The sequence below is a fragment of the Zalophus californianus genome, chromosome 10 (genome assembly GCF_009762305.2).
Source record: "Zalophus californianus isolate mZalCal1 chromosome 10, mZalCal1.pri.v2, whole genome shotgun sequence".
Taxonomy (NCBI): Eukaryota; Metazoa; Chordata; class Mammalia; order Carnivora; family Otariidae; genus Zalophus; species Zalophus californianus.
This window is the reverse complement of record NC_045604.1, coordinates 104,265,602-104,826,131: the sequence shown is the minus strand read 5'-3', so window position 1 is coordinate 104,826,131 and position 560,530 is coordinate 104,265,602. Positions and strand designations below refer to the sequence as shown.

Below are 560,530 nucleotides of genomic sequence, written 5' to 3'. Positions count from 1 at the left end.
AGCACAGAAGCGAGCCCCAGGCTTCCTGTGCACCTGCGAGCAGGGCCCAGGAGAATGAGGCCTATTGGGGGCATATGATGTCCTCAGCTGCCCACGGTTCGCGCTGGGGAGCCTCAGACCCCTGCTTCAGGAGCCAGATAGGACAATTCCCACCTACTCTGGGACCCTGAACAAGTTATGCCACCCCCAAGCCTCAGTTCCTCCATCTCTAAGCTAAAAGTAATTATAACACTCACCTCAAAGGATTGACACAGGACCTAGCATTGTACGTACTCAACCACTGTTTGAATGAATGAGTGACCGAACAGAAGGATATTAGGAGAGTGAGGTGTCTGCAGACTAGTCCAAATAGACATTGGCAACCTTCTTTCCTCAACACGTCACCTTGCCTGGTCCCCAGTGCCTACCGGCTCAGGCTGGAGAGACGGAGGAGGCCAGTCATGGGGCTGAGCATCTTACCTGGGAGTCTGTATGCTGCGGAGCCAACGAAGGTTGTATGGAACAGGTACATTTTGGATCAGAAGAGCCTGGGTGTGCAGGAGAGACGCCAGCAGGATCTTCCCTGGGTAGGGCCAGTGGGGAGGAATTGGGGACTTGGTATATCATAGAGGCCCAAAGACGGGCCTTAGTGACAGAAGGAGAGAGTGAGGGAGAAGGAAGAAGGGGAGGTTCTGGCATTTGAGGGAGGAAAGGTGACTGTCTAAGTCCTGGGGCAGGGGACAGTGACCACCAGTCTCCAGGGTGGCCCCCCATGATCCCGCCTCCTGCTATCTCCTGCTATATCAGGAAGGGTGATACGCGACCCAAAGCTAGGTCCTAAAAGACTTCTGCCTCACTCTCTTTTCAGTGACCGGCTCTGGGGAAAAGCCAACTGCCACATTGTGGGGACATTTCAAACAGTCTCATGAAGAGGCTCCCACGGCTGAGGAAGGGGGCCCTCTGCCAATAGCTGGCAAGGCACTGGGCTCTCCCAGCAGTGGCTGTGTGAGCCAGCAATCATGGAAACAGGTCCTCTGGCCCCGGCCACCTTCCGGCGCTGGCGGCCCCAGCTGTAACCTCAAGACGGGCCGTGAGCAGAGCCATCTGGCTAAAGCTGCTCCCAATTTTCCTGACCCACAACTGTGAGGTAATATATATTTGGTTTTTCAAGCTGCTGGATCTGGAATCACTTGTTAGAAGGCAATAGAGAGCTCATGCAGGGACCAAGACCCCCGTGATCTTATTCTCCTGCCGCCTTTCCTGGGGTAGGGGAGATTATTATTACCACGATATGGCGTGTCCCCCAGCCACGTGGCCCACGCCTTTATCTTCCTCTTTTCAGCTTACAGAGCATTTTCACATAGGCAAACTTCTCCTTGTTGCAACACACCACAGGAGGTGATTATAACCCCCGTCTTACCTGGGGGGAAACTGAGGCTTGGAGAGCTGGGGTGACTTGCTCAAGATCATACAGTTTGTCAGTGGCGGGGCCTGGCCGAGAACCAGGTCTGCTTCTAGGCTCTGGGTGGATTCGTAGCCCGCATGAGCACACGGTGGGCCCTTGGCAGGGCCTGGGGCCTGACTGGCTGGGTGCAAGGGCCAGAGAGCCTGACCACAGACAGGAGCCTGTGCCCAGGGGCTACTCTGGCCTCCTGGCCAGCCGCCAACCGAAGTGCCCTGTGTGGACCTCTCCAGAGTCAGGGGTAGCCCTCTGGAGATGGTTCTATAGCTGGGCAGGTTAAGGCTTAACGGCCTGGAATTTGCAGTGATCTTACAAGGCTGGCTTGGGTCAGATGATATCCCTGTTTTAGATGGCTCTTCAGGGTACCCGGCTTCCTCTTCTTTCTGGGGCTCATGTCCCAGCCTAGGAGCCCTTGAGGGCAGGGAACGGAGTTGATCTCATCGTTGAACAGCTATGTGTGCAATGGAAGGCTTCGAAAGGGAGCCCAGGGGTGTCCTCAGTTGGTGCTGAAGGAAGCTGGCACAGCACCCTTGCCTTGGCCTCATGCTCCACACTCCCTTTTCCAGAGCCTTCCATGCTGTGCCAGGTGGGGGGGCAGTGACAGAAGAGCCCTCAAGGGACCTTCAGTAAGCAAGGGAGATAGACAGATAACCGGCAGCCTGCTGAGCAGGACAGGAGGTGCTGCGGGCTGGCTCTGTGGAAAGACTTCATCTATAAGAAGTCAGTGGGTGGTAGGTAGGTTCTATAAGGAAGAAAGCAGGGGAGGGGGTGACAAATCTCAGGGTGCTCTTTTAGATACAGGGCATCTCTGATGAGGGGGCAATTAAGATGAGACCTGAAGGAAGTCAGAGAACGGAGCCATGCAGACAGCTGGGGGAGGAGCCTCCAGGCAGCGTGGGCAGCAGGTGCAAAGGCCCTGAGAATGGGGCATGCTCCACACTCAGCCCTGGACTCAGGGGCTCAGCAAAAGAAGGGGCTGCTTCTACAGCCAAGGGCCCACTGCCTTCCCTAACCCATGAGCACCAGTGGGAGGGGGCGTCAGCTGAGGCACAGAGAAAAGATCTATCTACACTTCACCTTGGCCCCTCTTGTCCCAGCTGTATGACCTTGGGCAGGGCTCCTCTATCTGAGCCCCTATAAATGGCTCGGCTGCAGGGGCCCAGTGGCTGTACAGATGGGCCAGACAGGCCCTAGGTGTCTGGCTCCTGGCACTCTGTAGATGCTTAGGACACCTGGCCCGAATGTTCTCGGAAGACCAAGCTGGAAAACAAAGAAGTTAGGAGACCTGCTGGGCAGGCGCAAGGTCCATTAGCAGCCACAAGGCTGGGTTCCCCCCACACCCCACCGGGGCAGCTCCTTGGTACCTTTCTCTTTCCCAGACCAGAGGCCAGGAGCCCTGAGGAGCTAGCTATTCTCTAGAGAAGTAACTGCTAGTCTCCCATCCCGCGCCGGGCCCCCTGGACCACCATGCGTAGGAGTGAGAACTAGGGGAGCCAGGTGACGCTCAACAGTTTACTGGCAGCTTTGCCTATGGGTGGGGAGACTGGGTGAGAGAAGGGGCTCCTGAGGGGGCAGAGGGAAGGGGAGCACCTTTTGAGGGAGGGGGGAGGGGTGCCATTAGGGGGAAGGGGTTCATGAAGGAAGAGGGACAGAGATGAAGGCACTCAGTACCAGGACTCGGGAGGCATCCAGTCCCCACCCCCCCACAGAAACACCTGCGAGCACACACATATTCACCCATGCACACACACGCGTGCACAGCCCCCCGCCCCCCCACAGAGCTCGGAGAAGACCCGTGTTGGTTAAGCCACATTTGGCAGAGACATTTGGCCCTCGGCCCAGTGAACCCCGCACACCCCTGGGCTGTGGAACAGCATGGAAGAGCAGGGTAGGACCAGTGAGCTGAAGACCGAGGTGTTCCTAAGACTCTGCCTTTACTGGCCAAGTCACGTCCTTCCCTGAGCCTCAATATGCTCATCTGTAAAATGGTAGTAAGAGTCCGTACCTCCCAGGGTTGGGTGACAGCCTCAGGACCACCGAAAGCCCCCCGGGGAGAACAAAGCCAGATCTCAGGGACTTAGCTCAGGACTGTGCCTTTCAGGACTGGTGGAGGGTGCTGAGGCCGGGCTCCCAGTGGCTGGAGACGGCCGGAACTGTTACCTAACACCGCCCAGAGCCTCCCAGGGTGAGTGGCAACCTGAGCTCCAGCCCCCTTCTCCCTGCAGCCCGCTGCAACCTGACTCCTGCTAGACCCTGGTTCTCAGGAAAGCTGACCCTCTCCCAGGTGCAGAACCCACCAGGAGGGCCCAGTGCCCTTGGGGAGGGAGGGGCTCAGGGCCTGCAGGGAGGGATTGCAGCATGAGGGCTTGAGGCTAGACTCCAGTTAGGCAGGTACACCCCAAACATCCCAGAGGGCTTGCTGACACCAAGAGGGACTGAGCTGTATTGGCTCCAGAGGCCTGGGTGGGAGTTTGTGCCAGCGTGAGGCTGGGCTGTTCTCCTCCAGGGGACGCAGTGTCTGGGGGGAACGGGAGGCTGGTGTGTGGGATCTGCCTCCGTGCCCTATGCAGCTTCAGGACAGCTTCTTTCCTCTCGGGACTTGGGGGGTCAGAGGGCCTTTCCAGCACAGCCATCGGTACCCCTAGGCCGAGCCAGCCTGCACAAGGGCCTTTGCCACCGGAGAAATGTTCCAGTAGGTGAGTCACTGAACTGTGTCGCCTGCACCTTCAAACTTGTCCGCCTGCTCCCACGTTGAACACGCACACAGGGATGCAGCCCTCTAAGACATCCCCAGGCTGCCACACTCACACGCACACTCCTCCCCTGCCCATTATGGGGTGACCTCAGGGAAGAAAGACTGATGGGGTGCTGGTACTGGGAGCCACCACTCTCCCCCTCCCCAGGCCCCAGGAGAGGCTCCCTCCTTGCATCCCAGGTAAGGAGAAGGGAAACCAGATTAGTGGGATTTGACACCTGCGGTTCAGACCAGGGGGTCTTCCCTTACAGGACAGGGAGGGACTTGGGCTCCGTGGGCTCCCAGCACTCACAGCCACAGTGACAGAGAGTCCCCCCCCCCCCCAACAACACTGGCAGAGCCCTCGGGATCTCTCTAGGATGGCGGGAGGGGGATAGTTCGGGGCAGGTGGGACCTGGGCTCCCCCCTTCCATCTGGGACAGTCCACCTCTGAGGCCAGGTAACATTTCTGTGCACCCAGAGCCCTGAGAGTTAAAGAAGGGCCACACCTGGGTGTGGAGACCAACAAAGAACAAACAGGAGGCTCAAGGGTTTTAGATTTCTTCTCTGCCAACCACAGGAATGTCCCTGGCTGGCCCAACACATGGGAGAGCCAGAGAGAGCTGGTTCACCCTTTGGCAGAGATTGCAGGCCCGTGGATAGACCTGGTCTACCTGTCCCTAAACGCCCTCCCTCCTCGAGCTCCTGGAGCCCTGGGTGCACTGTGGCAGCCCCAGGGGAGAGGCCCCATTTCAGCTGGCTCCATCACTGGGTGGATTTGTGCTTCTCCCCTCGGACCCCAGCACAGTAAAACCAGCAGGGAAGGCTCCCAGTAGCCTCCACTACCTGCAGGATTAAGCCCAGACCTCTTAGGCTGAGCCTGAAAGCCCTTCCCACCTGGCCCGACGGCCTCTCCCTGACCACGTGCCCCCGTGGACCCTTTCTCACCCCACTTTCTGGTCTAGCCAGGCTGAACACACCTGTCTTGACACATGCTTGCGTCTCCTCCTGGAACACCCTTCTCCTCATTCCATTCTGGAGAGGGCTGCTCCGCCCTCTGGGCCAGGTTTGGGGATCACCTCCTCTGGGACGCCTCCACTGGGTCCTGCAGGGCTGGCTGCCCACTTTTCTGCGTTCTGCGGGAGGTGGGCAGATGTCTGTCCCGGAACCTCCCGGGACTGCCGTGGGTTCTGTCTCCCTTACCAGAACACACTGGGACTGAGCTTTGCCATCTTTATGTCTCCAGCCCATGGGATGAGGACCAAGAGGTAGCAGGTACTCAGACACTATTTGATGAGAGAATGAATGAATGAATGAATGAGTGAGTGAGTGAAAGGGTGAGGGTGGCCATTGCCAGGGCTCAGACTCCCGGGACCTATAGTCCTTGACCAGGCAGGCTCAGAGCACAAAGCTGTCAGCAGGAGTGGGGCCTCCCAAGCCATGTGCACATTCCCAGGGCAATCAATGCTTATTGATTAAGCACCTGCTGTATGCATCACCCCCAGACACTCTGTTCCATTCTGAAAACATGCCCAGCCCTCTGCTCTTGTTCCTCTGTCTACCTGGAACATTCTTCACCCTGATCTTCTCATGGCTGCTCCTCAGATTCCTTCAAGTCTCAGCAGAGATGGGGCCTCCTCAAGGAGACCTTCCCTGATTTACAGTTGCCATTCTCTGTGTTGTCATCCAGCTTTGATGCCCTGCGCTGTGCTATCACTAGTTTAAGTTTTTCTTGTCTGTTTGCTGTCTGTTTGTCACACACACACACACACACACACACACACACACACACACACACACACACACACACATCCTTAACCTCCTTGAAGGCAGGCAGCATTGGGCACCTTGCTCGCTGCTGCATCCCCACACCTGGAATGGTGCCTGGCACACGGTAGGTGGTCAGTAGATGTTCAGTGAATGAGTGAACACAGGCTTTGCTAGATGGTCCCCGTCCTCCAGGAGTTCATGGGGGCAAGTGGACAGACACCTACCTGGAGAAGTCCACCATGAATGGCCCAATTTGTCACAGCTGATAAAGCCTTTCCAACTGCTGCAGGAGCTGTATTTGTTGAATGCACAGGACATCAGGCATCTCTGTCCTGGCCTCTCATGCTGACGGCCTCCCTACAGGTCGGGGCTCCTATTTCTCCTCCGCAGGTGTGGGGATGGAAGGTCAGCCAGGAGTGGTACCTTGCCTACAAGCTGAACTCTAGAAAGAAGCATTTTTCATCCCCTCCCTCTCTTTTGCATCTATAATCTCCCTCTGTGGGGCAGGTGCAATGCTCTCTCTTTCCAGACGAGGACCTGAGGCTCAGAGAAGCCCAGTGACTTGCCCTTATAGCCAGGGAGAGGAGCTGAGCCTGGGCGGGGGGTGGGCTTCTGCCTTCTGATCAGAGCGCTTCCCTTGGACCTCAATGGCACCAATCCCCAGGGTGGGGGGCTGAAGACTAACCAGGGTCTGGGTCCTAGCCTCATCTTTTCCTGTGCCTCAGTCCATCTCTGCCTGCACGCCCCTGGAGACCACCCAATCAAACTGCCCGAAGTGGCAAAAACCCCTCTCCCCACCCCTGCCTGCAGACCACCTCCCTCTTCCAGCCTTCCCATTCCCCGCAGGACACCAGTCACCCAAGTTCAAAATGTCACTTCTCTTCCATTTCCCCTTCTCCTCTCCCTCCCATCAAATGAGAGAGGATGCTGTGGAGCCAAGCGGGAAGGTGGCGAGGGGTGGGGTGGGGGCCCTCCGGCGGGGCCCTGAGTGTCAGCTGGTGGAGGGCTCCCGGAGGTTCTGAGCAGGACAGTGATGTGCCGAATGCAGGCGCCTGGGGAGACGGGCCTGCCTGTCTTAGTCTCCCAACGCTGCTGTAACAAATCACCCCTGGGTGGCTTCCCACAACGGAAGTATTTTGTCTCACCGTTCTGAAGGCCAGAAGTCCCAAGTCGAGGCATTGACAGGGCCATGCCTCCTCTGAAGGCTCTAGGAAGCAATCTGTCCCTTGCCTCTCCCTAGCTTCTGAAGGCTTCCAGAAATCCTTGGTGTTCCTTGGCTGGTAGACTCATCCTCCAATCTCTGCCTCCGTCTTCACATGGCTGCCCCTTCCCTGTGTCTCTGTGTCCCTGTGCCTCCACAGTGGCCTTCTTACAAGGACGCCAGTGATCAGATTTAAGACCCACACTACTCCAGTGTGATCTCATCTTCACTGGATGACATCCGCAAGGACCTTATTTCCAAAGAAGATCATGTTCACAGGGACTGGGGTTAGGACTTCAACGTATCTTTCTGGGGAACGCAGTTTAATCCACAACACTGACTGAGGGGTGCTGGGGGCTGGGCATGATAGAAGCTGGGCCAGGAGGCTGCACTGACAGTGGGGGCGGGGACTGAGGCGTGGGTCCTGGAGAGGGGCCCCTTGCCCTGGCGGTGGGTGGGCTGCTGAGGCCCTGCATGCAGGTGCTACGTGGGGCCACCCTGAGCTCCCCATTACCCTGATCTGCTTCTTCCTGGGTGAGGCCTGGGCTCTGTGGAGGGTACAGGGGGTGTGGCCCTGCATGGGCCTGGGGGCAGGGCCAGGGTCTGGGGGAGAGAACATTTCTCCTTTGCCCTTATGGCTTCTGCCGAAATCTCTCTTCAGGAGCCCAAGTGGAGGTGGGGCTGGTCTCTGCAAGGGGAGGGGGATGGGATTACGGGGAGGGCAGAGGTCAGTGGCATCCAGGCTCAGGAGGAGCCCTCTCTGCTCGCTGCTCCCCAGGAAGATCCCAGGCTGCAGTTTGGCCAGGGCCTGGCCCAGCCTGATAGGAAAAGGGGTCCCTCCACAGAGTTCCCAGCCATCCCGGAAGGGTTTGGAGTACTCCCACACAGCAGTGCCACCGCCCACCGCAGGGGAGTCTGAGGGAAGGGCCTTGGGATACCCCGTGAGCACCAGGGCCCTGGGCTCTGTGCCTAGGCTCCCGAGGCTGACACGCTCCAGCAGACTCAGCTGGGACACACGGGAGTCCCTGCTTGTTGTCCTGGCTGTCCACGAGCCCGCTCCTCCACCCGGCGGCCAGAACAGCAGAGCAAAGACAAGAGTCAGGGGACCTGGGTTCTCTACTGTGTGTCCTTAGCCAAAGAAGTTCCCCTCTCCGGGCCTCACGTTTCTGAGTGCAGTGTGAGCACTGGAATCATGGTCTTTTCCAGCTCCCCTTCAATGGTGAACCTTGAGGAGCCTAATTCCCAGGAATGGGCCTCTGATGGTAGAATTCCAGGTAGTGTGTGCTAGGCACACAGACGGGGAGGTTTGGGCCCAGAGGGCCATTGCCCTGCTCATCACAAGCCACGAGTGGCCATGCCTGTTTCTGAAGTTTGCTCATTTTCAGATGCTTCCTGCCAGCCGTCTGGTCAATTCGCACAGTGCCAGCAGCAGGGCCTGTGGGGGGAAGGCGGGAGGGTGGTGGGAGAGAAGACTGGGAAGGTAGGCTAGGGTCCGATTGGGCAAGGCAGGGGGAAGGGAGGGGGTTAGCTGGTCCCCACCCGGGAAGCAACGCGTATACAGTGTGTACTTGCGCACAGACCAGCTTGTGCATGATTCTGTGCACGTACAGGTATGAATACGTGTAGGTGTGTGCCTTAACCACATGTGTGTGCATTTTGCCTTTTGCAAACCTACCTGTTTGAAGTTAAATTGATGTGGGTGAGAACTCAGATATGTGAGTTCAGAATGTCGTGCTTGTGTTTATACATGCCTGTGTCGGGTGTGCTCTTTGTGGTTCCAACAGCCCTGAACACTAGGAAAGCCCGAACTGTCCCGGCACCACCTCTAGGGCAGCCCACCTGGCCACTGGCTCCTGGAGGGACTGTAGCTAGGCCCCCAGGAGAAGGGGTTCCATTAAGGAGGCAACCTCAGGAAGTGACTTGGCCATGGCTCAAGGGCAGGGTTGGGCAGGCAAGCCTTTGGAGATCTTTCCTGGGGAGGGGCTCTAGACTCACAACAGGACCCCGGAGCAAGGTCTCAGGCGGCCTGTGCTCTGGAGATGGCAGGGCAGTCCCCAAGGAGCCAAGCTCCAGGTCCAGGTTGGGGCACTGCTCTTGCAGCTGGTGTCCGTCCAGGCATGGACCAGCATATCAGACTCAGGAAGCATCCTGGGTTGGAGGCCAGGAGAGGTGCCCCTGTGGGTCTCAGGAGCCCCAAGTCCAACACCCAACTCGGAGACCAGCTCCCCCTTCTCCCCTTGGGGGAACCACAAGGTATCCTATAGGATTGTCCTGCTTCCCAGCCTACTCTGCCCTCCCCCCACCACCCCGCCCTGCTCACTGGGAGTGAGTAGGCACCCTCAGGCAGGGCAGGAGCACGGGGCTTCCGGTGGAAAAGCTGAGTAACCCCAGAAGGTCGCTTTGCATTTCTGTCCAGCCCCACTGCCAGGGCCTCAGGCCAGGGCTCCCCACATCCAGCTTGGGCTATTGCAACTGTCTCTTCCCCACTGCTCTTCCAGCATCCATACTCACATGCTTCCCCTCCCCTGGCTACTGGAGCCTCACTTTCCAGTCTTTGCTGAGACTGCTGTCCACCCTGCCCTTGCCCAGTGACCCCTCCTCTTCTCAGGAGGGTCTTCTCTGACTCCCCTAGATGGGCTCCCATCTCTCACTCCATCTCTATAAAGCGCATCTCCCTTAACCAACTGTGGCTGGTGGCTGGTTCTTTTCCACCTTCAGGTCCCCAGGGCCTAGCACAGGCTTGGAACTCAGTGGTCGCTCTCAGCTCTGCTGTTGGCATTGTCTGCAGGTCCGATTCCCTCACAGGACAGAAGCCAGCCTTTCCCTCCTGGACACCCAGCCTCCAGAGCACAGCTCACCCCAGGGGATGTTTGTCGCAGCCACCCCCTGCTGGCCAAGTGGGGAAACTAGACAATATCTGGAAGCTTCTCTGGCAGCCATGAGTCCTGCCTTGCCTGGGGATAGGAGAGAGGTCTCTAGCGAGCAGGGAATAATGGCTTTCCCTTAAGCTGAACGTGCTAACAACAGTCGTGCGGTTGAGTGCCTCCCTCCCCGGGAAGAGGGTGTGTTTGGCATCCAACCGGTTTCCAGCTCTCCAGACTGGTCCGGGGGCCTCCAATGGAGTGCCCGATGGAGCTTCAAGTCCATGTTTGGCCATCGCTCCCACCCTCGAGCTCCCCAAGGGCAGGGATCCCCTGCTCATTTATGCATTCAACAGCTACTTAATCGAGCGCCAGCCCTGTGCGCTCACCTTCACCTGAGTCTCTAGCCCCGGCCCGAGGCCTCGGCACATGCTCAGTGTTCATGGACAGCGGGTGCTCTGGGGCTGGATACAACAGGTAAATGGGGAAGGGCTTGGGATCCCCTCCAGGCCCTAGAAAATAGATCATGCTTATTGTTTTTTGTGGGGGAACCGCCCTCCTCTGCCCTGGCTCCAGGCTGCCAGCCAGACACCGCGGCCAAACTGAGGAAAGTTCCAGGAAACACACGGACATGGAAGCACGGGTCAGAGCAGTAACTGCTGCAGGGGCCTGAGCTGGGGGCTGCTGCCGGCTGTTCCTGCCTCCCTGGGATCCCATGAGTAAAAGCGGGGTGGAGGAGATGGTGGCACTGAATGACCTCTGAGGCCCCTCCCAGCTGTGTGACTTGGGGACCCGGGACAGGGCCCTCCAGCCCGACCATGCCCACAGCCCACGGCCCCCATAGCGCCAGCCAGCCCGTCCACGCAGGAAAGCCGTATGCCAGGGAAGTGACCCTGTCACGCTGGGAGCAGGTGGTCCTCTCGCCTGCTGCTGGATACAGGCCCAGGACTGGGAAAGCATGGAGGGGACACATAGCAGTCTGTACCCGCCGTGTGACCCTATGCTTAGCGAACAGAGGTCCCAGGCTGGGCCCTGCCAGACTTGCTCTGGGACCACAGACAACTCTCAGCTGCAGTTGGGGCACCCAACTCCTCAGCCAGGGCAGGCCTCGACAATCTGTCCCCCACCCCCCTCACCCAGGGCAGGCCACCCCGGTATGTGCCTGTCACCGCCCGGATGCACTTGTGGGTGTGTCTTACTCACCTCCGATACTCAGGACCTGTTAAAAAGCCAGCCCAGACTTGGCCATCCAGCTTCTGGAATAGATCAAGGTCACACATCGTAAGGTCTATGTAAACACCTGCCAGTCGGCATGCTTTCTTGACTGCTGCGGGGAGCTCCAGCCGATGGCTGGCTCGTCAGAAGCCACAGTTCTCAGGCTGGGCAGGCACCTGTGGGCTCAGGCACATTCCTGTCCTCCATCTGCCCTGCATCAGAGGGGCTCACCCTGCCAACTCCATTTCCTGGGCTCGCTTGCCAGTGCGTTCTGGCAGATCTGGCCCACAGGAAGCCCTGACGGTAGATCACAGTAGATGAGACGATGGGCAGAGGGGCCAGCCTCCTCTCAGCGCCTCTGGCTTCAAAGGCCAGTACCGGGATGAGGTCGTGCCAGGCAACCCTCCTCGCGTGGTCCCAGCTTGGAGGTGCCCCCTAGGGGCAGCAGTGGCTTCCCGCTGTTGCCGATCCCAGGGTTGTCCAAGCTCCCCGTTTCCTTCTTCAGCTATCCCAGCACCTTCGCCACTCAAACCCACCCCACACACCCCCACCCCCGTGTCAGATCTCCACTGGGTGGAGGTCGTCTGCCTGGTTCAACCTGATCCACTTGTCTTCACCATCACACCCCACCCTGCTGCTGCCCCAACTCTGCCCTCTCTAGCCCCAGCCAGACCACAGAGACAGCACGCACCATGAGCAGGTTGGAGGCGGTTTCTTTATTCAAAGGTAATCAACACTACGGATCCACCAGCATGCTGCTGTGGTTCACCATGGCCCACCGCACCGCTCCTGGGGCAGAAGGCTGGGGGGGCGGGGGCTGGGTCACTGTAGGGGGGCAACACTACACGGGCCCCGGGACGGCCGAGCACATGGGCTGGGAGCTCCCGAAGGGCAGACACAGACGCATGGGCACTAGAACCAAGAGCACCACACACGAAGACAGGAAGGAAATGCAGAGCTAGAACGAGCCCCTGGCAGCCACCGACCACCCCAGTGTACTCTTCTCCTGGGTGTTCTTCGGGAGGCAGGGCGGCAGGTGGGAGGGAGGCGCCCTGGGCCCAGGGCCAAGCAGGCCAGCTGGGCGGCTGCAGAACTACGTGACTTAATCACAGAGCATCTTTCCCTCTGCGTCTGTAAACTGGGGACGATAAACTGCACTTCACATAGTTGTCATGAGGACTGGAATTGGGATATATATCAAAATACTCGACACAGAGCCTGGCACATAGAGGTGTTTGATAAATAATTTTTTGTCGAGAAAATCTTAGCTCCGCTCACAGAGGACCTTCTTCAGAAAGCCAAGATGTGAGATAACTTCCCTAGAAATTCCCTGTCAGGGTATCAGGACCCTTGAGCACTCCTTGGAGCCTGCAGCCACTGGCGTGGCCAGCGCCCCAGAATACACCGTGCCAGGGCAGTTGAGGGGGGCGGGGGGCTGGACTCCCAGGGAGGCACCCGCGGAAGCCGGGTAGACGCCGGAGGAGTTGGGGGTCATTCCAAAATGGTTCTGTACGTAACACAGGCCGGAAGCTGGCTGGTATGGAGGCAGGCTGGGCATGTGGCCAGGAGCGCAAGCCGGCCAGGCGGCTAGTTTCTGGCCACTGGCGTGCTGCATCTGGGCAACAGGGTGGCTCGGGGACAGGTGAGGGTGGCCACTCTGCGTGGGGTAGGAGCCGGGCACGGGGTTCAGCCTGGAACGGAACAAGAGAGAAGATGGTCACTCAGCTGGTAACGCCCAGGCCCCCAGCAGCTGTTGGACGTGAGAAAGGCTCAGGGTCACCAGACCACTTTGTGTGACAACCTGCTTTGGACGTTTTCTGTAACTAGCTCCAAGCACCAAGTGAGGAGACAGGTTAAGCTCAACCCGTCAGAAAACATGCCTGAGAAGGGAGGGCCCCCTCACAGTCCCGCAGGAAGCCGGTAGGATGAACGGACATGGGGCTCACGACTAAGGCCACCTGAGGTGTAACCGCTCGCAGCAGTTTGTCCCCCAGATGGAGATGGGACTGGATCGCAGCCGTCACTGTGTATGTGGCCAGCTCAGCAATGCTACCCAACGAGAATGGGCCAACTTCTGTGGGAGGGAGGGCAGGAGGGCTCAAGTGGGGTAACACAGGGCTTGGGCCCAGGCCTTGTCTGCTGTGAGGGTTTCTACCTGCGGCTTCGGGAGTGAAGACGCACAGCTCGAAGTCCTGGCCGGCAGGAACCGATGGGCCAGATGTGCGGAGCTGCGCCCTTGGAGATGAAAGACGCCCCCGACCCCCCGCTCCGCCACAGACACGTGTGGCTGGGACCACAGATGGAAACACAGCCCAAGGGTTTTATCCTCTGAACTTCTGCGCAGAGTTTCAACTATGGACAGCGACTGCCAATACGCCTGGTGTTCGTGGTAGGTGACCGGACGGAATCCATACGTGTTTCAGTTAAAACCCAACCTGACGAATCAGCTGCTTACGGGGGCGCCTGGGTGGCTCAGTCAGCTGAGCGTCTGACTCTTGGTTTCGACTCAGGTCATGATCTCAGGGGCGCGTGATCGAGCCTGCGTCAGGCTTCAAGCTCAGCAGGGAGTCTGCGTGAGATTCTCTCTCCCTCTTCCTCTCCCCCTCCACCCCTCTCTACAATAAATAAAGCTTTTTTAAAAAAAAACATCAAATCAGCTGCTTAAGTACAGGAACAAAGCACATAACATTAACATCTCACTTCTGGGATTCTTGAAAATGCAGAGAATCTGGATTACCAGAAGCTCACCAAGAGCCTCCGGGAGTGTCCAGAAAAGTGTCCAGACCGCTGTGTAACTGCCAAAAGCAAACACGCATGTTGTAATACCTGTGTCCCATTGTCGGGCCAACTGAGACCTCATGTTCTGTTCTGGGGGCCCGTAGCAGGCCGGGATAATGAGCATTGTATACGTGCCATGTGAGGGACACGGAAGGACCAGAAGGGTCACCACCTCCCTGACCCCAGATCTGTTTGTCATGATGAGACAGAATCAGACCTGGCACCAAAGTGTCCCAGTTACAGCAAAGCAGCTGCCGTTCCACATGGAAGAACTTTCTCATCAGGGGCTGCCTTGGAGATGAGCCCCCAGCCAGGAGGCTGAGGCAACCACCGTCAGCTGTCTGAGAGGGGGCTCCTTCACAGGGTGCGAGTTTGTACCCAAGGACCCCTGAAGTCCCCTCTCGAGTCTATGAGAACATAAAGCCTAAAAGCCTCCATACACCTAACTAAATTTCAATCGTCTCCCACGTATGTAGACCCCAGGGATCACTTGCCTGAAATTGGGTGAGTGTGTATTTCTGGTTTTCCCAGTACCCCCCAACATCCCCGCCCCTGATGTTCCCTTCCTTTAAAGACATGGTCAAAGGGCCCTGAGCTGGTGAAGGCTGGGGGGCATCCGCCTCCTCAAATAAGCTACAAACAGCAGCTTCCAATTCAACCGAAACCCTGCGTCCAGGCCAGCACAGAGCGTGGACTCTATTCCACAGCTGGTTGAAGGTAGAGAAAGGCTGCCTGCAAAGCACCTGAACTTCACACAAGTCCTTTTTTTTGGAGGGAACCCTGAAGGAAAGAAAATCTACGTGGTGAAGTCTCAGCATGGACGCACCCAGGGAAGGACGCAGGCCAGCAGTGGGGAAACAGCAGAAAGGGGGTGAATAGGACCTGGAAAGAAGAGACCCTAGTTCTAGATGGGGCTCTCCTGCCTGTGTTACCTAAAGAGACTCCTGTACTCCTTGGGCCTCCTTTCTGATGGGACAGAGTGAGGCTACGTGAGCCTGGGCGGCTTGCCTAGCACCTTCCATGGAGTTTGTGAGCCTGGTCTGGAAGACCCGAAACCTTACCTTCTCTTGCTGAGTGGCCGAGAAAACGCTACCTCTCAGGTCCTGCGCTGTCTCACGTCCCAGCCGCCTAGTCAGCCGTGTGGACTGCCTGCTTCTCACCAGGGCTCCATGCCAGAGCCCAGGGGGACCTGCGCAGGGTGCTGGGCAGCACTGAGGGCTGGTAAGAACACTTGATGGGGCCACTCCCTCCCACGGTCTGTCCCAAGTCACTCAGGGGTATATGTGAGCACTTCAGATGCCTTCCCTTCCCCCTTTCGGCTCAGTCCCTACTTCAGATGCAGCTGGGCAGGAACTAGAGCACTCAGAAGACCTCTGTGCATGGATGTTCTGGGCCCGGGACTGTACATACCCTATCACTTTTTCCCGCGATACTGAACCAGTCACACACTCTACAGGTCCTGGAACGGCTTCAAGAACAAGCATTAAGAGTTTTGTAACTTACTTCCGGCTGTGGGCCGCCCTTCTTTCGGCTGAAGAGCCTGAGATGTACTTGAACGCTGAAATCCTCCTCATGAGGCTGAAGGGGAACTTCTGGTCGAGCTTCAGGGCTACTCGCTCTGAGAGGTCAATGGAATAGCAGTAGGTGAGGCCATCTGAGGTTGGTGTATTAAGTAAAACTGGAGCCAGCTCAAGGGAAGAGTCCCTTAGAACACTTCCCCATAGAACACAGGTGCCCGCATTTATTCCACAGGGGGATTAGCACTCGCTCTACCACAAGCTGAAGCTCAGGGGAAACCAAGGTTTGAGTTTCTATCCCCTGCACCTCAGAGGGAACAAAGAGCCCAGCAGTCGAGGAGGGCAGATGACGCCTTGCCTGCCCCGTGCCAACCCATCTCATGCCAACTGCTACAGTCACACCAGCACATGCCTGTGTCTCTGCAGTGGGATGAGCCAGGAGGCTGCCTCGATACTCTCTGTGGGGACTGACATCTTCTTGTCCGTTTGTCCCCAAATAGAAGGCACCCTGCCTCCATGTGATCAAGTGAGCCTTGTGTGGGTCTCTTTGGCAGCACTTCCTCCACATGGTCACCACCCCCAGTAAGTGATCTGAGGGCACTTTGGTCATCTGACCTGTGTCAACCCACCACTGCCTATAGATTCAGCTTTCATCTAGCCTTAAAGATTCAGCTTTCATCCATCCGTCCGTCCATCCATCCATCCCTTTGACGAATACCTAGTGAGTACCTGTGATACACCCGGAACTAAGGAACGAGTGCCAGACAAGGGGGAAGTAACTGGGGTAGAGGAAGTGGTAATAAACAAACGCTGATCACTGGAAGATCAGGCTGGGGACCCTCACCTAGTGTAGGGAGACCGAGAAGGCTTTCCCTAGGAAGTGAGGTACGTGCTGAACCCTAAATTGCAAGCAGCAGCAGCTGGAAGAGGGTAGTGGTGGAGAGAAGGTAAGGAGGCCCTGGGAGCTGTTCCTGGAGGCAGTGTTCTTCACTGGAATGCTCCTGGCAAGTTGGGCAAGACAAGCCTTTGCTGGGCTAGACTCTTCCACTCATTTTCGGACATTCGGCATTCCCAGCCACCGGCCACCAAGTAGCAGTAGTGCCTGGTCACCGTGATAACCAAAAATGGCCCTACATTCCTCTGTGTTCTTTCAGGGAGGGCAGTATTATTTCCAAAGACTGATTTCCAATGATAGCTAGTGCTGTGAGGAAGTCAAAAGTTGTCCCAGCTGATGACTTCAGAATACTCTTAACCATCTGTTCTGCTTCGGACTCTGAAGAAGTCATGGTACCAGACTAGTCCTCCCACCATAGATAACTGTAAGCCGGGACACGATATTTTACACAACTGTCTTCAGACTTTGGACAGCAAACACTGTGTGCCAGGCTGTGATACTGAAGACAAGGGAAACAAATGAAGCGAGCCTCAAGACTGAGCTGGCTTTCCAGTGCCTGGAGGCATTTTCCAAACTACGGTATCGAGAGGGGACTCCAAGCAGAGAATGGTGTGTTTTGCTAAGCTGGAGAGACAGAGAAAGTTCAGAGAGGAAAAAGTGCCTGGGATTTCCAGGTCAGAGTCACAGAGAGGAGGGAGCTGCTCAGGGAAGGAGCTCTAGAAATGTACCTGAGTCTTTAGCTGAATACCAGTGTGCATACACGTGGGCAGAGACTCCTCATGTCTGGCAAAGACCAGCTACTGAGGGAACAGCAGCTATCCTGGAGCTCACACAGGGCAGGGACACGCTCGAGTTCTAACTAGACAGGGTGAAGAGACCTCACTGAACACCTAGGGCATTCAGAGAAGAACTCCAAAAAGGTAATGCCTTGACAAGTAAATTAACTGCTTATCACACACACACACACAAAATCAAACTTGTTCAAATAAAAACAAAAACCAACAACCAACTCAGCCCTCGATAACAAAGCGTTTGCAGTGTCTAGTGTCAACTAAAAAATTACGAGACATGTGAAGAAGAAAACGGGTCCTTACTCAGCAGGAAAACCAGTCAAAAACAGATCCAGAAATGACAGAGAAGATGGTATTAACAGACAAGTATTTTAAAACAGCTACTACAAATATGTAAGTATATGAAGGGTTTAAAGGAAAACACAAACACAATGAAGGAACAGATAAAGAATCCCAATACAGAAATGAAAACTACAAAAAAAAAAAAAAGAACATCTTCAGCTGAAATATACAACATGAGAAATAAAAAACTAAGTGGATGGGTTTAACAGCCAAGTATGTACCTACCGAAGAAAAAGAGATCATTGAACTTGAAGGCAATGCAACAAAAACTCTCCAAACTGAAATGGAGAGTGGAAAAAAGCTAAAAGAATTAAAAAATAAACCAAGCCGGGGCGCCTAGGTGACTCAGTCACTAAGCATCTGACTTCAGCTCAGGTCAGGATCCGAGGGTCCTGGGATCAAGTTCCGCATCAGACTCCCTGCTCAGCGGGAGGCCTGCTTCTCCCTCTCCCACTCCCCCTCCTTGTGTTCCCTCTCTCACTGTGTCTCTCTGTCAAATAAGTAAATAAAATCTTTAAAAAAAAAAAAAAGTAAACCAAGCCTCAGAGACCCACTGAACAATACTAAGTAGTCTAACATATGTGTAATCGGTACCCTTGAAGGAGAGGAGAAAATAGGATAGAAAAAAACCTTGGAGACATAGTGATGCTAATTTTTTTAGACTTAATGAAAACTCTAACCTCACAGATCCAAGATCCAATGATCAACTCCAAGCAAGGTCAACTCAAAGAAAATCACCACAAAGGCACATGATAATTAAATACCTGAAAAAGAATGATGAAAAATTGTGAAAGGAGCCAGAGGAAGACAATGAATTATATAAGGAAAACAATAAGAATTACTGACTTCTCATGAGAAAACAATACAAACCAGAAGTAATGCAATGACATCTTTAAAAGTGAAAGATCAGAGAAGGCCAGAATTCTGCATTTAGTGAAATAAAGGCATTTTCAAGAACCAAAAGCCAAGAATTTGTCACCAGTGTACCCACTGTATAAGAAATGTTAAGGGAGGTTCTTTGGGCAAAAGGAAAATGGTATCAGATGGAAACTCTGATCCACACAAAAGAATGAAGAGAATTAGAGGGGCACCTGGGTGGCTCAGTCAGTTAAGTGTCTGCCTTTGGCTCAGGTCATGACCCCAGGGTCGGGACTGAGCCTTGCATCGGGCTCCCTGCTCAACGGGGAGTCTGCTTCTGCCTCTGTCCCTACCCCCCACTGTCCTCTCTCTCACTTTCTTGCTCTCAAATAAATAAATAATAAAATATTTAAAAAAAAGAATGAAGAGGATTAGAAATGGTAAATATGTGGGTAAATGTTGCTTCTTTTATTTATTTATTTTTTTTTAAAAGATTTTACTTATTTATTTGACAGAGAGAGACACAGTGAGAGAGGGAACACAAGCAGAGGGAGTGGGAGAGGGAGAAGCAGGCTTCCCGCAGAGCGGGGAGCCCGACGCGGGGCTCGATCCCAGGACCCTGGGACCATGACCTGAGCCGAAGGCAGACGCTTAACGACTGAGCCACCCAGGCGCCCCAAATGTTGCTTCTTTTAAATTAAGAAATAAATAATTGACTGTTTAAGCAAAAGTAATAGTAATGTACTGTGAAGTTTATAACACCTATGACAGCAATAGAAATAAAATGTAGGACAACAATAACACAAAGGATAGAAAGAAGAAAAATAGAAATACAATTCTGTAAGATTCTTAAATTATATACTAAGTGGTAAATTACCCAAAAGTAGTCTGTGATAAACTAAAAATGTATATTGTAAACTCTAGAGCAACCACTAAGAAATAAGACAAAGAGATATAGTTAATAGCAAATAGAGCAAACCCGTAAGAACCTATCTTTAAAAAAATGAAATACTGAAGGGGTGCCAGGGTGGCTCAGTCTGTTAAGCATCCAACTCTTGGTTTCAGCTCAGGTTTGATCTCAGAGTCGTGAGACCAAGACCCGTGTCAGGCTCTGTGCTCAATGCAGAGTCTGCTTGAGTTTCTCTCTCCCTCTCCCTCTGTGCCTCCCCCACCTCAAATAAATAAATAAGTAAATCTTTAAAAAATACTCAAGTGAAGTCAGGAAAAGAGGAAAAAAGGAACAAAGAACATTTGGGACAAAGAGAAAACAAAGAGCAAGCAGGAAGACTTAACCTCAACCATATCAATAATTATACTAAATGTACATGAGCTAAACATGCCACTTAAAAGGCAGAGATGGTCAGACTAGAGAACCAACTACATGCTCTTTACACGAAACATGTTTTAAATATAGGGACACAAACGTATCAGAAATATAAAGATGGAAAAATAGATACCATGTGTATCCTAATTTTAAGAAAGAAAGCTGGAATAACTAGATAGTAATATCCGAAAACAAAGACTTCAGGGCAAAGAATATTACCAGAGATTAAAATGGTCCATTTCACAAGGATAAAAGCTGAGTTCATTAAGATGACATTAATAATCCTAAATTTGTATGCATCCTGTAATAGAGCTTCAAGATAATTGAAGCAAAAACTGACAAGAATTGAAAGGAAAAAATAGACAAATCCAATTTTAGTTGGAGCTTTCAATAGTCCCCTTTCAGTAATTGATAGACCAATATAACTGTATAGAAGGCTAGAACAACATCAACACCCTGACCTAACTGACATACATTGAACACTATACCCACCAACTGCAGAATGCCCATTCTTTTAAAGTACACATGGAACATTCACCAAGATCTATCAAGTGCTGGGCCAGAAAACAATTAAAAGGACAACAATCTTAAAAAGAAAGTTCTCTGACCACATGAAAGGAAATTAGACATCATCAACAAAAGGAAATCTGAAAAATCACCAAAAATTTAGAAATTAAGAAACTCATTTGTAAATAACCCTTGGATCAAAGAAGAAATCCCAAGGGAAATTAGAAAATACTTTTGACTAAATGAAAATGAAAATACAGCATCAAAATGTGTGGGATGCAGCCAAAGTAGTGCATACAGAGGAGTTCATAGCTTTAGATTTCATATATACATTACAAAAAACAGGTTCAAAATTAACAAAATTAAAATTTTAGAGTAAGATAAATGAACTATGTGTGTATTTACACACTACCTACCCTAATAGTTTACAGAATCACAGATTGAAAGAGATTTTAGGAATGTACCCTATTCAACATCCAACACTACCAATTCTGCTATTTAAAAGAAGTAACCCACACTGGGGCACCTGGCTAGCTCACTCGGTAGAGTGTACAACTCTTGATCTTGGGGTGTGAGTTCAAGCCTCATGTTGGGTGTAGAGATTACTTACAAACATTTTTTTTTTTAATATAATAAGAAAAGGGGTGTCTGGGTGGCTCAGTCGGTGAAGTGTCCGACTCTTGATTTCAGCTCAGGTCATGATCTCAGGGTCGTGTGATGGAGCCCCACGTTGGGCTCCTCACTCAGCTCGAGTCTGCTTGTCCCTCTCCCTCTGCTCCTCCCCCTACTCTCCCTCTCCATCTCTAAAATAAATAAATAAAATCTTAAAAAAAAAAAAGTAACCCACACTGTATTTTAGAACTCCCCCCCCCACCACCCGTCATTGCCAGAATATCATACAAGTGATGTAAGGCTTATCCTAAGTTTCTAATCACCCAAAAGACTGACAAAAAGACTAAACCAACCTTTTTTCTGACAAAAAGACTAAACCAAACAAAACCAAACAAACCTGTTTTCTCTTCGTTTCATGGAACATCCTGAACTCATGGGTATTTCAGAGTCTTCCAATGAAACCTCTTCTCATAATTAGCCAAATGTAGGTTTATATACCTCAGTTTACGAGGGAAAAAACCCCACATCAGAGTATTTCAAGCTGGCAGTGCTAAGTTGGCGTGAGGAGATAGCTAGCTATGTTGATTTCCAGGTGAGGAAATTCTGGCCTAGAGAAGGCAAGTGACCCACCCAAGACCCCATGGTTTTCAAAGCTGAAGCTAGAATCCACATTACCTCCACCTGAGCTGACGGCTCTATCTTTGACCCCCCCCCCCCCGCCCCGGGCCCCCCAACTTGGTTCGCTCTTTGGCATGTCACCACCCTCCAATTCCCTTCCAGGAAGGATACACGCTAGCCCAATTCCAAGTCCACAGACATTACTGAGGAAGGAGGTCTGGGGGATGAGCCAGGAGGCGCATAGCAGGAGCCACGGCACCAGCATTGAAGGCACGACCACGCCAAAGACCAGGGCCCTCCGCACGCGGGAGCGGACAGAGTTGACTCCCAGCATGGCAAAAGCCACCGGGGTGAAACCTCTGGCATCCTCCACCTCCCCCAGCTTCGACAGCGAGGACACGGCTTCACATGACAGGAAGATGATGGCAGAGAAGACGGCGAAGACCACGGTGAAGAAGCAATGGCGGACGGTGCCCACGGTTCTCTCGAAATTGCCAGCAAAACGCCAGATGATAATAGCACCGCAGAGCAGGGAGACAGGATTCTCATAGACAAAGATGTACGTCACCAGCCTGTAAACTGCAGAGGGAGCAGGGTTAGAGGCTTGGCAGTGGGGGCTCTAAGGAGGGCGAGCCAGGTTACAACCCACCTCGGAAAGGGGGAGGAGCTGGCTGTCAGGGCCGGTGAAAACCAGCCAGGAGCCACAACAGGGCAGGGGGAGGCAACAGTGAAGGACCCAAGACTCAAAGGAGAGCTGTGAACATCCAATCCTTGCTCTTTCCCGGACCTGGAGCAAGTCCGTGACTAGCTTCCACGTGGGGAAAAAAAAAATAACACTTTTTGGCATGGGATGGTCTTTGAATTTGTAATGTGCTTTAGAATCCTTTTTTTTTTTTTTTTTTAGGTTTGAATACTGACCTATCTCACCGGGCAGTTTGAGGGTTAATTAATTGTAACAGCTTCAGGGTGGATTGAGTGGGTGTCACTTAACACTCTTTGTGCCAGTCTCCTCGGCTGTAATCCTGACCTCTCCTTCCATAGTGGCTGTTCAGAGGAAGAAAAAAGGGACCATGAATTATTTTGTACCTAAAAAGATCATAAAACTATCACTAATTATATAGAGAACTCAGAAGTCTTCCTTGAAGGCGCGTATCCAACCTTACAGATAGAGCAATGCTTGATATGCCCATGAACCCCACACTCAGAGAAGCTGTGAACTAAAGGGGGGTAAGGGGAGCTCCGTTGACACTGACATTTTGCATTTGTGTACGAGGATGTGCTCTGTGTATCCAGGGCAGGGCGAAGAGTTTGAGCAGGGAGGCAGGCTATGAACCTTATGCCTCAGGCCATCTCTGTAAGGCTGCATCATCTCAAGAATACTTCATTATTTGCTGAAATCATTCCAAGTACAAACTGAAATTCCCAGTATAAATGTGAAAATTCTAGAAGCAACCCTATACGGTTTCGGTATTAGACACCCCCAAGGGTCCAGTTCCAAAACAACACAATAAAAAAAAAACCTGTTGCTGTCTCAATTGCATGACTTGATAGCTCTGCGACTCCTCCACATTAAAGCCTGTTTCACCTAAATAATGGAGAATAATAAAGCCTACGTCATGGGATCGAGATTAATGCTCGTGAGTGTGCTTTGCGAAATAACAAAAGCTATACAATTTTCTTCCCCAGAAAAGAAGGGGGAAGAGACAGAAACTAGGTTTGTCTCTCATGAGCAGACGTTTACACTGAATCGATCTGCAAAATTCCTCAGCCGTAGATGATACAAACACCTTTCCCAAGGCACAAGATGCCTCCCCCCGCCCCCCCCGCCAGGAGTTGGGAATCAGAGCCAGGGTTAAGATGCACACGAGGAAGCAGACGAAATTCTAAACCCCAAAGAGGCCAGGACGCTTCTAGGGGTAGCCACAGACGATGCTCAAATGTCTTGATGGAGAGAGAAACATTGTTCCCAGGGGGCGGGGGGAGGGGGAGTTAGGCCCTCCAGCAAACGTCGGTGTGTATGTGACGGGGAGAAGGAGAGGAAAAATCCTCGGGGAGCCAGCCTGGGTGAACGAAGCCGGTTTGCCAGCGAATGGATGCGGGGCCTTGACCAGACGGGCGGCGCCGGGAAAAGGGGACGAATTCGGGTAGGGAAGGATTACAGTGATGACGAAGATGGGACTCTGGAGGGGCAAAGACGCGGGATACGGGGCTGGTCCTCCGGGCGGGGAGAACGATGGTGCGGGCGGAGTGGCTGGAGGTGAGCGCCGACGGCGCGGGCGCGGGGAGGCCGGAGCCCAGGGCCTGGCGAGGTGGGAGGAAGAGGGCTGGCCCCACTGGCCCGGCCCCGCCCCTGCTCACCTTGCCAGTTGCGCAGGGCCTCGGACCGCAGCGAGAGGCCCGAAGGCGCCACGGGCGGCTGCAGCAGGAACAGGCGGGGCCCGGACACCAGCAGCGAGAGCAGCGCGGTGAAGAAGGTGGCGGATGGCACCTCGGGACACAAGGACCAGCTCCGACACCCGGGCTCCGAGGCCGCCATGGCCGCCATCGCTCCTGCGCCCCGTCTCGGCGCAGGTTGGTCCTCGGCTCCTTCCGCCTCCCTGCGGCTGCCTCCCCTGGCAACCGCGGCGGAGGCGGCCGGAAGCCCCGCCTCCCCGAGGCCCCGCCCCGCGCCGAGCTGCCCAATCCGGTCGCGCAGGCCGCGGGGAGTCGGAGCAGCGCCCTCTGGCGTGCAACGCTGGGGCCTCGCACAAGTGCGGTGCTTGGACGGCTTGCGGGGCCGGGGTTTGGATTTCAACATCTCCGTTCCAGATACCGAATGAATTCTGTGTCTTGCGGTTTACAGAGCCCTTTCACACGCATGCGCACGCACCTGCCTTATCTGTGCTTCTCCCCATTACGCCGATGAGGAAGCTGAGGTCTGGGGAGGGCCTTGAGTAATTCAGTTGAATGGCAAAGACGGATTTTGAACTCAGATCCTCCCCCTGCTAGGGCCTGGAATTGGCTGGGACTACCGCCAAGGCAGCCTTCAGTGGCTGGGTTGGAGAGGAGGGGGCAGGAGATGAGGCCCGAAGCGTTAGAATGTAATAGAACCCGTTAACACTCAAGGTCTATTTCAGCACTTCAAATCCGACAAGCGGCGTCTCCCGAATACAGCTATTTAGACAACTGAATATTCTTTCCCCGATCCCACACGCCTAAGGAGGCGAGGCACCTTGCCCGAGGTCACAAGCGGCAAAGTGGTAGGATTAGGATTTGAATCCGGTTTGTTAGGGTCCGATTTTCTGCATCTTTAACTATTTCCCTTTGCCATCCCGCCTACTGCTACCTGTGTGAAAATTTGACTTGAAATCATGCTGACCACTGAAAAATAAACAATGCTTCGCTCTCTGTGCTGGAAATTCATATCCATTCTTCGTCCCTACTCTGCCCACTGCGTAGTTCTGGCAGTGTCTGTGTTCCCATGGACCTCAGGAAGGGAACCTGAGATTCTTTCCATCCTCTGTGTTCAGTACTAAAATATAACTATATGATTTTCCGGATATAAATATAAAGCAACGGGACACATTTAAATGAACACTGGGTGTTTTTAAACTCATGCTGCTCATGGTGCAGCAGTGAGCATAAAAATTAATTAAGGTTTACCCAACAAATATGAATCAGGAGTGTGGCAGAGCTGCTAAAATCAGCAAATGGGAACTGGGGTTGCTGCAACCAGGTCCAGGCCCTGGAAAGAGGAAGGGGTTGGTGGTCCCAGCTCCTCTGTGCCAGTCCTGCAGCTCCAGGAGATCTGGGACTACTTCTAGACACACACTCTGAAAAAGGATGTAGAAAATTAGAGTTAGGGCGCCTGGGTGGCTCAGTGAGTGGGTTAAGTATCAGCCTTTGGCTCAGGTCATGATCCCAGGGTCCTGGGATCGAGTCCCACCTTGGGCTCCTGGCTCAGAGGGGAGTCTGCTTCTCCCTCTGCCTGCTGCTCCCCCTGCTTGTGCTCTCTCTCTCTCTGACAAATAAATAAAATCTTAAACCAAAAAAAGAAAAAAAGAAAGAAAATTAGAGTTTGTTTAACAAAAGGAGCCCAGATTGGGAAGGAAGGGGGAGGGGGGACTTCAAATCATATCTGATAAGGAACAATTAATTAAAGGAACCAGAGAGACTTCTCTGGAAAAGCTTCAGGGGTCCTGACCACTGCCTGTGAACTATCTAAACTGTTTTCCCGAAGGTGAGGGAGTAGATTTATTCTGTGTCACTCCAGAGGGAAGCACTGAGATAGAAAGGTAGGAAAGACAGAGAGACCACATGACATAAGGAAGACCTTTCTGACAGTTTGGGTTGTCTATTTGTGGAATGAGCGGCCTTGCTCAGTAGTGAGCTCCCCATCACTAGTAGTGTGCAAACAGGGGCCATGTAGTGACTTGATGAGAATATTGAAGATACTCAAGCATCAGGTTGGAGGTGGAAATAGATGGCTTTTAAAATCACTTTGGATACTCCAGTTCTAAGTCTCCATAAACAAACACAAACGCATGGAGGGTTGATACATTTGCCACTTACCAGGGACGGGGCGGGCAGGGGGGGAACAGGTCCCGGATAATTGCACTTGCTCTCCTGACAGAATGAGAACGGTAGTGATTTCACATATCCTACAGTCAAGGGAGCCTCCAACAGTCTCCTATCTCTCTCACTCTGCCTCCATCTCATTGTTTTCCAATTATGCCTCCAGAAAACCCCAAGGCCTTCTCTCTCTCTTTCTTTTAAAGATTTTGTTTATTTATTTATTTGACAGAGAGACAGCGAGAGCAGGAACACAAGCAGGGGCAGTGGGAGAGGGAGAAGCAGGCTTCCTGCCGAGCAGGGAGCCCGATGCGGGGCTCGATCCCAGGACCCTGGGACCAGGACCTGCGCCGAAGACAGACGCTTAACGACTGAGCCACCCAGGTGCCCCCCCCACCAAGACCTTCTCTTAAGCTCAGGGGATAGAGAAGTGGAATGAGTAAAGCAGAGCATTCTTTAGCAGGCGGCTTGAGGATGTGGCACCAAGGGACGGTGAATCATTTTTGTTCTAACCGCTTTGCCCTCAGTCTGCTAAGAGACTTCCAGGCCTAAGATGTGCTACCCAGGGACACCTCTGTTTATGGTTCCACCAGGCATCCTCTGCCCACTTGGAGAGTGTCTGGTTCTCCAGGTGCCAGACTTTCAGACTTTGGGACGGAAAGCACACACACCAGTGTGGACATTTTTAGATCAAATCCATGAGGAAATGCTGTTGGCTCTACCTCTCACACACTCTCTACCCGGCAGCAAGGGTGGTTTTTTGTTTTTTGTCTTTTTAAGATTTATTTATTTATTTGAGAGAGAGAGAGAGAGAGCGGGGGGAGGAGCAGAAGGAGAGAATCTTCAAGCAGACTCCCTGGAGAGCGTGGAGCCTGATGTGGGGCCTGATCTCATGACCTATGAGATGACGACCTGAGCCAAAACAAAGAGTCAGATGCTTAACTGACTGAGCCATCCAGGCAACCCTGGGGGTGATTTTTAAAAAAGTAAATCACGGGACACTTGGGTGGCTCAGTCGGTTAAGCGTCTGCCTTCAGCTCAGATCATGATCCCAGAGTCCTGGGATCGAGGCCCACCTCAGGCTCCTTGCTCAGTGGGGAGTCTGCTCCTCCCTCTCCTTCTGTGTATGCCCCCCAAATAAATAAATAAATCTTAAAAAAAACAACAACTCAGAAGAGCCTAAGTGCATCCCATGTGTCCTGTTCCCTGAGAATCTTCCTCAGTCCATCTTTTACCAGCTTACATTCTCTGGGGAGACAGAATTATGCCCCCCAAAGGTGTCCATGTCCTAATGCCCAAATCCAAGCACCTGATGCCTCACTTTGCACAGCTGAGACAGCTCTGGGACCAGTGCTAACCACCCATCTTGGCGGGTTGGGGTGCTCCTGGATTTGCGCCCCGCCCCCCATCCCAGGGCAGGTCTGCAGAAGGCACAGAATGACTGCAGAGCTCCCCAGGGCTAGGGGTGGGGTGGGGTGGGGGACTGAGCCAGGGGTGCAGGACATCAGGTCCCTAGGCGGGGGGTGGGGGAACCTCCAAGGGGTCCCGGCCCTCGGCCCGAGCGCACTGAGCAGCGCGTCTCCTTGTCAGCCGGCACTGGCCTTCCTGCCTCGGCAGCTGTGGGAGGATGGCAGCAGTGCTGATCGGGAAGCGCAGCCAATTCCCCGACTCCAGCTTCATTTAGCCGCCCTGGAGTCTCCAAGCCACGTCCTTACTGCCCCTTGGTGGACAGCTCGGTGCAGGGTCCCCCTGTGATGGAGAAAAGTCCCCGTCCCAAGTCAGAATACCGCCCTCTGCTGGCCGTCTCGGGAAGCGGCTCACATCCCGCCGGATAGTTTTAATGTGGGGGGGGGGGGTGGACCCTCCAAGGTAAGGTAACTGTAGCCTCCCGTGGCATTCATTTGCCACACCACCTCTCTCCAGTTCTCTTGTTCTACACTCCCAGGATGGGGGCGCCCAGCAGCAAGCCTGGTGCCTAAACACACATCCCCCCAGCCCTTGGGGATGGCATCCCAGTTTCCACAGTGATCCTCAGGATCTTCCCCCAGCACTTGGCTTCAGTGAGTCATGGAAAGTGAGGCAGGCAGGAGCCAAACAGTGGAAACCCTCCCGGGCTGCGGTGAGGGCTGTGATTGCTCTCGGGACAGCAGAAGCGTAGAGGGGTTAAGCTGGGGGAGTCATGACCCACATTCATGTTTTAGAAAGTATGGGGAAATGAGCACTGTCAACATTGCTGAGAGAATTGAAAATTGGTACAATTTCTGTGGAAGGAAGTTTTGCAATGTCTTTCAAAATGACTAACATGTGTAGCTTTGAACCAACAATTCCATCTCTAGGATTTGAAGCTACAGATGCTCTTGCATATGTGGAAAATGTCTTACATAAAAAGCCGGTCATTGCAGTGTTGATTGTAATAATCAAATGACAGCCCGATGACCGTCATTGCAGGAATGATTAATATAGTCTGTCATTTCAAAGGAATACTCTTATCATAAAAAAACAAACAAAACCAACCCCCCCAAAAAACTGAGGAAGCTATATCTCAATACAGAATGGTATCTAAAATATTTTGCTGAGTGGGAGAAGCAAGGTTAATAACAGTGGATATGCTGCACTATCATAAATATAAAGATGTGGGGGAGATAAACATTCATTTTTATGATGCTAAATGACCATTGCAGTTTCAAACTCCCCAGGGTTGGTGGGAGCCCCCACGGAGACTGCATTATACCCTAGTTTCCCTCCACAGTCCACTTCCTTCCCTTCCCTAGATCCTGATCCCAAGACTGCTCCCCCAATAAATACTAACCTCTGTCTCAGAGTGTGCTTCCCAGGGAGCCCAACCTGCAACAGCACAAATTGAATTTTACGGGAAGTCACCAGTTTTCCAGAGTGGTTCTGCTATTTTATACTCCCACCAGCAGTAAATAAAATTTCAGTTGCTTCCCGTCTTTGTCAATACAGATGTGTGTCCCTTTCATTCTTAATTTGCCTCTCCATGATGGCTGAGCGCCTTCTCAAGAGCTTGTTGGCCAACCTGTCAAATGCCTGAATACAAATAAAACGTTAAAAAGGAAAAAGGAAAAGAGAGGACTCTGGCTGCTGTGTGGAAGGGACAAGAGTGAAAATAGGTGGTCTCATCAGTATGTAGTACAGCGTCCTAGAGAGAGATGATGGTGGCTGGACACGTCATAGCTGCGGAGATGGAGGGGGCGCCTGGGTGGCTCAGTCAGTTAAGCGTCTGCCTTTGGCTCAGGTCATGATCTCGGGGTCCTGGGATGGAGTCCCTCATCGGGCTTCTTGTTCAGCAGGGAGCCTGCTTCTCCCTCAGCCTGCCACTCCCCCTGCCTGTGTTCTCTCTCACAAATAAATAAAATCTTAAAAAAAAAAAACAAAGAAAATTGTGAATCAAAGGATATATTGAACTTCATCAAAATCAAAAACCTTGGTACATCAAAGGACACGATCAAAAGAATGAAAAGACAGCCCACAGAATGAGAGAAAACTCTGAAGAAAATATAGGTGTAAATCTTTGTGACTTTTGAATAGATACCAGTTTCTTAGTTTTGACACCAAAAGGACAAACAACCAAAGAAAATACACACATGGTGGACATCACCAAAATTAAGAACTTCCACGTGTCAAAGGACAGCATTGAGAAAATGAAATGACAACCCACAGAATGACAGAAATGTTTGTAAATCACATATTTGATAAGGGTCTGGTATCCAGAATATATAAAGAACTTTCATAACTCAACAATAAGAAGGCAACCCACTTTAAAAATTGGGCAAGGGATTTGAATGAACATTTCTCCAGAAGAGATATACAAATGCCAATAAATACACGCTCAACCTCATTAATCATTTGGAAAATGGAAATCACAACTGAATTGAGATACCTCTTCATACTCAGTAGGATTTCTATACTGAAAGAAGAAAGAAAGAAAGAAAGAAAGAAAGAGAGAGGAAGGAAGAACAGGAGGGAGGGATGACAGTGAGCATGTGAAGAAGCTAGAAGCTTCCTACACTGCTGGGGCGAATGTAAAATGGTGAAGTTACTATAATACAGTGGCAGTTTTTCAAAAAGTTATACACAGAATTATCAAATGGCTCAGCAATTCGAATCCTATGCACATACTCAAGGGAATTGAAGGCAGGTATTCAAACAAAAACGTACACAAGAATGTACATAGCAGCATTATTCATAATCAGCCTCCAAGTAGAAACAGCCCAAATGTCCATCAGTGGATGAATGCATAGATAAAATGGGATATATACATACAGGGAAATATTTGGCCATAAAAAAGAATAAGGACTGACATATACTAAAACACAGATGAACCTTGAAAACATTATGCTAAGTGGAGGAAACCAGTCTGAAAGAAGCACAGATTGTATGGTTCCATTCATATGAAACGTCCAGTGTAGGCAAATCCACAGAGACGGAAAACACATTAGTGGTCGCCAAGGCATGGGGAAGGGGGGGAAGGTGTGGGGGGGAGGGGGAGTGAGTGCTAATGGGTATGGTGTCTTTTTTGGGGTGATAAAAATGTTCTAGAATTAATGGTGATGATTGCCTAAATTTTTTTTGAGAGAGAGAGAGAAACTGTGTGCATGCAGGAACACGTAGGGAAAGAGGGAGAGGGAGAGAGAATCTTTTTTTTTATTGTTATGTTAATCACCATATATTACATCATTAGTTTTTGGTGCAGTGTTCCACGATTCATTGTTTGTTCATAACACCCAGTGCTCCACGCAGAACGTGCCCTCCTCAATACCCATCACCAGGCTGACCCATCCCCCTACCCCCCTCCCCTCTAGAACCCTCAGTTTGTTTTTCAGAGTCCATCATCTCTCATGGTTCGTCTCCCCCTCTGACATACTCCCCTTTTCTTCCTCTCCTGTTATCTTCTTCTTTTTCTTTTTTCTTAAAATATGTTGCGTTATTTGTTTCAGAAGTACAGAACTGTGATTCAACAGTCTTGCACAATTCACAGCGCTCACCGTAGCACATACCCTCCCCAATGTCTATCACCCAGCCACCCCATCCCTCCCACCCCCAACCACTCCAGTAACACTCAGTTTCTTTCCTGAGATTAAGAATTCCTCATATCAGTGAGGTCATGTGATACATGTCTTTCTCTGATTGACTTATTTCACTCAGCATAACACCCTCCAGTTCCATCCACGTCGTTGCAAATGGCAAGATCTCATTCCTTTTGATGGCTGCATAATATTCCGTCGTGTATATATACCACATCTTCTTTATCCATTCATCTGTCGATGGACATCTTGGCTCTTTCCACAGTTTGGCTATGGTGGACATTGCTGCTATAAACATTGGGGTACACGTACCCCTTCGGGTCCCTACATTTGTATCTTTGTGGTAAATACCCAGTAGTGCAATTGCTGGATCGAACGGTAGCTCTAATTTCAACTGTTTCAGGAACCTCCATACTGTTTTCCAGAGGGGTTGAGGGGGAGAGAGAATCTTAAGCAGGCTCTATGCCCTGCATCATCTCAACACCCTGAGATCATGACCTGAGCTGAAATCAAGAGTTGGACGCTTAACCGACTGAGCCACCCAGGCGCCCCCTGCCCTTTTTAGAGAGTGCACAACTTTTAGAATATACTAAAAACTACTAAATCTGTACACTTAATAATGGTGAATTTTATGGTTGGTAAATTTCATCTCCATAAAAAATGTGTGCAGAGAAATATAAATTAAAAAACATAAACAAAAAAACCTGATAGAACTGTATGCCAACAAGAATGAATTTTCCTGTGTGTAGATTTTAAAATAAATTTCAAATATGACGAAATTTTAGGTTTCTTGAGGGTAGAGCCTATATCTGAATCAAATTTGTACCTCCTCAGAGAGTCTGGTATGTTGCCTTATGGTCAGTAGTTGTGTATTAAAGAAAATGATGGGGGCGCCTGGGGGGGTCCGTCGGTTAAGTGTCTGCCATCTGCTCAGGTCATGATCCCAGGGTCCCAGGGTCTGTAACCAGCGCCCTGCTCAGTGGGAAATCTGTTTCTCTCTCTCCCTCTGCCCCTTCCGCCGCTCATGCTATCAGCTCTCTATCAAATAAATAAATAAATAAATAAATAAATAAATAAATAAATAAAGTAAATGATAATTAGGGGTGCCTGGGTGGCTCAGTTGGGTTATGCGGGTTATGCATCCAACTTTTTTTTTTTAAGATTTTATTTATTTATTTGAGAGAGGGAGAAAGAGAGCACCTGAGAGGGGGGAGGGTCAGAGGAAGAAGCAGACTCCCCGCCGAGCAGGGAGCCTGATGTGGGACTCAATCCCGGGACTCCAGGATCATGACCTGAGCTGAAGGCAGTAGCTCAACCAACTGAGCCACCCAGGCGCCCTACATCCAACTCTTGATCTCAGCTCAGGTCTTGTTCAAGCCCCAGGTTGGGCTACTTAACAAAACAAAACAAACAAAAACAAAACAAAAAACCATTTAAAGTAAATGATTAAACCGAAATTATTTTTTGGCGGCAAGCATTAGCACCTTTAGGGCAATTGCTCTTTCATTCCCCATAGTCCAATGCTGACAAGAGGTTCCCATTTCTCAACGACTGACAAGCTTTCAGTTCTACAGAGCACACAGTGACCCAGGAAGACACTTCCCGAGCTACTGCCAACTGCTAAGCTAGGTCAGTGTGCCCCGTGACTTCCAGAGAAACAAACCCTCAGTCTGACCTGACGAACCATCCACCACCTCTCTTCCGTCCATTCTGACTCAATTTCCTGTACCTCCTCCCCAGAGTTTCTACACTGGTGTGTATACACCTTCAAGAAATAACCTTTCACTGGGGTCACTGAGATTTGCAGGTGTATCCTTCTCACTAAAGCCATGGAGCAAATCAATGGCACACACGTTCCAGGTGGAGTTTATTCCCTAGAGTGTGTGACCGGGTGGTGGGGAGTGGGGCGGGGGCGGGGGCGGGGCGTGATGCATTAGCTTTTGAATCAAAACACTTGAATTCAAGGGGATACTATGACTTTCCAAATCTGTGATGAGGAAAAAACGAGTTCATATTTGTGGAGATTTTATAAAGTATTCTACAAAAATAATTTACTGTAATTAGTTCTGAACTCTGTGTGTCCCTCCACAGGATCGCCAGCCCATCCAGACCCTGCATTCCCTAGGACTTAGATCTGCCTCTTCCTGGCATCCCTGCCCCAGCAATTCCTACTGTGTTGCCCTAAATTTGGCGTCTGTTAGGGCTAGAGGCTTCCCAAGTCACCACCCTGCCTTGCCTTTGGCTTTTTCCTGGAAGGGAATAGGAAGGACACAGGCACTGGAGCCAAATCGATGTGGAGCTGAATCCTGGTTTTGCTTCTCGCCATCTGGGGATGAGGCTTTTCCTTTCAGCGTTAATGTCCTCAGCTGTAAAATGGGCACAATAAAGCTGCCCTGAAAACATGAGGAGCAATGTATGTTAGACACCTGGCAAAACAAATGATCAGTTAAATCCCCCCGCCGCACTGGTGCCAGATCAATCTCCCCCCAAAAACAGGTTGGGCTCAAAATCCACCTGCGGCTGCTCACCGACCGGAAGTGAAGTACAAACGCCTCGCTTGGGAAGGACGGATCTCAAGGAGAAATCCAAGAGACCGCCCATCACGCGGGGATGGCTAAAGCATCAAGACAGGCTGGAGGCAGCAACCTGATCTCGCAGAGAGAGATTCAGACCTTGGAAGAAAAAGCAAAATAAGGGGAGAAAAGGAGGCAGAACGATGGCCCAGTGTGCATTCCTTTGGCAAGTAGAGTGAGGAAAGCGGAGCGCGCGGAGGCATTCTGAAAAAATGAAGTCGCTGCACGGTACACCGCGTTGCCCTGGCAACAGACTCCGCCTCCACCGCCGGCGTGGGTCCTAGGGGATCGGCGCTCGCGCGTAGTCAGGTTCGCTCCGGCTTCCTCGCAGATTTGGGGAGACTTGGGGGAGGGGTTTGTGCCGCGGACCTGCTCCGCCCCTCTCCCCGTCCGCGCTGTGCTGCTGACGGTAAATCCTGGAATTGCACGTACGTTCGTGAGGTCAGGCCTCTTCTGTCTGTCGTTTTGCTGCTTGGAAGGCAAAAGACCCCTCCTCGAGGGTCCTGCGTGGATCGGCCTGGCGTTGGCCCGGCGTCCTGCAATCGCTGGGTCTGGGTTGCCATCTCCTTCCTCGGAAGGACTCGGGAGCGGGACAGGTGCATGGAGACATTCCAGCCCCCTCATCCTGGGAGACAGGCAGTGGGACGCAGGGGAACTCTGCATGGGAATCCGAAGACCAAGACATCCCCGTCGTGCCCTGCAGGGTCTGGGTTTCAGGCACCATTTCAGCCCCTCTGAGCCTGTAAAATAGGCCTGATAAGTCGCTGTCAATCCATTTTTCACTGATTCTGTGGTTTCCTGAGTGGCTTCCCTGGGGAGTGGAATAGGGGCAGGCGTCCACAACTATACCGTGGTTCTTAAACACAAAAAGAAGACTTCTATGAAATCAGCAGGTACAAATTTGAATCCACGAAGGCACACAGAAAAAATTCCTCAGATTGTCACCTTTCCACCCAGATCACAAATTCCTCTTCATGAAGCACACCATGGTCACTCTTAAGTGAAATCCACCCCTCCCGTCCCTGCATTTGGGTGGCACTCAGCTGCCCACATGGGACTTGAGCGAGTTATTGGTCTTCACCTTGCCTGAAAGATACCTACTTCATGAGGGTTTTCTCCCCACCACTCATGTTTCTTTTCATGTGGCGGGAGCTTTTTAGCATTACACGCCTGACCTTCCTCAGTCAGTTCACTTACTCTGTTTCAGGGAAGTTGGGATAACTTATTTGCCTGGAAAGTTTGGAAGGAGAAACCAGGCGTCTCCTCCCGCCCCGGTCCCTTCCGCTTTGCTTGAGAAGCCAGTTCCTTCCCTTGGAATATGTTCCCTGCAATTCCATGAGCAGGGTTCCGCGCTGCAGGCCTGCCCCAACCAGCAAAGGAGCAACTGGGCAGTAAGGTTTTAAATTCTGGGCTTCTATATCAACAATCCCATGGTGGCTCTCATACCAAGCTGTGGGGTCGTTTTGATTGTCTATGTGTTGACTCAGTTTGTCCCGTGTCCTCATTCAGAACTCAGATGGGGAAGAGGGTTCTGTTTATTGGCCCCGTGGTAGATTGTGTTATTGTTCCAAATATTCAGTTCTTCCCTATGAGAAGATTATTTCCTCCACCTCTAACAAAGCCAGACTTGATCATTTACTTAATATGGCTAACAGACCGTGTGAGTAGAAGTGACAAGTGCCACTTCCCAGTAGAAGTTTTTTTTTTTTAAGATTTTATTTATTTATTTGAGAGAGAGAGAGCACGAGAGGGAACAGGGTCAGAGGGAGAAGCAGACTCCCTGCTGAGCAGGGAGCCCGATGTGGAACTCAATCCCTGGACTCCAGGATCATGACCTGAGCCGAAGGCAGTCGCTTAACCAACTGAGCCACCCAGGCGCCCCCCAGTAGAAGTTTTAAGAGCTAATGCTCTTCCACCATTGTTCTTCATTCTTCTCTGCCTTGTTTGTCCCAGACAGGAGCTGCTCTGCCAACTCAGGACATGTGAGCATCACTGGAGTTGATGCTAGAATAACAGGTAAAGTGAGCAAGAAATCAACCTTCCCTTTTATTTTTTATTTTTTTGGTAGGCTCCTGAGATTTGGGGGTGGTTGTTGTAACGTCATCGTGAATATTGACCTGTACAAAAATTGGTACCTGGAAGTAAGCACAAAATTTTAAAAATAGTGGCATTGGCATTTGGCATTGGCATGGTCCGGGTGGTGGACCATGAGGGCACTGTCATTCAAGGTGGGGAAAGTGGCAGTCCATCTAGTGCAATGGCAAAACCTTTGTTAAAATGATCCTCTGAGATAACTTGGTAGGAAGATAATTTAGCTAATAAGGTTTTGGCTTTGGGTAAAGCAATGGGAAAATGGAATTTTGGGTGCATGAGGTAATGTCTATTGGGTGCACTTGAGACAAAAAAAGTCATAAAGCCAACTACATATTTTAGGAAGCTGTAGCTCCAAAAGAACCATTAATCTAAACTCAAAGAAACGGGGACTATTTCCATACTTGAAATAACCTTTGGATCTCCCAACATTTTACAGGCAGGAAGCAAGCTGAGAAAGCAGCTCAGCTTTCATGGGGAACATATGGCCCAAGGTCTATTTCAGATACGGCCACTGGGTATGATGGTGTAGATTGAGCCTCCCAAACAGTGGACCCGCGAGCCACACGGAGTCACTTCCAGGGACAGAACCCAGTCACTTCCCCCAGTCCCAGGTAGGCAGCCTTCCATCTTTCCCCTACTTTAGAATGTTTATTATGGTTAACCTTTCCTGTTCTACTCTTTTATGTTGGTAAATATCGGCGAGGGGAGGGTCTGAAAGTCAAGGACTTTCTCCCAATCCCAGGTAGGGAACTTTTACAAGGTATGCCCAGGGGGATTTTAGAGGTGCTTATGAAAATATATGGTAATTAAGTTAAAAGGCATCTTCTTTACCATTACATCAGCAACGTTAGCAACTTCAGGGCAAATATTCTCCCATTCTAACGGGGCCAGTGCTGACAAGAGGCTCGTATTTCTCAGTGATTGACAGGTCTTCAGTGACAATGAGCACATGTCTACCTTGACAACCATTTTCTGAGATGTTGCCAACTGCCATCTGGGTCAGTGTGTTCCATGCCTTCCAGAGAAACAAGCCTTCCATTCTGACCCAACCGCAACTTCTTCTGCACATTTTAATCCAACTTCCTCTGCTCCGCTTTCCAGCTGCAGCTGAATTTCTCAACACACACATACAAACACAGACACATGCCCCTGCTCCATCCCTTGACAGCTTCCCAGACCAAAATGTTCCCTTCTTGCTGGAGGTCGGCTCTGTGGTAAACCTCAACCTAGCTGACAGCCCAAGTTTAGATCAATCTCTTGCTAAAGATTTAAGAATTCTTCTTCACAGTTTGAACCCATCTTTATTTCACCCAAAGTCCTGAGTCTCACTCTGAGTCAGAAGGAGAAGCACCAAGATATGCAAAGGCTGCCCCCTCTATATGGAAGGGCTGGGAGAAAAATGTCCAATCACAACAGGCTTGACCAACAGAAGGCAGAACCTGTTCTTTGGAACCATATCAAATTGGCCTCTTCCATTTCAAAGGGTGGCCATTCAGGTATTTACAGGTGACAGTTATGACCCCCTAAGTATCCTCTTCTTCAAGTTAAATATCCCCATGGTTTTCATGTATCTTTATATATTTTTTAAGATTTTATTTATTTATTTGAGAGAGAGAGAGAGCATGAGCAGGGGGAGGGGCACAGGGAGAAGGAGAGAGAGAATCTTAAGCAGACTCCATGCTGAGTGAGGAGCCCCACTCAGGGCTCGATCTCACGACCCTGAGATCATGACCTGAGCCCAAACCAAGAGTCGGATGCTTAACCGACTGAGCCACCCAGGTGCCCCTTCATGTGTCTTTAAAAGGGAGAAAGAGATAAGTGTTTCATAAATGTAATAATGCCACGTACACATAAGTTATTGCATTGCCTGGACTCAAAATTCAATCTCCATCATGGGCACTCTTCTCTGAACACATCCACATCCATTTCACACCAGAAAATACCCCCAGCTATAAGCAAGGCTTCACATCCCGAATTATTCACCACGCCATTATTTGTAATGGCAAAAATAATCCAAAAATTACCATCAGTGTTTGTGTGTTTACAGCCTGGGAAGGTATAGCTGCACACAATATTATGCTGCAGTTTAAAATTGTGTTTATCAAGCCAAGAGAAGTGAAAACATATGTCCACACAAAAAACGTGTACCAGGTGTTCATTCCAGCATTATTTGTCACAACCAAAAGGTAGAAACAAGCCATCAATGGATGAATGGATGAACTGATGTGGTATATTCATACAGAATATTACTAGAACATAGAATCTTATTCAGCCCTAAAAAGAAACAATCTACTGATATGTGCTACGATATGGGTGAACCTTGAAAAAATGATGGTAAGTGAAAGAAGCCAGACACCTGTTGTATGATTCCATTTATAAGAAATGTCTCCAAAATTGGGCGCCTGGGTGGCTCAGTCATTAAGCGTCTGCCTTCGGCTCAGGTCATGATCCCGGGATCCTGGGATCGAGCCCCGCATTGGGCTCCTTGCTCCACGGGAAGCCCGCTTCTCCCTCTCCCTCTCCCCCCTGCTTGTGTTCCCTCTCTCACTGTGTCTCTCTCTGTCAAAAAATAAATAAAATCTTAAAAAAACAAAAGAAAGAAATGTCCCAAATAAGCAGATCCACAGAGACAGACAGTAGCTTAGTGGTTATCAGAGGTTGAGGGCAGGGAGGAATGGGGAGTGACTGCGAACAGGTATGAGGTTTCTTTTTGGGGTGATAAAAATGTTCTAACATTGATTATGATTGTGATTCCAAAGCTTTGCGAGTATACTAAAAGCCATTGAATTGTACTATTTCGAGGGATGAATTATATGGCATGTGAATTATAACTCAATGCTGCTGTTTACTGGGGCGCCTCAATGGCTCAGCCAGTTAAGCGTCTGCCTTCGGCCAGGTCATGATCTCAGGGTCCTGGGATCAAGCCCCGAGTCGGGCTCCCTGCTCTGCAGAGAGTCTGCTTCTCCCTCTCCCTCTGCAGCTCCCCCTGCTCCTGCTTTCTCTCTCTTTCAAATAAATAAATAAAATTTAAAAAAAAAAACATGTTAACTGAATAGTTTTCAACTATTAGATTTGGATCTTTCCAAACCTCCTTGTTAAAAGTCACCTTAGCTATTACATGCCACTGTTTTAACTGCTGAGATACATCTGGATTCAGATTCCCCGCCCTGCAGAGTTGCTCACCTGGCCGAGTGGTGTTCTTTTCAGACTGGTTAGTGGATCACTCAAATGTCCACCCAAGAAGGGCCAACTGTCAATGCTGGCCTTGGCACTGGCTCTGAAGGTCAACATAACAAGGTCCTGGCCCCCCAGGGGCTCACGATCAGAAGCCTGAGTAGTGCATTTGCATGATGAGTGCTCTTCTGGGGCTACAACCTGCCCGGTGTCTGACTGCGTCCTCCACCTCCTGAACCACTCCAGGCTTCTCCATATTTGGACTGATGCTCTTGTCCTGAGAGAGAGGAACAGCTTTCCCCTTCCTTCCCATTCTCTGCAGGTCTACCTGTGAAAGATGGGGAACACGTCGCAGAAGCAGTGTGTCCGAGGAAGGAAAGGAATTCACAAGGTTGCCTCGGGAGAAAAGGTAATTGGGGCAGAGGGAAGGCTTGGGCGAAGCCATGGCATCTGACACATTTGGGGAACTAGAGGCAGTTCAGGGTGGACCTCAGTCTATTCCCATCACTGCTCTTGCTCTCCTCTTTATTTCAGGGTCCGTGTGTCGCCCAGCCTCTTGTCTTCTCCGTTCGTCGCCAGCCCTGCCCTGTGCACTTGATTACAATCTGTAGCTTCCCTGGCCTGGCCTTCAGTGTTCTCCGAGAACCCGGTTCCTACTTTTCCTCTGGCTCATCCTAGTCCTGGACACTTTGGATAACCTCCCTGACCGGCCATCTTTGCCCCTTGGGACTACAAGCCCAGTCCTCAACAGAGACAACCAGACGGATGCTAACCAGGACATCTGGGGATGGGCTGTAGGGCTCCGTCCTGCTGTCCAAGTGCTCTCACTGGTGTCTTAAAGATGAAGAAGCCCTGGTTTTCAAGCGTGTGTGCCCAAATCTGGGAGTAAGTGTGGAGCCAACGTGGCAGGAGGCATTGAGCATCCTGACAGGCTGGAACAAAGGACCAAATCTAAGGAGATGAAATATCTGGACCTCGGGGTATAAAACCATGCCCAATGCCGGGAAAGGAGAAGCATGGCACAGCAGAATATCATATGAGAAAAGACTTGGGGTTTTAGAAAGGAAAAAGCTCTCGTTGCGTTAATAATCTGTGTTTTTCAAGGAAGCGCATGGACTCCAGACTGCATTAATAAAGATCTGGTGTCCAGACAAAAGGAGGTGAGAGTCCTGTTGTATTCCTGTCAGACCACACGTGAACTATAGTGTCTGGTTCTGGAAGTTACACTGTGGGAGACAGAGACAAACTTGAACAATGGTTCTTAACCCTGGCTGGACATTATAATCACCTGGGAACTTTCAAGCCCCTTGATGCCCAGGCCAAGGAGAATCTTGGGGAGGGGGACCTACACATCAGTATGTTTTAAACAAAAAAAAAATTTTTTTTGGCTTACAGGAGAGTTGCAAAAATAATACAGAAAATTCCCATATACCGTTCACCCAGCTTCCCCTTATGTTAACGTCTGATATAACCACAGCCCAATGAGCAAAACTAAGAAATCAATGCTGGCACAATGCTATTCACTGGATGATGGACCTTATTCCAGTTTCACCCATCCTTCCACTATTGCCTTTTCTTCTGTTCCAGGATCCTACCTGGGACCCCACTTGGCATTTAATTGTCATGCCTCCTTAGCATTCTCCAATCTATAACAATTCCACAGTTCTTTCTTGCCTTTCACGACTCTAACACTTTTGAAGAGTACCCGACAGACGAAATGTCTGCTGGTTTGGGCTTTTCTGGTGTTCTCTCACGATTAGATTGAGGTTACACATTTTTGCCAAGAATACTATACTAGTGGATTTGTGTTTTCTCAGCGGGTCACACCAAAGATTTGTGATATCAACATATCTTTGTGCAATAAGAGCAAATATGTATTGGCCTCTGTCCCTGGCACAGAATTCCTAAAGTCTTTGTAATTTCTTGGGCGAGAGGAGTGTCTTGTTCTAGTGAGGTGACTGTGGGTGGGCTCCTCAATGGGAGCCAGTCACCAGAAAGAGACTAAGCCATGATTAGAAGCTTGGCATTTTCAGCCCCACCTTCCATTCATTCTCCAGAATAGGAAGAGGGACTGAAAATGGAGTTAATAATTGATCATGTCTACGTGATGGAGCCTCCAGATGGGTGAACACATCCACATACCAGGAGGGTAACGCACCCCAATCCATGGGGAGAGAAGGTCCTGGGCTCACCACCCTCCCAGGTCTTCATCTGGCTTTATCATATCCTAGCAAACTAATTGAATCCAAAGCAGGAGTCGGTCTTGGGAACCTCCAATTTGTAGCCAAGTTGGACAGAAGTTGTGGGTAACCTGGGGATCTACTACTTGGTGATTGGCATCTGAAGTGGGGGCAAGTCTGACATCAGCTCCAGGTAGTGCTGAGTTAAGTTGTAGGACACCCAGCTCGGAGGCGATAAACCTCTACACATTTGGTGACTAGAGGTATCAAAAGTGAAGAGTTCTGGGGCGCCTGGCTGGCTCAGTTGGTAAAGCATGTGGCTCTTGATCCTAGGGTCATGAGTTCAAGCCCCAAGTTGGGCCTAGAGATTATTTAAAAGGGGGGGGGGCGCACCTGGGTATCTCATTCGGTTGGGAGGCCGACTCTTGGTTTTGGCTCAGGTCCTGATCTCAGGGTCCTGGGATTGAGCTCTGCACTGGGTTCTGTGCTCGGTGGGGAATCTGCTTTCTCTCTCCCTCCCTCTGCCCCTCCCCCTATGCATGTGCGCACTCTCTCACTCTCCCTCTAAAATAAATGGATAATTCTTTAAAAAAATAGTGTTCTGTGTGAAAGTATAGGAGACTCACAGGAGGAAGGGCTACTGTTTTTCTTTTCCTGATAAAATCTTATTATGAGGGATATTCAAACCTTGCTCTTTTGGTTAGAGTGGTGTCTTCTGGGATTCTCCACTGAAGAATCACTATTTTCCCCTTTTATTCTTCATAAAATCTTGGAGGAGATACTTGGGGACCATGTAAATATCCCGTTTCTCCTCAAGCTTTCTCAGGCAACAATATTCATCAAAGCTCCCTGCGTGGTTCCATTGAGTAGCCACAGCTGAGTACTGCTGAATTGGGAGGGTTTGGCGGGGAGCTGACATGGTGGTTGGGATGGGGGCTTGAGAAGAGATGACATGAGGAATGGCTGAAGGCCTGAAAAAGATGCAAAGACTAGCGTTTCTGAACTATTTGAAGGATTGTCAAGAGTGAATGTCCGTTTGCTGGTTTGGAGTAAGTTGAGTCTGGAAAAACTAGTTTTGTGAAGCTGCAAGCAGTCTCCTGGAGCTCGGGGGAGTAGGCTTGTTTCAGTGGCGGTGCGATGCCTATTCTCTTCTGCTGGGGAGTCATTAAGTGACTGTACACAGGATGAGTTACTACCTACCCATGGTCCCTGGGGAAATTGGTGCTGGCCCCTCTCCCTGGAATAAGAGTTACTGTTCTGTTTGGAAATGTAAACTGTCTGAAATATAAATTACCTCCCTCTCCACCCCCTGAGAGGGGGTACTTCCTGTCCCTGTGCTGGCCCCTGGGACACTACTACGAATGGTGACATGGGGACTGTGGCATCTTTCTTGCCGGTGGGCTCATTGAGGGTTAGATAAAACTCTTACAATGTCTGGCATGTGGTAGACACTCATCTGCAGTAAGTCCTCATTACTTGACAGAGAGACTAACTTTCAGCTCTAGGTCCAAGTTGCAAGCACCTAGATCCTGCTCTTTGGATTAAAACATGGGCACTGTGACATAGAGCTAGGGGGTGGGGCAGCAAGAGGGGCAGGGAGGGCCGGCCTGGGGAAATAAAGCCGTTTTCTGATCAGATAAGGCTTCCTCAACCTAAGGTGACCTAACAAGTATCTGTTTAGCATCTACTTTGTTCTACAGGGTTCTTCTGTTTTGAGTCCAGAGGTCTCCAGGAGGCCTAGAGCTGATGAAAAATCCGGCCCTATGGTGGGTTAGCAGCAGAGCTAAAGCCAGAATTCAATTCCTGTCATGCCAACTCACTCCTGAGGAAGTGCCCTTTACCGCTGGGGGTGGGAGTTGTGTTTCCTGAGAAAGGAGTGGAAATTTGGTCAGGTGTCCAGCAAAGAGGCTAGTCCTTGGACAATACGTGGATTGTCGGGAGACAGGCATGGGAGTAGAGGGAAAGTGAGAGCTTTCTCTCTTTCCTGGCCCAACGCCTACTGAACCCGGATTTTGAGGGACGGGCCATGGGATGGTCCGTTTTGCGTCCACTTGGCCAGGGCTCAGGTGCCAGCTGTTTGGCTGAACACCAGTGTCCATGTTGCTGTGAACATTTAATTCAGTAGACCTTGAGTAAAAAGCAGCTTACTCTTTATAACGTGGAGAAACTCCATCCAATCAGTTGAAGGCCCTACATGCAAAGACAGAGGGTTTCTGATGAAAGAGTCCTCAAGACTGGAATGCAGACCTGGAACTCGCCTCCCTGAGTTTCCAGCCTACTGCCCTGTGGAGTTTGGACTCAACCCTGTGATATCAGCCTGAGTTTCCAGCCTACTGGCCCATTGGCAACCACAGTGCTGTGAGCCAATCACTTAAAATAAATACCTCTGTTTGTACATCTCTATCTTTATACCTTATTGGGTTTGTGTCTCTGAGAACACTTGACTAACATGAGCAGTTTCTCCAGAAACTGCCCCCTGCTGCAAGGGCTGAGCCTGGGAATTGGGCAAGAACAGTGTTGTTGGGGATCCTCTGGGTGGACCCTGACTGCAGCCCCTTTCAAGCTTCAGCTGGAACAGTCATGAGGGTCAGCCCAAGATAGCCTGCAAGCCAGCCCCAGCCCTAGCCCACTCTGTCCAGCCCAGAGTTAAGAGTGGTTTTTATATGTTTAAAGGTTTGTGCAAACAAAGACAATGACATGACAGAAACTGTGTGTGGCCCACGACACCCAAAATATTTATTATTTGGCCCTTCACAGAAACAGGTTTGCCAACATGGCTATGGATCATTAACTCTTAATGTTCAGTATACTCTTACCAGATGTTGAAGCCTGATCTCCACTGTGCTGTGGGTAATTATGGGATGTAGGGTGTCAAAGGGAAACTGATGGCTTCTCCGGGAGTCAGAGACATAGGGGTACCTACCGTCAGAGAAGGTGTGTGCCCAGGGCATGAGGGCATGAGGACATGGTCATATCACAAAAGACAGGTGTGGTCAGAAGGCCAGAGGGGAAAAAACTACTTGAAACTCTCCTTGAGCCCATAGGAAGTAGCATCTTGAGGTTACATGCGGAAATAACAAATGGGTATAATGAGGAGACCTGGGTCTCTGTATGGGCAAATCAGGCTCTAGGTAAATCTTATCTGGGGGCTTAATGAAAATAATGTGACCTTATTTAGAAAGGTCTGGACTTACCATTTTTGTGGACAGACGATCAGAATTACTCAACATGGAAACCAAGTTGGTGAAATGAGGTGGTGGGTGAGCGAGGACTCCAGTCATACATTGGTTAGACTCGGGAGGTGCTGAATGTCACCAGGCTCTGCTGAGGTGTGGGCACATGGCCCTGCTCCAGGAACGAGGGTGGCTTTCTAACGACGGGATCCTCTGTTCATTACAGAAATACACCTCAAAGGCTAGAATATGAGAAGACCACAAAGACAAAGCCGCTTCTTCTGAAGTCCAAAATAAAGGTTTTTTTTTGCCAATTTAAGTGTATAAACTTTTAGGGATGCGAATGCCTGTTTGTGATATATGCTTGTAATATAATAGTTCTAGTATTTTATTTATTAATCTAGCTACATGTTCACTTTATACATCACAATTCATTAATTTACAAATACTGAATTTTCCATTCTTTCATGAAACTGTTTTTTGTTTGTTTGTTTGTGTTTGTTTTTAAATCTTCTCCTGAATCTTTGACGGTGTCTTTACTATTGCTGAAACCCACCTCTTAAACACACACACACACACACACACACACACACACACACACACACACACACACCTTTCTTTTATGGAATATTTTAAACAAATATATACAAGACAAGAGAATAGTAATAGTGAAACCCAAGTACCCACCACCAGCTGCAATAATTATCAGTGCCTGGCCAATCTTGTTTCTTTTTTGTTTTTTAAAGATTTATCTATTTGTTTTAGAGAGAAGGAGGGAGAGAATTTCAAGCAGTCTCCCCACTGATCGCAGAGGCCAATGCGGGGCTCGATCCCAGGACCCTGAGATCATGACCTGAGCTGCAATCAAGAGTCAGATGCTTAACTGACTGAGCCACCCAGGCACCCCAATCTTGTTTCCTTTATGCCTACGCATTTATTCTATAGCATAATCTTTTTTCTTTTTTTAAATTGAGATAAAAGTCACATAATGTAAAATTAACCACTTTGAAACATACGACTCATTGGTATTTAAGTACATTCATGATGATGTGCAACCACCACCTCTATCTCGTTCCAGTGTTTCATCACCCCTCAAAGAAACCATAAATCCGTTAAGCAGTCACTCCCTCCCCTGAGCCCCTGGCAGTCACTAATCTGTTGCCTGTCCCTATGGATTTACCTATTTGAGACACTTCATATAAAGTTTTTTAAAAAATTTATTTAAGTAATCTCTGCACCCCATGCTAGGCTTGAACTCACGACCCCTCGAGATCAAGAGCTGCATGCTCTTTTGACTGAGCCAGCCAGGTGCCCCAAGACACTTCATATAAATGGAATAATTTAACATGTGACTGTTTTTTTTTTAGCATAATACTTTCAGATTCATCCAGGTCATAGCATGTGTCAGTATTTTATTCCTTTTTCTGGCTAAATAATATTCCATTTCATATATATATCACAATTTGCTTCTTCCTCCCCTGATGGACATTTGGGATTGTTTCCACCTTTGGGCTATTTTGAATAACGCTTCTAGGAGCGTTGATGGACAAATATTAGTGTGGGTCTACTTTCCATTCTTTTGGGTATATACCTAGAAGTGGAATTGTTTTAAGGGTATCCGGAATTTGTTTTAATCCAGACACGTGTATATGGAAATCGGTGTTGTGAAAGAAGAAGTTTACACTATAACAGGTGTCTAGGAGCAGGAGACAAAGCACAGCACACAGCCACGGGAGGAAACCCCAGAGTCATGTAGGGAACAGACCTGAAGGGAGGAAATGCGGCGAAGAGATTTTACTTTGGTTTCTGGCAGAAGGAACAGTTATAGCAGCATAAACAGGGTTAGGATTGGTTAGTGTGAATGAATAATTTCAGCAGGCTCTGGATAATGGGGGCTACCCCGTAGTTGTGTAGTACCTGGCCATGGGCTGACTAGGGCACGGGGAGAGTGGCCCCGAGTGTGAAAGCCCCATTTAAGAGGTGGTTAAGACTGTGGACCCCGGATTGGGTGGTTTGCACGTGAAAGGTCCACTCACCGGTCATGTGGATTGTATGTTATCTCTAGGAATGAGCTAACCATGGGAGGGGCAGTCTCTCCAGGATCAGCAACGCCCCAGATGTCAAAGCATCAAAATAACAGAAAATAAAAAGATAGGCTTAACATCCTGACTCATGGTAATTCTGTGTTCAACATTTTGAGCAGCAGCTACACCATTTTACATTCCTGCCAGTGATGTATCAGAACCAGGGATCAGGATTCCAGTTTCTCCACATCCTCACCAGCACTGCTTATTTTCATTTTCGTTTGTTTGTTTGTTTTTGAGAGGGAGAGGAGGGGAGGTGCAGAGGGAGAGGGAGAGAGAGAATCTTAAACAGGTTCCATGCCCGGTGCAGAGCTAGAGGTGGGGCTCGATCTCATGATCCTGAGATCATGCTGGGGCACCTGGCTGGCTCAGTTGGTAGAGCGTGTGACTCTTGATCTTGGGTCATGAGTTCAAGCTCCACATTGGGCCTAGAGTTCACTTAAAAAAAGAAAAAAAGGAAAAAAAAGTGAACCCTTATGTAAACTACAGACTCTGGGCGATAATGATGCATCAGTGTACATTCATCAATTATAACAAATGTACCCCTCTGTTTGGGGGGTGTTGATAATGGGGGAAGCCATGCACGTGTGAGGGCAGAGGGTACATGGGAAATCTCTGTATCTCCTCAGTCTTGCTCTGAAACGTTTGCTCTAAAAGACAAAGTCTATTTAAAAACAAAAATTGGTCCAGCACTCTGATTTTTTGCTAGGATGGTTTGACCTTCACCACCAGTTACCAGAGTTTATAAAGTCCGATTATAATTAGTTTCAGGAAAGAGATCTTCCACATCTGTTATCAGCTTTATTCAGCCTGAAGAACTTCTTTGGAATTTCTTGTGTGGACCTGTTGGCAAGAAATTCCCTCCGCTTTTGTTTTTATTTTATTTTTAATTTTCTCTTGTCTTTATGTCTTCCTAACATTTCATTGTCACCAACATTTTATAAAACTTTTTTTTTTTTTTTTTTTTTTTTTTTTTTTTTTTTTTTTAGTGAGAGAGAGTGGGGCTGGGGGGCAGAGGGAGAGCGAATCTCAGCAGGCTCCATGCCCAGTGCAGATTTGACTCAGGGTTCAATCTCATGACCCTGAGATCATGACCTGAGCCAAAGTTGAGTTGGATGCTTAACCAACTGAGCCACCCAGGTGCCCCTATTATAAAACATTTCAAACATACAGAAGAGTTGAAAGGATGTAGAGTGAGCTCTTTATATGAGGCTTCTTTCCTTCAGCATAATGTTTTTGGGATTCATCTGTGTGGTTGTGTTTGTATCAGAAGCTTGTTCCTTTTTTTTTATGGCTGAGTAGTATTCTGTTGTAGGAAGAGCACAATTTGTTTATCCGTTCTCCTGATGACAAACATTTGGGTTGTTTACCATTTTTTATTGCATTAAATAAAGCTGATACAAACATTCTTGTATACACTGTATTATCAACATATGTTTTCCTTTCTCTTGGATAAATACCTAAAAAGTGGAATTGCTGGGTCATGGGATAATAGATGATTATTTTAAATGAAACTGCTGGACTCTTTTCCAATGTTTTTGTACCATTTTACATTCCTACCAGCAATGTAGGAGAGTTTCAGTTGCCCTATCTTCTGAAATTTGGTGTTGGTATTCTCATTTATGTAGCAGAATTGCAAAATTGTTTTAATTTGCTTTTCCTTGATGACGAATGATATGGAGTTCTTTTTCGTGTGCTTATTCGTTACTAATCTATTTTCCTTTGTGCAATGTCTGTTCAAATCTTTGAATCATTTTTTTAAAGTTTTTTATTTATTTGAGTAATCTCTACACCTTACGTGGGGCTCAAACTCATGACCTCAAGATCAAGAGCCGCATGTTCTTCTGACTGAGCCAGCCGGGCACCCCTGAATCATTTTTAAATGTTCTGTTTGTCTCTTTAGATACTGGTTTGTAGGAGTTCTCAATATATTCTGGATCCAATCCTTTGTCAATTATAAAATTTGTGATTATTTTCTCTTACCCTGCAGACTGCACAGTGTCCTTGGATGAGCAGAAGTTTTTAATTTTGATGGCATCTAATATATATATTTTTTCTTGTAAAGTTTTTGTTTCATGTATTCTAAGAATGCTTTGTCTACACCCAGGTTATAAAGATATTTTTACTATGGTGTCTTCTGTAAGCTTTGTGGTTTTAGTTTTTTTGTTTAAGTCTATGATCCTTCTTGAATTAATTTTTGTGTATGGTGTGAATTAGGTTAGGGGTTCATTTTTTCCTTATGGATGTCCAATTGTTCAACACACTTGTTGAAAAGATTTTCCTTTCCTTTTCCTATTAAATTGCTTTGGCACCTTTGTCGAAATCAATTGACCACTTAAATGCATGTATGTTTCTGGGGACTCCCTTCTGTTCCTTTGATATATGATTATCCTTATATCACTCTCCTTGTTTACTGTAGTTTTATAGTAAACTTTGAAGTTATACCCCTTTAATTTTGTTCTTTTTCAAGATTGTTTTGGCTATTCTAAGTCTTTTGTATTTCCATATGTTGAGTGGAAGTGATGAGAGCAGACATCATTGTCTTGTTCCTGATCTTAGAGGGGAAGAATTCAGTCTTTCATTATTAAGCATGTTGTTAGCTGTGGGTTATTTTTAGATGCCCTTTATCAGGTTGAGGACTATATGCCTAGTTTTTTAGTATTTTTTTTATCACACAGGGTGTTGAATTTTGTCAAATGCTTTTTCTGCACCTACTGAGGTGATTATATGGTTTTAGCCCTTTAGTCTATATTATATTGATGGGGTTTTGTGTGTTAAACCAACCTTGCATTCTTGGGATAAATCCCACTTGGTCACAGTATGTAATAACATTTACATCCTTCTAGATTCAGTTTGCTAATATTTTGCTGAGAATTTTTGTGGCTATATTTATAAGGGATATTGGTATGTAGTTTTTTTGGTGGTATTTTTGTCTAGTTTTGGTATCAGTATAATACTAATCTCAGAGAATGAGTTAGAAAATGTTGCCTCTCTTTTATTTTTTGGAAGAGTTTGATTTTAGTTTTTCTTTAAATGCTTGGCAGAATTCACCAGAGAAGCCATCTGAGCCTGGGCTTTTCTCTGGGGGTGTTTTTTATATTACAATTATGAATTCAATCTCTTTACTTGTTATAAGTCTATTCAGAGTTTCAAGTTATTCTTGAGTCAAGTTTGTGTCCTTCCAGGAATTTGTCTATTCCATCCAAGTTTTCTGTTTTGTTGGCATGTAGTTATTTATAGTATTCCTTCATGATCCTTTTTATTTCTGTAAGGTTGGTAGGAACGTCCCCTCTTTCATTCTCAATTGTACTTATCCTTTTTTCAGGGCCAGTCTTGCTAAAATTTGGTCAATTTTGTTGGTCTTTTCAAAGAACCAACTTTTGGTTTCAGCAATTTTTTTCTGTTCTCTTTTTCATTACATGTGGGCATGTACAGATATAAATGTCCCTGGAAGTACTGCTTTAACTGCATCACATAAGTTTTAATATATTGTATCCTCATTTTCATTAATCTTAGAGTGTTTTCTAATTTCCCTTGTGATTTCTCCTCTGATCCCTTATCTTCTTAATGTCTATAGAATCCATAGTGACAATACCTCCTTTTTTCTTTTCCATCTAGCTAGGATCTTAACCAATTTTGTTACTCTTTCAAACTTTTGGCTTTGTTAATTTGCTCTATGTTGTTATTTATTTGATTGATTTTTGCTCTTATTTTTATTATTCCTTCTTTTTGCTTACTTTGGGTTGATCTTGGTATTTTGGGTTTTTTTTTTTTTTTAAGTAAGCTCTACACCCAATGTGGGGCTTGAATTCATAATCCTGAGATCAAGAGTTGCATGCTCTACCGACTGAGCCAGCCAGTCACCTGATCTTGGTGTTCTTTATCTAGCTTCTAAAGATGAAAACTTGGGTCACTGATTTAGACCTTTCTCTTTTTTTCCTCTTTTTTAAAAAGGATTTTATTTATTCATTTGAGAGAGAGAGAGGCAGAGACAGAGAGAGCACAAGCAAGGGGAGAGATAGAGGGAGAGGGAGAAGCAGACTCCCTGCTGAGTTGGGAGCCTGATGTGGGGCCTGATCCCAGGACCGGGAGACCATGACCTGAGCCAAAGGCAGAGGCTTAACCATCTGAGCCACCGAAGAGCCCCATTTTTTCCCCTTTCTTAATAATATAAGCATTAGGGGCACCTTGATGGCTCAGTCGGTTAAGCACCTGACCTTTGGTTTCAGCTCAGGTTGTAATCTCATGGTCATGGGATCAGGCCCCGCATTGGGCTCCATGCTCAATGTGGAGTCTGCTTCAGATTCTCTCTCCCTCTCCTTCTGCTTCTCCCCCCACTTGTGCCCCCTCTCTCTCTCAAATAAATAAGTAAATAAATACATAAATAAAATCTTTAAAATAATAATAAACATTAAAAACTATAAATCTCCAACTAGCACTACTTTACCTGGATCCCACAACTTTTGATGTGTTGTATTTTCATTATTATCCAATTAATAAGTTTTTGTAATTTCCTCTGCAACTCCTTCTTTGATCCATGGATTATTTAGAACTGTATTGTTTAGTTTTCAAGTATGTTTTCCTAGATACATTATTGTTTCTGGTTTTAACTTAATTCCATTGTGGTTGGAAGACATATTCTTTTTTTTTAAGATTTTTTTTTATTTATTAGAGAGAGAGGATGAGAGAGAGAGAAAGCATGAGAGGGGGGAGGATCAGAAGGAGAAACAGACTCCCCACCGAGCAGGGAGCCTGATGTGGGACTCGATCCCGGGACTCCAGGATCATGACCCGAGCCGAAGGCAGTCGCTTAACCAACTGAGCCACCCAGGCGCCCCGGAAGACATATTCTTTAACATTTCAGTCTTTACACTGTATTGAGCCATTGACCAAGCACATAGTGTGTTGTAGCGGCCATATTATGTGTGTGTTTGGGGAAGATGTGTATTTTGCACTTATTGGTTGTTGTGTTCTGTATATGTCAGTTAAGTCAAGGTGATTCAGATCTTCTATGTCCTTGTTGATTTTTTTTAAAGATTTTATTTATTCATTTGAGACACAGAGATACAGAGAGAGAGAGAATGAGCAGTGGGGGAGACAGAGGGAGAGGGAGAAGCAGGCTCCCGCTGAGCCAGGAGCCCAACATGGGGCTCGATCCCAGGACCCTGGAATCATGACCTGAGCTGAAGGCAGATGCTTAACCATCTGAGCCACCCAGGTGCCCCTTCTTGTTGATTTTTATCTACTTGTTTTATCAGTTACTGATAAAGCTGTGTTAGAATCTCTAACTGAGATTGTGGATCTATTTCTCCCTTTATGGCAAATTTTGCTCCATGGATCTTTAAACTCTATTATTAGGCACACACATATAATTGTTCTGTCTTCCTGGTGAATTATTATGAAATGTTCATCCTTATATTTGTATAGTATATCTTTTCCCATCAATTTTCTGCCTATCTGTGTCCTTATATTTAAAATGTATTTTTTGTAGACAGGAAGTAGGAGGGTCTTGCTCTTTTATCCAGTCTGACAATCTCTGTCTTTTAACTGGAGTGTTAAGTCCTATGCAGAAGAAAGATGGCAGAACTGAAGCCTAGCCTTAGAAAGGCCTGCTTGCAAGTTGACCTTTGGTTGACTTCCAGGAACTTGATTCTTGGAGTATTCTTAGTTGATTGTTAGTTAACTGAGAAGGATGATTCACTATACCCCGAACATCTGCTTTCCTTTAAGGAGTCTGGAATTTAGATATATGTGAGGCAGAGGCTAGCCTGGCCAGCCTCCAGTAAAAATCTTGGTTACTGAGTCTCTAATGGGCTTCTGTGTGCAGAAATATATACATACGTGCTGCTGCCTTTTCATGGCCAGTGGAAGAGTGTGCTCTGTGTGATCTCTCATGGGAGGAAGAGAGCATAAGGAAGCCCACATATGGATTCCTCCAGACTCCACCTGAGTCTTTTTTTCTTATAATCCAGCTGTGCATACTTAATATACCAATGCAACTATATGATTATATGCTGAGCCCTGAGTCCTTCTAGTGAATCTTGGAATATAGACATGGTCTTAGAGGCCCAAGACAGGAGCCATTTACATTTAATGTAATCGCCGATGTAATGATTTAGGGTTGAAGTCTACGATTTTATTTGGCTCCCGCTTATTCTACCCTTTATTTTGTTTTTGTTGTACATTCTGCTGTTTCCACTTCCCTGCCTTCTTTTGGGTTAATTGCATATTTACTTTAGAATTTCTTTTTAATTTACCTGTTGGCTCTTTTGCTATATCTCTTTGCATTACCTTTTTAGTGGTTACTTTAAAGAGTATGATATAAATTAGTAACTTTTCACAGTCTACTTAGAGCTAATAAGGTACGATTTGACATAAATTCTAAGTACTTTGCAACCATATAGATCCATTTCTTCTCATTCTTCATGTTATAGTTATCATATGTATTACATCTGCATATGTAATAAACCCCACAATAAAATATTTTTATTTTTGCTATAAACAGTCATATGTGTTTTACATAAATTAAAAGAAAACAATTGCTTTTCCTGTTTCCCCACATATTTATCATTCCTGATGGTCTACATTCTTTCCTAAAGATTCAGATCTATGATCCAGCCAAATAGCACTCATCAGTCTTCATACTTGAATGGGGAGTTCCCATCTCATTTCCACTAACTCAGGTAAGTTCTTGACAATGCTTTTGGGCTGGCACACAGGGTGGGGATCACTAAGCCCATCTCATGGGTAGGAAAATTGAGGCTCAGGGAGAGTTAGTACCTTGACCGCTCAGTTAGTAAGTTAGCAGAACTGAAATCCAAATCTAGGTCTATCAACTCCAAGTCCAGTGTCTTCCCTGGTTTCTCAAAGATTGCAAAGTAGTCAGAACTATTCCTGTTGTATAGGCAGCTCCTCTGGTTGGAGTTATCATATTCTGGGAGACTGTGTCCATAAAGAGATCATTCCTTGTAAGGAGCCATTCTTTAGGATTATTGTTCATAGTGGCAGAAACCAGAGAGAGGATGAGTAAAGTGGGCTTTCTCATGTGCCTTGTCTTCCTGCTGAGATTATAAGCCTCCTGAGGGCAGAGATGGTTCACAGTCACAGCATGAGGGTTGGTGTTGAGCTAACGAACAGGAGCTATTTCCCAGGAGTCTTGGGTGGATGGGGCATCACTATCATCCCATTGCTCATTTCTGCTCAAGGCTTTGCAGTTTGCAGAGTGCTTTTGTGACTGTCACGAATGCATGGAGGAAGAGCCTGTAGTCCAAGTCCACAACCCCCTCCAGGGCAGAATCAGAGTGCTGGCTCCAGCTTCCCAATGCATGGGGCTTCCCTGCCACGCACTGTGTCTAGGAACCCCAAAAGCAAAAGTTTCCCAAGTATTCCAACCTACTCCATGAGTTTCAGGGTCAAGTAAATGAGAAGCATGCGTCTGACACAAGACCCCACCCTTCAATATCCTTAGGCAGCCCAGAGAAGGAGCTAAGCCTCCAGCCTCAGGTTTTTCTGCCTTAGGGAAGAAATCCAGCTGTGTCAGTCCTTCAGGAAGAATGCTCTTTCACTTCTTCTTTTAGCGAAGTCCTCAGCCACCAGATTTTGTGGATCAGCAGAATCTGATTCTTCCTTGGGCTTCTGTGTAGGAGCTATTTCTACAAGGAGAAGGACAGGACCTAGCCACAGGCAAGCCAGGAAAACCTGGTGTTAAGTTGGGGCTTCCTATCTCCTTCTGCCCTGGGACTCCTTGGCTTCTAAGGAAGTGGCCTTAGCTGTGGCCCATCTGAAATACTCTTGTGCACATGCTCAGAGGCCTTTCCTCCTCCTGCACCCACTTGGCTGTCAATGAGCTTCAGGTTAGTAAATATTTTCCAACCTCCCTCTCAACACCACTCTTTCCCTCCTTGCGTCTCTCAGAACTGAAGGACCATGTGCCCTTTTAGAGAGCTTGTCCTGGGCCCCACCCAGTGGTACACAAAGCAGGCTCACACCTACTTGGGAGAGCATCTCTTTCCAGCTCCACTTTCAGTGACATCAGGTTGAAAGCTTGAAATTGGCCATCTTAGGAGTATTTATACCATAGGAACCAGCAAATGCTACAAATCAGAGTTTCCCCCACAGAGCCAGTTGTTAAACATTTACTAGCTCATCACCAAGCCCCATCTTCCCTGTGTGTCAACCAAGGTCTGCCCAGGTGCTTGCTGATAATCTCTGGTGTTGGTATCAGCTGCTTCCAGGTGGAATTCCTGAGTTCTCCCCAGTAGGTCCACCTGACCCCAGGGGGCAGACCAGCCAGGTGGTCAGCAGATGGAAGTCAAGCTAGCATCCCCTGAATTAGCGGGAACGAGGGGTTATGGGCATAGCATGCATAATTTCTGCCACAAACTGATAGACAGACAGACAGACAGACACACACACACACACACACACACACACACACACACACACACACACACCACTTTACTTTAATACTTGTGGGTTTATTTCAATGTGTATTGGAGAAAATACAGCCAGTATACTAAACCTGTAATTTCATGGATATTTTTGGGTGAAGTCAATTTTTAAAAAACCATTAAGTATTTAACAGATTGGGTGGTGGGCACAAACAGTAAAAATTATGGAGATGAGAGAATGGATGAAGTTGGTTGTTGGTGATGGGATACTAGGGAAGCATCTTAGGCAGAGGAGTGACCAGGGCTGGTTTGCATCTTAGGAGGGGCTTTCTTGCATCTGTGTGCAGAACAGCATGGAGGGAGTCAAACTGGGAGGGAGCAGAGTGGGTCTGAGGAGGAATGGACAGGTCCAGGAGTTGTTAGATAGAATCAAGAACAGTAGAGACATTATCAGATATGGGGAGGCAGGACGATGCTTCCTTCTCTGGATGGTAAGGAAGGGTATACCAGTTGCATTTGGGGCAGGACAGGTGCGGTACCATAGGCTATCCCAGCCCCTGCCCCCAAACTCTCAACCTCACCTCTTCCCATCATCTTCCAGAACTCAGCACATCCCCTGCTCATTGGTTTCCTCCCTGCCCATGCTCTTCCCCTTGGCCTGGAATGCCCTTGACCATTTGTTCCCCGGAGCTCCTGCTTGTCCTTCTCTGAAGCTTCCCTGATCCCCAATGCAGAGCCGCATCTTCCCAGAGCCGTTGGCATGCAGGTGCCTTGCACTAGAAATGACTTCCCATTATGAACATTTATTGCTGGTTGGGCACCATGCCAAGAACATTATGTACAGTGGTTCACTCTCTCTCTCCCCATAGTATCCCTGGGAAGCAGAAGGTTTCATCCCCACTTCAGAGATGACATAATGGAGGCTGGAAAGCCAAGATCTGAGCCCAGGCTTAATTGCCATGCTCTTCACCCCTCTGCTCCCTATGCCTTATCACACTATATTGTAATTATGTGTGTATGTATTTCTCTTTCAGTGAACTTGAGCTCTAATGGCATTGAATCTAAAATGAGTCTTTCCCTCGATCCCAGAAACCCAGACCTGGGTGGGACTTCTTTATATGAAGTTTGAATTTCCTACTCGGACCTCTGCCAAGAGATGTTTGTATGCCCCCTTGCTGGGAGTCTCACTAACATCCAAGGTGGTCAGCTCTGTTTCTGGATTGCTTTGCCCATCCGATGTTTTCCCCCTTGAGTTCTACCTCTTAATTCTGATTCTGTTCCCCTTGAATCTCCAACATCTTGAAGGCAGCAATGACACTGAGACATACAAGGGGACCCCTGAGGCCCCTCTGGTCTACAGCTGTCCCAGTTTACCATGCAGACTAGGCCGGCTGGTTAGCAGTGACCTCGGGTTCAGCGGCTATTTGTCCCCTACTGTTTCTGTTAAATTGAGCTCTAAAGAGACCAAAGGGCAAGTTGCTTCATAGCTGCCACCCATCTCCCCCTGCCCTCCTCAGGGCCACACCTCTTCCAAGACCAGGCTTAGGGTGTGTAGGGGAGAAGTCCATCCTGGCAATGGACTCACTGTGCTTTCCTGGTGGGGACAGCCCCCCACCTCCTGCGTCTGCACCTGTTAAAGTCTGCCTATTGCCATGAAGTCAACTTCTCAAAAGTCCTTGTGAACCTTGGGCTCCTGAATTTCAAAGATGATCAAAGATAAGGTATACAGACTTCCTTCTTTGCCACTCCTCTCCTCCCACTCTCCTTGCCACTCCAGATCTGATAAATGAGGGAAAACACTTCTGCGCTTGGTGTGGAGGCTGTCACTTTGTCATCTCTAGGTAAGTGGCTCCTAGGACCACCCCAGGGTTCCCAGTCCTCTGTGACTGTGGGTGTGTTTGATGGTGAGGGGGGAAGGTACCACAGGTAGCAGTGACACCCCCAGCCTGCCTTGTGCTCCCCACCCCTGTGCTCCTCTGTCCTCCTCTCATTTCCACTGCTTCAAACCCGAGACACTCTATCCATCTTCAGCCACCTTTGGTTAGGAGATTGGGGCAGGGGTTCAGGAGGGACCTGATGGAGCCTGAGCAAATGGGGTAGCAGGGAGAGTGGACAGTAAGGGATGCACTGGAGAGCTACTAAGGAAAGGGACTCTGCCTATTGGAAACAGAACCACACAGCATCCCGGGGGCACCTGGTGCCGTGGCCAAGGTACATGTTCTTTACTAGGAAGACATAGGACCAGCCCTGCTGCATTATGGCCTCAGGGTCTTGAACAAGTCATGCAGCCTCTCTGAGGTTCGGTTTCTTCCCCATGAAATGGGGACCCTAAGAGGATCAGGTAAGAGTTCAAAGGAGCCAACTGTGTCTTTAAGGAAATAACAGAAGGGATTCAGGTCTGGTCTGGTGGCAACTTGTCACCAGAAGGCAGGCCTGGGACAGAGACCCTCGTTGAGGCTCAAGGACCACCTACCTCCGGCCGTCATCCTGGGAGATGGGCTTTCACATCCCCATTTTACAGCAAATGGGCTGTGCTTCCGAGAAGTTCAACATCTTGCCTGTGGCCACCAAGAAAACAAGTAGGAGCAGGGAACCAACCCAGAAACGTCTGCCTCTAGGGTTGTGCCATTTTCATGGCACTACACTGTCCATGCCTGGGGCTGGGTGGGGGCATTTGACCTGTGCAATATCTCTGGACCTGCATCATCCTCCAAGGCTCCACTAGAATCCCTGGGACTCTGAATCCCACAGCTCCAAATAGCTTTCACCTAGACCTGCTTTCCCTGGTGGATTCTACCCTTCCTCAAATGGCCCCATCCTCACCATGCACCCAAGTTTGAAACCCGAGTGGTATCCTGGCCACCTCCTTCTCCTTCTCAACCACCAGGGCACCAAATCTTGTCGAATCAATTTTCTGAGTAGTTCTCAATACCATCCCCTTCCTCCCACCCCCCCACTGCCTCCACCTCTCTCACCTCCACTGCCTCCACCGCCCCCCCAGCCTTCACAACAGTCTCCCTATGCTGGCTGCTGCAGCCAGAGGGATTTCTGCAAAACTCCAGACTCGACCAAGTCACCTCTCCTCTTTGACCTCATACCTGTGACCTCCAAGGTCTGGAACACCCCTCTCTACCAGGTCTCCACTGCTACCCTCCTAGGCCTTCCCACCTCAGTCAGCCTTACCCAGCTGAGGAGGCACCTCTTCTAGAATGTTCTTCTGCTGTCTAATGTGGCCAGGGATACCTCCTCCCTGTGGGTACCTACCACCTATACCATAATTGCCTTTGTCTCTCACAGCCCAGGGTGAGTACCTCGAGGGCAGCCCCGGTATATAATTCCCTTCATGTGCCCAGGGTGAGCAAGGCATTTGGCATACAGCAGCAAGCAATGAGTATGTGGATGGTTGGATGACTGGTTTGATTAAGTTTTATTAGAGGGTATGTGTGAGGGATTTTTTATCCCTGCCAAGAAATATATTTGCCTTTCAACAAAGGGGACATTATTTAGAAGGTAATTGTCTATGATCTGTATCAGACTAGCAGGGTGAGGAAGGAGAAATTTTTTCAACCCCTTAAAACTCATCCTGAGGGGCACCTGGGTGGCTCAGTCAGTTAAGCGTCTGACTCTTGATTTCGGCTCAGGTCCTGATCTCAGCGTTGTGAGATCGAGCCCTGCATCAGGCTCCGTGTTCAGCAGAGTCTGCTTGTCCCTCTCCCTCCCCCTCTGCTTCTCCGCCTCTACGCCTCCCCACCCCATTCTCTCTCTCTCTCTCAAATAAATAACTAAATAAAATCTTTAAAAAAAAAAAAGAAACCCATCCTAAAACAGCTATCTGTCACCCAGCCCCAGGTCTTAAGAAAAAGACAACCCCAGTATTGCTGGATATATATTCCAAGTCATTTTCCTTTTTCATTCAAGTCCATTCAAGAGCCAACAGAGCCAGATTGCCTTGAAAATCCATTTTTAGGGGCCCAGGAAGGCCCTGCTGACCCCAAATATTTGCTCCTCTGCTGTCTAATGCCTGAAATGGGCTTAATTCCTCCATCTTATCTGATTCACACTGGACGGTGAGGACTTGAAGGTTTACCATGCTTTGAAGTTTACTGAAAGCTCTCATGTCCATAATTTCTTTGGATTCTCATGACCACGTAAGTCTACACCCGACCCCACCGCCTTATTAGGAAACTCGCATGAGGTTTTGTTTTGTTTTAATGTCCTCCAGGTTTCTTCACTATCAAGCTACTGATTTTCTGTTCATAATTAGCTAGAATTTGTGGGGAAACCCTTTGAGACAATGGAAATACCCCATTTCCCATCACACTTTCACCTTTGAATTTTAGCGTCCTTGGATGATTTTCTAACTCTGCCATTTCTTCTCTGTTTATCAGTTGGCATCCTACTGCTAATGGAGCTTCCCCTCTGTTGGTCTGCTAGGGTTGCAATAAGGAAGTAACGCTGCCCGGGGCTGGAGGGAGCTGGGGGTTGCTTAAACAAAAGGAATGTACTGTCTCACAGTCTGGAGGCTAGAAGTCCAAGATCAAGGTGTGGTTCTTCCTCAAGGCTGTGAGGGAAGGCTCTGCTCCAGAACTTTCTCCTTGGCTTGTGAATGGCCACCTTCTCCACATGGGTCTTCACAAAATCTTCCATCTGTGCGTGTCAGCAGCTAAGTCCAAATTTCCCCCTTTTTATTGGGACACCTGTCATTGTGGATTACGGCCCACCCTACTGACCCCATTTTAACTTGGTTATCTCTGCAAAGACCATGTCTCCAAATAAGATCACATTCTAGAATGTGGTTAGGACTCCAATATACATTCTTTTTGGTGGGAGGTAGGGCAGGTGTGGGGGTCACAATTCAACCCAAAACATTTATTTATGGATTCTTATTTTATTCAATCCATCACTGTCACTATTACTGGCCGAATTGTCCCAGATTTGGCCAGTGTGAGTCCTTGCAAGCTGCCACCTATGTCCTTTTGACCTCTCCCCATGATTCTTTGAGCACTTTGCTACTTTCTGGCCCACAAAGATGTTCTCTGCCCCAGGACTAGAATCAGCTGCTTTTCCAAGAAGTAATGTTTTTCTAGGTATGCTCATTGCTACTGGTATGTCATTATTTCCAAATGATTGCATATATATAATCACTGATACCTCTGCTTCCATTCCAACATCCTTGGGTTCATTCTCTCCTTCCCCCTCTCCATATTTTCCCTTCCCCAGCAGTGAGAAACCTAGCTCCCATTGTCCTTATTTGCAGAGACCTAGAATACAAGAAGCCCCTTCTTGTTAAACTGTTGTCAGTCACTTATCTGTGGAGTGAATGTTTTTTTTATCGCCCTTCTATAAAATAGTAGGTTCACATAACACGGGACAGAGGGAGTAAGAAGGTGCTGAGGACTGAGGAGGGTCATCAGGGAAGAAAAAAAGAGTGAGGGGGACCTGAAGCCTCCATGCTATGAAGACAGTCATGGAACCCATTGAAGGAAGACTCCTTTTCTGCCTGCTTGTCAGGAAGTGTGTGCAGGGTAGGGGAAGGACTTGGGGAAAACCCACTGTCCCCACTTACCTCTGCCCTCCCAGGTTCAATCTGATAAATCAGACTGTTTGATCAAAGTCAGGCCACAGAGGGGGAGGGAGGCAGGTGAGGTCTTTGAGAACGGGTGTGGCCTCAATAAAGTCACAAAGTCCCCACCATTTGAGCAAATATTTTGAAAGTTTCCTCAGCTTCTGCTCTCTTCTTTTTTCTTTGGTTCTTAATTGAGATAACATCTACATAACATAAAATTCATCGTTTTAATGCCTTTAACGATATTTATTTATTTATTTATTTATTTATTTATTTATTTATTTATGTGAGAGAGAGAGAGAGAGAGAGCATGCAAGCAGGGTGAGGAGAAGAGGGGGAGGGAGAGGAAGAAGGATTGAGAGGCCCTCAAGCAGACTCCGAGCTGAGCACCGAGCCCAACGAGGGGCTTGATCTCATGACCCTGAGATCCTGACCTGAGCTGAAACCAAGAGTCAGGCGCTTAACTGACTGAGCCACCCAGGCGCCCCAATGTCGTTAAAGTGTACAGTTGAATGGCACATTTGGTACAACCCTCACCACGATTTAATTCTAGAACATTTCTATCACCCCAAAAAAGAAATCTCATCTCTCTCAAACCCCTTCTCCTCCCATTTCCCCCCACCCCAACCCACTAATCTACTTTATGTCTCTATGGATTTTCCCACTCTAAACACTTCTTGTAAATGGAATCCTACACTATATGACCTTCTGAGTCTGACTTCTATCACTTACAAAGAATGTACCACACACTACTTTTCATAGCTGAATAAAATTCCACTGTATAGCTATGCCATTTTTGTTTATACATTCATCATCTGATGAACATTAGACTGTTTACATTTTTGGGGCTACTACAAATAATGCTGCTGTGAACATTCATTTGCAAGTTTTGGCAGGAACGTGTTTCCAGTTCTCTAGAGTATACCTTGGAATTGAATTGTTGCATCACATTGTAACCCTATGTTTGACTTTTTGAGGAACCGTCAAATTTTTCCACAGTGGTTACACAATCTTACATTCCCAGGAACAATGTATGAGAGTTCCTATTTCTCCGCCAACACTTATTTTTCTTTTTTTCCATAGCTGTCTGTGTGAAGTGCTCACTGTGGTTTTTATTTGAATTTCCGTAATGACTAAATGATGTTGAGTTATCTTTTCATGTACTTATTGGTCATCCATATATTTTCTTTGGAGAAATATCTATTCAAATTCTTTGCTTATTTTAAAATTGGATTATTTGTCTTTTCACAAGTGGAATTCTAAGAATTTTCTGAAAAATCTGTCTGGATACTGGAATTATCAGATGACTTCCAAATATTTTTCTCCCACTACGTAAGCCGACTTTTCACCTTCTTGATAGTACCCTTTGATTTGCAAAGTTTTTTTTTAAAGACTTTATTTATTTATTTATTTGAGAGAGAGAGAGAAAGTGAGAGTGAGAGAGAGCACAAGCAGGGGGAGGGGCAGAGGGAGCCTGAAAAGGAGGCTCCCCGCTGAGCAGGGAGCCCCTATGCAATGCGATGCGTGGCTGGATCCCAGGACCCTGAGATCATGACCTGAGCTAAAGGTAGATGCTTAACCGACTAAGCCACCCAGGCACCCCAATTCACAACATTTTTAATTTTAGTGGAGTCCAACTATTTTTTCGTGTGTGTTTGCTTGTGCTCTTGGTATCATATCAAAGAAACTGTTACTTCATCCAAGGTCATCAAGATTTATTCTTACATTTCCTTCTAAAAGTTCTATAGTTTTAACTCTTACATTTATGTTGAGTTAATTTTCACATATGGTGTGAGGGAGGGGATCCAACTTCATTCTTTTGCATATGGATATCCAGTTGTCCCAGCACCATTTGTTGAAAAGACTATCCTTTCCCATCGAATGGCTTTGGCATCCTTATCAAAAATCAGTTGACTGTAGGGGCACCTGGGTGGCTCAGTGGTTTAAGCGTCTGCCTTCAGCTCAGGTCATGATCCCAGGGTCCTGGGATCAAGTCCTGCATCGGGCTCCCTGTTTATCAGGGAGCCTGCTTCTCCCTCTGCCTGTCTCTCCCCCTGCTTGTGCTCACTCTCTCTCACTCTCTCTCTCTCTTTGTCAAATAAATAAATAAAATCTTAAAAAAAATCAATTGACTGTAAATGTGAGGGTTTACTTCTGGACTCTAGACTCCATTGATCTGTATGTCTATCCTTATGCCCATACCGAAACCATCTTGATTACTTTAGTTTGTAGTAACCTGTGAAAGTGGGAAGTGTTAGCCCCATAACTCTTCTTTTTCAAAATTATTTTGACCATTCTGGGTTCCTCGAATTTCGGTGTGAATTTTAGGATCAGCTTGCCCATTTTCCTTCTCTTTCTTAGCCTTTCACTTCCTCACTACTCCCATATTTTTAACGCCCTATATGGTAGTTCATGTTTCAGCTGCAAACCAAAAGTGGAGTCAGTGGTTGTGTGACCATAAGCAAGTTGCTTCACCTCTCTGTACCATGATATTATAATATCTACAGTACAGGGTCATTAGTGTAAAGATTAGATTAAATGCAGTAATATATTAAAGCTCACAGAAGAGCCTGTGGGTTGTTTAGTCATCTCACTGGCTTGTAAACAAGTTGTTGTATAAAAATAAGAATGGCCACCTTTTGGGGGGCACTTGATCTGTGCTGGACTGGGAGCTAAGCACTTGACATGAATTATCATGTTCAATCCTCATAATAACCTATGAGATGAATATTGTTATTTCCCCTTTTATAGATGAGACAGGAACGGTAAGGCTGAGGAATTAAGTAATGTTGGTAATGCCATTGAAGAGCTGAGCAAAGATTTCCATCCTTGAAGGTGATATTCACATCCAGAGGGTGGTCCTCCTGGGCCATGGCTGTTGGGTTTAGGGAGAGGCTTAAAAAGGTGGGTTCTGGACTGACTTCTAAGAAGTGGGTGTTAGGAAACCTGCAGGTGCTTGTCACCCACAACCTGGAATGCACCAGGGGGCACCTCCCAGATTCTGCATCTCCCTCTCCTCCAGGCACTGCAAGTAGATCTGACAGGTGGAGTGGAGCCAAATTTGCCTCTCCTGGCTCCTGCCCTAGTCCCTCATCATCCCTCCTGTGGACAGCTTCAATAACCTCCAGCCAGCCTTCCTGCCCCAGTCCTTTCCTACCACGCCTACCAGTGGATCCAATCATGTCACTAGACCACAGATCTGACCTCTTTTAAACTCTGCACGTCCAAAGCATGGGTGGCCCTGCTGCCCCCAGGATCAAAGCTGAGCTCCCAGGTGAGAGGCATTGCATGAACCTTGAGTTCAGACAGAACACAATTCAAATGCCGGCTCTACCCTTGCCTGACCTCTATGGCTCAGTTGCCTTGGGGATGAAGTGTGGATTCATGGGGAGGAGGGATCCGAAGCTCTTAGCAACTTCATAGGTAAGCTGAACCCTGCTCCTGTGCTGTCCTCCTACCCGATCCACACCACCCTACCCTCACAACTGTCTACTCTTGCACTATTTAGGGCCATCGGGGCCAACTCTCCCTTTCTGGGACATGTCTTCAAGTATTTGGAGTCATTTTTTGTCCAAGCTAATAGCCCATTTCTTCCAGTCCTTTCTCAGTGGGATGTGTCTTGGAGTCCCCTCACGCCCTTGGCTATCGTCCGTTGGCCCGCATCATGCAGCTTTGGGTTTGGTGCTACATCATTGTTCTTGGGGTGACTCACCCAGGAGAGGCAACCAGACAGCCTCCCTTGCTGCCATTCCACAAGGGCAGGACCATTGCTCCCTCCTCACCTCCAGGCACGGTTCTGCTTTCCTCTCCTGTTCCTCTCCTCCCAGCTGCCCCCTTAGTCTCCAACTTCCTCCTCCCTCCTCTGCTGCCTGGATGCATGTTCGAGGGGAGAGGCCCTCAGAGGGCACGTTGGCCAGGTTTCTCAGTCTTCAGCTATTCCTGGGTCATCGTCACAATTTTTGTCCTATGTCCACACTATTGGTCCTGTTGACCTACTTTATTCTATTTTGTCAACTCATATTTTTTACTTTGGGAAAATCTTATATGTTCTATAAATATAATACCCCTTATCATAGAGGGTCACCATAATAAGACATATTTAAATTAAAGTGAAATATGCCCGTTTTTGTATCACGTGGTCATGTGGCTGCCACAATCTGGGAAAACACAGATCCAGCCACATCCCACTTCTCAGATGGAGAAACTATGGTGGGCAAGGAGCAGAGTCTGGAGCCAGGGGGGTTCAGAGCACTTCACAGGGCCCCCCTTCTTTCTCCTCTTTCCTCTTCACCTCCTTTCCCCAAGTCTGCTCCGTCTGTACCTGCTGTGGCCTGGCCCTCCTCTTCCCCTCCCCCCTCCCCCCTTTCTTCTCCCTTCTCCCCTCCTCCTCCTTCTTTCTATTTCTTTTTTCTATTCTGCTTTCCTAGAACCTCCTTCTCTTTTGCTTTCATTTGCTTTCACCCAAGACTGGGCACTTTTTTTGAAAGGCCTTGGGGGGGAAAATGGGGCATCTGGGTAGCTCAGTCAGTTAAGTGTCCAACTCTTTATTTCAGCTGAGGTCATGATCACAGAGTCATGGGATAGTGCCCCGTGTGGGGCTCTGAACTCATCAGGGAGTCTGCTTGAGATTCTCTCCTTCTCCCTCTGCTCCTCCCCAACTCAGCATGCTCGTGCTCTGAAAGAAAGAAAGAAAGAAAGAAAGAAAGAAAGAAAGAAAGAAAGAAAGAAAGAAAGAAAGAAAGAAAGAAAGAGAAAGAAAGAGGAAGGAAGGAAGGAAGGAAGGAAGGAAGGGAGGGAGGGAGGGAGGGAGGGAGGGAGAGAGAGAGAGAGAGAGAGAGAAAGAAAGAAAGAAAGAAAGAAAGAAAGAAAGAAAGAAAGAAAGAAAGAAAGAAAGAAAGAAAGAAAGAAAGAAAGAAAGAGAAAGAGAGGAAGAAAGAAAGGGCCTTGGTCTCTAAAGGATGCACCCCATCCCAAACCCTCCCACCCAGTGACCTTCTGCCCTACCACTCACTCATGTTGCAACATGCGGACAGCACGAGCTTCCTGCCCTGTTCAGCCCTGTGCTTATTCTTCTCCTGCATGCTGCTTCTGCCTGATGTCTTCCTGCTCCTGCCGCACTCCGTCCCAACACCCCTGAGTCAAAAAGTTCCCCCTGGATTGTTGAGAAGCAAATCTTCAAATGGATGTCATAAGGTGGAGTCATGGAAAGCCCCTGCATGTACAAAGGGCATCTCATTTAATGTCCCCCATACTCTGCCAGGTGAAGATCATCACTGCTGGCTGCTGAGGGGAGCAGGATAAATCACTCACCCATCTGAGCTTTAGTTTCTTCAGCTGAAAATGGGTAAAGTCACCTTATCTCCTTCCATTCATCCATTCATTCTTTCATTCACCAAGTCTTTGGGCGAAGGGCAGCAGAGGGAGAGGGAAAGAGAGAATCTCAAGCAGGCTCAGAGAATGGCTGGCCTGGCCCCCACCAGCAGACCTGCCTATTGACTCCCCCATGTATGTCCACACTGATCTCAGTCGTGCTGGGCAGAGACCATGTGGGAGTCCTTGGTCCAGAGGAGTGTGACTCAGAGTTGGTCCATCATATATTCATTCTAAAAACACTGGCCACGCAATAGCTGACCTGCATGGGAATTGGTGGGCATTGAAATGGGACATCGATCTTGGTGTTCGTGGTCCCATGGGAGACACAGACACACAACTGACTGTAATCCGGGTGACGTGTGACCGAATGCTCCTCCATCCGTGTGTGGCTGCATGCCCTGGATGGCCAGAGCAGGGAGGCCAGAGAAAGCAGAGGATTTATTCCCATGAGAAATGGAATGGAGAACATTGGAGGGAGGGGCTGGAAATGGAATCAGCAGTTGACAAAAGTCCAAATATGGGGTCCCAGTCTGAGACCTGGAATGGGGGACAGAGTGAAGTGGGTGCCATATTCCACTCTGTCTGCCAAGGTCACCGTGGTTCCTAAGAACAGCATTGTTCAATATGACCTACAAAGCCCTCCTGTGGCTACCAGTTTCTTGACTGTCCAAACCTCAGCACAGCCATCAATTCCAAGCGCATCCCCCAATTTCTTTCCAGCTGAGCTGGCCAGTTCCTTCAATGATCCCCCCTCCCCACCTACACCCCTTGTCTCAGGCTGGGGTTCTCATAAGTGACCCTGAAAGGAGGATTTGCAGGCAAGTGGTTCATTAGGCAGTGCCTCCAGGTGAAACCAACAGGGCAGAGGGGAAGCAGACCCAGGAGGGAAGGGGGGTCAGCAGAGTCCTGCTGCACAGAAGGAAACTGGCTTGACCCAGTCAGGGTCTCAGGAAGCAGTGTAGGTCATGCTATATCTGGAGTCTGTATCCCTCCAGCAGACCTATGTCAAGGTCTGCCCCGAAGATGTAAATTTCTAGGTATTTCCCACTTTCATAGAGCCTGCCAGCTAGGTGGCTCCAGCAGCTTGGGCACTAGAAATGCAAGGTGACCAAAAGCCAGTGTGTGCAAACAAGGTGAAGGGGTCCAAGGGCATATGAACAACAAGAGTATCTGTTCTGCTCCATGTCTGCTTGGTCAGCACCTGTAATTGTTTCTTACACACACTTGCTCGCATATCTGTCTCCCCACCGGAAGCCTGGCACATAGCACATAGCTATGTTGGTGAGTTGGTGAATATCAACTGATATTCACCTGGGTAGCTCAGTCAGTTGAGCGTCTGGCTCTTGGTTTCGTCTCAGATCATGATCTCAGGGTTGTGAGATCGAGCCCTGCATCGGGCTTCCCGCTGGGTGTGGAGCCTGCTTGAGATTCTCTCTTTCACTCTCCCTCTGCTGCCCGCCCCCGCAAAGACTTGGTGAATGAATGAATGAATGAATGGAAGGAGATAGGGTGACTTTACCCATTTACAGCTGAAGAAACTAAAGCTCAGATAGGTGAGTGACTTATCCAGGATCCCACAGGAAATGAACGGGACACCAAGGATCTTCATTAGCCTTCTGACTGCATCCAAAACTTCTGCATTTCACTTAGGTGAGGCAATCCTCTCCTCCCCCAGCTTTTGTTAGAGTACACCACATAACCCCTGACTCAGCGAGGCAACCACTTCCCCTTGGCAGAATTCATAGGCCTTGAGGACTTTCAAGGCAGTCTGGGGTGTGTGGGGGGAGGCTCAATCAGAGCATGTTTCCTCCCAAATGCCCTTATAAAAGGCAGAGGGAGGTTGGGGTGGTCTGAAAGGAACCTGGTCCTCTCCTCCCGCACCCCAGCTCTAGGTCCTGAACTGCTTCTCCGGCACATGGCAGGCCTTGTGACCCTTGGGGCTAGCCTCCTGCTTCTGAGCCTATGTGCCCACCGCATTGACCCTGCAGGTATGACCTCCAACACAGCCCCGGGCTATCAGGCCGGGAGCACGGCTGGACGGCACAGCGGAGGGTGGAGGACCGACCAGGCTGGGTTTGGAGGGGAATGCTGAGGGGCAGCTGTCTGGAGGTGTTAGTGTAGGGGAGGGGCTCCATCCCCGAAGCCCAGGCCTTGGACAGGCTGGGAAAGAACATGGTTCTCCTCTCTCCCGACTAGGCTCTGTGCCCATCCCCTCTTCCTGCTGCCTGTCCTTCATTTCCAAGAAAGTTCCCGAGAACCGAGTGGTTAGCTACCAGCGGTCCAGTGCGAGCGTCTGCCCTGTGACAGGCGTGATGTGAGTATCTCCCTCTCCCTGGACACCCGGCAGGAGAGGGGCAGGGAGAGATGAGCCTCCACATATAGTAGGCACTATCTGGGGACGTATACTATGATCGGAACTAACCCTCTGGACCATTTGGTGAGCTACGTAGGATTATTCCCATTTTACAGATAACAACTAAGGCCCAGAAAGAGTGACCTGCTCAAGGTCACTGGGACTCCAGATAACTTCATAGCTGCCTCTCACACAAGACACCAAATGTGAGCTTATTCTGTAACAGCAGCCTGCTGTAGAAATGTGACCTTGGTATCATGAATAATTTCACCCCCTGGCACCCCCTAGCTCAGAGCTGGCTTGGCACCGCCCCCTCCCTGCTCTGGCATCTTTATGAGTCACCTCTCCCCGCAAGACGTGTGAATTGGAGGCATCTGCCTTTTTTCCTGGGGGGTTTCAATGCATTTTCTCCTCTCCTCTCCTCTCCTCCCTGTGGGTAGAGATTGTGTCTCTCTCTTCAGATCCAGCATTTTCTGAAGGCAGGGCCAGGCCTCCCCCACTGGACAGGGAGGTTGCCGGGGATGCACAGAGATACAGACACACAGGAAGAGGAGACTCTGTGTCAGGACCTTGCTAGGAGGCCCCCCGGGGCGGCAGCTTGCCCCTCTGCGGGCCTCCACACTCCCTGCTCATCTGGGGAAGTGGTCTGAGGTCCCTGCCAGCTCTCGAGTGTGCCCTTGTCACCCTTCCCACAGCTTCACCACCAGGAAAGGCCAGAAGTTCTGTGGCGACCCCAGGCAGCACTGGGTCCAGAAGTACATGAAGAAGCTGGATGCCAGGCGGAAGACGGCGTCCCCTGGGGTCAGAGCAATGAGCACCAAAGCCCCAGTGCAGGGGTACCCGGCCAACACCACCTCCATCTAACTGCCCCCGGCCCTCCTCCTGGGGCCCCTGAGCCAGCGGTGAGAGGGGGAGAGCGAATGTTCCTGTTTCCTAACATCAGTCTATAAAACAAAACCCGAGGCAAGGGAGGCTGAGCAACCGCTCCAAGCGTCCTGGGCCCCTTGCCTTCCCTGAGCTGGAGGAGAAGATTCTGGAGGGAAGGGGGTAGGCTTTCTCTGCTTCCCAGACTCCATCAGAACCCAGGGGCATGAGGCCCGACCTGCAGACACACCTGGCCGGCACCTAAAAACTTAGCCTGCAGCTGGCTTCTGTGGGTCTTCTGGGCTTGTGGGACCCTGCGGACTGACTGTCTGTCTGTCTGGGTGCGGGCAACCTGTCGACAGCTGCAGCTCGTCATCACATTGCCAATGCCCCCAGCTTGTCCCGCTTCCAGAATCCCAGATGAATAAAAATCCGAGAAAATACAGGGCTCCTTTGCTGCACGCGCCGCCAGATCCCAGCCTACCTTGCACGAGTCTCACGAGCTACGCATAATGAAGTTTTTAGGGACTCGTCGCCTTTTGTAATAAAACAGACCTGGAGGGTCAGGATGAGGGGCCAGCCTGGGTAGCTTAATTCCTCTGGGAAGATAGGGTTTGGAGGAGGTGGTCCGCTTTGTGGCATGGCCTGCTCCGTGCTGCTTTAGGGACAGAGACCTGCTATGCCTTTAAAGCTGGTCTTTCTCTACATTTGAGGATGGGAAGATGGAGTGGGGACTGCAGGGGGGAGAGGGAATCCAGGGCTTTTTTGTTTTGTTTTTTTCCCCTATGTATGAGATACCATGTGATGTAGATGTCAAGAGCGTGGAAACACTTGCTCTTCTCAAATAACGATCCAAGTAAACTGTGATTTCCCTTTGAAGGTGATTGTGTCTTCCTAGAGGGACAGGGTCAGAGTATGAACAGTGGAGTGTGTGGCCCAGAGAGCATCCCGAGCTGCCCATTGGAGGAGATAAAGGCAGCCTGAGCCCGGGGCATCCTAGGGGTGGTCTTGGCCCACCCTTGGGAGTCCTGCTGTGAACTTTGTAAAACATTCATGCACAGCTAGATTCAATTAAATTTTTAAAAAATTTTCAACCAAGCACATTATTCCACAAGGCTATTAAATGAAAAAGATGGTCTCTGGCTTCAGAGAATTAGGGAGAAAAATAACACACACACACACACACACACACACACACACACACACACACACTCACAAATCAAGAGCAATGTGGGTTTAGTACCAATCCTAGCTCGTGAGCCGCATGACGTTGTCATATATCACTTAAGTTCTCTGAGCCTCAGTTTCCCTCATCTGTAAAATGGGGACAATAAGCCCTTTCCACTTGGGGTTTTTCTGGAAGCAGACCCCAAAACGAAGATTTGAGTGCCAAGATTATGTGCGGGAGGTACAGGGAGTAACCTCAAGAGGATGGGGAGGTGATACGAGGCAAAGGAAGGTAGCCAGTAAGGGAGCATCATCGGGCAGAGAGCAATTAGAGCTGATGCCTCTGGGAAGTGGTGTAAGACCCACTTCCACAGCATCACAGCCCCGCTCCATGGGTCATTGCCAGCTGTGGGGAGGCGCGCACGTTCTGCAGCCTTCCATGGCTGCAAATAAGCCTTCAGACAGTCTGCAGAGCCCACAGAAGGCGTGGCCGGAGACATTCAGTATGCAGCTGCTCTCGAGGTTCGAAGCAGAATAGAGTAGTGCTAGCAGTTCAAAGGAGGGGAGGTTCTGGTGTGTATCGAGGGGAGCCTGCAGAAATCTTAGCACAGAGTTGGCATCTGAATGGTGACCGAGATTTCACTCTGGCAAGAAGAGCTTATCTGTAGGGATGGACGAGAGCTGGAGCATGCAGGGATGAGAAACTGAAATGCAAATGGACAATGGCCAGACTAGAGATGACAATAGAACTCTGACCCACGGTCCTGGCAGCAACTAGCCCAGAACCATCACGACTTGGTCGGAGACTGCCAGCTTCCTATTTTTCCCCCCTTTTCCAACTCAGGACCAACCAGAGAGAGCTAACTATATTCCCAAATCAAACACACAAGATGCTTGTTTCTCCATGCCAAGCACCTCCAACAAAAGCACGCCTGTGCCTTCCCTTTTATCCACTCTGGGGCTCCCCCAATCCCCGGCCTATCTGTGAGTCTCTGCCAAACACAAATGAGAGTGGCTGCCCCTCTTGCTGTATGCAAGCTCTGAATGAAAAACGTGTTTGTCTTCATCTGGGTGGTCTTTGTTTCTTTCCACAAGGAAGTTGTATAGGCTGGCCTCACTTTGCACATCTGTAAAATGGGCATAATAGAAGGGTTTCGCTCACGGTTGATTGTGAGAACTCAGTAAGGCACGAATGCGTGGGAAGCACTTAGCTCAATGCCTGGCACATAGTAGAGGCTCAACAAATATTAACTGGGGGGCATGGCCAAGCCCAGCTGGGAGGCAGAGAAGCTGAAGCTGGTCTTGTTGGGGCCAGGGCATCTGGCTGACACTTTTTTTAAAATTGAAGCTTAAGTGACATTCAATATTCTCTACATCATAGTGATCTGATATGTTTATACATTTCGATATGGTCCCCACAATAAGTCTAGTTATTATCTGTCACCATACAAAGTCATTACAATATTTTTGACTATATTCCCCATGCTGTACGTTACATCCCCACGACTCATTTACTTGATAGCTGGAAGTTTGTACCTCTTAGTTCCCTTCACCTCTGGCTGACACTTCTGTGGCCATTCCAGCAGGTTCTATCTCATTTCTCTGGTGGCCTTTTTTTTTTTTTTAAAGATTTTATTTATTTATTTGTCAGAAAGAGAGAGAGGGAGCAGCAGGCTTCCCGTGGAGCAGGGAGCCCGATGCGGGGCTCGATCCCAGGACCCTGGGACCATGACCTGAGCCGAAGGCAGACGCTTAACGACTGAGCCACCCAGGTGTTCCTCTCTGGTGGCCTTTCAATGTGTCTGGAGAAAGAAGGCATTGGTCAAGATGATGACCGCTGGAGCACTTGAACTGTCCACCAAAAGTCCTGCCCTGCCTTTGTCTGGCCTTGCTCCAGAATGTGAACCATGCCCATGGATGGCCAGTCTTTTTTTTTAAAGATTTATTTATTTATTGGAGAGGGAGGGTGGTGGCAGAGGGACAGAATCTTCAAGTAGACTCCCCGCTGAGCTCAGAGCCCCACGAGGGGTTCGATCCCACGACCCACGAGATCATACCTGAGCCAAAATCAACAGTCGGACACTCAACTGACTGAGCCACCCATGCGCTCCCTAGATGGCCAGTCTTACGTGATGACATGATACCCTCCTGCCCTGCTTCTGGACAGGCCGCCAGCACAATGACACCAAGTCACCCACACTCTTTCTCAAGCTCTCTTGGTTAGGACACATTCTGGAGATGGAGGGTGTTCTAGGAGCTGGACAGGGAGGGACTGGGTTCAGTTTGTGGCCATGTCAGGGCAACATTGGCCTGCATTTGGGAAAGCACCCCACCCCCAGCAAAACCTGTCATATGATTCGTTAAAAGCTCTTTCCTAAGCACACAGCTGGTATGTCAAAAGGTTATATCATAACCCAAGAGCAGAACAGGAAGGGAGCGCTTGAGTCCTTGAGGCCAAAGGGTGGGAGAGAGAACGAGACACCTACCAGCTGTTCTCCATCCTGACTGGCCTTTGAATCAGCTGTGAAGCTTTGAATTCAGATTCCTGGGCCCCACCCTACATGCAATGACTCAGACTCTTGCCAGAATTCGGCCGGGAAATCAGCAGTCTTTTAAAAAGTTGCCCAAATCAGTGCACCCACTGTGGAGAACAGTATGGAGGCCCCTCAAAGAATTAAAACTAGAACCACCATATGATCCAGCAATTTCACCTTTGGGTATTTGTCCAAAGGAAAGGAAAACACTAACTTGAAGATATGCACGTCCCCACATTCTCTGCAGCCCTGTTTACAAAGGCCAAGATACGGACACAACCTAAGTGTCCATGGATGTATGGATGGATAAAGAAAAGGTGATTCTATATATGCAACAGAACATCATGCAGCCAATAAAAAATTCTGCCATTTGTGACAAGATGAACGGACCTTGAGGGCACTATGTAAAGTAGAGTAAGTTGGGCAGGAAGAGACAAATACTGTATTATCTCCTTGATATGTGGAATCTTTTTTTTTTAAGGTTCAATTAGTCAACACATAGCACATCATTAGATTTTGATGTAGTGTTCAATGATTCATTAGTTGCATGTAACATGCAGTGCTCATCACCACACAGACACATGAAAAAATGTTCAACATCACTCGGCATCGGGGAAATACAAATCAAAACCACAATGAGGGCGCCTGGGTGGTTCAGTTGATTAAGCGACTGCCTTCGGCTCGGGTCATGATCCTGGAGTCCCGGGATTGAGTCCCGCATTGGGGGGGGGGGGTCCCTGCTCAGCAGGGAGTCTGCTTCTCCCTCTGACCCCCTTCCCTCTCATGCTCTCTCTATCTCTCATTCTCTCTCTCAAATAAATAAATAAAATCTTTAAAAAAAAAACCCACAATGCAATACCACCTCACACCAGTCAGAATGGCCAAAATTAACAAGACAGGAAACGACAGATGTTGGCAAGAATGTGGAGAAAGGGGAACCCTCCTACACTGTTGGTGGGAATGCAAGCTGGTGCAACCACTCTGGAAAACAGTATGGAGGTTCCTCAAGACGTTAAAAATAGAGCTACCCTATGACCCAGCAATTGCACTACTAAGGATTTACCCCCAAAATACAGACATAGTGAAAAGAAGGGGCACCTGCACCCCAATGTTCATAGCAGCAATGTCCTCAATAGCCAAACTGTGGAATCTTTTGGGGAAAAAAAAAATGAACTCCCAGATACAGAGAATGGGTGGCTGGTTGCTGGAGGCAGGTGGGCTGGGAGAGGGGCATGTGAAATGAGTGTGGGGGCAGACTTCCGGTTATAAGATGCATAATTCCTGGGGATCCCATGTACAGCACGGGAACTGGAGTTAATGAGACTGTATCGCATATTTGAAAGTTGCTAAGAGAATACAAAGTGCAAGGAAAGAACTATAACTTTGTGTGGGGACGGATGTTAACCTATTAGGGTGATCATTTCACAATATATACATATATATATGTATATGAGACTAATAGGAGGTTATATGGTCTCAGTTGCTTCTGCTTTTCAGCTGGAGTGGAAAAATAAAGGTGGTGACATCATTATGTCTTATACTTATTCAAAGCCTTTGAACTTTCCAAGCTTCACCCCTTCCCTCCATGCCCTCCACTCCTACCACTCTTTCCTCTCCTCCACCCTGATTTTTCTTCTCTCCCCACCCAGCCAGCCTTCCTACTGGGCTCAGTAAGGCTCCAGTCCATCTGCCGAGAGGACAATACTTCTTGGCAGCCCTGTGATGATGGAAGTCCCTGTCCCGCTCTTCCAGAGAGGCAGCTTCTTGGTCTTCTTCCCCAACCCCACTTCCTTCTTGGAAACAGACCTGCCTGGAGAGACTGGTTTGGTGGAGGGAGAGATGTTTTGCCGTTAGAAAGGCTGGAATCCACTTTGAGATCTTGCAAAAAGCTATTTGGTCCACAGAATTCTATGGCTTTTTTTCTCTGGGTTAAACCTCTCTGTTGAGAGTTATCTTAACTTCCCAGAATGACAGGTCCGATTGTTTCCAGGAAACACTTTTGTTCTGACTCCAAGATTTCCTCCTCTTGAAGCTGTGGGGTGGGCTCACTGGCTCAGCACCCACAGGACAGCGAGAGGACCCCCCCACAAGAACGCTCAGCCTCCCCCCACCCCCCCGCCAGCTCCCCTTCCTCCTTGGCTCCCACCCAATCCCATCTGCTGCTCTGTTGCTGCTTCTTTGCCACGTTCAGATCATGCCTTTTTGGCCTCTGTGTTTTCTGGCTCCGAGAAAAGCTATCCTGTGACTGGCTTTCCCTAGAAATCGCAATCATTCTCCTGGCTTTCCAACTTCTGAGCAGTGAAAGCCCTACAGAATATGTACTTCTTGGGCAGACCCTGTGGATATGGCCCGGTCACAGGAGTGCCCAGTGACCCTTGCTGAGGATCACCCGGAGAAATTCCTCGTAGGGCTCCGAATCAGGAAGAGCTGCCTTAAACCAGAGTAAGCCACGGCTTGTTTTGATGTTTAAGATATTGTGACTCATGCGGCTGATTGCATTTCCCTTTTCGTATCAGCTCTTTGAAAGTGCACCAGTTCTTGAGGCCTTGACAGGCGCTGTACCTTATCTATCCAGCCATTATTTGCCCTTTGCTTTGATAGTCTCACTTGTATGTAGGGTACTTTTGGCTCCAGGACAAGCTAACCTTGAGTCCCTTTCTCAGGGGAAGGGGGGCAGGGGCAAGGACCCTAAAACACTCCGACGCAGAAGAGGGTACAGGCATGAGACAAACGTGGCTTTGAAACTTGGCTCTGCCACCTGCTAGCCATGTGACCTTGAACAAATTACCTCCCCTCTTGGAATCTCAGGTCCCTTGGATGGAGAGGAGTGGCATATGGTAAAACCTCCCTCACAGGACTGCTCTGGGGGTAAATGGAGTAACTGGTAATGCACCAACAGAAAACAGGTTTTCTTTTCTGATTCCAGGAACCATGTTTTTCTTTGCTTGACTCCATTCTGCATCTATCAGACCCAAACTAGGATGGTGCCTACAGCCTGCAGGGAGCTTCCCAGCTCTGGGGAAACCCTCCACCCACACTGGGCCCCCTTCTGGCCTCTCCCTGAAGTCCAGGACCATAGACAGAGGGTGCATTTCCGTTTCACTCAACTTTGGTCTTGTTTGTCCACCATGTATCTGCAGAGTCTTGGGCAGTGCCAAATGTAATATTTGTTACATAAATGGATTCCAGACTCTGTGTCAAAAGCTTGTGAAGAGGGGCGCCTGGGTGGCTCTGTCGTTAAGCATCTGCCTTCGGCTCAGGTCATGGTCCCAGGGTCCTGGGATCGAGCCCTGCATCGGGCTCCCTGCTCGGCGGGAAGCCTGCTTCTCCCTCTCCCAGTCCCCCTGCTTGTGTTCCCTCTCTCTCTGTGTCTTTCTCTGTCAAATAAATAAATAAAATCTTAAAAAAAAAAACAAACTTGTGAAGACAAACAAGAATCCTTCCTGGCTCCCTGATGATGAGTTGCAGGGGCAGGGTAAGGGTGCAAATGGAGAATAACCAGCACGTTGTCCTTCAAGGCTAAGTGTAAAGGTCACTTTCTTTAAAGGAAGACTCTTCTGACCCCTTGGCTTCATTCAAATTCCGTCGATGTACATTCCTGAAGCTCCCTATGCTTCTCCTTCAAAGTACACGCCCCAGGTATAGTTCATAATTTATTGGGTAATTGTTTTCTGCTTGATGTCTGTTCCCTCCACTAGAATATACATAGCAGGGACCATATATCTGTCTCGTCTACCTCTGGACCTCAGCATCTAGGACAGTGAGGAGAACAAAAAAAATCATCTGTTGGGGCACCTGGGTGGCTTAGTTGGTTAAGCATCTGCCTTCGGCTCAGGCCGTGATCCCAGGGTCTTGGGATCGAGCCCCCTGAGTCAGGCTCCCTGCTCAGGGGGAGCCTGCTTCTCCCTCTGCCCCTCCCCCTTGCTGTGCACTTTCTCACACACACTCTCTCTCTCTCATAAATAAATAAAATCTTAAAAAAAAAAATCTGTTGAATGAATGAGTCAGTGAAGGAATGAATGGAAAGAACTCACCATCCAATAAGGAAGGCAGCCAGGCAAGCTGATGTGTGTGGAAAGTGGCAGCTGCAATTCAACTCTGTACAACGTGGAGCCAGAGGACAGCCACTCGATCCAGCTCAGAAGGAAGGATGGAGGAAGGCCTCCCTCAATAGGTGACGTGGGTCATAGACCCGGAGGGTGGAGTCTTTGCAGACACAGAATGGGGCGTTCTGCCCCTGGCAGAAGGATATTCTGTTGCAACCCATAAGTCCACACGTGGTGGATACTAGCAGTACCCAGCCCACATCCCCTTGGCACCCACCCTTCGGTTCCCACCATTTCCTCCATCCTTCATTCTCCCTCCACACGTGCCTGAGGTCCTCCACCTGAGGTCCAAGTACCCAAGGTCAGTGGCCCTTGGAGGTGGAGGATGAATGGCCCAGCTCCCTATGCTTGATTGCAGTGACTCTGCCTTACATCCAAAAGTCTCCAGTGGGATCGAGCCCTGGTTGCCGGCAGTGGTTGCCTGCTCTATAAGGCACCCTTTCCTCACCGGCTGCCTTCCCTTCTCTGCCTGAGTCCCCCATACCTCTGCTGGTATTTTTTGTGATCTCCTCCAAAATATGTTTGCCCTCAAATCCTTGCCTCAGGATCTTTTTCTGGGAGAACCTAGTCAGCTCAGGCTGCCATAACGAAATACCGCAGACTGGGGTTTTAAACGACAGACATCTATTTCTTACAGTTCTGGGGCTAGAAGGCCAAGGTCAAGGTGACGGGGGGGCTGGATTCTCCCGAGGCTTCTCTTCTTGGCGTGCAGGTGGCCACCTCCTCACTGCGACTCCAAATGGCCTTTTCTTTGTGTGCACAAATTCCTTGTAGCTCTTCCTCTTCTTATAAGGACATCAATCCTATTGGATCAGGGCCCCACCCTTGACCTTAATTACCTCTTTAAGGGTCTTATCTCCAAATACAGTTAATGTTGGGGATTAGGGAACACAATTCAGTCCATCAGGAGGGGAATGGGGAGAGGCAATTCAGCTAAGGAAGGTGGGCCTAGAGAGACAGCCAGAAGAGTGATAACAAAACCGTAAGCCTGATTCTGGAAGCGTGTCCAGAGTAGTGGGAAATGCAGATTACAGTCCACAACTTGGGAACCATATGGGATTGAGGGTTCTGAGAAATACGCACACACGTGGTAGGAGTCCAGCCAGCAGGCTGGAGGGTGGCAGGCGCGGGCTTCCACCATAGGGAAGAGGCTAGGGGGCTAGGGCAGGATCCAGGATTCACTAATTTATCCACCATATTGTTTCCTTCTCCTTCACGAATTTATTGAAATACAGAAAAGTACATAAATCCATAGAGTACAGCTCGATGACTTGTCACGAGATAAAAAGGTGCACCAGTACCCTGATCAAGGAACAAAGTGTATCAGTCCCCCACAGAGCTCCCCGTGGACCTCCCTTCCACTTGCTATTTCTCAAAGGTAACCACCATTCTGACCACCATCATTATGGGTCAGCTCTGATTGTTTGGTACTTTATGCACATGGGATCCTACAGTATTTTTCTTTCATATCTGGCTTCTTCTCCTCAGCGTAATACACATAATTATAGTCCATTCTCATTTTTATATGGTGGATGACATTTAATAAACCACAATTCATTTTCCATTCTACCATTGACAGATATTTGTGTGATTTCCAGTTTGGAGTTATTATGAACAACGTCTTTCGGCAATTACACGTACACATTTCTAATCAGTATAATTATATTACTAGGAGTGGAATTGCCAGATTATAGAGAACACGTACACTCAACGTTAGTAAATATTGCCCATTGTTTGTCGCTCCCAATGTGGTATGTTTCCCAGGGTCATGTCCTTACTGGCTCTTGGTATTTTCCATCTTTTTCATGTTAGCCGTTCTTGTGGGTGCATGAGCAGTATCATATTGTGGTTTAAATTTGCATTTCTCTGAAGACTAATAGAACCACACCTCTTTCATTCATCATTTGGGTTTCCTCCTTCATAAAGTGTTCAAGTTTCAGCCATTTCTTTATTATGTCATCTTTTTTTTAATATATAGTTTATTTTATATTCTGAATTCTAGCCCTTTTACGGATACATGTTGTATTAGTTTCTTAGAGCCTCCGTAACAAATTACCCCAAACTGGGTGGCTTAAAACAATGGATGTTTGTTCTCTCATGGTTCTAGAGGCTGAATGTCTGAAATCGAGGTGTTGGCAGGGCCGTGCTCCCTCCGAAGGTTCTAGGGAAGAATCCTTCTTCCCCTCGTCCTAGCGTGTGGTGGCTCCCAGCACTCCTTAGTGCTCCTGGCTTGGGGCCGCATCACACCAATCTCTGGCTCTGTCCTCACATGGCCTTCTCCCTCCCTGAGTGTCTCTGTGTCTCTTCACGTGGCCTTTTTTTTTTTAAGATTTTATTTATTTATTTGAGAGAGGGAGAATGAGATAGAGAGCATGAGAGGGAAGATGGTCAGAGGGAAAAGCAGACTCCCTGCCGAGGCGGGAGTCCGATGCGGGACTCGATCCCGGGACTCCAGGATCATGACCTGAGCCGAAGGCAGTCGCTTAACCAACTGAGCCACCCAGGCACCCACGTGGCCTTCTTATAAGGACACCAGTCACTGGATTTAGAGCTGAAAGGGAAACAACTCTTCTGCTTTATGTCTACTCACTACAACACTCCACTGTCAACGCTTTGCTTTGGATGCCAGATGTGGGTTTTCCTCACCCCAAGCAATTCTCAGACACCAGCTGGGCATCCTGTGATGTGACAGTCCTGACGTTATCTACTGGCAGATTGCGTCAGATCCCAGAGGTTAAGGGCTCAGACCTACAAGACTGCCCCTCCCCCACTTCAGCTGCCAATTTCAAGTCCAGGTCGTCACCTGTGCTTCTGACCTGCCGGCAGTCAATTGGAGGTTCCCCTGACCCCCTCCTCAGAATTGATGATTTGCTAGAGCAGCTCACAGAGCTCAGGAAAACTAGATTTATTCACTAGATTACCAACTGATTCTGAAGGATACAACCTAGGAACAGCCTGATGGAAGAGATGCAGAGGGCAAAATATGGAGAAGCGTGCTGAGCTTCCAAGCCCTCTGGGTAGGGGTGGGCATCCCACCCTCCTAGCACCTCCACGTGTTCACCAACCCAAAAGCCCTCTGAACCCTGTCCTTTGGGGATTTTGGGAGAGGCTGCATTATGTAGGCATAATTAATTAAGTCATTGGCCACTGGGGATTAATTCAACCTCCAGCCCCTCTCCCCTCCCCAGAGATTTGGGGGAGGGGGGGGGGCTGAAGCTGCTTCCCCTGGTAACTACCTCCCTCCCTGTGGTTTTATCTAAGGGCTTTTCAAAAAATCACTGCATTAACATCAACACAGGTGTGGTTGGAAGGGGCTGGTTGTGTGTAATAAGATACTCCTTTCATCTTTATTGCTCTGGAGCTATTTCAAGAACTGAGGACAAAAGACCAAATGTTAGAAACAAAAGATGCTCCCATTGCCCTCCCAGCTTAGAAAATTACACAGGTTTGGGGCACCTGGGTGGTGCAGTCAGCTGAGCATCTGACTCTTGGTTTCAGCTTAGGTGGTGATCTCAGGGTTGTGGGATTGAACCCCTGCGTCGGTGTCTGCACTCAGCAAGGAGTCTGCTGAAGACTCTCTCTCCCTCTCCCTCTGCCCCTCTCTCTCTCTAAAATAAATTAAAAAAAAAAAAAAAGAAAATTAGAAAGGTTTTAGGAACTGTGTGCCAAGGGTTGTAGGCCAAATATATATTTCTTATTATGAACCATAATATCACAAGAGCCTATCCCAATCCAGTATGACCTCCTCTTAACTAATTACAGCTGCAAAGACCCTGTTTTCCAAATAAGATCACATTCCAAAGTTCTGGGTTGACATGAATTTTGGGGAGACCCTCTTCAACCTAGTATAGACATATTGCAAAAATCTACCCAACCCCCCAACTTTTCACTCTCTCATTGGTGCCTTTTAATGACTAAAAGTTCCAAATTCTAATTACAGTCCAATTGATCAACTCTTTATCAGCTCCTGTGGTTAGTGTTTATTGCGTCCCATTTATGAAACCTATAGGTCCCCAGCACACTGTAGCTGTTGAAGCAGGAACTGGTGTGTGAAGGTGGTGTCAGTAGGATGGTGTGGGGCAAATTGAAGGCATGGGTGGGGAGGCTTAACATGAAAGAGAGAATGTTCAAGGACAAACATAATAATGGTAGTAGGTGCTGTTGGGCCGCCACTCATATCCCCTTATCACTCACTTCTGTGAGTCAAAGGCTGCTAACTAAGGACACCTGCCCTGCCTGAGGGCTGTTACCCTGATCACAGAGCACTCTCAGCCTGCTCCTAGGACAAGACAGAGATGTGGGATGCAGCCCTCAACCAATGACATGAAGAGAGGTGAAGGGTTAATATCCCCACTTCCTCACCCCACAGTTGGGCCAACTCAGGTTTGTTCTGCACAGGTCCCCCAAGCCCCTCAGAGCTACCAAGCTTCAGCTGCCCATGGCAGGAACCTGCTTGATCACCCACCCCCATGTCGGTGCCCTCCCTTCCCCACCTTCTGTCTGCTCTCCCCGACTGGTGTCTTCTGGAATTACCACCTTCACAAATTGCTTACGCTGGGGTCCTTGTCTCAGCACCGGTTTTAGGGGGACCCAAACTAAAACAATGGTCTTCAAATCTGCCCAAACCTCAATTTGCTCATCTTCCAAAATTAGGCATTTTTGAACAGAGTAGAAGCAATGGAAATATAGATTTCAGCCAAATTTTAAAAAGAACCTAAAAGAATTTTGTCAAAGTCAGAGCCGTCTTAGGTTGAGACAAGGTCAACAGTGAGGCGCGTTCAGAACCATAGTCAGAATAGTCTGGATGACTGAGGTGTTAGGGGGGTGGTACTGTGTTAAAGGGTCCCAGTTAGCTCTTAAAAATCCTATGGTTCTAGATGGCTAGTGGATTTTTTTTTTTGTCTTAAACTCAAATTTTTAAAGCCCCAGGGGGGCATTCTCAGGGGGTGGATACAGATCTGAAAGTCCCGCTCTACCCTTCCCTAAGACTCGGTGAAATTCACTGGCCCACTCTAGAATACTCTTTCCCCATTTTAGTCAGATCTGGCTAAAATGTAGATTCCTCGCTGTCTCTCCCAAAGAGCCTGATCCAGGAGGCACAAAGCAGGTACAGGGAATATCACCGTTTTTTGTTTTCTGTTTTTTCCAAGCTCCAGGCAATTGTGATGTTCTGTCAGGTTTGGGACCCTCTAAACCAGATGAGATAAGCTCAAAGTGCCCCCAGGCAGCTCTAGCACCAAGGGTCGAGTGAGGCATGGCACTAAGATAGGACGGGCACATGCCAGAGCATTGTTCTTGAACATTCATTGTTATGATTAGGCTACTCTATGCTCTTGTCCTGAGACCGTCCATGCCTCACCAAGAGATAAGCAATGTTGGGGCACCTGGGTGGCTCAGTCGGTTGAGGGTCTGATTTTGGCTCAGATTATGATCCCGGAGTCCCAGGATTGAGCCCCAGGACTGAGCCCCTACTCAGCAGGGAGTGCTTCTCCCTCTAACCCCTCCCACCTCTGACCTCCCTCTCTCTCTCAAATAAGTAAAATCTTTAAAAAAGAGAGAGAGAAGCAATGTTTAAAAAGCAAAGAAAGATAGGGCGCCTGGGTGGTGTTGGGTGTCTGCCTTCGGCTCAGGTCCTGATCCCAGGGTCCTGGGATCGAGCCCCTGCTCCGCGGGAAGCCTGCTTCTCCCTCTCCCGCTCCCCCTGCTTGTGTTCCCTCTCTCACTGTGTCTCTCTCTGTCAAATAAAATCTAAAAAAAAATAAAATAAAAAATAAAAAGCAAAGAAAGCTTTGGTCAAGAGCCAGAAATCAATCCAGCACATCAAGTGTGTTCTAAGGTATTTTAAGTCAGTTCTGGAGAACCACTATTCATTTCCTCTGCTTTGGCTTCTTAAACAACAGAGCGGTCAGTTCGGACAAAAAAAACCCTGGGCGGAAACTCCTAATGGTGTGCTGGCCCCTCCCCTTCCCTCAAATGACATTTACTTTCTTTCCAATCTTCTTCCAAAGGTATCAGGTTGCTCTTCCACTCTAGGGTCAAAAGAGCTGCTTTTGTTCTCAGCCACAAATTTCTCCAGAATTCTCTTCAGGGACAACTTAGCCCTATAAAAGGGGGCGGGTGGGGTCAGGTAGAGTCAGGAGGAATTTGGGAGAAAGCTGTGAAGGGCCCACCTTGCAGCACCATGAAGAGCTTTCCTGTTGGCTTTCTTGTTCTCCTGATCTTCATCCTGAGTGTCCATCATGGAGTTGCCACACGTATGGAGCTGTCCCACTCCCTTCCCCGGTGTGGGCTGAGAGTAGAAGCAAAGGGTCACCTCCCAGCTCCTTCCTGTCCTTGTTTTTTTTAGGTGGCACTGATGTGGCCAAGTTCTGCTGCTTCCAATATAGCCACAAGATCCTTCCCTGGAAGTGGGTGCATTCCTATAAATTCACCGGGAACAGCTGCTCCCAGCAGGCTGTGATGTGAGTATTTCTTGTTTGGACTTTCAGGATCCCCACCAGCCATGTAAGTGCCTGGGCATTGGGCAGACCCCCACAATGCCAAGACGAAGCTCAGGATGGGACTCTGGTAACTTGGGTTATCACCCTGCCTCTGCCACTGAGTGGGACCCTGGAGCCTTGGTTTCCTAACTTTCATACCATGTGCCAAGCAATGTGCTAAGTGCTGGGTATAAAAGGGAGAACAGACAGCCCTTATAGACCTTACATCTTAGCATAAGAAAAGGCTGTTAAAGGCATAAAATAGATAATGCAATGAAGAGAGAGAGAGCAGGAGGGAATTTGTTGTAGGGGAGGCAGAATTTTATCTCTGCCCTCTTAGGGGCTCTGGCTGAGCCTGAGAAGGAAATTGATGTAAGACAGATTAACAGCAAAAAAAAAAAAAAAGCACACAAATTTTTACATGTACATGGGAGCCCCCAAAGGAAAATGAAGACCCAAAGAAGTGGCAAAACCCAAATGCTTTTATGCTAGCTTGAACAGAAAGAGTTGATTGTGGAAATGTGACTAAAATCTATAGGATAGGCTATACGGGATAGTAAGACTTACCTTAACAAGGTCTCTTTGTAAAGAATTCTCTTGGCCTTGACTTCCTATCTCTGGCAATAGGAATGTTTCTTTTCTCCTGGTACAGGAAAGATATCTTTCAAATGGGAATTCTATCTCCTGCTTTCAGGGGGAAAAGAGGAGGTCAGAACACCCTTCTTGCACCTGCTGTTCTTTTTTTTTTTTTTTAAGTGTCTTTAGCTCAAAATAATCCTTCTGCCAAAGTGGCATATTTTTGGGGGGCATATTCTGCCTCCCTTCATCATAGTCACACGAGGACCTAACTTGGTGTGAGGAAGTTCTCCCAGAGGAGTGACATGTACACTGAGACCCCCCAAGGATAAGTGGGAGTGGCCTTGTTCCAAAGTGGAACAAGGATGTGCCAGGCAGAGAGCAGCAGGTGTGTGGGAAGAACATGTCACTGACAAACAGACAGGTAGACAGGAGCCAAGTTGTGCTGGGCTCTTCAGTAGTGGGAGAAAGAACACAGGGCCGCTGGCGGGACTAAATGAGATGTCACATGCAAAGTCTTTGGCACTGTGCCTACACACAGTACTTGTTTGGCAAATGGAAGCTATCTTTAAATGCAAATACACAGGGAAGGGCTGGTTGCTGCTCCCAAGGGCATGGGGTTCCTGAACATCAGAGAATGGTGCAGAAGCGGGGAGAATAGGCTCCAGTGGCAGACCTGAATGTCATTGTTTTGAGACAGTTAGGAATAGGAAAGGGACACTCAAGTGCCTAATTGTGGTGGGGGCAAACTCCTGGGCTTAGAATCTTCTCCTTTGTGTCTTGATTTAAAGCTTTCTGGGGCTTTTAAGATGTCAACATGTAACATCTGGCAAAGAGCCCTGAGCTGGGCTTAAAGCAGTGGCTCCGTCACTTGCAAGCTATGTGACCTTGGGCAAGTCAAGTTTCCTCATTTGTAAAGAAAAGGGGAGAGGGTCAACATCGGTTATCAATCACTGGATGACGGACTGCCCCAAAACTTGGTGGCTTAATACAACAATGATCCCTTTCTGATCTCTGTGGGACAGGACTTGCAGCAGGGTTTGGCCGAATGGTTCTGGCTTGGCATCTGTCCTGGGGGTAGAGTCAGATGGAGCTGGAGTTGTTGAAGCTGGTGGCATCTCCCTTTGGGGCCTTTCTGTGCGGTGTCTCTGTTGGGCCAGTTTGGGCTTTGGCACGGTGTGGTTACCTGGAGTGGGGGGCCTCCTTACAAGCTGGTTCAAAGCTCCAGCCTAAGTGCCCCTGTGAATCAGGCAGAAGTTCCATAACCTTCTATGATTTAACCTATGAGGTCACACAGCATCACCTCTGCTTCGATCTGCTGGTCGACCAGTTGGCCTAAGGCTGGCCTTAATTCGAAGGGAGGGGACACAAATCCCCATCTTTTAATGGGAGTGGTGTCAAAGAAATTTGAAAGGTTCACAAAGCCCTGCCTCTCCCCCATTTTCCCATCATTTTGGCTCTTCTCTCCAGCATGGGGCCAGCCTGAGAGCCCCGTAAATACCACTGTGCCCTGTGAGCTACTCCAGGCTGGAGCATCCCCGACCTAAGCCCTCAGCACAGCTGAGGCTAGAGGACACTCAGGGGTATCAAACAATGACCCCCACTCATCATGAGTGCACAGTGTTGTAAGGAATACAGGAATCCTATATAAACAGCCAGGGCCAACAACCCATGATAATGTGGGTGAGAACTGAGCAGCACAACAGGCTTTGATCTCGTGTTATTACTTGAAGACCTGATGTGCAATGATTCCATGAATTAAAAATAATAAAGACTTTTGGGGGGGGGGGTCAGGCTGATGTTCTAAAATGGATGGTGGGCATGGCATGTGAACGATATCTCCATAAAGCGTCTATGTTAAAACAAAAGAATTGAGAGGCATGGTACAGGTTACATGCTTTGGACTAAAGCTGTTGGAAATGATTTCCTGGGGGAGGTGGGCCTGGGAGCATGGGCTCCAGTGAAAAATAGGGCAGAGGGGAAAGCAAAGACCAGAATCGGAAGCAGAAACTGTAACAGGTGCAGCAAGGCGAGAGAAAGTGAGTCAAGGGGCTGCCCCCGCCCAATTTCCATCTCTACAGGAGACAGAAGTTCTCAGTATTGACTGTCAGCTTATCTTTTCCAGATTCACTACCAAAAAAGGCCATAAAGTCTGTGCACAGCCAAAGGAAAAATGGGTGCAAAGATACATCACTTTGCTCATAGAACAGCAGCTATCCTAACTGTTGAATTTTAAGCCCAAGGACACCTGGGCCCTGCTCCTGACCCTGCTTGTCCTTGGCAGAACCTGGAGATTGTCTTCAGCAGAAGGCTCTGTGGGACTGAGGAGGAGGAGAGGCTTATAATAAAGATTTCTCCATTAAGATTTGATTTGTTCCTAAACATTCTTATTCAGTAAAACCTCAGTCTTCTTCAAAGCAAAGAAACGGAGTCGATATTTTTGGCTGGTTCCCTGCCCCAGCACCGGTATGGCATTCTTCCTTATGTTTTTGTGCCAAAAAAAAAAAAAAAAGGCCAGGGAAAATTCGATATATGTTGGCATAATGCCCATCAAATGTTTTCACATTATTTAGAGACGTAAGTTTATGTTATTTGGAAAATTAAATTCTGTGCAACCCCTCATGGCCTGTTAGTGCTGGGTCAATAAAATGCCTCCATATCTGGCAGTGTTTTCTCATAAGGTGTCAATCAATAAACATAAATATCGAGGCACCCAGGTGGCTCAGTCGGTTGAGCGTCTGACTCTTGACTGTGGCTCAGGTCGTGGTCTCAGCGTTTTGAGATTGAGCGCCCCCCACCAGGGTCCATGCTCAGCAGGGAGTCTGCTTGAGATTCTCTCTTTCCATCTCCCTCTACCCCGCCCCCCCCAAAAGATAGATAAATAAATAAATAAAATCTTTGGAAAATATATTATCTATCCACCGTGAAACTTAAACAACAGAGCTTAGGGAACAGCAATTGAGTTAATTCTGGAATAGTAGAGAAACCAAACTAGAGGGAACCATAGGCAGGTCGGGAGAACAAAGGAGAACATCCTTCTACAGAGGAAAGGAGGAAGTTGGGAAGGGTTGTTTCGAACAAAAGTTCATTGGAGGAAAATGAGAGCTAGAAGTGGCTGTGGTTACCCGGCAGAGAGGACATCTCCATTCTTCCTGCTGGTCTGTGTGAGTGGTGGTGCATGAGTGCTCTCTCTTCATGGCTTCCCCACTCCATTTTTTTTTTTAAATTTAAGTAGACTCCATGCCCAATGTGGGGCTTGAACTCACAACCCTGAGATTAAGAGTTGCATGCTTTACCTGCTGAGCCAAACCCATGTCCCAGTCCCTGCTCCATTTTTGATGAATGAGGTTTCCTTTATTCATTTTCACATTCCCCCCTTTTGATCAAGATCTTTTCTTGAAATCATCATCTGTTCAAGAGTCAGACTTTCTGTATTTAGTGGTTTGTCCTTCAGGCTCAGGAAGGACCTTTCCCAATTGTCATGTTGCATGTCAAAGGGAAAGTGCATAGCAAATGGAAGCCATTTAAGACCAGGTTTGAGTAACAAGGAAGGGCAAGAGAAGGAACTCTCGGATATTTCCTATCTCTATCTTATCAAGGTTTTAAGTGCCAGAGGTCATCTTGAACCTTGAGCCAGCATCACCCATTGGGTTCGTCATTTCTATAAAGGTTTGATGGGCAATGGTCACAAGGCTTAAAAATGATTGTACAAAACAAACAAGGAGCAGAATAATAAACCCAAGGGTGCCTGGGTGGCTCAGTCCATTAGGTGTCTGCCTTTGGCTCGGGTCATGATCTTGGGGTCCTGGGATCAAGCCCCACGTCAGGCTCCCTGCGCAGCAGAGAGTCTGTTTCTCCCTCTCCCTCTGCCCCTCCCCCATTTGCGCTCTCTCTCTCTCTCTCTCTCTCTCTCAAAAAAATAAATAAAATCTTTAAAAATAATAATAATAATAAACCCAGTTTATATAATCGTCCTGAATCAGGAGGCCAAACCTGAAGGTAACCAGCTAGATAGATCAAAAGACCAGGGGTCAGTTAGGCCAGATTTTCTCCTAGCCTGAAATAAAAAAAAAAACTGTTCTAAATTCCAGAGGTTGGGGCACCTGGGTAGCTCAGCGGGTTAAGCATCTGACTCTTGATTTCAGCTCAGGTCATGATCTCAGGATCTGAGATCAAGCCCCCTGTCTGCTGGGTGTGGAGCATAAAGCCTGCTTAGGAGGATTCTCTCAATCTCTCTCTCTCTCTCTCTCTCTCTCTCTCTCTCCCTCTCTCCCTGTGCCCTGCCTCTCCCACCCCCATAAGCACATGCACATGCTCTCACTCCCAATTGCCCAGATAAATCAATCAATCAATCAATCAATCAATCAATCCAGAGTTGCCCCCCTTAGCAATGGCCTAGGAAATACGGATAATGGTGTCATCTTTCTAGGCCAATGCCAGAGTCAAGGAAAGAAAGGATTTCATGTTCAAAGTATCTTGGGCCGAGGTGGCCTACATTGATGTCAGCTACTTCTCTTCCCAGTCATTTGATGCAGAGGGTCTCCAGCGTTCATTCATATAAGACCAGCCATCAGGTGAGTTTTCTATAGCTGTGAGATCTGTACCCAAGCTTCAGGTCCCTGCAGCGAGGAGGACCTCGCATAGTCTTTCAAGGAGGTTCAAGGGCAATCTTTGTTCCTAGGGATGCCAACTCAAAAGGGGGGAATAAAATTGGAAATGTTATTTTGCAGAGTCATGGCCGGATATTTAAGGGAACTAGAAGAATTCAGTGTCCAGTCCAATTTACAGGCCTCTCACAAAACCTCAGAGACAATTAACAGGATTAGAATCTAATATTGACAAAGGTACAAACATAATTTTTCTCTCTGCAATCATCCTCATGATTTTTCCCAGATAATTACAGTGAAATGGATTCATTTGATTCAGTTTGGCCTGGTTATTTACATAAGTGTACCAAGAATAGCAATTGACCATCTAAACTCTTATAAGACTGCTTTGCTGAAACTTTTTAAAAAAGATTGTATTTATTTATGAGAGAGAGAGAGAGAGAAAGAACCTGAGCGGGGGGAGGGGCTGAGGGACAGCAGATTCCTTGCTGAGTGGGGAGCCTGATGCAGGGCTCAATCCCAGGACTCCGAGATCATAACCTGAGCCAAAGTCAGATGCTTAACCAACTGAGCCACCCAGGTGCTTCTGTTGAACTTTTTTTTTTTAAGTATTTTACTATTTGCATTTTTATATTTTTCCCTGCTTTTATTTTTTTAAATTTTATTTTATTACGTTATGTTAGTCACCATACATTACATCATTGTTTTTGATGTTTGTGTTCCATGATTCATTGCTTGCATATAACACCCAGTGCTCCATTCAATACACGCCCTTCTTAATACCCATCACCGGGCTAACCCATCCCCCCACCCCCTCCCTTCTAGAACCCTCAGTTTGTTTCTCAGAGTCCATCATCTCTCATGGTTCATCTCCCCCTCTGATTCCCCCCCTTCATTTTTCCCTTCCTACTATCTTCTTTTTTTAAAAAAATATATATATAATGTATTATTTGTTTCAGGGGTACAGGTCTGTGATTCATCGGTCTTACACAATTCACAGCGCTCAACATAGCACATACCCTCCCCAATGGCTATCACCCAGCCACCCCAACCCTCCCACCCACCACCACTCCAGCAACCCTCAGTTTGTTTCCTGAGACTAAGAATTCCTCATATCAGTGAGATCGTATGATATTTGTCTTTCTCTGATTGACTCATTTCCCTTAGCATAATACCCTCTAGTTCCATCCACGTTATCGCAAATGGCAAGATTTCGTGTTTTTTGATGGCTGCATAATATTCCATTGTATATATATATACACCACATCTTCTTTATCCATTCATCTGTTGATGGACATCTTGGTTCTTTCCATAGTTTGGCTATTGTGGACATTGCTGCTATAAACACCGGGGTGCACGTACCCCTTCATATCATTACATTTGTATCTTTGGGTAAATACCCAGTAGTGCAATTGCTGGGTCGTAGGGTCAGCTGAAACTTTTTTATAAGGAATCTCAGATTGAACTTTTAAAAGCCTCTGAGGCCAGGAATTTATTGGCTCCATAAAAGTCCATTTTAATCCCTTAAAGCTGTCTGGTCATATCTGAATCTATGCACATCTCTCTTAAAAATGACAATCCAGTTAAAATCTTGGTAATATAACTAATATTTTAAATTGTGTTCTGTTTCAAGGAGAACAGATTTTCATTGAACTTATGCAAATAACTAATTATATTACCATGTGAAAATGAACTCAAGAGTTTCCAAATTCTGGGGGGATCAGGTAAGGAGAGAAAGACAAATGTTTCATCTCGGTTTACAAAGGCACATTTTACTAAATTGATATAAAACATAGCTAGCTTAAGAGGAAAGGTATCTTCATATCTAGAAAGCAAAAGTTAAAGAACGAGTAACATTTTAAAGAAAAAGACATAGAAATTCTAATCATTCTTGTCAGTTCATTCAGCCCCATTTATTAGTTTTTGCTGTTTGAATCCAGGTGTTCCATTAGTTCTGGAAATTCTTACCCAATTTTATGATCTCAATTCAATTTTATGATCAGTTTTATGATCTCAGTTATCGGAAATCTGTACTTTGTTGGAGCTCTTTCCATGAATCACATTTGTGGGTATACTTTTGCAAAAGCACCAGAGTAAAGTAATAACTGGAAATGACCAAAGACTTAGAAATGTCCATTATTTTTTATAATGTTTTTAAGTTTTTTTATTTAAGTAATCTCTACACCCAGCATGGGGCTGCAACTCACAACTCTGAGATCAAGAGTCAGATGCTCTTCTGACTGAGCCAGCCAGGTACCCCTAGAAATGTCCATTATTAAAGATCTGATGAGAGTTCATTACCATGGAATTGACAAGGAAATGTGGTTATTTCTATAACATACAACTTTTTAAGATAATAACCGGAATTAGGACCGGTAACATAATACGAAGACATATCAGATGGGGGGTGGAGCAAGATGGCGGAGGAGTAGGAGACCTGGATTTCATCTGGTCTCAGGAATTCAGCTGAATAGGGATTAAACCATTCTGAACACCTACAAACCCAACAGGAGATCAAAGAAGAGAGTAGCAACAACTCTCTGCACAGAGAAGCGACCACTTACTGGAAGGTAGGACGTGCGGAGAAGTGTATCCGAGGCGATATTCAGGAGGATAGACGGCGGGGGAGGGGGCTTCCATTGGCCGCTTCTGGCAAGTGATAGAGCCGCGGAGCACAAAATCAGAACTTTTAGAAGTCAGCTCCGCTGAGGGACGTCGCTCCAGTGGCTAAGCGGGGGGTGGAACCCTCGCGGGACAGTGTGGTCTCAGGACCCTCGGGGTCACAGAAAGACCGGGGGTGCCTGAGTGCGGCAGAGCTCCCAGGGATCGGAGCGGGGAAGCCGGCTGCAGAGACGCAGCTGAGGTGTGGGCTCTCAGCTCCGGGGTTGCCATAAACTGTGATCCGCGGCCCAGTCGGGCCACTGCTCCTCCAGCAGGGACCCAACAAGCGGCAGAGCCGGGGAGACTCCCCTCCCTCCCCCCGGGAGCAGCGGCGCGGGAGCGCACCGCAGGGATCTGCTGGGTTTGGAGACTCCACACGGGGTCGGGTGCCAGAGATACAAACGCTCGGTCACAGGCCGGGTGAGCACGGAGTGCGGCCAGAGACCAGGGAGATGGGAGTGACTGCTTTTCTCTGGGGGCACACTGAGGAGGGGGGCCCCGAGTTCTCAGCTCCTCCGGGGCCGAGATTGGGAGGCCACCATTTTCACCCTGGTCCTCCAAAGCTGTACCGAGAGCTTGCAGGGAACAAAAGCTCCCGAGAGCAAACCCAAGCAGGTTACTTAGCCCTGACCGGCAAGGGCGGGGCAATTCCGCCTCCGGCAAAGACATCTCGGAACCATGGCAACAGGCCCCTCCCCCAGAAGATCCGCAGGAACAGCCAGCAAGCCAAGACCAAGTTTACCGATCAAGGAGAATGGGAGAACTCCAGCGCTAGGGGAATACTGCACATAGAATTCATGGCTTTTTTACCATGATTCATTAGTTTTTCAAAGTTAATTTTTTTAACTGTTTTTTTTTTAATTTTTCTTTTTCCCTTTTTCAACCAACATCTTATCAATCCCTTTTTTAAAAAAACATTTTTTATTTTTCATTTTTAGAGTCATATTTTATCCCTTCATAGTAGTTACCCTTATTTTTGGCATATATATATAAGTTGTTCTCTCTTTAAAATTTTGAGATACAGTTTCTTCTAACAGATCAAAATATACCCTAAATCACTAGTGTATGGCTTTGTTCTAGTCTCCCGCCTGATCACATTCTCTCCCCCTTTTTTTTTAAATCTTCTTCTTTCTTTTTTCAAACAACTTCTTATCAATTCTTTTTATAAAATCTTTTATACTTTTCACCTTTACAGTCATCTTCCATCCCTTCATTGTATCAACCCTTATTTTGTACATATATAAGTCTTTCTTCCTTTAAAATTTTAGCAGGCACTTTCTCCTAACAGACCAAAATACGCCCAAAATCTAGTGTGTGGCACTGATCTATGCACTAGCCTGATCATATTTGATCATATTCTGGTTTTTTTTTTGTTCTGTTTTCATTTGTTTTTATCTTTTTCTTTTTCCTTTTTTTTTTCTCTTTCTTTTTTCTTTCTTTCCCTTTCTTGTCCCCTGGTTTCAGGTCTTTTCTGATTTGTATAGAGTATATTTGCTGGGGGCATTGTTAACCTGTTAGCATTCTGTTCTCTCATTCATCTATTCTCCTCTGGACAAAATGACAAGACAAAAAAAATCACCTCAGCAAAAAGAACAAGAGGTAGTACCATCTGCCAGGGACCTACTCAATACTGACTTTAGTACAATGTCAGACCTAGAGTTCAGAATCACGACTTTAAAGATACTAGCTGGGCTTGAAAAAAGCATGGAAGTTATTAGAGAAACCCTTTCTGGAGAAATAAAAGAACTAAAATCTAACCAAGTTGAAATCAAAAAGGCTATTAGTGAGGTGCGATCAAAAATGGGGGCACTAACTGCTAGGATAAATGAGGCAGAAGAGAGAATCAGCGATATAGAAGACCAAATGATGGAAAATAAAGAGGCTGAGAAAAAGAGAGATAAACTACAGGATCACGAGGGCAGAATTCGAGAGATAAGCGATACGATAAGACAAAACAACATTAGAATAATTGGGATCCCAGAAGAAGAAGAAAGAGAGAGGGGGGCAGAAGGTATATTGGAGCAAATTATAGCAGAGAACTCCCCTAATGTGGGGAAGGAAACAGGCATCAAAATCCAGGAGGCACAGAGAACCCCTCTCAAAATCAATAAAAATAGGTCAACACCCCGACATCTAATAGTAAAACTTACGAGTCTCAGAGACAAAGAGAAAATCCTGAAAGCAGCTCGGGAGAAGAGATATGTAACCTACAATGGTAGAAACATTAGATTGACAACAGACCTATCCACAGAGACCTGGCAGGCCAGAAAGGACAGTCATGATATCTTCAGAGCACTAAACGAGAAAAATATGCAGCCAAGAATACTATATCCAGCTAGGCTGTCACTGAAAATAGAAGGAGAGATAAAAATCTTCCAGGACAAACAAAAACTAAAGGAATTTGCAAACACGAAACCAGCCCTCCAAGAAATATTGAAAGGGGTCCTCTAAGCAAAGAGAGAGCCTAAAAGCAGCATAGATCAGAAAGGAACACAGACAATATACAGTAACAGTCACCTTACAGGCAATACAACGGCACTAAATTCATACCTTTCAATAGTTACCCTGAAGGTAAATGGGCTAAATGCCCCAATCAAAAGACACAGGCTATCAGATTGGATTAAAAAACAAGACCCATCGATATGCTGTCTGCAAGAGACTCATTTTAGACCCAAAGACACCCCCAGATTGAAAGTGACGGGGTGGAAAACCATTTACCATGCTAATGGACACCAAAAGAAAGCTGAGGTGGCAATCCTTATATCAGACAAATTAGATTTTAAAACAAAGACTGTAATAAGAGATGAAGAAGGACACTATATCCTACTTAAAGGTTCTGTCCAACAAGAAGATCTAACCATTGTAAATATCTATGCCCCTAACATGGGAGCAGACATTTATATAAGGCAATTAATAACAAAAGCAAAGAAACACACTGACAACAATACAATAATAGTGGGGAACTTTAACACCCCCCTGACTGAAATGGACAGATCATCTAAGCAAAAGATCAACAAGGAAATAAAGACTTTAAATGAAACACTGGACCAAATGGGCTTCACAGACATATTCAGAACATTCCATCCCAAAGCAACGGAATACACGTTCTTCTCTAGTGCCCATGGAACATTCTCCAGAATTGATCACATCCTAGGTCACAAATCAGGTCTCAACCGGTACCAAAAGTTTGGGATTATTCCCTGCATATTTTCAGACCACAATACTTTGAAACTAGAACTCAATCACAAGAGGAAAGTCGGAAAGAACTCAAATACATGGAGGCTAAAGAGCATCCTACTAAAGAATGAAAGGGTCAACCAGGAAATTAAAGAAGAATTAAAAAACCTCATGGAAACCAATGAAAACGAAAACACAACTGTTCAAAATCTTTGGGATACAGCAAAGGCAGTCCTGAGAGGAAAGTGTATAGCAATACAAGCCTTTCTCAAGAAACAAAAAAGGTCTCAAATACACAACCTAACCCTACACCTAAAGGAGCTAGAGAAAAAACAGCAAATAAAGCCTAAACTCAGCAGGAGAAGAGAAATAATAAAGATCAGAGCAGAAACCAATGAAATAGAAACCAAAAGAACAGTAGAACAGATCAACGAAACTAGGAGCTGGTTCTTTGAAAGAATTAACAAGATTGATAAATCCCTGGCCAGACTTATCAAAAAGAAAAGAGAAATGACCCACATTAACAAAATCATGAATGAAAGAGGAGAGATCACAACCAACACCAAAGAAATACAAACAATTATAAGAATATATTATGACCAACTCTATGCCAGCAAATTAGATAACCTGGAAGAAATGGGTGCATTCCTAGAGATGTATCAACTACCAAAATTGAACCAGGAAGAAATAGAAAACCTGAACAGACCTATAACCACCAAGGAAATTGAAGCAGTCATCAAAAATCTCCCAACAAACAAAAGTCCAGGGCCAGATGGCTTCCCAGGGGAATTCTACCAAACATTTAAAGAAGAATTAATACCTATTCTCCTGAAACTGTTCCAAAAAATAGAAATGGAAGGAAAATTTCCAAACTCATTTTATGAGGCCACCATTACCTTGATCCCCAAACCAGACAAAGACCCCATCAAAAAGGAGAATTACAGACCAATATCCTTGATGAACATGGAAGCAAAAATTCTCACCAAAATACTAGCCAATAGGATCCAACAGTACATTAAAAGGATTATTCACCATGACCAAGTGGGATTTATCCCTGGGCTGTAAGGTTGGTTCAACATCTGCAAATCAATCAACGTGATACAATACATTAACAAAAGAAAGAACAAGAATCATATGATCCTCTCAATAGATGCAGAAAAAGCATTTGACAAAGTACAGCATCCTTTCTTGATCAAAACTCTTCAGAGTATAGGGATAGAGGGTACATACCTCAATATCACAAAAGCCATCTATGAAAAACCTACAGCGAATATCATTCTCAATGGGGAAAAGCTGAGAGCTTTTCCCCTAAGGTCAGGAACGCGGCAGGGATGTCCACTCTCACCACTGCTATTCAACATAGTATTAGAAGTCCTAGCCACAGCAATCAGACAACAAAAAGAAATCAAAGGCATCCAAATCGGCAAAGAGGAAGTCAAACTCTCACTCTTTGCAGATGATATGATACTGTATGTGGAAAACCCAAAAGACTCCACCCCAAAACTGCTAAAACTCATATGGGAATTCAGTAAAGTAGCAGGATATAAAATCAATGCCCAGAGATCAGTGGCATTCCTATACACCAACAACAAGACAGAAGAGAGACAAATCAAGGAGTTGATCCCATTTACAATTGCGCCCAAAACCATAAGGTACCTAGGGATAAATTTAACCAAAGAGGCAAAGGATCTGTACTCAGAAAACTATAAAATACTCATGAAAGAAATTGAAGAAGACTCAAAGAAATGGAAAAACGTTCCATGCTCAGGGATTGGAAGAACAAACATTGTGAAGAGGTCAATGCTACCTAGAGCAATCTACACATTCAATGCAATCCCCATCAAAATACCATCCACTTTTTTCAAAGAAATGGAACAAATAATCCTAAAATTTGTACGGAACCAGAAGAGACCCCGAATAGCCAGAGGAATATTGAAAAAGAAAAGCAAAGCTGGCGGCATCACGATTCCGGACTTCCAGCTCTATTACAAAGCTGTCATCATCAAGACAGTATAGTACTGGCACAAAAACAGACACATAGATCAATGGAACAGAATAGAGAGCCCAGAAATGGACCCTCAACTCTATGGTAAACTAATCTTTGACAAAGCAGGAAAGAATGTCCAATGGAAAAAAGACAGTCTCTTCAACAAATGGTGTTGGGAAAATTGGACAGCCACATGCAGAAGAATGAAACTGGACCATTTCCTTACACCACACACAAAAATAGACTCCAAGTGGTTGAAAGACCTAAACGTGAGACAGGAGTCCATCAAAATCCTAAAGGAGAACACAGGCAGCAACCTCTTCGACCTCAGCCGCAGCAACTTCTTCCTAGAAACATCACCAAAGGCAAGGGAAGCAAGGGCAAAAATGAACTATTGGGATTTCATCAAGATAAAAAGCTTTTGCACAGCAAAAGAAACAGTCCACAAAACCAAAAGACAACCGACAGAATGGGAGAAAATATTTGCAAATGACATATCAGATAAAGGGCTAGTATCCAAAATCTATAAAGAACTTATCAAACTAAACACCCAAAGAACAAATAATCCAATCAAGAAATGGGCAGAAGACATGAACAGACATTTTTCCAAAGAAGACATCCAAATGGCCAACAGACACATGAAAAACTGCTCAACATCGCTCGGCATCAGGGAAATCCAAATCAAAACCTCAATGAAATACCACCTCACACCAATCAGAATGGCTAGAATTAACAAGTCAGGAAACGACAGATGTTGGCGGGGATGCGGAGAAAGGGGAACCCTCCTACACTGTTGGTGGGAATGCAAGCTGGTGCAACCACTCTGGAAAACAGTATGGAGGTTCCTCAAACAGTTGAAAATAGAGCTACCATACGATCCAGCAATTGCACTACTGGGTATTTACCACAAAGATACAAATGTAGGGATCCTAAGGGGTACGTGCACCCCAATGGTTATAGCAGCAATGTCCACAACAGCCTAACTGTGGAAAGAGCCAAGATGTCCATCGACAGATGAATGGATAAAGAAGAGGTGGTGTATATACACAATGGAATATTATGCAGCCATCAAAAGGAATGAGATCTTGCCACTTGCAACGACGTGGATGGAACTGGAGGGTGTTATGCTGAGTGAAATAAGTCAATCAGAGAAAGACATGTATCATATGACCTCACTGATACGAGGAATTCTTTTTTTTTAAAGATTTTATTTATTTATTTGAGAGAGAGAGAATGAGAGACAGAGAGCACGAGAGGGCAGAGGGTCAGAGGGAGAAGCAGACTCCCCGCTGAGCAGGGAGCCTGATGTGGGACTCGATCCCGGGACTCCAGGATCATGACCCGAGCCGAAGGCAGTCGCTTAACCAACTGAGCCACTCAGGTGCCCTGATATGAGGAATTCTTAATCTCAGGAAACAAACTGAGGGTTGCTGGAGTGGTGGGGGGTGGGAGGGATTGGGTGGCTGGGTGATAGACATTGGGGAGGGTATGTGCTATGGTGAGCGCTGTGAATTGTACAAGACTGTTGAATCACAGATCTGTACTTCTGAAACAAATAATGCAATATATGTTAAGAAAAAAAAAGAAGATAGCAGGAGGGGAAGAATGAAGGGGAGTAAGTCGGAGGGGGAGATGAACCATTAGAGATGATGGACCCTGAAAAACAAACTGAGGGTTCTAGAGGGGAGGGGGGTGGGGGGATGGGTTAGCCTGGTGATGTGTATTAAAGAGGGCACATTCTGCATGGAGCACTGGGTGTTATGTACAAACAATGAATCATGGAACACTACATGAAAAACTAATGATGTAATGTATGGTGATTAACATAACAATAAAAAAATTTAAAGAAAACATATCAGATTTCCTGGAATTTCATAAATTTCTGGAATATTAATATTAATAACATTCACCTATACAATATAACCTAACAAGGTTTATCGTTACCTATTTGACAATGCTTCCCATGTAATTTAACATATCAAATAAGCCTGATTAGTTTAACATCTCCATTTTTAGAAGGAATAGAACAAATCCTTTGAGATGTTCCAGAGACCCCCTAGAACATCCCAAAGTTAACTCAAGGTCGAAAAGACTATATTTAGGATTTGATATGGGGAAATTAGTCAAAAATATCAAGAGATATCAAAAGATACAAAAACATCAAAAGAGAGTATCATAGGTCACTATAAAATAATACTTAGTTAACCGTTTAACCATGGTGGCAATAGATGTTAAAAGCAAATATAGAAAGTCACACAGTTCAGGGTGCCTGGGTGACTCAGTTGGTTAACTGTCAGACTCTTGATTTCAGCTCAGGTCATGATCTCAGGGTCTTGAGATCAAGCCCCGCATTGGGCTCTGCACTGGGCATGGAGCTTGCTTAAGATTCCCTCCCTCTGCCCCTTCCCCTGCTCATGTATGCTCTTTCTCTCTCTCTCTCTCTCTCTCTCTCTCTCCTTCTCAAATAAATAAATAAAATAAATCTTTTTTTAAAGGATTTTATTTATTTATTTGACAGAGAGAGACACAGCGCGAGAGAGAGCACAAGTGGGGGAGTGGGAGAGGGAGAAGCAGGCTCCCCATGGAGCAGGGAGCCCAATGTGGGGCTCGATCCCCAGGACCCTGAGACCATGACCTGAGCTGAAGGCAGACGCCCAACGATTGAGCCACCCAGGTGCCCCTAAAATAAATTTTTTAAAAAATATTTTATTTATTTATTTATTTGTCAGAGAGAGAGAGAGAGCAAGCAGGGGGAGTGGCAGGCAGAGGGAGAAGCAGCCTCCCTGCTGAGCAAGGAGCCTGATGCAGGACTTGATCCCAGGATCAAGCAGACCAAGGCAGACGATTAACTGACTGATCTGCCCAGACATCCCAAATAAAATAAATCTTTTTTTAAAAGAGATTTTATTTATTTATTTGACAGAGACAGAGACAGTGAGAGAGGGAACACAAGTGGGGGAGTGGGGGAGGGAAAATCAGGCTCCCCGCTGAGCAGGGAGCCCAATGCAGGGCTAAATCCCAGGACCCTGGGATCATGACCTGAGCAGAAGGCAGACGCTTAATGACTGAGCCACCCAGGTGCCCCCCCCCCAAATAAAATAAATCTTTAAAAAAAGAAAGTCACATAGTTCAGAGCAAAAACTTATCTTTGAGGGGCGCCTGGGTGGCTCAGTTGGTTAAGCGGCTGCCTTTGGCTCAGGTCATGATACCAGGGTCCTGGGATCGAGCCCTGCATTGGGCTCCCTGCTCAGTGGGGAGCCTGCTTCTCCCTCTCCTCCCCGCTCAGTGTTCTCACTCGCTGTCTCTGTCTCTCGCTCTCAAATAAATAAATAAAATCTTAAAAAAAAACACTTATCTTTGAATATCTAGAACACTCAGTTTACTTAAATAATAAGACCCTGACTAAGACAGCAAACACAGGAAATTATTTTGATGAAACACAGTCTTGGGACACCTGGATGGCTCAGTCGTTAAGCGTCTGCCTTCGGCTCAGGTCATGATCCCAGGGTCCTGGGATCGAGGCCCGCATCAGGCTCCCTGCTCAGCGGGAAGCCTGCTTCTCCCTCTCTCACTCCCCCCTGCTTGTGTTCCCTCTCTCGCTGTGTATCTCTCTGTCAAATAAATAAATAAAATCTTTAAAAAAGAAAGAAAGAAACAGTCTTTTTTTTTTTTAAGGGAAAAGCTAAAGAAAAGCCTTTGAAGATATCTTATCAAAAGCAGACTAATAATCCGAGAAAACTTTGTCCTTTCAGATAATGAAAGAAAATTAAGGTTTACTTTTACATAAGTCCACTATTGATATTAAAACTTATTTTAAAAACCATTCTTACAAATTTATTTAATCTTATCTATCTTGATCATACATAAAATCTTTTCGCAAGATTCCTTTTCCACAAACCTTCTACAACTTGCTATACTTTTGTTTGTCCTTTTTCTCTTTCCCTTAAAATAACCGGCTCTACTTTAAGACAGAATCACTTTTATTTCCCCAAACGAAAATGTATCTCCATACCTCATACCTCTTCTTTCTTTCTTTTTTTGTTTTAAGATTTTATTTATTTATGTAAGAAAGAGAGAGAGAGCATGAGTGGGAGAAGGGGCAGAAGGAGAGGGACAAGTAGACTCCCTGCTGAGCAAGGAGCATGACTCAGGGTCCAATCCCAGGACATGACATCATGACCTGAGCCAAAACCAAGAGTTGGACACTTAACTGACTGAGCCACCCAGGCACCCCATACGGCATGCCTTTTCTAACAACAGCAAAAAAAAAAAAAAAAAAAAAAAAAAAAAAAAAAAAAAATCCTACTTTCCTGGCATACAGAGTTGTTTCCTTTATTATTTCTGGTAGTTTCATTACATATGTTAATTAGAATTCTTAACCCTTAGAAACTTAAATTTTTAGTGAAAACTAAATAAGTAATTGTGAACTATCCATTTCACCAGTATTTTTTAGGTTGGCGATTTTATGAATACATTTCATAATATCTACAGACATCTATTTCTCATAGTACAAGTTTTCAATGTGGCATGAAACATATTTACCAATAGGTCCAAATATCTTTAGTTTCTCTGTAATAATAAGCAAGAAATGGGTAAAAGTATGTACAGTAATTAGTGTTTTATCATTCCATCTTATTTGGAAATTATCTGGATATTCAAGGAATTTAACTTAACTCATCATTTCACTTAACTTACCAAAACCTTACGGTTTCAAGTTACCAAAAAGATTTAGGAAAACTATTTTAAAAGTTTGCCTAAAAACATTTTATCCTATATACATCTTTTTTAAATTATTGAAGTATAATTGACATACACTGTTAAATCAGTTTCAGGCGTACAACATAATGATTCGATAATTGTATCTATTGGTCAATGCTCACACAATAAGTGAAGCCACCATCATCACCATACAACATTATGACAATATTGTTGATGATATTCTGTATGCTGTACTTTTCATCCCCATGATTTATTTATTTTATAACTGGAAGTCTGTACATCTTAATCCCCTTTACCTGTTTTGCCCATCTCCTTTCCCACTCCCCTCTCGAAACCACCAGTTTGTTCTCTGTATTTATGAGTCTGTTTCTGGTTTCATTGGTTGGTTGCTTGGTTGGTTTTTTTTTTAGATTCTACATATAAGTGAAGTCATATAGTGTTTGTCTTTCTCTGTATGACTTATTTCACTTAGCATTATACCCTCCAGGTCCATTCATGTTGTGCAAATGGCAAGATTTCATTCTTTTTTATGGCTCAGTAATGTTCCATTATGTATATATACCACATTGTTATCCATTCATCTATCAATGAACACTTAGGTTGCTTCCATGTCTTGGCTATTGTAGATAATGCTGCCATAAACATAGAGATGCATATATCTTTTCCAATTAGTGTTTTTGTTTTTCTTGGGTAAGTACCCAGAAGTGCAATTATTGAATCATATGGTACTTCTATTTTTAGTTTTTGGAGGAAACTCCATACTGATTTTTATAGAGGCAGCAAGTATTCACATTCCACCAACAGTGCACAGGGTTTCCTTTGCTCCATATCCTTGCCAGCATTTATTATTTCTTGTCTTTTTGATACTGGTCATTCTGATTGGTGTGAGATGATATCTATTATGGTTTTGATTTGCATTTCCATGATGATTAGCGATGTTGAGCATCTTTTCACATGTTTATTGGCCATCTGTATGTCTTGTTTGGAAAAATGCCTATTCAGGTCCTCTGCCCATTTTTAAATCAAATTATTTGTTTTGTGTGTGTGTGTGTGTATGTGTGTGTGTTGAGTTGCAGAAGTTTTTTTTTGTGTGTGTGTTTTTAAGTAGGCTCCACATCCAAAGTGGGGCTCGAACTCATGACCCTGATATCAAGAGTTGTATGCTCCACTGACTGAGTCAGCCAGGTGCCCCAAGTTGTATAAATTCTTTATATATTTTGGATATTAACCCCTTATATTAACCCCTTATGTATATCATTTGCAAATATCTTCTCCCACTCAGTAGATTGCCTTCTCGTTTTGTTGCTTGTTTGTTTTGTTAATGCAAAAGCTTTTAGTTTCATGTAGTCCTGATTGTTTATTTTTGCTTTTGCTGCCTTTCCTTTGATGTCAAATCCAGAAACTCCTCACCAAGACTGATGTCAAGGAGCTTATTGCCTATGTTTTCTTCTAGGAGTGTTACAGTTTCAGGTCTTATGTTCAAGTCTTTAATTCATTGAGTTTATTTTTGTGTCTGGTGGAAGACAGCGATCCAGTTTTATCGTTTTGCATGTGTCTGTCCAGTTTTCCCAACACCATTACTTATTGAAGAGATTGTCCTTTCTCCATTGTATATATTTTGCTCCTTTGTCATAAATTAATTGCCCATATAAGTGTGGCTTCATTTCTTGGCCTTCCATTCTCTTTCATTGGTCTATGTGTATGTTTTTATGCTATCATCATACTGTTTTGATAACTATAACTTTGTAGTACGGTTTGAAATCAGGGGGCGTGATGCCTCCAACTTTGTTCTTCTTTCTTAAGACTGCTTTGGCTAGGGGTGCCTGGCTGGCTCACTTGGTAGAGCATCTGCCTTCAGCTCAGGTCATGATCCCAGGGTCCTGGGATCAAGCCCCATGGCGGGCTCCCTGCTCAGCGGGGAGCCTGCTTCTCCCTCTCCCTCTCCCTCTGCTGCTCCCCCTGCTTGTGCTCTCTCTCTCTCTCTCTCTGTGTCAAAGAAATAAATAAAACCTTAAAAAAAAAAAAGACTTCTTTGGCTATTCAGGGTCTTTTGCAATCCCATACAAATTTTGGGATTTTTTTTTCTATTTCTGTAAAAAATGCCATTGGAATTTTGATAGGGATTGCATTGAACTATAGATTGCTTTGGGTAGTGTGGACATTTTAACAGTATTAGTTCCTCCAATCCATGAGCATTGAATATCTTTCCATTTGTTTATTTATAGCTTCTTTAATTTCTTTCTATAGATATATATGCCTAGACATCTATAATGCCTTAGAGTTTTCAAGATAGAGGTCTTTCACCTCCTTGTTAAATTTATTTCCAGGTATTTTATTCTTTTAGATGCAATTGTAAATGGAAATGTTTTCTTAATTTCTCTTTTGATAATTCATTTTTAGTGTATAGAGATGCAACTGATGTTTATATATTGATTTTGTATCCTGTAGCTTTATTGAATTCATGTATTAGTTCTAACAGTTTTTTGGTGGGGTCTTTAGGGTTTTCCACATATAATATCACATCATTTGCAAATAATGACAGTTTTATGTTTTCCTTTTCAATTTGGATATATTTATTTCTTTTTCTTGCCTAATTGCTCTGGCTGGGACCTCCACTACTATGTTGAATAAAACTGGCAAGAGTGGGTGTCCTTGTCTTGTTCCCGATCTTAGAGGAAAATCTGAGTATGATGTTAGTTATAGGCTTGTCATATATGACTTTTATTATGTTGAGGACATTCCCTTTATATTCACTTTGTTGAGAATTTTTCTTTTCTAATTTTTTTGTGGTAGGCACTTAGATTATTTATTTGTAACTTTTCTTTTTTTCTAATGTAAGCATTTAATGCTGTAAATTTCTCTCTTAACACTGTGAGCTCTGTCTCACACATTTTAAAACACTGTAATTTCATTTTCACTCAGTTCATTGTATTTCTTTTATTTACCTTGAGATTTCCTCTTTGACCCATGGATTGTTTTAATTCTATTATATAGTTACCAAATGTTTGTCCCAAGTGTCTTTCATCTTTCTGTTATTGATATGTAGTTTTATTCCACTGTGGTCAGAGAATATAGTCTGTATGATTTCAATTCTTTTCAGTTTTAGGTTTGTTTTATGGCCCAAAATATATAGTGTACCTTGGCATATGCTCCTTGTGCACTTGAAAAGAATGTGTACTTTGTTATTGTTGGGTGAGATGTTCTATAAACATTAGTTAGATCCTATTGGTTGATAATGTTGTTGGGTTTTGTTATATCTTTGCTGATTTTCCTTTTTTTTAAGATTTTATTTTTAAGTAATCTCTACATCCAATGTGGGGCTCGAACCTACAACCCTAAGATCAAGAGTCACACACTCCACCAGCTGAGCCAGCCAGGGGTTGTAGCAGTTGTTCTATCAGTTGTCGAAAGAAGGGTTTTGAAGTCTCTGAGTATAACTATAAATTTGTCTATTTCTCCTTTCATTTCTTTCAATTTTTGCTTCACATATTTTGCAGCTCTCTTGCTTGGTACATGCATATTTAGGATTGCTATGTGTTCTTGGTGGATTGACCCCTTCATCATTGTGTAATGTCTCTCTGTGTCCCTGGTAATTTTCTTGGCTCTGAAGTCAAATTACCTGATATACCCTAATTACCTGATATTACCTAATATAGACACTTCTGCTTTCTTTTCTTTTTAAGATTTTATTTAAGATTTATTTGTTTATTTGAGAGACAGAGAGAGAACATAGGCAGGGAGAAGGGGTAGAGGGAGAGGGAGAAGCAGACTTCCCACTGAGCAGGGAGCCCAATGCAGGGCTTGATCCCAGGACCCTGATCATGACCTGAGCCAAAGGCAGATGCTTAACCAACTGAGCCACCCAGGCACCCCTCTGCTTTCTTTTGATTAATATTTGCATGCTATACCTTTTTTGATCCTTCTACTTTTAACCTACTTATATTTTTATGTTTGAAGTGAGCTTCCTTGGTCCAACTAATCTTTGACAAAGCAGAAAAGAATATCCAATGGAAAAAAGAGTCTCTTCACCAAATGCTGTTGGCTAAACTGGACAGCAACATGCAGAAGAATGAAACTGGACCACTTTCTTACACCATACACAAAAATAAATTCAGAATGGATGAAAGACCTAAATATGAGACAGGAAACCATCAAAATGCTAGAGGAGAACACAGGCAACAACCTCTTTGACCTTGGCTGTAGCAACTTCTTACTAGACATATCACCAGAAGCAACAGAAACAAAAGCAAAACTGAACTGTTGGGACTTTATCAAGATAAAAACTTCTGCACAGCAAAGGAAACAATCAACAAAACTAAAAGGCAGCCTGTGAAATGGGAGAAGATATTTACAAGTGACATGTATGATAAAGGGTTAGTATCTATAATCTATAAAGAACTTATCAAACTCAACAGCCAAAAAACAAGTAATCCAATTAAGAAATGGGCAGAAGACATGAATAGATATTTTTCCAAAAAAGACATCCAGATGGCTAACAGACACATGAAAAGATGCTCAATATCACTCATTGTCAGGGAAATACAAATCAAAACCCGATGAGATATCACCTCACATCTGTCAGAATGGCTAAAATTAACAACACAAGAAACAACACGTGTTGGGGAAGATGTGGAGAAAGGAGAACCCTCCTACACTGTTGGTGGGAATGCAAACTGGTGCAGCCACTCTGGAAAACAGTATGGAGATTCCTCAAAAAGTTAAAAATAGAACTACCCTATGGTCCAGCAATTGCACTACTAGATATTTACCCAAAGGATACAAAAATACAGATTCGAAGGAGTACATGCACCCTGATATTTATAGCAGTATTATCAACAATAGCCAAACTATGGAAACAGCCCAAGGGTCCATCAACTGATGAATAGATAAAGAAGATGTGGTATATATTGGGGTGTGTGTGTGTGTGTGTGTGTGTGTGTGTGTGTGTGTGTGTGTAATGGAATATTACTCAGCCATCAAAAATAATGAAATTTTGCCATTTGCAACAGGGTGATTAGAGCCAGAGTATACTATGCTAAGCGAAATTAATCAGAGAAAGACAAATACCATATGATTTCCCTCATATATGGTATTTAAGAAACAAAACAGATGAACATATGAAAGGGGGAAAAAGAGATAGAGAAACAAACCATAAGAGACTCTTAACAATAGAGAACAAATTGAGGGATGATGGAGGGAGGTGGGTGGGGGCATGGTTTAGGTGGGTGATGGGCATTAAGGAGGGCACTTGTTGTGAGGAACACTGGGTGTTATATGTCAGAGATGAATCACTGAATTCTCCTGAAACCAATATTGCACTATATGTTAACTAACTAGAATTTAAATAAAAATTTGAAGAAAAAAAATGAAGTGAGCTTCTTATAGATAGACAACATGTAGTTGGGTCATTTAAAAAAATCTGTTCTACCAATCTTTGCCTTTTAACTGGTATATTTATTCCATTTAATTGATAAGGGAGGGACGCCTTATTACTTCTGGGTAGGGGTGAAAGTCCTGGCTTCCTGCATTAAAAGAATGGCTAAAGGAAATTCTTTCAACACGAAGGAAATTATTAAAGAAGGAAGCTTGGAAATTTGTGACCAATAGCAGAAGCAAAAAAACAGCATTGCACTAGGATGCGCTAGTTCTTCAAGTGAGGGCAGAGATTGGGATATGTGCATTCTTGGGTTACACATTGCAATATGTACCCAGTGATTAAGACCATCTGGAAGATCCCACCAGCCACAGGAGAGCACATGAGGAGGATGGCAGTTTATAAGACACTATCTGTGCATAACGCCTATTATGACTTGGCCTTAAGGAAGCACCTATTGCTTGAAGTCCAATCTTCTTAACTTAAAACTTGATGTTTTAGATTGAGTTTCTCTAGAAACAGGTCTTGAGATAAAAATGTTAGTGTATGTAATATATTTTGGTGGTGATGCCAGGAGACACCAGTAGGAAATAGGGAAATGAGGGGCACCTGGGTGGCTCAGTCGGTTAAGTGTCTGCCTTCGGCTCAGGTCATGATCCCATCCCCCCCAAGGGATCAGGCTCAGCTTCTCCCTCTGACTCTCTCTCTCTCTCTCAAATAAATTAATAAAATCTTTTAAAAAAAGGAAATAGGGAAATGAGACAGGAAAGGAAAGGCAGCCAATAAGAGTGTGTTATCGGGCAAGTTACCACTGTGGGCAACTGAGCTTAATCCTGTTGGGGACCTCTGGGAAATGATGGTCAAACACATGTCTCAGAGCTAACCTGACTCAAGGAGCGAGGGAGCAGGGGTATTTATACACCACCTCCATTCAGTCATTGGCTGATGGTCAGGGGGAGTGATGCACTTTCTACCTGCTGTGTATGAGAGAAGAGCAGCTACCAGAGAGAGCCTTCAAAGCGACATAGATGTTAGCAGGCTGGGACACAATGGTAAGGTCTGAGAGCATGAGTGGGGCATCAACAGCATCTGTTTCCCTGGTCCAGGCCCCAGCCTACGTTTCCAGCTTATCATCCACCACTCACACAACCAAAGACACTGAGCCACTCTGCTTTCCTGAATTGTATGAGACAACCCCTCGCTCGCTTCAGGCCTTCAAATGGCCACTTCATTCTATGTCCTAAATGTTCTTTCCTTCCCTGGAACATCCCCTCTCCATTCCCAGTCTCTCCCTGGCAAAATTCCACTTGCCAAACTAGACCCCAAATGGCAAAATGCCTCTTCCATTTGATGAGAATGTTAAGGTCATATTTTCCATGGGGTCTCAGTGATTTCCTCCATGCTCTCAACAGCAGTAGCCCCCTCCTGCCTCTGAAGAACTCCCGCTGTGTCCCCCCATGACGGTAGAACTTGCGTACAGTTATAATATATTTGATAGTCCTGGCTCTCCACCAGATTTCAGGCTCCCAGAATTCAGGGGTTAAGTCTGAATTTTGCACAAATTAAGGCCTCTGCAAACATTTGTGGACTATGCCACCAAAGACAAAAGTTACTGGATACACTGCCCAGGCTCACCTCTGAGTCAGAGTGGTCTATGTAGGAGAAGAGGGCAAGGCATGCAAGCCTACAAGACCAAACCCACCTTGATGGTCTATCAGCAAGACAGACATTGATCTGTAGTTCCACTGGCTTACCAGCAGATGGCAACTGTCTCCCACCATCTTTTAAAGACTACCTCTCCCTGCTAGCTGGCAGATTTACAGTTCCCTTCTACCTAGGAGTCTTTACTGAGGATCTGTCTGAGATCCAGGGTCATGAGCAAACACTGCAGGAGGAGGACAGGGGAAAGATATGAGAAAAGGAAGACTTAGCTCAATCCTCAGAAGGTACAGTTTAGGGAAGGGAGGAGGAGAGCAATGAAATACACACAAAGCCATTAAGATCCCCCACGAGATAAGGGACCTGTGTGAGTTTGACTGGAGCCACCATATGCTGGGGCCTCACTTTCTTCGCTCATAAAACAAGGAAGTTGGAATAGATATTCAGGGTTCCTTAGAACTCCCAAATTCTGTCAAAGCATGAAAGCATGCTCAGGAACAATCCGGAACAGAGACCAGCGTGTGCAGATGAGGCTTCCTGAGGGAGGCCAGGGGTGGATCCAGAAAGATGGGCAGGGCTTGGTAAAGGATTATGGTGAGGTTTGTACAGTGCAACAGGACAACAGTTGTCAAAATGATATTTATATATTGCCATCTCATTCGTAAAACACTTCTAGAATATTCCTCAATCCCGTGAGGTGAGTACAACAGAATGATTCCCCTTTTCAAGGAAACAGAAGTGGAGACATGAAGCAGTGGGTCTAAGGTAACATTTCTTATGACTGCTGGAATGTGGGCTCTACCCGGTCTCTCTTACTCCACATCCTGTGGTTTTGTCCACTTCCTCATGCCACTTACACAACAGCATGACCCCACTGGACAGCTATGAAATTGCAAATCTTGGATCTCAGACCAAAACATCAGGAAAAATGCTTTACTAATCAGGAAGCAAACAAATCTCTTGGTCCCTTGAGGGCAATCCTGAGCTACTTGGGTAGCATATGCTCCCAAAGTGACTTCCAGGGGCTGGCGTCACTGCTCTGTCCCCTGGTTACTGGCTCCCAAGGGTCTCTCAGACTGGTCCTGGCTGATGGGAGTCTCATGAGACACTTGCCCCTCCCCAGTGACTCACTGACATCAGCAGTGAATCATCATTCTGTAGTTCCATTTGGGCAAAAAAGGAGCATACGCATGTGGGTCTCTGTAGACGCATGTGATTGATGCCCCCGAGGAGACTTCTGGAAGGGCCTCTTGGGGCCCCTTCAACTCTGTACCTTTAAGTACCAAAATTTCAAGTTTTAGTCCTGGTTTGAGCTGAGGCACTCCAACTTTGGGAGCCTTGGTCTCTTTAATTCATAATAATCCCTCTTATTTTTACAAAACCTTAAATGATAAAGTGCTCCCACATCCCCTTGCTTTTTTCCATTCCTTACAAATCCATTAGGAATTTTTTGTCTCCAATTTAGAGATTTAAAAAAATCTAAGGCTCCAAAAGTGTAAAACTTGCTCAAGTCACAGAGTTCGACTTCAATAAATACTTGACTTATTTATTTAGTAAACATTTGTTATGAACTATTGGGTGGCCAGATGCTATTTCAAAATTCAAAGGCCAACAATCATGGTCTCTCGCCTTGTGGCACTCATGTTCTAATAAGAAGTATAGACCCAGGAATACATTATTTTTTTTAAAGATTTATTTGTTTATTTTAGAGAGAAAGAGAGAGTATGTGCGTGAGCAGGGAGAGGGGCAGAGAGAGGGGGAAAGTCTCAAGCAGACCCCCCGCTAAGTGGGGAGCCTGACAAGAGGCTGAGATCAAGACCTAGAGCCAAGAGCCAAATCAAGAGTCCAACGCTTAACCGACTGAGGCACCAAGACACCCCCTAGGAATAGGTTATTATGACACAAGGTAGTTAAGTATTACAGTGGAATGCTGGGAAAAGTAAGAACAGTGATGGGGTGACATCTATATGCCGGACCCTGCATAATGAGCTTTTGTCACAACTTCCTTTGAGATAAGTCAGTATGAGTTAAGTTATGCTGCAAGACAAGTAAGCCCAAATCTCAGTTTATGTCCCACTCATACTACACATCGAACATGGGTGGGGAGGAAGCTTTGCTCATGGAGTCCCTCAGGGATCCAGGCCAACAGAGATTCCATCTCAACCATGCCTTCAGGATTGTAGCCCCAGGGAAAACAGAACCCTGAACCAGCAGCAAAATGCTTTGGCCCCACAGTGATACCTGTCAATCCCACTCACAACTCATTGTACCACAAAGGGGACTAGAAGTTCAGTCTTCCTTATGTGCAGAAAGAAAAGAAAAAATATATTGGTGGGGACTAAGGTCAAGCAGGGAAAGAGATGCATTATCTAATAGAATAATGTTCTGCTTTATCAGATTCTGATTCTATGGGAACTATTTTGCAACTCTGTAAGGTGTAGGTAACTGGTAGACATATGGATTCTGTTGCATTCAATAAAGGTTCAATTGAGTGGAAAACCCAATTTGCCTCTATTTGCATATTCATTTTAATATTTCTGATCTATAAAGGTGTCTTTTCAAATTCTCTTTTGAACCAGTTATAACATCTGCCTTGTTCCCTCATTCTGAGTAAAATAAAATCTTTAATGTGTTCATTTTTACACCTGTGTGAAAGCCATGATTTTTGCCTTTTTCTGAAAAGCATCTTTCAATGACACACTTTAGAGACGAGGAAAGAGAGTCAGAGAGGTTAAGAAGCTTGCCCAAAGTCACCCAGCAAACGAGTGGCAGAGGTGGGAATTCTGATTCCTTCTGTGTGACCTCAGAACCCATGCTCCTTTCAACACACAGTTTGCAAATGCTGGCACATGGCAGAGGGTAGGGTTCATTCACTTTCGGGGTCCAAGCAGGCTGGGTGTTTAAGCCGGGTCTTGGAAAACGAGCAGAGCTTCCGTGTGCAGAGAAGAGCATGCACAGAAACACAGGGAGCTGGAAAGGACAGGGTGTGCCTGGAGAACACACAGCACGACAGGGGCAAGGTCAGAGGGGCTGGAAGGTGGGCAGGAATCATGAAGCCGCAAATGCCCATCCCAAGGTATCAGGACTCCACCGTGTGAGCAACTGGGGGCCCCTTGTGGACGGTAAGCAAGAAAGTAGGGGCAGCTGGGTGGCTCAGTCAGTTAAGTGTCTGCCTTTGGCTCAGGTCATGATCCCAGGGTCCTGGGATCCAGCCCCACATCGGGCTCCCTGCTCAGCGGGGAGCCTGCTTCTCTCTCTCCTGCTGCTCCCCCTGCTTGTGCTCTCTCTCTCTCTCAAATAAATAAATAAAATCTTTATTTAAAAAAAAAGCAAGAAAATAAATGATCAGATCTGTGTTATAGGAACTTGTGACTGCTATTTGTATGGAGAACAGGCTGGGAGGAGGGTTACACTGTGTTTACAGCAACATTGTGCCCAACAGCAAAAAGGTGGAAACGATCCAAAGGTCCATCGACCAATGAATAACCAAACCATGGGGTCCACATACAATGGAATGTTATTCAGCCTTGAGAAGGACACATGCCAATACATGCGACACCATGGATGAACCTTGAGGACATCATGCCAGAAGAAAGAAGCCAGACACCAAAGGACAAATACTGTGTGATTCCACTTTGAGGAGGGACCCAGAAGAGGTAAGTGTGTAGAGACAGGCAGTAGAACCGAGACTATGAGGGGCTAGCTGGGAGGTGGGAGCGACCCCTTGTCTCTGGGTACACAGTGTATATTGGGTTTGATGGACATGTGCTGGAAATGGATCATGGTGATGGTGGCACAACACTGTGGATGTGCTTACTGCCACTGAATTGTACACTTAGAAATAGTTAAAACGGGAACTTTTGTGACGCATGTTTTACTGCAACAAAAGCTAGTGAAAATTTTAAAAGACAGGGAGACTGCTGCATGCTCCGTGGGAGAAATGCTAAGAACCTGAAGCAGGCAGGACAGGAGAGATGGGGAGCCATGAACCCAGGGCTCAAATCCAGAGGGATTTGCTGTGCCCACCAGGGTCCTCTCCAGGACTCATGTGCTTGGACTCTATTCTCAAATCCTCTGCTTGTATTATGCCACCCCAGTGAATAATCTACTAAGCCTTCGATACAGCGCCTGGGCCAATGTCTGATGCATGGTGAATTCTTAACACCAATGTATCGGATAAAGGAAGGAAGGGATAAAGCCAAAACTCACAGCAGCATCTCTCAATGGACATGGAGAGGGGGTCACATCTGAGAATGCTTCATCAGCTTTTCCTACATAAACCTGCTCCTGCCCTTTGATGAACCCTAGCCAACCCCCACGCCCAAATTCCAATAGGCTCTGAGGTGGGACGGAAGCTGGGGTAAGGGAACCCAGGTGAAGTGATTTCCCGCCAGGCAGGGAACCCAGGCATATAGATAGATTTGGGGTTCAGCAGACAGAGGACCCTGGAACAGAGCAGAAAGAAGCTGGGATTGAGGAGACAGGAGCCAAGGATTGGCCAGAATGTGGATGGATCCTTAGAAACCAATGCCACTTTTTCGGTTCTCTAGCTCCCTGCTCTGCTTGTTAATGACCTTGTCTCCTCCATTATTAATCCACCATTTCAGCTGAAGCCGGGACTCTGTGGGTCCATTAAGGCTCTCCCGGGGGAGCCAGGCTTCTACCAAGTGCATTAGAGCACAGGAAGAGAGGCACCAGGAGCTGGCTGGGCTCACCTGGGAGGAGCCAGTTTGCTGCCTTGTCCACTCCCCTCTCTCCTCCCAACCAGCAGATTCAAGGTGCTTGATTGAGGGCACCTCTGCCCCAAGCAGTCTTCTGGGCTTCAGTGTCCCACGCAGGCATTCCTCCCATATGTGAGGCAGTTTTCTCTTGCAGAGAGCTTCTGCACACTGCACACGTGATCTGCACGCCCCAGGCAGTGGCTGAGAGCAGGGACTCAGGCTGCAGGGAGGGGGTCGGGGGCTTGGATCCTAGCGCCACCACTCATCAGTTTGGAGATCTGAGATAAGTTCTTGAACACGAACCCTCCATTAACCCATTTCCTTTCTAGTAAAATGGAGATTGCCGTGATGTGGAGCTCACAGAGTTGCTCTGAGAATTAAATGAGATCATGCATAGAAAGCTGAGAGCACAGGGCCTGACACACAGGAAGCAAGTAACAAAGTCAGTTGCTGCTGCTGTTTCTCTTGTTTTTATTATTTGGGGGTGGGGAGGGGCAGAGGGAGAGGGAGAGAGAGAATCCCAAGCAGGCTCCATGCCCAGCGTACAGCCCAATGCAGGGCTCAATTGCACAGCCTGAGCCGAAGTCGAGTGGGATGCTCAACCGACTGGGCCATCCAGGTGCCCCTCTTGTTTTTATTATTATTGCAATGAGAAAGTTGGACAAGGTGCCCATATGCTGTTCACTCATTAAATAAATATTGAGGAGCATTTATTATAGGCAAAGCACTCTTCCAGATGCCGAGAATACAGAGGTGAATAAGAAAAATCCCTGTCCTCAGGGATCAAGTTTTAGCAGGAGAGATAGATGATAAGCAACAAACATAATAAATAACTAGATAGTGCGTTAGAAGGTAAGAACTCCAAAAGAAATAGCATGAGGTAATGGGGCCAGGGGGTGGTTAGGCGTGGTCAGGAGAAGCCTCATTGAGGCAGGTGACACCCGGGCAAAGATTTGAAGGCGGTAAGGGTATGAGCCCTCCAGGGATCTGAGGGAAGAATGTTTCAGGCAACATCAATAGCCAGGGCAAAGGGCCTGGGGTAGAAGTGTGGTTTTGTTAGAGGAGACAGTGTAATGAAGGAAGGATGAATGAGGTAAAGAGCAATGGCAGGCGGGATCAGGGTTGATGAACTACAAAGTGTGTAGGGCCTTGTGGCTTACTGTCAGGACTTTGGCTCTGAGAAAGGAATGAGGGGGGGCTGTGTAGGGTGGGGGTGGGGCAAAGAAAACTCAAAGGATTGCAGGCCCCAGTGAACCGGAGTCAGGGTTCCAGAAGAGGAAGACGGAAAGACAGGAAGTGGTGGCCAGTGAGAGGCAAGCACAAAATTGGGTGATTAGTACCTACGAAGTCAAGGGTGTGAATTTGGGAATGGGTGGCTGAGATTAGGTGGAGAACAGGGAACTGAGAGGCTGGGGTGTCGGGGGATCATTGATATGCCTATGGAAATCATCAGGAATCAAGACAGGAGTAACATTGGCCACACTGGCAGTGAGCCAGGAAGCTAATGCCATCAGTGTTGGGAAATGTAAGTTTTGCCGTTATTTAGGTAGGGAACGGCCAACAGGTAAGGGAAAGCCCACCACCGAAAGGTTGGTTTGTTATATTCACAGAACCCAAGAGAACCTGGGCCACATGGGGTAGCGCCAGGGCTGGTCGGTGGCAGAGGGTTGGGGAGGAAACATGGACAGGAACCTTTACTCTGGTTTCTCTGGAAAGGAACAGGTGAGGCAGGGTAATAGGCTTAGTTTGAACAATTTCAGTGGGTTCCGGGTCATGGAGGCTGCCCCTGGCCCTGGGGTGATTAGAGCAGCTGGGTCCTAAGTGTGAGAGCCCCAGAGAGGAGGGGTTGGGGTGTAGGGTCTGAAGTGGTTGGTTTGTATGTGAAAGGTAGAGTTGCACTTGCAGTTGTTTGCTACCCCTAGGAATTAGCCAACACAGGGAGGGGTAATCTCGCAGGGTCAGTGAGCTCCCAAGATGGAAAAAGCATCAGAATGTAACAGGTGTGGTTAATCCAGCCAGGAAGTAAGGGCCAAGGGACAGTTACTGGGGGGAGGGGAGAGTAGTGAGGAGTGCTGGACGGTGTGGCTGAAGCTTTGAAGGAAGGCGGCGGGAAGATAGTATGGAAGCAACCCCGAGCAGCCGGGAGGACACCAGCTACAGAAGAGCTTCTAGAACTGGGGAGAGGTAGGGCATGGGGACCAGACGGGCATGGGTGGAATGGGTAGTGATTAGAGCTTTGGCGGGGACAGGTGTGAGCCGGGAGTCTGGGCTGCTTCTCAGGGCTACTGACATAACACAGGTACAAGGCCCAGTGACATCAGTCCTGTCAAGGCAGATGGTGGAGCAAGGCCAGTGTTGGGGCGCAGGGGGGCAGGCTTACCCAGAGCATATAGGGCCTTCTGCTGACCCCGGAATGGAGGGTAAGAGCCCTGGAAGGGTGTGGCTTGGTTCCTCTGAGTCTTACTGTTGACCCCTGCCAAGGGAGGATTCACTCCTCATGGGCTCTCTTCAGGCCCCTCTTGATGAAGGCAGATCAGGGTAGCCCGGTTTACTTCTAGAGGGCAGGGTTCCCTCTGACTCCTGAGGGCACTGGGGAGGCCCAGGGAAGCCACGATGGACTCCAAGACCATGGGCTCCCTCTTGACCTCTGCTGATGGAGAGTAAGGAGCCTGGAGATGGAAGTCTTGCATTCTTGGATTGATTGAAGTTTGATTCAAACTGCAACAGCAGGGCTCCCAGATGTGATGGATCAGAGGTCCCCCAGGTGAGGGGCATTTGTGCCCTGCTTTTCAGGAGAACGCTCCAGTAGCTCCAGTCGTTCTGAGGGAGGCTGCTTCCCGCTCTCTGAAGGTCAGTGATGTTCCCCTTAGCATCTAAAAGCATGTGAAGCATTTTCAAAACGATTGTCTCAGTGGTTTTCAAATCTTTTTTTTTTAAACACTTGAACGACCTTTAATGTGCTTTAACCGAATCACTTTGCAAAGAGCATCAACACTATTTTTAGAACCTACCTTGGGACATGGTATACAAATTAAAACAACTACTATAAAAACCACGATGGCATGGTCTGATCTTCTAAAAACGGACTAACGGACTTTAGGAATGTCTGAGCAATTTATTAAGATTCTAAATATTCATAAAAGACGCCTAGTTACATTTCCACAGCTTTGAAATTTGCACTGAGAACAGTTGCTTAAAGCTGAGTCTTCCCCCCACCCCCCACCCTGTCAGTCGCCTGAGTTTTCCAATTTCCGGTTATGCAAGAGCCCATTTGCGTGCAGCCCCACTCCTTAAAAGTGTGCCATGAAATAAACCAGCAGTAAGTACTGGGTAGAAACTTTGATTTCCAGGACATGTGTGTGTAAGTCAAATTTAAACATTCTATTTTAAGGAGAAAAAGAAAAAAAAAAAGAAAAGGAAGAAGGAAGGGGTACAAACACACATCATTCAAAGTAGAAATTTCTAGAAAAAGCAAAATTTGCACAGCAGCAGTTATGACCTTACATTGTAATATATTTTCTTACATTGGAAGATCTATCCTGCCATATATCTTTTCAGGGAAAACGTCATTCAAGAGGGGCCATGCCTCATCTATCCCATATAGTTCAAAATGGCCAAATCTGAAAATCTCCAGGTCTTTCTAGAGGTAAGGAGACAGGTCCACAGAAGTTCGGTGACATCATTTATGGCAATCAGAAGTCAGCACTTTGACTATCTAATCCCAGGGCTGAAATACTTTCCCTTATACCACTCTACCCTTTACTATACTTTACTGCAGGAAAAACCCCAGGACATCAATTGTTCCTTTGTTTTAACCAAAAAGTTGCCTTGAGGCTAGGTTACAGCCAGCCAGGATTTTAGCACAAGGACCTTTTCCAGTCTTGAAGGGGTGTATTAAGTCAATCAACCCTAGGCCGAATTCTTTAACATTTTCTCTGTTGGGATTATTTCCCAAAGCCGGCTACTCTGCCCTGGACAGACACCTGTTCTGCATGTCCTTCCGGCTGGGAAGCCCTGAATGTGGTTGACTGTCCTCATAGAGGTGAGTTCACAGGCTGACCTGAGCTACTGCCCCCCTGTGAAGGTGATGTGGTACGGAACAGGTCTGACATCCAGCACAGGAAAGAGCAGTGCTATCTGAATTGTTGAGGTTACGAGATCCAAGCTCAGAGTAAAGTCGACGGAAGAAGGCAAGAAGGAGGGTGTAATGCACCTGAGCGAGTCAATCCCATTTGGTAACTGGGTGGAACCAGAGGTGAAGAAGCCAGATGTAGACTGAGAAGGGAAAAAACAACAACAAATTAGAAAGAAAAAGTCAGGTTCAACCCAAAGTTCGGATGAACTGAAGTGCCTCCGTTTATATTCCTGCGAAATAATTTACACAGTGATCTGCCGTCCTGCTTAATCGGCCGTGTTGCCTCTGGTATCCTTACGAAGCAGTAGTGAAAGGCAGACCAATTCAGCGTTTTCCGGTGGTATTTTCAAGCTCTGCAGCTGCAACGCGTAGACAGCAGCTCTGTGATTCTACTGTCTCGTCCTTCTTGTGAACTTTTTCCACTTTCCTCGTCTTTTAGGTGATTCTTTCTCCTCCTTGTTTTCATCCGGCAGGGCTGGTGCGGGCTGCCGCCGCCCGCAAACCGCCCCCCGCCCCCCAAGCCCGCCCATCGCAACCCCCGGGCCACCGCTACCGCGGGGACACCGAGTCGCGCGCCGGGACTGTCCCTTTTCCAGTCTCCCTGGCTCTCCGCCCCGCCCGCCCCCTCAAATCTTTTTGGTGTTGTTTCCTTCGAAATCCATTTTCAAAATGAAAACCTAACACGGAACCAACCACAGTATAAAAGACAAATAAAACTGAGATTTATGTATAATTTTTAATGTGCAAGTGAATTTAGTATAAAATCAATCGATGATCTCATGCATGTCAAAATTCGGTAGAGAGCACATTTTGGTCTTTGATTTTTAAAGGATTAAAAATATATCCTTCAAATGAAATTCAAAGGCGATGTTTCTAGAGTTCCTGGGGCTTTCAAGGGACCCTGAATTGAAAGCAGCCGTCTTTGGGAGAGGAGAGTCAGGGAGGGGAAGAGGGAGAGTCAGGGCGCAGAGAGAAGAGGGGAGCAAGGGAGGGGAGTGAGGGAGTCAAGGAGGGAAGGGAGGGGGAGAGTCAGGAAGGGGAGGGAATGGGGGAGTCAGGGAGGGGAGAGTGGAGGGGAGGAGAGGAGGTGGAAAAGGAGGAGACATAGTTGGATTTTTGTTAATTAGCCTTAGAGAGCTATTTGATAGTTTAAAACTATATATTACAACTTTGGTAAAAGTTAAAATTTATAGGGATAAAAGAAAAAAAGAGAGAACTACAGCGTTGTTTCCTTGAATCTGACAGTTTACCGAGGTAGGTATTAGTTAACAGCTGAGGAAGTTGAGGGTCAAGGAGGTTAAGTGATTAGTACTCAGTGAGCAAGTGGGCCTGGCACTTGGCCGCAGGTCGGCTCATTGCAAAGTCTGTGCTTTCCCCAGTTGTACAGGCTCATTGTCCCAGGAAGAAATGGCCGGCTGCCTGGTGCACTGGGCTCTGGGAAGGTTCCAGACCCAACATCTCCTCCCTTGTCTGCTCCCGATGCTTGAAACTCCCGGAAGAGAGAGCAGAACCTTCCAGCCCCCAGTCTCCTTAAAGCAAGTAGTTCTCATGTGACGATCACTGGTCACTGCTATTGTGAGTTCTGCTTTCATGTGTTAAGAATCTGAGCTCTCCCATGCAGAAGTAACATACACCTGTTGTATCAGGGTCCTTTTCTCTTCCCAAGTGACAGCACCCCCTCCCAATAGGAAGGCTTAATGCAGCTACAGGACCTACTTCCCAGGTGACTCTTGCACACACGTGGCTGTTGGCAGGAGTCCTTAGTTCTTTGCCGCGGGCACTGTCCCTAGGCTGTTTGAGTGTCCTCCTGACATGGCAGCTAACTTCCCCCTCCCCCCCCATGAACTGCAGTGCCTTTTATCGGGTGGCCTTCGATGTCACAGACTGTCACTTCTGCTTTATTCTATTCCTTAGAAGCCACTGTCAGTGTGTCCCACCCACATTCAAGGAGAGGGGAATTAGGCTCCACCCTTTGAAAGGAGGAGTATTAAAGATTTTGTCAACACATCTTAAAATCACTTTGGGTCTCCAGGATCTTAATACTGCACTGGAACTCGCCTAGGAAAGGACAATGGGGATTCCCTCTGCCCTAGATTCTCCAAAGCTCTCTGTGGCTTTATGTCAGGGTCCCTTCCATCCCCAGGACTCAGCTCAGGGAGCCAGGATTAAGAGCCCATTTGCAGGAAGCAGACGGGTGTCTGAGCACTCCGCTCTCCTCCTGGCTCTCCCCAAACCCCGGGTCAGAGAACTTTCCCTGGTCTGGGGATGGGATAGCCTGACCCATCCTCTCTTCTTCCCAACCTATCATTTACAGCATAATTGTGCCCTCCCAGACTTTTGAAACTCAAACCCTAGGCTTCTGTAACCCAAAGCATTTCTTTCTGCTTTTCTGTGGTATCTCTCTTCCCCTGAGGCAGTAAATGTCACCGAGTAAGAGGCCAAGGGGAAAGGGAATGGATGGGGGTGGATGCCACCTCTCAAAATGCTCTCCGGCCACACCCCTATTCATAGATGTCTCCCTTTTGGGGAAACTTGCTTCTGGCTTTTGCACTGGGCAATCTCACATCCACTTTGGATGGCCCCATTAGCTCCGGCCCCCCCAGTGCCTGGCTTCCTCCTCTCCAGGAAGAGACACCCCCCTCCCACTTCAGAATCTTACCACCAGATGGGGAGTCTCGCCCTTGAGGTAGAAGTCCTCCCCCAAACTCATCCTTGTCTGGAAGGAACCTAAGATTCTGTCACCCCCTTCTCTCTCTCTCATAGCCCCAAATCCACTGGGCTCACCCAGTCACCTGCCGCCCTGCTCTTCCGGTGTATCTGCTCCTCCCAGATCTCCACAAGCCCTTTACCTTTCATTTTTCCCCCACGTGTGTTTTGGAGCAGTGCCATAGTGTCTTAGTGACGACATCCTGGCTCATATTTAAGTCACCTTAGTACTCACTGCAACTCACTACAACCATCTGTGTAATAAAGAACAGGTACCCAGGCGGTTCAGTGGGGTTAAGTGTCTGACCCTTGACTTTATTTAGCTCAGGTCTTGATCTCAGGGTCATGAGTTCTGGCCTTTGCCTGCGGTTCCTGAGGGGTGATCTGGAAGCCCTTGCAATATCATGCCTGGTAAGGATGTCTTTGTTTTCCTGGGAGCCTTGGCCACACCAGACACTCTAACAATGTGACCGATCACGAGGGCTTTGGGCTGCTCAGTGTCAGCTTGACGCTGGATGGGCTGGAGACTAAAGGTCAAGGACACGGGTGACCGCCATGTCTATGTGATGGAACCCCTATAAAACTCTGCACACAAGGCTTGGGGGAGCTCCTCTGGTTGGCAATATCCTGAACGTGTTGTCACCCTACATCATTGCTGGGAGAAGTGCAAGCTGTCCACAACTTCACTGGGAAGGGACAGCTGGAGGCTCTGAGTGTAGAACCCTCCTGGACTCTTCCCTTGGCAGATTTTTCGTCTCTATCCTGTCACCATAATAAACTGTAACCATGAGGGTAACGGCCCTCAGAGAATTCCATGAGTTCTTCTAGTGAATTATCCAACCTTGGGGACCCCTGAACTTTGCAGCATCTACCCATTGACTCAAGCTCCTGGCTCCGAGGCACGTGTCTCCACCTTCCAAGTTCCTTCCTAGCCTTCCTTCTCTGACCTCTCTGTCACCTTTGACACTTTTTTTAAAAAAGATCTTATTTTTAAGTAATCGCTACACCCAATGTGGGGCTTGAACTTCCAACCCTGAGATCAAGAGTCACATGCTCTACTGACTGAACCAGCCAGGCGCCCCAGTCGTTCCTATTGACCCCCTTTCTTCCCGCAATGCTCTCCTGACTGGACTCTGATGACATTGAAATTCGCTGGCCTTCCTTCTGCTTCTCAGTCTCCACTTCATTTCCTCAGTTGGCTTTGGCTGCTTGTCCTTGACCATCTCTTGTGGCTGCTTGTCACTTGCCTGAGTGACAACTAAAAACAGTGGAGCTAAAGCTCGGACCCAGACCCCTGTCATTGCAAATCCCTGTGTTTTGCTTGCTCCTTTAGGCATCCCAGCCTGTGTGAATAACTTATAGCCAGGTAAACTTTTCAAAATGTGTACTTGGTGTGTTCTAGATATAGATCCTTTGTTGGATAAATGTTTTACAAGTATTTTGTCCTACCACATCACTTACCCCAAGTTTCTGTCTGGAGTCCTTCTCTCTCATTCAGGCATGGAGTTTCCCTGTTATCTCTAAGAGGGTGACCCCCACTTACATCTACAGCTATGACTACATCTATTAACATGGTCCTCCTGATGTTCCAATAGCCCAATGGACATCTCCGTGTGGCATTTGAACCTCAGCATGTCCACAAATGAACTCATCATCTTTCCTCAAAGTACTCCTCATTTTGGTCAATGGCATTATTTTGCTAGTGCAGAATGAGATGGGCTTGCCCTGCAGGCGCTTGACCCTGGTCCGTCCCTGGGGTCCATCCAGGGCTGACTCACCATCTTGGTTTGCAGGCTGCCTGTCTGGCTTTGGCTTGGTTCCTGTCTCCCTGGCTCCCGATTTGATGCAGCCCCTGGCTCCCGTGTCAGGTGCTGCCTTAGCTCCTGACTCAACCAGGATAGGCGCCCAATTCCGGCTTACCTACTCTGGTCGGGTGTGGGGCACCCCAGACCACTCCTGGCAGGTTCCTGCTCCCCCCTATTGGTTATCACCCTTCCCTCCAAGCATTGGTGATCCCCTACACACACAGACAAACAGACACAGACACAGACACACATACTTAATGCTTCGAGTACGGGCATGAACATTCCAAGATCTTGAGCATCTGACTCTTGGTTTCGGCTCAGCTCGGGATCCAGCACCTGTGTGGAGTCTGCTTGGGATTCTCCCTCCCTTTTTCCCCCTGCCTCTCTCCACGCCCCACGTTCTCTTTCTTGTTCTTTCTCTCAAATAAAATCTTTTAAAAAATAATTTTGCATAAGCAGGATCCTATTTTTGTTTCAGCCCCCAAATATCTGAAGAAACCCTCATAGCTCTATTCTAGTACTTACCTCCTTGGGTAGAATATGCCTTTTTTTTTTTTTTTTTTTTTTTTAGAACATGTGAATCCATGATCAAACAGTAAACTTTTAACCTTATTGGTACTGTGCCTCCTCCAGAGTAGGAACTTAGCAAATGTCTGCTGGGTGAATGAAAGCTTGTTTTTTTACTCTTCCTGCTTTACATTTGGGGACATTAAGTAACTTGCCCAAGAAGCCATGATTCAAGGGCAGTGGAACAGAAGCTCAGGCTCTGATCCCTGTCGCTAAATCCCCTAGTGGTCCCTACACCGTGCTTTTGTGCCTGAGTCATCATGATCTGTGTGAACAATTTAAAACCCAAATCAGGTTAAACTTTAAAAATGTATACCTGGAAAATTCTAGGTACAGCCCTTTGTTGAGTGAATGTTTTGGAAATACCTTTACCCCTCCTATGTCCTCCTTTTCATTTTTTTTTTTAAGATTTTATTTATTTATTTGACAGAGAGAGACACAGCGAGAGAGGGAACACAAGCAGGGGGAGTGGGAGAGGGAGAAGCAGGCTTCCCGCGGAGCAGGGAGCCCGATGCGGGGCTCGATCCCAGGACCCTGGGATCATGACCTGAGCCGAAGGCAGACGCTTAACGACTGAGCCACCCAGGCACTCCTCCTTTTCATTTTTGTAGGGGTCTTTTGAAGGACACGAGTATTAAATTGGAATGAAATTCTATTTATTGATTTTTTTCCTTTTATACTTCACGCTTTTAAGTAACCTTTGCCAAACCTAATGTCCCTAAGATTTTTCTCTTATTTTCCTTTATAAGTTGTCTCCTCTTCATTTTTACACTTAGGTCTGTGATCCATCTTGAGTTAATTTATATTTATGGTGTGAAGAAAGGATTGAGGTTCCTTTTTATATATATACATATATTTTTAAAGATTTATTTATTTATTGGGGGGGAAGGGCAGGGAAAGGGAGAATCTCAAGTAGACTCTGTGCTGAGTGGGGAGCCCGTCTCAGGGCTTGATCTCGTGACCCATGAGATCATGAGCAGAGCCAAAACTAAGAGTCAGATACCCAACCAACTAAGCCACCCAGGAGGTCCGAGGTTCCTTTTTAAATATTATCTTATTTTTTAATCATTATTATTTTTGCATATGGCTATCCAATTGTTTGAGCACCACTTGTTAAAAAGATTATCTTTCTTCCATTGAACTTCCCTGCACCTTGGTGGAAAATCAACTGACTCATATATGTGTGGGCCTATTTCTGGACTCTTTAATCTGTTCTATTGATTGACATAGCTGCCTTTTCAGCAATACCACCCTGTTTTAATTACTGTAGCCTCATAATAGGTCTTGATCATGTAATGTAAGTTCTTGACATGTGTTTTGGGTTTTTTTTAGAATTGTTTTGGATGTTCTAGTTCTTTTACCTTTCTATACAAACGTTAGAATCATCGTAACAGTTTTTACAAAAACCTTGCTGGACATTTGATCAGAACTGCATTGAAGCTGTAAATTCAGTCCACAGAAGAACTAGCATCTTAACAACATTGAGGTTCAGATCCATGGACATGGTATATCGCTCCGTTAGTTAAGTCGTTACCTTTTCTCAGCACTGTTCTATAGTTTTCAGTGTACATGTCCTTCACATCTTTTGTCAAGGTTATCCTTAAGTACTTCCTTTTTTTTTTTTTTTTGAAAGATTTTATTTTCAAGTAAACTCTACACCCAAGGTGGGGCTCAAACTCACAACCCAGAGATCAAGAGTTACTCCCTCCACTGACTGAACCAGCCAGGCACACCTATTTTTGCTGTTATTCTATCCAGTATTGTTTTTAAATTTCAATTCCTTTTTCTTGGGGGGGGGAGGGGCAGAGGGAGAGGAAGAAAGAGAATCTTAAGCAGGCTCCACACCCAGGCCAGAGCCCAAAGTGGGGCTTGATCTCACAACCCTGAGATCATGACCTAAGCTGAAATCAAGAAGTCAGACTCAACGGACTGAGCCACCCAGGCGCCGGGCCCCTGATTCTTAGGGGCAGAAAGCAGATCGGTACTTGCTTAGACACAAGGTTTCAGGAGGAGGTAAGGATGAATTACAAAGGGACCTGAGGAAAAGTTTGGGGGTGATAACTATGTTCACTATCTTGATAGTAGTGATAGTTTCATGTGTCAAAACTCATCAAAATGTATACGTTAAATATATTCAGTTTAATGTATATTAATTATATTTTATTAAAACATGTGTATTGGGCTCCAGGAACCTGTAAAAATAATGTGACCAGCTAATATATCCTCATGCCAGATACTGAATCGGATGCAACCTAGGTGTGGGGAGGGACCAATTTCACCCGTTATGGAGAGACAGGTAATAAGACGCTTATCCCTCTGTGGGTTTCCCAGAGATTAGGCTTCCATGTCCAGAAACCGGGCATCTCCAAAAGGTGTAATATAGAGGTCCCCCCTTATCATAGATTCCAAAATCCCCAGCGGATGCCAGAAACCACCGGTAGCTCTGAACCCTATAAATACTATGTTTTCCCTCTACATACATACCTATGACAAAGTTTAGTTGATAAATGAGGCACAGTAAGAGATTAACAAAAGTAAAACTACCACTAGAATTTTTTTTTCCTTCTTCAGTTTCATGGATACAAGATACGTTCTTACCACTGAACTTAGCAATTTCAGCATACGTTTTTTTTTTCTTTCCTTCTTAAGTAGAGAGCTTTCATCTTTACAGCTACTCTTTGGCATATCCGAATTGCCAGCATCATCGTTCTTGTGCTCTGGGGCTATTATTAAGTAAAATAAGGGTTATTTGAACATAGGCACTGTGATACAGTGACGAACAGGCCGGTGGGGTATATGGTGTGGGTCCGCTGGACAAAGTGATGATTCACATCCTGGGCAAGACCGAGCAGCGGGACATGCGAGATTCCATCACACTACTCAGAACGGTGCGCAGTTTAAATTGTATGGGTTGTTTATTTCTGGAATTTTCCATGTAACATTTCAGATTGTGGGAACTGAAACCACAAAAAGTGAAACTGCGGATAAGGGGGAGACATTGGTTCCTATATTGCTGGGAGAGATGGTAAGAGCTGAAGGAAGTTAGCAGAGTCCTATAGTTTATATCCTGGGGGAGGCCTTCCCTCAACCCTTGGCAAAGGGTTTTCTTGCTGCAGCAAGTGGGGAATCCTTATTCTCAACTCACTCTAAGTTTTACGAAGGAAGGTTAACTCGCCTGAGTGTTTCTCCACAGGGTGCCTCCAAACCACAAATTCCTGATTCCTACTCTGGTTTATCCCAGTAAGAAGTAGGCTGATCCCTTAATCCCTGTTTAAAGGGCCCTTGTTTATTGAAGCTGTAAACTCTGGGCAAAGGGTCATAAATCACTCTAGCAGGATCCAGAGTGTGAGGCGGGTGCAGGCACACAGAGGTAATATCAATGTTGATCTCATCTGTTTTCCTTGTAGGCATACTCCTGTGAGCCCCTGTGCTGGGCCAGATCCAGCTCTACTCTTCTCCACTCTGCTTGGTGCCTAGAAGGAGGGATGGAGACAGTACAGTATGATGCATCATCCTGGCCCCCTCCCCCCACTCTTCCCACTAGGCTTGGCCAATGGAAGGCGCAAGTAGGAAATTAGAGGACCGGAGAGCTAGAGTCACTGGTGTCTCCCGGTGACTGGTTTCCTACCTAGAGCCACAGGTCTGGTCAGATGCCTCCTTTCCCAAGACTAGAGCACCCAACTGTTTGGTCCACAACTCCTTCCCCTTGTCCCTTCAGGTCTAGGGCTGATAACAGCTTCCCACTGGGTTCTTCACCCTCCCTGGCTGATCCTCCGCTTCTAGATCACACCGTAGTATGCCTATTCCTTCTTGAATTCAATTAGCCCTTCCAGTTAGCAATCCCCTCCCTGCTGCCGCTCTGACCCACACACCTTCATAGCCCCCAAGCATGGTCCTCTTCTACTGTCTCTATCTCCCCAAAGCCCCCAGTTTGCTGATACACCCACGTTGGCCTTGGCTCTCCTTCTGTTTCTCTGATTCTTCCACCCCAGGCTCCTGTTTCCATCATTTGTCCTTTGGCCAAGTCAGTGCTGATGACATTGCTCTGTCCAAAATGGAAGTCATCTCCTCTCCTGGAACACATCTCCTCTACTGTTCTTCCCTACTCATTTACTGTCATCACCACCCTCCCAGACACGAAGCCTTGAAAACTAGGTGACAGCTCACCTCTTCCCCAGAGAAACCCAAGGGGAGTCACTCACAAAGCCTCCCATATAAACACATTTTTAAGAAAAGGTGAAACCAGCGAGCTAGCTATGCAAATGTAGCCTCAAGGCAATCATCCCTCCATCACATTGTCCCCCTTAAATCCTTCCTCTATAGTTTCTGACCCCACCAGTGCCTCCTCCCTCCCCCCATTCCCTACATCCAATCATATTCCCATAACGTCCCAGAGGACAAGAATGTTCTCTTCATTCCTTTGTAGGCCCTCAGTGTCTCTCACCTACCGCGGGAGTCTCCCGATTGGTTTCCTCCCTTCCTCTTCGCCCCCATAATCTGGTCCACATAACGCCAGCCCCCAAAAGCGCAGGTCTGAGCAAAAGCCTTCAGTGGTTCGCTAGTGCCTGCAAAGGCCCACCCCCTTATTCGCTTCTCCATCGAATGTGTGAATTTTTATCAAAAGCTCTTAGTTAAAAAAAAAAAAAATTAATGCCTTCCTTGACTTCGAGTTTCAAAGCATTTATCTTCAAAACCCCAACACTGGCATTTAACGGGGAACTTCTAACTTTCTCCAGCGTCTCCGCTAAGGATCGCACTTCCCTTTGCCTGTCGGTACCTCGGCTGACATCGAAGCGGGATGGGAGGGGTGGCCCAGAGCCGCGGATAAACGGAAACAAACGGGTTTCTACCAACGAATACGTCCTGGCGGGTTCCAGACCCGGAGTTTTGGAGAGAAGGTGTCGGAAGGCTCCCCCGACCCAGCCCGGCGCCCCCGGGTCGGCGATCATCGCAAATGCGATGGGCAGGGCTGCAGGGCAGTGTCAGGACGCGAGAGGAAGCAGAGGGAACTGGGTGCGGGACGCTGACCCCGGCATGGGGGCAGAGCTCCCCGGGGCTGCGGCCGCCGAGCCGGTCCATCCCGCGCTCCCCAGTCCCGGCCCGAGCCGCTTACACAGGCAATTCCCAGGCGGCCCGTATTCCCCGCGGGAGGCCAGGCGCTCCAGGCCGCGTGACCCCCGCCCACCAGCCGGGACCCCGCAGCGCGGGGCGCGGAGAAGCACTCGGCTGGCGGGGAAGGGGCGGGGAGGGCGGTGCGCCGGGCGTCGGGGGAGGGGCGGGCGAGGGCAGGTCAGGGCAGCCCCGGCCCCGCCCTTCGTCCCGCCCCCGCCGGAGGCGGTTGGGCCCGGTGACTGACAGGCGTCCGGGCCGGTCACGGCGCGCCTTGCGGTCCGGATCGCCTGGGGGGGCGGGGCTCGCTGAGGGGCTCCGGAGGGGGCGGGGGCGGGCGGGGAAGCCTCTGGGTGGGGCGGGGCCTCGGGAGAGTAGCAGCGCCCCCAGCCAATGGGAGGCGGAAGCCGTCCCGTTAGCGCCGGATCCCAGCGGGTAGGGCGGGGCGGGCGGCGCCGAGGGGATCCCGGGGCGGCCGAGGGAGGGCCCCTGACTCGGCTCCGCGCGGCGACATGGACCGGATGGCCAGCTCCATGAAGCAGGTGCCCAACCCCCTGCCCAAGGTGCTGAGCCGGCGCGGGGTGGGCGCGGGGATCGAGGCGGCCGAGCGGGAGAGCTTCGAGCGGACTCAGGTGAGGACCGGGGGACCCCGGGGTATGCTTGGCTGGGGCATCCCGAGAGAAGCAGTGTCCGGGAGGGGCTTTGAAGGGAGTAGAGGTCTTCAGGCCCAGGGGAGGACGGGGCAAGGGGGCCGCGAGAGGGAGCATCTGGTGCGCAGGGCAAGGCGAGCCTGAGGAGGTCGGGGACCCGGGGGCATCCCAGTTGGCCTGGGGAGAAGGGCAGGGCGCCTCCTAGAAGCTGGCACGATCCGTGCGGCGGGGCAGGGCAGGGGTCACAGGGGCTGTGAGAGCGGAAGGAACGGAAGAGGGGCCGAATGGAAGGGGTGCCCCTAGGCAGGGGAAGCGCACTGGGGGGCCACGCGGAGACGCAAGTGTGGCGGCGGAGAGCGGAGCGCTGGACTGGGATGTGAAGAGGGAACCCCTTTTCTCCCCTCTCGATCGCTTCTGGGTTGCATTGACATTCCCCCCACCCCTAGCACCCCCTTCCTGCTGCCTCTTGCTTGGCTCACACCACCCCCAGCTGTTGGCCTCCGAGGACCGGGCTGAAAGGGGTCTGGGCGGCGAGAAGGAATGTAGGAAATGCGACGTGTGGCCGAGCTTGGAAAATGGGGGCTGGAGGAGGGGGCCGGCCAGGGGCCAGGGTCAGGCCTTTGGCCCGACAGCCGGCTGCTGGTCAGGATGAGCTCCCCAGTGGTGCCCAGAGCCCTGATTTGGGGTTTTGGTTTCATCCCCCAAGATCTGCCTGACAGCTAATAGGCAGACTGCCCTATTTGTCCAGCCTGACCAGGGCTGGGGGCCAAAATTCCCCAGTGGCATCAACAAAAAGCCACAATCCATTTTTACCTCAGAGTTTGAATGCCTGGTGTATTGATTTAACTGAATAAAGCTGACATGTTTCTGGTGTTCATCAGCTCGTTTGTATGCAAAATCCATTTCAAAGGGCACAGCACTTCTCTTAATCCCAGTGCCAAAGTTGTATGGGCAGATTTGTTCTTCGCTCTTGCGCTTAGGGTGGAACCTTTGAAGATCCAGCTGGGCCTCCACTGCCAGAGGCTGGTTCCCCTGCTGTGTTCTGCCCCCCCCCCCCACCCCTTCTCCTCACCATACGCAGTACAATGTCAAGGAAGGGTTTTGGGATTTTAGGTAGAAAAGATTGTGAGGACCTGACAAAGTATTGTGTGTATGGAATCTTGAAGAGAGTAAAGCTTTTCACCCGGACAAGTCCATCCTCTTTCCAGATGCCTCTGGCCTGTTGCAGGTGTGTCTCTGTGATGGAAAGTAGGAAGCGGCCCCTCCCCGGGTCATCCTACCCCAGGGAGGGATGGGAGCAGTAAGAAAGACAACAATTCATTCGGCTTCCCAGGGACCAGCTGAGTTTGAGACTTTTTTCCTCTGGCTTTGTGGACTGGACGCCTGCAAAGAAAGCAGCTTTCCGTTTGCTTGTCCACCGTGGGTGTTAACTGAGGCTTCTTGCTCCAGGAGGCAGTGTGAATAGCCTTCTTCTTCCTCTTTTTTTTTTTTTTAATGGAAAAGAAAAAGGAATAGACGTTATTTTGCGATAACCCAGCCTTTCTGGAGTCTCAAATAAGGAAAAACTGGAGCAGTAGAGGAATACGCATACAACTTTGACCCATTATAGCAATGGCGATTAGGTTTGTGAAAGCTTCCACCCAGGGCCGGCGTGTCCCCTCGCTATCCAGGGACAGCCCAACGAGGAGACCCTAAGGCACTGTTTGCCAGTGTATTTTACATGTGGAACACTTGCAATTGGCTTGTTGGAGGGTGGGGTGGAGGTGAGGAGGAGGCAGGCTGGAGAAGGGAAAGAGGGTTTTTCTATTATTCAAACCGTAAGGGGCGGCAGGTGGGAGCGTGAAGAAAAGAGAAACAATCGTAAAACTTGGCATTGGTCAATCTGCAAAAGCTCATTTTGTTTGAGGACTTCAAATGTATCCAGTGTGTTATGAGATACAGAAATGAGTTAGAAAAAAATTTTAATGAGTTGAGAGACCATGAGAATCAGCCAAGGTGTAGTGATAATTGTAGCCAATTATCACTGTTTGGCACTGTTCTAAGTACTTTATTGTATTACCTTCTTTAATCCCTGCAAGGACCTAGGAGGTGGGTATCAGCCCCATTTTCTATGAGGACACTGAAGCACAGAGAGGTTAAGTCACCTGCCCAAGGTCACACAGCGGAAGTCCCAACCTTTAACCACTGCCTCGCGTTGCCTGTGAGTACCACGCAGAGCACTGGCATTGGAGCTGGAAAAGGTTTGAGTTTTATAGCCAGGCACATGGATAGGCTGTGTGACCTCGGGCAAACCTTTCTAAGGCTTCCGTATTGTAAAATAAAGATACTTACCCTGAAGGTTTAGTATGGGGATTAAATGAAATTATAGGTGTGAAGGCATTTTTGTAAACTTTGGAGCACGATTTCAGTGATTCTTGCTATAATCCAGGGAGACCTAAGGAAGCACAAATGTGAGTAATGGTGCAGGCTGTGGTGAACTCTTCAGTAGGGGGACAGAAATGTTCCTAGGTAATGTGATAATGACTGAGACCACATGCAGAAAGTCCTAGCCATGGGTGTAGGGAGAGGTTGGGAGCCGTCACCAGGACCTAACCACCAATTGGCAAGAGATGTCACTTGCAGGATGGAGTGGAGGGGAGGGGGCATTCCAGAAATGGGGACCAGTAAAGGAGACATCTGGAGGTGAATGCAGATGAGGCTCAGTGGCCCAGGTGGAGGCAGGAGCAGAAATTGGCCGCTCCCACCTCTCAGCCCCCAGCACCTGCTACCTTGTATGGTCACCGGTTCTCTGTGTTGCCTTCAATAAACTAGGAGCTTCATGGGGGCAAGATTGCTCTTGCTCTCTCACCTGTGTCCTCAGATTCCTGAGGCTTGTGTTAGTGGTGATCCAGCTGTAGATGGGGGTAGACAGTGACTGGTTATTTCCAGTAGGAAGCCCTCGCCTGGGAGGGTAACTCAGCTCAGGGCAGCTGGGGATTTCTGTAATTACTTGATTCTTTTTCTGAATGGCCCCAAGTTCCCTCCTGGTTCAACTTTGTCTCCTGCACTCTCAGTCAGGAGCCCTGCCCCATGCCCATCAGAGGACTGTGATTTCTCTGCCTTCCTTCCGGTCAGGCCAGTGTCCCTGCCAGAGGGACACCACCCCAGACCCACCTGCTGCAGCCCCCATCTCCAACCTGACCCTTGCTGCGTCCCTCACCCAGCCCATCATAAGCCACCTTCAGGCTTCAGGGGAATGAAAAGTGGTTCTTGCCCTCAAAAAGCTGCTGGGAGAAAGTTACCTTGCCTGGAGCACTTTATAGTTTATACAGCACGTTTTCACTATCGTTGGTGCTACACTGTGGTTGGGTATTACTACGCCCATTTTATGGATGAGAGCTTGGTAACCTGCCTGGGGCCCCCACAGATGATCGAAAAGCAGGATTCAGATCCAGGACTCCAGGTTCCGGGCCCCTTCCCCCCCCCCATGTCCTCATGTTGGCTGGGAGGGTAATTCTGGAATGAACCAGGAGGGCTGACCCTTGTAGACACACCAAATACCCTGTCTATATTTACTTAGCCGGAAAATGGTTTTCTCTATGGTTTGTTTATTTTTTTGTTACCATCCATTTAGTGAGCACATAGCGTGGAGGGGACACAGAGATGAGTAAGATAGAGACCAGCCTGGAGGAGCTCATGAGTCAGCAGGGAGGTGGACCGGCCACCGAGAGGATCTTCTACACAGAGGACAGACGACTTACAGCGTTGACATCTCGGGAGCTGTTAGCAGTGCAGGACCTACCGAATGAGAGCTTTCATTTCAGCGGGAGCCCTGGGTCGTCCTGTGCATGTTGAAATTTGCTCTCTGGCCAGTGATTGCTAAGATCAGAGGAGACGATGAGACTCTGGAAACAACAGAGCCTTTAGTCCCAATCTCTTTGGGTGGAGCCCACCACAGAGAACAGGATCCTAACCAACCCTGAGTTGTGAAGAGCCAGGAAAGTTGGATTCTAGAGAAGAGACAGAAAGAAATATTTACGGAGGGCCTGGTGGGCACTAGAAACATGCTGGGTGATTTATGGCCATATCCTGTTTAATAGCTCAGGTTCAGAGAGACCAAGTGACCTGCCCAAGGTCACACAACGAGTAAACAGAGAAGCCAGGGCTCCGAAAATCTGATGACCAAGCCCACATCCTCTTCTCCGTGTGTAAGTCAGGGGGTGTCTCTGCCATTTCTCTCGTCATCTTCAGCTCAGCCTTTGATTCACCTGCTGAAAAAATTGTGGGGTTGGACCAGAGGGATCAGTGCTTCTCAACCCTGGCTGCTCAGGAATGGCTTCTAACACGGAAGACGCTGTCTTCCCACCTGATCCCTGCTGGCTCACTTCGTTGGTATTGAAAAGGTAGAAAGGATGCTAAGAGCTTTCTTGAGCTTGTGGGTTTGTATGCCTCTGGCTTCCTCCCATTGATAATGGTGAGAACAGCTGACCTTCACCATGTTTACTATGTGCACGTGGTAAAGGCCTTAAATGAGCCATACCTCTCAGTTCTTGGAATGAATTTAAGAATTACGATCCCTGTTTTACAGATGAGGAAATCAAGGCTCAGACGTGTTACTAGCCAGCTCAAGGTTCTGAAGGAAGGGTCCGAGCCGGGACCCAAACTCAGGAGCACTGGCCCCAGGGCCTGGCTGTGCATGATTGCCATCCCTGAGTCACTGCCTGGCCCCCTCAGCTCTCTTCCTCCTTCCTCTCGCTAACAGTTGGGTCCCCAAGGTGCTAACCTCACCCCACTTATCTTTTACCTTCTGTCCACTTCCTCTGTGCTTCCCTCATCTGACAGTTTCTGTTCTTGTGTTGGTGACGTCACCTCCCCACCTCTTTCTCCCGACTTCCTGGCCTGTGTGACCGCTTCCTATGGGTCATTTGCCCCCAAATAAACCACACATGCCCCAGACTCTACTTCGGGCCTTCCCTGCCTCTGAATGCCAGCGTCTGGTCCCCGTCAGTCCCCGTCAGTCCCCATTATCTCCTTGGCATCCATTATCTTTTTTTTTTTAAATAAAGATTTTATTTATTTATTTGACACAGAGAGAGACAGCAAGAGAGGGAACACAAGCAGGGGGAGTGGGAGAGGGAGAGGCATCCATTCTCAGTCCTCCCTTTCCTCTGTCCTCCCCGCTGCATGGTGCTCTGTGATGTTTCTCTTGTCCACTGCTCCTTTGCTCCGTGCAGTTCCTGCCCTTACTACCTCTTGCCTGTGTTGGTTGTAATCCCATCCTCTCTGCCTCCCAAATACCCAGGGGCCAGACTGCTTGTCTCTAAAGCCCAACACTGCTTCTGGAACTTCCCCTTTTCAAGAACCTTTGGTTGGTTCCCGAGAGACCCTGCATGACATGGCACCGAAGGGTCCCTTGGTCCCTCTCCTCTCCAGGCCTTAACTTTCACTGCCTCCCCCCACTAGACAGCCCCTGCAGACTGCTTCCAGCCTGATCAGGTACTCCAGCAAGCAGGGGCCCGTAGCTACTGTATGTCTGTCCCATTCATCCAGGTCTGCGCCATGGCTTCTCTCCCAGACTGGAAGCTCTTAGGGGCAGGGTCTGGCTCCCCGTGCTGAGTGAGCCCTTGCAGGAGGCAGGCACTGGGCCTGTTTGCCAAATGTGTGAATGTGAAACAGTTGGCGGATTTCCGGGGAGCCTGGGTGCTGCAGGCAGGCCTCTGCTTGCAGTGGACTTTACTTTCCCTTTGCACATTTTGGAGATCCTCCCTCTGTCTCCTGTGATTTCTCTGATGATTAATTCTTACTGAATGCCTGCCCTGGGTGCTGGGCCTGTGCGCCCAGGGTCCCCATTTAGGAGGGATCCTGTAGAGTCTTTAGAGATAGAATCGGGGCTCATGGTCGATGATTTGAATTTCCGTGAAGTTCAGAACACTTTATAAGCATTCCCAACACGGCTCGTGGACTTCCCAGAGCTTCTCTGCTTCTTTCTGCTTCAGGTGGGCCTTTCTGTGCTAGAAGTTATTACCAGGAAGGGAGAGAAAGTGGCCTGGCATCCCAGGCACCTGGATGTGGCCGTGGGCTGCTGCTGGAGTTTGCAGCAGGGCCTAAGGGATGGCGGCGATGAGTGCAGAGTAATACGAAAGCGCTCCCTGGGGACTGAGCAAATCTGGCTCCGCTACTGGAGTTCTGCTTTCAAAATGGGGAGGCTGGACAAGATTTCCAGCTCTCAAACACTCGAGCTCATAAAATTCCTGTAAGCGGGGTTTTCACACTGTGGAATAAGGACACGAGTTTCATCTGAGCTCTCAACTGCTCTCTTGAGAAACTTCCACGTGCCCCCCGTATGTAGAACAGGGCACATGGGAATGGCTGGTGCCATACCTTCAGGTGTGGTGAGGAGCATCCATGGGGCCCGGGAGAGGTGAGCCCCAGCCCCACTTGGAAACTGAAAGGGTTCCTTGCCTGGCATGTCTGCAAGGCATCAAGGAGGACCATTTTACACTCTCTGTCCACTGCCCACTTAGTTTGGAGCAGACCTGGGCGGGGTGCGGCGGGCCAGCCGCCAGTTTTCCTGCATCCAGAGGGTTGATGGTTTGGAGAGATGCCCACCTAGGAAAGGGAGCTTGTCAGCCCCACCTCCTGGCAGCTTGGGGGCTGCTTCCTGTTTTCCTGCCTGGGCAGGCAGGGAGGAGCCCTGTTCCTGGCTTGTGGGCAGGACAGTATGACACTGTGCGGGGAGAGGGACAGGGATTGAAGGTGTCCTCCGGCTCAGACAGTAGAAGGGAGGATGGGGCTTTTCTCAAATCTGAAAGGTTACGACTGCTGCCTCTGTTCGCACTGTAAGACCGCTCAGGGAGCTGGGCTGGGCCATTCAGGAGGCCAGTGTGGCTGATTGCTTCTGATTTTAACAGATTTGCAGTTTGTAAAGCACATTTGCACAGAACCTCTTTCCAGCCACAGAACAACCATGCGTTAATAGCGGTCTGGTCTCAAGGATGGACACTGAGGCTCAGAGAGCTTAGGCGACTTGCCCAAGAGCACTCAGGAAGTGGCCAGGCAAAGGCTTGAACCTGGTGGCTCTTACCTCTAATTGTATAGTTTCCTTTTCATATCTCTCTTTAAAGCTGAAGCCTGGTCTGGGGCTGGTAACTTAGAAAAATTACAGAGGTTTTCTTTCTAAGTCTTTTCCAATTGATTTATTTGGACTTTTGAAATTCCTCCCAGAAGTTTTTTGCAGCACTCATAACTATCATAGGGCCTATATCCAGAATATGTAAAAAAAAAACCATAAAACATATGAAAATGTGCAACTTCATTAGTAATCAAAAAATGCAAATTAAAATTATGAGATACGTGATATATCATTCAATGCCCATCAGCATGGCTGAAATAAAAATGAAAAAAAGGGGCACCTGGGTGACTCAGTCGGTTAAGCATCCGGCTCTCGGCTTCAGCTCAGGTCACGATCTCAGGGTCCTGAGATCAAGCCCTGAGTCTGGCTTTGTGCTCAATGCGGAGTCTGCTTGTCCCTTTACCTCTGCTCCTCCCCCCACTTGCATGCTCTCTCTCTCTGTCTCTAAAATAAATAAATAGAATCTTAAAGAAAAAAAAACCAACTGTGCCAAGCATCAGCAAGGATGTGAAGCAATGGAAATGCCCATGCATTGCTGATGGAGCTTTACCCTGGTACAGCCGCATCGGACAACAGTCCTGTCTTATCCTAAAATTAAAGATGTACCAGCACTCCCACTGTTAGCTCTACACCCAACAGCAAGACACAAAAGATAGTTGGAAAGAGACTCGTCATCATCTTTCGTAGTAACTCCAAACTGGAGACAATCCAGAAGCCCATCAGCAATAGATGGGTAACTGCCTTGTGACGTGGTCTCTCATTGGGATACTGCACAACAAGGAGAATCAATAAACTGTGGTCACATTTGACAGCACTGGATGAACCTTCCACACATAATGGCGAAAAAAAGGCAGACCCAAAAGGACACCTTCTGTATGCTTCCATTTATTTATTTATTTACGTGAGATTTTTATTTATTTATTGGACAGAGAGAAAGCATGAGGGGGGAGGGGCAGAGAGAGAGAGGGAGAAGCCGGCTCCTCGCTGAGCGGGGAGCCCGACGTGGGGCTCTATCCCAGGACCCTGAGATCATGACCTGAGCCGGAGGCAGACGCTTCACCGACTGAGCCACTCAGGTGCCCTCTAGGCTCCCATTTATATCAGGTTCACAAAACAGGCAAAGTGAAATGGCTATTAAGTGTGCTGCTTGGATGGTAAATCTGTAAAGAAATAAGGGGAGAGGGGCGCCTTGGTGACTTGGTCAGTTGAGCGTCCAACTCTTGATTTCGGCTCATGTCATGATCTCGGGATCATGAGATCGAGCTCCACGTTGGGCTCTGTGCTGGGCGTGGATCCTCTCTTGATCCTCTCTGCCTCTCCCGCTGCCCACCCCCCCACCCCCCCCACCATGCTGTCTTGCTGAAAAAAAAAAAAGAAAGAAGGGGATGATTACCATAAAAGGCTGTATATAAATACTGTCTTTGGATGCAGGGAGGTTAATCGGGAGAGTGTACAAGGAGAGCTTCTGAGGTCCCGCCATCAGTCTGTTTATTGGCCCAGGAAGTGGTTTATGATAATTTATTAAGCTGTACATTTTTGGTTTGTGCAGTTTTCTCTATTTATAGTCAAAATACAAAAGGTTAAAAAAGAAAACAACTCCTCCCAGGGAGTAAGAGACAGTGTCTTGAGGAGACTAAGAATTTGCCGCTTACATATCCACACAGCTTCTGAGGTTTCTCCCAAATACAGCCACCCCAGTGAAAACCCTTCTGATACTGGAAACTGGGAAGCCCTTGATTTATGAATCATGCCTATCCAAGCAGCCTATTCCAAGCTCTGCTGTAACATGTCGTTGTGAAGTTGGGACTTCTCATTAGCCCACACTGAGCGTGTTGCCCTCAGCTTCCATTGGTTTGTGTCCAGTGTCTGCCTTCCTCTGCGGCAGAAGGGCCCTCGGGGGCTTACTCATCTTTTAGTGAGTTGTCCCCAGTGTCTAGCAGAGGGAATTACACCGGCTCAGTCTCAGGAGGTCTGTGAAACACAAAATAAATCAGGTGATGAAAAGTTCTCAAAGGAGAGAAGGAGAGAGGAGAGTGTTCCAGGCTCAAAAGAAGCACATTTGAATAAAATCAAGGATTGGCCCAGTGGCCTTCTGGAACACATGACCCCAAGCTTGGCTTGTGTTCCAAAGATCTAGATCAAGTCTCGCTTGATAAGCTACTGTGGAAACCTAGGCCTTGGGGAATGTCACCTGGGAACATGTCAGAAACAGTGGTTCCTGTGAGGTCCCTGGGGCCAGCCCACAATGACAGTTCTTAGCTTAGACAGTTGCTGTGTGTGTGTGTGTGTGTGTGTGTGTGTGTGTGTATGTGAGATTATGTTTACCGCCTGTCATGTGACCCCTATCCCATACTGGGTTGGAAGCAAATGCCTTCTCTGATTTTTCTTGGATATGTCTTAACTGATGCTATATTCTTCCCTCCCATTTTCCATAATCCTTCAGCAAGAGATTGACAGGCATGAGCTGTGTGTGGTTTCTTCTCTGAGCAAAATCCAGGGAAGCTTCCCTTCTACTAACAGGTGAGCCCAGGGCTCTACCTCTCCAAGCTTGGCACACGGTAGGCCTTCCAAAACTATAGGTCGAGTACCTTATTTCATCTTTATACCTCGGGCTCCTGACGTGGTGTCTGGCGCCGAGTGACTCTCCTCGATAAGGGTTTGCAGAATGAAGGATAAAATATGTGGAATAAAGGACTGATGAGTGTCAGCCATATTTGGTCCCAGTGCTGAACTGTGAACCCTCATAAGGACACCCCGAATCTGGGTTCATGTGAGCATGACTGGAGCCAGCAGGAGACGGGTCCCCCAAAGAGACCAGGTCTCTGACGTAACTGTGGGTGGTTCCCGGGGACTTCCTATCGAACGTCAGCTCCCTGACTCATGCTTGGAAGTGACTTGAGATCTCCTGCTTCCCTTGAGATGCTTATTCCAGGAAGGGACCTGCCTGTATGGTCTAAGGCCATTCCTGCTGATAAAAAAACAAAAGAAAAAAAACCCCAAAAGCCCCCCAAAAACCTAACACACCTAATCCTGAACTCTGTCTCCTGCCACCAACTCGCTCATTGTCCTTTGTTCCCAGTTTAGAAACCCTCCCCGGCCTTGGAAGTTGAAATTCTCCCAGTCTTTGGCATAACCTCTATCCTGCACCCCTGTGGGTAGGCGCGGAGTCCAGTTGTTCTGTCTCCTGGATTCCTTGATTGCTTGATGGCTCTCCATATCGTTCCCACTTCTCCACCTGCGGCTTCTGCCTTCCTTCAGGCCTTCATCTTGAGCCTGGACTACTTACCGCATGGCCCAGCTGGCCTTCCTGCTATCCAGTCTCCCCTTGGCTGTCAGAGTTTTGTTTTATTTTTATTTTATTTAAAGATTTTATTTATTCATTTGAGAGAGAGAGCACGAGGGGACAAGTAGAGGGCTAGAGGGAGAGGGAGAAGCAGACTCCCACGCAGAGCAGGGAGCCTGACATGGGACTCCATCCCAGGACCCTGAGATCATGACCCGAGCTGAGGGCAGACGCCTAACTGACTGAGCCACCCGGGAGCCCCAAGAGATGTGTTTTATTTTATTTTTTTAAAGATTTTATTTATTTATTTGACAGAGAGAGAGACAGTGAGAGAGGGAACGCAGGGGGGTGGGAGAGGGAGAAGCAGGCTTCCCGCGGAGCAGCGAGCCGGATGCGGGGCTCGATCGGGATCATGACCTGAGCCAAAGGCAGATGCCTAACGACTGACCCAAGAGATCTGTTTTAAAAGGTGCAACTGCTTGTATCACTCCATGTGTTAAAAGCCTGTTTGTTATGCATTCATCCAAACTGAAACTCAAGCTCAAGGGCACAGAGCCGACCTTTGCAGAGAGCTGACCTTTGCAGGCCGTCATGTCCCGCGGCCTCCCCTGCAGCCGCCACCCGCCCAGCCTCTCTCTGTCTCAGGCGGCCCACTACTTCAGGCCTCTGTGTGTCTCCAGGTGTCACAGCATTCTTTTTGGCCTAGAGTGCCCCTCCCACCTTTTCCACTTGCTAAACTCTTCACCCTTGAAGTCCCACCTCTGATGGCCCTTCTCGGGGAATTCTCCCCCGTTCCTCCAGGCAGATTTATTTGATGTTACTTCTGTGTGTTTCTGTGTTGATCTGGATGTCTGTTCCACGCCCAGCTGTGAGCTTCCCTATAGCTTAGCCTTCTTTGTAGGCCTCACCCCAGGCATGATGCTCAGGACCCCGTAGGCCCTCAATAATAATAAAGGACCTGGGGGCGCCTGGGTGGCTTAGTTGGTTAAGCGACTGCCTTCGGCTCAGGGATCGAGTCCCACATCGGGCTCCCTGCTCAGTGAGGAGCCTGCTTTTCTCCCTCTGACCCTCCCCCCTCTCATGTACTCTCTCTCTCTCTCATTCTCAGTCTCTCAAAATAAATAAATAAATCTTTAAAAAAAAATAATAAAGGACCTGATTGTGTTTGATTGTTGCTATAACGGAAAGTGAAATAGGCCCAGTTCCCGCTCCGAGGCTGGTGCCCAACGCTGAGGGGAACGTACTTGATCTCTGTCACATTGGACTAAAGCAGAAGTTATGGCTTCACTGGTAGAAAGAGGTAGGTGGGCTTTAGGAGTAGAGAATTTAGTAGGAGGGACATTTTACAGAAAGAGGCTTCTTCATGCAGTCATGGTATATCCAGAGCCAGTGAATTGGGAGCCAGGATTCCCGATTTATGCCCCACGGGTGGGATGATGGGTTGGGGTAGGTAAAATAATGCATACCCCTACCCAACATGTCCACCTGTGAGTATGTTTTGTTACATGGTAAAAGGGTCTTTGCAGATGTATTAAGGACCTTAAGATAGGGAAGGCAGGGGCGCCTGAGTGGCTCATAATCCCAGGGTCCTGGGATCAAGCCCCCCATCGGGCTCCCTGCTCAGCAGGAAGCCTGCTTCTCCCTCTCCCACTCCCCCTGCTTGTGTTCCCTCTCTCGCTGTCTCTCTGTCAAATAAATAAATAAAAATCTTTAAAAATTAAAAAAAAAAACAAAGGGAGGGTAGCCTGAATTTTTCCCGGACCTTGCAGTCAGGAATGCAGCCCTACCAACACCTTGATTTTAGCCCAGTGAAACTGAGTTAGGCTTCAGGCCACAGAACCACGAGCTGATAAATGGGCGTCCTTTTAAGCCGCTAAATTGGTGGTAATTTGTGACAGCAGCGATAAAAGCTAATACGGGATGAAATCACGCTCGGGGGCAGGAAACCTAGTGGAGCCCTTGCCTCAAGGCATGGACAGACCACCCTTTTTAAACCTGGAGCAACACTTTGCTATGTCACCCGTGCTTCTTGTGGCCATAGATAAAACATTGTATTTCCACACTTGGCACTTATTCACAGAAATCTTATCCTGGAAAAACAATTCAGCAGCCTGTTCAAAACATTCTTTCCTGCTGGGCCATGGAGTTCTTTGGTGCAATTCCAAGTGTGAGGATCACAGATATAATTTATTTAACCTTACTTTTTTTTTTTTTCTTGATCAAGCCTTGTGCTATCTATTAAAAAAGGCGAGTAGGAAATCCCTTCTTTCCCTCTAGAATCGTGATGGTGTCTCTGCTCAAGCGAGCTGACTTGCAGTCAGGAAACAGGTGGAAATAAATGAACAGCTTCCCTCGGGGTGGGCCTGCTGTGTGCTGGTCCTTCCCCAGGCTCCCCAGGGTGCTCTGGAGTGTGCCCCTATTCCTGGGCTTAGCTGCAGGGCAGCCAGGAGCGCCCAGAACACTGAATTAAGAATTGGGGCACCTGGGTGGCTCAGTCAGTTGAGCGTATGCCTTCAGCTCAGGTCATGATCCCGGAGTCCTGGGATCCAGCGTTGTAGGGCTCCCTGCTCAGCGGGGAGTCTGTTTCTCCCTCTCCCTCTGCCCCTCCCCCCACTCATTTTCTCTCTCTCTCAAATAAATAAAATCTTAAAAAAAAAACAAAAAACGAAAAAGAATTGGGAAGCCTCAGGGAGCCTGGCTGGCTCAGTCGGTAGAGCATGCGACTCTTGATCTCGGGGTTGTGAGTTCGAGCCCCACGTTGGGTGTAGAGATGACTTAAAAATAAAATCTTAAAAAAAAAAAAAAATCAGGAAGCCTCGCTTCTCCTGGCTGTGGTTCCCCCTGTTCCTGCTGTGCCCCTACCCTCTAGGTCTTTAGTCGCAGTCTGTAAAATGAGGGGGTTGGCTGAGATCACCCTAGAGGTTTAGAGAGTTGGTGGCTCTATAAAAATGCAGTTACTGAAGCAGCAGCCCTGGTAGAGTAGACTGCCTTTTGACAACACCTGGCCCTTGTTAGTCCAGTTTTGCTGTCCCATTTCTCAGCTCCAGACACTGAATTCTGTCTGGCTTTCCCGCTCTCTGAGACCCTTCCTCTTGGATAACCCTGGCTGCACTTAATTTCTATGGGTAATTTTTTCTGTGTTGCTCAGAGGGTCTTATGCTTCCCCGCCCCCAAAGAACTGGCCTTCCAAAGTCACTCACTCAGGAAAATTAGCTAGTGAGAAGTCTTGCAGTTGGTCACTCCTGCCCAGGCACCGTCTTCTGCCTTCTACTTAGGACTGCCAGGTACATCTGCACAGGCTGAGCACTGCAAAATCTGCGAGTATCTTCCGATTCTGGCCTTCCCGGGGTTAGTCCATTAGGCCTAGGTTGTAGCACATAAAGTAATTTTCCAGGGGCACCTGGGTGGCTCAGTTGGTTAAGTATCTGACTCTTGATTTCGGCTGAGGTCATGATCTCAGGGTCACAGGATTGAGCCCCACGTCAGTCTCTGCGCTCAGTGGGGAGTCTGCTTGAGATTCTCTTTCTCAAATAAATCTTTAAAAAAAATACTAACTTTCCAGAAAAACTCTCTGTCACTAAATCAGAGGCCACATGGGGTGTCCGAAATGATGCCATTTTGTCTCCCACCAGCCTGCTTCACACACTGATCTTACCTCCCAGAGGTGTGGCCTCTGACCCAGTCCAGTATCCTGACAGATACACTGAACTGGGCACATCAGCTATGTGGTTTTCTTGCCAAAAGTGCATAACCTCAGTCTTAACCACTTGAAACATCAGACAAAGCCAATGAGGGGTGTTCTATAAAATAACTGACCAGTATTCTTCAAAAATGTCAAGGTCTTGAAAGACCAGGAAAGACTAAGGAGCTGTCATCGACTGGAGGAGACTAAGGAAATGTCCCAGGCGGGATCCTCGAGTGGATCCTAGAACAGAAAGACGACAATAGTGTGAAAACGGGAGAAATCCAGATTAATTCCATAGTGTAGTTAATCGTATTGCACCAAGATGAATTTCTTCGCTTTGATGATTTTCCTATGTTTATGTAAGACGTTAGTTAATATAAGGGGAAGCTGAGCAAAGATGTCCGGGAACTCTGTCCTATTTTTGCAATTCTTCTGAAAGTCTAAAATTATCTCAAACTAAAATGTTAAAAAAAAAAAAAAAGAATGGCATGTTGCTTGGCAAATCTTAGTCAGGGCTAAGTGAATGTGTGTTCCCTTGCTCCCCTGGGTCATCCTGGGGACAGTGGAGCCCCCCCACACACACACAGAGGGACTGGACAGTGATTTCTGAGGAGGGAAAGTGTGATGGATCCAAGCTGCATCAGAGGAGGGAGACGTTCTGGTGGCCGAGCCGAAGCAGAGCCGACTGCCCCAGGGCTTCGGCGGAATTGGCATGGGACCTCCGTGCGTGGTCTCGCAGACATGCTTTGCCAGCCTCCATCTGGTGCTCTGGGCCCAAAAAGAGTAGTGAAGCACTCTGCCGTCAGATCATAGTTTCAGCTCCAGGGTTGTTACTTATTATCTCGTGGGGACCTTGGGAAAGTTACTCATCTGTGATAGGAGATAATGTCCTGGCATCTGGGTTTAGTGGGTGGGTTCAAGGAGCGGGTCCAGAGCAGGAAGCCAGTGCTGGTGCTCTTTCCTCTCCCAGCAGAGCCTTCCCAGATGGCACCAGCAGAAGTACCCTCTGCTCTCTGGGGTCCCCGCAGCACTCACTTTGTGCCCCACCGAGGACCCTTTCTGGGGATGGCCTTTGAAGGTCCATGGTTGGTGTGCCCCATGACCTGGAGCTCCTGTAGGCCACCGGGCTTTGCACGTAGGAAAATGTACAACTGTGGTGAGTGAGTGAATGAGTGAACAAATGAGTGAGTGAATGAACGAGTGAGTGAATGAATGAGTGAACGAGTGCATGAATGAATGAGTGAGAGTGCATGAATGAATGAATGAGTGAATGAGTGAGTGCATGAATGAATGAGTACATGAGTGAGTGAATGAGTGAGTGAATGAATGAGTGAGTGAATGGACACCCCTCCCGCCTCTCTGAAGCAGGGCTGTGTACTACACATGATTACTGGCTCGCACAGCTGCCCCATGTCAGGCTGTTCTCCAGGATGACTTTAGAAGTGTTCAGACCAAACACACCCTTTTATTATGATTTTTCTCCCCCTCTCTTGGGTGCCAGTCATCTATCCAGAAAAAGCAATTAACTCCTTTTCTTACACTGTTTGAACGTCTCAAGCCTTAAAGCTGTTCCTTAGTACTCCGGAATTCTCCAGGCCTCTCTCCTTGCTGCTGAGAACTTTTTGCCACAGGAAATCAGGCTCATTTTAAGGGCCAAACAGTCACTAAATATAGCCTCCCAGCATAGATATTTAAAGAGCTGTGTTGATGATGTTATGTCTGAACAGAGAAGAAGGGGAAGAAAATTTTTTTTTTTTTCTGGAAAGAACGAAGTTACACCAGTGTTTCTGTGGGTTTGTGGGGAGCAGAGCGACTGTATGGTGTCACCATCTTCATTATGGGATCACCAGGCGTTCGTCATCAGCTTGGGCCTCAGGGTTTAGGTTTCTGGGGCCAGGCAGTCTTTTTTTTTATTTTTTATTTTTTTTTTGTAATTCCTTCTTATCTCTATTTAAAAATATCTCCTTCCCCGGAGAGTGACCTCAGACAAATGTGCCCTCCCTGCCAAGCCCAGGAGAGCTGCCCTCCCCCAAGCCCCAGGACCAGAAGGGGGTGGAGGGGGAGCCCACCCCGCATTATCCTCTCCCAGACGCTGGCTGACGAGCAGCAGGTGCCAAAGGCAGAAGGAGTGGGATGGGGCCCAAGGATCTTTGCCACCATGGCATGGAGAGGGTGGCTTTCATGGTGGTGGATGGCTTCCCACCAACTCCCTCTTCCGGCTTCCACCTTGGGCTCATTGCGTGGTCAGGATAACGTCAAGAGAGAGTATACAACTTTGGAGATGCTGTTTTGGTTACTCAAATATTCCTTCTGTAATATAAATAGGGCTATTTTAGGACTTCTCCAGAACTTTCTTTGGGGCTGCATTTATTATTTCTTTGGGAGAGAAACGTTGTAGCTCTTTCTGTAAGAAACTGCAGTGAACTATCTTAGTCTTTGTCTTCAGATGTCTCCATATCACCATCTTTTTTTCTCCCCCATCACAAGCATGATTTTATTGGTACTTGTTTGCTGATCAGTACGCAAACATCATGAGTCAATGCTGTTATTTAAAAGTCTAGGCAATGCAACTGCAATGCTTTGCTTAAGAGTTACTTAAACAGGGGCACCTGGGTGGCTCAGTCAGTTAAGGGTCTGACTCTTGGTTTCGGCTCAAGGCATGATCTCAGGGTTGTGGATCAAGCCCCGTGTTGGGCACTGCACTCAGTGGGGAGTCTGCTCGAAATTCTCTCTCCATCTCCCTCTGCCCCTCCCTTGCAAAACTAAATAAATAAAATCTTTAAAAAAAAGTTACTTAACCAGTGTTCCAGCTTAAAATTTGGAGACATTTTATCCACAAGTAGAGGACACCAGAGCTCAGAGTCTTCAAATATTTCTAACTCTCAAGCCTTTTATGAGGAACTGATTATACAGGATGTGATTCCTTACACATTATATCCACAGGCCATTAACAGGTTTGGGGAAATCCTGGACCTTCCTTCCCTAGCAGGATCTTGCCCCAGATAGTATGCAATTCTGATAAGGAGATAAAAGAACATGTAGAAGACACAGAGACAAGGCTAGTAGAGAAAAAAACACAAATATGAAAGAAGGGTCATTTAAAATGCCTCTGTCATTTGGGCTATGTGTATTTTAGAGAACTTTTTCTAATGCTCTTCACAGTCTGTGGAATGTTAAGTTTACATCAAACAAAGCCTTTCTTAATCCAACATTCCACTAATTTCTGGCTTTACTAAAATTAACTAGCACATGATTTTATCTCTTAAAAAGTCATTTGTACTTATTTAAAGATGTATTAAAACCTGGGATGGGGTGGGATGCCATGCTTCTTTAAAAGTATGTTTCCGGAATTACAGAAAACGTGCATTTCCAAAATGGTTGATGAAGTTGCTTCTTAGAATTGTAGGAGAAAGAGTATGTAAGAACCACCGCTGAGACTGGTCTAAGAATACTTTGTCTCCACTGCATTTGGGCCTGAAATATCCTCAATTTTAGATTCTGGTTCAGCTGCTAACTTGCCTTTTTTGGCCCAAGATTTTTTTTTTTGGCTCCATGCCCAGTGCGGAGCCCAGTGCAGGACTTGACCTCACAACTCTGAGATCAAGACCTGAGCTGAGATCAAGAGTCAGATTCTTAACCAACTGAGCCACCCATGTGCCCCTAGATTTCTATTTTTCAAGGCCAGATTAGATGACTATTTGCTGATCTTCTTGGGGGTTTTCTTTAGTGCCTGTTTAGCAGAATTGATTTTCCTTCTAGTCATCTTGGCTGCAAGCAGTAGCCGTGGACACGGTGGGACAGGAGCAGTGCCAGGTGCCTGTGGTACCATGGTGAGAACCTTCCAGAAGCCGGCAACCTGGACACTCCTCCTCCTGCTACCTGAGGTGCTGGGATACGAGCTAGAGGGAGAATAGCAGACGGAACAGGATTAGGATCCTACTTCCTTCCCATCACACTGTTGGTTCTTTTTCTTTTTCAAAAATATTTTTATTTATTTGAGAGACAGACCATGCAAGAGAAGGAGCAGAGGAAGAGAGAGACAAGCAGACTCTGCTGAGTGTGGAGCCTGACTCGGGGCTTGATCCCATGACCCTGAGATCATGACCAGAGTTGGACACTTAAGCGCTTAACCGAATGGAGCCACCCAAGTCCCTGCCTCTTTTTCTTCAGCACTTTTAAGCTACTCTGTTATATTCAGGCACTTAATTCATCTAATTGTCAATCCCTCATGGATAATCTACCTTTCTCTCTGATAGTTTTTTTCTTTTCTTTTCATGTGGTGTACTGGGTGATTTATTTTATTTTTGGAACTTGTTTTAGCTTTCGCTCTAATTTTGGAAAATTCTCAGCCATTATCTCTCTGATCATTGCCTTTGATTTCTTTATTCTCTTCTTTGCAACTCCTATTAAGTGTATTGTGGAATTTCTCATTTTGCCCTCCATTTTATTTAATGACTCTTTCATATTGCTTGTCTATTTTTCTTTCTGTTTTCATTCTGAGTGATTTCCTCAGATTCATCTTCCTATTCGCAAATTCCCTCTTTGGTTGTGTCTAATCTACTCTTTGATTTCTAGAATATCTGGTTCTTTTTTTTTTTTTTTTTTTTTTTTAATTTTTTATTGTTATGTTAATCACCATATATTACATCATTAGTTTTTGGTGCAGTGTTCCATGATTCATTGTTTGTTCATAACACCCAGTGCTCCATGCAGAACGTGCCCTCCTCAATACCCATCACCAGGCTAACCCATCCCCCTACCCCCCTCCCCTCTAGAACCCTCAGTTTGTTTTTCAGAGTCCATCATCTCTCATGGTTCGTCTCCCCCTCTGACATACTCCCCTTTTCTTCCTCTCCTGTTATCTTCTTCTTTTTCTTTTTTCTTAAAATATGTTGCATTATTTGTTTCAGAAGTACAGATCTGTGATTCAACAGTCTTGCACAATTCACAGCGCTCACCGTAGCACATACCCTCCCCAATGTCTATCACCCAGCCACCCCATCCCTCCCACCCCCAACCACTCCAGTAACACTCATTTTCTTTCCTGAGATTAAGAATTCCTCATATCAGTGAGGTCATGTGATACATGTCTTTCTCTGATTGACTTATTTCACTCAGCATAACACCCTCCAGTTCCATCCACGTCGTTGCAAATGGCAAGATCTCATTCCTTTTGATGGCTGCATAATATTCCATTGTGTATATATACCACATCTTCTTTATCCAGTCATCTGTCAATGGGCATCTTGGCTCTTTCCACAGTTTGGCTATGGTGGACATTGCTGCTATAAACATTGGGGTACATGTACCCCTTCGGGTCCCTACATTTGTATCTTTGTGGTAAATACCCAGTAGTGCAATTGCTGGATCGAACGGTAGCTCTAATTTCAACTGTTTGAGGAACCTCCATACTGTTTTCCAGAGGGGTTGCACCAGCTTGCATTCCCACCAACAGTGTAGGAGGGTTCCCCTTTCTCCACATCCCCGCCAACATCTGTCGTTCCCTGACTTGTTAATTTTAGCCATTCTGACGGGTGTGAGGTGGTATCTCATTGAGGTTTTGATTTGGATTTCCCTGATGCCGAGCGATGTTGAGCACTTTTTCATGTGCCTGTTGGCCATTTGGATGTCTTCTTTGGAGAAATGTCTGTTCATGTCTTCTGCCCATTTCTTGATTGGATTATTTGTTCTTTGAGTGTTGAGTTTGATAAGTTCTTTATAGATTTTGGATACTAGCCCTTTATCTGATACGTCATTTGCAAATATTTTCTCCCATTCTGTCGGTTGTCTTTTGGTTTTGTGGACTGTTTCTTTTGCTGTGCAGAAGCTTTTTATCTTGATGAAATCCCAATAGTTCATTTTTGCCCTGGCTTCCCGTGCCTTTGGCGATGTTTCTAGGAAGAAGTTGCTGCGGCTAAGGTCGAAAAGGTTGCTACCTGTGTTCTCCTTTAGGATTTGGATGGACTCCTGTCTCACGTTTAAGTCTTTCAACCATTTGGAGTCTATTTTTGTGTGTGGTGTAAGGAAATGGTCCAGTTTCATTCTTCTGCATGTGGCTGTCCAATTTTCCCAACACCATTTGTTGAAGAGACTGTCTTTTTGCCATTGGACATTCTTTCCTGCTTTGTCAAAAATAAGTTGACCATAGAGTTGAGGGTCCATTTCTGGGCTCTCAATTCTGTTCCATTGATCTATGTGTCTGTTTTTGTGCCAGTACCATACTGTCTTGATGATGACAGCTTTGTAATAGAGCTGGAAGTCCGGAATTGTGATGCCACCAGCTTTGCTTTTCTTTTTCAGTATTCCTCTGGCTATTCTGGGTCTCTTCTGGTTCCATACAAATTTTAGGATTATTTGTTCCATTTCTTTGAAAAAAGTGGATGGTATTTTGATGGGGATTGCATTGAATGTGTAGATTGCTCTAGGTAGCATTGACATCTTCACAATGTTGATTCTCCCAATCCATGAGCATGGAACGTTTTTCCATTTCTTTGTGTCTTCTTCAATTTCTTTCCTGAGTATTTTATAGTTTTCTGAGTACAGATCCTTTGCCTCTTTGGTTAGATTTATTCCTAGGTATCTAATGGTTTTGGGTGCAATTGTAAATGGGATAGACTCCTTGATTTGTCTCTCTTCTGTCTTGTTGTTGGTGTATAGGAATGCCACTGATTTCTGTGCATTGATTTTATATCCTGCTACTTTACTGAATTCCTGTATGAGTTCTAGCAGTTTTGGGGTGGAGTCTTTTGGGTTTTCCACATACAGTATCATATCATCTGCAAAGAGTGAGAGTTTGACTTCCTCTTTGCCGATTTGGATGCCTTTGATTTCTTTTTGTTGTCTGATTGCTGTGGCTAGGACTTCTAATACTATGTTGAATAGCAGTGGTGAGAGTGGACATCCCTGCCGCGTTCCTGACCTTAGGGGAAAAGCTCTCAGCCTTTCCCCATTGAGAATGATATTCGCTGTAGGTTTTTCGTAGATGGCTTTTATGATATTGAGGTATGTACCCTCTATCCCTATACTCTGAAGAGTTTTCATCAAGAAAGGATGTTGTACTTTGTCAAATGCTTTTTCTGCATCTATTGAGAGGATCATATGATTCTTGTTCTTTCTTTTGTTAATGTATTGTATCACGTTGATTGATTTGCGGATGTTGAACCAGCCTTGCAGCCCAGGAATAAATCCCACTTGGTCGTGGTGAATAATCCTTTTAATGTACTGTTGGATCCTATTGGCTAGTATTTTGGTGAGAATTTTTGCATCCATGTTCATCAAGGATATTGGTCTGTAATTCTCTTTTTTGATGGGGTCTTTGTCTGGTTTTGGGATCAAGGTAATGCTGGCCTCATAAAATGAGTTTGGAAGTTTCCCTTCCATTTCTATTTTTTGGAACAGTTTCAGGAGAATAGGTATTAATTCTTCTTGAAATGTCTGATAGAATTCCCCTGGGAAGCCATCTGGCCCTGGGCTTTTGTTTCTTGGGAGATTTTTGATGACTGTTTCAATTTCCGTAGTGGTTATAGGTCTGTTCAGGTTTTCTATTTCTTCCTGGTTCAATTTTGGTAGTTGATACATCTCTAGGAATGCACCCATTTCTTCCAGGTTATCTAATTTGCTGGCATAGAGTTGCTCATAATATGTTCTTATAATTGTTTGTATTTCTTTGGTGTTGCTTGTGATCTCTCCTCTTTCATTCATGATTTTGTTGATTTGGGTCATTTCTCTTTTCTTTTTGATCAGTCTGGCCAGGGGTTTATCAATCTTGTTAATTCTTTCAAAGAACCAGCTCCTAGTTTCGTTGATCTGTTCTACTGTTCTTTTGGTTTCTAGTTCATTGATTTCTGCTCTGATCTTTATGATTTCTCTTCTCCTGCTGGGTTTAGGCTTTCTTTGCTGTTCTTTCTCCAGCTCCTTTAGATGTAGGGTTAGGTTGTGTATTTGAGACCTTTCTTGTTTCTTGAGAAAGGCTTGTATTGCTATATACTTTCCTCTCAGGACTGCCTTTGCTGTATCCCAAAGATTTTGAACAGTTGTGTTTTCATTTTCATTGGTTTCCATGAATTTTTTTAATTCTTCTTTAATTTCTTGGTTGACCCATTCATTCTTTAGTAGGATGCTCTTTAGCCTCCATGTATTTGAGTTCTTTCCGACTTTCCTCTTGTGGTTGAGTTCTAGTTTCAAAGCATTGTGGTCTGAAAATATGCAGGGAATGATCCCAATCTTTTGGTACCGATTGAGACCTGATTTGTGACCTAGGATGTGATCAATTCTGGAGAATGTTCCATGGGCACTAGAGAAGAATGTGTATTCCGTTGCTTTGGGATGGAATGTTCTGAATATGTCTGTGAAGTCCATTTGGTCCAGTGTGTCATTTAATATCTTTATTTCCTTGTTGATCTTTTGCTTAGATGATCTGTCCATTTCAGTCAGGGGGGTGTTAAAATCCCCCACTATTATTGTATTGTTGTCAATGTGTTTCTTTGCTTTTGTTATTAATTGGCTTATATAATTGGCTGCTCCCATGTTCGGGGCATAGATATTTACAATTGTTAGATCTTCTTGTTGGATAGACCCTTTAAGTAGGATATAGTGTCCTTCCTCATCTCTTATTACAGTCTTTGTTTTAAAATCTAGTTTGTCTGATATAAGGATTGCCACCCCAGCTTTCTTTTGGTGTCCATTAGCATGGTAAATGGTTTTCCACCCCCTCACTTTCAATCTGGGGGTGTCTTTGGGTGTAAAATGAGTCTCTTGCAGACAGCATATTGATGGGTCTTGTTTTTTAATCCAATCTGATAGCCTGTGTCTTTTGATTGGGGCATTGAGCCCATTTACATTCAGGGTAACTATTGAAAGGTATGAATTTACTGCCATTGTATTACCTGTAAGGTGACTGTTAACTGTCTGTTGTCTGTGTTCGTTTCTGCTCTTTGCTGCTTTTAGGTTCTCTCTTTGCTTAGAGGACCCCTCTCAATATTTCTTGGAGGGCTGGTTTCGTGTTTGCAAATTCTTTTAGTTTTTGTTTGTTCTGGAAGCTTTTGATCTCTCCTTCTATTTTCAATGATAGCCTAGCTGGATATAGTATTCTTGGCTGCATATTTTTCTCGTTTAGTGCTCTGAAGATATCTTGCCAGTCCTTTCTGGCCTGCCAGGTCTCTGTGGATAGGTCTGTTGCCAATCTAATGTTTCTACCATTGTAGGTTACATATCTCTTCTCCCGAGCTGCTTTCAGGATTTTCTCTTTGTCTCTGAGACTCGTAAGTTTTACTATTAGATGTCGGGGTGTTGACCTATTTTTATTGATTTTGAGAGGGGTTCTCTGTGCCTCCTGGATTTTAATGCCTGTTTCCTTCCTCACATTAGGGAAGTTCTCTGCTATAATTTGCTCCAATATACCTTCTGCCCCTCTCTCTCTCTTCTTCTTCTTCTGGGATCCCAATTATTCTAATGTTGTTTCGTCTTATCGTATCACTTATCTCTCGAATTCTGCCCTCGTGATCCTGTAGTTGTTTCTCTCTCTTTTTCTCAGCCTCTTTATTTTCTATCATTTGGTCTTCTATATCGCTGATTCTCTCTTCTGCCTCATTTATCCTAGCATTTAGTGCCCCCATTTTTGATTGCACCTCATCAATAGCCTTTTTGATTTCGATTTGGTTAGATTTTAGTTCTTTTATTTCTCCAGAAAGGGTTTCTCTAATAACTTCCACGCTTTTTTCAAGCCCAGCTAGTATCTTTAAAGTCATGATTCTGAACTCTAGGTCCGACATCGTACTAATGTCCGTATTGAGTAGGTCCCTGGCTGACGGTACTACCTCTTGTTCTTTTTGCCGAGGTGATTTCTTTCGTCTTGTCATTTTGTCCAGAGGAGAATAGATGAATGAGAGAACAAAAGGCTAACAGGTTTACTACGTCCCCAGCAAATATACTGTATACAAATCAGAAAAGACCTGAAACCAGGGGAAAAGAAAGGGAAAGAAAGAAAAAAGAAAGAGAAAAAGAAAAGAAAAAGAAAAAAAAGATAAAAACAAAAACAAAACAATTCAAAAAAGGCAGAATATGATCAAATATGATCAGGCTAGTGCATAGATCAGTGCCACACACTAGATTTTGGGCGTATTTTGGTCTGCTAGAAAAAAGTGCCTCCTAAAATTTTAAAGGAAGAAAGACATATATGTACAAAATAAGGGTTGATACAATGAAGGGATGGAAGATGACTGTAAAGATGAAAATTATAAAAGATTTTATAAAAGGACTTGGTAAGATAAGTTGTTTGAAAAAAGAAAGAAGATTTAAGGAAAAAAAAAAAAAAGGAAAAAGGGAGAGAATGTGATCAGGCAGGAGACTAGAACAAAGCCATACACTAGTGATTTAGGGTATATTTTGATCTGTTAGAAGAAACTGTACCTCAAAATTTTAAAGAGAGAACAACTTATATATATATGCCAAAAACAAGGATAACTACTATGAAGGGATAAAATATGACTCTAAAAATGAAAAAAAAAAATGTTTTTTTTTTTTAAAAAGAAGGGATTTATAAGATGTTGGTTGAAAAAGGGAAAAAGAAAAATAAAAAAAAGTCAACAAAAATTAACTTTGATGAAATAATGAATCATGGTAAAAAAAAAAAAAAAAAAAAAAAAAAAAAAAAGAAGAAGCCATGAATCTATGTGCAGTATTCCCCTAGCGCTGGAGTTCTCCTATTCTCCTTGATCGATCAACTTGGTCTTGGCTTGCTGGCTGTTTGTGTTGATCTTCTGGGGGAGGGGCCTGTTGCTGTGGTTTCCAAATGTCTTTGCCGGAGGCGGAATTGCCCCGCCCTTGTCGGTCCGGGCTAAGGAAGCTGCTCCAGTTTGCTCTCAGGAGCTTTTGTTCCCTGCAAGCTCTCGGCACAGCTCTGGAGGACCAGGGCGAAAATGGCGGCCTCCCAGTCTCCGCCCGGAGGAGCCGAGAACTCAGGGCCCCACTCCTCAGTGCGCCCCCAGAGAAAAGCAGTCACTCCCGTGTCCCCGGTCTCCGGCCGCTCTCCATGCTCACCCGGCCCGCGATCGAGCGTTGCTATCTCTGGCACCCGACCCCGCTCGGAGTCTCCAAACCCAGCAGATCCCTGCAGTGCGCTCCCGCACCGCTCCTCCCCGGGAAGGAAGGGGAGTCTCCCCGGATCTGCTGCTTGTTGGGTCCTTGCTGGGGGAGCCGTGCCCCGACTGGGCCGCAGATCACAGTTTATGGCAACCCCGAGCTGAGAGCCCGCGACTCTGCTCCGTATCTGCAGCCGGCTTCCCCGCCCCGACACCTGGGAGCTCTGCCGCACTCAGGCACCCCCGGTCTCTCTGTGACCCCAAGGGTCCTGAGACCACACTGTCCCGGGAGGATTCCACCCCCCGCTTAGCCACTGCAGCGACGTCCCTCCGCCGAGCCAACTTTTAAAAGGTCCGATTTTGTGCTCCGCGGCTCTAGCACTTGCCAGAAGCGGCCGGCGGAGGCCCCTCCCCCGCCGTTTATCCTCCCGAATATCGCCTCGGATTCACTTCTCCGCACGTCCTACCTTCCAGTAAGTGGTCGCTTCTCTGTTCAGAGAGTTGTTGCTACTCTCCTGTTCGATCTCCTGTTGAGTTCGTAGGTGTTCAGAATGGTTTGATCCCTATTCAGCTGAATTCCTGAGACCAGACAAAATCTAGGTCTCCTACTCCTCCGCCATCTTCTAGAATATCTGGTTCTTTTTAAAACTTCCTTGCTCTTTATCTGTAATGTCCTATTTTTGCTGGATGATTTCTATTCCATCTTGTTGAATATTTTATTTTATTTTTATTTTTATTTTTTTAAGCTTTTATTTTTAAGCAATCTCCATACCCAGTGTGGGGCTTGAACTCACAATCCCAACATCAAGAGTCACATGTTAAACCAACTGAGCTGGCCTGGCAACCCTTGAACATTTTAAAGTCCCTTTCAGGGGACTATTATTTATAATTCTGGGGTACTTCATTTTCTTTTGAATCTGCTTTTTGTATAGCATTTGATTTTCCCTGTATCTTTTATCATTTTTGTCTGTGAGATCATCTTTTGTGGAGATTATATTCTGTGGGGTCCTGCACGTGCCCTGTATTATGGAGGTGTCCCATGGGACAGTTACATGGTTGTCTCTACTAGGCCCTACAGGGCTTATTGGTTCCAAGTCAAGTTTTATGTGATTTTCCAGGGCAGGGCTTCCACACTGCATAAATAGTCAGGGAACTGATCACACACACATAGCGCTGGCCAGAGACTCTGGCTTCTTTCTGGTCTCCCCACCAGAGGTTTCTCCAGACCTTACAGCTTTGTCCAGGAATCCAGTTCCAGATCCCTGGTGCACACACAGTCAGTGGTCTCAACTTTGGTCCCTTATAACGTATATCTGGTTTGTTGATCCTGTAGCATGTGTGTTCAAATCCCATATGCTATAGTAGCTTTCTGGTACCTGGCCATGCTTTCATGTTCATCTACATGTTAATAATACTTTTAAATGTTTTTTTTTTCCTCCTGGGGGTGCCTGGGTGGCTCAGTCAGTTAAGCATCCGACTTTTGATCTCAGCTCAGGGTTGTGAGTTCAAGCCCTGCATTGGGCTCCATGCTGGGCATGGAGCCTACTTAAAAAAATACATCTTTTTTCTAACATGTCTACATATTATGTGGGATAGATCTCACATGTGACAACTCGGGCTGCTCTCTTTACCCAAGTGTTAGTTCCCTGCTATTCATCTTCTACAAAGCAGCCAGAGAGATCTTAAATATAAATAAATAAATAAATCAGGGGTGCCTGGCTGACTCATTCGTTGGAGCATGTGACTCTAGATCTTAGGGTTGTGAGTTCAAGTCCCACATTGGGTGTAGAGATTACTTAAGAATAAAATCTTAATAAATAAATACAACAGGGGCGCCTGGGTGGTGCAGTTGGTTAAGTGTCTTGACTCTTGGTTTCAGCTCAGGTCGTGACCTCAGGGTCATGAAATCAAGTCCCACGTGGGACTCTGTGCTCAGCGAGAAGTCTGCTTCAGACTCTCCCCATCCTTTGGTCCCTCCCCAAGCCCCACCCCCATGCTTGCATGCATGCTTCTCTCTCTAAAATAAATAAATAAATCTTTAAAAATAATATAAAAAAACATAAATCTCCTTATTTCACCACCCTGCTTAAAACCTTCCAGTGGCTTCCTGATTGCTTAGAATAAAACCTACCTTCATTAAGTGATCTGGAACATCCCCTATATGCTGCCCCTGACGCCCTCACCAGCCTCATTGTGCACTGGCCTACAGCCTTTTGGTCTTTCTGCCTGTCTTGCTCCTGTCTTGCTCCTGTCTTGGAAACTTTGCATCTGCCATATGCTCTCTGCCCAATTGCTGCCTCTTTAAAGGGGCTTCTTCCGACACCCCCCAAAAAGCTAAGCTATACCCCAACTCTCTATCGTATTATTTCATTGTGTTTTCTTCATAGGACCTATCACTGGGTAGGATCATCCAGTCATTTTTTGGAGGGGGGTGTTATATCATCTGTCTCCCTCCCCTGCCAAGGCTGGAGTGGGGCTCCATGAGCAACAGAAGAATCTGTCTTACGTACTGTTGACCGTCAGCCTCCCTCACGGTGCCGTGGGACAGAAATTAACCCAGAGCTTCTCCTCTGTAGGTTAGATCACTCAGACCCCGGCCACCTCTCCAGAATTCCTACCTGGAATGTCAGGTCTGGCCACAAGGCTGATTCCCTGTGTGATCTTGGGCAAGTCACATCACTAGTCCCAGTCTCCACTTCCTTACCCCTGACATGAGGCTAAGTGTGCGTGGTAGAGCTTCTGTGAGAACATGATGTGAGTGTTCTCGTGGCCTAGGGAGAGTCGGGGCAGCAATCCCTCACAGTTAGGAGTAAAAGTATTCATGTCTCCGTGGGGGGCTAGACGGGTGCTCCCTGCCAGCATCATGGAGCCCTGTGAGACTCCGCTCCCCGCGTCCTAATCTCCTCCTCGTTGGTTTTCTCCACATGTTCTTTTTGCCTCTGTTGTGGCTGTATTTGGGGTGACTGGATGGATGGTACACTCCATGTCGCCCCACCAACAAATGTATTTGGGGGGGCTTTGCTCTAAGTGTCAGGTGTAAAAACCAAATCCAGCCCTCATGGAGGCTCTGCCCTGTCCCTTGAGGGCAGGGGTCCTGTTGTCCTCTTTGGCTCGTTCTCCAAAGTTCTGTCAGGGTTCTGAATACGTGGGTTAGTTGAAATGCCTACCTGCCCTGAAGGTGTTCACCATTCAGCGTGGCAAGTTTCCTCAGTGCCTGCAGTGCCGGGCGCCAGGTATCAGTGACGAATCAGATTTGACTGCTGAGTTCAAGTTCCTCCTAGACCCAAGGAAGAACGTGGGGGCGGGGGCTGTGTGGTCACTGGAGTCTGCTAACCACAGAAGCAGAAGATGCTGTCACGGGTGGGAAGAGCCCAGGAAGGCAGGATGAACGGCCTCAACTTGCTTATTCAAGAGCTTGCGGCCACACTGTGGCTTGCAGTGATTCTAAACCTGACGGCCCTGGGGAAGACGGGAGAAACTCAGTGCAGACCGGAGCAGCTGGGAAGGCCTCAGAGGACCAAGGTTGTTACCTGTGTAACAACAACCAGCTTGAAAGGATCTTAGAAAACAGATCCTGTTCACCGAAACAGCAAGATCATAAACACAGCTTTATACAAATCTGAACTCTCCAGGCATTCACTCAAATCATATTTATTGAGTGCCTGCTGTGCATTTTGTTTTAAATTAAAATTTCAAAAATGTATGTAATTTTTGAATAGGCAAAATGAAAAAAAATTTTTAATTAAAAAATTTTGGGGGTGCCTGGGTGATTCAGATGGTTAAGCATCTGCCTTCGGCTTAGATCATGATCTCCAGATCCTGGGATCGAGCCCCATATCGGGCTCCCAGCTCAGCAGGGAGTCTGCTTCTCCCTCTCCCTCTGCCTCTCCCCCTGCTTGTGCTCTCTCTGTCTCTCTCTCTCTCTCTCAAATGAATAAATAAAATCTTAGAAAAAAAGATACTAAAAAAAAATAAAAGAATAAAAAATAAATTTAAAAAATTAAAAAAGAATTTTTTTTAAAGAAAAAGAAAGTAAAAAGATCCCTCCCACCCTTGTCCCCCAGCTGCCTGATTCCCGTTCAACTCCCAGAGAGAACCACTCCTTTACTAATTTCTTGTTGAGTGTCTCCAAATATTTTTGTGTACAAGCAAACATGAATATCCTGAAATATGACCCTCTTCCCCACTTTTTCTACAAATGATAGTTCAGAATCTTGCTTCTTCACTTAACCAACTATCTGGGCAGTCTTTTTATACAGCATATAAAAGGCATCCTCATTCCTTTTTACGGCTGGATAGTAAAAAAAAAAATTTCAGATGAAACCATGGGCTCCAGAGTAAAATTGCCGGGGTTGGAAACCTGCTATGATTTTCAACTAATGATCTCTGTGAGCCTCAGTTTTTAAGGTAGAAGTGGAAATAATAGGTACCACTCATACCATTGCAAGAAATTAGTGAGATGATACTTATAAAACTGTTTAGAACAGTTGCCGAAATGGGTGTCTTAGTGAGCTTTCTCAGCTGCTTTTCTCATTCTCATTATAACAATGAGGGGTAAGGAGTGGCTTCGGGGGTATTTTAGATAGAGGAGCCCTGTTAAAATTATAAAGTTTACAGAGCGATATAAAGCAGATGAATGAATGGAGAGACACGCTTTGTTTCTGGATGGGAAGTCTGGAATTTATAGAAATGTCTTTTCTTCCCAGTGTAATTTATACTTCTCCCATGTGCAGCTGAAACCCCGTTGGAGGATTTATTTGTGGACTCAGGTTTTTCTAAGATTTATCTGGAAGAATAAATGAGAGTAACTTAAAAACTTTGGAAAAGATTGCATCGAGGAGAAAATTGCCCTGCTAAATATTGAAACGTTTTAATGATTAAAACTGATGTAATTAATGGCTTACGCATAAACAGATCAGTAGAATAGAATTAATAGCCCAGAAACATACTTTTATGGACATGTAAATTAATTTTATGACAGAAGGGACCTTGCAAGTCAACGGGGATGGAAAGCTCTTTTGATAAATTAGGCAGGGTTAGGCGTTTGGTTAGCTGTTCATGGGGAGAGTCTCACCTCAGGCTGCATGCTTAGATAAATTCTAGATGGATTAAAGCATTTAAATTGGAGAGGAGGGAGAAATCAGACCATTAAAATAGAAGTCCTTGAAGAATATAGAAGGAAGCTTTTGGGGAAGAGGAGGGCCTCTGAGTTTTAAAGCAGTCAAAAATATCACAGTGAAAGAAACTTTGACTTACGTGATCACAAAAAGTTAAGAAGAGCTCTGTATTAGTTTTCTAGGGCTGTTGTAATAAAGTACCATAAACTGGGTGTTTTGAAACAACAGAAATTTATCATCTCACTTTTCTGGAGGCTAGAAGGGCAAGCTCAAGCTGTTGGCAGGGCCAGGTTTCCCCTGAAACCTGTAAGGAAGAATCCTTCCTTGCTTCTTCTAGTTTCTGGTGTTTGCTGGCAGTCCTTGGTGTTCCTTGGCTTGTAGGTGCATTATTCCCATCTCTGTCCCCATTTTCACCTGGGGTTCTCCCTATGTGTCTTTCTGTCTCTCACTTCTCTTTTTTCTTTATTTTTATTTTTTTAAAGATTTTATTTATTTATTTGACAGAGAGAGACACAGCGAGAGAGGGAACACAAGCAGGGGGAGTGGGAGAGGAAGAAGCGGGCTTCCTGTGGAGCAGGGAGCCCGATGTGGGGCTCGATCCCAGGACCCTGGTGTCATGACCTGAGCTGAAGGCAGACGCCTAACGACCGAGCCACTCAGGTGCCCCTCTTTTTTTTTTTTTAAAGATTTATTTATTTGAGAGAGAGCACATGTGCATTCAAGTGGGGGGAGGGGCAGAGTGAAAGGGAGAGGAACAATCTCAAGCAGATTTCCCGATGAGCGTGGAGCCCAATGTGGGGCTCGATCCCAGGACCCTGAGATCACAACCTGAGCTGAAATCAAGAATTGGCTATGCAACTGATTGAGCCACCCAGGAGCCCCATGTCTCTCTCTCTTCTTATAAAGACACTGGTCATATTGGATTAAGGGCCCACCCTACTCCAGTGGGACCACATCTCAGCTAATATTTGCAACAACCCTATTTCAAAATAACGTCACATACTGGGGATTAGGACTTCAGCATATCTTTTGGAGGGGACATATTTCGCCCCTTAACAGGTTTCATATGTCAAAGTACAACAAAGGATTTCATCTAAACTAGCAGATTGGCTACATGCACCCATCTCACTTTTCTGGAGGCTAGAAGGGCAAGCTCAAGCTGTTGACTATAGTAATAGTAAAGAAGAATGAGAAAGACCTACAAGGATGAAGAATGAGAACGGGATCATTATCAAATGAGATGTTTTAACACATTTTGGAAAGAATTAGAGAGGATACTAACAGGAGAGCAGATATGCTGCGCTGGGCCCAGACAAGCTTGAGCTTGGAGGCGTCATGGTGGGGGAGGTGTAGGGGAGGACTGAAATCAGGTGGAGAGGGTATCATTCTGTAAGAACTGGTCCTCTCACCCCCCTGCTGCATTCCAGCAGACAGGCATTTATACTGCAGCTGTGGACCAGATTGGAGAAACGGACCTGGATAATCTCCTAACTCAGAGACTTTATGTAGCAGAGGGTGGGGTACCCCAGTGCTGAAAACAAGGGGATTAGTTTGGAATTTGCACTCATCCAGATGAGCCAAGGATATCCACCTCCCAGGCCAGTGATCACATGTTTTCTGGAGAAACACAAGGCCTCAGAACAAAGCCCTTCACAACCAGATCTCTGAGAGGCACCAGTGTGGGGCTCACACCCTGCCCACTCTCCCAAAAATGAAATTTGCCAGCTGATGAGCTCCACCATTGGAATTTCCACACGGAAGCTAGTATAAACAGCTAACCGGGGATCAGCTGACATATAAGGAAAGGGAAAGTTGCATGAACAAAAGAATTAAACAATCAGGAAGAAGCTATCTGTAAGAAACAGAGACAATGCAAGTTCAGAAGAAAACTTCAGAAACTTCCAGATAGTATTCACATAGAGTTCAAGAAGTTGGTGAACTCAGAATTTCCTTTGAAGGTAGAGAAGATAAAGTCCAGCAAATCTCTCAACAAAGTAGCAAAGAAGGACAAGGAGTTGAAAAGTACACAGAGCAGTTAAGAAACATGGAGCATCTATCCAGAAGGTTCAGTATAAAAATAGAGTTCCAGAAAGAGAAACAGAGACAACAGAGGTGAGGAAGCCAAAGAAGTTGTACCAGTAACACATCTGCAGACCACAGGTACCCAGCACAGTAAATGACAAAAGTCACGCCAACATGCAGCATTGTGAAATTTTACGACAACAGCATTCATGAGGGGAGGGGATTCGACAGTTTCCTGGAGAGGAACAATAGGCGCCAGGTACAGGAATGGGAATTGGATGGCATTGAATTTCTTAAGAGTGACTCTGGATGCTAGATGTTGTATGCCTTCAGCATTCTGGAGGAAAATGATTTTCTGTGTATTATTTCATACCCAAATGACTAATAAAGTGTGAAAGCAGAACACAAATATTTCCAGATAACCAAGGATGGAAGAAAAAGATATTCCTTTGATTCCTTTTTTTTAAAGATTTATTTATTTTTTATTTTAGAGAGAGAGGGGGAAGAGGGATTGCATGAAGAGGGGGAGGGACGGGGGGTGGGGGAAGCAGACTCCCTGCTGAGCAGGCGGCCAACACAGGGCTCGATCTCAGGACCCTAAGATCATGACCTGAGCCGAAACCCAAGAGCCAGATGCTTAACCGACTGAGCCACCCACGTGCCACTCTGTGATTCCTTTTTACGGGAAGTGCCCTTCAGCAGAAGAGAGGTAGAAAACAGCATGAGAAGGACCCAGGAGAAGTGGACCCAGTGAAGGTGAGCGGCCCCAAGGGACGCCTCCTGGAAACAAGGTACCCCACACAATAGCTCCCACAGTAGGTATTTGGGAGAAGTTCAGAACGTGTATGTAGGAAGTTATACAAATAAAACAACAAAGCAATGATTAACTTCAAGAAAAATAAAAAATGGGACAAGAACGGAAATGCAATCATTCCCCACCTGTCTGTGTGCAGAATGATATTTATACAGTCATCATTTAAACACTATTTCACTGAAATGTTTGTATATCTGTCTTGAGCAGATGAGGAAGGAGAGATGGTTGGATATCTAAGGGAACTATGTCTTAGCTATCATAATAGGAAGTCATTAGGTAACATTTCAAATTAGTAAATGAAGAAATAGTGGATGTATAATAATTGGAAATATCAATAACTACTAGAAGGGAAAAGAGGTAAAAAGCAAGACTGCCTTTGGGAAGTAGAATTGGAAGGATGGAGGGGAAAACAGGTAGCTGCTGGCTGTTTATTAGAAGCTGTCCTCATTGGGTGCTGTTGAGCATCTGATGCTTGATCTGGGCTCAGGTCTTATTGCAGGGTTGTGAGTTCAAGCCCTGCATTGGGTTCCATGCTGGGCATGGAGCCTACTTAAAAAAAAAAAAAGAAGAAGAAGAAGAAGGTGTCCTTAGCACTTGATTTTTTTTTTTTAATTTTCACTTCAAAAACAACTGTTAACCATTTTATTTAAAAATATTTTCTTAAAGACTTATTTATTTTAGAGAGAACACACGTGCGAGCGGGGGGAGGGGCAGAGAGGGAGAGAGAGAATCCTCAAGCAGACTCCCCATTGAGCATGGAGCCCAACACAGGGCTCGACCCCAGGACCCTGACACCATGACCTGAGCCGAAATCAAGAGTCGGCTGCTTAACTGACTGAGCCACCCAGGCGCCCCTTCTGTTAATCATTTTAAAGTGTACATTTTAGTGGCGTTAAATACATTCACAGTATTGTGCAACCACTACCTGTCTCTAGATCCAAGACATTTTCTTCCTCCCTCACAAAGGAAACCCATTAAGCAGTCACATTCCTGTCTCCTCGCCACCACCCCCAGCTCCTGGCAACCACCAGCCCAGTTTCTGTCTCTACGAATTTATCTATTTCGGGAGGTTTATACAGTTGGAATCATAACAGTGTGCAACCTTTTGGTTGGCTTCTTTCACCTAGCGTCATGTTTTCGAGGTACGTCCATGGTGTAGCATGTGTCAGTTTCTTCATTCCTTTTTATGGCTGAATCCTGTTCCATCAGGTGGATAATACCACCTTTGTTTACCCGTTCATTAACCAAAGGACATTTGGGTTATTTCCACATTTTGACCACTTAACTGACTGAGCCACCCAGATGCTCCACTATATAAAGAACTTTCATAAGCCTCCAAGTAAGATGCTCCAATAGATGACTGGATATGACTAGATGATTCGCAAAGGAAGGAAACAATTCATAAATACAAGAAAAACTAGTAAGTAAGAAATACAAAATAATTAAAGGAGATACTTATGTTTCTTTCTAGTGACAAAATTGAGAAATGTCAGGATGTACGAAATTGGCACTCTTCTGATAAAGAAAGTACGTATTGGCCTGACTTTTTGGAAGACGTGGGCACAGCTCTTGAGAATGTTATTTATTACTCTTTGATATACTAATTCAACTTCTAAGAATCTGTCCTAGGAAAAGAACTTGAAATATACAAAATCCTCTTACAAACAAAGAGGCTTATCACAAAGTTATTTAATGGTGAAAAATTGTAAACAACTTCTGCATTCCGTAGGAGGTGGATGAGTAATTTCTGATACACCCAGTGCTTGAAAAATGCCTAGCACACTGTAGGCATAAAATAAATAGTCGTTGAATGGATGACTATATCCATAGGATGTAATATTATCCAGTCATATAAAATTATATTTATATTATTTTTAACAAGTGAAATTCTTAAACTTCAGGGGGAACGTGACATTTAAACATTTATCAGGATTATGGTCTAGCCACCTGTGGGGTTTTTTTTAAGTATTTTATTTCTACTGGTAAAAATAAAGATCAAAAGAAAGCGTTGGAAAAAGGAAATAAAAACGTTACCTCTAGGGCTGGAATATTAAATAATCAAAAATATACCATCTCCTTGGGGCGCCTGGGTGGCTCAGTCAGTTAAGCATCTGCCTTCAGCTCAGGTCATGATCTCAGGGTCCTGGGATCGAGTCCTGCATTGGGCTCCCTGCTCAGTGGGGAGTCTGCTTCTTCCTCTGCCCCCTTCCCCCTGCTTATGCATGCGTTCTTTCTCTCTCTCAAATAAATAAATAAAATGTTTAAGAAAAAAATATGTATATATACCATCTCCTTAACTCCTGCACAATTATCCAGCCTATCTCAGCACAGTTTTCCCAGGACCTCATCACCTGGGTGGCAGGGATGATCAGAAAGTGGAGGCCACAGCTTCTGCGGGGCCCTCCCTTTCCCTGTTGGATTCTTTCAGTAAAGCCTTCTGCCTTCATTAGGGCTGGGGCATCTGACTCTGCTGGGTATGCTGGGAAATGCAAAATGGACGAAATTGATTCTCAAGCACTTACAGGCACGCATTTTGCACGAGGGACCAAGGACACAAAGTTCAAGGAGCCCTTCACCCCAGGGACTTCACATTTAAGATCAGATAAAACCTAATACCCATCAGGGCTCCAAACCATCTTCTGTTCGTGCGTCACAAAGGATGATGCTATTTTCAAGTTTCCCGATGGCGCTGTTGGCGCACCTGTCTCAACCCACTCAGTTGGCGTCTCTGTACCAGGCCTGGTATACCTGAGTGCTCATTTTGTCACCAGTCCTCACTCTGTTCTCGTGGTTTGTAGCATGGGCTCCTCATGGAAACACAGACACAGTCACTGGACGTACTCCAAGGAGACTGACTGCCGCCACGTGCCAGGGCACAGCCACAACTTTTATTTCTGTTATACATTCATATATGTATATGTATACATATATTTATACACGTATGTGTATATACCTGTGTAAGTAATTTCCTATGAGTTGATACTGCCTTTATAAAAAATAAACTTAATTAAAAAATAAAACTCTGCTTTGCGTTTCTCTTTAGGCATTTGCTTTGCTTGTTTGCTTTATTGTCTCACTCTCTGGGTTGCCTGCAGGCTGTCCAGGAGGAGGCTCTGCAGAGGGAGGACAGGGGTTCTGGGCGTGGCCACAGTATGGAACTGAGCCAGGGGACCTCGGAGAAAATGGAAGGGGGCCTTGAAGAGAGCCCCTGGTCACCTGGAAGCACTTCTCCTTGTCACTCAAGTTGGGGACACCCAGGTACCATGGGGCTACTCTCTGCTGCTGACTCCCGAGGAGGTTCCAGATTTGAAGGTTACAATTAGAAGCCGTGCTGGAAGGCCCTTGATGAGCCACCTCCCACCCGCTGGTGTGGTACAGCTGTCCCCGGGAGAGGACCAAAGGCCATCCATGGCGGGGGCGGGGTAGGCAGCTGCTGGTGGCGGGCATGGGGCCAGGCCTGGGAGCACCAGGCGGAGGAATCGCGTGGGGGGCCTGACAGGTGGAGCTTTGTGTCCCAGCTGTCCTCATCCGGAGGGGTGGCCAAGCAGATCTCTCCTTAAACCAGCTCCCTCTCATCCGGCAGCACTTGGCTGCCTTCCAGTGACTCAGTCCTCTAGGATCTCTGTGGAGAGCCCCTCCTCCCCCACTCCTGCAGATGCAGCCAGTGGGCTCCCCTTTGGAGCCTGGACTGCCTGGGGTCCCTCAGGCTTGGCCACTCATGGTGAGGCTGGGGGCCTTTGGTTTATATGGCGGGGGGGGGGGGGGCTTCTCACTTTCTGATTACAGAAAGTTCAGCAAGCTCCTGCCTTGCCCGAAGTAAGGAAACCGTGGTGCTTTCACAGACCGCACTCTCCAGGATTGTGATACAATACAATACAATACAATACCAGCAGTGTGGGCAAGCACCATGGTGGGTCCAGGGTGCAGGAAGGACCCCAGCTTTGCCCTAAGTTTCTTGTAGGAGAGAGACCCAGCAACAGCGAGCATGAGGGTACTAGCTGAGCTGTGAAGGGATGCTCTAGGGGTGCTCGGAAGGAAGTACAGGAGTCTTTCTAGGTGGGAAGGATAAGTTTGCAGTGGAGGTAATGCATGATCTTTGCCTTGGAGGAGTTTGACAGCAGAGGGCAAAAGAGAAAAATAGGGAAGAAAACATCATATGGAAAGCCCCAGAGGCAAGCAAGTCGAGTTTTGGGAACAGCGGGAGTTTGGGTCTCTGGGATGGGAAGAGAGTAAGGACAGGGGAAATGAAGCTGGGAAGGACAGTTGGGCCCAGACTGTGGCCCCAGTGGACGCAAGCTTGGACCCTCTCTGCACTGCCCCACTTCATAAATCTCCAGTGAATAATGCAGACTGATGTTTGTCTCTTGGAGCTAATTCAAATCCTTTAGCTTCACTCCCAAAGTCCTTGAATTAGAGTGCCCCATCCCATCCACCATGCTCTTGCCTGACCAGCAGAGCAGGAATGGATTAGCAGCAAAATCCCTCTAAGGGCAGCAGGCTGGGGACACTTTTAGCAAGGAGGAGGTAGGGACATGGTCAGAATAGTTTGCTCCTGTGTGTAAGTTTGGTAGCAGGTATGTTTTGGAGTGTGAGTGTGTGTGTGTGAGAGTGTGTGTGTGTGTGTGTGTGTGTGTGTGTGTGTGTGTGTGTGTGAGTGTGTGAGTGTGTGTGTGTGTGTGTGTGTGTGTGTGTGTGTGTGTGTGTGTGTGTGTGTGTAGATAGCCGAATCTATCTATCTGTCCCTCTTTAAGCAATGCAAGGTCAAGAGGCCTATATAAACTAAACTCTTACCTCCTGGGAAATAAGACTATCAATTCTCTGTGGGCTACAGTTGACTTTCTTTCTTTCTTTCTTTCTTTCTTTCTTTCCTCCCTTCCTTCCCTTCTTCCCTCCCCCTCCCCCTCCCCCTTCCCCTTCCCCCTTTCTTTCTTTCATCTGTAAAATGAGAATATCGGCCTAGATAGCTTTCAAACCTTTTAAATTTACCAACTTGACGAACATTTGTTAATGACTCGCCATGAGCAGACATTGTGCCAGCCCTAGTGGTTCATCTAGTGAGTGGACAAGACAGGACCACACACCACCTTCATGTGCCTGGTGGTGGACAGATGTTTAACATGAGGACAGGCATGACGTGGCATAAAGAAGAAAAGGTGCTATGGGGTGAATAACAGAACCACTCTAATCTGGGAGTGTTCAAGTCAACATCTGAAGGAAGAGCAGGAATTTGCTGGAAAAGGAGGTCAAGAAGAGCATTTCAGGCTCTTTTTTTTTTTGCACCAGAGGGTGCAAAAGGCGGAAGGTGGAGAAATGCTTTCATTCCAGGAATGGGGTGGAGTGCCTGCAGAATGGACAAGGAAGAGATAGAGGGCTTAAGGTAGGGCTGAGGAGACAGGGCTGATGCGCAAGGCCCTGAGAGTGTTATATTTTACCCTGTGAATAACCTTCAAAGGGTTTGAGGCAGAGAAATATCATGATTGCACCTGCACTTTATAAAGATCCTTCTGGTGTACAGTTGCAACCTCATAAGTATTTGAATGAGGAAGCAGGACAGGTGAAAGGGAGGCCTCATTGTGAAGAATGAGACTGGGGGGGCAAGGTGTCAGGTAGGAGGACAGTGTGGTGACCACGGGGATGGAGAGAAGTGGATGGGGACATTTAAAAGACCGAGTTGCCAGCACCTGGTCATTGGGAAGATGTGAGAAGAAACATAGTCAAGGATTTATCTCAGGATTCTGGCTTTGGCCATGACCCAAAGCATGATGGTGTCATCACATTGCGGGGATGGTCAGGGATGGATTTGGGACATGTTGATTCTGAGCTCACTGTGGATATTGCTATACAGATCTGGAGGCCAGAAAGATGGAAATTATGTTGGCATCTGGGTGGTAACTGGAGGCATGGGGGGCGGGTGGAGGAGACCACCGAAGAAGAGAGTGCAGAGGGCCAAGGGGGTATGTCTGTCCGGAGGACCCCAACGTTTAACACACAGGTCAAGAAGAAGCCAGCCAGGGAAAGGAAAATGAGAGAAGAGGGAGGGAAACCAGGAAAGTTTGGTGCCATGGAGACCAAGAGCAGAGAGTTTCATGGAGATCAGGGTGCCAAGCCATGGAAAACACGACTAAAGAATACCAGCTTTCGTTAGATGGGAACTGGGGAAAAAAGAAAAATGTGTTCTTTGGATTTTGCAAATGGAGCTTATTGTTGATCTAGCAAGAGCTAGAGGAATTCATAAAATGAAGACAGTCAATGAAGGCAGGTCTTTTAAGAACTTTGACTTGGAAAGGGAAGAGTAGGCTATAGTTGGAGGGGTGTGTCAGGTTGATGAGCAATTTTTTTTTTAAGTTGGGGAACTTTGTTTAAAAGCAGATGCGGGTGGGCGCCTGGGTGGCTAAGTCAGTTAAGCGGCTGCCTTCGGCTCAGGTCATGATCTCAGGGTCCTGGGATCGAGCCCCACATCGGGCTCCCTGTTCTGCGGGGAGCCTGCTTCTCCCTCTCCCACTCCCCTGCTTGTGTTCACTCTCTCGCTGTCTCTCTCTGTCAAATAAATAAATAAAAATCTTTTTTTTTTTTTAAAAAAAGCAGATGGGGGCACCTGGGTGGCTCAGTAGGTTAAACATCTGCTTTCAGCTCAGGTCATGATCTCAGGGTCCTGGGATCGAGCCCGTGTCTGGCTCCCTGCTCTGTGGGGAGTCTCCTTCTCCCTCTCCCTCTGCCCCTGGCCCCTCCCCTCTGCTTGTGCACCCTCTCTCTCAGATAAATAAAATCTTTAAAAAAATAAAAAATAAAAGCAGATGGAGATAAACTAATAGAGAATGGTTGAGGTTACAGGACATAAGGGGTATGTGAGCTGGGTTCAGTCAGAGAAGCAGAACCACTTGGATTATAGGGATCTATTATAAAGATTTGACCTTGCATAGTTTTGGGAACCCATTACCCTGTCTATGTGGTGGTGTTGTCTCTGTATCTGGTGTTAGACCTTGAAGGCCATAGGGAGGCAGTTGGGAAGGGAAGAGACATGTGAACTGGGGGGAGCAAGAAAGAGCTGAAACCTTAGAGGTTGAGCTGGAACCCACAAGGATGGACTGGAACTGTGTTGTTTTCTCATGGACTCTATTATTCCAACTTTGATGATGAAGATGTCATGCAACATATGGGTGTTCTTTGTCACAGAGCTAAATATGCCCCTGGCCCAGGAGTTGGAGAAGCTAGAGTTTGGGGAGCTGCAGGCCTGGCTGCAGCTCCATGCCAACCAGTTGACCCAGCAGACAAGTGACAGTGTATATCTCTACAACAATGCGTGGTGCTTGCACCCACTTCCTGAGCACAGAGGAGCATGGCTGCTCCTTCATGGCTGCCTTGCAAATCTTGGGCCAAGTATCCCATGATAATTTGGAACTACACAAGGAAGGGAATTCTGGGAAGTGGAGTCCAGTTTAGTTAAGCTGACAGAATACAGATCCATCTTAGAACATTACTTCATTTTTAAACAAGTATTTCTGAGCAGATCCAGGCACTGTTTTAGGAGCTAGGGATACAATGCAGTCAGAGTTCATCTTCACAGAACTTAGGTTCCAACAGGGAAATCAGGCAATAGCAAGTATGTGTATGATATCATGCCAGAATGTGGTAAGTACTACTGAAAAAAATAAGAGAGAGAGAAATAGCTAGTGTTGGCGATGGGGGTTGGGTGAGAAGGAGGTTTTATTAGAGAGGGTGGTTGGAAAACCTCTTTGATGAAGTACTGTTTAATCACAGATGGTAATGAATTGATGAGGTCAGCCAAGCAGAAATCACAGGAAAGAGCTTTTCAGGCAAAGGCAAACACTATGTGCAAAGGCCCTGGGGCAGGAACAGCCTTGTTCAAGAAACTGCAAGAATGCCAGCTACCCTGGGATGGGAGGTGGAGGTGAAGTTGCAGAGCTAGGCAATAGCCAGATCACGAGATCATGTAGAATAGCCATCATCTAACCTAGGTAGTGGTTCCCTTCAAGACCTCACTTGGAAGACTTGTCCTTTTTTTACCTTATTTAAGCCATCTCTAGTGCTTAAAAGCCTCTCCCCAGGGACATTTGTTGATTATTTTAACATCACAGCTACATAAGGCAATGGATAACAGTTGGGGTGGACAATAGACTAACATAGAGCTTAAAAGGAAAGGCTGAGGAGTAAGATGTCCATTGGGGGCATTTATTTATTTATTTATTTATTTATTTATTTTCCATTGGGAGCTTTTAAAAGCTCTGCTGTTCCTATAATCCATGTACGTGTGTTGGCCATATGCATGTTCAGAAAAGACTTGAGAAGGCAATAATCTCTCACCTCTGACTGACCCTGAAGCTGTGTGCAAGCAGGACATTAAAGTCGGGGCTGAGGTATAGTCTGCCTGGCTGTGTGTTGAAGGCATGCCCCAACACGCAAACAGAACCCCTCACCAAAGAGAGGGAGATTTACTGGTTCCAGGAGGTTAAGGAAATCTCTGTCTAATCATTACCTGACCGCTGAGTTAACTGAGCAAAGGCTTCAGTGATCACTCATGACCTAGAATACAGACTTTGCAGAATTAGTTCAGGAAAGTCACCAAACAAACAACCACCACATTAAGCAGCAACAATGACAAACCCTATGAAGGAGCATAATCTGATTTCCAGAGATGCTACATTATGTTATTTGAAATGGGCAGTTTTCAACAAAAATTATGAAATACGCAAAGAAACCGTAAGAAAATACAATCCTGTATACGTGGGGGGAAAGCAATTGATAGAAACTGTCCACGAAGAAGTCCAGATGCTGGAATTACTAGACAAATACTTTAGGTCCACTATTTTATTTTGTTTTTGTATTTTTAAATTTTTTAAAGATTTATTTGAGAGAGAGAGCACAGGCAGGGGGAGGAGTACAGGGGGAGGGATAAGCAGACTCCCCGCTGAGCAGGGAGCCTGACAAGTGGCTCAATCCCAGGAACCCGTGATCATGACCTGAGCAAAGACAGATGCTTAAGCCACTGAGCCACCCAGGCACCTGTAGGTCCACTATTTTATTTTATTTTTTAATTAAAAAATTTTTTTATTATATTTGAGAGAGAGCAAGAGTGAGCAAGAGAGAGCGAGAGAGATCATGCACGGGGTCAGGAAGAGGGAGAAGCAGGCTCCTCCCCAAGCAAGGAGCCCAACATGGGGCTTGATCCCAGGATTCTGGGATCATGACCTGAGCCAAAGGCAGACGCTCAACCAACAGAGCCACCTAGGTGCCCAGTCCGCTATTTTAAATATGTACAAAGAACTAAAGGAAACCATATCTAAATGAAAGTATGAAAATGGAGTTTCATATAGAGGCAATTGATAGAAATTATAAAAAAGAAACTAAAAAAATCATAGAATTGAAAAGTATAACTCAAACCAAAAAAAATTCACTAGCAGGGATCAACAACCAATTTGTGCCGGCTGAGGAAGGAATCAGCGAACTTGAAGATAGATCAGTTGAGATATTGGAAGAAATAATGACCGAAAACATGCCAGATTTGATGAAAAAACATACATCTCCACATCAAGAAAGTCAACAAACTCCAAGTAGGATAAATTCAAAGAGATCCTCACCGGGACACATTATAACCACAGTTTCAAAAGCCAAAGACAAGCAGAGAAAGTAGCAGGAGAAAAGTGACCCATCATGTACAGGGAATCCTCAATAAGATTAACAGTTGATTTCCCATTAAAAAACAAAACACAAGAAGACAGCAAGACCAGAAGACAGTGGGAGGACATATTCAAAGTGATGAAAGGAAGGAAAAACCCTGCCAATGAAGAATGCTATGTTTGTTAAAAGTGTCCTTCAAAAATGAAAGGGAAATTAAGATATTCTTCAGCCTGATAAAGGGCATCTACAAAACAACAACAACAACAACAAAAACCCACAGCTGACATCATACTTAATTGTGAGAAGACTGAAAGTTTTCTTCCCTAAGATCAGGAACAAAACAAGGATGTCTGTTCTTACCACTTATATTCAGTATTGTACTGGAGGTTCTCATGAGAGCAATTAGGCAAGAAAAAGAAATAAAAGGCATCCAGATTGGCAAAGAAGAAGTGAAACTGTCTCCATTGGTTGATGACATGATTATATATATATATATATATATATATATATATATATATATATATATATATATATATTTAAAAATCCACCAACAACTCTTAAACTAATAAGTGAGCCAAGCAAGGTTGCAGAGTACAAGATCAACACTTTAAAAATCATTTCAAAAATGAAATTAAGAATACAGTTCCATTTATAATAATAAAAATTAATAAGATGCTTAGGAATAGGTTTAACCAAAGATGTGCAAGACTTGTACACCAAAAACTATAAAACATTGTTGAAAGAAACTCAAGAAGACCCAAATAAAGGAGCGACATCATATGTTCAATTAGGTCAGAAGACCTAACTAATATTGTTAATAAGGCAATACTCCCCTAATTGATCTACAGATTCAGTGCAATCCCTATTAAAATTTCAACTGCCTTTTTGCAGAAATAGACAAGCTGAGACTAAAATATATAGGAAATTCGAAGGACCCCAAACAGCCAAAACAGTTTGGAAAAAGAAGAATAAAGTGGGTGGAGTCATCCTTCCCAATTTCAAAACTTCCTGCAAAGCTACAGTAATCAAGTAATCAAGATAGTGTGGTTTTGGTATAAGGACAGACATACAGGTCAGTAGGATAGAAATGAGCTTTCAGAAAGAAATCTATATATCAATGGTCAGTTCAATTTTGACTAGAGTGCCATCCAGTTGGAATACGGGGAAATTTGAGATATGCATCTCATTATTATGGCTCAGTAATACCAGCTACAGACTGATTTTAATGGAATGACTGTTATATGACATCAAAGTGACTGATTAATCAAGAATTGGCATTGTATTTTATAATCATGGTTTAATTTTGAACAGGATGTGTGCCAGTGCATTGATAAATGGTAGAATTAATAATTCTCTGAAAAGAACATGCTTTACTTGATTGACAGAAATTTTGACAGAAATTTTTTCATCTGCAGGGTCTCACTTGGTGTCTGCAGCAACCACGTGAAGCAAGTTTTAATATTTTCACACTCATTTTATATAAAGCAGTGGAGGCTTAGGGAGTTACTTCTCTAAGCAGCCTAGACCCAGGCCTTGGTAATCTCACGTTCTTTCCGCTATTACCCCATGAATCAAGCAGGGTACTTTTTGTTTATTCACATGTTCAGGGTATGTTGCCAAGGTGCCTTTTTCCAGAAAGTCTATTTTTATAGAATGTCTTTGGTACTTGCCCATTCCAGTGGTTGTTTTGAATAACTTTTTTTTTCTGTTAATAATACTAATGTTAATTATAGAAAATCTAGAAAAACATTTTTTAAAATCACCACTCAGATAACTCATTAATATTTTAATGTATTTCTTTCCAGTGTTTGCCTATAAATGGTATACCGCCTATAAACACACACACACACACACACACACACACACACACACACACACACACAGAGTTAACCCTTGAACAACACAGGTTTCAAATGAGCAGTTTTACTTATATGTGGCTTTTTTACAGTCTAGTACTATAAATGTATTTTCTCTTCCTTATGAGTTTTTTTTTTTAAGATTTTATTTATTTGAGAGAAAGAGCTCATAAGCAGGGGGAGGGGCAGAGGGAGAGAGAGAATCCCGAGCACTCTGCTGAGCAAAGAGCCTGACGTGGGCCTTGATCCCAGGACCCTGAGACTGTGACCTGAGCTGAAACCAAGAGTCCCACACTCAACCTACTGAGCCATCCAGGCACACCCCTTATGAGTCTCTTAATAACATTTGCTTACCTCTAGCTTACTTTGTTGTAAGAAAACAGTATATAATACACACAACATACAATATATGTGATAATTAACTGTTTTATTATTGGTAAGGCTTCTGGTCAGCAATAGGCCATCAGCAGTTAAGTTTTGGGGGAGTCAAAAGTTATATGCCGATTTTCCATGGGGCAGGGGAATTGGCACCCTTAACCCCCTCATTGTTCAAGGGTCAACTGGATTTCTGATTTTTGTTTTACAGAATTGTGTTCCTACTATAAACAGTTTTGTGTCCTGCTTTTTCACTTAGTATGATGTTGTGAAAAGTAGCATAGATTAAGTGGTGAAGGTTAGTTAGGCCCTGGAGCCAGAATGCAATGCCCTGTTAGCCAAGTGCCCTTGTGAATGCTACTTGACCTTTTTGTACCTTAGCACAAACCTTAGCACAAAATATGGTCTCTCCTGCGTACTCTCCTCTGATCACAGGTCATCTCTGATCTTGGGATCAGGAACTGCTGTGCATCTGAAACATACTTGTTCTCTCTCCCATTGGCCAGTGGGGTCCCTGCCTTCAGCCCACCTTCCCTATATCCTCTGATCCCTTGCCCTGTGACTTTCTGCAACATCCACTCCAACCAGTCAACTCCCCAGAGGCAGCCCCCTCCCCACATGGTCTTCCTAAGACAGTCTGTGGCTCTGCAAGCATATCATCAATATGAACTTGCTGTGTTCTTCCACTTACTCTATTTTTCCTGGATATTGTCTATGACAGCACATACGGCCCCACATTTTTTGTTTGGTTTGGTTTGGTTTCAAACTGCCATACGGGGGGAAGCCTTTTTAAAGCGTGCCACGAAACCTACAAGCTATAAAGGACAAGTTGGTCGATTTGGCTACGTAAAAGTTAAAAGGGTTAATCCAAGAAAAGATGCCATCAACAAAGTCAAAAGACAAAAATGGCGTCCATGTTCATCAAGGCCTCCCGCACTGCTCGGTGGTCCTCTTGTGGCCCCCCGCCTTTCTCAACAGTGACTACGGGGGTCTCCCCTTTACTGTGAATTCACTTCCCAGGGTTCCAGGTCCCTCAGCCAACTGCAGTCAGGGTACGGATGAGCCTCCCTCAGACGTAGCATTAGAAGGGCACCATGCTTACGTCATTTCATCTCACTTCATCCCATTAGGTAGGCATCATATCTTACATCGCAGGAAGAAGGGTGACTGCAGTACAATCAGATATTTTGAGAGAGAGAGCACACTCACATAACTTATTACATACAGTATACTGCTATAATTGTTCTATGTTATTAGTTGTTAATCTTACTGTGCCTAATTTATAAATTAAACTTCGTCATAGGTATGTGTGTATTATAGGGAAAGATGTCTCTCTGGGATTTGGTACTATCTGAGGTTCCAGGCAGCCACTGGAGGTCTTGGAATGTATTCCCTGTGAGTAAGGGGGAACCACTGTGTTTCAAAGCTTCCTGTTCCTCAGAGCTCCACCTCTACCTTTCCTTCCTTGCTTGTCTTCTTTACCCAGAAAACCAAAGTCCTCAGGTGCAAGTGCTGGTCCCCCCACCCACTGGGGCCCTAAATGTATTTGAACTCAAGCCCACCTGCTCCACCTCCTGCGGGTAAAATGGAAGGTATCTCTCCTCCTGTCTGAGGCAAACACCACCTCTGTGCTTGGATCCCATCCCACATTGTCTTAATGGGATGGCTCCCCTATTAATTACTGAGTCAGAAAACTAGAAGCAGGGGCGCCTGGGTGGCCCAGTTGGTTAAGCGCTCAGGTCTTGATCTCAGGGTCGTGAGATTGAGCCCTGCATTAGGCTCCACACTGGGCATGGAGCCTGCTTAAAATTCTCTCTCTCTCCCTCTGCCTCTCCCCTCTCTCTCTCTTTCTAAAGAAAAAAGAAAAGAAAAGAAAACTAGAAACCAACCTGCCCTGCCACTGCTCTGCTCCTACCCCCTCCAGTCCACGTCCTGCTGGGTTTCACCCCCTCGGGGTGCCCGCTGTGTTCTCTTTTCTGCAGGCACTGCTCAGGGTCAAGGCTCATCATTCCGTGCCTGGGCCACTGTGGCGCCCTCCTGCCTGATGTCTGCCTTTACTCTGGCCATCCTTGTCACTGTCCTGCGCACAGTGGTCAGTGGTGTGTCTAGCACTCGGACCTGGGCGTGTCCCCTGCCTCACACCCTGCACTGACCACCTGCCCCCTCCATCCGGCAGTCTTGGCTGCTGTAGTTTGGGGGGTAAGAGCAGTGTGAGAGGAATCTCCTGGTCCCTCTCCTCCATGAACCCCGTTGCCCAGCTCTCCAGATTCACCTGCTAGCTTTCCTACATTTGACGTTATGTCCTTATGACACCAGCCTGCAACCTACCTACCCCACTTCTTCCAAGAACACGCTTACTGACCTGCTTCACCACACTGGCTACTTTCCAGGTCTTTCAAATCTCAGCTCAGGCATCATTGCCCCTGTGCCACCCGGTAAGTGATATCCCCTCCTCTGGGCAATCCTAGCATCCTGCACAACCCAAGTGGTTTGTTGAGCAGTCTGGTGGTCTGGCTGCCCCCGCCCCCCGCCAGAAGCTAGTTGGTTGTTACCTGACTCTGTAGGATGTGGAGGCCATATCATCACTTGGGCCCCAGCTTTGGGTCACAGCAGCCAATTCTGCAGCAATGGGAAAGGTCCCCCTTCCTTCCTTTTTCTCCCCCTAAGTAGGCTCCAGGCCCAGCATGAAGCCCAACACGGGACTTGAATTCAGGACCCTGAGATCAAAACCTGAGCTGAGATCAAGAGCTGGATGCTCAGGGCGCCTGGGTGGCTCAGTTGGTTAAGCGTCTGCCTTCAGCTCAGGTCATGATCCCAGGGTCCTGGGATCAAGCCCCGCATCCGGCTCCCTCCTCCACAGGAAGCCTGCTTCTCCCTCTCCCACTCCCCCTGCTTGTGTTCCCTCTCTCGCTGTCTCCTCTCCGTCAAATAGATAAAAATCTTAAAAAAAAAAAAAAAAGATCTGTCTATGGTTTACTTCCCCACTTCACTATAAGTGCTTTGAGAGTAAGGACGGTGTCTTGTTCTTCACGTGACCTGGCACATACCTGGTGCAAGCTGAACTGAAAAGGAACTTGGCAGACCACGGACGGAGTTGAATGTTTTCTTGGTCATTGTAGCAGAACAGATGGGCGTTAAGACAGCTTATGAAATGTCATTAGGATAAGTGTAAATTCCTGGCGTGACAGGCATGCAGCTGTCAGGTGGACAGCACCTCATGTGGAAAGAGGTGGGGGTGTTCGCTGCAGAAACCTCCATATGGGGTGGTCGGCGTGGTGGGGCTGCAGGATGCTGCTGGGGTCTTGGCTGTGCCGAGCTGTATCCTGGACCCTGGCCCTGTCGTCCCCATTCTCTCCTGTGTCTTCAGTAATTCCCTTATTTATTTATTTGAAAAAGAGAGAGAGAGTGCAGGGGGCCAGGGGCAGAGGGAGAGGGAGAAGCAGACTCCCCACTGAGCAGGGAGCCCGATGTGGAACTCGATCCCAGGACCCTGGGATCATGACCTGAGCCAAAGGCAGACGCGTAACTGACTGAGCCACCCAGGCGCCCCTCCATTTCTGCTCTTGAAAGAAGAGTTGATACTCACCGTCTCCCCCTCCTCACCATCCACCGCTCACCATGTGAAAACCTTTTTCCCACCTTCCCTTCTGGAACGCCACTCTATTCTTCCTTCCTCTCCCGGTTAACTTAGCCTTACTGAAAAGATGGAGACTCTCCAACGCAAGTCTCTTCTGCATTGCTGGTTTTCTCCAACTTCGTTGGATACCCCCTTCTCTCCCCCTCCTCCTCGCTCCCCTGACTGTGGCTCACCTCACCCCTGTTCCCTTGAGCCCCATGACCCCACCCCTCATCAGAGACCTCGCATAAACATCCCTCTCTCCTGCTACGAGCATGTGTAAGTCTTCCCCATCCTTAAACACCGCACTGCCTTCTGGAGATTTTTCCATCCTCTTAGGAACTCCCTGTGACTTCGCCATCAACCTCTTCCAAAGAGCGGGCCACCTCCCTGCCTCCCCCTTGCCTCCTGTCACCTGTCACTCCGTGTCACACAGTCTGAATGACCCTGCTGCAGCTGCTCCCCACATGGCGCCAGAGACCTAGCCGGAGCTTTTCATGCCTTCCCTGCCTCTCTCCCGTCCTCAGGCACCTCCCTGCAGGATTCAGCCAACTCCTCCTTGTAGGGCGGTGCAGGATCCCCATCGTCCCCCCCCACCAAATTCTATGCTTTCTTGGGTCCCTGCAGGGGCTGCTCCTCCCATCCTAGATGCAGGCTTTCCCCAGGCTCTGTCCTTGGTCTTCTCTCTTCCCCATTATCTATAACAACCAAGGAGGTGGGGAGAGGAGGCTGAGGAGGCTTTGAAGTTGGAGAAGTTCTTTGTGTTGGCTTTTGCTGTTGTTGTTTCGGTAAATGGCCTGAGGGATTCCTCGGGGCACAACAGAAAGGGTTGGAAGGAGATCAACAAACCCCAGGTTGATTTTGCTTTTCCTGGACTTGACACAAACATTCTCTGTCTTCATGGTCTTCTGCTTGTCATCTCGACCTGTTGTGTGTCTCCTTGCTCTTGACCTTGTAATGCTTCTCTTACCCATCAAATATACATACTGTAGCTTATGTACTTCCCCAGTCCACTCATGCTGTCTTAAGATCAGGACTTGGCTTCCTTTACATCCTGGGGAGGATGTAATAAAGATTCTTGCTTATAGTGGGTACCGGTAAGAGCTTTTCCAGGAACATCAGCTAATGGGATGAGCATGACTTTTTAGATCATTCTGATGTTGGCCCTGCCCTTGATCCTTGGTAGTTGCATGACCTTGGGTGTATGGCTTACCTTTTTTTTTTTTTTCTCTCAATGTTCTGCATTGATTTTATTTCTCTTAATTTTTAAATTTGTTTTCTTACTAAGTTTTTAATTTTAATTCCAGTGTAGTTAACATACAGTGTTTTTTCATTTGTTTGTTTTTGTTTGCTTTGTTTTTTTAGAGAGAGAGAGGACACGCATGTGCAAGTTGAGGGGGGGCAGAGGGAGAGGGAGAGAGAGAATCTTAAGCAGGTTCCACACCCAGAGTGGAGCCCAACACAGGGCTCGATCTGACAACCCTGAGATCATGACCTGATCTGAAATCAAGAGTCAGTTGCTTATCCGTCTGAGTCACCCAGGAGCCCGAACATAGTGTTATATTAGTTTCAAATGTATAATATAGTGATTCAACAGTTTTATACTTTGTGCCCATCCTGATAAGTGTACTCTTTAATCCCCATCACCTCTTTCACCCATCCCCTCACCTACTTCCCCTCTGGTAACCATCAGTGTGGTCTCTATAGTTAAGAGTCTGTTTCTTGGTCTCTCTCTCTCTCTCTCTCTCTCTCCCTCCCCCCTTTTTTCCTTCGCTCATTTGTTTTGTTTTGTAAATGCCACATGAGTGAAATCATATTTGTATTTGTCATTCTCTCACTGACTTACTTCACTTAACATTATACTGTCTAGCTCTGTCCATGTCATTGCAAATGGCAAGATTTCATTCCTGTTCATGGTTGAATACTATTCCATTTATCAATCTTCTTTATCCGTTCATCTATCAATAGACACTTGGGCTGCTTCCATAATTTGGCTATTGTAAATAATGCTGCTATAAACATAGGGGTGCATGTATCCCTTTGAATTAGTGTTTTTATATTTTGGGGGGTAAATACCCACTAGTGCGATTGCTGGATAGTAGGGTAGTTTTATTTCTGAGTTTTTGAGGAACCTCCATACTGTTTTCCACAGTGGCTGCACCAGCTTGCGTTCCCACCAACAGTGCAAGAGGGTTCCTTTCTCTCCACATCCTCGCCAACACCTGTTGTTTCTTGTGTTGTTGATTTTAGCCATTCTAACAGCTGTGAAGTAATATCTGCTTTGCATTTCCCTGATGATGAGTGATGTTAAGCATCTTTCATGTCTCTGTTGGCCATCTGTATGTCTTCTTTGGGGAAATGTCTGTTCATGTTTTCTGCCCATTTTTTAATTGGATGATTTGTTTTTTGGGTGTTGACATTACTTATGTTTTTTTTAAAAAAATTTATTATTGATGTATAGTTGACAATGTCAATGTTCATTTCAGGTGTACAAGATAGTGATTGGACAGTTCTATACATTACTCCATGCTCACCACAAATGCAGTTACCATCTGTCACCATATGTTATGACAGTGTTATTGACTACATTCCTTATGCTGTACTTTTTATCTCCGTGGCTTTATTTATTTTATAACTGGAAGTTTGTACCTCTTAATCCCCTTTGCTTATTTCTCCCATCCTCCTATCCACTGCCCCTCTGGCAACCACCAGTTTGTTCTCTTTATTTAAGAGTCTGGTTTTGTTTGTTTTGTTTTGCTTTTTAGATACCACATATAAGTGCAATCGTATGGTATTTGTCTTTCTCTGTTTGACTTATTTCACTTAGCATTCTACCCTCTAAGTCCATCCACGTTGTTGCAAATGGCAAGATTTCATTCTTTTTATGGCTGAGTAACATTGCTTACCTTTCTAATCACAGGAATTGTGAGAATGAAAAATGATTATGGATGCTCAGAAGATGCGGGTCCCCTCCCTTTCTCAGATGGGAAGGAGCTAGAAGTGGAGTGGGGTGGGCTCCAGCAGGCGAGGACACTAGGGCACCCAGTGAGACCAAACCCAAGCATTTTGAGGGCTTCAGGATTTGGAGGGAAGCCATTTGCAAGACTGCCATAGTTTGTCGTAACACAGGATCCTCCATGAATGATTTACAGTTTCAGCCCTGGGACTGGCCAGAGGCAGGAGATGCCAGAATGACCTACAGCAACATGTGAGGACATGTGGGTAATGCTTGATGTGCTTCTGCCTGTAAATGACTAGCCAGTCACCAGAATATGACCACACTTGGTATGGCCCCTTTGACCTTCACACTGTCCTGCCTTAGCTTACTTTCCTGCTCCCCCTTTTCTTTTTTTAAGTAGACTCCATACCCAGTGTGGAGCCCAATATGGGGCTTGAACTCACAACCATGGTCAGACACTCAACTGACTGAACTACCCAGGGCCCCTCCTGCTCCTTTTTATAGGGTTTCTCCCTGACCCCTCCCTCGGCCCCCTCCCCTCCCTGCATGAATACCAGTACCCCAACCCCACTGTTCTCTTTCTGACTTTTCCTCTCTCAGAGTTAGCTGCTGGGGTAGGACATTCTAGGCCCTCATCCCAAGGCTGGCAGCTCTTCAGATGGCATCATACAAAGTAGTACTGGAGCTGGGCAGGCATGTATCTCTCAAGAGAAGTCTTTGAAAATAAAGCCAGTGAGCAAATCCATTTGAAGTTATCAAGGGAGGTGGAGTCCTTCCCTTCCCTTCCCTTCCCTTCCCTTCCTTTCTTTCTCTCCTTCTCTCTTCCCCTCTTCCCCCCACCTCTTTTTTTTCTTCTCAAGTAGGCTCCACACCCGCCTAGCATGGAGCCCAATGCGGTGCTTGAACTCATGACCCTGAGATCGAGACCTGAGCTGAAATCATGAGTCGAACACTTAACTGGCTGAGCCACAGGCGCCCCAGGATTTTATTTTTAATTAATCTCTACACCCAACATGGGGCTCGAACTCACGACCCTGAGATCGAGTCAGATGCTCCTCTCACTGAGCCAGCCAGGTGCCCCTCTTTCTTTCTTTTGTTTTCTCTCTCTCTCTCTCTCCCCCTCCCTCTTTCTCCCTCCCTCTCTTTCCCTCCCTCGCTCCCTCCCTCCCTTCCTTTTTTTTTTTTTTTGAGATTTTTCTGTTAGCATTTTTAGATCAACATCATTCTTTTTAACAACTGCATAATATTCCTCAGAGTTAAAATACCCTAGTTTATTTCCACTTTCTGCTGCTGTGGGAACATTTGCATTGGTTTTGCTTTCTCCTTAGGAACGATGTTTCCGGGGATGCCCTCCTTAGGAACGATATTTCTGGGAACGTGGCTTATGGGGGCATTTCTCCAGGAGAGTTGCCCAGTGGCTAGAGGATACGTATTTATGGATACTCGAAATTGTATTTGATCCTGCCAGATTGTCCAGTTCAAAGACTAGACCACCACAGGGAAAATGTTTTCCTTTAAGGTGCCATCATTTTATATTCTGCAGGAGAAGGACTTCTCATTGCTAAAGTTAGGAACAGATCTTTCTGTATTTTTTTTCTAAGCTTGTCATTTTGTTTTTTTGTGGTGGGCTCCCCCCACCCCAGCCCCGGCCCAAGTGAGACCTTATTCCATTGTGTCAATACTGCCTGAATTGTCTGCTTTGTTTTCAGTCCTGCTGTTCTATCTCCCTGACCTGTATGTCTACTTCCGTGCTACTGCTATGTGTTTTGCATGTGTTTGTGCTTTTTAAAAAAAAAAAAACTGTGGTAAAATAGATATAAGTAGATATAAGTAAACTCTGCCACTATAGCCATTTTGAAGCGTGCAATCCAGGGGCATTGATTACACCTACACTGTTGTGCAAGAGTCACTGCTGTTTCCACCAGTCTCCATCAGCCCAAACAGAAACTCTGTACTCATTACACCCTCTAAGCCCCGCCCCCTGGTAACATGCAGTCTACTTTGCGTCCTTGCGAATTTCCATATTCTAAATATTTCGTGTAAGTGGACCCAGCAACAGTTGTCCTTTTGTGCCTGGCTTATTTCACTTAGCATAGTGTTTTCAAGATTCATCCACACTGAATCACGTATCAGAGCTTCATTTCCTTGTATAGCTGAATAATAGTCCGTCATATGTACCATGTTTTGCTTGTCCACTCGTCTGTCAGTGGACACTTGGGATGGCTCCAGCTTTTGGCTGTTGTGAATATTGTTGCTGTGAACACTGGCACTCAAGCACCTGTCTGAGTCCCTGTTTTCAATCCTCTTGGGTATAAAAGGAGGGGTGGAACTCCGGCTCCTAAGGCAATTTATGTTTAACTTTTTGAGGGGCCACTAAACTCTTCTCCGCAGTGGCTCCAGAGGAGATACTCCATCTCCTTCACTGTTGCTAGAAAGAACAGCCCCCAAGACCTGCTCTTACCCAAGTTTTGCATTCACCACCCCACCCCGCCATGTTCTCCCCTCTCCTGGAGCCCAGCAGAACCTGCCATGTGGAGAAAGTTGGCGTGGTTGGGTGGGTGGATGGACAGATGAATCACAGACCACTGGAAGATTGAGCTTTTCCCCGACTGTGTAATAGGACAGCAAGAAGCAGTGTGTTGCTGTGGAAAGAGCCTGCAGCCTTATTTGGTAAATAGCCCTGACAAGAGACACGAGTTCTGTTTCTTAGATGAGCCCTTTGTTTCTCTCTGTCCCGTTCAGCTCATCTGCAAAAGATAATTGCACTCCTACCTCAGAGTGTTGACATATGAAATACAGATACGAAAGCCCTTTGGTCAAGCCAAAGGCACCCACCCGCATTAGAGATCGCAGTCCCCTGTGAGTCCCAGGACTCAGATCAGCGCCAGGTAGGTGGGTAAAATGATTTCTTACACGCAGTCACTCCTACGTTCAGCTGCTAGTACTTGAGTGTCTGTCCCATGCCAGGCGCTGTTCCGGAGGCCAGGATTCAACTGCGAACAAGAGACAAAAAAGCCGCGGCCTCATCAATCATCATGGTCCAAGAATGAGTCCCAAGAGCCCTAACTCCCCATTGTTTTTGGCACCAACTAGACTTTTAAGAAATACACTAAGAAATGCTGGTGGAGATCTTGTATTTTAAGGCGGTGTTTCCAGCTTTGAGGAGAAAAATGGATTTTAAAGTGAAGAACGAAGAATGGGCCAGGTACTTGGCAAGTCAAACAGCTTGAAACTCCGTGAGGGGAGCCATTTTGGGGGTTTCTGTGTGAAGGGAGGTGAGAGAAGATTCTAGATATATCCCCCCCCAACACTGGCACCCCCATGGCGCCCCCCATGGCCTCCATGCCTCTTCTTGTGGAAGCTCACAGGAGGGGAGACTGTCCCCAGGCTCTGTGCAACACCAGATCTAACTGGAAATGATGCTGGGTGACACCTTGGCCCCACTTGGTCCCCACTGGGAGAGAAAAGTCTGCTTATCCAGTGTGGTCCCTGGGCCCTTCCCCCCAGGACCTCCAAGGTGGCCCAAGAGCTCACGGTCACTGAGCACACATCCCATGCACTGAACATCAATCATCCCACTTAATCCTGTCCACAACCCTTGGTCATCTCCAGAAGACAGGCTCAGAAAGGGTAAGGTTCTCATCTAGCTCACACAGCTATGCATGGTCAGGACAGAATCCTTGCTCTTACCCGGATGCTAGTGGAACCAGATCCTAGGGGCCAGGCAAAGGGAGGAACAGCAAGGTTGATAGGGTGGGAACTGGCAAGAAACTCTATAAAATAAAATCTGTTAGACCCATAAGGACAGGTTTATTATTCATTAATAAACTTAGCAATAAAGGGAACTTTTTCAGCCCATAAAATGTCATGGGTATTCATAGCTTACTAAGTACTGCCTCATGTTATGTTTCATTTGATCCTTAACAACCTCTTGTGAGAGGGATGTTTTTTATACCCATTTTATGGAGAGAGAAACGGAGGCTCACAGAGAGTGAGATGCCTCAGGTTGCACTATGAGTGTGTGTGGGGGGGGTCTGATGGTTGTGGGCAACAGCCTTATCAAGTGCCTCATTGCCAATAGGATTCTCAGGCAGAGGTGACCCTAGCCCAGGGGAGGGGCAGGAATTCCCCAGCTTCATGAGGTCACGGCTGGTTTTTCCTAAACCTTTATTACTCGAATGATGGGTTCTAGCGAATGCAAATGACATGTATATTATTTAACATGAAATAAGCTTTGCCTGCATACTGTCACCACTTATTAAAAGGGTGGTAGTCACCTCTAATATTTAGCAATGGCAGAAATTTCCCCATGTATATGCTTCAAGAGCCTCACTTGAAGTTTGGAAGAGCTACTGGCCCTGAGCTAGGCTTGGAACAAGACCAGGTTTCTGCCCTCAAAGGGTCAGCCGGCCCAAGTAATCCCACCCGAGCTAGAGACATGCATGAAATGCTGTGGGGAGCCAAACCCTTCATAGATGAGGTGGGGTGTGTGTGTGTGTTTTTGTTAGGGAGAGAAACAGAAAGGGACAGAGGTGGCCCTGTAGCAGGAAGAGCCAGCTCATGCAAAGGCCCCATGGCAGGAGTGATGTGGGATGAGGTTAGAGTAGGTGGCAGGCCTTGAGATCCCCACCCCCTTGAAAGCTGTGTGTGGGGAGCTGGGTTTTTGAGGGGGTGATCTGCCTGTGTTCCTGAATGATCCCTGAGGTGGCTGGTGGGGAGTGTGGAGGAGAGGAGACAGTTGCCCCCAACATCTCGCCACCTAAGACTGAGATACTATGACAGAAGTGAACCCTGGTTCTAGAGTCCCTGCTGGGGTCTGCTGGGTGCTCAGCCTAGGAGGACTTCAGAGAAGGAGTGGCCCTAAAGGAGGGAAACAGGTGAGAAAGATTGGGTTTCACATCACTGTGACTGGGGTCAGGTACACAGGGGTGGCAGGCAGTGAGGGCTGTGGGAATTCTGGCTCCTACCCTGGTGCCTCCCCACCCCCCGCAAGGGTCCTGCTAAGTCTGCTTGGAATACCTTTGTCTGTCACTTCCTGAAGGAACATGTCCCCAGCCTCCTACCATTTCCCCCTCCCCACCCCAGCCCCTCCTTGGTGTTCCCTAGACACCTGCACCATCTTCTCGAGCAGGTAGCCACTACATTATCTTGAAATGATGTGAGGGGTAGGACCTTGGCTTTATGTGTCTCAGTCACAGCACTTAGCCTGGTGTCATGTATACAGCAGGCACTTAATAAAGGTTTACTGGATGGAACTAGAAGGGAGTGGTTAATAAAGCTTGGGTTAATATAAAAGGGGCATCAAGGGCAGAAGGAGCAGCCCGGGAGGCAGGGTGGTGTTGGGGAAGGGACAGGTGAAGGGTGGCCCATGCAAATAAAGGAACAGAGGCAGATTCTAGAAGGGTCTGGACCTGATTTGGTGAGTAACCAGAGAAACAGAATATTATAGATATAGATATATTGCTGTCAATGTGTGTGGGGGGGGGAGGGAGGGGAAGGTAGAAGCAGGGGGAGGGAGAGAGAGAAGAAAATACTGATTTATTATAAGGAATTGGCTCATGCTGCCATCTGCAAGCTAGAGACCCCAGGAAAGGCAATGGTGTAATTCAGTCTGAGTCCGAAGGCCTGAGAACCAGGGGAGCCTGTGGTATAAATCCCAGTCCAAGGGGAGGAGAAGACCAGTGTCCCAGCTCAACAGTCAGGCTGAAAAAAAGAACAGAATTCTCCCTTCCTTCCCCTTTGTGTTCTGTTCAGGCCCTCAATTGGACAATGCCTGCCCACATCGCAGAGGGCTTCTTCTTTACTCTGTCCACCAAGTCAAATGCTAATCTCATCCACAGACATCCCCAGAAATCACGGTTAGTCAGATCTCTGGGTGTCCTGTGACCCAGTCAAGGTGAGACCCAGATTAGCCATCACACGAGGACGGGTGATTCCGGAGTCAACTAACAGTGCCGAACATCTGCTGGGAGCCCCGCTGTGCGCTTCCTGTTACATCAGTCCCTAAGCCCCCCAAGAGTGCTTATTGCCCTGTTTGCAGGAGGAGAAACTAAGTCACAGCATCCACATCTAAACAGAGGCAAAAGCTCTTGGACACCCATCCTTGGCAGGTATCAGGCTATGAATACAAGTCTCTCTGTTTGCCTCAGGACTTCTGTGGCTTTTATCTCCATGCTCTATCCTACCCCTAGTTTTATATATATATATATCGAGAGAGAGAGAGAGAGAGAGAGAGAGAGAGGGAAGGGGCAGAGGGAGAGGGAGAGAGAATCTTAAGCATGTTCCACATTCAGCATGGAGCAGGACATGGGCCTGGATCTCAGGACTCTGAGATCATGACCTAAGCCAAAATCAGGAGTCGCATACCTAACCAACTTGAGCTACCCAGGTGCCCCGTCTCAGTATAATTCTAAGTGATCATTATTATCGACAGTGACAATTAACATATGTGTGGATCTTTCATAGAATGATCGCTAACTCTCATGTAACACGGGGTATCCCGGGCAATCTTCTAAGTGTTTTACATGCATTGACTAGCCTCGTTTTATAGATGGGGAAGCTGAGGCACGGAGAGGTTGAGTGACTTGCCTCGGGTCACACCTGGCTGGGGTTCCAAGCCCGGAGTCTCATTTGACTTCCACAGTGACCTGCCCTAGGCCATCTAGCAAGAAAAAGCTGGAGGTTGAACTTGGGGATTCTGATTGAAAAGCCTCTCCTCGGTCAGACTCCCTACTCTGCCTTCGGAATCCTGAGAGATTTTTGCCACGAGGGGGGTGTCCTTGAACACCCTCCCACGCTCCCTCCCACCTGCTCATAGGTGCCCCCAGCCCCGTCCTCCTATGTGAGCGGCTGCCTCCCGCCAAATGTTTTTTTTTACAGAGCCCGTGTCCTGGCTCTTACAAAGAAATGCGTGGGATGAATAAGCGTCTAAAAATAACTCAGGATCAATTTTTTTGGAGGGGGGTGGAGGGCTGTGTTTTCCTTTCTCTTCCCTCCTCTCCCTCCCTCTGCCCCCAAGGCCCATAAATTGCTACTGGTTGACAGCTGAGCCAGGCTGGCTTCCTGTAAGGCTGTAATAACATGGAATTAGCCTGGCTGTCGCCCCCTCCAGCATGGAAAGGCCGGTCCGCGGTCACTATAGACTCTCTGGGTTGCTACCTCCTGCCCTGGTCTACGCCTCTGGGACAGGTCTTTGCTTATTAGGTAACTGGGCAGAGACAGATTCCTGGACTTGTCTTCCCGGGGAGGGGCAAGTGAGAGAGGCTGACAGCTTCTGGGCTGGCCCATTTGAGGGTGCCCCAAATTGCTGCCTCCAGGCAGGAGCCGAGCAGGCAGGGGCAGAGCACTCTGGCAGCCCGGGCCCCCTGAGTGGAGGTTTGCAGGCCATCTGCTGACTCAGGGACTTGGTTGAGTGGCTCCCATCTGTCTGAGTGTCTTCAGTGGGCACCCTCACCCCCACTGGCCACCCACAGCCTGCCTGGAGACGCTTTAAAAATCCAGCAGATCTTTGCTGCCCGGGAACCCACCAGCTTAAAGCGGCATCCTAAGACAGGGCCACTGTCTTGCAGGATGGATGTCAGTTCCGGGTGGTGTGCTAGGCATCTATCTCTGTGTTGCTCCGCTGTGCCTGGAGTCCCTCTTTCCCCCGTGATGTCAGATGTGCAGAGAGAGCCCACAAACACCGTGTTTAATGGGCGGGTGGGGGTGGGGGGATGGCAGCGGGAAGAGGGAAAAGAAATCCACGGGGAGCAAAGTGTTCAGAGGTTCTCGCTTACGCTGAGCCTTTGGCCAAGGAATGGAAAACTGCAGGTGGAAACTCAGAAATTCCCAGTGTAGAAGTGCTAGGGGAAGAGCCCCACTTCCTTGTCTCCCGTAGCCTGAGGCTTCCAACAGGACTGAGGTCGAGGTTCCTGATCGCTGGCTACTGCGATGCAGATGTTCGAGGTCCGCGTATCGGCATCTCCTGGGGGAAGCTTTCAAATGCTGATGCCCAGGCGGTCCACAGGCCAGTTACCTCCGGCATCCCTGGGGCGGGGCTGGTCCCCCGGGTGGTCATGAGGTGCAGCAGGGGTGGAGAGCCTCCACCGGCAGTAACAAACCCCCTGCTCTTCCACCCCCCGCCTTGCTTCTGAATGCCCAGTTTCTCGAATGCAGAGGTGGGCACCGCCATGCCTGGCACTGTCCTCCAAAACAGGGGTCCCGGTAAATTCTAGTGAGGGCTGTGCTGTGGATGAGGAAGGGGATGATCCAGGCCACACCACAAAGGCTAAGAGCATTCGGAAAGTGCTTTTCATGACTTCATTAAGAAGCAGCCCTTATAAATATTGAAAATTGTACTTCAGGTCCAAAAGGAATTAGCAAAAGTTCCACTCAGCCCACCGCCAGCAAAATGGCCCCCTCCTCTGGGAGCCCCATTGCCTTCACTTGGGCCTGCCCTGAGCTGGGGTCTTGACCTTGAGACCCAGCCTGGCTCTCTTGACTCACACACATGTGACTCCCGAATCGGTGCCTCTGGGCCCCAGCTGCTCACCGCCGCAGGGTGTTCTTCGCCCTCCCTCCGGACATGGCCAACCAGCAACGCAGACTGACGACCACCAGTGTCCCCCACCGCCTTTGACGATAGGATCCTCGTCCTGATTCCTCGTAACAGCACCCCTCCCTCCCAGTGTCCAGGGCCAGACCTTCCTCCGCCCCTCCGTCATCCTAACATCCCTCATCTCTCTGCTGTTCCCTTCCTGAAGCCATGGCCACCATCTTGGCTCCCGTCTGCCCTGCTTGCCGCTGTAGCCCCTGACCACCTGCAGCTTCCAGCTTGGCTCCTCTCCGGCTGGGCATGAGAGAATCCGCAGGGACTGCAGGAGCCATCACCCTGCCCAGCCTCTGGGGCTGGACACCCCTGGACCCGCACCAGGTCCTCACCCTGAGCTCGCTCAGTCCTGCTTTACCTCCTGAGTCCATGCTTGGCTCTAAGTACACGGTGGCTGTCTGCCCTTCTGTCTGCCTTTCTGTGTTCTAGCTGGAACTCCCTCTCCCTCCCCGTGTATCTGCTCAGGGAGATGGACCCGCTTCAGATGGATCCAGAACACAGTTGGCTTATTCCCCTCCCCACACTTGGTCACCCTGCCACGTGTGGTCACCCTGCCACGTGTGGTCACCCTGCTGTCCCGTCTTCCTGCACTTGCCGTGCCTGATCATCCCCAGCCTCCAGGTTCCCTTCATGGCTCTGTCCAAACACTGCCCTCCTGGCACACTCCCTGGCCTGGGGAAGTGCCTGTCCACCAGGCAGCAGGGGCCTGTAGCAGCTTCACACTGTCCGCCCATCTTGTCCCCCTGAATTGTCTGAAAACTCTGGGCACCCTTCTGGTTTTGTCAGTTTGAAACGGCTGTCTACCCACTGGCCCGCCCTTGATGTGTACCCATTCCTCTGGAGAGAAGCACCTTTCTGGGATGGCTGAGGCTGTGCAGCAGCTGGAGCCCTAAAGGGAGCCACTGGGAGGCAGGACTAGAAAGAGAATTCTAGATTTTGGGGCCCATGGGTGATAAAACCGGGACTAAGCCACATGGGTTCATGCACGCTTTGTGTCAGAGTGAAAGGGGGCACGACTCTTCTTCCTAGGAGAACCCTGGCCCTTTTCCTGCCTGCCCAGGAGGGTACATTTCCAGGCACCTTCTGTGGTGGGTGGCACTCCCAAGCTCCTGAGTGTGTCCCTTGGTCCTGAAGGGGGTCTGATGATTGCAGAGCACTTGACCTCTCCCCGTGCTAAGTAACAGTTCATGCCTCATCTCATTACTCATTTATGCTGCAGGTCCCCAGGGGCAGCCCTGACATTCCCAGCTGGTGCCCAGAGAGTGTCCTGGGGGAGACACGTCCCAGCCAATGGAGGGGCTCCCATGGCCTTACTCTTAGAAGGCTGATGGACTGTCCTGACAGACAGTGGACTATGATTCGAGTTTTTGCCATGCCCAAGTTCGCCTTGGAAAGGTGGGCTGTGGATACGGAGGGTGGGGGGAGTGAAGAGTCAGCAGTAGATGACCTGCAGTGGTCACGTCCATGGGACCTTGGGAAGTCACCAGCCTCTCTGTAGCTCAGCATCCATGTCGGGGAGAAATAGACAGGACCTCACAGGCAGAGCATCTGGTCTGGTGCCTGGCACGCTGCAGGTGAGTTCCCTGTGTTGGGCAGAGCACTACACAGATGTTTATGAGGTTTATTGCAGGCTCAATACCGCACTCGTTGAGTCCTGCTTCAGTAACTAAGTCTTTATTGAGTGGCTGTTCAGAGGCCAGGCCCTTGCAGGGATTTGGTGGCACCGTGCCTACTCCACACACCCAATGGGAATTTATGGAGCTTACCACCCATGCTTCCGTTTGGGCCACCTTGTGAAAATCAACACAAGGGGTTCCTGGAAAATGCATTTTGTACACTGATCGCAAATAGCTAGGATTCTGTATAAAATTAGAGGTATGCTCCGAGTGGTCAAGATGGAGACTTACTGGTGGTTCCACGTGAAAGGTTTGGGCAGGAACATGTTGAAAGGGAAGCTGAACCTGTTTGTAACCTTCAGCATTCCCTGGAGGAGGTGGGGATTTGAGGCTCTGCATGGCCATTCACTCCCTTTTCCAGCACTTTCTTGAACCCACGGGTCCCCAGCTGCATTCTCTCCTGGTCTTTGACGTCGCCTCACCCCCCTGTGGCTCTGGGATTTTCCCGGTCATGCCCTCAAATCTCATTCATTGCTTATACCTACCCACCTAAGTTTCAATCAATCATGTTGCTTCTACCTGGTGCCTTACAGTCAATATTTATTTGAACTGTAGTTTCAGAAATTGGGGTATCTGGGACAATGCCAGGTGTCTCTAATACATAGGCCTGTTCTGTGTGTTGATGGTGAAAACCATCCGGGGGAAATGTTGAAACGACTTGAAGGAGTCATTTCTGAGAGCCCACCCCGCACCCCCCCCGCCCGGCATGCCCACAGCAGAGACACCTGGAACCCGGTAGCATGCAGGTGCAGGGAGGGGGATGGGCACGGGGGGCCAGGAGGCAGCAGGCATGCCCCTCATTTGAATGACCAGTGCCCGGTGCCCGGCTCTGGGAATTTATGCAAGTCACTTCAGAGAAGGCAGGGGAATTCGCTGTACTCACAACTGGTTCACAAGGCTTTAGGATGAGGAAAAGCTTGTAAATAAAAATACATACTAATAATTACATAGTTTAAACTGCCTGCCAACCCCTGGTAAGGGCAGGTATCCCACGGGCAGGGCAGTGCCAGGTGTTGGGGGCGCCCAGGGGAGGGGCTACCTGTGGAATACACTGCCCACCTTCAACCCTGGCTCCCCTGCCTATTAGCTGTCGCACCCTGGGGAAGTCACCTGACCTCTCTGGGCCTCCTTCTCTTATCTGTAAAATAAGGACAATAATAGGAGCATTTAGTATCAGGGTTGTTTGGGGACTAAAGAAATAGTACTTATAAAGTGTTGGTCGTCATGCCTGGCATGTTAAGAACTCAGTAATGTTCTCGGTGGTTATTTTTATTCATGGCACAACACACGTGCCTCCCCCCACCCCCCCCCACCCCCCCACCCCCCCACCCCCCCCACCCCCCCCACCCCCCCCCCACCCCCCCCCCACCCCCCCCCACCCCCGCAGCACCCACCTGCCCACTTGCTACGTGATGCTCTACCTTCACATACTGAGATACACTCTAGGCCCAGGAATGCTTGTGTTTCTTGAGGGTTTTTTTCTTTTTTGAGTTGTAAGTGTGGTCATATCCCCCCAAAGAGAGGCAGTGGAAGGTTTTTCCCACTGGAGTCAGGGTGACGCATTGAAAAAGGCCACATTCTGCTCAAGGAGAGCTGGTTGGGAGCACTGGAGGTCGAGCCACCAGGCCGGAAGGCCGGCTGGGTCACCCGCTCGGACCAAGGCTCATTTGCTGCAGCTTCCCACGGGAAGAGTAGGAGCCACTCAGCGGCGGCCGAGGCTCGTGTTCTCTGCTGCTCAGCTGGGGTAGCTCAGTGGCTGTAGTTCCTGGAAACCTATTTATTTACTGTCACTTTAATCAGGGTGACTACTGATACCCTTGGCTTTTTATCCTTTTTTCTTTTGACTTCAGCGTTAAAAAAAAAAAAAAATCATCTAGAACTTTTTAAGAACTAGCCACCAAGTAAATGGAGGAAATGACTGTTTGGGGATGAGCCAGGGCCGGCCTCCCACTGCCCCGTGGGCCTTCTATGCATCAGTTTGCTTAATCTCACACCAATCCTGGAAGGTATCTATAAGCCCTACTTTTCAGGTAAGAAAACTAACATTCAGAGACGTTAAGGAAATTGCCCATATCCAGAAAGTCATGGAGCCAGAATTCAACCTGAGGCCTGACTCTAAAGCCTACTTTTCCTTCCGTAATATCCACTGTTATGCAAATAATAGTATTTCAGGACATCCCCCTTATAAAATACTAAAACACTGTAGGCAAAGCTAACAAAACCTGGGCGCCTGGATGGCTCAGTCATTAAGCGTCTGCCTTCAGCTCAGGTCATGATCCGAGGGTCCTGGGATCGAGCCCCGCATCGGGCTCCCTGCTCGGCAGGAAGCCTGCTTCTCCCTCTCCCACTCCCGCTGCTTGTGTTCCCTCTCTCGCTGTGTCTCTCTCTGTCAAATAAAGAAATAAAATCTTAAAAAAAAAAAAGCTAACAAAACCTTGGACCTTCCCTCCCCATCTCAATGCCTTCCTCAGGTATCAGTGGCACATTCTTTTGTCTGCAACACTTCACCTGCAAAACGGGTCTTGTCATAATACCTGTTCTCTCTGCCTTACCTGATGGTTTTAAGGATTCGTCGAGAGAATGGACAAAAAGGCATTCCCTGAACCTCACAGCCCTATGCAGATGCTTAGTCAGTGGTAGCACACTAACATACATTCTATAAGGCTCTTTTGGAGGGAAGATTGGTTGAAACCTATTACTGGGAATTAACGTATTCCGTAAGGTCCAGCCCTGGGCTCGGCAGCCCCGCCCATCAGTGTGGTACGGATTTGTAGGGCTAGGCTGCAGAACCGCAGCTCCCCGGTAGGTGTCACCCTCTACCAAGACTCATCCACTGCACCTTTCCATGGGCCTCCTGGGGCCGTTCCGCACTTTCTAATTGTTTAAGGTGCAGCGGTGGTGTGGGTATGAAATTATAGCTGAGAGGCTGGGCAGGATGTAAGGCCAGTAAGGCCCAGCCCCTGCCTGAGGGAGCTCACAGGTGAGTAGGGAGAGCCCAGGGCACAGACCATCCCATCCCAGGATGATTCAGGCTATACACAGGGGCTGTCCGTTGTAGGAAGAGACTCCAGTGACCAGCTATGTCTGGATGGCTCAGGGATGGCTTCACAGAGAAGGTGACATCTGTTGATGGGTCAGGACCTAATTGATGGGGTGGAGGGAGGAGGATGGGAGAATACAGACTAGAATGGAGATAGAGCCAGACCAGTAGGGACCTTGAGTGCCAAATGACCTATGGAAAGGTATGCTTGTTGTTGTTGTTTTTCCCCATTTAGGGTGGGTCAGTGAGGAGCTGCAATTGGATGTGTGGAAGATGAATCGTATGGGAAAAGACTGGAGGCAGGGAGGCCAGTTAGGAGGCTGTTGTTGAGAGTCTTGGCCAGCACAGGAGCGGTCAGTATTGAAAGGGAAGACACAGACTGGAAGCTCTTTGCAAGAAAGAACTGCATGGATGTGAAATCTGAATAGATGGGTTGGGAGTGGGAGGTTGTCAATTGAAGAATAAGGCTGACTTCGAAGTTTCTAGCTTACACAACTAAGTGGAGGCAGAACCACAGATGAGACAGAAGATGTGAAAACAGAGAAAAGAAGAATATATCTTTAGAGTCCTTGAGTTTGAGATGCCTTGGGAGACTGAGACCCCCTCCCACCTCCCACCCTTGCCCCTGGGGTAGAGATGCTGAGTAGGCATCTGGATGCAGTGGCCTGGGAGCTGGTGAAGAAAGGATAGAGTAGCAGCTGAGGGCCATAGCATTCTTACTTCTGAGCAGAGAGCTCAATGCGGGGCTCAATCCCAGGACCCCGAGATCATGACCCGAGCTGAAGGCAGATGCTTCACCGACTGAACCATCCAGGTGCCCCTCTCTTTCTGTCCAATTTACTCAAAAGAGGCTCCGCCAGCCTGAGCCAGTGGCACATAGCCCCACGGGATGCCTCATGGCACAACCACTCTGGAAGGGGGAATCCCCAGGCAGGCCCTTCCTTCTCAGCTCTTCTCCAAGTCTGGACCTGTCTGCCCAAGAGGAGTGGTGGGAAAGGCAGGCACCCAAAGGTGTTTGTGTGCTGGGTGAGCCTGGCAGGGTGATGGGTTAGCCAAGGCAGAGAAGCCCAACTTCTTTAAAGACGCTGTTTGCTTCTTCCCTATGTTTGCATGTGTGCATTTGTGCATATACGTGCTTGCATGTGGGTACTTGCTTATTTGCCAGCCGCCCCCCAATGGAGCAGGAGAGCCCACCTGCTTCCTGGCTGGCCTCTGCCATCACGTGAGCTCCCCAGCCAGGAAGTCCACAGAGAGGGCAGCCCTGAGGCAGCCATGACACCAGCCCTCACTGACCTTTGGGCAGCATATTAGTTTCCTTTGTTTGCTGTGACAAATGATCATAAACTGGGTGGCTAAAACAACAGAAACTTATTTTCTCCCAGTCCTGGAGGCCAGAAGTCTGATACAAGTAATTCCTTGGCCAAAATCCAAGTGTTGACAGGCCCATACTCCTTCTAGAGGCTCTCGGGAAAATCTGCTCCTTGCTTGTGGCCGTCTCACTCCAGTCTCTGGTGCCTTGCCTTATCCCTTCTGTGTGTCAGATCTCCCTGTTATAAGGATACACGTGATTGCATCTGGGGTCCACCCCGATAATCCAAGATCATCTTCCCATCTCAGAATCCTAATCATATGCAAAACTTAATCATATGCGAGTAGTCTTTGCTTCATACGGTAGTATTTATAGGCTCCCAGGATTAGGACCTTTTCTCTTTGGGGGCCATCATTCAGCTGACTGCAGGTGAAGTTTGAGAAATTTCTTTCATTTGACCCAACTGCTTATGTGCAGCAGGAGGCAGATGTCCCAATCCCCATTTTAATGAGAATGGGCTTTGTCAGCTAGGGTGCCAAGATCTACCAGGGATCTTGATCTGTTGATCAACCCCATGCCTAACGGTTCATAATATTTTTTAAACATATGAAATCTTATTTATTTATTTATTTTTAAGAATTTATTTATTTATTTGACAGAGAGAGAGAGAGACAGCGAGAGAGGGAACACAAGCAGGGGGAGTGGGAAAGGGAGAAGCAGGCTTCCCGCAGAGCAGGGAGCCCGATATGGGGCTCGATCCCAGGACCCCAGGATCATGACCTGAGTCGAAGGTAGACGCTTAACGACTGAGCCACCCAGGCGCCCCTAAATCTTATTTATTTATTTATAAGAAAGACGATCTTGGTACATTTAATCAGGCAGCAAATAACCCCAAACTCTTTTCTGCATTGGGTGATTCCTGCTAATTCACCTGGCCCTCGTTTACCTCGGGGGTCAGTGTTGGTCGATGAGGAGGTGGTGGCATGTTTCCTTCCTGCCTCTTGGGGACACAAGTCAGTAGAAGGGACTGTAGGACTCCATCACACTGGAGCAGACCAGGGCTGCCTCCTGAGTTCCCCAGGGTGGGGCACAGTGCCGCAAGGGCTGCGCTTGCCGGGAGCAGCACTGGGACAGGGCAGGACAGACTCAGGGTTAGACAGACAGACAGACCCGGGCCCAGAGATCCCTCAGCTGAAGCTGAGGGCCCCTTCACTGAGCTCCAGAGCTGGGAAATGAAAATAACCACCACAGTGAAAACCCCATACATTCCTGTCCTTCTATTTTTATGTCTTTTATGTCATGCTGTTCTCACATCCCCCTAGGAGGCAGGCAGAGAAACACTCTCTATTTCATAGATTGAGAACTAAGATCGAAGGGGAGGGGGCCGTCCTAGGCAGCCCAGCAGGCCCTGGGGCCAGATGGGGGCTTACAGGCTAGCATTGCCTTACTGGCCCCTTAGTGTCGGGCCAGAGGGCCAGGGCTGTGGATGGGTCCCATCACCTGTTCATTGGAAAGGGTTTTAGAAGCGGGGTGCTCCGTGGTAGCCTGGGAAGCTCTTTTTGGCTTGGGCTGCACTGTCCTTATTAAGGATTCTCCAGACCTACGGTCCCTGCCAGGTGTGTGACCTGGGGCAAATCACTCCCCTGCTCTGGGCCTCAGTTTCCTCACCTGGGTAAAGCAGGGTCAGTGTTAGTGGCCTCAGGTCCCTGCTGACTTGGCTTGGGCCCCAAACCTCCCCGCTCATCAGAGGATTTGAGGTAGCTCGCGTTGAAACCATAGGCTTGGATGTCAGGCTTTTTCTGGAAATTGTGCCCCCAAAAGAGCATTTGCCCGGAGCCCTTTTCTGCCACCAGCTTTGTCTCCGGCAGAGAGGAGTGTCTGCCTCCCATTTCTCTTAAGGGCAGATGAGGCACTGAGTAAGGAGTGGAAGGAATGTTCGGGGATTCTGGCTGGAGATGCTAGGCGCTCAGGGCAGATAGCATCGAGGAGCTATTGCCCTCGCTCCCGGAAGGGCTGGCTCTGGCTCACTTGCGCCGGGGACAGAGCCTTCCGGGGATACCTGTTCTACTTCCTTCTATGCTCCCATCTGTTTGCAGACCCCAGACTCATCTGGGCGTCCCCTCCGGATTAGCCGCAGGAGGGAAACAACTGGCTCTGAATTCCGCCTTTGTGCAGGGAAGCCAAGCGGGGAGGGGCCGAACGGACCCCCTGCCCCCACTGGAATGTCGGCTCGCTGCGCCCCCATCTCGCTCCTTTTCAGCCGCCTCCCCCACTCACTTCCTGAGTCCCACCGATCCCACCACCAAACCGCGCACACGCGCGCGTACACCCAGACACACTCACACTCAAACACACACTTGCTGGCGGGCCCGGCGGCCTCGCTCCCCGCTCGGCGATCCCGGCCGCCGGGGCTCCGGGAGAAGCGACCTTTTGTTATTCAAATCACACCCTCACTGCGCGCCCGGGCCGCAAGCTCCGGCGGCCCGGAGGATCCGTCCGCTGCCCGCACCACCCTCCCCCGCGTCCCCGAGCCCCCTACCGCGGCGCCTCCAGCTGATCGTGGGACTCCCGGGCCCCCAGGGGGCTCGGCCGCGCGGTCCGCCCGCGGAGCCGCGCCTCCCCCGCCCCCGGTGCGCGCTGCGGCTCCGCGCTCGGCCCCCTCCCCCTCCCCGCCTCCCCTCCCCCTTCCCTTCCTTTCTCCGGTCCAGCCTCGGTCCTGCCGCCGCCGCCGCCGCCTTCCCCGGTCCGCGGGGGCCCTGCCGGCCGCCCTCCCCGCAGCATGGCACCATCGGGGCGGAATTAGCCGGGAGCAGCATTTGGGGGAAGCGGGATCTCAAGGGGTGGGGGGTGCCCTGCGGCCTCGGTCATGGATGTGAGCAAGATGGTAAGTGAAGAGCAGGGGCTCTGCCCTGGAGCCTCCCCTGGTCCCTGTCCTCCGCCTCACCCCTTCCCTCTCTCCCTCCCAGTCGGCTTGATCCATTGAAAGTTTCTGGATTGTTGATCCTGCTCGTCGGCCCCAACTCCAGGCGTGCTGGAGGAGGGAGCCCGGCCAGGATTGTGGAGGCGGCTGGCGGACAGGGATGGGTCTCCCGGTTTCCCGCCGCGCTGCCACCAGGGCTGCCCGGGAGAGCTCACTGGACCCCAGGGAGAGGGCTCTTGAGCTGTCCTCTCAAATTGGGAAATCAGCCTGGTAGAGGGAGGGCCAGGCTGCGGGAAGGTGGCTTGTCCTATCCACTCTAGGGCCCCCTGCTTGCATACCTATTTAAGATTTATGGGAAGATTTTTGGACTGAGCCAGTGGGCAGGGTGGGGGCACAGGTGGGTAACCTGGAAGGGCAGTGGGGAGGAGCTAGGACTTCAACCGTCTTAGAAGGTGAGGGGGCAGGAATGGAATCCTTGGCATAGATGGGGGCTATTCTAGATTTACCACTTGTAAACCCCAGCTGCTTTGGCGTGAGAACCAGCAAAACACCTTTGCTTCTTAAGCTTCGGACTCCCTGGAGGGGCTGATCCTTCAGTCAGGGCAGCCCTGCACCCGCCCCCTCCCCCCCCACACAACAAAGTAGGAGCTGAATACATTGTTCATTGATTGATTGGGGAACAGCCCTCAGGAGGTAACAGGATGTGATTTGGGGGTCTCTGAGCACTTGGGGCAGGTTTTCCCAGAGGTCCCAAGTGGCTCCCCCTCTGAATGGAGATTTAAGGGTGTCTGTGACATCACCTGGTAGTCAGGTAGCCTGACCCTGGCTTTAGACCAGAGTGCTCCCCCACCCCCTGCAAACCCCAGACTTAGAACATTTGAGGGCCTGTGTGTCATACTGGAGAGGTATCTTGTGATGGTCTGTGCTGGGTTGACGTGTGTCTTTGTGTCTGGGGAAAAAAGAGGTCTGGGTCTGCCTATTCCTTAGGGAAGAGAAGGTACTGGAATTCCAGTTCATCTTGTACAGAATTAAGCTAGTTTCCCCCAGAGAGTGCATTTTGAAGTTACCATCTCCATGGAGAAGGCAGATGAGCTCCTCGACCTGCCAGGCCTTTGGCAGTCTGTCTTGGGTAAGGGACAGTGGGATGGGGAGCAGAGGGTAGGTGGGAGTTGTCCCTTCTGTGGCAGGAAACCAGTCTCCTTCTGAGCGCTGCCAAGAAGCTGGGAGCTGGATGCAGGGTCTCACTGGCTCCCATCTTCATGTGAGGACACATACCCATCCATGGTTGGGCAGTGCTGAGAGGCTGGACCACCATTCCCTATGTGCGTACCATGAAAGCCTACCTTCTTTGGGCAACTATTAGAACTACCCTTCCCAAAAAATCCTGATTGCAACTGTAAGGGTGGGGAAGTGGAAAATTGAGTAGCAGCCAGGTTCTTTTTGGGACATATCTTAGCAGGACCAGAGTCACCTGCCCTGCGTGGTGGACCTGAAGCTCTAATCCAATGGCCACCAAACCACATCATCCCCAGCTTCCTTCTGGCCCTGAGCTGAGATTCCTTCCAAAGCCTGGCTTATGAGGACTAGCTTACAGAGTTCAGGGACCTCTGTGTCTTTAGAGGTTTGGGTCCGCTCTAACTCTACCACCTCTCTCCGTCCATCTGCTCATTAACTCAACATTATTTATTTAATACCTATCATTTCTACAGCAAGTGCTGTGTGAGGGACACAGAAACATAACCTATGACCTCCCTGCTCCTCAGGGCTCTTAGCATCTGGGTAGAGGGGTCCAGAGAGAGGCATCACGAAGATAGAAGCGTCTTCCAAAGTATGCGAGTTGCTTCCAGAGCAACAGCTGGCTATCAAGGCAGGCCCTGACCAGAAGGCCACAGCTCCAAGGGCCGTAGGGCTCTGCTGAGGAACTGGATGGCAGGGTTCAGATGGAGGACAAAGCCTGAGGCTGGCTCTTCAAGGCTGGGTGGGGATGGCTTTGCTGAGAGCAGTGAGGGGCATCACCTGTTGGAAGAGGTATAGGAAGAGGAATGGGCAAGGCCATCGGGTGAGGCTGGGGACGTTTGGCTGGGGCAGGTTTAGATCAGGAAATGTTGAGATTGTTGGTTGGGGCCAGATCAGAAAGGCCTTGAATGCCAACCACGGTGTTCTGACCTTGGGCTGTAGGCACTGGGTAACCTCTGGAGAACTTGGGGCACAGGAGAGGCACATGTATTGCCTCTTTCCTCCTTTTAGCTCAGGGTCCAAACAAAAGTGATATTAGGTTCTCTTTCATCACCAAGCACTCAAATGCCCAGTCCAGAAACAATTGTCCTCAGCTCTCTGTAAAGAACACAGACCCTGGACTGTGCAGAAGAATCTGACCCACCCCAGGGAATTGGCACCTGCTTCCCGTTCCTGCCAAAGGCCAAAGTTACTTTTCTGTTCTGACCACTAAAGCCCTCTGTCTCGTTTGAAGTCCTCACTCTGGGGGCCACTGGCTCCAGGGTCAGCCTCAAGCCCAGCATTTCAGCCACATCCTTGGCAGAGGCTGACATCAGCTGGGGGGAGGGGGAGGGGCGGTTCCTCTTGCTTAACACTGAGAAAAAGCAGATTGGAGTTCACCCAATTCCCTACGTGGTTTTGAGCAAGTTTTTTTTTTTTTTTTTTAATCTCTTAGCCTCATCTGTAAAATGAGATTAATAATACCTGCCTTGAGCATCCTAGTGAAGGTTGGAAATAATTCTTTCAAGGCATGGGCTTAGTAAGCCCTCCTTACGTGGTGGCTCTCAGGAAAATGATGATTTCCAAAGTCTCATCTAAGATGACTCTGATCCCCACGCCCACACACCCTTTCTCTTATTGTTTGTTTATTTATTTAAGTAAACTATACACCCAACATAGAGCTCATTAAACTCTGAACTCACGACCTCAAGATCAAGAGTCGCACGCTTCTCCAACTGAGCCCTCCAGATGCCCTCCCCACCCCTTTATTTTCTTGATTGGCCTGAAGAGTTGAGTGTAGGCTGTATTTCATTTGACGGCTCTTGGGACCAATCCTTCCGCATCTACTTCTCTTTCTGAATGAAGGAACAGATGACGGGGACAGTGGGTCCACCAGCTGCTGCGAGTGATGAATTTTTGATGACCTCAAATTTCTGACCAAGGGAGGGCTTGTTTAACATGGCACTTGGGTGAAGTGTAGATGCTTTTTGGGGATTGAGGATGGAGTCTGTGTCTTTACTGAACTCAGAGGATGCGGGGCTGTAATTTGGGGAACAGAGCCAATGCCATCAATTCTTACAAAAGAACGTGTAGTTTGTGTAACGATTTATATTTGCCTAGTGCTGCTCTACAGTTTACAAAGCCTTTTCACACCTGTTCACGTTTAGCACCATCCTGTGAGGAGGGCAGAGCAGAAATCATTAGCCCCGTTTTACAGATAAGAAAACTGGAGTTTAGGAGGTGAAGTCTGGATCCTGTAAGAGTGGTGTTCGAACCAGGTTTTGTAGGCGGTTCTCCTGGTCACCAAAATGTACGCTATGGTGACCAAGATAAGGGGTAAGGGAAAAGATTCGGTGACCAGATTCTAGGATGGACACAAGCCAGTCTGAAAAGACAGGCTGAAGTGGTGGTGGCCTTTGGCCTCTGGGCCCCATGTTGGCGGGGGGTGGGGTGGGGGGGGTTGTTCTGCCAGTCTGTATGCAGACTGCATGCTTTGTCAGTTACCTACTGGTGTTTTCAAAATTCCGGTTTCTTCCTGAATCTCTGCTGCCCCCCTGAGATCCCCCAGCTTACACAGCAGGAAAATGAGAGGGGTGGAGAAAAGGTGTTTCAGGTGTTCAGAGTAAATGATAATGATGATGGGGCAGGAACAAGCTTCTGGTGGACATGTTGTTGCTGCTGATGGGTGCATGTGTGTTTGCTGGGCTGAGGAGCAGCGTGGGGAAAGGAAGTGCTGAGCCGGGGAGATCCCTGTACAGAATGATGCCAAGGACTGTTCTTGCAGCCCAGATAGGCTAATAAGCTGCGTGGAAAGGGATGTGTTCTCCCACCTAGAGTCTGAGCTAAGTAAGCAGTTAAGGCTGGACATGGGTGAAACCAGAGTAGCACTTTCAGCTCCGGGTTACAAACTCGGTGCGGTGGCTTGCAGGCAGTATTTGAAAGAGTGAAGTAGATTGGAAAGCATCCAGGCGTATTACATGTAAGAAAGTAAGCATTCGTTCACGAAACTGGCTTTGGAGGTATACACACGTACATGCCAGTAAGGACTGGTCTTGTAAAATGTATTTTTTACTATGGTCAGAGGCAAAAAAAGGTTTGGAGTCTCTGACCTAGAGAATGTCCAGAGCAGAGCAAGGTGGATGTCAGCCTTGCAAGATGAGTAGTTCAGCCCTAGAAGAGAAAGCCCCAGAAGGGCGGATGGTTGTCTTTGACTCACTGAGGGCTGTTGAGACAAAGAGGTGGTTTATGTGCACCCCGTGGCTCTGGAAGGTGGGATTTGTTTCAAGAGGGACTAGATTTTGGCTGGCCAGCACTTTCCCTTATCAGAGGCATTCTATGGCAGAATCAACTCCCTGGGGAGGGAGAGAGCCTGTCTGCCCACTGGAACTGCTTGGGGACCCTGGAGGAGTCTGGCTTCCGAGTCCTTGCCAGCCTTGGAGACTGGCTCAGCATTCAGGCTTTGGGAGCCTCAGAGTCCTATGGGTGGATGGCATCACCGGAACACTGGGGAGCAGTTCCAGGGACGTGTGTCCACATATCCTAGCTTTGTGCACTCCCCACTGTGGTTCCTAAGATGCAGCAGAGCATCGTGGCTCAGCAGCCTTCTTCAGACAGTCCCCGGAAGAAGGTCAGGGACTGTGGATGACATTGGTCTCAGCCAAGTGCCAGCAAGGAAGGAAATCTATGATTTGCCTCCTTCAAAGTTGCTTAGGGAAAAGAGTTTTGATCTATCATCTGATTGCTGTGTCTTACTGTCACTGATCACTAAGATTGTATCCTACCAGGATGAGGTTCAGCCCAGCCCATGCACATATTGGATACTCCCCATTATGTGCAGCCCCCGGGGTTGTAGACGTTAAGATGTTAGATCCAGAGCTGAGGATGGCCAGGTTGTAGGGAGTTACAGAGACTCCCTTGGAATGGAATGACACATAGACACTTGCAGGTGACGGAAAAAACACTCTCACCTGGATTCTTTCTCCCTGAAAACAGTCTCAAGAAGCAGACTTTAGTGTCCTCAAAGGCTCTTCCAAGGCTCCCTGCCAGGCAGGGGCTAAGTTCAGAAGCAAATGTAGGTTTTAGGACAGTTCAGCCCGCTGTGCTCTGCCACCCAGAGAGAGACCTGCCCATCCCTGCCATCTCCCCCCACCCCTAGCCCCCCCACAGCTGGGTGAGTTTCCCAAAGAGCACACGTCCAGGGGCTGTTTCCACTCCACCTTTGTCTCCTTTCTTGCTGGAGAGGTCCCAGTCCAAAGCCAGACAGGCACGTGGTCTGGCAGCTGCCCCAGGGGACTCCTTCCCCTCCTTCTCCAGCTTTCTCCACGAAGCCAAAGGATTCCAAAGGATTCCAGCAACCAGACAAAATGCCTGCTGCCACAGGGCCCCAAAGAAATTAAGCACAGGTCTTTTGGGGGGGGGGAATGCCCATGTCACCTTCAGATTCCCTGAAGTCTTAATGAATCTTTGATCTGGAGGTCATTTCTCTGGGCAGGTAGAAAGGGATTAGAGGGTAGGAAGCTCGTTTGTAACTGTGAGTGGGAGGCAGCTGGAGTCTGAGGTGCCATGCCCTGCACGTGGAGGATCAGTGAGCAGCTTCTGGGCCCTGAGGCTGCACTAGAGGCCAGCCACGGGACTTTGGAGTCACATAGGCCAGAGGCTAAATCTTGCTGCCACATTGGCCTCTCTAGGACCACGAACAAGTTAGTTGACCTGTCTGTGCATCACCTCCCTTGTCTCTTAGATGAATTGGTGTCTGCAGACTGTAGAGATATTGACATGGCCTGTTTAAAGTTCTTGGCACATGGGAAGGCTTAGTAAGCCCTGCTGTACTTATTAGTTTTTCGCTTATTCCTTTAGGCAACAGATAAAATCTTAAAGCTTTCAGCAAAGGGTAGAACATTCCTTCTTTCAGAATGACTCCTCTGCAAGTAGGGCCTTAAGGCGTGTTATAAATAATTACGGTACGTGCGGTAAAGCACATAGAATGCATTTGAGGAACGTGCTAGCATGGGAAAGTGGGGGGATTCATGGAGAAAGCTGGAGAAGGAGGGGAAGGAGTCCCCCAGGGGGCAAGGCAAGCGAGGGCATTTCAGGCAGCGAGAGCTATGTGCGCAAAAGCAGAACACGGGGTGTGTTCTAGCATAAACCTGCAGTTTATGCTAGAAAAGTAGGTGCAGTCCCTGCCTCAGTGGGACCAGCAAAGTTCCCAGGACGTGGGATCCAAATCCTTTTATACGTCAGTGCTTCCTGGAGGAGGAGGTATTTGAGCTGTGTGGTGAAGAAGGGGGAGCAGCACGCCGTAGGTGGTAAGTGAATGGATAATGATGTCAGGAAGGACAGTGGCAGCATGCTGAGTAGGTTTGCTAGGAGCAGGGCCAGAGGAAGGAGGAAAGAGGGAGGAGCGGTGCCAGGTGTGAGGCCCATGTCAAAATAACCCGCGTCCTCTGGCAGCACCAGCGCAGCAAGAGAGGCTGTCCCCACTTGATGATCCCATCGGGATGTGTGCTTCCAGTCCCAATGCTGGCAGTGGCCCTCCCTGCGACCAGGATGAGCGTGGGAGCCGCAAGCCTGGTTTTTCTGGAAATGAGCGTTTCAGTAACTTTCTTTCTTGACTTCTTTTTGGAGCGCTCAGTTCAGCCTCATGCTCTGGGACCTAAAATAGCGTCCTCCTGCTGGATGTGTCTCAGGCTGGATTGCTTGGAAAGTAGTCTTACCAAAATCACTATCTCCCTAGCCCTGCTGGCTCGAAGATCCTCGTCAGCGGTCTCGGTGCAGTATCAACCGGGGTCCTGGCCCTTGGCCTTTTCGTCCTACACATATGTCAAGATTGTCCCTTGACAATCTTGTGTGTGTGCCCCTGAGTCGGCACACCCTGAGGCCCTCTACCAGGCACTGAGAATATAAAAGAAAATGGGGTAGTTTGAAGGTTCCTGTCTTCACGGAGGTGGGGGCAATTATAATAGAGTATGATAAGTACAATATTAGAGATTTAAGGAAAGTGCATAGAAACTTGGAGGTGGGGATAATTAATTCTGCCAGGTGGCACAGGACATGGGCTGAGGAAGGTGACATTTCAGTTAGGCATTCATTCATTTATTCAGAAAATATTTATGGAGGGGCACCTGGGTGGCACAGTTGGTTAAGCATCCCAACTCTTGGTTCCTGCTCAGGTTGATCTCAGGGTCATGAGATCGTGCCCCAAGTCAGGCTCCACACTTGGTGTGGAGTCTGCTTGAGACTCCCTCTCCCTCTCCCTCTCCCACTCATGTGCACACCCTCTCTCTCTCTCTCTCTCAAATAAACCTTTAAAAAAATACTTACAGAGTACCCTCCATGTGCCAGGTGTTGTTATAAGCACTTGGGACACTTCACGGAACCAGAAATCCTTGGCTTGTGCTGCTGACCTCCCATGTGTGTAGACAATGACAGTAAATGTAAACGAAGTAAATCATGTCAGATGTTGGAAGGTGGTAAGTGAGCCAGGGCAGGGAGTGGGGAGCACAGACGTGGCTACAGTTGCCCTAAGGATGCCAGGGTCAGAAGCGTCATGCCCAGCAGGGGTTCTCCGTGGCTCTAGGTGGACCCTGGGACCCCTAGTCACTTTTCTGCTTTGGCTCACTGTCCAGCTGAAACTGTGCATCCAGGCGTGGCCTCTGGCTCATCGCTCCTGAATCATTGCCTGAGTCTGACCTCAGAGCCCTCCCCCGCGTTCCAGCTCCCCTTCCAGCAGTCGGTTCAGCTTGCCATCCAGGAGTCAGCTGTGCTTTGTTGAGAGCACCGGAGGCTCGTTGTTTCCTTCCAGATTGCGGGGAAGACATTACCTCTTCTTTCCAACAAACCTCCATGAACAGAGCCAAGTGTCGAGTGAGCAGATCTCTGGATGTGGTGCTGGGGGTGGATTTGGTGCCATCAGTGATGTAGGAGGCCCTCTCAGCTGTAGTAAGGTCAGCTAGAATGGTGGGGGGGGGAGTTGTGATAGAACACTCTGAGTCCTGCAGTGGAACTCCTCCCTTTGAGTTCTGGGCCCTTCACATGGGGTGGTTTTTGTCCACGTGTTGGCTTCTCAGCTCCAGAGGGGACATGGCCATGAGTGCACTGGTCTCTGATGCTGTGGTTCAGGGAGCCCAGGGCTCCTGCACTTTGCATACGTTTTCATATCACATAGTTATCTGTGCTCTCCAGCAGCCACAGTGAGGCAAGAGGGTCATCTATTGAAAAATGTTTAACTTACGCTGCATTATCAGAAAATAGGAAAAGGTATAAAGGAATAAAGATCAAATACACTTCCACCATCCCAAACACTATTGCTAACATGGCTCTTTGGTATAGATCCTTACAAACTCGTGTGTGTGTGTGTGTGTGCGTGTGCACGCGCGCACACTCATACGCACATGCTAGGTTGAGCCATATCAGAGTGCTGCTTTTATAAGTCAAAAGTGGCTAGATTTTCACTTGATTCAACCAAATATAAACATACACACACACACATATTTAAACAAAATGGGACCGTACAATAACATAGGTTTGTAAACTTATTTTAGCTGTCACTATGTCTTGGATCTAGAAACAGTGTGTCACAGTGGTCAAGGGCATGGGTCCTGCGTTCAAATTCAGTCTCCACCACTTACTCACCTGGGCAGGTAACCCCTGGGCAGGTTCCTGAGGCTCCCTGTGCCAGGGTTGCCCCCCCTTATATAGTGGGGATAATCACAGCATCTTCTGTAGAGGGTTATGTCGAGGGCAGATATGTGTGCAATCATTACCATGTTTCCAGATAAGTAGAGATGACATATTGTTTCATTGTAATCAGAACCCTATTAGTAGACATTACACTATGTCCATTTCCCACCGTGAAGGTGACATCCTTGTACACACATCGAAGAGTGACTATGTGTTCACCCCTTTACACTTTAAATACTTGGGCTTTAAGGTTTTAGCTTTTTTATTATTGAGAAATGTGTTTGATATATAACATTATATAAATTCAAAGCCTACAACATGTTAATTTCTCCCATTTAAATATTATGATTGCCATTGTATTGATAAAAGTTTTAGTTTTTTTTTTTTTTTTTAAGATTTTACTTATTTATTTGGAGGGGGAAGGGCAGAGGGAGAGAAAGAATCTCCAGCAGACTCTTCGCTGAGCATGGAGCCCAACGTGGGCCTTGATCTCAGGACCCTGAGATCGTGACCTAAGCCGAAATCAGGAGTCAGACATTTAACCAAGAGCCACCCAGGCACCAATCAAGGATTTAAGGATCCTTATTAATGTGTTTCTAACTGAGTGGTGGGTATGGGGGAAGGTCATTTGGACTGTTGTGCATAATTCTGCGAACGGGGTTTCCTGGACCAGCCCCACTTCATTTGCTTTTCCACACTTCGGCAACACGTCCCCACACTGGGCACTGGCCCCCACTTCTGTGCCTTGATGCTGGCTTCTCTACCCCGGCATCCCTGCAGGCCCCTCCTCAAGGCCAGTCATCTGGTTCGGTGGTTCTTCCTGCAAGGAAGGACGCCTACACCAGACATGCAGTCTTGGTCAAGTACCCGCCCCGGGGCCCCCCACACTCTGCATGCACCATGGTCTCCTCTAACTGGCTGTGCACACGGAGCAGTTACATCTGACTCATCTGTGAACTAACTTAGTACAGCACTTGACGCATAGGTGCTCAATATATGTTTGGTGGGTGAATTTCGTGAGTGAATAAAGTCATGGATGACTAAATTAATGGGGGCCAGCGGGGGCCAGATCCTGAAAGCCTTGAGTGGAGCATTTTCCCCGTGTGCAGCGGCGAGCCCCTGGACATGCCTGGCATGGTTGCAGCTGTGTTTTAGGAGGAGGGGTCTGGCCATCCGTAGCTCCCAGGAGCTGGTGGCCCAGAGACTAGTGGGACGTCAGGCCTGCATTCCCAGGTGGGGGTTCATGCTGCCTGGGGCCCTTTGGGTGACCCTCCCCCTCTTGAACCTGGAGGCTCTTACCCCCTACTTCCCTAAGGAGGGGTTCTCCTTCACTCGAGAAACGGAAGTTAGAGTTCTTGGCTACTCTGCTTTCGGAGGAAGTCCTATCAGAGCCCCACTGATGATGAAATCCACCTCCAGAATTAGCAACCACCACCTCTCCGCTTTTGCAAAGTGCTTAGCAGCTCCTCCCCAGCTTGTTATGACTCCCTGGGTTCTGGGCCAGAGGTGTTCATCAGGCCTCCTGCCCACCAGCCGGGACATTCCGTGGCCTCCCCAGGGTGACCAGACCCTGCACTGCCCCTCCACTTCTCTTTGGCTCTGACCTGAGATCTGTGTGGCTGCGCTTTGGTTGTGTGTCGCTAAGGACTTCAGTTCTGGAGGCTAGGGCTTGACATAGACCTGTGTGTTCTCTCAGTGGAAATGAGTCTGACTTGTCCTTCCCAGGCTTAGGATAGAGCTCAGGATCAGTGGGGTTGCACCTGGAGTAAGACGTTGGCTCAAATCCTGGCTCTGCTGCTTATCGGCCGGGTCATCTACCTAGCCAGGCATCCCAACTAGCTGGGCAAGTCACTTAACTGTTCCAAGACTCAGTTTCCCCATCTCATCAGTGGAGTTAGCCACCCTGGGGTGACCACAGGGTTAAATGACATAATGCGTGCAAATGAATCTGAAATCTATTACAGGCCTTTGGAAAGGTTAATTAAGAGAATCAGAGCTTGAACCACAATGAGGTGGAGACTATTTAGTGTGCGTTTTAGATAAGGAAATTTGAGATCCAAAGGTTGTGGGGCGCAGGGTGGGGAGCTGGAAGGAAGTTGAAAGAAGAATTGAGAGGGAATCTGGACATTCTGCCTTAACGCTTCCTCTGCTCCAGCCCCCGCCCGGCTCCCTGCAGCACAGAAAAATCTGCCAAAGCAAGCACCAGTCAATTTCATGTCTCCTTCCTGAAAGGCCTCATTGAAAAAGAAGCACACAGAAGTGACTAAGTGTATCGGTATCGATTCTGTGGAGATCCAAGCAGTTCTAAAGCTGGAAGGCAGTGGGAAGGAGAGGAAGAGTCAGCACAAGAAACGCCGAGGGCATGGGGGAGAATTAGCTGGGGGAAGAAGAGGCAGAAAGGGCTGGCTTCATTTCTCTCCTCATGGGCCTTCAGTGCTGCTTCCTGGCAGGCCTGTGTGTTCCCCTAGTCCAGGCAGCACCCCCACACTTTCCTAGACAACACTCTGCCCTCTCCTCCCCCGCCCTCACTCTCAGCCCCTGACCTTGCTTCCTGTTTCAACTGTGAAAAGAGATGCAATCCCCAGAAAGCTTGCCCAAGTCCCCGCCAGCCACCTGTCGACACCTCTGTCCCTACTCTGTGACCTGGGCTGGTGCTCGCCAGGGTGGTCCGCTCCTACGGTGTACTAGACCCCTTCCCCCTTCCAGGGATGCTCCATTCCTTCCCCTCACATCCATACAAATGTGTTGTCATTTCTCGCATTTCTCCCAAGGCAATGCGGACCCTGCCTCCTTCTGTCTCAGCCCCCTTGCTGGTTCTCGCTGCCTCCAGCTCCCCTTCTTCCTCTCTCTGAGTCCCCCTTCAGACTCTGCCCTCTTCCGCTCTACCAAAAAGCCCTGCTAAAGGTCACCACGATGTTCAACCCAGTGGGTCAGTTTGCAGCTCTCATCTGCTTGATCTGTTGGCAGCTTTCACAACTGATGGCTCCCTGTTGAAGTACCTCTCTTTGTCTGCCTTCCAGGGTGCCACACTCCTGGCTTTCCTTCTACCTTGTGGGCTGTTTCTTTTCTGTTTGCACTCCTCGCTCCCCCCAACTCTTTCTTGAATGTCGGGTGTCATCAGGCTGTCCCCAGAGGTCTCATCTGCACTCACTCCTTGGTGATCTCACCCATCCATAAATCCCATCTATGTGTGGATGGTTACCAGACCGCCTGATCTAGCTCACACCTTTTCCAAATTCCAGGATTGCACCCTGCCACCCCACCCCAGATCAGTTAGATTTCCATTTGGTATCTGATGGGCATCTCATTGTAACACGCCCCCAGGCCAGCTCCCATCTGCTCCAGACTTGTTCCTCCTTTGGTTCTCTACCTTGTTGTTGACAGCTCGGCCCCACACACTGCTCTGGCAAATAATCACGGTGCCACCCTTGACTCCTTCCTTCCTTCCTCACACCCCACGTCCAAGTCATCAGCAAACCGCATCAACTCTGCCTTCTCAATATATCCAAATCCATCCACATCTCGGCACTTCCACCACGACCAGCCTGGTCTGGGCCCCCATCATCTCTGCCCTGAATTAATTCAGCCACGTCTCAGCTGTTCCCCCTGCTTCCCTGCGTGTCCCCCCAGTGTCAGCACAGCAGTCAGAGGGGTTCCCTAGAAAAGGAGTCTGGTCATGTCACCCTTCATTCAAAAGCTCCTGGGGGCTCCTGTGACCCCTCGTGATTCAGCCTCTCCACCTCGGACCTCGAGGCTCCAGCCACAGTTAGCCTCCCTCCTCTCAGGTGGGCCCTGCCTGGAACTCTTCCCCCAGCCATCTCTTGCTTCCTCATCACCTTCTCTCACCTTCCAGTGCAGCTTTTCCTGGTGATTCCCGTGTAAGGTTCGGACACCAGCCCCATTCTTGGCCCTATAGAACCTATCACCATCTCAGACACCATAGATTTTATTTAATGGTTCACTGTCAGTCACTCTCTCTCATTCAAGTATAAGGTCTATGAGGCAGGGGTGCCTGGGTGGCTCAGTCAGTTGGGCATCCGACTCTTGATTTTGACTCAGGTCATGGTCTCAGGATCATGGGATCGAGCCCTGAGTCCGTTGTCCGTCGGGCTCCAAGCTCAGTGGGGAGTCTGCTTGTCCCTCTCCCCCTGCTCATGCACTCTCTCAAATAAATGAATAAATAAAATCTTTTTAAAAAAAAAAAAAGATCCATGGGGCAGAGATGTGTTGGTTTTGGTGCACAATTGTACTCCTGGAGTAGGGCCCAGCACATGGTAGGCCTTCAGGAAATATGTGTTGAATGAATGGGTGAATGTGTAAAGATTTTGGAGCAGTTGCTCCCTGAGTTTAGGGAAGCCTGGAAGAGATTCAGATGGTCCCTAAGAATCAGGTGAAATATAGAAAGAGGTGCCAGAGAGCTCTTTGAGAAGAAAATAGATGACCATCTGTACGGGGCCAGTTCTATAGTTGGCCAGACTACATGGGAGGAGAGCTATTTTTCTGAGCCTTATGTAACAGATGTGGTTTTGTGTAAATCACACTTCTGTAAATGGAATCCTATTTTAAATGCACTAGCAGAGATTGCTATTTAAAGGAATCTGATGCCACATTCTTTCGTAAAATGAATAATCTCCTAATTTGTCCTGAGTGTCAATTCATATTTTCCCTCCCCCCGAAAATGTATATGGACTAAATCAAAGTATGCTTGTCTGGGGTGAGGAAACCTACGTGTGCCATTTTTTGTGCTGTCTGTGTTATTCCCTTTCTCTTTGCCCACGTTCTTCCCCTGCTTCATTTCTGCTTTTCCTTTGGCTGAGCTGTTTTTTTTTTTCCTTAGACTTTGACATAGAATGTTCTTCTGTAGCATGACCAGAATGAAAGAGCGCGTCGGACAGTGGCCCCTCCCAGACCAAATAGATATAGTCTGGGGGGTGGAGCAGAGGAGCCCATCACGTGTGTGTGAACGTGTACTGGGGGTTCAGGGTTAAGTTCTCAGGTGAGAGTCACACACAGCTGAGTTAGGGACCCACTGACCAAAGAGACAACCACGTGCTTTTTGCCCTCCTTGCGTCCAAGCTTACCCTCCGCAGGACTGGTGAGGTTGGATGAACTTCCCTTTTGGGGTTGTGCCAAAGGTGGCCAGAGTGAATCCGGCTGTGGACTGTTAATAGGACTGGCTGGAGCTCGGGGCTCAGGAATGTCCCCTCTTGGTGCCTCACCCACCCTGCTGATATCGTAGATGACAGCAAGGTCCGTGGCCACCCAGCTTGGTGGAGTTTTGTCCCAGTGCTCTCCAGAGGGTCTAACTTGAGCTTCACACGTCCACCACCCAAATCTCTGTTTCCCTTCGAACCAGAATGTGCCCCTCTGAGAGAACACAGCTGCGTGTTAAGGGTTTGGTGGAAGGTGCAGCTGCATCTAAGACCACAATCTGCTTCCCGAAGAAAACAGTGGAAGGTTGACTCGTTTAGAGGTTCTCTGGCCTTGGGTCAGGTTTCCATTTTAAGTTTTCTGAGACATTTCTCCTTTGGTTCTCATCAGACCAAGAGACCATAACACCTGCTCGTAGGGCAAGCTCGACTTTTTATAAGATGAGACGAATCTGCCTTTGAGATAACGAATATGTCAAGGTCAGAGCAGAGACTTAGTAAACAAGTTGGCTTTGGCGAAGAGTTCAGTTATAGCCCGCTAATTAGCAGGATGTAGAACGTGTGCCTGACTGAGAAGGGCAGGTGCCAACCCTGCTGTGTGGCTTGACCTCTCTGAGCCCACTGGTTTATAAAGTGCGCCCTGCCTTCCTTCCCCGGGTCTTCTCAGCATCTGGGAGACAGTGCGTATGAAAGCTCTTCGAAGCCGGGAAGGCTTGGACATGCTCTTGCCATTATTATTCAAGCAAGCCTGGTATTTACACATTTGAATGAGCCAAACAGGTAAATTGGGAATGTTTAAAGTTACAGAATGATTTGCTTGACTCAAATAAGAAAGCTATTTTCCCATAGCCACCCCCTTTCATCAGGTTGGGTTCTGTTTGTTTGTTTTTTTAAGATTTTATTTATTTGAGAGAAAGAATGAGAGAGAGAGAGAGCACATGAGAGGGGGGAGGGTCCGAGGGAGAAGCAGACTCCCCGCCGAGCAGGGAGCCCAATGCGGGACTCGATCCCGGGACTCCAGGATCATGACCTGAGCCGAAGGCAGTCGCTTAACCAACTGAGCCACCCAGGCGCCCGTGGGTTCTGTTTGTTTATCAACTGCATTCCTGAGGATCCAATCACAGTTGTGTGAAGACCACCCTCTGAAGTGAGAGATGAAGCTGAAGAATTGGGGGTGGGGGGGACCCTGGAGTCGTATGGGGAGTTTGGACCCCAGAAGATCAGGAGCCACACTAGATTCTAGATGCCTCAGCTGGGAAAACGCATGAGGAGAGTTCCTCCTGCGGCTTTAGTTGGGGCCATTTGTGGTAGAGACTAGAGGTCAGGGGCCACTTATATAGTGAAGTGGGCATAAGATGGGGGGGGGAGTGGTAGAAATAGAGACCTGAGGGAGAAACGGCAGGCCTTGGCACATCTGAATACGGCCAGTGCTTCCTGGCTCATTCACTGGGCAGACAAAACAGGGCTCTGGAAGGACACAGAGCAAGGAATGAATGGGTGGTTCCTATGCCCAGGGACCCCCTGTCAGCCAGGCACCACCTCCCCGTTGGGTCTTGAGATAGTGGGAGAAACGTTGCTCTGTTACTGTAAGAGAAGAGACAAAACCAACCTCAAAGAAAGCTGGGGAGAGGTGGGGAGGGAAAGCAGGGGGGAGGGGAGGGGAGGAGAGGAAGTTGGCAGCGCTGGTAGTTTGGGGAAAGACACAGCGCAGGGTTTCTGCTCTTGCTGAGCAGCTGTCTCTCTCTGGAAGGCGAGGGGCATGGCGAAAGGCCAAGCCCAGCCTGGCCCGGGAGCCATGAATGATCAGGATACGTCTGATGGGACCACCCAGGGCTCCACTTTGTAGGCAGACGTGCCTGGAAAGTGACCGTGACGTGTTCTCTGGGGCAACACCTGTGAGCAGAGGCACTGCAGGTTTTTGGGAGACAGAACGGATGCTTCCTCTGTGAGGAGAGAAGCAGAACTGTGGTGGTAGGGTTGTGGCCCGAATCCACGGCCCCCTGCAGGTGGGCAGAGAGGACACAGGGCCTGGAGACCCAGGGTCTCAGTACCTAGCCCTCTTGCCCTGCCTCCTAGGGCCCTCCTCAGGCCTAAGTGGACCCCCCCGAGGGTGATCATGGAAGGAGATGGCTGGGGTGTGTAGCAAAAAAGTGGCCCTCCTCAGAAACCGGGCTGCTCAAGTCTGTGGTCAGTGTGGGCATGGGTTTTTAGGTCGGGGGACGAAAGTACAGGTACTATGGCAATCTTTGCCCAAGGATATGACAGGATGGGCTGGCGGAAAGGGACTCTTGGGCAGCAATAATTATAAGCCGGGGTGGTAAGACTGGAACCACAGAGGTGACAGAAGATGGAGCGTGCTGGCATCTCCAGGTTGGCAGGGACAAGGTGGGGTCCCCTCCCTTTCTGTCATCAGTCACTCCTGTGCTGAATGGTCTGATTTGGAGCCTGTAGGTGGAAGTTCTGGGGGTCTTTGGGGACACCGAATGGGGGCGCTCCCAGTGTGGTGGCAGAGGGGACAAGAGTAGGAGTGGACGTGCATGACATCCAGGGAACGAGATAACCTGGGAAGGCCGCCCAGAGGATTGCAAGTGTGGGGAGGGTCGTTCTAAGAGGGAGGCTAGGCTCTCACTTGTCCCTTGGAGTAAAACGAGCCTTGGGACTAGTTGCAAAGGGCAGAGGGGTCTTGTGTAGAAAGGGAGAGTGCCCTTCCCAGGACTCATGAGCATCCTGGATCATTTTCAGAGAAGAAAGGCTAGGTGCGGGCATACCTTGGAGATACTGCAGGTTCATTCGGTTCCAGACCACGGCAGTAACTCGAAGATCGCAATAAAGCAGGGTCAAATAAAGTTTTTGTTTCCCACCGCATATAAAAGTTAAGTTTATGCCGTGCTGCAGTCTGCTAAGTGGGCAATAGCATTATGTCTAAAAACAAAATGTATATACCTTAATTAAAAATACTTTATTGTTAAAAAGTGCTAACCATCATCTGAGTTTTCAGCAAGTCATAATCACCGATCACAGATCCCCGTAACACATGTAATAATAATGAAAAAGCTTGAAATATTGCAAGAATCACCAAAATGTGACCAGAGACACCAAGTGAGCAAATGCTTTTGGGAAAACGACGCTGATAGACTTGCTTGATGCAGGGTTGCCATAGACCCATCAATTTCTTTTCCTTTTTTTTTTTTTAAACCCATCAATTTCTTTAAAAAAAATTGCAGTACTGTGAAGCAGTAAAGCAAAGTGCAGTAAATCGAGGCATGCTTATATCTGTCTTTGGCAAAAGACATGATTGTTCAGCCCCTCCGCCCTCGTTCTGGAAAGATGGTGTGCCTCTGGGTCCTCCTCACCCATAGGACCCTGTCTGGGGAAGGAGAACCAGCATTGGAGCTACCCTTCCAATGGAACATGATGGGAGGGCCTGGAGGGGAGGGTGGTGATGAGGAGCATGCGCCCAGCCCCCAGGCCTGGGAAGGAAGGATGTTCCTTTTGTCTAGACTGCTTTCCACTCTGCCTGCCATCCTCTTCTCCCTGCAAGGACGTTTGCCTCTGTCACTCACCCGCAGTGGCCCTGGTCACCGGTGATGTCATATGCAGTGGCTCAAGCTCGGTCCTCACCCACCTGCCCTTGCAGCACTGTTGGACACACACTCTTCACCCAGAAGGGCAACCCCCACCCCTCGACTCCCCTCCTGCCTCGCTGGCCATTTTCTTCTCAGTCTCCTTCCCCCGTTCCTCCATTCCTCTGTTCCTCCCAGAATCATGGGCTCAGAAGGCATAGGGGTGCCTGGAAGACCATCTTGGGTCAACAGTCCTCTAACGGCTGAACACCTGTTAGCAGCCCAGGCCAAGCACAGCACCCACCAAAGTCTCCTGGTCCGCCTCTCGCTGAACTTGCTTTCTTTATCTTTAAAGCCAGATCTGTTGAAATATAGTTTATATTGCCATAGAATTCACCATGGTTCGGGCCCAGTTCTCTGGGTTTCAACAGTTACATGCAATTAGGTAACCTCCACACAATTGAGCTTTCTTCGGGTAGGGTGGTCCTCCCTCACACTCCCTCGCGCACCCTCTGTAACCACCCCTGCCTCCACCCTCAGCCCCTGGCAACCAGTGACCTGGATTTTTTTTTTTCATTCCTCTAACTTCTCCAGAATGTCCTATAAATGGAATCATGCAGTCTGTGGCCTTTTGAGTCTGGCTTCTGTCACTTGACATCATACTTTGAAGATTCACCCATGTCATTGGAGTGAATCAGTCACTCGTTCCCTTCTATTGCTGAGTAGCTTCTCATGGTGTGGCTCATGGCGCCCTGTTCACTCGTCCCCAGGCTGAATGATGCTGGAATCATTTCCAGTTTGGAGGGTGATGGGCACAGAACATAGCTTCTCTTAATCCTCATTGCTGGGTTGCCCCAGAGCCCAGAGACTCTCCTCTTCCCGGGTGCTGGGGTTGAGATATTTAAAGACCTCTGTGCCCTTTCTTGCCCAACCCTGCTTCTGCCACCCCTTTCCCTGATTCCTGTTCTCTTATCAGACCTTGTGTGGTTTTCCATCCTCATCGGTTTGCTTGGCACCCACCGACGTTATCAGTATTCCTCTTGAATGGGGTGCCAGGAGCAGCAAGCCAGATCTGGTGCCCCGAGGGATGTCCGGTGCATGGTGGGATGAATCCGTACTCCCGAGTGCAGCTGAAAGCCATAAAAGCAAGGACTGGCTCTTGTTCTCGATCATATAATTCTGTTGATGTAGCTCAAAATGAAATTAGCTTCTTGAGTTTTATGTTACAATCGAAGCCACCTCATAGTGTTAACTCCGCGGACTTGCTGGGAACTCACGGGGAACTTAACTGGGAACTTCCTGTCCGACCACGTGCAGTTGGAATCACCTATGGTCACACCCTTCCGCTGTCACCCTTGACACCCTGCTCAGCCCCTTCACTGTGCCTTCTGGATACCCTCGCTAGTAAACACGGGGGAGGACACAGGTATGGGGCATGGGCACACCTTACTCCAAGGTCAGCACCTGCAAACACAGACAGCTACCCTCATGGCTCTTCCCCTCTGGCCCTGGGACTGGCAAGCTTTTCCTGCAGAGTGCCAGATAGTAAACGTTTTCGGATCTGTGGCCAGATGCTGTTGCTTCCTCCTACCCCTCCCTTCCTCCTGTTCCCTTTAAAAATGTAAAAACCAACCTTAGCTCACAGGCCACACGCACACACACTGGCTGCTGGCCGGATTCGACTGGTAGTCAGCGGTTCCCAACCCTGGTGTCCTCTAGTTTTTTTCCTTGTCTACGAGATGTTATAAGCAACTCTGTTAAATGCCTTGATGCTGGAAATTCAGACACACACCCCGTCTACTTGATTTTTCTCTGAAACGTTGCTCTGGAGTCTAGAAGGCACAACACTCTCGCCTGCTCCCTTCATCCTTGTGTGTTACTCATCCAAGTCAGAAGCTCAAGCTTACTCAGTACTGGGGGCTTTCTGACAGTCTACTAACTCACCTTGGGTTTTCCCTTTCATTGCTCTTGTTGCCTTTTTCAGGTCAAAGATCCTTCTGGACAGAAGACAGAGGCAAAATAGGAGTTCCTCATCCACAATGCACCACTGGCCAAAAGCAGTGTGCCCCTCCCTTGTTCGTTTTTGCTTTTCGTGTGATAAGACAGCCCTTTTGGGTGTCCTACACATTTTCTGGAAGCTTCATCTCATTTTGGCTTTCACTTTCTGATACCACTCATCAGGCTGTGTGCCACTTAGACGTAGGCTTACGTAGCTTGCACACCCGTCCTGGTTTCTTCTTTCATAAAGCATTGCTGAAGTGCACAGTCAGAGGAGAGGGAAGGAAAGAATGGAAAGAGGAAGGAACATGGTCCTCATCTCCCTTCAAATGGTTAACTCTTGGATGGCAAGGTCCACTTTCTTTCAGTTTGTGTTGTCCAGCAGCACCTAGGTTGGCGCCCCACACCCAGGCAGGGTGGTCCTGCTGCACAGATCGTCCTTCCCAGTCTGTGCAGAAGGCCTGGCCGGGCTTGCAGAGCTCATGGTCTTGCAGCCTAGGGGGTGGCCCAGTGCTACCTCTGACGGGCATTCAGTCAAAGTCATGATTCCTCAGTGTTTTCCACTTAAAAAAAAAAAATATCTTGGGGGGTGCTGGGTGGCTCAGTCGGATAAGCATCTGACTCTTGATTTCAGCTCAGGTCATAATCTCAGGGTTGTGAGATTGGACATCTGACTCGGACTCTGCACTGAGTGGGGAGTCTGCTTGAGATTCTCTCTCCCTCTCCCTCTTCCCCTGTCCCTGCGCATGTGCATGGGCACGTGCTCTCGCTCTCTCTCTCTCTCTCTCAAATAAATAAGTAGAATCTTTAAAAAAATTATCTTACATGAAACCTCAAATTCACTGTCTTACCCAGTTTAAAGGGTATAACTGAGCAGCATTTAGTACATTCACGGTGTTGTGCAACCATCATCACTAAGCTCAGAACATTTTCATCACCCCGAAAGGAAACCCCATCCCCGTAAGTTACTCCGCTCCCCTCCCCCCGCCCCGAGCCCCTGGTACCCATCATTCTTCCTCTGTCTCTTCGAATTTGACTACTCTAGATAGCTCTGATACGTAGAATCAAACAGTATCCATCCTTTTGCGTCTGCCTAACCTCACCGAGCGTAAGATCCTCCAGGTTCGTCTGTGTCATAGTGCGTGGCGAGATTTCCTTCCCTTAAAACGGCTGAAGTGAAGAGACCATGGCTTGTTTGTCCGTTGCTCTGTGGAGGAACACCTCGGTTGCTTCCGCCAGTGTTTTCCACTGTGAGCACCAGTTTCCTTCCGGGTGTCCCACCAACCTGGCCACCTCCCTCCTCCCAACACAGGTGTGTACACCTTGCCAGCTCCAGAAGTGATTGACATTTTTTAAACTTCTCAACTTTTTTTTTAAGATTTTATTATCTATTTTAGAGAGAGAGTGGGGGGAGGGGCAGAGAGAGAGAGACTCTTAAGCAGGTTCTGCGCTGAGTGTGGGGACGGACGTGGGGCTCGATCTCATGACCTTGAGATCATGATCTGAGCCGAAATCAAGAGTGGGACACTTAACTTACTGAGCCACCCAGGCGCCCCAGCAAGATTTTTTTTTAAAGATTTTATTTGTTTGAGAGAGAGAGAACACATGAGGGGCGGAGGGTCAGAGGGAGAAGCAGACCCCCCGCTGAGCAGGGAGCCCAATGTGGGACTCGATCCAGGGACTCCAGGATCATGACCTGAGCCGAAGGCAGTCGCTTAACCAACTGAGCTACCCAGGTGCCCCCCAGCAAGATTTTTAATTGAAGAACTGTGAGGGACTTGGAGGAAGGAGGAGCTGGGGCATCCTCAACAGGAGAGGGGAGCACACACACACGGTATCAAGAGCTGGCAAGGACGTCCGCCTGGAGAGGACTGGGCAGACAAGGGTCCATCAGCCTGTCTGAGCACCAGGCACTGTGTGTGCTCACTGAGGGGAATGGCAGGCTAACACAGCCCCTGCCCTCATGGGGAAAGACACCAAGCAAAGGAACAAACAAGGACATTTCAGGTTGTGATAAGAGCCTCTGCAGGAAGTAACCACGATAGTCGTCGTGAGTTGTGGTAAAGAGATACTGCAGGGCAAGGGGCAGGGAGATGCCCCAGATTAGACAGGCTGCCTAAGAGGTGGTATTTGAACAGCCTGAAGAAGGAGGGAAAGCTAGCTTTGCAGATGGGAGGAAGACCCTTCCAGCCATAAGGAGCATCAGAGACAGAAAGAATTAGAAACGTTTGAGGAATGGGGCACCTGGGTGGCTCAGTCAGTGAAGCGTCTGCCTTCAGCTCAGGTCATGATCCCAGGGTCCTGGGATCGGGCCGGCAGCAGGCTCCCTGCTCTGCTCCTCCCTCCCCCTCTGCCCCTCCCCTGGCTTGTGCGCTCCCCTCTCTCGCTCAATCTCTCTCAAGTAAATAAAATCTTTAAAAAAAAAAAAAAAAAAAAAATGGAGCGGAGCCGGAGTCGAGACCAGAGGCCGAACTCGGGATCTGACAAGATGGCCGGGCTGCCCCGCAGGATTATCAAGGAAACCCAGCGTTTGCTGGCAGAACCAGTTCCTGGCATTAAAGCAGAACCAGATGAGAGCAACGCCCGTTATTTTCATGTGGTCATTGCTGGCCCCCAGGATTCCCCCTTTGAGGGAGGGACTTTTAAGCTTGAACTATTCCTACCAGAAGAATACCCGATGGCAGCCCCTAAAGTACGTTTCATGACCAAAATTTATCATCCTAATGTAGACAAGTTGGGAAGAATATGTTTAGATATTTTGAAAGATAAGTGGTCCCCAGCACTGCAGATCCGCACAGTTCTGCTATCGATCCAGGCTTTGTTAAGTGCTCCCAATCCAGATGATCCATTAGCAAATGATGTAGCGGAGCAGTGGAAGACCAACGAAGCCCAAGCCATAGAAACAGCTAGAGCATGGACTAGGCTATATGCCATGAATAATATTTAAAATCGATCTGATCATCAAGTTCTCCTGTTCTCCTGTTCTGCCAAGACTTCTTCCTTTTTTGTTTGCATTTAATGGACACAGTCTTAGAAACATTACAGAATAAAAGCCCAGACATCTTCAGTCCTTTGGTGATTAAATGCACATTAGCAAACCTATGTCTTGTCCTGATTCACTGTTGTAAAGCATGAGCAGAGGCTAGAAGTACCATCCGGATTGTTGTGAAACGTTTAAAAGCAGTGGCCCTTCTCTGCTTTTATTCATTTCCCCATCATGGTTTGAGTATAAAGCACTGTGAATGAAGGTAGTTGTCAGGGTTAGCTGCAGGGGTGTGGGTGTTTTTCTTTATTACTTTTTTTGAGGGGGAGAGGTAGTTTTATTTTAATTTTTTGGGCTCCTTTCCTCCCTTTTATGGTGATCTAATTGCATTGGTTAAAAGCAGCTAACCAGTTCTTTAGAATATGCTCTCTAGCCAAGTCTAACTTTATTTAGACGCTGTAGATGGACAAGCTTGATTGTTTGAACCAAAATGGGAACATTAAACAAACATCACAGCCCTCACTAATACCATTGTGACTTGCTGTCAAGTGTAGAATCCTTCCTTCAAGAAAAAGCTTGTGACCATTTTGTATGGCTTGTCTGGAAACTTCTGTAAATCTTATGTTTTAGTAAAATATTTTTTGTTATTCTACAAAAAAAAAAAAAAAAAAAAAAATGAAATGTTCGAGGAACAAAAAGACAGCTGTGTGGTTGGGGTGTAAGGAGTAGACGGAGAACAGGAATGGATGCTTGGCTGCATGGGAGTGGGGCAGCTGGCTCTGAGCAGGGGCGCGACCCCCTGCGAGGTACACAGATCACTCCTACTGCTGGGTGCAGGGCAGCTTGGGGAGGACCAGTCCATTTGGGAGGATATTTCAGTGGCCCAGCAGGGACATCCTAGTGGTTTGGGCTTGAGTGGAGACAGAGGAGCGGAAAGAAGCAGAGGGGTCGGGGTGGGAAGGACAGCATGACTGATGGCTGGATGGGAGCACAGGGAGGCAAAGCCTCATTAAGAAGGACTTGGAGGGGGACTGGGAGAGAAATACGTGGATGGGCATGCTGGCGGAAGTGAGGAGCCACCAAAGAAACCAGGGGACCAGGTGTCAGGTGGAAAGTGAAGCAGGCAGGTGGGTGGCACTGGCTGGTCATGGGGCTGCTGAGGGCGGCACAGTGTGGGGAGTCGAACTGGGTTGGAATCCTGGCCTCACCTGCTCTTGCCTGGGCTACCTTGGGCAACTTGACTCAGAAAATAAGCGCTCGGATTCCCTGTCTTCCAGGCCAAAGGGGAGGATCGGAAGCAAATCCCCGAGGGTAGGCCTGGTAGAGGCTCTGCTATTGCCACTAATCTGCTGAGAGCTATGTTGACTGCTCTATTATTTCTGAGGTGTCCCCAGTCCCCAGCCCTCCGAGTGGGCAGTCATCCCTCCGGCCATTGGCAGACACCACCTGCGCCTTTGCTCAGCCCCCTGCGCCCCGCGTGCTCTTTGCATTTACTTTCTCTGCCTCTGTTCCATCTCACTTTCTCCTTTCCCCTTCTGCCCCACCTGGTCTCACATTTCCCTCCGTGTGGCCCCGGGCAGGGGCCCCTCCAGTCCTTTGCTTCAGAACCTGCCGCCCGGACCTCCTGCACATCCTCTCCACCCGGCCCTGCCGAGGAACCTTGCGAGCCAGCCCGAGCGCGGGGACCCCTGCCAGGCGCTGTGTGCATGACAGGACAGGGCCCAGCAGAAGCAAGGCCCCATGGTTTTGCATCGGCTGCAGCTTGGCCGAGGCTGCGGAGGATGGGGCAGGGGGAGGAGGAGGGGCTGGGAGAAAGTCACCCTTCCCGCGGTGCCTGCTGATAATTGGCTCTCCGGAACCAGCTTGGGACACGAGGGCCAGCTGGGCCAGGAAGCTGTGTACAATGCCGCTCTTTCAGGGGGGACTCTGCGTGGTCGTAGGTCCTGTGTGACTCCAGGGAAATCTGGAGCACAGCCTGTTCTCAGAGGATGTTCTCTAACGTAGACCGGAGGTGAGAAATTGAGCCCCGACTTCCCACCCTCGGCCCTGGGAGGGTCCCCGAAGGCATTGCCCCGTTCAGGACCTGACGATTTCCTTCAGGGAGCATCTCGGGAGGGGAGGGAATGGGAGCAGATTTTCTCAAGACACCATGAATCATCGCATACCTGGTGCTTTTTAGAGGGGGAGCACTGGGAAGCAATCAGTCCTTAGGAATCTAATGATTTATTAAGAGTCTGCACCTGCCTTAGCAGCTATGGGCCTGCAAGGGAAGAAGGCAGGTCCTGGCCCTCGGGATTAAATTAATCTCGCTGGGGAGGTAAGACAACATACCACGTGTCAAAACACTAAGAGAAACTGGAATTCAAAAAGAAAGTAGGAGGGGCGCCTGGGTGGCCCAGTCGGTGGAGCGTCCAACTCTTGGTTTCAGCTCAGGTCATGATCTTGGGGTTGTGGGATCAAGCCCTGCATCGAGCTCCCTGCTCAGCTTGGAGTCCACTTGAGATTCTTTCCGTCTGCTCCTTCCCCTGCTTGCTCACTTGTGCTCTCTCTCTCTGTCTCATAAATACATCTAAAAAAAGAAAGTCGGAAAGTAGAAATCATTAGCCAGAGTGGCCTGGCCAGTCTACTTGATGGTCAAGTTTGGTCCACCCTGGGAAGAAGGGTGGGATTTGGAATGTAGAAGGAAGTGGAGCATGCATCACGTGGGATGCCATCCCAGGAGTAAAGTTTCACAGAAGTACTGGAAACTCATCATAGGCGGGAACGTCTGTCCTGGAAAAGTCCCCGAGTCTGACGTTCCAAGGGCCCTGGAGAACCCACAGCCTGCCTTTATGAGCCCAGAATGCTGAGGCTCAGAAACCGGGCAGCCCGCCTACAGCCATGGGGTGGGCCCTCCCCTAGGGCACTTGTACGTGGCGAAGTGTTGGTCGGGGAACCTGGGGCATGTCCGCTGCAATAAAGTGGGAGCTCCTATGAGCTGCAAGAGAAAGGTCTGGGGCTGTCCTCATGAGGGCAGGCAGGGCATGCGGACGTCTTGTAGCTGTTGGTTTGGGCAGAAATTTCATTCCACAGCCCGGTGCCAGGCTAGGCCTTTTGTCGGTGTCCTGGACTTGTCCTGGGGGCTATGACTGTATGTGCACACAGAAATTGTTCCACGCTTTCCTTAGGGCACTGAAGAGGTAACTCCTCACACCCAGGGGGATGGAAGAGCTTTTCTATCAGGTCCCTCCTCTGCTCAAGAGCCTTCTCTGGATCCCTAGTGTCCATCAGGCCATAATTTTTTGCCTTGATATTCAAAGTCCTCCATTATCTGAAGGACCCTTACAGAGTCTAAAAAAGGGGAAGGAACCTAAAAATCATGAAATCCAGCCTGAGCCTATCGGTCCTTTCCACAGTAACCCTGAGGAGAGGTTGCCATGCGTCTGCTGTATACTTCTAATAGGGAATTCTCTCTTTCACAAGACGGCTTTAAGTCCAAAAATGGCCACCGTATACTTCTATCCATTGGTGTAGGTTTGATCCTGGGAGTTATTCCTCCTTCCACATGACCACCCTTCAGAATGTTGGTATTCCTCTAAATTTTCCTCAGTTCCTGGGTTCTTCCCAATCCGAGTCACTCTCTTCTAGAAATGGTCTAGTTTGTCAGTTTTTCACATAATTGTATAAAGCCCCAAACTGAACAGTGTTCTGAATTGATCCTGCATAGAGTTGGAACCATCCCCTCCCTCATTCTGAACACTATATTCCTTTTAATACATCCAGACCCCAGATTTGCATTTTGATCAACCACATCATAGTGTTGCTTATAGTAAGTTAGCAGCCAAATAAAACACGTAACTCCTTTCACAAGTGCTGATTTGAGTCCTGTCTCCCCTGTGCCAGAGAGGTAGATCTAAATATAGGAAATCTTTATACCTACTGGGTTGCATCTTGGGAAACTTAACACATTTTTCCAGCCTGTGGAAAAATGTTGGATTCTGATTCTGTGTCCCTGGCATGGAGGGCCGTGTCTAGTGTGGGGATTGCGACTCAGAGCCTGAGCCACATCGTGCAGTCTGAGTCTCAGCTCATCGCTCACTGGTGGGGGGGCCTTGGGCAAGTTACTTAGCCTTTACAAGCCGTGGTTTCCTCATCTGTGAAATGGAGGTAATTAATACCAATACTCCCCTACTTGGAGGACGTTGAGTTAGAAGACTTTAGTGAGATCATTAATACAAAATGCTTATTATTAGCACAGGGCCTGGGAGCAAGCACACCTCAGCTGCCGTTCTCGTGGTGATCATTCACTGCTCCTTCACTTCCTCATTATTTTTAAAATGCTGTTTCTCACCCAGAACCCTCCTGGCCTCCTCCTCATCTTAGAGGTGCCCTCAGCCTGAGACACGCTTCCTCTGCTCTCACCTGTCCACGCTCAAAGCCTCTGCAGCATCTTTGATGCGCTCCTTCTGCTGTGTCCCCTGGGAGCTCCTTTTGGCGAATGTCATTGAAATTCACTTTAGAGGCGCCTGGGGGGCTCGGTCGGTTAGGCATCCGACTCTTGATTTGGGCTCAGGTCGTGATCTCAGCGTCTCGGGATCGAGTCCTGCATTGGGCTTCCACACTCAGCGCGGAGTCTGTGTCCCTCTCCCTCTGCTCCTCCCCCCACCCCCGCTCACCCTCTCTTTCTCTCTCTCTCTCTCTCTAACTCAAAAGAGTAAATATCTTAAAAAGAAAAAAGAAATTCACTCTAGGGCCCACCTTCTGTTGGGCTCTTTGCATTATAATTTCTGGCATTTTGGCTGAGACTTTACTCCTTCATTTCTCTGTCGTCACTAGCTTCCTCCTGCACGCTCCATCCTCTTCTCTGGCCTTCACACCCCTGCTGGCCCTTCCCACCCGCTCAGAGCTCAGAAGCCCACTGGCCTTCCGCACCCAGCGCCACCTCCCTCTCTGGCTCCATCCCTGTCCCTCCCTGGCCTCCATGCTGCCCTCCAACCACACGGCCTGCCTGCTCCAGGCCTTTCCTCCTTGTGCCCGGTCGCCTGTCCTCTGTGACCCTGACCTAGACCCAATCCCCTAGACTGCCAGTTCCTCCACAGCCCAGAGCTGTCACGGAGGTTCAGGGCTGGGCTCGAGGATTCAGCCAACCAAGGTCGGAACCCAGTAGTATGACCTTGGGCCAGTTGCTTGGTCTTCCTGTGGAAGAATCACAGATGCCCCTGAGTTTGAATGAGCCGTAAATGAGAGACGTAGGTAAATTGCAGGGATAATTACAGCATCTGGGAGAGGTCACCACCTTCTTCCTCTAAGAGGTCTTCCCAGAGCAGTGTCGTAGTTTCCAGGGGCTTCCCCCTCCTGTCAACGTATAGAGCACAGAACGTTTTCAGGTTTCAGCCAACACACAATCACATACAGGACCTAGAGCTCCAGGCTCATGGTATATTATTTTACGTCGTTGAAGGGAATTTTAAGGTGTTGGGTTTTCTTATTTTTGCGAGCAAGACTCATAATGACCGCAAGCTTGGGCAAGGGGTCATCAGTCAGTGTAAAGAAATATTTGTGGAATGAATCCAAACCCCGGCCATCAGGAGTCCCCCCTTGAGGCCCCTGGTGTGGTTTCTAGCATGTCTGGCTAACACGGGTTTCTCCTCTTCCTTGCAGCGCATACTCCTGACTGCCTCTACCCAATACCCTAGACCTTGACCACATCCAGTTCAGCACCTTACCATGTCTGGGTCTGTTGTTGTCATTTTACATATCTATGCCCCTTATAATTCCATACAGAACACAGGCGGCCTCTTAGGGCCCAGTAAATGATGCGGTTTTGGCCAGAGGTCCATCTGTAGCCAGGATCCTGTCACTGTCCTGGAGCCAGGGGAGAAACGTAGCTTAAACCGTGTTAACCCACCTGAGTGAGTTAAGGGGAAACAAGAGGGGCCTGGGATGGGCCTGGAAGCAGACCCTGAGAAATGAGGTCCAAGCAAGGACTAGTTAAGAGGAAGCTGGTGCTGGGACACCAGTACCACTGTGTTGGGAAATTTGAGGGGAATAAGCTTTTTCCTTCTTTCTTGCAGAATCTCGCATATGAGATTCCTCCTTGACTGGCCTTAGTTCTGATGGGAAAGGACCCAGTATTTGCCTCTGGAGGCTGCCGTGACAAATCCGCACAAATGGGGTAGCTTAAAAGAAGAGAAGTTTGTTCTCCCCGTTCTAGAGGCTAGAAGTCCGACATCAAGGTGTCAGCAGGCCTGTCCTCCCTCTGAAGGCTCTAGGGAAGAATCCTTCTTTGCCTCTTCCTAAGCTTTTGATGGTCATTGGCCATCCTTGGCATTCCTTGGTTTATAGGTGATTCACTGTAATCTCTGCCTCTGTCTTCACATGTCTGTCTTCTTCCCGTGTGTCTGTGTGTCCCTTTGTCTTCATGTGGCCTTCTTCTAAGGTAGCAGTCATACTGGATTTAGGACCCAGCCTAGTCCATTATGACCTCATCTTAACTAATTACATCTTTGAAGACCCTATTTCCAAATAAGATCACGTAGGTAGATACTGGAGGATTTGGACACGAACACATCTTTTTTGGGGAGACACATTTCAGCCCGCAACAGAGCTTAATGCTGTCGAAAAAAATTGAGTCTGTGGAGAGAAAAAAATTACATGGAAAAGCGGACTTCAGGAATACAGCCCAAAGTTACATAAACCAGATGTGAAAGAACATATCCTGGTAAAGCCTAGAAATAACCTATTTTGTACAATGTGTACATAAACATGTATGTAGGTATGTATTTTTTCCAGATAAAGACTTAAATGTGAAAGAACTAACAATGAAGCACTTAGAGGACAATGTAGGAGCCTACCAGCATAATCCAGAGGCGGATTACTACCACTACCACTGCTACATAAGGCAGTTGGTCAACTGTGAGAGCATGTAAGGAAATACTCAGAACTCACTAGCAGTCCGGGAAATACAAAATAAAGTCACAGTGAAACGTCACCACACCCATAAGACCAGCAAAAATGGTGGTGGGGATGCTTTTGTACATGGTCAGTGGAAACACGAGCGGTTTCAGAAAGCAAGATGGCGACCTTGTTGGGATCCTGATTAGAACAAGGGCAAGAGAGTGTTTCTGTTTTGACACAAGAGGGAAATGTGTTCACTAACTAGCCATTTGGTGATGTTAAAGAAGTGTCCTTAAAATTTGAGGTGTAATAATAGTGTTACGGTTAATTTGTAAATAGTCCTTTTTTTCTTCTTCTAAGGAGGCTCATCCTGAACTATTTATTAGTAAAATGATGTAATGCCTGGGATTTTACTTCATAACAAGCAAGGGGGTCAAGTGGCTGATGGTAGAAAGCAAGGGTCAGCGCGCTTACAGGCACAGACCAAATCCAGACTGCCGCCTGGTTTTGTATATAAAGTTTTATTGGAACACAGCCATGCTCATTCTGTTACATATTTGTTTAGTATGTGTGAGGCTCCTTTTGTGCTCCAGCTTCTGCAGAATGGAGGACTTGCAGTGGAGAACCATGTAGCCTGCAAAGCCTAAAACATCTACTAACTGGCCCTTTGCAGAAAACGTTTGCGAATCCTTGTCCGTAAGGAAGCCAATTTGGCTGCACGTTCATAAAGGTTGACGCTGGGGGGGTGTGCATGCCGATTAGATTAGTCTTCATGTTTGTCTGTGTTTGGATCTTTCCATAATGAGAAGTTTAAAAAAACAAAACAAAACAAAGCAACACGCTTTGACCCAATGTATTCCACCCCTAGGAATCTACCTGTTGGAAATGAAGACATCGATTAATAAGGATACATGTATAAGCATATTGACTAAAATGGTTGAAAAAAAAAATGGCAAAACTGATTGCCTACCACTATGGGAATGCTTGTATAAATCACACCGACCCACACCATGGAATAGTATGCTGTCTCTATAAAGAACGGGCTAGGAAAAAAAAAAAAAAGAATGGGCTAGAATTTTGCCATCCCGCTTGGAGAATTTTTCATGAGATATTTTCAAGTGAGAAAGGCAGGATGTAGAAAAGTCTGTACTTGGCGATCCCATTTCTATAGAACTGTGGCACAATTAACCCCTTTGGTGGGTAGAGGGGTGTGTGTGTGTGTGTGTGTGTGTGTGTGTGTGTGTGTGTGTGTGTGTGTGATGCATAACACATTAATGTGGCTCAAGGTGAACACCATCTACAGAAGGGGAGCACGGCAAAACAGGAAAAGGAAAATACCTATATTTAAGCAGACTACGTGATACGATCCCGTGTGTGTGTGTGTGTTAAGTTATATTCGTATGTACACACGGCTGGCTACATTCCGAAGAGAGGTATGATTTTTAACACAACTGGAAAGGAGTGAACATTTTTAACGCGCTTTAAGGGAATAAAGGAGAATTTGGTTAGAGTTGAAAGATACCAGGAGTGGGGAAAACGAGAGATGAGAGTGACCCCTGCAGACCCGGGCCAGCTAGGGAAGTCTCCATGGAAGGTTCTAGCGGAGAGGGGCGGCTGGATGGCCTTTGGGCCACAGCCGCTCCCTGATCTCAGCGCCTCTTCCTCCTGCTCCCGGAGAAATAATGTTTCCCTGGGGGATGAAAAGCATCCCTTTGTGCAGGCTTTAATTGCCATGTTGTTGTGCCAAGTGAATGAGTGGCAGGCAGGCATAGCAGCTGGGCACAGCCAATGCCAGGCAGCAAAGCCCGCTGCCTTAGGACAGCCTGGGCCAGCTGGCCTGGGAGCGCTGCCCACCTCTGCCCCCCATTGGGGGCCCTGTACAGGGACCGTGGGGCACAGGGGTCCTCGGGGAGCTAGGGAGGAGTCATTGCAGGGAGAGAAAGGGGTGGGGTGCCTGGGAGGGTCTCAGACACTAGAAGTGTATTCATCTCAGCCTCCTTTCCCCTCCCCCTTCCTCCTGTTTTTCAGACTGTCAGCATCAATAAGGCCATTAATACGCAGGAAGTGGCTGTAAAGGAAAAACACGCCAGAAATATCCTTTTGGATGTTGCTTGGAAGACCAACCCCGAGGCGGGTCAAATTGTGGGGACTGAGGTCAGGGCGAGGTGTCCTTGCTCAGCTGCAGGAAGGGGAACCCCTACATTGGCCAGGCCTCCTGCAGGGTTCAAGCTGCCTCAGTGGGCAGCAGCTGGCCTTTGAGACCACAGTTCATCAGGGTGAAGGGATCAAAGCCACCTCCTAGCTCAGCTCTTTACAGCTTACCAAGGACCCCGCCCCTCTTAGGACTTCCCTTTGAGAGATTTCCTGGGGGTACAGGAGGGATTGTCAAAGCACTCCAGACCCTGCACTTGGCCCATAGGGGCCACACGGACCACCCCCTTGGGAACATGATCATCTCCCCTTCTCTGGGCTCGAAAGCCAAAGGTCTCCTCTGCCTTATGCCCCAGCGGGTGGCGGGGGAGATGTGCAGCCATGGACGTAAGATCCACCAGTGTGAGCTGGTTCACGCACAGTCAGCCCCACCCCCACGCCAAGTTTGGCCCCAGGCAGCCACCCTCGTGGGGTGTGGCTTTGGAGGGAAGTGCAGACTACATGCTGGCTGTTGGATCCCTTGGGATCTGCCCTTGACGGATAGAGTCCAAGAGCTGGAGGGTTGACCCCCAAAGTTCCAAAGCAAGGCTGCGAGTGGGGCGAAGCCATTGTTTGTATGTGTGCCAGGGAGGAGCAGGGTACAGCCCGGGGCAAGCGGAGGCTGGGCTTCTTGTGGTGGCGGTAACACAGCTGGGTCAGAACAGCTCATGTGGAAGCCATCCCACCTCAGCCCCTGGAGGAGACCCTCCGGGTATGGTGGCCAGAGGAGCCCTGCCCCGTCAGCAGGATGCCTAGCCCATAGCAGGCCACTGGGAAGCATTGCTAACAGCACGTACTGCTCTTTACTGATGGGTAAGTAGCTTGTCTTTGGTGGGAAGATGCTTTGGTTGGACTTTAGGGCTTTGCTGCAGGCTGGGGACTCTAGAACGTCTCCCAAGTACCCCAGAAACCTGGCCTGACCGTGAGCCTAGTTAGATCTTGCCCTTTTATCTCCAGGAAGGCACAGTCCCCTTGCTTTACCAAGTCAAGAAAAGCCCCGATGACTTTCTCAGGGGGAATGACCTGGTCCTGACCCCCATTCTGCTAAGAATACTGATCCGTCCAATTGAGATATGAAATAAGAGTCTGTTGTCGAGGCCAGTGTGCTCAGGCCACATCACAGCCTTCCAGGGAGGCTACCCGGGGTGATGGAAGGGGCACCACAAGGAGGTTCTGGAATCCAACCTCGGCAGCAGTCTGGCTTGCTCTGGAGCCTTGAGTGGGTCCAGCAGGGCCTCCGTGAGCCTTCGTCCCCGTGTCTGTCAAATGAAAGACTTGGCCGAAGAAGATTTCAAAGGTCTAACGTTCCTGCTCTCACCTTCTGTGAATTTCTCTGCTTCACCATTTCTAGGAAGTGGATAAATGTTAAAAGGTTCAACTCCAAAGAGTAGGGTTTTAAAGCCTAAGGATACCACAAAACATTTATTATTTATTGATTTTTTTGGAAACCATCAGCCCCTCTCAATCCCAGCTGAATAAGCATTTGGAAATCTGACGTCAGAAGTGCTGTTCAGACAGCCATTTATCCTGGGTGTCTAACTGCCCCCCCCCCGCCCCCAGCATGTATCCACTCCCCGAGAGCTAGGGACTGAGTTTTATTTATTTTTTTATATCCCTGAGTGCCTTTTATAGTGCCTGACACGCAGTAGGTGCGTTAAAATGCTTATGAAATCAAAGGACGGAAAGGTCTCCTTGCCTCTCTCAAAGTCGGGGTGCCTGGCTAGCTCTACACCTGCTCCCACTTCCGGTAAAGTAACCAGAGTCTGCCGTAAGAAGTCAGCCCGTGAGAGGGGTTGCAAGCTGTCCATCTCTCCTCTTGGCTTCCATCTAGCCTGAGGGGACTGAGCTTTAGGGGAAACTAGTTATTTCAGAAACCCCTCTAAGGCCAAAAGCTGACATCAGCTTCCAGACCCAGAAGTCTGTGTTCAAGCCTGCCCCCGCCTCGAAATGCAAATTTCAGTTTGGGGAAAGAACTTGTTGATACCTTCCAGCTCAGAAGCAAAACAACATGTGTTCTGGATGAATCATAGAGTTTCTGGCCTGGTCTTTCTGTCCTGAGTGGCACCCCGCTTCTCTCCTGAGCCTTGACAAAGAAGCCTGTAGTTCTGGGAAAAGACCTACACTTGGAGTTGATGGTGCCCAGTTGCTGGGTGTGTGAGGCCCATGTAAGCGCTAACTTAAAGTCACGCTAGACCAGATGGACGTTTATTACATAGACGTTGTGGCAGGGAGTCTGTGGGTGCATTTGAAATTGGATCTCGGGTGGATGTGGCCCCAGGATTCCACATACAGCGAGTTCAAGGTATAGGGAAATGCATGCACCAAGAAGCATAAACCAAGAGGGTTTATGGAAAGAGTGGGGTATAAGAGTCATTTTAAGTTTTGGGGAAATGCTTCCAGTTATGGAATGACTAAATCAGGGGGGATGCAAGGTACAGCATCGGGAATATAGTCACTGGTATTATAATGGTGTCATCTGGTGACAGACCATAGCTATATGTGAAGTTGCCTGATCGCTATGTCAGATACCTCAAATGAATGTGTATTGGGTGCCGACTATACTTCAATAAGGAAATAAATCACAGAAAAGAGCAGAGTGCTCGTATGGAGAGGAGTCAGGTGCTGCTTGGAAGAGGAGCCGAGGTGTCCCCACCAAGGCCAGGGCCCCTGATGAAGAGCTGAAGCCTGCCCTCACTTCTGAATACTGACACTGTAATGTGTTGCTAAAATGTGAGCTGTTATTATTCCCCGAAAGGCCCCATCACACCCTCAGCCAAACCCAGGGGAAGGGCAGAGTCTTCCTCCCATGGCAAAACCCTTATTTCAGCCAAAGCATCTTCCTGCTAAAGGCAAACCAGGACCACCACTGGCCCAGAGCACACTTGTACAACCTGGAAAAGGCCCATCCGTGCCTTTGTTTTCCATGACCCGCCCCCTCACCGTGCATACTGGGCACCCACCATGAGAAAGGGGCACAGACCTTTTGGTCTGTTGTCAACCGGCTGCCCCTCTCTAGCAACGCTGTCCTCTGCTGGAAGTTCTGCCACGTGTTTCACAAACTCCTCCGAGATGGACACCCGAACGTGAGTTTCTGGGACCGCAGGGGATTGCCAGGGGGCCCGGGACCCATGTGGGGAAAGTGGGATCGCCTGGGGAAAAGGGGCGCCGTCCACTCTGGCACTGAGGCAGGGGCAGCTTGCCCTTCTCCTGGCCTTTAGGTTGCTGCTTAGAGGTGGACTTGTCTGTCGGCCTCTCTGCCCACCCCCGCCCCATCTTATGCCAGCCTCTGTCTCCTTGCCCTCTCTTCTCTCATCAGCTGTTCTCTTCCCTCTCCAGGTCCTCAAGGACTCCCTGAGATACAAAAATGAATTGAGTGACATGAGCAGGATGTGGGTGAGTTTGGAGATGCACCCGGGGTCCACCTGCACCTGCTTCTCCTTCCCCAGAGGCCACAGAACAAGGACTGTGGAACGGAATAAATTCATCTCTTTCAGCTTGCTTAGGATTTCTCTCATGACCATCAAGGAGGGGTCAACAACGGCCCCAAACAGTACCATGATATCCACGGTCTTACCTGGGGACCCTAAAGCTGTAGGGAAGTTCTAGGGCCTGGGAGTTTCTCCTGCCAATGGAACCTCACATCGTAATGGTCTCTAGGCATTGGATCCCTCAGCAGTGACTTTGCCACAATTCCTGTGTCTTTCCTTCTGCTGGTCCCATGTGGGTCACAGTACACTGAGAACTGGCATTCCCAATTCTTTTTTTAAAGATTTTTTTTTTAATTTATTTAGTCATGAGAGAGAGAGAGAGGGAGAAGCAGAGGGAGAAGCAGGCTCCCAAGGAGCAGGGAGCCCGATGCGGGACTCGATCCCAGGACCCTGGGATCATGACCTGAGCCGAAGGCAGACGCTTAACCATCTGAGCCACCCAGGCGCCCTGGCATTCCCAATTCTTAATGCCAGTACCGTTTTTTTGCCTTCTTCCCTGAGAATCTAGAGATTCTCAGTGCCTTAGGATGGGGGAGGAGGTAGGTGGTGGTATTGGAATCAGTTGGAAAAGAAGGTTTTTATACACATACACCAGGATCCCTCTAGATTCTGTTGTCCAAGGAGTATGTATATTGACTGTGCATAATCTGCATTTTGAAGACTTTCTTGGGTTGATTCTGTTACGTCTGTTTGCCCCCACTGGTTGAGAGCTCTGGCCCTTTCCTTCAAATTCTTAGTTTTACTCACAGAATGTTAGCAATTGTGTCATCCAGTGTACCCGTTGCTGATGAGAATACAGGCCCAGAGAGGGAAGCAGCTTTTCCTACATCACAGGCTAGTTGGTCTGAACAAAGCTGAGAGTTGTCCCCAAACCTCCCAGGTGCATGTTGGAGAGCTTTCAATTATATCTCTAAACATGGAAAGCTTGAGTCTTCTTTTTTGTTAGAATTTGCCTGGTGTATCTTTTTCCACCCTTTTACTTTTGACTTTTCTATATTTTGTGTCTTAGAAAAGTCCCTTATAAATAGCATTTAGTTGGATTTTGTTGTTGCTTTTTGTCAAGATGGCAGTCTTTGTCTTTTAGTTGTACATTTACACCATTTATGTTTATTATAACGCAAAATATTTTTAGATTTATACCTTCCGTCTTAGTTTGTGCTTTCTCTTTGCCCCTACTGTCCTGTTTCTGTTTCTCTTAATTTCTTGTCTTTTTTGGATTGATTGGGTATTTTTTTTCTCATTCCATTCTCCCCTTATTACTAGTTAGGAGATTTTTTTTTTTTAACTCTGATTTTATTTCTTACCCTTTGGTATGTTATCCAATAATTACAAAATGCATGTTTAGTTTATCAAGAGCTAAAATTCATGTCTTTAGCTGTTTCCTCTATAACACAAAGACCTTAGAATATTTTCACTCCATGCCCTCCCTCTAAACTTGTATGTTATTGTTGTCATGTATTTTAATTTTGGTTTTGTTTTTCTTTTTAGACTATAAGATATTTTATTTTAATTGTTTTATTCTGTGCTCTTTCTTTCTTTACATCTGTATTCTAACATATGGGGTCACTTTTTTGTCTGCCTGAATTATTTCCTTTAGTGAGAATCCCATGGTGGCAAATAACCGATTTTACTTGTTTGGGAATGTCTTTATTTCACTCTCCTATGTGGAAGATACTCTTTCTGGGTGACAGTTATTTTCTCTCAGCACATGGATGATATTATTCAAGATATCCTTCCACTGACTTCTGGATGCCATCATTTCCATGAAGTTGGCTATCAGAGTCATTGTCCCTTCTTAAAAGCAAATCTGGTTTTCCTCTGGCCATTTTAAGACCTTACTACGAATAGGTGCAAATTTACTTGGGATTCTTTAGATGTCTTGAATCTGTGGGTTAATATCTTTTTTTATTGTTATGTTAATCACCATACATTACATCATTAGTTTTTGATGGGTTAATATCTTTTATCAGTTACAAAAAATTCTCTGTCTCTTCAACTGTCAGCTTTGCTCCACTCCATATTTACCCCTGAGACTTTGGTTATGTCAGTCTTTTCCACTCTGTACCCCAGTGCCTTTTTTTTTTTTTTTTTAAGCTCTACGTCCAACATGGGTCTTGAGCTCGTGACCCTGAGATCAAGAGTTTCGTGCTCCACCGACTAAACCCGCCAAGCACCCCCCTCACCCCATGTCTTTAAACCCCTGTTTCATTGTTTTCTACCTGTTTGCCTCTTTACAGCATTCTGGGTAGTTTCAGTAAATCTAGCTTTCAGTTCATTTGTTGTTCCCTTTTCAGCTGGGTCTAATCTGTTGTTAAACCTCTTCATAAGATTGATAATTTTAGTCTAGCTTTTATTTCTTGGAGTTCTTTTTTTTCCCCCAAATCTGCTTGTCATTTTTTATGATTTCTTGTGTCCTGCATGTATTTTGAAACAGCCTCTTATTTACTTAGACAAATTAGACAGCGATCTCATATATCACTTCTTATACTTCCGTTATCTAAAGCCCCTCGAGATCTGTTCCTGCCATCCGTTGTTTTTGATGAATGTTGTTCATGCTGTGGCGTTTCTTTTTGTGCTTATTTTTTACTGTGCATTGCTCATTTTCCTAGGAATCGTATTTGTGGGAACTCTTTCAAGTCAGGTTCCTCCAGAGAGAACGGGCATTTCCTTCCATTGAGATCACTCTAAATTAAATTCTCAATTTAAGGTTTTATGAATTCCAGGCAGAGCCCCTTGAGCTCTGGCTCCTGGGTCCAATTCCCAGAAGTTGTTTTTCCCTCCCTCTGATCATAACAGTGGTTTGAGGTCCTCAGGGAGGACTCTTTTGGTGCAGGCGTGCTGGGATCTGTGTTATTTCCAGTTCGCCCTTGGTTCCTCTACCCCAGGGAAGCAGTCTTTGCCTCTTCCACCAGACTCTTCAATGTGGGCAGGCCAGCGCCCTGCCTCCTATTCACCACCCGGTTCACGTGGTGTGGCAAAACCCTGTCCCCACCAACTCCATCACCCCAGCATTCCACTTACTCACCTAGTATCTGTATGGACTCAGTCCCTGGCCTGAGGATTCCTTAGCCTCTCGTTAGCTCATTAAGGCCTTCAAAAAGAAGTTTTAAATATTTTACCCAATATTTTAGTAGTTTTCAACGGGAAGGTCAACCCAGATACCTAGCCTGACTTGTTATCCAAACTGGAATTCTTTAAGAACCTAGCTTCCTATGCAGTGGTCTCTTCCATTTGGCTGAGAGTTGTGGATATTAGAAACCTTTGTACTTTTTTTTTTAATTAAGACCTAATTTTTTTTTTAAAGATTTATTTATTTGAGAGAGAGCATGCACACCTCAAGTGGGGGGAGGGGCAGAGGGAGAGGGAGAGAGCGAGAATGTCAGGCAGACTCCTCGCTGAGTACGAAACCCAAGTCAGGGCTCGATCCCAGGACCCCGAGATCATGACCTGAGCCGAAATCGAGAGTCAGCCACTTAACTGACTGAACCACCCAGGGACCCCTATTTTTTTTTTTTTAGAGCAAGTTTTAGGTTCACAGCAAAATTGAGCAGGAAGTATGGAGATTTCCCATATACCCCCTGTCTCCAAACACGTGTAGTGTCCCCCTTTATGAACATCCCCTGCCAACATAGTACATTTGTTACAAGTGATACACCTTCACTGATAACATCATAATCACCTGAAGTCTGTAGTTTGCATTATAGTTCACTTGTGGTGTTGGGGCATCGTATATTCTGTGGCTTTGGACCAGTGTATCAGGACATGTACCCATCACAGTGGTATCACACAGAATAGTTTCACTGACTTCAAAAATCCTCTGTGCCTCACCTATTCATCCCTCCCCACCTCCCCCAGCCCTTGGCAACAACCGGTCTTTTTACTGTCTCCACCGTTTTGCCTTTTCCAGAATGTCATGGAATTGGAATCATACAGTATGTAGCCTTTTCACATTGGCTTCTTTCCCTTACTAACATGCAGTTAAGGTTCTTCCATGTCTTTTCAGGGCTTGATAGCTCATTTCACTTTTAGTGCTCGGTAATAGCCCATTGTCTGACTGTACCACAGTTTATCCATTCACCAACTAAGGAATGTCTTGGTTGCTTCCACATTTTGGCAGTTATAAATAAGGCTGCTGTAAACACCCATGAACAGGTTGTGTTTGGGCATAAGTTTTCAAGTCCTTTGGGTAAAAAACCAAGGAGTGCCATTGCTGATTTGTGTGGTAAGAGTAAGTTTAGTTTTATAAGAAACTGCCAAACCGTCTTCAAAAGTGGCTGAACTAGGGGCGCCTGGGTGGCTCAGTCGTTGGGCGTCTGCCTTTGGCTCAGGTCATGGTCCCAGGGTCCTGGGATCAAGCCCCGCGTCGGGCTCCCTGCTCCGCGGGAAGCCTGCTTCTCCCTCTCCCACTCCCCCTGCTTGTGTTCCCTCTCTCGCTGTCTCTCTCTGTCAAATAAATAAATAAAATCTTCAAAAGTGGCTGCACTGTTCTGCATTCCCACTGAGCAATGAGCAAGAGGTGCTGTGGCCCACATCCTCACTGGAATTTGGTGTTATCAGTATTCTGGATCTTGGCCATTCTCACAAGTGTGTACTGGTATCTCAGTGTTGTTTTAATTTATGTTTCCTGGTAACATACAATGGGGAGCATCTCTTCGTACATTCATTTGCTATCTTCTTTGGAGAGGTGTCTGTTAAGGTCTTTGGCCCATTTCTTTAATCAGGCTGTTTATCTTCTTATTGTTGAGTTTTATTTATTTTTTTTTAAGATTTTATTTATCTACTTGACAGAGATATAGCGAGAGAGGGAACACAAGCAGGGGGAGTGGGAGAAGGAGCAGCAGGCTTCCCGTGGAGCAGGGAGCCCGATGCAGGGCTCGATCCCAGGACGCTGGGATCATGACCTGAGCTGAAGGCAGACACTTAACGACTGAGCCACCCAGGCACCCGTGTTGTTGAGTTTTAAGAGTACTTCATAGGTTTTGCATAACAGTCCTTTATCAGATGTGTCCCAGTCTGTGGGTTCTCATTCTTTTGACAGTGCTTTTTCCAGAGGTTTTTTAAATTTTAATGAAGTCCAGCTTGATGATCAATTATTTCTTTCATGGAGCGTGACTCTGGTGTTCTATCTAAAAAGTCATTGCCGTACCCAAGGTCATCTGTTACCTCCTATGACTTTTATAGTTTTACATTTTACATTGACGTCTATGACCGATTCATCTTTTACTTTTTGATCCTGGTGCCTTTTCATGTGAAATATAGTTGTCTTTGATGATGAGCATAGTTTCACTTTGTCTGCTCTCCGCTACTTCGTAATTTTTCCACGACGAACAAGTACAATGTACAATTCATAAAATACGATTTTTCATAGAAAACTAATACATTAGGAAATAGTCTGATCTCTGGCATTGATATTTTTAACCTCCTCTGATGACCCCACTCTCTTTGGTGCTCCTTGAGGCATGTTTCAGTGGGGTTCCTCTACTCTAGAGGATGTAGATGCACCCAGAGATGTAGAAGTTAGAGCTCATGTGGGAACCACAGCTGTTCTTTGTGCCCCTACCCCCCTCCTCTTTTGTGTGCATCTGGGACTTGCAAGCATCACTCTGCTAATTCCAGCTTCTTCTCAGGCACCCAGGGCATGACTGCATGGGCAGATTCCACGGGAGGTCTTATTTGTCCCCAGCTGAGATCTGGGATCTGTCCCATTTCCATCCCCATCCCATGTAGAATGCTCTAGCTGCTCTCAGTCGGCTGGAGTCCATCTAGAAGAGGTGCTTCCTCTCCTGCACTTAGATAGAAAGAGAGGAGGAAGGAAATAGCCTATGACCAGACTATGATTACTCAGGGTGGGAGACTTAAAATTCTTAAATCAGAAGCCATGTCTAGAAGTCATGCAAAGGAAGTTCTCGTGTTGGTACACAAGATTATACGGTAGGAACATTCATTGAAATATAGCTTATAATAGAAAAACATGCCTGCAGGGCGCCTGGGTGGCTCAGGTGTTAAGCGTCTGCCTTCGGCTCAGGTCATGATCCCAGGGTCCCGGGATCGAGTCCCACATCCGGCTCCCTGCTCCGCGGGAAGCCTGCTTCTCCCTCTCCCGCTCCCCCTGCTTGTGTTCCTGCTCCCGCTCTCTCTGTCAAATAAATAAATAAAATCTTTAAAAAAAAAAAAAACATGCCTGTAACTAAGACATACAAGAGCAGGGAGTTTGTTTGATAAATTATACTATGTACTTAATAAAAATATCTTAAAAATATCACTAAAAATAATGAAACAAGAAAATTTGAGAAGATAGGGAAAAATTGAAGTATATTAAGTAAAAAAATGGACTCCATTTTATATTTTCAAATAAAGGTGGAACACAGGATTTTTAAGGCAGTGAAACTATTGTGCGTGATACCATAATGGTAGATACAGGACGTTATCCATTTGTCAAAACCCATAGAATGTACCACACCAAGAGTGATTCCTAAGGTAAACTTCACTTTGGACAATAATGATGTATCAGGGAAGGTTCGTCAATTGGAACAAATATCCTACTCTGGTGTTGATGTTGACAGTGGGGATGGTTTTGTACACATGGGAACAGGGGGTATATAGGAGATCCCTGTACTTTCTGCTCAATTTTGCTGAGAACCTAAAAAATAACATCTACATTATTTTAGGGGTGCGTGGCTGGCTCAGTCAGAAAAGCTGTGACTTTTTTTTTTTTAAGATTTTATGTATTTATTAAACAGTTATTTTTTTATTTTTTTCAAGATTGTATTTATTTGAGAGAGAGTGAGCGAGAGAGAGAGAGAGAGCAAGCACGAGCAGGGGAGGAGTAGAGGGAGACGGAGAAGCAGACTCCCCGCTGAGCAGGGAGCCCCATGCGGGGCTCGATCCCAGGACTCCAGGACCATGACCTGAGCCAGAATCAAGAGTCGGATGCTCAACCGACTGAGCCACCCAGGCGCCCCAAGCATGTGACTCTTACTCTTAGGATCATGAGTTTGAGCCCCATGTTGGGTGTAGATATTACTTAAATAATAAAACTTAAAAAAAAAAAAAGTCTGTTTAAATTGAAAAAAGATTAAATAAAATAACATTTTTTACTCCATAATGTCTGCCATGATTCCATCTGGTGTTTAGATTAAGGGTGATTTGTTTGTACCTGCGTTTGCGTGCATCTTCCAGAATTTTCTACAATGGCCATTTGTTATTTTCAGTATCAGAAAAAAATATATCTATTGTTAAAAACAGAAGTCCTGGCTGTCAGTCTCTCCCCCAAATGTTAGTATTGATACCCTGCTTTCTTTTCTTTTCCCGAAAGGGCCACCTGAGCGAGGGGTATGGCCAACTCTGCAGCATCTACCTCAGACTGCTAAGAACGAAGATGGAGTATCACACCAAAGTGAGTCTGCCAACGGTTCTGCACACAGAGCCCCCCACCCGCATCCCTCCCTCGCCCCACCTCCCCACCCCGGCCACCTCTGTGGGCCAAACTCTCAGGTCTTTCTGGGAATAAGGTGGCCCGGGTCCCTCAGGGAGTGTTTATACCACATCCAGTGAGAGGAAGGTATTTTATAGGATGGCTGCAGTGTGACTCGGGACTGGGATTCTGGCCCACATTTTCCACACCTTTTTATTCCCCATCTTGCAGAGAGGACCCCTATCCAGTAGGCTGCCTTAGGAAAATGTTTCAGAAGCACTGCCTTGACTGTGAATAAAAACAGTCCCTTCCTTTTATGTAGTGAGTTCTCACACAGAAGCTTCTTTGCATCCATCTGTGGCCTTAGACGGTCTTTCTAGTGCACCGGATGCAGGTAAAACCGTCGTGCTGGGTAACCAGGTGGCACGTAAGGATACGTAGAAAGGGTCTGCTCGGCTGGAGTGCCCGGGTCCGTCGGGGGGAGGAGGTTTACGTACCTGCGGCACCGTGTCACAGTGCGAAGCTGTCCCACGAGCCTGTAAAAGGAGCCAGAGGCCTTCTGAGATGATGTGGGACTGTGGCGTGGAAGGGGAAGATGAGGGAAGCGGATCGAGGCAGACGGTGGAGGGAGGGTGTGGATGGAGCAGGGATGGGCAGGAATGGCCTGGAAGCAGAGCGGGGAGCTGGCATTGGAAATGGGGAAGGGAGGAGATTTACCTCTTATGGACTCGGGGGACGGGGGGTTTCTGATTCACGGAACCCACCCTGCTGTGCTAGCCATTCCTACTTACTTAATCCTCACCGTGACCCTAGGAAGGCGGTATTCTTATAGCCCAGGAAAATGAAACTGGGAGCGTGCTCGAGTGTCTTGCCTTGTCACGCAGCTCCTTGGCAATGAGGTGGGACTTGAACCCAGGCCTGTAGGGCACACAAGCCCCTGCTGCTCAGTGGCCACCCTTCCCTCTGCTTGTGTAGAGCCGGGTGCTTGCCGCAGCCCAGAACTGGGTTAGGTTCTGAAGAGAGAAAGGTGAAGGGACTTTGGCCCGGCCTCCAGGAGTCGTATTTGCTTGGGAGACAAGCCAGGCAAGTCCAGTGAGGACCAGAACTGAGAGATGCACAAGATGGTACAGGAGCTTGTAATGCGGTGCCGTGCCCAGACACCGGCCACCCAGGTAGGCTTCTCAAAGCCAGGACACCTGAGCTCACCCCCAGCTCAGTGGCTGAAAGACCAGCAGCCTTTTATCATCTCTCACACCTTCTGTGGGTCGGATGTTCCAGAAGGGCTGGGCTGGGCAGTTGCAGGCTGCAGGTCCCCCATGTGGTCCCAGGCCGGTGCTGCCTAGAGCTGGGACAGTGTGGGCATGGCCTGGCGTCTCCCTCCTCACAAAGTCTCAGTGCTTGTGAGGACTCCCTGCAGCCCGGCCAGTTTCCCAAGAGAACAAGGTGGAAGTGCATGGCATTTATAAGACTCAGCCTCGAAGTCACAGAGCATCCCTTCCACTGTCCTACATGGGCTGAGGCAGTCACAGCGGTCCCTGGATTTAAGGGGGTGGGACGGGAACCACACCAGCCAAGGTGGAATGTCGAGGTCACGTCGTAAAGACAGCGTGTCGAACCGGAGGGGCAGCTGGTGTTGGACATACAGTCTGCCGGTCTGCCGTCGGGCCCCACAGTTTGTTTCCTGCCCTCCCTCCCTCCCAAGGAATACACTCACACCTCCCCCAGACCCCCAGAGCCTTGTCTGCCACCTTGCAGGTAGAGGAAAGGCCACTGAAGAAGGGCAGGGCGGCCGTGCTAGGCAGAGGGTCAGCTGCAGACAGAAGGGCTTGATGCCCAGCACAGTCTGGGCTTCCTGAGGAACGAGCCACAGATCCACCTCCGTGTGAGGAACAGGCAGGTGGAGAGTGGGGGAGGGGGTGACCGGGCCGCTGTGTGAGACCATCCTGCTCAGAGTGGAAGATGGTGAGAACCAGATTAGGACGGTGGTCCCCGGGACGGGCCAGAGTGGTGGGGGCTCTGAAGACTGGCAGGAGGGGTGGGGCCCGTGGGAAGAACCTGGGCGATTGCAAGAAGTACAGGAGCCCAGGGAAGCAAGTGAGGCCACGGGTGCTCTGGACTCCGGGCTCCGGGAGGACAGAGGGCAGGTGTGTGTGTCTCCTCATGTCCTTTGTCCTATGCCTGCCCAGCATCTAGCACAGAACAGGTGCTCAATCAGGACTCCTTGCATGAGGGACAGAATGAACCAGAATCTAGATCTGATCAAATAGCGCACAAGGAGGGCTGATCCCGAGTCAAGAGAGAGGCTGGCCCTTACTCTTTTGAAGCAGGAGGAACGGAAGGATAGCTGGCACATTCAGAACGGGGGAGGGAGTGGGAAGCAAGATGCTGAGGGAGATCCAGGGGTGTAAGGAGGAAGGCACGGACCAGGGCGGTGAGGAGCCGGGCCAGTAGCCAGGACCGGGAAGGGGCACTAAGGCTGGAGAACATGATTAAAGGGGACTCCAGCTGTGAGTCCTTCTCCAGGGACATTGGCAGCTGGTCCTCGAACAAAGACCCAGGCTCACGGGGTTTTGACAGCAGTGTGGTGGAAGGACAGGCAGCAAGAAGGGGTAGGGACACCAGAACAGGTCTCTGTAATGTCCAGACTGAGCGAGGAGGTTAAATATGGCCAGAAGGGGGCGCTCAAGGAACTGGCCAGCTCCGAGACAGAGAAACCCCTGGGGTGAGCCTGAGGGCTGGAGGGGGCCAGGGCAGAGGGGAGAGCCAGGAGGTGTGCAGTGGAAGATTTATGTCTTCAGAGCCTAAAGTATTCTCTGTGGAATTGAGACCCCCTTGCCTGGCCACCCATCAGTGCCCGTCTGCACCTTTCCCTTTGCCTTGTGTTCCTGGCCACTCCAGGCGGGCCACACTGGGGAAGAGATGATGCCAATGTGAAAATGGGTTTCCCTTCCCCAAACTCACAATGGCAGCTTCGGGAAGCGGCCAAAGGACAGAGGGAAGCATGGGTGGGGTTCAGAACGTGCTGGGGCTACATAAAGGCGGGACTATCTGTGCCTCGTGGATGGTTGAGGGCCGACCACTGTCACGCCGGGCCTCACGGGAGGGCCAGAGAGCATCTTTAGAAGAATGTTCCAGGACATGAACTGTTAGGGCAGAGCCCTGTCCTGGCTCCCGGATATGGGATGGAGCCTTCACCTCTGATGATGGGTAGTGGGTATTCTCTGCTGCAAGCTGGTCAGGGGGTCTGTGTGCACGGACACATCCCCCGCAAAGGGTGTGGGTAGCTGCACGAGCAGAATCAAGCCTGCTGCTGCCTGAGCCGGCTTGCCTGATGTCAGCTTAGTTGAGGTGCCCTGTCCTGCCTGCATTCCTCTGCCTCCCTTTCCAGAATCCCAGGTTCCCGGGCAACCTTCAGATGAGCGACCGGCAGCTGGATGAGGCTGGAGAGAGCGACGTTAACAACTTGTGAGTGGCTGTCCTCATGCCGGGGACCCAGCAGGGAAGAAAGCTCGATGTTGTCACACAGGGCCTGATGGCAAGGGCAGTGGCTGGGGTGGGGCCAGCTAGTGTTGGCGCCTCATCCAGAATCCTTCCAGGCTGCCCCGGGTTCGATTCTCGGTGTCACCCGCTGTCCTCCCCACCCACCCAGCACGGCACCTGCCCTCCCCTAGCCGCCACCATCACTGTGGAATTCACCCTGCTTGATCTTCAAATGGCCTTGAGACCCACGTGGGTGGGGGCTGAGGATTGGGTGTGGGGGGTGGGCATGTCTGTGCGTGCACGCACGTATGCACTGGGGACAGAGACAGCAACACAGAGCAGGGCGGAGGGGACAGGTGCAGCGCTGGCCTCAGGCTCTGGAACATAAGCTCGCTCTCCTCTTGTGTCCAGTTTCCAGCTAACAGTGGAGATGTTTGACTACCTGGAGTGTGAACTTAATCTCTTCCAAACTGGTGAGTCTCTCCCTCCCATCTGGCCCAGGCTCTCCTGGGAATTGCCTAATTCTGAGCTTTGTTCCCGGCTTAGACCAGCCATCCTACCCCCTTCTCCCTACAAGGTTGTGCAGCACAGGTCAGGAAATGGGAATATCCACACCCTATCTCTGCTCTCCTCGTCCCTGGTGCAGGGAGGGGCTGGAGCTCGTGGGTGTTTTCAGAGTCGGTGATTTCATTCTGAGCAGAACGACCATGCTCCCCACCCTGCGGGCCTCCCTCTGGAAGCCCAGGCCTCCCAGAGCCCAAAGACAGGTCCGACCTCTTTGATAACCTTTGGACTGTGGCCCCCAAGCTGGCCGGTGCTTTGTCTGCCACTCAGCTGGGTTGGCACTCGGGACGGATTGCTGCTCAGGAGGAGGGGCTGCTATGTGCCGTTTGGTCGGCAGCCAGGGTCGACCAGCTGGTCGAGTTGAGTTGTTGGCCAAGTCCATGTGAGAGGCCCATGAAGCCCCTTTCCACTAGCAAGGGGACTTGGCCGCCCTTCCAGGCTCCCTTCGCTGAGAGTTCTGGTGCCCCCCAGCTGTCAGCCCCCAACGCTTCCCTGACCGGAATCAGGAAGGAAGCAATCCGTTCCCTTCTCTTTGCTGTCCCTTCTTCCCACACCTGCCAGCATGACTCCCCCTTCTCTCCTGGGGAACAGAAAAGCCTGTTTTCTAAGATTCAAGATGCTCCACAACAAGTGCCCAGCTCCGTGAAAGAGTGGATTCCAAGCTAGGAGTATTTATGCACAAGCTTGGTAACCTTCTCAGCGTTTGGACGTGTGGGACCCACTCTTGGGGCTCTGATTTTCTCAGGAAAAACAGACACTCTCTCCCCCTGAATTATACCTTCCTTTGGCATGTAAGCAGCTACTTATAACCGGCCTGATACCAGCCAGCACTGGGCCAGGGCTGGGCCAGGGTGGCAAATGCCTTCGTACTTCGGCCAGTCAGTTCAGTGCTGGATGTGGGAGAGGATCACCACAACCAGTTGGGAACCGTGATTTGCAGGAGAAAGAAGAAGGTCAGTAGAGAAGTAAAAAAAAGAAACACAAAATAGAATCCCTGCCCTTAGGTGTTACCAGCCAGGTAGGAGAAATAGTGTGGATGCATTTTTTAAAAATGTTTTTTATTTTTTTAAAGATTTATTTATTAGAGAGAGAGAGCACGAGTGGGAAGGGCAGAGGGAGAGGGAGAGAGAGAAGCTCAAGCAGACTCCCTGCTGAGCGTGGAGCCCGACTTGGGGCTCAGTGCTACGACCCACAAGATCATGACCTGAGCCGAAACCAAGAGCTGGACGCTCAACCGACTGAGCCACCCAGACACCCTTCCCTGGCTGTTTTTATATGTGTTGATCACTTGTATTAATACCACGGGATGCGGAGCTCCTCCCTGGAATCTGGAACCGTGTCCTACTAATCTCTGAGTACTTTCCTCCGTTCCAGCCCAGTGTCTGGTATGTAGCAAGTGTTCAACAAAATTCAAGAATGCGTGCTTCAGATAAACAGCAAGGAGGAAAGGGCAAGGGAACAGTGCTCATAAAACGGTGTCAATATCCAGCCCAGTGCTGTGGGACTGCGAGGAGTGAATTGGCCACTTTGAGTTTTCTACGGGGGAGCAGCTACCCCAAGTCTTGGCACAAACCCCAACATGGTTAAATGGTGGTGGCTTTCTTGCCCCTGAGCGAGCATTGATTCGGAATCAAGAGCCCTGTACCACTCATCTCCCCGTTCCCTGTGCCATCCCCAGTTCCCTACTGTGTGCTGCAAAAACCAAAGGAACTGGCATTGGAAGAAGTCTCTCCAGCTTCTCAGTTCTAGTCTGTGACCCTGCAAGGTGCCAGCCAGTACCCTCAGGTGTCCCTGGTTTTCACCTGTGGGAAACGTGGGCCAGTTACAGTTAACATTTATTTCTAGCGCTTGCAATGGTTCTCCAAGTGTGGTCCTCTGGACCAGCAGCATCAGCATCTCCTGAGAACTTGTTAGAAATGCAAAGCCCCTGGTGCCACCCTCGACCTACTGAATCTGAATCTCTGAGAGTGGGGCCCAGCCATCTGCATTTTAGCAGCTGGCTCCCTCCCCGGCCAGGTCTACACCCATCCAGTAGGGTCGCCACTGTCCAATATGGTAGCCACTGTCCAATAGGTAGCGCCTATTTAAATTAATTTAAATTAACATCTATTTAAATAAGTTATAATTGAATAACATTAAAAAGTCAGGTCCTCGGTTGCACTAGCCATATTTCAGGCACCCGGTAGCTCCATGTGGCTACCATACTGAACGGCTCATAGGGACACTTACGCCATCACAGAATTCTTCTGCACAGTGCTACCGACCGATTCTGCTTCATGAGAACCACTCGGCCAGGAAATACAGCTTTCAACCCTAGCTGCATGTTAGAATCACCTGGGGGGCTTTTGGAAACCTACCGATGCCCCAACCCTACCCCAGACCAATTAAAACAGAATGGGAGGTAGGGGAGTTGCTGGGAAACAATAGATTTTGAATTTCCCCAGGTGATGCTAATCAGTTTCAAAGCCAACACCGAGAATCACTGCAGTGCTCCGCACTTTACCCGACCCTGTCCTTGAATACGCACAAGACCTTTTCGAGGTACGTGCTCTTAGAACCCCCTGCATTTTACAGAAGACCATCTGGAGGCACAGAGAGATTGAGTAACTTGTCCCTGGTCACACTGCTCTAGATGTTACCGGATGCCAAAGGGGCATTCCTGGCAAGCGGCGGGCGCGCTGGAAGATGGAGCGGTCTGTGATCCCTTGCCAGAGTGGAGCCCAAGGAAGCCCGTGGACTTGAGGATGGCCGCCTTGCAGTGACAGCTGCTTTTAATTTGTGTCAAAAAAAAAAAGCTGCCTTTTCATTAGAACTGTTTGGGATTTTCTTTTTTTTTTTTTTTTTTTTTTTTTTTTCAGCTGCCAGAGTAAGCCAGTTAACAGGGATGTGTGCAGTGAGGGAAGGCTGAGCACAGCTGCTCTGGGCTTTTCTCTGGGCAGTCCCGCTCACTGATTTTTCTTGATGATGGCCATGGTGGAGTCTCTGCAGGTGGTGGGCAGCCACTGCAGGAAGGAGCTCGGCTCTGACCAGTGGTGTGCACTGAGTGTCCACGGCCACGCATCTGGTTGCTTGGTTTAAGAATGAGGGGGTACGGGGCACCTGGGTGGCGCAGCCAGTTGAGCATCCAACTCTTGGTTTCGGTGATCTCAGGGTCGTAGGATCGAGCCCCGCATCAGGCTCTGCGCTTTGCATGGAGTCTGCTTGGGATTCTCCCTCTCTCTCTCTGCCCCTCCTGCTTGTATTCTCTCTCTCTCCCTAAAATAAATTTTAAAAAGGGGGCGCCTGGGTCGCTCAGTCGTTAAGCATCTGCCTTTGGCTCAGGTCATGATCCCAGGGTCCTGGGATCGAGCCCCGCATCGGGCTCCCTGCTCCATGGGAAGCCTGCTTCTCCCTCTCCCACTCCCCCTGCTTGTGTTCCCTCTCTCGCTGTCTCTCTCTCTCTCTGTCAAATAAATAAATAAAATCTTAAAAAAAAAAAAAGAACAAGGGGGCAGAGGGTAATGTGGAGGGGTCTGTGGAGCAAGACAGGGAGGGAGCAATGTGCTGTCTGGAGCTCGAGAGAGTAGAGGGCAGCAAGCACTTCTGCTGACCTGCCCCCCAGGGACCGACAGCAGCCTTTGATCCTGATGGCTCATCCTCGGCCCTGCGCACCCGGGGCTCCTACACGTGTCCCTTTCTGGTGTCCCAAGACCCTGTGGCAAGCCTCCAGGAAGCCAGGGCTGAATTATTCCCTCCTTCGTGTCCTGATCAATGTTTGCTATTTTCCCCATGTGATTGCCTTCCTGGGGCTCACCCTGTTTCCTCCCATGTGTACCTGTCCCACGGGAGTGTTGTAAGGGGTAACTGCGTCCGATGACATAGCATATGCACAGAGCAGGTCCTCGGTGTGTGTCAGACCCCTGCCTTCTGCCCCTCTGAGAAGGTCACCTGCAGTTTCTTATCCCCTACTGCCTGTGTCCCCTTTTATTCCCTAGTGTTCAATTCCCTGGACATGTCCCGCTCGGTGTCCGTGACGGCAGCTGGGCAGTGCCGCCTCGCCCCGCTGATCCAGGTCATATTGGACTGCAGTCATCTGTATGATTACACCGTCAAGCTCCTCTTCAAACTCCACTCCTGTGAGTACAATGGGCCAGATCTTCTCTGTGCGCCTCTGGCCGGAAGGAGGATTACAGCCAGAGGCTGTCCCTTCGGTTGCCCTTTCTGCCACTGCTCCCAAAGTCCCTAGAGCTCCCGACCCTCTTGAGAGTGAGGAGCAGGGCACAAGCTTTGGTGTGCCCAGGGAAGCACCTGGCTCTCCATAGCGGTGTCCTGGGACGGCTCCCTCCCTCCACCTCTGGCTCCATCACATCTCTGTCCACACGTGTCATGTATTCTAGGACCCACACGAATGATACCAGGCCCGGCCTGGACCCACAGGTGCAAGGGCAGTGGTGTCCAAAGTGTTCATCCACACAGCTTCTCTGGACATGTGGAACTTTATGGGGAAATAGAAAACATAAAACAGAGCTGCTCTCATACATGGTGGGCTGGCCCCTACCCAGCCACAGGTCCCCGGGATGCTTTTGCAGATTCTATCTTGGAAACTACTGTAGAGTTCTTATACTTTTGTGTGCTTTTTGTTTAAGACAATGTGTGTGGGTCCTGCTCCTGTGGGGTCTGCTGTGGGTGGGTCCAGTAGGTTTGGGGTGTGCTTGGTGAAACCATACCCCTGGTGAAGCTGATTTGGGTGGTTTCTGGTCCACACTCAGAGGCGTTCCCCATGAGGGATATACTCGTGCAGAATGAATGGATGAGGGAGAACCAAGAAAAATCAAGACCTGAGTGGATACAAGCAAGGTGTTACAGCCCTGGCAAAGGGACAAGGGATAGTCTAGAACTGTGGTCGCTGACTCGAAGTGGGTCTGGTTATTCAGGGGGGACAGGAAGCGGCATCACTCGGGTTAATCCAGGAGCATCTCGTGGAAGGGAGGTTGGAATCGGATGTTTAAGTGTTAGGAAGGCTTTGGACAAGTGAGCGCACCCAGAGGGGCAGAGAGCAGACTGAATCCCAGGGGAAGAAAGACAGTTGTCCTACGCAACATATACTTCTCTAAAAATGAAGGTTTCATTTTAGAATAGTTTAGATCTGCAGAAAAGTTGTAAAGATCGCTGAGGAAGTGCCCCCTATGCCCTGAACCCAGTTTCCTTTATTGTTAATATCTTACATTAATATGATACATTTGTCACAATGAATGGACCAATACCCATACATTATTATCAACTGAGGTCCATACTTCCTTCAGATTTCCATGGTTTTTACGTAATGTCCCATCCAGGACACCACATTCCATTGAGTCATTGTGTCTCCCTAGCCTCCTCTTGGCTGTCACAGTTTCTCGGACTTTCCCTGTTTTTGACAACCTTGACGGTTTCAAGAATTGGTCGGACACTTGTAGAATGTCCCCTGATTTAAGTCTGCCCGGTGTTTTTCTCATGACTGGACTGGGGTTAAGGGTTCTGGGGAGAGAGGCCACCGAGATAAAGTGCCATCGTCATCCGCTGTTTTGCTGGGCATTTTGAATTATCATGTTTATACACGCACTCCCTCTTTGTACCAAATAAATGTATCACCTATTCAAAAATTCCTAAACTGAGGGGGTGGGAGGGATGGGGTGGCTGGGTGATGGACACTGGGGAGGGTATGTGCTATGGTGAGCGCTGTGAATTGTGTAAGACTGATGAATCACAGACCTGTACCCCTGAGACAAATAATGCATTTTATGTTAATTTTTAAAAATTCCTAAAATGTACATTTAAGGAACAAGACAAGAAATAAAGGGATCACTGAGTTGTGATCTATAGTTGAAGTATGCAGCGTCACGCATTCTGGGAGGAGAAGGGACCTCAGAGAACCCGCTCTGTAGGAGAGGAGGCTGGTCTAAGAGGCTGCTGCTTGTCCAGCATCTTGCCGTTGGCTGTGACCGAGTGAGCACCGGACTGGGATCCTGAGTGTTGTCCTATAAGCTTTGCCTTCTGGCAGGCATCCTCTTGGGCAGGCTCTATGGATCCCTCTCAGATTAATGTCTGTGCTGGACCGACCCAGTGCACGTACCTCTGGGAGAGCCACACCTCTGCCACATGCTGGGGGTCCATCCTGCTGCTTGGTCGGGTCACCACGGTGTCTTCCGTGGTCGGGGACACAACTTCCAGCCCACTGCACCCAGAATGGCTCATGCTGCAGGAACAAACAGAAGGACCGATGTGGAGGAGAAGCACCCCTAGACTCATGGCTGGCCCTTCTGGGCCCCCTTGGTTACCCGTCCCTGTTCCTGGGGCAGCTCTAGGCCAGGAATGCCCAGACCCCTGGCAGGCTGGCCACAAGCCCAGGGTGGATGGTCCTCTCCCTCCGGAGCCCCGCTGTGGCTCTCCTGGTCCTCCTGTGGTCCCTCTCACTCTTTTCCCAATTTCTTCCAGGTCTCCCAGCTGACACCCTGCAAGGCCACCGGGATCGCTTCATGGAGCAATTCACCAAGTAAGTGGCTTAAGTGAGAGAAACGAATGCTATAAACTTGATTAGTCCACACAAGAGCACTTGCTTTAAAATGATTGAGGAATGAGGGTATCGGCAGAGTAAAGCAGTAGAGTGGAGGAGAATGACGATGGCAGCAAATGTATCGCTGGCTGGCGAAGCTGTCAGTTCTCTAGTAAAATCCACACGAGCATGTTGAAGAAGGTGATTTCATCCATTCATTCATCACCTGCTGTATGCCCCGGGCTTCACCTCTCTCTTCTCCCTATGTTCTCATACCACATATGGTCCATGTGCGTGAAACGCAACACCCAGATCTGGAACTCTAGCTGACTGAGCCTTGCCTCTGAATTGGGTCTCACGCACCCAATTATCTGTCTTACATCTCAAACTGAGCTCTAGGTTTTCCTCCGCAAACTTTTTCTCCCAGGGTGCCTGGGTGGCACAGTTGATTGAGCGTCCAACTCGGTGTCGGCTTGGGTCGTGATGGCGGGGTCGTGGGATCGAGCCCCTCCTTGGGCTCCATGCTCAGCGGGGAGTCTGGGCTTGAGATTCTCTCTCCCTCTCCCACTCAAGCTCTTTCTCTCTAAAAATAAGTGAATCAACGACAACAACAACAACAAACCCAATTTTTCCTTCCCGGCCTTTTCTATCTCAGTAAATGCTACCACATCCATTTAGACCAGAGATCTGGAACTCACCCTTGTCCTCCTCCGCCACGCCCGCTCCAGTGGCAGATGCTCTGCACACCTATCTTGGCTCTGATGGTAGCTGCCATCTCTCGGGCTACCATCGTTTTGTGCCAGGACCGTCCAATATGGCGGATGCCCTGGGCTTCCACTCTTGCCCCCTGAAGTCCTGTCCCCCCACCTCAGCAGTTAGAACAACCTCATAAAGACGTCATTCCCTTGCTCAGAGCCTTTCAGGGGCTTCTGATTACACTGAAAATAAAAATCCAAGCTCTTCTCCATGGTCTCCAAGGCCCTGCTTGCCATCTTTGACCTTGTCTTTATTGTGTTTAGGGCTTATGGTGTTTCCACCACGTGGGGTCCGTTTCCAGTTCCTGGAACGTTCCGAGCTCATTTCTCCATCAAGGCCTTAGTGCTCGCTATTCCCTCTCTTTGGGAGGCTCTTCTCCCAGCCTGGCCGGCTCTGGGTCATGTTTGGTCACCTCCTCACAAAAGCATCTCTGGCCTTAAATCTTAAATCTCTTTTTTAAGTCGGGTCTTCTTCATCTGCTGTTCCTCCAGCTCCACCTCCACCCCACCCCCCCATATTCTTCAGCCCAGCACCTAATTTATGTCTTTCATGGTTCTTAGCACAGCTTTATTTCTGCCTGACTCTCCATTATTACATGCCTAGCCCCTGATATGTAGCAGCCAATTACGCATAAATATTTGGATAAATTACTAAGCTAGTAAGCCAGCTGTCTTGTCTAGAAGAGGAAGAGCTTGTCTGACTGAGGGGTAAATTATTCTGTGCATTTGGGGAAGAGGATCGCTGGCGAGGGGAGACGTACAGTTCATCATTGGTTACGTGTGCCCGAGCAAGAGGGGGAGGGATGGCGTGAGAGAGAACCCAGGTGCCGAGAAGGGCGCTGGGGCTCAGCACGCTCTCTTTGACCCTCTTGTTTTGCCTGTTAGTTTCTTTGGCCCTGACAACAGAGAAAAAGCATAGCTGCCAAACCCCAAGCTCAGACTTCTCTTGCTGGTTCCCCGGGCAGCAGTCAGAGGCCAAGTTCAGGGTTGTGCTAACCTCCCGGTTTCCTTATTCCATTTGAAAAGCCTTATATGTTTATTCTATAATAGATGACTTATTAAATCCTAGGAGACAGGCCCTGGGGCTGATTTCCTGGAATGGTAAATTCCAGTAGCTTATGAAAGCAAAGCGGCCTATTACTGTTGGCTCCAGCCCAGAAAGAGGGGGATGTGTGGTCAGGTGATTTTATTTCCTTTCATTTTTTTCTAGCTTATAAAAACCTCTCCCGTGAGCAGCTACCTCCCTTTCTCGTCTGCACAGACCCGGCAGCTCCCTGAGGCCTCGGTGTCCCCGAATTCGGGGAAAGCACCAATGACCTCACAGGGGCAACCCCAACCTTGGGGTCAGAAGGGCTGGCCGGAGACCCCAGGGGTTTAGTGTATTGGGCTGAGCTGGAGGAGACTGCGTGTTGCAGGGAGAGGGCACGGAGACCCACGATCCTCTTTCCTCTCAGGAAATCTGTCTGATGCTCTCTGCTTCCTCAGCTTTCCATGTTTTGATTCAAAATGGAGACGCGAAGATGAGAAAAAAGATTGGTGTCTTCATTCCCATACCCATCCAAGATTGGGACACAGTATAAACAGGCTGCTTTTCTCCAGTCAAGTCTTGATGAGTTAGTTCCTCTGTGCGCGGTACCGTGGCAGGCCCGGCTCAGCAGGGCCCAGTCTCCGCCCTCTAGATGCTTCTAGGCCAACTGGGGAGATAACACAGAGCTCCAAAACAAAGGGATCTCCCTTAGTAATGACGTTTCCTTCCCCATGCCTGTGGTTAGGTTACGTATCCTCAGAGAGAGTACATTTATTTTCATGTTATTCTAAGCCACATGTTCCTGGGAAGACATCTGCCAGGCAACAGCATAAATTCCACCGCGATGCAGAAATTTGTTTTGGGGTGACCCACTCTTCCAGAGGACTCTGTCCTTTGAATCTCTCTTTCCTTACCACCACATAAGTGAGGACAGGCTCCAGATAACCTCCCCTTGCAGCGTCATAATCGAATCCCAGTGCCGTGGAGGTCATTTCCTTGATAGCCCGCGCCTCTGGGCTGGGCGGGCGGCAGGACAGCTGGGGGGCTGCACTGTCCCCGACCCAGGGCCGGGGAGGTGCCCAGCACCTCTCAGGCCCTTCTCCACCCCCAGGTTGAAAGATCTGTTCTACCGCTCCAGCAACCTCCAGTACTTCAAGCGGCTCATTCAGATCCCTCAGCTGCCAGAGGTACGTGCGCCCAGCCCCGCCATGGGAGCCACCAGGTCCTTGGTGCTCTCAGATCCCAGAGACGGGCAGGCCTGGTGGGTGACACGGTTTGGGGGGGTGTCTTCCCTCCTCAGAACCCACCCAACTTCCTGCGGGCCTCTGCGCTGTCAGAACACATCAGCCCTGTTGTGGTCATCCCGGCAGAGGCCTCGTCCCCGGACAGCGAGCCCGTCTTGGAGAAGGATGACCTTGTGGACATGGATGCCTCCCAGCAGGTGAGGAGCACCTCCACTGGAACCCGAGGGTTAGGGTCAGGGTGACAGCAGGGGGCGAGCCCCGCGCGCGGCCCTTCGCGCTGCCCCATAGGGGCAGGGGAGAGGCTCTGACCAAGAAGACCCTTTGGCCGTCGCCAAGCTGGACCGACTTCTAACCCAAGCGCTAAGCTAGACTGAGGCCCCTGCCCTGCGGTCTCTAGGAGGGACCACAGATGGACTTGAACCCAGTTAAGAAAGGATCCCTTTTTTTTTCTTTTTTTTTTTTTTTTTTTTAACGTCTCACCCCTCTGACCCCCGGACAGAAGTCTCTGGATCTCTAACTTTGTCCTCGCTCCTTTTTGGTCACCACAGAATTTATTCGACAACAAGTTTGATGACATCTTTGGCAGCTCGTTCAGCAGCGACCCCTTCAATTTCAACAGTCAGAACGGCGTGAACAAGGATGAGAAGTGAGTCCAGGCTGGGAGCGGGCAGGTGGTGCAGAAGCTACGTGAAGCAGGGGTCTGGCTGGCCACCCCCAACCGGGGCGGGATGCTCAGTGACACTTGGGCCCCTCGGAGAAGTGACTCAACCCTCAAATATCGGCCCCTGGAATCCCAGAGGGGGATCAGATGAGGTTGAAATAACCCATGGGTGTTAGATTCGGATCCAGTGACACGGAGGGTCTTAACATATAATGTATGGAATTTCAGAGAACTTTCCCAAATTAACACCAGCTTTTAACTTCCTCCCCTGCTCGCCCAGCTCGCATTTAGAAGGAAAGGGATGGAAGCACAGGGGAAGCAAACTTGTTCTCTTTCTGCTCCCAGGGATCACTTAATTGGTCAACTATACAGAGAAGTCAGTGAGCTGAAGGCACAGCTGGAGAACATGAAGACTGAGGTATGAGTCGGGCTCTGATCCAGTTCTGGGCTTCGCCGTGGCATGTTCATATTAAATTTGCTTCGCAGAGACACTTGTCGGACCACATTTTAAGGAGGATGGCTGGGGGGGGGGGGCGGCGCTCATTAGTAGAAACTCCAAAGCCAGAAGGCCCTGGTCCTTCCGTGGTCTTGGTGGTGCTGCATTTCTGTCATTCCTACCTTGAGAATGACTTCTGAGCCAAGCCCTGTCTCCCTTTGGTTCTTGGAGTTAACCATGACCGCTGGCTGGCTGTGAAGCCAATAATGAGGAAGACCTGTTGTCCCGTGGCGATTGGAAGGTCTGATTTGTAACTCTCATGGCTGTTTGCAGGGTCTGGGGCGGTAAATAGGACTGCCCCCCAGGCCCACGGCTGGTCGGGCTTCACTCACGGGGGCAGGCAAACATCCCCTCCTCCCTCGTGCCCGCTCGTCCAGGACTGCTCCCAGGCCACTCCAACGAGACCAGAGTCCTCCGTCAGCAGTCACACCGTTGTCGGCCAGTGGCTTATAATGACCAGAAGCCTCAACTCTCATGAGGCCCTGGGTTGGGGGTGGTTGTTAGGCAAACATGGGTATTCATTGGATCGGTACTGGAAACCCGGGAGGACCCGCTTTTTCTGCGCAGCGCAGCCCCGCGGCCCAGCGCTGGGGCTCATTGGCTGAGCCCGTCCCACAGAGCCAGCGGGCCATGCTGCAGCTGAAGGGCCGGGTCAGCGAGCTGGAGGCTGAGCTTGCGGAGCAGCGACATCTGCGGCAGCAGGCGGCTGATGACAGCGAGTTCCTCCGGGCCGAGCTGGACGAGCTCAAGAAGAAGCGCGAAGACACGGAGAAGGCCCAGCGGAGCCTGACCGAGATAGAAAGTGAGTCCGTTAGGCTGGGGCTGAAGGCAGGGCCCGCAGAGTCAAACAAGGCTCAGGGGGAATGATGGGGCTGGGTGGCAGAGCCCCAGCCATGCTTCTGTCCAGAAGAGCCACCAGGAAGGACCTTCGTGTCGCCAGTCCGAGGGGTGGGTGGGAGCCCAGCCAGTGGAGAGCCCCGCAGACTCAGAATGCGGGGACGGCAACCAGGAGGTGACAGTGGGGTGTCTGCCTGGGCGACAGGGTGTCCAAAGGAGAGATAGCCTAAAGCCAGAAACACCAGTGAAGCCAATGCCACATGTATGCATGCCCAGGAGGCACGAATCAGTGCGGTGATCTGAATCTGGTGGATTCTTTTTCTAAAGACAACTGCCCAGAGGAGTTTATTTCAGTAGGATTTTTGAGGGCGAAGAAGGTGCTTGCATTTGTGAAAAGAAAGAAGGCTGTTCTAGGGATTCTGACTTATGGGAGGAAGGCACAGGGTCCCAGCAGGGGTAGACTGCTCACCTTGGCTCTTGACAATACAGGGAGAGCCCAAGCCAATGAACAGCGGTACAGCAAGCTGAAGGAAAAGTACAGTGAGCTGGTGCAGAGCCACGCTGACCTGCTGCGGAAGGTAGGACCCTGCACCGTGTGCCGTCCCCACAACGCAGGGGACACCGCCGCTCCATTGTCCCCACCAGTTCTGAGTGCGTCACCATCATTTCATGAAAACCACTGCTTTTCAGGCTCGCTGGCCTTCCATGTCTTGACTTTTGATGTCAGCCCTGATTGGATTATCCCCCGTCTTTATTATTCTTTTATTTTATTTATTCATTTATTTTTAGAGAGATATCGAGCGGGGTCGGGGGGAAGGGTCAGAGGGAGAGAGAAAATCCCAAGCAGGCTCCACGCCCAGCGCAGAGCCTGACATAAGGCTCAATCTCATGACCCCGAGATCATGACCTGAGCCAAAATCAAGACTCGGATGCTTAACCGACTGAGCCACTCAGTTGCCCCCGTTCTTTTAAATTCTTGAGCGTCGAGTATCTGAAGATGACATCTCTATTCTGGCTTCTCTCTGGGTAGAAAAGTGATTTCTGTGTCCAGCTGTCTGAATATTGTCAGTCATTCTAGAAGGAGATGTTGTCCCCAAGCTGTTAAGCCTGAGATAAGCCAGTTCAAGACACTGTTCTTCCCCTACAGAATGCAGAGGTGACCAAACAGGTGTCCATGGCCAGGCAAGCCCAGGTGGATTTGGAACGAGAGAAAAAAGAGCTGGAGGACTCCTTCCAGCGAATAAGTGACCAGGCTCAGCGGAAGGTGAGGGGAAAGGAAAAGTGCAGGGGAAATGAGGGAGGGGTTCTGCCTGAGCTGGAGGCGGGTGGAAAGACCTTGTCTTTTGCTGCAACAGGCAGCCCCGTGGGTTAGAGCCCTGTGAGCACGCTACAAGAGGTGTGAGCACGGGACAGGGTGACTGACGCACAAGGGGTTAGAGGCATGGCGTGATAAAGGGGCTTCGGCTGAGTAGGTGCATCAGCAAAGGCTTGCCAAGGGCGAGTCTGGGACGGTTGAGGGAAATAAAAGCACCCGGATATCAGAGAGAGACATGAACATTTATGAGGACTTGTGGTCGGGAGAACACCCATGAGTTGGGGTGGGATTGGCAGGCAGGTCCTGTGGCAGTAAGACGTGTCAGATAGAGAAAATTGAATGCCTTACACTTAACAGTCATGCTTTTCTGTGACTCAGAGTAGGAAATATGGTCTATTTAATGGAAGTAAAAGTTTCACAAAGCAATATTCATCCTTACTCTGTGGATGCATTTGGATTGTTTTTGCTCTGTTTATTTCATTTTTTATTTTTTATTTTTTATTTTTTTAAAGATTTAATTTTACAGAGGTTGGGGGAGGGGCAAAGGGAAGGAGAGGGTTAAGCAAACTCCGCGCTGAGCACGGAGCCCGATGCAGGGCTCGATCTCACAACCCTGAGATCACAACTTGGGCTGAAACCAAGAGTCGGATGCTCAACCAACTTGGCACCACCCAGGCGCCCCTGTTTATTTCGTTGTTTTTTTTTTTAATGTTAGCTGTGAATTCTAATGGGTTGCAACCTGCTCTTTGAACAATAGCACTTATGAAAGGAATCAAAAAAAGAGTTGTTTCAAGATGGTTAGATTCAGCATCATACCAGGTGTTGAGATGTCCGAATTAAAGACCAGTTCTGCATCTGTTATACTTCAATTTAAAAAATAAAAAAACACTTTCTATCTATAAGAAAAAAGATTTAGTTCTACTATTATCAGTACTATAAGCTGAAGCATGATATTTAGGAAATGTCCCTAAAAATTCTCCCTTCGACTTCCCCGCTTAACCAGAAGAAAACTTTCTGGAACACTCTGGGCTATCACCTCCTTCCACCCACTTTTTTTTTTTTTTTAAGAGATTTTTATTTTTTTATTTTATTTTATTTTTAAATTTTATTTATTTATTTGAGAGAGAGAATGAGAGAGAGAGTACACGAGAGGGGGGGAAGGTCAGAGGGAGAAGCAGACTCCCCCCGAGCAAGGAGCCCGATGCGGGACTCGATCCCGGGACTCCAGGATCATGACCTGAACCGAAGGCAGTCGCTTAACCAACTGAGCCACCCAGGTGCCCTCCTCCCACCCACTTTTTGTTGGGTTCATCCAAACTTGCATACAAGAGAGTACACAAATCTCCCATTGATAACTTAGGGGCTTTTTTCTTTAAGATTTTATTTTTAAATAATCTCTACAGCCAACATGGGGCTGGAACTCGTGACCCCGAGATCAAGAGTTACATGCTGACTGAGCCAGCCAGGCGCCCCAGTAGCTTGGGGGTTTTTATATGTGTTTATCCCTTGCAACCACCACCCAGGTCAGAGTGCTCCTGTTTTTCGTCTCTTTCAGACTCAAGAACAGACGGAAGTACTAGAGAGCTTGAAGCAAGAACTTGCCACCAGCAAACAGGAACTCCAGATTGTCCAAGGCAGCCTGGAAACTTCTGCCCAGGTGAGCATCACCTCCCTTCTGCATTTTTTCCCCGTCTGGCTTTGGGACTGCTGTCACCCAGCGTCCAGCCCCACACAGCAGCTGACCAAGCTGGTCCCATCCGTGCTCAGTGTGTGCTTGGGGGAACGAAGGTGGCGCCTCCTGTTCTGTGTGGCCTTCTGGTGGGTCTGGACTCCTGGGAAGTGGACCGTTTAAATCTCCCTCTTTAACTCGGCCGACATTGCAGTCAGAGGCCAAGTGGGCCGGCCAGATCGCTGAGCTAGAGAAGGAGCGGAGCAGCTTGGCGCATGCCGTGGCTCGTCGGGAGGAAGAATTATCCGCTCTTCAGGAACAGCTCGAACACACCCAGCGGGAACTGTCCAGCGCAAAGGCAAGTAACGGATGTCCGCCTCATTAGCAGTAGCTTGAGTTAAGATGCCAGGACTCCCCACTGTGTCAAGGTGGATGCTGCTCGAAGGCTCCTGATGGGGTCTATGTCCAATCCTCACCTCCCTGGACCATTTCTAGGAATCAGTGTGCCAGCTCGCCAAAGACCAACGGAAAATGCTGCTGGCGGAGTCAAGGAAGGCTGCGGAGCAGGTGGTCCAGGAGGCCCTGCGGCAGCTCGAGGAGCCCACTCTGATCAGCTGTGCTGGCTCTGCAGGTACCCTCCCCCCTGCCTGCCCGCACGTGCAAATTCAGTGGTCAGTGGTGACGTTGAATCCCATGTGACACTGAGCTCACGGGTCCTCCGCCTGCTGCAAGTCAGAGTCACATGGCGATGCCCAGGCCCCACCCTAAGATCAGTTCAGCCGGAAGCTCTGCAGCCCAGAGCCCGGGCGGTAGAACTTTCTAAAGCGCCCAGGTGTGATACCACTGCTCAAGTCCAAGCACGAGGGGGAGGAGGAGCAGACGGCCCTGTGTGTCTCTGGACAGAAGAATGTGGCCTGAATGAAGAGATGGTTGCTTAGAAGCTTCAGGCCCACACGGAGGGCAGGAACACTGAGAATACCCGTGCAGTCCCAGGCATGAACAAGGCCCACTCTGCATGTTCCAGAGTCCTAAGGGCATGCGGGTGGGGCAGCGGTCGGAGCCAGAGAAGCCCTGTGGATGAGAGGAGGGGCCTCAGAGGTGGCAGAGCACCCAGGCCCAGGGCACTGGTAAAGTCCTGGGTGTAGCTACCAGAGGGCCCACTGAGGACAAGGCAGATGGCAGGAAACAACCGAGAGTTGACTTTGATTATCAAATAGTAATGTCTACGGGGCACCTGGGTGGCTCAATCGGTTGAGCGTCCGACTCTTGATTTCGGCTCAGGTCATGATCTCAGGGTCCTGAGATTGAACCCCATGTCAGGCTCCGTGCTCAGCAGGGAGTCTGCTTGAGGGTTTCTCTCGCCCCACTTCCTCTGCCCCTCCCCCTGCTTGCACACGTGCACACTCTCTCCCTCAAATAATCTTTGGGGGCAAAAAAAAAAAAAAGAAATGTCTCCATTTGGTGACGTCTACAGCAAGGGCTGTTCTATCTTATTCAGCAGGGAACCCATCTGTAAGGAGGAAGGAGCACACTGAGTTCCCAGTTTACTGAGGGAATGCCAGGAAGTGGGGCAGCCGTGGGCAGATTCTGAGGAGAGACTTTATGAGCTGGGCTTTGAAGGAAAAGGACAGACAGGGGCCGCTGGAGGGGAAGAAGCGGGGGGTTAAATAACACAAACAGCTGATGTTACCAAGTGCGCACCGTGTGCCAACCACCGTTCCAAGTGCTCCACACGCCTCGGGCCCAGTGAATCGTCACTATGGTGCCGTGAGGTGGTCCTGTTGCTCTGTTTTCACATGAGGAAGCAGGTGTGCATGGCCTGCGATCGTAGCCACTAGTGATGGAGCCAGGAGCCACCCCTATGCAGTGACATGAGGCCCCCATACTTTAACTCCTGTGTGACAATCTTCACGGACCTGTGCCCAGAGGCACAGAGTGGGAATGGCTGTTTTGTGTTGTGTGCACAGCATGAGCACAGATTAGCCTGACAGAGCCAAGGGTTTGGGCTCAAGACTAATGAGAGTCCGAGGTCCTTGAAAGACATAGCAGGAAGGCCTGGCTTTATTTGGGCAGGCAGTCCTGAGAAGGGAGAGGCTCACTCTAGGCTGCTGATGTGGTTGCCCTGGCTCTCGGCTAAGGGACCAGATGGGCCCAGAAGCACAGCTTTTGAGGTTGCAGTGAGAGGGTCCTGCACAAGCGCAGTGAATCCTCTTGCCTCCACCCTCCCATCTTAGGGCGGCTCCTGCAGGGCTGAGGCCACTCACGAGGTAGGCGCATCCGTCACGTGCCTTACCCTCAAGGGGAGCAAGCGAGTCTGACAACTCCGCCTCTGACTTTGCCCTGTCTCCCTCCACCACAGATCACCTTCTCTCCAAGGTCAAGTCTGTTTCCAGCTGCCTCGAGCAACTGGAAAAAAGCTGGAGCTGCTATCTGGCCCGCCCAGAAGGTAAGAAAGGTACAGGATAGGGTCTGTCCCTGAGTGACGGCTGGACCGAGTTCAGAAATGCTTGCGTATGGAAGTAGCAACAGGTTCCTCTGCACCAAGAAAGGGTGTATATAACTTGCAAAGCAGGGAAGGAGGTAGGGAGGTAACCCTACCCCTCAACGGCCCTGAGCAACCCCCTTTAAACTCCTGGCAGATATCAGTGGGCTCCTCCACTCGGTCACCCTCCTTGCCCACTTGACCAGTGACACCATGGCTTACGTGAGCACCACCTGCCTTCGAGCCCCGCCGGAACCTGCCGACTGTGAGTACCGGGGCTGGGGGCCCGGGCTGGAAAGCAGGGAGAGCAGAGGGCCTTCAAAAGTCTTGGTTGTCCTGCATCTCCAGCGCTGACTGAGGCCTGCAAGCAGTTTGGCAAGGAAACCCTCCTCTACCTGGCTTTCCTGGAGGAGGAAGGAATGCAGGAGAATGACGGCACGGCCGTGAAGAGCTGCCTCAACAGGATCTCTGCCATTGCCGAGGTAGGAGCCGTGTTGCTACAGGGGACAGTTATAGAGGTTCTTGGGGGTGAGTGCCGGTGATCTGCCAGGGACTCAGTGATGTCCTAAGCCCGTTCTTTCTGCGCTTTCCATTTGACTCAAGAAAGTGAGAGTTGGCGCTGAAAAATCTGACCCTGAACGACTTTCCGGTTATATCTCATGCGTTGGCTGTGCATTGAGAACCTACTGTGTGTTCGTCACTGTGCTAAGCAGTATCAAAGAAGAATAAGCATAGTTTCCCTGTTTTCCGGGATTTGTATCTGGTTGAACAGGTTAACACCTAACATGGCGATAACAGCATATTTATTGATTTAATAAAGATGCAGTGAGTATGTTGTACATAGTGGGGAATGTATTAGATGTACAGAGACAAATAAGACATGGTCTCTATGGGAAAGGAAAATAAGGAAATCACCCATTTCTATACAGTAGGATGAGAGCGGTAATCAGCTCTATTTTAAGAGTTCAGTACAAGGCATTTACTTGATTCCAAAAATGGGTCATAATATTAAGTCCAGGGAATGAAGAGATCGGGGCCGGAGTTCAGATTTTCATCATCCCTCATCTGAACTCTTATAACAGCCTTCTGATTAGTTTTTCTGCCTCTGGCCTCTTTTTCCTCAAATCTCTTCCAAAAACAGAGATCTGATTGTGATTCCTCAGTTGATAACAAAAATCGAATTATGTAATGTGATACTCAAGGACTGTCACAGTCTGGCCCTTATTCACCTTCCTGGGTCCCTCCCACCCCCCGCCTGCACCTTGCAGGGTTGGTGGCTAGCGCTGCAGTGTACCTGCCTACCTGTCTCTTTCCCCTATGAGTCCTTAAAGATAGAGCGCGTACCATCTTCACGTCGTCCCCTTGGTCCCTGGCATGCTGTCTGCCAGGTGGCTAACACCCAGCGAATGTTTATTTAATGGAATATACATATGGAGAAAGCAAAGCAGTTACAAAGATCAGATGGATAGGGAGGTTCATAGTGGGGAGAAGTGAGCAACGAGGTAGGGAAGTGTGTCTGGGTAAGGAAAGCTATGGATAATGGTGAATTGCTGGCCTTTCTTTCAATAGAATGACGTGATCCCAGTGGTATTTTAGTGTTATTAAATTGCTGATGGCGGCCTAGGCAGCCTTACCACAGTCTGCCTTTTGCTGGAGATAGAGCACCTTCTCCAGGGCCATGCAGAACTGCTTCCCAGGACGCACATGTGTAGGACACCATTAGGTGAGGAAATAGGAATCAAATTAATTTTATTTTTTTTAAATATTTTATTTATTTATTTATTTGACAGAGAGAGACACAGCGAGAGAGGGAACACAAGCAGGGGGAGCGGGAGAGGGAGAAGCAGGCTCTCCGCCGAGCAGGGAGCCCGATGCGGGGCTCGATCCCAGGACCCTGGGATCGTGACCTGAGCTGAAGGCAGACGCTTAATGACTGATTCACCCAGGCGCCCCAAGAATCAAATTAATTTTAAAAAGCAAAGTGTGAGAGGAAGATCCTGGGCAGGTTTCCTTTCTGGCGGTAGGACTGACCAGATGTTTAGAACTCTTCCTAGGACAGGATGTGGAATATGCTAAATAAAATTTGGGGGGGAAATGTTAATTGAGTCTGAACTGGCGGAAAACTAAGGAAATTCTCAGAATCAGAAACCAAAAGGATGCAGGAGCCAGTGTTTGTTCATCTCTTGGCCTAGAGCTTGGATTTTAGTGGGCCACATATACAGGGGAGAGTAAGAAACAAAACCTAGGCCCAAGTAGGGTCAAAGTTTGGAATGCAGAGACTTCCTCCCCAAAACAGAACTTCAAAAGATCACACCCCAAGTGAACAGGGGAAAAGCCTACTCTACTGGAGAGATCTGGTCTCAACCTTGGTTGTAGTGGGGGAAAGGAGGCAACACGGCTGCCTAGGGAATTTCTAAGTACAAGCCACCTATCTGTGGCTTCTGGGTCCGAATCTACTACCTCTGTGGCCTGAAAAAAAAAAAACCCAAACAGAAAATTAAAGTAATCAGGTCATTAGGGCCCCAGGTACCTGGCAGAGGCAGATCCAAATGGTCTCTGAAGAGGTATACTTTGACTCTAAACCCCAAGGAACTTTCACAGATAAAGTCCCAAGGCACACACATTCACCATAAATGTGTCCAATACGTTAAAGAACTTTTTAAAAGCTATTAAAAAGTGTGGCAAGGGAATAAGATACTTTCAAAAGTAACCAGATATATTTGAAAAACCACCACCAAACTTCTAGAAATGGAAAATATAATCATTGAAAGTCATAACTTAGTTTAGAGATCCAACGGCAAGTTAAAACAGAGCTGAAGAAAGAATCAGTGAACTGGATGATAGAACTGAGGGAATTACCATAGAATGTGGCACAGATTTTAGAAGCTGGAGTGTAGAAATTATATGTAGAATGTTTAATCAAGGTTCCAGGTGAAGATAATAGAAAAACTATGTCCTTTTCCCCCTAAGTAACATTTTTAGTTCTATGTGTTACAGACTTCCTTCTACACCGTGCTTTTTCCAGCATTCTGTATGTGAGGTTCATCCACGCAGATATGGTCACTTTCACTGCTCTGTAGTAGTCCGTCGTGTGACTGTAGCTCAAGTTATACATCTATTATGTATCTGTTTATATTTATTTACATATTTGTTATATAGCTATATATCTATTGTTGATGGACGTTTGGGTTCTTTCCAGTTCGGGGCTGTCATGAATGTGCTACATGATCACTCTGGTACATATCTCCCGACGTAAGAGTTTCTCTAGGGTGTTTGCCTTGGGATAGAATTACCACATTATAGGACAATTCTCACACACGGACTGCTGAGTGAACAAGCAAGTCATAGGAAAATGCATACAGTAGGATTCCTTTTAAATAAAAATCAGGGGCACCTGGGTGGCTCAGTGGGTTAATTAGCATCCAACTCTTGGTTTCAGCTCAGGTCATGATCTCAGGGTCATGAGTTTGAGCCCCAAGTCAGGTTCCACACTCAGTGTGGAGTCTGCTTAAGACTCTCTATTAAATAAATAAAGCCTTTAAAAGAAATAAATAAAGATCAAAACATATGCACTTAACATTATACTGTTTTAAGGATGCCTTCATAGGGAGTTTTTAAAAAAAGTAAGCATTCTCCTGAATTCTGTGTTTATCTTGAGGTGGGAAGCAGGGAGGGTGGAGCTGTAATTAGGGCAGAATACAAAGGAGATTTCAAAGGTACTGATAAGGTTTCTTAGGCTAGTCCTCAAGTTGGGTGGTAGATACGTGGGCCATTGTTCTTATTCTTTAAACCATTCATATCTGTTTTGTACTCTCATAGGTATAACACATAATATTTTCACAATTCACAGGCTTTGCCATCAGCTCCAAGTTCAAATCCCTGCTCTCTGCCATTCATTAGCAGTGTGACTGGGGTCAAGACATTTGACCTCTCGGAGCCTTGGCTTCCCATGTGTAGAACAGGATTAGCAACTGCCTCATTTGATTGCTGTGGATGCAAAGTCCAATAAGAGGCAGAGTGTCTGGTTGGAAGGCATAACCGATATTTGAAGATGTTTTTAAAATACCTCCCAACTGGCGCCTGGGTGGTAGTCGGTGGAGCGTCCGACTCTTGGTTTCGGCTCAGGTCATGATCTCAGGGTCATGAGATCAAGCCCTGCATCAGGCTCGTGTCCAGCCGTGGAGTCTGCTTGAGATTCTCTCTCCCTCTCCCCCTGCCCCTCCCACTCTTGCTCTTTGTCTCTCTCAAATAAATAAATGAATCTTAAAATAAAATACCTCCCAAGCCACAAATACAATGTACCATGCAACTGTGAGGTCAGGGTCCAAGCAGCTGCAACTGAATGGCACTGTGGGTTTAGGCAGGGATGGCTTTCTAGAAGGAGGGGGGTGGAGTGTGAGGTTCTGGGGTTCACGCAGTAGCAAGTTCCAGACGAGGCCTGCACAGGAGGCCCCTCCGTGGGTTCCAGAAGCGTGTTACGTGGCAGGGCCCTTCCCCCTTGCTTTCTGCCACGGGAGAACAGAGAGGAGGAGGTCAAAGGGTCATCGCAGCCTTTGTGATGCTATTCCCAGGAGCTCCTGCCCAGAGGCCTGGACATCAAACAGGAGGAACTGGGGGACCTGGTGGACAAAGAGATGGCTGCCACGTCAGCGGCCATCAAAACTGCTACAGCCAGAATCGAGGTATGGAAGCATCTGGCACGTCTCCTAAAGCGAGGCTCTTGCAGCTTCCCCGTGGTGACATTGCCCATTGGATGTCTCTGAATTGTTCATGAAGGCTACCGAGGCCCCTTATGAGCCCAACCAAAACCCAAACTCCCCAGGATCCCTGAGGGATAGAAAATGAGCAGCCCCTCACCTACTTTGGTGTCAGTTCATCCTGCGTCATACTTCCAGGCTGACCACTTGCTAGTCGTGTCCCTTGGAATAGGTCGTTCCACGAACCTCACTAAGGTCCCGTTTCTGCATGATGGGGCAGTGGTAATAGTACTTGCCTCGGAGGGGTGTTGTAAGAGTTAAAGGAGATAATGCACATTTCTCTTAGCGGCAGGCACCCGTGAAATCAGCAGACATGATTGTCCCAGGGAAAAGCTGAGTGGGCGGCATTGGAAAGGTCCCATAGCACGCCTTTGGTGGAAGACTCAGGCTGCCTGCCTCGGGGCGAGTACCTGCTGCTGGGACCTGGGAGCAGCTGCCCCCCGTTGGCAGGGTGCCATAGCTCCCAGAATTCTGTGCACACGTCAGCCTGGGATGGACACTCACAGACGGTAGAGCCAGCCAGCTGGGGCCGCTTCCCACTGAAGAGATCGGAAGTCTTGATTCTTTTCCCGACTCACCAGGACATGGATGGGCCCTTCCGGATTTGGGTTTCTCAGCTGCCATAGGATGTTGGACACAAGGTGTCTCGGGATGCCAGTGAGCACTCAGTACCCACCATGTATTGAGAAACCCTGCTTCTTTTTAACAGGAGATGCTCAGCAAATCCCGAGCTGGAGACACAGGAGTCCAGTTGGAGGTTAACGAAAGGTCAGTCCGAGCCATGTGGGGCCACCTAAAGGTGATCAGATGAGTCTCTCCTGCAGTGGATTATACTAATTAGAACAGTAGCAGTCATGGGCAACGACTGAGTCTGTGTAGTTGTCGACAGTGGTGTTCTTGATGATAATATTGCAGTTGCATTTTAGGGGAAGAGAAACCCCGAGAATCATCACGTAACTGTCCCCAGTCAAGTCTCACTACTCGTGTGCCTTTCCATGAAGGTGTATTCCCCCCACCTTTCCTATCCCAAGTTTGCCTGTATTTAGGCCTGAAAAAGAGAACAGACTCCTTCATTGTTCTTGATCTCTCTTCTGTGTCCCTCACTTTTTTTTTTTTCCTCCTAGGATCCTCGGTTCCTGTACAAGCCTAATGCAAGCGATTCAGGTCCTGATCGTGGCCTCGAAGGACCTCCAGAGAGAGATAGTGGAGAGTGGCCGGGTAAGCGTGGGTGAGGACCCCTGGACAGGTCATTCACAGACTCCCAGTTCACCGAGAGGCTATGTTCACTCAAGACGCTCATCCACGTTCAGCAAAATCCACGGATGCTGCCATCTTGTCCCGGGTGTGCATCTGAGGATGCGGCTGCTTCTCATGGCCTGGCACAGATGCCCATGGGAAGAAGCTGGGGTGCTCCCAGGTCCCCAGAGGGCAGTCAGCCTCAGCCTCCAGCTGCAGGGTCATTAACCCAGGCAACATCATTGGAACCTGCTCTGGAAACCCCGTGTGCTTTGCAAGCCTGGGCCCTCAGAGGAGGAAGGGAGGGCTTTTGAAAACTGGGCAAATCAGAAGGGCCGGCCTGGTTGCTGACCTTTCCTAGTGAGTGCAGCCATGTCTCCTTCCCGTGGCAGAGTCAGCTGATGGTTATTCACAGACAGACTCTGCCCCGGTCTCTGGTCGACGTGTTCACTGGGCTTTCTCCCTCCTCTGCTGGCGTGTTTCCTTCTTACACCCTGTGTGCAGCTGTAGCTTAGGGGACAGAGGCCCAGGGAGGGATTCCGGACCTGAACACTATCCTTCAAAGAAGGCAGCCATATCTGCTTTAGTGGTAGTGCTTTTTATCAGTCCAAGAGGGGGTGTTTTCTATCCCCAAAATAGAGAGAGAGACCGAGCAAGGAGCACCTGTGGCTTCCAAGACTATCAGACACTTCCAAAGCATGAAAGCATTTTAAAACTCCAAGGAGAAATAATCTGCTTCAATTATTCACTGAGTACTCTTCTCTTTCGGCAAATCGTGGCAAGCGGTTAGACTCCTCTCGGATCACGTTGTTCCTATGTGCACGTGAATAGAGAGTCTTATATATACAACATGGAAATGTGATATAAGAGAAATGCTATGGGCTTTGGAGTCAGAAACGCCTAGGATTTACTTCCACTTACCTCCTGCATGAACCGGGGAAGAGTATCTTCGCTTTAAAAAAAAAAAAAAAAAAGAGTATCTTTGCTTTTCTGAGTCTTTGTTTGCTCATTTGTAAAATGGGGTGATAATGCTTACATCTTGGGGTTAGTGTGAGGTCCGTATGGGGGTAATAGACATAAAAGCAACTGGGGCATAGGAGGCCCTCGAGAAAAAGCTAGTCGTTATTACCTTTCACTTCCTCAGGGCACAGCATCGCCTAAAGAGTTTTATGCCAAGAATTCTCGATGGACGGAAGGACTCATCTCGGCCTCCAAAGCCGTGGGCTGGGGAGCCACTGTCATGGTGTAAGTGTCACTCCCAGGGCTCCTCAGCCCCACCCCCAGTTCCATCGACCCTTCCCAGACATCAGCCGAGGGCAAACAGTCTGCCCCTTGGAAATGAACTGTTGGTAGGGAAGTCAACAGGACTGAAAGTTGGAAAGAGAGCCTGGATCTCCTGGGGCTGCACAGGGCCGGGCCGGGCCGGCTGTGCTCTCTGGAGGCGGGATCGTAAGGGGTTGAGCTGTCCGTGACATAATTTGTCTTGTCCCTTTCTGACTACCAGGGATGCAGCCGATCTGGTGGTGCAAGGCAGAGGGAAATTTGAGGAACTGATGGTGTGTTCGCACGAAATCGCTGCTAGCACAGCCCAGCTTGTGGCTGCCTCTAAGGTAGGACCTGCACCAGACTCCCCAGGGCGCTGTAAGGTCCGCCGAGGCTGGAGACTACTGGGACCATGGAGCCTGCCCCAAGAACAGATGATTTATCCAGGGTCCAGGTAGATGAGGTCCCAAGTTAAAATTCTGCCTCTCAAGGGTCCCCTCCTCCCCTCCTCTGAGAGCCTTTCCTCCGCCCAGCTCGCCACACGGGCTCTCCTCTCGGCTCTCAGCGCTTTTGTGGCAAGTGGCCTTTGAGGGTCCCAGCCATGCCGACCTCTGATTAGCAATCTGGGTATTCAAGGAGCACTCAAATAAGGAATATGTCGGCGCCGTGAGCTGGTTCCGTGGCTTGGCTCTGAGGTTCCTGAAGAGTCTCCAGATTTGAACCATTGCCCCCAACTAATCGTAATACAAAGCTTGTTACCAAAATCTGTCTGTGAGTTTTATAGTACTCTGGGGAGCATCCGTATCCTTATTTATTGTTGTCCCAAATTAGTTTCCACAACGAGAACAGTTTATCACAAGAACTGATAAAGCTAGAGTCTGAGGCTACCAAGCAAATAAGCCCGGAGTAATTTTTCATATCAGAAATATGCCAGGAGTTGACCCTATAAGAGCATTCTTTAAAGACTTATTTAGGGGCGCCTGGGTGGCTCAGCTGGTTAAGCACCTGCCTTCGGCTCAGCTCATGACCCCAGGGTCCTGGGATCGAGCCCCACATCGGGCTCCCTGCTCCATGGGGAGCCTGCTTCTCCCTCTGCCTGCCACTCCCCCTGCTTGTGCTTTTGTCTCTCTCTCTCTCTCTCTGACAAATAAAATCTTTTTTAAAAAATTTCATGTATGTATTTGAGAGAGAGAGAGAGAGAGAGCACGCGCACATGCCCAAGTGGGAAACGGGCAGAGGGACAGGGAGAGAGAGAATCTTCAGCAGACTCCCCCCTAAGCACAGAGCCCAACAAGGGGCTCGATCTCACAATCCTGAGATCATGACCCGGGCCAAAAGCAAGGGTCCGACACTCAACCGATGGAGCTGCAACAAGTGCCCCTTATAGGAAGCAATTTGTAAGAAGCCGACTAGTGACCACAGCGGATCCCGTATGTTTGTTAGGAACCACTGGACCAACTTCTTTAACTCTGTCCTTGCCGCCGTATGCTGTGTGAACCTAACTCTGCTTGGCCCTGGCAGGTGAAAGCTGATAAGGACAGCCCAAACCTGGCCCAGCTGCAGCAGGCCTCCCGGGGGGTGAACCAGGCCACCGCCACCGTTGTGGCCTCCACCATTTCGGGCAAATCCCAGATTGAGGAGACAGGTAGCCCCCCCGAAGCGCTGCTTTTCATATCCATCCTGTTCAGCTAGTGTCTATGTCCCCAGTTTCCCCCAATTCCGTTTCCCCATTCTCTCTTGTTCATCTTTTCTACGTGCGTACTTACTTTCTCATAAGGGGGGACACCGCGTACATGTGCTGTTTCTGTCACCATGGCAGCCGGCCTTAAGGTCAATTTTTCATGTAGCGATTGCTCTGGATTCAAAGACAGGACTCTCCGGGCCTGGTTGTCTCTGGGCTGGGGGGCGGGGGCCGGGGCGGGGGGGGACGTGCCCAATCCTCGTTACCCTCTCAGGGCACTTCCTTCCCATCTGTACATCAGTGACTTTCACACGTGTTTTGGGGACTAGCAGAGCGAGCGTTTCAGCAGAGTGCTGGTACCGGCTACCTCTCAGGCGAGAGAGTCGGCCAGGGGTGTCACCTGACAAGACCTTCCCTCCGCCCTTGCAGACAATATGGACTTCTCCAGCATGACACTGACCCAGATCAAACGCCAGGAGATGGATTCCCAGGTAGGATCCCCGCTTCCGAGTCTGCTCCATCGGTTGCCGGTGACACCGATCCCAAGCATTATGCCCATGGAGAGAAGCCAGTAGGGGAGAGACTTGGGGAGGAAACAAACACAGATGGACCCGGTAGCCCAGGAATGAATGTAAATGACACTGGAAGGGACAACAGTGGAGGTGGAGACAGTTGATGGGTTCAGTTCAGAATCTTAACTGTGGCTCACTGGTCTCGGACTGGTGTTCCTCTCACCGTTACCATCAGGGATCTCCTAGCAGACATCAACTAGTATTTAATGTCTTACCAGTGCTCGCCACGTTAAGTATAGTCACCGTCTGTCACCATGCCACGTCCTAACAATATTGTTGACTATATTCCCGATGTTGTACTTTTCATCCCCATGACTTACTCATCTGGGAATGTACCTCTTCATCCCCTTCACCTGTTTTACCCGTTCTTCCACCCCCTCCCCCTCCGGCCACCCCCAGTTCTCTGTATTTATGAGTCTGTTTCTGTTTGGTTTTGGGTTTTGGCAATTTTTTGAAAAATTCTGCTATGAATTCTTTGTGTATGACCTTGGTTTAAAAAAGAAAAATCGATTCGCTGAGAACCCATCAAAGGCAATGCCTTTTCTCCCGGTCCGTAAAGTTAAGGCATGTGGAGAAACAGGAATCAGTGGGATCCTGAAAAAAGATCTGACATCCTCGTTCTAGAATTCCTGGTCCCAGTCTTGGGGTGAAGTCCAGATTGAGAATGTGAAAGTCTCTATGTGGGTCACTTGGCATTTTTAGGAAAAATCACATCAGGTGCGAGTCCCCGCCATCTACACTGTCTTGCTTGCTGGGCTCATCCAGTCCCTCTTGAGTGCAGATTCCATCTATATGCTGATAAGTACCAGATTCTTCCCCCTGGCCTCTATCTTCTCCTTGAGCTCTGTGCTTGTCCAGCTGCCTACTTGATCTCTCCACTTGATGCCAAATACGTCTCCAACTTAATGGGTCCAAACCAGGGCTCCTGATTTCCCTCCCACCCACATCTGCCCCTCCCCTTGTTTTCTCCGCCTCAGTAACTGGAACCCCACACACCGGGGTGCTAAGACTTTGGAGTCATCCTTGGGTCCTCCCTTCCCCCTCTCCCTTCTACATCCAGTCCCCCAGCGGGGCCTGTCAACGCCAACTCTCCAAGCCTGAACCTTCCCCCTCTTTTCACATCTTCCTAACCCCGCCTGAGCTACCACTGTTTCTCTCCTGAACTACTGCAAAGGCAGCTTAGCTGCAATGCGTGCGAGGACTTGTTTCCAAGTGGTCCCATGGTGGGGCCAGGTGGCGGGGCAGTTGGGGGCAGAGAATAGGAAAGAACATTGCTGAGACAGGTCCAGCCCTGGGTTGACAGTTGGTGGAACTCGGTGAAAGGTCCGTGATGGGGTTCGCCAGATCCTCTCCATCTTTCTGTATGGTTTTACATTTTCCACAATAAAAGATTTGAAAAGAAAAAAAAAAAGGAACCGCCTAACCACTCTCGCCCCACCCCGTAGAGTTTGTTCAGGTTCTACAGATTTTTAAATGCATAAATGACAGCATGTCACATCTCTGCTTGAAATCTTCGAGTGGCGTCCCTTTCACACTTAAGAGTTAATATCCAAACTCCTGCCTCCCAACCCTGGGGCCCTGGATGAAATGATACTGGCCTGTTTCTCCATTTTCCTCTCGTGACCCTCTCGCCGTCTCACGCGTTGGCCACATGGGGCTCCTTTCTGTTCTTCCGATACCTCAAGCTCCCGCCTGCCTGAGTAGCGTTTGCTGATCACCCTTGGCCTTTATCACGTGACCCTGTATCATTTTCATTACGTTCTGATCTGTTCTTGTTCGTGAGTTTGTGTTTCCCCCCCTGCAAAGTAAGCAGGGACCTTGTCTGTGCACCACCGTGTCTCCAGCACCTGCCGCAGAGCCCGGGGTACATGATGGGTGCTCAGCAAACATGTCTTGAATTAATACAATAATAACTAGTATTAGTACTAGTAAAATAACTAGAATTAATGAGGAGTAGGGGTAACCAGGAACCAGCCTTTTTCTTGGTAAGATTGTGCTTTTTCCTGTACGATGGTAACCCTAAGTCGTACCAGCCCCTCAGAGATAGAAGAACCATCTGAGCTGACTCTTGCCTGGATTTCCAGGAAAGCAGGATTGAAGCAGAAGGGGAACGGGATTGGAACACACCACACAGATAGGCTAGATGTCAGGGTTGCTTTCAGGTAGAGATTTCAGAGGAGCATGAGATGAGCCCTCTACCCACAGGGGCTATAAAGCATCACCTCCAGGAGAGGGTCCCAGTGAGGAAACGGAAGAGCCACTGGGGTAGACGAGTAAACAGGAGAGGAGATCAGCAGAACAGGAGAGGGATTAAGTCAAAGTGAGACCATTGTCAGATCGCCGCTCAAAAGAAAATTCCCCTCTTCCCACAGGTCAGGGTGCTGGAGCTGGAGAATGACCTGCAGAAGGAGCGTCAAAAACTGGGAGAACTTCGAAAAAAGCACTACGAGCTCGCTGGTGTTGCTGAGGGCTGGGAAGAAGGTGGGCCTCTCTGAGGGCCAGCACGGGCGCCATGAGGGAAGGGTGCGTGGAGGGCCTTCCCCTCAGACATGACAGAATGAGGCACCCTCGGGTCACTGACTTCCCCCTTCTCAACTCACAGAGCGTTTTTCCTCTTCAGTTGTAAATAACGTTCAAGCCCCAAAACTGGCATAACTTGGGGTGAATTGAAGGCTTTTGTTGTCACCTCTCAAGACCTTAATGTTGACCAGTGGGCTCCTCACTCCCTCGCCACCATTCCCCTTCCAGGCCCAGTTAGCCTGGCGTGCATAGAGTTGAGTAGTGAACGAATGGATGGCGGTTAGTGGACTACAAGCCTCAGTGACTGACTAGAGTCAGCAGTGGGCAGCAATGGCCACACGAGAGAAAGGGTCAGGGGCTAGAAATGGGGTACAGTGAGGGGATGATGGGGGGCCCACCAGCCCAGAGAGGCATTATCACCCAGAGTCTGCTGCTTTCCCACGTGCCCAAAGCGGCCAACTTGATCATGACCGGGACTGCAAACTCTCATTGTCTTGACTGACTCTGGGAGCCAACCACAGGTGGATACCAGTCATTCCTGGGCGCGTAACTCAGGGAATAGATGGCTATGAGCGTGAGGTATTGGAGAGCCCAACATGGTGGCCGTTTTGTTGGTGAAATGAATGCATGCACACGTATAGTGCTCGGAAGCAAAAACTATCATTGTCTTTCAGGAACCGAAGCGTCTCCACCTGCACTGCACGAAGCGGACACCGGAAAAGAATAGAGCCACGCCGACACCCCACATGTCCGAGTGTAAATCTTGTGGCCCGTCTGTGTGTGTGTTATTCCCCAGCCACAGCCTAAGCCCCAGGGGAGTCCCGGTGGCCGCCACACCACTCCCGTTGTCCAGTGCCAGGGACCCCAGTCACTGCCTTCCGCAGAGGAGGGGGGGACCAGGGCCACCCCTCGCAGAGAGGAACTCCCTCCCCATCCTGCCTGCCATTGGACCCCCCGACGCTCGGCGACCTTGTCCGAGGGTGTCGCTGTTTCCAAGAGCCCTGGTGAGAGGCCACCTCACGCCTTTTCTTCTCTGTTTTCTCCTCAGCCTTTTCTGTTTCACCATCTGCACCAACTCATGAGCATCAGAGGGCTGGCGGGGCTCCAAGCCAGGACGCCGCCCTAAATCTGTGCCAACAGAATAGCAGGAGCGTCCTGGCCGAGCACGCCAAGGCAACTCTCCCCTCTCTTGGCAGTTCCATGGATTTCCCACTGCTTCTTATGGTGGTTGGTTGGGTTTTTGGGGTTTTTTGTTGTTGTTTTTGTTTTCTTCTTTCAGCGTTCCCTCATAGAGCCAACTCTCCCAAAGGGAGCACCCCTGGAGCTCTGAGCCATCGGGGGCCCCTAACCACAGCAGTTAACAGCAATGGTGCTGCTCAGGCTTCTCCTTGGTGCTCCACGCCAACCTCCATGCTGAGTGTCCCGCTGAGTGAGTCTGGGTCAGCCGAGGCCACTCCCCAGAGGCGGGCACCGCTGCTGGGCCCCACTCTCCTCCAAAGGCAGAAGCAGAGCGAGTGCCTTTCCTTCCTAAAGCGAGAGCCCAGCTGAAAGCCTCTGACCAGGGGTAAAGAATGCAGGAAAGGAGGGGTGCACACGACCCAGGTCTCAGGAGACCCCTTTCTTGGGAACTTCTGGTGACCAAGCTGAAAAACCTTATCATGTGCTTGAGTGTGCTGGGGAGAGTAGCCACCCTTCTTACCCTGGAATGAATTTTCTGTGCCACCTCCCTTCAGGCCCAGGTAGGACCCTGAGAGGGAGCGCGTGAGGGCTTTTCCAACTCCTCTCTCCAACTGGCTGCCTGGGCATCCTCTTGAACCTGAAGAAGATAATTCCATGTTCTACCTAAGGGACAGACTCAGAAGATCAGGCAAACTTGCTCCCGGCAGGAAAGAACCCTGTGCTTGGTTGGGTACCTTTAATATTTATTACTAACCTCTGTTTGGCAGCGGCGGCAGCCTCCAGAAAGACGCTTTGAGCAATCAGGATTTGAGGTGTGGCGATGGCGGGGCCGCCTGGCTGCCCCAGGTCATGAGTCTTCAAGAATCAGACACCAGGCCAACATGCTTCCCAGTCTGTTACTGGCCTAGACCCCGAGGCGAGCAGGTTCCTCAGAGCACCTGGGTCGGGGAAACCGAGAAAGGGGGACCACTGGCTCTGAGCCTTCCAGCCCCACGTCCCGGGCCCTTGGTGCCCGGACAAGATAAGGACAGAGGGTGCATTAACAGCTTCCTAGAGGCGGGCAGCCTGACAGCACTTGTCCACCTCCAGACGGACAGACCCCAGCATTTAAGTGACCTTCCGATCTTGGACAAACAATATCTTCCTTCCTTATCTGTAGCAACTCCTAGGTAGAAGCCAACAAGCACTTCCCAGGACCTGTCCCACAGGAACATTGCTGAGTGTTGCTACGTGACAGGTGGCGAGGTTCCTGTTTGATCACTGTGAATCAACCGCCCTCCTTCCCCCCCCACCCTCCCCCTCCCTCTCTGTGCATTTACTAAGTAGGGCACTCAAAAAACAGTCTCCCATTAGCTCAGATTCCAAGACTCAGACAGGCGATCTCCACACTGGGCTAAAGAGGGGTCAGCCGCAGAAGATGAGCGGTCTTACGCTTAACGCTTCTTCGTGCTCAGCGTTTTTCCATCCGAGGCGCAGAAGGAGTGGTGTGTGGCGCCCCTGGCCCAGTTGTGCCAATTAAGCCAATCGGTGTGTTCTCAGAGTGGGTCAGCATTTCCACAGCGGACTAGTCCTCACTTCCAGAATCTCGGCCGAACTGTTGTGCTCCCAATGACCAGTGGTGAGAAAAATCTAGTATGTTGGACCACACTGGGATTCTCTGAATAACGTTCCCTCTAAAAAGAAGCCACAGTAATTTTTAAAACCTTTGTGGACTTTAGCCTGAGTAATAAAACCATGAAGGAAGCGACTAAACAGGAACACAGGCTAATCCCGTGTCACGCGAGAAGTATCCGTTGGAGGTAGCGTAATTATATTTGTCCTCACTCGCCTTAGGAGCTGGCCCATCCTGTAGCCAAAATCAAATTGTCCTGCCTTGGCTTTTCTCAAATAAGGGTGTTTATACTTGGTGTGAAATACTTGATTCAAATGGGAATGACATCCTAAAGCTAAAAATGAACCTCATAGCCTTTTAAAGTAGTCACTGAGCATCATGAGTGACTGAAGTCCCATGGGTTAGTGTAATTGGGTCACAGCAAGGCAGAGCAAACAAAAGAATGGCTTAGGACTGATGAGAGGTTGAAGGACGGCCGTATCCCTTATTTAATTTTGTAATACAGTTGTAGAGTAAGGGGGTATGTGTACATAATAAGGAAAAAAAAGTAGAAAAGACCCGCCTTTTGTGGGGTTCTTTTATATCCGAGTCAGGAGTTTCAATTAGACTGTAATTTAGATTGTTGCCTAGTTCTGCCGCTGACAGCAGGATCCCTAGGGTCCTACCTGAATCTAAGTCCCTAATCCAGTGGCTGGAAGAACCAAACATGGTCCAGAATGTCCTTATCGTTGGAAGTGTTTGAGCTGCCAAGTCAACACCAGGGTTAACCAGGTACCACGGGGGTCACAATGCATGTCGTTCATCCTCAGATTGGTTTGCTTCGGCCTCTCGCCGAGCAGGAGCTGGTCCTGAGCTTGCACCTGGGAAATGCTCACTTCTCGGCCAGCTTCTTAGTCTGGAGGGGTCTCCTGGCTCCACTTACCCTGGTCTTTAGCCACCGGTCAAGTTCTTGCTACCTTCTACCACCTTTGCAAGTCTCTGGAAATCCTTCCTGCCAATGAAAGCCTTCGATCCTGGCATTGGCCTTTCAACCAGACCGGCTCTGGCCTGTCTCGGCCATCCCGGTCGCCCGGAGACCACGCTGTCTGTAGCCTAGACAGCCACCCCTGCGGGCCCACCAGCCTTCACCGCAGATGCCCCTCCGTCTCCCAGGGTCAGACCAAAGGCAGGATCAGCAACCCACAGTGGTGGCACAGCCTCTCGCTCCCAGGAGCCAAAGCAACGGGAAATCATGGGTTAGATGCCATTGGGTCCGATTCTGAGAGTAGATCATTTCCAGACATGTCTTTCAGGTGACCCTCAACTACCTCAGTTTGAAGGCCCTAAATGAAGCTGATTACTACTCCTAGGGACAAACCGAGGGGGTTCTGATAAATCTTGCTGATAACTTATAACAAACTCTCACATTTAGGTTCGCAGGGATAGGTTGGGTTTGTTTTTCTTCTGTTTTTAACCTCCTCCCCCCCCCGCCCCGCCCAAGTTTTCCATTAGAATAGTTCCTAGAGATGAATTTCATTTTTCACCGAGTGCCTACCTTCCCAGGGCAGGTAGCGACAGGCTCTTATTCCCTTCCAACAATACTTTTATTATGGTATTAAGACCTTTCTTTGTATAATACATTGCATCTGTGTTTTCAATTTTTCAAATAAATATTTCAACCTGGCAATGGAGAACGGTGGTGCTAACTGACCGTCCAACGTGGTTTTGGGGTCGGGGTTCCAGTGAAAAGCCTACACTTCTGGGGTTCACCGAATCCCACCTAACCTCTGCACCTCTGAGAGGAAGTCTTAAAGATAGGAATGCTTGTGAGGAATACAGCTGCTGGGGCGCCTGGGTGGCTCAGTTGGTTAAGCAACTGCCTTCAGCTCAGGTCATGATCCCGGAGTCCCGGAATCGATTCCCGCGTCAGGCTCCCTGCTCAGGGGGAGTTGGCTTCTCCCTTTGACTCTACCCCCTCTTGTGCTCGCTCGTGCTCTCTCTCTCTCTCTCTCTCAAATAAATAAATAAAATCTTTTAAAAAAGAGAAAAAAGAATACAGCTGCTATAGAGAACCTGGTTTGCACTCCTCAGTCACATTCTGTCCCCTGTACCCTCTCCTGTCCTTGAGAATGATCGAACAGAACATGCCAGAATGGTCAGTATTGTCATTTACCTTGTCGCCCAGGTCTGTGCATAAAATTTGGCGTCTCACACTATAGATAGACCTTTCTCCACCCTCAAGATGCAAAAGGAACCTGTCACCTTAAAACTGGATGGGACAACTGCTGCTCAGGGACAGAAGATGCCAGTCATAAGGGGATTCAGAGCAAGCTGGTCTGGCTACCAGAGGCTCTGCAGGGGGAGCTGATGAATGGCTGGGACTGGTTGCACGGAAACTTCACCGGCATTATCTGCAACCTCGCGCTGCTGGTGCGTGAAGCCAAGGGGACATCTGAGGGAGGGAGGGAGGTGGGGAAGGCCCAAGGATGGTAAGTGGGAGAATTGCCAAAATGACTCATCAAGTAAGGAGAGAACTGCCCAGTGGGAAGATGATCTGGATAAACACAGAAATGGGGAATGCTTGCCTACAGCTGGGGTTTTCTGCTCCCTGCAGCAAAATGCAAGGGTGAGCCTGTTGCATCTGAAGAACCACTGATGAGCGAGTGGAGAGACCTTGGTCACAGCTCGCTCTCTTTTTAAGAGTTTATTTATTTGAGAGAGACAGCACAAACGGGGAAGGGCAGAGGCAGAGGAAGCAGACTCCTGGCTGAGCAGGGAGCTGGATGCAGGTCTCGAACCCAGGACCCTGAGACCGTAACCTGAGTTGAAGTCAGACACTTAACCGACTGAGCGCCCCAGGCGCCCTGGTCACAGGTCTCGTACCGATCACTCCAGGACTCGAGTGTGAAGCTGAGGGGTCCAGAAAGCCAGGCAGAGGACTGCCTTGAGCTTTGAAGTGCCTTCCAGGGCCCGGGTCTGGCCTGGGCGAGCTGTGCCACCCAGGCAGGGCGACTCTCCCAGGTGTACCCCAACCCTCAACTCCCCCACCTGCACGTGGCCTTGACCAGATGCCCCAGGGGCTCTGGTACTCACACCCGAGGGGTCTTCCCAGCATCCTGTGGCCAGGCCCCAGTTATAGAAAGGCAGCTTGGCTGGCTGGTCAACTGGCCAGCAGAGCACTGTAAGGATTTGTGAGATTAGGCCACTAGAATGATACGCACTGAGGGGCGGGAGTTAGGGTTTATACAGATGGACCAAATTTGCTTGGGGCGTAGGGGTGGCCCTGCCAGGGTAAAAAGGAGCAAAGGGTTGGAATGGCCAAGGGGAAGGACAGCATAGCAGAAATCTAAGCTGAGGGCACAGAGCTGAGGCGTGTTCTGTACTGTTGTCTCAAGTGAGTTCATCTTGTCCATCATCGTCCTGAGTCTCTAATGCATTCCTGAAGGTACAGTAGGTAGGCCTGTCAGCATTTTGGGGTGAATGAATGATTTCTTACACTGCATTCTTAGTTATACACACATTTTGTGCATCCATTCATTGAGCACTAAAATTTTCAAAGATGAAGACATTCTGTTCCTCACCCTCAAAAGTTGCATGCACGCATTACGTGTTATCAGAGGTCTGCTCTGTTGGGCACTGGGAACACAGTGGAGAGCAGAAACAGACCCACCCTTCTGGAGGCTAGTCAGGGAAACAAGTAGGGTAATCAAATAATCACAAGAACAAATTTATAACTCCAGTTGGCCCTTGAACGACACAGGTTTGAGCTGCGGGGGTCCACTTATATGTGGATTTTTTTCCCCCATAAATATGGTCAGTACTGTAAATGTGTTTTAGGAGTTCCTTAACATTTCCTTTTCTCTAGCTACTTTATTGTGAGAATACAGAAGGTAATACATATCCAAAATATGTGTTCACCAATTGTTTATGTTGTTGGTCCTGCTTCTGGTCAATAGTAGGCTATTAAGTTTAGGGAGAGTTGAAAATTACACGTGGATTTTCAATTGTGTGGGGGGTCAGCACCCTAAACCCCCACATCATTCAAAGGCCAACTGTATGTCTAGAGTGAGCACAATAACAAAATGCTCTGAGAGCATTACTGAGGACAGTAATAGGAAAGCTTCCTTGATAAAGTGACAGCTGAACTAAGGTACAGAGTGTCAGGAGGTGTTAACTGGGCAATAACTAGGGAGGGAAAGCTCGTTCTCAGTAGCAGGAGCAGCATGTGCAAAGGCCCCAGGGGCCATTAAAGGAATTGAAAGGCCAGTACAGCCAGAGCCCAGACAGTGGTTCAAGATGAGGTCTGGGGGCGCCTGGGTGGCTCAGTCTGTTGAGCATCTGACTCTTGGTTTCGGCTCAGGTCGTGATCTTGGGGTCGTGGGGTCAAGCCCCGCATGGGGCTCTGGGCTCAGCGCAGTCTGCTTGGGGAAGGGGAGGGGAAGACCCCTCGACACACACCCCCCGGATGCGCATGAATATTTGAATATTATTTACTCAAGTAAATAAAATAATTAAATATTTTTTTTAAAATACGATGAATCTGGACAGAGAGGCAGGAGCAGATCATGCAGACAATGGAAAGCGGCTGATGGGCTTTAGGCAAAGGGGTGTCAAAACCATACGAGCATTTTGAATGGACCATTCCATTTGCAGTGTGGAGAACAGACCAGAGGGCAGGCAGCAAGAGTGGGTGCAGAAGTTGAGTAAGGAAGCTCCTGCTGCAGTCTAGGCAGAACATGGAGGGAGATAAGACAGTGGCGGTGGTGGACATGGGGAGAAATGACAGGCTGGAAGCACACGTAAAAGGCAAAATATTCGGGTCTTGGTTTCGAGAGAGGAGTCCCAGTTTTCTGCCTTGTGGAACCGGTGGGGTGCCATCCACTTGAGAAAGAGACCACAGGAAGAGGGCCAAGCTTGGCACAGATACGTCCTCAGCTGAGTTGCCTCTGAGCATCCAGGTGAAGATACTAGGTGGGCCCTGGAGCTCAGAAAAGTCAGAGGCGATTGGAATTTCATGGTAACTGGAACCAAAGCTGAGATGGCCAAGGCAAGGGCGCAAGGAAAGAAAAGGGTCCAGCATTGAGGCATTTCAGTATTCAAAATAGCCAAGCATAGCAGGCTACGCTTGGCAAGGACCTTTGAAAGAGCAGCTTGAGAGGTAGGAGGAAAATCGGGTGAATTGGCACTTGAAACCGAAGGGGGGCGGTGCGCGTTTCAAGGAGTGACACGAGATCGTGCCAAGTACTGCTGTTCTGAGTGTGAGTTACCAGCAGATGCTGTAGGAGCTGTTGAGATCACTCCCAAATGGGAAGATCGGGAAAGGCTGCATTTGAACTGTAACTGATCCATAAAGGACAGATCAGATTTCAACAGGTAGAAATTAGGGACGAGGATATAGCAGAAGCAGGGAGATGTCACAAAAGATACAAATACGAGGAAGCGAGGTTAGGAAAACAGCTATACTCTGGTTTGGTTAAAGCGTCAACTGTGTGAGCAGAGAAATGGGAGATGAAGCTGAAAAGCTAGGTTGTGGCCGAACAAAGAAAATTTTGACTCCCTAATGTATGGTGATTAACATAACAATAAAAATGTTTAAAAGAAAAAGAAAGTTTTGACTCCCAGGCTGAGTTTTCATTTTGTTCCCTAGTGAGCCATTGACGGGTCTCAGGTAGGAAGATGGACCCGCCTCTCATCCTCACCTCCTGGGTTGACCTGGTCAGCCTGGCCAACTGAAAGCACTTTATTGTCACCCCACAAGATCCTCCACACTCCCTCATTGATTTACTTGTCTTTAAGTCATCTCTACACCCAATGGAGGGCTCGAACTCACCACCCCAAGATCAAAAGTCACATGCATTCTGACTGAGCCAGCTAGGCACCCCACCAACTCCCTCGTAAGTCCCCTTTCTGCTCTGCCTTGTGCCTCTCACAATTCCTTGAGCCTGCACCAGGCAATCCCGTGGGCACACAGGCTCCTCATTCCATGTGCACTGAGTTCCCTCTCTGAGCCAGAACTGAGCCTAGCTGTGACTGCTAGCACAGTGGCACTGTTCCTAGAGAACATGTAAGTTTCTAGGTAAGTTTCTAGCAAAGACCTTGGAAGCATCCCAGACTGTCCTTCAGAATTTCTCCTGAAATCTCCACATCTCCTCTAATTATGTTTTTCCCCCTACAAGACCAACATTTGAAATAAATTTTGAAAACTAAATTGTATTCCATTCCTATGTGGTTGAAAATGACTGATAGGATGCCTGGGTGGCTCAGTTGGTTAAGCAACTGCCTTCGGCTCAGGTCATGATCCTGGAGTCCTGGGATCAAGTCCCGCATCAGGCTCCCTGCTCGGCAGGGAGTCTGCTTCTCCCTCTGACCCTCCCCCCTCTCATGTGCTCTCTCTCCTCATTCTCTCTCTCAAATAAATAAATAAAATCTTAAAAAAAAATGACTGATAAATATTACAACAGGCGTGTCCTCTTGAATTCTGTCAACTCAGCGAGCATTGAGGAGTTCCTCTCGTATGCACGAGACTGTAGGAGGGAGAAAAATAAGCAAGAGCTGGCCCCTTCTTTAAGGACCTTCCAAACTTGGAAGGATGATAGACACGTGCATTAGAAACTGGAGCATACATGTGAAAGAGAGGAAACACTCAAGAAATCCAGCGGTATTCAAAGGAAAGGGAGGTTTGAGGTGATAACTTTAGGAGGTGATGGCATCAAGAGAAGTGTTTTTAAGAAGAAAGATGGAAGCATGCTTCAGAGCTAAAACAAAGCCAGAGGAGGTAGAGATTGAAGTATGGCACAAAGAGGAGGAAGGCTGTAGCACATTGCTTGAGCTGCGGATCCATTCATTCCTCCCACAAATTCTTATTCAACGTCCACCCCATTGAAAGGCACGAGGGCTACAGTGCCAGGGACACGTCTGCCCTCCGGGAGCTTGCAGTCCTGCGGGGCAACTGGCACGGAACCAGTGGGAGGCAAGACCCAAAAGGTGCATGAAAAGGAGGACACAGCAAGGCAGCTAGTACGTTCAAGGAGGTGAGGGGAAGCTCCCATGAGCAAATGACATTTAAGCTGAAACCTAAAGAATAAGTAAAAGTTGGCATGGGGGGGGAGCACCTGGGTGACTCAGTCAGTTAAGCACCTGACTTCGGCTCAGGTCATGATCTCAGGTCCTGAGATGGAGCCCCACGTCAGGCTCTGCAGTCAACGCAGAGTCTGCTTGTCCCTCTACCTCTAAATTTAAAAAAAAAATAAAATTTAAAAAAATTAAAATTTAAAAAATTTTAATTTAAATTAAATTTAAAATTTTTTTTAATTTTTTTAAAATTAAAAAAAAAATCTTAAAAAAAGTTGGCAGTGGTGGGAGGGAGAGGGGAAAAATACTCCAGGCAAATATAACGGCAGTGAGAGAAAGTTTGGAACACTGATCATGACAGATGCTTGTGCTGACAGAGGGTGGCCAAAGTGAGTGCCAAATCATAGAAGGTCTTGAGTGCCATTGGAAGGATTGGAGGCTTTATGGTGGGGACCGTAAGCACGGGTGTGATGTGACACTAGCTATCACCTCTCATCTAAACAGCCTCGATAGGCTTCCCGATCTCCCACCTTCCCAGCTCTGCCCCCTGCCAGACCATTCTCATTCTGCTGCTAGAGTAACCATCATTCCTAAAGTTATGTCTGCTCTTGTTACCCTCCCTTAAAACCTTCCAATGGCTTCCTATTGCTTCTGTTAAATTGAGGTGAAATTCACATAAAATTAACCATTTAGTGCATATTGGACATTCACACTGTCATGCAACCACCCCCTCTATCTGGTTCCCAAACACTTTCATCTCCCCAGAAGAAAACCTCTTATTAGCAGTCACTCCCTACTCATTCCTCTCCCCAGCCCCTCAGATCTGTTTCTGTCTCTACGCAACAGTGTATGACAGATGGCGTTATAAGCCAGTGAGGAAATTATGGGATATCTAAACACTCAAAAAGTTAAGTTTTATGGATACATATATATTTAGGTGTATACAGAAACAAAATTTATGGTAGTAGTTCCTTCTAGGGAAAGCGGGGGCAGGGGGGTGCCACGAGGACAGGGAACAAAGGAAATTTCATTTTTATCTGGACTGTTTTCTTTTGACAGGGTTTGGGACATGCTGATATTCAATATGGCACTTTGGCATATTGAATATTTGAAGCTGAGGGAAACTGAGAAATGGCATGTACAGGAAAGACTTTCTGACCTTCCTCCGAAGCAGGTCATGTGAGAGGTAGCCTCCTTATCCTGGAGGAAAGGAATAGCCTTATCTCCATGTGAGGGATGCTGAGAAAAATCTGCATAGGCCATCCCCGCTGTTGCCCCAAGTTTGCTCACACTTTCCTTCATCCGGTCACATTTTTCCATGACTCTCCACTCGTCATCAAACCTAGCATAAAAACACTCAGGTTTGGGGCACCTGGATGAGTCAGTCGGTTAAGCATCTGACTCTTGGTTTCGGCTCAGGTCATGATTTCAGGGTCATGGGATTGAGCCCCACCTCAGGCTCTGTGCTCAGCGAGGAGTCTGCTTGTCCTTCTCCCTCTGCTCTGCCCCCCTACTTGTGCTCTCTCTCTCTCAAATAAAAAAAATAATAATAGGGCGCCTGGGTGGCTCAGTTGGCTAAGCAACTGCCTTCGGCTCAGGTCATGATCCCGGAGTCCCGGGATCGAGTCCCCCATCGGGCTCCCTGCTCAGCGAGGAGCCTGCTTCTCCCTCTGGCCCTCCCCCCTCTCAGGTACTCTCTCTCTCTCATTCTCGCTCTCTCAAATAAATAAATCTTTAAATAATAATAATAATAATAAACCACTCAAGTTTAACTGCTTCTTTAGGTCTTCCTTCATTAAGAACATAGACGATAGAGGGAAAAAGACCTTTTCCTCCCTTGCAGTTTCTGGCAACCACAAAGGGTTGGCTGGGATACCTCACTTGCTCCAGAGCAAGTAGATGTGGGTGAAATCAGAGTGGCAAGTTTGTGGCAGACTTTAGGAAGTTTGGGGGAAATGCTGTAGTTAATATGACAGCAAGGTCACAGAATGGATATAAGAACTTCCAGTGTGCAGTAGGAGCCCAGTGCCATTAGAAAGCATGCATTTACGGAGGAGTGATGGCACCATTCTTTGTTTTTCAGCAGCGATGTTTAATCTCTGTAGCCAGACTGGAGAAAAGACACAGCTTGGTTTCGCAAGGGATGGAGATTGGCCAAAAGGGCAAAGAGAAAACTCACTGAAGTGAGAACTGAAATGATGGGGGTCATGCATGATATCCAAGCTATTTGGGAAAGGAAGAGAAGTCAGAGAGCTGCTGGTTAGAGCCAGAAAGATCCTACAGGCTGGAATGAGGATGAAAAGTGTATTTGTAGAAGAACTGGAGGAATGTGAACTATTCCCAATAAAATGAAGGAGCAAGAGAGGTGACAAAATCAGTTTGGGGTAGGAGAGAGGAATTTCAGAGTTTGACACCTCCCGCCCCGGCAAAGGGCTTTTCTTTAATGCTGAGACTGGTAGAACAGGTGTTAGCTGCTCAGTTTTAGCCAGACCTTGAGACAGAATGATTGGGGGGGGGGGGGGGGCGGTAGGAAACACCCCTTAGCAACTGTTAAAAAAAAAAAAAAAGTGCGCTTTGGGTCTAGCGTCAATCTAAATGTGCCATTTTCCAGGCAGTCTTTACAAAGGTCTGGGGAACTTACAAGGGAACAAAACAAAAACCAAAGGCCTAACCGTGAGAAAGCTCCAGCTACGGACAGGTGCTCAGTTTCTCGGGGGTCCCAGAAAAAACCCTGCCCCGGCAAAGGGCAGAGCCGAGGGGGGGATTTGGGCTCTCACAGAGCCACAGCCTTGGAGGCAACCACCGCCCTAGGGGACGTGGATTCCTGGAACTGAGTAGATTCCCCCGTCCTGTAGAAAAGAGTCATCGAATTGGATTCCGCAGGTCTGCAAGGCGAGGACCGAGAGCGGGAACCTCACCACACACGCTCTTCCCGCCCAGACCCGAAGCCTCCAGGCGGGGAGGGAGCAACCAGCCCGGTTGCCTAGCAACCGGCTCCCTCCGCCCGCTCTCGCGTGAGTCGTCCGCAGCGACGCGAGACGCACGCGGTGCACGGCGGGACCACGCGGCTTTCCCCCTGCTCCGGGGTCGGCTGGCCAGGGAGGCGGGGGACGAGTCCTCGCGGCCCAGGCTGGAGGACGACGGGGCCTCCTGGGCCACAGCCGCCTGGGCTGGTCACTTGCTGGGACCGCGGCTGGGCCACTGCCTGGAGCTGCGCATTCAGGTGAACCCCTTCCACGCGCTCGCTCCGGCTGGCTGGGCCTCGCGCGGCCCTGAGGCTCGCATCTGGGCGGTCCACCCGCGCTTCCCACCCTGATGAGGCGTGCCTGCGTCCGCGGGGCACGTCATAATGGAAAGGCGGTTTGGCGCGTAGTAGGTCCGTGGCGTTTGCTGTTTAGCAATCACTCCAGCATTGATTCCTATGCCCGCGTGGGTTCCACGAGGCCACTTCTGTCTGCTGCTCCTTCCCTGGGTTCTGCTCCTCAACTCAGCACTTTGTCTCCCTCCAGGGCTCTCTTCTTGGCGCTCTTTTAACAGATGGTGGTCAGTGTCCCATCTCCCCAGTTCCCAAGATTGTGTTTACATGGCTCCTAAGTGTTCTCGTCAAACAGGACGTCTCTTGAAGCTCTGGGACTGCATTTCATCTCTTTGTAGGGCAGCTTTATGTAGCTTTATGTGCCTTTATCCGTATCTCAGACTCTGCCCGAATCTGAACTCGTGACACTCGCTTCCTCTCCCAATCTCCCGCTTCCTGTGTGTTCACCAACTAAATTCACAAACAGCCACTAAGGCAGCAGATTTGACTGTCCACCACCATCATTCTGTGAGGTGCCAGGCCCTCTACAGCTGTCCGCCTCCTTCTGCACTTTGCCTTCCTACTGCTCTCCCACGGGTCTTTCAGGCTTGTTCCGTTTCTTCATTTAGTTCTCTTCAGACTAGATAATTTCAAAGGACCTATCTTCGAGTTCGCTGATTTCTTTTACTTCTCAAATCTGCTGCTGAATCCCTCTAGTGAGCTTTTTCATTTAATGGACCTTTCAGTCCAGAATTTCTTTTTGGTTCTTTTCCATAATTCTTTCTTTCCGTAAATAGTCTCTCTCTCTCTCTTTTTTTTTCCCATCTGTTTTCCTGATCTCCTTTAGTTCTTTGTCCGTGGTTTCCTGAGCTCACTGAGCACATTTAGGATGGCTGGCTTAAAGTTTACCTGTAGGAAGTGCGATGTCTGGGCTTCCTTGGGAATGGTTTCTGTCAAATTCTTTTTTTCCTGTGAATGGTCCATCCTTTGCTGTTTTGTGTGTTTTATAATTTTTTGTTGAGAATTGTACATCCAAAATGTCTCCAAAGGTGATTTTCTTAGTCATCAGGAATTGCTAATGTTTTGCTTTTTGAGGGCTGGAATTGTGTGTTACCTTTCCAGCCTATTTTTGCAAAATGTGTATGCTTTGTTTTTGTATAACCACTGAAGTTTCTGTTTCATTTTCTCTACAGTCAGTAAGTAACCTGACATAGATTTCCTTAAATGCCTGACTCTAAATTGGGGAGCAGGAGAAGGGGATTCTGTCTCTTCACATCTCATAGATGCTCCAAAGGGAAGCGGTTGCTGCTGGGGGGTCAAATCCACCACAAGCATCTGTGCTGGTCCTCAGGGATCCATCAGACTGTCCCAAATGCATAACCCTAAATTTATGGAGGGACAAGGTTTCCACTGCCTGCCCTGGCATCAGCCAGCTTCTTCAGGAATGCAGGCTGCTGCCCATACAGCCGCAGCATGTCTGTCTGAGGAATGGGGGATTTTGGCTGGTTTTCACATGCTGCTCACTTGTGAAAAATCAGCAGCCTCTCCCTTTATTTTATAAGGACTCCTCTGGTTGCTAAAAGTTTCTGGTCAGGTTCCAGATTTCCAAAATAGTTGACTCTAATCACTTTTCCCAGCTCAGTGGTTGCTTTGGCAAAGAGTTTCCTACTCTGCCATTTTGTGTGACATCACTCTGGGTAGTGTTTTCTTTTGTTTTTAAACTTAATCTTTTTTTTTTTTTTTTTACTTATTTATTTAGAGAAAGCACAAGCACGTGGGGCAGGGAGGGGCAGAGGAAGAGGGAGAGAGAGAATCCCAAGCAGGCCCCATGCTCAGCACGGAGCCTGACACTGGGCTTGATCTCACGACCCTGAGATCATGACCTGAGCCGAAATCAAGAGTCAGACGCCTAACCGACTGAATCACCCAGGCGCCCTGACAATCCATTTTTTCAGGTTGTTTAGACAGTTTACATTTAATATAAATTTTGATTGGTTAGGATTTAAGTCTGCAATTTTACTTGTTTTCTCTTTGTTCCCCCTGGGTTTTTTGTACCTCTCTTTCCCTTTTCTTGCCCTGTTATGGGATACTTGAACATTTTTTAGTATGCCACCTTAATATTTCTAGACTTTTAATGTAGCTCTCATTTTATAGATTTTTAGTGGTTGCTATTGAGGTTATATTATACATACTTATGATAATTTACTAGTATCAACCTTTTAGCAGTTCACGTGGAACGTAGACACTTTACCACCTTTACGTCCCTTTTCTTTTCTTTATGAGATTGTAGTCTTAAATATTACCTCTACATGCATTGAGAACCTGAGATGATGTCATAATTTTGCTTTCATCCATCAAACATAACTTTAAAAATTCAAGAGATTATCTTCACCTAGATATTTACACTAAAAATGCTTTTTTCTTTATTCCTGATGTTTCAAGTTTGTTTATTTCCTTTTCACTTGAAGAACTTTTCCTTGATTACTTCTTTTTTGTTTTTGTTTTAAGATTTTGTTTTTTTTAGTAATCTGTACACCTAACATGGGGCTCAAACTCAGAGCCCCGAGATCAAGAGTTGCACGCTCCATGGCCGGAGCCAGCCAGGCACCCCCCCACACACCACCACCACCAATCACTTCTTTTAGAGAAGTTCTGACAGTGGCAGATCATTTCATTTTCCTTCATCTCATAATGTGTTTATTCCACCTTCATTCACTGGATATAGAATTATGCATTGTCAGTTATTTTCTTGCATTTAAAATGCATTTAAAAATGTTTGCCACTTTCTCTCGTGGTTTCTGATGAGAAATTTTTAGTCCTTTGAATTGTTCTTGCCCTGTATTTTCCCTCCAGCCGCTTTCAAGATTTTTTCTTTGTCTTTAATTTTCAGACATTTGATTATGATGTGTTTGGGTTTTAATTATTTGGATTTATCCTTTTAGGGTTTGCTCAGATTCTTGAATTGGTAGGTTTATGTCCTTTGCCAAATTTGGGATATTTCCAGCCATTATTTCCTCAAGTATTTTTTGTGCACTGCAATCTTTTTCCTCTCCTTGGACTCCAGTAAAAGGAGTAAGATCTCTTGTTATTGTCCTGTAGGCACTTGTTCTTTTTTTTCTGTTTTGTCTCTGTTGTTCAGATTGGATAATTTCTACTGATATATCTTCAGGTTCACGGATTCTTTCCTCTTTTAAATCTTCATTTTGTTATTAAGCACATCCTGTGAGTTTTCCACTTACTGTAATTTTTCATTCTGAAATTTCCATGTGGGTCTTTATATCTTTTTCTTTGATGAGGCTTTCTGTTTTCCAGTATCTTTCAAGAGTGTTTATAATTATTTTTGTGATAGCTGCTCTAAAATCCTTATTCAGTAATTCCAACATCTTGTCACCTCAATGTTGGCATCTGTTGATTGTCTTTTCTCATTTGAGTTGTTTTTCCTGGTTTTTAGTATGAGGAGTAATTTTTTTTTCTTTTTGTTTTATCCTGGACATTTTGAATATTATGTTTTGAGGCCGTAGTTCCTATGTAAATCTTCTATTTTAGCAGTCAATATGTTTATATTCAGAATGCATCTTCTGGTCCATATTTGTAGGCTCTGGTTTGAAGATAAATTTAGTCTTTGAAACCTCTGCAGAGCTATCTTGGCCTGCCCCACTTGTGTGCTACTCAGAGGCCAATTTGAACCCTGAGAATTTTCCACATTGTAGTTCAGTTCTCAAAGCTTTTGCTCTGTTGATGCTGATTGGTTTCACACATGGGCTGCTTGGGGAGGCACGTCCAGTACTTCATACCCATATTTAAAGAATCCCTTTTCCTGCAGGGCGCCTTGGTGGCTCAGTCAGTTAGGCATCCAGCTCTTGATGTCAGCTCAGGTCTTGGTCTCAGGGTCATGGGTTTGGGCCCTAATGAAAAAAAAAAAAAGAATCCTTTTTTCTAAATCCTCACACTCTATTTGGTGTGCCACCTTTTTAGTATTATTTAATTAGTGCAGGTTGTGGATAGTAGGGCTCCTCCCCAGTCTCTTCAGTGCCTGGTGGGGAGGGGAGAGGTGCCACCACTGCTTTGTCGGGGCAGAGTGGGCATTGGTCAATAGGGCTTTGTCCCACAGTCTCTGCAGTACCTGATGGGGAGGGGAACAGCATGGGTTTTTTCCTGGTGTTTGCCTGGAGTAGGTTGGCTAAAGTCAAAATGGCACCATCCTGCAGAACTACCCTCTTCCTGGTTATTTGGCTGGAGAGAGTGGGCTTTTCTTGGGGCTTTTCCATATGGGGTGGTCGGGTAGTTGGCCTGTTGGCATTTTCTCATCGTAGATTGCTCTGTCACCCACGCCAAGATAAATAGAAGGCAAAACAAACAGACCACCTGGGGAACTTAACCACTGGGGCTTCTCTCAGGTCCCTAGCCAGTTTGCCTTCTTTTCTCTACCTTTCAAGAGTCCTTTTGATAGTTGCCTCATGTACTCTGAGCAGGAGTTTTGGTTGTAATTAGCAAGAGGAATGTGATGGATGTACTTACTCTGTCTTCTGTGGAACCAGAAACAACATCCGGCATTTTTAATTGTTTTATTGAGAAGTTTGAGTGTGTTGCTACTCATTTTAGCAATGATACACTTGCTTCTGTGTGATGAACCATCCTGCTCATATTGGGTCTGAGTTAGGTCTCAGGGTCCCATCCTGCAGCAGGCAGTGAAAACCTCAACCCAGTATACAGCACGCAGAACTCCACTCTCTAGCCCCTCTGCCTCTGTTCTCTGGTTCATGGGACCTCCCCACATCTCTTTCTTCATTTCATCTGTCCATGTGGGCCCTGTTCTCCAGGTGAGCAGCCTCAGCCTTGTCACCCCGTAGTGGACTTGCAGTAGCCGGCCTGGCAGGAGGACTAGGCGGACTAACACAGGGCAAGCACTTAGAACAGCAGCTGGTACTAAATCAGCACCCTTACATGGTGTTTGGTGGCTGTTAGGCCCTTCTATTTTTGCATGGGCTCCGCTTCAAGTAAAAGACAATCCACACTGTCTGTGATCTCCCACCGGAGTAGGGGAGTCATATTCTTGTTAGCTTTAGTTGGAAGATGAAATTTTCACCCATGCAGTGATCTGCCAACATTTATTTGAGTGCTGGCTGTGTTGTGCATCCAAACATGAAAAAATAAGATATAATCCAGGTCTTCAAAGAGCCCAGAGACTTGAGTGGGGAGTAATATATACGTGAATGCACACAATAAATAAATGCAATGAAATTAGTCTGTACAAGATAGAATGGGGACCGCAGGGTGGGCGTGGCCATATGTTTGGGGCCGAGGAAGGGTTCACAGAGGTGGTGACAGGCTGAATCTTAGGCGATAAGTAGGTTCTCCCCAGGTGAGTAAAGGCATTTCATGCAGAAGCATAGATCAGTGTGGCAAGTAGTTTAGTGTCCACGTAATCTGTGTCATAGGTCTGTAGGTGGATCGAAATTGTATGTTTAGAGAAGCACACAAGCCAGGCTCTAACCTAGTTTACACGGTTATGATTCTGGTTTTCTCTCTTGTCATTTGCATACAGATAATTATAATTTGACCTGATATAATGTATTGATACCTGCACAGTGATACAGAGTATCCATTTTAAAGATAAACCTCTTGGAGCTGACTCTTGAGACAAGACCAGCAGCTGGACACACATTCAATGCCAAGTATAAATTGAGAAAGAATCCCACTGAGTCATTGAACTGAATTGAGGACAAGGGCAAGGAATACAGGGTAGCAGGTGCCTGAGTGATGGCAACTTGAGTTACTGCAAACGTGCTGGACCTCCCCGCCTCCACTGTGGTGCTGATACACGGTGCAGCGTCTATTTCCAGCTGCCTCTGGCATCTGTTAGAGGCAGAGCTATTTTCTCCAGACGTCCGTTACTTTGGGTAACACTTGGCCAGATTCAGTTTCATCTTCCCTACTGGGACCTCTGGGGTAGGGTGGCAGCTAAACCATGCACCTTTTCCCCTACTGTCACCAGTGGGCTCCTGTCCTCTCCAGCTTCTCTTTTCCTAGGACACCACTGCCTGGAGGCTGCTGCTATTCTTAGGGGTCCAGCACGGAGGGCAGAACCCAGAGCACACAGAATCTTCCCTGCGTATCTCCCCCCTGCCGCACTTTTCCCTTGCCTCTGCTTTCGATACACGGAAACCCAGCATTCCCACACACCAGCCTCTCTTTGGACTGCAGCCTTTCACCCACCTCCGCCTGAATCTCTTCCCCAGGCTCCTCCTAGCCCCCGATCCCCTCCACCTGAGACAAGACTTCCTCACAGAGGCCTTTGCTGATGGGCCTCCTGGGCTAAGTTGCGCCCCCCATCCTGTGCTATCATGACAGCCTGGGGCAGAGTGTATTTTCTGAGGGTGACCACAGTAATATCTCCCATTCCGCTTGCTCTTCTTACAATATAATCTTACTGCTGCTTCCGTCACGTGATGGTGGCAGTGTGTCTCTTCCCCTAGAACCTGTGCAGGTCTTTGAGATTGCCTTGACCAAATGTGGTAGGACAGACGCGACTCTGCGGTACTTCCCAGGCTAGATCATCAAAATGCCATGCACATCCACCTTTTTCTCTGGGAGTGCTTGCTCTTTCAACCAAGCTGCCCTATTCTGAGGGTGCCCAAACTAACCAATATGGAGAGACAATAGGCAGAAGAAATGTGTAACTTTTCCAGCCCACAGTTCAGCAGAGGTCCCAGCTGACACCAGCATCAGCCACTAGCTGTGTGGGCGAAGATGCATCTAGATGATTCCAGCCCCCTACCATCAAGCACCCCTAGCCTTTAAGTCTTCCTAGCTGAGTTCCCAGACATTGCAGACCAGAAACAAGCCAGTGCACTGCAATCACAGAATCCCTGAGGATCAGAAAATGATTGTTTGGGGCCCCTGGGTGGCGCAGTCAGTTCAGCGTCTGACTTGGTTGTGGCTCAGGTTGTGATCTCAGGATCAGGAGATCGATCCCCAAGTCAGGCTCTGGGCTTAGTGTGGAGTCGGCTTAAGATTCTCCCTCTGCCCCTCCCGCTTGAGCTCTCTCTCTCTGTCTCTCCCTGCAAGAAAGGAAGAAAGAAAGAGAAAATGATTGTTTTATACCACTGTACATTTTATTGGTTTCTTACGCTATTAGTAACTGAAAGTCTTTTTCTTTTCTACTTCTGTACTTCCCGCCCATTTCTATGTGTGTACTGACTTCCCTGTTCAACTGTACGCAGCTTGAGAGCTGGTCCTGTGTCTGCGGTGCTCATTGCTGTTTCTTGTGTGGCACAAAGAAGGCAGTGGGTGCACAAGAACTAGTGAATTAATGAGTAGGAGGTATGTGTGTTTTCTTTTAATGTGGGTAGACATTCATGTTGGTGTCTATATGTGCAAGCAGTTTCTGCGTCCAGGCTGGCTTCTGGTCTGCGGCTCTGTGCTTACCAGCTTGATCCCTCCCTCCCCAGGAATCTTCTCTCCCTCCCCACCCTGACTGATCTATTGGCGTGAGATGTACTTGATTGGTTCTGCCACCTTTTTCACTTGCAAGTGGTGCCTGCCTGTAAGAAGAGGTGAAGAAATAGGAGGCCAGGAGTTCCAAAGACAAACTTGACCCGTTTTGTAATTTTGTCAGTGACAGTCTTTAGAGAATAAAACCTTAGGTAGTTTGGTATTTAGTCCTTCACGACGGCTCACAGGTGGTATAGATTGCAGAGTTAACACTATGATGGTGCCATTAAGGAAAAGCTTCAGGCTGCCCTCTACTGGGAAGTAGCACAATAAGTACTGTATTATACTCCAAGGCAACCTGGATCTCGGAACAAAGAAATTAGAGTGTAGGGACCAGTTCTGTCTTGTTGACTATAATCGGGGCCTACAGCATTATCTGGCAGTTAGTAGGAGCTCAACTAATACTTACTGAACAGAGTAAACAACGTGCGCTGTTTGGGAGTACGAGCACATTTCTTAAGAGCTTACCATGTTTGGGGCGCCTGGGTGGCTCAGTCGTTAAGCGTCTGGCCTTCGGCTCAGGTCATGATCCCAGGGTCCTGGGATCGAGCCCCGCATTGAGCCCCGCATCGAGCCCTGCATCGGGCCCCACATCAGGCTCCCTGCTCGGCAGGAAGCCTGCTTCTCCCTCCCCCACCCCCCCTGCTTGTGTTCCTGCTCTCCCCCTGTCTCTCTCTGTCAAATAAATAAACAAATAAATCTTTAAAAAAGAGAGAGAGAGAGCTTACCACGTTTAAGACATTAAGCCAAGCACCGTAGATGATATAAATCAGAGCCAGGTAGTTAATATTTTAGGCGTAGAGGCCATATGGTCTCTGTCACTACTCAACTCTGCTGTTGTGGTAGGCAAGCAGCCACAGACAATACATCATCTAAGAGGGTGCCTCTGTTCCAGTGAAACTTTATTTATAGAAACTGGTGGCCTGCTTGCAGGCCATAGTTTGCTGACCCCAATATAAATAATAATATAAATAATAAAAATAGGGATTTTTCTAGTCAGGTTCACCAATAACCTCCCATTGCCGAATCCACTGGATCCTTTAAAAATGTTTTTTAGTATGAAGTATTTCAAACCTCAGAAATGTACAGAGGATAATATAATATTCATTATATTCAATATATATATTCAACATGTTATATATTATCCTCTGTATATAATGAATATTATATTATCACTGATATATACCAAATGTTTATATTTTGCCATGTTTCAAATCTTTAAAAATAACAATACAGGGGCACCTGGGTGGCTCAGTCGTTAAGCATCTGCCTTCGGCTCAGGTCATGATCTCAGGATCCTGGGATCCAGCCCCACATGAGTCTTCCTGCTCAGCAGGGAGTCTGCTTCTCCCTCTCCCTCTGCCCCTCCCCCCCCACTAATGCACGCTCTCTCTCATGCACACGCACGCTCTCTCAAATAAATAAAATCTTTAAAACTAAATAAACAAAATAAAAATAACAATGCATTAGTGATACATTTGAAGTTCCTTTGTGTATGCCACCTGGTTGCCATTCCCTTCATTCTCTTCCTTCCCAGGGGTGAACATAATGTTGAAGTTGTGTGTTTTCTTCCCATGCATGCAATTATTATCTTTATATAGGTATCCATATTAGGTATATTATTATTTAGTATCCTTTAATTTTGCATGTATCATTATGCTACTTTGCTTTTTCCACTTAACATTGTTTTTGACATTTATCCATATTCTATGTGTACAACATTGAATTATCTTTAATAGTAAGTGCTTTTGGCACACAAAGGTCACAAAGATTATCTCCTATGTTTCCTTCTAGAAATTTTATAGTTTTGCCCTTTATTTAGTTCTCTGATCCATTTTTTTTTTTAAAGTAACCTCTGTGCCCAAGGTGGAATTCAAACTCAAGACCCTTAGACCAAGATTCACATGCTCTACTGACTGAGCCAACCAGGTGCCCCCTCTGGTCCATTTTGAATTAATTTTTTGTGTATGGTGTGAGGTAGGGACTGAGATTAATTTTGTTCCAAATGGATATCTAGTATGGGCATTTTATAATATGCTCACAAATTCTTTGATACTCCTGTCTTCAAAAGATAGAACCTAATTCTTCTTAGGTGTGGGCTGTACTTAATGACTTGATTTTAATGAACAGAATGTGATAGAAATGATGGTGTGTGATGCAAAATTAAGGCATAAAAGGCATTTTGGCTTCCCCCTTGCTCTCTCTCCTTGGATTACTCACCGTGTGGGAAGCCAGATGCTGTATGTTGAGGACAATTAACCAACCTTATGGAGAGGTTCACATGGTGAAGAACTGAGGCCTTCTGCCAATGGCTGGCAAGGAACTGGGGCGTTTTCTGAATACTAAACGAGTAAGCTATCTTGAAAGCAAATCCTGCAGCACTAGTTGAACCTTCATATGACTGCAGCCCTCACTGATGCCTTGACTGCCACCTCATGAGAGCTCCTGGGCCAGAACCACCTAGGTAAGCCACTCTCAAATTCCTGACTCACAGAAACTGTAAGATCAGTGTTGATTTAAGCCACTAAATTGTGGAATAATTGTTCTGCAGTAATAGAGAACTAATACATCCAGTATTCCAGCATCTTCCCCATTGAATTACAATGGTGCCAATATAGAACATCAGCCAACTACCTATATATTAGTCTTTTTTTCTGGATTCTCTATTCTGTTCCCGTAAACTATATGTCTGTTTATGCCAATAAACAGCATACTGTCTTCATTGCTATAACTTTTACTGTAGTCTTCAAGTCAGGTAGTGTAAGTCCTCCAACTTTGTTATTGTTATTTCTTATGTCAATATTGATTTGGCTGTTCTGGGTTCTTTTCCATATATATTTTAAATCAGTTAGTTGATTTCTACAGGGAAAAAAAACCTACCGGGATTTTCATTGGTACTGCACCGAATCTATAGTTCAACATAAGGATAATGGCTATCTTAACAATATTGACTCTTCCAATCCATGAACATATATCTCTCCATTTATTTAGGTTTTCTTTAATTTCTCTCAAAAATGTTTTGCAGATTTGTGTAATGTTTTAGTGTAGAAGTTTTGCATGTATTTTGTTAAATTTTAAGTATTTCATGTTTTATGCTATTATAATTGGTATTGTGTTTTTAAGTATATAATTTTAATTTTTGCTGCAATTGATTTTTATATACTGATCCCGTTTTGTTTCATGTACTCTTGCTCAGTTCACTCATTAGCTCTAGCAGTTCTTTTGTAGATTGCATCGGATTTTCTCTGAACACAAATCCTGTGATCTGCAAATAAGGAACATTTTTACTTCTTCCTTTCCAATTTGTATGTTATTTCATTCTTTTTCTTGCCTTGATCGCCCTGGTAATGTTGAATGGAACTAATGAGAGTGGACATCCTTACCTTGTCCCAGTCTTTCCTAAGTGTGTGTGTATGTGTGGTGATAATATTAAAGAACTACTCTCCTAACAAATTTCAAGTATACAATACAGTATTGTTAATTATTGTCATCACAATATATCCCCAGAACTTATTCATTCATAGCTGAAAGTTTGTACTCTGTACCCTTTGGCCAACATATCCCCATTTCCCTCACCACCCCCAGGCCCTGGCAACCGCCATTCTACTCTCTATTTCTATGAGTTTGATTTTTTTAGATTCCACATATAAGTGAGGACATACAGTATTTGTCTCTGACTTATTTCACTTAGCATAATTCCCTCAAGGTCCATCCATGTTGTCACAAAAAGCAGGATTTCCTTCTTTTTATGGCTGAATATTCCATTCTATGTACATACTAAATTGTCCTCATGCAGTCACCCATAGATGGACACTTAGGTTATTTCCATGTCTTACTCATTGTGAATAATGCTCTGATGAACATGGAGACAGCTCTCTCTTCAAGATCCTGATTTCAGGGGCGCCTGGGTGGCTCAGTCATTAAGCGTCTGCCCTCGGCTCAGGTCATGATCCCAGGGTTCTGGGATCGAGCCCCGCATCAGGCTCCCTGCTCAGCCAGGAGCCTGCTTCTCCCTCCCCCACTCCCCCTGCTTATGTTCCCTCTCTCGCTGTGTCTTTCTCAGTCAAAGTCAAATAAATAAAATCTTAAAAAAAAATATCGTGATTTCATTTCCTTTGGCTATATACCCAGAAGTGAGATTACTGGATATATGGTAGTTATATTTTTTTTTTTTTTGAAGAACTGCCAGAGTTTTTTCCACAGCCATATTTGAGGATTCCAGTTTCTCCACATCCTCACCAACAGTTACTTTCCTTTCTTAAATTATTATTATAGTTACCCTAGTAGGTATGAAATGGTATCTCATAGTGGTTTTGATTTACATTTCTCTAATGACTAGTGATACTGATTTCATGTCCTTATTGACCATTTGCGTATCTTTTGAGAAATATCTATATGAGTCCTTTGCTTATTTTTTAATTGCACTATTCCTCTTTTTGTTGTTGAGTTGTAGAGACTTGCTATATATTCTGGATGTTAAACTCTGATCAGATATCTGATCTGCAAATATTTTCTCCCATTCTGTGGATTGTCTTTGCACATTCTTGATAATCACCTTTGATGCACAGAAGTTTTTTTTATTTTGTTGAAGCCCAATTTAGTTTTTCTTTCCCTTTTTTAAGATTATTTTAGAGAGAGAGCATGCATGCAAGGGAGAGAGAGTGGGGAGGGAGGGGGAGAGAGAGAGAGAGAATCTCAAGCAGACTCCCCGCTGAGTATGGAGCCTGATGCAGGGCTTGATCTCACAACCCTGAGATCATGACCTGAGCCAAAACCAAGAGTCAGAGGCTTAACCAACTGAGCCACCCAGGCATCCTTAGTTTTTCTTTTGTTGTTATTGCTTTTGATATGAAATCCAAGGTCAAAAAGATTTACCCCTGTGTTTTCTTTGTGGAAATTTTATGGTCCTAACTTTCATATTTAGGTTAATTGATTCTTTTTCAGTATTGTTTTGCATATTTGGAACCCATGCAATTCCATATGAATTTGAGGGTTGACTTTTCTATTTCTACAAAAAAAAAAAAAAACCTGTTGAAATTCTGATAGGGATTGCCTTGAATTTGTAGATTGCTTTGGGTACTATTGTTGTCTTAACGGTAGTAAGTCTTCTAATCAACAGGGGATGTCTTTCTATTTGTTTAGGTCTTCATTAATTTCTTTCAGCAGTATTTTGTCGTTTTCAGTATATAAATCTTTGGTTAAATTTATTCCTAGGTATTTTCGTGTCTTAGATTCTACTGTAAATGGAATTGCTCTCTTAATTTCTTTTTTGGATTATTTATTGCTGATGTATACAAACACAGCTTAACACAATTGATTCTGTAAGTTGATCTTATACCCTACAACTTTGTTGATTTTGTTTATTATAAGCTCTAGTGGCTTTCTTATGAATTTTTTGGGATTTTCTGTATAGGATCATGTCTTCTACAAATAGAGATGGTGTTACTGCTTCCTTTGGAATTTGAATGTATTTTATTTCTTTTTCTTGTCTAGTATCTCTGACTAGAACTTGTAGTTGAGTGTTGAGCAGCAGTGGCTAAAGTGTGCAACCTTTTCTTGTTTTTGATCTTACAGGTACAGTTTCAGTCTTCTACCACTGAATATGCTATTAAACATGGAATTTTCCTAAATACCTTTTATCACATTGAGGAATTTTCTATTTCTGCTTTTCTGAGAGTTCTTATCATGACAGGATGTTGGATTTTGTCAAATGTCTTTTCTGCATTAATTGAGATGTTTATGTATTTTTCCTTTGTTCGATTAATGTGATGTATTACATTGATTTTCATAAATTGAACCAGCCTTACATCCTTAGGATAAACACCACTTGGTCATGGTGTATAATGCTTTTTATATGCCAGATTTGGTTTGCTGGTATTTTGTTCAAGATTTTTGCATCTATCTTCATAAAGGACATTGGTCTATAGTTTTCTTATGATGTCTTTATCTGGTTTTGGTGTCTGCTCTCATAGAATGACTTACAAAGTGTTCCCTCCTCTTCTATTGTTTGGAAGAACTTGAGAATAGTTGGTGGTAATTCTTTAAATTTTTGGTAGAATTCACCAGTGAAGACATCTGGTTCTCATCTTTATTTGTTGAAAGGTTTTTAATTATTGATTCAGTCTTTTTACTTTAAAAAAAAAAATGGTTTATTTATGTATTTAGAGAGCGCATGCAACTGGGGGGAGGGCAGAGGGCGAAGGAGAGAGAAAATCCCAAGCCGACTCCACCTTGACTGTGGAGCCATATGTGGGGCTCAGTCTCACAACCCTGAGATCATGACCTGAGCTGAAACCAAGAGTCAGTGCCACCCAGGCAACTCCAGTCCTTTTATTTGTTATAGGTCTATTGAGATTTCTATTCTAGCAAAATAAATCAGTCACAGAAAGCCAAATACCATATGATTTCACTCGTATGTGGAATTTAAGAAACAAAACAGATGAATGTATGGAAGGGGGGAAAAAGAGAGGGAAACAAACCATAAGAAACTCTTAACAATAGAGAACAAACTGAGGGTTGATGGAGGGAGGTAGTTAGGGGATGCGCTAGATGGGTGATGGGTATTAAGGAGGGCACTTATTGTGATGAGCACTGGGTGTTGTATGTAAGTGATGAATCACTGAATTCTACTCCTGAAATCAATATTGCACTGTAATGTTAACTAACTAGAATTTAAATAAAAATTAAAGATTTCTAGTCCGTCTTCAGTTGGTTTAATTTGCATATTGCTAGGCAATTGTCCATTTCATTTAGATTATCTCATTTGTTGGTATATTCATGGTATTCTCTTATAATCCTTTTTTTTTTCTCTAAGGTTGGTAGTAGTGTCCCACTTTCATTTCTGATTTTAGTTATGTCTTCACTTTTTTTTTGTCTATCTATAGGTTTGCCCATTTTGTTGATATTTCCAAAGAACCAGCTTTTTGGTTTTATTGATTCTCTATTGTTTTCTACTCTGTATATCATTAATCTCCATTCTAATTATTATTTCCTTTCTTCTGCTAGCTTTGTAGATAGTTAGCTCTTTTTTTCCTACTTCTCCATGGTATAAAGTTAGGTTATTGATTTGAGATCTTTCCTCATTTTAAATGTAGGCATTTACAACTATACATTTCTTTCTGAGCACAGCCCTCACAGCATCCCATAAATTTAATTATGTTATCTTTTCGTTTGATTTGTGATTTCTTCCTTGACCCACGGTTTATTTAAGAGTGTTGTTTAATTTCCACTACTTGTGATTTTTTTTTCAATTTTCCTTCTGTTACTGATTTCTATCTTTATTCCTTTGTGGTCTGAGAAGATGAATGGTATGACTTCAGTCTTTTAAAATTTAGCAAGACTTAGTTTGTGGTCTAACTTATGCTGTATCCTAGAAAATATTCCTTGTGTACTTAAGAAGGATATGTATTCTGCTATTGTTGGGTACAGTGGTCTGTGTAAGTCTTTTAGGTGTTCATGGTTTATAGTGTTGTTCAGGTGTTCTATTTCCCTGTTGAGCTTCTGTATAGATAGTCTGTCCATTTAAAGTAGTATATTGAAGTCTAACTGTTAGGGCAGAACTGTCCATTTCTCCCTTCAATTCCTTCAGTTTTTGCTTCATATAATTTGGGGCGCGGTTTTTTTGTTGTTGCATATGTTTATAATTGTTATATCTTCTTGATAAAATTGGCCCTTTTATCGATAGATAATGTCTCTGTCTCATAACGGTTCTTTTTGTTTTGTTTTTTTAAAGATTTTATTTATTTGAGAGAGAGCGGGAGTGCAGTAGTGGAGGGGTGGGGGGCTGAGAGGGAGAGGAAGAAGCAGACTCCCTGCTGAGCAGGGAGCCTGACATGGGGCTCAATCCCAGGACCCTGACATGACCTGAGCCAAAGGCAGACGGTTAACCAACTAAGCCACCCAGGCACCCCATAACGATTTTTTACTTAAAGTCTTTTTTGCCTAATATTACTGTAGTTGCAACTGCCAGGTCTCTCATGGTTACTGTTAGCATGAAACATATTTTCCAACCTTTCATCCAACCTTTTAGTGTCTTTGTGTCTAAAGTGTGTCTTGGGGCGCCTAGGTGGCTCAGTCGGTTAAGCTTCCAATTCTGGATTTCAGCTCAGGGCATGATCACAGGGTTGTGAGATCAAGCCCCACATTGGACTCTGCACTGGGTGTGGAGCCTGCTTAAGATTTTCTCTTCTCTCTCTCTCTCTCCACCCCTCCCCCCTCTCTCCCTCCCCCCAAAATAAAAAAAAATACAGTGAGTCTTTTGTAGACAGCACCTAGTTGGATGTTTTTATCCATTCTGCCAATCTTTGCTTAATTTATATTTAAAGCAATTACTTATAAAGAAGGACTTTTCCTTTTTCCTATTTGTTTTCTGTGTTATACTTTTTTTTTTTAGTTTTATTTACTTTTGAGAGAGAGAGAGTGACAGAGAGAGAGAGAATGAGAGGGGTGAGAGTCAGAGGGAGAAGCAGACTCCCCGCTGAGCAGGGAGCCCGATGTGGGACTCCATCCCAGGATTCCAGGATCATGACCTGAGCCGAAGTCAGTCGCTTAACCAACTGAGCCACCCAGGCGCCCTTTTGTTTTTCTTTTTTAAATTTTATTTACTTTGAGAGAGAGAGAATGACAGAATGAGAGGGGTGAGGGTCAGAGGGAGAAGCAGACTCCCCGCTGAGCAGGGAGCCCAAAGTTACACTTTTTTTGTCCTTCATTTTTTTCCATCACTGCCTTCTTTTGTATTTAATTTTTTTGTAGTGAACCATTTTGATTCCCTCTCATTTCTTTTTGCAGGTATTTAAAAAACATTTTCTTTGTGGTTACCATGGAATTACATTCAATATCCTAAATGTTTAACAATCTAGTTTGAATTGATAACAACTTTAATAGCACACAGAAACTCTGCTCCTATACAACTCCACCCCCCATTATTGTTGTTGTCACAAATTACCTCTCTGTATATGGTGTGCCCAATAGCACAGATTTACAATTACTTTTAATGCATTTGTCCTTCAAATTATGTAAGAAAGAAAACATGAGGGGCGCCCAGTTGGCTCAGTTGGTTAAAGTGGCTACCTTCTGCTCAGGTCATGATCCCAGGGTCCTGGGATCCAGCCCTGCATCGGGCTCCCTGCTCAGTGGAGAGCCTGCTTCTCCCTCTCCCTCTGCCTGCTGCTCTGCCTACTTGTTTTCTCTATCTCTCTGTCAAATAAATAAATAAAATATATATAAAAAAGAAATAAAACACGGAGCTACTAACCAAAATACAATAATACTGGTTTTTCCATATGCCCATATAGTTACCTTTACCAGAGATCTTTGTTTCTTCATATGGCTTTAAGTTCCTAACTCATATCCTTTCATTTCCATCAAAAGGACTTACTTTAGCATTTTATGCAGGAGGATCTAGTGTTATTGAACTTCCACAGTTTTTGTAACTGTGAATAAGTTAATTTCCTTTTGATTTTTAAAGGAAAACTTTCCTGGATATAGAATTCTTGGTTGACAGGTGTTTTCTTTTGCCACTTTTTTTTTCATTGAGACATAAACACAGAACACTGTGTAAATTTAAGGTGTACAGTGTGTTGATTTAATGCATTTGTGTATTGCAGTAAGACTACCATTATAGCTTTAACTAAGACTTCTATCGTGTCACATAATTAACATTGTTTTTATGGTGAGAACAATTAAGTTCTAGTCTCTTAGCATCTTTGAAGTTCATAATACAGTATCGTTGACTATAACCACTATGTTGCGCCTCAGATCTCCAGAAGTCATTTTTCTATTAGTTGCAAGTTTGTACACTTAAACAACATCTCCTTCATTCCTCCACCCCCCAGCCCCTAGTAATCCCCATTCTACTCTTTGTTTCTAAGAGGTTGGAATTTTTTGGATTCCACATATAATATCATGCAGTATTTGTCTTTCTCTGACTTACCTCACTTAGCGTAATGCCCTCAGGGTCCATCCATGTTGTCTTAAATGGCAGAATTTCCTTTTCTGATGACTGAGTAGTATTTCATGGCATGCACATATCACATCTTTTTTATCCATCCATCCACTGATGGGTACTTAGGTTGTTTCCACATCTTGGCTGTTGTAAATAATGCTGTAGTAAACATGGGAGTGCAGCTATCTTTCACCAGTTTAAAAATAGTATCTCACTGCCTTCTGGCTTCCATGGTTTCAGGTGATAAATCAGTTGCTAGTCTTATTGAGGATCTTGTACTTAACAAGTTGTTTCTGTCTTTCTCCTTTCAAGACTTTGTCTTTATACAGTTCGATTATAATGTGTCTTGGTGTGCATCTCTTTGAGCTTATTTTATTTAGAGTTTGTTGACTTCTTGGATGTGCTGATTCATATCTTTCACCAAATTTGGAAAGTTCTGACCATTATTTTTTCAAATATTCTTTCTGTTTCTCTTTCTCTTTCTCTCCTCTGAGACTCCCATAATGCGCATGTTGGTCTTGTTGTTGTGCCACAGGTCTCTTACTCTCTGTTCATTTTTTCTCAATCTTTTTTCTTTCTGCTCCTCAGACTGGATAATTTCAGTCAAGTTTGGTGATTCTTCTGCCTGCTCAAATCTGCTCTTGAAACCATCTAATGAATGTTTTATTGCAGTTAATGTACTTTTTAGCTTCAGAATTTCTCTTTGGTTCGTTTTTGTAATTTATCTCTTTATCAATATCTTCATTTTGCTCATACATCATTTCCCTTCAGTTCTTGAGCATATTTAATACTTTCTTTTAAAATCTTTGGTAAGTCTAAGGGCTGGGTGCCCTCAGGGACAATCTCTGCCCATTTATTTTTGTTACTTTGAGTGGACCATACTGTCCTGTTTCTTTGCATGGCTTGTGATTGTCATTGACAATGTCATTGGACATTTGTATATTATAATGTAGTAATTCTGGAAATCTGATCTCCCCTGCCCTGCTGTTGGTTGAGGTTTTTAAAAAAATTAAATCATTGAAGGCTCTAATAGTCCACTTGTTTTGTGACTTTTCCAAACTATTTTTGCAGACTATATCCTTGTCATGTGTGGTCACTGAAGTCTCAGTCATGTTGGCTTATGTTCAGCTAATGGTTTGATAGAGAGGTCCTTGAATACCAGGAGCTAAATATAGAAGGAAAAAAACCCCACTTCTCTTAGTCTTTGTAGATTGTCACCATGCTGCTTTTTTTTTTTTTTTTAAACACTTATCCAGGCCTCTACTGATCCTAGGTATCAGACCAAGGTGAAAACTTAGGGTCTTGTCAGATATATTCCGAGCACACATCTTGCCCTGAGCATGCATGTGGCCTTCTAAATTCTCTCTTATACACGGGTGATTACAAATGCCCTGATTTCCCAAAGAAACTCCCCGGCTTTCCCTCCCATACTTTGGGCAGTCTGTATTAGTCTGCTAGGGGGTTGCCATAACAAAATACCAGACTAGATGGCTTAAACAATAGAAGTTAATTTTTTCACAGTTCTTAGATGCTGAAAGTCCAAGATCAATGTGTTGTTAGGGCTGTCTTCTCCTGAGTCCTCTCTTCTTGGTTGCAGATGTCCATATTCTTGCTGTGTTCTCACATGGCCTTTCTCTGTACACAAACATCCCTAGGGTCTCTATGTTGTCTTTTTTTTTTTTTTTAAGATTTATTCATTTATTTTTTTTATTTTTTTATTTTTTTTAAAGATTTTATTTATTTATTTGACAGACAGAGACAGTGAGAGAGGGGACACAAGCAGGGGGAGTGGGAGAGGGGGAAGCAGGCTTCCCGCGGAGCAGGGAGCCCGATGTGGGACTCGACCCCAGGACCCTGGGACCGTGACCTGAGCTGAAGGCAGACGCTTAATGACTGAACCACCCAGGCGCCCAAGATTTATTCATTTATTTTAGAGAGGAGGATGGAGAGGGGCAGAGCAAGAGAATCCTCAAGCAGACTCCCAGCTGAGCTGGGAGCCTGACGTGGGGCTCAGTCCCAGGACCCTGAGATCATGACCTGAGCTGAAACCAAGAGTCAGACGCTTAACCAACTGAGTCATCTCTACCTCTTCTTATAAGGACACTAGTCATCTTGGATTAGGGCTTCACCCATATGACTTCATTGAAGTTTAATTACCTTTTTAAAGAACCTATCTCCGGCGCACCTGGGTGGCTCAGTCGTTAAGCGTCTGCCTTCGGCTCAGGTCATGATCCCAGGGTGCTGGGATGGAGCCTCACATCGCGCTCCCTGCTCCGCGGGAGCCTCCTTCTCCCTCTCCCACTCCCCCTGCTGTGCATGCTCTCTCTCTCTCTGTCAGGTAAATAAATCTTTTTTTAAAATTTAAATAATAACCTATCTCCAAATAGAGTTACATTGAGGATTGGGGTTCAGCATATATATCTGGGGGGAACAAAATTCAGTCTGTAACAGTGGTTCATTGTGTGTCTCAACTGTAACCTTTTGCCGGATGCATCTGTGGTTGTTTTCCTTGTGGTGTTTTCAAGCAATGCCCGTTGCTTTTCTAGCCTCAGTGAGTTCCAAGTTTGTTAAAATAGAGATGAGTTCCTGCATCATTCCCTCAGGTAGCCCTAATATACAGCACATACACATAGTAATTTGCAAATAGGATCTACTGTAATCCCTCTGGAACCAGTGACCAGGTTTCCACACTGGGAATGTAGGTTTCTGTCTTCAAGATTGCTGCCAAATGGGGAGTAGGTGAGTTAGAAGGGCAAGTAACTAAACCAAACCAAACCACAAGGCTTTTCACCACTTTAAAATTGCTGTTTTCTTGATTCAGCATTTTGTTTGGTTGATGTAAACCTTGGATTGTTTTCCAGAGTTCTGATAAAGTTGGTTCTAACAGTTACTTCTTGTTTGTTGTTTCTGTTGGAGGATGGGAACTTGAAGCTGCCTCCTCTGCTATTTTGCTTAGGTCACTCCATTTTGTCTTAAAGAAACTTAAATCATGAGGAGGGAAGGTCATAAATACCTACCTATACAGTTACCATTTCCAGTGCTCTTACTGAATTCATTCCTTTGTGTAGATCCAGGTTTCCAGCTGGGATTGTTTTCCTCCTGCCTGAAGGGCATCTTTTAACATTTCTTATATTATTAGTTTGGTAGTGATGAATTCTTTTAGCTTTTGTATGTCTGAAGACCTCTTTATCTCACCTTTGATATTTTCACTAGGTCTCTCATTCTAGATTTACAGTTTTTTTCTATCAGTACTTTAAAATTTTTACTCTGCTGTCTTCTCCTTTGCATTGTTTCCAAGAAGAAATTTGGTATTATCCTTATCTTTGTTCCTGTGTAAGTAACACATCTGTTTTCTCTAGCTGTCTTTGGGGTCTTATCTGTATCACTGGTTTTGAACAATTCGGTTATGATGTGACTTGTTATAGTTCTCTTTGTTTCTTGTACTTAAGATTGAGCTTCAGATATGAGGATGTGTATTTTTCATTATGTTTGGGAAGTTTTAGGCTACTGTTTCTTCTTATATTTCTCCTCATCTCTAGTTATCTTTTTCAATATATGGAATACAGTTAAAATAATTTTTACTGTCCTCTGATAATTTTAACATGTCAGTTCTGGGTCAGTTTCGATTGATTACTCTTGATGAGTTGTTTCCCTGCTTGTTTACATGCCTGGTAATTTTTTTTCTGGATGCCAGACACTGAATTTTACCTTGTTGAGTGCTGGTCATTTTTTTAGTCCCATACATTTTCTTTGAACTTTGTTTTGGGATACAGGTAAGACTGTTGGAAACAGTTTGATCCTTTCAGGTTTTGCTTTTATGATCTACAAGGTAGGTCCAGAGCAGTGCTCAGTGTAAGGCTGATTATTTCCCATTACTAAGGCAGCACCTTCCTGAGTACACCTAATATCCTATTATGACTTTTCACAGTCTGGCTGGTGAGGAGAGACATGATTCTTGACCCTTTGTTAGTGTCAGATCCTGTTTCTTTTAATACTTTTGGGTGTTTTTTTCTTTGGCATTGGGTAGTTTCCCCATAAACGTATACTCTTGAGTACTGCTAAATACTCAAGAGAAACCTCTGTAGATCTCTGGGAATTCTTCACAGTTCTCTTCTCTCTGGTATTCTTTTAAACTTTAGCTGTTTTGATCTCTCCAAACTCTTAGCCCTGTATTTCAAGTCAGGAAATCCACTGGGCTCTTCCTCAGTCCCCTCCTTTCTGTAATACTGCTTAGAAACTCAAGAAAGTAAGCTGTGATGGTCATAGGGCTCATGTTCTTTCTCAACTTAGTGATCGTTGTCCCCTTGTCTAATTTGTAGTCTTGGAAACCACCGTTTCATATATTGTCTGGTTTTTGTTGTTTTTGTTCTAGGTCAGAGGGTAAATCTGTTGTTCCATTTTTGTCAGAAGTAAAAGCCCCTCTTCTAGACTTTGATACATTATATTTTCATTTTAATTCATTTCAAAATATTTTCTAAGGTCCCTTGAGACTTGCTATTTGACTCGTGGATTAATTAGATTGTATTGTTCAATTATCAAGTGTTTGGAGATTCTCCTTTTGTTTGTTATTTTCTAGTTTAATTCCATTATGCTCAGAGAATGCACTTTGTTTTATATCAGTTCTTTTACATTTATTAAGACTTCGCTTATGATCCAGGATATAGTCACTATCAAATACCTTTACACATCACTTTCCTATTTCTATTTCACCATACCCCTTCTCATGTCAGACTTGGCACCTCAAATGTCCCACTTCCTGCTTTCCATATAACAGATGTAATAACCTTACAATAGTATAATTACATTTACCCTCCCTACAACCTAGCTTTCGGTGGTTATTACATCTTTTCCTTTTGTATTTGTTTTTTTTTTTGTTTGTTTTTAAGATTTTATTTATTTATTTGAGAGTGAGAATGGAGAGAGAGCACAGGAGAGGGGGGAGGGTCAGAGGGAGAAGCAGACTCCCTACTGAGCAGGGAGCCCGATGTGGGACTCGATCCCGGGACTCCAGGATCATGACCTGAGCTGAAGGCAGTCGCTTAACCAACTGAGCCACCCAGGTGCCCTTCCTTCTGTATTTGTTATATCCACCTATACAATGTCTCTTTATTTTTACTTGAAACAATCAGTTCTTAAAGTAAATCATGAAAAAACAGTCTTTCACATTCACCTACTTGTTTACCATGATGGTCTCCATTCCTTCGGATAGTTCCACATTTTCATCTGGTCTTAGCTCCCTTTGGTCTAAAGGGCGGCCTTTAACATTCCTTGTAGTACAGTTCTGCCAGTGATGAATTCTCTTAGATTTCATTTATCAGGAAGTGTCTTTATTTTATTCTCATTTTTGAAAGATTTTCTGCTTGAACATAAAATTCTGGGATGACAAGATTCACCACCCTTCACCCCCCTGGCATTTAAAAAACTCTTTCATTGTCCTCTAGTCTACCTTGTTTCTGATTAGAAGCTGCAGTTATTGTTTTAGTTGCTTTGTAGTTCGTTCAGCTTCATGGATCTTTAAGCTGTAATTTTTCACCACATTGGGGCAATTTAGACATTATTTTTTAAATATATCTTTCGGCCCCAGTCTCACTTTTCCTTCTGAGAGTACAGTTGCACGTATGATAGACTATTTGATACTGCTTCATAGATCCTGGAGGGTCTGTTCATTATGAGATCATTCTGCTGACCTGTCTTTGAGTCCACTGACTTTATTTTCCTGTCTCCAATCTGCTTGTAAGCTTATCTAGTAAACATTTTCAATTATTTTTTAGTTTTAGCATTTGTTAGTTTCTTCCTTATAATTTCCATTTCTGGGCAGATTCCTTATCTATTTACTTATTAAGACCATGCTTTCCTTTAAGTCTTTGGATATATTTATAATAGTTCACTAAGATCTTGATTGGCTAAGTCTAACGTTTAGACCATCTTGGGTTCATTTTTATATACTGCTTTTTTTCTTGACTATGGATCACATTGTTTTGTTTCATTGTAGGTCTAACGGGCTTTTTATTGAATATTGTACATTGTGAACAATACTCTGAAGTCTCTTATTTCTCCATGAGGTATATGGATTCTTGTTCTAGCAGGCAATGTAATTATTGGCTAATGACCTTACACTTGTTTATACTTGGTTTTGTTTTGTCTTTACACATCACTGAAGAGCCTAGAGTGTTTCCCAAACCCCACTAAATTGGCGAGACTCAACCTCCAAACTTGTTTCCTATGGATCTTGTCATGATTTGATTTTAGAATTTATTAAGGCAGACCTAGAATAGGTCTTAGTCTAGACTATAATCCTTACCTCAAGTTGTAACCTTTCTGCTGTTGCAACTGGATTCCAAGGATGTTAAAGATGCACTTATGAGATCTCTCCATTTTGGTAGGGCCAGAACTCCCCTGGCAATGCTCTTACCCCAGGACTGCCCTAACTCTAATATCTCTGTTCTAATCTTAACCCATTTAGTACTTTGCTTTCTAGTAAGCCTCAGGGAGTCTCTCTGCATATACTGCCTGGCTGTATTATTTAGAGTTCTCCAGACAAACAGAGCCAACAGGATGGATACACACACACACACACACACACTTATTATCAGGAATTGATTCATGCAGTATGGAGGCTGAGAAGTCCTAAGAGCTGTAGTCGACAAGCTGGAGACCCAGGAGAGCCAATGGTATTGTTTTGTCCAAGGCCAAAGGCCTAAGAAGCAAAAGAGCCAATAGTGTGAGTTCCAAGTTCAAGTCTGAAAGCAGAAGAGAGAAGAAAAATGTCCCAGCTAAAAGCCAGGCAGAGAATTCTTACCCAGGCCTTTTGTTCTATTCAGGCCTTCAGCAGATTGGCTGAGGCCTACCCACTGTGGAAGATCAATCTTCTTTACTTAGTCTACCAATTCAAATGTTAATCTCATCCAGAAATAGTCTCATAGACAGTCCTCAACATAGTCTTTAACCAAGTACCTGGGCACCCTGAGGCTCAGTCAAGTTGAGACATAAAATTAGTCATCATGCCAGTTTCAGCCACAGATTTTTAGGGGACTCACACATAGACTTCTGGAACTCCCTGTCTGCATGACACCCTCCTTTCTGTTGCTCTGCCCAGTGGTTTCCAGGACTTTCAGCTGTCTTGAAGTCTATTTTTGCCTCCTCAGATCTCCCTACTCTGCTCATACTCTAGCTGTCTGCACTACACTTGGGAAATTGTCCCCACTTAGAGGAACTCGGTGATTTTAGGGGCTTACTTCATGAGTTTCCTCTCAGGGATCAGTCTTGCCCTTCCTATTGTTCTTAGTCTGAGAGTAGTTGCTTCATAAGTTTTGTCTTTTTTTTTTTTTTTTGACAGAGAGAGACACAGCGAGGGAGGGAACACAAGCAGGGGGAGTGGGAGAGGGAGAAGCAGGCTTCCTGCTGAGCGGGGAGCCTGATGTGGGGCTCGATCCCAGGACCCTGGGATCATGACCTGAGCCGAAGGCAGACGCTTAACGACTGAGCCACCCAGGCGCCACCAAGTTTTGTCCATTTTTATAGTTATTCATGGTGGGAGGACTAGCCTGGAATCCCTTAATTATGGCTGGAAAGGTGGTTAATTTTCAGCTGCTTTTATAATAGTTTATTATATGAATTATGCCACTATTCCTCCATTCTTGGGTTGGTAGACATTAGACATTTAGGTGTGTTCAAATTGTCAGTAATACAAATGATGCTGCAATGACTGTCTTTGTATCCAGAAATGGAATTGCAAGGTTATAAGGTACCTATTTCTTCAGTCTGATATTGCCAAATTGCTTTCCAAATCATAGTTTTACATATGCACCACCACCATGTCCATTCCATTTGTTCCACATCCTTGCCAAAATGTGATCTTGTTGAACTATTAAATTTTTCTACTTATGCAAAGGAATGCACAATGGTTTCTTATAACTTCGGTAAAGCTTTCCTAGATTACTAGTGAGGTATATACAGATGTACATGTAAATATGTATTTATTTATTATTGGCCACTTGGGTTTCCTATTCAATAAATTACATTTTTATATCACTTGTCCTTTTTTTTTTTTTACAGTTGAGTCTTTTTGTGCTGCTTCTTAGGAGTTCCTTATAATTCTCGTTACATGGTTTTTAAGTATGTTATGTGAGGTTTTTTTGTATGAGTTAGTTGTTTCTTCTCAGTCTTAGCTTGTCTTTTAGCACCTGTGTTGTCTTTCCCCATACAGAAGTGTTAAATTTTAATGTAGTCATATTTATATTTTACTAAATGATTTGCAGGTTTGTGTGTTTATTTCTTCGACCCCTAAACACGGGAGTGCCCTGGGGCTCAAGTCTCAGACCTCTCTATCTACATTAATTCCCAAGTAATCTTTGTCTTACGGCATGTGTACACTGATGGCTTTTATGTCTGGCTCCTCCTGTAAATACCAGTAATGTATGATAATTTAAGGACCCTTGCTGCGCTAGATACTTTGTTCTTCCTTATCCAGATTCCGTGAATGGGAAATCTGCACTCACTGCCTCCACTTCTTGGTCTTCCATCCGTAGTTTGACTCACTGCAGCTGGGCTCTTGTCCCGCGCTTCCACTGCTGCTGCTGAGATTGGTTCCAAAGTAAAACAGCCCATCCCCTTTTCTTTTCAAATGAAGTCTTTGGTGAAATCAAACAGAAGCAGAATTACCCTCGCAATGGGTTGGGGAGAACTGACTGCCTTGCTCATCTCTTGAGGTTGCTCCAGAGACCTCTTTACTGAGCCCCGCCTATCTTTCTAACCTCTCTACTCCCTCAGACCTCCCAATTTCCAGCCATACTCCTATCTCTGTGCTTCTGCACAGTGCCTCCTGCATCTGCCTTGAACCCAGTTCTTGTCTGCTCAAGAAACACCTCCCAGCCTATCTTCCCCTTTATCATTCCCACTCTTTTTTGTGCCTCTGTTATCACGCTGGCCACAGTGAATCAAAGCTTTCTACTTACACATCTTTCTTATCCACTAAACAGAAGGCTTCTAGAAATCAGAGACCCTTTTTCCCTTTCATGTCTATCAGTAGTGGAGTGAATGAATGGCCAAGGAAGCTGAGCTAGATCAAAATCTGAATTGGCAGACCACGAAGGCTTTTTTTTTTTTTTAAGATTTTTATTTATTTATTTGACAGAGAGAGACACAGCGAGAGAGGGAACACAAGCAGGGGGAGTGGGAGAGGGAGAGCAGGCTTCCCGCTGAGCAGGGAGCCCGATGCGGGACTCGATTCCGGGACCCTGGGATCATGACCTGAGCCGAAGGCAGACGCTTAACGACTGAGCCACCCAGGCGCCCAAGGCTTTTTTTTTTAATGGTTTTATTAAGATATAATTCATACCATAGAATTCACAGGGTTGTGCAACCACCACCATAATCTAATTTTAAAACTTTTTGTCCCCCCTCAAAAAGAAAACCCTACCCTTTAGCAGTCATTCTCCATTTTCCGACCCCCAACACACTCCCCAGCCTTCGCCAACCACGAATCCACTTTCCCAGGCCATCAAATTTAACATAGGTAAATTGATCACAAATCCTCAGAATCTACTCGATTCTGAACCATGATGTGAAATTTGGTAGATAACTGTTTCACCTAACCAATTTGTACGGCAGGAAATCAAACTTAGCTTGCAGCTTCAGGTTTCATCCGCAATATATTAGACTATTAGGCTGCTTGATCGGGAATTTATTAGAATTAGATCCACATTTAACAAGGGTGGTTGGTTTGGGCTGGTCTGGCCTTTCACTGTTGCTGTGCACGTAAACCCCCTTTGGCAGAAAGAGGGCACCTGAAAAACTCACCACCTTTGGTAGCAATCGTGAAAAACGTGCCCGGTAACAACCTCTTCCGGGGAGTTCAGCCCTCTACAAAACAACATGGATCAGGCATTACTTGAGTGGTCGCTTTCCGGAGCTTTTATTTTTAACGCGACTCTTCTACCGGGTCACCTCGGGATGGGTGCCGCGCGGTGTACGCGCGGAAGCCTGGAGAAGACGACCTGGCTGTTTCTGGGGGCCGCATTTTCTGAGTGGGGTCGGGTCTAGCGCGTTGCTAGGCAGCAGTGGCGTTGCCCGCGGCAGTTGCGCGTACGAGTCGCCTGCGCAGTGACGCAGCCAGTGCGCGGTGGCGCGGCGCGCGGCGCGGTGCACGCTGGGATATTTAAGTCTTTTCCGCGGCGCGGAGCCGCGATGTCTCCGGCGGCTGCGGCGGCTGGCGGAGGCGAGCGGCGGCGGCCGATAGCGAGCGTCAGGGACGGCCGGGGCCGGGGCGGGGGCTGCGGCGGCCCGGCCGGGGCGGCGCTCCTCGGTCTGTCGCTGTTCGGCCTCGTGCTGTACCTGGTGCCGGCGGCGGCGGCGCTGGCCTGGCTGGCCGTGGGGGCCACCGCGGCCTGGTGGGGACTGAGCCGCGAGCCCCGCGGTTCGCGCGCCCTCGCCTCGCTCGTTCGGAACGCGCGGCGTCAGCGAACCCTACACGCCTCGCCTCCAGCCAAGTCGGCGGTGAACGGAAATCTCCTAGAGCCGCGGACCCTGCTCGAAGGACCGGACCCCGCCGAACTGCTCCTCATGGGCAGTTACCTGGGCAAGCCCGGCCCCCCGCAGCCTGCCCCCGCCCCGGAGGTCAGGGACCTGCTGGAGAGGCCTGGCCGCCGCCGCACTCCCGCTCGCGCCGCGCCGCCCGCGCACTCGCCCCATCGTGTGCACATTTACCCCTCTCTTCCCACTCCTCTTCTCCGATCCTCTAGGAGGCCATCCCTCCGGTAAGATCCGCTCATCTTCCCCACACCCTCCTCTCTGTCGACTGGCTTTGAATGGAGACCTTGACTTTTTAAATCCGATTTTCTTTTTCATTGAGTCAAAAGTGGTTTCTGTGTAGCTTTGTCTTCTTGAAACACCTTCGTGTGTGTCAGCCATCCCCTGCCTTCCTTGAGCCTTTGGAATGAGATGTGATGCCGGAGCTGTTCCCTTCTTTACAGTTTTTAAAGCCGCGTTTAGAAAAATACTTGATAAGCTACTAAAATATCCCTACTTCTGGTGAAAGTATCTTGACCTTTCTAGAGTAGATATATAGTATGTTTTGTTGTATTTTTCCTTTGGACCAGTAAGAGCGATTAGGTCAATTAGCCGACCTCAAAGAGGTGTTTCCAGGAGACCCCTCTTTTGATAAAACTTGATTGATAAAGGTGATCAACTTAAAGAGGCATTTCCATTTAGTCCCAATAGCTGAGCATTACAAGAGAATACAAAACTTTGGTGAAAATACTAGATTATCAATAAGTACATTCAGTTGAAAGATGAACTTAGGTGTCAAAAATGTTTGACTTTGGGTGTTTATTACTTATGACTCAGCATAAAAGATTGAAAAGATTTAAGAATTCTTTAAAAGTTCCACCTTGCATGTCCTAACACGCACTTTTCTTACATCGCAGTTTTACTTGTGTGGGCAGGGTTTTCAATTTTCCTCTCAAAGTTGTTGAAGTCCATTATAGGGACAGCTGCTAAGCAGCTGCCACTTTCCATCCTTAGATGGAATGGGGGAACATTGCCATAAAAATGCTGTGTTTTTTTGTGGCTCAAAAAGCAGTTTAAGGGGTGCCTGAGTGGCTCAGTCAGTTGAGCCTGCGACTCTTGGTTTCAGCTCAGGTCGTGATCTCCAGGCTGTGAGAGGAAGTCCCGCATCAGGCTCTGCGTGCTCAGGGTGTAGTCTGCTTGAGATTTTTTTTCTCCCTATTCTTCTGCCCCTCCCCCACGTGTGCTAGCTTTCTCTCTCTAAATAAATAAATAAAACCTTTTTTTTTTAAATCAGTTTGAGCTCTCTGGAAGATAACTGAAACCACGTGATTCTTTAGTAATTCATATTTCTGCCATTCCTTCAGGCTTCTTTGGTTCTATAATGTGTTTCCCATTCTCCATAGGGATTGTGGGAGTTTATCAAACCGGTTTGTGATAACACCTCGAAGACGATATCCAATCCAGCAGGCCCAGTATTCTCTTCTGGGCGTACTTCCTACAGTATGCTGGAATGGTTATCACAAGAAGACTGTGCTGTCTCCTCGGAATTCCAAAATGGTGTGCAGCCCAGTGACAGTGAGGATTGCTCCTCCGGATAGTAAATGGACTCGTTCGCCAATGTGAGTATTACTGCTGGCAGAATAAACTTTCCTGTTTATTTCCACTTATTCTTCCACAGCTGTTCCTCTGACAAAAGAACTATAAGGCAAAAAAGGGAAGAAGGTGCTTATTTGAATGAGAAATCCCTAAGTCTAGTCCTTGAACAGCATTTTTTTTGTTTTGACCTTAGACGGTAGCTTTAATTCTAAGGGCAGTTTCTGTCAGTGTATATTTTTGCTTATTAGTTAGCTTCTGATTTCCAATGACTGAAGTCTGCTATATGCATGGTTATTAACATATCTTAATGCCAGAATCTTGTTTTTCATTACAGACCAGAGCAGACAATCAACTCAACACTGTCCTCACCATCAAGTAATGTCCCAGACCCATGTGCAAAAGAGACTGTACTGAGTGCCCTCAAGGAGAGGAAGAAAAGGACAGTGGAGGAGGAAGACCAAATATTTTCTGATAGCCAGGAAAATAAAAGAAGGTAACAGGCCCCGCAGAGTACTAAACAGGCCTCCCACACAGACTCCTGTGATTTGTTGATATACAGATCACTCCCAAGAAGAAACAGAGGCCAGCTCCACAGTTTCTGAGCTTCAGTAGGTGCCCTTCTTTGGATTCCATGGAAGAGCTTGGTAACAAGGGGTTTAATGCTGTTAGTTTCCTAAGGTACAGGTTAAATTTTATAACTTACCTTTTCTACAAGTACTAGAGATAAGCTGACAGCTGTTAGCCATGTTAGCCTCATACTTTTGATACAAATGTGCTAAATTTTATTTTTTTTAGAGGGAATGCTAAAAGTCTTCCCTTCACTAGCTTGTGTTGCTTAATTATTTGGGTAACCACCATTCGAATGTCATATTTGTGCTGAAGGAAATGCTTGGCGAAGCAAAGTGAAGACTGGAATATGGTAGATTTATCAGTAATGAGAGTAAAACCAATTTCATTATTTGGTTTGTGATATTTTAATGAAAATGGAATAAGCAGTCTGTCTCCTAAGTGTGGAAAGAGCAGAGGTTTAAGTCACTAGGTATGATGCATAACTGCTTTCCAAGAATCAGTTAAGGATTTCACTCGTCTTTTAATTTGACAGATTGAGCACCTATTGTGTGCCTGGGCCTACTCCAGGTACTGTGGATAGAGCAATGAGTAAGAGTCCCCATGGGACTTGGATAATAAAATAAGGAATTCTAGATTGTACTTGTATAGAAGTAAAAAAAAAAAAAGAAACACAACAGGATGCTATAACAGATAATGAGAAGGGGGTTTCTTTATATACATTGGTCAAGGAAGCACTCTGAGGAGACAGTGGACCCCACACTTGTTCAATGTAACCGTTACCTAGACCAGATTGTTCATATCCTACAAAGTTGGCCGTCTTTAGTACTAACAATGCAAAGTTAGGTAGGGAGATATAAATAAGTGGAAGTGTTTTTTATGTGACATAGGAAGATCTAATGATGAGTACAGATGATTTATAGGTGAGCAATTTGAACTGATGTCAACTAGCTAAGCAGGGGTGGCAAGGAGTGGGGGAGGTGGGAGAGGGAATCATCATTCTTATAGTCCAAATAAGTCTGTCATATTCTCCAAGGTTAAAATTTTTCTTGACCCCAGTGAGCCTATTAACTGAGGATTCTGTCTTGTCTTTCTCACACTTGGAGTAAGCAATGATTATGGGCACCATGCATAGGCCCCTATGTGTGATATGTGAAGTTTTTCCCTAACAGACTTGCCATATTAACCTCTAGAGCACTATGGGATGTGTGGGTTAGTCCCTAAAATGTTTTTGTTTTTTGTTTTTCATTTGTGGATGGTAGAGTATTGTGATAGTAGTACTTTGGAGAGAAGTTAGCGAATAATAACACCTGAATAAGTTCAAAAGGTCTTGAAGCATTTTTATACTCGTTATTATGAGGACAATCTTAGAATAAATCTGCCTTTCAGAATCTTTAGGATTTGAAGCAGCCTTTTTCTTGTCTAGCCATTTCGATATGCCACAGAAATAGTAAGGTTCCAGGAGTATGAGAGGATGCTCTAAGGGGGAAAAAAAAAAGTTCATTTAATTGAGGGTTTTTTGATTTGTCACAGGCGCCATGATAGCAGTGGGAGTGGACATTCAGCATTTGAGCCCCTGGTGGCCAATGGAGTCCCTGCTTCTTTTGTGCCTAAGTAAGTGAGAATCCATCTGAATGAGGTAGACTGGGGAAGGGCACTGTCAGAGCTGTTGTCCTACAGAGATTTTCCTCTGTGTTTTTGCATTGCTTTATTAGCCCAGGTTCAAATCTTTGACACCAGAGAGGAACATTTGGAATAATGTTCCACAATAACTATCGTCTAATTTCTTTTAATATTTTTTCATTAATATGGATAAAAATATGGTAAGGCTAAGAGAGTTTGTAAATATATTTAATAACTATGTATATAAACAGGTTTGTGCGATGGTTAAAGTGCAACAGTATGAAATTTAAGATAAATGTTAAGTTTGTACAATTGAGTTTAAATACATTTAGGGGTTGGATGAGAGGGAAAGTGTCTTAGAAATCTGTGTGAAAAGACTTGAGGTAACTTACATGTTTATTGAGTCAGGAGAGTGATAAGGCTGCCAGAAGAGCTAATGTGCTCCCAGTCTGTGCTGATAGCAGAACAAAGACCAGAATGGAGCAAGGGGGGGGTTGGTGGGCGGCGGTTCCTGCTGTCCTGAGTTCTGCTGACATTGTCCATGTAGTGTTGTGCTTGGTTCCGTGGCCTGCACTGTAAGAAACCATAAACACAACCTAACGGTCATTCCGAGTGAAGCAATTGTAAGATGTTACAGAGTGGTGGCCGTGCATGAATGGGTTTTGAAAGTTTAAAGTATTAACCCAAGGAAGAAAAATCTCAAGGGGAATAAGGAAACGAGAGGGAAGGATAGGATAATGATCACCAAAAACCAGGGAGCTGTCGTGTGAAGAAGAGGCTAACGTTGTTCGGTTTCGCTCCACATAGATCTGTAGGTGAAATAGGTGAAAGAGGAAATGCATTTTCATCCAGTGTAAGAATAAACTAGTCCATGGTTGACATTCATCACTCTAGGAGAAAGTGAGTTGTCTACATTGTAACAAAGGTTGGGTGATTATTCTACAGGAAAGATGTTTCCATTGGAAGCTTAAAAAAATTGGTTGGTTCCTCTTAAGGCTGTTTTTTAGTAGGTTTATTGACGTATAATAAACATTATAATAAACTGTGCCTTTTTAAAGTGTACAGTCTGATAAGTTCTGACGTTAAACCGTTGCCATAACCAAGGTAATAAACATAACCCCCACCTTCAAAAAAAGTTGCCCCTTGCTCCTTAGTAACCAACCCCTCCCTCCAGTCTTGCCCCCAGCCCCAGGCATCCACTGATGTGCTTTTTGTCACTGTAGATTAGCGTGCAGTTTTTTCTATACAAGTGGAGTCATACATTTAATTTTTTTTTAAATATTTGGCTTTCCCTTCCTGACTTGCCCAAGATACTTAGCTGAAGTGGTAACAATAGTATTAAGAGCTTTATCCTTATTAAGTTTATTTAAGAAGTATTTTGTGACCATGGATGAAGCCTTAGAAGAATGTTGCCTTAAATAGCACACTCACTGTCTTTTTCTCTTTTGTTAGGCCTGGCTCTCTGAAGAGAGGTCTCAATTCCCAAAGCTCCGACGACCACTCGAATAAGAGGTCTCGCACCTCTTCCGTGAGCTCCTTGACAAGCACGCACACGGGTGGCATCCCTAGCTCCAGCCGCAATGCCATTACCAGTTCTTACAGTTCCACTCGAGGTTTCTCTCAGGTACGTTCTGCTTGTGGCGTGGGAGAAAGGTGTTCTGAGCATTAATTGATGAGCCAGTGTTTTCTAACCACGTTCCACCTGTCAGATACTGGGATTACCTCTGAGCTAACAGAAAATGCAAACACTTGATTGATAATTTAGACCCCGGGAACAATAGAAAGGCCAGAAAGTAAACCAGTGCATATGGGGACAGCTGATACAAAACAGCCAGTATTGTAGATAAACGGACAAAGAATGAATAATTCAATAAATGATATTAATTTGATCGAAAAGGTAGATTCAGTCCAGATTGCACTGGATCAGAAAAGAAATTCATCCTTTTGTCATTGAGAATTGAGTGAAAAGTTTTTAAAATACTGTGATTTTTTTTTTTAATTATTTTTTAGAAAAAATTGCAATTCTTTCTTAGAGGATGCAGTATGGCCTAGGGGACAGAGCAAGCTTTGCTACCAGACAGACTTGGATTCAGATTTTGCCTCTGACACTTAGTAGCTATAGGGCCTCAGGCAGGTAAATCACTTCAACTTTGTATTTCTCATCTCCCAAGGATTATTACAAAGATTGAAGACAGTGCTTGAAAAATATTCATTACAATGCATGTCAGTAAGTGGGTACCCTGTATATGGTAGTGAGAAAAAAATAAAGCATTCACGGAGGAAGAGTTTTGAGGGGAGAAAACTTTTGAGATAAGGTAATCCAGAAGGTTTTTCCAATAACATAAATGAAAAATGAAGGCCTAAGCTTGAGTAGTTGTAGGAATAAGCACCACAACAGGCAGATTGAGAATAATTCTCAAGAGCCCTAGGATTTTCAGAATGGTGAGTACTGGCTTCATCTTAAAGTCACCGGTTGCATTATCCCCTAATAAGAGCGTCAGCCTGTCCCTTGAAGCTTTGAAGCCAGGCACTGACTTCTCTGTAGTTATGAAGGTCCTAGATGGCATCTTCTCCCAGTATAGGCTCTCTGTTGAAATTCCACTGTTGGGTGTAGCCCCCTTCATGAATGATTTTAGCTAGATCTTCTGGATGATCTCCTGCGGCTTCCCCTTGTTATGGAGATGGCTTCCTTCCTGAAACCTCACTGAGTCAGCCTCTGCTAGCTCCAGCCTTGTCTCCAGCAGCTTCCTCACCTCTCAGCCTTCCTGGAAATTGAAGTTAGGCCTTGCCCTGGTTTAGGTTTTGGCTTAAGGCAATGGTGTGGCTGGTTTGATCTTCCACCCAGACCACTTAGACTTTCTTCATGTCAACAATAAGGCCTTTTCACTTTCTTATCATTCATGTGTTCATTAGGGTAGTACTTTTCATTTCCTTCAAGAACTTTTCCTTTGCATTCGCAACTTGGCTATTGGGTGCAAGAAGCCTACCTTTCAGCATGTCTCGGCTCTCGACCTGCCTTCCTTAACTAAGCTTGATCATTTGTAACTTGTGATTTAAAGTGTGAGTTGTGCGACTCTTCCTTTCACTTGAACACTTAAGAGGCCTCTGTAGGGTCGTTACCTGGTATAATTGCAATATTGTAGTATCTTGGCGAATAAGGAGGCCGGAAGAGGGAGAGAGATGGGAGAAGTGCCTGTTAATGGGACAATCCGAGCACACATTTTTTTTTAAGTCGGCTGCCTTATAAGGGCGTGGTTTGTGGCTCCTCAAAACAATTACAATAATAGCATCAAAGATCCCTCATCACAGATCATTGTAACAAAGAGAATAATAGTAAGTTGGAAATACTGCAATACTTAACCAAAATGTGAGAGACCTGAAGTGAGCAAATACTATTAGGAAAAGGGCACTGATAGACTTGCTTGAAGTAGATTTGCCACAAACCTTCAATTTGTTAAAAACAGCATTTTCAGGGGCGCCTGGGTGGCTCAGTCGTTAAGCGTCTGCCTTCGGCTCAGGTCTTGATCCCAGGGTCCTGAGATCGAGCCCCGCATCGGGCTCCCTGCTCCGCGGGAAGCCTGCTTCTCCCCCTCCCATTCGTCCTGCTTGTGTTCCCTCTCTTGCTGTGTCTCTCTCTGTCAAGTAAATAAAATCTTAAAAAAAAAACAAAAAAACAAAACAGCATTTGCAAAATGCAGTAAAATGAAGTATGCCTGTACTTACCTGTTCTTAAAATCTTTTTATTATGTCAAATTTAAAATGTACGCAAAAGGAAAGGAAATCTAATGGACCTCCCTCCCTATAGCTTCACTTGTTAGTTACCAGCATGTTGTCTGTCTTGTTCCATCAGTCCACCCCACCCTGTTTTTGCCTTTGTGTTTTACAGTAAATTACAAACCTGTCATTTCACCTATAGAGACTTCAGTGTATTTTAAAACTTTTTTATAAACATTGATAACCACATTGGCATTATTCCTCTTAAACAATAATTGTTCCTTAATATTTGTTAATACTGCTCCATGTTCAGATTGCCTGTGTTATCCCAAACTGTCTTACTACAGTACCTTTGTTTGAGGGACCAAACATCAGTTCTTTACATTTGGTTCCTATGCCTCTTAGACTCTTTATAGTACTACTATTTTTTTCATGCCTTTGAAAAAACTGGATCATTTTGTTCTGTGGAATTTCCCACATTCTAGATTAAGTTTCCATCGTCATGGTATCTTTTTAACTTATACACGATCCCCTATGTTCCCTGTCAATGGGAATTTGAGTCCTGAGACTTGATTAGATTCAAGTTCAGTTATTTTAGCTGAACATCACATCCCTGTGATTGCATCACACCAGGAGCATGTGAGGTCTGGCTGCCTCCCTTTTGTGAGGTTGGTAATGATCCCTGGGCTCAGCTGTTTCAGTCAGATTCTTCCATTTTAATTTTTCTTTGAGTTTTTCATCTGATGATTTTAGCATCCATTTATCATCTTTGCCTAGGTCCACGGTTTTATTCGGTTGCAAAATGGTAGTAATCTAATTCTGTCATTTTCTCTGCATTTACTAACTGAAATTCTGTACAAGAGAACCTGTCCTACCTGTGGGAGTAACTAGGTAATAAGAAGGCGCTGATGCCGGGGCCAACTCCAGAAGTGACCGATGAGGTTTTTGCTGTTGTGATTATGTTTATGAACTTCTGAGTTTGTATAGACATTTCGCTTTTTTTGAGGCACAAAGTTTTCCACCTTTGGCCAGTGGGAGCCCTTTCAAATTGGCTCCTGTATCCTTTTGTTTTGATCCCGGTAGTTTTTGATAAATAACTTTGTTGCTTTTTAGGTTAAAAAAAAATCCATCTTGTATGTTTCCAACTCAAACTGAAGTTGGCTCTTCAAGTAGCCTTCCTTTTTTTCAGTTGGAAATGATCTTCATAGACTACAGTCTGGATTCTAGGAGAGTTAAAATTACACATATCCTTTAGAAAGAGAACTCTCAGTCATTAGTTCATCTTGATATTTCATGTTCAGATTTAGGATCACAGAACTTTTTACATAATTTCTTTGATTTTACATTTTTATGTTTTAAGATTTTATTTCTTTTAGAGAAAGCACAAGCAGGGGAAGGGGCAGAGGGAGAGAGAGAATCTTGAGTAGACTCTGCACTGAGTGCACAGGGCCCGACATGGAGCTTGATCTACCACCGCGAAATCATGACCTGTGCTGAAATCAAGAGTCAGACACTTAACCAACTGAACCACCCAGGTGCCCCTCATTTTTATGTATTTTTACACAAAAAGTGTTGCTTCATAGTTACTTTTTTGACTGGTCCCAGTACACACAATTTCAAAATAATGATATCAGCGTATTATAAACAGTAAGATTTTGAATCAGCTTAAGAATTATTTTTGATACAGTCAAAATTTAGAGTAATGTGAATTCAGTGTTCTCAGTTGGGTACACCACCAACTTGATCTACAGTAAGGTTCAGTATATTTTAATGTTTTGGGGTGTTTTTTTTTTTATACAGTTTGTTTTTATTTATGTAAAATAAAATACTTAAATTGTTCCAAAGAACAGGGGCGCCTGGCTGCTTCGGTCAGTGGATTATGTGACTCTTGATCTCGGGGTCGTGAGCTCCAGCCCCATCATGAGTGTAACGATTACTTAAAAATAAAATTTAAAAAAAAAAAATTGTTCTGGGGCGCCTGGGTGGCTCAGTTGACTCTTGATCTCCCCTCGGGTCTTGATCTGAGGGTTGTGAGTTCAAGCCCCGCTTTGGGCTCCATGCTGTGCGTGGAGCCTACTTTTAAAAAATTAAAAATAAAAATAATGTAAGTAAACATAAATGTAAATAAATACAAATAAAATAAAAATTGTTCCAGAGAACATATGAGAAAAGAAAATACACTCAGAGAAGTTCACAGTTTCAACCTCTTTCTACTCCACATTGTTCCCTTCCTATTTTTATTACTTTTTGGCTATCCTTCCACTGTCTTTTTTTTCTTAAAACTATATGCAAATCCATGTCTATCTGTAAACCCCACCTTCTGACGTGAGGCAGTAATATGCACAAGTGTGAGCCTTGCTCCGGCTCTCCTTCTACAGTATCTGTAGTTACTCTTGTCCTCTGTTGATAAACATTGAGCTGTTTCAGTTTTCTGCTGTGACAGATGGTTCTGCACGTAGTGCTTTAATTCATGTCATTTCACTCCTTGGCCATTACACTTCTTGGATAGATTGCCTAGAATACCGATTTCCCAGGCCCACAGTTAGATGCATGTACAGTTTCACTAGGTATTTTTAAATTCCCCTCCTTAGAGGATGTACCATTAGCATTCCCATTAGCATTATATGAGTGATGGGACTTCTCCACAGTCACACCAATAGATTAGGTTGTCATAGCTTTGGGTTTTTACCAGTTAGGTGAGGAACTGTGTGTGTGTGTTTGTGTGTCTCTTTTAAGATTTTATTTATTTGGAGAGCACGAGCACGTGCATGTGGGGAGGGGTGGGGAGCAGAGGGAGGGAGAGAGAGAATCTCAAGCGGACTCCACGCCAAGCACAGAGTGTGATGCAGGGCTGGATCCCACAACCAGAGCTGAAATAAAAAGAGTCAGACGCTTAAGCCACTGAGCCACCCAGGCGCCCCGTAGTTGTGTCTCTTAAGAGTGAGTTTGGGCCGATTTTCATATATTAGAGAAATATATTCCAAATGAACTAAAGATACAAATGTAAGATAAAAACCATAAAAGTATTCGTAAGAACAGACTTCTCATGCATTGCTGATGGGAGTGTCCATTCATACAGTTCTCTGGAGAGCATTGTGGCAGTAATTATCAGTATTAGAGATGCATGTGCCCTTTGATCCAGCAGGTTTGTTTTTAGGAATTAATTCTATACATATACTCAGAAGCATATAGAAGGATGTTGATTGTAGCATTTTAAGAGCAGAAGCTGGGGCGCCTGGGTGGCTCAGTCGTTAAGTGTCTGCCTTCGGCTCAGGTCATGAGCCCAGGGTCCTGGGATTGAGCCCCGCATCGGGCTCCCTGCTCGGCGGGAAGCCTGCTTCTCCCTCTCCCACTCCCCCTGCTTGTGCTCCCTCTCTCGCTGTGTCTCTCTCTGTCAAATAAATAAATAAAATCTTTTTTAAAAAAAAGTTTTAATAGCAGAAGCTTGGAAACAATGTAAAGATACCTTCTCCAGGGGCCTGGTTAAGTAACAGTATTTCCCTAAGTTGCAATACTATGTAACTATCAGAAGAATAAGGTAGCTTAATAGGCACTGACGGCAATTCAAAAATACAGAACAAAAGCAAGGTGCAGAATTGTGTGTATAGTGTTCTCTGTTATTTGTGCATAGAATACTTTTGATAGGTTTTATTAGAAGCCAGGAATAACTGTTGAGGTAGAAGGCAGACTTTGTACTGTGTACTCTGCTTGTTGGAATGTATGGCGTGCTGCACATAGTACCTTTCCTGGTTTCGAAAAGTTTCTAAGTATAGATAACTGTTAAGTAAAATAGGATTCCCCTGTCCTGGTTCTCCTGGTCTCCTTCCCGTAGGTATCTGTTGTTAACATTTGTACCAGGTGTGCGGACACAGACAATGCACAGAATCTTTGGTCTGTGCTACACAAATGGGATCATCGTGTATGGGCTTTTTTGTCTCTTTTTTAATCATATATTGCACAGTATTCTGTGTCAAATCTATATTTAATTTTTTTCATACTGTAGAAAAATACCTTAAGTGTACAGCTTCATGTAGCCAGTCAAGTAATAAATCATTTTCAACACCCAGAAGCCCCTCTCGTACCTCTTCCTTCCTTCCTGAGTATTAGCACCTTATTGTTTTCCCTATTTTTAAACTTTATATTAATGACTAGGATATGCTTTCTTTTGTGTTTAGCTTCTTTCACTGTTTTCCTTGTGAGATGCATCCAGGTTGTTACATGTAGCAGCAAGTCTTTCATTTTCATTGCTATATTCATTTTCTTTATATGAATATACCATAATTACGTTTTTCCTCCTGCTGTTGGACATTGGGTTTCCAGTTTAGAGCTATTATGTGTAATGTTGGTATTAAGTCTTTTGGTGCACATATGTAAAGTATGTGTAGTGCTCAGTTGTAGTAGATGTTGTTGGACCATTTTTTTTTTTAAAGTTACATTTCAGTTAATACTCTTACCACTGCAGTATGAGATTTTGTTCCTGTGGTTATATACATCCTCACTAACACTTGATGTTGCCAGTCTCTTTAATTACCCATTCCGGTAACCAAATTTCATTGTGGTTGTAATTGTAATTGCTGATTGCTAATGAAATAGAGGTATGAACTGTTCATTAGCCATTCATACTTCCTTTTTTATGAAGTGCCTATTCAAGTTTCTTGGCCCTTTTCTATTAAGTTGTCTTTTTGTTACTGATTTATAGAAATTCTTTATATATTCTAGATACAAGCTTTCTCTAAATTGTACGTGTTGCAACAAATCAGTATCCTACTCTGTGTCTCACCACTTCATTTTCTTCACTTTACACTTACGGTTAATGTATTGTGTGCACTGTTTAGGAACTCTTTGTCTTCCTAAAGTCATGATGATGATTTGCTATCTTCTAGAAGCTTTATTCTTTTTCTTTTCACATTTGGATCTATAATCCACCTGAAGTTGATTTTTGTACACAGTGTGAAGTAGCAATCAAAATATCCACTTGACTTAGTAAGCAACATTTATTGAAAGGTTGAACCATCCCTTTCCTGTTGCTCTGTGGCACTGCCTTAGTTAATTTAAGTGTATGTATGTGGATCCATTTCTAGATTCTGTTCTGTTCCATTGGCCTGTTTTTTTGCCCTGTACCTTTTTTTTCTACACTGTGCCACACAGTCTTTTAGTTTTGATATGTAGTAGAATAAGTCATCCAACTTCTTATTTCTCTCATTGCTCTTCAGAATTGTCTTGGATCTTGACCCTTTGCCTTTCGCTGTCAGTTTAGAATCAGCTCGTCGATTTCCACTAAAAGAAAGAAAGGACACTTGTGAGATATTAAGACTGCCTTTAATCTACTAATTATTTTGGAGAGAAAAGACATTTTTACAGTGTTGAATCTTCCAATCCATGAACATGGTATACCTTTCACTTATTTACATCATCTTTAACTGCTCTGTGTAGTGGTCTTACATATTAAACTTATTCCTAGGTATATTTTTTGATGCTGTTATAAATGGTGTATACTCTGTTGCTGATGTATAACAAATACAACTGATTATCATATTCAGAAAATTTGCTAAATTCCATAAATCATCTGTATATTCTTTAGGATTTTTGTGTGTATATCATGTTGTCTACAATGACAGCTTTTTTTCTCTTTATAGTTTTTATGCCTTACTGTATTTGGTTAAGACCTGAAGTACAATGTTGAATAGAAGTGACAGCAAACATCTTTATTTTCTTGATCTCAAAGGGAGTGCTCTCCACATTTCCTGTTATATATGCTGTTTGATATAGGGTTGTTGTGGATTTTTTTTTTAATTTATTTATTTTGGTGAGAGTGCATGGGTGGGAGAGAAAGTCTCAAGCAGACTCCGAGCTGAGCATGGAGCTCAACATAGGGCTCGATCCCATGACCCTGAGGTCACAAAACCAAGAGTCAAGCCACTTAACTGACTGTACCACCCAGGCACCCTGATACAGTTTTTTGGTAGATACTCTATTGGATTAAGGAAGTTCCTTTCTCAAGGTTGTATCATCAAATAACCAATTTTAGGAGTCACTCTATTACATGTTTTTCTATTTAATTTCTGCCCTTCTAGATACTATTTTTTTTTTTTGCCACGGCACGAGGTGTGTTTTATTTTCATCAGACATACAAATAATTTGCTATAATATCCCAAGGCAAACTGGAGAATTTGGCAGTCCGATTGGGGTGGGGGGGGTCCCATCAGAGACCCGCAGGCCGGTGGTGTCGGCCCAGAGTGCCCGGGTTCATGGTGCAGCTTGTCACTCATGTCCATCTTGCAGGTGGCTCTTCTTCCTCCACATCACGACTGGGGTATCTCGAAGGTACGGGGATGGGGAATCCTCTAGGTTCTTAGGAAATTTCATTCCGCTTCTCCTGCCCAGTGGTCTCCTTGGTCGGCAGGGTATTCTTCTGCTTCTCGGTTTTCTTCAGCTTGGTCTTATTGAAGCTGGCGATTTCTCCCATGTCCAGCTTGTCTGCCATTTTCTTAAAGCGATCCGTGGAGTTCCACTCTGAGCCCGGTGCCTGGTGCTCCCACTCGTGTTGCTGCAGCAAGAGACCTCTTTTTTTCTTTTTTTTAAGTAGGGCTCCATGCCCAGCTTGGGGCCGTGGGGCTTGAACTCATGACCCTGAGATCGAGACCTGAGCTGAGAGCAAGAATCGGATGCTTAACCAACTGAGCCCCTCAGGCGCCCTTTCTTTTTTTTTCATGTTCGACTTGATGGGATTTCTCTTTTTTTTTTTTAAGATTTTATTTATTTGTCAGAAAGAGCACAAGCGGGGGGAGCAGTGAGCAGGCAGAGGGAGAAGCAGACCCCCGCTGAGCAGGGAGCCCGATGCGGGGCTCGATGCCAGGACCCTGGGATCGACACTTACCGACTGAGCCACCCAGGTGTCCCTGTAATTCTTTACTTCAGATTCTTAGGTCACTGGGTTTTTTTCAGCCTTTTCCCTTTTCTAACACACACACACACACACACACACACACACACATCAAAGGTTATACATTTCCTGTAAACCTTAGCTGCTTAACCACAGTCTTGAAGTATTTTTCATTTTCATTTGGTTCAGATACTTTCTGATTTCCATTTTGAGTTCTTTGATTTCTACACTTAGAAATACATTGCTAAATTTCAAAACAGTTGTCTAGTTATCTTTCTGTTACTGGTTTTTACCTAAATCCCGCTAGCTCACAGGGTGTGCTCCTGTCAGTCCTTGAAATGGATTTGCTCTGTGGCCCAGCACAGGTTCAGTTTTGGTAAATGTTTCAACTTCACTTGAGAAGAAATTTCATGAAAGTGCTCACTTATGGTAATGTTCCTTGGAGCGTGTCATGTGGCTTGAGGTCTTTTGACGGTTTTGAAACACCTCAACCGTTTTCTCCTCAGATGTTCTGCCCTGTTTTCTCCCGTCCCGGTGTTCGAAGACACATTAGACCTTTGCCTTTTGTCCCACGTCTGTCTTGTCTGTCTGTCTGTGTTTCCCATCATTTTGTCTCCCCCCCGCCCCAGTTCTTCCGTTGTCTAGTCTACTGATTTTCTTTAGCTCTGTGCTATTTTAGCCCATACAGCGCATTCTTAAATCACTGTTGTTCTCTTTCTTATAGTTACCATTTGTCTGCCAGGATTCTCCACATTGTCACTTAAATTATTATAATAGCTCTTCTGAAGTCTTGTTCAGTAACTCCAATATTTGAATCTTCTGTGGTCTGTTTCTGATGTCTGCTTTTTTCCTCTGGGGTATTGGTTAAATATTACTTTCTTATATACTTGATTTTTGTTGTTGCTGTATTCCTCTGTCAGACATTGAAAAAAAATGTAACGATGACTTGAATCTCTGAATGGTGGTATCTTCCTCCAGAGAGGTTTTACTTTTTTATTTTACCTCTGGTAATAGCTAGGATAGAGACAGATGACTTCCGTCTGGGTGGACTTGACATGATTCTGAGTTGTCAGGTTTTGTGAGGGCTGGTTTATTTCTGATTTCCCCCCTCTTCCCATACGGAGCCTTGAGGATCTCAACCAAAAGCTTTAGGTCGCATTAGGGACCCTGTACTTGGGAAAGCTCTGAATTCATTTTTGTCTTCCCAACCCCGTGAGACTGATAAAAGCTTTTCTCAGTCTGCCAACTGCAGCTTTTCCTTTTGGAATTGGCAGTCACCAAGAGAGAAAAAGGAGCCCTAAATTGAGGGGCTCACCCCTTGGCTCCTCTCCTCTTGTCTCCACGAAGTCTCACCGGCCTGGTAGCTCTTCCCTGGCACTGCCGTACCTTCACACATGTAGGCCGCATCTTCTCCAGCATTTGCTGCTTGTCCCCCATGGGAGTGTTGCTCTAGAACAACACAGCCGTTGCCTGAAAGAGAGTCGGAGTTTGTGATAAGCGCCCTCACTCGAGGTGGAGCCTGTGACCTCCTGCCGGAAGTGCAGCCACTAACAGTAATCGCCGTTTGGTGTTCTCAGTAGTTACCAGTCCCCTGCTCCTGTACGGTATCTGCACATACGCTTAAGTTCTCAGAAGTCGGTATTAGGAAGAGGAGATTAAAGTAATATGAAAGTTCTTTATGTTGAAGCTTCTCTTTGAGAGAAAAAAACAAACGTACTGAGGTAGTGATTTAGTCAGTATAGGTGACAGCCCTTGCATTTGGTGCAGGTGGCATTCGACATCTGTGCCTAACTGTATTCTTACAAGGGAACACTAGGAAGGAGCCAAATCTACAGCTGCCCGAACTAGAAACTCTAGCTTTAAAATTATAAAATCATTACACATGTTAGACGGGGACCAATTGTAGAAGAAGTAAACTGTCCTCTGACCTCTTTGTGCGTGGCCTTGATATATCCATGTCTTATGAGACTTGTCATTTTCCAAAGTAGGAATATTTACCCTTGCCTTCAGTGCTTCAAACCCCAGCTGTCCTCTCTGACCTCGTGCCCAGTTATTCCTTTATATGGTCTATCAGCCAGACCAGGACATTTATTATCTTCGTGGAGCACCTGATACCTTCCTGGTGCCTTCCCTTCCTTGTTCTGTTCCCGTTGTGGGATGATGTGTCCGTCCCATTGCAAGCCCGTGCGGCTCGTCTCTTCAGGTGCTTTTTGTGAAGTCGTGATAGGCTCTTAGACGTCACCTCCCTCCTTTACCAATTCTTCTAACCAGCGCTGTGTCATCTCTCTTCTGGGGCTCCTGTGTGGAGACCTCTGCTACCTTTCGGCTGTTCACGGGCAGTTTGTGTACTCTCCCGTCTCTTTTCCACATTGTCAGTTTCTTGGTGATGGAGCGCTTAGCTCGTCTTTGCGTTCTTTGTCAAGTGTGAAGGTTTGGTGCCTCTCTGAAGTGAGAACTCAGCTAATTAAAAATTGAATTACAATGCAGAACTAAAGTGACTGCTAGATACATAGATTGACTATTTCTTTTTATGACTTGTATCTTTTACTTTCATTTGATACATTCAGTATATTTATGTGGCGTTGCAGGACTCCCATGTTTACCTGTAACAGATATTAACTCTTACTGAAATTGTTTGCCTTTTAATTTTCTGGTTTTTGTTTTGTTTGGGGATGTTTTTATTTCCTGCCCACATAGGTTTTATGTCTGTTTTATGGAAATGTTGGTATGGTTGAAAATTCAGATGGTACAAAGGGTAGAGTCTCCTTGCTACACGGCAGTACTTATAGAGAGAGTCTTTTTTTTTTTAAAGATTGATTTATTGTAGAGCACACGTGCCCGTGGGGGAGGGGCAGAAAGAGAGGGCGAGACTCTCAGGCAGACTTGCCGCAGAGCACAGGTCTCCATCTCACAACCCTGAAGTCATGACCTGAGCCAAAACTGAGAGTTGGACACTCAGCCGACTGAGCCACCCAGCCACCCCTTATATAACTGTTATGGAGTTAAGAAATCACTAGAAGCTTCTCAGTGAGAAAAAGGTCTATACAGTGATAGTATTGTTGTAATTAGGCTGAAGACTTGATGCAACTGTGTGCAGAGTGCTGGCTGGCTGTCGGTTACTTTGCTGCAAGGCCGCTTTGCAGGAGGGGAGGGTGAGAATAGACCGTCTTTGTAATCAGGGGACTGCCTGGTGGAAGACAGGTGTCTGGATAATTATAACAGTAAATACCATAGATGCTGCAGAAGTCATGAATGTCGTGATAGCACATTTTTAAAAAATAAAGTTGAAGTAAAGCTGAAAATTTAATGAAAGGACTAAATTAGTGTACTGGCTTATCTTTGCTGTGATAGGGTTTTTGGGGGGAAGGGTTGGAAAAGTTTCTTAATTTTATCATTTCTGTAAGGCAATATAAACTTGTAAGCATCATGGCTCTAAACCATGACTGTGACATTCCACTTTTTAATGTATGCAAAAGGTACATTTGCTCCTTGTACATTTATTACTTAGCTTTCCCTTACTCATTCAGATTATCACCCCCCCCCCATAGTTAATACTGGCAATTGACTTTCCTTCAGGGGCCTTCCTTCACAAAGAAATTTTTTTTTTGTTTTTTTTTTAAGAATTTTTACTTATTTGACAGAGACACAGCGAGAGAGGGAACACAAGCAGGGGGAGAGGGAGAAGCGGGCTTCCCGCGGAGCAGGGAGCCTGATGCGGGATTCGATCCCAGGACCCTTGGAACATGACCTGAGCCAAAGGCAGATGCCTAACCAACTGAACCACCCAGGCACCCCTGTTTTTTTCCTTAAGATTTTATTTTAAGTAATCTCTACACCCAACATGGGGCTTAAACCTACAACCCTAAGATTAAGAGTTGCACACACTGCTGCCTGAGGCAGCCAGGCACCCGATAAAGAAATGTTGAAGTCACTGAAAGGGAGACTTGATAGGCAGTGATGAACAGAACAGAGTTATATTGTCCTGTAGGCTCAGTCGTGTCACTGCTGTCTGCCTTTCAGCTTTGGAAGAGGAGTGGCCCCAGCTCGTCGCCGTTCTCCAGCCCCGCCTCATCCCGTTCCCAGACCCCCGAGAGGCCAGCAAAGAAAATAAGGTAATGAGTCCTGACTTGCCTGCGGATTCACGAAAGGGCAGGAAAGGAAGGACACGTGCTTTGCTCTTAGGCTTCCTGCAGCTGTGATTCGGAGAGTCAAAGAAACTGCCATCTAGAAGGACAGGGAAAGTACTTGCCTGAACTATTGTCCTCTCTTACAGTCTTCATGCTGACCCTAGAGGCTGTGGCTCTCTCCCTCATCCTGCAGCTCAAGCAGCCGGGGTGTGCAGGGAGGCCACGGGAAGTGCAGCGAGTAGAGTGAGTTACGTCAGGGGCAGGAGAGTTCACGGTTTAGACTCCGGCTGACCCTCTGGGCACCAAAAGTCAACTAGAATGCTGCTCTTAGGGTCAGATGTGTGACAGCTCACAGGGATTGGCAGGTTGAAAGTAAGGTTTTGAAGGTTATTGTGTTGTGCTTGCCGCAAGACAAAGGTTTCTCCATGGTGTCCGTGAACTGCCTCTTTGTTTTGTAGGAATTTTCTTTTTTTTTTTTAAGATTTTATTTATTTATTTGAGAGAGAGAGTGAGAGAGAGAGCACATGAGAGGGGAGGGGGGAAGGTCAGAGGGAGAAGCAGACTCCCCGCCGAGCAGGGAGCCCGATGCGGGACTCGATCCCGGGACTCCAGGATCATGACCTGAGCTGAAGGCAGTCGCTTAACCGACTGAGCCACCCAGGCGCCCTGTTTTGTAGGAATTTTCTTTTGATTTCTTAAATTTTTTGTCTCGGCATACTTCGATCTTAAATCACGATGGTGTGGACTTTGGCCAGTTGGTAGTTAGGAGGGTGTAAGAAGTTACCCAGTATTCTGTTGGGAGGACTTTGTTTTTCTTTTTCTTTTCTTTTCCTTTTTTTTTTAAGATTTATTAGAAGGAGTGAGAGAGCACAAGCCAGGGTTGGGGGGCAGAGGGAGAAGCAGGCTTCCTGCGGAGCAGGGAGCCCGATGCGGGGCTCGATCCCAGGACCCCGGGACCATGACCCGAGCCGAAGGCAGACGCTTCACCGGCACAGGTGCCCAAGTCAGGAGGTGTTTCTAAGCGCACCTGTGCCTCTTCCACCCGCAGAGAAGACGAGCTTTCTCATCGTTCCAGTTCTTCAACCCCATTGGCAACAGACAAGGAGGCCCCGGGAGAAAAGGGTAGGTTGATAAGCGCACGAGAGCGGCTTGCGGTGGGAGTGTTTCTGGAGGCTCCGAAAATGCGTGCCGAGCATCGCTGCATGTGGGGCCTGTCTGTCCAGAGGTTTGTAGTCTGTGGTGCGGGCAGATCTACATCGTAGCCTGGCGTGACGGGCTGGCGGTCAGCCGAGGTGCCGGAATCTGCGGGCGAACCAGTAGTATGCACTCGTCTGCCTGCTTTTGGGGCAGTTCCTTCTTTATGCCCTCCAGTCAGAAATAACCTTGCACACACTACCCAGGGCCCCAAGCACAGAAGATGCAACCTTCCAGAGGTACCCAGTGAAGAGAGGGTGGGAAGCCAGGTGGATAGACAAACCTAGCCGTTTCTGGAAGAGAAGTAGAAGGAGACAAGTCTGTGTTTGTTTCTTTAGTTGCAGATACAAGCACATGGAAGGCGCAGACCTCGTGCAGCTCCCCGCCCACACCTGGCAGCTCCGGGCAACGCAGGCGAAGGGTGCAGTTGCTGCCCTCCCGGCGAGGGGCCCGGCTGACGCTGGTAGGGCTCTGTCCGGCCACACCCGCCTGCCCCAGCACAGCGCTCCCCAGTTCTCGGGAAGCTGAACACAGGCCTCCTCCAGCTTCTCTGACGGGCCTCTCGTCTTCCTCCCTGGCAGCCACCCCCTCCCCAGCTTGGCTACTCCATCACTGCCGAAGACCTCGATCTGGAAAAGAGAGCTTCGCTGCAGTGGTTTAACAAGGCCCTGGCAGACGGGACCGGTAAGGAAGACCGACCAGCTCCAGGGTCTGGAAAGGAGTCGTTTCCTGGGGTTTTAGCTGGATCCTTCTCATCTGAGAAATCATTTGGGTCCTCGGTGTTAGCGGGAACTGTGGGCACTGGTGTTGGGGAGACATTTCCAGATAAGTGGATCCCAAGCGCCCCGTGCTCTCTGACGTACCCCCGGAGAGAATTACCCAACACCATCTTTCTTCCTTGGCTTAGATACTGCCTCGAGCTCTGTCGCCGAGAAGCCCCCTGCCACTCAGCCTTCTCTGACGTTTACCCTGCCCACTGCTGGGACCGCTGCCTCTCCAGCCACCCTCCCAGCCCCCAGCAGCAGCTCACTGCTGGAGAGCTTGAAGAAGATGCAGAGTTGTGCAGGCCTATCGTCTACCCCGGGTGAGTGGGAGAGCCTCTCCCCCCCTGCCCCCTGGCCCCAGCCCTGGAGCATAGAAGGACCTAGGTTTCCCTCAAAGTAAAAGCAGCTTGCCTGCCAGTCCCTGGAAATCTGTGGGATCTTGAGTCTGCGGTGGCTCACCACACCTGAGCTGGTGTGCACCAAAGAGCTTCAGAAGTCTCTAATCAGGAAGCTTTTGGGAAGGGGCTGTGATACTTAAAGCTGGGGTCAGCGGCCTCACTTTAGTAGTCCCGTGCTTCATGATTTGAAACTCCCTTCCTAAGCTTCTTGGAGCCTTGCTGTCATCCTCAGTAATATGCAAATAACATTTAGCTTGTGAGGCATGAGGCTTTCTGAAGTGGAAATGGGGGGTCACAGGGTTAGAGGTCCCGCCGCTCCCTTAGGCCACAGGCACACGAGGCGTCCTCCGCCCTTGAGGTCTCTGTATGTGCCCACATCGTCTCGTTGCACTCCGTCAAGTGGTGGGCTCTGTCAGGCATTGGCCTCTCCCAGGGCCTGGGGGAGGGACCCTTCTGTTGGCGGCTCTGTGCTCCGCGCTCGGCACATGGTAGGCAAATGCAGTCAGTCTTTCTTGGGTGAGGAAGGCGTGGCGCATCTAGGTAATTAAGTGGACTTGAGTTTGGGTGATTGGATTTTCCTTAGTTTCCACACAGTTATCCCCCACTTAGGCCAAATCGTATTCCCTCGTATCTTACAGTCTGTGAAGGGTGGAAATAGTAAACACCGCCTTGATTTGAGGGAGTGGATACTTGAAGGGTTTGCGGTATATAGATGGAGTCACGTTCGTTGACTAACTCGGGAGCCCTAGCACTGCGCTGAGCAGGAGGGCGAGGGGGGGCCACAGAAGCATCGAATGCCATCACGTTGGAGGTATTCAGAATTCACGTTCTCTCTTCTTCCCAGAATCCACTGGAGTGGCAACCACTGTGGCCCCTTTGCCTCCGAAGACACCCAGCCTTCTGGCCCCTCTTGGCTCCTCACAGTCAGGGCCCCTTCCAGGCACCTCCTCGGACTCCAAATCCGCAGCCACTTTCTTGGCGCTGACCCCTACCACGTCCCCGACACCAGCCACTGACACCACCAGGTCACCTCCGGCTCCTCAGGCTGAGACATCTGCCAAATCCCCAGCCCTGGCTGCCCCGTCCCCCACCCCCAAGCAGAGTCTTCTGCTGGGAATGCTGAGCACCCCACCTGCTGACCCCCCTGCGTCTACAGCCCCTGCTGTGTCTTCAGCATCCCCCATGTTCAAGCCCATCTTTGCGGCCCCGCCAAAAAGCGAGAGCGGGGGCCCCTTGCCGTCCAGCCTCTCCAAGGTCCCTACCACGACACCTTCCAGCTCTGCCCTCCCTGCACCTGCTAGCCACCCTCAGCCCACGTTCAAGCCGATCTTTGGCAGCGTGGGGCTCCCTCCACCTGCGCACTTGTCCGCCCCCTTCTCCTTCGGTCAGACCGCTGCTCTAGCCACTGCCACGAGCGCCGGTCTCTTCACCGGCCAGGCCAGTGCCGCCTCAGCCGTGGCTCCTGTGGCTCCCGTGAGCACGGCCAGCACGTCGGCAGACTCGGCTTCGAAGCCCGCGTTCAGCTTTGGCGTGAGCAGCGTGACCAGCACCACCACCTCCGCTGCCGCGCCTTTCCTGTTTGGGGCGCCCCCGGCCTCCGGCGCCAGCTTTAGCCCGGCCATGGGCTCCGTCTTCCAGTTCGGCAAGCCCCCTGCCGCGCCCGCGTCGACGGCCGCCACCACGTTTGGCCAGCCCGTCCCCGGGGCCGCGCAGACAGCCGCCAGCAGCGGCGGCACCTCCGGCTTCGGCGGCTTCGGCGGCGGCCTCACCACGCCCGCGCCCGCCACCAGCAGCCCGCTGGCCCTGACCTTCACCACCACCGCCGCCGCCGTCCCGGCCTTCCACATTCCCTTCGGCTCGAGCCCCAAGCCCGCGCCGCCGTCGTACCCGGGTGCCAACCCCCAGCCCGCGTTCGGGGCCGCCGATGGGCAGCAGCAGGGGCCCGCCAAGCCCGCCCTCGCCCCCAGCTTCGGCAGCTCTTTCGCTTTCGCGAACTCCGCGGCCCCGGCTCAGGCCGCCACCCCGGCGCCCGGCCCGGCCCAGCCTGCCTTCGGCAGCGCCGCACAATCCGCTTTCGGCGGCTTGAAGCCTGCCGCCTCCACCTTCGGCACCCCCGCCAGCACCCAGCCTGCCTTCGGCAGCGGCACGCCTGTGTTCTCCTTCGGGGCGGCCACCACCTCGGGTTTCGGAGCTACGACCCAAACCACCAGCAGCGGGACCGGCAGCTCCGTGTTCGGCGGCACGACGCTGTCGCCCTTCACGTTTGGGGGATCCGCCGGCCCGGCCGGCGGCGGGGGCTTTGGGATCAACGTGGCCGCCCCCGGCACCTCCGGAGCGTTCAGCTTTGGCACGGGACAGAGTGGGAGCACCGGAGGCACAACCCCTTTCGGAGGAGGCTTGAGTCAGAGCACGTTGGGCGCTCCCAGTCAGAGCACACCCTTTGCCTTCAACGTGGCCGGCACGCCCGAGAGCAAACCTGTGTTTGGAGGTAAGCTCTGGAATGGCCTCGGTCCGCCACACCGGGCGCGGGTCTAAATGCCAGCTCGGCCCCCTCGCCGACAGAGTACCACGGTCTGGCTGGGCCCAGGCTGATGGTCAGTAGTTAGACATGGGCTCGGGGAGCAGGAAGCCTCCGGGCAGGGGGCAGTGCGTCCTGAGTGGCCGTGGAGGAGCTCCTCGGGTAGTCAAGGAGGGCGGGCCTCTCGGGGCAAAATGAAGCCAGTTCTGTATGTCGGGCACAGGGACGGGAGTGTGGTGGGTAGGTGTGTGTGTGAGAGAGAGCACGCTTTTCGGGCACACGGGCACTGATGCAAAGGCCCAGGGGCAGGAGCAAGCTCGCTCTGTTCGTGAACAAAAAGCAAGGTGTGGCTTGAGGATCTAAAAATGGAAATGATCCAAAATGCTGTGGAGAGGCAGGCCGCGTTGAAGGTCATTCAGGGCAAGGATTAAATTTGGGTTTTGAGTAGAGAGGGAAATCCCTGTAGGATTTCAGGAGGATGCAGTGATCTTAGCTGCCCCGCGCGGAAGGTGACTCAGAGATCCTGATGGTTTGTGTTCTTAAATGTGAGAGTGGACGGGGGAGGTGTGTGTACGGATGAGGGCCTCTCGAAGTAGTCATTCAGAAAGTGAGTAAAGGAACGTAATGAGAACCTGGTAGAATTGCCAGGAAGTTGTGAGCGCCGGTGAATTGGAGTAATGAATTTGAGGTGAGGCCAGCCCGCACAGCAACATTCACACGAGCGCTGGGGGGGGCAGGGGAGACCCCGCCTATGGCAGCTCCCAACAGGTTCCCCGAGGGGGGGCGCAGGGACCTGGGGGCCCCCTGGGAGCTAGGATGATCCCTGGCAGCAGTGAGGGGTGACCATAGGGGGCAGGGGTGGAGGCAGACAGCGAGATGGCAAGCTCAGGGCCAGAGTGAGGTGGCCAGCCCTCCCTGCGGGCCGTCGGGAGACAGTGATGGGACTGGACAGTGGGCCCCTGGTGGCGAGGGCAGAGGCGGTCTGCTGTGGCCATGGGAAGGCAAGAGGACCCACAGGGGCTGGGCGGGGAGGTGTTTGGTGGAAGGCTCAGGTTTCTGGAGGGAGGAACAGGTAAACGGGGAGAGGCGGCAGAACTCAAGTCATCAGAGGGATGTAACCTGGTCAAACTGAGCGTTCCCCTCCTGTGCTTTGGTGGCCACGGAAATGCAGAAAGGCTGCTCCGTAGGCCAGAGGGCAGCACTGCAGGGCTTTCGCTCGGCTGCAGCTGGTGGGGACAGCAGCAGTCCCTACCCACCACTGGGGTGAGCCAGCACAGGGGGCCAGGGCAGAGGTGCCCTGTGGGGTCAACCCCCCCAGCTTCAGTACCCGGCCCGGGATGCCCTCTGCGCACTGGCCTAGTCGCTAGTTTTCTGCGGTCTCTTCGTTCTAGGCACCTCCACACCCACCTTTGGTCAGAACACCCCTGCCCCCGGGGTGGGCGCGTCGGGCAGTGGTCTCTCCTTTGGGGCATCCTCAACACCCACCCAAGGCTTTGTTGGAGTCGGACCTTTCGGTAAGCAGCAAGTCCCCTCGGCGCCAGCGTGACCTTCCTATTTCTCCAGAGAGGGAGGGGGGCTTGGCAGGTTCTTGCTCTGGGGCCCCCCTGGGAAAGATCAGCCTCATAAGCTCGAGAAACATGTGGCCCGGCTGCAAGGCCAGCCCAGCCCAGCCCATGGAGCTGGGGGAATGTTCCCAACCACTGGAAAGCCAGGTAACAATGCCTTCCTGCTCACTAGCAGAGGATCTGGGATTCTGCATTTTTACTAGTTCCTCTCCACCCCACCCCCCCACCGACTGACATGGTTTTGGGAGGCCCAGTTTAGTACCCGGCCTTCTGCTGGCCTAACCTTCCAAAGATTGGGGTGCCCGGGGAAGTGCCCCAGGCAGCAACTGCCCTGATGAGACCTTGTTGCATCTTTCTAGGCTCGGCGGCCCCTTCCTTTTCCATTGGTGCAGGATCCAAGACCCCGGGGGCTCGGCAGCGACTGCAGGCCCGCAGGCAGCACACCCGCAAGAAATAGCCTTTGGCCTTTGTCCCCCTTCCGTCCCCCCCCCCCTCCTTGCCCAAATGTGGACCTCAGCACCTGCTAGGAAGAGCCTCTGACCCTTTTAGTTCCATAGAGCACGCCCCCCCCCCCCCCCCCCCGCCATCTCTGGCTTCCGCCAGTGGGGAGGCAGTGGCAGCCCTGGTGGCGGGTCCCGCTCCTCGAGGAAGCAGCCTCGGGACAGCTCTGCGGTGAGGCTGGAGAGCGTGCAAGAACATCTGTACATATGGTCCCCCTCCTTTCCTGACTCCTGTGTGGTGTGTGAGCGCTGTCAGGCGGCCTCCCTTCCCACTGCTCCCCGCAAGAGCCGGCTTGGGGTGGGGGTGGGGGGTCACAGGCACAGCCCTCGTCCACGTCGCCGCTGGGGACGGGAGTCGGGGAGCTGGGTCAGCCCCGCAGCTTTACCTTGCTTGGCTTGCCTATAAGAAGTGGTTCTCCCAGGGCCCGTTAGGGGACCCTGCTTCCCCATCTCTTGCTGCTTTGTCCCTCACCAGTTCCTTGCAGGATCCACTCCTTTAAGTGGCCCCGAATTTCGCTTTGCTTTGGAGACCCCAGTGGGTGCTGCTCCTGCCAAGTCCAAGTCAATGTTTTGTCCCCCACCCTCTGCCAGTTTGGCCCCTAAAAGCTTGGTGGCTCAAGACTGTTAGCCTGGCAGCTGCAGGGGAGGAAGCGCCGGGAGCAGGCAGGACGTCCCCCCACTGCTCAGCTGCCTCCCCCCCCCCCGCCCCGCCCTCCCCCCCCCCCCCCCCCGGTTGTATGTTCAAAGCCTTGTCCTGTGTTACTGTCTGATGCTCATGTCTATTGCTCTTTGAATCGAGTTTGGAGGAAGAATTGAATTGTATGAGTGGCGGCATGTTGGTAGTGCCGGACTTAACTGTTCCAAGTTTCTGGGGCCTCGCTAATTGAATGTGGGAAGTAGCACCACTTTATGGCTACGCGTGCTGACTCCTGGATTTGCAAATGGTGTTTTGACTTTAAGGGCTGGCAGCCCAAGAGGATGGGGCCGAGGGGAAGCAAAGACCTCTTCCCTCCACTGTTCCTCCCCGCCACCACCCCCCCCCCCCCGTGGGCTAGATCCGCCCCAGGAGGTGGTAGAAAACCAAAATTAGTGAACCACACTTCAGAGTTCTTCAGGTTCCTCCCCGCGCCCCGTTCCCAGATCACCTACCCCGGGCCCGAGAGCCTTGCTGCCATGCCCATCCTCTTTGGGAGAAGTATGAATGCGTGTGTCTAAATTAAAAGAAAAAAATATTTAAACATTTTTTAACAAAATAAAAATTTATTTTTGTATTTAAGCTAAATTGCCTTTTAAATTCCTTCAAGCTTGGTTCACTGAGGTGGTTAAGTATAAATGCTGTTGACTAGGAATTAGCTGTATAGGTAAGTTATGCCCGTGAGAGGCTCAGATGCTGTCCTCGGCAGCTCTCCTGAGGGGCCGGGGCTCCTTCAGGACACACGATGTAAAGTGTAACTCTTATTTTATAAATAATGTGACGTAGACGTAAGTAGCTCCCCCCCTCACCCGTGACTGAGGTTGAGTGCTATGGCAGGCGACGGTCATGGCCGGCCCCGGCCCGGCCCCGGGAAGAGCGGGCCCGCCTTCCCTGCGTGTGGAGCTGAGGGAGAGGCCTGTACCTCCTGTCCCACGTCCGTTAGGATGCGGGGGGCGGGGGGGGGCGCACGGGGCCAGAAAGCAAGCTTCCACAGATACCTGAGGGAGGGTACGTCCCTCTTGGCCGCAGTGCTCTGAGCTAGTTTACCTCGGTTCCACAGGCAGGACGGTTGGTCCGGGAGCCCCCGGAAGAGGGTGTCCTGGTGCAGCCCGAGTGTGTGGGGGGTGTACACGGGTGTGCGTGTGCGTGTGTGTGTGTGTGTGCGCGCGTACACGGACGTGCACTGGACAGGAACGGGAGGCTGGGACTTTCCATGACAAAGAGTTAATTCCTGTGAGTCTAGTTGGAATTTTTAGTATGAATGTGAAATTTTTCTCCTTGCTTATGTCATTAAGAATAAAAAACAACTGTGATCTATCGTATTCCGTGGCTCGCCTTTTATTTCTGTGGGCAGACCTCTCAGCAGGAACACGGCCCGGGGAAGGGACCACAGGAGGAGGAAATCCACTCTCTTCCCCCCCGCCGGGGATTCGGGGTTACCGCTTTCCTCTCTAAAGCGATAAAAAGAAAAGAACCTTTCAAAAACCTGCTGGCTGAGCTGCGGGGAGGCCCGGGCCCCTCCTCCCCGCCTGAGGAGAAGCCGCGCGGACCTGCGCGCCAGGAGCCACGGCCGGGCGCCGTCTCTCCTTCCTCCGCGGCGCTGCGCTGGGTGTGGGTTCGGGCGCCGCCGCTCCAGCCCGCGGGACTGAGCTAGAAGGCAAGCACCCAAGTTAGGTGCAGCCCGGCCCTCCAGCGCCTTCCATGCAGCCCCCGTGCCCGCCCCCTCACTCACCTTGGCACCTCTACCCTTTCCAGAACGGCAACAAAGAAGCCACCAGTGAGCGTGGTCTCGGGGGAAGCCCGGAGGCAGTGTGCAGCCCCGGGGAAAGTGCCGAGGCCTCGGTGGGGCCAGGAGGGTAGGACGGGAGCTAGCCTGTGGAGAAGAGCAGAGTTCTGGGTAAAAAGACAGCAGCCGCCTCCTTCCCCAGGACCCCGGCGGGGACCTCCTCACCCCCCGCCCCACTACCTGAAGGTCCCTGGGTTCTGCTGCAGGGCGTCGTGCACCACATCTTCGTTCTCCTCCTGGCAGAGGGAGCACGTGGAGTAGACCAGACGCTGCAGGGAGGGGAAGGTGAGCGCGTGGCGCAGTGCTCGCCGCTGGAACCCAGCCAGGGCCTGCAGGCGTGCCTTGCTCGGGGTGCCTGCCCCGGGCTCCTCCAGCTGTCTGGCTGGCATTCCTAGGGACAGAGCGTGTCAGCTGCAGACGGCCTCGCTTCGCACAGAGATGCCCTGCTTCGCAGGTGAGAACATTTGCCTGGGGTCACCAGAGGAGGAGGGTCCGAGCTAAACCTGAGGCCAACGCGGACCCCGGAGCTGCACATCCCTCAAGACACACACTGTCCCCATCTCACCTGAGCCGCTACAAGAAGGATCCAGTAAGATGTACTGGACCTGACGGTAGCGCTGGTCAGAGGGTGAGACTGCCAGGAAGTCTTCCTCCGCCAGCTCGCAGCACGAGACCCCAGCCCGGGCCAGCAGGGTAGCCATGGATGCCAGGCGCCCGGCATCCAGGTCAAAGGCAAAGATCTTCCTGGGGGACAGGAGAGAGCTGAGGCGCATCGCCGGGCACCTAAGGGCCCACAGATCTGACAGGCAGGAACACATCCATTCGGGACACAGGAAAGAAGGGACAGCGTCCAGTTGGAGGGACCTGACCCCGGGGCTTCAGATCTCGCACCGGCCGCCCACTGGGCAGCTGAGCGTAGGGCTCCAGCACCAACCGCTCTAGGTCCAGATGGAATTCCTCTGGGCCTCCGTGCCCGGCTGGAATACAGAGTGCCCGACCTCCAAGGACGTGACCGGGCCCCGTGCCCCCCTCCCCCCCCCCCGCCCCCCGGGCTGACCGTGCCACTCACCCCTGGTTCTTGAGGAGAGCAGCCAAGTGACTGGTCTTGTTGCCGGGGGCGGCACAGGCGTCGATGACGTGGGCGCCCGGGGGCGGGGCCAGCAGCGCGGCGGGGAGGCAGCTGGCCTGGCGGGCAGAGCGCAGCGCTGGGGCACCGGGACCCCCCCCCCCAGCCCACGCATGCGTGCCCCCCCCTCCCCGTCCCGCCCACCTGCCACACCTTGTCCTGTAGGATGAGGTGACCGGCCCGGTACAGTGGGTGGTCGTGCAGATCCGTCTGGGCCGGAAACACCAGCAGCTCTGGCAACAAGGGATCCAGAAGAAAGCACCTGCCTCGGAGGGCCCTCGCGTCCTCGAGGCTGCCAGGGAACAAGAAGCAGTGACCATGCTGGGAGTTCCTGCAGGCCGAGCGCCAGGCTGGGCCTGTTCCCTGTGACCCACGTGCCTCGCGCCGCTACGGAGAAAGGGAGAGGCGGCAGGTGAGGGAACGAATGGGCGCTCAGGCCAGCCCTAGGCGGGGGGGGGGGGGGGGGGGGGGTCCCACCTCCGCCGTTTTCCGGGGGCAGCAAGCGCCTTCGTCTCACCCCCTCGCGCTTCTGGGGTACGGTTGCCGTGAGGACGGAGTTACTACATACGAGACACTTAGAAAAGCAGCCGGCACAAGTGAGGCACTCCAGAAATGCCAGTCAGTACTCGAAAGCACAGGCGGGGGGAGGGGGGGCACCGGCGTGAGGGGCGGGGGTGGAAGGCGCACTCACCGAACTCGGGGAAGGAGCACGCGGCACGGCACCTGCCCCACGCCAAGCGGGCCCGAAAGCTACCCGGGGGCAGAGCCGAGGCCACGCCCGAGCAGCCATCCATCCCCCCCCCCCCCCCCCCCCCGGCCTCCACGGGCAGGAGGGGAAAGGGAGGGAGCAGAGGCGACTTCCCAGAGCTGTCAAACCCCGAGGAGGTGCAGGGGTGCAGGGGAGCACCGCGGCCCGGGAAGGAGGGGGCACAGCCCAGGGGCCAGCCCAGGAAGGGTCTTCGGCTGAGAGAATTTTCTGCGGCCAAACCACAGTTGAAGTCTGGAAGTGGGGAGACCAGTTCAGGAGGTTCTTTGGCCCATGAGGATAGAAAATGACAGGCAGGGTCTGGGAGGACAGAAAGGTACAGCGGGCAGGGTGGGCGTGGCAGGGGGACACGACTCGGCCGCCAGCCTGGCCGCCACCTGTTCGCTGACGACGGGGAACGCTGGGGCGCACAGTGCAGGGACGCGGGACGCTTCCACACCCGCAAGCCAACCGTACCCTGCCCCACATTCACAAAACGGAGGACAAGGGTCCTGCTCGCCTCATCTGACAAGACTCAGCACCCATTCATGGTAAAAGCTCACCAGAGCGGGTGTCGAGGGCACACACCTCACCATAACACAGGCCACATGGGAAAAGCCCACAGCTAACATACTTGCGGGTGAAAAGCTAAAAGCCCTTCATCCAGGATCAAGAGTAAGACAAGGAAGCCCCCCCCCGCCCGTTTTATTCAACAGAACCTAGCCAGCACATCAGGCAAGATAAATAAGAGGCACCCAAGTTGGAAAAGAAAAAGTAAAACTATTTGCAGATGACACATACAGCAAACCCTAAAAATTCCAACCAAAAAACCGTTAGAACTTTCAAGTGGATTCAGTAAAGCAGTAGGATACAAAATCCACATACGAAAATCTGTTGTTTCTTATACACAGATTGAACAAACTATTGGGGGAGGTCACGGAGGTGACGTGGCCACCCGCCAGGGGCAGGACCCGGACAGTCCGGTTCCTCACCCCCGCCCCTGGGACGTGCATCCCGCTTGCCTTCCCCACTCCCCGAGGCCGCCCAAGGACACAGCCTTGAGAGAGCGATAGGGTGTAGAGACCACCTGGAAGGCAGGAGGCTGAACCCATGAAGGCCTCTATACAGACTCCGAAGATGCTGGCAGGTGGGCGTGGAGACGTCTTGCTTGCTGCCGCCCCCGACAAGCTTCCCAGGTAAGTCCCCTTGCTTACGAAGTCTGCGCCCTACCCGTCCAGAGCGGCCCGCCTCTTTCTCGGTCCCTCCCTACCCTCCGCATCGCGCGGGGCCGGTTCAGACCGCACCCGGGAAGCTCCCGAGATCGCACCCCAACCGTGGGAAAGCCAGCCTGGAGACCAAACACATGGTCCGCGGGGGAAGTCCCCAGTTGGCTAGTGACCACTGTGTCGCGCAGGGTGGCCCCTACATCAGATGCTGGGGGACCCCTGCGTGAGTACGGGGACACCCCGAAAGCACAGGCCACTTTAACAGGCTCGTCGGAGAAACTGCACGGATGACCCTGCGGCAGAGCAAATGGGGGGGGGGGTGGGCAAGGAGAGGGGAAGCAGAGGGCTTTGGACGGCTGGACGGCCGAAGCACCCCGCACTGGCAGACCCCTAATACAAGAGCAAGCAAGAGCAGCCCCCCGGTTCAGGCAACTCTCCTGACAAGGGGGTCTCCTCCCTCTGAGCTCGCGGACACGCTGCCAAGTTCCAGCTGAAGGCCAGGGGGAGCATCCCACACGGCGATGGCTGCCCCGACCGCACCGGGGCCGGAGAAAAGGAGCCACATCCCCACACACCCTGCCGCCCTCCAGCAGGGGCCCTCCAGCAGGGGCTGCGTGGCGCGCTTACAGGAAGTGCAAGGTACTTAGGTCCTCATACTGGATTATTCTAGCCCGCAGGGAGGCTTGGCCCAATGAGGGGGAGCTTCCTGGGCATGCGGGACCTCAGGAATCTACAGAGAAGTCCAGCGAATTCTTAGGGAGTTGGGAACGAGACGGGCCACCTGCAACCTGGTCTCTGAAAGCCCTGATAGGGCCCCGTCATGGCAGGAAGGAAAGCCAGCTCCAGTCGGCCCCCAGCACGGAGTACGGGCTGCTCACAGGCACACTGAGCCCACTTGTGCAACACAGACATTCAGGGTGCTGTGGGAGAGACCCGGGACCAAGATGGAGCTCAAAAGGCCACCCCCAATCGACCGGAAAGGTTCTGGAGAATGGAACCTGGAAGCACATGGACTTGACCTCATTGCTGCGGGGGTCCCCAGCGGAACAGAGAGGTCAGCCTGCGGAAAGCCTTAAAACCTGAGCAACGATGCCCGTCAAGAAAGTCCCTTGATACTGCCAACTGGGCATCCTCCCCCTCCCCGAGAACGTGGGGTCTCTCTCTCCCCAGGACTAGGGAACACACCCGGTCTGGTATCCTACCAGGTCAAACTCTTAAGGGTGCATTCCACCTGAGGGCTAATCAAACCAGTGCTGAGGGCAAACGCCCCAACTGAGGAACCTGGGAGCCTGCCACCCCCTCAAAGAGTAACTGTCACACAATACGCGCCACACAGGGATAGAGGAGAAAACCTCCAAGAGCGACACCAAGGGGGCACCACACGCCCTGCCCTGGCACAAGCCTTGTACAGAAGTTCCCTTATTACTGAACCTGCCCCACGTCGGGATCTGGAGCGGCCTGCCTCTCTTCGTTCTCTCTCTGGCCCTGCCCTGTGCATATGGGGGCTGGTTTCAGATGATACCTGGAAGGCTCCTGAAGAGTTTGCAAACCAACATTATCAGAAAGAGAAATTAAGAAAATAATCCCATTTACACTTGTATCCAAAAAAAACCAAAACACTAGAAATGAATTCAACCAAGGAGATGAAAGACCTGTACTCTGCAACTGTAAGATATGAAAGAAACTGAAGATGACACACATGAAAAGACACTCCACGTTCATAGGTCAGCTAAAATGCCCATACTACCCAAAGTAGTCTACAGATCCAATGCAATCTCTAGCAAATTCCAGTGGAAATTTTACAGACACAGAACAATCCTAAAATTCGTATGGAACCACAAAGGACCCTGAGTAGCCAGACCAATCTTGAGAAAGCTAGAGATCTCACGCTCCCTGATTTCAAACTGTATTACAAAGCTACAGAAATCAAAATACTATTGGTACTGGCATAAAAGCAGACACGCAGATAAAACAAAACAGCCCAGAAACAAACCCATACTTATATGGTCGATTAATTTATGACAAAGGAGCCAAGAATACACAACGGGGAAAAAACAGTCTCTTCAATAATGGTTTTGGGAAAATGGAGGCCACGAGCAAAAGAATGAAACTGGACAAAGACATTTTTTCCAAAGACAGACAGATGGCCAACAGGTACACGAAAAGGAGCTGAACATCATGAGTCATCAGGGAAATGCATATCAGAACCACAATGGGCTCTCACCTCATACCTGTCAGAATGGCTATTACCAAAAAGATAAGAAACAAGTGTCGGTGAGGATGTGGGAAAAGGGAACCCTCTTGCACTGTTGGTGGGAGCGTAAACTGGTGCAGCCACTGTGGAAAACAGTATAGAGGTTCATCAAACAATTAAAACTAGAACTACCATATGATCCAGCAATTCCATTTCTAGGTATCTATCCAAGGAAAAGGAAAACACTAATTCAAAAAGATATCTGGACCTTGTTTACTGCAGATTTAGAATCACCAAGACATGGAACCACCTAAATGTCAACTGTTAGATGAATAAAGAAAACATGTAACTATATACAATATGTGTGTACATACAGAGGAATATTATTTAGCCACAAAAAATAAAATATTGCCATTTGCAACCACATGGATGGACCTTGAAAATACTACGCTGAGTGAAATAGAGAAAGACAAATACTGTATGTTCTCACTCATATATGGACTTTCTTTAAAAAATAAAAAAACTCAAATACAGAGAACAGATTTGTAACTGTGGAAGGGGAACTGCAAAAGGGGTAAAGGTGGTCAAAAGGTACAAATTCCCAGTTTTAAGATACATAAGCCCCAGGGATCTAAGGCACAATATGGTGACTATAATAAATATTGTACTGCACATTTGAAAGAGGCTAAGAGATCTTAAAAGTTCCCATCACAAGAGGGGGCACCTGGATGGCCGAGTTACTGAAGCATCTAACTCTTGATACGGGCTCAAGTCATGATCTCAGAGTTGTGAGATCAAGCTGAGCCCTGCTTCAGACTCCACACAGGGTATGGAGCCTGCTTGAGATTCTCCCTCTCCCTCTGCCCCTCCCATCCCTAAAAAAAAGTTCTCATCACAAGAAAAAGCACTTTCTGTAATTCCATGTGGTGATAAAGCATAACTGGACTTATTGTAGCCATTATTTTGCAACATACACGCATACCAAGTCATCACACCGTCTCCCTGAAACTAATCTTACATGTCAGTTACACCTCGGAAAAGAAAAACAAAACAAAAACGCCGCAAAATAATCTAGTAATGTGTGGTTTTTTTTTTTTTTTTTTTTAAAGATTTTCTTTATTTATTCATGAGAGACAGAGGGAGAGAGAGAGAGAGAAGCAGGCTCCCAAGGAGCAGGAAGCCCGATGCGGGACTCGATCCCAGGACCCTGGGATCATGACCCGAGCCGAAGGCAGATGCTTAACCATCTGAGCCACCCAGGCGCCCTAGTAATGTGTGTTTAAGCACACTGTTCTGGAAGGATTTCTCCTAAGTCTTGAATTTTGAATAAACAGAATTTAACAATTAAAAAAGAAGAAGGTGCAAAGTTCAGAGAGAAGATGAATTTAGTCCGACACTTGCTGTGGCTGCAGTGCCTAAGGAACACTGAGATGAACCTAAGGGCGGGAATACAGAGAGAAATCTAGACTGGGAGACTCCAATCATCACGGGAGAAAGAGGAGTCAGAGCAAGGGAAATGGATACATTAGAAGAACTGAGAATGGAACTCCCAGGAGAATCAATGTTAAGGGATGGAGGAAGCCAGGCCTCCGAAGGAGAGGGAGAAACTGCTGGAAAAGTACGAGAAAACCAGAGCGCCGTCACCACCACCCCTCCTCTTCCCCCGGATCCCTGTTTCCCAGTGGCCCCAGGGACCTCCCCAGAGAGGAGGGGAGCAAGGCAGGGTTCTCAGCTCACCTGGAAGCCCGACCCTGATAGGAGAAACCTTGTCTCTTGAAGTAATCAACTGCATCATCAAGGCTGGTCTTGAGAGTGTTCACCCGCACAAATCGAGGCACCTGGGAGGCTAGGAATCAGCAGTGAGTGGGCAGGATCGAGGCCCCCTCCTCTGAGGGCCTGACAGCTACCCTCCTCCCAACAACTGCTTCCAGCTCACCTGTGCCAGGCCTGGATCCCACTTGCAACAGGTCCTCGTTGCGGCTCACACGGCGCTGAACCTTGAGCCGGGCCAACTCAGCCTTCAGCCTTGCCTGGTGCCGGTCCAACAAAGGTTTCCATCGGCCCCCGCCCCCTCTGAAGCCTTTCCCCAGCAACAACTCATACACTAGCACCTAGGGATGGGGAAAGAACGAGAAAAAACCCCAAGGATAGCGTTGGAACTGGAGGCGCAAACCAAACCGCTTATCGAGGCAGTAACAGATAAAAGTGAGGTATTTTGCCCAAGACCACACGAAAGATTAACGGCAAACACGGGAGCTGAGCCCTGTGCCTTGCTTCCCTGCCCCGAACCGTCTCCCCAGGGCTGCTCACCAGCAGAGCCCCGGATCCTAACCCTCCTCCTTGTCAACACCACCCTTTTGTTTTAGCTAGAGTCCCCGCCGTGGCTACTTAGCAATTCTGTTCTTAATTTCCACACGAGGCTCAAAGGTACAGCACTTTCATCCGACCTCAAATAATGACCCGGCTAGAGACTGCTCATCCGCATTTCATAGAGGCGACTTGCTGAAGTCACGCCGTGGACGGTACGGCGCTGAGACCGGTCCGGAGAGGCTCACAGCCCCGCCCCGCCCCCTGGCCCCGCTACCTTGGCCAGGTGCGGCCGCAGCTTCTTCTCGGCGCGGAGGAGGCCGGCGCTGGCGATCACGGCGTCCAGCACGGCGGCGTAGCGCTGCGTCTCGCACACGAGCGCGTACAGCTGCTTCACGTTCTGCGCGCGGCCGAGAGAACACCGGCTGAGGCGGGGGCCGGGCCCAGCTGGCCCCCCTCCGCGGACCCCCTCTCTCCCCCGCCGGGCCCGAACCACGAACCCCCCGCTACCTGGAAGCTGCTGGCGTACACCAGCCCCTTGATGGAGCCCCGTCGGCTTTCCACGCCCGCCAGCACAGACGCCGCGGTCGCGTACAGCGCCATGCTTCGCTCCCACGCGCCTTTACGGCTCTGTCGCGAAACACGCCCGCCTCGGCACAGTTCTGTCCGCCCGCACTTCCGGGGCAAAGGGCACGGAGGTTCCGACCCGGAAACCCCAGTGCCCTTCCAGGGCTTCCGAGGCCTGTGTGAGGTGGAGTGCTGGGAGAGCGTTTTCCCCTCCTTTTCGTACCTCTTCCCTTTTTTTTCTTCCAATCTTTGCCAGAGAGGCAATAGGATTTTACTGTTTTGTTATAGAGCTTGAATATTTTTGTGTTTATGGGTCCTTTGCATTCTAACACGTTAATGTCTTTTGGTCACTCTTCTACCATCTCTTAGTGTCCTTTGTATGTTAACAATATATACCTCGTCTTAGGTATATTTTTCTACAATTTACTGTTGCTTTTTAATGTGGCTTATTGTTTTGGACTTTTTTTAAAATTATGGTTTCTGCCTTTGATGTCATACTTAGAAATGCCTTCTTCACATCTTTACAGTATAGCAGTCACTATGCCTTCATTTTTTCACACCTTTAACCATTTAGAATTCAGTTTGGCACATGATGTGAGGAAGAGTGCTTTGTTTCCAAATGGCTGGCTTTTTGTGCATTGTAATAATTCACTTATAGCAAAGTTTCCCCAGCTGACCTCCTTGTTCTCCACAAGGATTGTGTAGGATTTCCCTCTGTCCCCAGCATCCATGTGGTTACCGGTACACATTAAGTTGATTGAATAAATCTAGTACATGTGTATTTCAAGCATTCAAGTAGACAGGCCTCCATGGACCAGAATACTCCCGCCTGTACGTTCTCTGTATTGCCAACACATCAGCAAGCATTTTGCAAGGGAATTGACTCTAACATCAAAATTGTTTCAACGTTTAATCCAGTCCTGTGGCTCTAGGTTGGTTTATGGTGATCTTTGAGTGGAAACCCCACCCCCAAGTGAGTAACATCTATGTTATTTTCATAGCACCTGTTCCTTATGTAGTTATGATTTATTCTCTAGCTGGCTCCCTGAGGGCAAATCCTGTTTGACACTCATTTATCCGTGCCTCCTAAACCAGTGTTCTTCTCACAGTAAGGACCTAACATCTGTTGTGTGAGTGAAGAAGTGAATGCATGGGAGCACAAACATACGGACAGCTGGACAGCCAGCTGTGCCAGTTAACCCATCCTAAAACAATCCCAAGCCCCACTCCTTCAGGTGAGTGGTTAACAAGTGCATCAAGATTAATAAAGTCCACAGTTGACTCAGATTTTAGCTTTTACTTAATGTCTATTTTCTGTTCGGAAGTCTCATCTAGGACACCACGTTAAATTCAGTTGTCATGTCTCCTTGGCTGTGACAATTTCTCAGACTTTCCTGCTTTTTGATGACCTTGATGGTGTTGAGGAATCCCGGCCAGTGTTTTGTAGAATGTCTCTCATTTGGGATTTGTCTAATTTTTTTTTTCTCATTATCAGATTGGGCTTATGGGTTTTTGGAAGACTACAGGTAAAGTACCATCCTCATCAGATCACATCAAGGGCATATAGTATCAACATGACCTTCACTGTTGATGTTAACCTTGATCACCTGGCTAAGATTCACATTTCTCCACTGTAAACTAGTCTTTATCCCTCTGTTCCCTCTGGAAAGTCACTATGCACAGCCCACGCTTTAAGGAGTAGGGGGTTATACTCTACCTCTTTGAGGGGAAAGTAGCTACATAAATTATTTGGAATTCTTCTGCAGAATGCTCTCTTCTCCCAGATTTATTTAATTAGCCAATCGTTTATCAGTATGGACTCATGGATATTTACTTTATACTTTGAGTTGTAATCCAGTACAGGTATCCTGTTTTTTTGTTGTTTTTTTTTGTTTTGTTTTGTTTTGTTCTTAAAGTATGCTCGACACCCAGTGTGGAGCCTATGTGGGGTTTGATCTCACCACCCTGAGATCAAGACCTGAGCTGAGATCAAGAGTTGGATGCTCGACTGAGCACCCAGGCACCCCATCCCCGCTTTTTCAAAGTTTGCATTACACCACTTCACTTTTATGAAAGACCTAGAGTAGTACCTGTTTTTGTTAACTGAAAGAAATCCTAAGAGGATTTTCACTTTTATGAAAAAAGGGGAAAAGTAAAAATAGTATTGTTTTGCAGCAAGCCCTTGTAGAGGCAGCACACACCCCAGTGAGAGTGACGCTGCCAAGCTCCTTCCCCAAGATCTACAAACGCAGCATCTCACCATCAAGCCTCTGTAGCTCTGCACTGTGCTTTATCTCAATTGACTGTGTGGATTCATTTGCAAGGTGTATCCTAAGATAAGAAAAGCTTAAAAGCAGTTAATTTGGGGGGTCTGGTAACACTAAAAAATGTTTCCATATAAAGTAATGGTAATTGCTGATTCTCATTACTCCACTTCAGCTAATGACAGATTTCACAGGAACACTCACTCTACTTTCTGATAGTGGGGAAACCTGTACTGTTTTGTCACTCAAATTTTTCCCATTTTGGCCACTGGGAGTGCTTTCAATGGGCTCCCATGTCCCTTTTTTTTAAGATTTTTTTTAAAGATTTAATTATTTATTTTGAGAGAGTGAGAATGAGGGAGAGAGAGAGTACATGAGAGGGGGGAGGGTCAGAGGGAGAAGCAGACTCCCTGCCGAGCAGGGAGCCCGATGCGGGACTCGATCCCAGGACTCCAGGATCATGACCTGAGCCGAAGGCAGTCGCTTAACCAACTGAGCCACCCAGGCGCCCTCCCATGTCCCTTTGAAAGGCCTCTATTATTGTAGGGGTTTTTCACACCTTTGTTTGTGAGCGCTTCCTGGCACTCCAAGCGGCTTATGGCTCAGGGTATTTCCTGCCCCAGTCCTAGAACCATCTATTTCTCCAAGGAGCCCTGATTCCTCTTCATTGGAGAATGGCTATTAGGAGCCAAGGTGTGGACGCTAGGTGACCTGTGCCTTATAATGTCTAATACGTGACCCCTAGAAAACTTCAACCTACATATGTGGCTTATGTATTTCTGTAGGACCAGTTGTAGTCTCCTCTATCCTAAAAATGCCTTCTCTTAATCTCACCTCTCTCAAACTCATGACCCAGTTTTCTTCCCTTCCCCATCCAGCTGCTTAAAACAAGAATCAGCAGTGATTGCCTTTACTTCTTCCTCATGTACTATGTAACCCCCTGCAGTCTGTCTTCCAGGCTAGTCCACAGACTCGGCTTCCTCCAAGGCCACCAAGAATCTCCTAATATTCCTCAGGCCTTTCCTGCTGAGGCTGGGTTTTCACCGCCCTGCGGGGCACACCTTCTCTGTTGGAAAGCTTTGGCTTCCACGATCTTTGCTGCTGGCACTCCCTCCCAGTTCTCTGATCATTTCTACGGTTCTTTGGCAACCTTGTCTAAACTGCTTAAGTTCTGCTGTTCCATCCTGACCTCCTTTCTGTCGGCTAGTATTTTCTCCCTGGGCAGACTCTCCCACCCCCACGCTGTCATTACTACAGAACAAAGTTAATATACACTAAAATAGTATCGATGGTCCTCCATGGTCTAGCCTCCACCCCCTCTGCAGGTCCAGCTCCAGCTGCAGCATCCCTCCGTGGACTGGACCCCCCAAAACTCCTCTCCTCTGCCTGTATTCCACTTCTTTCAGCTTAAATGCCAACTCCACATAATGAATGAACTGCTCTTTCATTTGCCTTCTCCATATTGAATTGATATTTTGGTTACAAGCACAAACATTAACTCTCGCCAGCCAAACGAGGGGATTTACTAAGTGAGTGCAGAGGTATGCCACTGTGTGTCAGCAGCTGGCGGGTGCAGAGATGAGCACACAATGGTAGTTGAGGTGAACTTAAAGAAGGGCATGTTTACGAAAGGATGGTCAGAGTTAAGGGAAACTAGAGGTGGTGCAGTCCTCGGGGCTGGTGACAGCACTGCTCACTGCCAGGCCTGAAGGAACAAGGGAGAGCAACAGAGGAAGGGGCCACCTGCCAAGGATCTTCAGATGAGGAAAGCTGCCAACCCACAGCCCAGCAGGCAGGAAACGAGAAAAATAAGTACCTTGAACTCCCTTTCCTGCCCTTGGATCTCCTGCCAGTCCCTCCCATCTGCTAAACCCAACAGGAAGCCAGAGGGTTTTGCATTCCACTGGGGCCAGTCTCCCAGGACAGAGAACAGGGTGGAGAAGGGAGGAGAGAGGCAGAGTGGATACAGAGGGCCACAATCTTCAGCCAAGTCATGGTACTGAAGAGCTGCATAACCAAAAACCAGGTCTGCAAGGTGTCAAACACACAGCAACCAAGACCAAGGCCCAACAGATTCAGCCGGGAAAGATACAACAAGCACCTTTTGATTCAGACAGCTTATTACTTACACAGGCAGAAGATTAGCCGAAGGTGCCAGCTCCACATGGTCCTTGTTGCACACAACAGGAGGAGGACTACAACGAGGGTTGGGGGATTTCCCATTGCTGAGAAGCCAGTTCTAGATGCAGTTAAGCTGTTTTACAGTCTACAGCTCTGCTCAGCGGGAGGCGGTGCAGGAAGTTTCACACTTACCAGATCCTGGGAGGCGACCTCTCCTGACAGTCTCCCATGGGATAAGACCAATGCCTCACAAACCTCCCATGCCTCACAAACCTCCCATCCTCTCGGGTTCCTGGAGGATCACTTAGGCTGCAGGTCAAGCCTCTGCCTGTGTGGCCAATGTGGGTAAGCGCCAGGGCACCAGGACAGAGTGGTTCCCCAGGGAAGTAGCTCAGGCAACTCCACAGAGCTCAGTGGCACAAGGCTGAGAAGCTTCTCTCTAAAGCACTAGGTCTCAGATGACTCAGCCCCAACCATTCTCTCTTCCAACTTTCAAACTCTTGGGAGAGAATTCAGCTGTCCCAGCTTTGGTCTGGATGGACACCATCAGCTGTGGCCAGGGGCAGACTTGCCATGAACAGATGGAGGCTCTGGGCCTGCTCCCACGTGCCCAGCAGCTTTCAGGGACAGGCCACGTCCATCTGGACCCTACTTGCTTCTGCTCTGAAGAAGTGTTATTTCCATATCAACTAATGGAGAGGGAGATCGAGAATGGTCTTTGAAGACAGCAGTAACAGAATGACTGATGTGACTCTACCAACAGACCAGCGAGCCCAGAGTAGAGGGGACTTCTGGCTGACCAGAGGTTGGAGCTGCTTTTAAAGACCTGAGCATAAAACAGTATGTATGCACAGCAGTTAACGTTTGCAAATAATTTAAAGATAATGTCACATTTATTATCCTTAAGTTCACGATGACAAAGAGAAACTATGTGTGGGAATGTTTCCACCTTCTGTTAAAAGAGTAAACAGAAAGCATGGTTAGGAGGGATCAAGTGAAGCCTATCTTAACCCATGGACACCAAGGCCTGGTTCTGTTGGTTAATAAGCAGGTGAATAACCTGGCAAAAAGGTTAATAAATATGCCCCTGGCTGACAGGGAAGGGATTAGAGTCCTTCTCTTATCATTAGGTGTTTCCAGGAACACACAGGCACAAAGACCTTCCCAAACAGTAAAGAACCTCATCTCTGCTCGCTGAACCCAGCAGACCCACCAGCAACCCTACAGCTTGGTGGGCTGTGGGGGGGTGAGGTGGGCAGGCCCACTGGGCGGGGGCAACACCATAGGCAGTGCATTGCTGCCCCTTTCGTGCCAGCATGTGTCCAGGATGGGGTAGAGCTTGCCCTGGAAGTCAGCCTGGAATGTGTAGAGCAGCCGCAAGTCATCGGGGCGGTCAGCATCAAAGAAAGTGAGCTCTCCGTGCTCATAGTGCAAGTAGACGCCGATGCGGTGGGGGTGGCCGGCCACAGGCAGGGGCACCCGAGGACAGCCAAAGGCCTCATACACCCGGCCCTCCTTCAGGCCAATGAGCCACACGCCGTTCTCTGGGGACTTGCTCAGCTTGCCCTTGCGACTGGCTGTGCCCTTGATGACCCCCAGGCGCCAGTCGCTCTTGTTGCCCACCACCACCTCCCAGTAGTGACGGCCCCAGGAGAAGCCCCGACTGGCCAGGACGCAAGTACTGTAGTCAAAGCGCTCAGGTTGGCTGGCACGCCGCTGGGCCAGAAGGCCGCACTGCACCACCGTGTTGCCCTTGGAGAGTTCCAGGAGGGGGTGGGCAGTGGCAGGGTCTAGCTTGAGGGACTCCGGGGCTAAGAAAGATCAAAGAAGTGTTTCAAGCTACACAGAAGGCAGCATACCCTGCCACAAAGGAGTTTGATTGGAGGCCCTGAGTTCCTCCCCTGAGGAACTGCCATGGCCTCATCCCTGTATCTGAGGGGCCTTCTAATAAGGGGCCAGGCCCAGAAGAGGCAACCCTAAGGATGCTTGCTGAATGCATGAACAATTCCTGAAGTGTGGGAAAAAATGGATAGCTATGAGGGAGGCATTCTGGTTAAGGAAAAGGCCATGCACTCGGGGCACCTGAGTGGCTCAGTCCATCAAGTGCCCGACTCTCGATTTCGGCTCAGGTCATGATCTCAGGGTGTGAGATCAAGCCCTGGGTTGGGCTCCGTGCTTACTGGGGAGTCGGCTTGGGATTCTCACTCTCTCTCCACCCCTCCCCCAACTCGAGCGCTCGCTCTTTAAATAAATAAAATCTTTTAAAAAAAAAAAAAAAAATTACACAACTTGTCTTTGGCCAGTAAGAGTTGGAGCTGAGCTTGAGCCCGGAGTGTCTGGTTGAACCCCAAAGCCGCGCTCTCACCACTAACCCATGCAAACACCCTTCCAGTCTTCTGTGCCCACCCTGCAGGGCAGCCCTCAGGAAAGAGAACAGGTTGGAGCCTTACCTGGCAGAACTTTTCGGAAGAGCCTCTTCCACACGGTCAGCTTGATGTCAGCCTGGTGGAGGCCTGGCTTGAAGGAGATGGGGCTGAAGGTACCTTCCAAAGGCCGGGCCTGCTGGAGCTCTGCTCTGAGGGTGACGGTTCACCATGATGGCAGAGCTGCACACCAAACCCACCCCTTCACCCTGACACAAGTCCAACAAGCCAGTCGCAGCTCAGAAGACTGTGTACTGAAGATGCCTGTCATTTCCTCCCCTCCACCCCACTCTGAGTGCCTGCCCCCTTCCTAGAAGGGGAAATACTCTACATCAGGGCAGGCCCGAGACCAGCAGCATCACCTGGGAGCTTGCCAGAAATGCAAATTTCTCAGGTCCCACCCCAGACCTGCTGAATCAGAAAGTGATTACTAGAGCCCAGTGATCTGACGTAATGAGCCCTCCAGAGGGTGCTGATGCACATCAATGTTTGAGGACCCCTGCCCTATACTGGGCGACCCTGGCCCCTAGCCACAGCTGGAGTGGACGCCTGTTCCCAATCAGCTTCACTGTCCATTCATTTACACCAATGTTCCTAACCCAACTGTCCTTAAGACTAAAGAAAATTTGAAAAAACAAGGAGACTCTCACAATCAGAGTCTGAGGAAGGCCAAGGAACTGCATGGTTGTTCATTTGTTGGGACTGGAACATGGGTTCAATCCCTTCCCACAAGCTATGGTTCAGGATTCATGGCCCCTCGTTCTGGCTCTTACCTCTCCCATTCATTGCCCATTCTGCCTTGCATCATACAATAAATACCCAAGTCCTACACCCTACTTCACCTTTTCACGTGACCATTCCCCACTCTGCTTGCCTGGTCAACACCTGTCCTCTGCCCTAAGCTCGTCCACCTGTGCATCATCTTCGCCCATTCCCCCCACCTGCAACCCCAGTCACCTTCTGTTATTTCTGAAGCTCGAGTGAACTTCTATGGTTTTAGGTACCCACAGTGACATAACCATAGTTCACCATCTGCCGCCCACCAGTCTTTGAGACCCTTAAAGGCAGGGGCATGACTTTCATCTGTGTTCCCTGGGCTCAGTACAGAGCCAGATGTGGGCAGCTGCTGCCAAGACACTGGTACAGCTGAAGGCAGAAAGTGGTGGAGAGGAGCCACCAGATCCAAGCTGACAGCTCCCTCCAAGGTTATTACCTGGAGGCCATGGAGTGATACTTCTGGAAGACAAGACAGGACGGTTAAGGCATGAAGGAGGCTCTTGGGACCTGGGGACCTCGGCATGGGGGACACTCCCTCGTCCACTCACCCGGATGAACTCATGGTGACTCTCATTACTGAACTGCTCCAGCACGCGCTCGGCCTGGACCAGCCGCTCCTGAGTGCCCTGGGCCTGCTCCAGCTGCATGTCCAGGGAGGCCACGAGGCCACGGGTATGACCCTCCAACCCCTCCAGGCAGCGGGCCTTCTCCTCATCCACCAGGTGGTGCAGCTCCTGGAACTCACGACGAATCACCCAGCTGAAGACATCAGATTCATTCTGGGACAAAGAGGAGCTGGTCACAGCTGGAACCTCGACCAGAACTGCCTGGCTATGGCTGACGTCGGTGTCCCTAGGCCCTGGCAGCTTAGGCCTTCCTGGGCCTCCAACTGGAGCTGGTTCTAGTAGTTCAGTTGCAGGGCTGACTCCTGCCCAGTGTTCACACTGTGCCTGGGCATCCCACATGTGGCCATGGGGAGGGCAACAGAGGCAGGGGAGAGACTGGCCCCCAGCTCCCATTTCAAACACAGTGGCTCTGCTATTGCTTTGTCACTACTGGGAGGTGGTGGTGGGCAATATTGCTATTAAATGTGCATATCAGATTTAGCTTTAGTACAGGATTCCACAACTGAAAAAAGTCTACAAGTCCCTGGGAGAGCAGACTTTAGACAGCCAGGATTCCATGTGTGACCCTGAGTTCAGCCTCCACCGGGAAGGGGTAATGCCGTCTCCCTCTGAGGGTGGGGAGGTGAACGGAGAGGACTCTCAGGGGACACTGGCCTCCAGCTCCTGTTTCACAACTGCCTGCAGCGCCCAGGCTCCACACCCTCCCTGGACTGTATGGATGGAGCTCTCTGGGATTTGTCCTGCATACCTGACCACCCCCCAACCTGCACTTACACACAGACAGGTGGAAGAATGTTGTTTGTGAAACTCGTGCTGCATGAGTGACCTTGGGAGCCTGATTAGTGGACAATAGCTGGCCTCCAGGTCAGAACTGGCCCTTCTGGCCTGGATGTCAAGAGCTGTAAATCTTGCCTTACATCCACTCTAGCTCCAGGCTGGGCTGGCCCCCCAGAATGGAATCTGGGAGGAGGGGCAAGCACACCCAGCACAGGCTCCTTGAATACGGAAAAACATGATAATGGAGGAATGCAGCTCACTCCAAACTACACAGAGGCAAACACATGTGTAACTTCATTTGCCCTATAAATACAGTCCTTATGGGGACGGTCAGTTGGAAATCTCACCTGAGGGGAGGATGCTTGGCCCAGGCCTCTCCATCGGGACTCCAGCCTGGCCATCTCCACGGAGCTTCCCCAACTAATGAGGCTGGATGTTGTAAGTACCCGATCTGATGTAACTGTCTTATTCTCCTTTACTGCTTATCATTGCACTCATCTATGCGCAGATTTCCCTTTTCTTCTTTCTGATTCTATTAGATTTTTATACTATCAATAACGTGTTTTTTCTCCTTCAAAACTGAGAGTACAGCTGCCATGAATCTTTTTTTCAGAACGCCTCCCAGCCCCAGTGTGCCTGTCACTCAGGAAAAGCAGAAAACCACCAAGCCTTTCCACACCTCTGCTCCCAGGTACTGGGCGGGCACCAGACTGTCAAGGTCAAACAGACGTAGAGAGCAGGAGAGTCATGCCCTCACTTTGAGCTGTTTACCTCTAGGACTTAGGTTCTGTGTTATCTCATTCCCAAGGACAAGAGAGAGACAGCCAACTTGGACAGAGTCCTAACAACTGAGTTGATTCCCCTGAGGGGATTTGCCCTTCTCCCCCACTCCGCCCTGGAATGCTTTGAATTCTGGCTTTGTATGAAGGCATGGATTTCTGTAAAGAACAAATCAGAACTGGGCTCTGTAGGAAAGGGAAGGTGGCCAGCCCCAGGGTAAGGGTACAGAGGGAAAGGGCACTCACGACAATCCGGGTCCTGTTGTTCACCAGTTTGGCAATATGCTCATCCACCTTCTTCTGCTCCTGCTTCAGGTCAGAGATGACAGCCGCTAGGTCTTCCTGGAGACAATGTACCATGGCCTCATGAGTAGCCGACTCCTTCACCGTTTCAGCTCCTTGGGACCAGCCCTGGGCTTCACCCTTCCAGGGAGCATCCCAATGGCCACAAGCACTCCCAGTGGAACCAGGGAAAGAGCTACTCAGGTACTCTTGACTCCAAAATAGGTTAAGATTATTCAAAGATATTCCACATTGAGGGCACAAATTACCCAGACAGAAAAGGATCTCCAGGTCATTCCTCTTCAGGACATGGAGACGGGCGCTAAACACTGTCCACCACAACATCCAAGAGGGGCGATGACCAGTCTGAAGCCAACACTCCCTGAATGGAATGCTGGCCATTGGGTACCCACCAAGTAAACTCTCTGGTCACCAGCAGGTCTAGAATCAGTGGACATTTGATCAAGATATCACAAAAAGGATGGCCCCGAGGGAGACCAATGGTGCATACGGTTGCCCCGCTTATACCTGGAGATTCCCCACTCCCTATGAAGACCAGAATCCTTCCCGGCAGACTCCGGCCCAGTCTGGATTTGGGGCCTCCCTAGGCTGAAGTAAACTCACTTCTCCTGGGCTTTCCTGGCCCCAAACCTGACAGTCTTAAGGGTTCAACCAGGACCACCTAGACCCCCAAACAGCTGCACTACTTAAAAGGAACCCTGCTGGTTTGTGCCCATGGAGCATACACGGTCTCTGGCTTAGATAGTTCCCAAGCAGAAATCAGCGGCAAGAGGGGCACCTGGCTGGCTCAGTTGGAAGAGCATGTGACTCTTGATCTCTCGGTTGTGAGTTCAACCCCACACTGGGTGCAGACATTACTAAAAAAATAAACTTAAAAAAAAAAAAAACAGCTACAAAAGCCTTTCAGGAAAGGAGCTGAATAAAGAATAAAGTCAGTGTAGGGATAAATGGACACAGAGTCTTGCTCTGGATAATGAGGCATCAGAAGATCTCATAGCAACCCAAGAACAGAACTCTAGTGGTAAAACTCTCTTGAGGCAGAGAGAGATGAGATTAGTTCTTTCCCTCTTTCTCCATCAAACTGGGTCACTGGGAGAAGAAAAAAAAAATCATGCAAATAAATAAATAACCTCAAGATCTCAATCAATAGGAGGAAAAAAGGAATGCATGAAAGGGACCTAATAAAGGAACACAATTTTGTTGCATCACAGAGAGGAGTCTTGGGATCACAAACACCCACATCTAAAACCAGGACCCAAGCAGTCCCAGGCTCCAAGCCAGAAATGATGAGAGAGCTCCTGTGTGTTTCCTTCTCTCCTGGGCTAATAAAACACAGGCTCAATTTCATTGCACTGCAATTTGGCTTCCTCCTCTCACACTCCACTAACACTACTCTTGTCAAGATAATCAATCCTTACTGCTAAATCTAACAGACTCTTTCCAATCCTCAGCAGGCATTTCACATAAGTGATCTTGTTCTCATTAAAAAGCTCTGTTCTGATTTCCAGGAGGCCATATTCAGCCAGTGTTCCTACTCTCTCTGTGGATTCTTTCTGTCCCTTTTGGGGTGCTCTATTTACCTGAATCTTAAACCCTGGTGCTCCTTGGGGGCATCATCTGTGTCTTCCCTATCATGCTGCAGGCACCCCTGGTTGGTCTTCTCCACTCCTACGGCTTCAATTACCACCCATATGTAATTACTCCCAGTCTCTTACCCCCCAGCCTCACTCTCCAGTCCACCCTCCGACAGAGTGCTTGGACCACATCAGGACTCTGCTTAAAACTCTCCAGTGCCCCCCCCCGCAACCAGGATGGTCCTCTGAATAAAATACAAATCCCTTCACGTATCACACAAGCCGTACTATGACCTGGCTTCCACTTACCTAACTCTCCCCTGTGAGAGTTAGGTCCCTCTCACAATTATAAGAACTTATAATTTCTTAAATATCCCTCCCTCCTGATCTTTTGCAGGGCTGTCTTTATACAGGAAATGCTTTCCTCCCCTTCTTTTCCTACCAAGTCCTCCTTGTGGTTCAGGTCTTGGTTCAGCAGTCCGCTTCCTCCAGGAAACCTTCCCTGACCACCTGAGACCACGCAGGAGCTACATTTGAGGTGGTCTCCCCATTGCCTGTACTTAACCCTGACAGTAGCACTCAACACATGCGACTCTCTGCCAGACTCCCAGACTGTGGCAAAACTCTTGCCCACTATTGTACTACAGACTCTAGCACAACACCAAGCACACGTCAGGTGCCGAGTAAATGTCTGTGGGCAAGAGGGGCTGGTGGATGGCTGGGCTGGCCCTGTGCACGTTTCATACTTGTCTTCCAGGATTGAAGAAGCAAAGAAATGCTGCCCGGGGCACTCAGCCAGGAAATCCCTGGAACTTTGCCTTCAGATCTCGATGCTCTTTCTCTTTCCCACCCCTATCACCTGTATTTTGTCATTCCTTACCTTTACTCTCCCTCCCTCCCAAACACTATGCCAGGTACTCTCTAGCAATTCACTTCCAAGAATCCTTCCTGCCCTTCTTTGATCTGTTTGGCAATGGAAAGAAAACTGGCCACAGTTTGAGTCCTCGCTCTGCCACTGACAAGCTGTATGACCTTGGATAAGACCCTTACCTTCTCTGAGCCTGTTTCCTCATTTGTAAAGTACAATGATAACCCCATCCCCTTCGTAAACCTTAGATCAACATATTCACCAAAGAGAGTATCATCATCATCGTTCACCTTAAATGATGACCTGCCAGATCTGAGGCAAAAGTCCACGAGGACAGGAATCCACTGTTTCTGCAAATACGCTTTGAGTTTTTACTTACATGTTAGGCATGGCTCTAGGCATGAAAACACCTGAGGAAACAAAACAAAGTCCTTGCCCTCATGCATTGTCCGCGGAGCGCTCAAAATATGAATGAGAGCTACAAAGAAAAACCGAGCAAGGGAAGGGGCTACCACTTGACAAGGGCTCTCCAATATGCAGGTCAGTAGTCCCCAGCACCTGGATGGAAATTGGAACAGCTGCTCAGAACACGATGGATGGACGCATGCTCTATGAGTTCTGCTCCAGGACAGGGCTGGAGGGAGCTGGCATCCTGGCCTGGGACCCTTCTCTGCCAGGCAATGGGGCCAGAGAGGGTAGGAGCTGGGCTCCCTGTGTCCCTGCAACGCACCCTGCCCCCCACAGCCTCACTGCCCACCTTCATGCGGCTGTAGACAGTGGAGACAGGCGTGACACGGTGATGCTGGTGGGAGCCCAGCAGGCCACAGAGGCCACAGATGAGCTCCTGGTCCCTCTCACAGAAGAGGCTGAGCGGGTTCCGGTGGTGCTCACAGACCTTGGGCTCTGGGCCCCCAGGGAACTGTAGGGCTTCAATCACCCGTGCCAGGGAGACATTGGGCGGGGAGCTGCTGCTATCCACCTCCTGTCGGCACACTGGGCAGCGGAGCTCCGAGTCCAGGTGGCGGGACAGGGACACCAGGCAGCCCTTGCAGTAGGAGTGGCCACACTGCAGCATCATGGGCTCCTTGAAGACCTCCAGGCAGATGGGGCACTGAAGGCGGTCCTCCAGCTCAGGCACGCTCACCTGCCACGCCATCCACGGTGCCCGGCTAGAAGAGAGGGCAGCTTACTCAAACCTGCTCCCTCCACCCCCTGGGGCCCCACCCCCTGGCAAGTGCCACTGGAAATCAGAGTGCCTTAGGGTCTCCAGTCCTGGATTCCAATCCCAACCCCTATGACCTTGGGTCCGTTTTCTGTCTTTAAAAACAAAGGGCTTAATTGGGGAAAACTCACTTGGAAATGCAGAATTCTACATTTTTCACTCAGATTTGGAGGTAAACACAAAAGGAGCTGTCTGCAAGGTCATTTGGAGCGACACCAGCAATGTGCCCTCTAGCTGCATGGACACAGCAATGGACAGCAAAAACAAACAAAGGTCCTTCCCATGTTCTAGATCAGTTCTCAAACTGGTGAGCAACTATTGGAAGCACAATTTCCTGAGTCACCCCTTCACACATTTTCAGTGAGCCCCAGAAATCTACATTTATAACAAACACCCCCCAGGTCATTCTAAAGCAGAGACTGCTATTCCGGAGAGCCTGAGACCCTGTGAAAGCTGACTGGCACTGAGAGAGAAGAGGCACCAAGGTAAAAGTTGGCAGCAGACCTAGGGAGAGCCCCCACAATGAACTACCTGCTTTCTCAGAATCCGCAGAGATGTCCAATAGATCTGCTCAGTTTTTTCTTCTCTCCAGGATGGGCAGTGGCACTAAGAGGCGTGGGGACTGCAGCTGAACGTGAGCTTCACCCTTAGTCTCTGCCCCTTTCCTCCTCCTCTTTCCCAGCAACACCCCTGTGTCCTCAAGGTCGCCCAGAATCAGGTGGAAACTGGGCCACATCACGGGACTACGGAGGCAGCCTCCTTTTGGCCAGCAACATTGATAATTCCAACATGCAGGTGCTCACCTTGGCCGCGCTTTAGGGAAGGTGGGGGAGACTGAGTGGGTCCCCAGCCACACCTTACAGACCCCAAACAGGAGTGGACTGATGCTTCAACACAATTCTTTCTGAATCTATTTTTGAAGGTATTTTTATATAATGTTTTGAGATAGGAGTTCTATAAAGGGCACAAATCTTAACTACATGCTTGATGTACACATTACATGTGTATACTCACTCACAACATAATGTTTCCAGCACCCAGAAGGCACTCTGTGTGCTCTCCAGTAAGAACCCCCTTACAAGAATAGCTACTAACCTGATTCTTACCATCGTAGATTAACATAGCCTGGTTTTGAATTTCAAATAAACAGAATTACCTAGTATGTGCTGTTTTGTGTCTCACTTCCTTTACTCAATATTATTGAATTAGGAACATTTTGTATAAAGTCTCTCAGAGATTTAGAAGTTCAATGACATTTCTTTATACAGTCAATAAATATTATAGTCTTAATATACCATGCAAAACATGGGAGTGTGGTAAAAATTACTGACTGGAAAAAAGGTGGGAGTGGGTCTCTCGGAGTGTTAAGAAACAAGAGCTCTGGGGCGCCTGGGTGGCTCAGTCGGTTCAAGAGTCTGCCTTCAGCTCAGGTCATGATCCCAGAGTTCTCGAATCAAGTTCCACATGGAGCCTGCTTCTCCCTCTGTCTGTACATTCTCTGTCTCTGTCTCTGACAAATAAATAAAATCTTAAAAAAAAAAAAAGAAAGAAAATGAAACAAGAGCGCTAAGGGTGCCTAGGTGGCTCAGTCGGGTAAGCCTCTGACTCTCAGTTTTGGGTCAGATCATGATCTCATGGGTCCTGGGATCAAGCCCTGGGCTCACACTCAGCACGGAGTCTGCTTGGGGATTCTCTCCCTCTGCCCCTCCCCACACTCGCATGCACACTCTCTCTAAAAATAAATCAATCTTATTTTTATTTTTTTAAAGACTTCATGTATTTATTTGTCAGAGAGAGAGAGAGCACGCACAAGCAGGGGGAATGGGAGGCAGAGGGAGAAGCAGGCTCCCTGCTGAGCAAGGAGCCCGATGCAGGACTCAATCTCTGGACCCTGGAATCATGACCTGAGCTGAAGGCAGACATTTAACCGATTGAGCCAGCCAGGCATCTCAATAAATCAATCTTAAAAAAGGAAAGAAAGAAAGAGGAGTATCTGGGTGGCTCAGTTGGTTAAGCGTCTGTCTTCAGCTCCGGTCATGATCCCAGGGTCTTGGGATTGAGCCCCATGTCGGGCCCAGTGGGGAGCCTGCTTCTTCCTCTACGTGCCCCTCCCCCCTGCTCATGCGCTCTCTCTCGCTCTCTCTCTCTTAAATGAATAAAAAAATCTAAAAACAAACGTTTAGATGAATAAAAAGGAAGGAAAGAAGGAAGAAAGGAAGGAAGGAAGAGCTCTAGACCTGCAGGCCCCATAGGCCTAAGCATTCCTGTCTGCCAGTGGGGGCAGTCTCTACTCCATGACAAGTAAGACCAAGGTCTGGCACAGCTATGCAGAAACATAATTTATTAATTTAACAAATATTTACTGAGCACCTGCCACGTATCAAGCACCAACCTGACCATTAGGGAGACATCAGAGAACAAGACCAATGAGGTTTCTGTCCTTTCAGAATTTGTAATACAACGGTAGTAGGAGTGGGATAGGATCATAAATAAGACAACATCGTAGTATTAAATGCTAGGCAGGAAGTAAACTGTGTAGTGAACAAAAAGGGCAGGAGATAACGGGTTGTTTGAGAGACACGTTAGAAAAGGGCAGGGCAGTGTCTCTGAGGATGGATGGTTGAGCTGAGGCCTGAAGGATAAAAAAAATGCCAGCTACCGAGACTACAGGAGGGCAGACCAAGCAATGGGCAGCAAATGCAAAGTCTCCGAGACTAGAAAGAGTTCGGTATGTATGAGCTACCCTAGAGAGGAGACCTGAGTAGCTGGAGCACAGTGAGAGGGAACTCCAGGAGAGGAGGTCAGAGGGGTTGCCAGAGAGGTCCCTGCAGAGGAGGGTAAATGTTTAGATTTAATTTAAAGGGCAGGAGCGCCTGGGCGGCTCAGTGGGTTAAGCATCGGACCCTTGATCTCAGCTCAGGTCTTGATCTCAGGGTCGTGAATTTGAGCCCAGTGTTGGGGCCCAGCATGGAGCCTACTTAAAATAATAATAGTAACAATTTCAAGGGCAGTGGGAGCTACTGGAGGATTTTAAGCCAAGAAAATATTGTCTGGTATTTTTAAGAGACCACTCTGGCCACTGTGTAGATACACAGTAGCTTTAGCACCTGGGTGTGTAGATAGTGAAGCCTGATACAGAAAAAATCGAGGTGAAACAGTAGGTGGGGAAATCTAGAGTCAGACACCTCAGAACATCCAGGTGGAGCAACTGAGTAGCAGTGGTCTGCAGACTTCAGCAAACAGAATCACCTGGAGTGCTAGTAAAAACAAACTTCTGGCCTCTGGCCCAAATTTCTGATTCAGGAGCACAGGGATGGGCTCAAGAATCTGCATTTTTAACAAGTTTCCAGACAACACTGCTGCTGGCCTGGGAACTACACTTTTGAGAACCACTGAGAAAGGCAATTGGGCACAGGAGCCCGGAGCTCTGGCGCTCAGGGGAGGCTCTAGGCTGGTCAGGTATATAACACCTGTTTAAAGTACATCATATATTTAAATGTGGGAATGGCTAGGCTCTCTCTGGGATAGAACAGAGACGGGCAAAGGGCACCTGGGTGGCTCAGTCGTTGGGCGTCTGTCTTCGGCTCAGGTCATGATCCCAGGGTCCTGGGATCGAGCCCCACATCGGGCTCCTGCTCAGTGGTGGGAAGCCTGCTTCTCCCTCTCCCACTCCCCCTGCTTGTGTTCCCTCTCTTGCTGCGTCTCTGACAAAAAAATAAATAAAATCTTAAAAAAAAAACAAGAGAAGGGCAAGCTTCCAAGAACAGAGCCCTGAGGTTGCTACTATGTAAAGAGATCGGGAAGACGAGCATGACTGAAAAAATACAGCTGGTTAGGTAGGAAGAAAATCAGGAGAGTACAGTCACCAGGAAGCAGATCCATACGACCACTCAACAGTAGGAAACTTTTGGGACCCCTTGCCAGTAGGGAACTGGATGGTTCAGTTGGTTAAGCGTCCAACTCCTGATTTCAGCTCAGGTCATGATCTCAGAGTCCTGAAACTGAGCCCTGCATCAAGCTCCATACTCAGTGGGGAGTTGCTTGAGGATTCTCACTCTCCCTCTGCCCCTCCCCCTTACACGCTTTCTTTAAAAATAAATAAACCTTTTTTTTAAGATTTTTTTATTTATTCATTCGAGATAGAGAGAACATGAGCAGGAGAAGCAGAGGGAGGGGGAGAAGCAGGCTCCCCCCTGAGCAGGGAGCGTGATGCGGGGCTCAATCCCAGAACCCTGGGATCATGACCTGAGCCGAAGGCAGACGCTTAACCATCTGAGCCACCCAGGCGCCCTAAATAAATCTTTTTTTAATAAAAAAATTTAAAAAGAAACAGTAGAGAACTTTCCCGGGCAAGAGTCAGGAAGGCATGCAAAAGAGGAGGCAAGAGAATTCAAAGCATGAGAAGATTCAGCATGCTGTTGCTAACTCTGACCTGTAAGGAGCCCAGGAGCAAGGGCAGGAGAGAAGGCCTCTAACAGCTAAATATGGCCCCTGGCTGATAAGTGCCAAGGATGTGGGGACCTCAGGTATAGAGCTCCAAGGATCTGGATTTATCAACATGAATGGGGTTCAGGTTCTTCCCAAGAGCCTCTATTAAGGCTGAGGCCTTGATTTTAGTCCAGTGAGACTGGTGTCAGATTTCTAACCTACAGAATTGATAACAGATGAGATCATAAATACCTGCGGCTCTAAACAGCTAGTTTTCTGGTAACCGACTGTGAAGATAAGAAACTAATACAGAAAAGAAAAAAGCATTCAAGGAGAGGTCAGCTTCCTCAAATGCTGGCAAGAGTCCACTAATCTGAGGACAAAGAGGCATCTTATGGCTTATGGCATTCAGTGCAGTGCTGGTGACATGGAGCAGGGACAAGTGGTACCGAAGTGGGTCAAAGAGAAAATGAAGGATGGGCGTAAAATCTTTGCGAAAGCCTTCGAAGCAACTCTTGTGAAAAGTTTTTCTGTGAAGAGCAGGAAACGGGGCCACCTGTGAGACGTGGGACAAAGGGGTGCTTGTTTAAGATGTGACATTTTAGGACACATCTAAGCTGAAGAAACGACCCGATAGTCAAGGCGAGATTGGTGTAGGAGAGAGGGGCGACCTCACCGTCCTGGAGTAGGCAAGCGAGGACGGACCCAGGGAACAAGCCGGAGGGGGCAGGATCAGGCCCATCCTTGCTTTGCACCCCCATGAATAAGGAAAGGGTTAAGGTATAGGCAGGGAGACCTAGGGGGCCCCTGGCTGGGCTCTGAAGCTATTCCTGGCAGGCAGAAGCGCGAAGCCAGGTGAACAAGAGATAAAGAAACAGACCACCTGGCCCTAAATGTCAGGAAGTAATTTTCTTTGGCGGCTACAGCGTAATCCTAGAAAATGACCACACCTCAAACAATTAAGTCACTGGCGTGTCATCAAGAGTCCATGCTCAAACCAAGACGGCACAGGAAACTCAAGGCCACAAGCTTCCCAGTCAGTTCTCCACGAAAGTCTGCCGCTAAAAGCCCCCAGTGACAACCCATCGGGGCGCCCTCTCACTCCAGAGAGCTTCTATCCTTTCCGCTCTCACCTTCACTTAATCAACTTTGACCTCACTTCAACCCTTTTGTACCCACGAGATTCGGGCTTCCGCTCCGTGAGACAAGAGCCCTGCAACCCCGTAACAGCCAGGGAGCGGGTCCGGGTTCTGTGGGTTTATGGCGGGCAATGTGAGGACACGTCGCCTCCTTTTCTCACGAACTGGGCACTTGGGCTTTAAAGGCCTGCGTCTGCGCCTAAATGGCTCCGGTACCAGGAGGAGGACGAGGAAAAGTGCAAAAGGAGGAGATAACCCTCTTCTGTGGGGCCTGACGGCTTCCGGCAGCAGACCGTTTCTGGAACCTCGTCCTCCCCAGCGCGCTCCCGCCACAGGTTCCCCCCCCCCCCGCAAGTCCCTGCCCCCAGTCCCCCCACCACCACCACCCCCCCCCGGGTGGCCCACGTCCTGCGCCATCCCACACGTCCCGGCCAGGTGCTCCCTCCCGCCCGCACAGCTTTCCCCGTTTCCCCGTCGAGCGCCCCTTCACGCTGTCCCGCCCCTGTCACGTGCCTTGTCACTCGGCGCACCCCAGCCACGCGCCCCCTCTCGTTCCCCACATTCCCCCCGTGAGCCCCGTCTTGCCACAGGCGAACCCGTCACGTTCCCCGTTGCGCCTCCCGTCGTCCCCTCCACCTACCTCCTCGTGATCCACGCGTCCCCCGCCAGGCGCTCCAGCACGCCCCGCCACAAACCCTATCGCGCTCCGTGGGCCACCGCCGCATCTCCCATCATCCTCCGCGCCCCCACCCCGCTCCGTGCGTCCCCGTCACGTGCCCCGTCCAGCTGCGCGCTTCCCCGTCACGTGCCCCATCACGCGCCGTGAGTCCGCGCCACGTGCTCAGGCACGCCGCCCTAGGGCTCAGGGCGGTGCGTGGCGGTTGGCACCAAGCGATTGGATCCTCCTCGCGGCCCCTGAGCCTAGCGCTGCGGTTGGGGGCGCGCGGCTGGATATAAAGGGGTGGCTGGGCCACCGCCCCGGGGAGGGCGAGGGGGTTGAGGGCTCGCGCTGCCGCCGGGTAGGCCACGTGACGATGGGGGGGAGCACGCGGAACCCAAGAGTCCTGCAGGGGGACAACGCCTCCGGCCAGGTGAGAGTCTGCGCGCCGCGGAGGCACGGACGTGGGGTGCCGGGGTCGGGGTGCCAGCCGGGGACTCTGAGGTCTTGTGTCTCTCCCCGCAAGTCTCCGTACCTGAGGTTAAGTCGAAGGATGCTGGACATTTCCGGGGACCGGGGCGTGCTAAAGGACGTCATCCGACAGGGTGCCGGAGAGCTGGTGACCCCAGATGCTTCCGTGCTAGGTACCATCTGCCTCCCACCTGGCGATGCAAAAGTACCGGTCCATAAGCCTGTTCTGCACCTTACCTTGGGAGGTGGGGAGGGAAGGTTATGTTTAAAAAAAAGAAAAGGTAGAACTCGCTTGTTACAGTTCGCGTTTTTAAGGGAAACGAGGGAACCCATCTCCCCTTTGCGTGAGGCCACTACGAACAAGGGACCTTGAGGCTCACCAGCCAAATTCCTGAAACAGCCAAAGGGCAGGCGTCCAAACGTTGAGCAAAGATTTTTCCTATCACTCTGGGTGGGAGACGGTTTGAACGCATCGAATTCCATCGTTTTTTTGTTTTTTTGTTTTGTAACAGTGAGTTGATATGGAGGTGTGCACATTCTTGGTCTATTTTTCTTGTACTGTTTTGTTTGTTTGTTTGTTTTCTGTCCTAGTGAAATATTCTGGATATCTGGAGCATATGGACAAGCCTTTTGATTCTAATTGGTTTAGGAAAACTCCCCGGCTGATGAAACTCGGAGAGGGTAAGTTGAGATGAGCAGCCAGGAAAGCAGGGATTCTTTGTGGAAATGCTTCAGAACAGGGAGTCTTTGAGTTGGTTTTTCTGAGGCTGGGTTTTACTAAACCAGCCCTGTTCGCCTACACATTTCCCATTGAGGCGTAGATACTCGGGAGATGGTTTACCTGGTAAGGTTACCTTTGCATCCTGAGAATTATGGGGCATGTTTGTTTGTTAACAACGTTCATCGGGGGCTTAATATCCGTAACGCAGGGTGAAAAGAGAAGATGTGCTCAGATGATTAGAACATCTCAGCTAGAGTAAGGAGATTGAGCACATTCACTGAATCGGATGAGGTCCTGGGAGGTGTAAGTAGTGTTGTGGGAGTGCTTAATGAAGGCACAATTGATTCCAGCCGGGAAGATCAGGAAAGGCTTTATGGAGGAGGGGGCATTTAAAATGAGCCTTGAAGTTTAAGTAAGATTTCAGTCAGGATAGAAGCTGGGCCTGGGGTGAGGAAGCAGGAACTTCCTTGCAGGAAGAAGGAACTGTATGAACAGGGGTAGAGAAGCTAGATTGCTGCAGAGCCCACAGAAGTTGGAGTTTGGGAATGGTGGTGGTAGTGGGAAACAGACTGAAAAGTGAGTCGGGACCGTAGTGCAGAAGGCTTGGAGTATGATGTGGATAGATTTGGACTTCAAGGGGGAAGAAATTGATAACGTTGGATCAGGATGCTGGGCAAACTTCAAATTCTTTGTGTCTTCTTCCAGATATTACACTCTGGGGCATGGAGTTGGGCCTTCTGAGCATGAGGAGAGGAGAGCTGGCCAGGTTTCTGTTCACACCATCCTATGCCTATGGAACACTGGGCTGCCCTCCCTTGATCCCCCCAAATACCACTGTCCTGTTTGAGATTGAGCTACTTGACTTCCTGGACTCTGCTGAGTCAGACAAGTTTTGGGCCCTTTCAGCTGTAAGTTCTGGAGCGTAGATGTCCATACTTTAAAGAGAGAATGAGTTTGTGTTTTTGGTAATTACCCTTCTCTGATGGTGATCCTCTGCCCCACATTCCACCCCGGGGCTCCTGTGTGGTGGTAGCATCGGCCGTGGAGGGGTTCCCTTATTTCCTGGTACGTACCCATCTTAGTAATGACTCCTGTGTATGGGCAGATGAACTAGGCCGAGGCCCAACCTTGGGTTTGTTCTGGACCAGCAGTTTGAAGTGATTTTTAGTCACCCTTTGCCTAGTTCTCCGTGCAAGACTGTGAGCATTTGCTTCTCAACATTAAGTTTGGTTTCTAGCAAGCATTGGTAGTGGTCGACTAGGGAGAACATATGCTTTATTGTGCAACGTAAAATGCTTGAGAGCGAAGGAGATTATTAATTGGCTGAGATCCCAGGACATCAGGTGTAGACTGGGAAAGTCCCAGGCCAATGGGGGCACATGGCCTCTGTCCCCATAACTTTAAACATTCCCTTTCCTTGTAGCCTTTCACTTAACCCATCAGACAGAACTAGGGCTTGTGATCTCTTTGGCAGCCATACACACTCTCTCTCATGCTGTCCCACACAGACTGTGTGTGTGTGTGGCCTTAGATGTCCACCTAGGTTTATATCTGGATATGATGTCTCCCCCACTAAACTGCCATCGCCTCGAGTGAGGGCCCTTACCTTTTTCTCACCTTTCCACAAAACAGAGGTTCTTGCAAATGCCTGAGGCCCACCTGTGGTGTACTGATTGAGAATCTCTAGGCAGGGATAAGGCCAGGACATCGTGTTTTTGAAAAGGCTCTGTGGGTGATTGACATGTACCCAGGGTACAACATTGTAGCCAGGAAGACCAGTAGGGCCCCGGGCAGACGAAGACCTGTTAAATCCTTGTTGGATAAATGGTTGTTGTGAGACCTGCTTTCCATGCTTGGCAAGTTCCATCAGTTTCTAATTCTTCGGGGAGCATCTCTGGAAGGACCAAAGGAATAGACCGCTTTTTGGCTCTAATGTATAAAATGGGACTAGTAATACCTTTAGCTTTTGCTGGGAGCCACCGAGATGACCTTTGCAGGGTCACTACGCCCAGTGCTTGGCACACATACGGCACTAAACGAAAGTGCACGATCTGAAGGAGAAAAACTAATATCTATAACAGCACTTGGATCGTGGTATTGTGGCTTTCAGTTTCCTTGCTGGGTGTCCTTGTCTTTGGTCCTCAGGAGCAACAAGATGAGTTTCCACTTCAGAAGGTCCTAAAAGTGGCAGCTACTGAACGGGAGTTTGGCAACTACCTTTTCCGCCAGAATCGTTTCTGTGATGCCAAAGTGAGATATAAGAGGGTAAGGATGCTTTAGAAGTATAAATTTAGACCCTGAAAACATTCTTTTTTTTGAAAGTTCTTATATGTCCCTATTCTTCACATGCAGTCCTTAAGAAAAATCTCATTTCAAAAATCTTCCTGCCGGGGTTAATGACCAGGAGAGGGAACATGGGATTTGTGTTTGTGTTCTGTGTTTGTGTCTGGATGTGGTTACATAGGTGTGTTAAGATTGTGAAAGTTTGTTGAACTGTTCACTTGTTTTTGTTTTTTTGTTTTTTAAAGATTTTGTTTATTTATTTGAGAGAGAGAGAATGAGAGAGAGCACGAGAGGGAAGAAGGTCACAGGGAGAAGCAGACTCCCTGCCGAGCGGGGAGCCCAGTGCGGGACTCAGTCCCGGGACTCCAGGATCATGACCTGAGGCAAAGGCAGTCGCTTAACCAACTGAGCCACCCAGGCGCCCTGTTCACTTGTTTTTGTAATTACCTGTATGTGTGTGTGTCTGTATGGATTTCAGTAAAAAGTCTTTAAAAGTTCTCATTCCAGGATTAGGTCCTCTACCAACTGATTTTCCATGCCATTTGCCATCTTCATTTCCTGTCTGACAGTGGAGATTTTTCTAGCTATAAGGTGACTCCATTCTCACCAGGCTTCTGATTGTGGTTTGGCTCCTTGCATAGGTTATGCTGACAGGAATTCACTGTTTTTGCTTTGTGACTCATTCAACAGATATGAGCATTTTCTGTATGCCAAACTCTGCCCTAGGTTTTAGAGGCAAACAAGACAGAGTTTAGAGTCTAGGAGCATTCTGACTTTGTCTCATTTGTGAAGGGAGCCTCATTCATTCAGGATTTGCATTCAGCTGCAAGCAACAGATCTTGAAAAATTGTACTTTAAACCAGACTTAGGGGCACCTGGGTGGCTCAGACGGTTAAGCATCCCCACTCTTGATTTCGGCTCAGGTCATGATCTCAGGGTCATGAGATCGAGCCCTGCGTCAGGCTGCATGGGGTGTGGAACCTGCTTAAGGTTCTCTCCCTCGGTCCCTCCCCCGTTGTCAAGCTCATGTTCTAAAATTAATTATTTAATGAAAATAAACCATAATTTAAATTTTTTTTTCAAATGAGCAGGGAGGCAGTCCAAGGCTGGTACGTCAGTTCTGTGAGGCCGTAAAGGAATCCAGATTCTTTCTTTCTGCTCCACTACCCTTAAACATATCCTTTTTTACCCCAAGATGGTCCTGTAGCATCACATGGTCCCCCAGGCAGGAAGAAGGGAGGGGAGAGGAGTCTGGTGTATTTGTGTTAAGAGCTTTCCAGAAGTACCCCCTCAGCCAATGACTTCCTTTTCTATATCACTGGCCAGACCCATATTCAGTGGACCCCAGTAACTGTAGGAATCTGGGAAATGTAGTTTAATTTGTATACCACTGCTGTGAATGAACTCGAGGCTCTGCTAGAGGGGGAAAGAGATAGGATTTGGGGTAGGTGGCTCATGGTATTTGCCACGTTTGGTTTCTATGCATATGCTCAAGAGACAGGAGAGTGCATAAGTGTGTTGTCCTTCGGAATGCTGATGGAATCAAGGTCCTAAACATGAAGGGTACAGGCTTGGGCTCACGGTCGGCTCAAATCACAGATAACTTCAATGTTGTAAGGTTTCTTGAGACAGAGCCTGCTCACATGGGGGAAAAAATTTTCCAATAAAGAAATATCAGTTCAGTCCTTCCATCATTAGTCCTATTTCCCAGGCCCTCTTTAAGTTTGTTTGCAGCTTTTTCTGGCATTGTGAGTTGGTACTTGACATGCTTTAGTTGCTGTTTTTAATGTCTTCTAGTTCTCGCTCTGGAAGGTGGGTCTTTAGTTCTCACTAGGGTTTTCCCTCTGCTCTCCAGTGTTCTGGTTCAGAGTTCTTGTCCTGGGCTGCCCTGTGATTCTGTTTGTGGACTTCCTGTTGCTTTTTTCCACTTACCCCTTGTGTTGTTAGAGTAAGTATATCCTTGCATTTCTAAAAATATTCTTGTAATTACCACACACTTAGCAGTTGGCATAACGGAGTATAGAATTCTAGCATGCAGTCACCATTCGTCAGATTTTGAAGAATTTTGTTTGATTCTGGCTTTTACAGTTACTGTCAGGAAGTCTGATGTCTTTTAGGTTCCTGTTCTTTTCTATGTGACCTTTTCTCTTTTTTCCGTGTAAAGACTTAAGGATCTTTTTTCCTTTGGTGTTAATAAATTTTACAGTGGGGGGTGTGTGTGTTTAAAAATTGGTTGTATTGGGCGCCTGGGTGGCTCAGTTGGTTAAGCAACTGCCTTCGGCTCAGGTCATGATCCTGGAGTCCCGGGATCGAGTCCCGCATCGGGCTCCCTGCTCGGCAGGGAGTCTGCTTCTCCCTCTGACCCTCCCCCCTCTCGTGTTCTCTCTCTCTCATTCTCTCTCTCAAATAAATAAATAAAATCTTTAAAAAAAATAAAAATAAAAATTGGTTGTATTAAGCCCCGGGTGTATCACTTCATTCAAGAAACTTGTCTTCTGGGAATCTTTCTTGAGCTATTTCTGTGGTAATTTGCCCTTGTCTCTGTCTTCTCTTTTTGGGGACCCTTTGTTAATTGTCAGACCTCCTGGATTGAGCTCCTACTTTCCTTTTTTTTTTTTTTACTCTCAGTGTCCATCTTGTTGTCCTCTCTTATTACTCAGCCCCGCTTGTTGGCCAGTTCCGATCGCTGGTTCTGTCCGTTCCTGCGGCTCTGCGCTGGAGGGCCGGCCCCTCAGACATGGCCCTCTGTTCTTCCACCATGACTCTGCCATCTGTTCTGACAGCTTGGGTTTGCTGTCGATCCTCTCATTCTTTGTTCTTGTGGGATTGTGCTTTTCTAAATTCACATTTTAAAATGTACGGGAGAGTGGTTTTTCATGTATTTGTAGGGTTGTGCATCTATCAACGCTAATTCCAGATCATTTCATCACCTCAAAACAAAACAAAACCCTGTACCTGTTGGCAGTTACACTCCATCCCCCCAACACACCCTGGTAAGCCCCTATCTTTCTGTTTTTATGGGTTTGCCTATTCCTGGACATTTTACGTAAACAGAATCATCAAACGTGTGATGCTTTGTGCCTGGCTTCTTTCAGTTGGCAAAATATTCTCAAGGTTCATCCATGTTGTAATGTGTATTCATACTCCATTCTGTCTTTAAATTTTTTATTTTTTAATTTGATAAAAATGTGCATAACCTAAAATTTGTCTTTTTAATTATTTTCAGCTATACCATCCAGTGGCATTTAAAATGCATTCAGTGTTATGCAACTATCATCACTACCCATTTCTGGAACTTTTTCCTCATCCCAAACATTGTTTAGCCATTAAACAGTAACTGCCAATTCTCCCTGCTCCTCCAGCCCCAGTAATTTTTATTCCACTTCATGCCTCTAGGAATTTGTCTGTCTGCCATGGGTACTCCTATAAATGGAATCCTACAGTATTTGTCCTTTTGTGATTGGCTTCTTTCACTTAGCATGAGGTTTTCAAGGTTCATCCGTGTTGTAGCATATACCAAACTTCATTCATTTTACAGCTGAGCAGTATATTGTGTGGATCCTATCGTGTTTTGTTCATCAGTTGGTGGACATTTGGATTGTTTCCTCTTTTTGGCTACTGTGAATAACATTGCTTTTTACATTGGTGTACAAGGTCTTGTGTAGACCCAGGTTTTCATTTTTCTTGGGTTTGTACCTAGGAGTGCAAGTGCTGGGTCATGTAGTAGCTCCCATGTTTAACTTTTTGAAATACTGCCAAACTGTTTTCCAAAGTGGCTGCAACATTTTACTTTCCCACCAACAATACGAGGGTTCCAATTACTCCACAGCCTCACCAACACTTATTTTCCATCTTTCAAATTATAGCCATCCTAGTGGGTATGCAGCAGTATCTCGTTAAGTTTGATTTGCATTTCCCAGTAACTAATGTGTTGATTGGCTATTTGTATGTCATCTTTGGAGAAATGTCAGTTCATATTCTTCACCCGTTTTTAATTGGGTTTTCTGTCTATTTTTATAAAAGTTCTTTGTATTGTCTGGATACTAGATTTTTTTAGAAAATACGATTTACAAATATCTTCTTCCATTCTGCGAGTTGTGTTTTCACATTCTTTTTCTTTTCAGGAATGTATGAATGTCTTTTTATTTAAAGATACAGAATTATCTGTAGGTACAGGCAAATGACAGCAGTAAACCATTAATTATGTTATCAGCTTAAACCAGTAAGTAATGGGTGTAGTGATTTTTTTCAGTCATTTTCTTGATAATGTCCTTTGAAACACAGAAGTTTTTACTTTTGAAGTCCAGTTTATTCTTTTGGTGATGTGTGCTTTTCACGTAATAGCTAAGAAACCATTGTCTAGTTCAAAGTCATGAAGATTTACACCTAAAGTTTTCTTCTGAGAGTCTTACAGTTTAGCTTCTACATTTAGGTCTGTGATCCATTTTGTTAACTTGTGTTTATAGCTTGAAGTGGGAATCCAACCTCACTCTTTTGCGTGTTAACATCCAGTTTCTCAGCACCTTTTTTTGAAAAGACTACCTTTTTCCTGTTGAATGGGGCTGGTTCCCTTGTTGAAAAATCAGTTGAGTACAGAAATATAGGTTTATTTCTGGATTCTTGGTCTGCATTGTCAATTCTATTCTGTTGATCTGTGTGTGTCCTTAGCTCTTACCACACTGGCTTTGCTACTGTAGCTTTGAAATTTGAAAGTGTGAGTCTTCCATTTTCTCTTTTTAAATATTGTTTTGGCTACTTGGCATCCCTTGAATTTGCATGTGACCATTTCTGCAAAAAAGGCTGTTGAAATTTTGGGAGTGGTTGCTTTGAATCTGTAGATCAATTGGGGAGTATTGGCTTAACTGTATTAAGTCCTTTGAGCCATGAACATGGGATGTGTTTCTATTTATATTTTCTTTAATTTCTTCAGTATTTTGTAGTTTTCAATATACAATTCTTGCACTTTAAATTTATTGTGAATTTTCATGCTGTTGTTGTAAATGGAGTGGTTTTCTTCATTTTTGGATTGTTTATTGCTGGAGTATAGACCTACAACTAACTCTTATATTGATATTGTGTCCTGCAACATTTTTTTTTTACCTCTAATTTTTTTTTTTTTTTTTGATTCTTCGGGCTTTCAGTAATATGTGCTTCCTCTTGACTACCTGTTTTCCTTCTCCACAGGCCTTGTTGCTTCTCCACCGACGATCAGCACCCCCTGAAGAGCAGCATCTGGTGGAAGCAGCCAAGCTTCTTGTTCTCCTTAACCTGTCCTTTACGTACCTGAAGCTGGAGCGACCTACCACAGCCTTGAGCTATGGAGAACAAGCTCTGATCATCGACCGGAAGAATGCTAAGGCCCTCTTCCGGTGTGGACAGGTGTGTTGGAGGCCCGGGACTTGAGAACGAATGCCCAAGAAAAGATTGCAGTGGAAAAATGCTGTCTTTCCTAACCAAGTGTGTTTTTAAAACTCTATCCTTTGACAGGCCTGTCTACTCATGACTGAGTATCAGAAGGCCCGAGATTTTCTAGTCCGAGCCCAGCAGGAACAGCCCTTCAATCATGACATCAATAATGAGCTGAAGAAACTGGCCAGGTGAGACCTGTTTGCAGGAGTACAAACCAAAGAAAGAGGCGAGTGCCACGGCTGGGGTTCTGGTCTCTCCACCTGGGTCAAGGACTGTTTGGGAATGTTGCCCAGCATGTGTTGGGAGGCAGTGCCCCCTAGAGCTGGCTTTATGAAGTGCTAAACCAACAGCTTCCTCCAGACTACAAGTCTGTTCCCCACTTCCTACCCTCAAAGTAAGCACCTTAAAACAGGTGGACCAGTGTAATTTTTAAAAAGGGCCTTGTTCTTCGGCTACTCCTCCCTACTTGCCATCAACTGAAAACCAGTGTTCTTAACAGATGGCAGAAAGTTGTCTTACAGATCCTGTTTGGTCTGCAGTGGGTCTTTCAGGTCTGACTCCTATGTATAGGATGATTTTTCTTGTTACCCAAGTAAAATCTATACCAGTGTTTCAGTAATACAACATTTTGTGGTTATAGACGTCATTTTCAAAGTTTTCTAAAATGACTATATTGGCATATAAATAGTTGTCTGTAATTCCAACACCTCATAATCTATCCACTGTCTTTTGTTTGTTTTGTTTTGTCCTTCTGTATTGCTCCTGTTGACATTAAACATTTACTCTAGATTGCTAGTTAAAGCTTTTGATGTTAAAAAAGTCTGAGGTGTGTGTACCTCTTATACTTAGAGCCATTTGTTATATTTCAGGCCTTTTAGGACTGTCCAGCAATTTCCTTTGTGTTGTTTTTTTTCCTGAAATGATTTTTTTTTTTATTTTAAAACTATCTTATTTTTAAGTAATCTCTATACCCAATGTGGGGCTCAAACTTACAACCCCAGGATCAGAGGTGCATGCTCTACCAACTGAGCCAGCCAGGCATCCCCCTTTTCTGGTTTTTAAAAGTATCCTGTCAGTCCTACCTAGGGTACCAAAAATAATTTTTAAAAGAAGTATCCTGGATGTAGAAATTTTGGAATCTGACCATTCTTTAGCAAGGAAATCTGAAGATAATTTAGAAGCCACGGAGTATGAGGCCACTTGGCAAGACACTCAGCCTGGCAGCCCTTATAAAGTGGCTCCCAGCCTTTAAGGCTGCAGTCTTTTCGGGTTGTGGGCTTTCTGTCCCAAGGGCTTCTTGAACAGCCTCTGAGGTAGAGGTTTACTATCACTGTCCCCTCTGAGGGGGGTCGCCTGGCTCCCCTACCTCTCCAGCATGGCCTCCATCCCTTCCTGATACACTTCAGGACCTGCTGAATTTTCAGTATTTCTGGACCTGAGTGCAGTATTCCAGCCACCAGATGTCACCTCCTGCAAAGACAGACTTTCTCTGACTAGCGTATGTTTCTGTCTCCAGTTATTACAGGGACTACACAGATAAAGAGAAAGAGATGTGTCACCGAATGTTCGCTCCTTATAACGGCTCTACAGTAGGAGAAAATTGAAGGTAATCAAGGGGCTGAAGCGTAAAAAGGCTTCAGGATTTTGTCCAATATGTGGAAGGGTGGTGGTTCTCCTCAGTCCACTATTGAATAGTGGCTATCTACAATTGAGCATAGGTGGGAGGAGTAGAAAGTTCCTTGTGGAGTGCACATACCACGGGCCTTCTCGTGAAGATGATCAGGGAGAAGATTGCAAAGTGCACCCAGAACTGAGGTTAAATTGGTAGGTTTAGGAGGTGTTAAGCTTTAAAATTAAAAACTTTTTCCATGTTTTATGTTAACCTCTCCCTCACAGGAGCTTGGAACATGAAGCTGTGAGTATAGTCATTAATGTGGTGGTGTATCTGGGCTTTGAAATGAAGAGGAATGCCCTTTTCTTTCTTTTTTTTTTTTTAAACGGATACATTCTTTTTTTTAAGATTTTATTTATTTATTTGACAGAGACAGCGAGAGAGGGAACACAAGCAGGGGGAGCGGGAGAGGGAGAAGCAGGCTCCCTGCTGAGCAGGACCCTGGGACCATGACCTGAGCCAAAGGCAGACGCTCAATGACTGAGCCACCCAGGCGCCCCAGGAATGCCTTTCTTAATCTGTTTTTCCTGAAAACCTCCAACGTCACTTTACAATGAACACATTGTTAACAAAGACAAAATCCAGATGTTGAGGGGCAAGGATGGGCCAGGACTCTTAGGTTCTCCTTACTGTTAGTCCAAGAGATTGAAAGGTGTTAGAACCACCGGGGATCAGAACCTAGCCTTCCAGCTGCAGCAGACGCCCTGTGGTCTAGCAGCCATAGGGTTAAGGTTTCCCCGGGAGTTCATGAGCGGGCTCTCTAGTCTGGTTTACTATTACTTAAGAAAATTAATGGAAACAAAATCACCTGCCTTCAACACCTGCTTAGCTGGGTAGATAACTCTGCTCTCTTGAGAGAAGTTAAACAAGGAGCAACAAGAAAACAGCTGCCGAATGGGCTCATGGTAATAAATCTCCCCTTTGTTGCTACCTATATCTCTCTACAAAAGAGGTTGGAGAGAAGGCGGCAGTGAAAAGGCCTATTCATCCCAGACATTTTCACAAGTGATCTAAAAACTGCTGTTCTCGGCCCTGTCAAAAACAACCGGTTGGTATCAGAAGTCAACATTGCCTTTGTCATGGACTCTGACCCTGTGACCCTGGCCTTCGGGTCTTTCGGGGACATTGGAGTATTTGTGGGTTTTCTGAACGGAGACGTGAGCCAGAGGACTTCTCCTGTTTGGCAGCTGTTGATGTGCAGCAGGAAGAGAGGTTTGCTGGCTTTTTACCAGACATTTTGGACTGTCATCTGGCATGTCCTGCCATTTAGCGAAGACCCAGTTCTTCCAGGGTCCATCCTGGAAACAGATCTGGGAAAATCCAGCAGTGCAGCTACTTCTTGTCTCTACTCTCCCCTTCTCCTGCCCCCAGCTTTCTCTGTCTCCAAGGCATTTTGGACCTGATGAGTTTTTAGATGGTTTCCCAGATATTCCTATGTCTTGGGTGTTTTGTCAAATTACCTATGACTGTGTTTGGGTCGAAAATAGCCATTATGGGGCGCCTGGGTGGCTCAGTTGGTTGAGCGACTGCCTTCAGCTCGGGTCATGATCCTGGAGTCCCGGGATCGAGTCCCGCATCGGGCTCCCTGCTCAGCAGGGAGTCTGCTTCTCCCTCTGACCCTCTTCCCTCTCGTGCTCTCTGTCTCTCATTCTCTCTCTCTCAAATAAATAAATAAAAATCTTTAAAAAAAAAAAGAAAATAGCCGTTATTACTCCACTCCCACTGCTGTTGAGATTGTAACATATTTTGGCTTCTGGGTCTTCGGTGTTCTCTCTGCTACGCTCTTTTTCTGTTGTACTTGTGACTAGTCAGTTACTTAAAATGTCCATGTTTTCAGATTCTTTTTTGACAACCTAGTTTTGACAAAATTTGTTATTTTCCAAGATGTTAAATCCTAGTGATCTGTCTTCATATTGTCTTCCAAGATGTTGAGCCTTCTGGTAGAATGAGTGTTCTCTCAATTATGTTCTCGAAGCTCTTGGTCATAACAGACTACATTTTTTGAGATCAGAGACCATGTCTTTTCCTTGTCTTTGTATTTTCTAGCATCTGAAACCATGCTCAGCACATGACGGGCACTCAGTAAATGTTGGTTGGATCAAGTGTAAAATAGTTGAAATGCTAGACCAGCCTCTTTGAAACCATATTCTCCAGGCTGGCTCTCGTTATTGGCTGTCGGTACACTCGTCCTTGCCAGTGACAGAAACCTGTCTTCAGCTAGCATCAGCTAAAAAAGAGATTTGCTGAAGGGATTTGGGGAGCTCGCAGAATCAGAGTTACTGAACAGCCAGGCCGTGGGCAGGTGGAGACCTGCAGCTCTGAAGGTCTTGAGGACCTCGTCCCGTCTCTGCTGCATGCTCTCCCACCGTAAAGCGTGCCCGGGGGTCCCTTCCGCAGCCTTTCTGTTTGAGAGCGAACTCTTCCCTACCCCATACCTCCCTCTTCTTCCTGTACCAGCCAGGGCTCCAGTTGGGAAAATCCCAAAGCAGGACTCTGACCTGTTTGGGTGTATAGAGACCCATGAGTGGCACCCCTTCCTAGCACCACAGAGTAGGGCCGTGGGGAGCAATGACGAGTAAGAGGGCCGCTTGTCCCAGAGAGCAAGGGGAGGGAGAGGGGAAAACGCTGCTGAGCCCAGCCTGAAGGAAGGGCAGCGTTGGGCACAGGTGTGAGCGGTGGGGAGAAGACCAGGAATTCAGAGCTGAGGTCCGTTGTGGATCACCCAGCATTTCAGTCCTCTTTGGAGTGTGGGCTGTGCTCTGTAGGTTTCAGAGGAGGGGAAAGATGTGATCTTTCCAGCTCATGCTAAGCAGGTTCTGAAGGGGGGCAGGGGGAGGGCACATTTGAAGGGCAGGTGGCAGGTTTTGGAGAGGCAATGACAGCCTGGAGGTAAACGCACGAGCAGGAATGGAAAGGAGGCAGGAGCATGAAGCCTCCCATCTGGAAAGGCTGGGAGGGAGCTTTCTGTCAGTAGGATTCTAGTTCTAAGTGGGAATTTGGCTGGAGGAGGAAGACCATAATGCCAAAGCCTCTATAGGATGACCTGTGGGCAGTGGAAGAAGGGACTAAAGCTGTTCTGGAGAAGAGAAGCTTTAAGGGAGCAGTGGGGGGGACCGAATTGGGAGCTCAGAGGTGATCCTGGTCCACACCAGGAGTGATGGGGAAAGCTTCCTGGAGAAGGCAGAACTTGAGCGAGTTTCCAAGGTTAACTGGTAGGTTTGGATAGACCAAGGGGACTCCCCGACCCGGCATCTTTTTTTTTTTTTTTAAGATTTTATTTATTTATTTGACAGCGCACAAGCAGGGAGAGCAGGAGAGGGAGAAGCAGACTCCCTGCTGAGCAGGGAGCCTGATGTGGGGCTCGATCCCAGGACCCTGGGATCATGACCTGAGCCAAAGGCAGACGCTTAACGACTGAGCCACCCAGGCGCCCCCCGACCCGGCATCTTACCTAGGCATGGTTTTAATGTTCTTGGCTTTCGGTTTGTCTTATTTTTCTTCCAGATTGTTTTGGTAGCATTACTTACTGTTTATGCACCTTTTTCATAGTTTAATTTTGATCAAAGTATTTATTAAACATATTCAATGTGTCAGGCACCCTTACATGTTTTACGTGGATTAATTCAATATTTCTAGAACATAGGTGTCCTCTCCGTTTTATAAACAATGAGTTCGACGTGAAGAGGCTAACCTGCCAAGGTTCGTAGCTAGTAAGTGAAAGAGCCAGAGTCAAATCCTGAGCCACACGTTAAAAAAAAAAAAAAACTAAAGCATTTACCAAAGGAAACCGATTTTAACTTCTGTTTCTCCTGGGGATTTTCTACGTAACTAGATGTTCTGTATTCCACGTAGCTAAGTGTTACGTTTATATTACGATTTCTTGATTTTTTTTTTGGTCAGTTTTGGACTTTTATCGGTTGACTTCTTGTTGTGATATGATACAATACTCTTTCTTTCCTCCTTTATAGTTAGGTCACTGTTCTCGGCCCCTGTTAGATTATTATAATGAAAATATTACAGTGATGTTTTTGATTTCATAAGCTAAAGACAGTATTTTCTATGCTCCACTTGTATGATGAGACTGTTACTAACTGAAAAGCCAATGCTGTGTTTTTGGGTTTTTTTAAGATTTTATTTATTTATTTGACAGAGACACAGCGAGAGAGGAAGCACAAGCAGGGGGAGTGGGAGAGGGAGAAGCAGGCTTCCCGTGGAGCAGGGAGCCCGATGTGGGGCTCAATCCCAGGACCCTGGGATCACGACCTGAGCCGAAGGCAGGACGTTTAACGACTGAGCCACCCAGGTGCCCCTTTTAAGAGCTTTTCTTTTCCTACAATTTTAAACTGCATTTGTTTTTGTTTCTTGAACTGTTTGCTTTTATCCTTACCTCTTCAAAAACTGTGTGGTACCATTTAGTCAATGACTCTCCTTTCTTCTCAGGGTCCTCCCTCTTAGAAATGTCCTGTTTTATGTACCGGTCTATACAGAGTGTCCCATAGGCTGATGCATAGCTGCCATTCTGGGATTTCGTTTTTCTCCTGGGTTGCATCCACTATTTACTGGATCTCTTTTCTTGGTTTACTTTCTTCTTCTGATATTCTCAAGTAACATCCAAAATTGGATGTTTAAGAGATAAATTTTTCACCTCCTTATATGTCCAACTCACACTTGATTACAGACACATAGCTGGGTATAGATTTTAGAATGAAAAGAACCCCCTCCCCACTTACAGCCTATCCCCCAGTTGAAAGCTCCCTTCCTCATTAGAAACTAGGACTTGCCCCCCAATTAGTTCTGTCCCACTGCCCAGACCCCACTTAAAAGATCTCTGCTCTCAAACTGTGCCTCCCTCCACACCTTGCCCTCACAGCTCTCCCCTCAGACCCCACCCCACCCCCAAATGGCTCTCCTGTCAGTACTCCTCTCCCTTCTCAGAGCTCCTCCTCACCAACTCCAGATGTTGGTAAAAGTATATCTCTTTATTTTTACCTTCTCTAAAATTTCACAGTAGTGTGTCCAGGTACCCCCAGAAGCTCAAGTCCTTTATATAGGCACCTTAATTCTGGAGGTTCAGGTTCTTGAGAGCTAAGCAATTCCAGATTTCTTTAATGAAATTTTCCTCCCCCCCCCGCCCCGTTCTCTTGTTCTAGGACTCCTGTTCATTGGATGTTGGACCTTCTGCAGGGATTCTCTATGTCCTTTATGTCTCTCTTAAGTTTTCTCTCCTCCCTCACCCTCCAGGGAAACATACCTCATCTTCCATCTCTTTCTTGTTGGCTTTTTTCATTTCAGCAATCAAATATTTGAAACCGCAAGATCTTTTCCAATTTCCCTTTTTCGTAGTATCCCACGTTCCCCCCCCACACTTTTGTATTATGAAAAATCCCAAACTTCAGCAAGTAGAATAATGATTCTCCCATGTATTCAGCCATTAGGTTTAACAGTTATCAACATAAAGCCAATGTTTCCGTCTCTGACCCCACGCATTTCCTCCCCAACCCTAGCACTGTCAGGTTAATTTGAAGTGGATCCCAGTAATGCTATCATTTCATCCACAGGATTTCCCATTTCCCTGTGTACCTCTAGAAGCTAAGGACCATTCTTGTACATTGTCTCTTGTTCTCTGAAATGTTTATTTTTCTGTCTATTTGCTTTGACCTTTCTCTTTCCCATGTTGCAGACTTTCCACAAATAGTTGGTGTTTTCTTGGTTGCCTATTCACATTTAAGAATGTAGCAGTTGAGGGGCACCTGGGTGGCTCAGTCATTACGCGTCTGCCTTCAGCTCAGGTCATGATCCCAGGGTTCTGGGATCAAGCCCCACATCGGGCTCCCTGCTCCGCGGGAAGCCTGCTTCTCCCTCTCCCACTCCCCCTGCTTGTGTTCCCTCTCTCGCTGTGTCTCTCTCTGTCAAATAAATAAATAAAATCTTCTTTAAAAAAATGTAGCAGTTGAAAAATCGGTCATTTCTTTTTTTTAAAGATTTTATTTATTTGAGAGAGAGAGAGAGCATGAGAGGGGGGAGGGTCAGAGGGAGAAGCACACTCCCCGCTGAGCAGGGAGCCCGATGTGGGACTCAATCCCGGGACTCCAGGATCATGACCTGAGCCGAAGGCAGTCACTTAACCAACTGAGCCACCCAGGCGCCCGGTCAGGAGTTCTTATACACGGGCAGGGTATCCACTCCTTCTTCTTAAGGCTGAGCAGGTGGGAGCCAACCAAAATGCTTTAGGATCCTTTGCACTGGGTACCAACTCTTACAGTAGCTTCCCCAATTTTTCCCCAGGTGGATTTTTTCCCCCTGAAATAGTGGATACAAGTGCTTATGTCATCTTAATCTGTATATCCCCAATATCTAGTGAAGTTGAGCAGCTTTTTGTGTGTTTATTGGCCATCTATATTCTTTATGCGAACTGCCTGTTGACCTCCTTTGCCCACTCTTTTCTTGGGTCGTTTTAAGTATTGATTTGTAAGAACCCTTTTTCATGTGAAGGATGTTAATTAAATGTTTTGTAAGTTCAAATCTCTTCTTCCAGCTCTTTTGAGTATGTACATGGTTACACGCATCACTGTTTCTGTATGGTTATTGGAATTCCTATTCTCATGTTTGACCTGTGGGAGTAAGCCAAGGTCTGCAGTGAGTGAACAGGAGTGCTCAGGGTGAAGGGTTTTCAACAGTTCTCCCTAGAGTCTGAGCATTATTCCAGGTCTGTAGCGCTTCATAATATTCACAAGCCCATTAATCTTCCCAGCATTTCTGAGGGAGAAATTGTTGTTTCCACTTTGCAGATTTGGGATGAAGGAATGAAGGAATGAAGCTCAGAGAATTAGACCCTTCCTGTGGAGGTCTTTGTGCTTATGTATAAACAACTGTGACCATTTCATTGGATTTGAAATATAAACCCCAGATGAAATCTGAAGCTTTAAGTATTACTCAGCAGCTTTTTTCAGTTGGAGTGTTACCACTGGGTGCCCCTGGATTTGTCTCCCTCTCTTAGGTATTTAGGAGTTTCTCCCTTTTTCTCAGCTTTCCATACTTAAGCTGAAGCCTTTGAGCTGTAGAATTAAGAGGATTGAGCCATGTTGCATGAGCAGCCTCAGGAAAAGAGTATCTTTTTTTTTTTTTTAAGATTTTATTTATTTGAGAAAGAGAGAGAAACAGCATAAGAGGGGAGAGGGTCAGAAGGAGAAGCAGACTCCCCGCTGAGCCGGGAGCCCGATGTGGGGCTCGATCCCAGGACTCCGGGATCATGACCTGAGCCAAAGGCGGTCGCTTAACCAACTGAGCCACCCAGGCGCCCAGGAAGAGAGTATCTTAACAGATGTTTTTTAAAATGTTGTCTTGGGGCACCTGGGTGGCTCAGTTAAGCGACCAACTCTTGATTTCAGCTCAGGTCATGATCTCCACAGGTCGAGAGATCAAGCCCCATGTCAGGCTCCGCATTCAGCATGGAGTCTGCTTGTCCCTCTCTCCCTGTTCCTTCTCCTCCTAACGTGCACATGTTCTCTCTCTCAAATAAATTAAAAAGAACTAAATAAAAATAAGAAATGTTTTCTGGGAAGCCAGAGAAGTTCCTCAGAGGCTCAGGTGGGAATAAAGGCCACGCTGCAGAGAGTACATTCTTAGCTGAAATTCTGATATTTAATCCTGGTTCAGAGAGTCGGCCGGAAGTAAGCACTAAAGCAGCAGGCCCCACAGAGCTTGATGCCAACGCTGAAGCTAGAGGTGTCCCCTGGGTCAGGGGTTCCCTTGTTCCAAATAGCCTTCCTGTGTCTGGGCTGGACTGGTCATTTGCCAGGAAAACCCTGGGAGCCAATCATTGTTTCCCCACAACATGTGACTGGATCTAGATGGGGAATTTATTTGAATCCTCCCTCTTCCCATAGAGATTAAGAAGAAATTCTCAAATCTACTTTTGAGTCTATAAAGACATTTCATGTCTCCAGTAAGACTTGTCTGAGTCCTAAACAAATAACTCGTTTAAAGGTATTTTTGTAATTTTATGTATCATTAATTCTTCAGATTTTCTCTCTGAATCTCCACTTTTTTTTTTCTCCTCCAAATGTAGTTGTATTTTCTTAAGGTTAACTGGGCCGGGCAGGCATTCTCTTGTTGTCAGATGAGGACCCTGTCGTTTTTCAGGCAAACTGTTAGACATGGTCCCTTGATCTTTTGAGATCTGTGAAATGCCTTTTCTCCCAGCTCAGGAGGAATCCTTGAAGTCCTCCCTTTGTTGTGTGACTATAAATAGCTCCACTGAGGTTGGCACCTTTTCATTGTGCCCCTTCCTGGAAAAACATTTCCCCTGGCAGGGTTTTTGGCCCCTTCACCTCTCTTCACATTACACAGAGCTGTAATGGGCCCCCGACCTGCTTCCTACTAAGGTTTACTTCAGTGGATTCTGTGTTCGTTGTGGGTAAGGAATCAGTGAGGGCTACTTAATTAAATTTCAGGAGATAACTAGGTTCCTTTTTCTAATTTTCAAAATCCGCGATTATGGAAGTGCCCTTTACCACTCATCACGGGCTTGAGAAATGGGAAATGTGGCTCCTCCATCTTCACTCCCTTGCTGTGACCATGGCCAAGTCCATTAATCCCTCTGGGTTTCTGTTGTATCATTAAATACAAACCTGGTTTTGAAATGAAGATGGCAGTTGGGTGGCACTCTTTACCTCTTTGACCATATACCCTGCTGCCTTCACCGTGGCACTGTGGCACCCGAGGGCCATAAGCTCTGACAGTGGTCATCGGAGGACGTGCAGCAGGGCTGTGTGGTGGGCCCTGGCCACCCCCACTGGGGGGAGGGCCCAGGAGTGCTCGCTGGCTCAGTTTAAGCCTAGAAAGCCTGGGCTTGGGGGACCACTCAGAGAGCTTGACAGCATTCCCTGGCAGGTAGGGAAGACCACTGACTAGCCCCCGATGCATGCCAGCAGTAAGAAGTGAAGGGATATAGCCGAGGGAAGGGCCAGGTTGCTGAGCTGGATGACTGCCAGGTGGAGGCCAGCCCTGGACAGCATAGTAAGGGTCCGTGTGGAGCCAGAGAACCAGGACCAGGGTGGGGAGCGGCCGATGAAGGAGGGCCCAGCAGTGAGGGTCCACCTCGAACAGTTGCCTGGCAGGGTGGCAGGAGCAGGAAGGACGCGCTGGAGGAGGACCTTACGGGCCAGAACATCCCGTCAGAGTATGAGCGGGCTAGGGCTCCTCCTCAAATTATTCTCCTTCAGTTGAATCACTCGAGATACCCAGACTAGGTTCTTCCAATCGGCTGAGTAATGTGTTTTAAGAAAGAGAACTAGTTAAGAGAACAGCTTCAGAGAGGGGCTATGAATTTTCCCCTTTATGTACAATGTTTGTGCATTTTCTGGGATTTTGAAGAGGGATCTCATCAGTTTTTTCAAAGACCCACTGTTGCCGACGTTCCTCACAGATGCCGCTCAAGGCTGACGGTCAGGCGTTCACTCTAGTTCCCTGTCATGGCCTTAGAGGGAAGTGGTCTGGACAGGGCTGGGAGACAGGGCGGGGCTGGCACCGGACTCCGTGGGAACCCTGCTCACCCTGCTCACCGTGCCTGGCCGGCCCCAGGGCTTTGTACTCGGGTCTCCAGCATCAACATCCTGGGCTCTGCAGCCTCCGGCTCAGGCTTCCAGGATTACATCACTTCTCGGGCTTCTCTGTTACACGTTCACACTCTTCTTTGATTACTGCTCTCTATTATGTGCAGTTATTGTAGACACCGATCATATCCTTGCTGGAGTTTCGATTTCACATTGGCCGCCTTTTCCCCAGGCCTGGGTGTGCTCTCCTTGGAAGCCACTTGTTTAGTATTCATATATTCAGCGGGAGTCTACCTGTTGGAACTTGGTCTGTGTTCCCTAAGTCTGGCTGCTTTTGTCTTTGTAGGTCTCCGGGCTTGTCTTTCCTTGAGCCATGGAGACATGATGACCTTTTTCTCTGACTGCACCTCAGTGTGCTACGAGAATTGGATTTGCAAAATGTGAACTTTTCCATTTTGATACCTTTACATTTATGCTAAAGTGTTACTTCTTATTGGTTCCACTTTGAAAATTCAACTAACTAAACCTCTTAAAATGATCCTTTGGTTATCTGATCCTTTGGTTATCTCTATCATCAGCGTTCCTGGGAACATCTTCGCGCTGAGTGACTATTGATCACAGGATTTATGTCTCAAGTCATTTCATGGAACACAGACTAGACTGAAACATTTTTTTTCTTTTTTCAGTTGATTATTATTAAGCTTTTCCTTGAGATTTTCAAACCTAAAGGTAGAAAAGGCCGGCATGCCAATCTGCCCGCATATGCATTACCTCTCTGACAATTATCAGCATTCTGCACTTCAGTGCTTTCTACCCACCCCACCCCCACAACTTTTTGTATTTAAATTATAAAATGCTACATGCTTACAGTTTTAAAAAACGGGGGGGGGTGGGGGGGGTGAAGTATAAAGCTCCCAGTCCCCAGGCCCACTCTCCAGAAGGTAACCACTGTTGAGGTTTTATATGTATCCTTCCTGAAGGGTTTATTGTGAATATTTGAGAATGTGGGTGTATATGCAATCTTCCTCACAAATAGAATCCTATATTTTGTACCATACTGTGTTCAGATACATTTTGGGGGCGCCTGACTGGCTCAGTCAGAAGAGCATGTGACTTTAGACCTTGGGGTCCATGAGTTCAAGCTGCACATTGGACATAGAGATTGCTTAAATAAATAAAATTTAAATACATTTTGGGTGACCTCTAAGTTAGCACTCAAAGAACTACCACCTCATTTTTAAAAAACAATGAGTTAGGGGCGCTTGGATGGCTCAGTCAGTCAAGCATCTGCCTTCAGCTCAGGTCATGGTCTCAGTGTCCTGGGATCAAGTCCTGCACCAGGCTCCTTGCTCAGTGGGGAGCCTACTTCTCCCTCTCCCTCAGCCTCTCCCCCTGCTTGTGTGCCTGTGCTGGCGTGCTCTCTCTCTCTCTGACAAATAAAATCTTAAAAAAAAAAAAAAAATGACTAGCATTCCATCCTAGGAGGGTATTACAATATTCTTTTTTTTCCCATGAAAAAGAGCACAAGTAGTGGGGAAGGGGCAGAGGCAGAGGGAAAAGCAGACTCCCAGCTGAGCAGGGAGGGGAGCCTGATGTGGGACTCAATCCCAGGACCCCTGGATCATGACCTAGGCCAAAGCAGACGCTTAACCGACTGAGCCACCCAGGTGCCCGGTTTTACAATATTCTTAACAGTAACAGGAGGCATTGTAGTTACTGTCCCCACACCTGATCTTTCTGTGACACTTAACTAAATGTATCCTTGGGTTGTGATCTGTATTTCTTCAACTGAACTAGGTATTGCTAAATTGATCTCTTCAGTGGCTGTACCAATTATGTCCCCTCTGGTAGCATCTGAGAGATTCTGTCCCATAGCTTTGCTATCATTTCTGTTGTTAGTTTAATTTTTGCCAGTTTGGTACATCTGAGAGGGGATCTCATTAGAATTAGCATGTTCCTGATCAAGCAACGTTACAGAGTCAGGTGTCCTTTCTATAAATATTGCCTGTTTCTGTGTAACCAAACACGTTTGTGAATTTTTTAGTTTTTTGATAGTTCTGTCAGTTACACTAGTTGGTCAGTTGCTTCCCTGATGTTCTAGATATATGATCATCATATCCCAATATTTCTACCAGTTGCATTTCTTATTTTACTCAGAGCCCATCAAAACATGTGGGCTAGTGCTTCCAGAAGTGTTGAATAGTGGTGACAGCCCTGAGCATCCGCATCTTTCCTGGCTGTGATGGAACTGCCACTCAGCTCGTAAGCATGATGCGGACTTTGGGCTGAGACAGTCGTCTTTTTATCATGTTCAGGAAATGTTTTTATTAAAAGCTTTTATCAGGAGTGATTGGTAGCAGATGCCTTCCTGTCACAAAGATAAGCTTTTTTTTAACCCTTTGACCTGCTGTTAATGTTTTTATCATACTGAATCTTTGATGTGGCAGGGATAGAAATATTGTGCATTTTTAATTGGTTGGTTTGGGAGAGCAGAAGAGGTCCTCGTACACAAAAGAACAGTTCCTTCCCTAAGAAAGCGCATCTCTGGGACATTGTATAATGAAAGACCTTGAAACTTAGTAGAAGAGTTTGAAGTAAAAGGAGACCAAATTTGCTCCTCCTCCCAGGTTAATAGGCAGCTTGATGCCTGAGAGGAAGGAGTGTGGGGGACTTTTGGACTTGGGAAGAAAGCAAAAGGAGAGCCCAAGAGCCCCATTGAAGGGGGTGCGGACAAGCCTGAGCGCAACCTTGTGGATGGGGGGGCTCCCCAGCCCGGTGTGCTAAGGCAGCCAGCTTTCCACCCGGGCTCCAGGCGCTGGTGCTCCCATTTCTGTGGACTAGAGTGCAGCCCTTACCTGTGGGAGGGGCCCCATCGTGCCTTTCTGATGTTTGAATTTGTGTTTCCTTGATTACTAGGGAAGCTTCTCCTCATTTGCTTATTGTCTGTTTACATTTGTCCATAACTAGCAAGAAATGTCTGTGACCTTTTAGTATTTCAGGGTTCTTTTTTATGTTTAGAGTTTTAAAACTATTGGCAGTTTATTTCCATCCTTAATTTGAAGTAGGGAAATAGGTCTTTATTTTTTTAAGATTTTTTATTGGGGCGCCTGGGTGGCTAGGTCGTTGAGCGTCTGCCTTTGGCTCGGGTCGTGATCCCACGGTCCTGGGATCGAGCCCTGCGTCGGGCTCCCTGCTCAGCGGGAAGCCTGCTTCTCCCTCTCCCACTCCCCCTGCTCATGTTCCTTCTCTTGCTGTGTCTCTGTCAAATAAATAAGGGGCGCCTGGGTGGCTCAGATGGTTGAGCGTCTGCCTTCGGCTCAGGTCATGATCCCAGGGTCCTGGGATCAAGCCCCACATCGGGCTCCTGGCTCAGCAGGGAGCCTGCTTCTCCCTCTCCCTCTGCCTCTCTCCCTGCTCATGCTTTCTCTTCTCTCTCTCTCTATCTCTGTGTCTCAAATGAATAAATAAAATCCTTTAAAAATAAATAAAATCTTTTTTTAAAAAAAAGATTATTTGAGAGAGAGAGCAGGAGAGGCAGAAACAGGCTCCCCACTGAGCAGGGAGCCCCATGCGGGGCTTGACCCCAGGACCCTGGGATCATGACCTGATCCAAAGGCAGACACTTAACCAACTGAGTGGGGAAGGGGCAGATCTTTATTTTTTTTTTTTAAGATTTTATTTATTTATTTGACAGAGACACAGCAAGAGAGGGAACACAAGCAGGGGGGAGTGGGAGAGGGAGAAGCAGGCCTCCCACCGAGCAGGGAGCCCGATGCGGGGCTCGATCCCAGGACCCCGGGATCACTACCTGAGCCGAAGGCAGACACTTAACGACTGAGCCACCCAGGTGCCCCTAGATCTTTATTTTTTATTCAAATGTCTGAATAGTTGTACCAGAGCACCTGGCTGGCTTGGTCAGTAGAGCATGCCACTCTTGATTTCAGGGTTGTGGGTTCGAGCCCCATTTGGGTATAGAGATGATTTTTTTCAAGATTTTATTTTTAAATAAGTAATTATACCAAAATTTCTGTTTATGGACTTAAAATACCATATATGATACCTGAAGCAAAGGGTTCACATCTATACAGGGTAAATTAACTCCTTCACTTTGACAATAGAATGACTCTTGTTTGTGTGACAAACGGGTAGCATTAGTGGTGGAATGACTAAATCATGCTCCGTGATGCTCCGGTGAGTCTCCCTTCTCCCCTTACTGACTCTCGGGCTTGAGCTCTGTCTTGATTCACCAGTAGGTTCTGGGCCTGAACATTGCAAGTCCTGCTGGGCCTCAAGCTGGACAGCAGTTGCCAGTGATGAGAAGCAATGTCAAATTGGTTTTGGCCCCAGGGCTGGCCATTTCTCGGGGTGATTGCATCAGAGATCCTGCCAATAATCAGGAGATTACTGCCAGCATGTTGTTTCTCCAGGACTTTGCTTGGGGTTGGACAGGCAAGTGCTTTTGATGTTTCTGCCGTCATGCATCCTGTATGGTCATACCCCCATCCCTTCCTTGTCCAGATGCCCAGCAGAGTACAGCAAATGCTTCCCACGTCAGTGGCTGTGGGCCTCACTCTAGTCAGGCAGGTGAGTGGACTGTTGACTGGAGCCCACACGTGGCCCGTCCAGTGCGATGGCCTTAGAATGGTTGCACTTACATGGCAGCTTGGGTTCGTGGAGAAATAAATGGGATGTGAGGTGCTGCCCAATGGAGAGTGAAGATGCCAGTCTCCAAAGGCCTGGACCAGGAACCTGGCACCACCTCGCAGCTGCCACCTAGGGGTGCTGGGCAGAGTAGCTCGAGAGCCCAGCGTAGAGGGGACTGCTCTCCCCACTGCTGTTTTTATGCCCCTGCAGTCTCTTTGCCACAAAGCAGCCAGACTCAGCTTTCTTAAAAAGTTGTTTCTCTGCTCAGAACCCCCAATGGTGCTTGAAGTAAAACCTGAAAGTCCTGCCCGAGGGCTCCGTGGCCCCAGTGACTTGGCGCCTGGTGCCAGTCCAGTGTCATGGTCTACCTTTCTTCCCCTCGCTCACTCCATCCCAGCCATGCTGGCTTGCTGAGGTTTCTGCCTCGCTCCAGCCATGTCTCGGACTCCCGGCCTTTGCATCCGTGTTCCTGTAGCCTGGAAAGCCCTTCTCCTGGCTGTTCACAGAGCTCCACCTGCTTAAATGTCCGCTCAGAGAAGTCTTCGCATTACTTCATGTTGAAGAGCACCGTGCATCATTCTGCATCCCCGTAGCCTGCTTATTTCTTTATAGCGCTTAGATTTTTGTGTTTATTCATCTCCTTATCCCACTAAAAACAAGTTCCATAAGAGCGGTGACTTTGAGATTTGTAAGTTGAATTTTATAGGTGCCATATTTTTCTGTAGTTGGTGACGAAGGCCAGCCAACAAAGGCTTCACGAGCCGAGTGCCGTAGTACTCACAGGCACGGAAAGCACTCCACCTAGATCTAAGTGAGAAGCCACATCGACAACTTGAGGAGGGAGCATTGGCCTTCCCCCTTCCCCCTCCCGCCTTGGATTGTACCCACCTGCTGCTACGGCTGCTCCCGGGGGTAGGGGGGGGCACAGGCAAGGTCCCCTCCCCTCAGAGACCGCCGCTGTGCGTGAAGGGAAGAAGTGTCCATACTCACACCTCTGCTTCAGCAGCGCTGGGAAAGCCGCCAGCCCACTCGTCGGGCGGCACCTGCGTGAGGCTCGAGGCGCGGGTTCAGGACAGAGGCCCATGCCATAGAGGAGGAGACGGGCACAGAGCGGAGGCGGCGGCCCCCAGGACTCGAACGGTGGTGCTCTGTCTCTCCGCACCAGTGTGCGTGTCGTCTGGCAGTGTGACGCCGCTTGTGCCCAGAGCTGCCCGGCACAGGTTCGCCCAGGCCCCTGGTTTGGTTGCATCCCGAGCGGCTTGTGCTGCCCCAGTGTGTGCGGCAGGTGGTGGTGGTTGCTGGTTGAAAAGCAGCTGCCGCAAGCATTCAGCTGTTTGGGGGTGTTTTCACATCTTTAAATGGCTAAGGAAGTGTCATTCCTTGGGGAACAGTCGAGAAATTGTAATGAATAAAGCTCTGCCTGCGTTCAAAAATTAGTCTTTTCTTTTGGGGCCTCACCTGAAAAATGAAGTTGAGCTGGATGATCTTAAGGTCCTTTCTGTTCTGATCTTTGGTAGACTGTCCTGTGTTTTTGATCTGAAGTTTCAGAGCCACCACGTTAATCAGCTACTGTTTCCCAGAACCCATCCAGTAGGGGCCGCTGTCCCCTGGTGCCACCCAGTGCGGTCACCACAGACCCAGGGCCGGCTTTGGCTCTCGGACGCGTGGCCATGGCCGCACCTGGCACCTCCAGATTATGATTGCTCTGCATCGGGCAGCTGTATCTTACTGCGTTTCTAACTGCTGTATTTGATTCCTAGATTCTTCAACTGAACTACAGATGAGAGTGGCCAGGCTGCTGGAGTTCTCCATCACTGGGGCGAGGGGGACTTTCTGGAAAGAACTCCCCAGCACACTGTGTTGCAGGGAAGCGCTTGGAAGTCGGGGCTGGCATTCCACAGCCCTTGGCCATTGCCTCATCTCTGACTGATGCAGATGAAATGTGTTTTCACAGGTGCTATTTTCTGCTTCACGTTTTCATACAGAGTCGGGGAAAGTGTAGCTACTGACAAGTAGAAAAATGCTATTTTTTTAAAAGGCAGTTTCTTGTTTTTCTTAAATGGAATTAGTCCTTGGCTTTTCTCCCAGTCCTAGCCCCCCTTCCGGCTGTTAATGTCCCTGGGTAAATACAAATAGAGATTGCTTTGTGTATTTTATAGGGTTTTCTGTTTTAGAGAGAGAATTATGTTACATATGTTTTTGTTCTAAATAAATAAAACCTTTCTCTGTCCCTGCAAGATCCAGTATAAATTGTGTGAATTCAACTAAACTTGTGAAGTCAGTAGGTGGGGTGGAGGGACAGCCATTCATTAAGATCGGTTGGATCAGCAAGAGCCAGAGCAGTTCTTTCCGATGTACCCAATAAGGAAATGCCTGAGCATTCAAATGGGGCTCCCTCGCCCACTCCCTTCTGTGGGGAGCTGCTGCTCTGGGATGAATCCCGGAGAAACCTGGGAACCACCAGTCCTTGGGCACTTGGTTCCCCCTGGCCTGGCCTTCCTGGCTCCCTGCAGTGCTGAGCGGGGGGTACCCCCTTCTGGGCTCTGGCCCTGACCCCTGCGATCTCCCCACAGCTTTGTTTCAGTCCTCGTGTAAGCGTACCCAGTCCTTCCTACAGCACCCACACTGCCCTTGGACCCTTTTACCAACCCTGCATCCTCCCTCTGCAGCCTCCCTGACCCTCATCTTCCGTCCTGACCACCCTTCTTCAAGGGAGTTGTCTACACTGGCTTTCTCCACTCGCCGCCACCGGCTACTCTCCATCCCACCGCCTTCCCGCCATCTCGCCCTGACCTGCTGTGCAGTCAAATCCAGTGGGCGAACCGGTACCCTCTTTATCTCGTCCCTCAATTTCCCAGCTGGAAGCTCTTGATTTTCTCCCACCCCTGGGCAGCCCTTTGTTTTCACTCTTCTCATTACCACCATCCCCCCACTTCCAAAAAACAGAGCATTTCAAATGAGTTCCCACGATCAGCAGCCACGCACAAGTGACCCAACCAGACCACAGGTCTTGCTCGAGGGCTGAGCACATTCCCTGACCCAGGAGGCACCTGTTCTGTGCCCCCACCGTCTGGTGCCTCCCTAACAGGATCAGCTCAAAGAGGTGCTGCCTCTGTTCCTGGGGAAGCAGGGTGCTGAGAGGCCCCCCCGGCGACTCCTGTTCCCCCCTCCCTGGGGCTTCCTTCAACCCGGGGACTGGAGTGGTAGCCTGAGAAGCATGATTTTCTCTAGAGGCCATGAACACCTTGCTGATGGTTCCCAGATCTGCTCCAGGCCTCATGATTTTTTTTTTTTAAGATTTTATTTATCTAGGGGCGCCTGGGTGGCTCAGTTCGTTAAGCAACTGCCTTTGGCTCAGGTCATGACGGGCTCCCTGCTCGGCGGGGAGTCTGCTTCTCCCTCTGACCCTCCTCCTTCTCATGCTCTCTATCATTCTCTTTTTCTCTCAATAAATAAATAAAAATCTTTTTTAAAAAAGATTTTATTTATCTAGTTGACACACAGCATGTAAGCGCACAAGCAGGGAAAGCGGCAGGCAGAGGGATAGAGGCAGGCCCCCCGCTGAGTGGGGAGCCCCATGTGGGGCTCCACCCCGGGACCACGGCCCGAGCCAGAGGCAGATGCCCAATTGACTGAGCCACCCAGGTGTCTCAGGCCTCATGATCTTGACCTGGGATCACCTGGGGTCAGACCTCCCTCAGTCCCTCCAGGTTCGGGAGGGCCCAGACCAAAACCACCACCTTGCCCCACACACGCACCCCACACAGCCTGCTCTGCCATGCCCTGTCTCCACAGCCAGCAAGGGCATCCACCCACATGCCCTTTCGTCCTTGGTCTCTGGTGTGGCCGCACAGCCCCGCCGTCTTAAGTGCCTCTCTGTCTTCACTCTTTAGCCCTCACCCACCTCCTCTGCCTCCATTCTGGCTGCTTCTCTCCTGTCCCCGGCCTGGCCTGCATCCCCACAACGCGCGTACACACGTGTGTGGTGCACACAGCACCCTGGAGTGGTGGGAGCGCCCCATCACTGCCCACCCCCTGCTCGGCAGCTTTCCCCCGCTTTCCCTCAGAGGAGACTTGCTGGAAGCCCTAGCAGAGGGGTGGCCTGACGGGTGTTTCAGGAAGATCACTGTGTGGTAAAGCCTTTGGGGAAGACCACGTGAATGTATTAAAAGTTAAAGAATACATGCTTCTCAACCCAGCAGTCCCCCCTTGTAGGACTCTGTCTCTCAAAACCACTTACACTTGTGGACTAAAAGCCTGTTTGCTGCACCACTGTTGAGGACGTGGCAGAATTGGGAGCAACTGTGAGCCTTTCAAAGGGGAGTGGTAAGAGAGCTCACAGCACCGCTCCCCTGGGGACACTTTGTGGCTTTGAGGACCAAGATAGAACCCAGAGAATAACACATGGAGTCTGAATACATTTATGTGTGTAAATGGGAAAATGTGCGTCACACTTAGCAGTGGCCCTTCCGACCAGCGCAGCATGGGAGACCGAGGGCTCCACGTTTTATTCTGAGGCCTTGTATCCAGTTTACGATGTCTCCATGTGTTAGCATCGTCAAAACCCGGGGACCTGGCTGCAGTGGATCCGCGGAGGATGGATCAGAGGGGTGACACGGGGCTGGGATCTGGGACTGTGGGGCGCGCCCCGTGGCACCGGCTGGCACCTTGAAGGAAGACCAGCCGGCTGCTCCAAACCCGCCACGCATGTCGGAGTGGGACAGTGTCGTCTTCTCCTTCTGCCAGGGGGACACTCGAAGAACAAGGAAGCCAGCTCGTATATGGCTGATGTCCAAAAAAATGTCTGAAAGGGCTCCTCACGTGGGTGACACAAGGCATGGATGCCTTCCAGGTGGCGCTGGTCTGGCCCACCCCTCAGGTCACGTCCCGCAGTTTGTTCTCAGCAAACCACCTTTCCCCTGACGTGGGTTCGGAGGCAGTAAGTGCAGGTGTGGAGACTCAAGCTGGTGACGCTCCTCAGTCCTGGCGTCTCAGCAGTCTGCGCGGCCCTCCGGCTTTGTGACTCTGTTTTCTCGCGGCGGCCTCCCGCACAGACCGCTGCGTCGGCCCGATTCGCCTGTGTCTTTGTCTTGCGTTCTCACAAGACTGTGTGCATCGGGCGGTGTTAACGAAGTCAGCCTTCCCACGGCTACTTGGGCTGTGTGGTGGCGGGGTGGTGACGCTGCTTGGCAGTGGGGCCGGCCAGGCCCCTCACAGGAGGGCTTGTTCATTCCTCGGGAGACTCTGTGAGGCGAACTTACCAAGGAAGGAAGAAACTCGCTTGGGGGGGAGGTCAAGAAACTAACCGAGAGCCCCTAGGGGGGCTCAGTCAGTTAAGGATCTGACTCTTGATTTCCGCTCAGGTCATGGTCCCGCGGTTGTGGGATTGAGCCTCATCGGGATCCACGCTGGGCATGGAGCCTGCTTGAGATAGTCTCTCTCTCTTCCTCTCCAAAAAAAAAATAAACTAACCGAGAGTCCCCCCGACTCTTCCTTGTGAGAGTCTGGGTGGAACCACCGCCTTTCCTGCCTCAGCGCCGCCATGGGACTGGTGGGGACGGGGCCTCTGGCCTCCACAGGCCTTCCTCCGCACAGCCGCCTGAGCTCAGCCCCGGCTCTGGGAGCCTTGCTTTCCTTACTCTCCCCCTCCCTGCTGATCTGCCAGCATCCACGCCACTTAGCATCTCATTGGAGGGAAGGTGGCTGAGGCCCAGGGGAGGAAGGGCTTGCCCCAGGCCGTGTGGCTAAAGCCGAGCAAGGGCTGGTTGAACTTTCCCCTAGGTCGTCAAAAACCTCTCCCCTCTGTCTCCACCCAAGGCCAGGTGCTGTCTTCAGAAAGGATTTGAGTTCTTTCCCCTCTCTCTTTCCCCTCTCCACCAAGGCCAGAAGGCTCTGGCTGACTTGCTGAGCAAACCAGGCAATAGGTGGCGACATAACCCACTGTATGCTTCCCCGAGCAAGCCAGGGGGCCCCAGAGAAACCATGGCCCGCCTTGGCCACAGCAAGTGATACGCTCGTGTGCCACGGCAGCTACCCTTTATGGGAGGTGGTGGCCTGTTGAGAAGGGCCCTGGGCTTCCCTCTGCCCCCCACCCCCCCACTCAGCATGGTCATTCAGGTATTGGGACAAGTGTAGCTGGGAGGCCACTTGACCTGAAAGTTTGCTGAGTGTGGGCAGACCAGACCCCGAAGGTTGTGTGTGGCTGGCTGAGAGACCCAGACCCTCCTGTCAGCAGTGGGGAGTCCTGAGGCTCCTTCCCCAGGGGAAACCAGCAACACCCTTCATCCTCTCATGTCCAGGAGTCAGGCTGGCTGCAGGGAGAGACGGCTCTCTTTCCTTGTCTTTCCTCACCTGGTTAAGAAGCTTACCTTGACCTCTCTAATCTCTTTGGTCAACTCTTTGGTAATGATAATGACGTAACAATATGAGCGGTCTGACTTAACCCAAAGCCTCCATTAAGCAAAAAAATGCCCGTGTCTGTGTGCATGTTTACACACATGCACTCATGGTTTTGGCCTTGAAGGCAAACGTTCTGGAAAACGAAATGTCAGCATATAATGCACTAGGATATAAATATTGTAATAAACCAAAAAAATGTCTTATCTTCCTTAAAGACGTGATATTCTTAATTCCCTTCAAACCAAAAGCACAGCCGTGGGGGCGGTGGGGGGAAGACCTTCAGCCGGCTCCCCATTCCGGTCCTGCTCCCTCACCAGCTCCCTCCCACTGACCTTCCCCCTCACTGCTCACATCAGGGGGGAACGCCTAGCAAATCCACATCCCGAAAGGGATGGGACTTGGGGGTGAGTGTGGCTTTGACTGCTCTTAGAGACACCCCAGGAAACAAGGACAGCACCAGGAGACAGCCTGCAGACAAATGGCTATGTTAGAAAAGAGGGCTTCTGGGGGGAATTCATGTGGAGGTCAGAGTGGAAGCAGGTGTGAGTGGGTCCAGCAGAAGGAGACATGGCTGCCAAAGTGTTTGAGTCCATTGGCAAGTTCGGCCTGGCCTTAGCTGTTGCAGGAGGAGTGGTGAACTCTGCCTTGTATAACGTGGATGCTGGGCACAGAGCTGTCATCTTTGACCGGTTCCGTGGTGTACAGGACATTGTGGTAGGAGAAGGAACTCACCTTCTCATCCCTTGGGTACAGAAACCTATTATCTTTGATTGCCGCTCTCGACCACGTAATGTGCCAGTAATCACTGGTAGCAAAGATTTACAGAACGTCAGTATCACCCTGCGCATCCTTTTCCGGCCTGTTGCCAGCCAGCTTCCCCGCATCTTCACCAGCATCGGGGAGGACTATGATGAGCGGGTGCTACCATCCATCACTACGGAGATCCTGCAGTCGGTGGTGGCTCGCTTTGATGCTGGAGAGCTGATCTCCCAGAGAGAGCTGGTCTCCAGACAGGTGAGCGATGACCTTACGGAGCGAGCAGCAACCTTTGGGCTCATCCTGGATGACGTGTCCTTGACGCATCTGACCTTCGGGAAGGAGTTCACAGAAGCGGTAGAAGCCAAACAGGTGGCTCAGCAGGAAGCAGAGAGGGCCAGATTTGTGGTGGAAAAGGCTGAGCAGCAGAAGAAGGCGGCCATCATCTCTGCCGAGGGCGACTCCAAGGCTGCCGAGCTGATTGCCAACTCGCTCGCCGCCGTGGGCGATGGCCTCGTGGAGCTGCGCAAGCTGGAGGCCGCCGAGGACATCGCGCACCAGCTCTCTCGCTCCCGGAACATCACGTACCTGCCGGCCGGCCAGTCTGTGCTCCTGCAGCTGCCCCAGTGAGGCCCGGCCGCTCTTCGTGCCGCCGCCCTTCTGCCCCCGCCCCAGAAATCACTGTGAAATTTCCCGATTGGCTTAAAGTGAAGGAAATAAAAGTGAAATCACTTCAAAAAAAAAAGAAAAGAAAAGAAAAGAGGGCTTCTGGAAAAGGGGCCACATGACCCCAGACGGAACCCCAGACTTCTGCCAAGTCACTGGGCGTCTCTGTAGGTACCCTAGGGGGCCCGTGCCAGGAGGGGTGTTCACTCAGCAACGGGTGCTCCTTGTACGCTAACTGAATCCAAAATCCAAATTCCGGATGGGAAACCTCGTGTGGGTTTCTAAGAACCTTTTGAGGCAAATTGTGAGGTAGGTAAGAGGGATATTTTCTCATCATTGCCTGAACTTGAGGACTAGGCTTCCCAAACTCATTCCTGCTTGTTCAGTGTGGCCTGTATTGGGAGGACCCCTTCGTAGCTCATGAGACCCCCACACATACAGAGTGTCCCTCAACACCCTGGCCACAGGGGGATTGTCATTTCCCTCAATTGCTGCCACGCCTGTCCCCCCGCCCCAGTCCCCTGAGCCAGACTCCCGGGTCCTGCACCTCTCCCTCCCACTCAGCAGCATCCCTTGTCTCCAGGACTGAGAGTTTTGCCTCCTTAATGTCCCTGGTGTCGCCCCTAACTCTTCATCTCTGCCACACTTGAATCTGACGTGAACCTTGATGGCCTTCCCAGCTGGCCTCCTCGGTCCAACCTGGGCTCCACCATCCCTCCTCCACCGGCTAGCTCTGTCCTGCCCCGACTTAAATGCTTCAGTAGCTCCCAGTAGCCTTTGAGATAAAGTTCAAACTCCCTGATTTAGCACAGAAGGCCTGGCCCCCCTCCAGCCACTGTCTGCCAGGCTCTCTGCCTTCCAGCCCCACTGAGCTGCTGTCCGACGGTCCCTAACCGTTCACACCGGTCCACACCTCTGTGCTGCTCTAACCAGACTGCACTTCCAGTCCTTTTCCAAAGCTTAGTGGAAGACAGGCACTTTCCAGTGGAAGCCCCTAAGTCTCCCAAGCCTACAGTGGCAGGACTGGGAGTGAAGACACACATGTCCCCAGCCACCATCGGCTGTCCCAGCAAGCACAGAAAAGGGGCCACTCACTCAGCACAAGAGTGAATTTCTCTATCCCCCAATCCATCAAATAAAATCACAGAAACTTTAGTATTAAAATATTTCTCGTTTTTAAAAATCATTTTAATTTATACACAACCGCACACATAAGATAGTTAAAAATACATGCATAGGGGCGCCTGGGTGGTTCAGTCGGTGAAGCGTCTGCCTTGGGTTCAGGTCATGATCCCAGAGTCCTGGGATCTGCTCAGCGGGGAGCCTGCTTCTGCCTCTGCCCCTCCCCCTGCTCGTGCTCGCTCGCTCTCTTTCTCTTGATATCTCTCGATTGCTCATTCTCTCAAATAAAATCTTAAAAAAAAAACCCACATAAATCTAGAGGGGGGGAGGGGAACTTAAAGCTTAAGCCCCTCCTCCTCCAGGCAGCCCTTCCTGACCACCCTGACATAGCTGTTTTTATGACGCCCAGGCCTGGGTCGGTCTCACTGCAGGAATCAGATGGTCTGACCCAACTTCCCCAGGTGTGAGAGCTTCTTGAGGGCAGTGACGATACTCCATCCGACTTTGGTTCCCCATCCCTCAGCGCCATCTGATAGACACCAACCCCAGTTTGTCAAAGGAATGCATAGATCTCATTACTAAACCTTTATGGACGAGTCAGAAAGATAATAGAATAAGTGGCTTGGAAATGAGGGGTTTGCACTGGTTTGCCAAAAAGGAAATCAAGGAAATCTGGTTCAAGGACCCTTGATGAAAAAAGACAAACCCTTTTTTCTGTGACTGTGATCGTGAGCTCATATGGGGGTGGGGGCTGGGGTGCAGTGACTGCTACAAGGAACAAGACAGGTGCTGCTGGGGGCAGGCTTGGGGACAGACCCATAAAGCAGGCAGGGGCCCGTGGTACGTGCTGGCTCACACCCCGGCCACGGACCCCAGGCAGGTCTGCAGGCTTCCAGATCTTTGGACAGTCACCAACCCAGAGAAGGGCCATGGGCATGTGGACAAAGTCATGCTCTGCACCCTGCTTCTCCACCTTCGTGAGGGACTACCTCCCTCCGTGCTGTTTGTGATAAGCCACATGGGATGGGCATCCTCCGATGTGGGGAGACCCCTAGGGGCCATGGCAGACAGCAACCAGGGGCAGGAAATGCAGTGAGGGGTTTTGAACTCAGGTTGTGCATAGTTGTCCAAAACTTGGCATTGGCTGGGAAGTTTGAAGACCACAGCAGGGTCAACCGCCTCTTCTCATGGCCCTAACCATTCAGTCCGCACCCCCGAGATACGAAACGACGCGACTCCCCAGCCCCGGGGGCCACTCCCCTGGGCACCATGAACTGTGTTCCTTTGCAAGAGCTGAGCAGCTCTACCCCCACTACCTCCTCCCCTCTCGGTGACTTTGGGGGGGGGGGAGTAAAGCAGACACCCAGGCAGGCCAACCCCTGTATGGCCACAGCCGATAGCTACCGGCCATCAATAGTACAGTGTCCCCAGCGCACAAAGAGCCTCACTCAGGCTCCATGGAATGGATGTGAAAATCACCAAGGTGCATTTCCAACCACAGAATTACTCAGCAGCCTTTCATGCGTCACTGGTTCCTTATTCGATTCCATGAGGAGGTCCTTCCTAGCCTCGCCCTGATGCTCAGAGCGCCCCCCTTCCCTTCCAAGCACCCCCATTCTGCTCTCCAGGCCCAGAGACCTGGCCTTCTCTTCCATAGAGACGGTAAAGGTCCCCCTTTCTCCTTATCCCTACCTCTTCTGTATCCTTTCCCCTCCCGCCCCCTCCCCTGGGTCCTGGGGGGGTCGAAGGCCCCGCCCCTTGCCTGTGTCTGTGCAATTGACCTCATGAGGGTCATCAGCCGACCTTCCCTCTTGCCTCTGCACACGGCCTAGCCTCTGCTTCCCACTGGAACGCTCCTTCGGTCCTACCCTTCTCGTCAGCCACAGCCAGACCACTTTCATTCTATTCTGTTCAGTCACTTCATGAAAACGTCATCCATTCAGTCAACCCTTGCCCCTCACCCCAGCCTCTGTCCCTTTTCCCCGTCGCTGGGGGAATTCACAATTTTTACAAGAGGATCTCTTCATATATTTCTCCTTTGTTGAAAAAATGAGACATGAGTCACATACCACGAATTTCACTCTTTTAAAGTATGCAATTCAGTGGGTTTTTTTTTTTAGGCACGACCACAAAGTTGTCCAACCATCACCCTCCCTAATCGGAAGATACTTTGATCACCCAAAAGAAGAGCCATACCCATTTGCAGTCACTCCCGTTCCCCTCCCCGCTTTAGGTTCTGGCCACCACCAGTCTACTACTCTATCTCTATGGATTTGTGTATTCTAGAGATCTCGTGTAAAGGCAATCATTACAACATTTGTCCTTCCGTCGTCTGGCTTCTTTTGCTCAGCATAATGTTCATCCCCGTCATACTATGTGTCACGACTTCGTTCCTTTTTACGGTCCAATAGCATCCCATTGCATGGATACACTTCGTCCATTTATCGGCTGATAGACATTTGGCTTGTTCGCACTTTTTGGCTATTACGCATAAGGCTACTATGAGCACTGGTGTATGTTTTTGAACACCTGTTTTCACTTCTTTGGGGTATATACCTATGAACGGGATTGCTGTGTCCTATGATAATTCCATGTGTAAATTTTGGAGAAACAGTCCTGCTGTTTTCCGCAGAGGCTGTACCACCAGCCACGTATGTGTGTGCTGGTTTCCCCACAGCCTCACTAACTTTATTCTTTTTCTCCTTCCTCCCCCTCCTACTGAGTGTGAAATGGCATCTCATTGTGGTTCTGATTTGCATTTCCCTAATGACAACTGAAATCAAGCATCTTTTCATGTGCTTCTTAGCCACTTGTATATCTTCTTTGAAGAAATATCTGTTTAGGTCTTTTGGCCATATTTTAATTGGGTCCCTGGTCTTTTTACTGTTGAGTTCTTTATACATTCCAAAACGAGTCCCATATCAGATTTATGATTTACAAAAATATTCTCCCATTCTGTAGATGGCCTTTCCACTTTCTTGATGGTGTCCTTTGAAACACAAGAGTTTTGACACTGTCCAAACATACCTATCTTTTGTTGTTTCTTGCTATTGGTGTCATATACAAGAAACTGTTGCCAAATTCAAGGTCATGAAGGTTTACCCCTAGGTCTTCTTTTAAGAACTTTATAGCTTTAGCTCTTACGTTTAGGTTGTTCGTCCATTTTGAGTTAATTTTTGTATATAGTATGAAGTACGAGTCCAACTTCATTCTTTTGCACATGGGTATCCAGTTTCCAAGCACCATTTGTAAAATAAATGATTCAAGACCCATTGAACGGTCTTGGCACCCTTGTCAAAAATCAACTGACCATGGGGCGCGCCTGGGTGGCTCAGTCAGTTAAGCGTCTGCCTTCGGCTCAGGTCATGATCTCAGGGTCCTGGGATCGAGCCCCACATCAGGCTCCCTGCTCAGCGGGGAGTCTGCTTCTCCCTCTGCCTCTCCCCCTGTCTCTCCCCCTGTCTCTCCCCCTGTCTCTCCCCCTGCTCGTGCTCTCTCTCTCTCTCAAATCTTTTTTAAAAAATCAATTGACCATAGATACATGGGTTTCTTTCTCAACTCTTGGTTCTATTTTACTAATCTATAAGTGTGTATTCTCATGCCCGCAGCATACAGTGTTAATTACTGTAGCCTAGTGGTTAAGTTTTGTATTCAGGAACTGTGAGTTCTCCAGCATTGTTCCTTTTTTTTTTTTTTTTTTTCCATTTTTGTTTTAGCTAGTCCAGGTTTCCTGAATTTTTCTATATGACTTTCGGGGATCAGTTTGTCTATTTCTGCACAAAGGCAGCTTTTGGGGGAACTGTGGTAGGGATGGATTTGAATCTAGATCAAGTTGGGGAATGTTGCCATTTTAACGATATTCGATCTTCCCAATCCATGAACATGGATGTCTTTCCATTTAGGACTCCTTTGATTTCTTTCGGTTGTACTCTGTAGTTTCCAGGGTGTCTTTCTCCTGTCTGGTAAGCCCACACTAGCCAGGCTTCGGCTCAGTTGTCTGCTCTCACTCATGCCCCTTGGCCCATTACTGTCACCACGCTAAGGACACCACTCTGACCTAGGTCCTCAGTGACCCCTGAGTTGACTGTCTGGTGAGCAGGTTCCTTCTGGAAAGTTTCCCACAGACCTCTGTAATCTTCCACCAGTTTTGAACACTCCTTTCTTAAAATTCCTTCTCATGCCACTTTTACAAACCACTCTCCCATTCTCTCTGCTTCCTTCACTGACCCGCTTCCTTCACTGACCCTCCTCCTGCCCTCCCTCCTGCCCTTTCCTCCTCTCCATCTTCTCCCAGCCCCTTAAATGTTGGGGTTCTGTCCTGGGTCATCTTCTCTTGCATATGAATGAGTCCATCTTGGACAAGCTCACTGATTCCCAAGGCGTCAGCCTCCATCTTTACCTCAGAGCCTCCCAGAACTCCTCCTCCAGCCTCACTGTCTCGGGACCTTCAGTGCTGTACCCACAAGGACCCTGGTCTCTCCTCTCCCTCAGGCTCCTGAGGCTGGCTAGTGGTAACACCCCAGACAGGAGCAAACCTAGTCGCCCCCATGCTTGTCTCCTCTCTCTTGCCTTCACTCCCAAATCTCATCCACTGTCACCTCTTCTGGCCTTTGCCCTCTAAACATTTAAAAGGCAGATCTAAGGTGGCATAGGGCAGGCTGTGCACAGGGAGGAGTAGGGTGGGCTTGCAGAAGCCCAGCCCACAGCATCAGGAGTACAAGTGCCAAGGGACCCAAGGCAGGCTGCCGGCTCAGAGGAGGGGCCGCTAGGCGGGCACACACACGGAGGTCAGCAGAGAGGAGGGAGGGAGGACCAGAGCCACACAGCCACGGAGACCCCCCCGAGTGTGGGTTCCAGAGCAGGCAGTCCTAGGCCAGGCGGGTGGGAGGGCACAGGAGCACAGAGGGAGCATGGCTGGGTGCCGTGGTTTGAGACAACTTGGCTGTAGTTCACCGGCATCCTTTATGCCTATGTGACCTTGGATGCGGCACTTAATACTAAAGCCTCAGTTTCCTTATCCAGCTCTGGGCCTGGGGCGGGGGGGGGGGGGGGGGGGGGGGAATCACCTCTGATCTCACCCCTGAAAGTCCTCTGTAAATGGTAGAGTGCTGGAGGAGTGGAAGGCCACTCAAGGCCAGAGAGGGAAGCAGGTTGCACATTGTTCAAGGCCACAATTACCAAGTGAAAAGTGCTCAGGCTTTCCTTTTCAGGTATAGTAAGGGTATTTAAGTGGGACTTTTTCAATTCCAAATGAAAGAATGCATGGGGTGGGGTTGCATGGCTTTCCCAACATTAACGGGAGTTAGTTCCCAGTTGGCAAACCCTTAGGCTGCCGGTCCTCCAGCTGGATTTCCACTGGAGCCTGTGGCAGGCGTGGGTTCTTTCTTCACCCCCACGAACACGTTTGGGGGCTGGGGGAGGCTCGCACTGGGTAAGGGGCTGCAGGAGGGACACAGACCCTGCCCGGCGGGGACTCGGGCCTAACCGGGACCGCGAGGAAGCCCTGCAGGAGTCCAGCGCAGGCATGACCCAGGCGGGCTTCACGGAGGAGGCGGCCTTGAGCCCCCTGAGCCGCTCCCCATGCTCCGGGGAAGGGGGGCACCCGGGATGAGGACGAGCAGCCCCGGAGCTGAGGGGCGGACCCAGCGAGGCGAGGCAGGAAGGCAGGGGTGGGGCCCGAAGTCCGGAGACCGGCTACCCCGGGCCGCCCCGGGCGGTGGGGGGGTGGGGTGGCCCTCGCGCGCAGGTGGCGCTCGGGGGACGCCGCGCCCGCAGCCCCGCCCGACCGGGCGCTCTCCCCGCGCGGCTCCCGGGGTCCCCGCCGCTCGCGATTTCGGCGCGTCAGCAGAGCGGAAACGGGAGCGGCGCCAGCCCCGGATCGGCGGGGACGCGGCCTGGCAGCGCGGCCGGCAGCTCCGCAGGTTCTGTTCCGCCCGCGTTTGTGTTGGCAGCTTCCCGCGGCGCGCGGCCGGGAGCGATGAAAGGGCCTTCTGTGTGCGCCGAGCGGCCCCGCTCGCCTTTCATTCTTAATATAATCTTCACTTCATTTTTAACTGAGCAGAGGTTCTCTTGGAATTTTTCCCCTTCTTCCAAAAATACATGCGCGCGCGTGTGTGTTTGCAGAAGTTCCTTCACGGTGAAGGTCGGGATTGTCCTGGGGAGGAGAAGTGCGAAACCCGAGGCGGGTTCAGAGCGAGACAGAAATGCCTTTCTTCCTGAGCAGAGGCCTCCCCGGGGGTCGCCGCCTCCGCTGGGGTGTCCGCCCTCGCGGGCTTGGGGTCTGGGGGAGGAGGATGGGGATTCGTCTCTAACCACCGCCCACACCCCAACCCCAGGATGAATGGGCTGTTTGGAAAGGTCAGTGGGGAGGGAGTGGGGTGCCTTCTCAAGGGGTCCCTGCCCGGGGCTGGCCAAAGAGTACTGCCATCAGGTGGGGCCAACCCCGTCCTCCCAGAAATGAACAGAAAAGGAGACAGGACCTCTGTGTCCCGGGTTCTGTTCCTGGGAACTTGTCACCAGCCAGCCACCATTCACCGGTTGGTGCAAAGTGGTGTTACACCTAAGAAAATTTTCAAGATTGGGATGCCTGGGTGGCTCAGTTGGTTAAGCGACTGCCTTCGGCTCAGGTCATGATCCCACGGTCCTGGGATCGAGCCCCGCATCGGGCTCCCTGCTCCACAGGAAGCCTGCTTCTCCCTCTGCCACTCCCCCTGCTTGTGTTCCCTCTCTTGCTGTCTCTCTCTCTCTCTCTGTCAATTAAATAAATAAATAAAATCTTAAAAAAAATTTTTTTTTCAAGATTATACCAAAGACATTTAGAGAGACTCCCACCTCAAGCATCACCTGGCCAGGACTTTCCAAGTGTTGTCCCAGGCCCTGGGAGGTGGGCATGATTCTCCTAACTTTCCTGTAGGGAAAAGGGACGGCTCAGAGAAGCTAAGTAACTTACCCCAAGTCCCAGAGATGAGGGTGCTAGGACTGGAAATGTGGAAGCAGGTGGCAGGAAGGCTGAGTTCTTCCTTCTCCATGGGTGGTTTCCAAGCTGGGTTCTGCCAAGCTTCTACCTGCTTTGAGGGCTCTGAAAATTCATGATTCTGATTCTTAAAAAAAAAAAAAAAAAAAAGTATTTAGATTTGGACTTCTGTTTCAAGCAACAAAGTGGATTATATAACTTGAAAACCATCCTGCTGTAAACACCTAGGAGAGTTAGACTCAAACAAAAACAATCAAACAAAAAAATCCACCAAGAGTATCTTTTCAAATCCAAGAAGTTAAGAAACAAACCACATCCTTTTAAGTCCAAGAAATTAAGAAACAAAAGGAAATCTCCAACCAGAAATGAAGTTGGCCACAACTGCCCTCTCTGGGGGACCGGGGGAGTGGTGAGGACACCAGCAGAAACTGGGGACTGGTTGTCATCCAGAGAAGGTGAGGCATTGGAAGTGGGCATTGAAACGGAGTCCCCAGCTAAAGCTGAAGCTGTCTGGGGCTATACTGTCAGTGGAATAATGTGCTGGGGAAAAAGAAATCAGACCTTGTGGCTAGTGGCTCAGTCAGTTAAGTGCCTGCCTTTGGCTTGGGTCATGATCTCAGGGTCCTGGGATCGGGGCCCTGCATCAGGCTCCCCACTTAGTGACGAGTCTGCTTCTCTCCCTCTGCCCCTGCCCCCTGCTCATGCTGTCTCTCTCTCTCTCTCTCTCTCTCAAATAAATAAAAAAATCTTAGAGAAGGAAAGGAAGGAAGAAAAGAAAGAAAGGAAAGAAAAAAGAAAGGACATTTAGGCACAGAAAGACAAGAAAGAAATATGCCTTTCTCAACCTGGCTGGTAGAATTTTTAAAAATCCCTCCTGAGAGTTTCTTACAATGAGCCAGTGCTTATACAAGTTTTAGATTCACAGGGACACTACTCTGTGAAACCTAAAACGGAGAGATTAACATAACTGTTGGTCCCAGGCTTAGTAATGGGTACTTAACAGAGACAAACTCAAAACTTGCTCTAAAGGCACAGGACACCCCCTGAGGCCACCCAGGATTCCCACAGGTAAAGCCATGCTGAAGGTAAACGATGGTGCACAGAAGACTCACCTAGGATCAAAAGTCTGGAGATGCACCAACAAGATCACCCAAAAACAATCTAATAGAGACTGTAAAATAAGTATGTTTAAAATGGAGGGGCCTGGCTGGCTCAATCAGAAGAGCATGAGACTCTTCATCTCAGGGTTGTGAGTTCAAGCCCCACATTGGGTGTAGAGATTACTTAAATAAAAACTTTTTAGAATTATTATAAAATAAGGAGTCAACTATACTTCAATAAAAAAATAAATTTAGGGGCACTTGGGTGGCCCAGTCCATTAGGCATCCGACTCTTGATTTTGGCTCAGGTCATGATCTCAGGGTCGTGGGATCAAGCCCCGAGTCAGGCTCCACGCTAAGCTTGAGATTCTCCCTCTCCCTCTGTTCCTCCCACCCATCTCTCTCTCTCTCCCTCTCTCAAATAAATATTTTTTTAATTATAAAAGAAGTAGGCACCTATAGGAAAGAAAAATTTTCAAAATGTGAAAGGAAGGAATGAAAAATGAGAAAAAGAACACTATGAAAAAAGAATGGGCATTGTGAGAAAAATCAAAACTTTTAGACATGAATTATATAGTCATTCAAGTTAAAAATTCAGTGGATGGTTAAACCACAAATTAGCCTTAGTTGAAGAGAGATTTAGTGAACTAGATAATTTCTCCACGGAGAAGTACAGAGTTTACACACACACACACACACACACACACACAGAGTTGGGGCCCCTGGGTAGTTCAGTCGGTTAAGCATTGTACTCTTGATTTTGGCTCAGGTCATGATCTCAGGGTCGTGAGATCCAAACCTGCATCGGGCTCCGTGCTGGTTGTGGAATCTGCTTGAGATTTTCTCTCTCCCTCTGCTGCCCCCTGCCCCTCCCTCAAAAAAAAAAAAAAAAAAGTAACCATGATAGGGAATATCAAAATGGTCTTTAAGGTTCAGTTTCCAGAATTTTAATGGAGACAAAGTAACCTACTCCACCCGTCTCTCTCCCACGAAGTAAAGCTATAAAACATGAACAGATCATGTTTGAAGAAATAATGGCTGGAAAGTCTCCCACATTTGGCAAAAGATATAAACCTACAAATTCAATAAGCTCAGCGAACCAGGAGCAGGATCAACCTGAAGAAATTCACACACCCCCTCAAAAAAATTCACACCCAGACACATTCTAATTCAACTATTAAAAATGAATGATAAAGAAAAAATCATGACAGAAACCAGGGGATAAACATACATTAGAGGAGAACAATTCAGGTGATTGTGAATTTCTCTTGGGAAACCATGGCGGCCAGAAGAACAAGGAACAACATTTTTAAGGTGTGGAAAGAACAGAACGGTCAATCCGTTATTCTATGCCCGATGAGAATATCCTTCAGGAATTAAGGTGGAATGAAGATGCGCTCAGATAAAGGAAGCCTAAAAGAACTTGTTCCCAGCATACCTACCCACAAAGAATTACTAGCGTAAGTTTTTCAGATAGAAGGGAAATAATACCAGAAGGAAACCTGGAACATTGTGCTTGACAGAAGAGCAACAGAAATGGTAGACGTCTGGTCAAATAACAACAGATTCTTCTTTCTCTAACTTATAAAAATTATGTCTGACAGTGGAACGCAAAAAGTTACAACATTGTCTGGGTGGGATTGTCAGTATATATCAATGTCATGTACAACCATCACAACGTAAAGGGAAAGAGTAAAGGGACCTATATTGTGGGAAGGTTTCTACATTCCACTCAAAGGGGTAAAATACTGATTCTAAGTAGAATGGAAAAGTTAAGTATGTATATCCTGCCCGCCTAGAGCCACCACTAAAAAACTACAAAAAGATACAGTCAGAAACACAACAGATAAAACAAAATAGTAAAAAGCAGGCAAAGAACCCCCAAAATAGGAAAGGGGAAATAGAGAAACATAAAAGGGAAAAACAAAAGTAATAAAATGGTAGACCTAAATCCACACAGACTGATAATAACACTAAATGTAGACAAACACACCAATTAAAAGAAAGAGATTATCAGAAAGGACAGAAAGAAATGAAACAAGGCCTATTTGCTGCCTCCAAGAAACTTACTTCAAATGCAATGATATAAATAGGTTAAAAATAGAGGAATGGAAAAAGATATACCATTAAGAAAACCTTCAAAAGAAAGCTGGAGTGGCTATACTAAGATCAGACTAAGTAGACTTCAGAGCAAAGAAATTTACAAGGGACAAATTTCAGTTTACCAAGAAGTAACCTTAAATGTGTACGCACCTAAAAACAGAGCTTCGGGACACATGCAGCAGAAACTGGCAGAAATGAAAGGAGAAATAGACAAATGCGTAATTATGGTCAGAGACTATAGCACTTTTCGGTTAGTTAAGTAGCCAGAGTACAAGTAGACAAAATCAGAATGGCCATTGAAGAACTGAATAATTCCATCAGCCAACTGGATCTAACTGACATTTATAAAACACTGTATCCAACACCATCAGGATACACACCTTCTTTTCAAGTGCCCATGGAACATTCACCAGGACAGACTACATTCAGGGTCCTAAAACTAACCTTTACAAACATAAAAGAAGTGAAACCATACAAAGTGGACTATACAGCACTTACACTAGACATCAAGAGCAGAATAACCCAGAAATATTCAAACACTTGGAAATGAAACAACATATTTCTAAATTATCCATGAGACTGAACATCACTTATTCATTCTATGAGGCCAGTAGGACCCTGATATCAAAGCCAGATAAAAACATACAATAGAAAAGAAAACTGCTAACTAATAGCCTTTATGAAAATAGATTGGGGGGGGAACTCAACAAAACCCTAGCAAACTGGGGCACTTGGGTTGCTCAGTTGTTAAGCATCTGCCTTCAGCTCAGGTCCTGGGATCGAGCCCCGCATCGGGCTCCCTGCTCAGCAAGAAGCCTGCTTCTCCCTCTCCCACTCCCCCTGCTTGTGTTCCCGCTCTCGCTGTGTCTCTCTCTGTCAAATAAATAAAATAAAATCTTAAAAAAAAAAAAACCCTAGCAAACTGAACCCAATAGCAAATAAAAAAGATTATATACCATGACCCAGTGGGATTGATCCCAGAAATGCAAGAGTGGTTCAACAAAAATCAGTCAAAATTAACTCAAATTGTATCAAAATGTAAGAGTGAGGGCACTGGGTGGCTCAGTCTTTAAGCGTCTGCCTTCCGCTCAGGTCATGATCCCAACGTCCTGGGATCAAGCCCCGCATCGGGCTCCCTGCTCGGCGGGAGGCCTGTTCCCCCTCTCCCACTCCCCCTGCTTGTGTTCCCTCTCCTGCTGTGTCTCTATCAAAGGAATAAATAAAATCTTAAAAAAAAATGTAAGAGTGAAAGTGATAAAACTCTCATAAGAAAACTTAGTAAATCTTCATGACCTTGGATTTGGCAGTGGTTTCTTAGAAATGACATCAAAAGCATGAGCAACAGAAGAAAAAATAGATAAATTGGACTTTGTCAAACTTAAAAAACATTATGCTTCAAAGGATACCACCAAGAAAGTGAAAAGATAAATATTTGAAAACCATATCCCTGATAAAGGACTAGTATCCAGAATATACAAAGAATTCTAAAAACTCAACAACAAAAAGACCAACAACCCAACTTAAAAATGGGTAAAGGATCTAAATAGACATTTCTCCGAAAAAAGATATACAGATGGCCAATAAGCACATGAAAAGATGTTCAACATCATTAGGCATTAGGGAAATGCAAATCAAAACCCAGTGAGAAACCACTTTACACCCACTAGGATGACTATAATTTTTTTAAAAAGGAAAAAAGAAAATGACAAACATTTGCAAGAATGTGAAGAAATTGAACCATCATACATGGCTGGTGGGAATATAAAATGGCAACAGTTAAATATAGAATTGTATTCAGTTCTCACCAAGAGAACCGAAAACATATGTTCACACAAAAATATGTGCATGAATATTCATAGCAATATTATTCATAATAGCCAAAAACTGGAGGCAAGACTGATGCCTGAAGAAATAGAAAGGCCAAACAGATCTATAATTAAATAAGTTGAACTAGTAATTTCACATCTTCAAAAATAAAACACCAGGTTTAGGTAGCTTTTTAGGTGAGTTCTTCCAGATATTCAAGGAAGATAAAATACAAATCATGAACAAAATATTCTGAAAAATATTCTCCCTCTTCTCCTGCTCGCTCTCTCTCTCTCTCTCTCTCTGTCTCTCTCAAATAAGTAAATAAAGTCTTAAAAAAAAATGTCCATGACATCATTGCTTTTGGTGAAAATGAGGGATCAGCCAAAGCATCCATCAGTAAGCGAATGGTCAAATCAAATTATTATCCCCATGTAATCACATTTTATGTTAACAGTTAAAACAACAGAACTAGAGTTACGTGTACCACATGGATAGATCCAAAATGCACTGTTGATTTTTTATGAAATGTCTTTATCTTTTGGAGATATGTACTGCAACTTTTATAGATGAAATTTCACCGTGTCTGTTTTGCTTTAAAATAAGAGTGAGAGGAAGTGGGTAGGTGTTTTCATGAAGCCCATGTAACCATAACTGGTTATTATCGAAGTTGGTGTATGGATACATGAGGGTTCGATATATTATTCTCTTCTTTTAGGGAAAACATAGTGTGAAAAGAAATCATTGAGAACAACATACTCAAAATGACAATATTTACATAGTTTTAAAGCACGCAAAACACTACTCTATATTGCATTGTGATTATATATATAGTTTTAAAATGTATATTATTTTATAAAACATTCATGAGAGTGATAAACACTAAATTCAGAGAGATTGGGGAAATAAGTCAGGGGAGAGGTACATAGGGAACTTCAACTGGTTTTGTGATATTTTATTTCTTAAAAGAAAATCTGAAGCAAATAATGCAAAATGTGCAGATTTGACAAAGCTGGATTGTATTAGCTGTTGGTTATATAATTTCTGAATTTTTTTCTGAATGCTTGACACATTTATTTTAGAAAACATTTTTAGCTATTTACAGAAGAACAACACGGACACTCAAATGAATTTTAAACCAATGCTTACACACTTGCGATCGCCAAAGCAAAACTTATGACTAAAGTTAAATTATTTTTAAAGATTATATTTGAAAGAGCACAAGCGGGGGGGCGGAGAGGGGCTCGATCCAAGGACCCTGGGATCATGACCTGAGCCAAAGGCAGACCCTTAGCCAACTGAGGCACCCCATGACTAAAGTTAATTTAATAAATGATTGCTGTTGTTAAAAAGTAAATTAATTTGACACTATACAAAAACACTAATAAAATACCACTCCCATCTGTTCTGCATACTGAGAATAATCTCATACAAAAAAAAAAAACTCTTAAAAATCATATTCGGAATTACATCATAAAATAGCTCTGTCCAGATGGAATTCACAAAACATACAACTTATTTTTTTTTAAGATTTTTTTTTTAATTTATTTGAGAGAGTATGAGCACAAGTGGCGGGGCAGCGGGGGGGGGGGGCAGAGGGAGAAGGAGATGCAGACTCCCACCAAGTAGGGAGCCTGACTCAGGGCTTGATCCCAGGACCCTGAGATCATGACCTGAGCCAAAGGCAGACCCTTAACCAACTGAGCCACCCAGGTGCCCACAAAATATACAATTTAAAGCGTACAATTCAATAGTTTTTAGTACATTAACAAATATGTACAATCATCACCACAGTCAACTCTAGAACATTTCAACACCTCCAAAAATAATTACAATAACCTTGTAACCTTTAGCTATTACTCCCTCCCCATCTCTCCCAGACTTAAGCCAAACCTAATCTGCTTTGTGTTTCCTATAGATTTATTTATAAATGGATATTTCCAATAAATCATATAGTGCCTGGCTTTCTGTAACTGGATTCTTTCATTTAGCAAAATGTTGTCAATGTTCTTCCATATTGTAACATGTATGAGTACTTCTTGCCTTTTTATTGTTGGATAATATTTCATCATACAGAACTACCAGACTTTGTTTATCCATTCATCAGTTGATGAACATTTGGTTTGTTTCCATATTTTGGCAACTATGAATGATGCTGCTATAAACATTCATATACACAGTAGTGCTGTGGATATGTTTTCATTTGTCTTGGATATATACCTAGGAGTGGAATTGCCAAACCATACAGTAACTGAATGTTAAATTGTTTAAAGAATTGCTAGGTCATTTTCTCAAAAGAGTTCTATCATTTTATATTCCCACCAACTGGGCATGAAGGTTCTGATTTCTGCACATCTTCACCAACACTTGTTATTATCTGATTCTTTGATTATAGTCATTTTGAGGGTGTGAAGTGGTATCTTGTGGGTTTGATTTGCATTTTTCCCTAATGCCTAATGATGTTGAGCATGTTTTCATGTGCTTATTGGCCATTCATATATCTTTTTTTGTTGAGAGAGAGAGCACACAAATGGAGGGAGGGACAGAGGGAGAGAGAGAATCTTAAGCAAGCTCCATACCCAGCACATAGCTGGACATGGGGCTTGATCTCACAGCCCTGAGATCATGAGTTATGTCAAGATTAAGAGTCAGACACTTAACCGACTGAGTCATCCAGGAGCCCCTCATATATCTTCTTTAGAGAAATCTTTATTCACATCCTTTGCTCAATTTTAAATTGGGTTATTTGGGGTTTTTTTATTGTTGAGTTGTAAGTGTTCTTTCTATCGTCTAGATACAGCTCCCTTTCCAGATATATGATATGCAGAATTTCCCCCCATTCCGTTAGTTTCTTTTCCCTTTCTTGATAGTGACTTCTGAAGCACAAAATTTTGAAAATTTTGGTGAGTTCAATTTTCTATATCCTTATTTCGTTGCTTGTGGTTTTGGTGATGTATTCAAGAAACTTTTGCCTAGTCAAGGTCATGAAGATGTATCCCTATGTTTTCTTCTGAGAGGTTTATAGTTTTAGCTCTCATATTTAGCTCTCTTATCTTTGATCCATTTTGAGTTGATTTTTTTATATGGTGTGAGGTCAGGATCCAACTTTAGTTTGTTGCATGTTGCTCTCCAGTTGTCCCAGCACCATCTGTTGAAGAGACTATTCTTTCCCTATTGGGTAGTCTAGGCACCCTTGTGAAAAATCAGTGGCCATTGACACATGGGTTTTTTTTCTGGACTCTCAATTCTATTTTACCAATATATATGTCTATCCTTATGCTAGTACCACACTGTCTTGATTATTTTGCTTTGTAGTAAATTTTACAGACAGGAAGTGTGAGTTCTCCAACTTTTTTTTTTTTGAAGATTATTTTGGCTATTCTGGGTCCTTTGTAGTTCCACACAATTTTAGGATCAGCTTGATCATTTCTGGAGGGGAAAAAAGGCAGTTGAAATTTTTACAGGAGTTACATTGAATCTTTAGGTTAATTTAATAATAAGTCTTTCAGTCTATGACTTAACAATATCATTCTGGATCTCTTCATTTGTTCCTGTGGATTCACGTTGAGTCGTTTCCTTCATTTTGCTTCCACTCATCTCTTTTGTGCTGTTATTGGCCCAAAAAACAAAACAAAAACCCCTATTATATTTCTATATGTTATAGGCCCAATAGTACATTATATGCATATTGTTTTATGTTATTGCTTTTTAAAGAAGAAATAAATGTGCATTTATACTACCTTTTATAATTACATAATTACCTGTTGCTATTCTTTTTTTTTTTTTTTTCCCCCTTCTGTGAATTCTGCCTCTTGTTTTGGGATCACTTGCTCTCAGCCTAAGGAACTTCTAGTACTGCTTTTTTTTTTTTTAAGATTTTATTTATTATTTGAGAGAGAGAGCACAAGAAGGGAGGGCGCAGCAGAGGGTGGAGGAGAAGCAAGCTCCTCACTGAGCAGGGAGCCCAACTCGGGGCTCAATCCCAAGACCCTGAGATCATGACCCGAGCCGGAGGCAGACGCTTAACAGACTGAGCCACCCAGGCGTCCCTTTAGTACTGCTTATAAGGCAGGTCTGCCAGCAACAAATTACCTCAGTTTTTGTTTATTTGTCAAAGTCTTTTTTGTTTTGTTTTGAGTTTTGAAAGATAGCACTGCTGACTATAAGCTTCTTGGTTGACAGTTTTTTTTCCTTTGAGAATTTTGAACATGTTACCCCAGCACCTTCTGGCCCCATAATTTCTGATGAAAAGTCAGCCATTACTCTTATTGATGTTCCCTTGTAAGTGACAAGCTGTTCTCCTCTTGCCGTTTTCAAGATTTTCTCCTGTGGGGGCGCCTAGGTGGCTCAGTTGGTTAAGCGTCTGCCTTCGGCTCAGGTCATGATCCCAGGGTCCTGGGATCGGGCCCCGCATCGGGCTCCCTGCTAGGAGGAGAGCCTGCTTCTCCCTCTGCCTCTCTCTCTCTCTCTCTGACTCTCGTGAATAAATAAATAAAACATTAAAAAAAAAGATTTTCTCCTGTCTTTGACTTGCAGCATTTATACTGGGATGTGTCTATGTATGAGTCTGCTTGTGTTTATACCATTGGGAGTTTGTTGAGATTCCTGGATGTGTAGATTAATGTTTTTTCAATCAATTTAGGAAGTTCTCAGCCATTATTTCTTTGAATATTTTTTTCTCATTTCTCTCTCCTCTTTTTTCTGGTACTCCCATTATACGTATGTTGGTGTGTTAAATGATGTCGCACATTTCTCTGAGGATCTGTTCATTTTCCTTCATTCTTTCTTAATCTCTGTTCTTCAAACAGCATACTCTCCATCAATCTATCTGAGTTTACTGATTCTCTTTTCTACCCGTTCAAGTTTACTGTTTTGCTTCTCTAGTGAATTTTTTCATTTTAATTATTATACTTTTTAACTACAGAATTTCCATTTGATTCCTTGTATAATTTCTATCTCTTTATTGATATACTCTATTTGATGCAACTTTGTCATCACATCTTCCTTTACTTCTTTTGTCGTGGTTTCCTTTAGTTTTTTGGATGTATTTATAAAGGCTACTTTGAGGGTTTCCTCTATTCGATCCAATACCTGGTCATTCTCATAGGCAGTTTCTGGGTTACCTGATTTTTTTTCCCCTGATACATGAGTCATGCTTTCCTGTTTCTTTGAATGTCTCATGGTCTCATATTTTTTCTTGGAGGCTGGATAATTGTAGATTATAGGCATTAGAGTTTAGATAATATCCCGTAGGAACTCAGTATGGTCTCCTTCCCTGGGGCTTGTTATTGTTATTTGCCTATTTATTTGTGTAGTGGCTGAATGGATTATTCCATCCTTTCTCATTCTCAGTGTAGACTCTGATGTTGCTCCTAAGTGGGTGCAACCATGGGTATGCCCACAGTCACTCTGGAATGACAGTGGTTTGGGTGGGCTTCTCTTTGACTGTCTTTCCCTGACTGCACCGTCTATTAAGCTCCACTGATTGCTGGCTACTTATTATTTTCAACAACATGCTATAGCATACATTTGTTCCCAGACCGAGCCAATCAAATTTGGGCTCATTTGAAGGGATAGTTCTGAGGTCAATGTTTGAGATTTGTTCTGACCCCAGAAGGGCTCTTTCCAAGTATCTCTTTCCCTGATTCTCTCTGGCAAACTAGCCAGGCTACAGTTTAGCCTGCGTCTCTAATGAACTCACTATTTCCCTTTCAACTACATTTTACCACACCCTCCACTGTTTTTTTTTTTTTTTATTATTATTTATTTGACAGAGAGAGACACAGCGAGAGAGGGAACACAAGCGGGGCGGGGGGGGCGGTTTGTGGAGAGAAGCAGGTTTCCCGCCAAGCAGGGAGCCCAATGCGGGGCTAGATCCCAGGACCCTGGGATCATGACCCGAGCGAAGGCAGACACTTAACGACTGAGCCACCCAGGCGCCCCACCCTGCACTGTTTTTTAGAGCACTTTAGGCTTGCACTTCACACTAAATGAAGTCTGTTCCTTTGGAAAGAGATTGGGAGCCCTCTGTTCTACACTCTGCCTCTTCCTCTAGGTAAAACCTCTGGGCCATGACTCTGGAGCTGGGGATAGGGACAGGGTGTGCTTCTCTCTGACGGACAGCTCTGCTTTAGGAGCTCTGAGTGCTCAGGATAGGGGAAGGGCAGTAGCCTCAGGTCTTCCTGGTTTTCCTCTCCCACGATGGAACTTCTGCCTTACAAGCCAAGGGAAGGGGATTGGGACCTAGAATTCTCAGTGGTCTCATGCTCATGGCAGAATGGGGGCTGGGCAGAAGGGAACCCCAAGCAATGCCTCAGCAACAGACAGCCGGGGGTGGGCTGAGAAACACTGGCATCCTGCCCTTTCTGGGAAGATAGCCCTCTCACTGGGAGCTAGAGGGAAAGGGATTTCGGTGCTCTGGGCTGCACCAATCTGGAGTGGAATTACCGTCTTGTTGAGCTGGAGGTGGGGATGGTCTTGGTTCAAACACCATAGACTCTCACTGTTCTCACCAACTTTTAGTAGATTTGCTGAATAAATGTTTCTTCATTTATTATATGCCTCTAGGACCATTTCCAAAGGGTACCTGAGTGCTGTGATGAGCAAAGTCCCCCTCCCACTCCTGGTGGACAAGCAGTGTGAGGGAGAAATATTCTTTTGCTGTTTTAAGCCACTGAGAGTAGGAAGTTTTTCTACACAGCAAATCTAGCTTTGTGGTTCTCAAACTTGAGCATGCACTGGAATCACCAGAAGGCTTATTAAAATGGAGTGCCTTACCTCCTGAGTTTCTGATTTAGCTGATCCGGGTTGGTGCCAGAGAATTCACGTTTCTAATAAGTTCCCAGGTAACGGTGATCCAGGACTCATACTTTGAGAACCACTGCTCCAGCCATCCTTTCTGAAATGTGGGGATGAATAATAGTACAGTAGTACTGACCTCCTTAGAGTATTGTAGGGATTATTGCATTAACATCTGTAAGTCATTTAGAACAGTGTCTGGTACACAGGCAGCCTTAATACTATTATTAATTTGTCCCAAGTTTTTCTTAATATAAAGATAGTCTCAGGCGTTTAAATTTTAATACTCTTTGGCCTTTTACTGAAATAGCCCAGATTTATCTAGACTTCTTTCCAGGATTATCAGCGGTCTCTTTATTCCTTCTTGATCCACTCATAGCTCACACCAAGTGCTAGGAAAGACCGTCATCCAGGCAGGATTGTTAACTAGACAGCATAACCTTGCCTACTTGCCCCGGTCAGCGTGCTCACCCCTACAGGGCTGAAAGCAGCCCCGTTCCTCACCATGCACAAAGGTGCTTAGGCTTTGTGACTATGGTTCTCCTCTAGTCCCACCAGGCCAGGGCCCGGTGGTCTCCTTTTTGATGAACCCAGTACAAGACCCCAGAGTGGTGCTGAGATTTCTTCCTTGTGAAGAGATTGTGCAAACAAGAAAGACAAGAACTAGGCTGAGTCAGGGAGGAGGGGGCTGCTGTGCTTCCATGCCCTTCTTCCAGGTGCATGAGGCATCAGGAGGTTCGCCATTATTCAGGAGGCTGTGGTCCAAAAGGAAAAGGCAAGAGCAAGTCCCTTTGAACTCCTAAGAGGGAAAGAATCATGGGACTGCCATAGAATAAATGATGGCCCTCCATAATTTGATGTCCAATACTGGTCCTGCACCACTAACTCATTTCATCCTCCCAATGGCAAAGCCAGTACCATTATTGCCCTCACTTTACAGTTCAGGGAACTGAGGCACAGAGAGGTTAGGTGTTTTGTCCAAGCCACACAGCCAGTTAAGAGAGCCAAGATTTGAATCCAGATGGTTCTAGAGTCTCCGCTGTCAACACTGCCATTGAATCCCCAGAATGTAAGTGCCATGCAGACAAGACTGGACAGGCACCCATTCTGTCTTATGCGCTGCTGTCGCCCCAGCCCCAGATGGCTGCCTTACCTATAGGAGGTACTCCATAAGCATCTGTAGAATGAGTGAACAAATTCCCAGTTTGGAGCTGGTGAGCGGAGACTGTTGATTATGTGCTCATCGAGTACTGCTTTGTACAAAGGAGGCTCAGAGAAGAGTAACTCCTCTGAGGTCTTGTAGGGCGTGGTGTGGCCAGAACCACTGCCCTTAGTCTAATTAGATGAATTAAGTGCCTGCAAGTCTCTGCCAAAACAAGAACCTGGGACAGGGTGAGGTTCTGCCAGATGGAGGCTGCCCCAGGGAGGCAGTGCCCGGCGAGGGTGGGGGAGGGCACCCTGCCTGACGCTTCCCCCCTCCTAGGACATCATGAGAGACAGACACTGAAGGCAGCTCAGCAATAATACTGAGCTTGGACGCAAGGAAGAACTTGGGGTTTTCCACCATGACCTAGACTGTGGGCTGTGGCCAGAGACCCAGGTTCAAATCCCTGCTCCAGGGATTCTGCTGTCTGGATGAGTTCACTATGCAGATTGATGGATGTGAGTGTGAGTAGTTCAAGCAGGCCCTTACCCTGGTTGGCTCCTCCCAGCCCTGGCCGCAGGGCCTCAGCCCCCAGAAGGCTGCCTCTCCCCACCCCTAGGCAGGAGTGGATTTCCCAGAGAGAGGCTGGGACGCTGGTAGAGGGTGATCTTGCCTCAAATAGGTCACTTTTCCAGCCGGTCACTTTTTCCCGCTGTTGCTGACCCAGAGACAGCGGGCAAACTGGCTTGCCCGAGGAGAGGAAGTGGAAGGGAGGGCAGCGAGCAGAGAGCCTTCCCCCTGCCCTGCCTTCCACCTCCCAGAGCTCCAGTCCTGTGCTGCAGAGGTGCATCGGAGGAGGCCTGGGCTGCCGGCAGAGACCGCGGGCCCGAGACCGTGGAGACCTTGCTTAAAATGCACTTCTGGCCCCACTCCCGAGAGTCCAGGACCTGGCATCTCCATTGTAAGGAGCTCCCCAAACTACTCTGATGCAGGCCTCAGACTGCCCTTTGGGGCACATGCCCCAGGAGTCTCACCCCAGCCCCAAACCTGGTTCTGGGTCACCCTAAATTCCTCCTTCCCATTCTGTTTCTCCATTGCAGGGGAGGCCCTGATGGTGTAGCAGGGCCCTGACTCGGGATTTTCTGCTGACGTACTACACCCCCAGCCCCGACCCTTATTCCTCACCCACTACCCACTTCTGACTCTTTCCCCAACTTGACTTGGCCGAGGATTTGTACTGTTCCTCCTGCAGCTGGCCTGAGCCAGCCCGAAAGTCAGCAGGCTTGGCCTGGTGGAGGGAGCTGCAGGGGACCCACCCAGCAGCTCCGTTTGGGAGGCACCCCCCCTCCCCCATGGAGATGAGGGGCAGGCAGCGAGCCTGGTGCCCAGTGGGGAGGAGGAGGTGGAAACTTTGTCCTGATGGTCAAATGAGGCATGACCAGAGGGCGGGGCCTGGGGGTGGAGGGGTTGGCCGGGCCAGCTCTGTTCCATGCACAAGCATGTGCAGGATGCCATGTGGCTATTTTTACTCCTGCCAAGGAAATAGTGTGATTTATGGGAGGCCTGGTCCCCTTCAGGGCTGTGTTATAAATACACCTGGCCCCACACTCTTGTTCACTTGGAAAGGAAGCTCAGGCCCTGTCCTGTGTGGCCTCTCTCCTGCCTCCCTCCCTGGCCTCACTGGGTCGTGTCCACATGTGGCCTCCTTGGGGTGTCCTCCCTCCCCGCCCCCATGGTGGCTCAGCTCTCAGTTATCAGAGCCTCAGTATGAGTGGGTTTATCAAATGCTTTCAGGAGTGAGACTTGTCTAGAAGCTGGCTTCGATGAGCCAAAGAGGAGAGAGGTTTTGAATTTGGGGTTCACACTGCCTTCAAGGGCCAATCCAGGTAACAGGAAGGAGAGAGGGGCCCAGGCAGGAGGCAGGCAGGCCTAAGAAAAACTCCACTCCTCCTCCAAGATGTACCCCTCTGACCAGAGCCCCATCCGGGAAAGTAGCGGGCAAGACAGAGAGGGTGCTCGTATACCTGCTTTGAGGGGCCTCTCTGGGCCTGGACCGGTCCCGGAAAGATCCCGGGCTCAGGAGCGCCAGCTGGGCTGTTCCATGTGTCAGCTACGTGGTCCTGGGCAAGTCCCTCAATTTCTCTGGCCCTCAAGTTTTTCTTCTGAAAATGGGTGCAGAGGTGCATACCTCCTGGGTCGACGTGTGCGAGATTCAGGCCAGGCCGGACGGACAGGGAGGTATTCAAGGCAGGCAGCCCCGGCCTGGCATCATCCTTGTCCTCTGAGAAGCCCTGACCAGAGGATGGCCCCTCCGCTCTGCCCGGGGGGAGGCAGGGCTGCTTCCCCGTCGCCCCTGGGGGGCACCCAGTTCCGTTGCTCCCGGGAGGTGGTCCTTCAGTGCAGCATCCGCTTCAGAGAAGTCCATGTCCAAACCCGGCTGAGCAAGGGCAGGATGGGTCCCATCACAGATTATCGGGTCACTCTCTCCCCGGCGAGCCCCTCCATGGAGCTACAAGGGGCCCCCGGGGTCACCGAAGAGTGCCAGTCAGCTATTGCCAAACAATGCTGCCTCACAAGCCCCTCAAAAACCCCGATGCTCAAAGCAACAAACGTTTCTCTCCTGCTCATCCTGCCGGGCGGCTGGACTTGGCCCCAGCTTGGGTCCAGGACTGCTCCGCGCGTCTCTCCCGCTCTGTGGACAGGTGGGCTCGCTGGGACGTATGCTTCCCGAAGCCGAGTCAGCGGTCCGGGGGCAGCCCGGTCACCCAAGCCCTTTTCCAAGCTCTGCTCGCCTCCTACCTAGCAAGTCTCAGCCAAGGCCAATCTAAATGCGGTGGGAGGCACACTCCTCCCGTGGAGGGGCTCACCGGGGCGGTGGGGGAGTGACCTGATAATCTCATGGACTAATTTTGCAATCTGCCCTGGACCAGGATAGGGGATCCTGGAGATACGTGGGGCAAGCGAAGGGAGAAGGGACAGATGTTGCAACATCCCCGGGCCCCAGCTCCTTCCAGAGCCTTCGCGCTTCTGTCTTGAGGGTGGGAGGTGGAGGGAACTGCTTAGTTATTCCTATGCTCAGCTCTTCGGCAGTTCTGAGCCTTGCTTGTCCTGGGACAGGCCCCGCAAAGAGGAAGAGGAGACGGGAGGGGATGTCTGACGCCCAACCCCACAACTGCGTCACCTTGAAAAGGAATGAACTTTAATTCCAGTACCTTCCATGACGTAACTGACCAAGGTCCGGGCTTGGAGAACGACACTGGACTGTAGAATTTCTGATGAGGAAAATAATCCAGACAGGAGGAAGGAGGGCGGGGGGGGGGGGGGGTCCCCCACTCCCTGCACCCGGGAATTGTGGGAAAGGAAGGGACAGCCACGTGTGTCCCCACCCGAGCTTCTGGATAGATGGAGAGGGGCTCTCTCGCCCCGCTGCCCATTGGGACCTTGAAGGAAACCCCTTGGGCCGAGCCACATCAAAACGGACACAGTGGCCAGTGTGGTGAGGCAGGAGAAGCCTGGACACGGAGCCCTCCACGGCCCCCCCGAGTGGGTCCTGGGGGCGAGTCCCAGGTGAGAAGGCAGCCGTCCGCTCCGGGGACGGCTGTGATGGGAAGGTGCCGCTCAGCTGAGGGCGACGGGGCCCACGCCAGGCCCGCATCCTGGGGACCGGCAGACACCAGCGGGTGCAAGCGCAGGCCCCCGGCAAGCAGGAAGCTGGACCCTTCACCCCTGCCTCCCTGTGCATCCTGGCTGCCCCCTCTGAGAGCGGGGAGGCGTGTGGAGACCCCCTGCCTATCCCCACACGCTGTTACTGCTAGCACCACTGTCCCCCGGGAAAGGTCAGAGCAGTTCACTCTCTTGCTTAACATTTGTGGCCAGCCCCTTGCCGTGGGGCCGGGGTCCACTCCACGGCCTTCCCTGACTCTCTAGCCCGCCCCCCCACCCAGGCCACAGCTGGCTCCAGCCACGCCACAGCTGGCAGAGATCTCTGGTTGTCCCTTGATATCCTTCCCCCCCTTTTTCCATGGCATTTAAACCCCTGAGTTTTAGCTGGACATGTGGCCACCCAGAATAATCTCTTGGCTGTCCTTGTGGCTAGGGTGGTTACAAACCAAGTTCTGGCCAACAGGTTATAAACAGTGTCACCTGTCAGCTTCTGAAAGCCTTCCTTCTAAACACTGACATGTATATTTCCCTCCCTTCTTCTTCACCTCTTTCTCTACGTCATTGCCTGGGATGTGGGTGCAATGGCTGGGACTCTAACTGCCATCTTGGGCCAAGAGGTCAAAACCCACATTCCAGGGATGTGTGGTGAGCTGGCAAGAGCCTGGGTCCCAGAGGAATTCATGGAGCCGAGCCACCATGTCAGCCCTGACTGCCTCCCTCCGGACTTTTCCATGAGAAGGGGGGCAGGAGGCGGGGAGAGAAGCTTCTATCTTGTTGAAGCCACTGCCTTTTTATCACTGTCACTAACACACCGAACTCACTGTTTCCAGATTCTTCCACACCTCCAGGTCTTTGCTCCTGCTCTTTTCTTTTCCTGCATTTTCCTGTCGCCCCACTACCACCCAACAAGCTGAGAAACTCCCATTTACCTTTAAAAACTCACCCCAGGCATCATCTTCCCTGTGACAAAATCTAAAACTACACTGATTTTAGGTGATCCATGAGCCGTTTCTTCGCTTTTTACTTGCATTTTATTCTTAAACTCTCACAAAGTTGGCTGCTCCCGGTTGTGGGTTCCCCCACTGAGGCTCAGTGCCCCAGTGCCCTCCAGATGCCTGTCTCTCCAGCCCAGCAGCATGCTCCTCAGCGACTTTGTGTCTTTACCCTCCTGGTCCTTCACGAACTACAATTCATCCATGGGGTCTGGTGGGTGTCTGCAGGGTCGGGGTGATTCTGAGTCCCAATCCAGCCCTTTCTGTCATTCTGTCCCCCTCACACCCGCCCCAGGCTGGCAAGAGTGTGGCAAGACGGTGAGGGTCAGCCCAAGCCAAGGGTAGGCCAGGGGGCCACACCCCTGGGCCGTGCCAGGAACAGTGCTGGGGGGTGGGAGGTCCACTCTAGGGTGTGGAGGTGGGGGCCTCAGCCCAGGGCTGTGGAGGACAGGGCCCAGGTGTCAGGGCTGCAGAAGGGAGGAAAAGGGCAGCTTGTAAAGTGTAGATTCCCCTCCCCAGAACCTTACACCGCCCAGCCCTCGCAGACAGTCTGGGCATTATTGCTCTAGCCCTGGAAGGGCCTCAGGCGGGCCCACTTCTGCTCCCAGCTCTCTGGGACACTGACTTACAGGGGACCCTCTCTGGAGCCAGCCTCGTTCTTAGCAAGGATGTTGTCAGAGTGCTGGGCCCCTTCTGGACGGAGCTCCCCTGCCTCCTCCGCTCCCTATGCCCAAAGAGCAGGTGACGCCACTTGGAGAACTGGCCATGGATGGTGGGCACCCGGCCCGGCCTCAGGGCCACACATCTTGAGAACAGACAGAGCCCCAACTCCAGACTGAACTCTGCTCTCTGATTGTGTCTGCACGGGACCACACCAAAGTCGGTATGTCAGAGAGGAAATCCATCTGTCCCTTAAGGTGCTTTGTCGTCTGGTTCTTAGAGAGAAAGGAGCTGGGCAGACAAACCACATCCGATAAGATTGTGTGATTACAACGAACAGAATGGATTCAGGATATTCCCTGGACCGGCCGATGAACTGGACGGTGAGAATCCAAGGTGTGCCCAGGTTTCTAAGCACAAAGCCCCAGCGGATGTGAGGATAGAGCAGAGGCAGTGGGCAGGCCAGGGTGGGGGCCAACAGGAAGCCTGTTCCAGCCACGGGGCGCAGGAGACGTCTGCAGGACTGACGGATGATGGACGGACAGCCAAGTGGAGACCGATGTCAGGCACACAGGGGGGATGTCGGAGCTCAGGGGGCAGGCTAGGCCGGAGACTTCGTACAAAGGAGAGAGATCCTTGACGGGGAAACTGGTGTTGCCCTGTCCGCACTCAGAGAGTAACGGGGAAGTTGAGGCACACCAACAACGTGCTGGTCAAAGTCAGGGAACCAGATGCCTTTTCTGAGGATCTAGAATGTAAGCTCCATGTGGGCAGGGACCCTGTCACTTGTCTCCTTCCCCGACCCTGGCCCTCCTGGAGAGCCTCCCAGACGCCCCCAGGGGAGCTGACCACGCCTCCCCCACCCCAAAGTATCCCCCTAGCATCAGACATGCTTTGCCGTAGGGAGTACTGCTTTTAAGGGAAAATAAGTGAAGGAAGGCGGGATTTGGGGCTGGAGGTGGTGGAGACAAATGCAAAGGATCCGTGTCAGACGAGGCCCCTCCCTGCAGTCTGGGAAGTGGGTGCGCCTGCCTGGCCTTCTCCACGGGGAGAGTGTAGGAGCAGGCGGAAGACAGGGAGAGGGCAGATGCCAGGGGCCGCATGTGGCCCCCACTCACACCCGCAGGGCAGGGTGGGCCCAGCCTGCACCTGGAGGGGGGATGGGGCCCTGGAGGACACCTGGAGGGCCTGATCTTGCTCCCACCCCTCACAGTAGGGAGGAAGGAACCCGGACAAGTGGGGTGCAGGCCCAGAGTCTCCTACCCCCCTAATGCAGGGAGCTGAGGTGATTGTCCAGGTCAGGCAGCCTGGCGAGGGGCATGCGGCCCTCCAGGCACCAACCCCTCCTGAGCCCTTTCTGCAGCTGGAGGCCATTTCCTTCCCTAAGATCATAGCTCCTCCCCCCCGCCAGGTGACACAGCTGGGACAGGAGCCCGGGGACTGCCATCCACCCTAGAACCCTTTCCGCCCCTCAGCTGCTGTGTCCCGTGCCTGCGAACCCCAGCTCCTTGCTTCCTCTCTGGGGGCAGCCCTGGGTGAGAGTGGGGACCGGGGGGCTGGCGGGGGGGGGAGACTGGGCTGCCCAAACCTTCTGTGGGTCCTGTTCTCTCAGGGGCCAACAAAACTCAGGGTGGGGGCTCCGCCTTCCATTCTGCCCCTGTGGCCACACAGCAACTATGGCCATGGGGTTGCGGTGGGGGGGGGGAAGAAAACCCCAACACCCCGCTTTCCACCCCAGGCCCCAACTTCTCTGTATTTGTTTATTTACCTTGGAAAAGGCCCCACGGCCCAGGCAGGAAATGGGCCAATTTCAGGAGGCTCGGGCCGGGCTGGGGAACAAGGAGCCACATTGTGCTCCATGCCCGGCTGCTCCCCACCCTGGGCCTGCCGCGGGAGCCCGGAGAGGGGGATCTGCGTGGGGGCCCGGCAGGAAGGAGGCGTGGGGCCGAGGGGCTGCCAGCGTTCTCAGCCAGCCTGCCATGAAAGGGCTTCTGTGCGGGGGCGGGACGGGGGCTGCTGTGCCCCCACCCCTCCTGGGAGTGGTTGAGGCAAGGATGCGGGGCAGGGGGCAGCCTAGGGCCCTCCTGACACCGGACCTGCCGGCTCAGCTTGGAGGCGTTCTGGCTGTGGTCCCCACCCCCTGTCTCTTCCCGGGCAGATGCCACCCTTTACTGGGGGGACGTCCTGCCCTCAGCCCCCCCTCCCTGGTCCCAGCTCCTGCCAGGCAGCTGGCCCAATCTCAGGCCTCCCTGTGGAGGAGACTGCAGGCTGGAGAGTCCTGTGGTCAGAGCCCTGCCCTGGCTGACGAGGGCCAAACCAGTGTGGAGCTTGATGTCACCACAGGGGCACTCAGGGAGGGCTGGCCCTTCTGCAACTCTGGACTCTTCCATACCAGCAGGCTGTGTCCATACAGGCTGATCATTCACTCATTCATTCATTCATTCAACATGTGGCTCCCCGTCCGCAGCCACACACTCCCTTCTTCTCTATTCCTGCAGCCCTGCCAGGCTCCCCGGGGGTTGAATAGGGCTACCGGGAAACACAGATCTGAGTATGGTGCCCCGTCTCTAGGGGTCTTCTTCAGAAACTTCCTACTATTTTCCCCTGTGCTCAGGCCCCAGCACACCCATGACAGGGTGCGGGGGGCCGTGGGGGGTCGGGGTGAGATGGACTTCCACCCAACACTCAGGGCAACTTTGGGATGGATGGACACGTCCTTCCAGCTGGGAGAGAGTCTGAGGGGCCTCAGAACTGGGGTGAAGACCTGGAACCTGGGACAGCCCCTCCCACCCCCACTCAGGGCTCTGAGGTGGCTCTGTGCCCCCACCCCTGCTGCCCACACAGCCCCACACCACCCGGTGTGTGCGTTTATCTGCGTTCATCTCCGACTGGATCGTCAGCCCCACCGGCAGGGACCGGGTCTGTCTCCTCACTGTGGGCCATAGTAGGTGCTCAGCACACGTGTACGGGATGAAGGAAGCAGGAACGGAAGGGAGGAGCAAAGGAAAGAAACAACCAGAATATAAGGAGAGATCATCTGCCTCCAGAGGGGTGGGCTCGATATTGTAAAGTTGTCCGTTCCCCCCAAATCAATCTAGAACTTCAATAAATGACTCTCTAAATCCAACAGGATTATTTATGGAAGTAGATGGTAGAGATCATCTAGAAAACGAAACAAGGAACAAGAGCCAAGACGACCCACATAAAGCACAAAGACAAGGACCCACCCTTCCAGCTATGAAAGCAAAGGGCACGTTCACAGTCGTGGCAACAAATGGGTCCTGCACATTCGCTGCGCTTGCAGCCGTGGCTGGGGGCCCGGCCGCGCATCCCGCACCGCCAGGAGCAGCTGTTCCCGGATGAACCCATCAGAACCTCACGCGAATCCCTTCTTACAGCTACCGCCATTTCCAGCTAAGGCAACTGAGGCACAAAGGAGTTAGGGCACTGGCTCAGGACTCACCTGGTACGCCCCAGGGCCTGTTCTAAGCGCTTCGATCTCTCAACCCACGCAGGCGGTACTGTTACTCATTCAGTCCAGCTAGAATATATCCGCGCCGTGTGAAATCCTGGGCCGTGGTTATAAAGGAGGTCGACTGAACTTTGCAAGGGTCCAAGACCCATCACATGAGAAAAACCTACAGAATGATACATACATACATCATTGAAAGGAGACTCAGGAAAACTCCCGTTCTGTATACATGTGTGTGGAGGGATGTGAGTGCATGGAAGCTTCTGGAAGCCAACAAAACGAGACCCACAGTGTCACCTCTGCAGAGGGGAGAGGGATGGGGACTTTTGGATTCATGCGCCCCTTTCCTTCCTAAGTGGTAAAATAAAACACACAGAAACGTGCACAATGGTGATTAACATAACAATAAAAAAATTTTTTAAAAAAAGAAACGTGCACAAAATAGAAGTGTCCCCACAGAAACTTGTTATCAAAAGAGCACCTGTGTGACCCCACCCAGGCAAGAGAGAGACACGCGGTCAATCCCACAGCCTCCGCCTCTGCCCTTCCCAAACCTGACCAACTCCCGGTCCCCGCCGGACTGCCACATCCTCCCTACCAATTATGACCTTAACCTCTTGACATTTTGGTAACATTTAACATAAACAGCGATTTACTTTTGCCTGTTTCCAGGCTTTGCCTAAGCAACCGGTACGTTCCTGTCAGACCCGGCTTCTTTCAGCCTAGCGATTGAAAGGTTCACCACGTCGGTGTGCGTAGCTTGTAGAAAGACACTCATCTCATTCATGGGGCTCCCTCCTCGTGACCTGTCACCTGCCAGAGGTCCCACCTCCTCATGCCATCACCCCGGGGGGTGGGTTTCCGCCTAGGAATTTGTGGGGGGGAGGACACAAACAGTCTATAAGTAAGCCCCAAACTGGAGACAACCCAGATGTCCATCAACAGGAGAACACACCAACTGTGCCGGGTCCGTACAACGGAGCCCCACTCGGCAACAAGAGCAAACGAATCACAGAGCCTCACAGCGCCACAGAGGAGTGGCCCGGACACCACTCCGAGCGCAAGCAGCCAGACACAAAGAGCAAATACCGTCCGATTCCATTTATACGCCGGGCAAGAACAGGTGCAGCTAAGCCGGGACGCAAGCCGTGAGAACGGGCGGAGCAGCTGGCCGCAGGGGGACCGACCGAGGCAGCGACGGGGGGCGGGGGGTAGCACGCCTGCTCCGTTTCTTGAGCTGGGGGGTGGTCACGTGGCCATATTTGCTTTGTTAATAATTGGTCAAGCTGGACCCACAAGACCTGTGCGTTTTAACATAAATTCCATCGCGATAAAGAAAAAACTATCTGCATGTATTACCTTAATTACCATGGGGCGCCTGGGCGGCTCAGTCGGTTGAGCTTCCCGACTCTTTTTTTTTTTTTAAATATATTTTTTGTTGTTTTTTTTTTTTAAGGATTTTATTTATTTATTTGACAGAGAGAGACACAGCGAGAGAGGGAACACAAGCAGGGGGAGTGGGAGAGGGAGAAGCAGGCTTCCCGCTGAGCAGGGAGCCCGATGTGGGGCTCGATCCCAGGACCCTGGGATCATGACCTGAGCCGAAGGCAGACGCTTAACGACTGAGCCACCCAGGCGCCCTTCACTTTCTTTTTAATGTTTTTTATTTATTATTTATTTATTTGTAATCTCCACACCCAACGTGGGGCTCAAATTCATGACCCCGAGATCAAGAGTCACACGTTCCACCCACCAACTGAGCCAGCCAGGTACCCCCCATCTCACTTTTTATTATAAACTCATGTCTACTCTAAAGTTTGCACAGAGCATAATGCTAGTTTTTTTCTTAATATGTGTGATTATAAACTATATATATTATATTTCTTTCTCTTTAAAAAGAGTAAATCAGAAAGCAATAGTGATGAAGAGTCCACCGTGAGCAAAGGGACTGTCCTGAGCAAAGATGCAGCCCCAACCCAGAGGTTGGGGCGCGGTGTTAGGTGCCCACCAGGGGCATGAGGGCTGGGACCCTGGGCTCCATGAATGGGAGGTGGGCTCCAGCTGGGAAGCTGAACACTGAGCCCAGGGCAAGGCCTTGCTCACTAGTCTGGACCTTTTGGGTCTGACCCTACAGAAAGTGGGAGCCAGTGAAGACATGGGAGCAGAGTAGATGTGGTATGTCACAAAGATCTAGTCTGTCCTTGAGGGAGGCCACTGTGGGTCAGGAGACAGGGGAGGGTGCCCCCGGCTGTGGGTGGACTCAGGGAGATTTCTCACCTGCAGGGGACCACAGAAGGCCTGCAGGGCTCTCCCGGCAGACTCTCCCTCCTTTCCAGGAGAAAGCTCCAGCCCCGGGGGGCTGTGCGCCTGGGGGAGCCGTCCCAGCATCCCCAGAGCACCAGCCCCGCAGCCCAGGGACAATACACAGATTGCCTCAGATGACTGCTGCTGGGCACGGTTGGCATCCAGGCCGCTGAATCCAGAAACCATGTTCTGAACCATCTTGCGACGTGGCCGCGTGGGGCCTGGAGGCCACCAAGATACACTTGCCGTCTGCCCTGGGTCGGTGCCTGCAGAAATGGTAGCACGGGCCCTGGGAGAAGACATACGGGACGGGGGGCTCCTGTGCTTCGCGTGGAATCACACTCCCCTTTGCCTCTCCCCAGTGCACACCCGGGAATGGCCAGGACCAGGCAAGAACCAGGAGGCCCCGGGTGGGAGGGATGTGCCCCCTCCATGTGCTGCAGCCATTCATGGGAGTGACAGGAGGATGGGGCCTGTCTGGTGGCATGACCTAGGCCTCAGTCTCCTCATCTGTCAAATGGGACCAACAAGGTCATGGGTATGAAAGGGCTTCACAGGACACAGGGAGCGTTGGGACCGGAATCCGAAAGCACTGGAGCCTGGAAGGGGAGGCAGTCTGGGTCTTGAAGAGGTGGGAGGCCCTCCCTGGGCTGTGGTGGGCGGGGGGGAGGGGTCTGGGGGCGATGTCCACACCTTTTCCTCCACACGTCCACCCCTGGCTGAGGGGGGACATGGTCTGGAGTGGCTAAAGGTCGTGCCTCGGCATCTGACAGGCCTTGTTAGGCTTCTGCCTTCACAGCTGGTGTGGCCCAGAGCCAGGCCCCTGCGTGGGCCTAGGCAGGAGAATGGCTCCAGAACACACTCGGGACCATCGAGCCTGGAGCCTCCCCAGGCAGGGGCGGCGGAGGGTGAGGTGAGCCCCTTGGCCAGGGCCCGCTTGCCCAGCAGGCAGGTGACTTGCCCTGGGAGAAGCCCCAGACAGCCCCCACAGCCCCGCAGACAGCAGTCTCAGAGAGGGTGGGGGTCCCGGGCCCCAGGCTGAGGGTGTGAGGCCCGAGACCCCTGGCTGCATGGGGCAGGGGCTGGTGCGGAGGCATCGGAGGCAGCGGAGGCCAGGATGGGGCCTCCTTCCTCCCTGCTCGCAGCTGAGGTTACTTTTTTCCCCTCCGCTGCTGCTGGATTTCCCTCCGAGTTGGATCACTAAGCAGCAGGTTCCAACGTCAACGAAACAGGAGCTCGAGCTGCCGCACAAAAGCGGCTTTCAGTAGTGGCCGGCGCCTGCGGGCCGGTCCTGGCCGCCGGGTGGCTACAGCAGCCCCAGCCCGGCTAGGGGCTGGACACTGGCCGGGGGGCTCCCTGGAGGTGGGGCGTCCCTTTGCCCCGCCCCCGACACTCGCAGACGTCACGCCCCTCCCTGGCAGCAACCCCAGAGTCCCGCACAGAAAGGGCCTGCTTCCTGCTGGTAGCTCCGCAACCCCCCCCCGCCCCCCCCCCGCCCGCCCGCCCGCCCCCCGCCTCAAATGCCTTCCTCCTTCCCTTGGCCCGGAGAAATCACTCACGTGCGTGTCACCTCTTTGGATCCTGGCCTGACCCAGCAGAGCCCACGCTTGTCCTTTGCCCCCATAGCACTCAGCACAGACCTAGTAATGGACACCCTCTCTTAAAACCATCCTGGGCTCCCCATTGCCCGAAGGTAAATCCCGGCCTCCACTATGACCCTGACACCCGGCAGGCTGCCTCCTTTTTCCCTCCAAAGCTTTTGCAAAGGCTGTGCCCTCTGTCTAGAACACCCTACCTTCTCTTCTCCCTGGCCTCCACTTGGCTTTGAGACCTAGCTCGCGCATCCTATTGACACCCACCCCGCGGGGGGGGGGGGGGGGGGGGCGGGGAACTCCCGTAATCACAGATGTCAGCTGACACCACAGGGGGCGCTATTCTGTCCGTGACTGACTCCTGCTGCCAGGGAACAACCGGAGAGCAGGCTCCCAGTCTGGCTCATCCTGTGTCCCCAGCGTCTAGCCCAGTCTGTGCTGTGTGCGCAAATGGAGGTGCTCAGTGAAGTCTTGCTACCAAAAATTCCTATAAAATCACATTAACATTCCACTTATACAAACTAAATGCAAATTACACTATACTGACCTCAGTCCATCACCTGGGGAGAGGGGAGAAGGTACAAGACAACTTTTGGGGGTGAAGAATATATTCATTAGTATTATTTTTCTTTTTTTTAAAGATTTTATTTATTTGACAGAGAGAGACACAGCGAGAGAGGGAACACAAGCAGGGGGAGCGGGAGAGGGAGAAGCGGGCTTCCCGCCGAGCAGGGAGCCCGATGCGGGACTCGATCCCAGGACCCTGGGATCATGACTTGAGCCGAAGGCAGACGCTTAACGACTGAGCCACCCAGGCGCCCCAGAATTATTTTTCAATCCTGGCACAGTTGCTTGCCCTTAGGTCAGTAGCTTGAACTCTCTCTAGTTCCCTTTCCTCACCTAAAAATTCAAATAAATAATAACCAGCTCATAAGGTGTTAAGAGGACTAAATAAAATGTAAATTAATACTTAATAAAAGATACTTATCTTTAAGCTCATTTTGCCCTATACTGGCCAGTTATTATATATATAGCAGTCACATATGTACCAGTTATTAATATTTTAATGTGTTATTTCCAAGTAAGACATTTGCATTTTAACCAGAAGATAGTCATTATCTGCATCAATTGTGGTGATGATTTCACAAGTATATCCATATGTCAAAACTCATCAAATTGTACACTTTAACTATGGGAACTGTACATCAATAATGTACCTCAATGATGCTATAAAAAAATTCACACATCCGTTGATCCATCAAGTTCTCAGGCTCTATGCCATAAAAATAAAAACACAAGTACATCCAGGAATTGACAAACATTTTCTGTAAAGAGCCAAATAGTACAAGTCGTACAAGTTTTCCATTTTGTGGCCCATGTGGTTTCGGTCACAACTACTCATCTCTACCATTGTTGCTCAAAGACCATGGACTCCACGTCAACCAGTGAGCATGGTTTTGTTCCAATAAAACTTTATTTACAAAAACAGGCAGCAGGCCAGATTTGGCCTGTGGACCACAGTTTGCAGACCCTGAATATAGATACATATACTCATGGATCTGCGTGGTAATAGGAATCATAATAGAAACCACCTAAATGCCTATCTAAAGGGGATTAGCTAAATAGTTTATAATAATTCCACACCGTGGGAATCAGAGTGACAATTAAAAAGAATGGGTTGCATCCTGTGTGCTGACATGGACATTCATGACAGATTTTCTGTTTCAACTATTATGAGAATTTAAAAATATACAGAAAAGTTGAACCAAATTTATAGTGAGCACCTGAACACTCACCATGTAGATTCTAACATGAACATTTTGCTACACTGATTTTAATCATCTATCCATCCATCCGTCCATGATAGATTTTTAGGTGAGAGAAATGAAGTGTAAAAATGTACAATATTGGGGCACTTGGGTGGCTCAGTCGGTTGAGCACAGGACTCCTGATTTCAGCTCAGGCCATGATCTCAGCTTCATGAGACTGAGCCCCCTGATGAGCTCTGCACTGAGCGTGGGGCCTGCTTGAGATTCTCTCTCTCTCTCCCTCTGCCCCTCCCCCCCACCCTGCTCTCTCATTCTTTCTCTCTCTCTCAAAAAAAGTACAATATTAATTCCATTTTAGTAAAACAAAAACAAGAAAAGACTGCACTGTGTGTGGATGTGTTTGCAAAGTCTAGGAGAAAGTATCAAAAACTTTTTAAGATTTTATTTATCTAGCAGAGAGAAAGAGAGCACAAGCAGGGGGAGTGGGAGAAGGAGAAGCAGAGTCCCCGCTGAGCGGGGAGCCTGACGCGGGGCTCGATCCCAGGACCCTGGATCCTGACCTGAGTTGAAGGCAGACACCTAACTGACTGAGCCACCCAGGCGCCCGAGAGGTGCCTGAACTCTTAATGTTGATTCCCTGAGGGCCAGGTTTGTAAGGAGAGGCGGACATGATCATCTTAATTTCTCTCCTCACCTCTAATGCTGACTAGTTGTGAACACTAGAAATGCCTTAACAAGGAATTTTAAAAACTCTTCTTTAGAATGGAACAGTCTTGTCCAGCCCTTGACATCGCCATCAAGGGAAACTGAGTCAGAAGGGTTCAAGTTTTGGGGAGGTGAGCCCATTCCCAGAGCCCCTCCCCCCCCGGCAGCATGTCAGCCAGTCCTGCCCCGTGCATGGGGGTGTGTGCACATACAGGAGCAACCGGGCCCCTGCGTGTCCCTGCAGATGCTTACACTTACCTCGCCCCCGCCTCCCCGTCCCAGCGCACCCACCTCCTTCTGCCCGGGAGCAGGTGTGTCAGTGTGCCTGCCAGGTCCTCCCGCACCAGCGACAGCCCTCCTGCAGGGTGTCCTGGGCACCTGCAGAAGATGCGGCCTGAGCCTGCTTCCTCACACAAACACCTCTGTGCTCCAGGCTCCAATCACTACCCTTCCCCACCCTCAGGCCCCACTGGCATTCAGGCCTTTCCAGAAAGATCTACGGCCCCCTCCTCATAGCGGCATGTTTTTCATTCAACAAACATTTATGGGGACTTGCTCCGGGCCAGGCGCCCAAGACACCCAGTTGCTTCCAGGCTTGTGGGGAAGACAGGCGCAGGTGTGGTGGCCCCAGGGCACAGAGGCGGGCACCAGGGCCATCCGGCAGGGCGGCGTCCTGGAGGAGGCAGTATCAGAGCCAAGGGGGAGGGCAGCAAGTGTGCACTGGGGGGGTGACAAGTTGCCACAGTCAGGGAGGACGTGGTAAGAAGGGCCTCTGGGAGTGCAAGCCAAGGAGACAAGAGGGGTGGGGGGGACGAGAGGGACCGGGTGTCCCTTCCCATGTGCGCAGGGCCCCCAGGAAGGCAGGCCTCTCCGGGGAGGAGCCGAGGGGGGGTTCTACGACCACCTCGCCCCTGTCTCTGGCCCCTCTGCCCAGTGAAGCAGGAATGGGGGGTGGGCACTGATGGTAATCCCCCTCCTCCTGGTCCATCGGCTCCCTTTCAGCGAGCCCGCGGGTTATTGTTCTGCCTTTGTAAAGACGGAGATCGAGTGACAAAGCCGGGTGGGTGGGCAGGCGGCCCAAGAGGCCTCTTCTCTCCAAGCAGCATCTGCATGGGGGAGGGGTCCTTCCACACCCCCACCTTTGGCTTCCCAGGAGCAGCTGTTGCCATGGTGACAGGCCTGGCATCCCCCAGCTCCTGGGGCGCCCTCCCCACTGCCGCTGACAGAGGGAGGGCCCCCAGACTCCTCTCCACCCTGCTGGGGGGCAGGGGCACAAAAACCCTGGCTCCTGTGCCCAGTGTGGGTAGCAGGAAGCCTCCACTGTCCTCAGCCTCCACCCCCGCTGCCCACAGAGGGGCTCCTCTGGAGCCCCCACCTCCTACGGACACCCTGACATGGGGCCCCGGTATCATTCATGCACCTATGCCTCTGGGGGGCCAGACGCATAGAGAACTAAAATGTCCCCATGGTCCTCCAGGGGCTGCTGGTACTGGGGTGGAGGGAGGGCTAAGAGTTCCCGAGTGCACAGGGAGGGGACAGTGGGGGGGGCAAGGACCCTGAGGCCCCGGAGCAGAGACTCCAGACCCATCCAGGAGAGCTGGGGGGCAGCCCCTGAGAGGTGATGCCTGAGGCTGGTGTACCCAGCAGAGCAGAAGAGAAGAGCCTCCTGGGCTGGGGAGATTGAAGGCATGAGGGAGGGACGTGGCATGGTGCTCCCAACGGGGGTGGGGAGAGTCATGGCGGGAGATGAAGAGGCAGGCTGGGGGCTACGGCTGGAAGGCCATCTGCAGTCATCCTCAGGAGCATGAGCTTCACCCTGAGCAATGGGAAGCTGCCTCTGGCATTCTGTGAAACTGTTATCCCTGACCACAGGGTCAAGGCGGGGTCCTTTTTTGCAAGATACCCGACCTCCTTGGGAAGTTCAGGATCTTGCAGCCATACCTCTCGAGACTCAGGTGGACTGAGTGTGGACGAGGCACTGGGCACCGGGCTGCACGCACCTCCACAGATGGCCCATCTCGTGGGGGCCTCTCAGAGAGCACGAGTCTGGGTGCACGCCCGCGACAGAGCACGTCCCTTTTCTTCTGCCTTCCCCACCTCAGCATGGCTCTGAGGGCACTGAGCGCATCATCCTGAGTTCCCACCACAGGGCGGGTACCCTTCCTCTGGTGGTGATGGGCAGCCTCATGCTGGGGAAGAGCCTGGAGGCTCACCCTGACCCTGTGGAGCTGTGTAATCCAAGCAAATATCTTGAGTTTTCTGCGCCTCAATTTCTCTTCTATAAAATGATTACAGATTTCCTTTGCAGAACTGTTATGAGGGTTAGAAAGGTCATGGTGGGAAGTGCCTGGCCCAGGGTTTGTGTGGTTCATGGGACGTTCTGGGTCCATCTCCTAGACCCCCTGCAGGGCAGGCCTCTCCCTCGGTCCCTCGTGCTCTAAGCACCCTGAGCAGCAGCTAGGGCGTCTGGACCTGTGGAGTCTGAGTCTGGGTCTTCCTCACCTCACCCTTCCGGGGGTGAGGGCAGACGTGAAGAGGGTAATGAGGTGGACTCCTAAGGTATCTGTGAGGTGTCCACTGTGCACAGTCCCTCTGCTCTGCAGGCACAGGAAGGAGAATGGGGCTCTCGGGAGGTTGTTGGGGTGGAGGCTGCAGGCTCCCTGACCAGAGAGGACTCCCCAGGGAAAGCCCTGTGCCCAGGGAGCTCAGGGGAGGGGAGAGGAGGGGAAGGGAGAGAGGGGGACACTGGGGTTTCAAAATAAAGTCCTCCAAATACTGTACGATTTCGCTTATATGTGGAATCTAAAGACAAAACAAAACTCACAGATACAAAGAACAGATTGGGAGGGGTGGGCAAAATGGGTGAAGGGGGCCAAGAGGTACAAACTTCCAGTAACAAGTAAGTCCAGCGGACACCGTGTACAAGCTGCTGACTACAGTCAGTAACGTGGTATTGGACGTTTGAAAGTTGCTGAGTGAATCTTGGAAGTTTCATCACAAGTGAAAACAAATGTGTAACTATGTACACTGATAGATGGTGACAAGACTTACTTGGTGATTATTTCCCAGTGTATACAAATACCCAGTCATGTTGTGCGCCTGAAACTAATGTTATATGTCAATTGCAACTTTGATTGAAAAAGCCAAGTCCTGGGGCACCTGGCCAGCTCAATTTGGTGGCGCCTGCAACTTCTGATCTCGTTGTTGTGAGTCTGAGCCCCACCTTAGGTGTAGAGATTACCTAAAAATTAAAAAATAAATAAATAAATATCTTTAAAAAAATAAATAATAAAAAGCAGAGTCCTTCAGCTCTGAGGGAAGCACTTCCTAAGTGCCTCTCAAAGGTGTCAAGGTGGCATCCTAGAGAGCGGAGCCTCTGGGCGATACAGTGACGCCGCGTGGCCCCCACTCTCCCCAGAGGAGTACAGCAACCTTATGGACCGAGTATAGGGGTGGTGGGGGGACATCTGGCTGGCTCCGTCGGTAAAGCAAGTGACCCTTGACCCTGGGGTTGTAAGTTCGAGTATGGGGTCCGGACTCAGTCACAGATGCAACACTTAATAGCTCCGTGCCCTTGGGTATGTCACTCCTCTCTGAGCCTCGGGTTCCCCACCTGGATTGCGGAGAAGGGACAATGAGGTCATGTTGTGCAGTGTGACCGATAAGCAGGACGCATGCAACAAATGAGTTGCTTGTTTCCACAAGGCTGTCTGCCCGTTTTGTAGGAAAGGAAACAGAGGCTGAGGGAGAAGAGCCCAAAGTCGCATACAATTGGTGAGGTCGCAGGCTGCACCTGAACTGTCACTGAGTACAAGGCCGAGGCTTCGCAACGCGTGGAGGCCTCAGAAATGGGTCTGCCGCCTGGGGTAAAGAGAGGCGACCCGGGATGAAGGGCAAAAGAATCTTCCGGCGGTCTGGTCGCGGGGACCGTGGGGCAACAAGAGAAGGGGAAGCACCGAGTGTGAGCGCACGGGCCCGGGGCGCACCTGCACCCCGCGCCGCCGGATCGCGCCCACGCGAGTGCCGCGTCGCGGCGGGGAGACGCTGCGCCTTTAAAGGCCGGCGGGGGGAGGGGCGTGCCCGGCGCGCGGAGGGCCCGCCCCTGGGCGTGTCTGCCCGGCGCCCCGCCCCGAGGTTTGTAGCGGCGACCCCGGGAGGCGGCGACGGCTCTGGCTCCGCGGCCGCTCGAGTGGCAGCGGCGCTGGCCGCTCGGCGGGCTCGGCGCCTCCTCTCCCTCGGGCGGCTTCCCTGCGCGCTGCCGGGGCGCCCGGACGCACGCGGGGGGCTCGGCGATGGCCCGCGCCCCGCGACGTGGCGGGCGGGCACGGGGGCGCCGGACGGTGCGGCCCGAGTGAGCCGGGGCCGCCCTCCCGCCCTCGGCCGGGGCCGCCCGGGATGGCCGTGCCGCCGCTCCGCCGGGCGCTGCTGCTGTGGCAGCTGCTGGCGGCGGGCGGCGCGGCGCTGGAGATCGGCCGTTTCGACCCGGAGCGCGGGCGCGGGCCGGCGCCCTGCCAGGCGGTGGAGATCCCCATGTGCCGCGGCATCGGCTACAACCTGACCCGCATGCCCAACCTGCTGGGCCACACGTCGCAGGGCGAGGCGGCCGCGGAGCTGGCCGAGTTTGCGCCGCTCGTGCAGTACGGCTGCCACAGCCACCTGCGCTTCTTCCTGTGCTCGCTGTACGCGCCCATGTGCACCGACCAGGTCTCGACGCCCATCCCCGCCTGCCGGCCCATGTGCGAGCAGGCGCGCCTGCGCTGCGCGCCCATCATGGAGCAGTTCAACTTCGGCTGGCCCGACTCGCTGGACTGCGCCCGGCTGCCCACGCGCAACGACCCGCACGCGCTCTGCATGGAGGCGCCCGAGAACGCCACGGCGGGCCCCGCCGAGCCCCACAAGGGCCTGGGCATGCTGCCCGTGGCGCCCCGGCCCGCGCGGCCCCCCCGGCGACCCCGCCTCGGGCCCGGGGGGAGGCGGCGGCGGCGGCGGCGGCGGCGGCACCTGCGAGAACCCGGATAAGTTCCAGTACGTGGAGAAGAGCCGCTCGTGCGCGCCGCGCTGCGGGCCGGGCGTCGAGGTGTTCTGGTCGCGGCGCGACAAGGACTTCGCGCTCGTCTGGATGGCCGTGTGGTCGGCGCTGTGCTTCTTCTCCACGGCCTTCACCGTGCTCACCTTCCTGCTGGAGCCCCACCGCTTCCAGTACCCCGAGCGCCCCATCATCTTCCTGTCCATGTGCTACAACGTCTACTCGCTGGCCTTCCTCATCCGCGCGGTGGCGGGCGCCCAGAGCGTGGCCTGCGACCAGGAGGCGGGCGCGCTCTACGTGATCCAGGAGGGGCTGGAGAACACGGGCTGCACCCTCGTCTTCCTGCTGCTCTACTACTTCGGCATGGCCAGCTCGCTGTGGTGGGTGGTGCTGACCCTCACCTGGTTCCTGGCGGCCGGCAAGAAGTGGGGCCACGAGGCCATCGAGGCCCATGGCAGCTACTTCCACATGGCGGCCTGGGGCCTGCCGGCCCTCAAGACCATCGTCATCCTGACGCTGCGCAAGGTGGCCGGGGACGAGCTCACGGGGCTCTGCTACGTGGCCAGCATGGATGCGGCTGCACTGACCGGCTTCGTGCTTGTGCCCCTCTCCTGCTACCTGGTGCTGGGCACCAGCTTCCTCCTGACGGGCTTCGTGGCCCTCTTCCACATCCGCAAGATCATGAAGACAGGTGGCACCAACACGGAGAAGCTGGAGAAGCTCATGGTCAAGATTGGGGTCTTCTCCATCCTCTACACGGTGCCTGCCACCTGCGTCATCGTGTGCTACGTCTATGAACGCCTCAACATGGACTTCTGGCGCCTTCGGGCCACAGAGCAGCCCTGCTCGGCAGCCAGCATGCCCGGGGGCCGGAGGGACTGCTCGCTGCCGGGGGGCTCGGTGCCCACCGTGGCTGTCTTTATGCTCAAAATCTTCATGTCGCTGGTGGTGGGCATCACCAGCGGCGTCTGGGTATGGAGCTCCAAGACTTTCCAGACCTGGCAGAGCCTGTGCCACCGCAAGATGGGAGCTGGCCGGGCCCGGGCAAAGGCCTGCCGGGCGCCCGGGGGCTACGGCCGTGGCACCCACTGCCACTACAAGGCCCCCACCGTGGTCTTGCACATGACTAAGACGGACCCTTCTCTGGAGAACCCCACGCACCTCTAGGGACACAGGCCTGTGCGGGGCGGCTGTTGCCCCCTCCCGGCCCCCCCTCCGGAGGAGACAGCTGACTAGCAGCTGCCCAGCTGTCAAGGTCAGGCAAGTGAGTGTGAGGGGCCAAGGACCAGGGCAGGGAGGCTCTCCTGCCACCTCGATTGCCGGGACCCAGTGAGGCTCACTCCTCTGTGGCCTAGTGCAGGGGGTGGGCCTGGCCAGGTCCCCACGGGGGTCCTGAGGGAGCATGCGGCGAGGAGGAGGGGCAGAAGAGGGCGTGGTCCAGCAGGGAGTTTATTTAATGATGTAATTTATTGTTTTGAGTTTCTCTGGAAGCTGTGACTGAAATAAACCCCCCGTGTGGCACCGCAGAGTCCTCTGTGGGCCGGGAAAGGGGAAGGTAGGAGGGTGGGGACCCTGCAGGAGTCCTCCTGGTGGGCAGAGCGGGGTGGGTGCTGGCCTCATGCGCCGGCCCCCGATCTCTGGCTCCCCGCCGGTCAGGAGGGCGTCCCTGGGGAGCATCTGTTTCTGCAGAGGTCCCTGCGTGTGCGTGTGCTTTCCCCTTGCCTGTCTTTGCTCCTTTGCCCGAGTCCTGAGTTCCCGCTTCGCAAAGTGTGCCTGGGATGCTGGCTGGGCCGCTCCATGAATCCCCTGGGCGGACACCCGTGGCCTTGGGGATTCTAGCCTGTCTGGGGGGTGTGGGTAGGACTGCTTTTTTCACTCGTGTGGGAAGTGAGGGCGCCGACCTGTCTCCAAGTTTCCCTCGGAGCCTCGGGACCTGCTCCCGCCCTCTCGGGTGGGCGTGTCCCGCTGTCCCTTCCCTGGGCCTGAGGGCTGAGGCTGGAGTGGCTGTCCTCATTGCCTGCCAGGATTGCCCGCGTCCACCTCACTCCCTGAGGTCCTAGTCAGGGCACCCCACCGCCTCCCCTCCGCTCTCTAGGGGGAGTGGAAATGGGGCCGGACTGGTCTGTGGGCATCTTGGCAGCCCAGACAGGGGACATGGGGAAGCCCTGGAGTCCAGTGGGAACTGGGTCCCCAGCTCCGAAGGCTGTGGAAGGATTTGCGGTGTGGAGAGCTGCTGTGAGAAATGGGGCAGTTGCAGAGGAGTGCGCACGGCTGCTCCAGGGCACCTTGCACACTCGTGTGCCAGGGCACAGGAAAAGGTACGTGTGTATCTGCGCGCCAGGGAAGCTCAAGGCCGCGGGGACCTGCGCCATCTCTGCCCACTGTAAGGAGTGTGTGGCCCTCCCACGGAGACCCCATCAGCTTGGGGTGGGGGTTGGGGGGGGTCAGACCTCAGAGGCCCATGTTGGCCTCTGCTCTGGCCACTGTGACTTCAGCCAGGCGAGGGCCTTCGTCACTGGCCCTGGGTGCATGATACACAGAGCCAGTGCTCAGTGTCACTGCCAGGAGGCCCCAAGGGTCCAGCCTCGCCTCAGAGCCTCGGGGAGGCCCAGGGTCGACTGCTTCCTAACAGTAGTAGGGCTGAGTTCCCAAAGCCAGGGCCTCTCAGGCCTGGAGCTCTGTGCCCTGCACCAACCACCAGTCTCAGCGGGCGAGAAAGACACCAACTGAAGATCAAACAGGTGGTGTCAAATTCCCAAGGGAGCTGAGGAGAGTTAAGGGCTGTCCCTCCCCACAAGGACAGGTCCTGACCCCCAGGGGAACTCTGCAGCCAGGCACCTGTGCTTACGCATTTCCTGCACAGCCCGTCCCCCCAGCCCCCTCCTAAAGCCTTCCCCCTCAGGGAGCACACAGGAAGGCCTCTGGCCTTTTTTAGTCAGTGAAGCCAAGTGACCCTGACACCTTGTCACTCCCCCATGAGGGTCCTTGACTGAGAGATTGCGCTTGTTGAAGGTGACGGGCCCGGGTCGGAAGGGGGCGGGGGGCAGGGGCTGCATTGAGCTGAGCTCAGGGCAGGGGCAGTGGGAGCAAAAAGAAAGGATTCTGGAGACTGGGGAAGAGAAAGGCAGGTGACCTGTATATGGGCAAAGGATGGAGGGGACGCTGAGCATCAGGAGTGGCACCAGTTCACCCCTGTCCCTTGCCAGTCACTGGTTAGGGAGGGGCCGCAGTCAGCTAGGTCCCACCAGGTGGAAACAAGATTTGAGCTTCCAGAACAACTGGGAGGGGAGAGGCGGGCAGTGAGGGGCTCTGCCGGCAGCTTCTCAGCCCTGGGGGACACCGGAAAAGTCCCAGACCCTGGAGGAGAAGGAAGAAGGAAACATTTATTAGAGACCTTTTCCAGAAGCCTTCCACTTGACCCTTCTCTCCCCAATTCACAGACGGGAAGTGTGGAGAGCTGGCTGGCTGGAGACCACACATGGCCAGGCAACCTGCGGCCTCCAGAGCCTTTGTGACTTCCGCCACACCACGGATTCCATCGGGACAGCAGGTGTTAGACCCTAGGGCGGGTTCATCCAGAGAAACCCCTCCCACAGCGGGGCCTACCCCCCCCACAGCCCCCCAAAGTACATTCCAGAACCCAACACCTGCTGGCCTGTGCACAGGGTGCCCCCAGCACCGGCGGCACATCTGTGCGCTCACGTGCACGCGGGCTCCGCCCCTCCGCGGCTGAGCTTGTGCGTGGGAGGCCTGAGGTAAGGGAACTTCTTAGCCCTGACCTCGGTGTTAGTTCCAAGGAAACGGTTCAAAGTTCCCAGGAGTCAGCGGTCAGATGGAGGCGGTCCCAGGGAAGGGGTGTCAGTAGCTGCTCTGCCTGCCTGCTCTCAGCCGCAGCCCAGTGGAAGGCCCCGGGCCCGGGCAGTCCTAGAAGCATCTCGCAATCCGGACCCTCTCCTCCTGCCCGGCTTGGGTTTTTCAGTGCCCTGCGTGAGGACGCCCTGGCTCCCGGGGAATCCAGACCCCAGCTCACTGCCATCCCTGACCAAGTTCCAGAGCCTCCCAGAGCCCGGGTCTGAGGCGGCGGCAGCGCAGGCAGCACTAGAGGGAGGGCTCCGCTGAATCCCAGGAGTGGTGCCTGTCCTCGGGAGAAAGTTCTCTTGTTCCCGTTTGCAGCCGTCAGCCCAAGTCAGGTGGCTCCCCTAAGGTCCCACCCTTGGCAGGGAGGCTGATGGTTTAACAAGACCACGGTGCACAAGCACGGGCGCCATCCTTAGATACCCTAAGAAACCCACTGGGGAACATGACTTCACGGACGTCGCCGGGCCCCCGTGTCCAGCCGTGACCGTCTAGGAAATGCTCGGAGGTCGCACAGCTCCCTTCCCCAGAGCCAGAGCGCTGGCCACATTGGAGTTGACCTTGGGGCAGGCGGCTCCCCACCCCCCCGACCCCAGGCCCACACTCAGCAAGGCCACAGAGCAGCTGGGTCAGAACCCGCACCGAGGGCTCCAGGTTCTCCTCAGATTTCTTCCCGTTTCACTCACCGCCACCCCAGGTTTGGGTGCTCTGGGAGCTGGAGTTCCCTCTCGGTAGATGGGACCACACCGTGGGCTCTGCAACATCTCTGAAATCTGTAAGCAGGTGGCCACCTGGCAGTGACCTACTCAGATCAAGCACTCTGACTTTAGAAATTCCCAGCGTAAAAAAACATGGAGACGTAAGTAAGATTGGCTATGTGGTGGAATTGCTGAAGCACAGTACGTGGGAATTCAGTTTTCACTTTCTGTGCTACATGTTCGAAATTTTCCTTGAGGTGTTTTAAAACGCCAGGAGTTGCCCCAAAATTAAGTTCTCAAGCACTATACAAATTCCCACAGTGAAGCCTTTAAGAATGTTTTCCCCGAATTCCTAGAATTCTAATGAAAATTTGGGGGAAGAGAGGGGGCTTAGGGCCAAGGCCAGGAGAAGCTGAAGGTCACATTTCAGGGGCCCTCTTGCTCCTGAAGGACAACTGCCCCCAACAGTCAGCAGTACCGGCACTCGGGACACTCTGCACGATCCACTCCCTCCCCCAAGAGCACAAAGATTCACCAGAACCGCTTCTTCTTTATAAACACAAGTACATAATGTTTATTTGAAATTCCAATTTATTACAAGTTTACCCTTTAATGGGGCCCTTCCTCCTTAAAGACAATAAAAAAAAAAAAATTCAGGTGTCACTGAAGTGGGAACACAGGATCCTCACTGTGAACAAGAACAGACTGGCTCTAGGGTACGAGGCAGGGCACGGTGTTGGTGGCTGGGATTATGGAACTGGAGCGTCAGTGCTGAGCCCGAAGCTGGGGGAGAAGGGACAGTAAACCTATCCAGCAGCCACTGGAGCAAATCCCCAGTCTCCGGGCAGGGCAGGCGGGCGTGAGACAGGACCACACCTTGAAGTTCCGTATTAAGAGGCTTTATTCTCAAGTTCTAGGAGCTGCAATCCCCTTGGTGGACAAGTTTTCCCTTAACTTAAATAGGTACAGAAGAGCTGAGGTGCTCACATTTTCTAAATTCAAAGCTGACATAAAAGAAAATTAAACCCTGTTTTGCATTTTTATCAAAATCTGCCATAAAAGGGAAAGAAGACTACGAAGTTCTGCCTAACTAGAACTACTCGTGCCAGACTCCGCTCCCCGCCCCGCACGGACACGGACCCCTGTGAGATTCAGCTTCTCAGAGCTTCTCGGGGCATCTGTGTCCGAGGCCAGAACAGGCTCGGGAGGAGGGAGGAGGTGGCCGGAGATGGAGGCAGGAACGGCCGCCAGGGCAGGCAGAGGGACATGCCCGTCCCCGCCAGGTCCCACTGCCTGCCCTGCTGAGCCTCCAACCCCGCTTCTCTGAAGGCAAGCGGACGGGCTGCGGGAGGCGACGGGGCGAAGGAAAGCGAACATGTTCTATGACCGCACTGTACACGTGCCGAAGCGAGACGGCAGGAGTATCTTACAGGGTGTTCTTTATACAATGTCACTGCTGAAACAAGCAACTTTTAATAACTAGAAAAGTCAATTTAAAAAAATTAAACATTTAAATTCTTCCTGCTTTTCTTCTGCTCCCCTAAGAGCTTGTGTCTGGTATGTGGGTGGGCTGGGCTCCAACACCCCTCCGGCCAGATCCATCCAAGGTTATATGCATGATTATAAGCAGGACTCCAGTCTCTTAAGTGAAGTGCCTTAGGTTCTTGGTGGGTTTTGTAGGGTTTTTTTTTTTTTTCCTTCAGTTTTTTTGTTTTTGATTTGGAAAGGGTGAGGCGGGGCGGGAGAGGGAAGAGAGCAGTCACAAAGAAGGGGAGGGGTATTCAGGAATGGCTCCAGGACATGTCCCTTTACTCTGCCAAGAGCAACTCAAAAGAGCACGAGTGTGTCGTGATGCTGGTGAATACAGAACGCGGTATGGCACTCACTGCTACCGTCACCTGAGGGAGAGGCGGGGAGAGACAGAGGATAGGCTTCAAGAAACAAGACTGGGTGTAAATGGAGAGTAAAAAAATCAACACCACCTCCCCACTGGCCTGATTACCCCTGATCCTTCCATGTTATACAGTAATCCCTCCCCTGGAGACCAGAGGCTTGGCACTGTCGTGGTGGCCAAAGGGGGAGGGGCCGCAGGAAATAAAGTTAAAGGACGGGGGCCCACGAGAAAGCCACACCCTTGGCCTCTCCCTGGAAACTCTCAGCAGGGTTGAGGCCGCCTACCGCCCACGGTATCTCTGGGCAGAGACCACCAGCCCAAGAGTAGGCTCTCCAAGGAGCTCTGCCTGCTTAGGGCCCTCTGGAGAGCTGGGCAAGGCAGCACAAGCTTGGGATGACGGGCATTTCTGGACTCCCTGCAATCTCCTCCCTTCCACATTCTTCTCCATCTTCCTCTCTCGCTCCCTCCCACCCTCCCCGGCTCTCTGTCCCCCCCCCGCCAACCTCGGCTCCCTTACCAGGGCCCTGACTCTCTATTTCTTCTGCCTTCGTCCCCTCGACTGTCCAACGGGCTCTGACTCACTGTCCCCTTCATCTTCAGCAAGCCGATCGGGAAACTTCTTGCGTTTCCTGCGGACGTACGGGTGGCCAGGAAGGTGTTTATGCAACAGAGCCACCAGACACTGTTCTGTCTTCACCGTGCAGTTCAGCACATGGCTGCCTCGGCAGTTGTAAAGCTCAGCATTGGTAAACACTTGCTTCATGTCGGTAAGAAACTCCTGCACAGAGCGGTAGCTCCCACAGGAACATTTGTTCTGCATTGTCTGGAAGTCCATGGGGTGGGTGATGATGTCATAGTAATCCTCAGCCTCATCTCTGGTCACGGGCTCCCTGTGGAGAAGAACCAAATGGAGATCTGAGCACAGAAACCTTGTTTTCAGACCACCGTTCCCAGAACGCCCACCCCTGCTGAAATCAGCCAGCGGGCAGGAGGAGAAGAGGTGTGTTCACCCTGGACCAAGTGCTGTCTCTACTGGTCTGGGAAGGAATGCCCCCCCACACTTAGACATGTCCTAAAGGAAGGATCAGGGTCGTCCCTATGACCTCCGCTCGGCAAGGCCCCAGCCAGCTGGCTGGTTGCATGCTCGGAGCACCCCCCAGGCCAGTCCTGCTCCCCGGGGCCTGAGGACACAAAAGCCCACCTGAAGGGCCAGCTGAAGCGGTACTTCACAATCTTGTGGAGGATCTCTTCACACTTCTGCAACTCAAGGCTTTGCCTCCGGGAGCTCCGCTTGGTCTGAAGTACCTGGCACCAAAGAAAGAGACATGTTATTACAAGTCCAAGAGAAGAGTGGACAGAACAGAAAATGTATGTATCTTTTGAAAACAAAAGAAAAGGAAAAAAAAAAAAAGCTCAACCATCTTCTTGGAGCAGAGACAGTCAAAATCATCTGACATTCCAGTCAGGGAGAGCGCTCAGCCGGGGGCAGGCCTCTTCCCATCAGCCCGCCGGCCCCTCCCTGGCGGTCATGGATCAAAGCAGCCCAGGGCAGGCAGCAGCTGCCGTTACAGCAGTCCTGCTAGAGGTCGGCCAGAGAGGCCACTGTCACCAGCGTGCCGGGAGAGCAGATGGATCCGGGATCATGTGCATACCCGGAGGGGTATAAACGAGCCACCGCGGAGACCCGCACAGGTTACGGGGACCACCAGCAGCCAGTTCTCGGGGGGCTAGGGGCTCTGAGGAAGAAAAGCAAGAGGTACGATTCCTCTCCCAGGCCCTCCTGCTGCAAGCATGTACGTGGGAGCTAAGTGGCTAAGGAGGGGAGGGTGGGCGTCCCCTCCAGGGAGCCATCGCCACTGTCACTCACAGCGGTCGGAGCCCCAGGCTTGAAGGGTTAGTTAGGGCTGGGCCAGCGGAAGGATCTCGCATTGCCCTCAAGCTCCCTAATGGCTTGCTTTATGCCCCCTAACCCCCCACAACCCAATTTGCTCTGCCAAAATAAGTACGTTTTCAAGAGCCTCTGATTGTTCTTTAAAGCTCAAGTGAAATCTAAGTAAAACCACTAAAATTACGTTGGTTGAGGAGCAGAGGGGAGGATAACGCCCCTCCCACAACAACTGTGGGCAAAAGACCCAAGAGTGACTGAGGCTCCAACATTGCTGGCATTCCCACAATGGAGACCCAGCCCCTCTGAGCCACTGGAGACACATGGATACTATTTTAAAATCCTTAACAAGTCACGGGCTGCCTATTAACTGGAGGAGACGAAGTTTGCAGGCTACAGCAGGGGAATGCCGGACATAGCTGCTCCTGGGGGGCCTGTGCCCTCCGTCTGCCTACAGGCCCACCCAATTGCCGCATCAGCCTCCAAAGGGAGGGGGGAGGGGCCCCCAGCTGCTGCCCGATGGATTCCTGATGCTGGAGTGGGGGCTGAGAAACGATGGGTACGGGGAGGAGGCGAAATCACTCACCAGCTCTTCCACCTCCGCGTCGTCCACAGGTGGCACCTTCGGCCGAGACTTCCTGGTGGGATGCGGCTTCTTACCTGGCCGGCGTCCCGGCCTCGCCGCAGGGGGGATAACACCCTGCTTGCCCCGGACGGTCTTTCGAGGTCTCACTATAATGGAAAATGTGGATTCAGAGCTGAACAACGAGGACGAAGGGAGCATGCCTATGGGATGGGGAGAGCATCTGGCTGAAGAGAGCAACAGCTCCCTTTGGTCATAAGGCGCTCTTGCTCTTTTTTTTCTCCTGCCCTATCGGACCTGACACTTTAAAGGTAGAGAAGCAGATGAATGGATACCTTTCATCAACTGCCAAAGACCTTCTAAGAATCTCTTCCGAAGGCCAGTTCCTTCAGAATGGCTACTCTCTGTCCCCACTCTGTTCACAGCTACTCCTAGGAATGAGGCCTCTGAAGGAGTCAATGGCAAGCTGACTCACTCTGGAGGAGAGGCCGTTTGCTAATAGGTCTGCCTGGAATTCCCAGAGCCCAAGCTTGGCCTGTGAGTGTGTGTCCTTACACGTGAGATGGAATCTGACTGTAGGACAGTTCTCGCCTCCTAGTTCCCCCAAGTAATCCTATGCTCGCCACCACAATCTTCTGGGAGAAAAGCTCTTATCTACTCGAAGTCTTCCTCAGTGAATCCAACTTAAGGCCCACCCCAGTCCTGCTTTCTTGCATGTCTGAAAACCACAGACAACGGGCCAGGCCACTTCCATAAGAGCTCTGCCCAGGACCCCCAAAGGGAGAATTAGGAATACAAAGGACCCCAAGATGACCCGTGTCTCAGGTTGACAACAGGTGCTCGATGTCAGACAAACCACTATTTCTCAATACGTCCTCGGAGTGATGCTCCATTAGGATTAGCTCAGAGCTTCTCCACTGAACACATTTTCCCTTCAAAGAAGGGAGGTGACATTTGGACAGAGATGAGGGTATACAGAGCCAATGACACAAAGAATCAATAAACAATGTTTCATATTCTACTTCTAGACCCTGATAACGCTTCACTGGCTATTTTAAGATCTCTAAGCTCAAGGGGCACCTGGGTGGCTCAGATGGCTAAGCGTCTGCCTTCGGCTCAGGTCATGATCCCGGGGTCCTGGGATCGAGCCCCGCATCAGGGAGCCCGCTTCTCCCTCTGCCTCTCTCTCTCTCTCTGACTCTCATGAATAAATAAATAAATAAAACATTAAAAAAAAAAAAAAAACAAACTCTAAGCTCAAGACCAGGCTTGGAAGAAAGAATAAGAAACTGACACCAAGGATGAAACTCAAAATGCTAGAGACAGCCACCAACCCAGGGCCTTGAGTTGGGAACTAGGGAACACATCTTTCGTGGCCTAAAAGGTGGAACAGACAAAGGGCTCTCAGATACCAATACTTCCCAGACCCCTTTGGCAGGTAAGACCCTAGAAAGCTGGACAGAACAATTTTTTGGAAATAAAACAGTAACTTGCAAGTGGAAAGCTATCACTACTCTGAAAATAAACAAAATGAGTACACTGTCACATTCAGAATCTATTCCCTGACAACCCTGCATCCCAATCATATTCTCCAGCTAGCAGACGACGTCTCTTCATAATCTGGGGTTAAGGGACTACTTGTGTCCTGACCCTGGACAACTGGGAAATCATGCCTAGTGAACAAACAAAAGGAGCTCTGTAGGAATGAGAGAAATTAAGGTATCCCAAATGAGAGCCCTGCAAGATTGGAAAGATGGGGACAGGCGTACACACCCAAACTCCTCAGGTTTTAGCAGCACCCCTCCTGTAAAACTGGTCATGCCAAGCATCTTCTCAGACTCCTTATACCAAGGTCTAAACACTCAGAGTGCTGTGATCTTGGGAACTGTACCATCTTTTCAAAAGCTCACCAAAATCTTGATCTGTGGTCTTTTTTTTTTTTTTTTAAGTTACAGCCTTTCTGTGTTTTTTTTTTAAGATTTATTTTGAGAGAGTGAGAATGAGAGAGAGAGAGAGAGAGTACATGAGAGGGGGGAGGGTTAGAGGGAGAAGCAGGCTCCTCCCCGAGTGGGGAGCCTGATGCGGGACTCGATCCCGGGACTCCAGGATCATGACCTGAGCCGAAGGCAGTCGCTTAACCGACTGAGCCATCCAGGTGTCCCAATCTGTGGTCTCTTATTCTACTAATCTACTAGGAAGGGTATATTTTGGATATATATACCCCTGGAGGAGGCTGTAAAAGGCTAGACTGCAGAGCTTTAGGTTTAAACATGAAAATGCCTCATGAAGAATGGCTGTTAGAGAGTGAGTCAATGTGGTTAAGTGTAAAGGAAGAGTCCCCCCCAAAACCCCCCACTGGCATCTAGTGAAAAACAGATCTGAACCTTCCTAACAACCAACCACCCTAAGCCATGAAAAAACTAGTCTTCTCTTTTCAAACTAGCGAAGCTAGATCCCCGCCCACTATAAGAAAATCACGTGACCAGAGGAAAACTCACTTCTCTGAAAGCAACAGTGCAACACAGCCCAAACCACTGTTAGAGGAGAGGACAGTGAGCCTAGGCCTTCCTCACCCATGGTCCCCACACTGTCCCCACACACTGAGAGGCTCGAACCAGCAGACTCGTCATAAACACACCTGGAGCCTCGAATTCCACTAAATGTCGGACCAAATGGACCTACAGAGGGCTGATGATCTTAAGACCAAGCCATCCAACTCCCACTAGGAAGGTGGTTACATGGCACCTTGAAAATCCCTTCAAAAACCACGGCAGTGGAGTCACCGCACAGCCAAAACATGTGAGAGAAAGATGAGGGCCCGACAGCACTGCCGGGTGGGTGGGTGGCTACTGCCAGCCCAGTCTTTCCCAGGGCAGCTTGGGAAACCGTGAGGTCAACTACAAGGGCAAGCTGAGTACTTACATCGCAGACCAGCCACCTCATAATCCTCCTCCTCCTCCTCCTCCTCCTCCTCCTCGTCCTCGCTCTCATCATCTTCACTGTCCTCAGAGGCAGACTCTTCGGTGTAATTTCTGTGGGGAGGGAAACATATGTAGGGAACGCGGGTCTAGGCCAAAGTGGTCCTAAGAACGAACAAAGTCCCACGGGGATCCTCTTCACAGACCGGGCAGATGCGATGACTGAGGGCAGGGAGCCTGAATCGAGGCTAGGACATGGGCAACAGCACGGAAGCCCAAGCGGGCCTCCTCCAACAGGCCCCAAATGCTTCGGATAAGACACCAATAGCAACAGAAATCAAGACCAAAATACAACCCCACCTCTCCTCACATAAAACAATACAAAACCGATTCATTCCTTTTTTCTCAAGAAATTATCTCAAGATAATATAACATTTCAGATATTAAAAGCTGTTCCCAACTCTGGGGTGGACTGAAGGGATAAACAGCCCGGACAGGTGTTACTCCACCTTGACGGTCCCCCTCTAGGGGTGGAACAGCTTGCAGATGACCGTAACATCAAAGCAATGGTAATCCCAGCTCCGAACAGGTGGTCCAAAGCCCCGCCATGTCAGGGTAAGTGTGCCTTACTTGGCTCTAAGTGCGGTGGGAGTGGAGTGAGAAATAACTGAGTAACGGTGTTAGATGCGGTCAGGGTCAAACAGCTCTGCCCTCTCAGAGACCAAGCCAGAAGCGTACGTGGTACGTATAGAGCATCTATAAGCTGTCCTTTCACCACCTCAAACTGCAATGTGGAAAACAATGGTATTATCTTGTCAAATAAAAGGCATATCCTCTTTACAAGGCCTTATTGGGATCAGGGTGAAAAACAAAGCACCACCTCTACCCTCAGGGTACCAACAATCTCGGGGGAAGACAGTCACACGTAAGACTAACCATAGAGGCAAGATGCACCAAAAGACTGAGAGATTGGACGCTTGGTTGGAACACAGAGAGGAAGAATTAACCCTAAGAATATAAAAACAACATCTTTTAGACAGGCTGTAGTCAGTGCCCTCAGTTCTGGGGAGAGGGAATATTCCCAGCGAGGAGGAAAGCCCAGCAGGCAAGGATACCCAGTCAACAGCCTGCACCGAGCACACAACATGGGAATAAGGGCTCATAAAAACATAGACCAGTACTGTATAAGAATCTCAAAAATCAGGCCAGGGAGTTTGGACTTTATTCTAGAGGCAATGGAAAGACTTAAGTCTTAGGATAGTGACACGAACTTATCTTTATGCCTTACATAAACCATTCTGGTACCCACACCAAAGCTGGATGAACAGGAGGGGCAAAACATGAGGTAAGGAGTTGAGAAGCCGCCGAAGGAGTTCAGAGGAGAGATGGAAGAGAGTCAACCGACAGCAGAGACCACGGAGAGGTGCAGCAGGAGACTGACTCAGGAGACGTGTGGACACAGAACTGACGTAAATGAACTGAGCATGGAAGCAGAGGGAGAGGAAGATGTTCAAGTTGACCCCAGAGTTCTAATCATGATAAAGAAGGAAAACAACAGGTATGGGTAAGGAAGGTCAGGAGTTTCAGGACTCTGAGCAGGGGGTGGTTGCAGAAGTAATTCAGAAGATGGCAAAGTAGAAGCGTTAAGGCAAAGGGAGATAAACTGTTAACTGAGAAGGTATGATCCAGAAGATACAGGACATGTCTAGTAGCGAAAACCAGGAATGTCAACATCAAGCTAAAATGAAATCAGAGCCCTCTGAGCTCCTACTTAAGTAACCCCGATGATCAGGCTCCGTACGCAAAAATGAACTTAAAACTCCTTAGAATCATTCCGTTTGAGTAACTAAAGCTTAACTGTAACGGCCATTTCACTTCTTTGTTTTGAGAGAAGAAATTCTCACCTGCCACGGGAGTTGCGCCTGGCGGTCGCAGGCTGGCAAGCAGGGCACTGCCACTCGCCGTCTGGGACCTCGTAGAGGGCTGGCCTCAGACAGAACAGGTGGAAGGCTTTATTACATTCATCACACAAGATCAGTTTGTCATCCTCACCTGCAAGGAGAAAAACTTGTGCAGCATTGTTGGGAGCACGGCAATGGTCCGCGAACTCTAACAAAGAGCCACTCAGCCTCGATTAACAGCATGGGGGAGCAGACAGTCTAGCGTAGTGTTATCACTTTCTTTTTAAGTACAGTCATTTCTGATAAGAAATGTAGCATAAACTAGGCTACTGGTAATTTAAGACTCAGGTCTTCTGACTTATATCCCCAAATCTAGCTCGGCCTAGGGAGGACAGTTAAAACATTTACAAAGTAGCAGCAAAAACCAAGTCATAGTAGGAAAGGTGGCTGTTCATCTCCCACTGAGACATGAATCCCGCATGAAGTCTTACATTTCCTGCCCACCCTCTTCCTCGACCCCCAACACTTCCCAACTCCTATCTGATATGGTTCTCTTAAAACACTCAGTGTCAAAAATGCACGGAACCAACCTGACATGGTCACTTCTCTCTCCTTCATTCTGAAACAGCATTTAGAGCAACTGATAGATTTTTCACAGGTCTTTCTAACCTTGGGAATTAAATCCTAACCTACTTCACAAAATAATGTTAGCCACTGAGAAGTCAATCGCCTGAGGGCTATTAGTCATGAAGTTCCTTTCACACGGGCTCTGAAAGCTGTGACCATTAAAGAGTCCCAAAAGCCTTGCTCTGTAGGACTCAGTGCCAGAGGGCCCAAACCGAAGTATTCCTCCCAGTGTGCAAATACTGCCCTCTGCTGACAGACGTCTTACTTCGTGGAGGACTAAAAACTCCGGGAGATGATAAGAGATTTAAAATTTTAGGTTAATGTGTTCCCTGTGGAAAATTTAAAGACTGGAGAGATAAACTGCTCTTATACTCAAACTTGAGGAACAAAGGGCTTGCTCTGATTTACTGTCATGTTATTTAAAAGAGTAGCATTTTACAGACCTCCAGAGGAAGGTAAAATCTGTCCCACTATACTTCAAAGTTGTGTGCACAGAATTCTTCAGCGGAGGAAATATCTTTGGAATGGGAAATCCTAGTCCCTTCTACACTCAGATAAGTAACACCGATCTAAATATACCTTTCTTTCGACAAACTTTGCATCGAGCATTTTCTGCTGACATATCCCACTTGATACAGGCATCAAGCATCCCAAGTAGGACATGCATCCTGGAAAAAGTCTGAGCTTCACGGATTGCTGTCTTCCATTTTTCCAGAGCAGATGCAACCTAAACAGAGACCAAACCAGGTCAGCATTACTACAATGACCTCAAGGACATGACATGTAGATTCTTCACATAACACTGACAGAGTATGCACTGAGAGCACTAGGAACAGAAGAGGCGAGAGAATGCTAAGTATGTTTACCTCCTAGAGATTCTCCACCCTCACCCATTTATTTTACAGCAGAAATCAAGGCTCTGAAGAGTGAAAAAACTTGCCAAAGCTTACACAGAGAATTAAGGCAGGGGTGGGGGATGATCAGAGACCCGTCTCTTCCAGTGAAATCCACTTAAAAATTCAGTATCATTTAACACTTACGGAAATGCTAGCGTGCAACCATGTCCTGAGCTAACACAACTTTGGTTAATTAAGATGATGGGTCTCTGCATTATGTGCCACAATCCCAGATTACAGGGCCTGGATATTACAGTAAATACTATCTATATAGCATTCAACAACACTTAAAAATATTAAGTACTGATACAAAGCATTCTTCTTGACTTTATCACCAACTTCTAACTAAGTGAAAATTTCAGAGGGTCAGGGCTGACTTCTTTCTGGGCAGTTACTCTCCGCTTAATAGACACTGCCTCCTCCCATCATCAGAAAATGCAAATTAATTCAGAATTACCCAGGAAAAGCACACTTAGGATGGGGGAAAATATAATCAGGAATTTCAATAATAAAACACAGCACTCACTCTTATAAAACAGACATTCTAAGGAAAAACAGAAATGCCATTTTAGGATAATTCACTTATTTGTATTACTGTTTCATTAAGTCAAATGTGTTTTTTTAGGTCTTCAAAGTATTTCTTGCCTAAATGATTAGGTAAGCATCTGCACAGACAAATGCCTGTCTGTAGTTGAGCTACTTCTGAAGCTGTGGTGGGAGGGTTGAGAGAGGGGAACAAAGGCTGCCCTTTCTCTTTCTTATGGAAACAGAACCACAGAGAGCCCTGTGTGTTTAATTTCATAAATAACAAGAATACGCAATATAAACACAACAAAAATGAGAAGCTGCTGAAGCTCTAGTGGAATCTGGCCCATTCCTTACTCCAACCTCCACTGCAGCTATTTCAACAACTGTCCTCAAAATACAGCACAGCTGCTTTCCTCCCCACTCAGAGCTCCTCCGTAAACTGGGAGGTCCACAACCACAGCTTGCCTCGCTGACCTTCTCCCGAAGGGCAGTGGAGAGCTGACATATGCCATCACACAGGTCCTCTTACTGCGCTAACAACCAACATCCTGTCAATGGAATATAAATTTTTTTTTAAGATTTTATTTTTTGACAGAGACATAGCGAGAGAGGGAACACAAGCAGGGGGAGTGGGAGAGGGAGAAGGAGGCCTCCCGCCGAGCAGGGAGCCCGATGCGGGGCTTGATCCCAGGACCCTGGGATCATGACCTGAGCCAAAGGCAGACACTTAACGACTGAGCCACCCAGGTGCCCGTGGAATATAAATTTAAGAATTTTAGGTTCAGCCCCTAAAAAGAGTACCTACTGGGAACAGGCTGAAAATGGCTAAAATGGGCTTTCCTGTCCTCTAGTGGACACTCAGATGCACACAAGTAGTCAGGAAAAAGTCCTATCAGCAGACAGTACTGCCTTTTACTTATTTCCTATAAATTTTAAGATTTGAGCACTCAATAGGGCATCTGGCCTCATTAAAAACAACAACAACAACAACAACCTGGGGCACCTGGGGGGCTTAGTAGGTTAAGCGTTCAACTCTTGGTTTCAGCTCAGGTCATGATCTCAGGGTCATGAGATCAAACCCAGGTCAGGATGAGCGCAGAGTCGGCTTCAGATTCTCTCTCCCTCTGCCCCTCCCTCTACACTCACTCTCTCCCTCAAATAAATAAATCTTTAAAAAAAAAAAAACCCTGAAAGATCTTAGGAATAAACTTAACCTAATTTTAATACAGATTGAGATATAATTTATGTTAAGTTCACTTGTGAAGAAAATAATGGTTTTACATATATTTGCAGAGCTGTACAACTATTAACATAAATCTTAATGAGAACATTTTCATCACCCCAAAAAGAAACCTTGTAGCCCCGCTAGTAGTCACTCCCTATTCCCCACCCGAAACTACCACTTCCCCAGCCCTAGGCAACCACTAATCTACTTTTGGTCCACTTCTTCTGGACATTTTATATATAACGTGTGGCTTCTTGGAGCATAATTTTTCTAGGGCCATCCACATAGTAGCATGGAATAGTACTTTATTCCATTTTAATTGCTGAATATTTTTCCATTGTATGGATCAATCAATCACGTTTTGTTTACCCATTCATCAGTTGATGGACACCTTGGCTGTTTCCATTTTTTTGGCTATCATAAATAATACTGCTATGAACATTTGTATAACCTTCGTATATTATTTTTGCCCAAGGTCTCATAGCAATTTGGGACTAGATCTCCTTCACATCTCCAGATCCCCAATACCAATGCTCTTGACATTACAGATACCGGATAATCACTAGCATCCTGTTAAACCCACAGTTATCCACCTAGACCAGCCTAGATTCCAACCAACCTCTAATTTTGAAGGAAAAACATTAGGCACTCAAGATTTGAAAGACCATCCTGGTTTCCTACCATTGGGAAAAAAATTCCAAACAGTCCAGCACATTAAAACAAAAACCCCATACAATATTCAAACACACTGTTTTTTTTTGTTTTGTTTTTTAAAGACACAGTTTTTAGGAACAGATGAACAGTGGCAACTAAGTTTTGACGTTCAACACTGGTGGTATCTGGTAAAATCCTGTGTCTCACAATGCTGCTGGGAGGCTAAACACATTATTCTAATGAAAATTTCAAATTCTCTATCATGTTTAAATAAAGGTGGTCCCTAGGTAGAAGTGGGTGTAACAGAATCAAAGAGAAGCCAGCTTATATGCAAAGTCTATATTAATCCCTTTACTAACAGTAAAAAGGTAACATCCTATCTTGCAAGGACAGTACAAGGCTTCTTCCACAAAAGAACATTTAAAATGGAAAATCAGATAATCAGGTTGTCAGGACAAATGCATCCAAAGTAAACAGAGAGCCTAACAGAACTGAGGATTTTGCCAAATTATACAAGGTCTTTCCCACTTAAGACAAAAAAAATGAAATATTAAATTTTGAAATCATCAGGACTATTACAAAACGGGATTCGAGAAACAATCTACTTTTGTAAGTAAGGAAACTGAAACCCATACTAAAGACTAATATTAACTAACTCACGCAACCACCTAGTGCCCGCCGAAAAACGCTGGCCTGGGCTAAGTGGAAACCTTCAAAGCAAAGAACAGTGGAAAATTTCAGAGCTGTGGCAAAGCTGACCTTTGGTCAGAAACTGCAGGCAGGGCATAATGCCATTTTAATGGAGAACATTGTTGAACTACTTAATAGGCAACCTAATTGATTTTCCAAGAAACTCTTCCATGCTTTCCATTTGTGTACTATGTGTCTGGGCCCCAAGGTTAAATTCTGCAGTGCTCAAATTTTCCTCCCCAATCAAAACTAAGAATGAAGTCTCATATGACAAGCTACAAAGAGGTTACTTTGCTATGGGGAGGAGTACTAAAAAAGAATTTAAGAATTTACAGCCACTACTTCCCAACGAGAAGAAAATGTTACTGGTAAGGAAATGTCAAGGAAAGATCACGTCAAGAAAGAGACTCCTCTGGACAGAGTTAAAAACAAAACCCATGCAGTACTTGGCAAGGCTAAAACTGATGCCTAATGAGAAGAGACTCAGCAGAAGAGACTATAAACTAATGTCTTAGACTTTACCTGGAAGGTGACCTACATGCTATGTAGCCATTAAAAGGGGCACACAGGAAGTGAAAACCCAATCCCAGAAAGATACTGACACGAACAGACCTTGATCTAACTGAATCTTAGTTCTTCATTCCACTTACCCTCCCACCCAGAAGGACTCTCCCTTCATCATGCATCCCCCTGGCCTTGGGAAGAAACGGGGAAACTTGACACGGTGTACAAATATCTGAGGTTAGAGGGTAAACTCATTCTATGTAAACTCAAGAGGGCAAAATAAGGAGCAACTGTCAAAGAGGAGAAAGCCAATTTCAGTTCAATCCAACCAGGCCTATGCCCCCTTCCATGACTGGATTAACTCCTATTTATTCTTCAAACCCCAGCTGACACAACTGCTCCTCTGGGGAGTTTTCCCTACTTTGCCCTAGGTGTCCCTCACAGGTAGCCTGAGTCCTGTGCTTTTTCGTCAGGACCTGTCACTCCACCACAACCATCCCTCCCACTCCAACGGGACTCCTGGAGGGCAAGGACTTCTGGCTTCTACTCATCACTACAACCTCCGGACCCACCACAGGACTGCCCAAGACAAGTCTTTACCAGCTGGTTGTGAAAAGAAGGGGGAGAGAGAAATCAAACACAAAGGGAAGTATTCTATGGGATAATGCCTGGGACGTTTCCCTTAATGTAGTGGTTTCAAATTCTTTTCTTTCTAAGTAATCTTAAGTAGAAAGCTAATAGACAAAACAGAAAAAATGGAGCTGCTAACTATTCTAATAAAGACAAACCAGAGACAACGTAAAGTTCATCAGTAAGGAATTAAGGCGCTGAGAAAACACGGTATCACGTAGATCTATAATGGACTGAAAGTGGGGAGACAGATAGAATATGTTGATGGATAGAGACTGCAGAACATGACGCAGATGATTCCATTCTGTAAAATTCCAATAAAACTATCTTCATGTGCATATAGAAAACACACCAAACTACTGAAGACAGATAATCCTGGGGAGCAAAACTAGGATGGGAGTTGTTTCATATTTTACTTACCTCTCACACTGGATTTACTTACAATGAGCATGTTACTTTTAAAACTTAAACCAGAAAACTGGATATCCACATGCAAAAAACTGAACTTAAACCCTTAAGTCTACAAATAATAATTCAAAATGGATCAAAGATTTAAATGTAAAAGCTAAAATTCTAAGACCTGTAGAAGAAAACAGAGGGGAAGGAAACTGGATTTGTGATGCTGAATTTGGCAATGATCTCCTGGATATGACACCGACAGCAGAAGCAACAGAAGAAAAAACAGATAAGGTAAACTTCATCAAACCTAAAAACTTTTGTGCATCATAGGATGGCATCAAGAGAATGAAAAGGCAGCTCACAGGATGGGAGAATATATTTGCAAATCATACATCTAATAAAGGATTAATAGCCAGAACATATGAAGAACCTACATAACTCAATGACAAAAGACACATAATCCAATTAAAAGACAGCTAAAGGACTCAAAGACACATTTCCCCAAAGAAGACAAATGGCCAACAAGTACATTGTTCATCACTAATTATTAGGGAAATGCAAATCAAAACCACGAGCTATCACTTCACACCCATCAGGATGACTGGAAACACAGAAACAGAACGTAAGAGGCATTGGCAAGGATGTGGAGAAATGAGAACCCTGTGCACCACCAGAGGGCGTGTAAAATGGTGCAAGGCTGTGGAAAACAGCAGTTTTTGAAAGCTGGCAGTTCTTGAAAAAGTGAAACGGAATTACTATATGATGTAGCTCTTCAACTTCTAGGTATATAGTCGAAAGAACTGGAAGAACTGGAATAGACAGTTGTATGCCCATGTTCCCAGCAGCATTACTAGACGTGAGGGCCATCTGGCTGCACTATCTGTCATCCCACTGTTCTCCAGGATGACTGGCTGGTGTGGCTGGTTAGATGGCTGTCTCCTCCCTCGCTCACTGTGCGACCCTCCTGAGGCCGTGCACCTGGCCATAGAGGGCAACCTTCTCCGACAGATCAGGATCCTTCGGTCAAGGGTATACAGCTGCGCTCCCCGGCTAGAGGCTCCAAACAAGCTCTTCAAGTCCACAGCAGCATACCCACAATAGCAAAAAGTGGAAATGAGTGTATCGCCAGATGGATACAGAATGTGGTGTATACACAGAATGGAGTATTACTCAGTCTTAAAGGGAAATTCTGGCACATAACACAACATAGATGAGCTTTGAAAAAACATTATGCTATAATCCATTAAGAGACTCTTAATCTCAGGAAACAAACTGAGGATTGCTGGAGTGGAGGGGGTGGGAGGGATGGGGTGGCTGGGTGATGGACACTGGGGAGGGTATGTGCTATGGTGAGCGCTGTGAATTGTCTAAGACTGATGAATCACAGACCTTGCCCCTGAAACAAATAATTCATTATGTTTTTTTAAAAAAGGAAAACATTATGCTAAGTTAAATAAACCAGTCACAAAAGGACAGATACTGTGGGTGCCTGGGTGGCTCAGTCGTTAAGCGTCTGCCTTCGGCTCAGGTCATGATCCCAGGGTCCTGGGATCAAGTCCCAGATCAGGCTTCCTGCTTGGCAAGAAGCCTGCTTCTCCCTCTCCCACTCCCCCTGCTTGTGTTCCCCCTCTCGCTGTGTCTCTGTCAAATAAATAAATAAAATAAAATAAAAAAGGACAGATATTGTGATTCCACTTCTATGTAATAATACTCAGAGTAGCTGAATCCATAGACACAGAAAGAAAATGGGGGTTGAGGGCACAGCGAAATGGGTAGTGTAGTCTTTAGTGGGCATAGTTTCAGTTTGGGAAGATAAGGTTCTGGAGATGGATGGTGGTGACAGGTGCATAACACTGTGAATGTACTTAACACAGAACATAAAAATGGTTAAGATACTACATTGTTCCTTATGTGTATTTTACCATCATTTTTAACAATTTAAAAACCGCTATCACCTTTTAAAAATCAATCACAGCCCTGGTAAAAGGGGATGGGGGCACTGTGAGACCTTATCCAACTGTGCTCCACAGAAGAGTTTGAAAGCCACAACATTTAGCAGAAGTGAGAAAAATGGAACACTGACTCAGGGAACAGTGCTTTACAGGAGGTAAAAGCACTGGGTTAGACTATTTTAAAATCAGATCCACTCTCCTACAGTTACGAAACTGCATCTTCACGAACAAAATACCTTTGCTTCCTCTGCCAGTTTCTTCTCTTCATCCACCTCTTCCGTCTTTACCGAATCTTCACTTTGGAGTTTTCTTCTCTTTTGCTTGGGAGCCATGAAGCCTTGGAGAAACTTCTTTATGACACTGGCTTGTAGGGCAATAACACACTCACCAAAATCCTTCAGTTTCTCTAATGAGATCACCTACAGGAAATGACGGAAACAACAGAATGAATGAAAGGCCAAGATGACAGGAGACTATCCTCCCCTCCCCACACCCCGACTCCGGTCATCTCTGTGTACTACTCTTACTTGATGTGGGTTGTGGGGGGAAGCTAATTTTAAGCATGTTCAGTGGCAGCTCCCCACCAGTTTCAGTGTCACTGGGAAAGTTTATCCAAAAGCAACTTCACTGGGGGTTTTCCTAGGGGGTAAAGGCCTTTTACTGAAGCTAACCCCTCCCCACATGTGGTAGTAAAATTCTACATTTACTCAAAATAACGCATGCTGTCTGCTTAAAAGAAAAAAAAAAGGAGACTATCCTTGACTAAATTCAAATCAATCTGGGCCCCAAATGGGTCACACAACATGAATTTGCCTTGGTCCTCAGTTTCAATGGGTGGTTTATACATTTAAAAGCAGCTGACTACCTCCATTTACCCAGCAATGGGACCTATGGGATGCTGAAACTTGCTCTACTTAAGGAAGTTGGGGAGCTCATTCACTCACTCAGCAACTGGGTGTTTACTATATGCAAACTACAGTCTCAGGGCAAAGAAAACTGAGAAGGAAAATAAACATTTACTGACCCACTGGCTTACAAACTATAAGCCAGGTAATATGCTTTCCATACTTGGTGTCATCTAAGCCTCACTTTATTTTATGGATAAGGACAGAAGCAAAATCATTTTGATCCAAGTCACACTCCTGAGTGGACGCTACGTTCTCAGTCATGCAAAACGTCAATTTAAAAAATACCACTTTATAACTACAAAGAAAAACAAAGAATGATGATAATCCAATGTTAGCAAGGTGTAAGCCTGGGTTTGGCACAAAGTAGGCAACTGACAAATATTTGCTAAATAAACAAAAAAGTAAATATCGTATTTGAAACTGGCAAAATATTTAGTGTTGAATAATTCTTTAAAAAATCACTAGAACAGGGGCGCCTGGGTAGCTCAGTTGTTAAGCGTCTGCCTTCGGCTCAGGTCATGATCCCAGAGTCCTGGGATTGAGCCCCGCCTCAGGCTCCCTGCTCCACAGGAAGCCTGCTTCTCCCTTTCCCACTCCCCCTGCTTGTGTTCCCTCTCTTGCTGTCTCTCTGTCAAATAAATAAATAAAAAATCTTTAAAAAAAAAATCATTAGAACAATAAAGATATTTAAATCCTTTTTCCCACAAAATGTACCATGAATTCATAACCAGACTAATTTTTTTTTCTTTTTTAGATTTTATTTACTTGACAGAGACACAGCGATAGAGGGAACACAAGCAGGGGGAGTGGGAGAGGGAGAAGCAGGCCTCCCACAGAGCAGGGAGCCCGATGCGGAGCTTGATCCCAGGATCCTGGGATCACGACCCAAGCCAAAGGCAAACGCTTAACGACTGAACCACCCAGGCGCCCCCCCCCCTTTTTTAGATTTTATTTATTTATTTGACAGAGATAACCAGACTAATTTAAAAAAAGGCTGGGGGTGCCTGGCTGGCTAAGTTGGTAGAGCACGTGACTCTGGATCTCAGGATTGTGAGTTTGAGCCCCACAGTGGGTACTGAGATTACTTAAAAAAATAAAAATTAAAAAAAGGGAGAAAGAGAAAGCTACATATATAAGATGTATATATAATCTGCTAATTCTAATAGCAAAGAAATAAAAATACAAAAGTCTTACAGTAAAAGATTTATCCTATCAACTCCATGGGTTATTTTATGTACCCCAAAGCGATATAAAGACGTAAAGAAATGGAATGTACTTACAAATTGAGAAAAAAAAGATGCAACTGCTCAAAAAAACACATGACTAACACACACGCTGTAACACATATGAATAATTTGAAAAGACCCACAATTATTAGTATCTTTGGAGTTACGTGGATTTTATTATTTAAAATCAGTAAAAAGCATTTTAGTATTTTCTGATGGACAGTATTTTTCAATCTTCTCTCCTGCTGTGATATCTAAATCTATCTCATGTGGAACATGGGGTCTCCTGAATTGGTTCATCTACACCATGTGAGGGTCTTTCTGAGCAGTGACAGGACTCTAAACAGGCCTTGAAATGTACCCATTTACCAGCATGAGTGCTACCCAACATTAAGCATAACCCTACTGAGCTGATCAGTATAAACGACGGACAAAACAGGCATCAATCACATGGGAATATTATAGATATGTTAAATAATGTTTCAGTTCTGTGACTCCAGGACCAGTTTTCATTCAACTTAGTAGAAAATCACTTTTTGGGGTGCCTGGCTGGCTCAGTCAGTGGAGCATGCGACTCTTGTTCTTGGGGTTGGGGGTTCAAGCCCTTCACTGGATGTAGAGAGTACTTAAAAGTAAAATCTTAGGGGCACCTGGGTGGCTCAGTCCATTAAGTGTCTGACTTCGGCTCAGGTCATGATCTCAGGGTCCTGGGATCAGCCCTGCGCGATGGGCTCCCTGATCAGTGGGGAGTCTGCTTCTCCCTTTCCCTTGCCCCTCCCCCCGGCTCATGCTCACTCTCTCAAATAAATAAATAAAATCTTTAAAAAAAAAACTTAAAAAAACAAAACCAGAAAAGCTCTTTTTGAACAAAGGATCTAAGCCAATGATTAGATTTTTCTGGATATCAATGGAAAAATATCAAACGGAGAATTTTTGGTTCCACAAGCCTTTCAAAAACAAACCCACACATGATTTCCAGGGTCATCTGGGCAAGTCAAGAACAATATCAGGGAATAATTCCAAACTGAGTTTCCATGAATAACAGATCTCCTAAGGGTGTTTGCTTATGGTTCTTACCCGAGCTTCAAATTCTGATGTTTCTTCCACATAACCAAGTCCCCCCTTTTGTAATCTTGTTGCAACTTCAATGAGATCACTACGAAGAAAGTTTAAAAGCTCCTGGTTGCCATCACAGGATTTTAGACCCAAATTAGGCTTCCGGGCCAGATGAATAGAATGAATGATGTCCTGGTACCTAGAAAAGTTGGGGGCAGGGAGGGAAAATAAACTCTGAATGATAAGTCTCATTTCTAGAAGACTTACTCAGATCTTCATCTCTCCTTGGTGATTTCTTCAGTTTCGTGTTTCTTGTACAAATTTTCAAATTTCTCTTATTCTTGATTCATTTGAAAAACACCCTTCTTTTTTTCAGTTATTTGATAGTCCTAGTACCTGAAGTGTCCTGCTTTACCTAGTTCTCATTCATGGTTCCTGGTCTGCATATTATTTTTTTAACCTTTTTACCATGAGTTTCTTGGGATTTTATCTGTGGAAATTCTTTGAGGCCTGGTTTGAAGTTGTGCTCCTCCAGAGAACGGGCACTTGCTCATGTCAGTTACCAGGAATGCTACCAACCTGAGACAACTTTAAATCACCTGCCTGGAATGCCTCCTAACATAGTAAAAACGTGAAACAGGGCTGAAACTCTACACAAGGACCTTCGTGTTCACTCTCACACTAAAGATTAACCTGCTGAGGTCCCAGCAATAGACTGGCGAGTCCGTAGGCTTCACTGTTGGCTGCTTTTTTTTTTTTTAAGATTTTATTTATTTATTTGAGAGAGAGAGAATGAGACAGCATGAGATGGGGGAGGGTCAGAGGGAAAGCAGACTCCCCTGCAGAGCAGGGAGCCTGATGCGGGACTCGATCCTGGGACTCCAGGATCATGACCTGAGCCGAAGGCAGTCGCTTAACGGACTGAGCCACCCTGGCGCCCTCACTGTTGGCGTCTTACAACAAAATGAAAACTAGAGCTCAAGGTCATCTCAGTTGAAGTATACTAAGTTCCCATTTCATTCTTAATAAGCATTTTCAATATTATTTTCCTCTGAATACAACTTCATTGTGTCCCACAGGTTTTCTTGCAAAGATTTCCCTTTCCTTGCTTTCTACAATTCCCTTTATTTTCTTCTTTGATGTCATCTAGGAATATATTTAACTGTCAGTTAAGATCTTTTTGGACATCTTTAAGGAATTTGTTTCTGATTTTATCACAATCTGATCAAAGGTATCCTGAAACTCTATTTTTAAAATCTGTTGAGACTGCTTTTGTGGCTAAGTATATGATAAATTTTTATAAATGTTAAATGGATAGAACAAAAAACTTTACTTCTCTGTTTCCAACTGGCCTAGTATCATTTTGTTTTTAAATTCCTTTTTTTATTGAGGAGCACATGGGTGGCTCAGTCAGCTAAGCATCTGCATTCAGCTTGGGTCATGATCCTGGAGTCCCAGGATGGAGCCCCGCAGTGGGCTCCCTGCTCAGCGGAGAGTCTGCTTCTCCCTTTTTCTCTGCCCCTCATCCTGCTTGAGTCTGCTTCTCCCTCTGCTCCTTACCCGGCTTGTGCTCTCTCTCAATATAAATAAAATCTTTTTTTCCCCAAGATTTTATTTATTTGACAGAGAGAGAGAGAGCACAAGTAGGCAGAGTGGCAGGCAGAGGGAGAGAGAGAAGCAGGCTCTCTGCTGAGCAGAGAGCCAGACGTGGGACTCGATCCCAAGACCCCAGGATCATGACCTGAGCCGAAGGCAGCCACTTAACCGATTGAGCCACCCAGGCACCCCCAAAAATTCTTTTTTATTGAAGTGAGTAACTGAGTGCACACCCTGTAATTTATATCCTTCATCACTTATTTTCTTGTAAAGAGCATATATATTTGTTTTATAAATGTGAACTTCAAATGGTCTGTGATACATTACCCTCTCCCCTTGGCTACCCCAAAGGAAATCCAAATAACCACCACCAAGAGAACAGATAAATAAAGTAGAATCACAAAGATTGTACACAAATTCCCAGAATACGATATAGAAAGAAAAAATGATAAGAGTTTGGTTATAAAAATCATGGATGGAACCTGAAACCACCCATATATTGTATGTCAACTATACTTCAATTAAACACAAAACAACAGAACAAAATGTGGATGGCTCTTCAGTAAAATAATGCTAAGGAACATTAAGTCTCAAATATTACATATGCTTGACAGCCTTTAAAAAGTTCAAAACCAGCAAAACAAGGTATGTGTTTGGGTTTTTTTTAATGCTCAACAAACAAAAGTCTAAGTTTTGTTTTTAACCCTGACAATCCAATATTTTAACCAAACAGAAGAAACATCATAGAACCATATTCCTTTGTGGTTGGGTATACTTGACATTTTCCCTTGTCTTTCTTAATTTGCCCACGATTCTGAATATAATTTTAATTAATTTATGCATTAATTAAATGCATTAAGTAGTGGACTAAAACTAGTATCATGTACCCATCCATTATCACTCACAAAGTCTGGAAAAGTTGCAGTTGTGTACTGAATGATTTCTTCTTTCTTCAAACCCAAATGCAACTATGAAAGCATGCAGTCAGATACTAAAGGTGGCCTTAAGCCAAAACCATGCCCTGGCTTTGACAAGAGCAATGGCTAGAACAGGAAGGATACTAGCAAATCTAGATGTAGACAGTATTTGTTTTGGAGGCTTTTAAAGATACAATTCACATAACATTAAACTCACCAGTTTAAAGCATACATTTGCAGTGATTTTTATGTTGTGGAACCATCAAAACTACCTAATTCCAAAACTTACATCACCCCAGGAAGAAACCCCATACCCGTGAGCGTCTGCCTTCGGCTCAGGTCACGATCCCAGGGTTCCGGGATCGAGACCCACATCGGGCTCCCTGCTCAGTGGGGAGCCTCCTTCTCCCTCTCCCCTTGCCCCCCCACACCCCGCTCATGCTCACTCTTGCGCTCTCTCTGCATTCTCTCTCTCAAATAAATAATAATAAATAAATAAATAAATAAATAGAATCAGACATTATGGTCCTTTTGTCTAGCTTCTTTGATTCAGCCTGTTTTTCAGTTTCAGCCCTGCTGCAGCTACAGCATATAGCAGTACTCTGTTCCTTTCTGTGGCTGGATATGCCACATTTTGTTTATCTATCCAACCGCTGATGGACATTTGGATTGTTTTCATTTTCTGGCTATTTCGAATACTGATAATACCTCTGAATACCAACTGCTGTGGAACTGCAAGGCTGCCTAACTAGAACGAGGATCTCAGTTCAGTGCGTGACACACATTAATCAACAATCCTGCTATGCTGTATATACAGGGTTTAAAAACATGCTTTTCCAAATATGTATGAGTCAAGAAAATACCAGGCAATAAGAACATAAAAAGGTTACAGACACTTTTTAAAAATGTACTTTTATCATTTTTATGGATAAATAACCCCTAAGGTATTTATAATATCTAATGCTGAAGAGAAGCTGTGAGAACAAGATGAAAATCCTTACCTCTTCTCGAGTCTCTCTTTAAGTTGACTTTCTCTTATTCCCTGAGGATGGAGGCAGTTTAGCAACTCATCCAGTTCCTTCTGACTATCACATAAAAACCTGCAAGGAGCAACACAGAATCAGTAACTCTGAAAACTTATCAAATACTAAGAAAGGGATCTAGGATTGTTGGTGGGAATTGGGAGAAGAAAATTCCAAACTTGCTCACAAGTAGAACAAACAATTTACTATTTCCATGAGGCCTACTGTTAACTTTATCCTAGAATACCAGAGCCAATGTTTCCTACTAAAATACGAGACAAATTTTATTAAGTTAATTGACACACTTGTCCATACACCTTAAAAGAGTAAGCTTGCATCCAAAAATAAAAAATGAAAGGTCATTAAACAAAGCAATCATAGGAAAAACAGTTAATGCAATCACAAAATAAAAGGGACCCTCTCAAAACCTAGTTCCCTGCTTAAAAGAGAACTGCCAGAAAAGCAGATCAATGGCTATGTATATAATTTATATTCTTTAATTAATAAAGATGAAAATCCTAAATCTATTCCCAGACTGAAAAGCACTTCCAATGCAATGTAAGATCTATCCCAGAACATATACAAAGTTACACTGTAACAGGGAAATAAAATTCCAAAGCTTGGAACAAATATATTCTTACCAAACAAAATCAAGCCTGCTTTTAAAGCAATGAGTTTACATAACCAAGAAATCAAAGTCATACAAAATGATCTTAACAGATAATCACTGGTATCACTATATTAAATATTTTCTTAACATGAAAAAGGAAAAAGAAAGAGCAACCCGATAAATGCTCACATTACCATAGATTCTGGCCTTGTTTGGGTATGGTGGTCTCCACAGCAACTTCTGTTGCTGGTCCAGGTTGTGTGTTCATGCTTGCATTTTTGCCTAGGTTTGCTTTCTTACCTAAAAAAAATTTACATTAGGTTAATACAATAAATACCCAATTCCTCGTTTCAAACCTAAGCAGGACAGTGCCAAATCCAACAACTAATAACACAGATGCTGCCTATTAAATACATCCAGTGTACAACAGGTGTTAATTTCTCTTAAATAGCTTACACAGAGCACATTATTTGGGATACTTACTCTCTATACAGCTGAACAGTTGCACAGTTCAAAGTTTAGAGTATCACAACTTAGAATGGAGCAGGATGACTGAATAACTATATCAAAGCAAACAATCCATTTACTCTTTGTACATGAGGCTTAGCACAAAGGCATTTATTTGTGGATGTATTTTTTTTTTTTTTTAAGATTTTATTTATTTGACAGAGAGAGAGACAGCCAGAGAGGGAACACAAGCAGGGGGAGTGGGAAGGGGAGAAGCAGGCCTCCCAAAGAGCAGGGAGCCCAATGCGGGGCTCGATCCCAGGACCCTGGGATCATGACCTGAGCCAAACAAAGGCAGACGCCTAACTACTGAGCCAACCAGGTGCCCCTATTTGTGGATGTACTTAAGTAGGGACAAGTAAACATAGAAACTAGTATAAAAACTTACTGCTGGAGGATTCAAAATGTCAAACATGATGAACTTTTTTCTAAGCCAGCTCCTATATACTACTAGGACATAATACAGACAGATCTTAAGGCAATCTGTGAGGCCTCACCTAACACTATAATTGGTTCTGTCCCCTGCTCCCATTCTCTCCCCTTTAACCTGTTGCACTTTCCCTGCACTACAAACACAACACCCTATTAGCCTTCTGAGTCAGGTGATTTTGAAGAGACCCTACCATGTTGGAATGAGAGAACATGAAGCAACAATAGCCACCAGGATGCACTAGAAGTGAAGGGATGGAATGCCCATTTTCTCTTGGGAGCTAGAACTATGGAGACCTAATTTCTAAGGACGCCCATTAAGCTTCTGAAAAACATCAGAAAATCAGTCTCTCCTCCTGCTGGAAACTCTCCCCCCGGTCTAAAGATCCTGACCGTACATTTACTGCTCTCAAACATAACTGCCTTCATGTGGGTATTTACAAAGTCTACCAAAACTAGATTTTTCTACTAAAGTGCTACAATCTAACACTTAATACTATTAACACAGTTTGAAAAGGCCTTGGGGCGCCTGGGTGGCTTAGTCATTGGGCATCTGCCTGCTTCTCCCTCTCCCACTCCCCCTGCTTATGTTCCCGCTCTTGCTGTCTCTCTCTGCCAAAAAGTAAGTAAAATCTTAAAAAAAAAAAGAAAAAGAAAAAAGAAAAGGCCTTAATTGTGAAACTTCGGGCTACATATTAATTTCCTTATTTAACAATTTTGTGAGTTTTAAGTTTGGGTTAGGAGTTTCTTTAAAATGAAAGCTTTAAAAAAATTTCTTAAAGAAACATAATGATTGGGCGCCTGGGTGGCTCGTCGTTAAGCGTCTGCTTTCGGCTCAGGTCATGATCTCAGGGTCCTGGGATGGAGGCCCACATCAGGCTCCCTGCTCCAGCAGGAAGCCTGCTTCTCCCTCTCCCATCCCCCCTGCTTGTGTTCCCTCTGTGTCTCTGTCAAATAAATAAAATCTTAAAAAAAAAAAAAAAAAAGTACAGCTAGAAGCTTGCAGATCATTTAACCCAGTGGTTCTCCACAGGGAGCCAGGCTGCCTCCCAGGGGACATGTGGCAATGTCTGCAGACACATTTGGTTATCACTATTAGCATCTAGTCCGTGGAGGCCAGGGATGCTGCTAAATATCAGACAATGCACAGGACAATCCCCAACTATAAAGAATTATCTGTGGGTGCCTGGGTGGCTTAGTCACTTAAGTGTCCAACTCTTGATTTTGGCTCAAGTCATGATCCAAGAATCATGGGATTGAGCCCTGGGTCGGGTTCCATGCTGGGTGTGGAGCCTGCTTGTGATTCTCTCTCCCCCTCTACCTTTCCCCAACCCTTAAAAAAAAAAAAAAATGTAGCCCTACAGAGTTGGAAACGCCTCATAGAGTATATGTGTGGTTTCCTTCATTCACAGAACTATGTGTTAGATCTGTGGGAAAGAACTACAAGACATTTAACTGCTAAAACTCTGAAAAACCTAATAGTCAAATTTTTTTAAATCTTAGGCATTGGCGTATGCCAACAATCTGTACAGTTCTAAGGTGTGATGGTTTAGGGGTGAATAGGATTTGAACTCATTCACATTTTGAGGGTGTTTGAAATTGAAAACCAGGCAGATCCAGGCTCAGACCCTAACGGGGCCCTGAAGTAAAGACACTGGATCCCAAAGATTACAGGTGGGGAGTTTTTGAAGTATGTCCATATTCAAGTGGAGATCAAAGAAGCCCAACCGAAAGAACTCTGGACTGACAGTGACAACTGTGGATTGAACGAGTTCTTTTTAAAAGGGCTATTTTGAAGATTATGATTCTGACTTTGGAGGAACTATGGTGACTGGCAGTGGAAGGAATCACATGTAAAATTCCTTAAATAAAAATTTATTGACTTAAAAAAAAAAATCTGACCCAAAATGTCAATAATGCTGAGGTTGATGAAACCTAACCTAACCTGACCATTTTCTTTTTAATTAAAAATTTTTTTCATTTCTTTCTTGAAATATTACATATAAATGTTGCAAATATTACACATAATGTTCAAAGTACATATATCCCTCAAGAAAAAATACATATACACATTTATAAAAGTATACTTCTGTATTTATTTTACAAATCGAACACACCCATGTAACCAGAACCCAGGCCAAGAAAAAGAACCTCAGTGCCCCTTTATGACCCTTTCTCAGTCACTTATTTTTAGCTAGTTATTTGCTGTGTTGCCCCGTCACTAGAATTTTAGTTAAATGACACTGAGGACCTTATCTGTCGTTTCCTATCTTGTATCACAAAACATGAAAACCTGGTTAGCACACAAGATGCTCCACACATACTGAATAAATAAATTCTGAAAGTGGAGGAAAAAGATGTGTAACTGTCTTCTTAGCCCTTTACCTCAATTCCAGCCATTAAGGTACCTACAGAAAGACTTCCAAGAAACAAAGTCTGAAGACTACTCATATAAAATCTAATACTCGGCGGGGGGGGGCACCTGGGTGGCTCAGATGGTTAAGCATCTGCCTTTGGCTCAGATCATGATCTCAGGGTTCTGGGATCGAGCCCCACGTCAGTCCTCCCTGCTCAGCCGGGAGCCTGCTGCTTCTCTCTCCCCACTCCTGCTCCTTCTCACTCTCTCAAACAAATACATAAAATCTTTAAAAAAAAAATCTAATACCCAAATATCCTAGTATTCAAGCTCTTTATCTTTCCACACTACATTTGGAACAAAGCTTATAATCAAATATTAGTTTCCTTCCCTCTTCAATGCATTTCACATCCTCCCACCCCACTCAAATACATCTACCTAAGGAGACAATAAAGAAACTTTGCAAATGAAAAAAGTGACCAAGGAAAGACAGTCCTTAATAATGATCTTACTTGAGCAGAGTGAAAGAACTGACAGATATACATACTACGGGGACAGTAATCCTCATCAGGAGAGTCTGCACGGTCTTTGCGGTGATTAAATCGATAGTCGATGCTGTCATGTACCCAGCCTTTTTCGATGAACAATCCTGGAACTTCATCTGAGAAGAGCCAGTACCTATAAATCACAACCATATATTAATAAAATAATGACAGGTCATGAGCACGGGATGATTTTATTGTTGGGGGGATGATTACAAAATACCACTGAACGTTCAGACTGATACAAATGATAAAGTAAGGCCCAGAATACCAACATTTTCCAAATTTGAGATTTGCTTCGTATCTGTACTTTTTATAACTTCTAATATTTCTCTACTTTAGGTTCCACACAATGTACACATGTAAAATATATTACCATTTCTAATGACCTCTATTTGAATTACATTTCACCCATCATAATAATTTAGGCTTCATATCTGTGGTATCTTCAAGAACAGCATTGTGTCTTATTTAACTTTGTAACTCTAGCATGTGGCACAGAAAACATTCGATAAATGTGTGATGAGCAAGTTTCCAAAATCCATACACAGAATAGCTTGTCTATTCTAAGTACTTTAGAGAGTTTCATAACTCGGAAGAACACAATAACCCTAAAAGATGACAAAAATTAAGTCTAATAACTTACCTGTTATGGTTTCGATCTGTACCAATAGGAGTCCTACGCATGACTAGCTTGGCCTTGGCAATTCCTTCCTGGAAAGCCTTCTCAGCAGCTGCTTTGTGCTTTCGTATTCGTTCTTCTTCAGCTTCACGTTCTAGTTTCACTGGTAAAGATCAAAAGAATCAACTAGATTTTTTTTTCTAATAAATTCTATTCTTACAAGTTAAGATATGGAATAGAAAGTATAAAAGAGATTTCCATCAAATCTTAGTTTCCTTCTCCTAATTCTGATCTGTTGTAAGAAATGACATGCGGTAAGGCAGCAATTTCTCTTTTTTTTACGGATTTGAGAGAGAGAGCATGAGCTGGAGGGAGAAGGGGGGAGAAAGAAAATCTGAAGCAGAGTCTGTGCTGAGCGCAGAGCCCAATGCAGGGCTCAATCTCATGACCATGAAATCATAACCTGAGGATCACAACCTGAGCTGAAACCAAGAGCCAGCTGCTCAACCAACTGAGCCACCAGGGGCCCCTGTAAGGCAGCAATTTCTATCTGGTTCTCCTATGTCCTTTGAATTCTGGTCATGCCACAGCCATCAACTCAATGAAAATTATTTTCTCTCCAAAATTTAAGTTATTAATTTTAATAATTAAATTAGTTTTATTAATAGTTGAAAATGGAACAATAAAATAGTCCTTAAGGGAAACCTGCGTAGCTCAGTCAGTTGAGCATCTGCCTTTGGCTCAGGTCATGATCCCGGGGTCCTGGGATTGGCCTATGTCAGACTCCCTGCTCAGCAAGGAGTCTGCATCTCCCTTTCCCCCCTCCAACCTCCACTCGTGCTCTCACTTTGCTCTCTCAAATAAAGTCTTTTAAAAACAAAATAAAAAAAAAAAGTTCTTAAATGGAATTGATCCTCAAAATGATCAGAATGAATAAAATTTCAGTCCTGAGGAATTTGATTGTAATTCAGCCTTGGTGACAAGAAAAAAGACCTGAGAGGGCAAAGGCAGGCAAGCACTTGTGCATAAAAGCAATCACTGAATACTGAATACCATTTGGGGAGTTATTCAGCAAGTTACTACTGTTAATGATGAAAAAAAAGTTTTGGGGCGCCTGGGTGGCTCAGTCGGTTAAGCATCCGACTCTTGGTTTCAGCTCAGTTCATGATCTCAGGGTTGTGGAATCGAGCCCTGTGTTGATTCCCTGTGCTTGAGATTCTCTCTCTCTCTCTCCCCGTCCTTGCCCATGCTTGTGCAATCTAAAATAAATAAAATCCTAAAAAAAAAAAAAAAAAGTTTTAATCAACTTACTTCTGATCATTCATTATATAGGGTGTATTTCATCCAGACAGAAATTTCAACAAGAACAGCCCAGTAATCTTGCCTTTTAATTTTTTCTATAACTGTCAAATTTTAAAACACAGCACTACTATTTACGATGCCAGAATGTGTAACACTGATCTGATGAGAACATCTACATTATGGTGAGAATCTGGAAAATACATCAGTCTCAAGATGCTACTTTAAAAAATTAAGACAAATCTCATTTATTTAAAACCAACATGATACTCGTTACCTTTAACAAAGTTTGATCTCCTGAATGGAACTGTTATGTTTGCAAAGTGATTACAGTAGAAATCAGTACAAAGCTAAACAACACAAACTGTAATGGCCAAATCACAATCAAGGAGAAGTTCTTTCTCTTATGGCCACAAACAAACAAAAAAACCACCTAGGGCAAGTCATCAAAAGACCAAACTTGCTTCTGGAGGTTACAGCACTGAACTACATACTGAACAACCTGAACTAACCTTGGCAAAATATTAACATTCTTTCTCCCTTATTTCTCTGTACATCAACATTGTCTTTCCTTTGTCCTATGTTAAGATAAATATAACACACAGAGGAACACATCAGAAACTCAAGAAGTCATTACATTTCAGGTAAAACACAGCTGCAGTGTGATATATACACAAAGTTAATCTACATGTTATTTTACTTGGAATGTAATATATGGTCTTTAAAACTGAAAAGTATGTATATGCATCTATGTGAAGACATTTCAGTGGCCTTAGGTAGTATAAACTAGAATCCGTTTTAAAAGAAATTATTATAGGGGTGGCTGGGTGGCTCAGTCATTAAGCGTCTGCCTTCGGCTCAGGTCATGATTCCAGGGTCCTGGGACCAAGCCCCACATCGGGCTCCCCGCTCCACGGGAGGCCTGCTTCTCCCTCTCCCACTCCCCCTCCCCTGCTTGTGTTCCCTCTCTCGCTGTGTCTGTCAAATAAATAAATAAAATCTTAAAAAAAATAAAAAATATTATATATTCATGAAAGAACTAAAGTTATTTCTAGGTATCTAGGATCCAACTTTGACAAATAGATGGTTTTTACCATCTTCACTTTATAAGCTAGAAATGTTGATATGGTTGGAAACTATAGCAGCGACCAAAATAGTTTAAAGACCAAAAAACCCCCAATAAACTTAGCAAGTTTACGGTGGGAAACAGCGACTCTGAAACTAAGTTTGTGTACATTGTAAGACTCATCAAATAAGTAAATACTGGTATTGGTGGGTGTTAGGGTTCTCACGATTCATGAAAGGAGATATAAATATAGAATGAGAGACAGCAAAGCAGAACCCTTGAGTGGTATCCAGGCATAAAAGGAAATGAGGTACTGGACACATGCTACAACATGAATGAACCCTGAAAACATTATGCTTAGTGAAAGAAGCCAGACACAAAAGACCACACATTTATTATGATTCCATTTATATAACACGTCAGAACAAGCAAATCTGGATAGCTAAAGAATATAGAGGGTTTGTTTTTGAAAAGATGTATTCTAAAATTGTGATGAAAGTTGCACATATCTGTGAGTATATTAAAAACAATGAGTTGGGCGCCTGGGTGGCTCAGTCGGTTAAGCGCCTGCCTTCAGCTCAGGTCATGATCCTGGAGTCACGGAATCGAGTCCCGCATCGGGCTCCCTGCTTGGCAGGGAGTCTGCTTCTCCCTCTGACCCTCCCCCCTCTCATGCGCTCTCTCTCTCTCATTCTCTCTTTCAAATAAATAAAATCTTTAAAAATAAATAAATAAATAAATAAAAACAATGAGTTATGTTACAAATAGACAAGTTGTATGGTATGTGAACTATTTAATAAAGCTGTTTAAAAAATGTTCAGAGGGGCACCTGGGTGGCTCAGTTGTTAAGCATCTGCCTTTGGCTCAAGTCATGATCCCGGGGTCCTGGGATCAAGCCCCGCATAGGGATCCTTGCTCAGTGGGGAGCCTGCTTCTCCCTCTCCCACTCCCCCTGCTTGTGTTCCCTCTCTCTCTGTCTGTCTCTCTGTCAAATAAATAAATAAAATCTTAAAAAGTAAATAAAAATTAAAAATGTTCCGTTCTGGGGTGCCTGGGTGGCACAGTTACTCAAGCATCCGACTTTTGGTTTTGGCTCTGGTCATGATCTCAGGGTTGTGATATGAAGCCCCACAAGGGGCTCTGCGCTCAGCGCAGAGTCTGATTTTCTCTCTCCCTTTCCCTCTGCCCCTCCCTCTACACACTCTCTTTCTCAAATAAATAAATCTTTAAAAAAAAAAGTTCAGATTTGATGGTGCTATCAAAGCCCCAAATTTTTACATTCTTACAACATAATAAGGGAAAAATTAGTATCTGAGTTGGCAACTGTGCTGAGGGCTTCAAATACCTTGTCATTTAAGTGTTACAACAATCTTAATGAGCACAGAAGGACACTGAGGCATAGATAAGTAACTTGCCCAAAAGATTACAGCTAAGTCAGAGGTAGGGTTTGAAACCAGCCCAGCAATTCCCAAGTCCTATATTCTTTCCACTACATCGATTTGTGATTTTAGTCCTTCACTAAATCCAGAGAAGATGCCACCATCACATTAATCCAAGTCAAACCATCATTAGCCGCAGAAGGCCAGGCTGCACACTCCCACTGGAATATTACACACCCAGTGGGGTCTGGGCTACCACAACCCGAAATAACTGAAGAGTTAAGACAAACAGAGCCTCTACCATTCCCTTGGCAATTTCCTTCCTTCTACTATCTTCTAAAGGGTTTCCCTTCTGCTCTCAACACAAGGTTACCTTTCATCTCTCTCTCCTGGATTTCACGCTCCTTTTTGGCCTGGATGGCGAGCAGCCGCCTGCTCTTCACAGCACTGATCATGTCTTCAGCTCCCAGGTCTACCTGGGGCTCAAACTTCACCACCTCTTTTTTCCTATCAGGTTTGCCTAGCCCATTCTCCTCTTTTCCATTTTCCTTGTTTCTGGCTTCCATTTCTTTCCTCTTCTGTTTCTCTGCTCTCTTCTTATCATTCTCTTCCTTCAGTACAGCAAGCCGTTCTTTCCACAGCTCTGCAGACATCTGCTGTCTGGTTTCCATGTGGTCCTGCACGGAGTACGTCATGAGGATGCGGTGGCAGAGTGCGGTCAGGATCTGGAGCTTCTCTTCCGACGTTAATTCAAAAAACTCTGAGGTCTCCAGCTTCTCTAGGAACTCATCTTGTACCTCATTGTCCTCAAATGGTGCTGAATCTTTATTGTCATCTGCGTCGGAGCCCTCACTTTCTTCCTGAACGTCAGATCTGCGCAAGCAGAGCCGCACCAGCTCTGAAACAGAATGGAGAGTCAGAGGGATTTCTGACAGCTTCATTCCCAATTCACCATAGTCTTCCGCTATTTCGTCCTGTAATAAGGTCTGTAAGAGGATGACCAACACTCTATTCAGGTATAAAAAACCGCCTTTTTCTGCACTCAAGGCTTCCATGAGAGACACAGCAGTAATGGGATACTGAGCATCTGGTAAGAGTAGCCCCGAGTAACAGCTCAAGAACTCCACCACCATGGCCACATCCCCAAAGAGTGTGTTGGGCAGCCCTTCAGGGGTATCCACCAATCTAAAAGCTGGAAGGCTTTTGCCGGTTAACTCTTGGTCCTCATACCTCTTCTGTTTTTCTAGTTTCTCAAGCATTTCTTTCTCTCTCCGCTCCTTGGCTTTCTCCTTCAACTTTTCTTTCAGCTCCTCTCGTTTCTTTTTCAAATATTCTTTGCGCTGCTCTTCAGACATAGAGGCCCACCGCTTTTTGTGCTCTAGAAGCTCAAAGCGTTTTTGAACAATACTTCGCAGCTCTTCTGGGAGACGAGCTCTATCTTCGCTAGAGAGAAGACGAGCTGTTTTGGAGATAACACAGGACAGGGCACTCTTCTTGTCCTCCCTGTCTTTGTTTTCTTTGTAGTAGGCAATAAGGTGTAGGGCAGCAGGAGGCAGATGTTTGTGGGGTTTACTAGATGACCTGGCTGTACCCCCAGAGTTCCGTGGGGCTCGTGTCATCTTCTGAGTGCCTTTAGCCATATCCAACAAAGTCATCTGCTTCATTTTGGTTTTAGGAGTCTTCAAGCCCTTTTTGGGAGATTTGGAATTACCTGTAGATTTCTGTCCATTAAGGATGCCTTTGCTTCTGCCCTTCGCTTTCAAAGGTTTATCACTGTGCTTCCCCGATTTCTTGGCAGGTGGGCCCTTCTTAGGAATGTGAAAGTTAGCATGTAGCTTGTTGGGTGACATCATCTTCATCACTTCTTCCAAATGTTCTTCTGGAGATTTGGAATTTTTGGAGTTCTTCACTTTGAGTGGCGAGCCATTCAAGGATTTCTTCAAGTGTACATGACACCATAACTTGGGGTTTAGTGGTGAACTCAGAGAAGAGTTGTCTGTCTTGGATTTTTTTGAGGGCTTCCTGTCTGGGGATCCAGTATTCTTCCTCTTAGTAGAAGGGTTGAGAGTCATATACTAGAATTTAAGAACAAGAGCAAAATTAATTTTAAAAACTAATTTGAAGAAGCAGTATTTAAGCATCACACAGGCCCTCTTCCCCAGCTAACCAGGTAAAGCTATACATTCATTTCTGTCCACAGACACTATGTCCCTGAAGAAACAAAGACATGAATGTTCGCTAATGTTTTGGCCACATCAATACAAAATTCTCTTGATACCCAGACTTAAAAATCTATACTCTACAATTACACATTTTTGCTATGAACTAGTTTTCTGTTACCAGACAACCAGTGCTAGCAATTCTTGAACACTTTAATGAAATCTGTGAACCCTTTCCCCAGAAGCAACACACAAAAATTATGCATACAATTTCAGAGGGCATGCATGGATCCCAGACTGAAGATACCTGATCTAGATAATGGCAACATCTAAGGAGTTAATCAAGAACTACTCTGGATTTCTAAGCCTTTAAACCTCTGGTCCAACTGGTAGCATTGTATGCTTTTAAGTAGAAAGTATACTACTTTAAGTCTTTTTTGTCTAAATGCAGAAGCATATTTTATTAAAAATACCACCACCATCACCACCACAACAACAAATCACTGCTCACAAACAGGGAGCCCTCCTGCCCCTGGCCCTGGCTCCTCAAACTCCCTTTGTTCTCTCCCCATCAAGAACTCATTCCCCCATGAATACGTTATTAACTGTAAGCCCTCTACATTCCCAATCTCATACACTTCTCTTTCATGGTCCCTTCATAAACTTCAAATTCACTCCCTCTATGAGCCCAACTCTACAATCCTTTAATCCCGCCAGAACCTTACATCCATTAATTCAACTACACTTTCCCCATGCTCACTTCCTTGTCCTTTTTACCCGCATTAAATTCCAGTCCGTTGTTATAATCAGTCTTACATAAACCTATGCTTCCCTTCCCTTGTCTCTTCTGCTCTATTATACCGGGCTACCTCTGGCCTGAACATGTTCAGCTTACCCATGACTGGAATAGAAGATACAAAGACGGTGTGTGGTCTCACTTTAAATTCAGAACCAGGTACTGCAAATGCATCCTGAATGCCACCCAGTAATGACGTGATATCGTCCCTTAGTCCATTCACTTCCCTCTCCCCTGGACACACATCTCCACCATGTCCCCCTCAGAGAGAATTAGTTAACAGGCTAGAACCCAGTCAACTTGTCATAATACCATTGTTTCTGTTGAAGTGTGTGTTTAAAAAAAACAAACAAACCCAACTGCTGATTTTGGAACTTTCAAGAATGTAATTACAAAGAAAAAAGCTAAACCGAAGACTAAATGAAATACTAACCAAGCAGTGAAAAAGTAGAGCCAATTTCACAAAAATTCAAGTGAGCAGGAGGGAGACTAGATAACCTCCAGAAGATGTGATTTCTGTTACCAAAAGCAACTAAGCATAGAGGACACTTGGAGACTTGAACCTAACTCGAGGTTTCTGAGTGGTAAGGATGAACTTCACAGAAGCAACATGGAAGCAGCAGGTCAGCACAAGAGGACACTGCAGGCAAGGAAGCAGCTACAGACTACTGAAGACGAAATTGTGAGCCCCATGAAAAGGGCGAGGGAAGTGCCACGGCAAAAGTAATCCCAAAATCTTAAAAAAAAAAAAAAAAAAAAAAAGTAATCCCAAAGAGGACATGGAGGAACACCTACGTTCCTGTCAGGCGTAACCAAACAGGTATGGCAAAATTTAATAAGCTGTACTGCAATGTCAAATAAGATTTAAACATTACAGATATAATCATCAGATAAACTCCAAGAACCAAAGCAGGAGTAGGAGAAATCTGGTCTGCAACAAATGAGCGGACTATACCTAATATCCTTCTGGCTGTCTCTATCTAACTTCAAAGGCCAACCTGCCTTTTAAGGACTACAGGCAATTACAGATTATTGTTCCTCCAGCTGGCTGTTTCTGTTCCCCAATTATCGTCCTCAGTATTGGCGGACAAAGAGCTTTCATAGTTTACGGAATATAAACAGCATCTCTCCATAACTCGGGGGATACTTTCTCCAGAAGCAGAATTTCCTAGTTCTGTTTCCCCAGAACTAGATTTCAAAATGCTAAAATGAATAAGCAAAGATGACTTATGTGAGACTCTCTCCTGATGGGACAGTAATGGTAGCAATACTCCAAAGAGAACAGTGTTTCAGAAATCACCCTACACGGGCGCCTGGGTGGCTCAGTTGGTTAAGCGACTGCCTTCGGCTCAGGTCATGATCCTGGAGTGCCGGGATCGAGTCCCACGTCGGGCTCCCTGCTCAGCAGGGAGTCTGCTTCTCCCTCTGACCCTCTTCCCTCTCGTGCTATCTCTCATTCTCTCTCAAATAAATAAAATCTTAAAAAAAAAAAAAAGAAAAGAAATCACCCTACAAATCATAGAAGAAGGCCCAAAGCTACCCCGGCAGAAATCAAAGACAAATATGTGCCTTCCAAAAGTTAACCATCCTCTTCAACTAGTCTTGGAAAATCTTCAGAGTATAGAGGTTGATACTACTTCTAATGCTCAGGATAACAGGCTATATTTAAAGTCATTAAAATGAAATTTATCACTAAAAAGGAGACTACTGTGAGACTATGTTTCATTTTTACCATTTTAAAAAGGTATCTTTTAATAGGGTCTATTAAAAGGGCCACTTCTTAATTCACTGATTCTTTTTCTATTTAAAAGTCACTCAAATTATCATAAGGTTCTTTAAATTTCTTCTACTTAGAAGCATTATATTATGCAGAAATGATATAAGGAAAAGCTGGGATAGCTTAGCCATAAGAGGGTCCAGCAACCTATTTTTATTTATAAGGTGTGTGTTTTTTTGCCAAACCACACCATATAATTTTTTCTTAAAAATGAAAGAAATTAACTCACCCAACCCCCTCCCAACAGGCCAGCTCCCCGCTTGAGCAGTCCTTCAGTAACTGGATCATCTCAGCATAGGGCATGCTGGGCAGTCACAGCCAAATGGGAGCCGGCATGGCTGGACTCAGGGGGATCTGAAAAAGTATAAAACCACTTATGTGCTAAGGGTCTCCCCTATCCCCCATTCAGCATAAGTAATCTACCAGTGTAGTGCACAGGGAGGGAGAAAAGAATGGACACTGAAATAGCAGTATTGTGTGTAGGTTTTAGGCAAAGGCCCTTCCTAAATGCTAAACAGGAACGAAGTATTTATGAATGACTCAACAACTACAATTCTATACCTTGTTCCCTGTCACCCGAAACAAACCACCACAACAAATAAGGAAATCTAATAAGATACAAATGAAAAAACTTTATTTCTAGCACCTCATTCAGATGCTAAATTTAACTTAATAGTAAGCAGCAAAAACCCTGAACTGGAAAACTTTGGCAATCTATATTCTGATTCTTACTCCACTCTTCTCATTCACTCAAGGAGCCATGGTAGCAGTTTCATAGCAACATTCGCACAGCAGGCTTGCCTCAATTTCCAGATGTCTTTATCAGCCAAAGTGCAAAATATGTTGCCATAAAATAGGTTTAAGTGCTCTTAAAGTTAACATAATTTATTTTTTAAAGTGCTTCTCTAACTCAAATAAAATTCAAGAGGCAAATGTATTTAAAGAAAAAATTTAAACCATAAACACTTACTTGAAACATTAATTAGAAGAGATAAGAAACATCTTTAAAAATATTTAATTAACATCACTAGTAATGAGACAAAATTACATCGTGTACCTTCTGATATGATTCACTAAGAACACAACAATTCTGTGGTACTTCTACCCAAAATCCATAGCCTGAATACAATCATATGGAAATAACCACAAATTGAGAAGTATCACACAAAAGTGATTGGCTTGTATTCTTAAAAAAGTCAAGGTTCTTGAAAGACAAAAGCTGAGAGATGGCTCCAGATCAGAGTCCTAACAAGTCACAAAACAAGGAAGTATAATACATGATACTACACTGGATCCTACTAAAACCAAACCAATATTTTTTTGGCTAAAAGGGCAGTACTGGGACAATTTTCAAAATCTGTGTAAGGACTACAGATAATACTAGTGTTTCAATACTAACTTCCTGATTTTGCCAACTGTACTATAGTTACGTTAGAAAATATCCTTGCCCTTGGGGTGCCTGGGTGGCTCAGGGAGCTAAGCATCCAACTCTTGGTTTCGGCTCAGGTCATGATCTCAGGGTCATGAGACTGAGCCCCACAATGGGCTCTGAGCTCAGCCCGGAGTCTGCTTGAGATTCTCTCCCTCTCCTTCTGCCCCTCCTCCGATGCTCTCACGCTCTCTCAAATAAACAAATAAAATCTTAAAAAAGAAAAGAAAAAAAATATCCTTGTCTTTAGGAAGCATATTCAAGTGAAAGGGCATTCTCAGTGGCTCAGAAAAAAATAATTTGTGTGTCTGAAAAGAGAGAAAATAATAAAACAAATGTGGTAAAGGTTAACATTCCATTTGAGGAATTCACTCAAAGGTGTACAGAAGAAATTCTTCATTGTAATTTGTCTACTTTTTTGTATGAAATTATTTCAAAATAAAATATTCTTAAAATGCATTAAAAACCCTATTAAATCAGTCCAAATTATGCCAGGATTCCAAAGGTCTTAAAAAAGCAGTATTTAGTTGTTACATCTTTTTTTTTTTTTTTAAAGATTTTATTTTTTTATTTGAGAGAGAGAGAATGAGAGATAGAGAGCACGAGAGGGAAGAGGGTCAGAGGGAGAAGCAGACTCCCTGCCGAGCAGGGAGCCCGATGTGGGACTCGATCCCAGGACTCCAGGATCATGACCTGAGCCGAAGGCAGTCGCTTAACCAACTGAGCCACCCAGGCGCCCTAGTTGTTACATCTCTATCCAAAAGCTTCCCTACTAGGATATACCAGCCTGAAACAAGTGTTCAAACACTGGAGACTAAGGAACAAAACACTACAGCTGCAATGTATTACCAAAGGGCAATGAGACAAGATGGCAGATTTCACCTTAGATAACAGTTAACACACAAATGCCTTGTAAATCATTCCCCCAAGTCACTATCCCTAAACTCAACTGTCTGTTGCATTTTTCTCAACAAGTGATTCCTTTTTTTTTAATTTTATTTATTTGAGAGAGAGAGAATGAGAGCACGAGAGGGAAGAGGGTCAGAGGGAGAAGCAGGCTCCTCACTGAGCAGGGAGCCCGATGTGGGACTCGATCCCGGGACTCCAGAATCATGACCTGAGCCGAAGGCAGTCGCTTAACCAACTGAGCCACCCAGGGGCCCAAGTGATATTTCTTAAAGAGATGAATTCACTAGCCACATAGCTATTACACCTATGCCAAATATTACAGAACATGAAATGAGTAAGATAGTTCTCACATTCAAGAAATTTATGTTCTAGAGTTTACAAGACCATAAACACACTCTCATCATCACATCAGGCCCTACTCACATAACACTCCAAGTTCCAAATCTCTAAATAACTTTCTTCTCTCCCACCTAGGATCCCCATCCATCCTTTCCTTAAACTACTGCTCAGAACTTGCTTCTTCTCCAGGTCTCCTCTCTCTCCACAGCAGCTGCATTTGGCAGCCTAGCAGAACATGAAATTCTATGAAAACCAAAGAGAAGATGAAGAGAGAAAAAAAATTTTTAAACCTATTGCCTTTGGGAAAGGCAGATCGTATGTGATCAACTTGAATCCTCAATACATTACTTAAAATGAGGAAAGAATCCAAAATATTGTTTTATGGTCTCCTTATCCGTGTCTTTCCTGTATTCTGTCCTGAGATGCTCTAAATTCTTTAAGAAAACTACAAACAGGAGCGCCTGGATGGCTCAGTCCTTAAGTGTCTGCCTTCGACTCAAGTCATGATCCCAGGGTCCTGGGATTGAGCCCTGCATCGGGCTCCCTGCTCCGCAGGAAGCCTGCTTCTCCCTCTCCCACTCCCCCCCTGCTTGTGTTCCCTCTCTCGCTGTGTCTCTGTCAAATAAATAAATAAAATCTTAAAAAAAAAAAAAGCTACAAACAGGAAAAACACTTCCATGCAAAACTCAGGAAGCAAAATCAGGGAAATGTCAAATGGTATTGGGGAATAAGAATTATTGTGTAGACTGGTATTCTACGAGTCTCAAGTTCTCTGACTAAGCAGAATCACTTACAGAACTTCAGTCCAAACAAACTTATACTTCCTAGTCTCAATCTTAATTATAGCCGAATTCCATTAAGTTAGTATCTTAAGCCCTTGTTAGAAAATTTGAGAGTAGGGCGCCTGGGTGGCTCAGTTGGTTAAGCGACTGCCTTCGGCTCAGGTCATGATCCTGGAGTCCCGGGATCGAGTCCCGCATCGGGCTCCCTGCTCAGCGGGGAGTCTGCTTCTTCCTCTGACCCTCCTCCCTCTCATGCTGTCTCTCATTCTCTCTCTCTCTCTCAAATAAATAAAAAAAAAAAATCTTAAAAAAAAAAAAAAAGAAAATTTGAGAGTAGCTGATTTCTTCAGAAACCACTTTTTAAGATATAAGTTCCTGGAATTCTAGTCTCTGGCTCCTTACAAAAAGTGTGGATCGGCTTTTTTGTTCTAATAAAAGTACCAAGATCTTTTACACATAAATAATACTGTCTTTCTTTTATGTTATTCATACTTGAATCACTAAACGAAAATACGTAAGAGCTGTAAGATTTAAAAAGAGGAAAATATTGGGACGCCTGGGTGGCTCAGTCGTTAAGCGTCTGCCTTTGGCTCAGGTCATGGTCCCAGGGTCCTGGGATCGAGCCCCACATCCGGCTCCCTGCTCAGCAGGAGGCCTGCTTCTCCCTCTCCCACTCCCCCTGCTTGTGTTCCCTCTCTCGCTGTGTCTCTGTCAAATAAATAAAATCTTAAAAAAAAAAAAAAAAGGAAAATATTTAAGGACTCAAATGATCCAAGAGTCTAAAACTCATTCAGAGCAGGGGCACCTGGGTGGCTCAGTCGGTTGAGCGTCTGTCTCCCTATGTCTCTCTCTGTCAAATAAATAAAATCTTTAAAAAAAAAAAAAACATTCAGAGTTAATTCTGTATAGGATTTTTTCTTTCTTTTTTTTTTTAAGATTTTAAGCAGACGCTTAACGACTGAGCCACCCAGGCACCCCTGTATAGGATTTTCATACAGTAAAGATAATAATCTTATATTGTAACCACTGAAAGCCGTTATCACAGCTCCAAAACTCTAGAGCAATAAAATGACAAAGAATTAAAATTTCCCCTCAGTAAATAAAAAAATTTAGGTTTACCAAAGTTCCATAGAAACTTTAGTCCTAATCTAGAAAAAACAAATTAATTTCTAAAGTTTTCTTTTTATGCAAATAAAAATTTAAAGAGCACAGGAAGAAAATGCTTGGTCATGCTGGTGTGGAATAAGAAAACATGCTAAGTACTAAACTATGGTTGGAGAAATAAAATTATTTCTCAATATACCTTTGTCAGCAAATTAACCTAAAATAATTGAGGTAATTTAGTTGTATGACTCCAGATGTGCTTAGTTTTTCAAAATGAAAAGGAAGGAGAAAAAACAATCATGGAACTCTGACTTAGCTTTAATGGATCAGCAACCCCATCCCTGTCCCAGTATGGCCCTAAGACCAAGATGAACTATCAGTATGCAAATGAGCAAACATGCCATGAAAGACACAAATACTCTCAAAACCTACATTTAAAAAATCTTATTGGAGAAACCCTGAGATGAAAAAGACAATCAGAAATCTGAGGCCAATGTCTTGACTTTTGTCATTTTACTTTCTGTTGGTTCTAATTAGACTAGTCTCAGCTTCTGCATATGGAAAGTTAAGATTATACTCACACACACACACCCATCCCCTCCCCATGACTTCATAAGAAATGTTTTGAAGATCAAATGAATTAACAAAAAAAAAAAACCCCAACACAATTCTGAAGAGGGAAATGCTAGACTTTCTACTAATCTGTCATACACAGTAATACTCATTTCAAGTTTTCAAGGCTGCTGGTGTGTTTGATCATTTTATCTGATACACAAATTGTTTTTTCTATTTATACCATACCTCATTCCAAGAAGAATCTGAGGCAAAAAAAGTATGTGTGTGTGTTCTTTTTTTTTAATTATGCAACCATAATAAAAAATAAACTGAATTAGGGGAGATATTCAATACCAACCCCACATCATCACCTACATAAAATAGATTTGAAATTTTCTATATCCATTTTCTGATTTAAAAGCTCAAAATCTCATCTAATTGGAGCTACCAGAGAAAACAAACTCATCTAACAGTGTTCTACTTTGCTGTTCAAAAATTAATAGTGACCTTACCTTGTATGGATCAAGTAAAAAGTCACTGAACTTGCTAGGGAGGGAATATTTCTTCACCAATTCGTCTTCTACCACCCATGGTGCATTTTCACCAGTACCAGCCCGTAACGCATTATGCCGTATAAAGTATCGAAGTATCTCCTTATTTGGTGGGCGTTCTGTACGAATTAAGCTGTCTGCTGGCACATTACTGATGATCTAGGTTAACAAATATAAATAACTTACCACTGGGATAAAAAGCAATTAACCACTGAGAACAAAGATTTATCTTCTCTCCAGAAAAATAATTCCCTCTATAAAATATGGCTATAAGCTAGGTGAAACCAAAAGAATAATTTTCAGAGACAGATGTTAAACACATCCCTAGGCAATTTACCAGTATGTATCAAAGTCCTAAAAATGTGCATACCCATTGAACCAGCAATTCCTTTTTTTTTTTTAAGATTTTATTTATTTATTTGAGAGAGAGAGCATTAGTGGGGTGGACGGGCAGAGGGAGAGGGAGAAGCGGACTCCCCACTGAGCAGGTAGTCTGATGTGGAGCTCAATCCCAGGACCCTGGGATCATGACCTGAGCTGAAAGCAGACACTTAACCAACTGAACCACCCAGGTGCCCCTGAACCAGCAATTCCTCTTGTTAAGAATTTAGAAGTAAATGGATAGTCATCATCGACTGCTTATAAAAGGAAAAACAAAAACAGAAGGGAAAAACTACATAAAGGTATGTCAGTAAGGGAATCATTTTTTAAATTAAAATATATCCATATAATGAATGCAACCATTATAAACAAATAATTATATCTAATATACTGCATGTAACATATACAATCATATAATATACAACCATAGGGGAAAAATGTTTCTTAATCAGGACAAATTTTTCAGAATCATCTAGGGTGCTATTAAAATGCAGATGCTTGGCCCAAACTTACTGAATCAGAAGTATCTCTGGCAGTACAGCCTGGGAATCTATATTTTTAATAAACTCCCCTGGTGACTATCATACACCCTACAAGTTGAAAATACTGTTTTGGAAAAAAATTTAATGACATCACAGATGTTTACCACATAGTAAATGAAAAAAGTTACAAATTAGTAGGTATAGAATACTATTTTTAAAAGTCACTTAAAAGCTAACCACCAGGGGCACCTGGGTGGCTCAGTTGGTTAAGCGTCCAATTCTTGGTTTCAGCTCAGGTCATGATCTCATGGGTCGTGGGATGGAGCCTCTCCCTCGGTGCCCCCCCACCCCCCCCAAAATAAATAAATCTTAAAAAAAAAAGGATGTATCATGATTCCAGATGTATTAAAAAATATAAACCTTAGAATCAATAAAACAAAGCACTAAGTCATCTTAAAGGTATTTACTGTCTTAGATTAGTAGCTTCACATATTCCTTATAAAAGCATTGATTAGAACTGACTACTCAGTTTCCGAGTTTAAGTATTTGCTTTATTTTTAACTGGGAAGAGCTATTACCTGGGGAAAGTCCTTAACTGCTGGGAACTGATTCTTATTTTTCAAACTGAGTTTGAAGCTCAAATGCAAATTATTCTTACACCCTAATAATTCATATTAAAAGAAAAAAATCATGCTATATCCTAGGGAAAAAATACAATTTAACTTAAGGTCATAATTACAAAGACTAGAAAACCCCTCAGAATTTGTTGTAGAAACACATTCATTCCCATTTTTTTTTTAGCACATTTTCTCTGAGAAAACTAGCCGTATATTTTCTGAAGTAACATTTACTACATGTAAAAGGTCTAATACAAAGTGCCAACTAACCTTATCTTCATTTTGTAATTTCACATCATATTTGTGAGGCAGAAATTTTGGTGGAGCCCATTTCCTTTCTCCTTTTTTTAATGAAGTAGGGAGTTTTCGTGGAGATCTACGTGCTCTGTCACCTAGTCAAATCAACAGAAAATTAGTGAAAAAAACAAGTCTTTAATTTTATCCATTCATTCATTACTAGTATTCTTAATGAACACCTACTCTGCACTAGGCACTGAGTGATGGGGCACAAAGATGAATCATGAAGTCCTTACTTACCTCAAGCAGATAAAGTCTATGAGTCTACAAAAATTACATTACAATGTGATAAACGACTGTAATAGAGATTGGCACAAAAAAGTACCGTGATAGGAAAGAGAAGCAATGTCTAATTTGGTCTGGAAGATAGGCAAAGGAAAGGGCCTAGAAAGAGTAAGACTTGTTCAGAGACTATAAGCAACGAGGGAGGTGACTATGATCTAGACTACAGTAAAAACTTCAGACCAAAGAGGTAAGTAGGGTCCAAATTATAAATAAAATTGTATTCCATTTATTCTTATTTTTTTAAAGTAGGCTCCATGTCCAATGTGGGGCTTGTACCCACAACCCTAAGATCAAGTCACATGCTCTACCGACTAAGGCAGCCAGGTGCCCCAACACTGAATGCCATTTAAAGAGACTGGAATGTGTCCCGTAGGCACTAAGGAAACAAAGGATTTCCCATCTGACTAACTGGATATATGCTGTGAAAGATCACTATCATGAAAAAATTAAAAGAAACACTTCCAGCAGTTAGAAAACGAATGAAAAGGGCAGGTGAGACTGAATATCAGGAATCATAAGATAAAGCACTAAACATCTGAATTAATGTAACTGGAATGGAGGCTGAAAGAGTCGAGAGGCATTTAGAAGACAGACTTGGTAACCAACTAGATGTGGAAATGCTAACAGCTTCCAAGTTTTCTGCCTTAGGGACCAAGGAGATGAGGGGGTCATTAACTGAGTAAGAGAATGCTGAAAGAACAGCAGGACAATTCTTGTTGACATGCCTTGGGAAGATAACATAAAGAGTAAGATGATCAATTTAGCCTTACAGGTGTTAAAATTTGAACTGCCTAGGACAGGCATGTGAAGACTGGGTCTAGAGTTAAGGAGTTAAGCTGATGTGGGTCTGGGAATCATCAGCTCTTATACAGATTAAGAATTTAAACTGTGGGGCGCCTGGGTGGCTCAGTCGTTAAGCGTCTGCCTTCGGCTCAGGTCATGATCCCAGAGTCCTGGGATCGAGCCCCGCATCGGGCTCCCTGGCTGGCGGGAAGCCTGCTTCTCCCTCTCCCACCGCTGCTGTTTGTGTTCCTTCTCTCGCTGTGTCTCTCTCTGTCAAATAAATAAATAAAATCTTAAAAAAAAAAAAAAGAATTTAAACTGTGGGCAGGAATGAAATATAACAATACCCTTGTATAGAAAAATAAAAAGGAGACAGAACAAAATCCTATGAAAAATAACTTAATGAATGGTAGATGAAAAAAGGTTTAAAAAAAAAAAACAAAACAGAAAAGTAAGGGCGCCTGCCTGCCTCAGTCAGAAAAGTGTGCAACTCTTGATCTCGGGGTCATGAGTTGAGTCCCACGTTAGGTAGAGGAATTACTTAAAAACAAAAAACAAACGACCCCTCCCCCACCCCTGAAAAGTAGTTGGGAAACCTAGGGAGACTATGGTATCAAATAAACTGAAAGATATGAGAGTGACCAACAGTGTTAAATGGAACAGAAAAGTAAAACACAAAGGAGAAATGAGTGATTTTTACAATTGGGGGGGGTCACCTATAAGCTTATCAGGAACAGTTTCAGAAGTAAAGAGGCAGGAGTTACACTGTAACAGCAGAAGGAATAAACTGATGGCCAGAAAGTGGAGACAACATTCTCAAGAATCTTAACGTGAATAAGTAAGACAGAAATAGAACAATAGGATCAAGAGAAAATATGTTTTTGTTTTTAGAAAAGGGGACTTTGTTTATAAGCTGAGAAGAACCATTAGAAAGAGGGTTTAAAACACTGTATAGTAGAGGGGCCCTTGGGTGGCTCACTTGGTTGAGCGCCCAACTCTTGATATCAGCTCAGGTCTTGATCTCAGGGTCGTGTGTTCAAGCCCTGCATTGGGCTCCATGCTAGGCATGGAGCCTACTTAAAAAAATACACACACATACACACACACACACGTGTGTGTGTGTGTGTGTGTATTATATGGTAGAATAAAAGTTTACCCAGCCCTTGAGAAACTAAGAGGGAATGGTATTAACTTTTTTTTTTTAAGATTTTATTTGTGAGAGAGAGAGAGAGAGAGAGAGACAGCGCACAAGCAGGGGGAGTGACAGGCAGAGGGAGAAGCAGGCTCCCTGCCAAGCAAGGACCTGATGCAGGACTTGATCCCAGGACCCTGGGATCATGACCTGAGGCAAAGGCATAACCGAATGAGCCAAACAGGCATCCCAGAGGGAATGGTATTCAAACCACAAGCAACTTGGCCAAGAGAAAAGAGATCTCCCTTCTAAGATGGAGGAAGAGAGTCCTACCAAGAAGGTTAGGAACACAAAGCTGAAAAGTTCCTGCCCTAACACGTTACTTCTCCCCCCACAAAGTAAAAGGCCAAGTCACATGATAAGAAAATATTTTTCGTACTAGAATTTGCCTATCATATTTCTATGGAAATTCTAATCAATTTTTTCCTTGAAGACATGCAGAATACATAACAATTATTTAGCCCACCTACTACTCTTATCAACATACTAGCAATAACATTACATCTCAGTAATTAAAACCCAAACTAAGGCACACACTCTAAAAAATAAGCCAAAGCCTAAAACCAGCAGTTCCTGGTACACAATGCTTAGGTATAAAACAAACAGCTGTAACACATCACTGGTATTCCAATGATCCTCATTCTAGAAGAAAAGAAATGTTAGAAGACAGATCAGCCAACACCTAACCAAAACATTTATCAACCTCAAATCTAGGGAACTGTGAATAACACACATATTATAAAACTAAGTGTCGGGGCGCCTGGGTGGCTCAGTCGTTAAGCATCTGCCTTTGGCTCAGGTCATGGTCCCAAGGTCCTGGGATCGAGCCCTGCATCGGGCTCCCTGCTCAGCAGGAAGCCTGCTTGTCCCTTCCCCCACTCCCCCTGCTTGTGTTCCCTCTCTCGCTGTCTCTCTGTCAAATAAATAAATAAAAATCTTAAAAAAAAATAGACTGCAAACTATTATTAAAAAAATAAATAAATAAATAAAACTAAGTGTCAAAAAGAAACTGAAAAACTCAGACATTAGCATTCATAATACAGAGTAGAAAACAAAACCAAAGTATCAACAGCTAGGGGGGAACAGCTACACAACGATCTCTGAAGTTCGGGACCAGATAAGGACGGCCCTCTAAAACCATCTGCACGTATCCTAAACATCTGGAGACACAAAATAGAATGGAAGGCAGATAGCAGAACATTTTAATGTAACATTCTAACTCAAACTTTGTGCCAGTTAAATATTGAGGTGAAACTCTTTAATCCCCAAACAGTCATGGGGAAAGAGATCTATATACACAAACCAGGGTGCCTATTTTTGGAGAGAAAAGGGATCCAGTCAAACTCTTTAATCCCCGAACAGTCATGGGGAAAGAGATCTATATACACAAACCAGGGTGCCTATTTTTGGAGAGAAAAGGGATCCAGTCAAATTTTACACACACACACACAAGGGATCCAGTCAAATTCCTTATTTACACACACACACACACACACACACACACACACACACACACACACACACACACACACACCCCTGCCTATTTTTGGAGAGAAAAGGGATCCAGTCAAATTTTACACACACACACACACAAGGGATCCAGTCAAATTCCTTATTTACACACACACACACACACACACACACACACACACACCTGCCTATTTTTGGAGAGAAAAGGGATCCAGTCAAATTTTACACACACACACACACACACACAAGGGATCCAGTCAAATTCCTTATTTACACACACACACACACACACACCTGCCTATTTTTGGAGAGAAAAGGGATCCAGTCAAATTTTACACACACACACACACACACAAGGGATCCAGTCAAATTCCTTATTTACACACACACACACACACACACACACACACACCTGCCTATTTTTGGAGAGAAAAGGGATCCAGTCAAATTTTACACACACACACACACAAGGGATCCAGTCAAATTCCTTATTTACACACACACACACACACACACACACACACACACACACACACACCTGCCTATTTTTGGAGAGAAAAGGGATCCAGTCAAATTTTACACACACACACACACACACACAAGGGATCCAGTCAAATTCCTTATTTACACACACACACACACACACACACACACACACACACACACACACACACCCGCCTATTTTTGGAGAGAAAAGGGATCCAGTCAAATTTTACACACACACACACACACACACAAGGGATCCAGTCAAATTCCTTATTTACACACACACACACACACACACACACACACACACACACCCCTGCCTATTTTTGGAGAGAAAAGGGATCCAGTCAAATTTTACACACACACACACACACACACAAGGGATCCAGTCAAATTCCTTATTTACACACACGCGCGCACGCGCGCGCGCGCGGAGGCCTCAGAGGCTGAAAAGTCTCCCAGGAAGAATCATCTCAGTTTCTCAACTTTCAAAACATCACTGTTAGGTCTCCAGGTCCCTAAAAATTACTTTTAGTGTTTCACAATTCTGGCAGCTCCCATCTGAGAGGGACCTAAATTATAGAATATAGATAAAAGGAAGTACCTTAAAAGCACCACATTGGCTTATAATATGAAAAGAAACAGAAATAGAATTAGCCCCTCCTACTCCAATCACCCTCTTTCCACACTTACTTCCGTATTTCCAACTTAGAGAAAAGGAAAGCAAACTTTCTTTCCCATCTTGGGTAGACAGGTACGTGCACACAGATTTCTAAGCAGCCAGAGGTAATGACTTCCCAATGGTCCTAATTGTGCAGGGAGATTTAAATCTTCTTTTGGGGGGGGGCGGGTTTAAATCTGAATTCACTTGGTGAATATTTGGTTTTCTGAATCATAAATGAACAAAATATGTCTAGCTATCTACAAAACTCAACTACAAATCTAATTGCTAGAGAACTCAAAAAGATTTGTGTATAAAATAAACAGAACAGAGTAGCGTAACTCACTAAGGAAAGCTAGCATCATACATACTAATACTCTCTCTCCTTCCTTCATCCTCTTTTACAATTGCCTCCTTCTTCTGATGATCCTGAGCAATTTGGCTAGAATTCTCTTTGTCACTTGAGGGAGAATCACAGGCACCATCTGATTTCTTCTCAGTGGCCTCTTCATCTACTTTCTCCAAAGGATGAATCTTCACAATCCTCACCTTGAGCATTTTTTCCTTCCCAACCTATAAAGGAGACAGGAGAGAATTAAAGATAATAAATAAGAATCAGAAACCTAAAGATGTTTAGAATATATTATCCAATATCCAACCCACTTCACCTGACAAAAATTCACGGAAACTCTGAAGCAGCCAAGTACGGTGATTTTTTTTCCAACTTTATTTCTCAGACTTTTTTTTTTTTTAAGATTTTACTTATTTATTTGAGAGAGAGAGAGAATGAGAGATAGAAAGCACGAGAGGGAAGAGGGTCAAAGGGAGAAGCAGACTCCCTGCTGAGCAGGAAGCACGATGTGGGACTTGATCCCGGGACTCCAGGATCATGACCTGAGCCGAAGGCAGTCGCTTAACCAACTGAGCCACCCAGGCGGCCCTATTTCTCAGACTTCTAAGTTGAAATAGAATACCTTAAAAAAATAAAATGATCACCATCTAGTTCATAATTCATGCACCAATGTACGAAGGCCAAAAGGCAATCATTATACTAACCTGACATATATGTAAAATACAGTTCAAGAATTTCCATTTTTAAGAAAATCAACTATACAGGAACACCTGGCTGGCTCAGTAGGAAGAGCACATGACTCTTGATTTCAGGGTTGTGAGTCTGAGCCCCACACTGGGTGTAGATTACTTAAAAAATAAAATCTCTAAAAAATAAATAAATATCAACTATACACATGGATATCCAATTATTCTAGAATCATCTGTTGAAAAGACAATCTTTTCTTCACTTAATTATCTTTCCACCTCTCTCAAAAATTAGTAGCGGGGGGGCAGCTGGATGGCTCAGTCAGTTAAGCAACTGCCTTCAGCTCAGGTCATGATCCCAGGGTCCTGGGATAGAGCCCTGTATCAGGTTCCCTGCTCAGTGGGGAGCCTGCTTCTCCCTCTCCCTCTGCCTCTCCCCCCCAACTCGTGCTCTCTCTCAAATAAATAAAATTCTTAAAAAAAAAAAAAAAAGACTATTTCAGGGAAAGAGAGAGAATGCAAGCCAGGGAGAAGGGCAGTGGGACAGGGAGAGGGAAGTCAGAGGAAGCAGACTCCCCGCTGAGCAAAGGGCTCCATCTCCCCAACCAGTGATCATGACCTGAGCCAAAACCAAGAGTCAGACGGAGCCACCCAGGCACCCTTCCACATGAACTTCATAATCAGCTTGACAATTTCTACAAAAAAGCTGTTTGGATTTTTATTATTATTATTTTTTAATTTGAGTATAGTTGAAAAGCTGCTGGGATTTTATTGCAATTGTGGTTAATCTACACATCAATTTAGAAAGAACTGACATTTCAACAATACTGAGTTTTCCCACCCATGAACAAAGGTGCATCTATCATTTAAGGCCTTCTTTAATTTCTCTCAGGAACATTTTATAATTTTTAGCGTATGGATCTTGTGAAATACTCTGGGAGTAATCTGACAAGAGATTCACATTTTTTGACATTACCATAAAGGGTACTCATCTTTCCAGGAGGCTGGGTGGCTCAGTCAGTTAAATGTCTGCCTTCAGGGGTGCCTGGGTGGCTCAGTTAGTTAAGCGACTGCCTTCGGCTCAGGTCATGGTCCTGGAGTCCCGGGATCGAGTCCCGCATTGGGCTCCCTGCTCAGCAGGGAGTCTGCTTCTCCCTCTGACCTTCTTCCCTCTCATGCTCTCTCTCTACCATTCTCTCTCTCTCTCTCAATAAATAAATAAAAATCTTTTAAAAAAATAAATAAATAAAGATTTCTTTATTTGAGAGAGTGTGCACGGCGGGGAGGGGGAGGAGAGAGAATCTCAAGCAGGTGTGGGGCTTAATCTCAGGACCCTGAGATCATGACCTGAGCAAACACCAAGAGTCAGATGCTTAATCGACTGAGGCACCCAAGTGCCCTGGTATAGCTGCGAAATTTCTATTCAGTTTCATGAAAACTAAAAAATTCTGCTCTTCAAAGGACACTGTCAAGAAAATGAAAACACAAACCCTAGTTGGGAGCAAAAGCAAAGCATATACCTAATAAAGAACTTGTTCCCAGAATAAAAAACTCTCAAAACTCAAAAACAAGAAAACAATCCAATTTAAAAATGGACAAAGATATGAACAGACACTTCACCAAAAGAAATATAAATTAAGGGGCGCCTGGGTGGCTCAGTTGGTTAAGCGACTGCCTTCGGCTCAGGTCATGATCCTGGAGTCCAGGGATCAAGTCCCGCATCGGGCTCCCTGCTCAGCAGGGAGTCTGCTTCTCCGTCTGACCCTCTTCCCTCTCGTGCTATCTCTCATTCTCTCAATAAATAAAATCTTTAAAAAATATATATATAAATCAAAGGATAGCAACAAATACATGAGAAGATCTTCAACATTGTTACTAAAAGGATATTTAAGGAAAAAATCCTTTGTCAAACGTATGTGCACCTTCAATTGTATTCAGTAATGCTGAAGTGTTTATCAAAATAGTAGTAAACCAGCAGCTCCACATTCTTGTCAAAACTTGCCATTATTTTGACTTTTTCTTATTTACTAATCTGATGCCCATAAAACGGTCTTGCTAGCTTTTAATTTGCTTTCCTGGATTACTAATGAGTTTAAACACTTTGTCATATGTTTATGGGCATACTTATCTCCCTAATTTCTCTCTCCCCCTTCGTCAAACTTTTCCTCTTTTACCTTGCAGATGTGTAACAGCATATTTTCCTTTTGCCACTCCAAATCAGTCTCCATTCTTCTCTACCTTACTCTGTGCTGTATTTTACAGGCTGATCTTTGTGGCATACACCAAAGGGCTCCCTTGTCTAGATTTTGGTGAGTTCAACCCATAGGAAGCAAGACCAGAAAATCAGATGGTGGAAGAAAAGTGATGTTGGGGTATTTATTCCCTTGACTACTTCCCTATGAAATTTGTTACATCTTACTATCAAAGTACTCTTCTACAACTACATTACTCTTTTCTAATTCCAGTACCCACTCCCTCCCTTGTTTCTTTGGGGTTTTGAAGTGGTAGTCTCTCTACTGTTAACAGCAATCGGGTATTTAACCTTTCCTTGTTAGTTTTCCTTAACCTAGATCACACTGTTGTCTCTTATCTATAGTCCCTTTATTAAATTCGATTCAATTACACCATTTGAATATGCCATCTGTTTCCTGCCAAGACTCTGACTGATGTAAAGTATGTGATTAAAACCCACAGACATTACAAATATAACAAAAAGAACTAGCTAGGGGCTCCAGGGAGTCAAAGTAAATTAAGGAAAAGAACAAGAACTTTGGAACCACACAAAAAGACAAAAGTTTGAATCCCTGTCCCATCACTTACTGGCTACCATTGGGCTACCTAAGCCATTCCCCTCCCTCTTTTCTCTTGCCAGGCTGCCTTTTCTGAGGCTTTAAAAAAAAGGGGGGATGAAGTGGGTGGTTCAGCTGGTTAAGCGTCTGCCTTCATTCAGCTTATGATCTCGGGGTCCTAGGATTGAGCCCCATATCAGACTCCCTGCTTGGCAGGGAGCCTGCTTTTCCCTCTCCCTCTGCCCCTCCCCACAGCTCATGCTCTCTTGAGCTCTCTCTCGAATAAATAAATAAATCTTTAAAAAAATAAATAAAAAGGCAATATTCACTTTCTCAGCCCCCTTGCAGCTAAGGATGGTTATATAGACATACTCTAGCCAATAACATGTAAAGACAAGCGTCAGGGTAGGGGGGAGGGAGTATACACTTCTAGTAAAGATTTTCTTACAATGCTTAGGTAACCATTTTCTCACTCTGAATACAGTCACAAGTTCACAACCAAGAGGCAACAAAGCTAAGGACAAAACCCAACACCCTGAGAAGAGAAGAGCAGAAAGGCAGAAAGATACAAAATATAGGTCTTTGACAATACTATCCAGCCTCTATGCCAAACATGGTACCACCTGCCTCTAAAACTTACTATGTGAGATAATCAAATGTCTTCATTGCTTAAGCCAATACTACTCAAAGTGTTGTCCCCAGAGTGTCATCATCACACCCTGGAGCTGGTCAGAACTGCATACTTTTAGGCCCTACCCTCGGGAATGGTGCCCAAGTTCAGAAGTCCTCCAAGTGATTTTATTTAGGCTGAAGTCTGAGAAGTACTGGACACTGCTAGTCAGCTATCATAATTACATACAGCTGAAACTACTCTTAACTAAAACATATCAATCTGAGGACGCCTGGGTGGCTCAGTTGGTTAAGGGGCTGCCTTCGGCTCAGGTCATGATCCCAGGGTCCTGGGATAGGGTCCTGGGATCGAGTCCCGCATCAGGCTCCCTGCTCAGCGGGGAGTCTGCTTCTCCCTCTGCCTGCCACTCCCTCTGTTTGTGCTCGCTCGCGCTCTCTAACAAATAAATAAAATCTTTAAAAAAAAAAAAATCAATCTGAACAAGCTATTTTTTTTAAGTTTTTTTTTTTTTTTTTTTTGAGCTATCTCTATACCCAGTGCGGGGCTTGAACTCATAGCCCCAAGATCAAGAGTCACATGCTCCACCAACTGAGCCAGCCAGGAGCCCTAAACAAGCTATTTAAATACTTGAGCCTGACATGCACCCAATGTTTATAGCAGCAACATCCACAACAGCCAAATGATGGAAAGAGCCCAGATGTCCACCGACAGATGAATGGATAAAGAAGATGTGGTACATACACACGCGCACGCATGCAAGCACACAATGGAATATTACTCTGCCACCAAAAAAGAATGAAATCTTGCCATCTGCAATGATGTGGATGGAACTAGAGGATATTATGCTAAGTAAAATGAGTCTGTCAGAGAAAGATAAATATCATATGATTTCACTCATGTGGAATTTAATAAACAAAACAGATGAACACAGGGGAAGGGAAGGAAAATAAGACAAAAGCAGAGAGGGAGACAAACCATAAGAGACTCTTAACTACAGGAAACAAACTGAAGGTTGCTGGAGGGAAGGAGGGTGGGAGGGTGGGGTAACTGGGTGATGGGCATTGAGGAGGGCACGTGATGTAATGAGTACTGGGTGTTATACACAACTGATGAGTCACTAAGTTACCTCTGAAACTAATAATACACTATATGTTAATTAAATTTAAATAAAAAAGAAAAAATAAATTTAAAAAATAGATAAATATCTGAGCCTGTTTACCACCTCACCATTTTCTGTGCAGATTCCGCAAGATGTTATGGCAAAGCAATCAGTCCAGTATCCAGTACATACAGATATTTAACAAATGTTAGTTCCCTTCTTCCTGAATTTTACTTTAAGCTTTCAAAGGATTATATAGGGATTGCTTTAGTGTCAGGTTTTTACTTTAGGCATAGTTATCCTTGTGCTATCTGGACTAGAAAATTAAAAAAACAAATTTAGTAAAAAAAAAAAAGAAAGAAAAGAAAAAAGTCAACTCACTCACTATTGTAGTGAATGACATTCTTTGCTTGTTGGTACCATAGATTTGGATTAAACATTATCTGAAAGTCTTTGAAACAAAGTATGAAAAAATTACACAACCAAAAAAAGCCAAGATAGCAGTTATCAAAAAGGGATAAAACAGGGCAAACAAGGATGCAATGGTACAGAGTATAACAATTACCATAGTATTTTTTTAAAGATTTTATTTATTTGTGAGAGAGAGAGAGAGAGAGCGCACGCAAGTGAGAGAGAGTGCACAAGCAGGGGGGAGAGACGGAGGGGCAAAGCGGCAAAGGCAGAGGGACAAGCAGACTCCCCACTGAGAAGGGAGCTGGACTTCAGGCTCAATCATCATGACTTGAGCCAAAGGCAGATGCTGAACTGACTGAGCCATCCAGGCGTCCCAATAGTTACTGTAATACTAACATAATATTAAACATTCCCAACAATGAATATAGTTCTAAAATTTGGTCCTTACAATATCTGATACTAAGTAAAGCAGACTTCAAATATAACGCAATTTTACACACAGAACTACACTCTGTAATCTATGCTGGAAGCTCTAATCTCAATGTATGGTTAGTGAGTCAAGTAGTTCCAAAAAAAAAAAAAAAATTAGGGGCTTACCTCAAAATCACACTCTTCTCCCACAGCGTATTTGGTCATGATCTCCAACCAAGCAGTATCTACTAATTTCTCTAAAGAGGCTGTGTTATGGTGAACCATTTCCAGAACAAGTTTCTCGTACCAGGCAGGGAACTCCTCCTTCAAACTAAACAAACATGTTATTAGTTACCAAGAAAATGCACAAAAACCTATCTAGAGAATTAATTCAGTTAGTGCAAACCTTTCTTTAGCAAATATAAGCAGGCACTGGAGAATAGAAAGCTTAAAAACCATGTGGCATGCAGGACAAAGAAGGAACTGTAAAAAGCTCTGTCAGATGGGCTTATCCAGGTTAATTTTCTCATTTGGAAAATAAAATTAATAGGCACATCATCAGTAAGGCTGAACATTTTCCCATTTGTTTGTATAGCAGACTTCCCTTTTTCAGTGTGAATTATTTATTCATATCCTTTACCCTTTTTTTTTGTTTCTTAGAAGTCCATAACTTGATTCTATTTGTGTTAGGTTTCAGTCAATAAAATTCTTTCCTATGCATTCATTCGTTTAGGTCTCACAATACCTTGTGACATGTCTAGAATTTTCACTTTATGAATAAGGGAAATAAATCAGGAAGGGTTAACATGTTGGAACCATAACTTGAATCCCAAAGCCCTTGCAAAAGTAAAACAATGAAGTACTACTTTTCATTTATTAAACTAGCAAAAGAGAATTTTATTTTATTTTTTATTCTTTTAAGATTTTATTTATTCACTTGAGACAAAGAGATACAGAGAGGGAGAGAGAGAGCATGAGCAGGGAGAGAGGCAGAGGGAGAGGGAGAAGCAGACACCCCGCTGAGCCAGGAGCCTGATGTGGGGCTCGATCCCAGGACCCTGGGATCATGACCTGAGCCGAAGGCAGACACTTAACCATCTGAGCCACCCAGGCGCCCCGCAAAAAAGAATTTTAATTAACATACCCAACATGAACAAATGAAGGGTGCAACATGGCACTCATGCACTGCTGACAGCCTATTAAGCTTACTATCATAATATTCCCAGTCACTCTGTGCTGTTTATAACTAAAAATGTTCCTACAACTGAATGCTAGCCTTAAAATCTTAGTATACTGCCTTACAATTTACCTATGGAGTTATCTGCTATTCCCCAGTCCATCAATAAGCTTCCAGTCTCTCTGCCTTTATTAAGGCAGTTACCTTTTTCCTCTTCCTACCACCCTCCCTCCCAGCTCAATCATCGTCCCAAGATGTCCTCAGACTTCCTTAACTCCATGAGGCCTTTCCCGGCCCCTAAGAATGCACACTCTCCATCAAGCCTCCCAGTCAATAGGCTTAGAACTTCACTGTCCATGGTTACTTCTGGGGAGTGAGGCTGGACAGTGATGTTCAGATCCTTATATTAAATCTGTATTGCTTACATTCTTATAACAAGTATGCATTACTTTTATAAATGGAAAAAAGTGATTTCTACTTTGAATAAAAATTGTAAAACCATACTTTTTCAGTAATCCCTCCCATCACACCCTATATTCTGTTCACTATCAAATCACATAAAACACGCCCCAACTGTGTTTTTCAGAAATTCCCTCTGCTATAATGGCTTCTAAGCTCAAATAAGTTTGAAACCCACAAGGTTAAACCAAGCAACCGTTTCTTTAGTGGAAGTCTTCTGAAAATCCTTAATATGCTAATGTATATTACGACTTTTCAAGAAGAAAGTTTATAGAGCTTTTCCAAAGTTAAGGCCAAAACCCCTCTTTTCAGGAAGGATTAGAGAATCCATCTTATTATTTCTATTCCCAATAATGTCATGACTCTCTACCTGAATACTATCCTAGCAAGCCTACATCAACTTCCCACCTGCTCTTCCTTCTCTAACTCATCCTACACACTGCTTCCAGATTAATCTCAAAGCCTAACTCCAATCCCATGTTTCTCTGCAGTTCAAAAATTATTGCTGTCCTCCTATTGTTCAATGAATTAAATACAAATGTCTCCTCCTGTCTTCTATAATTTGGTACAAACTATCCTTCCAAGTGTCACCTTCCTCAATAAGCCTCATGAAGTTTTCCCTAACAACTCCAGGTTAGTCTCTAGCCTCTAAATTCCCACTGTCTCTTTGTATCTAGGAAAGCAATTTATTTACATTTTGAAACTGAATTCTCCTATTTATTCCTAACAGTTTTTCACTTGATTCTCTTTGGGTTTTTCTGGTACATAATCGTATTACCAGTAACAATAACTGACTTCCTCCTGAGTACTCCTCATACTCTTCATTATAGGTTAATGGTTACCATCTTTTTATTTACAATGAATTTTCACACACATATCTTTTTGTCCCAAAAGACACCCAGAAAAGGTAGCATTATCTCTATTTGCAAAGAGCAAACAGTAAGTGCTTATATAGTGCAGAAGATAGTGCCTAGCCACTGTAACCAATTCCAGAATAAGTCAAATATGAGACCTGCCCTCAAGAAGTCTACAAGCTACCATGAGGGTCGACAACAGCCCATGGGCCAAATTCAGCCATCCACTAGTTTTTGTAAATAATATTTTCTTTTATTTACAGTCATTCACATTCATTTACATTTTTACCTATGGCTGTTTTCACTGTACAATGTCAGAGATGAACAGCTGAGACAGAAATCATATGGCCCACAAACCCTAAAATATTTACTAACTGGCACTTTACAGAAAAGGCTAGCTAACCCCTGGTCTAGTACACTAAAGGAAATATATACGTAAATTGCACTAATCCAAAATGGAACATTGTTAAGTGATCAAGCAAAGAAGAAACAGGCACCAGGTTAACAGACTCAACAATTATTAGTGATGGAGCCATTACTAGAACCAGGTCTCAACTGAACCTAGTGCCGTCACACCAGCAAAAAAGCAGAACAGTATCAGATTACTCAGTTGTATGCTCTCTGTTTATCTATCAAGAGAAGTCAATGAAAAATCCACAGAAAAAGCTTCTTTGCACAATTCCTAAAACTGAGTTCTGTTTTATTATCTGGTTTCCATTTATCTTTTGCATGTTCCTTCTGACCAAACAGTTTTCTCTGAGAGAATACCCAGATGAGCAGGTACTTAAACATAGACAGGATTTTTAAAGACACCTCATTCAACCACCCTACTCAGTCTTCAAACTGTGTGTTTATTTTTGATAGCTATGTAAAGACTGTCCTAAATTTCAAATGACCACAAAATAAAGAAAACTTTCTAATTTGCTGTCTCCATATTACTTCTAGATTATCAACTTCCTTTGTTCAGAATCACATTTCCAGGGGTGCCTGGGTGGCTCAGTTGATTTCGGCTCAGGTCATGATATCAGGTTGTTGAGATTGAGCCCCGCCAGCCCCACATTGGGCTCTGCACTGAGCATGGAGCCTGCTTAAGACTCTCTCCTTCCTCTGCCCCTCCACACCCCTCAAGCATGTGTTTGCTCTCTCTAAAAGCAAAACAAGGGGCGCCTGGGTGGCTCAGTCGTTAAGCGTCTGCCTTCGGCTCAGGTCATGATCCCAGAGTCCTGGGATCGAGCCCCGCATCGGGCTCCCTGCTCAGAGGAGAGTCGGCTTCTCCCTCTTCCTCTGCCCGCCCCCACTCATGCTCACATTCTCTCTCTTTCTCAAATGAATAAAAAATCTTTTAAGACAATAAACAAGGGGCGCCTGGGTGGCTCAGATGGTTAAGCGTTCTGCCTTCGGCTCAGGTCATGATCCCAGGGTCCTGGGATCAAGTCCCACATCGGGCTCCCTGCTAGGCGGGGAGCCTGCTTCTCCCTCTGCCTCTGCCTCTCTCTCTCTCTCTCCCCGACTCTCATGAATAAATAAATAAAACATTAAAAAAAAAACAATAAACAAAACAAAAAACACATTTCCAGAGTATTTTCAAGGTAGAAGAATAGAGCAAGAACACTCAAAAGCCTGGCAAATCCTAAATAAGTATACATAACTATATATTCCACATACTTTGTTACCAGCAAAATGCCACTAGACAAGAACACTCAGACACCAACACATTACACTAATGTAATGTATTCCAATGTATGCCCATAAATTTAAATATAAATACTACTTTACTCTCAATATCCCCCCTTTCCTAATAATATGAAGATGGTGCTAGAAGGGCAATGCTTCTATTACTTACAGTTCAGCAACTTCCTGTTCTTCCTCCCAGGCCTCCTTGTGTGTTAGTTGACTGCTTCCAGTACTCTTACATGTCCAAATGCGCTCACTGTACCTTTCCAGGCGGGCCTCATACTCTCTGTTAGCCGTGGCTCAGGAAAACAATATTCAAGCAACAGAGACAACCTATCCATATCTGTAAAATACTTCATAACATAAAAAAAAAAAAATACCTAGAGCATCCTTTCTATAATGTACAGCATAAAAAGCTAAAATTGAAATCAGAGTTTTCAAGTGGCAAATTCAAATAAAATGATTAAAGCTTTAAAGAAGGATTTAAATGGTTTGTCATGTTTTTGTTTTACAAATAAAATACTAATATTTTAGGGGCACCTGGATGGCTCAGTCGGTGGAGCATGCAACTCCTGACCTTGGGGTTGTTGGTTTGAGCCCCACACCAGGTGTAGAAATTACTTTAAAGTAAATTTTTTTTAAAGATTTTATTTATTTATTTGAGAGAAAGAATTAGAGAGAGCACAAGAGGGGGGAGTGGGAGAGGGAGAAGCAGACTCCCCACCGAGCAGGGAGCCCGACACGGCACTCGATCCCGGGACTCCAGGATCATGACCTGAGCCAAGGCAGTCGCTCAACCAACTGAGCCACCCAGGCGCCCTAAAATAAAATTTCTTTAAAAATTAGTATTTTGTTATAAACGTGATTTCTTCAATTCACCTGTTTCATTTTTTTTTTAAAGATTTTATTTATTTATTTGAGAGAGAGAGAATGAGAGATAGAGAGTACGAGAGGGAAGAGGGTCAGAGGGAGAAGCAGGCTTCCCGCTGAGCAGGGAGCCCGATGTGGGACTCGATCCCGGGACTCCAGGATCATGACCTGAGCCGAAAGCAGTCGCTTAACCAACTGAGCCACCCAGGCGCCCCATCACCTGTTTCATTTCAAGAAAACTCCCACGGCGCTGAAAATTTATAAGAAAAGATAAAGGTAAATTAAACACAAGTCATAAGGAATAAGAATTTAAGGTATGTGGAATTGTTACACAACCCAGATGGTCAGCAAGCTTAAGAATCTGCTCCATGGAATGATGAGAGAACTACCCCAGTCTCATAGGCAGTTTGGAATAACCCTGTGCATATGCTAATGATCCATTTACTAGAAGCCTTCCAGTCTACCTCGGAAACACCTGTTGATCCTTAGAGTTTAAAAAATAAATTCCATAAAGCCCTAAAAATAATTTTGATACCATATTTACCCAGGCTTTATGTTGTCTCCAGTAATACTACACTCACAAGTCATTTACCAGACACTGTTCAATCCTTGTAGGACAGATGAAGGAAGAGAACATCCTATTAGTGCCATATAAATGGTAACTTTCCACACCATCTCAACTAGAATTCACTACCAGACAGCCACATTCAAATTCAAATGACAACTAATTTACTTTACGCACAGCAACAGATGCTACCCAGGAAAATAAACTGACACCACAACTAGAGAATTAGCTGCCAATCTCTGTACTTTCCAAGTGACAGTTTTTATAGTTGAAACAGAAGTATTTAAACAGCTCGTCCATAATATTACCTTACAACTAAACAAGTAATTCAGGTGCCTGGGTGGCTCAGTTGGTTAAGCGACTGCCTTTGGCTCGGGTCATGATCCTGGAGTCCCGGGATCTAGTCCCGTGTCGGGCTCCCTGCTCAGCGGGGAGTCGGCTTCTCCCTCTGACCCTCTTCCCTCTCGTGCTCTCTCTCTCTCATTCTCTCTCTCAAATAAATAAAAAATCTTTAAAAAAATAAAATAAAATAAACAAGTAATTCATTTTTAATATATGGAGATTCTTGGTTTTCCAGGGTCAATAATCAGTGAAAAGACAGACGACAGGGACAAATCCAGAGGTAATCCAAAAAGAATAGTTTTAGCCAATAATGTAAGCACGTTCCCTTACTGTATCTTTCTCAGGATCTGCCAAACACAAAATAGTAAATCTTTCTTCCTGGGGGTGGGGTGGGGGGGGAATGGTGCTAATATATTTAAATGACTAAACAATAAAGAAGTACCAGCAAAAACCAGGAAGCAAGCTTCCATATAAAACTATGTAAATTCAATCTCACTGAAAATTTATAAAAACTTACAGAGAAAAGGAAACAGCATGGCTTCCAAAGTGACATTATCATAACTAATCATAACAAGATACATTTGTTTTCTGGTTTTATCTGTTTGCACTGGGGAAGGGGAGGTAAAATAATGACAGAAAGAATCAGTAAATAGATTTACACATTCAAAAAGCTTCGTAACATTCTAACACAGTATTTACTTACATTGAAGAAATTCACTGTGTAATCAGAGAGAATGTGAGATAAACAAGTCCTAAAGAAAGAATTTTAGTTTTTGTTATTAGCTGCTATTTTTATTTTTTTTTAAAGATTTTACTTATTTATTTGAGAGAGAGAGAATGAGAGAGAGAGAGCACGAGGGGAAAGAGGGTCAGAGGGAGAAGCAGACTCCCTGCTAAGCAGGGAGCCCGATGTGGGACTCGATCCCGGGACTCCAGGATCATAACCTGAGCCGAAGGCAGTCGCTTAACCAACTGAGCCACCCAGGCGCCCTTAGCTGCTATTTTTAAAAGTAGGAATAATGTGCCCAGTCATCCTCCTATGATGTAGACCTACAGGGCCAGCAACGTGGTATCACCTGGATGCCTCAATGATACCTCCAATCCAACTTTTTCTAAACTAAACTCTTATTACCTCTTCCCTCCCTCCTAAGCTTGCTCCTTAACAGTTATTCCCAATGCCACTGAAAGGCCCTAGTGTCCCAGTCAGACACCAAGGAATCATCCTCAGCTCTTCAGTCCCTAATTGCAATCACATATCTATGGCTCAGTTCAGTCCTTCCTCTTCTACAACAGAACCATTATTCAAATTCAGCCTCTGATCCTCACTTCTCAGCTAGCCAAAATATTTTTAAACATTTTAATTGGCCTCACTGGTAATCCTTCTCTGGTCTTTTATGCTTCTCACCCAAACATCCTTCTTCTCAGTCTTGTTTTTAAACCCAGTTCTTCTTCTTACTTTAAAATCTCATTTGCTCTCAGGCCCCTGAAATGCAAATACGTTCACCCTGAGAAGCAATCCTGTGGCTCCCACAGTACTGAAAATCACTCCACCAATCAAGATTTTGTTGAGCAAGTTCCATGATTTTTATTCTTTTAAGAAGAAAAAAGGGAGAAACTTTATTTTCCTCAAACAATACATATTTAAGTATCAAACATTTTTTACTGATTATGCTTTTGCAAACAATAAACTCTCTCCTACTCTGATACATATCTTTCTCACCCTTTGAAAAATCACTATCAGTCCAGCATTCTCATTCGGGGTGACCGCATCCATTCCCATAACTTCAATGACTATCTATACGCTAGTCATTTCTATCACCAGCTCAGTCTCCTCTCTGAACTCCAGGCCCCTATAATACACTAGCAATACAGACACCTCCATTTGGATATCCAAAGCAACTCAATAGAAGAACATCCAAACTAAACACTCACTTCCTACCCTCCCCACCCATTCCCAGTCAAAACAAAAAGAAAAAAAAAAAACACCAGATCCTCTTCCAGCGCTCTCTATTAATTGAGAATGACCCACTAACCAAATGACAACCAAAACATTATCCTTGATTCCTCGCCAATCACCAAATCCCGTCAAATCTACCTAATTTATTCTGAAAGCTATATACTTCTCTCCTCAGGGGCTAGTAAATTTGTTCAGACCCCCATACCTGTTGCCTAGTTTACTTAATAATGGCCTCACCAGTTTAGCTGCCACTAGTCTCTAGGCTGCAGATCCATTCTCAACACTGCAGCCACAGTGAACTTCCCAAGAACCTGCTTCTATCCTGTTCGAATCTGTAAACAGCCTCCCATAAACTCAAGGCAAAGTCCAAACTTCTCAACCTATCTCCCAAAGACCTATGCGGCCCAGCCCCACTAAACAGCTCAATCTCCATTCCCACTTCTTTACCCAAGCTATAGAAAACTTCTTTCAAGTTTTAAAATTCAGGGCGCCTGGATGGCTCAGTTGGCTAAGCAACTGCCTTCGGCTCAGGTCATGATCCTGGAGTCTTGGGATCGAGTCCTGGATTGAATCCTTCATCGGGCTCCCTGCTCAGCAGGGAGTCTGCTTCTCCCTCTGAGCCCCCTCCTTCTCATCCTCTGTCTCTCATTCTCTCTCTGAAATAAATAAATAAAATATTTTTTAAAAAAATTTTTTTTAAGTTTTAAAATTCAAGAACCTGGGGCACCTGGGTGGCTCAGTCGTTGGGCGTCTGCCTTTGGCTCAGGTCGTGATCCCGGGGTCCTGGGATCAAGCCCTGTGTCGGGCTCCCTGCTCAGCAGGAAGCCTGCTTCTCCCTCTCCCACTCCCTCTGCTTGTGCTTCCTCTCTCACTATATCTGTCAAATAAATAAAATCATTAATAAAATTCAAGAACCTTTAAATTCACAAACTCTTCAAAAATCATAGTCCTCTACTCTTCATCTAACTACATTCTGATTATACTTTAGATCTCAACTTAGAAGTAACTTTCCCCAGGAAACATTCCCTGAACCCCGAAATAGAAATACGGTAGATTGCATTCTTCTTCCCATACAGTCACCTCCACTCCATAAAAGGATTCTACTTCTCCACCCTCTGCCCTGTGGCTTGCAGTGTCTCAGAGAAGAGTAATGCCCATCCCCTCCCCACTGATGTTAGGCTTGGCCATGTGACTTGCTTTGACAAACTGATGTGACCAGATAGGATAGATGCCACCACCAAGAAGCTTAAAAAGCCATCATGGTATCCTCCAGGTCTTTTGGCCATTAGAAAAGCATGTTCGAGACAAGGACTGCTCCTTCAGCCTGGGTCCTGAAATAAGAAAAATGTATCTGTCCTTTTTTTCACCTGTCTTCCTTTTTTTCAAATGTGGCCACTAGAAAACCTTTAATCCCATGTGGCTCACATTACATTTCTTTCTTTAAAGATTTTATTTTTCAGAGAGAGAGAGTGCATGCACAAGCAGGGGGAGAAGGAGGCTCCCCGCTGAGCAAGGAGCCCGATGAGGGCTTAGATCCCAGGACCGTGGGATCATGACCTGAGCTGAAGGCAGACCGTTAACCAACTGAGCCACCCAGGCGTCCTTTTTTTTTTAAGATTTTATTGGGACGCCTGGATGGCTCTCCCTCTGCCTCTGCAGCTCCCCCTGCTTGTACTCTCACTCTATCTCTAAAAAATATATAAATAAAATCTTTATTAAAAAAATTTTATTTATTTATTTGGCACATTATATGTCTGTTGGACAGCACTATCTACCTAATAAGGTTTACATCTAGGAGTGAATGAATGCCCTCTAACAATACACGAAAATTTTAATTGACTAGTCATGGGGGCGCCTGGGTGGCTCAGTCGTTAAGCGTCTGCCTTTGGCTCAGGTCATGATCCCAGGGTCCTGGGATCAAGCCCCGCATCAGGCTCCCTGATCAGCAGGAGGCCTGCTTCTCCCTCTCCCACTCCCCCTGCTTGTGTTCCCTCTCTTACTGTGTCTCTGTCAAATAAATAAATGAAATCTTAAAAAGGAAAAAAAACTGACTAGTCACCTAAGATTAATCTCAAAAGTTCAAAACTAAAATTCCTACAACCCCAACACTGGGTATTTTTAAGTTTATGTAACTCTGTTCTGGTTATTACTTTGACTTATGTTAAGAGAAAGAGCGAAAAAAGTCAAAATCAAGAAAAAAAAGCCTATTACAAGGATATTCGGTCAGCTGCCTCTAAATCCTATTTCAGATTTTAGGTTACCAAAATAAGTCACTTACACTCAAATAACTACTCAGAGCAAATGCCAATTGAGGTTTTTATGTTCCAGCCACTGTTGCACATATAATTGCAGACAAAATGTCAAAGCAACTCTCCAAAGACTGTATGTTATAAATGACAAGATATTCTCAAATCCTATATATCTCACTATGCATCTACTTTTTCGTGATTTCAAGAGCTACCTCCTTACCACAATATGCTGTTTCTTTGTTCTCTTTAGCCTTGTAAGGATTGTTTCTTTAAATAAAGTACTTGATAGCCTGAAAGGAAGTGGCCCAGAAAAGTATGGAGGTTAAATAAGAATAACTATAACCCTAAGAGTTCTATGTGAAATGACAAAGCACAAACTCAAGATTTGCTTTTTATCCTCTCTTCTGTCTTTGGAACAGTCTGTCATCAAGTTAAAAGCAATTCTCATTTAGTGTAACTTCTTTAAAGAAATTAAATTATAAAAATCAACATAAGAACTCACTATTCCAACATCCAATAAAATCCTGGCTTGCAACTACAATTTAAGTCCAACTCTTAAAACATGCTCTAGTCACTCTTGCCTAGTGCCAGATTAACTGTGTTCTAACAGCCCCTCCTCATCACACCATTTAAAAGCTCTCATATATCGAGGCTACAAAGCTTAGGAAATACTTGCTTCTAAGCTTTACAGAGGAGGATAGTTAAAGCAATACAACAAAAACATTAGCCCACAGCAGGTTGCTTGTAGCTTCAGTTCCTCCTCAAAACCCATCTTGTCTTAGCCACTGTGATTATCCTATTGCCAGATAATCACATCAAGAATTGATTCTGATGAAGTTAACTTTCCAAGGAAAATCTAGTGTACTGCATTAGTACTAACCTAGGAAGTAATGTACCATAGATTCAAAGCTATAATACAACATAATCATCAGTATATAAAACCCAGTCATTAAAGGTGTGCATCATTCCCAACTACCACTGTAAGTTTAATGAAGAGGTACAGTAATGCCTTCAAGAACATACCAACACTCACAGCTTTAAGTTAATAAAATATCTCACTGATTTGCTATTGCATATACATGCAATCAAAAGGTAAGTGTTAGGAGAAAATTAAAGTATCAAATTCTATTAAAAACGGAACTGTAAATATAAATTAAGAAGCGGAAACAACATACTTCAAATGCAGCTGTTAATCAACCACATACTTGTTCTCTATGAAATCACTAAGAGCCTAATAAATATGCCAACCTGCCAACCACACAGTACAATTGTTTAAAACCATCCTCGAAGTGCTTCCACTTGTAGAAATTCCCAAGGAAGCAATTTCCCCCTCAATATGCAACGCAATTTAAGAACTCCTTTGTTAAAAAGGGTTCTAAATACCAGTATAGGAAATTTTTTTAAAGAATTTTTAAAAAATACCTAACACTTAAAGTTTCAGGTTTCAATTTTCAACTGTCATCATTAACAGAATCTCTTCATATATATCATTACATTTCAATGATTTCAGTAAACAATACAAAAAGGCCTGGGCTGCCAGTTCTAAATTAACTATCTATAGCCATTTTTTACATGGCTCAATACCTATCACAGACTTTTGAGCTTGTCTCTACTGGGTGTTTCTTATACTACACTAGAACCAGACGTGAAAAATAAACATCTGATAATATTAGTGAGTACCCATCAAGTGCTCAAAAAATGGTATTTAAATAACATATGAAAAGGATATGGCAGATTCCTACAGTAAATTTTTTACGCCACTGATGTTTTTAAATATCTCAAAAAATAAAAATAAAAAAGTAGGACTCCGTTAGACTAATGCTGTATTCAGTGGAGCTGGAGTACTTGCCCAAAGCTTTCCAGAAGTCCCAACAGGCCAAGAAAAAGAACCAGATTACCCACCCGAAACCCCTCCCTGAAATGCACCTTACCCCACACCACAAACTGACACCGAAGTTGCCTTCTTTTCTGGATTTACTTACAGGAATAAGTTAGAAAAGTACTGCACTCTACCCCTGACTTTCATCATTTCGGTGTCTGACCTTTAACAAGTCAACCTCAACCCTCTGGGCCCACCTGGCAAACGAGGCAGGAGAACCTGACCATCCCCAAGATCCATTTCACCTACAAGATGCTATAGCTATAATTCCCCAAGAGCCGTCCTATGGCACAAGGCTCACTTTCCAGGTCCTTTTGTATGTAAACACCCAACTCCACAAACTGCATCAGAACAAGAATTAGGTTATCATCTTGCAAAAGATTGTATTAAAGACAGGATCAACGAAAAATGAAATCAAATGACATCGCTCACATGGGCACTTCCTCCCATACGGAAGCAACCAAGCAAACAGAAACTAAGAATCCAGTCCTTCCAAAGGAAAAGGGCTGATGAAACTCAGTAATATAGTGGCCTTCAGTCTTGACGCTTTCCATACGCTAAAGAAAGCGCGATTCAGAAATCTACTTCTTTTTTACACTGAAGCTTCAAAAAGGACTCATCTGGCATCCATAAAAGAAAAAAGTAAGTAAGTCGTACAACTAAAAGACTCTTGAGCTTGGGCAAGGAACCTTCAACGACTAGAAAACAGAATGCGTCTTCTTTAAAACGTCAGTCTCCCATTTCTAAGATACAACATAAAAACTTTAAGTATGCCTTCGTATTTTTTAAGTGCTTATTTAAAAACAAATACGGATCTCCTTCTCAATCGTCAGCATTTCAAACCTGTGCGTGCCGGGGAAGGCAGGCATCAGCTCCTCCAAGATAACTTTTTCTTCCCCTTCCCCTACGTCTGGAAATTCGTTCTCGGTTACGTGCCTCACGATCTTGTCAGTTCATCACCAGCCTCAAGGCTCCACTCCGGAGGAGAAAAACACAAGGGCCCCGCGGAGATCCGGGTAAAACGCACTAAAAATCTTGCACAAGCCGGATCACGAGGCCGCGTGGGTACAATTTCAAAAACTTAAGTTGAAGGTTTAATTTAAGAAGAAAGAAAAAGCAGCAAAGGGAAAGCCCTCTCCCGTCCGTACTCCAGGCCTAAAGCCACCCGGGGGCAGGGGGGGCCGCTCCTCGAAAGCGAGGCCCGGGGACAAAGTGCGGAGCCGGGGAAAGGATGGAGGGCGCCGGGCTCCGGGCCGGCCCGCGCCCCCACCCCGCGGAACGGCGGGCTCGAGCTCCGGCTCGGGATGCAGGCCCGCCGGCGCCCGGCGCGCTGACAGCTGCCACAGGCGCCGGCGGCGCTGCCCGCCGGGCCCCGACGAGCCCCCCGACCCACCCCGCCCCACCCCGGGGGCGGCCTGGCGGCCAGGCTGGAAAGGATACTCCCGGGTGCGGAAGGCCTCCTGAGTGTGCGCGATGGTGAAGAGCGGCTCCTCGCCGGGAAGCGGCTTTACCAGCGGGAAGGGCTTGCGGCCCAGCAGCGGCGCCATCGCGGAGGTGGCAGCGGCCCGGAAGGTGGCGGCTCCTCGGAGAGCCCGCGGCGCAACACTAGGCCCCGCGGCCCGGAGCGAGCGCCTGGCTCCCGGGGGTGGGGTGGGGGAGGGGAGGGGTGAGAGGGCGGCGCGAAGTCGGCTCCCTCAGTGCTGGCGCGGCCGCGCGAGGGCCATGCAACGGGACGCAAGGACACGGAACTCCCACGCACACCGCCGCGCCGCCCGGCAGCCCCCGGCCCAACCTTCGCTACGGGTCCCCGCCTTCGGCAGTCACGACTCCTCCTCAGCTGCACCGGAGGAAATTATTGAAAAATGGCGGGAGATTCCCCTCCTCCCCCCCGCCCGGCCAGCGCACACACTAACTTGCTCCCCTGTGGCGCCGGTGGCGAATGCTCCAATAGGCGGAGAGCTGATCAGCGCTCACAGTCTATTGGCTCAGGGGAGCTGCCGCTCTGCGCTTGGGTCCCGCCCCCTTTCCCGGCCGCGTAGTTGGGTTGCAGCGCACTAGAGGGCAGTATGAAGAGGTGAAAGGTCACGTTATGTAAGCGCTGGTGACAGGCCTGCGGGCCTCCAGCAGCGGAGTTGAAAATGGGGGACAGCGGGGAACCGAAAGGCCTGGAATTCAAAGAGGTCAGGCTAGAGAAGCTCCTTAACATATACAGACACTGCGCCATCTGTCACCGACGGCGACACCGACATCCGGGCACCGCTGTCCGTGTGGTGCGCCGGAGGGGGAGGGGGAGCGTGCGGCCAGGGGCTTTGTCTTTCCACTTGTGCTCCGCCCCCTCCTTAAAGGCGCCGCGCTCGGCCACGCCCGGGGATGAGCGGGTGGGGCGGAAGGGAGGAGGGGTTGGCGGGAAGAAACCCAAGACCTTATCCACGCGAAGGTTCTACTGAAGGACGGCTGGAGCCTCAGCATTGCTCACCCCAAAGTTAACTTTTTCTGGAAGAGAGTGTGGTTGAGACCTGGATGTTAGTATGATGCTTGTTTTTAGGGGCTTGATGGAAAAGATAATAGAGAAGCTTCTTTGGAAAAATATATTAAATGGCGTACCTATTAAAGATACATCCATTAATTCAGGTAGCCTTTACTAGCACCTCCAGTGTTCAGGGCCCGTACCGGGAGCTAAGGAGGGAAAAAATACAAGAGCCTGCCCTGAAAAAAATAAGAGGCCCAAGTAAGGACAGTCCTGTGATGAGTGCTGTACGAAGTGCACAGTAGGAAGACAGCACTAACGGCCTGGAGAGTGAGGACATTCCAGCTACTTCTCCAAGCCGACTACACTCACAGAGTCCACAATGTGTTTGGCTATCGAGTACAACCCGAAACATACTCATTCATAATTCTCTCCCTATTAAATCGTCTCCCTCCATCCAAAGATCTTCACTGACCTCAGAACGTACCTTCCCAGCCTGTTCTTGAGGATTAGACTGCGAGGTGTCCCTGAAAGCCATGGCGCATGCCAGTGCCAGGCCCTTTTCTCCTTTTCTTCTCATCTTGAGGTGAGAAGTACCCCCCCAGTAAGACGTAAGTTCCAGGTCAGATGCCATTGCTACAGAGCCTCCCCTGATCCCCTAGCAGAGATGGGAGGGCGTCCTCCTTCAGTAGCCATTTCTTCTAGGAGCGTTAAGTGCAACCTCAGGACAGGGCATTTGAGTTGATTGTGAAAAGATAAGTAGCACTTCACTAGGCAGAGAAATGATGGACGAACGTTCTAGGAAGAAGGAACAGCAGGGCCGACTTGGTAAATTCAAGACAACATACTTGAAACTTCGGGGGTGCTGAGGTGGAAAAGAGATGGGAGTGGCAAAGGAAGGGATCATCCCGGTCACAGCATGTGATGCTTGGAGTGACCGCTTAGAAGGAACTGTCGTAATTTGTGGCAGGGATACCAAGGGACCCAAATGTATTAAGATCGGGGGAGACAGATTTGAGAGGCACAGACTAGGTGACTAATGGGATGGACATTTGCAGGACCAGGTACCTAACAGCAGACTACACACAGAGTAAGGACTCCAAAAACATTAAGAAACACATTTTGGAAAAATTTGGTATTTCAAAGAAAGGTAATTGTACATGAGAATAGGGACCATAGTCATTTCAGTGCTTGGGGCCACTGTAGGTTAGAACCCAGCACTGGTATTGGTAAAGCAGAGATCTAAAATGGGAGAATTGGGGGTACCTAGCTGGCTCGGTTGGTAGAGCATGCGACTCTTGATCTCAGGGTCATAAGTTCAAGCCCCACATTGGGCCTAGAGCTTACTTAAAAAAATAATAATAATAAATTTAAAAAGAAAGAAAAAAGTGTAACAGACTAAGTTAATATAACTATCAGTTTCCTGCTCTAATATTTTTGTTGACTCTTCCAAGTTTACTCTTCCTGTTCAGTCTTCAAGCTCTTGATCCAGCAAGCCCCAAGTGGACTACTTCCTTCTAATTCCCAGAATTCATTAGCTTTATTCCTACCCACTGTCGGAAATGTACTTTTTTCTCCTCTGGGCATCTAAATCCCACACTTCCTTCCTAATGCCTTTTCCGGATTGTTCCAACCCACATCCGCTTTCACTATAGTCTCGAGGTTTTTTTTATCATAACTGTAGCAAAATTTGTTGTTCAGTGTGTTTTCTTTCCCAACATTTGAATAAACAAGTTAATAAAAAAGGGCAGAGATTAAAATGTGTAGTTTCCAGGTATCTGCACCAAAGCTTCTATTGCTCCAAGTCAGCTATGGGTGCTTAGCTGCAGGAATAAGACTGTCTGGAGGAGCATAGCACATTTCCCTATGTGGATCTCCACTGGGTAGTTTTAGGACATGAGCTCAGTTAGCAAGATCTGTTTCTGTGGTCTGTGTCATGTGGAGCTGTGCCCTGCCACATACCCCTCCTTCATTGATGCAGACACAAACCCTTGCTCAGACAGTTCCAGCTAGTCTTTTCCTCCCTGTCCTGTTGGAACCTCAAACTCAAAATATCCCAAACCCACAGTCTCACCATCTTCCTTCCCTCCATCATCTGCTTTATCTGGATGGTTTTCATTTCTATTAGTGCCCCACTCACAACCTCAACAGGCTCAGGCTTGACCTCTCTTGAGCTCCACAGCCATGGGGTCAACCAGATAATGTCAATTCTACCTGCCTGAAACCGATCACTTTCCTGCCATCCCCACAACATCCTACTTCAGACCTTTATTTATTATTTCTGGCCAAAACTACTACCATAATGACTTTCTCCTTTTAAAAAAAAAAATTTTTTTAAGTAGGCTCTACGTACAACATGGGGCTTGAACTCATGACCCTGAGATCAAGAGTCACACGCTCTACCGACTGAGCCAGCCAAGTGCCCCTCTTCTTTTAAAATGTTTTAAACTACATTAAAATTATATCTTTATAGTGGTAAAATGAACGTAGTTCCCAGAAGGAAACATATAAGTGTACTTTAAACAACAACAACAAATAGTTCTACAAAAAGCAGCCGTGGGGCACTCTCCCCCATGCACTTCCGGCTCCCATAAGCATCCATTTTCCAAATTGTTAAACTGTGTTAAAATTGGTAAATCTCATTTAAAATGGAATCAGGAGGCCAGAAGGGGAGCTCTCACAACTTATGACTGGTAAATTGCACACCCAACAGGAAGAAGCCCCTACTTTACTACCCCAGCAACAGGAAGAAAGCTTTCCTCCTCCCCCAGTAACAGCCCAGCCAATGAGAGAGTCAGCACTCAGCCAATGAGAAGCCACTACACCTCCAACTCCCAGTTTCCACCATTGGACTTGTTTATAACAGCCTTCCCAACTTCTCCCTTTCCTCTATAAAGGTTTCCTCTGCTTTGTTCTGTAGACCTGCCTATGGTGTTGCTGTAACCTGTGTATTCTGAATCGCAATTTTCTATTCCTGAATAAACCCATTTTTGCTGGTAAAATAAAGAAGAGTTTTATTTTTAAGGTTAACAGCTATTTCTGCTAATATTTACTTCCATATTTCTGTTTTTTTATTGTTATGTTAATCACCATACATCACATCATTAGTTTTTGATGTAGTGTTCCATAATTCCTTGTTTGCATATAATACCCGGTGCTCCATGCAGAACATGCCCTCTTTAATATTTACTTCCATATTTCTAAACATACATGTTGCTATTTTTTAGCTTCTCAGTTTTAGTATTAGCTGTTGACTTTTCTTGAATGGAGGTTGAGGACTTAGCCCTCTTACGTGCCCCACAAACACCACACACATGATCATATTCCCAAAATAAATATTGCAATTCGTTAAATCACTATTCACTGTATAACTTATGATTATGTATTATTCAGATGATCCACGTGGTGGTCTGATCACATTTCCTTTCTTCTTTTGTCTTTGCTGGTTTGCTTCAGGCTTTCAATTCATTTTTTATGTACCTATCACCACTATCCCTAAACTGACAGAACCATAGTCTCCTCGCAATACGTGCAAACCTCTCATGTTGCAATATGTCCCCCACCTGCTCTTTCCTCTCCATGGCATTTTGCACACTACAATCACCCCCCTGCTCTCGGCTTTCAGTGGTTGGCTCCCTAAAGCCAACACAGTAAAACCAAATTCTTTGGCCTAGCCTTCAAGGCCCTCCAGAATCTGTCCTCAGTCTTTACTTCCCTTGAACCCCGTACTCCAGTAAACTAGGTTTATCAAGGTTTCTAACCAACTGAGCCACCCAGGCGCCCAGGTTTATCTAGGTTTCTAAATACATTCTCCACTAAAAAGATCCAGGGTTCCTGGGAAAAAGGACTGGGGCTGGCAAAGTTCAAAGTGAGTCAGGAACATTGTGCCTGAAAGTAAGGAGGTGCTCAAATAGTGATGGGGACATGTCAAAAGGACACAGGAGCCAGCAGGAAGGGATTCTAACTGGCTGAATCTAGGACAATTTGAACATTTAAAAAAATGACAGCAACAGATTGTTAACACATTGAATGTAAAGGGAAACCATGAGCCTGTAGTAATATTCAGAGAGGAAGGAAGGGAGGGAGGGAGAAAGAGAAGTGGAGAGAAGGGAAATCTGTTATCTACAGAAGGCTGCCAATGAATGAACGTACAAAGATTTAGAAAACTCATCATTTTGCAAACTCCAGTGAAGTAACTGACTCAGAAATAGATCATCAACGGATACTAAAAATCACTGGTCTAAGTGAATGGTCTAAGATTATCACCCCCCAACAGATTATTTATGTAAAAGCGCCCTGAAGGTGGGAAAGTCTGGCAGACGCCTTAGCCAAATGATCTCGGCATTACCAAAAGTGAGACGACAACGTTTCTCTTGATACAGGCAATGAAAAATACGTATCACCTCTGTAGTATTCTAACCAAAAAATATTTCACCTGAAATCCTTAGAAAATAGATAAATCCAGTTTGTGGGACATTCGACAAATAACTGCCTAGACCCTTCAAAAATATCAATGACACGAGAGACACCAAGCTACCCACCTCCAAAAGAAGGTCCTAAAAGGAGACTAGGGGCGCCTGGGTGGCTTAGTCGGTTAAATGACCGACTCTTGGTTTCGGCTCATGTCATGATCTCAGGGTCCTGGGATCGAGACCAGCATTTGGCTCCCCACTCAGCAAGGAATCTTCTTGTCCCTCTCCCTCTGCCCCTCTCCCTCCTCTTGCCCTCTGAAATAAATAAAATCTTTAAAAATAAATAAATAGGGGCGCCTCAGTGGCTCAGTTGGTTAAGCATCTGCCTTCGGCTCAGGTCATGATCCCAGGGTCCTGGGATCGAGCCCTGCATCGGGCTCCCTGCTCAGCGGGGAATCTGCTTCTCCCTCTCCCTCTGCTGGTCCCTCTGCTTGTGCACTCACTCTATCAAATAAATAAATAAAATCTTTAAAATACATACATACATACATACATAATACATAAAGACTAAAAAGAGACATAAGAACTAGATGCAATGAATGGATTGGATCCTGGATCTGGGGACGGGGGCTAAAAGGAACTACTACTGGGACGCCTGGGTGGCTCAGTTGGTTAAGCGACTGCCTTCGGCTCAGGTCATGATCCTGGAGTCCCGGGATCGAGTCCCGCATCGGGCTCCCTGCTCGGCAGGGAGTCTGCTTCTCCCTCTGACCCTCCCCCCTCTCATGTACTCTCTCTCTCTCTCTCTCATTCTCTCTCTCAAATAAATAAATAAAATCTTAAAAAAAAAAATAAAAGGAACTACTACTACTATTGGGACAGTTGGGGCAATTTAAATATGTTCATATTAACTACTATTATTATATCATTGTTAAATTTCTTGGGTATGATGGTGATACTCTGGTCATGTTGAGGAATGTCCTTGTTCTTAGGACAGACAGGCTCAAGTATTCAGGCTAAAGTGTCAGAATGACAGCCACCTATTCTCAAGCAATTCACCCACCCACCCCCCAAAAAAGAAAGAAACGTGTATTGAGATGCAAACGTGCCAAAAATTAGTAATTGGTGAATCTAGATGAAGGGGAGATATAGTTTATTGAACTATCTTTTTCAGCTCTCTGTAGTTTTGAAAAGTCTCAAAAAGGGGCACCTGGGTGGCTCAGTCATTAAGCGTCTGCCTTCGGCTCAGGTCATGATCCCAGGGTCCTGCTCCGCAGGAAGCCTGCTTCTCCCTCTCCCACTCCCCCTGCTTGTGTTCTCTCTCTCTCTCTCGCTGTGTCTTTCTCTGTCAAGTAAATAAATAAAATCTTTAAAAAAAAAAAGTCTCAAAAAATTGGAGAAAATAGAAACCCAATTCCCTGGTTACTCCCTACACATAACCCAGTGCTTTGCTGCCTCCATTTGTTTGCCCATGCTAACCTGCCCGAGTGGTCTTTCCTCATAACCACAGAACATTTTCAAGGCCCAGCCTCGATTGCCACCTTTTCTGTAAGCCTTCTGTGATCTCAAAGCCTCCAAGTTTTTCTCTGGACCCTCCCAGTCCTCTACCATCTCCACCCCCCGTGGCACATGCTCCTTCTCTACCTCACCAGACTGTAAGCTCCTGAAAGGCAGACACCTGTCTACCAGTTGTACTTTACATACAGAGAACCCAGAATACACTTGCAACAAATATTTGTAAAATAAATGCCATTTTCCAAGACGACCGATAACTAAGGCATGGAAATCTGCTTCCGTGCCCTCAACTTTTCCATTCTCCAAAGTTCTGTGCAAAATCCATCGAGCTCTGTTGATCTTCCTTTGCGCTTATTCATATTCAATGAATTTAGTTAGCAGGCTCATATCTCTTTTTCTTAATAATTCAAATGGGCATATGCATTGGGCCTACTGATACCCGGAGGCAGTTTTCTGAATTATTTGTAACTTGTGGTCATTGCTTGATGCTTCCTCTTCTCTTTTTCTTCTCTAACCCTTACCCCATCAAGATTCTGGGATGCTGTTGGAGATGGCTAGCCTGGTTTCTTAGAATATCAATGAGAAGTGGTGCTGAAGTGGCCATCAACAAGAGAAGGGGATGGTTTCTATTACATCTTTTTCATCATCCCACATGCTCCTTGGTGGGTTCCACTCCAGCACTTACTACACTACACTCTAGGAGGTTCTATGTAGAGGTCTACTCCCTTGCCAGACTGTCTCCTGACGGACAGGATTCCTGGCCTCTGTGTGACTGCACAATATTGTGAATGTACTTAGTGCCACTGAGCTGTATACTTTTAAGTGGTTAAAATGGTAGATTTTGGGGCACCTGGGTGGCTCAGTCGGTTAAGCCTCTGCCTTCAACTCAGGTCATGATTTCAAGGTCCTGGGATCAAGTCCCGCATTGGGCTCCTTGCTCAGTGGGGAGCCTGCTTCTCCCCTGCCTACAGCTCCCCTTGCTTGTGCACTCTCTCTGACAAATAAATAAAACTAAAAAAAAAAAAAAAATATATATATATATATATATAATGGTAAACTTTATATTATGTGCATTTTACCACAATATAAAAAAGTAAAAACATTCATGAATGCCTCCCAAGGACCTGGAGCCATGGCAAACACACATTGGCTGAATTCACTGTACACAGGGACAGAAATATAAATCAGACTACACAGGGCACCTGGGTGGCTCAGTCGGTTGAGCGGCTGGCTGCCTTTGGCTCAGGTCATGATCCCAGGGTCCTGGGATCAAGCCCCGCATCGGGCTCCCTGCTCAGTGGGAAGCCTGCTTCTCCCTCTCCCCCCCTACTGGCTTGTGTTTATGTTCTCTCCCTCAAATAAATAAAATCTTTTAAAAAAATAAAAATTAAAAAAAAATAAATCAGACAACATGACAATTTCAAAGGGGGTCTCCAAATCATTTCTATCAGAAAATCCCTTTGTGGGAGTAAGAAAATTGGTAGGCACTCAGCCACCACCCCACTAGCCCCTGCCCCCACCCCACTAGCTCCTGCCCCCACGACCTTCAAGAATGAAGCACTCAGATACCAACAAGATGTATTTCAAATAGTTTAATTTTAAAAATATGCTATTCAGTGCTAAAATATGTCTTCACTCACTGTTGCCCATTTCCATTTTCTTAAACTTTTTTGAACAAAAAATAAAATCACAAAGTTCAATTAAACATGCAGATTTCAAAGAAGAGGGAATTTTCTAGAAAGTCTGAGCTGAAGGAGTACTGTGGGCGGATGGGTACTGCTGTCAGAACCTCAAATCCTTGCTGGGGGCAGAGTCTGTGGCAGGAGGCAGGGGACCGTAGCAGGAGCAGGGGATGCTGGAATGAAATCTATAGGTGAGAACAGGGAAGGCTGTGTGTGTGTGTGTGAACAGGGAAAGGTGTGTGTGTGTGTGTGTGTGTGTGTGTGTGTGTGTGTGTGTGTGTGTGTGTGTGTGTGAAATCTATAGGTGAGAACAGGGAAGGCTGTGTGTGTGTGTGTGAACAGGGAAAGGTGTGTGTGTGTGTGTGTGTTTGGGGAAGAGGATGGTTGTGTGTGTGTGTGTGTGTGTGTGTGTGTGTGTGTGTGTGTGTGTGTGTGTGTGTGTGTGTTTGGGGAAGAGGATGGTTGTAGCAGGGGTCAGCAGCTGGAGAGCCCATGAGAGCCACGATAACCTCAGGAATAGGGAGAAGTGCCAGGATAGCAGGAAACCTATCCAGATTTTTCTGCCCCCGTGTAGAGAAGAGCCCTTCCCTTCCCTCCAAAGTCTCTACCAGGCTTTCAACAGCAGCTCACAGGTCCCTAGCCGGATGGGAAAGTTCATGAATCTACAGTCTCCATTCAAGTTCAAGTAACCTAGGCACTCTCTTCTCTAGAGGGTGCCTTCCACATCTCTTTCCTCCTGTAGAAGTGCCAGCAGCTCAGTCCAGAGGTTCTGGAGCAGAGACTGCTTGCTACCTGGAGGTGACAGATGAACCTTGGGATGGCTGATGCTCCAGCCTATTTGGGGTGCAAAAAAGACATGAATGCTCCTCTTCTCAGGAGCAAGCAGACACAGGTGCCAGGGACGGGAAGATGATGCTACAACCCCAAGTCCTATGTCCAACCTTCCAGCCCAGAAGGCTCCTATGTGCGGGCTCTGGACCCCAGTGCTTGCCCTTACCCCAGCAACAAAGCACAGCCAGAACCAGAATGCAATAAATAGAGGCAGGGGGCCAGGAGGCGAAGGGCGCCAGGACAGTGCTAGCTTTCTGATGCTGTCTGCGGCACCGTGGGCTGGTCCACACAGAAGCGCTTCAGGGGTGGGGCACTGGAGTCTTCCTCTTCCTCAACAACCTAGGAGCAGTCAGAGCATGGAATTATAATAGGGCTACCCCTCTCTACTAGAACCTCCCGCCGACCCTAATTACAGCCCAGAAGAAGGTTACATCTGCAACTTTCTTCCCCTACCTTATAACCTGGAAACACCAGTGTCCCTTGCTGCCTCCCCAACCTGTATTTGATGCTATAAGGTCCAATTCATATTAACGGAGTCTTTTTTTTTAGAAACTGGAAAATCCAAAGTGGTTCCTTACCTGTGTCTCTAGTGGAACTGGTTCTTCCTTCGTGAGGGTGGGAGGTTCATCAGCAACTTCTGAGGCAGGCAGGGAGGGCTCTGAAAAAGCAGCAAGGTCAGGGGCGCCTGGGTGGCTCAGTCAGTTAAGCGTCCGGCTCTTGATTTTGGCTCAGGTCATGACCTCAGGGTCATGAGATTGAGCCCTACGTCAAGCTCCACGTGGAGCCTGCTTAAGATTCTCTGTGTCCCTCTCCCTCTCCCCGCCCCTCTAAAAAAAAAAAAAAACAAAACAGCAAGATCAGTACAACTGCATAGCCTCCAGCCTCAAGCTGGGGGAGCTTCCCTAAGAGTTATGTAGTGGCTTGTTGGTGGAGGGCAACACTGGCTGGAGAAGCAATATATGTTATCAGAAGAAATGTGCAGGACACAATGCAAAGAGCATAATTTCTGAAGTCAGAAAGCATGAAACGGGAGACACCCAGTTCCACCAGTTACTAGCTATGTGATCTTGGAGAAGCAATTTAACCTTTCTAAGACTCCACTTCCTCGTCTGTACAATGGAATAACACCTATTTCACAGGGTTTTTGAGAGAATTATACCAGGCATCGAATATGACAAGTGCCTTACACAGAGCCTGGTGCTCGATTATGTTGTTTTCTTCTTTCATTCTGTGAGAAGGGAAAATCAACCCTTCCCCAAAAAAGCCCAAACTGTTAACAAATGGTTCAAGGCTGTCAGGCCAGGAGCACCTTCTCTAGCCTCTTCCTCTAAGGAAAAGAAACTTCCAGAGTACAGGCCCCTCCAAGCTGCTCGTCCTGGGTCAACGGTGACTCACCCTCGAGGATCTCCTGGCCCAGAGTAGGGGGCTGGGAGTCATCTGTGCGGAAGTCAGAGGTGTGTGCTGGGCTCAGGGACTCACTCTGCTGGGGGCTGGGGCTTGAGTTGGTGCTGCTGTCCACCTTGAGTTGATAGACATCGGATACAGAACTCTGGTTGCTATTTTCATCTGAAAACCAAACATGACAAAGGCAACAGCTGAGAGTAGTAATGTTTCTTGAGAGTAACTCGGTACAGAGCCAAGGGCCTGGTGTCTCCTCAAGCAGCCATGGGCACAACCAAATGCAATGATCGCTGCTCAGATGCCCCCTGAGCCAAAGGCAAACAAACAAAGGTAGGGCAAATGATCAACAGTCTAAGTTGATTAATTTAAACATTTTCTATTTCACAACATATATTCTAAGCACCAGATGCAGCCAAAATCTTTCAGTTTATGCCACATTTATATTTCAGGAAGGTCAGGATAAGCTTAGTAACCCCTTCTTTACTACCCACCAACTGTAACTTGGACCTGGTATTTTCTCACTATCCAGTGGAAGGGAGTGACGTAGCTGTGCCTCTCAACCTTTCTCACGACACAGGATGTGCAGAAAATGCTAAAATCTGCCCGGCCTTCTTGGCTATCTCAAGGAGGGTGGTGGTATCTGAAAGTGGTCACACAGGCCCTTCAGCAGCCCAGGCTCCACCTGACCACCTCAAGGGTAAGAAATTCCCACCGGGGAAGGTCTGTCTGAAGGCTGCAAGTCACCACCTGAGTTAAACACTCAGGAGTCAAAAACTCCTTCCTCCCCCTCACCTGCAGCAGCCGGCACCCAGCCTGATTAGCCTGACTGCTCTGACATCTCCTCCTCTCCTGCCACCGTAGGGCAGGCCGCCTCCTCTCTGGCCTGGCCTCCTGCAACAGCTCCCCCCGACTGCACTTCCTTCAATCACCTGTACTTCACACCATCACCAGAGTTATTCTAAATCCTTCCGGGGCTCTCTGCTGCCCAAAGGATATAATTCAAATTCCAGGGCTTCCCCAGGGCAGGCACAGATGGCCCTATCACAACCTACAAAATCTTTTCTGATCTCCAAGCTCACGGCCGCGGACCTCCCACACTCAAGCCTTGACTCCAGCCACGCGGACTTACTGAGGCCCCACTTCACACACAGGTGTCCAGTGGGACTGCTCTTTCCAGTCTTCCTGGAAAGCCCCGATACAGACCACTACTCAGCTCAAGCATCACCTCCTCCGTGAGCCCCAGGTTCCAGGCTCCCTTGGGTGGAAATGACCAGCTTCTCTATTATGCTCCTGTTGTATCCTACGCACACCTACACTCATTATTTTACACACCAATTTCCTTCCATTACACTCTGTGCAGGCAGGCTTTGTGGCTTACTTGCCCCGGAATCTCCAGTGCGGTACACAGTACCTGGCACACAGGAGGTCATTAAATGTTCACTGAATGAAAGGGATGGGATGGTGGCCAGATTGAGGAAATGGAGCCTCGTATGTCTCCCAGAGCTTTGTGATTATTGGACACCCCACACACAGCTAGAAAACTGTTCCCTTGTATTCCCCTTCTTCTATCATACTCGCTGAACTTGGGGGGGCTGAGGGAGAGGTGGAGGGGGGATACCTGCACACTCCCAGTCTTGTTCCAAAGGGAAAATCATAAGCCTTTTCTAGTCTTTACTCCTACAAAGACAGGATCTTCTACGCTAAAACTGAAGCAGCATTTTACTATAAAAAGAATAAAGCTCTGTCACTTTTGAGCTTAGGCAAACTCTTCTCTGAGCATTGGTTTCCTTCCATAGGGCTGATGATAACTGCCTGCTTTATGTCACAGGCAAAACAAGAAGCTCAAGTGCAAGTCCTTCTGAACAGCAGCTGCCACGCAGGTGTGAAGGGTTCTCTGGGACTGCAGTGCCAACACAGGCGGGACATTTACTGAAGACCAGTTGGTTCAGGAGGTGGAACTTGGCTAAAAGTGGACAGGAGAGGCCCTGGCTTTGGGCGGCCTACTCTAAGGCACTATCATCATAAAACATACCATGTAAAGAAAAGAGCTTCTGATCCAGAAAGCCAGGACCTAACATGGGGTCTGTCACTTACTGGTTATGTACCTTGAGATACAGAACTTCAGCTCTCTGAGCCTCGGTTTCCCTAAATGGCAAATGAAGCTCCAATCATCTACCTTGCAGGGTTGCTGTGAGGTTTAAATGAAAAGCCGTGATGTAAAGTGCCAGCAAGATACGAGCAGAACAGCAAGCACTGAAGTGACACATGGAACTTTCTTTTCGTTATTAATGGGTTCATCTAAGTGCTGCTTTTCCTGCAAGGAAGACACATGGATGCAACTCACCCTGGAATTCAAGAAGGAGAGAGGAATTGGCTGAGGCATCAGAGGGAAAGCCATTAGGTTCCCGGGCTGCTGAACTGTTCGATTTTGACTTTTCTTTCTAGAAAAGGAAAAAAAGAGGAATATGACAGAGCCAAGCAGGAGACCCACAGAGAGGGAGAAGGGTGCTATGTGAGACACCACAGAAGTCTGGATTAGGACTGAACAGGAACAACGACAACAGTGTGAGAATCCAGGACCCAAGGAATAACAGAATCCTGGACAAGGTGTCCCCAAGCCTCAGTGTCTCTTCTCTATCTTGTAAAATGGATCCTGCTGGCACTAATATCATGACTCAAAAGTGAGAGGCAGATACGTAGGCTTCCACTAGAGCTCCCTGTGGTTCTCTTCTGCTTTCTGCCCTGAGCTGAATGCTCTATCCCACCCTTCCCTATGTGGATGGAACAGAAATACAGAGTACTCATTTGAGAAGGATTCCTGTTTTGGTAGCACAGCAGGAAAAAGGGAAAAAAACGGGCCTCTGATTGGACCCAGGAAGGAGTCGCTTTATATGTAACACAAGCAGTGACAGGACAAAGGGGCCCTGCTAGCCTGATTACTGACCAATCAAGCCATCCATTCAGAATGACCCCAGGTCTACCTCTGCCTATAACACCATTTCCTTCAAGCAGGATGTAGGTTACACATGTGGGGAAACAGTGTGAAGGTAAGCACAAGCTTGCAAGAAACGAGCCCAAAGGAAAAGAAATAAATCCATCCAAAAATTTCCAAATGAGAGCATCTCAACAGCCAAAAGTTTAAATCTGGGTAATCTCAGATTTACTAATTTATACTTTTTAAACATGTCTATTTACTATACATGCATTTAACTTTTGTTAATAACTCAATCCTCTCTGCAATGAATCAACTGCACACATTCATGTACTGCTTTCCCTTCACTTGTTTCATATGCAGACATTTTAATGCAATTACACTTCACATTTAACCAAAGAAGCTACATAAACACAATTTTTAAAAATTTACTTATTTATTTAGAGAGAGCACACGCTTGAGCGGGGGGGGGGGGGGTAGTGGGAGAGGGAGAGAGAATCCCAAGCAGACTCCATGCTGAGCAGCAGCAGCAGAGCCCAATGTGGGGCTCGATCCTACAACACTGTGATCATGACCCGAGCCGAAATCAAGAGTTGGACACCCAACCGAGCCACCCAGGTGCCCGCAACCGAAAACTTTTAAATGTACACTGCATAGAGTTTGTGTCAAGATAATCTACTCTCTCATCAGTGATGTCCCACTCCCCCTTGGATCCTTCCCACTCCTTCTTCATCAATTTGATCATCATTTCCCATTTCCCTAATCTAGCAGGTCTATACTAGTACCTCAGAAGATGGCCCTCTACCATGGACCACTGGAGGGCATATAAACTGAGGGGCCTCAGCAAACACATGAGAAGCCCTTGGGAGACACAAAAGGAACTGGGTCCCGGGCAGGGAGAATTTGAATTAGGAAAGGGCCAGGGACTTACATGTGAGAAATGGATTGGGGTGGGGAAAGGCTTTCTACCAGTGCCTCCCACTCCCCATTCACATGCCCAAGAGATTTAACTGCATCTCTGTGGATAATGGCACCACTAGAGCCAGGGCTAGATGAAAAATCAAGGGTGGCTCCAGAGCTGCCCTAACTTTCACCCACCAACTCCCTGTGGCTGGCAATGACAAGGAAGGATGGCGGCTCCCAGATAAAGGTAGCACCTCAAGACTGGTACTAGGGAGTCCCCTGGGAGGGAGGGGAAGAGGGAGTGGGGGCAAAGGAAAGGCTGAATCCTGAAGCTCACCCAATGACCTAAATTCACTGAGAGGAAGGAAAACCACAGCCTGGGCTTACATCCTCCCTCAGTTACATATTGCTAGCCAAGGCAGCTCAGAGTCCCCAGGGAACAAAAAATGAGTGCACAGAAAAAACTAGCCAGACACTGGAAGAAACAAGCCCCATTAAAGACAATAAATAGAACAAGCTGTACCAGAAGAAGGAGACTAAGAGAACACAAGAATTTAAATAAAACAGTAAGTCTCAGGGTACCTGGGTGGCTCAGTTAGTTGAGTGCCCGACTCCTGATTTCGGCTCAGGTCATGACCTCCGGGTGATGAGACTGAGCCCCCCCCACTGGGCTCGGGGCTGAGCATGGAGCCTGCTTAGGATACTTTCTTTCCCTCTCCCCTTCTCCTCTCCCCCTCAACTGGTGTGTGGTGCTCTGTCTTCCAAAAAAAAAAAAAAGAAGAAGAAAAAAAAATCTTAAAAATAGTAAGTCTCCTCAGAAAGATAAGGATACTGGAAAGTTGTTTTGAAGAACCACCAACTGAGGAAATTTGGTATGAATAATGTAATTGTTGAAAATAAAAATTAAGTGAATGAGTCTAGTAGGAGAAATAGATACAGCTGAAAATGAGCAAAAACTGGGTTGAGAAATCAGAATACATGAGAAAAGAATGAAGAGATGAAACAAATGAGAAGAAAGGGAAAAACAAAGCTAGATATGAACATCACAGGATATTCTTACAGAAGTCCTAGAAGAGCAAAGATAGGGAAGAAATTCTAAGTTTCCAGGAATACAAGAGGACCACCTAGGAAGAATCAAGAAAAATTAGACTGACACTAGACTGTTCAATAGCAACACCAGAAGCACAACAATTGAGTAATAGTTTCAAAATGCTGGAAGAAAACCCAGAATTTCAGATGTAGGTAAAATAATCAGTTAAACATAAAAAATGAAACAAGGATACTTTCAAGAGTAAAAAGATATTTTCAGAAAGTTTTCTCCACAAAAGCTCTCTTCAACAAAACTCTTGAAAGATACGTTACAACAAGAAAAGAAATGAATCTGGGAGAAAGCAATAATAGGTGCAAAGAGTGTATAATCTGTAACACTTACTTTGTCTAACCAAGCATTGACTAAAACAAGAAACATCTGTAAAAACTGAAATATCTGAACTGAATACCTGATCTGAAATTCCAGTCAAAACTAAAGACAGGGTAGGGATGGAAGTGGGGGAGGGGTGAAGGAGAAGCGGTTAAAAATGTGTTATGGGTGTTACCAGGTTCCAAGGGTAAAAGCAGATTTTTTTTTTAAGATTTTATTTATTTATTTGACATAGAGAGAGAGACAGCAAGAGAGGGAATACAAGCGGGGGGGCGGGAGAGGGAGAAGCAGGCTCTCCGCTGAGCAGGGAGCCTGACGTGGGGCTCCATCCCAGGACCCTGGGATCATGACCTGAGCCAAAGTCAGATGCTTAACCAACTGATCCACCCAGGCACCCCTAAACACAGATTTTTGATAAGCTTCATACATTGACAGGGAAGAATAGTAAGTATAAGTCTTACTAAGTTAGAGGTAGGCAATAGAAAAATGAAAACAGAATGCAGAACTTTCAAATCAGCAAAGAAAAATTTGTCTAGCCATCATGAAGCAAAGAGAGAAAAAAAAGTGTATTATGGCAAAAATCCTTGTCCATTTTTTTTTAAAGATTTTATTTATTTATTTGACAGAGAGAGACATAGCGAGAGCAGGAACACAAGCAGGGGGAGTGGGAGAGGGAGAAGCAGGCTTCCCGCTGAGCAGGGAGCCTGATGCGGGGCTTGATCCCAGAATCCTGGGATCATGACCCGAGCCGAAGGCAGATGCTTAACGGGTGAGCCACCCAGGCGCCCTCCTTGTCTGTATTAATAGAATTTTTAGGTGGTCACACTTCCCCAGCCTTCCTGGCCACTAGATGTCATATAAGCTATTACAAACACACATAGTAAATACATATGTCCTGAGGCAATTTCTAGAAGACTCCTACTAATCTTCATGAAAATTCTATCGGTCCATCCTTCCACTTCTCTGCTACTTAGAGCCTAAGCGTGTAGAATGAATGGCTGGATCTTGACCTTGGAATACAAGGTCAAAACTAGAGCAGAGGAATGGGGAGTTACTTAACAGGTATAGAGCTTAGTTTTGCAAGATGAAGAAGCCTAGAGATTGACTGCACAAGGTGAATGTACTTTTTTTTTTTAAAGATTTTTATTTATTTATTTGCGAGAGCGAGAATGAGAGAGAGAGAGAGCACATGAGAGGGGGGAGGGTCGGAGGGAGAAGCAGACTCCCCGCTGAGCGGGGAGCCTGATGCAGGACTCGATCCCGGGACTCCAGGATCATGACCTGAGCCGAAGGCAGTCGCATAACCGACTGAGCCACCCAGGCGCCCAAGGTGAATGTACTTAATACCACTAAACTGTACACTTAAACACAAAAATAAAAAAATACACTGTACACCTAAAAATGGCTAAGATGGTAAATTTTATGGTATGTTAAACTAAAATTAAGAGTCATTACTCTCTAAAAAAGTTTAGAAAAAAAAGGATCAGAAAGGTTGGAAGAAATCTGAGCCCTGGGGACTTCTGGAGCAGAACCACACCAGCCCTGGACTACATGCTTCTAAGCACTAGCCTTAGAGGATTAAGGAAAAGAGTAAAATAAACTTCTTAAACTACAGCTATTTTGAGTTTTCTGTCACCCACAGCAAATCTTAATGCTAATACACCCAATAAACAAAAACCATGAAACAGGTGACAAAAAAGAATTTCACAACACACTAATCCAACATAAATCAAAAGGAGACAGGGTAGAAATTGTAATATCAAATAAAATTGAAATTGAGGAGAAAAAGTTCTGGATATAAGGGACAAAGAAGGACATTATATACTAGTAAAATGAATGACAGGACAAAATGACATAATAATAATGGCATAATCATATAAATACATCAAAAACAGAGCTTCAAACATAACATGACAAGTGACTCATCAGCCATGAAGAAGCAAACATATCAACAATTTCACACACCCTTTTCAGAAACATAATAGGACAAACATATAAAAAATAAGCAAAGATATGGAAGATTTGGGTTAACATAATAAATGCTTCAATTGTTTAATTTCATCCCTAGAGAGTATATTTGGTTTTTTTTTAAAGATTTTATTTATTTATTTGAGAGAGAGAGAATGAGAGAGAGAGAGCATGAGAAGGAAGAGGGTCAGAGGAGAAGCAGACTCCCCGCTGAGCGGGGAGCCCGATGTGGGACTTGATCCCGTGACTCCAGGATCATGACCTGAGCTGAAGGCAGTCGCTTAACCAACTGAGCCACCCAGGCGCCCAAGAGTATATTTGTTTTAATCACAAGTGAATGGCCTGAAAATCAATCATGTACCAGACAAGATCACAAAAAAAGTCCCAATAATCCCAAAGAACTAATATCCTACCAATTCAATAAAATCAGTACACCAATCTTAAAAAGACAGTTAAAGAACAATCTCACATATCTAGAAATTAAAATTCATTCTATTAGTACTTGCTTTGGCAGCACATATACTTAAAAAAAAAAAAAAAGAAAGAAACATTCTATTAAATAAACTTTGGATTAAAGAGGAAACCAAAGAGGAACTTATGAAAAACTTAAAACTTAATTACACCATCAATGACATTTTGACATTCATATATGTCAAAATTTGGGAGAAGACTAAAGTGAAATGTATTTTATTTTTAACTAATCTCTACGCCCAATGTGGGCCTCAACTCATGACCCTGAGATCAAGAGTTGCATGCTCTAAGGAGTGACCCAGCCGGGCACCCCAAAAGCGAAATATATTTTTTTTAAAAAGAAGGGGTGCCCACCTGGCTCAGTCGGAGGAGCGAGTGAGTCTTGATCTTGGGGTTGGGAGTTCAAGGCCCACATTGGGCATAGAGATTACTTAAATACATAAAACTTTAAAACCGTATAAAAAGGGGCTCCTGGGTGGCTCAGTGGGTTAAGTGTCCACCTTCAGCTCAGGTCATGATCCCAGGATCCTGGGATGGAGCCCCACATTGGGCTCCTTGCTCAGCGGGGAGCCTGTTTCTCCCTCTTCCTCTGCCTACCACTCCCCCTGCTTGTGTTCTTTCTCTCTGTCAAATAAGTAAAATCTTAGAAAGGAAGGAAGGAAGGAAAGTAAAAAAAAAAACCTAGAAAAAAAGAGCTAAGTTCAAAACAAGGAGCCAGAAAAAGAACAACAGAGTAAACCCAATAAAACAAAACAGAAAATTACAATGGCAAAAACTAATGAAATAGAGAACAAAGCAAACAAAAAAAGATCAACAAAAATTACATTTTTTATTTTCATTTTAAAGATTTTACTTATGTATTTGACACAGAGAGAGAGAGAGAGAGATGGCGTGCACACACACAAGCAGAGGGAGAAGCAGGGAGCCCAATGTGGGACTCGATCCCAGCACCCTGGGATCATGACCTGAGCCCAAGGCAGACACTTAACCGACTGAGCCACCCAGGAGCCCAAAACATTTTTTAAATAGACTTCAGGAGAGACAATGAACCAGATCATATTATGGAAAAAACACAAATAACATGTGAAAGAGGTAAAATAATTACCAATATAACAGAGACTTTGAAGTACATAAGAAAATCACAAATAACTACATACCAACACATGTGAAAACTCTGATCAGTGTTCAGGGTATTGCTGGCATCTGAACAGGCCAATTAATTCCTCATTATACAAGACTGAGTCATGCACTGCCAAAAGTTTAGCATTACTGGCCAACCGAAAAGTGCCCTGCCTCATTTCTAAACACAACTGGGGATATGAAGAAAGTGGAGGACCTAGCACTGAACCCTATTAAAGAACCAATGGTCTATTTGCATTGCATAAATTTCTAGGAAATATATAAAATGCAAAATAAGTACCAAAAAAAGAGAAAACCTAAATGCACCAATCACCGTTAAAGCTACCATGATGACAGTTAACACCCCTCCACCAAAGGCCCAGAAAGTACTAAAGGTGACTTCTACCAAACTTTCTCATTTTATACCAGTTGTTCTAGAAATCAAAAGAGGGGAAAGTGCCTAATTTGTTTTAGGAGGCGAATGCAATCTTAATACCATAACAAGGTAAAGACAGCATAATAAAAGAAAATTGTAGACCAATTTCACTTATGAATCAGATGCAAATATCTTAAATGAAATATCTGTGAATTAAACACCACATTCTATGGGGGGGAAAGAAAGCATATCCAAGTAGGATTTCTCTTAGGCCTACAAGAATGTAAAAGTTTCAACATCAGACGCTTTATTAATATAATTCACCATACTAATACATTACAGATTAGAGGAGGAAATCTGCATGCTGGATAAAGCCCAACATCTATTCATAATTTTTTTTTAAGATTTTATTTACTTATTTGACAGAGAGAGACACAGTGAGAAAGGGAACACAAGCAGGGGGAGTGGGAGAGGGAGAAGCAGGCTTCCCATGCAGCAGGGAGCCCGATGTGGGGCTCCATGAGGGCCTTGATGCAGGGCTCAATCCCAGGACCCTGGGATCATGACCTGAGCCGAACGCAAACACTTAACAACTGAGCCACCCAGGCGCCCATCTATTCATAATTTTTAATGAATCTTAGAAAACTAAAAAGAGGGGGCGCCTGGGTGGCTCAGTTGGTTAAGCGACTGCCTTCAGCTCAGGTCATGATCCTGGAGTCCCGGGATCGAATCCCACAGCGGGCTCCCTGCTCAGCAGGGGGTCTGCTTCTCCCTCTGACCCTCTTCCGTCTCGTGCTCTCTGTCTCTCATTCTCTCTCTCTCAAATAAATAAAATCTTTAAAAAAAAAAAAAGAAAACTAAAAAGAGAAGGGAATTTTTATTTTGATAAAGGCTAATCTTCCCAAAAACCTACAGCAAGACAGAAAATTCATCCTACTTAATATTAATAATAAATTTATAATTTAGTATAAATTATATATAAATTAATATAATTTAGTATAATTTAATATAATATTATAAATAAAAGTCACACTAGCCCAGGAGGAAATAAACAACAACAAAATAGAATGCAGAACTCAAAAACATCTAGATATGACTATGGCACACAACAGAGCTGACATCACAAATCAAGAGAGAAAGGATAGGTTATTTAGTAATAGTATTAGGGCAAATAGCTCTCTGTATGATGGAAAATTAAAATTAGATTCATATCTCCATCATTAAACAATATATCCAAAACATAACAGATGGAGACGTTCTTTATGACCATGCAGTGGAGAATAATTTTGAAACAAGACTCAAAAAGCAAAAACCTTAAGAAGAAGTTGATTAGGGTGCCTGGGTGGCTCAGTTGGTTAAGCGACTGCCTTCAGCTCGGGTCATGATCCTGGAGTTCCTGGATCGAGTCCCGCATCGGGCTCCCTGCTCGGCAGGGAGTCTGCTTCTCCCTCTGACCCTCCCCCCTCTCATGCTCTCTCTCTCTCTCTTTCTCAAATAAATAAATAAATAAAATCTTTAAAAAAAAAAGAAACCATATTTAAAAAAAAGAAAAGAAGAAGTTGATTAATTCGACACAAAAAAATTAAAGGCCTGTTACTGACAAAGTTATCAGACAGGCAACATGTCAGAGATATCTGCAAGGTACAAATCTGACAGGAGTTTTCTGTGTCTAGGATATCAACGAATCCATGCAAATCAGAAAGGTAAAGACAGGAAACCCAAAACAAAAATACGCAAAAAAAGAAAAAACAGAGAAGAGGATATTCAAATGAATTCAAAAAGGAAATCTGAACGGAAACCTGAAGAGATGAAATCATCCATCTCATGAGTAATCAGGGAAATGTAAAATAAACAAAAAGATCTAGCAGCCTGGCAGGACTGACAGTATCAAATGCTGGTGAAGTTGTAGAAATGGGAAGCCCCTGGCACTCCTGGGGAAGTGTACTAACTACACTGGTACAGCCCTTCTGGGGAAAGATTGGGCAGTTGTTTTTTGTTTGTTTGTTTTAAGATTTTATTTATTTCACAGAGCGAGCGCACAAATAGGGGAGCAGCAGAGGGAGAGGGAGAAGCAGGCTCCCCACTGAGCAGGGAGCCCGACATGGGGCTTGATCCCAGGACTCCAGGATCATGACCCACATGGAAGGCAGACGCTTAATGACTAAGCCACCCAGGCGTCTCTCAGGCAGCAGTTATTAAAAACAATTGGTGGGGCGCCTGGGTGGCTCAGTCGTTAAGCGTCTGCCTTCGGCTCAGGTCATGATCCCGGGGTCCTGGGATCGAGCGCCGCATCGGGCTCCCTGCTCCGCGGGAAGCTTGCTTCTCCCTCTCCCACTCCCCCTGCTTGTGTTCCCTCTCTCGCTGTGTCTCTCTCTGTCAAATAAATAAATAAAATCTTTAAAAAAAAGATATTTAAAAGTACTAACTATAAAGCAAAAGATTATTTTGTCTACATTAAAATTAACAACTGTGGGGCGCCTGGGTGGCTCAGATGGTTGAGCATCTGCCTTTGGCTCGGGTCGTGATCCCAGAGTCCTGGGATCGAGCCCCACGTCCCACTCCTGGCTCAGCGGGGAGCCTGCTTCTCCCTCTGCCTCTACCCCTGCTCATGCTCTCTCGCTCTCTCTGTATCTCTGTGTCTCGAATGAATAAATACAATCTTTAAAATAATAATAATAATAATAAAATTAACAACTGTGACTGAAGGCAGCCTACAGAAAGTGCAAAGGCAAGCCGTGGAATGGAAAAAGATTTGGATAGTATATAATCAATAAAGGATTTGTATCTAGAACACAGAGAATTCCTACTAAGTCATAAGGAAAAAACAATCAAATGGATTAAAGAGGCATTTTCTGAAACAGGAAATCCCAAAGGTTCAATCCTAAACATTGAAAAGGTACTCAAACTTGTTGGTAATTACATACTTAGCAAATTAAAATCACAAGATATTTTTACATATAAGTAACAATACCAACATTGATGATGATTCGGAGCTATGAGAACTCTCCTATTTCTCTGGTGGGAATACAGATTGGTACAATCACTCTGAGAAACAATTTAGCATTAGCTACCATAGGTCAACATATGCATACTCTAAGACCCAGCAATTCCACTCCTAAGAATATATCCTAGGAAAACCCACGCATTTGCTGACCCATATACCAAATAAGAACGTTCACAGGAACACTGTTCCTACTACCCTAAATTGGGAATAATCCAAATATCCATCTACAGGAGGATTAGAGAGGTAAATCATGGTACAGGCCTATAATAAAATTCCATACAGCAATGAAAAGGGACAAATGGCTCCAAAGAAAACATGGATGAATTTTACAAACATAATACTGAGCAAAAAAAAGCAAGACACACAAAAATAGATGATGCTGTTTACATACAGTTAAAAGTTTTTACAAATGAGTAGAGAAGTGATAAGAGAAGCAAAAGTAGGAGAGAGATTTCCTCTGGCGAGGGAGGGGAAGCTGGGAAGAGTCAAACAGAGGTCTTAGGAAGTTGGCAATGCTCCGTTTTTTGACCTGGGTGGTTTTTACAAGGGTGCCAGTTTTATGTTTCTTCATTATACCATACATTTATGTTTTTTATACTTTTCTGTATGTGTTTTATAGTATTTTTCTTCTCTTCTCTTTTTTAAAGATTTCTTTATTTATTTTAGAGAGCGAGCGAGAGCGTGCAAGCACGAGCACGAGCAGCAGAGGGAAAGGGAGGAAGAATCTGAAGCAGGCCGCACACGAGTGCAAAGCCCGATGTGGGGCTCGATCTCACAACCCTGAGACCACAACCCAAGCCGAAACCAAGAGGTGGACGCTCAACTGACTGCACCCTCCGTGTGCCCCAATGCTATGTATTTTTCAAGAATACACAGCTATCCACATAAACCCATGGAAGAAGAATTGGGAAAGTATATATACATATAAAACACATAGAATACACTATAGTGGATAGCTAATCAGGGAAGAGCAGGAGTTAGCAAGCTTCTTCTTACAGGGCCAGATAAGACATATTTTAGGCTTTGCATGCGAGTAGGTCTTAGGGCAACTACTCAACTCTGCCATTACAACTCAAAAGCAGACACAGACAATAAGGAAACCAATGGGCATAGCTGTGTTCCAATAAAACCATATTGACAATCACAAGGCTGTGGTTCACCAAGCCTTAGAAAAAAAGAATGGGTTAAGAAAAGGGAATAAAGGGGAGAAATAATAAAGTAAGAGAGGCTTTGCATGGATCAACCACACAGGGTGCCTTGAAGTACTTTCGACTCAATTTTGGGAAATAAATTCCTTTATTACTAAGAGAAAATCAAGGAAAGAACAAAAGGAAGTAAACAGTACCTTTTTGTTGTTTTGATTTTCTTCCACACTTACCTCCTTGCTATCTGTCACAGGAACCCATTTAAATATCCTAAGGGACGTGTCACCGACGGTCACCCACTTTTTCTCCCTGAAAGAAAGACATTTCTTAAAACCGATAATAATGAAACAGATTTTTTGTTCATAATGTGATTTTCTACTTCTCAGCAGATCGTTCCTTCAATCTTTTAAAAAATTTTTAAATTTAAGTTTATTTAATTTCAGTCATCTCTACACCCAACGTGGGGCTCAAACATACAACCCCGACTTCAAGAGTCACATGCTCTTCCAACTGAGCCAGCCACGTGTCCCAAGCTCCTTCAATTTTAAATGCCTTCTAAACTTACTTCCCATCCAATTATACCTTTACCTTACCTTGCAAAATCATCCCTTCCAGAAAGACTTCTCTATCAAATTCCCTTGGCTCTGAGACTTGCCTTTTCTCAGTGTACCAAAGCTCTTTTTACCTCCCAGACTACACCCATATTGAGTACCCGCACATTTTCACACTCAGGTATCTACCTGGCATTACTTCTTTTTGAAAAATTAATTCAATTCCACTGATATTTATAAAGCCCTGTTATACAAGGCCCTACAGGAGATAAAGAATGTATAAGATACGGTCCCACATAGCACATAGGAATAAAAAACTAAGTAAGGACATCATTGTGATACACGAAGGTGATAAGGAAGTTGAGAAGGCTGAAAGACGGTAAAACTGGGCTATGGCATAGAAGGAGAATTCTTAGGACTCCTGTGTAACTCTATGTTGAAACATGATTCCATTTAGAAATAATCACAGGTGCAGCATAAGATGCTTCTAAGTCTTACATTGGTTTCTGAAGGAGGTGAAGACGGGGCCACGAAAAGAGTGCTTTAAGGTTTTATCTTACAGAGAAAATTACTTTTGAGATAAGCCTTAAAAAAAATAAGCCTAAAAAAAATTTCCCCCATTTGGGGAAATGCAAGTGACATTTTTGAATAAGGACCAGATTATGGACAAGCAGAGTTGGGGAGTCTGAAGTATGACTTCTGAACTTGTCAATTCCAAATGTGAGGTTACAAAAAAGCAAAAAAAAATAACTGTTGTGACTGCTGATATTGATGATGCTGTTTAGCAAACAGAAAGAAGAATGAACACAGACTTAGGAAATTGAAATTAATTCCTGGACAGACCACTCCACTTCCTCACTGATTCAACAAATACTATACATGACCCTGTGATAGACCCTGGGCACGCAGGCAGCAAGATGTACAGCTCCTAGCTTCACAGAGCCTCATTCCAGTTGGAAACTGACATCAAACAACTCATTTCACAGTCACTTAATCATTAGGTTTAACCACATCAAATTGCCACTTCTGTTAAGTTAAAAAGTCAAATATAGGAAATGTCTTATGATTCAGTCTAATACAACTGTGGAAAGTTCTATGAAGGGGACCTGGTTTAGATTAGGGATCTTGAAAGGTGTCCCTCGAGAAAGCATTTTTATACAGAGCTAGGAGTTAACTAGGCAAGGAGGAGGAGAGGGTAGAGGATGTCAGGCAGCATGTCAGCCAGCAACCCCCCGGAAAGAGGGCAATTTGAGCCAGTCTGGTGAGGCAGCAAGCACCATCTTTTGTCTTTAACCTAAGAGCAAGAAGAGGTCACTGAAGCATTGTTTCTATAGCAGGGGAGTACTACGATAGTATTTACACTTGAGAAAAGTGAAATCACTGACTGCAATGTGACAAATGGACTGGGTAATGAAGCAAGAGTTGAAGCAAGCTAAGAGTTCCAGGTGAGAGAGGATGGTCATCTGGCCTAGGCTGCTGGAGTTGGGCCGGGGGGGCGGTGGGCAGAGGGCCAGAAGAGAAAGGTGTGGTGATTCTTAGGTTTCACCTAAAAACTCTAAGAGGATTAGATTTGGAGGGGGTAAAAATCATTAATTATGTAACTAACATGTAGGAGTCCCAACTACATATAAAACCCTTATATACAAAGAGATAAAGAACTTGTGGGGAATTGAACACATAAACACGCAAAAAAAAAAAAAAAAATCCAAGGTAATGATGCCCCTATAGGGGGTGGAGGTCTTGGGAAGGAAGGCTTCCTGGAGGGAGCTAATCCCTTCCTGGGCTTTAAAACTATTACTAGTTGCCAGAGAAAAGGACTCAAGAAGTTGGAGCAAACAGTTGGCTGTTAATAATGCATCGGAATTCCTGATACAAAATAGGCGGTCAACCGGCCCGCCGTTTCCAAATGAGGGTAGGTCTCGACTCCTTCACCAACAACTCGTAGCACCAAGAAAAAGAAAGCCACACGGTTCCGTGTGGGCCAGTATTGGGGGAAAGAGAGGGGTTTTGATTCCGATGACCACACCTGCTCTCGTCACAAGAGCTCTCACCAAACTTAAAACGAGTTAATACATAGAGCGCTCGGCCTGGCCGGCGGGAACCCCCCCAGAGATTGTTAGCTGTATACTGGGCAGCTCAGAACGCGAAAGGCTTCTCAGACCCGCGGCCGAAGGGAGGAAGCCGCGAGATCCTGCGTGCGACCGAAGCCCCAAAGCCCCAGCGATGCCGGAAGCCGACAGCCCCTCCGGGAGATTCGCGGCCCTCCGGCAGGTGGGCGGACCCGCGAGCCGGGCGACCCCCTGATTGGTGGCAGTCGGCGCGCCCTCTGACCTCACGCCGACGCGAGCTGCACCCTCCTCCCGCCTTCCCCCGCTTCCCCCCTCCCCCCAAGCGTCTGCGGGTCGGCTCCCACCCCGCCAGCCAGTCCCGCGCGCCTCTGGGCCTGGGCCGGCGACTGCGCCGGCACCCTCGGGCCCGGCCCCTCACCATTTCCGCACTTTCTCGATGGCCGCCATCACCTTCTTGATGTCGTCCTTGGCCCGACTGCGGGTCTCGGCCCGGACCGACCGGCCCGACATGGCGGCAGCGGGAGCGGCGGGGGCCGGGACACTGCTCCCAAGACACGGGGAATCGCGCGCCTCACGCGCCGCCGCCCGCCCGCCGCAGCAGCGTCACCGCGGCCGTCGCCACTTCTGTGCGCGCGTGCGCGAGGAAGTGCGCGCACACGCCCGCCTCTTGGGGCTCGAAGCCTCAGCGCGCCTGCGCGCCCCGCCCCGGGCGGCCCTCCCTGGGCGCCCCGGGAGTCCCCTCGGCCACCAAGGAAGCCGGGGTACGCGGCGGGCGGGCGGCACGTGCTGCGGGAAAGGCGAGGTGCGAGGCGCTTCCAGTGGGGTCCCTGGCTCTCAGGGGGTTTGGAGGTTGGCACCTTTGTCCTCTGGCCATGGTTGCTGCCTTTACCTATGTTTTAGGCACTTGACCCTAACAGGTGCGTGGTTCTGTTGCCTCTCATCTCCAGCGCCCTTGCTTTCCAGATAATACTGCTGCGCTCTAACCACAGAATTTGACACCTTTCTTCCGAACTTTGCGGACACCTGTTCCCTAGCTGGAATTCTCTCATCGCTTTACCTGGTGAACTGACCACTTACTCTTCTAACATCCAGATCCAGCTCAGAGAAGCCTTCCCCTGATATTCTCGGGTTACACTTAGCACTCTACAGCACTGTCTGACTTAATTCAGCAGTCGTTAACCGAGTGGTGCCTGCATTGTACAAGGCTATGTGGTCAATGCTGAGGACAAAATCTGGGTTTTTGCCTTCAAAGAGCTTCCAGTTTAGAAGAACATGCAGACCAGAAAACAGGTGTTTAAAGTGCCATTTTATGGGGCACTTGGGTAGCTCTGTCGTTAAGTGTCTGCCTTCGGCTCAGGTCATGATCCCAGAGTCCCCAGAGTCCTGGAATCGAGCCCCATATCGGGCTCCCTGTTCAGCAGGAAGCCTGCTTCTCCCTCTCCCGCTCCCCCTGCTTGTGTTCCCTCTCTCGCTTCTCTCTCTCTCTCAAATAAATAAATAAAATGTTTAAAATAAAATAAAATGCCATTTTATAAATGATAGGCTGAAGTAAGTTCAAGGTGCTATGACAGCCTTAATCCAAATGAGGGGTGTCCAGAGGCTTCTGGGAAAATACAGCCTTGAAGCTGACCTCTGAAAATAGGGTACATGCAGGGCCTGTGTCCACACATTGTAGAACATGCTCAATAAATGTTTGGGTGAATGTTTAATTTTGAGTGCAGCTCCCTTGCTTCCCCCCCCCCCCCCCGCCCCACCACCACAGGCATTTACTGATACCTTGCAGTATTTAGGGAGGGCTATATAGTAACTGCCTCAGGAGACATAAAGGAGGCAGGTGACAGTTTGAATTGATTAGGTAGTGGCTACTTCTCTCGCCTCTAGAGAAACTTCCTTCTGTGTGTCCCAGAGAAATGCCTAGCTAACTCTGAACTTGACACAGCCTCTGACTATGTTCAGGCTTTCATGACTGACTAACATCATGATTTGATAAGCATATGCTGTCTTGCTAATGAGAGGGCTGGGAATAGCATCTGCCTGAGGACTGGAAGAGCTGAACCAGCATGTGGAGGGAAGGGATGATTCTAGAACTAATGTGATAAAGGTGGCACATCTGTTTCTCAAGCCCAACTGATCCAAAATAACTCGATGTAAGTACTGCCTGAGCACCCTACAGCATATGGACACTGTGTGATGCCAAGATGAGTAAGACACACTCCCTGCCCTTGAGGTGAGGGTAAGGAAAGCAGGAGGAAAAGAAAACACAAGGCAGAACATGGTAAGTGTCGTGAAAGAGGCCAGCTCTCTAGGATTCTAATGCTGTTCACAGCTCCCCTCCTGTAAGCACACAGCTCAACAACCTCTGGCGGTTCGATCTAACTTCTGTCTCTCCCTTGTCCAAGCCCTGGCCAGCCTCCTCGCTGAGGTTCCTTGCCTACGGTTTCTCCCTACCCCAAGGCCCACTGCTCCTTCCAGCAGTACCTATGTTTTAGGTCCTACACCCGTCTCTCCTCCAGCCCACCCTGCTAGTCAGCCACTGTCCTCGGGCCATCCCCTGCCCTGAACACCCAATGAGCTCCCTGTTTTCTGCCCACCTTTGTCCACCTAGCCGTATTCCCCACCTCATCTCTATCTCTACATAAGAGAATGATCAAAGTGGGTACCTACCAACTACTCCCTACGGGCCACACAAATGCCCTCGGTTGACATCCTTTTCCTTAAAAAACATTGCACCTTGGAGTGCCTGGGTGGCTCATTTGGTTAGGTGTCTGACTCTTGATTTCGGCTCAGGTCATGGTCTTGGGGTCCTAGGATCAAGCCCCGTGTCGGGCTCCGTGCTCAGCAGGGAGTCTGCCTGAGGATTCTCTCCCTCTCCCTCTGCCCCCCCCCCCCCACCGCTCATGCTCTCTCACTCTAAAATAAATAAAATCTTTTTAAAATTTTTAAAAATTGCATCTTGATATTTTTTTAGGTGAAAGCCCTGTGCTAGATGCTGAGGAGGATACAGAGATGAGCCAGCCCAGACCTTACCTTGGGCAACTTGCCCTCATGGCAGTGACTTCCCCTCTCAGAGTAAAAGCTACAGTGGTCTACAATGCCCCACCTGTCCCCACACCTCCTTGCCTCCTATAACTCTACCTTTTGTTGTCTCTGCTCCAACCATACTGGCCTTCTTTGCTCATCTGAAAACATCCAGTAAAGTTTCTGCCTCAGGGCCTTTGCACTGCAGGCCCCTTTATCTGAAACACCCATCCGCTATATATTTCATGGCTCACTCTCTCACATCTTTCAGATCTTTAGCCAGATGTGATCTTTTCAATGCAGCCTTTCCTAGCCACCTATCAAAGAACGTAGTATCCATCCCTCCACTCACTATCCCCCGTCCACAATTTGTTTTTCTCCAGAGCATTCATCACCCCCTGAGATACTATTTTTCTTGTCTCCCTTGCTTATTACCTATCCTCTTTTCAGTAGTTCTGAGACGGTACAACATGGTCTGTTTCATTTTGTTCAATGATTATCCCTAGTAGCATCTAAAACAGAGCCTGGGGGGTGCCTGGCTGGCTCAGTTGGTACAGCATGCGACTCTTGATCTCAGGGTTGTGAGTTCAAGCCCTATGTTGGGTATAGAGATTACTTAAAAATAAAATCTTAAAAATAATAATAACAAAATAAAACAGAGCCTGGTATTCAGTAGGTGCTCATTACATATTTGTTGAGTGAATGCCCAACCTCAATGCATCCTCTTCCATGAAGCCTTCCCCAGGTCACTCTGAGCAGGAGGAAGGATGCCTCCCTTCCCTGAACCCCCACAGAACCCTGAACACAGTCTGCATTACACTCAGGGGCAGGGATTTCCAGGGCGAGCAAGAGAAGCCACCCTGAAGACCACAGGACACTGGGTGACACGTGCTCATGGTCAGGAAGATCCTATGTTTAGCCACAATTGGAAGTTCTTGTACTTGTTCATTTGCTCCTTATGATCCACTGTCCCCTGAAGTGTTAGTCCTGTGAGGGTCGGAGCCCTGTGGTCAAGTTCACCATTACATCCCCAATGTCTAGCATGACACTCAGCACAGGGAAGGCACTTACTAAAGAGAGATTGGAAGAATGAATGAATGAATGAATGAACACCATTCTTCCCCACAGGGCCCACATCAGCCATGCTCTCCCTCCCTGCCCTGTCCATGTGACCTGTAGAGCACCCCACTTTCTCTGTCAGAGCGACGTAGCCCCACTGCAGCGCTCAGTCTCCCTTAACCAGCACACGTGCCCAAGGCCCAGCACACCTATGATAATCACAGCTCTTTTTTTTTTAAGGATTTATTTATTTTAGAGAGAGAGCGTCAGGGGGGAGGGCAGAGGGAGAGAGAGAATCCTAAGTAGACTCTCCACTGAGCATGGAGCCCAACTCAGGGCTCAATCCCACAACCCTGAGACCATGACCCAAGTGAAACCAAGAGTCAGACGTTCAACCACCACCAGGCACCCCAACTACAGCTCTTCTAAAATTCTTTCTGTGGCTCCCCATTGTTTCAGTTCAAACTCACACTGTAGCAATACTCAGGTCCCCCAGTATGACCCTGGTCACAGGGAAAAGAATGCCAAGAGACAGAAGGCGGGGTCGGAGTCCCAGCTTGGCCACATACTTGTGCCATGGCTTTGCATAGGTCACCTGACCACTCTGAATCCCAGTCTTGTTTTGCTTTTTGTTTTTTTGGGGTTGTTTTTTTTAAGATTTCATTTATTTATTTGAGAGAGAGAATGAGAGAGAGCTCATGAGAAAGGGGAGGGTCAGAGGGAGAAGCAGACTCCCCGTTGAGCAGGGAGCCCTGCGGAACTCGATCCTGGAACTCCAGAATCATGACCTGAGCTGAAGGCAGTTGCTTAACCAACTGAACCACCCAGGCACCCCTCATTTTGCTTTTTGTTTTTTTTTTTCTGGGAAACGAGTTCACCAACAATGGCCTCACACCTCACAGGGCTGCACTTAGGACCTGGTGAGGTGGGGAGTGGGTGAATTTTGTAAACTACAAAGTGCCTTGCAGGCAGAAATACTTTTTGGTTTCCAGTGCCCACTGCTCCTGCCTGTATTCAGTTCCAGCTAAACAAGACCTGCTCCCTGTTCCCCGCTCACCATCCTCCTTTTGAAATACCCATCTTTCTTTCTTTTTTTTAAATTTTATTTATTTATTTGACAGAGAGAGAACACAAGCATGGGGAGAGGGAGAAGCAGACTCCCTGCTGAGCAGGGAGCCAGATGTAGGACTCGATCCCAGGACCCTGGGATCATGACCTGAGCCGACAGCAGATGCTTCACCGACTGAGCCACCCAGATGCCCCAAAATACCCATCTTTAAAGACTCAGCCTCCTCCACGGTTGTTCCCAATGCATGTAATCAGACCCTTAATCAGACCCCCAGAGCACTGAGTTCACCCCTGTCAACGCTCTCCTTTTATTTTACCTCCTGAAAAGCTGAGATCCTCACTGGGCTGCTTCAGTGGAGGACCGGGCCCAAGGAACCTGATTATGCTCGCTGGTTCCAGCCTAGAACCCTGGGTGTTCATCTCCCACACTGGTATCTGCGAAAACCTGTTTGAAGACAAGCCTCGAGGCGGAAGTGCCTGAACTATGCTGGAGTTCCTCTCTTTTCCCTCCTTCTTGGGTTGTGTCAAAAGCCCTGTTGAGAGAGAAGACAGAGGACCAGGATCAGGGTCATCTTTCCATCAAAGGCACTTTGGAGCTGTGCTCCTTTGTAAAGCCATAGAGGCCCAAGAACCAGTCCTAAGGAGTAAGGGAAACCTATAGGGGGTTGTGAAAGACTCCCTGTGCCTTTGCAAGCAGGGACAGTGAACCTTCTGGAATTCTTTGAGAGCTCCAAAAATGGAAGGTGCAATGAGGGCTTCAAAACATCTCCCCTGGTCATCTCTCCACTGCTCTTGGCGGTGGCCCTCCCCGGCCTAAGGCACGAAGGTCGCAACCGAAAAGAAGATGAAAAAGTCGCTGCAGTCGATCAACTCCAGGCTCCAACTCACTATGGAAAGTGGAACGTACACGCTGGGGTGCGAGCCGACTCTGAAAATGATCTTACATGGCAAAACAGAACTAGTCACCCTCGCCAACAGCTGCCCAGTCTTGAGGAAATCTGAAATTGACTAGTACACCACGTTGGCCAAAACTGGTGTCCATCACAACAGTGGCAATAACATTGAATTGGGCACAGCTCGTGGGAAATACTACAGAGTATGCACACTGGCCACCACTGACCCAGGCGATTCTGATATCATTAGAATCCTGCCAGAACAGACTGGTGAAAAGCAAGTCACAAAATATTTCTCTTTAGGGCGCCTGGGTGGCTCAGTTGGTTAAGCGACTGCCTTCAGCTCAGGTCATGATCCTGGAGTCCCGGGATCATTTCCGGCATGGGGCTCCCTGCTCAGCGGGGAGTCTGCTTCTCCGTCTGACCCTTCCCCCTCTCATGTGCTCTCTCTCTCTCTCATTCTCGCTCTCTCAAATAAATAAATAAAATCTAAAAAAAAAATATTTCTTTAATAAAACTGGCCAGAGCTTATTTTAAAAAAAGAAGAAGAAGAATACGGTCTGGGAGGGCTAGTCAGAGGCAGAGAGAGCCCAGTGTGGCCCCCAACTACGAGGAACCACCCCCCACACCAAGAAACTTGTTAAAATGCAGATTCCTGGGCCATGTCCCTAAGGGTTTTTTTTTCTTGTTTTGTTTTGTTTTTATGTCCCTAAGGTTTTATCTCCATAGTTTGGCAGTCCAGCTTGGGCACACGTATTTTATTTTCATTATATTTATCTTTTTTTTAATAATTTTTAAGATTTTATTTATTTATTTGAGAGAGAGAGAGAGAGAAACAGTATGAGAGGGGAAAGGGTAAGAGGGAGAAGCAGGCTCCCTGCTGAGCCGGCAGCCCGATGTGGGACTCGATCCCCGGACTCGGGGATCATGACCCGAGCCGAAGGCAGATGCTCAACGAGCCTCACCTTCCAGAGTTAAGTGTAACGTTAGGTTGTTTATTTGAGATTTTTCTTGCTTCTGATAAGAAGCAATCTGAAAAGATTCATGGAATGACTTTGTTGATATTTTAGAATTCGTTGAGACTTGTTTTTATTTATTTATTTGCGAGAGCGAGAATGAGAGAGAGAGAGAGCACATGAGAGGGGGGAGGGTCGGAGGGAGAAGCAGACTCCCCGCTGAGCGGGGATCCTGATGCAGGACTCGATCCCGGGACTCCAGGATCATGACCTGAGCCGGAGGCAGTCGCTTAACCAACTGAGCCACCCAGACGCCCTCATTATATTTATCTTAATATATAATACTTCCACGTGCTGGAAAATTAAAAGGATGCGATGATGTTAGTACTTCTGAAGCTGGGCAATGGGTACACAGGGGCTCATGATACTGTTCTCCCTACTTTCATTATACTCTGAAACTTTCTATAATAGAATATTTTTTCAAAGGTATGCAGTGGGGGCGCCTGGGTGGCTCAGTCGTTTAGCGTCTGCCTTCGGCTCAGGTCATGATTCCAGGGTCCTGGGATCGAGCCCCGTGTCAGGCTCCCCGTGTCAGGCTCCCCGTGTCAGGCTCCCCGTGTCAGGCTCCCTGCTCGGTGGAGAGCCGGCTTCTCCCTCCCCCACTCCCCCTGCTTGTGTTCCCTCTCTCGCTGTCTCTCTCTGTCAAATAAATAAAATCTTTAAAAAAAAAAATAAAGGTATGCAGTGAAGTTCAAAGGTTAAAACAATAAAACAAGCCCTTCCCTTTTTCCCTCCCTAGTCCTTCAGTCACCCTGTGCCTCACTGCCTCACCTTCCAGAGTTAAGTGTAACGTTAGGTTGTTTATTTGAGATTTTTCTTGCTTCTGATAGTAGGCCTGTATTGCTATAAACTTCCCTCTTAGGGCGCCTGGGTGGCTCAGTTGGTTAGGCGACTGCCTTCGGCTCAGGTCATGATCCTGGAGTCCCGGGATCGAGTCCCGCATCGGGCTCCCCGCTCGGCGGGGAGTCTGCTTCTCCCTCTGACCCTCTTCCCTCTCATGCTATCTCTCATTCTCTCTCTCAAATAAATAAATAAAATCTTTAAAAAAAAAAAAAAACTTCCCTCTTAGAACCACTTTTGTTGCATCCCAAAGATTTTGGACCGTTGTGTTTTCATTTTCATTTGTCTCCATGTATTTTTTTTTTCAGATTTTATTTATTTGACAGAGAGAGACACAGCGAGAGAGGGAACACAAGCAGGGGAGTGGGAGAGGGAGAAGCAGGCTTCCCACGGAGCAGGGAGCCCGATGTGGGGCTCGATCCCAGGACCCTGGGACTATGACCTGAGCTGAAGGCAGACAGCTAATGACTAAGCCACCCAGGCGCCCCTCCATGTATTTTTTTTTATTTCCTCTTCGATTTCTTGGTTGACCCATTCACTGTTTTGTAGCATATTATTTAAACTCCATGTATTTATGCTCTTCCCATAAGATTCTTATGATTGATGTCTGGTTTCCTAGCATTGTGGTCAGAAAAGATTCATGGAATGACTTTGTTGATATTTTAGAATTCGTTGAGACTTGTTTTGTGGCCTCATATGTGATCTCTTCTGGAGAATGTTTCATGTGCACTAGAAAAGAAGGTATATTCTGCTGTTTTAAGGTGGAATGTTCTGAATATATGTGTTAAATCCAACTGGTCCAGTGTGTCATTCAAAGCCACTGTTTCCTTGTTGATTTTCTGTTTGAATGATCTGTCCATTGAGGTAAGTGGGGTGTTAATGTCCCACAAGAGTACTGTCTTATAGATCAGGAGTCTGACAACTGGGCTAAGATCAAAGTACATTCCTTCCTAGAGGCTCTAAAGGAGAATCTGTTTCCTTTCTTTTTCCAGCTTCTGGAGGCTGCCCCTTTCCTTGGCTCCTTCCTCCATCTGCAAACCCAGCAACATCAGGTTGAGTCCTCTTCACGCCGGCACCTCTGATTCCTTCTTCTGCCTCATTCTTCCACTTTTAAGGAGGTTATATCCCTGTGATTACATTGAGCCCACCCAGATAATCCAGGATAATCTCCCTATTTTAAAGCCAGTTTAATGCCATCTACTACTTTAAATCCCCTTTGGCATGTGTCCCTGCAAAATTCTTATGTTGAAATCCTCCACCTCTTCACCACCTACACCATGGGGTTGGAAGGCGGGGTCTTTGGGAGGTGCTTAGGTCATGAGGGTGGAGCCCTCCTGAATGGTATTTGTGCTTTTTTTTTTTTTAAGATTTTATTTATTTATTTGAGAGAGAGAGAGCTGACAGAGAACACAAGCAGGGGGAGTGGCAGAGGGTGAGGGAGAAGCATGCCCTCCCACTGAGCCAGGAGCCCAATGAGGGGCTCTATCTCAGGACCCTGAGATCAAGCCGCTTAACCGACTGAGCCACCCAGGCGCCCCTTTGTTTTTTGCTGAGGGGGTGGGGGATGTATTTTTTAAAAGATGATCTTATGTGTAGCCCAGTTTGGCAGTCAGATTGGGTCCCGGCTCAGAAAGAATATCCAAGTTTGAGTAGGGGGCTCTGACCTGGTTTCATTATTTATTTAAATATTCTCCTTACATAAAAAAACCAGCAAACAAAAATATCTTTTGAGATTTGTAACCTAAGCATGTTCAGCCAGGCCTGCCTTCTCCCCACAGCCACAGGAAGGAAACATCTCCTATACTCCACACACAGTCCATAGAGGGCTCAGCAACTATGTATGGAAGAAATGAGAGAAGAAGAAGAAGGAAGGGAGGGAGCTCTCCTTACCATCTTCTTGACACTGGGTCTGCCCAGTTTTCCATCTGCCTCCCCGAGTGAGCCTGTTCTCTCTTCTTCTCCAGCTTCTGTGGCTACTTCCACTCACCTGTAGAAATAGGACACTTCCTCAGGCAGGGCAGTGGCATAAGGAATAATGGAGCTATTTCTGGAGCCCGCAAACAAACCCCAAATAGTATAGCAAAAGTTGTCCCTTATGCTCTAAACACTTAGAAAATGACAATGCCAGGGGCACCTGGGTGGCTCAGTCATTAGGCGTCTGCCTTAGGCTCAGGTCATGATCCCAGGGTCCTGGGACGGAGCCCCACATCGGGCTCCCTGTTCAGTGGGAAGCCTGTTTTTTCCCTCTCCTACTCCCCCTGCTTGTGTTCCCTCTCTTGCTGTGTCTCACTCTGTCAAATAAATAAATAAAATCTTTAAAAAATAAAAAGAAAATGACAAGGGTTATGGGAGCTGTGAGCCAGGGCCATGATTGAAGACCAAACTATATTATGTCTTATTATAAATCACAACACAGGGGTAACTGAAGAGAGATGCTGGCAGCTGTCTTTATAATAAAGCAGTGTGAAAATAATTAAAGGCAACATCATTAAAAATGGAGTTGGAAAGCCCTCAGTGCACAGCCACTCAGCCCCCAAACAGCAGGAAGCTTACTTCACAGAGCCACCAGGAAGTCTCCTTGCCCAGCCCAGCAGCGAATGTACTCAGCCACTGAAAACCTGTCACCACTCTAAACTCTTGTCAACAGCCCCTCCCAACTTCTTTCTTTCCTCCATAAAAGGAAGACCCTTTTCATTCTGTCCTAAGTCTATTAATCAGGATAGGCTAGCTGCTGTAACAAACAACCCCACTCATTCCATGCCTTTTAAAACAACATGAATTTATTTCTTGTTCATGGTCACAATACAATGCTGGGGTCAGGGAGGACCCACTCCACAGAGTCGTTCAGGGGCCCAGGTTCCCTTCATCTGCTGACTCATCCATCTACAGCCTCAGCGGTCTCCAGTGAATCCTCTGCTCACATTTAGCAGGAAAGAGAAGAGAGAACACGGAGAACCACAGGACGGTTTCTAGAGGTAGTCCCAGACTCAACAGATGGCTTCTGCACACATTCCAGGACTCATCACATGATGTCACCTAGTTGCAAGAGAGCCTAGTAATTGTCTAACCTTGTAGGAGAAAGAGGAGAAGCATGGATGTTGGTGAGCAACAGTGACCTCTGCCACAGTGGACAAATTTGGGGTGTGGCACACCAAGAAATTCAAGTTTGCCCTGGGCTCCAGATCACAAAAGGCTTAGAGGTAGGGAGGGCAGAGGCCACCTTGTTAGGGTGACATACCCACCCGGGGACCAGAGACCAGTCATCATCACCAACAACATCATCAATTTCTCTTTCACTTTGGGTTTCTTGTGATGGTTGCTATTTCTCCTGCCTCTGGGCTCCCCAAACCACTGAAACTTGTCCAGGCCATCAAACCCACTGGCTGTATGGGGATGGTCTGTGTATACGACCCTGTCCCACCCTGACCATCATTTTACAACCTGTAAATGCCAAGGCACCAGAGGACTTAGCACTCATTTAAGATCTGATCAATCACTGGATCTGAAAGACGCGATAGCAAATGGGAAGAGGGACCTTTTAGTGGACAAGGGAAAAGTGATGCTGCTGTCCAGCAAGCACCGGGGGGTGGGTTGCTGAATCTTGCCACATCACCCTGGCCCCTGGATGTTTTGTCGCCAATGAGGAATGGGCCCCCCACCCTTGCTCCCATCAGCTGATTCAGAATCAATACAGGAGGAGACAATGGTTGTGGGTTCCAGGGATCCTAAAAGTCTTTTTTTTTTTTTTTTTAAGATTTTATTTATTTATTTGAGAGAGAGAGAATGAGAGATAGAGAGTACGAGAGGGAAGAGGGTCAGAGGGAGAAGCAGACTCCCTGCTGAGCAGGGAGCCCGATGTGGGACTCGATCCCAGGACTCCAGGAGCATGACCTGAACCGAAGGCAGCCGCCCAACCAACTGAGCCACCCAGGCGCCCTAGGGATCCTAAAAGTCTTAGAGAGACCAGCAAAGCAAGCATGTCTGAGGGGTCTGGTGGATTGCAGCTACCCCCACCCCACCCTTACTTCATGGACATGAAGTCTTTTTGGTAGCTAGTGCTTTGAATTCAAATTGTCTGGATGTGATGGAGGTGAACTGAAATCCTGGGAAGTGCTCAGGGTGGCTACAGCCTCTGAACCCCAGGGTTTGGCCTTCTGGTGCTGGAGCTTTAATGATCTCCTCAGCCCGGGAGCAATTAGCCCCTGGGAGAATCACCCTCGGGTGTGAACTTACAAGGTGTTGTCATCCCAGAAAGTAATGGAATGATTTCTATTGGCAGCATGGTTGCACGGTGGAGGGGGTAAGTGGAGGCCATAGTGGGCTCATTAACTGTTGAGCACTAAGTATATGTGTTCATCATCATGTTAGCCAACAAATATGAAATGCCAACTGTGTGCTCACTTGCATGGGTATGCTAAGAATAGGAGGCGCAAATTAGGCTCCTGAGACTACGAAGTCCCTGCCCTCAAGGAACTTGCCTCTGGATGGCAAGGTCGGAGGCAGTGGGGGGTGACACCAAGAACAAGCTTGAACTCTGGACTCTGTCCCAGGGCTGAATTCTTACTTGCTTAACCTCAACAAACCTGTTTATCCATCTGCAATATGGAGAATCATTGTTACCTCACAAGAGCTGCTGTGAAATGAATGAGAAAATTATGTGATAAGAGGTTATTGTGAATACTTGCAACGTATCATGTGATAGTCTTACTGGTTTCATAAAAGTGCACATTCATTGTGGAAAATAGACAACAGAGGACTAAAACTTTATGCACCTTTTCCCAAGATATTAGCCTCTGAAACATGCCTTTACTGGAGTAGCTATAATTGGGAAAACATATCCATGCACAAGACACTACCCTGGGCTTCAAGTATCACAGAAAGATGGCAGACGAAGGAGCTGGTTTCCTGGATGCTCCTGAGAGGCTGGGTGCAGGCAGTGGGAAGAGCCCACTGCCCCTGGGAAAGTGGTCAGAATGAGTGTGGGGCTGAGGTGAAGAGAAGGAAGGGAGAAGTCCCTGGGATGTACCAGCAAGCCATTAGGATGAGAACTCCGTCTGAATCTCTCCATGTATTGTGTGGTTTAAAAACCTACAAAGCCAAGCTCTATTCCTGACCCTCCTCTTAAAGCAGCCTCAGGTTCTGGGAGTTTGACGGATGTGGTGCCCCAAACCACAGGCTGGTTAAAGACTCCCCTATCCCTGGGTCAGGTGTGGGAAAGGCCCCTTCTGAAGGGAGGTGTCCAGAACTTGCTCAGGGATCCTGAGGCCCTGGGGGCAATGGGGGAAGGTTCCAGGGAGGTGGAAGTTCTTTTATTCAGCTGACTGGCTCTCTGTTAGGCTGTTAAAATGTCGAAATCAAGCAGAAATGACCTCCTGTCCTCCAGATAATCCGAGCACACGGCAACACACTGTGGGGCAGAGACAGAGGAACATCAAGGCTTGTGAAAACAATGAGGGGCCATTAAGTTAATCTGAGGTAATGGCGAGGAAAGCAGTCTCCAAAGAGGAACTCCTGAGGGAGTTGAGGTCACGCCCTTGTGGCCAAGGACACGAGCTGGAGGATTTCTGGGGCCAAGCAGGGAATGGGATAGCCTGAGAGGGCCCCCGGCTGGTGAACTGCAGCTTTTCCTCCGCTGAGCACAAGGAAACACTCCCCTGTAGGAACAGGACACGCCCTCAGGCAAGGCAGTAGCGTATGAATATTCCAAATCAAGGCAGAAGAGCACAGTGCAGTGCCTCCCATGCTTTGGTATCTGAATCCCGAGAGCTAATAAAGAACACAGAGGCCCGGGCCTGCCGAAGCAGGAGGACCTGGGACTTGGTATTTGTACCCAGGTCCTGGGTGATTCTGACACCTGCCACAGGCTGGGAACCAAGAACACAAGCTCTGGACACAGACTCCCTGGATTTGAATCCCAGCTCAGCCACATGCCTCCTCGGCGACTTTGGCAATGCTTGTGATAGTTCTGAGAGTATGTATCTCAGAGCTGCCGGGAGGGTGGGCTGAGCTGTTACCTGCACAGCACGGAGAACGGTGTCTGGACTAGAAGTTGTACTCTGGGAGTGGTACCCATTATTCTCAGACCTGTTTCAGCTGTGGCAGAAAGGTGCCACCAGAGGAAGACAAAAAATTTAAAGGGAGGGGATTTGAGGTTAAAACAGGATATTTGATATTTAACTGAGATTTTTACAAAAGCAAACAGAAAATCCTACTCGATTAGCTAGCCTACACTGCCAGTCGGTGAGCAGTGTGAGACGTTTGAGCCAGAAGCTGAGTGCCCGTGTTGCAAAGAGAGCATCCACAACAAGAGGGAAAGCTCTATCAGTTTATTAGAGAAAGCTGGGGTGCTCAGCCCCCCACCCCCACCCCATGGCTTCCTTCCTAACCTGTCAACTTGATCCTGGGGCGTGATGGAGGAATGATCAAGGTGTGAATGGCTTCCATACGGGTGCCCTGGCTGCAGCTATTCTGTGGGATACTTGGAAGAACTTAAAGGTGAGACTAGAGAGGCAGTAATCAGGCTCCAGAAATCGGTTAATATGCAGGGCTGTTTCCACATATCCAGAACTTCTAGAAGAACTCTCAGACATACCTGGCTGAACCCTGCGAACTCACAATACTCACTGTATTTCATTTCTGATTAAGGACAGCTTGGCTTAGGTTAGTGAACTTGAAGCTGCAGGCAAAAAATCAAGTGTGGTTAACAAGGTAAATGTTAGATGTGGGCCAAGAGGACTCCTTCTGGGGGAACTGTCCTGGCCTCCTCTGGCTACGTCCCTCTCCATGAGGCACTGGATTTGCAGGACCAGGGAAATGGGGACACCCAGCGCTTGTGTCCCCCCTCTCACCCACAAGTTCAGGTACCCATCTTAGACCTTAGAATCCCAGTCCAAAATGACCCAAGCCTGCCTCTGAGGCCTACAGGAGGAGCCTTTCCCCTGAGGCCATTTTTACAAAGACGGTGCTGCCCCATGGTGCACACCCTAAGGCCCAAGTGCTGGGTGGCCAAGAAGTGGTGGTTTGCAGTATGATGACACTTCGGAGGTGTGTGCTGGTGTTTCCCTTGTAATATGGGAAAGAAGCAGGTGGGAAGAGAAGAGGCCTAGACCACAGGATGGCCAGCTATGACACCACATTGTGGCACAGACCTGACTCTGAGAATTCTCAATTCAAACTTGGTCTTCCAGAATGTTATGTCGCGGTTAGGAGGATGGAACGTATGTGGGCTCAGCTTGATTTTTTTAAATTTTGAAATATTAAGACATGGCGCATGGGTCTCCATTTGCATTCCTGCCTCTGGCTTTTACAAATGTTGGGGATGTGCCTGATGGCTAAAGGTATGTACCAGATAGGCCTCAACTGAAATATTGGAGTGTGCTGTTTATTATGTGCCTTGGGCAATTTACTTGAACTCTCTAATAATACTGATGTTAAGGCCTTTCAGTTGCAAGTTCAGAATATCCCAATTCAAACAGACTTCATCATAAATAGGAATTTATTGGCTCTTATAACTGACAAGTCCAGTGGCAAACACCTCAGGTGTGTCTGGATCCGGCAGCCTCACCAGCATCCTCAGCACGTGGTCTCTGCTTCCCTGTGTTAGCTTCCTTCTTGAGCAGGACTACCCGTTGTAATAAGCCTACATCCTACTTACTAAGCAATCCCCACAGAAAATTAGAGCTATCACTTTTCTAAAGATCTGGCAAAGTCCAGGGACCTGATGATTGGTTATATGCCCACCATGAAGGGTCTCAGTCTCTCTCCTTGAAGTCATGTGGATTGTGGATTAAGAGTCAGGGAAGTGTAGTTCACCAAATAAAAATTAAGATGCAGTTGCTAGGAGAACAGCTGAGGCAAAAACAATAGTGGGTTGGTGGGGATTAAATGCTTAGCACTCAAGTTAGCTGCTACTAATGTGATCGAGAAAACACAGATGGACTCAAATCGGGTGTGCATGTGGAAAATGGAAACCACGCTCATTTTCCAAGCGCCCTGAAATGGAGACTTGGAAATGCCCTGACAAGCTCAGAAGACACACTGGAATTGCATGTAGGAATCATGCCTTTGGTTGCTATCACCAGTCCTGCAGTGCCAACCCGTGCCCCTCAGCACACTTCTGCCTGAAGAGCTGGGTGTGAAACCACGCCATGCTCGCCAAGAAGACGCCTCTGGAATTGTGTAGAGAAGTACATGAACCCCCAAATTATTACGTTTCCAGATCTGTGGCCAATCTGGGGCAATGTTCAGTCCATCTAACACTGAG

General features: G+C 47.4%; 14 protein-coding genes, 2 long non-coding RNA genes and 2 pseudogenes across 31 annotated transcripts; 12 read left to right on the top strand and 6 right to left on the bottom strand.

The window, feature by feature from the left end:
- Positions 1-11,923: 11,923 nt before the first annotated feature.
- RHBDD2 (rhomboid domain containing 2) lies at positions 11,924-24,099 on the bottom strand. Its single transcript, XM_027613729.1, has 4 exons — positions 23,823-24,099; positions 21,636-22,043; positions 15,504-15,654; positions 11,924-12,913 (listed from the first exon to the last, which is right to left on the bottom strand). Exons 1-4 carry the CDS (start codon positions 24,007-24,009, stop codon positions 12,556-12,558), a joined length of 1,104 nt encoding a protein of 367 aa, XP_027469530.1. The 5' UTR covers positions 24,010-24,099; the 3' UTR covers positions 11,924-12,555.
- Positions 24,100-34,401: 10,302 nt separating this feature from the next.
- Positions 34,402-40,209, top strand: LOC113933272. 2 transcript variants are annotated; one of them, XR_004819386.1, is made up of 4 exons: positions 34,402-34,526; positions 35,587-35,649; positions 39,224-39,310; positions 39,436-40,209. It is a non-coding gene; the product is annotated as an uncharacterized LOC113933272 (long non-coding RNA). The 2 variants fall into 2 exon arrangements; XR_003523310.1 differs by lacking the exons at positions 34,402-34,526; positions 35,587-35,649 and adding an exon at positions 36,230-36,338.
- Positions 40,210-56,415: 16,206 nt separating this feature from the next.
- On the top strand, positions 56,416-69,327 carry CCL24 (C-C motif chemokine ligand 24). Of its 4 annotated transcripts, none has more exons than XM_027614241.1 (5): positions 56,453-56,569; positions 63,317-63,568; positions 67,554-67,655; positions 67,864-67,981; positions 68,716-69,327. In XM_027614241.1, exons 2-5 carry the CDS (start codon positions 63,526-63,528, stop codon positions 68,882-68,884), a joined length of 432 nt encoding a protein of 143 aa, XP_027470042.1. In that variant the 5' UTR covers positions 56,453-56,569; positions 63,317-63,525; the 3' UTR covers positions 68,885-69,327. The 4 variants fall into 4 exon arrangements, with proteins under 4 accessions (XP_027470041.1, XP_027470042.1, XP_027470040.1 ...); XM_027614239.1 differs by lacking the exon at positions 63,317-63,568 and adding an exon at positions 67,197-67,317 and having other exon boundaries at positions 56,553-56,569; XM_027614240.1 differs by lacking the exon at positions 63,317-63,568 and having other exon boundaries at positions 56,416-56,569.
- A 13,366-nt stretch (positions 69,328-82,693) lies between these two features.
- CCL26 (C-C motif chemokine ligand 26) lies at positions 82,694-86,400 on the top strand. Its single transcript, XM_027614243.2, has 3 exons — positions 82,694-82,945; positions 83,038-83,152; positions 85,872-86,400. Exons 1-3 carry the CDS (start codon positions 82,873-82,875, stop codon positions 85,966-85,968), a joined length of 285 nt encoding a protein of 94 aa, XP_027470044.1. The 5' UTR covers positions 82,694-82,872; the 3' UTR covers positions 85,969-86,400.
- A 37,347-nt stretch (positions 86,401-123,747) lies between these two features.
- On the top strand, positions 123,748-126,292 carry LOC113933136. The gene is made up of 3 exons (XR_003523251.1): positions 123,748-123,877; positions 124,053-124,160; positions 125,272-126,292. It is a non-coding gene; the product is annotated as an uncharacterized LOC113933136 (long non-coding RNA).
- Positions 126,293-127,437: 1,145 nt separating this feature from the next.
- HIP1 (huntingtin interacting protein 1) lies at positions 127,438-276,788 on the top strand. Of its 2 annotated transcripts, none has more exons than XM_027611308.2 (32): positions 127,438-127,605; positions 228,201-228,264; positions 231,303-231,445; positions 231,699-231,755; positions 239,166-239,246; positions 242,653-242,729; positions 243,156-243,217; positions 247,283-247,423; positions 249,762-249,819; positions 252,713-252,788; positions 252,902-253,042; positions 253,394-253,491; positions 253,852-253,924; positions 254,621-254,804; positions 255,329-255,417; positions 255,987-256,103; positions 257,710-257,811; positions 258,038-258,181; positions 258,319-258,454; positions 260,183-260,269; positions 260,463-260,570; positions 260,654-260,787; positions 264,877-264,987; positions 265,772-265,830; positions 266,187-266,280; positions 267,443-267,543; positions 267,803-267,908; positions 269,083-269,206; positions 269,672-269,733; positions 272,187-272,295; positions 273,009-273,090; positions 273,383-276,788. In XM_027611308.2, the coding sequence occupies exons 1-31, from the start codon at positions 127,486-127,488 to the stop codon at positions 273,059-273,061; spliced, it is 3,111 nt and encodes a 1,036-aa protein (XP_027467109.1). In that variant the 5' UTR covers positions 127,438-127,485; the 3' UTR covers positions 273,062-273,090; positions 273,383-276,788. The 2 variants fall into 2 exon arrangements, with proteins under 2 accessions (XP_027467109.1, XP_027467110.1); XM_027611309.2 differs by lacking the exon at positions 127,438-127,605 and adding an exon at positions 196,505-196,671.
- On the top strand, positions 218,760-219,942 carry LOC118356002 (ubiquitin-conjugating enzyme E2 N). The gene has a single exon (XM_035722137.1). It carries the CDS (start codon positions 218,802-218,804, stop codon positions 219,258-219,260), a length of 459 nt encoding a protein of 152 aa, XP_035578030.1. The 5' UTR covers positions 218,760-218,801; the 3' UTR covers positions 219,261-219,942.
- Positions 276,789-285,274: 8,486 nt separating the features above from the next.
- On the top strand, positions 285,275-340,878 carry POM121C (POM121 transmembrane nucleoporin C). 2 transcript variants are annotated; one of them, XM_027613555.2, is made up of 13 exons: positions 285,275-285,398; positions 314,817-315,032; positions 315,344-315,502; positions 317,110-317,190; positions 318,652-318,823; positions 331,817-331,908; positions 332,972-333,045; positions 333,456-333,580; positions 333,699-333,801; positions 334,025-334,201; positions 335,124-336,767; positions 338,189-338,311; positions 338,722-340,878. In XM_027613555.2, the coding sequence occupies exons 2-13, from the start codon at positions 314,968-314,970 to the stop codon at positions 338,817-338,819; spliced, it is 2,913 nt and encodes a 970-aa protein (XP_027469356.1). In that variant the 5' UTR covers positions 285,275-285,398; positions 314,817-314,967; the 3' UTR covers positions 338,820-340,878. The 2 variants fall into 2 exon arrangements, with proteins under 2 accessions (XP_027469356.1, XP_027469355.1); XM_027613554.2 differs by lacking the exon at positions 285,275-285,398 and adding an exon at positions 313,003-313,661.
- LOC113933443 (thymosin beta-10-like) lies at positions 327,266-327,397 on the bottom strand. The gene has a single exon (XM_035722284.1). It carries the CDS (start codon positions 327,395-327,397, stop codon positions 327,266-327,268), a length of 132 nt encoding a protein of 43 aa, XP_035578177.1.
- NSUN5 (NOP2/Sun RNA methyltransferase 5) lies at positions 338,941-349,608 on the bottom strand. Of its 4 annotated transcripts, none has more exons than XM_027613556.2 (11): positions 349,451-349,608; positions 349,218-349,340; positions 348,570-348,744; positions 348,371-348,479; positions 342,622-342,760; positions 342,412-342,527; positions 341,908-342,082; positions 341,523-341,810; positions 341,289-341,429; positions 341,107-341,206; positions 338,941-341,007 (listed from the first exon to the last, which is right to left on the bottom strand). In XM_027613556.2, exons 1-11 carry the CDS (start codon positions 349,541-349,543, stop codon positions 340,916-340,918), a joined length of 1,551 nt encoding a protein of 516 aa, XP_027469357.1. In that variant the 5' UTR covers positions 349,544-349,608; the 3' UTR covers positions 338,941-340,915. The 4 variants fall into 4 exon arrangements, with proteins under 4 accessions (XP_027469357.1, XP_027469358.1, XP_027469359.1 ...); XM_027613557.2 differs by having other exon boundaries at positions 338,944-341,007; positions 341,523-341,785; positions 341,908-342,086; XM_027613558.2 differs by having other exon boundaries at positions 338,948-341,007; positions 341,523-341,733; positions 341,908-342,086.
- Positions 349,609-354,756: 5,148 nt separating this feature from the next.
- TRIM50 (tripartite motif containing 50) lies at positions 354,757-369,546 on the bottom strand. 5 transcript variants are annotated; one of them, XM_027609769.1, is made up of 8 exons: positions 369,449-369,546; positions 363,773-363,869; positions 362,777-363,188; positions 359,521-359,616; positions 357,641-357,871; positions 357,529-357,551; positions 356,343-356,467; positions 354,757-355,703 (listed from the first exon to the last, which is right to left on the bottom strand). In XM_027609769.1, exons 3-8 carry the CDS (start codon positions 363,173-363,175, stop codon positions 355,114-355,116), a joined length of 1,464 nt encoding a protein of 487 aa, XP_027465570.1. In that variant the 5' UTR covers positions 363,176-363,188; positions 363,773-363,869; positions 369,449-369,546; the 3' UTR covers positions 354,757-355,113. The 5 variants fall into 5 exon arrangements, with proteins under 5 accessions (XP_027465570.1, XP_035577875.1, XP_027465574.1 ...); XM_035721982.1 differs by having other exon boundaries at positions 363,773-363,863; positions 369,449-369,527; XM_027609773.1 differs by lacking the exon at positions 363,773-363,869 and adding an exon at positions 363,373-363,475 and having other exon boundaries at positions 369,449-369,519.
- Positions 369,547-369,684: 138 nt separating this feature from the next.
- Positions 369,685-396,451, top strand: FKBP6 (FKBP prolyl isomerase 6). Its single transcript, XM_027612391.1, has 9 exons — positions 369,685-369,899; positions 369,993-370,110; positions 370,529-370,618; positions 371,364-371,566; positions 372,804-372,923; positions 378,126-378,320; positions 378,429-378,538; positions 379,867-379,956; positions 395,981-396,451. The coding sequence occupies exons 1-8, from the start codon at positions 369,843-369,845 to the stop codon at positions 379,952-379,954; spliced, it is 981 nt and encodes a 326-aa protein (XP_027468192.1). The 5' UTR covers positions 369,685-369,842; the 3' UTR covers positions 379,955-379,956; positions 395,981-396,451.
- Positions 396,452-401,132: 4,681 nt separating this feature from the next.
- On the top strand, positions 401,133-402,111 carry LOC113932953 (prohibitin-like). Its single transcript, XM_035722400.1, has one exon. The coding sequence runs from the start codon at positions 401,187-401,189 to the stop codon at positions 402,003-402,005; it is 819 nt and encodes a 272-aa protein (XP_035578293.1). The 5' UTR covers positions 401,133-401,186; the 3' UTR covers positions 402,006-402,111.
- A 40,528-nt stretch (positions 402,112-442,639) lies between these two features.
- FZD9 (frizzled class receptor 9) lies at positions 442,640-444,782 on the top strand. Its single transcript, XM_027612557.2, is given in 2 exon segments — positions 442,640-443,206; positions 443,208-444,782. Coding segments are annotated over 2 exon segments (1,797 nt in total). The 3' UTR covers positions 444,438-444,782.
- Positions 444,783-448,373: 3,591 nt separating this feature from the next.
- On the bottom strand, positions 448,374-518,013 carry BAZ1B (bromodomain adjacent to zinc finger domain 1B). 3 transcript variants are annotated; one of them, XM_027611331.2, is made up of 20 exons: positions 517,548-518,013; positions 508,415-508,531; positions 504,268-504,412; positions 498,071-498,272; positions 492,796-492,917; positions 491,007-491,204; positions 481,018-482,719; positions 476,925-477,063; positions 476,284-476,414; positions 472,639-472,744; positions 471,814-471,912; positions 468,321-468,498; positions 465,346-465,528; positions 458,211-458,358; positions 457,008-457,155; positions 455,108-455,217; positions 452,189-452,334; positions 450,919-451,022; positions 450,235-450,607; positions 448,374-449,721 (listed from the first exon to the last, which is right to left on the bottom strand). In XM_027611331.2, exons 1-19 carry the CDS (start codon positions 517,652-517,654, stop codon positions 450,250-450,252), a joined length of 4,443 nt encoding a protein of 1,480 aa, XP_027467132.1. In that variant the 5' UTR covers positions 517,655-518,013; the 3' UTR covers positions 448,374-449,721; positions 450,235-450,249. The 3 variants fall into 3 exon arrangements, with proteins under 3 accessions (XP_027467132.1, XP_027467130.1, XP_027467133.1); XM_027611329.2 differs by having other exon boundaries at positions 450,300-450,607; XM_027611332.2 differs by lacking the exons at positions 492,796-492,917; positions 498,071-498,272; positions 504,268-504,412; positions 508,415-508,531; positions 517,548-518,013 and adding an exon at positions 485,606-485,730 and having other exon boundaries at positions 450,300-450,607; positions 491,007-491,139.
- On the top strand, positions 474,677-474,833 carry LOC113933790 (annotated as a pseudogene).
- An 8,561-nt stretch (positions 518,014-526,574) lies between the features above and the next one.
- BCL7B (BAF chromatin remodeling complex subunit BCL7B) lies at positions 526,575-545,006 on the bottom strand. Its single transcript, XM_027613146.2, has 6 exons — positions 544,792-545,006; positions 541,987-542,062; positions 530,760-530,856; positions 528,410-528,580; positions 527,593-527,672; positions 526,575-527,353 (listed from the first exon to the last, which is right to left on the bottom strand). The coding sequence occupies exons 1-6, from the start codon at positions 544,881-544,883 to the stop codon at positions 527,261-527,263; spliced, it is 609 nt and encodes a 202-aa protein (XP_027468947.1). The 5' UTR covers positions 544,884-545,006; the 3' UTR covers positions 526,575-527,260.
- LOC113932090 lies at positions 544,882-555,175 on the top strand (annotated as a pseudogene).
- Positions 555,176-560,530: the final 5,355 nt, after the last annotated feature.

Bases quoted from the DNA above. Each gene is read 5' to 3' on its own strand.
- RHBDD2 (XM_027613729.1), bottom strand. From the start codon at position 24,009: ATGGCGGCCATGGCGGCCTCGGAGCCCGGGTGTCGGAGCTGGTCCTTG. The intron at 15,655-21,635 runs GTATCCTTCCTG...CACCAACCTCAG, and splicing joins ACTTGGAATTGGGCTAGCGT to ATGGCCTCACCTACTGCTAT. The intron at 12,914-15,503 runs GTAAGTTACAAA...GTTCCGTTCCAG, and splicing joins AGGGCGGCCCACAGCCGGAA to GCTGAACCCCGTGCCCGGCT.
- CCL24 (XM_027614239.1), top strand. From the start codon at position 67,251: ATGAACGGGACACCAAGGATCTTCATTAGCCTTCTGACTGCATCCAAA. The intron at 67,656-67,863 runs GTATGACCTCCA...TCTCCCGACTAG, and splicing joins CCACCGCATTGACCCTGCAG to GCTCTGTGCCCATCCCCTCT. The intron at 67,982-68,715 runs GTGAGTATCTCC...CCCTTCCCACAG, and splicing joins TGCCCTGTGACAGGCGTGAT to CTTCACCACCAGGAAAGGCC.
- CCL26 (XM_027614243.2), top strand. From the start codon at position 82,873: ATGAAGAGCTTTCCTGTTGGCTTTCTTGTTCTCCTGATCTTCATCCTG. The intron at 82,946-83,037 runs GTATGGAGCTGT...TGTTTTTTTTAG, and splicing joins CCATCATGGAGTTGCCACAC to GTGGCACTGATGTGGCCAAG. The intron at 83,153-85,871 runs GTGAGTATTTCT...TATCTTTTCCAG, and splicing joins TGCTCCCAGCAGGCTGTGAT to ATTCACTACCAAAAAAGGCC.
- HIP1 (XM_027611308.2), top strand. From the start codon at position 127,486: ATGGACCGGATGGCCAGCTCCATGAAGCAGGTGCCCAACCCCCTGCCC. The intron at 260,571-260,653 runs GTGAGTACCGGG...CTGCATCTCCAG, and splicing joins CCCGCCGGAACCTGCCGACT to CGCTGACTGAGGCCTGCAAG. The intron at 267,909-269,082 runs GTAGGACCTGCA...TGGCCCTGGCAG, and splicing joins AGCTTGTGGCTGCCTCTAAG to GTGAAAGCTGATAAGGACAG.
- LOC118356002 (XM_035722137.1), top strand. From the start codon at position 218,802: ATGGCCGGGCTGCCCCGCAGGATTATCAAGGAAACCCAGCGTTTGCTG.
- POM121C (XM_027613554.2), top strand. From the start codon at position 313,093: ATGTCTCCGGCGGCTGCGGCGGCTGGCGGAGGCGAGCGGCGGCGGCCG. The intron at 317,191-318,651 runs GTAAGTGAGAAT...CTCTTTTGTTAG, and splicing joins CCTGCTTCTTTTGTGCCTAA to GCCTGGCTCTCTGAAGAGAG. The intron at 333,581-333,698 runs GTAGGGCTCTGT...CCTCCCTGGCAG, and splicing joins GAGGGGCCCGGCTGACGCTG to CCACCCCCTCCCCAGCTTGG.
- LOC113933443 (XM_035722284.1), bottom strand. From the start codon at position 327,397: ATGGCAGACAAGCTGGACATGGGAGAAATCGCCAGCTTCAATAAGACC.
- NSUN5 (XM_027613556.2), bottom strand. From the start codon at position 349,543: ATGGCGCTGTACGCGACCGCGGCGTCTGTGCTGGCGGGCGTGGAAAGC. The intron at 342,761-348,370 runs GTGAGCTGAGAA...GTTCCCTGGCAG, and splicing joins TATCAGGGTCGGGCTTCCAG to CCTCGAGGACGCGAGGGCCC. The intron at 341,811-341,907 runs GTGAGATGGGGA...TGGTGACCCCAG, and splicing joins TCCTTCTTGTAGCGGCTCAG to GCAAATGTTCTCACCTGCGA.
- TRIM50 (XM_027609769.1), bottom strand. From the start codon at position 363,175: ATGGCGTGGCAGGTGAGCGTGCCTGAGCTGGAGGACCGCCTTCAGTGC. The intron at 357,872-359,520 runs GTGAGTGCCCTT...TCTTTGTCCCAG, and splicing joins ACAACAGGACCCGGATTGTC to AATGAATCTGATGTCTTCAG. The intron at 355,704-356,342 runs GTAAGGCTCCAA...GATCTTTCTTAG, and splicing joins CTTCCGAAAAGTTCTGCCAG to CCCCGGAGTCCCTCAAGCTA.
- FKBP6 (XM_027612391.1), top strand. From the start codon at position 369,843: ATGGGGGGGAGCACGCGGAACCCAAGAGTCCTGCAGGGGGACAACGCC. The intron at 370,111-370,528 runs GTACCATCTGCC...TTTCTGTCCTAG, and splicing joins CCCAGATGCTTCCGTGCTAG to TGAAATATTCTGGATATCTG. The intron at 370,619-371,363 runs GTAAGTTGAGAT...GTCTTCTTCCAG, and splicing joins GCTGATGAAACTCGGAGAGG to ATATTACACTCTGGGGCATG.
- LOC113932953 (XM_035722400.1), top strand. From the start codon at position 401,187: ATGGCTGCCAAAGTGTTTGAGTCCATTGGCAAGTTCGGCCTGGCCTTA.
- BAZ1B (XM_027611329.2), bottom strand. From the start codon at position 517,654: ATGGCGCCGCTGCTGGGCCGCAAGCCCTTCCCGCTGGTAAAGCCGCTT. The intron at 482,720-491,006 runs GTAAGGTCACTA...CTTAAATTCTAG, and splicing joins TTTTACTTGATCCATACAAG to TATATGACTCTCAACCCTTC. The intron at 457,156-458,210 runs GTATATTTAGAT...TTCTCCTTGCAG, and splicing joins CAAAGTTTGTCGAAAGAAAG to GTGAGGATGACAAACTGATC.
- BCL7B (XM_027613146.2), bottom strand. From the start codon at position 544,883: ATGTCGGGCCGGTCGGTCCGGGCCGAGACCCGCAGTCGGGCCAAGGAC. The intron at 542,063-544,791 runs GTGAGGGGCCGG...TCTTTCTTTCAG, and splicing joins ATCGAGAAAGTGCGGAAATG to GGAGAAAAAGTGGGTGACCG. The intron at 530,857-541,986 runs GTAAGTGTGGAA...TTCCTTTTCTAG, and splicing joins CTGTGACAGATAGCAAGGAG to AAAGAAAAGTCAAAATCGAA.